The sequence below is a fragment of the Sus scrofa genome, chromosome 4 (assembly GCF_054392235.1).
Source record: "Sus scrofa isolate SSC_HxYL_T2T_F1_AM1 chromosome 4, Sscrofa_HxYL_maternal_Yorkshire_Landrace_v2.0, whole genome shotgun sequence".
NCBI lineage: Eukaryota > Metazoa > Chordata > Mammalia > Artiodactyla > Suidae > Sus > Sus scrofa.
Genome location: NC_139386.1, coordinates 92371550 through 92941900, shown reverse-complemented (window position 1 = coordinate 92941900; position 570351 = coordinate 92371550). Strand labels below are relative to the sequence as shown.

General features: G+C 42.6%; 6 protein-coding genes, 3 long non-coding RNA genes and 1 other non-coding gene across 16 annotated transcripts; 7 read left to right on the top strand and 3 right to left on the bottom strand.

The window, feature by feature from the left end:
* Positions 1-29879: 29879 nt before the first annotated feature.
* Positions 29880-67971, bottom strand: OLFML2B (olfactomedin like 2B). Of its 3 annotated transcripts, none has more exons than XM_005663156.4 (8): positions 67324-67971; positions 64417-64680; positions 61740-61847; positions 49372-49548; positions 44045-44276; positions 41493-42026; positions 31482-31658; positions 29880-30985 (listed from the first exon to the last, which is right to left on the bottom strand). In XM_005663156.4, exons 1-8 carry the CDS (start codon positions 67495-67497, stop codon positions 30384-30386), a joined length of 2268 nt encoding a protein of 755 aa, XP_005663213.1. In that variant the 5' UTR covers positions 67498-67971; the 3' UTR covers positions 29880-30383. The 3 variants fall into 3 exon arrangements, with proteins under 3 accessions (XP_005663213.1, XP_013852271.1, XP_001924442.2); XM_013996817.3 differs by having other exon boundaries at positions 44045-44273; XM_001924407.6 differs by having other exon boundaries at positions 44045-44270.
* A 218-nt stretch (positions 67972-68189) lies between these two features.
* Positions 68190-80908, top strand: LOC110260305 (uncharacterized). Of its 3 annotated transcripts, XR_014843957.1 has the most exons (4): positions 68308-68443; positions 77872-77952; positions 78287-78360; positions 80754-80891. It is a non-coding gene; the product is annotated as an uncharacterized LOC110260305 (long non-coding RNA). The 3 variants fall into 3 exon arrangements; XR_002343374.2 differs by lacking the exon at positions 77872-77952 and having other exon boundaries at positions 68190-68443; positions 80770-80908; XR_002343373.2 differs by lacking the exon at positions 77872-77952 and having other exon boundaries at positions 68190-68443.
* Positions 80909-81214: 306 nt separating this feature from the next.
* Positions 81215-85613, top strand: LOC146403932 (uncharacterized). The gene is made up of 3 exons (XR_014843956.1): positions 81215-81805; positions 84530-84645; positions 85266-85613. It is a non-coding gene; the product is annotated as an uncharacterized LOC146403932 (long non-coding RNA).
* A 32655-nt stretch (positions 85614-118268) lies between these two features.
* On the top strand, positions 118269-433957 carry NOS1AP (nitric oxide synthase 1 adaptor protein). The gene is given in 10 exon segments (NM_001435327.1): positions 118269-118845; positions 200524-200595; positions 350743-350835; positions 363145-363218; positions 393573-393681; positions 405948-406089; positions 419110-419276; positions 421713-421892; positions 428813-428978; positions 430690-433957. Coding segments are annotated over 10 exon segments (1524 nt in total). The 5' UTR covers positions 118269-118740; the 3' UTR covers positions 431106-433957.
* A 3234-nt stretch (positions 433958-437191) lies between these two features.
* On the bottom strand, positions 437192-440187 carry SPATA46 (spermatogenesis associated 46). Of its 3 annotated transcripts, none has more exons than XM_005663153.4 (3): positions 439991-440187; positions 438486-438599; positions 437192-437815 (listed from the first exon to the last, which is right to left on the bottom strand). In XM_005663153.4, exons 1-3 carry the CDS (start codon positions 440091-440093, stop codon positions 437289-437291), a joined length of 744 nt encoding a protein of 247 aa, XP_005663210.1. In that variant the 5' UTR covers positions 440094-440187; the 3' UTR covers positions 437192-437288. The 3 variants fall into 3 exon arrangements, with proteins under 3 accessions (XP_005663210.1, XP_084878686.1, XP_084878687.1); XM_085022560.1 differs by having other exon boundaries at positions 439839-440155; XM_085022561.1 differs by lacking the exon at positions 438486-438599 and having other exon boundaries at positions 439839-440155.
* A 1596-nt stretch (positions 440188-441783) lies between these two features.
* C4H1orf226 (chromosome 4 C1orf226 homolog) lies at positions 441784-449601 on the top strand. The gene is made up of 3 exons (NM_001435325.1): positions 441784-441937; positions 445085-445394; positions 446089-449601. The coding sequence occupies exons 2-3, from the start codon at positions 445096-445098 to the stop codon at positions 446585-446587; spliced, it is 798 nt and encodes a 265-aa protein (NP_001422254.1). The 5' UTR covers positions 441784-441937; positions 445085-445095; the 3' UTR covers positions 446588-449601.
* Positions 449602-460762: 11161 nt separating this feature from the next.
* On the bottom strand, positions 460763-492960 carry SH2D1B (SH2 domain containing 1B). The gene is made up of 4 exons (XM_021089509.2): positions 492699-492960; positions 466376-466439; positions 463572-463737; positions 460763-462027 (listed from the first exon to the last, which is right to left on the bottom strand). The coding sequence occupies exons 1-4, from the start codon at positions 492830-492832 to the stop codon at positions 461990-461992; spliced, it is 402 nt and encodes a 133-aa protein (XP_020945168.1). The 5' UTR covers positions 492833-492960; the 3' UTR covers positions 460763-461989.
* On the top strand, positions 466773-477243 carry LOC146403931 (uncharacterized). Its single transcript, XR_014843955.1, has 2 exons — positions 466773-473296; positions 473600-477243. It is a non-coding gene; the product is annotated as an uncharacterized LOC146403931 (long non-coding RNA).
* A 13993-nt stretch (positions 492961-506953) lies between the features above and the next one.
* LOC146403930 (U6 spliceosomal RNA) lies at positions 506954-507064 on the top strand. Its single transcript, XR_014845080.1, has one exon. It is a non-coding gene; the product is annotated as a U6 spliceosomal RNA (small nuclear RNA).
* A 30612-nt stretch (positions 507065-537676) lies between these two features.
* Positions 537677-561243, top strand: UHMK1 (U2AF homology motif kinase 1). The gene is made up of 8 exons (XM_021089503.2): positions 537677-538085; positions 539412-539704; positions 540316-540507; positions 542447-542541; positions 547219-547295; positions 547441-547539; positions 551128-551216; positions 554272-561243. The coding sequence occupies exons 1-8, from the start codon at positions 537818-537820 to the stop codon at positions 554416-554418; spliced, it is 1260 nt and encodes a 419-aa protein (XP_020945162.1). The 5' UTR covers positions 537677-537817; the 3' UTR covers positions 554419-561243.
* The last annotated feature ends 9108 nt before the right edge of the window (positions 561244-570351 follow it).

Here is a 570351-nt window from a genome sequence, read left to right as displayed (position 1 = left end):
TTTTGGGGACCCAAAGTATGATTTAGTGCTCGGTATAGCCAGTGCAGAAAAAAGCATGCGGCTAGTAAAGCAAAAAAAAAAAAAAAAAAAAAAAAAAAAGTCATGAAAGAGTGAAGCAACAGAGGTGAGTAGGGAAACATAACTCCCACATACCCTTATCCTTAGGGGACACTGCCACCAAATCCTTATGGACTTCTCACCGCATGTGGTTACTGCTCAAGCCAATCTTTGGATCTCAAAGATAACCGTAACTGGCATTTGGATTACACAATATACAGTGCCAGAAATAGAGGGCTCTTCTAGCATACACTCTGCAATTTATCTAACTGGTCCTCTTTTGTTAGAAATGTAGACCACTTCCAGTGTTTTGCTAACCATAGGAAATCCATAGCATGTCATTTACTCCATCACATTGGTGGGATCTGTACACCTGAAGACAATCCTTTCCATAGTTGACTTCATGATAACAGCTGAAATACACTGAAGACAACTTCTGCTCGACATTGTGCTAAGCATTTGCAAGAATTAGTTCATTAAACTTTATGGCAGCCCTATGAAATAGACATCATTATCCACATGTTGTAGATGAAAAAAAAAAAATGTGTGCAAAAGATTAAGGAACTTGCCCAAGAACTCAAAACTAGCACATATCAGAGGTGGGATTTGAAATTAAGTCTACCTTGATTTTGAAGCCACAGTCTTTGTACTATAGTATGTTGCCACTCATTCTTTAATGACATAAAGGATGTAGCAGGAGATAAAGAAGGGAGAAAGGAACCAAGCCACACGTCACAGGCAACCAGGGTGTTTAATCATGCTCAGCAAAGAGGCAAGGTCTAACAATGCTGGTGGGTTTTCTGTGAACAACTCATTCCCTCTGAAGGTGTACACTCAATGCTGGTTGCATGCAGCTTGTCCTAGACCTCAATCCTTGTGGTCCTCATCTTGGATGAGTTGCCCAATGGGTTAAGGACAAGTTAGATGCTCCCATAATTGAAGGTGCCAGGTTTGGCCAACCCTCCGACTCTGCCAAGTGTGACCATTCAAGCCCATCCCCAATTGCATCCAACTGTCTAATCTTTAAAGTTTTATTATCTTCAGAATGTTTCCACTACAGAATTAATTTCCAGTGTGGATGCTAGACTATGAGATGGTGAGGGATGCTTTTGTAAGAGACCACTAATCCCCAAATCCAAACTGAAATGCTTTGGTCCAGCAGTGAAGGACATATCTTTAAAATAGATGCAACATACCATATTAAGAAATGGGTCATTTATATGTGTATGTGTGATTGGGCCACTTTGGTTTACAGTAGAAAACTGACAGAACACGGCAAACCAGCTCTAATGGAAAAAAATAAAAATCATCAAATAATAATAACAATAAAAAGAAATGGGTCATTTGTAAGATTAACTATTTGTAGCACTATCACTCCTAAAAACTGTGCTAATTTAGATGGGAGAACCTTGTGAAGCTAACTAAAAAATAGTTCCAGTTGTTTACAGGTGTAGCCCTGTTTCTGCATACATCAACTGGTTGCAAAGGAAGAACTGAGAGCCCTAAAAGTCATCCCTGGAGTTCCCAATGTGGCACAACAGGATTGGTTGCATCTCTGCAGTTCTGGGACACAGGGTCAATCCCCAGCCTGGCACAATGAGTTCAGGATCTGGTATTGCTGCAACTGTGGCTCAGGTTGCAACTGCAGCTTGGATCTGATCCCTGGCCTGGGAACTCCTCCATATGTTGTAGGGTTGCCAAAAAGGAAAAAGAAAAAAAAAAAAAAAAAAAAAAAGCCATCCCTGACTCTCATTTCTTAGGTGTCCAGCTAGACTTTCAAACCTCTGGGATTATGCACATCATCTGAGCACTCAGTGGATTCTTAAACTGAATTTCTGCATAGCCAGTAATAACGGCCTTAATTTACAACTGTCACAGATTCTCAGTGTTGTAACAGGCAAATGCAGGAGACAAGACAGCAAAGTAGAAGAACCTGAGCTCACTTCCTCTCACAGAAACAACAAAATCACAACTAACTGCCAAAAAACTATTGACAAAAAAGACTGGAACCTACCAAAAAAGATATTCTACATCCAAAGAAGAAGCAACAATGAGATAGTAGGATGGTGCTTTCATGATGTAATCAAATCTCATACCTGCCATGTGGGTGACCCACAAACTATAAAATAATTATATCACAGAGTGAGTGAGAGTTCTGAGCCCCACATCAGGCTCCCCAGCCAGGGAATTGGGCATCAGGAGGAGGAGCCCACAGAGGATTTGACATTGAAGGCCAACAGGGCTTGACTTCAGGAGCTCCACAGGACTGGGAGAAACAGACTCCACTCTTGAAGGGTGAACATAAGGGTGTACCTGAACTTGGACTCAGGGCAAAGCAGTGACTCCATAGGAGCCTGGGCCAAACCTACCTGCTGATCTGGGAGGGACTCCTGGAGAGGTGGGGGGGGGTGGCTGTGGCTCTCTGTGGTGACAAGGACACTGGTAGCAGAGACCCAGGGGAATATTCATCTGCATGAGCTCTTCTGGAGGTCGCCATTTTGGCAACCAAGAATGACCCCACCCAACAGCCTGTAGGCTCCAGTTCTGGGATGCTTTAGGTCAAACAACAAACAGGATGGGAACACACAGCCACACCCATGAGCAGAGAGGCTGCCTAAAGTCGTCCTGAGCCCAAAGCCACCTCTAAACACATCCCTGATACAGCCATGCTCACCAGAACAACAAGACCCAGCTCCACCCATCAGTGGGTGGGCACCAGTCACTCCCAACAGGAAGCTTGCACAAGCCCCTAGATCAAACTCACCTACCAGGAGGCAGACACCAAAAGCAAGAGGAACTACAATCCTGCCGCCTGTGCAGTGGAGACTACAATCAGAGGAAGTTAGACATATGTGGTAGAGAGAGAGAGAGGGAGGAAGAGAAAGAGAGATCTACATCAAAACTTCATGGTAACCGCAAACCAAAAATATGTAGCAGATATACCCACAAAAAAGAAAAGGCAATCCAGGCAAAACACTAAAGATAGTCATCAAATCACAAGAGAAGAGAACAAAAGAAAAAGGGAAGAAAAAGAACTTATAAAAAGAAATCCAAAACAATTAGCAAAATGGCAGTAAAAACACATGTATCAATAATTACCCTAAATGTAAATGAATTAAATGCTCCAACCAAAAGACATACACTGGCTGAATGGATACAAAAACAGGCCCATGTATATGCTGTCCCCAAGAGACCCGCTTCAGATCTGGGGACACATATAGACTGAAAGTGATGGGTATGGAAAACGGTATTCCATGCAAATTGAAATAAAAAGAAAGCTGGAGTAGCAATACTATTATTAAAAAAATATACTTTAAAATAAAGGCAGTTATAAGAGACAAAGAACACTACATAATGATCAAGAGAACAATTCAAGAAGATGCAATTACTATAAATATATATGCACCCAACATAGGAGCACTTCAATATACAAGGCAAATACTTACAGCCATAAGAGAAAAAAATCAACAGTAACACAGTAATAGTGGGGGACTTTAACACCCATTTATACCAATGGATATATATCCAGACAGAAAACTACAAGAAACTACAGGCCCCAAATGACACATTAGACCAGATAGGCTTAATTGATATTTATAGAACATTCTATTTAAAAACAGCAGAATATAAATTCTTCTCAAGTGCACATGAAACATTCTGCAGGATAGATCACATGCTGGGCCACAAATCAAGCCACAGTAAATTTAAGAAAACCAAAATCCTATCAAGCATCTTTTCTGACCACAATACTTTGAGATTAGAAATCAACTACAGGGAGTTCCCGTTGTGGAGCAGTGGTTAACAAATCCGACTAGGAACCATAAGGTTGCGGGTTTGGTCCCTGCCCTTGCTCAGTGGGCATTGCCGTGAGCTGTGGTGTAGGTTGCAGACACGGCTCGGATCCTGCATTGCTGTGGCTCTGGCGTAGGCCGCAGGCTACAGCTCCGATTGGACCCCTAGCCTGAGAACCTCCATATGCCGCGGGAGTGGCCCAAAGAAATAGCAAAAAGACAAAAAATAAAACCAAACAAACAAAAAGAAAAGAAATCAACTACAGAAAAATACTGTAAAAAGCACAAACACACTAAATAAAATGTTGCTAATCAACCAATGGATGACCAAAGAAATCAAAGAGGAAATAAAAAAATACAGAAGTTCCCATTGTGGCTCAGCAGGTTAAGAACCTGACACAGTGTCCATGAGGATGCAGGTTCAATTCCTGGCCTTGCTCAGTCACCACAAGCTGTGGCTTAGGTTACAGATGCTGCTCAGATCAGTTGCTGTCATGGCCATGGCATAGGCCTGCAGCTGTAGCTCAGATTTGACCCCTAACCTGAGAACGTCCATATGCCACAGGTACAGCCATAAAAAGAAAAAAAAATACAGAGACAAATGACAATGAAAACTCAATGGAATGCAGCAAAATTACTTCTAAGAGGGATGTTTACAGCAACACAATCTTATCTCAGGAAACAAGAAAAATCTCAAACAAACAACCTAACCTTACACCTAAAGTAATTAGATAAATAACCAAAAAAGCCCAAAGTTAGTAGAAGGAAAGAAATCATAAAAATCAGAGCAGAAATAAATGAAATAGAGATGAAGTAAACAATTGCAAAAATCAATGAAACTAAAAACTGGTTCTTATATACACACTGTAGATAAAATGGATACATAACAAGGACCTACTGTATAGCAGAGGGAAATCTAATCAATAATAATAACATATATGGGAAAAGAATCTGAAAAGGAATATATATATATAAAACTGACTTACTTCACTGTATACCTGAAACCAGCACAATTTTGTAAGTCAACTATACTCCAATAATTTTTTTTAATGGCCACACTTGTGGCATATTGAAGTTCCTGGGCCAGGAACTGAATCCAAGCTGCAGCTGCAACCTACACCACAGCTGCAGAAATGTCAGATTCTTTAACCCACTGCACTGGGCCAGGATTGAACCCATGCCTCTGCAGAACCCAAGTCACTGCAGTCAGATTCTTAACACACTGTGCCACAGCAGGAACTCTGATACTCCAATAAAATTTATTTAAAAAAATGCAATTTGGTTCTTTTTTTTTTCTTTTTGGCTGCACTCATGGCATGTGAATGTTCCTGGGCCAGGGTATCAAACCCACACCACTGTGGTAATCAGAGCCACGGCAGTGACAATGCTGGATCCCTAACCTGCTGAGCCATAAGAGAAGTCCCAGAAGCTGTTTCTTCAAGAAGATACAAAAAATTGACAAAACTTTTAGCCAGACTCATCAAGAAAAAAAGAGGGAGGGCTCAAATCAATAAAATTAGGAATGAAAAAGGAGAAGTTACAACAGATAGCAGAAAAAATACAAAGGCTCTTAAGAGACCACTATAAGCAACTATATGCCAATAAAATGGACAACCTATAAGAAATGGACAAATTCTTAGAAAGATACAATTTCTAAGACTGAATCAGGAAAAAATAGAAAATATGAATGGACCACTCACAAATATTGAAATTAAAACTGTGATTAAAAAACTTCTAATAGGGAGTTCCCGTCGTGGTGCAGTGGTTAACGAATCCGCCTAGGAACCATGAGGTTGCGGGTTCGGTCCCTGCCCTTGCTCAGTGGGTTAACGGTCCAGCGTTGCCGTGAGCTGTGGTGTAGGTTGCAGACACGGCTCAGATCCCGCGTTGCTGTGGCTCTGGTGTAGGCCGGTGGCTACAGCTCCGATTAGACCCCTAGCCTGGGAACCTCCATATGCCGCGGGAGCGGCCCAAGAAATAGCAAAAAGCCAAAAAACAAAACAAAACAAAACAAAACAAAACTTCTAATAAAGTCCAGGACCAGATGGCTTCACAGGAAAATTCTATCAAACATTTAGAGAAGAGTTAACACCTATCCTTCTGAAACTTTTCCAAAAAAAACTTGCAGAGGAAGGAAGCTCATTCTATATTGACCACCATCACCCTGACGCCAAAACCAGACAAAGATATCACACAAAAACGAAATTTTCAGGCCAATATCACCGATGAACATGAATGCAAACATTCTTAACAAAATACTAGCAAACTGAGTCCAACAATACATTAAAAGGATCATGTACCATAATCAAGTTAGATTTATCCCAGGGATGCAAGGATTTTTCAATATCTGCAAATCAGTATGATGCAGAGCTGCAGCTGCAACCTACACCACAGCTGCAGCAATGTCAGATTCTTTAACCCACTGCACTGGGCCAGGATTGAACCCATGCCTCTGCAGAACCCAAGTCACTGCAAAATAAAAATTGAAGAATAAAAAACATATGATCATCTCAATAAATGCAGAAAAAGATTTTGACAAAATTCATGATAATGAATGATAAAACATTTATGATAAAAACTGTCCAGAAAGTGGGCATAGAGGGAACTTAACCTCAACATAACAAAGGCCATGTATGACAAACCTACACCTAAAATCATACTCAATAATGAAAAGCTGAAAGCGTTTCCTCTAAGATCAGGAATTATACAAGGATATTCACTCTAGCCACTTTTATTCAACACAGTTTTGAAGTCCTAGCCATGACAATCAGAGAAATAAAAGAAATAAAAAGAGACTAAATTAGAAAGTAAAACTATCACTGTTTGCAGATGACATGATACTACTATACATAGAAAATCCTAGTACCAGAAAACTACTAGAGCTCATCAATGAATTTGGTGAAAGATACACAGAAACCTCTTACATTTCTATATGCTAACAACAAAAGATCAGAAAGAGAAATTAAGGAAGCAGTACCATTTACCATCACATTAAAAAGGATAAAATACCTAGGAATGAACCTAAGGAGGCACAAGACCTGTATTCAGAAAACAATAAGATGCCAATGAAAGAAATCAAAGATGACACAAACAGAAAGATATACCATGCTCTTGATTGGAAAAATCAATATTGTCAAAATGACTATTCTACCCAAGGCAATCTACAGATTCAATTCTATCAAATTACCAGTGGCATTTTTCACAGAACTAGAACAAAAAGAAATTAAATTTATTTGGAAATACAAAAGAATAGCCAAAACACTTCTGAGAAAGAAAAACAGGGCTGGAGGAATCAGGCTCCCTAACTTCAGACTATACTATAAAGCTACAGTAATCAAAACAGTATAGTACTGGCACAAAAACAGAAATATATATCAATTATACAGGATAGATAGGCCAGAAATAAACCCATGCACCTATGGTCAACTAATCTATGACAAAGGAGGCAAGAATATAAAATTGAGAAAAGACAGTCCCTTAAAAAACTGGTGCTGGAAAAACTGGACAGCTACATATAAAAAAAAATAAAATTAGAAATTCTCTAATACTGTAGACAAAAATAAACTCAAAATGAATTAAATACCTAAATGTAAGACTAGATACTATAAAACTCTTAGAGGAAAACACAGGCAGAACACTCTTTGACATAAGTCACAGCAATATCTTTTTGGATCTACCTCCTAGAATAATGAAAACAGAAACAACAACAACAACAACAACAAAAAAAACAAATGGGACCTAATTAAACTTAAAAATGCTTGCATAGCAAAGGAAACCATAAACAAAGCAAAAAGACAACCCACAGAATGGGAGAAAATATTTGCAAAAAAAAGCAACTGACAAAGGATTAATTTCCAAAATATACAAACTGCTCATACCGCTAGGCTATAGGAAGTTTTACAGATAAAGCAGATAATATCTGTGTCCTCAAAGACATGTGCATGTTGTTTCTTCCATAGGTCTAAGTGGTCACCCCTCTGTTCCCACAGAAGAGTAAAGATAATTTCCAGAAAAGGCTATGATTTCTGGGCAGCTTGAAAAAATAAGTTTAGACACAAGCTGCTCTCGGGAGAGCTTTGGGCTAGAAGATTCATTGGTCAGTGTCTTTGTCATGGCCACAGAGCTTACCCACTCTCTTGGCTGCTGGTCCTAGGACACACACTGGTGCATTTCACTGCTTTGTCTCTGGTTTCCTGAACATGCTGGAATTCTCTGCTCAGCAACTTGTTCACATCAGACCAACACATTGCCCCCTCCGGTCTGGCAGCCTCAAGCAAGACAGAATTACAACAACCTCCACATCACCAGCCTGGCTGTTTCCATCAAATCCTTGGCTGGCAGAGGGGAGACTGAAAAGTCATCTTAATTTAAACAGCATGAGCAAGAAAGATGCTGAAATATTTAACCTCTTGTTTTAAAGGGTCACCACTCAGGTGAATACAACTAGAGGCAAATTCCAACTAGTAGCACATGTGGGGCTAAGTCCATCTTCCCAAGACATAATCTGGTGTAAATCAGCAGGGTGTGAACAATCCAAGGAGGGGGAAAATCTGCTCTTAGAAAGTTAGCTTCCTTTTCAGACTCTCACCTCTGCAATTTCTTATTTAATATTTATCATCTCTGAAGGACAGTAAACTCCAGATCAGGAAAACTGTCAGTGCCTACGTGGCTGTATCTGTGGCACGTGGAAGTTCAGGGGCCAGGGGTCAAACTTGTACTATTTTATCCACGATGTGCTTAGGATATATAGCATTTTGGACATCATTTTAGACTAATTCGGTATTTGTGTGTGTGTGTGAAGTTGAATTACTGAGAATTTACAGCACAGACACTGTCTTTCTGGAAATGTACGTGATAGGATGGCATTTGTCACTTGTGTTTGCATGTACCAGCTACATCACTATATGCAAATATTCCTCATGCTCTCGAGATGCGGACTCATGGTGCCCACCACTGAGCCAGAGATGAGAGCTCTGCCTTTCCCTCATCAGACATGGCAACATCAGCTTTCCCTTTGCCTTTTTATTTCGTCCTGCTGTTTTCTTCAGATTTCAGTCTGTGGCAAACTGGAGGTGGACTGGACAGAAGCCATGGACCAGAGAGTCTACAAGCATTGCTCCCATTCGGCAGCAGCAGCACCACAGAACTTGTTAGAAATGCAACTTCTCTGGCTCCAATCCAGACCCACTGAGTCAGACTCTGGGCCTGGGCCCAGCAAACTGTTTTAACAAACCCTCCAGAGGGTTCTGATATGAATTTGAGAACCACCCATGTAGATGCCTCTCAAAGAGGCTGGAGGGGTGAGAGTATCAGCCTTCATCCAGAGATGAATCTCCTGGGGCTGCGATCACCAGGGCTTTAGGGAAATACCAGGGAAGAATTTCCTTGTTGTCATCCTCTTTTTGAAAATCCACCAGGGTTACACCTTGAGCATCCACAGCCTCCCATCCCTTGTAGCATCACCTGGCCTCCTGATGTCCTAGATGACCTCACTCTCAGGTGAGTGGCAGGAATCAGGGCTGCCCAAAGAGTGGGAATCCCCACTGTACCTTTAATCAGAAGTGTGCACGCAGCCACCCCAGGGCTTGAGGCTGTGTCTGGAGGAACAGACAGAATTGGCTGCCTGCCTCCCAATGATCCGAGGGTCTCTTGGAGACTGAGTTCCTGAGAGGTCCTGCCAGGAACCAGCACCCTCCAATGAGAAAGGGGATGGTCTACAAGGCTGCTGTCAGCCCTCTCCTGAGCAAGTCTTCACCTTGAGGCTAGGGAAGTCCCCAGTGCACTTGGCATGGACACCCCAGAGCAATTGCTTCTGGCCTTGCTGGGGACCTGGCACCTGCCCCTTGTCTCTCAACTTCACAGCTCTGAAGACAAGACCTCTGAGCCCCAGGGCCACGAGCTCTGTTCAGTTGACTGCAGGTTCTAACACTCTTCAACATAGCACTAGGTTTTGGTTCCCAAACTTGGCTGCATATTCGAATCACCTGGGGATCTTTAAAAATTACTGCTGCCCTGCTCTCACCCCCAGATGTTCTAATTTAATTGGTGTAGGGTGTGATCCGGCCATCGGAGTGTTAAAATTTCCCCCAGGTGATTCTAATGTGCAGAAAATTTGGGAGCCAATGAACAGTTTCTTTTAAAGCCAAGACCCAGCTCGTGTTCTAATGTTTAGGGAACCGCATTGTCCTAAAGGTAGAAGGGGCAGCAGGGTTCCAGGGACAAGAAAAAAAATGTGTTTGAATCATCAGACAGACTCCAGACTTAGCGAATAGCTGGTAAAGAAAGGAGGGGAGAGAGGTAGGGGTGCAGGCTGGTGAGTATTGGATTCACTGGCGAAGATGATGTCAGACATTCCTCTGCGATGTTAGAACTGGGGAAACACATGAAAATAACCATGGCTGTGAAAATGGAACTTTCTGTGAAATGGCATATTTTTGGAAGGCGAGGGAGCAGGGAGGAGAGGGAAGGGGAGAAGGGGAAAGAGAAGAACGAGGAGAGGAGGGGTGGGGGGAGGCCCCAGGCCTGAGAGAACAAAGGAAGGGGATTCGCTTCCAGGCCTCTGGAGAACTGGGGAAAGAACATGAAGACGTGAAAAGATGTGCGGAGGAGGGGAGAGGGGGGTTTGAGTCGGTGGCGTGAGGATTGGGAAAAGAGGGCAACCGCTGACCTAGAAGAAGCTGAAGCAACGAAAGAAAAAGATAAGCCAGGAGGGAGAGAGGGAATGGACTGCTAGGAAAAGACAGACAGACAGAGTGTTTGACCACACACACACACACACACACACAAACACAGTGTTTGACCCAAACCCACCCAACCTCCAGCTAGATGGAAAGTTTCCCAGAAGACTGAGGCAGGCAGTGTCTTACCACACAGCCCCTCAGAAGAAGGGACAAGACACAGCCAATGGCCAGAGTGTCCCCTTGCTCCTGGCTTTGCAGGGCTCACAGAGGAAGGAGCTCTGGGCAGGACCCTGAGGGGACCAGAGCCTTCTGCTTGAGAGTTTCCCCGAGGGAGAGAGGGCAGTGCCCCTTAGGAAGCCATGCCTATATTTTCCACAGACTTTGGGGGGCAGCTCCCTTATCCTAAGCCTGGCACCAGCCTTTGATTCTTAGATCTCACCTTAATGGCTTCCCTAGGGCAAACCATCCAAATCCTGAGTCACCGAGAGAAAAAAGCCTTGCAGGAAAAACCCAGAAAAATGACGCAGGCTCTTCAATTCCTGGATGAAAGGTTTCACACCTACTTTGTGCAAAATCAGGAGACTTCTGGTGACTTGGTGTGACTGTAATCCACATGCCTATGACAAGCCACTTGCAAAGTAAAAATACCAGCCGTGTTGTGGCCCCTGTGATGCTCAGCACATCCTGGGATTTGGGCTGCAGGTCCCATCTTGGCTCTTGAGATGGCCCAGGATGGAGACCTGGGCACAGAGACCCCCAGCAACCCCTCCCAGGATTAGTACTCCAGAGTGTGTCAAGATACATGTTGTTCAGGCTTAAGGAACCATCTGGGGTTGTCAGAAACTAATGCCAACACCAAGTGTTTCAAGATGCTGGCTGTGGTCCTCTAGGCAGTGTTACTCTTCCTTGGGCACTAGGGGCCTTGCTGTGCTAGGCTGTGTAGGCCCCTCCATGCTGCAGCACAGGCTGCTCCCCGCCCCCGAAATGTCTTGCCAGCCAGTTCGGAGGGGCTGTTGGAGTTGCACGATAATACTCTGAGCCGTGCAGCTGGGAGCTGCCTCCGAGCACTTCAGAGTTTCCAGTCAGCGGTTTCCTGTGGGAGAGCGGTCCAGGGCCTCGGCTCTCCACTTACTGGCAGGTCTCTCTCTCTCTGCTTGGCCTCCCATCCACCCTGACCACTGGCCTGGCCTTGCAGAGGAACAAAAAGTGGATTGGCATCCTCAGAGTTAGAAAGACAGCAAGCCTGGGAGCTGATGGCAGACCCCGGTTCTTATTTTTCAAGGGAAAGGAGGGAAGGAGGGGCCACCCTGGGGCCCCAGAGTCAGGAGCCTGTCTCCTGAGAGCTGCAGTGGGTAGGAGAGCGTGTCCCACAGGAATGCAGTAACCCCATGGGGGTCCCTATCTGTTCTGAAGATGCAACACATAGGGCAGTGGCCCCTCTAGCACAGAAGTGGCCACTGTAGGAAGAAGGTATCAGACTGGGGCTAAGGTCTTTAGGGAGGGGGAGGTTCCACTGAGGGCAGAGAAGGCTGAAGTATCAGGGTGACCTAGGGGCCACTGGAGCCTGGTGGGTTCCAGGGGCTGTTGGGATAGTCAGAAGTCCTTCTGGGAGTTCCCATCACGGCTCAGTGGTTAACAAACCCGACTAGCATCCATGAGGATGTGGGTTCAATCCCTGGCCTTCCTCAGTGGGTTAAGGATCTGGCATTGCTGTGAGCAATGGTGTAGGTCACAGACGCAGCTCGGATCCTGTGTTGCAGGCCAGCAGCTATAGCTCTGGTTCCACCCCTAGCCTGGGAACTTCCATATGCCGCTGGTGTGGCCCTAAAAAGACCACACACACACACACACACACACACAAAGTCCTTCTGTGTGACCAGAGCTGAGCTGTCTGGTAATAATCCACACATCAGCACATGAGTGCAGTCTCTGGGACACAGGGACACAGAGATGTCCTCCAGAAATAGTCAGGCTTGGGGAGAAAACACATGCAATTGTGAGCACCAGACAAGGCATGTCCTAGGATACAAGTGAAGAGGGAGAAGGGGAGGAGAGGATGGACATGCCAGGGCCCTTCTTACAGGAGATGGGCTGGGGTAGGGCCGTAAGGGAAGGGGAAAGTCCAACCAGGCAGTGACTAGGGAGGGTGACCCGGTGGGGGATTCCAAGGGGAGGAACAGTCTGAACAAAAGCAAGGAAGGTGCAGTCGGGCCAGTGCGACATCATGCCTTGAAGGCTTGTTGGGCCCAAGGAGGAGTAAAACCAGCTGGGAGCTAACTTTAAGCATCTCAAAGTACCACTTTGACATTAAGTTAGTTTTGAATAACCCAAAGGGTTCCTTAAACTTGGATATCTCAAGAGAGTCATACTCTGAAGAGTTCCCTAGGAAGAAAGAGTCAAGTCTCAACCTGCAAAATGACTCTGCATTTCACTGGACATCCTGAGCATTGCCGACCTCCAGCAACCAGAACCCACGGCACTGTCCTCTGAGTCATTGGGCCTGGTGGCCCCGTGATGTGGGAATCCTTCTGCATCACTCCTGACAGGAGACCTCTGGATTCTGAAGGTCTGGAGGGTCCTGAGTGCCGCCCCCCACATATTTTCCTTTTCGGAGCTGCATCTGTGGCATATGGAAGTACCCTGGCTAGAGGTTTTGTCTGAGCTGCAGCTGCCAGCTTATGCCACAGCAATGCCAGATCTGAGCCACATCTGAGATCAACCATCACAGCTCACAACAAGGCAATGCTGGATCCTTAACCCACTTAGGGAGGCCAGGGATCGAATCTGCATTCTCATAGATACTAGTCGGATTCTTAACCCACCGAGTCACAAAGGGAACTCCCTCAGTGGCCCTTTGACAAGGGGAAAAGTCAGCATCAAATCCCTCCAGTGGAGCTAACATATGTTGAGCCCTCCAGTGAGACCTGTTCCTCCTAGCCGTGTCCAGCTGGACAAAGGATGGACAGTCAAGCCACATGCTCAGTATGGACAGATGAGCTGGACCAATCAGGGAGTTTGAAAGAAGAGACCCAGAGACAGTGAACCCTGGGTACTCAAGCTCAGAGAGCTTATCAATGCTGCCATGGTGCTGGGCACACATGCAGAATGACTGAGCCCGGACATGCAGGGGTGAGGGAGCTCACTGAGGGCCTCTGAGAGACGGAGAGGACTGACAGTTCCTGAATTGTCTGTCCCAGTCCCCAAGAGGATTATGATACCTCCCTGAATATCTGAAGGACCTCCTGTTGCATCCTTGCAAACAGCTGTCTTATCTTTGAACTAAGCCTGAGTCGGCTGCTGCTCTCCTGGCCTCGGGGCTCAGGCAGGAAAAACCACCTTATCATGGAGGCTGGAGGGGGGTTCTGGGGTTCTTTTGAGGGCAGCAGGCAGACCTCCCATCTTTCCGACCCCAGCTTTGCCTCTCCAAACCTGAACTGAAGCTGCTATGTGACTGGGAATTTCACCAGAGTTTTCCGGCCCATTCCTGGCACCTGCTGCTGTTGGCTGCACTTTAACTCCTCCAGGCACTGCCAAACTTTCCTTGGTGCTCCCAGGCCAGGCAATCTCCTCCAGAGAGAAAGCTCAGCTGAGGTCACATGGAAAATAACCCACGAGCGCAGCCTTGCCCGAGCTGTTCGGCCGACTTTCCTTTGTTCTCTCTCTCTCATGAAACTGGACTGTTTCACCAGGTCAAATTGCATTCTTCTAAACATAGGAGGGCTGCTCAGGTTTGATATGACTTTGCACCTAATCACTCTGGGAAAGCTTTCAAAGTAGAGAACTCCAGGGATACCGTGCCATGATGTCTTTCCAACTGCTGGCTTTCAGATTACAAGCCCTTCCAATGGGAAAACTCATCATACTGAAGAACCTTGCTGTACACCATAACACATTCCTACAGAGTCACAGATAAATCTGCTCATTTATATTCTGCCTTATTCCAAAAACAAAAAACAAAACAAAACAAAAAACACCCATACACCGAGATGCCAAATTGGAGAGAAAGAAAAAGGCACATAAAAAATATAAACTAGAACCAGGAGGGAGGCAAAGAGAACATAAAAAATTCAACATGCTTTCTATGGGTAAGATATAATAGGGCTGTATACTTTCCACCAGCTAATATGGAAAGAGAAATTGGATTAGTTACACAAAGAGTCATATATAAACTAAATTTGGGGAAAATGAATCATATCTCAAATACATTAGCAGAGGTTGCTATTGAAGAAAAACATTATGAGACATCTGGTTTTGTTTTTTGTTTGTTTCTGTTTTTGTTTCAAAATACTCAGAAGCATGTCATCTGACGGACTGGCCCTTCTTGATGTGGTGTGATTAGAGTGGGGTGTCAATCACAGGCTCCTACCCTGGTTTAGAGGTAGGCTTGGGATATAAGCTTACTAGTCACACCCTCTACTGGAAATTTGCATCCCTGGGGCATGTAGATGGTTAAAGCAGAGGCTCCCACAAGGTAACTTCAAAAGACCATTCACAACATCCTGCTACCTTGAGCCCCAGAGCTGGCCTGGTTTTGTCCTTCCCATGTTTTCCTTGAATCTATCAACTTCCCAGTATCTTTCCAAGTCAGCAAAATTCCTTTAGCTGAAAGTATATTCCTGTTGCTTACAACCAAGGACTCCTAAGGATATGATGGTAATAAGTTCATATGGAATATGAGAATGTTCTCAAAAAGCAAATATTATGAAGGGGATCAGAATAAGAATAAGAGAATATGAAGTTCACTAGCCTCCATAAACACATCAAAAATGTATCTACCTGTGGAACAACTCTCATGGAAAACTGTAAACTGGTAGAAGAACTTCTATGCAACCAAGCCTGCAAGAGAGTCCCTTGTAATCAGGTAGGATTGGGAGAAAAGCATCAAGTTGGAATCTGTGCCCCTGGGAAAGAACTAAGAGAAAAAGGGAGGACCACATGGGCAGATATTCACCCTGGGGAGAGAGAAGTTCAAGCCAGACAGGCTGTCCCAGTCCTGGGGTCCTATGGAAAGGACACAAGCCACCTTGGCTCTTTGGAGAACTTCTGGGACAGAAAGAAAGGCTGGAGAAATCTAGACTCCACTCATGAGGAATGAGCAGGTGCTGGCTTGCTGCCAGGTAGGATGGACAGAGATCTGACCCAGTGGCTGCCACTCTGCCGTGCTCCCCAGTCTGGGCTAAGCAAACATCCTAGCCCTGCTTACTCCACAACATAGCTTAGCAATGGATTTAGGGAACAACTCAATCTAGGGACTCAGAGGTGACCCAGGGGCCTGAGGTGTTGCCCAGGTGGGGTGGTGGTGGCCATTGTTGGCACTTACTCATATGGTAACACAAAAGCAGCCCAGACTCTGATGGCAGTACAGTCACTTGAATTCCTACAACTTCAACTTGGTGATCTTCAGTGCCAGCCAAGCACATGCTGTAGCAACACCCACTCCATGCCTTAAGCTTGCAGTAGATCTGGGACCAGCACAACAAGGGAAAAGATGCAATCTGGGGCTGCTCCAGAGTGAAGCCGCAGATCCCTACACAGACAGAGCATTGAAACTCTAAGTGCACAAGCCCCATGTACTTCATCACTCCCATCCTTTTGACAAAGGCCCCAATACAGGGAGAAGAAAAAACACACATGTAAAGGGAACAGAGCAAGCTCAAGCCCAACCTTCAGGACTTCCACTCCAGCAATGTGGGAGCAGATCCCACCCTGACAGGCAGAGAGGAAGTTCCCCCTCATACCCTGCATAGGCTCTAGCTCCTCCAAAACCATCCATACCCCCTACCAAGGTGATAATGGCCAGCACACTCTGAGGAAAGTCATATCAGGTGTCTGTATCAAATCGATCCCTCCAACCAAAGGTATTGGGTACATACAGCTTACCTAGAGTGCTACTGAATAAAACCCCCTCAAGACCACAATAGATAATTGTTTCACCTAACTCCAGAGACAGAGAAAGTGAAGAAAAAGAAAAGGAAGAGGAACTACTCCCTATTGAAAGAGCAAGAGAAAACTTCTAAAAAAATAAATAATGAAAGAGAGATAATCTACTAGACAATTAATTTAAAAAGTTGGTAATAAAATGATAACTGAATTAAAGAGAATCAATCTAAGCACAGATTATTTTAACAAGGAACTGTAAGCTGTAAAGAAGAGCTAATAAAAATAGATAATCCAATTTCTGAGGTAAAAAGGAATCTAGAAGCAATGAATAGCAGACTAAATAACACAGAAAATGCTCAAGTGATCTGGAAGGTAGAATAATAGAAACCATCTAAGATAGAAAGACAGAAGGTAGAAAGAAAAAAAAAGTAAAAAAAAAATGAAAGCAACATAAGACATCTATAGGATAATATAAAATATGCCAGCACTCTCATTATAGGAGTTCCAGAATGAGAAGAGAGAGAGAAGGATATTGAAAATATATTTGAAGAAATTATGACTGAAAAAATTTCCAAACTTGAAGAAGGAAACAGATAGCCAAATACAGGAAGCACAGAAGGCCCATTCCAAACAGAATGAGATCAAACAGACCTATACCAAGACATACTATACTTAAAATGGCAACATTTAAAGGGAAAATTGTAAAGGCAGCAAGAGAAAAACAAAGAGTCATATAAAAGGGAATCCCCATAAGGCTATCAGCTGATTTCTCTGCAGAAATTTTGCAGGCCAGAAGGGAGTTGCATGATATATAAAAATTCTGAAGTGGAAAACATCTAGGGTACTCTACCTAGCAAGATTATCATTTAAAATAGAGAGTTAAATAATTTCTCAGACAAGCAAAAGCTAAAAGAATTCAGCAATACTAAACCTATCCTAAAAGAAATATTCAAGGGTCTTCTTTAAGTAGAAAAGAAGCAAGAATCTATAAGAAAGGGGAAAAAAATCACAATATGAAAGGCAAGTGTATAAAAGTATAGAGAAGACAGAGTTCCTGTTGGCTCAGTGGGTTAGGGATCTGACAGTGTCACTGCAGTGGCTCAGGTTGTTGATGTGGCAAAAATTTGGTTGCTGGCCTAGGAACTTCCATATGCCACAGGTGTGGCCAAAAATAATGAAATGAAATGAAATAATGGAAAAAAGGATGGGTGATCACTTAAATAAGCCAGTACATGAATTAAAAACAAATTTAAAAATTGAACAAGTGATTATAATTACAGGCATGAAGAGGTAAAATAGAACATAAATCATAAAATGTGGGAGAGGGAAGCATAAAAATGCAGAGCTTTTAGAATCTGTTTGAACTTGTATGACTACCAATTTAAAGCAAGTAGATATAGTTATGGGTAAACATACTTGAACTCCATGGTAACTGCAAATCAAAAACATACAATAGATTCATAAAAAACAAAAAGAAAGAAACTCAAACACACTACAAAACAAAATCATCAAACCACAATGGGACAAACAAAAAAAAAAAAAGAAGAAATAAAGGAGAACTACAAATTAACTGAAAAAAAAGAATAAAATAGCGATAAGTACATATTTATCACTAATCACTTTAAATATCAATGGAATAAATGCTCCAATCAAAAGACATAGGGTGGCTGATTGGCTAAAGAGCAAGAATTTTCAGTATGCTACCTACAAGAGACTCACTTCAAGGTGAAAAATACACATAGATTGAAAATGAGGAAATGAAAAAGGATATTTCATGCAAATGGAAACAATAATAAGGTGGGAGTGGCAATACTCATATCAGACAAAATAGACTTGAAAACAAAGGCTACAATGAAAGATAAAGATGTGCATTATATAATGATAAAGGGATCAGTACAAGAAGAGGCTACTATACTCATTAACATACATTCACCTAAATATATAAACCAAAAACTAACAGACATAAATGCAGAAACTGATAAGAATACAATAATAGTAAGAGACATAACAGCCCACTGATATCAATGAACAGATCATCCAGACCGAAAATCAATAAGGCAACATAGGTCCTAAATAACACGATAGGTCCTAAATAACACGATAGACCATTTGGACTTAATTGACACCTACAGGACACTACATCTAGAAAAGCAGAATACACATTCTTTTCAAGTACACATGGAACATTCTCCAGGATAGACCACATATTATGTCATAAAACAAGGCTCAACAAATTTAGTAGAAATTATATTAAGCATTCTTTCAGACCATAACAGTATGAAACTAGAAATCAACTACAGAAAGAAAAATGGGAACAGAACAAACACATGGAGACTAAACAACATAGCACTAAAAAACCCCTAATGAGTCAATGAAATCAAAGAGAAAATCAGAAAATTCTTTGAGACAAATCAAAGTGAAAACACAATTTTCCAAAATCTTTGGGATGCAACAAAAACAGTTCTAGGAGGGAAGTTCATAGCAATACAGGTCTTCCTCAAGAAATAAATAAAATCTCAAAAACAACCTAACCTACAACCAAAACAAACTGGAAAAAGAAGAATAAACAAAGCCCAAAGTCAGCAGAAGGAAGGAAATAATAAAGATCAAAGGTGACAAAAGAAAAGATCAAAAATAATAGAAAAGATCAATGAAATTAAGAATTGATTTTTTAAAAAGATAAACATATTCAATAAACCTCTACCCAGGCTTACCAAGAAGAAAAGAGAGAGGACCCAAATAAAATAAGAAATGAAAGAACAAATAAGAACCAATATCACAGAGATACAAAAAAATCATAAGAGAATAATATGAACAGTTATATGGCAACAGATTGGACAACTTAGAAGCAATGGGAAAATTTCTAGTCAAAACTGAGAAGCAATTTGAACAGATGAATCATTAGAAGTGAAATTAATCTATAAAAAATCCAAGGAGTTCCCATTGCAGCTCAGTGGTAACAAAACTGACTAATATTCATGAGGATGGGGGTTTGATCCCTGGCCCTGCTCAGTGGGTTAAGGATCTAGCATTCCCATGAGCTTCAGTGTAGTTCACAGACATGGCTTGGATCTGGCATTGCTGTGGCTGTGGTGTAGACAGGCAGCTGCAGCTTCAATTTGACTGCTAGCCTGGGAACTTCTATGTACTGTAGGTGTGGCCCTAAAAAGAAAACATAAAATAAAATAAAAAATAAAAATTCCCAGCAAACAAAAGTCCTAGCACTAGACAGCTGCACTAAACATATAAAAAAGAATATATCTATCCTTCTCAACTATTGCAAAAAATTGAAAGGGGGAACTACCAAATTTATTCAAAGAGGCCGCTATTACCCTGATACTAAAATTAGACAAATCACTACAAAAAAGAAAATTACTGGCCAATATCTTTGATGAATATAGTTGCAAAAACCCTCAACAAAATATCAGCAAACCAATTCCAACAACACATGATAAGGATCATACACCACAATCAAGTTGCATTTATCCCAGGGTCATAAGGATGGTTCAACATTCACAAATAATTCAATGCCATATACCACGTTAACAAAGGGAAAGACATTATATAACATAGAGAAATCTACTCAATATTCTGTGATTAATATATATGGGAGTGGATATGTGTATATCTATAACTGAATCACTTTGCTGTACAGCAGAAATTAATGCAACTGTAAGTTAACTATAATTCAATAAAAAAATTTAAAAAGAAACTTCTCTTCCAAAGTGAGACCACGAAAAAAAGAAAAAGACAAAAAATCATGTGATCATATCAATAGACACAGAAAAAAAGTACTTGACAAAATTCATCATTCATTCATAATAAAAACTCTCACAAAAGTGGGTTTAGTGGGAACATACCTCAACATAATAAAGACCATTTACCACAAAACCACAGCTAACATAATATGAAATACTGAAGAACTGAAATCCTTTCTTCTGAATTCAGTAACAAGACAAGTATGGTCACTCTTGCCACTTCTATTTAACATAGTATTGGAAGTACTAGCACAGCAATAACACAAGAAAAAGAAATGAGATATTCAAATTGGGGAGGAAGAAGTAAAATTGTCACTATTTGCAGATGAGATGACACTTTATAGAGAGAACTCTCAACTCCACCCAAAAACTAATAGAATAAATAAACTCATCAAAGGTGCAGGACACAGATTAATATACAGAAATCTGTTGCATATCCATACACTAATAATGAAATATCAGAAAGGGAAAGTAAAAAAACAATCCCTTTCAAAATCACATAAAAACTGTAATACCTACAATGAACTTAAACAAGAGGATGAAAGCCCTATACTCTGAAAATTGCATAGTACTGATGAAGGAAATTAAAGGTGATTCAAAGAAATGCAAAGATATCTCATGATTTTGTATCAGAAGAATCAATATGATTAAAATTGCCATACTGCCCAGAGCAATCTACATATTTAATGCAATCCCTATCAAAATACTCAGGAAATTTTTCATAGAACTAGAATAAATAATACTAAAATTTATATGGAACTACATAAAACCAGAATTTCCAAAACAATGCTAAGAAAAAGAACAAATCTGGAAACATATCCCTCCTAGACTTTTGACTATATTACAAAGTTACAGTAATCAAAACAGTATGGTACTGGCACAAAAATAGACACATAGATCAATGGAACAGAATAGAGAAACTGTAAATAAATCTATGCACCTATGGTCAATTAATCTATGATAAAGGAGGCAAGAATATATAATGGAGAAAACACAGTCTCTTCACTAAGTGGTGCTTGGAAAACTGGAAAGCTAAATGTACAGCAGTGCAGTTAGAACATTCCCTCACACCATAAACAAAAATAAACTCTAAATAGTTTAAAGACCTAAATGTAAGACCAGAAATCATAAAACTAGACAGGAACATAGATGAAACATTCTTTGACATAAACAGTAGTAATGTTTTCTTGGATCAGTCTCCTATGGCAAAAGAATAAAAGCAAAAATAAATAAATGGAACAATTAAAAGATTTTGTACAGCAAGGGAAACCATTGACAAATGAAAGACAACCCATAGAATGGGAGGAAATATTTGTAAACAATGCAAAAAATATAAACAGAGGTCTCAGTGCAGGGACCAAGGTGGGATGTCTGCCTCCAGCCAGAGTATACATGGGTCAACACTCTCCCATATGTCTGCCACCAGTTTTCATGACCCTAGAGAGAGACATGATGGTGGATAAGTGAGAAAAAAGAATGTATACATGTATGTGTGACTGGGTCATCTTGCTTTACAGTAGAAAATTGACAGAACACTGTAAACCAGCTATAATGGAAAAAAAATAAAAATAATTATAAAATAATTTTTTTTAAAAGAGTTCCTAAAAAAGTCAAGAGGCTGGCCCAGGTTTCTTTGTGGAAGAAGGAAAAGAAGAAGGCTCACCAGACACATTGACAGAGATGCTGGTACGAAAAATAAAGGTCTTAATGATTACAGCTCTGGAGGCACTCTTCATGAACTTGACAGTTATAGGGTCCTGATCAATCAAGATTCATCTGTCAGCAGTGGGTCTGACAGATCTGTGGGAGGGGACCTGGGAGGCAGGTAGAACTGGTATGGAGCATTTGCAATACGTCATCCTGGGGCAGTAAGGCTGAAGACGGGCAGTAAGTAGTAAGGAAAATATGAAAAATACTGAGCACTAATTTCACAGCATCGCCATACAGTCTTCTTGCCAAAAAGGTTGAACCTTTATCAAACCAAGACTTCAGATCTAACTTCCAATTTAAAAGAAAAAAACAAAGGAGAGAGGAATAAATTAAATGATAGCTGAAGGAAGCAGTCATATAAAGCCAGAAAGTGATATTCTACAGAAAACCCAACATGGTTTTTTTTTTTTTCAGCAAATCAAGGCATGAAAGAAAGAGGGTGGAACAGGAAGGACCTATTCTGGACTAAAAGAGATCTAACTGGAGTTTAGCTGATAGTAATATACCAATACTGGCTTCCTAGTGTTGACGAATACCATAATTATGTAAGATGTTAATATTAGGGGAAACTGGGTGAAGAACATTTGGGAACTCTCTGTACTGACTTTGTAACTTTTCTGTAAATCTTAAATTATTCCAAAATTAAACATTTATGAGAGAGAGGGAATTAAAACACAAAACCATATATTCAGTCTGTAGACATTGATTGTTCTGATTCAAAGGCCCAAATGCACAAGACTTTTTGAGACAATTGGGAAAACTGAGAGTTGGGTGTTATTGATTTTAAGAAATCATTGTTAATCTTGTTACGTTGAAGTTATATAGAAAAACGTCCTTCTTTAGAAACTCGCCTACTGAAGTAAGTTTGTGTAAAATGTTATAATATCTTTAAACTATTTCAGCAAAAAATTTTTTTAAAAAATGAAGCAAATATAATGAGGTATTGATTATTATATCTTGGTGTTGCAGTTATGGGGGCTCATTATACTTTCCTCTGTATTTTTCTTATATTTGAAAATTGTCACAATACAAAATCCAACATCCTTTCATGATAAAAACTCTTACCAAAGTGAGTATAGAGGGAATGTAACATAATAAAAACCATTTATGACAAACCCACAGCCAATATAATACTCAATGGAGAAAAGCTGAAAACCTTCCCACTAAAATCTGGAACAAGACAAGGCTATCCACCCTCATCTCTTTTATTCGACATAGTACTGGAAGTCCTAGCCATAGCAATCAGACAAACAAAAGAAATCAAAGGTTTCCAAATTGGAAGAGAAGAGGTAAAATTGTCACTCTATGCAGATGACATGATACTGTATACAGAAACCCTAAGGACTCCATACAAAACTACTCAAACTGATCAATGAATTCAGCAAAGTAGAGGGATACAAGAGCAACATTCAGAAATTGGTTGCATTTCTGTATACTAACAATGAAATATTAGATAAGGAATATAAAAAAATTACCTTTTAAAATCACACCCCCCAAATTAAATACCTAGGAATAAACCTGACCAAGGAGGTAAAAGGCTTACATTGCTGAGGACTATAAAACATGAATCAAGGAAATTAAAGAGGAGTCAAAGAAATGGAAAGATATTCCATGCTCCTGGAGTGGAAGAATTAATATCATTAAAATGGCCACACTGGAGTTCCCGTTGTGGCTCAGCAGAAATGAATCTGACTAGTATCCATGAGGATGTAGGTTCGATCCCTGACCTTGCTCAGTGGGTCGGGGATCTGGTGTTGCTGTGAGCTATGGTGAAGTTTGCAGACGTGGCTTGGATCCCACATTGCTGTGGCTGTGGCACAGGCCAGCAGCTACAGCTCCTATTCAACCCCTAGCCTGGGAACTTCCATATGCCATGGGTGCAGCCCTAAAAAGAAAATAAAAAACTGGCCACATTATCCAAAGCAATCTACAGATTTAATGTGATCCCTATCAAATTACCCATGATATTTTTCATAGAACTAGAACAAACAATCCAAAAGCTTATATGGAACCATAAAAGACCCATAATTGCCAAAGCAATCCTAGGCAGAAAGAAAAAACAAGCATTAGGCATAACTCTCTGGGATTTAAGACAATATTACAAAGCTACAGTAATCAAGACAGTGCGATACTGGTGCAATAACAGACGTACTAGACCAATATAATGAGATATTGATGATTATTATATCATGATTATATCATGATTATTATATCATTGATGATTATTAGACCAATGGAACAGAACAGAGAGCCCAGAAATAAACCTGGACAGCTATAGTCAATAACTCTTTGACAAAGGAGGCAAGAATATAGAATGGGAAAAAGTCTCTTTAGCAAGCGGTGCTGAGAAAATTGGACAGGTGCCTGTAAATCAATGAAACTAGAACACAACCTCATGCTGTGCACAAAAGTAAACTCAAGATGGCTTAAAGACTTAAACATAAGATAAAACATCATAAACCTCCTAGAAGAGAACATATGCAAAACATTCTCTGATATCAACCATACAAATGTTTTCTTAGGTCAGTCTCCCAAGGCAATAGAAATAAAAACAGGAGTTCCCTTCATGGCGCAGTGGTTAACGAATCCGACTAGGAACCATGAGGTTGTGGGTTCGATCCCTGGCCTTGCTCAGTGGGTTAAGGATCTGGCGTTGCCGTGAGCTGTGGTGTAGGTTGCAGACTCGGCTCAGATCCCATGTTGCTATGGCTCTGGCGTAGGCTGGTGGCTACAGCTCTGATTGGACCTCTAGCCTGGGAACCTTCATATGCCGTGGGAGCGGCCCAAGAAATGGCAAAAAGACAAAAAAAAAAAAAAAAAAAAAAAAAAAGAAATAAAAGCAAATATAAACCAATGCGACCTAATCAAACTTACAAGCTTTTGCACTACAAAGGAAACCATAAAAAAAAAAAAAAGGCAACCTCCGGAATGCGAGAAAACAATTTCAAATGATGCAACAGACAAGGGCCTAATCTCCAAAATAAACAAACAACTCATGCAACTCAACACCAAAAAAACAAACAGCCCAAAGAGAAAAATGGGCAGAAGACCTAAATAGACATTTCTCCAAAGACATACGAATGGCCAACAGGCACATGAAAAAAAGTTCAACATCACTAATTAAAAGAGAAATACAAATCAAAAGTACAGTGAGGTACCACCACACACTGGTCAGAATGGCTATCATTAATTAGTCTGTAAGTAACAAATGCTGGAGAGGGTGTGGAGAAAATTGAACCCTCCTACACTGTTGGTGGGAATATAAATTGGCACAACCACTATGGAAAACAGTATGGAGGTGCCTCAGAAAGCTAAATATAGAACTACCATATGACCTAGCAATCCCACTCCTGGGCATATATCTGGGCAAAACTACAATTCAAAAATATACATGCATCCATATGTTCAGGGCAGCACTATTCTCAATAGTCAAGACCTAGAAACAAGCTAAATGTCCACTGACAGATGAATGGATTAAGAAGATGTGGTACATATACACAATGGAATACTACTCAGCCATAAAAAAGAATGAAATAATGTCATTTGCAGCAACATGGATGCAACTAGAGATTCACATACTAAGTGAAGTAAGACAGAAAGAGAAAGTCAAATACCATATGATGACACGTGGAATCTAAAATATGGCACAAATGAACCTATCTACAGAACAGAAACAGACTCACAAACATGGAGAAAAGGCTTGTGGTTGCCAAGGTGAGGGGAGCGGGATGGATTGGGAGTTTGGGATTAGTAGGTGCAAACTATTACATTTAGAATGGATAAACAACAAGGTCCTATTGTATAGCACAGGGAACTATATCCAGTCACTTGTGATAGAATGTGATGGAAGATAATATGAGAAAAAATATATATGCATATATATACGTATATGTGTGTGTGTATGAATGAATGGGTCACTTTGTTGTACAGCAGAAATTGACAACATTGTAAATCAACTGTATTTTAATAAATAAAAATTTTAAAAATTGTCTCAATGAAACTATTGAGTGCCTATGTTTGGCCTTGTGCTTTAGCTATTATTTCATTAAGTCCCCAAACAGCTGTATAAGGCAGATCTATTACTGAGGGCTCAGAGAAATTCAGTGTTTTTTCCAAGATCCCACAGCCAGGACATGGCAGAGCCGAGATTTGTCCACAAGCACCCACTGCCTCCCACAATGCCTCAGAGATAAGGAAAGTATCTTGGTGGGGGTGGGGAGGTGGGAGTTAAGAACGAGCCTTCAGCTTCTATCCCAGGGGAGCAGGAGACCATCAGGGAAGTCCAGAGGAGGAGCTGGCCTGAGGAATTTAGATAACTGTAACTGGTGTTTTCTACTTACTTGCATTGCCTTGCTTGAATCTTCTGTGAACCTACCTTCCTTGTAGGCTGTGTGTGCTCCTTTTCACAGATGACAGCCAGATTCAGAGAGGCTAAATGACTTCTCTGAGGTCATATGAATGCTAAGTTGGGGAGCCAGGACTCAGACCCTGGTCTTGGAGACAGTTTCCCCCAGCAGACATCCCTTTCCACTGGGTGAGAGCAAGTAAGAAAAAGGACTCCATGCCATCACCTAATTGTGTTCAGGTGTGTTAGCCTATAATGAAGCAGCAGAATAAACTTGATCTCTGCCCAGGGTGCCGGTTGGTTGCAGGTGCTTGAACCAGCCTCACCTAATGCTCATTGGGACGCTGGGCTGGTGCGGCTGAATGGGGCCGCTGCAGGGCTTTTGCTTGGTCCTGTTCCTTGCTGTCAGCCTCCAGAGGTCTGCATGCTCAGCCCTTGGCATCTTCTACTTCTGCCCAAATGTCCCTTGTATCACACAGGCTTTTCTCTAACCTGCCTACACAAGAACCCACTCCTTCCCTTCCTCCTGTGTTTCTCTATATCCTTTCCCTCTGTATCACTACCCGTCATATCACACATAAATGTATTTCTTGCCTCGCTTCCACTGCAGAATATAAGCTCTGTGAGGTCCAGAACTTTGTCTTGGTCACTCAGAATCCCCAGTGGGGGCTCCATGAGTATTTGTTGAATGAATACATGTACACGTGAATAAATGAATGTAGAAAGGATGTAGGATAAATCCCTAGTCCTTTCTTTCTCCACTTTTGAAAAGCATTCTGTTGGGAAATACTTTATTTTTATTTATTTATTTATTTATTTTTGGTCTTTTTGCTATTTCTTGGGCCGCTTCCACGGCATATGGAGGTTCCCAGGCTAGGGGTCGAATCGGAGCTGTAGCTTCCAGCCTACGCCAGAGCCACAGCAATGCAGGATCCGAGCCGAGTCTGCAACCTACACCACAGCTCACGGCAACGCCGGATCGTTAACCCACTGAGCAAGGGCAGGGACCGAACCCACAACCTCATGGTTCCTAGTCGGATTTGTTAACCACTGCGCCACGACGGGAACTCCCGGGAAATACTTTAATAGGAAAACAAAAATAAAGCCATCTCCCCCTCCGTATCAAGCGATTAAAGTGCCCCAGCTTAGGTGAGGTGTTACAAAGCTTGAAGAAGATGCAAGACAGCAAATCTGAGAGCTGGAAAATCCCTCTTCATTTCACAGATAAGGGAAAAACCCACGAAGGTCGGTACATACCTGGCTATTGCTCTGCCTCTTCAACTGTCTGAGAAACTCATTCTCTAATTCATCATGTTTCCAAAGTCAATCTCACGATGAGCAAGCTGCTTTGGAAAAGTCCTGGATATGCTCAGAGAAACTTTCCGACCACCCAGTTTCAGGCCTGCGGTTACCCCTTTTGCTGCTTCCTTCTTCCAGTGTGTGGGTGGATCCTCACCTGGTCTGAGTGCGCAGTTCTGCCTGGGGCAATTAGATCACGCAGAGAGGCTGCAGCTGGCATCCCCAGGGGCGGCTCCTCATCGCCCCCGGCTTTCCCAGCTTGGGATTTCCCTGACCTCTGTCTCACTGGAGGGCCAGAAAGTCAGGATACCTCACAGAGGGGGTCAGGAGGCTCAGAGGGGGTATATCAGGAAAATTGATGATCAGGTGAGGGGCCACATGAGTTTCCACATTGGAACCTGATCCCAGAGTCAGAGGGTGTGGGGAGCTGCCTTCTTTACCTGCTGATCCCCTCTGTCCTGGGACCCAAGGATCCAAGCCATGGACAATTAGAACAGTTGCTTCCTTTGCCTTCAGCAATTGCTGCCTAGCCCTTGCTCTGCTCCTCCTGCCTTGAGGCTCTCAGCCTGGGTGCTGGCTTTTCAGGGGACAGCTCATGTCCTAGGATCCTCCACCCATACCTTGCTAGCCAGGGCTTACAGAACTAATTATTTTTTGCCTGACAGCTGGGGCCCTGATCAAGCCCTGACTACTTCCTACTGATCTGATTGCTTGGTCCTGAGGCCCATCTTCACAGGCCACTCTACCCTGGAAACTTTAAGTCTGAGAGCTTCCATTCTCCCACTACAGGACGTCTCAACTTTTAGGAGGTCAGTGCAGAGACCTGAGGAGTGGGCAGACTGGGAGGCCCTGGCATTATATGGACAGCAGCAAAGAGCCTAAGCTGGGGCCAGGAGTAGGTGGGAGAGGGGCATGCATCTGGCACTGGCCTCTGAGCCACTGAGCAGTGAGGTCCCAGGAGCGATAGGACAAGTCCTGGTCCAGGAGTCTGACAATTGTAAATACATCACTTCGCAAAGATAAATAGATGGGTGAGTGGACTGATGGCTGGATAGATAGATGGATGAATGCATAGGTTGATAAACATTTCCATAAAATGTGCGTTTCCCACCAGTGACTCTCCTGGTGGCTTACCCCATTCCCTCAGAGCAGCCCTACCTGGGGCTCAGGCTGACTCTGCTGTGGTTTCTAATCAGGGCTTGACAGAAGGGCCAGGGTCCAAGGAGGGAAAGCTTCTCTCTCCTCTGGCTGGGCAAGGCCTCTGTACTGGGGCAGCTCTACTACCACCATCATCCACCAGAACCTTTTTGAACCCTGGACATACCATCTCCTTGCCTCTACCCCTGCTGCTACCACTAAGCCTGACAGGCACTTGCATTTGCTCAGGAGAATTTGACCCAAACAGACCCCAGACAAAGTCATTTGGACATTTGTAATTTGAAAAGATCTAAGTGGAGGGAGTTGCTATCTGGGTGAGGGTGGAAACCACCCACCATGTAGGGGGGTGTAAGCAGCACAGGGATTGACTGGGAGCCTTGGAGGCGAGGGCATCTGAGGTCTGGGCAGGACGCGCCAGGCAGCAGCTGCTCCTGAAAGGGGGGTGGGGGTGGGGATAATGTGGTGACATGATGTGCTTGTCTTCCCACATCACCCTAAGGTTCTGCCCTCCACCCACAACCTCAGGAGACACCTGTTCAGGCTTCTTCCACTTTTCTGTCTCCTGTTTTGTGTACTGTGGAGGAAAGGGAAGGACTTGTGTGCAGCAGGCACTGCACAGGGCTTGGCTGTGCATGGCGAGGGGCGGCAGGTCTTCCTGTTCTGCAAAAGCTCCCCTCAGGGGCCTTGTTTCCGAATCAAGCCTTTCTGAAAGGGAAGCTGGGAAGCAAGGCCGGCTGAATGTGAATGTTCAGGATGAGACAGAGAAGAGGATTATGGGACCGGGAGAGATTGACTGATTGACTATAAGCTGCTTATGAAGTACAGGGTCAAGGGCACACTCAGCTTTATATTTTCAACAGTGCCAGCTACCAGGCCACAAGGAAGAGGACTAAGGAATGAACTGGTTCCCATATCCTGGGTAATGACTAGAAAAATGCAGAACAGAGCAAGCAAGTGGTGTGATAGTGGAAGAGGCCGGAAGGGATCAATGCCACAAAATTAAAATGAGCACACAGGTCTGCTCATTCCAAGCCCCTAAGGCAGCCTCTCACGGGGAGGAAAGTGGAGGGGGAGGAAAGTGGAGCTCGCTTGGAGCAGCTCAGCACAAGTTCAGGTCTTTGTGACACAAATGGCTTCTCCTTCCGGCGGAGGGATCTAACTCCGTGGGACATACCAGTGCTAAACAAAAATGCATTGGAGGTGATTTTAAATTTCTTCTTTATTAAAAAAAAAAAAAAAGGCATTTTTCTTTTTTTTTTTTTTTAAACTTCTCCAGTACAAAAAAAAAAAAAAAAATTTCCCGCCCCTTAGCACTTCTTTCATGCCTCCTTCACTCCTGCTCCTGGAGCCATCTGTCTGCAAGATCCAGGTGAAGAAACCTCAGACCGAGATGTAGGAGCTAGGAGGTGTTGAGGGTATTTGAAGCAAGGTGGATACTGGTCAAAAGGAGAAGTTAATTTGCACAAAAATATAAACCGTGGAGGATGAGACCAGCACATACACGTGTGGATTGATCTACAATCCATTGAAAAAAAAAATAGATCCAAATTGTCATTTTACATTTCCAATATTATACAAAATAATATATATTTTTTTACGACACATACCCATCTACACACACACACACACACACACACACACACACACACACACACACAAAGGTGCCAGTAGCCCCTCTGCACTTCTGCTTGTGGGGACAGGGGTGTCAGTAGGCGAAGATGACGTGGTAGGTGACCTGGTGGCCATTGTCCCAGGCGTAGAGCAGGCGGTCCTTAGGGTTGTAGTCTATCTGGGTGGTGTAGGAATACTCATTCTCAAACAGCAGCCTGGGAATGATCTGAGTGTTGGTGTGGGTGTCAAAGGCATAGGAGATGTTGGCATTGCGCTGGTTGTAGCTGTCCACGGCATAGAGCACCCCGCAGATGACGAAGCAGTTGCCATAGAAGTTTCGTCGCAGCCCCGTGCGCCATGTCGTCTCCTTCTGTGTGCTCAGGTCCACAGAGTTGAGCTTGCTGAGGACAATGACCTCCTGGCTGAAGCCCTCATCGTCCAAGGCCGGGTAGATGAGCCACAGGCCATTCTCATCCACAGCAAAGTCCACGTCCGAGTGGCCCTGCCACCGCCAGGGTGTGGCCTCCTCATAGGCCACATCGTGCAGCATGGCCCAGGCAGCCACATAGCGCTGCTTCAGGTCGTACTTGATGATGTTTCGGGTGAAAGCCCGGTTGTAGTAGAAGGCACCATTGTACACCACGTGGCCCGTGCCGATCCAGCTGTAGGGGAGCTTGTAGGAATTGCTCCAGCGACCTGAGGGCGTTGAGAAGGCAGGAGGTGTCAGGGCAGTGGTGCAGGCAGGGACAGGGTAGCCCAGAGTGATGGGATGCGCCACTGGCTTGGGTTCTGGAGCCCTGGGTTTGTGTCTTGGCTCTGCCACTTTCTAGTTCTGTCATTTGGAGATAACCATCCCTACTCCCATCACTGAGCTGTTTCAAGATCCAGACGGCTAACGTATATGAATGTAGTTTGTAAACTGTCAAGGGCCATGAGAAGGGAGGCTATGTCACTACAACCAGACTCCAGGTCGCCCCATGTCCCAGGGCTGGGAAGGAGGGGCAGGGTTGAGAGCAGAGAATGTGAGGGATGGTGAAAAAGGGACATCTCACTCTCAGAGAAGGTCCTTTTAGCATCTGAAGAAGGCATTGCCTTTCTTAACCACTGTCTCCACCCTAAGAGATCTGGCCATGATTAAAACAGAGGAGGTGGGGAAGGAAGAAACCCCCGGAGCTGCACCCATATCACATACCTTGTTTGAAGTTCTCCAGGTTCCGGAACTCTACCAGGGTGTTACCGTAGTAATAATTGGTTACATAAATCCGCTCATCCTTGGCCAGGGGGTCCTTCATCCAGGCCCCTTCATTCCGCCCATATGTGTTCTGAGTGGTTGGCCCCGTGATTGTGGAGAGGGTGTCCTTGCACCTTCCTGAGGGAGGAGAGGTGGAGGGAGGGGTTGGGATGGTGGAAGTACACCCCACCCTAAAACCCCTGTTGGCTCTCCTACCTGGAGTCTGGACTTCTGGGCAGACTTCTGCAGCCCTGAATAAACGACCTGAGGCCAGACATTTTCTCAACATCATCCCCTGTTATCCCTCTCATCTACCCTATATTCTACTCCTCTGCCCTATATTCTACTCCTATGAAGCCATTTGTTGTCACCATCCTGGGCCACTTTCAAGCCACCACCCTTTGCTCCTCTGTTCTCTTACTTCTCAATACTACAAACTCACTCTTCTAGGATCTAAGCTCCATTGCTCTTTTCTGACACCACATCCTCCTCTGAAAAAAACATCCAATCCTTCCACTGGAATCCATCCTGCGCCTATAGTCCTATGAACGTACCTCTTTTACAGGACATGTCATTTTATTTCTCGACAAGTCTTGTGCATCTCTCTCTTGATTCCATGCCCACTCCTACGCAGAGCATAAACCCAGGGGGCAGGCTCTGTGGCTTTTCTCTGTGTCCTCTGTCCTCAGAATACACAGTGTCTTGCAGGTCACAGGCCCTAAGCAGATCTTCTGAAACTTGGATGAATACACAGCCACATGAGAAGTGTGACCAGAGCACATTTGTGCAGTTATGACCAGGAACATGGAGCTCTGAGCTCCTGAACTGCCCTGAGGGGCTTGGCCCAGGCCATCAGCGGAGACCAGCCCTGATTGTGCAGTGGATGTCGTGTCCCTGCTGGAACCTAGGGAGCTGTCCTCAAGTCTATGCCCCTGTGGATAGGATGCCAGGACCTCCTTCTGGGGAATTGGAGGGGCCAGGGACCAAGTTCCTATATAAGGAGCTTGCTTTGGCTGTAGGCACCTCTTTCAAAGGTCAGGTCTGCATTAATGGGACAGGAATTCTGCAACGTGCTCCCGAGTGGCTCTTTGGAGAGAGAACCTGGCGCCTAGGAGAGGCCCTAAAAGACCACCAGAATTATGCCGGGTTCTAAACACAAGTTGAAAGCCTGCCTGCAAGCTTAATATGCAATATTATTATCAAACATGGCCCTGGATAATACTGAAGTAGTGTGTGGCTACTGAGAACACGTGCTCTTTCCGTCTCCGCACTAGTGGGTCATGGAGGAGATGGGAAGACAGCAATGGAGGCAGCAGTGGGAGAAGCAGATGAATTCAGCCCTCACAACTTCCTCCCACTTCTCCTGGCAGCTGGGACCAGCAGAACACTCCTCACCTGCCATCAAGACTGGTGCAGATGGGCAACAGTGATGAGAATAATTGGTTCCTGATATTCATGTGGGACCAAAGAGCAAGGGCCTACAGTGCAGATTCGGGGTTCTCTGAACTCCAGACCACTCCCATTTCCCAGTGTTCCAATCTGTTCCATCCGTTCTGCTCCCCATTAGTGGTCTGAACTGGCAGGACAGGGCAGGCACTGTGCCCTTGGCCCCAGGCCTGGGGCAGCCAGGCGGCTGAAAGCAGGATGAACATTGTTTCCCAGGCAGGCCCCACAGTTGGGTGCAATTGGCAGGGTTCAGGCATCTCTGTGTGGGGTTTATTAGGTCCTGGTCTGACAGAGAGGGGAGGGATTCAGTCTCTGTAAGACAAACAACAGAGCCTACCAGCCAAAGCCTCATTCCCCCACAACTGAGCTCATCTGCTCAAGACAATAAACTAGAAGGCTCTGGCTGAGCCCAGGGAACAGAGGTCTGATGGAAAATATCTCATTCCTTGGCACTGAGCAGGGCCCCTGGCTGCCAGTGGAGAAGCTGTGCTTCCTTTGCACTGAGGTGAGTCCTAGTGTGCCATCCCCAGCGAGGGGCTTTTTAGGTGCCCCCTTCCCCTGGAAAAGCCCAGCGAGGACACCAACTCCCTGTCTCAGAGGCAGCCTCCAGCGCCTGCCCAGAGCCCTGCAAATGGCTGCATGAGGCCAGAGGCTTCTATCAGGGGGTTGCCACTTCACTGCCCAGACATGGAAACTACAGATGAGCTCTTGAGCCAGGACTTAACCAAGTTTCAATGTAGTGGGTTGCCCCAGGCAGACTCCAAATCCCTACAGGGTCCTATCTCAGCACTAAAGCTCTGCAATGACAGGGCCTTAAGGTGGGGCTACAGAACATGCCCTGGATTTGCAGCCAGAGGCCTGGCATTGGTTTTGTGTCTCCTACCAGCTCTGAAGCCTGCATTGCCTCTAAAAAGTTACAGAGCTTTCATTTCTTCCACAGTAAAACAAGTTTGATATATGCCCTACCTACTTCATGAGAATGCTTGGAGAATGCACTCCGATGATGGCATGGGAGGCTGAATAATGGCTCCCAAAGAGACCCAGGTCCTAATCCCTGTGCATGTTACCTTATATGGCAAAAGAAACTTTGCAATACGATTATATCAAGGATGCTGAGACAGGGAGAGTCGCCTCTATTATCCAGGCAGGTCCTAATTGCGATCACAAGTATCCTCATGATAGGGAGGCAGAGAGAGACCTGACCACCAAAGAGGAGGGAACCTGATGATGGAAGCAAAGACTGAAGGGATGAGGCCACAAGCCAAGGAATGCTGGCTGCCAGCTGAAGCTTGAAAAGGCAAGAAATGGACTACCCCTTGGAGCCTAAGGAAGGAACCAGATTTTTTTTTTCTTTATTACAGCTGTGGCATATGGAAATTCCTGAGCCAGGGGGTCAAAATCAGAGCTGCAGCTGCCAGCCTACTCCACAGCCACAGCAACACCAGATCTGAGCTGCATCTGTGACCTACACTGAAACTTGTGGCAACACCAGATCCTTAACCCACTGAGCGAGGCCAGGGATCAAACCCCATCTTCAGAGAGACAACGCTGGGTCCTTAACCTGCTAAGTCACAACATAACTCCAGAACCATATTTTTGACACCTTGATTTTAGCCCTGTAAGACTCATTTCAGCCTTCTGGCCTCCAGAACTATTAGAAAATAAATTTCTATTGTTTAGGTCATTAAGTTTGTAGTAATATGTTACAGGAGGCATAGGAAACTCATACAGATACAATCAGTTTCTGGAGTCAGGCATCTTTATTTCTGTAGGAAGAAGGGAGTCCCAGCTTGTAGCCTCAAAGTCCTGACACCCAGGACCTCAGTACACATGCCCTTAGGTAGAGCAAACGCTGGCCACAAGCCAGGTAGTCGAGAATAGGCAGGAACAGCAGGATGGTTACTTGTGGTTTGAGAGCATTTGAAGATAAGCTCAAGAGAGAAGGTCAATAAACCATGAGGCCAGACCCACCACCACAGTCTGAGAATTTGGGGCTGTTCATCTGCTCCCATCAGTGGCAGCAAACGCAGCCTCAGAGAGAAGATGCTACATATTTATTCCTTTTCAAGAGTAATGAGAGAAAGAAGGGTGATAGTTCAAAGGCACTGCAGAGAAAAGAGAGTGCTACCTGCAACTCATCTTAGACATTTCCTCCCAAGAATGGTGATGGGAATACTTCCTAAGTTGTCACTATGTATTAACTCATTTAAGCATCATTTACTCCTGGGAGATGGTCAGCCCTGCTTCAAAGGTCCCTGGGGTTTGAAAAGTAGGGGCTCTTCCTCTCAGCCTACAAACCTGATGAAATCTTGCCATCTAGCAAAAATAAATCAGCAAACCAAAAGCGCCTCCTGCCCTCTGGAGCTCTCAGCTGTGGCGCTCACATGCAGGGCTGCCCTGCAGGCTGGAGAGGAGCCCACACACTCCTCAATCCCGCACCTGACTATTGCCTTAAATGCTCACACACTGCCCATCAGGGATGCTCTCGGGTCCTTCTAGTCTAGTCAAGCCTGTCTTTTGTCTGAAACTGTGGACTGCTCCCACCCACCTCTGTCACTCACTGGGCTTTCACATCCCTCTCTCCTGGTCCCCACCTAACTCCCTGGTCATGCTGTCTTTGGCTGTTTGTCTTTTCTGCCCACCTTTCAAATGTTATCCCTTAGAGCTCCACTTTCAGCCCCTTCTCTTCTTATTCTTCCTGTGTTCCCTGGGCAAACCCAACTCTTACTAATGATTCTCCAACCAGAGTTTGTTTTTGAGCACCAGACATCCAACTGCCTATGAGACATTTCTCCCTGTGGGTCCTCCTGGTTCCTCAAACCTAATGGATTATAAATGCAATGCATTCGCTTCAGTTCACAGCCCACTCCTCCTGTACCTCCTGTCCTGGAGAAAGGCCCTGCACACCACTGACCAAGCCAGGAAGTGTGGTCCTCCCCGATGCCCCCCTCTCCTCCATCCACGTACCCACTGGCCTCTGTCCCCACCACCTCACCTCTATGCCCCCTCCCTCCACCTCTGTGGCTTAGTTTAGACCTCACTGCCTATTGCTTGGATCATTCCAGTTACACCAGTGGCCTCCCTGGCTCATCTTGGCTTCCCTTCTCACCCATCCCCCCACCATCAGTCCTCAACTGCTTTTCCACTTTAACCCTTAACTTCCCTTTTCCAACCACGACATGAAGCCCTGGCACATCAGCCCCTCCTGAACTGCCGTTACATCTTACCACCTCCCTTCATGCAAAGTTCTCAAACTCACATGCCTCCAGGGGCCAGGCAGGGACTGCATAAGTGAAGCAGGCTGAGTGTGAGAAAATGAATAGCAGCAGAGACTGTGGTGGGTTAGAAGAGTGGCTGACCTGAAGGCATTCAAATTTAAGACTGTCAAGACACCTGGGATGAAGCTGGTCCTCGGGTGGCCCACTTTAATAGGACAGTGGAGCATATGCTTGAGCAGAGAACTCTCCGCATAAGTGTCCTCCTTCCTTGTGGCCCATTTGCACAGGGCATTTACTATGCCCAGTGAATACATAGGGTGGACCCACTGCATGAGTCCAGAGAGACTCAGCGTGAAGACAAGACAGGTGCGTTGTCCTGGGGATGGAGTAAGAGGGGCCCGATAGCCGCAGAGGACATGCTTTCCATTTGAACCAGAAGTTTCTTTGCAAGCAGAAAGAAAGTAGTGTTCTAAGAAACATAAATAACCGAGTTACCCTCTCATATTCTTTCTTGTTTGTGTTATTTCCTTTCAGTAGCCAATAACTCATGCTGAAAATGACAGAAGAGGGAAAGATAGGGCAACTCATAGTGCCTTTTCCTTTCAGTCCCCCTTACTCAGTAAGCCCAAAGTAGGGCCTGCTGGTAAAATGTGCACATATCAAGGAATGAAACAGAAGAGGGTTTTGTGCAATGTTCCCACAGGTCTGCTAAAAACAAACTACCTAAGAATGTAGGAGCCATGAAATACAAATTGTGTCATTTTGGTGGATTCCACATATGAGTGAAATGATCTTATCACTGTGTTTAAAACTGGCAGTGCACAAAATAAACGTGAACGATAAAATTTATATTTTACATATTAACTATTTACATTTTTAATATTTCTTTACTTACAATGTCATGAAATAGCAAAAAAAAAAAAAAAAAAAAAAACCAAACCAAAACAAACAAACAAAAAAAACACCAAGTGAAAGAGAAAAAGAGAGGCCACAGAAGAAATGAAATAGCTTTATATTCGCTGTCTTCAATGGCACTTTTCTCCTGCCCTTTGAACGCAGGGGCCTACGTTTTTCATTTTGCACTGGGTTCTACAAAGTATGTAGTTGGCCCTGACCACACTTGTTGACTTTGGGGGCTCTTATCAGCTCTGGCCCTTCTCACTGCAAAGCCTCCCTTCCTTCCTTCCTCCTTCCCTCCCTCCCTTCTTTCCTTCCTTCCTAGCTTTTCCTCATCTCTCAAGATAGCTAGGTCACCTTCTCTTCCCAAAAGAGTCCCTCCAACCCCAAAGCACTCTAGGCATTTGCTCACCACCCTGAGCTGTGATTGTGATTATGTGTCTCGTCTGCAAGTGTGTGCACAGCTCCAGGGCTGGGACGCTGCCTCATCTTTTTTGCATGATCAACACCTACAGCACCTGCACACTGTCAGCACTCAGTACTTTCCTCAAATCGACAAATATGTTCCCCTGCCTATAACCTGCTCTACCACTTTTAGACAGAAGTTCCGACTTCTCACTCCCTTCATCATCAGGCCCCTCTCCCCATGTCTCCCAGTATATGTCAGGATGAGTGGGCATTCTTCAACCTCCCAAACACCCCCCACCCCAGCTCATGCTGTCACGAGCTCTGCCCTGGTGACTGCCCTCGGAGATGGCCTTTCACAGTCAGAACCAACCTTGCCACGTGCCAGGCCTGGCCGCTTAAAGTCACCTGCACGCCCCCCCCCAGGCTGACCACAGTTCACTCCTTTCATGGCCAGCATGGCGTAGGGCTGCGTGAATTAGGAGTGGACTCTTTATCCTTGTAGAGACATGGAGGCTTTATTCCTAATCTACTTATAAGGAAAGTCTCCACTTTACAGTCTTGTTTCTAGGGCCAGTGGCCTCTGCGTTCCGACCGTAGTTCCTAGTGTTTTCAGGGGCCTGGTGAAGTGATCCAGAAAAGTGACTGAGAGCAGAGAGTGCCTGTGGAGTTGGGGGCTGGAAAGCTGCCTGTAAGTGACTCAGAGCAGCCAACTGGGACAGTTCTTGGTCCTTAGTCGGGGAGCTGAGGAGGATCTGGCCAGCCCTGCCCCTGCCCATGTCAGCACCACCTTCGCTGGGCTGCTGACACGTGGCAGGCTGACCGGCCATCTTGTGCCCACAGCCATGTGGCCGGCCAAGCCTGGGGGGATTGTTGAGGTTGTTAGTTTTGTGCGGGAGACAGTCTTCATCTGATCAGATTTCCTAGTCTCCACCAGGACACAGGCTCTCTGGCACTGCTGACATCCTGACTGTCCTCTTTGTCTGCTTCTCCCCACTCCCCACCCCTGCCTCAAACCAGCCTCTTCTAAAACATTCATAAGGAGTAACAGTCCTTGAAGTCTGGGCCTCTGCAGAGCCTTGGCCATGTGGCACAAGTGTGCTCCTCCTCCGTGGGAGCCTGAGCAGACCTCCCCAAGCCACTGATGATGGTGACCAAGGCCCTTCCCTTCCGTTTCAGAGCCCCAGCTCCCATCACGGACAGCATCTCTCCTGTCCTAGAGCTATTATGTTTTGGCCAAGAGTTCATTCTAATTGGCTTGTTTGGGGGATTTATCTGAGAGTTTTACAAGTCCCCTGAGGAAAATGGTGGCCATTTCAGGGCATCACAAAACCAGGTTTGGAAACCACAGGATACGATGTTCCTTTTCAAAGCAGCTCCATTTAAAACCACTCAAAGAGTGCCAGGTCAAAATTGCCAAGCTCATGAAACAGCAAACAACCTTTCACAGGCAGCAAAGCAGTGGCTTTGTGTTAGTTTCAGCCAAATGATTTTTATTTAACTGATGACTACATGTGGCACATCACAGTCTTACTCTGCCAGACACAGGCGGTCAGGAAGCCTGCAGAGAAGGTTTCAGAGAGGAAATACCATCTATACTAACAGCAGCCTGAGAGAAGCACTTGACAGCGATAAAGGATTTAAAACAGTTCCTGAAAAACCTTGCCTGTGTGTCACCCTCTCTTTTCACCCCTTGGTATTTGCATCTGCGTCCACTTCCTTGTGTTCTTTTCTGCAGTTGACACAAGAGGCAAGAACCCCAGCTCTTCTGGGAAATCCTACAGACCAGTCTTTAAAAAGGAGCTGACAGCCTCTGTGATGACGTCATTCTGACTGAGACTACTGAACAACAAGAGAAAAGGTGTCCCCATCTCCCGCTCCTACCCCCAGGTATACAGCTGCCAGGACACAGGGTTTCTCGTGTCTGGGCCTCAGCATCTCAGTCAGGCTGAGGCAGGGGGTGGAGTCCTAAAAACCCCAGAAAGGTGCACATCAGGAGTTACTCCAGAAAAGCCCTCTGGTGGCGGGAGGCAAGTGGGTTGTGGAGACAGTGGAGAACTCCACTCCTAGATGGGAAGTCGCCCAGGGAAGAGGCTTCCAGGTGGGCAAATACCATCGCTGAGAACATACAAGGTGTGTGGATCCATCTGTAGCCTGTCTTCACTGTTAGTATTCTATCTCCTTGTGGCGGGATGGTGGCAGGTGGCTAAGTATTGAAAGGAACTGTCCTTCCCACTCAAGTAACAGAGGTGTGGGAGCCCTCGAGAGCTGCCCATAGCAGAAGGGGAGATGGAGTGCTGGGCTCAGGGTCTGTGGTCCCCTGAGCATGGTCAAGGCTGCCCAGAGCCAGCACAAAAGTGGGAACCTCTGCTCAGACCCTGGGGCGTTTTGCAGAAATTAAGCAGGACCCAGAGCTTCAGGACTATTTATCCATGCAGTGAGGAACAGACCTTCTACTCCATGGTCAGCTTGCTTTCACTATAGAAGGAAAGGAAAAAAATGTTCTCTCCTGCTCCCACCCTAACCTCTGTGGCCCAAGAACTGTCTTCTTGCTTAGCTTCCTCCAGGCCAAGGTTCATGAGATTTTGCCCTGGGGTCCATTTGATTGGCTCTTTCCTTGTCATTATCCTGCTATTTTTCACCCAATGAGGATTGCTTGCGATATAATGGCTTAATAAACTTGACTGCAGAAAACCACAGAATATAATGGAGGAGAAACCTTTAGCAAATTTCTAGTTTCTGAGACCCATAGAAGGTCAGGGATTTGGCCAAGGTCACACAGCTGTCAGCAGCAGAGACCAGGCTCTAACAAGGTGTTTGGCTCCTGGCAGGTGCTCCTTCCACCATCTGTTTGGCAGAGCTGGCGCCTCATTCTGAGGAGGAATTGGGAACAAGGCTGCCAAAGGATCAGAAAATAGGAAGATGGGAAAGACAGTATAAAGCAAATCACATCTTCTGTCAAATCAAGTATATTTTTTAAGTTTTTTGGAAGTTCCTAGGCCAGGGACTGAACCTACACCACAGCAGTGACAACACTGGATCCTTAATCCACTGTGCCGTAAGAGAACTCAAGTATATTTTTGAAGAAATTATTCAATCATGTTATTTTTCTGTTACTATTGATGGTGACTTAATGAATATTTGGTTTAGTTCTTTTTGGAAGAGACCTCTGCAGCTAGGTCCCATTTCCTTCTCTAGCTGTCCCCCACCCTGCCAACATAAACACACTCTCATATTTCATTTTCTCAGTTATCTTGTGACCATGGAGCTCTCAGGCACAGAACAGGGCAGCATTCTCCATGCTTCTGAGATATACCCTGCTCATTTAGACCTTACAGTCAGGAGATTTCCTTTGTCTTAGAAAACTCCTGTTCATCCATCAAAACCCAGCTCAAAGGATACCTCCTTAGAAAAGCTTTCCCAGCCTTCTTAGCAGCCAGACCAAGCTGCTGTTCCTTTTTCCATTTCTGTTTCTTCATTCCTTTGTTATAGCATTTGTCATATGATGCCACAATGTTTCCATGATTTCTAAGGCCAAGGCTCATAAGATTTTCCCCTGGGGCATATTGCACTGATTATTCCCACTCTTATTATTTTGGGATCCCTCCCCTCCAGCCCTGTATAAGAATCCTTTGTTAGTTCACGGCCTGATAAATGTACTGCAGAAACTTAACTTAGTCATCACCAAAGAACCAAATACCTAATACTCATCACAAAGCCCAGTATACAAGCACTTGGGAAATGTTTACAAAACTTATTAATGAAGGTGAGATCTTGGCTCCATTAATTTAGCTATATTTTAGAAATGAGTTTCCCACTCTGGTCACTGGTACATTTTGAATATATAGGCCTTAGGTATTAAAACCATCATTGGCCAAGATGCAACTCCACTTGCCTTTGTTTGTGAAGTAGCTGGACCATCTGAACCCTCCCTTTCCTTTTAAGCTATTTCCAGGCTCAGCCTTTTACCTGAGCAGGAGACCCAGGCCAGGTAGAATGAACTCACCTATGACATTCCGGATGTCATCTTCTTCCTCCGGGCTCAGGGTGGGGCTAGGGGGCGCTGGGCCCTGCCCAGCAATAGCATCTTTCCCAGGTGAGTCTGTCCTGACTGTGGGGGGAGGCACCGGGGCCATGTATGTAGCCTCAACAAATGCATTCTCAGGAGCCACTGATGGAGGAGCTGGGGCCAGAGGTTCCTGGGTGGCTGTGTGTGCCACGGTGGTGGCCGGTACCTGAGTGAAAGGTTTAAGGCCTGCTTCACTAGTGGGATCTGGAAACTCTGAGGTGGTTTGGAGCGGTGTTGAAAATTGTTCAACTGAAGCAGAGAGAGTAGTAGGGTCAGGGATGCTGGGAGCTGAGGTTGAGGCCTGTGTGGAAGGCAGGGCTGTGGGCTGAGTGCCAGCATCAGTTGTCGCAGTAGCACTGTGATGAGTGGCTACTGGCCTCCGGGTGGCACTGGTCAGTAGGTTATTGTGTCTCAGAAGCTGATCTGCAATCAGCAAATCCATTCCGTGTTCACCGCTGAAAAATTCGTCTTCTGGGAAATAAACACAGGTGCATTTGTGACTCAAGGAGAGGTATTCAGGAACATGTGGTATGTGGCAGACTAATGAGGGTTCCTTTCTTAAACACAATGCCCTGATTTAGAGATGGGGCCCAAATGGGATTTAGGAGAGCCAGTAAAAAGGAGCACGGATGGAAGCATTTCCTAGAGGGTCTCTCTATCTAGACCCAGGGGCCACCAGGCGGATGACAGCCATGGACCACAAAACCTGGGAGGAAGTTCGTCATCCATCCATTCATTCAGCAGATATTTATGGAGTATGTACCTCAACAGTGAGCAAAGCAAAGATCCCGCCCTCATAGAGTTTCCCTCTAGTGGTGGAGACATTAAACAATAGATAGATAGATTGTACACTTGAAGGTGCTGTGAAAAAAAAGTTTAGTGGAGGAGTTCCCACTGTGGCCCAGCTGGTTAAGAACCCAATGTGGTCTCTGTGAGGATACAGGTTTGATCCCTGGCCTCGCTCAGTGGGTTAAGGATCTAGTGTTGCTGAAAGTTGCAGCATATCTAATCCGGTGTTGTGGTTGTGGCTGTGGCTGTGGCTGGCAGCTGCAGCTCTGATTCGACCCCTAGCCCAGGAACTTCCATATGCTGTAGGTGAAGCTATAAAAAGAAAAAAAAATCTAGTAGGGTGAGGAGGACCCAGAGAGTGGGAAGGGATGGGTAAGGGCAGGAATGGATAAAGTGGTCAGGATGGGACTCAGTGGGAGGGAGAGATGAGCACAGGGTTGAAGGGGTGAGGGAGTTAGCCAAGTAGCTCTCAGGGAGAAGAGTATTCCGGGGGGGGGGGTGGCGGAGGGGAAGAGCAGCAGTGCAAAGGCCCTGGGGCCAGAGCACATCTCCTAAGGCTGAGGAGCAGTGAGGTGGACAGTGTGGACCAAATAAAAGGTGTGATGGGAGAGTAACAGGAGATGAGATTGGAGAGCACATGGAAGTCAGGTCATGTGGGGCTTGGCCACTGTGTATGGATTTCAGTTTCTATTCTGAGTGAAATGGGGGAATCTGAAGGGTTTTGAGCAGAGAAGAAATACAGGGGGGCGGAGATTTCTTAGAGAAGACACAAAGAGGTCTAACCACAAAAGACATAATTGGTCATTTGGATTTTATCTGCTCATCAAAAGCACCATTAAAGAACTGAAAATACAGGCCATGGGCTGAGAGAAAATAATGGCAATATGTATGATTGAAAAAGGACCTGAGCCAGAATATAAAAATCCCACAAATCAATAATTTAAAAAGACTACAAACTGATAAAAATGAGCAAAATGATTATGCTGGAGACTGGGTGAGCATAAACTGTAAGGAGGCAGAGATTGAGCAGGGGGATGAGTCAGGAGACTGCTGAGCTGGACCTGATGCAAGGACCTGGCATTTGCTCCCAGAGAGCGGGGCCTCCTGGGGTACTGGGCAGGGAAAGACGAAGACAAGGGAGGGGTATATTGCAGGGAGAAACAAAGGAGGAGTAAATGTTAGAAAAACAAGATAGAGATGAAGCCAAAGAGAATATCCATTTTCCTTTCAAAATTAAGAGGGAGAGAGCTAAAAGGGGAGGTACTGGAGCCTTGGTCATGGTCAGGAAGCCCGGGGTCCCTGTAGAAGGAATAGGTGGGAGGAGCCCATTGCGTAGCTGAGCGAGTTACTCCCCTCCATGCCTCAGTGTCCCATTTGCAGACGGGGAGGATTGGCCCGAAGGGCACTGAAGTCCCGTCCGGCTCAGCCATGTTCTGTCACGTGGTCCTCAGCAAGCCCAGAGAAAGCAAGTGACTTGCCCCGGGCCACTCAGCACATTGTAAGGAAAGGCAGTAAGAACTCTGGACAATTCATTAACTGCAGAGAATTCTCAGATAACTGAGCTGACTCTGTGAGGCCGCAGCAGTAATCAAACTGCAGAAAGGGTGTGTGGTTCATGATAAGTGCACCTCCACTGGGTCCAAATGGTGACGCCCTCCCTGCCCGGCCTCTAGGGAGCGGCCCTGCTGACCCCAACTCACGATGCTCTTCGATGTCATTCTCCTCCTCAGGGTCCTTGGCTTTGTAGTAGGTGATGCCCCGAATGACGGTGGGCTTGGAGGCCGGCCGGCCCCTCAGGTGGACCTGCCGCTGTAGGGGCCGCTGTGGCTTCACCACCTCTGGTGGAGTCAGTGGCCGGGTCTGCAGGAGCTTGATGGAGTTGATTTGCTGGGACACAGTTTCTTCCTGAAGAAACCTCTCCTCATACTGCTCCTCAGAGGGGACACAAGGAAAGGTCAGGTCACTGGTCAGAGATGCAGAGGTCAGGCAGAGGCAATGCTGGAGCCAAGGCCATACTAACATCACAGCTAATCCCAAAAGCACTTCCTAAGAGCCCGGCACTGGTCTATGTGTGTTGCATATGTTAACTAATTGAATCTTCTCATCAGACCTGTGAGGCAGGAACAATTTTTAATCATTCCCATTTACAGATTAGGAAAATGAGGCACAGAGAGATTACGGAAACTGCCCAAGGACCTACAGGAGGTGAGTTTTAGAGGCAGGTTTTGAACCCAGCAGTCTGGCTCCAGAATCTGTCTCTAACCTCCATGCTATCCTTCCCAGAGAGTGAGCTGTCCTTTCAGCTCTGGCCTGGGGATGCTGGGTGAATTAGATCTGGTATCAGTTGTTGCTAGTGAGGTCCATGTGACTGGCACATGAAGGCTGAGGACTAAGACGCACCCCTCATGAGGAAGCATGACTTCTTTTACTTATGCTGTTAGAGCAAACTTCCCTGAGCCCTCCCTGATGAATCCAGAATAAAGCCCAAAGTGCTTGGCCTGGCACTGAGAACTCAAACTGACTTGACCCCCCCGCTCAGTATTCTCTTTTGGTCCACACCCATCCCCCGTGCCCTTGGTACTCCAGGTACTTGGTTGACTCCTGAACCTCTTGGCTCTCCTGAGCTGTGGGATCTTTGCTCAGGCTGTTTTCTGTCTGGAAGGCCAGTCTCTTCCCCCCATATAGCTACTTTTTGAAATCTGCCAATTTCTTAAGGCCTGGCTAAAATCTCAGGACCCCAAGGAAACACTTCCAGACTTTTTCATTAAGAGTTAATCTTTGTTTTCTAATTTTCACTTTGCATTTTGTGGCAGAGGCTTCCAAATGACTACCTAATTTCTGCGTCTCCTTATTCCTAACTTAACAAGAAACTGGCTTTGTAGGAGTGGTCATGGGAGTAAGTTCTGGCCAGTGGGATAGAAGTAGAAATTAATAGGAAAAGCTTTTTGAAAAAGTCCTGAAAAAGTAGGAATGACTCAGCTGGAAGGCATCTTTTGTACTCTTTCTCATTTCTCTGGCCAGGAGAATGTGGACAGGATGGCTGGAGCTGAGCAGCCATCTTGTGACCATCAGGGCGTTTTGAGAATGGACGTCACTAATGACATTGCAAAAACAACTACACCAGCCCTGGACCACCTGACTGCAGAGCTCTTCTACATGAAAGAACAACAAAGCCCCTTATTATTTATTTGGGCTTCTAACTCAAAGCTGAACACAACTTGTATGGATACAAGCCTGTATTTGTATTATACCACCTCTCCCAGCCTATCTTCCACAGGCTTTATTTAAGAATGTTGTCTCTAGACTCTTGCAACTGGAAGAGTAGAGACAACATCTTGTTCAGCGTTAATTCCCCTGGGTGGATGCTTCTTTACATTTGATAAACTGAATTTCTGAATCATCCAAATCCCAAGGAATCATCCTCATTTGTGACTGGCCCTGGGATTTTTGTCAAATCAAATGATGTTTTATAGTAGGTAGCCCATGACAAGGGCATCTTGATGGTACCATGAAGAGGCCTCTGTTATGGTTCTGGTCACGCAGACCACCCTGTCCTCCCCAGAGCTGCTGCCTGGGGGCTGACCTCTCGTGTATCAATGTGGCAGAGTCTCTGGGTCCTGTCTTGGGCCATTTAATTATATCCTCTCATCCAGGATCACACTTACCCACCCTTGAAAAAAAAGGGCCTGTGCACAGGGCCTGTGAGCTGGCTGTGGTCGAAGTGACAGCCACTGGACAGGGTGTCCAGGTCCTGAAGAGCAGTGGCTCCATCAGTGAGGTATGCTGGGAGTGTCGCCCAGCCCTGCTCTCATGAGGACTCTAATGGCTGAATAATGAAGGGGCCATTTTCTGTTGTCACCTAAGCCACAAAAGACCCCCTTCTCACCAGGAGAAGGTGGGTGAATTCCCTTAAATCCTTGTGAAATATACCCAGAGAGCCCACTTGGAAATAAAACCTCTGTCCCTTGATGCCCAATGTCCTGAAGGGCTGAGAGAGGCACATATCCAGTCATATGGCTATTAAAAAGGCCCAGGACTGCCTGCTTTCACAGTCTGTGTCCTACCTTACATTAAAGCCACTGTCCTCAGCTCTGACCACGAGACTAACTCATTTGCCATCCAAAAACCTGCCTACAGCCCCAAGTCCTTGAGGCCATGGTCTGGCTAGTGCCCAGCAGACTTGGGAATCCCTCATTTCTCATAGGAAAGAGCTTCCTGGGAGGCTGACAAGAGGCCCCAGCCCTTGACTCAGACGCTGCGGGCCATTTAATTGCCAGACCCTGGTTTCCCTCTGCATTGCAAAAGCAAGTTGTCATTTCTTCGTGGCAAACCCCAGGAACTGTCTTTAATTCCAGGCTCTCAGGGACGAGCGGGAACTGCAGTTCCTTCTCCCAGCCAAGGGGATGGAGCATGACCATGAAGAGCCTCTGCCAGAGAACATATAATTTCCTTGGATTCACTGGCGACAGGATGCACTGAGCGGCAGCACCCACATCCCCCAGCCGCCGCCACCGAGCTTCCATTTCCTTTCTCTGTTAAACCGTTGTGGACTTCAACTCCTGGTGTCCTGAGGTTCCCAAGGCCACCCCGCCTCCTCCACTCTCAACCCAACCACCCCCACCCCCCCAGAGCCCCTTGCCATTCCTCCAGGCAAGGACTTTCTTGGAGAGAGGCCTCCAACAAAGTGCCATTCGCCACTCCAGAAAATCCTGACGTCATCTAGAAGAACCCTGAAAATAACAACCAAACCCAGATACCCTGTTTTTCTGCTTTTTCATCACAGAGTTCACAAAAGAGACAGATGGATGAAAAGGGAGAGAAAGATCTTAGCCTTGCCTCCTTCACCACTTCCCCTTTCCAGCCCTGTCTGGGCTCTGGCTCCACCCCCACCACCCTGGTTCGGTTGGATTGTGCTAACATCAGCAGTGCGTACATGGGGATTTTAGGAGGGAGAAGAGCTTTGCTGACCAAGGAGAAAAAGAGTTTGGTGTGTTTGATTTGGTTTGCTGTTTGCCCTTGGGAAATCTGAGCTGGGTTCCTGAACATACCACATAATGTGTCATCAAAACAACGGATGGAATTCTCATGCTCATCTGACTGGGAAACTGGAAGCCAGAGAGGGCAGGGAGCGCCTGAGTCTGCTGGCCTGCTGGGCCAGCAAAGGATGCCATGTGGGCTGCAGTAGGAGCTGCTGGGCCCTATTGAGCTGTTGAGCGGGCATCTCTAAGTTCCCTTCCAGCCCAAAAGTCCTCTGGCTCTTTGGTTTATGAGCTCAGACCTGCTCAGGAACGACCCACCAAGCAGACTAAACACATGCTCAGTAGCGGGCATGTCGAGGACACCCAAAAATGAGAATATAAATAATTTTTGAAGGAATATGATATTTCCCAAAAAACCATCAAAGTAGTCATCATGGGCTAAGCCAGAAAATTATTGGCCTTCCTTGTCCTTATTTTCTGGTTTGGAATGGTTTTATTTTTAGTTACAAATTGGGCAGGGTGCAGGCACCATACTCTCTTCAGGGCTTCTTGCCTCCAAAGTCCTAATCTGCCTGCTTTCCTGCCTTTGGAACGCATGTGCCCAAGGTTCCCCAAAGCCACAGCTGCTGCCTGCCTGGCACCAGTTTGGTGGATTTCCCTGCCCAAGAGCTCCAAGCCCACATACCTCATCTTACTTCCTCTCTTACCTCAATTCTTAATGACCCAGGCAACAAAGTCCTTCTTTGCAATGCTCCCCAGCCCATTTTCAGGACACAGCACACACAACATCAGCTCAGGAGCTCTGACTGTCCCTGTCCCAGTCCCTGCTCCACTCACACACTGCCTGCCTCCCTGAGGCTGAAGGGATTCCTCAGTGGCTCACCTGGAATGCACACTCTGCTACACACCACTGACCCTTGACCCAGGAAAAGTGAGCAAGGCCTGTCTTAACTGCTGCTATCCCATGGTTGCCAGGTACCCCTCTTGACAATATTTTATCCAGACCTGACTCGCTAATAGCGTCCACACTCTTCAAGTCCTGCTGCCAGAATTTACCTTGTTTCCTCTTCTACTTTTTGGGGGTTATCTCCCAAATTAATACCTGTTTCTCAGGCATCAATTAGGAGATAACTCAACACATTAAGAATAACACTTGTAACCATTAGCACATAAACATTAACTTAGTAACTGGAGCCAAAATAAACAGGCATCAGATGAGGAGGTATTTTTAAGCAAATCAATCCTTTGGCATCACTCGAATTACATTAGTCAGTGTTCCCATTTCATGCATTGGTGACTTTGTGTTCAGGACACAAGTGGGTGAGAAGAGACAGAGGTTTGAGGCCCCTTGCCACCACTTTCTGGCTGTGCAAGGGAGACTGTAAGCATTCCTGGATCCGTCTCCTCATCTGCAAAGTAAGGATATTGATCTCTACTCCAGCCTGCCTTCCAGAGCTGTGGAGACCACATGGGATAGTGATGAAAGCACATAGGGCATCACAAAGTCCTTTATAAATAGAGAGGAACACACAGCTTACTGTCTCCACACTGGGACACTTTTGAGCGTGAATTAATAATTATTAATAATTACACCAGGACAGCAGGTGTTAACCAGGATGGTCCCAGACAAGCCACCTGACTTATAAATGCAAGGCAAGGTCAAAAAGGCAAGAATGGGAGTTCCCTGGTAACCTAGCGGTTAAGGATCTGGTGTTGTCATTGCTGTGGCACAGGTTCGATCCCTATCTTGGGAACTTCTGTGTGGGTACAGCCAAGAAAAACAAAGAGAAGAATGGGGCCTGGGACTCAGGAGACTAGGATTTGAGTTCTGGCTTCAAGACCTACTCACTAAACCTCTCTGGGCTTCAATATTAATAAGTACAATGGGGTCAACCCCTGCCCCACCAGACCTATAGAACTGTTGTATAGATGAAAAGAGACCATGCCTATGGAAAGCCTAAAGCCTGAAAGTACTATGCACGGGTGAGAGGCTGGTAGCACACTGTCCAGGGACTGTGGGCAGAGCCCCCTGGAGGCCAGAGCTGTACCTCGGGGTGGGTGAAGGCTGCTGCCGCATCCCTCTGCAGGGCCGAGCGGATGTCCGGCATGCTGTCTAGGATGTTACTGGAGCAGTTCTCTTTGCTTCGCTTGTTCATCTCAGTTCGAATTTCTTCCATGTCCTCTTTGATTTGCTCATTTTCCTTGGTGAGGTTTTTAGACACTTCCTATGAAGAGATAAAATTTTAAGAAGAGAATCCTTTGAAGTGCCTGGAAGACATGCAGGAGGGAGCTGCCAGCTATTTCTGCTCAGAGCAGAGACACCAGACAGGCTGAGAAAGCAGCCGGAAGCAACTGGGGCCCTGGAGGGTTTCCAGCCCTGTGCTGAGGACAGGTGCTCAGTCCCAGGCAGCATTTCCCAGGGCAGCTTGGCTCCAGTATCCACTGCTAGAAATACACCCCAATACCACCACAGCTTTCCTAATAATAACACTACCATGTCCCTGGGCTACTGGGACACTTACTATTTTTGCATCCTTTGTACACAGTATGTGCTTATCCAGTGATGAGTAACATTACAAAAAAGTTTCATTCACTTACACTCCCACTCATGTGAACTAAGGCCACAATGAAAAGAAGCTTTTCTAAGCAATTTTAAAAGAGGTGGCCAAAGAAATCCACTTAATCTGCTTTTCTAATGAGCACAAACTCTTCCCCAGTACTTTCAAAAAAAAAAAAATCTCCTTTGAAAAAAGGAAATAAGTTGATTTATAATATTGTGTTAATTTAAGGTATACAGCAAAGTGATTCAGTTATACATATGTTTTTCGTATTACGTTTCATTATAGGTTATTACAAGACATTGAATATAGTTCCTTGTGCTATACAGTAAATCCTGTTGCTTATCTACTTCATGCGTAGTAGTTTGTATCTATTAACCCCATATTCCTATTTATCCTTCCCTCCCTTTCCCCCTGAGTAACCATAAATTTGTTTTCTGTCTGTGAGTTTGTTTCTGTTTTGCACGTAGATTCATTTGTATTATTTTTTTTGGTTCCACTAGAAGAGATATCATATAATATTTGTCTTTCTTTGTCTAACTTACTTCCTGAGTAGAAATTCTCTAGGTTCACCCATGTTGCTGTAAATGGCAATATTTAATTCTTTTTTATGGTTCCCCAGCACTTTAATAGCATCCTTTGCATAGGAAATTGATAGGCTGCTTTAAACTTTCCTTTTCACCCATAAAAAGTTCCCCTAAATGACCCCTACTTGGCGAATTAGCCATGGTCCAGACATAGTTCACAGCAGAAAGGACCAAAGCTACATTTCACCCAGTCAGCACTAGTGAGTCCTTCTATGTGTCTAGGGCATAGTGTGGCAGAAAGCAAGCCTCTAATTCCTCTGGGGTTCTTGTCCTGGGATGGAGGGGGTGCATGGGAAAAAAACCGTAGTAGGGGAGAGGGTCCACATTGTAGGAAGAAGGTGACCAATCATGTCAGGTTCTTTAGGTGGGTTCAAAGGAGGGAGAGAATGGACTGGAAGCGTCAAAGGCAGCGTCCTGCAGAAGATGAAGCTAAATGGGATTTGAATCATGGATAGTTATCCACAGGCTTAGAGGTATCCTTTCACCTCTGGATTTTTAGAGAAGTTTACTGCACTGAGATGTAACATTGTCTAGCAGTGGCCCCCACTCTAAGGTTTCCATGAGCATCTGAATTTTTCAATGTGATGTTCTCCTTTGGGCCCTGTTTATGATGGTGGTAGAGGAAGTAACCATGTAAAAACAGAGGATGGGTTTACTTTCCATCTTTCTTTGACAGACCCGAGAAGTGCAAAAGCTCAGACATTGCCAGGCACAGTCTGCAGTCTTGTAAGTTGCTGCTCATGTCCTAGAGGGAAGCCACAGTGGTTCAATGTTAGGGGGTGTGTAGGAAGATGGTGACAAGCAGACACTGTGGCTCCAATGGCTCTACATAGGTGCCCAGAGGAGCCCATGCGGTGCTTGTTAACACTAACCAGGCTCCAGACCATTGACCATGCCGTTCTTACAGCATTTCAGTGCATGCCAGATTTTGATCACTGGAAAGACTCAATGTGTTCCATGAGGCTAAGTCCAAGCCAGCTTGTCTAAATTGCACAGAATTAACTGTGAGAGCTGAAGCCCTTGAGAAAGAGGTCTTGTATCAAGACTACTTGGAATGAGTGGTCTTACCGGGTGTGCAGCTATTCCTGATAAGTGTTATCTGGGTCAGTCAAGTACAGTGGTCAACAGCATGGATTCTGGAGGAAACTGGTTCACATCTCAAAGGTCCTACTGCTAGAGCTGTGATCTTGAGCAAATTACTTAAGATCCCCGTGCTTCATAGTATCCATGAGGGTGCAAGTTTGATCCCTGGCCTCCCTCAGTGGGTTAAGGATACAGCATTGTCATAAGCTGTGGTGTAGGTCACAGATGCAGCTCGGATCTGGCATTGCTGTGGCTGTGGCATAGGCTGGGAATTTCCATATGCCACAGATGTTGCCCTGAAAAGACAAAAAAAAAAAAAAAAAAAAAAAAAATCCCTGTGCTTCAGTTTGCCTGTGTGTAAAATAAGGAAAACACTAACATTTTCCTTATGGGTGGTTATGAGGATTAAATGAGTTAATATACAAGGACGTGCATGGAAATGGCTGTTATTTTTCATGGAACATTACAGCTGGAATGGACTCCAGAATGCAAGCCTAACCCTTCCTTTAACAACTGAAACCGAGGCTCAAAATAAGGATGTGATTTGCCCAAGATCATTTTGAAAAGTGGCAGAACTGAGTCCTCCTGGCTCTTGCTTCTTTTTATTTTATTTTATTTTATTTTATTTTTGTCTTTTTGCTATTTCTTGGGCCGCTCCCGTGGCATATGGAGGTTCCCAGGCTAGGGGTCGAATCGGAACTGTAGCTGCCAGCCTATGCCAGAGCCACAGCAACGCAGGATCCGAGCCGCATCTGCGGCGTACACCACAGCTCACGGCCACACCGGATTGTTAACCCACTGAGCAAGGCCAGGGATCGAACCCTCAACCTCATGGTTCCTAGTCGGATTCGTTAACCACTGCGCCACGATGGGAACTCCGCTCTTGCTTCTTTAATTCACTTGCTGGATCACTAAGAATACCAGGAGAGGTTCTTGGCACTTAGCCAGCTCCCAAGGAACTCTGAGCTCATCAAAGGGGCCAGTGAGTACTGTTAGTTTGGTCTCAGGATATACAATAGGATATGCATATGCAGAGAAATATAGAACTGTTGGACTCCCATAAATCTTTGCTCCCCAAAGCATAGGCACCATTCCATCACCTGGGACCTTGTTAGAAATGCAGAAGCTCCAGCTGGACCCAGACCTGCTGAATCAGAATCTGCATTTTAACTAGATCCCCAGGCAATCTGCATATACATTAAAGTTTGAGAAGCACTGTCTTAAATGTAAGAAGCTTGGGGTAGAGTTGCTGGAAAGGCGACCCAAATGTGTGAGAAAGGCTGTTCTGCAGGAACCAGAGTCTTTCTGGGGCTGACGGGAAAAGTTCCTGGTGCCTTAGTGGGATTCAAGCATTTCTGCACATCCATAAGCAGGACCTGTACATCTTCCCCTGTGACTCTCACATCCTGAGACAGGTAATGAAGCCCCAAGCAGGTTCAGAGATTCCATGTATTACTTCTTCATTGATGCAATGCATTTGTGTGTTCAGCGCTGGGCACTGTGGCTAAGCACATGGTGAGGGTCCTGCTCTGATGAAGACCACCCTCCATGAGGGGAAGTAAGCAATAAACAAGAAATACCAAGAAAGCATCAACTATCGAAAGTGCAGTGAAGAAAGCAAGTCAGGGTGACATGACAGATGCAAGTTTTGACTCATGAGCTAGGTCAGTGACGTATCTCTGAGGTGGGGACTGAGGCATGTCCACCTCTGTGGCTCAGCCATGGCCCTAGGACCCCACTCTGGGTGGACCCAATGGCGTGGCCTATGTGGCCTCATTACTAAAACAAGATCTCATCCAATTCCTAAACACCTTGAGTCAGTCAGCACTGGCCCTTACACTCCCTGTGAGGCAAAGGTGCAACCCCACAGATTCAGCCCCTGCCCCCTAGATCTTGGGTTTTCTAGACTCCTGAAAGCTCCCCCCTCATTGATTTATAAACGTCCAATACCCTTTCTGGTTTTAGTGAGGAGCCATTATTCGTAGTTTCCACAGAGGAGGGCTTGAGGCAGGCCTGGCCCTGAGAACCCAGAGGAGCAATATGTTTTTATTCCCCTCACGGGAACAGCAAAGCCCGCCAGCCGCCTGAATAAACACCAGGCTGGTGGTGGCATCACCCCATTGGCCTGCTGGGCCAAGCCAGCTGGCGTCCCCCAGGGCATCAGCAGCAGCTACCCCTCCTCAGCCACCTCTCCCACTCAGCCACCTCCACCCCAGGGGTTCTGGCCTGGCAGGGCTCCCCACTCCTCCCTGGGGCTCTGTCTTCCTCACACCAAGGGTCTTTTGTGAGAGTACCTCTCAGGAGGCACTAGGGGTGCTGCCCACACAGGACACTCTCCTCCCTTCACCCTTGGAGGAGGGTGAAGCCCATGACCTCATGCCTCTGGCTCTTCCCCTCTGGCATCTGCAACTATGACATTTATGTCATGTGCAACTTGGCTTGTGCACAGCACTGGCAACGTGGCGGAGGAAGTAGGAAGGGTGCCTATCTGGCAGGGATGAGCACACCACATGGCCTCTGCCAAGGATCCTGGTGCTGTGAGGAGAGAAAGGAGGAGGGAAGAATAGCAGATAGCTAGGCATGAGAATTAAAGATCTGAGAACTGTGTCATGGGTCCTTGGGCTAAGCAGAGCCAAGGAACAGAGAGGTATTCACAGAACAAGTGCCATGTGCTGGGGGCATGCAGTGGGGCATCAGAGGGTGCCCCCTGAGAGCAAGCCCACACTGCCAGATGGGGGCAGGTGTCCTGTGCTGACCACAGATGCCAGAGGGGAGGAAGTGTGCAAATTAGGCAGGTCCCTGGGCAAAGGGGGACTAGATGTAGGTGGAACTGGGGGTCTAGTTGGTCAGAATACAGCTTTAATGAGCTGGGGAGGGCCAACACAAGCAGATGCGCAGACCAGTACAATAGGCACGGGCGGAAAGGCTGTTTCCTGGGTACAGACTGTGTCCTGACCTTGTCCAGCTGTTGGACAAGTGTGTGTGTGCCTGAGTGAGACCATGCGGAAGCTGAGCCACAAGTGCTGGGACCTGAAGGAAAGACAACCAGAGTGCAAAGCTCTATTAGTTCTTTGTGGTCTTGTTTTCCCAACCCAAAATCAGGGACGGGCGTGGGGCAAGGAAGGTGCCGTCCCTGGAGACCAAGTATGAACCCCCCTGAACAGTCACCATCTGGTTTCATATAACCACATAAAGCAAGAGATGGGACCTCTTCAGCCCAAGTTAGAGAAGGAAGAAATATCGCTACTCACCTCACCGGGCTTGGTATGAGAACTGAACGAGGGGCTGCATGTGGCACAGTGCCAGGCACAAAAATAGGGCCTGACAGATGCAGCTGAAGCTGGGGGCGGGGGGATAGACCCTTGGGATTCAGTAGCAGATACAGAGATAGAAAAGGGGAGGAAGCTGAGGTTTGGTGTGGCTGGGACAGGGAGGAAGGTGAGGACCCAAAGCTGGTGTGTTGTAAAGAGACTCCTGCAGGAGTAGACTAAGCAAGGTTGCCAGTGGGCCAGACCACGGCTCCAAGTCATGCAACAGGCATGTGCCCTCACATCTGTGGAAGCCACCCAGCCCCCACCAGCTGGAGTGCACAGGGCTCAGATGCAGATGGCAAGCCTGAGAGCAGAAGGAGCAGGGTTCCTTGTAGAAGTGAAGTGAGATAGTGTGGGGGTAACTGGACCTGCTGGGAGGGCTCAGAGTTCCTGTTAGCTCACCTACCCTCCCCCCCTGGGAACCTTCTAGGACATGCCTAGGACCAGGTGGCCTGGGACATCCACTCCAGCCGACAGCTGTCTCCAGCCCCTGGTAGGAGAGCTGGAGGGGGAGAGCAGCTAGAAACAGCTGGTGCTCCAGCTGACAGGACAGGCAGGATGCAGCACAGTCTCTATGACCACAGCTGATGGGGATGGGCAGGCCGGCCCGGGTGCAGGGGGCAACCAGCTGATGTGTTCAATCACTCCCTGAAACAAGCAGCTGTTGAGCATCTTCGTCCAGCTGCTGCGGTGGGCTAAAATTTGGCAAACAAAGATAACTTAGACCCAGGCTGTCCTCCATAAGTCCAGAGCTTGGAAGATAGTCAAACAAGTAAAGACCAAAAAGTGCCAGGCCTCTGATGATGAACCCCTTAAATACGGCCACCTGCTCCCATACATCCTGGCAGCTACAAGCTATTCCTAGGCCAGGAGATGGAGGGCTGACACTCATACCTTAAATCCCTTGAGCTGGGAAGAAAATGTTTCATGCCACAGCAATAAATTAGATTTGAAGTATATATAACCCCAGGAGAGGTAATAAATTGACATGAACCCATACTGAGTTGTAAATGGAATTAAATAGCAGAGCTGAAAAGGGTCTTAGAAATATTATCTCTAACCCTTTCCCTTTTCACTGTGGTCAGACAGGGTGAATGACACTGCTCTCCAAGGCTGCACCTGAGTAAGGAGAAAAGTGAAATAATTTACAGCAAAGCCTTCTGTGAATGCAGATTTGATCAGGAGACAGAGTGAGCACTTGGGGTGTCTTGATGGGAGTGGAGGGAGGGAAGAAAGGATAGGCTTGGAAAGACACAGCTCCCCTAACTTGTGGCCAGGCCTGCCCAGACAAAAATTACATTTTCCTATTCATTGGTAAAAAGATATATCCAGAGTCAGGAATGATCCTTTGATCTTGTTTTCCAGACCAGAAATACAAAGGCTACCATATCCATAGGTCTGGGGTAGAAGCCCTCAGCAATGCTTGAGCCAGCACATTCTGGGGAGAGGGCCAGTTCTGGGTCTGGTAAATGCATTGGAGACTTTAAATCTCACTTGGATACAACATTACCAGGAGAAAAGGCTTCAGATGACACACAAGGTTCCACAGTGCCCATATGTCCTTATGGATGGGGTTTGCAAACTCCAGCAGGTAGGTGTGAGAGAAAAAGTCACACACACAAGAAGGCACAGGGCTTGGGCAACAGAAATCACACTTGGGGAAGCTTGCAGGCATGCAGCTATTTTAAGGGCTCGAGATATGCACTCACATATATATGAAGGCACATGTGTGCACAGTCACATCCAAGTACTTATAAATGCTGGCAGATATCCTGTAGCTAAGTGGGGGTGGGCCATTTCTTCACAAAGGTTTGCAATTTTTATGGGCCTAACTTAATTCAACTGAAGGTTTGATACTAGAAGAAATTTCTGTCCCTCTGTCTTTTTCTTTAGTTTGATAATAAATCTGCTCTTAGAAGTACTGTGTGGTACTAGGACTGTACCTCCTGCCGCTTTTCCTGCTGCCTTAAGAATCTATTTTTAGGCCTGAACAGCCTACACAGCCTTTGTACCTCTGGGTATACTCAGAGCTCAGAGCAAACATCTTCTAAGCTGAATCTGTGCCACGCTGGGTCTACCTGCAATGAAGAGGGTCGGTCTCTGTCTTTTGAAAAGGCATAGATTTTCCTTCTAGAGCTCTAACTCCTAACTCTCCGGGCACCTATGTTTTGTGTCTATATACAACAATATACATCCCCAAGTCCAACGTACACCCCTCCGTCCTACACCCCCTTCCCCTTCTAGCCATTCAGGAGAGGGTCAGTTTGGACTACCACACTGAACATTCCTGGGCTACTGACCATGTTGGATGTTACTTCTACTTGGACCAGTTCTAAAGGAATGCCCACGAGGCTTCCGGCCTCCTCCAGGTGAACAGGAAAGATATTTTGGAGGTTAAGTTTTTGGAACACAATGAAGTAGCCCTACCTAAGATGTATGCTCCAAACTGACAAAAATTAGTAATTCTGACAATACCAAGTTTCAGCAAGAATGTATGGAGCTTTCATACCCTTCTGGAAGCAATGTAAACTGGAACTACCACTTAGGAAAACAGTTTGGCAATATAGTCACTCCTTGGTGTCTTCAGGGACCTGGTTCCAGGGCTCCCCGCAGATACTAAAATTCACAGGGGCTCAAGTCCCTTTTATAAAATGGTGTAGGATTTGCATATAACCTAAGGACATCCTCTCCTATACTTTAAATCATCTCTAGATTGCTTATAATACCTAATATGATGTAAGTGCTATGTACATAGCTGCTGGCATGTAGCAAATTCAAGTTATGCTTTTTGGAAATTTCTGGAACTTGCAGGGGGTGTATTTTCAATTGAATCCACAGATGTGAAACATGTGGATAGGGAAGGCCGAATGTATTCCCTAAAGTTGACGATACACATAACTAATGGTGCAATAGCTCCATTCCTACTTATATATCATAGAGAGATGCATACATTTATGGGGTGAGCATAGAGAGGGATGCTCCTGAGGCTACCATACACTACCAAACTAAAAACAACCCCCATATCCACGACAGCAGAAAGGATCAATTCAATGTGGTATATTCACACACTAGAATACTACACTGCAACCAAAATGAATGAACTATAAGCCACAAAACAGCACAGGTAAGTATTAAAAACATAAAGTTGTTTACTCGATGCTGGTAAACATAGAGTGGTAACCTCTATGGGAGAAGAATCTGAAAAGAATGGCTATATGTATATGTATGACTGATTTACTTTGCTATGGGCCTGAGATTGGCATGGCTTTGTGAGTCAACAATATTCCAAAAAAGTATATATAAAAAAAGCAAATACGAACATAAAGTTGAGTGCAAGGAGCCCAACACACACACGCATACACACAAGCTCTGTAGGACTCTATATATTAAGTTCAAAAATAGACAAAACTATTATATTTAGGGATGTATTCTTAGGTGATGAAACTGTAGAGAAAAGCAAGGAAGATGATTAACATAAAATTCAGGATAGAAGCTCCCTTCAGAGAGGGGTGAGTGGGAGAGGGTACCCGAAGGGCTCTGGGGGTATTAACATCGCTCTGTTTCTTAAGGTTGGTGGTGGTAACATGGGTATTTGCTTTATAATAATTTGCTAAGCTGTATATTAATTGTTTATGCACTTTTCTATGCAAGTATTATTTTTCATGATTTAGAACAAAAGTTCAACCAAGCAGAGCTCCCGGAGCTGATTTTACCAAGAGGTTAGATTCTCAATGGTTCAGATTCCATTTCTCTCTCCTTCCTTCCTCTTTCATTTGCAAATGGAGTTTCCATTCTTACACCCTCCTACATACCCGAGGTGGATGTACACACGTGTGTGAGCCTGCTTCTTCTGCCAAGTACTGATCTTACTCTGGGCAAAATGCCCCTCCAATCTGACCCCTTTTGTCTGGTCTGACCTCCAAAGAACTCTCCTTGGGATTCAAGAATATTCGAAGACCAGGAGTAGAGTTTCACTTCCATTCCTCTTGCAGAGCCAGGCTAGAGAAGGAGTGTTTTTTCCATTTACCCTACATTCTGCCTTTTCAATGGCAGCAGACTACAGACAGGCAGCCAGCAACAGCCAGGAGATGAGTGGCTGGACCTGAAGCCAAGAGAGGCTGCTTTGCTCTGTGGGTCCAGGGCCCTGACCCATCTGGGTCTACTCTCACACCACAGCCACACACTGTAATCCTGGGCTGCCTGGTTCGGGGAACCTCTTCATGGGATGGGACTTTCCTTAACTCAACTTTAATCCTGTTTAACAGAATGTATGGGATACGGCCATGGTTTTGCCTAGAAATTCTTTTGGAAGAGCTACTGCTTTAAGTTCTGGTTAGGAAAAACTGATATTCTCAGGGTAGCCAGGAATGATTCAAAAAAACCTTATGAAGTTGATTAGAAAGAGCCTTGGGCTAGGAAACAGAAGGCCTGAGCTCCAGCTTACACTTCCCTAGCACCATTGTAGGAAAGTCATCTAATTTCCTTAGGCTTCACATCCTGTCCAACTCACAGGAACAAATGAGCTAAATGTATATGGGTTGCTTTAAAACCATAAATGGTATGCAAATATAAAGGATAATGATGTTGATGATGATTATAAAGGTCCAGTTTTTGCTACTAAACATTCCACAGATTTGAAAAAGAGAAAACCCTCATCACTGTAACTAAGGTTGGCAAAAATGAAGTGATTGTGTGACTGCAAAGACGATACATCCTGCTGGGTAGTGGCATTGCACCAAATTCACCCACACTCCTACCATTTGCCAGCAGGGAGGGCTCAGCTGCTGGAGGAGGCTGGAAACAGATTACAGCCCTGGAACAGAACTCAGGCCACTGGCCTCCTCAGACACTGAGCGTCTGACCTTGGCCTCATGAATGCTGTGTTCTACCCCCAGAGTAATCTTTCCCAGGCTGTGTTCTCCAGACAGAATGAAAAACAGGTGGCTGCCAAGGTCAGGTAAAAGCATAAGAGGTGGCTATCACCCCTGTTCCTGTAGAAAAGCAATTTTTTTTTTTAAAGGGGCATGGCACATTTGGATGGTTCTAGGGCCCAAGAGAAAGGGAAGCACTTTCCAATTTTGAAGGTCCAGTTGGATCCTGGTTTGATTCTTTCAAACCCATGTGCAAGAATCAGAGGTGGTGTGAAATAGAAGAAAGAATCTCAGCCTGAATGAAGTCCATTGGTAGTAGGATGATGCTGACCATTCCTAATCCCATCAGAAAGACTCAAGACGCCAAGTGACCTGGTTCTATTAGGGAGCCCCTCCAAGAAAAGTGGGCTGATAAGAATGGACTAGCATAGTCCCATTAGCCAGCTCAACCTGTCTACAAAGCTTGGCCTCTAGAGCCCTGATCCCGCTCATTAGACTTTGTAATTGAAGTGACTGTGGACCTATCAATCTTCCCAGTGCAAATCGCCAGGTTCAGAAAACACTTCACACAGCCAAGTGAGCTAAGGCTAAGGGTGGGTGGAGAAGGATCTGGTGTTTTAGGAGTGTGCTGAAATTAATCCTTGAAGTCACAATGTTTCATCATCTTTGACCCAATTCTCTTGGCAAAGCAACAGAGGGATGTTTGCCCCCTCTGCCCCCAACAGTCCTCCTTGGTCAAAACCTGAGTGCTTTGTTTTATTTAACCATTTTGAAATATTTACAAAATGTTTAGCTCAATTCTTATCCCCTCAGCAATCATACAAAGTAGGTAGGGACCTTTCCTACTTCACAGATACGAGCAAGTGGGATATGGTTGCTTGTAGTGGCAAACAGAGAGTAATTCACTCTGTCCTGACTCTAGCACCCAGTCCAGTGAGTGCCCTTTCTGCCACATAATGATCCTGACTTTTTTCACATCCTTCCTCTACTAATCACCCATCAGGGAACCTCAGCTCCCCTATGAGAGACCTCTGCTCAAAGCCCACTTTTTCATGAGGAACATTGATATATTTACAGTCACCCCATTATTAAATTTACCACTTCCATTAACAGTCGGGAAATTAAATAGGTATCTACTTGAGGCAGCCGCTCTTTGAGTCACTGATTCAAGTATCCAATCAAGAACTGGATGCCAGTGGATGAAACATATCTATGAGCTTCTTAACAATCAGGCTGAATGATGATCATTCCTTTCCTGGTAACTAAATGATTTCTTATCATATGTTAAAGCATTATAGCAGCAAAACAATATCAACAATACTGTCTGTAACGACTTCTATCTCCCATCATCATGTCACACAGTAGCTGAAAACCACGGCTCCAGCTATGTGCATCTCTCCAGAATCCAGCCATACAAACGTGGTGTCTGTCTATGAAGATTACATTACTAGTCTATTCTTCCTGGGGTGATCAGCCTGAATGTTTTCTAATAAGGAATATTACTTCTTAGTAATCATTTTTACACCTTCTTTGTCTAAAATGGATTTGAGATGGATTACCACATACCCACATCTACCCACCTCCTCACCCCCACCCCCATGCATGCCCCAGAAAAGGCTAAAACGACAAAAAAAATCAATAGCCATGTACCCAGAAGGGACATGACTGAACCTTAAAACCAGAAATAAAATGCTTATTATACTTTTATATTTTATTTAGCTCTGAATTCCCTGGAAGTCAAGGAGAAAACAGATATATATTGATTGTATGGTTCCTATATATGAAAAAAGAAAATATGCACATTTACATTCCACTGTCTCTTTGTCATCAACAATTTGGCATGACTTTTGGATGTGCTTTATGTTTTATGCATATTTTTTCTTTCCAAAGAATAATAGTTTAAATATAGTCGGGGTACATACTTTCTGAAAAAAAAGAATGTGGGAAGTGTGATACACTTTGGGGCCTGATCAAGAGAAATATATGGAACCCAGAATCTTCCTTACCTCCTCCAGTTTGTCCACTCGCCCCACCAGTTTGGTGGTAACTGAGTGCAGCTTCAGGAGATCCAGGCCATAGAAAGCTCCTTCCAACATGTCTATGATGGTGGAGAGCTATGAGACAAGGGCAGGTGTCAGTCCAAGGCTGGGGCAGACACATCCAGGGGGAGATGTTTCTTTTTATTTATTTATTTATTTTTATTTTTATTTTTATGGCCACACTTGTGGCATATGGAAGTTTCCGGGCTAGGGGTTGAATTGGAGCTGCAGCTGAGGCCTACACCACAGCCATAGCAATACCAGATCCGAGCCACAACTGTAACCTATACTGCAGCTTGCAACAAAATTCAGATCCTTAACCCACTGAACAAGGCCAGGGATCAAACCCACATCCTCAGAGAGACAATGTCAGTTTCTTAACCCCCTGAGCCAAAACAGGAACTGCCAGGGGGAAACGTTTGTTTTTAGATCTCCATGTTGGAGGCTTGGCAGGGAAGCCACCAGCCAGGAATTGAGAGGTGGCCCTCTGAAACCAGCACTTGTGTGGGTGGACACAGATCCAGTGATGTAGGTGTATTCTGCCTACTGGAATACTTGGGTAAGGAAATGGGAGATTCCTATAAGAACACATGAACTGTGGTCTGGACAGCTTCAACAAACTGTTTATACTTCTTTTATTAAATCCATCAGTTGTGTGTGTCTAGTCTTTCCCACTAGACTGTCAGCTCCTTGAAAATAGTGCTATGTCGTCTTCATCTCTGATTCTCCATGATACCTCATACAGTATCTGGCCCCATAGTAAGTGATCTATAAAATCAATGAAGTGACTTATATACATCAATGCCTTGAGAATATGCTTCTGAAACAAATTCATTGCCTGCTGAAGTCCCTGGAAGACACCAACAAGCTTTTCCTTAGCACTAAAAGCAAACTGACCCTGGGGTAAAAGAGATCCGATGGCCCATCTTTGAGGCGGCAAGTTATCAAAGGGTACCCCGTTCTCTCAGGTTTTTTTCAACACTATCCTTCCTGCCAGTACAGAGTCACTTGGAGAAAGGGGGTGGGTGAAGTGCTGGTGACATCCAGGCCATGCAAAGTGCAGGCAAAGGGGAAGAGATGAGACATGCTTAAACTGAGCTTCCCTGCCAAGGAGCATCCCCAGAAGAGTTTGCTGGACACACTTGTGCAATCTCTGCTCCACAGTCTTTATATTAGATGAGGAATTCCATATATGAAATGCTCATGTTTAGATCTCCTTCCTCCCATTAGAGGAAGACAGCTGAGTCCTGGGTAAGAGCCATGGAAAGATAGCTGATTAGTATATATTATGATGATTTTCTGAGTTGAAAATTTTGCCTATTATTGTTACAGAATCCCTCAAGAGTTTCAGAATTCTCTAATCCTATAACTGGGAGACTCTGCCTTTGATTTAGATAATAGTTTCACGGCAGAGCTGAAGCTCTGAGAGACAGAGCTGAATCCTGGGACACTTATTTTACTGGTAAACACTACTCAGCTTAAAAGAATTTCAATGATGGAGTTCCTGTCATGGCTCAGTGGTTAATGAACCCGACTAGTATCCATGAGGATGCGGGTTCAATCCCTGGCCTTGCTCAGTGGGCTAAGGATCTGATGTTGCCGTGAGCTGTGGTGTTAAGTCCCAGATGTGACTCGGATCCCGCATTGCTATGGTTATGGTGTAGGCCCATACCTGAAGCTCCAATTCAATCCCTAGCTTGCGAACCTCCATATGCTGTGGGTGCAACCCTAAAAAGACAAAAGCCAATAATAATAATAATAATAATAATTGTCAATGATGACCAGTTACCAAGTGTGTACCAGCTGCCAGCACAGCAGTAGCACTTTACATGGTCACTCATTAAAGGAGCTAGTGTCTATTGAGCCCCAATTACATATCAGGCATTGTGTCAAGTACTCAATAGTTGTCATCTCATCAATTCTCAAAACAACCCCCAAAGATAGATGTTACTCTTCCTACTTTTTATTGAAGGAGATTGAGTTCAGACTAGTTGAATAACTTGAATAGAATCACACAGCAAGTAGTAGCAGAGCAATGATTTGAATCCAAGTCTGATGCCAAACCAAGCTCATTCCACAACCCCACACTTCAGATGAAGCCCTTGGCCAGCCTACAAGGATGCCCCAGGTAAGGCCTGAGCTCCCCCACCCTGTGGACCAGGACCACAGGATTGCAGTTTGATGACTAGACCTAGCACAGGTCCCCGGCCTCTTCCCTGGGTCACACAGCTCTTGTGCTGAGGACTGAAGGCCCACTGCTCTCTGTGTCTTGTATATCTTTAGGGTGCCTGCTGGGCTGACAGTAAATCATGGCAATAACTCTCCTGGAGAAGAACGCTGAGTTCTTTTGGCTGGCTGAGCCTGGCAGCTCCTCCCAGGCCCAGCCTCCTTGGCTTCATAAGAGGGGCGGGCACACTTTGCTCTAGGCATCTCCCTCAGACATTAGAGTTGCAAATGACCAGTTTGTCAGATGATCAGTTTTGGGTCTACATGCAACACTTGTGGGCCCAGGGACTAACTTCCCTGAAAGGCTAAAACAGGGCGCACTTGTTCAAAAGCCTATAATCCCTACCAACATCCTTGTCAGACTCATGGGTCCCTAAGGCACTCTCTCATCCAGGCATCACCCCACACCAGGTCCTACCTTTAAGTCCTTGCTGTCTGCCTCCCGAAGTTTCTGGAGCCTGAAGTCTCCCTCACAGGGATTGAGGGCCGATGGTGGTGCAACACAGGCACACTTGCAGGATGAGCCTGAGGTAATGGTTTCCACAGTGTAGAAGTCTTCCTTCCTGGAGGTCCCTGCATTGATCCTCTGGCAGGCGTCTCGGCCCAGGGGTCGCACTACACATTTGCACTGACAATCTGAGCCCTCAGACACAGCCTTGACCTTGTCATAGTCTCCCAGCAACTAGTCAAAGACAGAGAGAACAGGTTGGGGATGTGCAAACACAGGTATCAGTCAGGAGCCTGAAGAAGGCTCTCCACATTTTCTTTGTCAAATGTCCTGCTAGCCAGAGACCTTGGACAACTCTGATGTGGAGTTGAAAAGGTCATCGTGACACAATTTGCTGACTCTAACATTTCCTGGAAGGCACTCAGAATTCAGCTCTCTTCGTTTATCTTGGAAAGCTGTGCATTTCTCAGGGGGCCTTAGCCTTTCATCATTTAAAGGAGAAAAAAAAAAAAAACAGATGAGCCCCATTTTTCTTCCAATATTCCTTGCAGATTTAGATGAAAAAAGGAGAGAAGAGATAGATGGAGATACTAGAAAAGTGACATTTCGATTTCAAGCTATGAGCTTCTATTTTCCTTCATTCACTCACCATTTCTTGAGTGCCATCTTGGGACTGAGCTAGGTGCTGCAGAGGTAAAGCAATGGGCCAGACATAGAGCCTGCTCTCAAGGAACATACAGTGCAGAAGGCGTATAGATAACAGTCACACTGTTAGGGGTGTGATAAGTGCCCCTGAAGTGGGACTGCAGTGGGAGCTCAAAGAGAGGGCCACAGAGACTAGTTCTAGCTGGGCACCAGGGAAGACCTCTTGGAGGAAGTGGTATCTGATTTGGTCTCAAAGGATGGGTTAGAGTCAGAGAAAAGGAACTGGGAGAAGAGAGGCAGATCCAGATGTCAAAGAGGTTTACTCAGCCCAAGGGTTCATTTGGCTCCTAGAATAGCTTCTGCACCCAAACCCCAGGCCAAAGCCAGGAAAGCAAACTGGCAGCACTTGCTGCTTCTATAACACTAAACATTTCCTTCTGAGTGCTTGCCTCTGCCAGCCTCCCCAGGGAGGAAAACACACCACAGCAGGCTTTCTGGAACCACAATCCTAGGCACCTCTGGGGAAAAGGCTCCTCTCCAAGACACCCTGCATCCCTAAAAGTTAGGGCTCCCTTTGTGGGCACAGAGAAGGGTCCCCTTCATTTGACTAATGACCATGACAGGCAAGCTCTGAGCTTGTTAGAGTGGATATGTTCCTGGGATGGTGTCGGGGTGGGGTGGGGGGAGGCTTTAATGTTTTTCTTGCAAAGGTTGGGTTTCTTCTAATACTAATATTTGTTTTAGGACTGTTGTCAAATGCAGAATAGATCCGTGGAAGAAGGAGTTGTAGTTCAGGGTGACTTAAGTGGCCAGTCTTTATGGGCTGACAGTAAATCATAGCTGTCTGTTCTGTGAAACTCTGCCTAGATTTCTACATAACCTTGCTCTGAGACCCTGGAGAGATTCCTTCCTTTCAGGAGGCTCAGGTTTCAGGAGAGCTTTTGTTGACGGTCCTCCAGAGCCCCAGTGTGATGGATTTTTATGTCTTTTTGATTTGGGGGTCAGTGTGAGGTTATTGGTGGATATAGGGCATGGATTAGCATAATTTAAAAATTTTTTAAATTCAAAGTACAGTTGATTTACAATTTTGTGCCAATTTCTGCTGTACCGCAAACTGACTCAGTTATACAAATACATTCTTTTTTATATTCTTTTCCATCATGGTCTATCCGGGGAGATTGGATACAGTTCCCTGTGCTATTCAGTAGGACCTTGCTGTTTACCCATTCTAAATAAGCATAATTATTAAAGGAAGGGTGAGGAGATTAGTGTTTGATAAATGCCAAAGTGGAGCTGGTCATTCTTTCTACAGGAAGGAGACAAGGACCACAGCTCAAGGGCTTAGTGGAGGTGCAGGCAGCACCGTAGGGCTCTTTCCCAACCATTCTTCATCATTAGGATTATGGTGACACCCACCACACAATCATCATGTTGGCTCTGGAAGTCATGAAATAAACACTCTAGAAAGAACTGTCTTTTACAGTCGTGAGATCTGGGCTGACGATTTTCAGAAGACCTGGCTCTACCCGTCTCTAGGGCTCTTACTGCTCCAAGCTTTAGAGTCCTTATCTATAGAATGGGAATAAGGGTTTGAGAGGATTGACTCAAATAAAACAAGTGAAAGTTCTTTGTAAAAGGATGTGTTACAGATCCTGTCCCTATCAGCTGTCACTCTCCCCACCCTACCCCCACCATCTGCCAGACCTGCATTTCCATTTTACCTCCCCAATATGGGAGGACTCATCATCATCAGTCCCTCTGTTTGGGGGTCACCTCATATTCATCACACTTGTGGCTGTTCTGACTTCTCCCTGGGTGTCTCACTCTGTGTCACGAAATATCTCTTCGTGGGGTTATGCCATCTGCCTCCTGTCCAATATGCCCGCCTGTTTTCACATTCCAATTCTGACAAACAGCCACACAGACAGGATTTGGCCATATTTTCCACAACCCTTGAACCAAAAAGTTTAGATTTTTTTTCTTCTTTCTTTCTTCTCAGGGAGTTGTATGGTGTCTTTCCTCCTTTCTACTGGTTCTGTAACCTTGAAAGACCCTTTGAGAGTGGAACTCATGTCCCTTCACTTCAGAAAATAATTCTGATAAATGAAAAACAAATGCTCTCCCCTTTGGTAATGGAGAGAGACCGCTGCCTCTGAACACTTCAGAGAGGACCATCTCAAGGCTCGTGACATCCCCAGGGCAAGAGGAGTGGACATGGGACTCGCAGCCTACCTGAGACAGAACGTTTTCCTGGTTGTCCGCTTCGTTTTGCAGAGTCTCGTCCTCCGTGGGTGCCACCGTCCGCACATCTGGGGGTTCAGTCGCCCCAGTGGAGGGAGTGCTGTGCCCCCAGCCCAAAGCCATAACTAGAGACAAGCAGAGAACTAGCAGAAGAGACTTGGCCATGAGGGACGCTACAGAAGGAGCTTTACCCCTTCAGAGAATGGCTGTGGTCCGGTGGGGCGGGTGGAGGTTTGGGGCGAGGGGCGGTGGGGGCTCTCAGCAAGGACTGAAGCGAGAGGGTGTCTTGGCTGGAGCCGGTGAGGGGCTGCTCAGAGTGCCTTCTAAAGCTGGGTGCTGCTGAGTGGGGCAGGAGCGTGCACCCCAGAGACTCTGATCATCTCCTTTCCAACAGGATCAGCCGGGACCGAGATCAGCTTGGACCTGGACCGCGGCCGCGATAGAGAGTGGGGCTCAGAGTAGAAAGAGGTGATCGGGAAGGTGGAGGTGGCACAGCTAGCCGAGTGCGTCGTCCTCTGGAGAGGGCTCAGGTGGAAGGAAGGAGTCTGGGCGGATGCGGGCTGAGTGGTGCGCGCCGAGGCGGGCAGCGGGGATCCCGGGGGCGCAGGGGGACAGCCAGCGGCAGCAGCTGCAAGGGCTGCAGGGCGAGGGCGCAGAGGAGGGCTGGCGCGGAGGGAGGGCGGAGTCTCTATTGTGCCGGGCCTCTGAGATGCAGCCAGTTACGGCGCGGAGGAGGAGGACCGGGAAGCGCCCAGAACTCGCGCAGAGGGGCGCTCGGCCGACCCCGCCCCCAACTCGACCTCAGCTGCTGCGCACGCCCTCCGCGGGTGACGTCGGAAGGGCGCCCCATTCCTTTCATTGGACCGCAAATGATGAAGGGAGAAAGGTTACCCTGAGTAAGGGTCCCTGAAATGTGGGAAACCCTTGTGCCCATTCTCCCCAAGAGGAGCAGGTTTCCTTTGGGTTGGGAGGTAGGCAGCCAGCACTCTCTCCAAGCCCGAGCCAGTATGGATGGATCCTCAACATCCTCCGTTTTTGCACCTGGAGGAAAGAGGGAGCGTTTGCTCTTGGACGTTTCACCCCACCCCACCGCCCCCACCCCCGACTGTGGGTAAGATATTTAGCATCTTTGAACTTAGCGCCTTTTCTAGTTTGCTTGTCTGCCTCCGCTTTAGAACCTGGTAATACCTCCACCCAGAGGATGACTATTGAACTCCCTGCTGGAGTGTGTCCTACATAGCTATAATGTAAAAAATAAAAATCAGTATAAAAAAATAAATTGATTGCTGTGGCTAGGGCTTCCAGTACTATGTTGAATAACAGTGGTGAGAGTGGACATCCAGATTTTAGTGGGAAGGCTTTCAGCTTTTCTCCATTGAGTGTTATATTGGCTGTGGGTTTGTCATAAATGGCTTTGATTATGCTAAGGTATGTTCCCTCTATACCCACTTGGGTAAGAGTTTTTTTTTTTATCATGAATGGATGTTGGACTTTGTCAAATGCTTTTTTTTCTGAATCTATTGAGATGATCATGTGGTTTTTGACTTTTGTTAAGGTGCTGTATGACGTTGATTGATTTGCGTATGTTGATTCATCCTTGTGCACCTGGGATGAATCCCACCTGGTCGTGGTGTATGATCTTTTTGATATGTTGTTGGATTCCGATGGCCAAAATTTTGTTGAGAATTTTTGTGTCTATATTCATCAAAGCTATTGGCCTATAGTTTTCTTTTTTGGTGGTATCTTTGTCTGGTTTTGGAATTAGGATGACGGTGGCATCATAGAATGTCTTTGGGAACGTTCCTTCTTCAACTTTTTGAAAAAGTTTAAAGAGGATGGGTATAAGTTCCTCTTTGTATGTTGGGTAGAATTCACCTGTGAAGCCATCTGGTCCTGGACTTTTATTTGTAGGGAGTGTTTTTATGACATTCAATTTAATTTCTAGTGATCAATCTGTTCAGTTGATCTGTTTCTTCTTGATTCAGTTTTGGCAGGCTCTAAGTCTCTAGAAAGTTGTCCATTTCTTCCAGGTTGTCAAATTCGTTGGCATACAATTGTTCATAGCATTCTCTCATGGTTTTTTGTATTTCTGTAGTATCCATTGTGATTCTCCTTTTTCATTTCTGATTTTGTTTATTTGCATTTTTTCTCTCCTCTTCTTGGTGAGTCTAGCCAGAGGTTTGTCAATTTTGTTTATGTTTTCAAAGAACCAGCTCTTGGTTTTATTGATTTCTTCAATTGTTTTTTAATCTCTATTTTATTTATTTCCTCTTTGATCTTTATGATTTCCTTCCTTCTGCTGACTTTAGGTTTTGTTTGTTCTTCTTTTTCTAATTCATTTAGGTGTTGGGTTAAGTTGTCAATTTGAGATTTTTCTTCTTTTTTGAGGAAGGCCTGTATTGCTATGAATTTCCTTTTGAGCACTGCTTTTGCGGCATCCCATAGATTTTGAGTAGATGTGTCTTCATTATCATTTGTCTCGAGGTATTTTTTAATTCCCTTCTTGATTTCCTTATTGGCCTGTTGGTTTTTTAGTAGCATGTTGTTTAGTCTCCATGTAGTAAGTTTTTTCTCATTTCTTTTCCTGTGGTTGATTTCTGGTTTCATGCCATTATGGTCAGAGAAGATACTTGAAATAATTTCTATATTCTTAAATTTGTTGAGTTTAGCTTTGTGCCCCAGTATGTGATCACAATCCCACTCTTGGGCATATATCTGGACAAAACTTTTCTTAAAAAAGACACATGCACCTGCATGTTCATTGCAGCTCTATTCACAATAGCCAAGACATAGAAACAACCCAAGTGTCCATCAACAGACGATTGGATTAGGAAGATTTGGTATATATACACAATGGAATACTACTAAGTCATAAAAAGAATAAAACAATGCCATTTGCAGCAACATGGATGGAACTAGAGACTCTCATACTCAGTGAAGTAAGTCAGAAAGAGAAAGACAAATACCATATGATATCACTTATATCTGGAATCTAATATAAGGCACAAATGAACCTTTACACAGAAAAGAAAATCATGGACTTGCAGAATAGACTTGTGGTTGCCAAAGGGGAGGGGGAGGGAATAGGGTGGTTGGGGAGCTTGGGGTGAATAGATACAAACTATTGCCTTTGGAATGGATTAGCAATGAGATCCTGCTGTGTAGCACTGGGAACTATGTCTAGTCACTTATGATGGAGCATGATAATGTGAGAAAAAAGAATGTATATATGTATGTGTAACTGGGTCACCATGCTGTTCAGTAGAAAAAAAATTGTATTGGGGAAATAACTATTTAAAAAATAAATTGTTTAATTATCAAATACAAAGAGTTAATCTCTGACACTCAATTAATCTCTGACACTCTAATGGGGGAAGTTCCTGGTGGAGAAGCAAATGACTGTCCAAGGGAACAGCTTACTATCTTCATGGTTTGGGACAAGTCTCAGATCTCTGTCACTAATGATCACTAAGAGGGCATCCACTTTTAACAGTGTGAGATTATATTACAATATCCCTTAGTGTCCCTTCTATAACCCTACTGTGAAGATTAACAATGTGTAAATTTAAGGAAAGGCACTGTGCCTTCTGGGACAACTGCCACCCTGGAAATACAGAACAGAGCTAGACCTCTTTGAAGATGCGAAGGGTGTATGCTTCTTTGGGAAATTCAAACACCTGCCTTTTGTGTTAAAGAATAAGGAATAAACTAAGGAGACTTCAGCTTATAAAAATGATGATAGTTGATAGTTGATAACCCTTATTAATATCTTTAGGTTGTAAAAATTTCAGAGTATTACTATATCTTAATAGTTTTTTGGGTTTTTTTTTTTTTTTTGTCTTTTCTAGGGCCACATCCGCGGCATATGGAGGTTCCCAGGCTAGGGGTCCAATCGGAGCTGTAGGCACTGGCCTATGCCAGAGTCACAGCAACGTGGAATTCAAGACATGTCTGTGACCTACCGCACAGCTCACGGCAATGACGGATCCTTAACCCACTGAGCAAGGCCAGGGATCGAACCCGCAACCTCATGGTTCCTAGTGGGATTCGTTAACCACTGAGCCATGATGGGAACTCCTTAATAGTTTTTGTTTGTTTGTTTTTGTTTTTTGTTTTTTGTTTTTTGTTTTTTGTTTTTGTCTTTTTGCCTTTTCTAGGGCCGCTTCCCACGGCACATGGAGGTTCCGAGGCTAGGGGTCCAATCGGAGCTGTAGCCACCGGCCTACACCAGAGCCACAGCAACGCGGGATCCGAGCCGCATTTGCAACCTACACCACAGCTCACGGCAACGCTGGATCATTAACCCACTGAGCAAGGGCAGGGATGGAACCCTCAACCTCATGGTTCCTAGTCAGATTCGTTAACCACTGTTGCACAACGGGAACTTCCAATAGTTGCTTTTTTTTTTTTTTTTTTTTTTAATCCAAGTTATGGACACAAATCAAAGGTTCTGGTTATCTGGGCTTATGGAAATCTCTCTCTCTCACACACACACATATACATGTCACTTCAGGTAAAGCGGTCAGGATTTCATGAAAGAGTGACTCTGGCAATGACTGGGAGGATGGGAAGGTTTCAACAAGCAGTAGATAAATCAACAGACGTAGGCAAGAGAGAGGGGCCATTCTAGGAGGGAGCACCAGCCTGAATGTACACAGTCAGATCTCTGGCTGTCACTTCTCAGCGAAGACTTCGCTGAGTCCACCAGCAGGGCACTTCCTCTTTTATATGCTCCCATAGTACCATGTATCTCTTCTTCATAGAATTATGGGGATTACATTTTTATACTCCTTTGTGGGTTGTTTCAGTAGTGCCTTCACCACTAGACTGTAAACTCCACGAGGTTTTGTTCACCGTTACATTCCCAGAGTTTCGCCTGTGCTTGGAATAAAGTAGACACTCAATTGAATAGGTTGAATGAATAGACTACAATCAGTCCAGTCGAATGTATTCCTAGTTACCTTCATAAATACCATTTTTGTGTCCATTAGCATGCATGTGACTGCAATGAACAGAAAGTCAACAATGCCTTAATCATATTTCCGTTTGTTTTTCTCCCACTTTAAGAAGACTGGAGGTTGACTGTTTGAAATTTGGTTCAGTGGCTCAGTGAAGTGATCAAGGACCCAAGTTGGTCTTTCTATTTTCCACTCTATGATTCTTAGGGTTTTTAAGATATTTTTAAAGGATTTTTATTTCAGGTATTTTTAAGGGTATTCCAAGGCGTTTTGATCTGATTATAATTGGTGTAAGCGTGTTCTAGCTACTCCTTGACCATTCTCTTTTGCTAGACATTCAAATTTTCAGTCTCTCTTGCAGCTAGGAGTAGCTACATGGTTGAGTTCTGGCCAATAGAATAAAATAAGTGTGCAGAGAGTTTTTATAAAACTCCTGATAAACAAATAGGAGGAGGAGCTTTCTAGTGCCACCCTTTCCCGCATATTTTGTCTTTAATGGTGGTCATGGCCCCTGGAGCAGTGGCAGCTATCTCATAACCGTGAGTCCTTTCTCCCAGAGAACTTAAAGCCACTTTTAAATCCTTTTAAAGTTCAATCCTAATGTCCTAATACAGAATATGTCTTAGACCTTCTCCGCAAGAGAGCTTTTCTTCTGCTTAAAGATACAAAGTAAGTACCTTCTAAATCTCTTTCTCAAAATATCCACACTCACTTTCTTCACTTTTTTATTAACCTGTTTTTTTTCTCACTTTTTTATTGACCCGTTTCTCAGACCACATGATATTCCAGACCTTCTATTATTCTTTTTTTTTTTTTTTTCCTGTAGAAAGTCTCTGGTTTGAGTAGATGTTAGAGCATATTGAAACCATTTCTTCTCTTTTTTTCTGGGCACTGTTATTGCATTAATACAGCCCAAGATTGCCTTAGTTTTTTGGCAGTTACATTGCACCAATGATTCGCATTTATTTTTTAAATGTAGTTTTTTCCTGTTCTTTTTTTAAAAAAAAAAAACATGAATTTTATACAGGTTTTCTCCATCCTGTGCTTTCCAGCTATGTTCTTTTTTTTTTTTTTTTTTTTTTTTTAATCCAGGTGCAGGCCTTTGCATTTTTTCCCACTGAATATTATGATGGTTTTGGCTCATCTTTTCAATCTGTTGAAATCTTGCTCTTTTCCTTCTTGTCTCAGTTTGGGTAATCCAAATAAGCATAATTTCTGTCTTAATGCAAACCCCTAATTTTAAAAAGTTATATTCATTCAGATAGGGCCAGATTCTAGGAAAAGTTTTTCCTTATTGATATTAATCTGATATTAACCTTTTTGGTGATTGTTTCGGCAGTCAAAGGTGTTGGTGCCTAGGCCATGTATTTTCATTATGTCTAAAAGTATTTCCCAAGAGACTTTTGTCATTGACCTTTCAGAATTCAAGACACACTGAAGCATTTCTCCTACCTTCTAGTCCGATAACCTGATCTAAAGATCCTGATATAAGCTCAGCTTGGCTTTAGAGCACCCAAATTACTGTAAACTCTGTGCAGCCTTTACTAAGTCCCTACAGATCCCATTTCACATGCTCCTCAGCATATTCATGTTAAAATAAGTACTGTTCTCCCTGTTTGACAGATGAAGTCATTAAGACACCAAGACAATGAGCTGTGTGATGGCCACTCTGTACTGAGTGCTTACTGTATGCAAGCATCATTTGATGTTCAAAACAAAAAACCCTGAGCTAGGTATTACCATCCCCTCCCTTTTTTCTTTTTCCTTTTCAGGGCTGCACCTATGGCATATAGAAGTTCCTAGGCTAGAGATTAAATTGAAGCTGTGGCTGGGGCCTACGCCACAGCCACTGCAATGCCGGATCTGAATTGCATCTGCAACTTACACTGCAGCTTGCAGCAACACCGGTTCTGCAACCCACTGAGCGAGACCAGGGATTGAACACACATCCTCGTGGACACAATATAGGGCTCTTAATCCACTGAGCCACAACGGGAATTCCAACTATCCCTTTTTACAAATGAGGAAACAGCCTCAGAGAGGGAATACTTACTGTGGAGATCTTGAAAGAACAGGGTCCCAGAAAGTCCTGAACATGCCACTTCAGCAACCTGAGACCTCGGACCTTTATAGGTTTTGGCCAGCTGGCAGGTTGCCAAGGTCTGGGATCTTTCAGCTGCTGTATCTACCAGGCCTCCCCAGCCAAGTTTGCTTCTGGCAAGAGCATCTGTTTTCCAGTTTACCTGGGAGCCTCCGGGCTTTGCTCAGAAATGCCTGTCTGTTGAAAACTAAGACCTCATTTTCCAGGTGGGGCTAAAAATGACCTGCCACCTTAGTATGTAATTTAGAAAATGCACCTGCCCTACAGCATCAAAATCAAAGAGCAGGGCAAAATCCCACGAGCAACATCATTCTGCCATCTCCCTTCCCTGGCTTGCTACAGCATGGGAGCCCTGCCAGGGAACTGCCATAAAATGCTGGAAAGGGATGATGGAAAGCATGGCTGAAAATGAGGTCTTTTTTCCCTTGTTCACTCTGCTCTGCTGCTTTCTCAGCTTCTTAATTTGCCTTTGATCTTCATGATTTTCTCTCTCTTTTAATTCAGTTTCACTCATTTATTAAATGTATATTATGAGCCGGGTGCCCTATGGCCTGCTGAACACAAAAGATGAAGAAAGCAAAACCTCTGCCTTTATGAGCTCATGTTATAAAGATTATATGTAATCCTGGGGAGGCAGACAAAAGAACTTTTTTTCCCCCTTTGAAGATATTTTAGTTAAAAACGTATTCTTTTCTTCACTGCAAGAGAGCTAGGAGAATGTCTTTGGGCAATGAAGAGCCATTAAAAGATTTGGGCCCGGAGAATGGTCATAGCCAGATTTGCAGATTAGATGAATCACTCATGTAGTGAAGAGTAGAAAGCCGGAGGGAAAGGCAATACAGTAACTATAGTTCTCTGATTGCAGACCCCCTTGCCTCCAGGGTTGGCTCTGCCTGAGCCAGAGTCCTGCACTGGATAGGTCATTGCTCTGACTCAGAGAGGAGCTCCCCTGCCCTCTATGACTTGTGGTGACCCAAGGAGGGATAGGTAGGCAGAAGCCCTTTGCCTTTCTAAGGAATTTCTCATGGTTGCTACATGGCAGAACTCTGGGAGATCTTATTGCCATCATAGCTGATGAGGGGAGCCCCCAAGAATCACGTAGGCATGACCTGCAACCACCAAACACTGCCCTGGGACAGGTCGGGAACACTGAATACAGCCTGTTGCTTTCTATACACCATGATCTCTCTCTCCCTCTCTCTCTTACCCCCACCCCCTCTCTTCCTTCCTTCCCTCTCCCCCTCTCCTCATTCCAAGAGACCTCCATGCTTACAAGCAGAGAGCAGCTCTGGCACAGATTATGTGCTGTCATGTGGTATGCTTTTTCAGGGTATTCACATGCCCCCCTGCCCTTTCTCAGATGCCCAATGTCCCTTTAATAAGTTCTTTCTTCATTGACGAGTCTTTTTTATATATATGTAATGATTTTTTTTTCATTATAACTAGTTTACAGTGACCTGTCAATTTTCTACTGTACGGCATGGTGACCCAGTCACACATACATATATACATTCTTTTTTCTCACATTATCAGGTTCCATCGTAAGTCCCTAGACATAGCTCCTAGTGCTACACAGCAGGATCTCATTGCTTATCCATTCCAAAGGCAATAGTCTGCATCTATTAACCCCAAGCTCCCCAATCCATCCCACTCCCTCCCCCTCCCTCTTGGCAACCACAAGTCAAGTCCATGACTTTTTCTGTGGAAAGTTTCATTTGTGCTGTATATTAGATTCCAGATGTAAGTGATTTCATATGGTATTTGTCTTTCTCTTTCTGACTTACTTCACGCAGTATGAGAGTCTCTAGTTCCATCCATGTTGCTGCAAATGGCATTGTTTTATTCTTTTTATGACTTAGTAGTATTCCCTTGTGTATATATACCACATCTTCCTAATCCAATCATCTAAGCAACAAGTCTTTACATGTGAACACTCCTGGTAGGGGTAATGCATTTCCTTAAATCTGTACGAGGGGATAATAACTGATAACAGATTTTGCTAGGGAAGCAGTAGTGGGAAAACATTGCAAAGTCAAAAGGATACATTATGGAACAACCCCAGAGAGGAATGTGGAGAAAGGTAAGGCCTGGCCTGTGCTTTACCATCTAGACTAGACATGAGGTGCAAGGATTCATTCTTGGTCATTAAAGATGCACAGAAGCTGGCTTAGTAAAGACTGGAGGAGCACCCCAGGCAGAAGCCTAGAGATGATAAAACTGTGGTGAGTTACTAGTAAATGCAAGCAAAGCTGGAGCACAGGGTACAATGGGCATCAGAGAAGGGGAAGTAGCAGGGGTGAGAAGAGAGGGCCAGATGGTGCCAGGCCTCCATACGATGCTGGGAGTTTGGATTTTGAGCCAAAGGCTCTGGGGAGAAGAGACCCCGAAAGTACTATGAGCAAGGGAGTGAAATAATTTAACTTGAGTTCTGGTAGATGGTCCTGGCAGTAGTATAGAACTGATTGGCAGGTCAGACTGATGTAGAGAGACCTGCTTGGAGCCTGTTTTCAAAATCTAGGCATGAGGTGGGAAAGCTCTGATGCAGGTAGGAGCATAAAGGGAAAACAGTGGGTTGGTGATACAGAAATAGCTAGAAATAGTAGGAGTTGATGACTCTCTGGATGTGGGGAAGGGAGAAGGATGAAAGTATTCTTGAGTAGGAATTCTTGGTTATAAGTAACAAAGCAGCTTTATCAAAGAAAAGGGATGAGGAAGGAGACTTTATTATAAGAGTTTAGGATTGTCTCACAGAACCCAAGGGCCCCAGTGTCACTGGGGACATTAAGGACTTCGCACTATAGACAGAAGATGTCTAGACCACAGTTACTTGAAGGGAGAGTGAGGCCTTCTCCTTCTCAGGCCAAATTCCAAATGCCCAGAGACGGGACTCTGGTGCAACATGGGTCAGGTCCCCAGTTCTGAACTGATCATTTAAGATATGCGTGGAGGGGGTCAGGTCACTGTGTAGAACTAGGAAGAATCACAGGTCCCAGGGAAGGGCTATAGAGCAGAAAAACTGATAGGTACCCACTGTGCTCTAGCCTGTGGTTGGATGGCTTCTTGTCTCCTGTCTGCTTCCAAGATGCACTTACTTAAAGATCAATTAGAGGAGTTCCCGTGTGGCACAGTGGTTAACGAATCCGACTGGGAACGATGAGGTTGCGGGTTCGATCCCTGCCCTTGCTCAGTGGGTTAACGATCTGGCGTTGCCGTGAGCTGTGGTATAAGTTGCAGACGCGGCTTGGATCCTGTGTTGCTGTGGCCCTGGCATAGGCTGGTGGCTACAGCTCCGATTAGACCCCTAGCCTGGGAACCTCCATATGCCGCGGGAGCGGCCCAAGAAATGCCAAAAAGACAAAAAAAAAAAAAATCAATTAGAATAAATTAATCATCTTAGAGAAAAGCAACAATGTCGCCCCATAAGAGATAACACAAAGGGTACCTAGAAATGTCAGCTCTTCTGTGTGTCCACATCTCCAGGTGATACCTTTTCCAGCGTGGCTTGAATCTAGTCCAGATGTGACTTTGTACCATCCTACAGCCAAACATAAATTTAACCAGGTATGTGTATGCAGCTCTCAGCCCAGTGGAGACTAGCCCCTGAAAATGTTTAATGCGTATATTTGCTCTTTAGGATACTCCCTTCCATTCACTGGGGTGTACGAATATCATTTAATTTTAGGCTTGTCAGGCAGCCTGGAGCCGTGGAGGATCCTGGGCTTTGGGTCAGATGGGCTGTGGAATTCTGGCTTTACCACACTTCCTATTGTCTTTGTCTTACTAAAGTCTCTTCACCTCTGTGAGCCCGGTCTCCTTATTCTAACCCAGGAATCATGCAAACATCCTCCTCTGCTTACTTTGTGCTCACCACGTGTTCCTTTTTCAACCCTAACAGGAAGGAACGCCAATTCCAATTATAAGGCTGAAAATCATGAGGACTATAAAGATCACAGAAGGCTTAATAAAAGGGTAAGTCCTAGATTTGGCATCTAGAGGAAACCCAGACACAGATACAAAGGTGAAGAGAGACGATTCAGCCTGAGCTTTGTAGGAGCTTTCAAACCAAAGACCCCGGCTCAAATCTTAATCTTCGTGCCTATCTTGTGGGTGATTTGGGCAAGTTTTTCTCTTCTGGGCCTTAGTTTTCTAACATTGCTAGGTTGACCTGGAGATTAGAGAATCTAATAATAATAATAATGTATAAAAATGCTTGACTCATAGCTCGCCGCATTCACAGATATCTGTTGAATGTTGACTGAATGATAAAGTAATAACCACTTATTAAATGAAGATATTAATACTCCTGTTTCTGACTTGCTGTGTGAACTTAGAAGGAATTCTCTTTGTGCCTCAGTTTACTTGAAAAAGGAAACTCTCATTTTTGATTCTTTGTTCCTTCCATTTGGTGACTGTCACTTATATAAGTAATTTTTTTTTTTTCCTTTTTCGAGTTTGCTTCGTTCCAGGGACTAAACTTTAACAAGGTAACTTTCTAAAGCTTGGCTCCTGAGGTGTTTGGAGCCAGCTGCCAGCCCCTTGCTTTTGTTGGCAGGGCGGCCCAGCCACATCCGGCAGCTGCAGCTACCCGGGGAGATACTGCCTCCAGTGGGGGAATAGGGGTGGGTGTGGAGGTGGGTAGGGCAGGGGCCTTCTCTGGGAGGACATACAGCTTCGCCCAGAGCAAGGTGATGAGCAGAGGGAGGCTGTCACAGGCAGCCCTGGCCTGACATTGAGTCTTGAGTGAAAACCAAGAGACACCTCATTCCAGACAAGAGGAAACCCAGCTATGTGCTCTCCCATCCGAGGAGAGAGACATCTAAAATAGCAGCATCGTGACTGAGACAGGGTGGTACCACCCCAGAGTTCCAACTCTGCCAACATTCTTCCTCCCCCTTCCTCTGAAAAATTCCTTTCGTCCTTTTGATAACCCAATCTGAGTGCATTCCAGTTAATCTTGGAATTTTCCCTCATGTCCCCATCATGCCCAACCTTCCTTCATCTCACTGATGTTGCCTTGCTTCTCTTCTTCCTCCTTCCTCCCTCTTTCTTTCAAGGAAAAAAAACCATTCAGAGCTCTGTTATCTGAAAGTGATAGGTGTAGTTTCTGAACAGCTATATGCTGTTGGATTTTTCTGTGCCTTCACAGAAGGTTTTCAGTGTCTGAGCTTCACTGCTTATAGTCCTAGAATTGCATGTCCAACAGCACACTGTCTTTGTATAACTCCAGGCGGACCATACAAGGTAAATGGTGTCCTTTGCAGTTAAGGACAGTTTGAGCACCTAATATGGCCAGGTGCAAGCATCTTATTTCATCACCACAACTATCTTGCAGTGAGGGTGTTATTATCCCCAGGCTTCAGATGAGGTAATTGAAGCACATGGATCGACTAACTTGCCCAAGGACAAAAATACACAACTTGTTAAGTGGCAAGCTGGCTTTGATCTCAAGTCTGTCTGATTCTCAGCTCATGCTGTTAATCACACCCCATTCTCTGACATTTAACTTTTAAAACCTAATTTCATCTACTCACCCACATCCATCTCTCCTTCTAGAATTCCATGCTTAAGGTTCTCCAACCACTTGTGGGCAAAGTGGCATGTCTATGGAAAACATAAACCAACTGCAGAAGCAGTGGACAGTGAGATGTCTTATCTGAAGGACCTAGCATTTAGTTCCAGTGCTGCCACTCCAGCTGTGTGCCAACATGGGAAGTCATGGGCTTTTTTTGTCTATTCTCCAAGAAGTTGATTGGACTGAGCAATTTCCAGGGTGCTCCCTTTCAGCCCTAACATTTTTAATCCTTTAGTCCAAGCAGCTGAATTTATCAATACCTCTGTAGTGTGTTTTGGAACACAGTTGGATTGAATGTAGCTACCCACAGAAAAACGGTTGCTTTGTATGTTTTTGTAAGGCCATCAGTCACTCTAGAAAGTGTTGAATATTTGAATTGTGAGAAGGACAGACATCCCATGCTTTTCACGACACATTCCTGAACACTTGTGCATCCTGAGTTTCCTCAAATTGTAGCAACATGATTGCATAGCCATCATGTACAGTCAACACCTGAAGACAGGTGGGAGAGGAGGGAGGAGCACTGGGGCTGCCCCAGGGCATATGCCAGGGGAATTTGGCTGGTTTAGTCAGAAGTGGTAGGTCACTCCCTGTGGAGAAGAGTTCCAGACTAGCTCAGGCAGTAGGAGAAATGGTCTAGTTCCAGACTGGCTCACTCTGGGGTGGGGACAAGCTAAACCATGATAGTGCCACTGGCAAAACCCACGAACAATTCCTGGAAAATAAAAACAGAATCTGGTAATAAATTAAAGTCTAACCTTTTTTTTTCTTTCCTTTGTGCTTCATGTAGTTTCATTTGCTCATAGGGTACCACGTGCAGAGGCCTTACACCCAGCCCTCCAGACCAGAGTTCCTGGTGTGAAATGGCTACACCCAGCACCTCAGCTCACAGGCTAGTGCAGAAGCACTGCCCACGACCCCACAATTCCAGATGGCGGTAGCAGGATGCAAAGCAGGATGTGTGCAAAGATGCTGCTCCTGGCACTGTGATCTGGAGTCTGAGTAGCACAGCTGCAAGTAACCCAAGAACTCCACCTGTCCCAGCTGATGAGAACCCTCTAAAGCAGCCCCACCAAAGGCTTTCCAGGGAGAGTTTGTATTCTAGAGTGTGAGCTCACCCCTCTCCATTATTTGATCAAAGATTAATGCTTTCCTTTACTCCAGAGCCAAACTTAGTTTCGTTCTACTGGTCCAAATGACACTGGGCAGAAGGACCTTTGTAGGGGGCTGACTCAGAAGGAGAGTCGGTAACAAAATTTTGGTGACCACAAAGGTACAGACCATGGCCTTTTCAATTGTGCCTATGCACTAGGCTCCAAGCTTACCCAGGCTCCAGCTGGAGGATGGCAGAGGCTTTGGGAGGTTTGCCTGAGGATGACTGATCTTCAAGTTCACTTTCACAGGGTAGGATGGCTGCAGCCTTTGGGCAAATTCAGAGCAACTGTCCAGCAACCTGAACCTGGGTGTAGTATGTACACAGTGTAGCCCTGGAATCATCTAGACTGTGCCCCCTTTGAGGGGACTATACTCTGGCATCCTTGGGGACTGAAGCCTGAAACTCATGCTTGTCTGCCTGCTGCCTCTGGCTGGCCTTCCTGTGGTACCAGACCCCCAGGGATGGGGGGACCAGTGAACGAGAGGGGGCATGCAGTCTTGCCCACTGTCTCACCAGTAGTGCTGTCCTCTTGTCCCTTGTACAAGGCAGTAATGGCTGCACCTGAACTTTCTGCCCTCCTTGCTGACCTCCAGGGTCCACAGTAGCATTCTCCATCGTCGCTTTTGTTTGGTGAAGGGAAGCAGCCAGCCCTGTGAGCCAAGAAGCAAGACCAGGAAAAGGCCCAGGTAATAAAGACTAATTGATGAAACAGAACAAGAAGCTCAATCTGAATTCAGCAAAAGGCACTGGGGATGCCTGAGTAAGAAACTATCCCGAGGCTGAACCATGACTTGACCTTTCTCTGTCAGCATTAGCTTCTCTGACCTGGGCTGGGGAGGCCTGTGAGTGGCTCACAAGACCAGGAAACACCCACTGCCCAACCTCTCACACCTGTCAATTAGGGTAATATAAAGGAAATCGATCAGGAGCCAACAGAAAAAGCTTCTGCATTCCTGGAGTGCCTCAGGGAGTGTCTCAATCTATACTGCCACTGACCCTCAGTCATCAGAAGGGAAATGCATTCCTCAGGTTCTATTTCATTTCTCAAAGTGCCCCCAACATCAAGCGTAAACCTCACAAACTGGAAATAGAATCAGATAGTTCTACCTCTTGAACAGTCAAGGTTGCCTCCTGGGTGTTTAATAACCAAGATACACAGGAAGAAAAGTCAGAGGATAAAAAGACCCAGAGACAAGTCCACCTACTGGCTGTTGTCCCCCAATGTTAACTGGTCAGCACATCAATCTAGGCTAACTGCCCATGGAGACTCTAGACTCCAGTGAGTGACCCTCAGCCTCCGCCAAGGGCTAGTAAGCCAAGGAAATTAGGACCCAATCAATGCACCTTATGTAAACAAGAGGGACACTGGAAGAGGGACTGCCTCCTCAGCCCTGAATGGCAGGTCCTAGCCACTATGCTTGAAGGCAGATGGTCCAAATATATGAAGAATGATGAGCCAAAGGGCTCCTAAGCTGGCCCTCCAATTGACCCTGAGGATTCCTGACATTGAACATAGAAGGAAAGCCTGTTAAATCTTAGCAAACATCAGTGCCGTTTACTTCCTTCTGAACACCAGATCAGGCAAATTCAGTCACAAGAGTTGTAAAATTATGGGAGCATCAAGGGAAGGTCCAAGAACAGGCATTCACAGAGCCCAGTGGTTACCATAAAAGCTGTCACACACTAAACCCTGCCACCTTGCTACCTACAAAAACAGGGCCCTTGGAACGAGATTGTACAGCAACAATAGGCACAGTGATTCCAGTTGCCCCAACCTAGAAGCAAGCCTGTCCCAAATGCTAAAGAGGAGTTTGTGGAGAGGAGCTGTTTTATGAGGGGAAAGGGCTGGAGGGATATGCAGTAACCTCCCAGACCCAAGTCATAGAGGCACGAAGCCTATACCCAGGGACTTTTGCCCAAAAGGCCAAGCTGTTCACTCTCACCCGCGCCTTAGAGCTCAGGACAGGGAAAATCTTATATGTTTATCCAGATCCCCGGTGTGCATATGTCACCCTTCATGCACACAGGGCTATCTGTAGGGAAAGAGATATGCTTAGTATGAAGAATAAATAGGTGAAACCTGACCTAAGCATCCCGAGGCTCTTAGAAGCAGTACAGAAAAGGTGGCAGTGATTCATTGTAGGGGTCATCAAAAGAGATGCAGAGTATGGAGTTCCCGTTGTGGCTCAGTGGAAATTAATCTGACTAGCATCCGTGAGGACACAGGTTGGATCCCTGGCCTTGCTCAGTGGGTTAAGAATCTGGCATTGCTGTGAGCTGTGGTGTAGGTCGCAGGCGCAGCTTGGATCCCACATTGCTATGGCAGTGATGTAGGCCAGCTGCTATAGCTTCGATGCGACACCTAGCCTGGGAACCTCCATAAGCCACAGTGTGGCCCTAAAAAGACAAAAAGAGAGAGAAGGAGAGATGCAGAGTTTATAAGGGAAACAAGAAAGACAGAATTCCAAAAGGACAGCCCTAGAACCAGTAACTTGGCAACTATCCCTCATACTTCCAAGGCCAGATCCATCCAATTATCCCCCAATCTACACAAGGAAAGAATTGGATAAAGCCTGAAAATGGGTCTTCAGTGGAGATCTAGGTGGCTAGTTCATGATTATGGGCAATACTTCTTTCTCGGAACTGCAGCTTGTCAAGCCACTGGGGAAGCTTATCAAAGAATGCATTCTGGGAAGGAAGCTGTGTATAATTGACTAGTTGAGGTCATGGTAACTCCTGGTATGAAAAGTATAATCACTCAGATAGTTGAGACATGCCCCAACTGCACAATGAACAACTCCAACACCAGGCCCTCCAGACTAGAGGGACATATCCTGGGGAAGCCTGGCAGATTGATTTAACTGCCATGTAGAGAGTACCAGGCAATTTCAGGTATCTTTTTGTTGCTAGTAGGCATATATTCTGGTGGATAGAAGCATTACTAACAGAAGTAATTCCCAGGTTTGGGATCCCAGGATCCCTACAAGGTGGTAATGGTCCAGCATTTGTGTCTCAAGTGACAAAGGGAATAACGAGTGCCTTGGGCATAAAGTGGGCCTTGCCCTCAGCCTGGAGACCCCAATCGTCAGGAAAAGTAGAGAGGTCCAATTAGACCTTGAAATGGGCTTTAGCCATGCTATGTCTGGAAACTTAAGAAACCTGGCTTAAGTTGCTTCCAGTTGCCTTCTCTGCATGCACTTAGCCCTGAGGGATGTGTTAAAGTGAAGTGCATTTGAATTCATATATGTAGACCCATTCTCCAAGCCTGAAGAAGGGACAACTTGACCCTCTTGAAAAGGAACAACTCAAGTATGCCCTCCAGGTAGGAGAGACCAGGAAAGCTCTCATGGAGTTTGGTAACCAGGTGCTGTCCACACCCACTGACCTGGTCCTCCACCCCTTCTGGCTAGGAGACTTGGCATATCTAAAAACCTGGACAACCAGCAGCCTGCAAGATCAGCTCACTCCTATGGGGAATGCACCCCACCTGGTGACCCTAACCATCCAGTCTGCGCTGAAGTTACAGGTATCGCTCTGTGGGCACAGCACACTTGCATGAAGAGGGCCCCTAAGCCCCAAACTCCAGAGACAACCTGGGGCAACAGACCCATTTGACTACTCATGTGAACCTCTCTCTGACCTGAAGCTTCTCTTCTGAAAACAACAAAAGTGTGACCAGGAATATTCAGGCCATGTGTGGCAATGAACCTCCACATCGGGGCACACTTTTGCAAAAGACCTATATACTTCATTTTTAGGAAAAAATTGGCACGTGACCACTATCCTCTTGTTAACATTGACTCCATGCACCCTAAATTGTCTCCAAAAGCTTAGCCAAATGGCGGTGGCTCAGGGTAGGAACAGTCCGGACTGAGGCCTGGTGACCCTATCACATTCACCTAAGGCAGCTGGGGAGAAGCTCTGCTCCTCTCCCGAGGTTGTGACAACACTCAAATCAGCATGAAATAGTTAGAGTAGATGGAGATTCTCCCCTCAGCAGCCCTCAAGAATGAGGAGCAGGACAAATGACAGAGGAAGGATTTGTCACCAGCAAAGCCCATTAAAATTCCCAGGGAGTTAAAATAGAATCTGGGTCATAAAATAACCTTTTTTCTTTCCTTCCTTTTGTGCTTCACTTGCTCATAGGGTGCTTCATGCAGAGGCCTTGCCCCTGGCACCTCAGACCAGAGTTCCTAGTGGGAGAAGGGCTGTCCCTGGCACTTCAGTTCAGGGACTGTGTGCAGAACTGCCCTGCACAGCTCTCAATTCAAGATGGCAGCAGCAGCCGCATGCAGAGACCTCCACCTGGCACTGTGATCCAAAGGGTGGGTACCACTGGGCCTGCGCAGGTGTGAGACCTCCGACCCCTCCCTGCTGACAAGCTCCCTCTAAAAGAGCCCCATCCCTGCTTGTTGGAGAGCCTGGACTCTGGAGCAGGGGCTCCCACCTCTCTATTCTCTGGTCAAAGAATAAAGCTTTCCTTTGCTTCTCAAATGACTCCGTCTCATTCTTTTGGCTTAAATGACAGGAGCCACAGGACCCTGATTGGGGCTGTGACTTGAGAGGGTCATTAACAATAGCACCGTTCATGATAGCATCAATTCTTCATGGCTTTACACGTACTGTCACTAATTCTCAGAGCATTTCTGGGAAAAAGCGGTAGTTTCCCCCACTTTACAGATGAGAAAATAGAAACTCAGAAAGTATAAGTAATACAAGCAAAATCAAACAGTGTTGGAGCTCCCTCGTGGTTCAGGGGTTAAGGATCTGGCATTGTCACTGCTGTGGCTTAGGTCACTGCTGTGGCATGGGTTCCATCCCAGGCCTAAGGCCAAAAAGAAAAATCACAGAGCAGGGATTGGGAACTCGGACTTATTTATTCAGAACCAGTGTCACACTCCTCATCTGCAGTCTCAAGGGCTTGAACCAGTGCTTCCCAGCGTGTGACATGCATACTACTGGGAGCACTTGAGAATATTTTAGGTGGTACTCACTTATTCATTAATTTTAATTGTGTGTTTTAAAAAATTACACACAAAATACTTGCTATTTTTAAAATATTTCTTAGGAAGAATCCAAATAAAAAAGTGAATTGATTTAAGGGCTATTGTCTCCAAAAGCTTAGCCAAACGGCTAAAGAAAAGGGTTAAGTGAGTCCAGGTGATGTGGCAAAAACTGTGAAGGTGGGAACGTCACAAATGCCTGAGGTTTGGGGACTGCTGAGTCAGATAATATGCTCCAGTGTTCATTGGTTCCATGAGTCAGAGCAGGACCATGGCCTCCCTGAGCTTCTGGCACTGTGTCTCCCATGCTTGGGTATGTGGATCCCTCTGAATAGAGAGAAACAAACTGTGTATACAAAAGACTTAACAGGCCAAGTTATCCCACTCCTAATACCTACCCCACCCCCACCATCCTGTTTCCCATGCATCCAAGTCTTTGCTGTTAGGTATCTAACATTCCTCTTAAGTGAGAAGCTTAAGGCATAGGTCGCAAAGTGATCGGCTGCAGATGTATTTAGTGAAGCCTGCACAGTGGTTTTTAATTTCTGAATCTAAATGTCTTCAGGAAAGACATACGTTCTAGTTTGCGCAGACCTCACTTCTCCACATAACATCATCCTTCATAACTCCAGGCCCCTGAAGGTACATGAGTCTGTGACCCCTGGTTTCTTACCTTCCTCAAAGGTCAAAATCTTTAAAGGCCCAGAGCACTGGTTCTTCGATTGTGGGATTTCAGAGCATAGCGCTCCCAAGGAGCCATCGGCAATATGGATGTCTATAACACACAATGAGTCTCTAATGCGTATGGAGTTTCTGTACCAGCCTTGCAGGAAAAGAAGTCAGGACCTATGTCTCAGTCAGGAGGTAGAGATCAGTCACAGCTTTTTATGGTCCTTCCGGAGCTCAGTGGCTGCTTTGTGATTTTCAGACTAGGAGTAGAGTGACACCTAGTGGCTGGTGTTATTCTTCACACCCAGCAATTCCCAAACCATTTCTCCTTACTTTCCATGCCTGTTTGGGTGCAGGCAGCTTGATATCAGGTTGAAAGCCTCACAATCATCAATAATTTCTTTTCTCTCTTCTCCTACATCCCATCCACTGCCAAGTTTTCTCAATTTGACTTGTGTTGATTTTCTGTGTCCTACCCCTTCCTGTCACTGCCTCTTTTGGTGCATAAATTCATCTCTCTCAGTGCAATAACTGTCTAAGAGTTCTCATCTACACATTACTGCCTGATGAATATTTTTAAAATACAGTTCCCTCAGGTCACTCCTTGGCCAGAAGTCAATAGTTCCGCCACAACCTGCAGAATAAAGCCCAACAACCTAGCCTGCTCATGACTTGGTTCCAGGCTACACTTCTGGCATTTTCCTCTATTCCTTTGTTCTTCAACCATGCTCCAGGCTTTCTGCAGCTCCAGTCACTGCTTCCACCTATGTGAACCACTCCTTCAAGAGGGCTGGTTATATAGATAAGAAGAGAGAGAGAGAGAGAGAGAGAGAGAGAGAGAGAGAGAGAGCGAGAGAGCAAATGGTAAAAGAGATGATCAGAGAGGGAGTTTTATTCTGATGAACAGCAATGTGTTGAACATATTTTAAGGCAGAGATTAAGGAGCCCACAGAGGGGAAGGTTAAAGACATGTACTGGCACCCACTGAACACCACCTGTGGGCTGGAGTCTTGACTATTTTATATGCGATAATCCGTTCAATCCTCTCAACAACCTTCCAAAGTAGGTACTACTGCTGTTCCCCTTTTACAGATAGGGACACTGAGGCCCAGAGAGGGAATTTATTCATGTTAGAGCCAGAAGGAAGTAGAGCTGAGATTTGAACTCCAAGTGTGCTCCCTTAACCGCTTCGTATAAGAGAGAGGGGCTAACCAGCAGAGCAGAGTCCCTTAAGGGGTGGAAGGAGGAATAAACCAACCTCAGGGTGGGGTGGTCATCCAGGAGCCTTACCTTACCTAAAGAGAAACTCCTCTTCCCTGAGCTGGGAGAGAAGCAGAATCAGATGAGGATGCTGCAGTTAGCCTCATAGATGGAGGAAAGAAGTTGGAAATGTTCCTGCCAACAGTTCTCTGTTGAGAATTAGGGGGAGATGGTGAAGTAGGGAGCTTGAGAGTAGGGACTGTTTAAAATAGTTGCTGCAGGGATGAAAGCGGCACTGCGAGGACCTGGAAGCAGCCTTGCTTAACTGAGGTTCCAGACCATGGATTTGTAAAGTCTCAGCCTCACAGTGTGTGCACTCTCTTGTCTTGTCCCTGCCAGTCCTAGGTATCACTTAAACACCGCCTCCCTCACGAAAACTTCCTTGATCCCTCTAACTGGATGTGAACTTTCCCGCCTCATTTTGACTCTTTCCTACGGTCCCTATATTAATGCATCTTATATTATAGTGCAATTTGTACATTTCTGTCTTCCTAGATTGAAGGTTCTCTGATGGCAAGGATGACATCATACTGTTTTTTTTTTCCCTCAATAGAGCCATATACATTCAATTGTATCATGGTTGCTCATTAAATACTTGTTCACTTATTTCTTGACTGTTCCCCTCCAAATGGGACCACTTATTTATTTTTTCTCCCTTATTATTCTATCTTTTTCTATCTACCCCCAAATCTTTCTTTTAGCTGTGTCTATTTTATCTGAATATAAACTCTTGGGTGACTAATGGTGGCTGTGAGCCTGGCTGATCTAGATTCTCTTAAGGCTAATCATGCAGAACAATTCTAGAATAAAGGAAGATCATGTAACAAGTCGAGATAAAGGTGTCATCTGAACACTCTTTGGGCTATATCACTGTCCTTTTTATAGACTTAGGGCAAACTTGACTAGAGTGGGCCCCAAATGGATAAAAAGAAAAATCTTTAGTTACCACACATGGAGAGGGTATTTAACTTAACAGTGTTACACAAGAACCCTAGAGCATCATATTTCTCTCAGTTCATTTTTTTTTCTTTCTTTAGATAGCCTGAAGTACCACAGCATGGCCAGAAGACATGTCTCATGGAATTCAACAATAATTTAAAAAATACACTTAGACAAGAAGCAGTATTTCCCACATGGTAGGCCAAAAAATATCCCCCCCCCAAAGTTAGCTACATCTTAATTTCTAGAAACTAAATGCTACCTTATTTGAAAAGATTAACTTTGCAGGTGTTATTAAGGATCTTGAGATGGGGAGATTATCCTGAATTATCTGGGTAGAGTCCTAAATATCATCCCAAATGTCCTCATAGGAGAGAGGGAGAGGGAGAGTTGATACACACAGAGGAGAAAGCAATGTGAGGAGGGAGCAAAGAGAGATCCGAGGATGCTACTTTGGAAATTGGAGTCATACAGCCCTGAGGCACAAGTGCCAGCATCTACTGAAAAGTCGGAAGAGACAAGGAACAGACCTCTCTCCTACAGCCTCTGGAAGGAGTATAGCCCTGTTATCACCTTGAAGTTGGCCCAGTGAAATTGATTTCAGACCTCTGGCCTCCAGAAGTGGGAGAGAATCAGTTTCTATTGTCTCAAGCCATGGAGTTTGTGGTCATTTGTTATAGCAGCCAGAGGAAAGTAATACACAGTATCACTAAAAAGAAAAACCATTCTCTGATGACAAGTAACTAATGGAGGTGTTTTGCAGAATGTATTGGAAGAAAGAAAAATCTCATTACTGTTTTGTTTTTTCAAGACCCTAGACAATTTCAGGCTGAAAAATAGTTGTGCATCTGTCAAGAAAGGTACTGATAATAGAATCTTCTGTTCCAACACAGACTCATACAGACTAAGATCAGCAACGGATACTCATGTGAGGATCAGCCAAGCCTGGACAATGCAAGAAAAGGTCAATCCAGATTATACCACCACAGACACAGGCCACTTAGGCATACTTGGCTAAAGATTTTTTCTACTTTCCTCATAGGAAAAATTTGAAGTTAATATTTAAAATACATCCAATGTTAAGTGATGGTTTTATCCTTAACAAATTGTACTTGATTCTCTTTTGTTGATGTGAGTTCAGTTACTTTCAATTAGTCCTCGGGCCATTTTCATCAACTCCAGAGGTAAAGAATTCATGTGATATCATTATGGATAATTCTGGACCTAATGGCCCCCATGTGAGTATAGCAGTCTAGGTCTATCACTCAGGAAGTGCAAGCCAGATGAATGGTGCTGCTTTCAGAACACTGCTTTCACAAAGCTTATTCCAAGATGCATGGACAATCCACTCACAAAAGCAAGGTAGGGTAAAAGTATAGCAAGCTGACAGTTTCTGTGAAAACAGAAATAAGACAAACTCCTTTTTTGTAAAAGGAAAATACCAAATCAGAAATGTGATATATCCTTGTGAGAAAGGAATCCGCTTTAGCTAAATGGAAGCAAGACGATGCCCTCTTCTGGCTGCAATGGAGTAACTGATAACAGACGTGTACCCCCATGGTAAATAACTAGGAAATTGGAAAAAATGTGTGAAACAACTGCTTCAGACCTTACACAACAGGCGTCACAGAACTAAGATCCCTGAGAGAAAGGAAACAAATAAGGTGAAACCTGCAATGAACACAGTTCATTCCTGCCTGGGAGCGCTTTCTGGAATGTGATGCAGAGGTGGGAAACAAAGAAGATCATAACAGCCTGAGTGGAGGTGGCAGAGTGCAGGGAGGCCAAGGCAGCTTGAATAGGCAAGGCAGAGTACCAGAAAGAAGGGAGCTCTACAGAGAAAGGGCTTCAGAAATCTGCATAAGTTTCCCTCGTGAATCCTTGGCTGAACACTGAGATCTACATACATAGAATAAAACACCATGAAGACTCTGCAAATAAAATTGTGAGAGAAGGAACAATTATTGGAGAGATAAAAGGTGAGTGATTCCAAGAGCTCGTGCAAGTTGGACAGATGTTTAATTTCTGTCAGTTCTGAGTGGAGGACCTCTTCCAACATGTATGTATTCAGTAGAGACTCCAATATAGCAATATTAAGGCTAAGCCAGAGTAAAGGCAGTGGTGGATTGGAGCTGGCTCAAAATAGTTTGCCAGAGCCAGTTGGACACATCTCCTTCCAACTACACCTCCAGGGACATCATGTTGGCAGCTGGAAGTCAGCCATTGTGGAGTACATCAAGGAAATTAGCAATTAGCATACACTGCAAGGATGGGCTGTTGTTTTATTTTACCCTGGAAAGTTGGTCGTTAAACATTTACCAGCATACCTGTGATGTCATTGAAAGATGTTTGGTTTTTGTCTCTGGTTCCTAGTCCAGAGCTCCTAAAACGCTTGGAATTTCCTGAGTGATAAGAGTAAGAGGAGTGTTTTTAATTTTAATGAGGCAACTCTTGACAGGCTCCTAGATAGCTTCAGGGTGGTTGCCGTAAAGACCAAACTTTGGGAGTTGCCATAGTGGCTCAGTGGTTAAAGAACCCGACTAATATTCATGAGGACTCAGGTATGATGCCTGGCCTTGCTCAGTAGGTTAAGGATCCTGCATTGCTGTTGCTGTGGCATAGTCTGGCAGCTACAGCTCAAATTTGACCCCTAGCCTGGGAACCTCCATATGCCCATGGGTGTGGTCCTACAAAGACAAAAAGACAAAAATAAAATGTAAAAGAATGAAATTAGATCACTTCCTAACACCATACACAAAAATAAACTCAAAATGGGTTAAAGACCTGGATATAAGACCAGATACTATAAAACTCTTAGAGGAAAACATAGGCCAAACACTCTCCGACATAAACCACAGAAACATCTTCTCCGATCCAGCTCCTAGAGTAATGACAATAAAAACAAAAACAAACAAATGGGACCTAATCAAACTTAAAAGTTTCTGCACAGCAAAGAAAACCCTAAACAAAACAAAAAGACAACCCACAGAATGGGAGAAAATATTTGCAAATGAATCGACTCACAAGGGATTAATCTCCAAAATTTATAAACACCTTCTGCCGCTCCATACCAAAAAAACAAACAACCCCATTGAAAAATGGGGAGAAGATCCAAACAGACAGTTCTCCAAAGAAGACATACAGATGGCCAAAAAACACAGGAAAAGATGTTGCATCACTCGTTATGAGAGAAATGCAAATCAAAACCACTATGAGGTACCACCTTATGCCAGCCAGAATGGCCATCATCAAAGTCTACAAACAATAAGTGCTGGAGAGGGTGTGGAGAAAAGGGACCCCTATTTCACTGTCGGTGAGATTGTAAATTGGCGCAACCACTGTGGAAAACGGTATGGAGATGCCTCAGAAAACTGAAAATAGAACCACCGTTTGATCCAGCAATCCCATTCCTGGGCGTCTATCCAGAGGAAACCATGACTCGAAAGACACATGTACTCCAGTGTTCACTGCAGCACTATTTTCAATAGCCAAGATGTGGAAACAACCTAAATGTCCATCACAGAGGAGTGGATCAAGAAGATGTGGTACATACACACAATGGAATATTACTCAGCCATTAAAAGGAACGAAATAGTGGCATTTTTAGCAACATGGGTGGACCTAGAAATTATCATGCTAAGTGAGGTCAGTCAGACAATGGGACACCAACATCAAAAGCTTTCACTGACATGTGGAATCTGAAGAAAGGACACAATGAACTTCTTTGTAGAACAGATACTGACTCACAGACTTTGAAAAACTTATGGTTTCCAAAGGAGACAGGTTGGGGGTGGGGGGATGAGCTGGGTTTGGGGATGGAAATGCTATAAAATTTGGTTGTGATGATCATTGCACAACTATAAATGTAATAAATTCATTGAGTAATAATTAAAAAATTTAAAAAAGAAAAAATAAAGATCATGAAACATGTTTAAGTATATCAAAATATGTTTGAAACACAAACTGCCCTTAATTCTCTCAAAAGCATAAACCAGACTGGGACTGACCCCACATGAGAACTGGGGAGCCCAGCAGGCAGTTCCAAGTGACAAACTCCCCAAAGTATCTAAACTTGAAATGTGTGAGCAGAAGGGGAAAATGGTGAGGTAATACTCAGCTGGAGAAAGAGATGCAGGTAATTTTCAAATAGGTGCTGGAGATATAGCTGATAACAGATATTGGCTAATAAGCTGTAGCGTACTTGACAAAAATAAACATGATATCTATCACCATCCAGAAAAAGGTAAAATCTTTTTTTTCTAAAAGAAAAATGTTGTGTCTATGAGGATGTGGGTTCCATCCCAGGCCTGTCTCAGTGGGTTAAGGATCCAGCATCACTATGAGTTGAGGCATAGGTCACAGATGGAGCTGGGATCTAGTGTTGCCATGACTATGGTATAGGCCCCAGCTGTAGCTCCAATTCAGCCTCTAGCCCATGAACTTCCAGGTGAGGCAGTAAAAATTTTTAAAAATAAAAATTAAAAAAACTTTTTAAAAAGCTTTAAGCAGTATTATTCACAAGACCCCAAAAGGAGAAACAACTCAGATATCCATCAACAGATGAATGGATAAACAAAATGTCATATATACATACAATGGGATATTATTTGGCCTATAAAAAGGAATGAAATTCTGACACACACTACAATGTGGGTAAACTTTAAAGAATTACACTAAGTGAAATAAGCCAGTCACAAAAGGACAAATATTGTATGATTCCGCTTATATAAGATACCTAGAATAGATAAGATCATAGAGATAGAAAGTAGAATAGATATTGCCAGGCCCTGGGAGGAGGGAGGTAATGGGGGGTTGTAGTTTAATGGGTGCAGAGTTTCTGTTTGGATGCAATTATAATCTTTTTCTTTCTTTCTTTTTCTTTTTTTTTTTTTTTTTTTTTTTTGTCTTTTTGCTATTTCTTGGGCCGCTCCTGCGGCATATGGAGGTTCCCAGGCTAGGGGTTGAATCGGAGCTGTAGCCACCGGCCTACACCAGAGCCACAGCAATGCGGGATCCGAGCCGCGTCTGCAACCTACACCACAGCTCACGGCACTGCCGGATCCTTAACCCACTGAGCAAGGCCAGGGACCAAACCCGCAACCTCATGGTTCCTAGTCGGATTCGTTAACCACTGCGCCACGACGGGAACTCCATGCAATTATAATCTTATCATAGAGCTTTCAAAATTGAATACGTATACTTAAATTTGGGGGCAGTACACACTTTACATTTTGAAGTAGTAATCTATTCTTTACTTCTTCAGACTGATTTTGGGTCTTGGGAAAGCCGAATGTCAAGTTGTTCATTTCAGTGAATGTGTGCAGAGCCACTGCAAGTGGATATTTCCAACATGGCAGGGGAATCGTGAGTCTTTTTGAAACGGATGGTAGAAGGAAAACCACTGATCCTATCAAATGCAAATAGTTATACAAAACTGTTCTGTTTAACTAAAACATGTATATGCATTCTAAGTATTTTTCTTCAAAGGTGGTAGTGAGTCTAAGTAAACTGGAAACAATACAGGCCTTGGAAACGTAAGACATGAGTTTAAAATCAGCCTTGCCACTTGGACAGTAGCTGTTACATAATCCTAGACACATGACTTAAATTTTCTAGGCCTCAATTTCCCCATCTGTAACGTGAGACAGTGATCACCATGGGCTCTTTCAGTCCTAACATTCTGTATTTCTCTTCTACAGTTTCATCTTCCTCTTCATGGTTATTCATAATCTTAAGAAGAAATACCTGGTTTTCACTTTGCAAATTCTCTTTCAACTTAGAATGAATGAATTAGAATATATATATATATATGTACAAAGATTAAAAAAAAACTAGACCTAAAATTAAAATTTCTTCAACTAAAATGCTTAAGATATGAATAAATTAACTCCCCATAAAATCAGAAAGGGTATTCTCTGATATGATGCTTAAAGAAGACAAGGGCAGTTACCAAACCAATGATTCTGCTCTATAAGTACAACCTATATTTGAAGTGGACCTCTTCAACACAGATAAATAGAGCCATAAAATGCATAGTTGTTATCACCAATTATCTCTGGGGACACAAAGCCATACTTTAAGAACTAAGATACAGCATCTCTTTGATGCTTAATGGGATGTGCCATCCTGATTGAATGATATTTTCCCATCAGTAAAGTGATATTAATCTTTTTAAGAAATCCGTACAAGAATATTTGAAAGCCTTTCTTAAAAAATAACATGGGTATCATCTTAATTTTTTAAATTTTAATACAAATACATCAATGTAGTTCAGTGCTTTGCACTTTCAAAACACAGCACATAGTATGTACTCAATAGTTGTTTACTATGTGAATGATTTAAATTGAATAAAGCAGGAGTTCCCATTGTGGCTCAGTGGGTTACGAACCCAACTAGTATCCATGAGGATGAGGGTTTGATCCCAGGCATCGCTCAGTGGGTTAAGGATCTGGCATTGACATGAGCTGCAGTGAAGGTCACAGATGTGGCCTGGATCTGGCATTGCTGTGGCTATGGCGTAGGCTGGCAGCTATAGCTCCAACTAGACCCCTAGCCTGGGAACTTTCATATGCCATGGGTGCAGCCCTAAAAACTAACTAACTAACTGACTAGGATAAAGCACGAGGAACCTGACAAACTGGATCATTGGTACACTTGAAATAGAGCTAACATTGGGGTCTTTTTTTTTTTTTTTGAAATAGAAGCGTTTATTTATTTTTTATTTTTTATTACTCAATTACATTTATAGTTGTGCAATGATCATCACAACCAAATTTTATAGCATTTCCATCCCCAAACCCAGCCCATCCCCCCACCCCCAACCTGTCTCCTTTGGAAACCATAAGTTTTTCAAAGTCTGTGAGTCAGTATCTGTTCTACAAAGAAGTTCATTGTGTCCTTTCTTCAGATTCCACATGTCAGTGAAAGCTTTTGATGTTGGTGTCCCATTGTCTGACTGACCTCACTTAGCATGATAATTTCTAGGTCCACCCATGTTGCTAAAAATGCCACTATTTCGTTCCTTTTAATGGCTGAGTAATATTCCATTGTGTGTATGTACCACATCTTCTTGATCCACTCCTCTGTGATGGACATTTAGGTTGTTTCCACATCTTGGCTATTGAAAATAGTGCTGCAGTGAACACTGGAGTACATGTGTCTTTCGAGTCATGGTTTCCTCTGGATAGACGCCCAGGAATGGGATTGCTGGATCAAACGGTGGTTCTATTTTCAGTTTTCTGAGGCATCTCCATACCGTTTTCCACAGTGGTTGCGCCAATTTACAATCTCACCGACAGTGAAATAGGGGTCCCTTTTCTCCACACCCTCTCCAGCACTTATTGTTTGTAGACTTTGATGATGGCCATTCTGGCTGGCATAAGGTGGTACCTCATAGTGGTTTTGATTTGCATTTCTCTCATAACGAGTGATGCAACATCTTTTCCTGTGTTTTTTGGCCATCTGTATGTCTTCTTTGGAGAACTGTCTGTTTGGATCTTCTCCCCATTTTTCAATGGGGTTGTTTGTTTTTTTGGTATGGAGCGGCAGAAGGTGTTTATAAATTTTGGAGATTAATCCCTTGTGAGTCGATTCATTTGCAAATATTTTCTCCCATTCTGTGGGTTGTCTTTTTGTTTTGTTTAGGGTTTTCTTTGCTGTGCAGAAACTTTTAAGTTTGATTAGGTCCCATTTGTTTGTTTTTGTTTTTATTGTCATTACTCTAGGAGCTGGATCGGAGAAGATGTTTCTGTGGTTTATGTCGGAGAGTGTTTGGCCTATGTTTTCCTCTAAGAGTTTTATAGTATCTGGTCTTATATCCAGGTCTTTAACCCATTTTGAGTTTATTTTTGTGTATGGTGTTAGGAAGTGATCTAATTTCATTCTTTTACATTTTATTTTTGTCTTTTTGTCTTTGTAGGACCACACCCATGGGCATATGGAGGTTCCCAGGCTAGGGGTCAAATTTGAGCTGTAGCTGCCAGACTATGCCACAGCAACAGCAACACCAGATCCAAGCCACAGCTCATGGCAATGCTGGATCCTTAACACACTGAACGAGGCCAAGGATTGAGCCCATGACCTCATGGGTGCTCGTTGGGTTCATTAACCACTGGGCCGTAAGGAGAATTCCATTTTGAGTTTATTTTTGTGGATGGTGTTAGGAAGCATTCTAATTTCATTCTTTTGAATGTGACTGTCCAGTTTTCCCAGCACCACTTATTGAACAAGCTGTCTTTTCTCCATTGAATATTCTTGCCTCCTTTCTCATATATTAGTTGACTATAGGTGCATGGGTTTAATTCTGGGCTTTCCATCCTGTTCACTGATCTGTATTTCTGTCTTTGTGCCAGTACCATATGGTTTTGATGACTGTAGCTTTGTAGTATAACCTGAGGTCAGGGAGACTGATTCCTCCAGCTCCATTTTCTTTCTCAGGATGGCTTTGGCTAGTCTGGGTCTTTTGGGCTTCCCAAAAATCTTTAAAATATTTTGTTTGAGTTCTGTGAAAAATGTCCTTGGTAATTTGATAGGGATTGCATTGAATCTGTAGATTGCCTTGGGTGGTATAGTCATTTTGATAATATTGACTTGTCCAATCCAAGAGCATGGTGTGTCTTTCCATCTATTTGTGTCATCTTTGGTTTCTTTCATCAGTGTCTTATAGTTTTCAGAGTGCAGGTCTTTTTTCTCTTTAGGTAGGTTTACTCCTAGGTATTTTATTCTTTTTCGTGCAATGGTAAATGGGATTGTTTCCCTTATTTCTCTTTCTGCTATTTTATTGTTAGTATATAGAAATGCTCTTGATTTCTGTGTATTAATTTTGTATCCTGTGACTGCCAAATTCATGGATGAGCTCTAACAGTTTTCTGGTAGAGTCTTTAGGATTCTCTAGGTATAGTATCATGTCATCTGCAAATAGTGATAATTTTACTTCTTCCTTTCCAATTTGGATTCCTTTTATTTCCTTTACTTCTCTGATTGCTGTGGCTAGGACTTCCAAAACTCTGTTGAATAGTAGTGGTAAGAGTGGACATCCTTGTCTTGTTCCTGATCTCAGTGGGAATTCTTTCAGCTTTTCACCATTGAGAATGATGTTAGCTCTGGGTTTGTCATGTATGGCCTTTATTATGTTGAGATAGGTTCCCTCTATGCCCACTTTCTGAAGGGTTTTTATCAGAAGTGGGTGTGGGATTTTGTCAAAGGCTTTTTCTGCATCTATTGAGAGGATCATATGGTTTTTATTCTTCAGTTTGTTAATGTGGTGTATCACACTGATGGATTTGCAGATATTGAAGAACCCTTGCATCCCTGAGATAAATCCCACTATATCATGATGTACAATCCTTTTAATGTATTGTTGGACTTGATTTGCTAGTGTTTTGTTGAGGATTTTTGCATTGATGTTCATCAGTGAAATTGGCCTGTAGTTTTCTTTTTTTGTGGTGTCTTTGTCTGGTTTTGGTATCAGGGTGATGGTGGCCTCATAGAACAAGTTTGGGAGTATCCCTTCCTCTTTGGAATAGTTTCAGAAGGATAGGTGTTAGCTCTTTTCTAAATGTTTGATAGAATTTGCCTGTGAAGCCATCTGGTCCTGGACTTTTGCTTGTTGGAAGTTTTTTAATCACAGTTTCAATTTCAGTACTTGTGATTGATCCATTAGTCTTTTCTATTTCATCGTGATTTAGTATTGGAAGATTGTACTTTTCTAAGAATTTGTCCATTTCTTCTAGGTTTTCCATTTTATTGGCACATAGTTGCATATAGTAGTCTCTTATGATCCTTCGTATTTTGGTGATGTCCATTGTTCCTTCTCCTTTTTCATTTCTAATTTTATTGATTTGGGTCCTCTCTCTTTTTATCTTGATAAGTCTGGCTAAGGGTTTATCAATTTTGTTGATCCTTTCAAAGAACCAGCTTTTCGTTTCATTGATCTTTTCTATGGTTTTCTTCATTTCTACTTTATTGATTTCTGCTCTGATCTTTATGATTTCTTTCCTTCTACCAACTTTAGGTCTTGTCTGTTCTTCTCTCTCTGGCTGCTTTAGATGTAAAGTTAGGTTGTTTATTTGAGTTATTTCTTGTTTCCTGAGGTAGGCTTGTATTACTATAAACTTCCCTCTTAGAACCACTTTTGCTTCATCCCATAGGTTTTGGAGTGTTGTATCTTTTGTCATTTGCCTCTAGGTATTTTTAAATTTCCTCTTTGATTTCTTTGGGGATCCATTGATTGCTTAGCAGCATGTTGTTTAGTCTCCACGTGTTTGTGTTTTTTGCAGTTTTTTCTTGTTTTTAATTTCCAATCGCCTAGCATTGTGGTCGGAAAAGATGCTTGATATGATTTCAATTTTCTTAAAGTTACCAAGGTTGGATTTGTAGCCCAGGATGTGATCAATCTTAGAGACTGTTCCGTGTGCACTTAAGAAGAATATGTAGGGAGTTCCCATCGTGGCGCAGTGGTTAACGAATCCGACTAGGAACCATGAGGTTGCGGGTTTGGTCCCTGCCCTTGCTCAGTGGGTTAACGATTCGGTGTTGCCGTGAGCTGTGGTGTAGGTTGCAGACGCGGCTCGGATCCCGTGTTGCTGTGGCTCTGGCATAGGCCGGCGGCTACAGCTCTGATTGGACCCCTAGCCTGGGAACCTCCATGTGCCACAGGAACAGCCCCAGAAATAGAAAAAAGACCAAAAAAAAAAAAAAAAGAAGAATATGTATTCTGCTACTTTTGGATGGAATGTCCTATAAATATCTATTAAGTCCATCTGGTACAACTATAAATGTAATAAATTCATTGAGAAAAAAAAAGTCCATCTGGTCTAATGCTTCATTCAGGGCCTGTGTTTCCTTATTGACTTTCTGTCTAGATGATCTGTCCATTGCTGTAAGTGGGGTGTTAAAGTCCCCCACTATGATTGTGTTATTGTCGATTTGTCCTTTTAAGGTTGTTAGTAGTCGCCTTATATATTTTTGTGAAACGATGTTGGGTGTGTAGATATTTAAAATTGTTATATCTTCTTCTTGGATTGATCCTTTGATCATTATGTACTGACCTTCCTCGTCCCTTAAAATATTCTTCATTTTAAAGTCTATTTTGTCTGATATGAGTATTGCTACTCCAGCTTTCTTTTGATTTCCTTTTGCATGGAATATTTTCTTCCATCCTCTCACTTTCAATTTGTATGTGTCCCTAGAAGTGAAGTGAGTCTCTTGAAGACAGCAGATATATGGATCTTGTTTTTGTATCCATTCAGCCAGTCTATGTCTTTTGGTTGGGGTATTTAGTCCATTTACACTTAAGGCAATTATTGATATGTATGTTCTTATCACCATTTTATTAATTGCTTTGGATTTGTTTTTGTTGCCTTTTTTCTTCCCTTCTTCTCTTGGTCTCCCCTTTTGTGATTTGATGACTGTCTTTAGTATTGTATTTGAGTTGATTTTTCTTATTTGTGTGTGTATCAATTGTAGATTTTTGGTTTGCAGTTATTCGAAGTTTTGATATGTGTCTATATATATATGTGAAATTAAGTTGTTGGTCTCTTAATAGTAAATGGATATACAGTGTCCTGCATTTGTATCCTCCTCTTCTCATGATTTCTGATTTTGGTGGCATAATTGTGCATGGATGATTTCGTATCTTTACTGTATATGTACCTTTACTGGTGAGCCTTGCATTTATGGAATTTTTGTTTCTAGTTGTGGTCTTTTCTTTTCTGTCTAGAGAAGTCCCTTTAGTATTTGTTGTAAAGCTGGTTTAGTGTTGCTGAATTCTCTTAGCTTTTGCTTATCTGTAAATCTTTTGATTTCTCCTTCAAATCTGAATGAGAGCCTTGCTGGGTAAAGTAATCTTGGTTGGAGGTTTTCTCCTTTCATCATGTTAAGTATATCATGTCACCCCCTTCTGGCCTGCAGAGTTTCTGCTGTAAAATCTGCTGATAACTTTATTGGAGCTCCCTTGTATATTATTTGTTTCTTTTCCCTAGCTGCTTTCAATATTTTATCTTTGTCTTTAATTTTGGTCAGTTTGATTAATATGTGTCTTGGTGTTTTCCTCCTTGGGTTTGTTTTATATGGTACTTGTTGCACTTCCTGGATTTGAGTGAGTAGTTCCTTCCCCATGTTAGGGAAGTTTTTGGCTATTATTCCTTTGAATATTTTTTCTGTCCCCTTCTCTCTCTCTTCTCCTTCTGGCACCACTATAATACAGATGTTGGTGCATTTAACATTGTCCCAGAGTTCTCTGAGACACTCTTCATTTGTTTTCAATCTTTTTTCTCTTTTCTGTTGTGCATTCATAATTTCCACTAATCTCTCCTCCACTTCGCTTATTCATTCTTCTGCCTCCTATATTCTGCTGTTGGCTGCTTCTAATGGATTTTTTTCAGTTATCGTATTTTGCATCTCTTCTTGTTTAAGTTTCATATCTTGCATCTCTTTGCTCAGTGTTTCCTGTAAGTTATCCATTTTTGCCTCCACTTTATTTCCAATGTCTTGCATCATTGTCAGCATCAACACTCTAAAGTCTTTTTCCTGGAGGCTGAGAATTTCCTGATCACTTAGCTGTTTTTCTGGGTTTTTTTCTTTCTCCCTCAGCTGATTTATAGTTCTCTGTCTTTTCATTTTTATAGGTTTTTGGTGTGGTGACCTTTTTACAGATAATAGAGTTGTAGTCTCTCTTATGTTGTCTGCCCTTGTGGCTGAAGTTGGTACGGGGGCTTGCTGTAGGCTTCCTGATGGGAAGGACTGATGCCTGCCCACTGGTAGGTGGAGCTGATTCTTATCTCTCTGGTGTGTGGGGCTTTGTTTCTGGGTGAGATTAGAGGTGGTTGTGGGGAGGGGATGGAGAGGTGTGTGTGGGGTCTTTAGGCAGCTTGTTTACTGATGGGCAGGGCTGTGACCCCACTTGGATTGTTGTTTGGCCTGGGGCTTCTCAGTGCTGATGCATGGGGCCAGAGATTCCCAAAATGGCCACTCCAGAGAAAGGCAATGCTGCTGAATATTCCCGAGAGCTTTGCCTCCAATGTCCTTCCCCCACAACAAGCCACATTTACCCATTTTCCCAGGAGGTCCTCCAAGAATTGCAGTCAGGTTTGGCCCAGATTCCTGTGGAGACTTTGCTTTGCCCTGGGACCCAGTGCACGTGAAAGTCTGTGTGCACCTTTTAAGAATGGGGTCTCCATTTCCCCCAGTCCTGTGGAGCTTCCGTGCACAAGCCCCACTGGCCTACACTGCCAGATGCTCTAGGGGCTCTTTCTCCTAGTGCCAGATCCTCACACGTGGGAGTTTGATGCGGGGCTCAGAACTCTCACTCCTGTAGGTGAGTCTCTGCAAAACAGTTACTTTCCAGTCTGTAGGGCTTCCCACTGGGAGGTATGGGGTTGCTTATATCACGTAATCACCCCTCCTACCTCTTGATGTGGCCCCCTCTTTGTCTTCTGGAGTAGGATATCTTTTTGAAAATTTATGGTTCATTTGATTGAAGATTGCTCAGAATTTGGTTGTAAATTTTGTTACTTTTAGGAGAGAAGTTGAGCTCCAGTCCTTCTATTCCGCCATCTTAATCCCATCTCTGTTTCACGACCTTTAAAATAAAAACCTGGGGAGCATTAATGGCTCAGCATTAATGAACCCAACTAGTATCCATGAAGACATGGGTTCCATCCCTGGCCTCACTCAGTGGGTTAAGGATCTGGTGTTGCTGTGAGCTGTGGTGTGTACTGCAGATGTGGCTCGGATCCTCCTGCATTGCTCTGACTGTGGGCCAGCAGCTACAGCTCCAATTCAACCCCTAGCCTGGGAACTTCCATATGCCTTGGGTGCAGCTCTAGGGGGAAAAAAAGGACAAAGAAAAAGCTGAATCCAAAGTATTCTATAAAATTGGGGTAGAGGTAGATCAGAGGGTTCATTTCTTTGCTTCCTGGCTTTGTCTGGTCAACGAAACAATTGGACACTATTCAGTTCTGCCTCTTGAGGGCACCAGAGACTGCTTTGCTGTAGAGACCTTAGCTGGAAACCAGACAGGTTCTGGGGCAGCAATTAGCTGTGTGACCAATGAAGAGACTCTGTGTTTGGCCAGCCCTGGAAGCCCTGCCATGGGTATAATCTGCAGAGTTCTGCATGGCAGGTGGAGGACAGTGGGCTCCTGGGATGATGATAGTACCCCAAAGGCTGAGTTCTAATTCAAGCTCTGCTCCCAGCTGAATGGCTTTTCAAAATCCTTTCAAATCTGAGTTTTAGATTCCTTCTATATAAAAGGATGGAATTAAAGGAGCTGGCCCAAAAAGTGTCTTCCAGATTGTTAAAATTGCTCTAAATAATAAGGAAAATGAGAAATGCTAGAACAGCATAGATTCTTATTTCCTTGAATCTTTGTGAGTGTCCCTGTCCTGAGAACAGACCTCAAGCATGACCCAAACCAAGTATGACAAGACAGCTGGGATGGGGATGATGTCAGAGCTGTGAATGGCCATGGGGGAGGATGAGGCTCAGGAGATAAACCAGAGGTGGAATTGTCACAAGGCGTCCCTAATCCATGAGCCTAGCCAATGCTGGGAGCAGGATCTGGAGGAAGATTGGGTAGCTTTTTTTAAGTAATACTTATTTATTGATGACTATATGGCATGTATATAAGTACACACAAAACAACAGATTACTCATAATTATTATAACTACTTATAATAATGCATTTCTGTTAACTTACTGGTCTGTCTCTTCTCTGTCTTTTGTCCTTGCTTCAATATGCTTTTATTTATTTACAAAATTCGGAACTTAATTGCTTTTTGTAAAAAAAAAGATTTTGTTTGTTCTCAAGCATATCCCATGTCACTTACAGTCTCTCTGAAGAATGACCTTGGAAAGCCTTCATAGTATCCATCATATTATATTGACTGTCATAACTCCTTTCCCCAGGACCCCGAGTCTGGTTGTAGGATAGAATATCTTAGAGTAGGTCTTAAAAAACAATCACTGAAAGACTGTCAGGGTAGCCTTTTTGTAACCAGCCCAAGCAGTCCAGCTGTGTGTGCAAAACCAGCTTTGAAGCACAGTATAACTGAGACCTACTTGGGAATGTTGGGTATCACTCACGAGCCCTGTTGAAATGAGGGCGGTCATCTCAATAGTATTCTGAGGCAAAGACAAGCTTTCCCTGACAATTCATTTTCACAACCGAGTTGTCTGTGATGTTTTGATTCATACCAACTCATTGGGGTAGGGAGAAGAAAGGCTTATATGCAACATTGTTCCTGAATAAATGAATGAATGAGTCAATGACTGAAAGAAAGAATGAGCCAAAGGGAAGAGTCTTGGCCATGAGGATACTGAGGGCAATTCTGATTCAGGCACAGCTCTTCAGAGTGTTAGTCTCTGGCTCTGGAGCAGAGAGACCATGATGATGGCCAAGGGGGTCTAGTCCACGTTTCCATGTAGTGCTTGTATGTAGGTTAAACTTTGTATGTACACTCACAAAGGACTCTAAAGAGGTTGTATGGAGAATGGGGAGAGAGTGGTCTCCTATGTTATAAATGTCTGAGGTGGAAGTAGAGACAGCCTGAGATGTTCTGAATGCTGGACAAATAACGTTATCATTCTGTGAGGGGCAGAATCAGACATTTCACTCCTGGTCTTGCAGGGGTGTCACATGGGATGCGGGTCAGTAAAGCAGGATATAAAGTGAGGAAGAAGATTGCTTAGAGTGGGCTGGAGGTGGGTGGTGGGTGGAATCCTTAGAAGCCTTTCTGAGAGGGCATTGCCCTCCCAGTATACAGAGTTCATTACTTTCCCTGAGAAGCCGTAATGAATGCAATAACAAAGTCTTTGGTCTTGTCTTTGCAGAAGTGCCTCTTTCCAGAAGCCCCCTCCCATCAAAGGAGCAATGGACAGATAAGTTTACAGCAGAGTGGCATATGGGAGTCAAGAACTGAAGAGAAGGAATGCACAGAAGGTGTGGGATAGGTGTGGAGGGCTTGCCTTCTAGGTCTGACCTCTGCTTATCTGATGTTGGAAAAACCCCATAACCTCCCGAACTCATCCTTAATTTTCTTATCTGCACAATGGGAACCATACACACTGCTCTCAGAAGGTTCTCATGAAGATTAGGTAAGAGAATAAAGAAAAGCTTTGCAGGAGTTCCCGTCATGGCGCAGTGGTTAACGAATCCAACTAGGAACCATGAGGGTGCGGGTTTGGTCCCTGCCCTTGCTCAGTGGGTTAACGATCTGGTGTTGCCGTGAGCTGTGGTGTAGGTTGCAGACGCAGCTCGGATCCCGCGTTGCTGTGACTCTGGCGTAGGCCCATGGCTACAGCTCCAATTCTACCCCTAGCCTGGGAATCTCCATATGCGGTGGGAGCGGCTCAAGAAATAGCAAAAAGACAAAAATAAATAAATAAAATAAAATAAAGTGTCCAAAATCTTAAAAAAAAAAAAAGAAAAGCTTTGCAAACTGTGATGCATGATATGACAAACTATTTTTACCTGAAAGATGCGGCGGGGGGGGGGGGGGTGTCTGTGTGAGTGTGTGTGTGTATGTATCCAAAGAACCAGGATTACTCCTAGTCTAGCTTGGCAGGTTTTTAGAACCCCCTGCAGGCTTTCCAGGACTGCAATTCTATGGGTGACTGAAGGTGACAGCAAATTAAGTTTTGAATGGGCTCAAGAGCATTCTGCAGGTGGCATGAGCCTCTGCATTGTCACCTTGCAGGTTGACAATGGTCTGCAGAAATCACATTTTATAGTAGATTGTGAGGGGGTCTGGGCTACCTGCAGACTTTCTTCTAGTTTTCTACATAGGAGACCTACTTCTATTTGGCCATAGTAACCTACAACTTACTTGACAACTAGCAGAGGTGAATAGGAAATTGTATTGATTTGTAGCCCACTAGGCCATGAATGCCTCTCAAGAAATCTCACATCCTGAGGTCGTAGACTCAGGTAATATAGACACACACAGGTTTGGACACAGGTCCTGGGGGTCAGACAATGCAACATGTTCCCCAAATGTGTATCTGAAAGTCTGGTTGGAACCTCTTGAGTCAATGTACCACCAGTGCCACTATGGTATGCATATGATAATAACAATAAGTATTAATTGAGCATTTACAATGTGCTCAAAACTCTAAGTACTTTACATGCATGACCTCATTGTTCTATTTACTTTGTATTGTGGGAAAATATACATAAAATTTAATATATCAGGCATTTTTAAGGGTGCAATTCAATGGCTTTAAGTACATTTACAATGGGCAACCATACCACTACCCCTCTCCAGAACTTTTTTTGTCTTTTGTCTTTTTAGAGCTGCTCTACAAAGACATATGGAGGGTTCCAGGATAGGGGTTGAATCAAAGCTATAGGATCAAGCTGTGTCTGTGACCTACACCACAGCTCACGGCAATGCCAGATCCTTAACCCACTGAGCAGGGCCAGGGATGGAACCCTCATCCTCATGGATACAAATTGGGTTCGTTAACCACTGGGCCATGATGGGAACTCCCAGAACTTTTTTTTGTCATTGCACCCAAACAGAAACTCTGCACCCATTAAACTACAACCCCCCATTACCTCCCTCCTCCCAGGGCCTGGCAATATCTATTCTACTTTCTATCTCTATGATCTTGTCTATTCTAGGTATCTTATATAAGCGGAATCATACAATATTCGTCCTTTTGTGACTGGCTTATTTCACTTAGTGTAATTCTTCAAAGTTTATCCACATTGTAGTGTCAAAATTTCATTCCTTTTTATAAGCCAAATAATATCCCATTGTATGTATATATGACATTTTGTTTATCCATTCATCTCTTGATGGAAATCTGGGTTGTTTTCACCTTTAGGGTCTTGTGACTAATACTGTTTAAAGCTTTAAATTTTTTTTTAATTTTTATTTAAAAAAATTTTTACTGCCTCACCTGTGGCATCTGGATGTTCCCGGCCTAGTGCAATCGGAGCTGCAGCTGGGACCTATACCACAGTAATGGCAACACTGGATCCCAGCTCCATCTGCGACCTATGCCTCAGCTCATGGTGATGCTGGATCCTTAACCCACTGAGAGAGGCCAGGGATGGAACCCACATCCTCATAGAGAAAATGTTGAGTCCTTAACTTGCTGAGCCGCAATGGGAACTCCCTGCTTAAAGCTTTCTTAATAGAAAATTCCAAACATATTCAAAAGCAGATCCCAAAATGTAATAAATCACCATGTACAACAATTATCAACTCATGGCCCATCTTGTTTCATCTATATTTGTATCTAATTCTTTATCTCATATTTTTTGAAGAATATCTCAAACATCCTAAATGCCACTATTGTTTTCATTTTACAGATGGAAAGTCACAGTGAGTTTAGCTATCTTACCAAGGTTACAGAGCTCCTAAGTGATGGGGCCAGGATTTAGACTCAGGCAGTGTGACAGCTGAGCCCATGCTCATACCTCTGCTACATCTGCATGTGTGTTCGCATGTATACACAAACACATCAGGTCAACTGTGGGCAAGCTGGAAAAGTACATTTGGAAAAGTCTGCCTCTTCTGATACCCCCCTCCCCACCAAACACTTGGATGCTGCCTGGAATTTGGTACAAATAGTCACAAGCTTGAAATCTTAGGTTTTAGTTACAAGTAAAGGCAGTGATCCCCAATCTCCAGAATTGTTGTGAGGATTAAATGAGATAAAGTCAGTGAAAGCGCCAGGCACCTCCTAGCATGTGGCAGGAGATCATTAAGTGTGCTTTCCCTTCCTTTCCCAGTGAGGGGGGGAGGGGGTGCAGGGGGCAGGCCTTCCTCCCCTCCAAAGCAGCAAACCTCCAGAAAACGTGTTCCATCCAAGCCTGACTCTCAGAGGTCGATGTGTAATCGCCGCTGGGGGATTTGTGTTGTGAAATAAAGGATTTTATCCGTTGGCCTTGTGGTGTGGCCTGTGGGTGAGTGCAGAACAGAAGTGGTGCAATTCCTTCTTACCCCTGAGATCATGTATGTGTGTGTGTGTGCGTGTGTGTGTGTGTGTGCACGCCTGTGTCTGGGCACAAGTGCGTAAGTCAGGCCTAGAGATAAGTTCAGGCTTAATTCTCTGTCCAGAGCATTACATAGCTTTCCTTTCTATAAAAAATTGTGTCTCTAAAATAAGCAACTACTTTTTCTATCTCCTTTTCCTCTTATTGGCTAAAACCGGAGGAAAAGCCCTTTGTTGGGACCCTTGTTATTTTCTGGGCCAAGGATGCAAAACCACAGGATGGAGGTCTGAGCTCAGATGGGTCTTGGCAAGTCCTGTTCGGCCCCTTATAAATTTCTGTGGCCAGGCCCCCTGAGTTAATTTGGGAAGGTCCTGCAGAGCTCAGCAGGCAATTGAGCAGGACTCACTGGCTGACCACAAAGAAGCCTCAGGTAACCTCAAAATGATCTGCAGAGGAAGCTTGGGAAGAGGGCACTGCAGCCTCTAGTGTATTAAGTGACGGTTACCAAGGGTCTGACTGGCTGTTTCCTCTGCCTGGAATGCCCTTTTCTGATCTTGCCTGTGGAAGGAATATAATCCTTTAATGCCAAGCTCAAATACTGCCTCCCCAGGAAGCTTCTTCCTACGCCACCTCCTACCTTCCACTACCACGCATCCCCGGCTACCATACAGTGATTTCTCTCACTCTGAACCGTTATGGCATTGCTTTTGTACCCTTTGAGGCACTTTTGTGGCTTTATTCTGTACTATCTGAATACCAATATTTCTTTTTTTTTTTCTTTTTTCTTTTTTTTTTTTTTTGTCTTTTTAGGGCTGCATCTATGGCTTATGGAAGTTCCCAGGCTAGGGGTGGAATCGGAGCTACAGCTGCCAACCTATGCCACAGCCACAGCAATGCCATATCTGAGCCATGCCTGCGACATACACCACAGCTCACAGCAACACCGGATCCTTAACCTACTGAGCGGGGCCAGGGAGTGAACCCACATCCTCATGGATACTAGTTAGGTTTGTTACCGCTGAGCCACAATACCAGTCTTAACTCCTTCATAGATCAAAGTAAATTTTTCAAGCGTAGGAATCGTTTTATCTATTTCTTTATACTGTTCAGAGCTCTCCATAGGGCACAGTCAGCAACCAACGAATATCTGTTGAATAAATGATGTACCTCATGACGATGCACATAGTAGACACTCAGCACACGTGCACTGAATGTAGTAAGATCCATCTCCTACGGCTGGGAAATGTTTAATAAGAGTCTTTTTACCCTCTCCTTGATGTCTAGATGGAAACCAGTTCCACACAACCTTTAGAGTTCTAAAATCTGTCAAAAGTTCCATGGAGGAGTTCCTGTCATGGCGCAGTGGTTAACAAATCCGACTAGGAACTATGAGGTTTCGGGTTCGATCCCTGGCCTTGCTCAGTGGGCTAAGGATCCGGCATTGCCGTGAGCTGTGGTGCAGGTCACAGATGTGTCTCAGATCTGGCGCTGCTATGGCTCTGGCATAGGCTGGCGGCTACAGCTCTGATTAGACCCCTAGCCTGGGAATCTCCATATGCCATGGGAGTGGCGCTAGAAAAGGCAAAAAGACCAAAAAAAAAAAAAAAAAAAAAAAAATCCATGGAAATAACAATAAAAACTGTCCTGAGGTAGCATATGAGATGATTTCAAGGTGTCTCAAACATTCTAATATTTCAAGATGTGTCATTTTCTTTGTCTGTTTAATATTCTAACTGGTCTCCAGCAGAACTTGAAGTGTCACAATGTAGAGCACAAATGTGATGATTTAAGACCAACTCAATTAGAACATCTGGTTAATCAGAACTTTATGCTCATTGGCAGAATGATCACTGATATTTGCAGCAACGACCCTGCAATTCCACAATAAACCCAAATACCTTATTTAAAGACACATCTTCAGGAATAAGCTTTTTAAAAACACTTTAAACCATTTAAAGTATACAGTTCAGTGGTATTAAGCTCATTTATATTGTGCACCCATCACTGCTCTACATCTCCAGAACTTTTGCATCATTTCAAAAAGAAACTCAATACCCACTAAACTATCACTCCCCATTCTCCCCTCCCCTCAGTCCCCAATAACCTCTATTGTACTTCCTGCCTCCATGAATTTGCGTATTCTATGCAACCCATGTAATGAAATCATCTACTGTTTGTCCTTTTGTGATTGGCTTACCAAGCATTATATATTCAAGGTTCACTCATATTGTAGCAGGCATCAGAATCTTATTCTTTTTAAGGCTGACTAATATTTCCATTGTATGCATATACTCCATTTTGTTTATCCACTCATCTGTTGATAAATGTTTGAGTTGTTTGCACCTTTGGCTATTGTGAATATTGCTGCTATGAACACAGGTGTAAAAAATCTGTTCAGAAGTATGTTTTTTAATCATAGACTTATTCTCATTGGTTAACCCTATATCTAATCTGATGTATACCATGAATCAGAAAACTGGACTAATTAGAGTTCTGTGTTCCACTGGGCTTGGTAAGGACCTTTCTTGGTATACGTGGTGGTAGGACATAGACCGTGTTAGGGAAGGATGCCTCTTCTTAAGTATGGACTCAGGCCACAAGGAGGCAGATGACAGCGCCACGGCAGCACGTTAGTAATGTGGCCATCGCATTGGTCCAGGCGGTCAGATTTGCATTAACAAATACCACCCCACCCTCACTCCAACCCTGTCACTGTTCTAGCTGTTAGACTGTGCTGCTTTTCCAAAAAGGTACAAACTTGAGGAACATTTGTTCTGAATTAAGCTTGGCTGCAGTTAAAGTGTTATCATGTATATGGAGCTCGAATTACAGAGGCTGCCTTTGGCCAGTGAATGGCCCAGGCTGCTGCTCAGAGAGGTGGAAAATTCTGAGGCCCCTCCAGCACTGTTTCAGGAAAAATGCTTTGAGTGGTGTGGAGAGGGGCCAGCTGGTGATGTCAAGGGATTTATAAAAGAGATTACAGGACCTTTTAAGGGAATGAGGCAGTTGCTAATGATGGAAAACTGCTAAAGCTAGATCTGGATAAGGCCTGAACATTTAATTTGTTAGTTATCCTGAAATGCTTGTAATTTTTTTAAAAAAACATACTGTGCCACTCCCTTCATGTGCAGTTCTAAAGACAACATTCGCGAGTAGAGAGAAGAACCTGTTATGCTAATCAAAGTCTGGGGTAACTGAAACTAAGCTCTTACACATAAACCCCCAAGTGGGCAATCCAGAACCTGGGAAGGAAAATTAAATGCCCAAATACACCTGGGTGCGCTGCACTTCTGTATTTTCTGTCTTCCTTATTTTTTTTTAAAGTACACTAGTGGGGGTCTTGTGGAAACTTTATTTTTTAAGTGGCTACAAAGCTGCTTAAAAGTTTTATACCTCCAAAGAGAGATGCGAAAATAAAATATTTACTTATATTGCATTTCCAAGTATTTCCATAGTCTTTTCACAACCCTCGTGTCATCTTAAGAACGTGGCTTTTACAAAAAATTTGGTTGAGCAGACAAGCTCCAACTTTAACAGCTGGGGTTACTTGGTATTTTAAATAGATAACAAATGAAAATCGTCCCAGATTTAGGAATAGAGATCTAAGTTTAGAAGGATAAAAGTGAAGGTCCTAAAATCAATCTCCAGCAGAGCAGCTGAACTAAAGAAAATTCTCTTTGCTGTTGTGGAGCCCTAAAACAAACACATGAACAAAGAAACAAATAAACCAAACGAAACTAATGGCCCACATAAATAATACTCAAGTTGTCAGCCAATGAGAAGGCCCAAAGCTAATGTGGGGTAGAAGCAAGAATTAAAAACTAGCATCTGGAAGTGAGCAACATTGGAGGTACTTTGGGACCCATGTTCCTGAAGCATAATTGGTTGCAGCTTTATCTGTTTTCATCAACCTTTATTTGTGGGTACAGGAGAACAGCACAAGGACTATCTGGTCAACTCTCCATATGCTCTTATAATATGGAAAATCCAATCATCTGCTTTAGTGCCATTTTTCAATTGTAGCTTAAATAAAAGGCACAGGAAACATATGTTGTTTTCTTTGGGGGGGGGAGGGGGAAGAGGGTAATCTTTCTGAATTAGCACCATGGGTCATATCCCAGTTCAAACATTTCCCACGGAGTATAGTCATCTCAGCATCATGTTGGAGGCTTCCCCTTGCTGCCTCCAGATCTGCTGTTAGTCTTATCACCCCTGTGTTCCAGTAGAAACTCACCATCCTGTAAGCTTATCTCCTAACTGTGCCCTGAAGATACTGCAGATTAACGTCCCTACAGACCCTGCTTCCATATCTTCTGCTCTCCTCTTGCTCTGTTCTTTTTTTTAACAATCCTTTCCATTTTTCAAGCCAGACTCAAGCCTCACCTCCTTCTTGAAGTCTTTCCTGACCATGCTGGTCCCAGGGAATTTTCTCCCTCCTATTTCCACCATGACACTGAGAAATGGTCCTTCTCATTTTCCTTCAATCATACATAGATGACCTTCTGCACTTAAAAGTGTCTGTCGCATTAACGGTATATACATCTCTTATAACCCCTGCTTCCCCTGGGAAGCTATTACAGCAAGAATATATTTGTTAAATATGATTTTATGGCTCTTGACCAAAAGGCTTTTGGACCAAAAGCTGTTGAATCAATAAACATTTCTCACCTGAATTATTAAGCAGGGCCAAGAAACACAGCTATTAACTTTAACTTGAAAAAAGGATCTTTTGAATTAGAGGCAGGGACTGGCCACACCATTGAAGAGAGATTCTTGATGAATCTACATGAAAAAGGGAAACCCAACCTTCAACTTAAAATTCTTCGGATCTTCCAAATCCAATCATCTGTCAAGGAAGATGTGGTATATATACACAATGGAATACTACTCAGCCATAAAAAAGGATGACATAATGCCATTTGCAGCAACATGGATGGAACTAGAGAATCTCATCCTGAGTGAAATGAGCCAGAAAGACAAAGACAAATACCATATGATATCACTTATAACTGGAATCTAAGATCCAGCACAAATGAACATCTCCTCAGAAAAGAAAATCATGGACTTGGAGAAGAGACTTGTGGTTGCCTGATGGGAAGGGGAGGGAGTGGGAGGGATCGGGAGCTTGGGCTTATCAGACACAACCTAGAATAGATTTACAAGGAGATCCTGCTGAATAGCATTGAGAACTATGTCTAGATACTCATGTTGCAACAGAAGAAAGGGTGGGGGAAAAAACTGTAATTGCAGTGTATACATCTAAGGATAACCTGACCCCCTTGCTGTACAGTGGGAAAAAAAAAAAAAAATTCTTCGGATCTTGCTCCTTTCTCTAGGTCTCTTAATTCCCCAGGTGTTCCAGGAGAATGAAGGCTGTCCTGCAGCCATAACCTTCGATGTTACTTGTTTCATGACTTTCTGGTCCAGGGATGTGCGGGGAAAGTGCTAGGGAGGGAAAGATCTCCAGCCACTGCTTCCCACTCAACCTGCCCTCCTTTCCCTCTAATTTTGCCTGCACTGGTGAGCTGTTCAGGAAAGCACCCAAAAGGCACTGACATCGGGAAGTCAATTAGAAAGAGTATTCAATTTATAAAAATTTAACATGCATAATTTGGTAGAAAGAAAGGCTGTGCTTTAAAACAAATAAATGACTCAGTAGGAAAGGTGGTTTGACCTTGGGGGGTAAGGTTTTGTTTTTTTGTTTTTTTAGGGCCGCACCTGTGGCATATGAAAGTTCCCAGGCTGGGGGTAGAATCAAACCTACAGTTGCTGCCCTATACCACAGTCACAGCAACATGGGATCTGAGCCACGTCTGTGACCTACACCATAGCGCACGACAATACCAGCTCCTTAACTCACTGAGTGAGGCCAGGGGTCGAACCTGAGTCCTTATGGATACTAGTGGTGTTCATTAACTCTGAGCCACTACAGGAACTCCTGACGGGGTAAGTTTTAATTAAGGGGGAAAAATAGGTAGGTCAACATCAGAATATGTGATACCATTTAGAATAATCTTTTTTTATGGGGCAAATATCCCAAGTTATTGCTTACCTAATAAAAAGTCATATATAATAAGCCAAATTTGGACTAGAGACTATTAGAGACTACTTGCTAATATTCAATAGAGGATGTTTTTTGGGGGTGGCAGAGAAATCACTTGATATTTTCCTGCTACCTTTTAGAATGGGCTAATGATTTCTAAATCTATGCTTAGGGAGACAGTGTCAGGTAAAAATGGCGCCATGGAATATAAGCGGAGCTTTTGGGGGCTAAGCATTAGCTAATGGAAAGAAATCATTACATGTTGTTAATATTTAATATTACTATTTATACAAAGATTTTGTGAATTCTGTGTGAGTAACTGAGAGTACTGAGCAAGGTGACATACTCTTCACTTTTTGTTGGCCATACTCACAAAAGGATTCCTAGCACTTATTACTCTATGACCTACACAAACTGTTTCCTTCACTCAGCCTTGATTTCCTCATTTGTAAAAAGGGATACTGATAGTACCTACCTCCAAAGGTCAAGTGAGACAATGCACAGGGAGTGCTTAGCAGAGAAAAGCAGGTATTTTATGGTCAAAAGCAAATTCATTTTCTTAGTTCCAAATATGTGTTAAAAATAAGGAGTTCCCGTCGTGGCACAGTGGTTAGTGAATCCGGCTAGGAACCATGAGGTTGCAGGTTTGATCCCTGGCCTTGCTCAGTGGATTGAGGATCTGGCACTGCCATGAGCTGTGGTGTAGGTTGCAGATGAAGCATGGATCCCATGTTGCTGTGGCTCCAATTTGACCCCTAGCCTAGGAACTTCCATATGCCACGGGAAGCAGCCCTAGAAAAGGCAAAAAGACAAATAAAATAAAATAAATTAAAAAAAATAAGGTTTGCTGTCTATTTTCTTTTATTTTTTTGCTTTTCTGTTTAGGGCTGCACAAGTGGCATATGGAGGTTCCCAGGCTATGGATCAAATAGGAGCTATAGCTGCCAGCCTACGCCACAGCCACAGCAATGCAGGATCTGAGCTGCCTCTGCAATGTACCCAACAGCTCATGTCGACATCAGATCCTTAACCCACTGAGCGAGGCCAGGGATTGAACCTGCAACCACATGGTTCCTGGTCAGATTCATTTCTGCTGCGCCACGACGGGAACTCCTGTCAATTTATTTTTTAACCCATATTCATGTGATGAAAAGATTACTGAGTTAGCAACGACGAGGCAAATTAACCTCTCTGGGTTAATTCTTTTGGCTTCATGAAGGAGCTGGATTAGAAAATCTCTGAGTAATTTCCAGTTCTAAAGTTCTGTTATTTTTTTTTTCAATTCATTTTTAAACAAAATTTTAATAAAATTTAACATAGGAAGTGTTGTATGCTTAAGCAATTTGTTTTAATTAAATGTACTTCATATTAAAATTGTATTATGTAGTGGTTAAAATACAAAAAGATATGGAAAATGATACATGTACCTACTATTCACTTTAAGAAATAAAACTTAAAAAAATGCTGTGGGTAAAATTCAATTATATTTAAAGGTGAGAAAACAAGATTGAAATCGCTGCTAAAAAAAAAAAGGAAATTACTTTGGATGCCCATTGTTTCTGTAAGAAGGGTGTTTTTGTGCCTGTGTGGCTGTGACGTTATATTAGGTGGAGGCCAAAGCAGAGGACAGACCTCTGCTTTTTGGAACATTTCACCTAACTGAAACGAATATAGCTTAGCAACAAAATACACCTAAATAAAACATGGACCCTGCATTTGATATGCATGTCATTTGCAGTAAGAAGATTTTCATGGCAATTTAGGCTGATAGAAACACTTCTTGACAAAGAATTGGATTCAAATCCTTGCTTCTTTCTAAGTGTGTGACCTAGGGTGAGTTATGTAACCCTCTCTGTCTCAATTTCTTCATAAAAGGGGTCTAACCTTAGGGTTGTTGTGAATACAACACAAGATAATACAGGTTAGGCTCAAGGATAATGCCTGACACAGAGAAAGCTCAATGAATATTAGCTATTATTATTATTAATTCTATTAATGATTATTGGATGTCTACTGTGTAGTAGTGTGTATACTAGACCCTGAAGCATCTTTGGGGCTTCAGCTTTTTGCATCTGGTCTACAAGGAATGTGTTACAGAGTTAGACATGAAATTCTGGTAAATTTAGCAGTCCAGTGGGACTCAAGTTAATCTAGAAAAAAGGCCATTTGGATTTTGGAAGACTTTTTAAATTCAGGAGGGAATATGAGATGTAAATAAAGTAGTTACTTAAGGTCTTGCCTTTAAGTTGTTGAGTTCCTGTGCCAGGTTTTAGAGAATGCATTATGATGCATATTAAAATCATGGTGACATTCAAAGAGTCAAACATGCCTGATTAGACTTTCACGTCCTGTATTTATAAAAAGGTTAGGGGGTGCATTTCCTCAGAGAAAATTATTTTTGGCTCTTACTATTATTTATGAATGTAATAAAGTCTATACAGCATAATGCATGTGATTAACTTGGTTTAGTCATCAGCTTGCTTTTAGACAAGGAGATATCCCAGAAGATGCTACATCTTGACCAGTAATTTCAGCAGACAGGGAGTAGGTAATACATAGGAAAGGGCAATTGTACTCTAGCACTATGGGACAAAATGAGAAATAAGATTATGGCAATAATGTGTACTCTTATATATACTTCAAATTGAAATGGTATAGGAAGACACGCTTTTGCGAATTTTTTTTTTTGTCTTTTTCTAGGGCCCCACCAGCGGCACACAGAGGTTCCCAGGCTAGGGGTCTAATCGGAGCTGTAGCCGCTGGCCTACACCAGAGCCACAGCAACACGGGATCCAAGCCGCGTCTGCGACCTACACCACAGTTCACAGGCAACACCAGATCCTTGACCCACTGAGCTAGGCCAGGGATCGAACCCGCAACCTTATGGTTCCTAGTTAGATTCATTAACCACTGAGCCACGATGGGAATTCCTGCAAATGATTTCACTGTGGTGTTTTATGGTGGTTCCAAGCCCTGACTATACAATAAGCAGTCATTTGATTTTCAAGCTGCCCTTTGTGGACGTGTTCACAAGGCATTAAAAGCCGGTTTAAGTTGATGAATTCAACAGAGGAGCTGACCATCTGGTCTCAGTGATCTCAGGTTGGGCTGGCTTTGGCATTAGCTTATTTGGTTACTTTTGATGACTCTAGGGTAATATAAAGCCATGTAGAACATAGTTATCATGCACCTCTACCTGTGGGGTTTGACAGATACTAAATAATTGGTTACTAATTACTCCTATGGGCCCTTCCTTTGCACATTTTTGCATGGCAAAAAACTCTTGATGTAACAGAGAGAAATGAATGAGCTTCTTCTTAACCACATCCAAGCACTTACTAAGGTAGGAAGAATAACATAAATTAGAAATATCTTGGATGAAGTTCCCATGGCTCAGCGGAAATGAATCTGACTAGCATCCATGAGGACGCAGATTCAATCCCTGGCCTCGCTCAGGGGGTTAAGGATCAGGTGTTGCCATGAGCTGTGGTGTAGGTCACAGATGCACTCGGATCTGCCATTGCTAGGGCTGTGAGGTAGGCTACAGCTCCAATTCAGTCCCTAGCCTGGGTACCTCCAGATGCTGAGGGTGTGGCCCCAAAAAGACCAAAAACAAACGAACAAAAAAACACTCCAAAACCTTGTAAGTTCATTTTGTCCATACCCAGGTATAGGCTGTCTAAGAAAATAAAAAGGTGTAGATTCTTCCTTCTCTAGTACCCCTTTTGGCCTACTCCATTTCCACAGGGCTTATGGCTTTTAACTATTAAAACTATCCCCAAAGGCATCCCCCAACCCTCCCAATACACAACTCACAAATCACTACTCAAAAGAACACAAAACACCTGCAATAGTCCCCCATTTGGTTACAGTCTTCATTCTCCAGAGAACGGGAACTCTCAGAATTAATAATCTAAATGTATTTGGGCCAGGACTTGGGCCTTCCAGGTAGAACGCAAAAACAAAACAACAAACACAGCCCCTCCCCCCTCCCCAAACAAAAACAAACCTCCAACCCAAAGGCGCCACTACTGCTAACTATTAGTAGTCTGGCTCAGAATCAAACTGTAAAAAACAAAAACAAGACTGTGCCCGTGTTCCTGAGACCCCGGCTGGCTAGGGCCAGGGCGAAGTTCTCGGGGTCGGGCCGCAGGACACAACCAGGACTGGGCGCGGCGCTCCCAGGGACTTTCACCTGCTCCGCGGGCAGCGCGGGGGCGGACCCGGCGACAGGCGGGGCCTGGGCGCCCCGCGGGAGGAGCCGGCCCGGGCCCGCCCCGCAGGAGGAGCCGCTCGCCGGCGGCTGATCCGGCGTCTCCGTGACAGGCACCCTGCTCCGCCGCCGCCGCCACCGCCGTCGCCTTTTCTTCCTCGTCCCGGGCTGCCCGCGCCACTGCTCCCAGGCCGGCGCCGCGCCCAGTCCCACCGCGGGCCGCGCGCCCACCGCTCCCCTCCCCCGGCCGGGGCGCCGCGCACGCCCGCCCCCGCCGCCGCCCCCGCCACCCTCCTTGCCGGCAGGAATTGCGCGGCCACAGCGCCGCTCGCGTCGCCCGCACCCGCGCCGCCCGGCCCTAGGCGTTGATCGGAGTCCCGGCTTCCACCGTCGCCGCGCGGCCAGGGCGCACTCCGCCCCGCGACCCTCCGCTTGCGCCCCATCCACGAGCCGCCGCGCTCGGCTCCCATCTCCCCTCCCCGGGGTCCTACCAGCCCCTTCCTGCCACCGCCGCCGCCTCTGGAGGAGCCGGTCCACCGAGGGTCACCATGCCCAGCAAAACCAAGTACAACCTTGTGGACGATGGGCACGACCTGCGGATCCCCTTGCACAACGAGGACGCCTTCCAACACGGCATCTGCTTCGAGGCCAAGGTGAGGGGGCCCTGGAGAGGGGACTGCCCGGAGAGGGCATGTCTGAGTGAATGGGATGCGCAGAGCTGGTGGGTTAGGCTGATTTGAGGGCCTTTCTGTTAGGGAGGGTGACTGCCCCTTCCCAGTATAGAATTCTCTGGGCTTCTGCCCAGAACTGCTAAAGAGCAACTGCAAAGTTTGAGCGGTATTGCTTCACCCCTTCTCCCACCTGCAGACTCCCCCATCCTTACCCGCCCAGGACTGATTGAGTTACTTCCCATATCCCTCCTTCTGAGGAGGAAAAACCAGTGGGTGTGCGCAGCCCGGCCGTGGTTCTTTAGAATCGGTTTAGGGAAGCTCTGATGTTATTTAATCATTGGGATCCTGTGAGAGAGGTGCTTTCAGGAAAGTCTTTTAAAGGGGAAATACCTGCCTCCTGATTGAGGAAAATAATACAGGGTGGTTTTTGTTTTTAGATTCCAGGTAACCTGGGCCAGGTGTCAGAACCACTTCCTAAATGCCTTATTTGCCAAGACTCCTTTGCGAGTGCCAGGCATTGAAGGGGGGAAGTGTGGTGAAAGCTGCCCATTTGCTAGTTTTGTGGCATAAAGTTAAGTTTCAGCAACTAGTAGGGGACAGCTGCTGGAGAATTTATCAGGGGTGACTGGAATTTTCAGCTCAGAGCCCCAGGTCTATCCTGGGGGGCGGGGGCGGGGTGGAAGCCTCTGTACTGGACCTTCAGGTGTGAATAAGGCGGGCCCCCTGTGATGCCCTTCCCGAGTGAGGAGTTCTGGTTTCTGAGATTACAGCTGGGACTCCCACTGCCCATCACATGGGAAGAGTGCTTCTGCTCTTCCTTCATGCTGCTTGATGCCCTCCCCCCAAGACTCAGGCACCTACTGTGTGCCTGCTATTGGTAAATAGTGCACTTCCAGTAGGTTGTGTCTTGCTGGTTTTGATATGGAGACAATTTTCTCTTCATTCCTTTTTTTTCTCCTTCATGACTTTGTAGATGCAGGGTGTTTGCATCTCAGGCAGGGATTACTCCATCAGGTGGCAATTTCCTTCAGTTCATGAAACATCTTTTCTAGTGTTTGATATGAGCCCAGTATGGTCGGTTATCTTTTAGTTTTTTCCTTTTCATGGAGATGTGTGAATTGGTGAATCTTACCTTTTTAAAAATAACCTTCCCTCAATCATATTTGCTGGAGCTGGGAGGACACCCTCTGTTCCCTGAGACATCAAACCCTGCAGTGGAATGCAGAGCTGAATTTCTGGGTATGGTTGGGATCAGAGTGGGGCTGTAGCCAAGATCTTATCTCGCTTCTCTCAGAATAGATCTGGTTGGTCTAAGATAGGATGTTTGGGTTAATTTTTGTCTGGGCCTGTTGCTTTCGTAAGCAAGTGTTTAAATTTAAATTATGAGTTTTCATTACGGTCATGATTTAATTTTCTTGGACATGCATAAGCTGGGAAATTGGCTTTTGTCTTGTTTGATTTGCCAGTGCTCTGTTTTGCAAGAAAGAAGAAGAGAAATTAGAATGAAAGTGTTTTTAACCTTTTTATTCAATTCTCATAGTCTCTGCATTTGGTCCTAGCTAGGTCTGCTAAACGAGCATGCATAAGAATCACCAGGTGAGGTTGTTAAAAGTCTGATTCTTGCCACACCTTCATTCTAATATGATACACCCAAGTGAGAGCTGGGAATTGTGTACCTCTGAGGAGCATCCCAGGTGATTTAATGCAGGTGATTGGGACCAGACTTTGAAAAACACTGGGCTTGAAGCTTGCCTCCAACTCCCTGGGTCTTACCCTCCGTTTTCCAACATGCAGTTTTTCTTTCCTAAGCAAATGTCTGGAGGTTGCGTGGTGTAGTTCCTATAGTAACTTCCCTGGATTCACATGCAGTAGTGCTCAGTAAGAGGAGGGGGAAACTCTTGGTCCTGGCTGTGCTCCCAGTGCAGATTTGGGACATAGCAGACCAAGAGTTCTGTTTTGAGAATGGCATGGTAGGAAAGAAAGGACAAGGCTGACTTTGAGAACTAGGTTCTAACTCCCAGTCTTTGTAGTCAGGGCTGGACACCAGTACATTCAAACCATCTCAGTCAAGACCTGCGTAGAGGTGGAAGAGAAGCTTTTCTGTCCCACGTGTATCTGGCTGGCGCCTCGTGGCTGGTTTCCACATCCCTCCCGAGCAGCGTCTGTGGAGCTGCACGATCTGTGGGATTTCAGGGTTAAATTCACACCACACTCATTCCATGTTTTGGAAAAGCACAGACTGTAAAATGTAAGTTAGTGCTGCCTTGTCAGGTACCCTTGGAAAATGAGCCCAGGTCTTTCACTTCCAAGGGCTGGCAGTTTTTCAGAGTCAACATTGGATGGAGTGAATGCCGCTCATTTTCAGGTGCTGTGGAGATTGAAAGGTTATAGCAAGGGTTGAAGGGCATCTGGATGTCAGAGGTTCTACGCACTTAAAACATACCATGCCTTTAATTATCAAGCAGAATCCTAGAGGTTTTTCACCTGCAGCACTTCCTGTAATTCTCACTGCTTCCCTGAAGGTGGGTCTCCTTATGTCTTATAAATGAGGATATGTTGCCTGCTTTAGTGCACACAGCTGTGTATGGCAAAGCCAGGATTTAAACCTGTGAGCTTTGACTTAAGAGTCTCAAATCCAATGCTTATCCATTTAATAATTTTTATGGCATGTTCATTCCATGCTGGCCAGTGGGTTTGGTTCATGGTTCATTGGTGGGGCATCCTTAGGTTGCTGATGTAGGATCCGACTCTGATGTAGAAAATTATTTAAACTTTTAATACTGAGCTCTTTCTCGATATTCCTTCCTTTGGGTTAGGAACTGCTTTTCAGGGATACTGCTCTCCGTGTCAGGGTACCTGGCTCACCGACCATTGCTGGTAGGTGGATGGTAAAATCCTTCTCAGCTTGAAGGCTTGTGTGGCTCCTTTGTATCTGCCTCTTCCTCTCTCAGGACCCCTTCCTGGTGGCCAGTGCCATCAGCTGATTGTCTCTATTCGCTGGGGGAGAAGACGACTTCTAATAACAGTGATGCAAAGGATGAGAGTATTAATAACATAATTATGCCTTACATTTGTAGGTGATTTTTGATTTGCTTGGGACTTTAACACATAAAGAATCTTCCTCATGTGGAAACGGGAATGGAGGTGTTACCTCCATTTTCTCGGAAGAAAAAAATGGAAATCAAAGAGGTTAACTTGTCCAGAGTCCCAGAACTGCTAAGATGAGAGAATATTGATTATAGCTGATCTTTAGTGAGCACTTACTATGGATCTTGTATTATTCTAGGTACTGTCTCATTTAATCCTTGCAATCCAGTGCTTTTGACTCCTGGTTCATGGTTCCTTCACCTGATCCTGCTCCCTCTGTTCTTAGCTGTTATTGCCTAACCCATTCACTGATCTCTGCATGTGTGGCACAGCCTGTCAGAACTGGAAAGCACCTTGGCTCACCTTGTACAATCTCCTTATTTTATAGAGGAGGAAGCTGAGGTCCAGAGGAGAAGTCATAGACCCAAGGTCTATAGCTAGGTAAGAACAGAACCAGGACTCAATCCTAGTTTCCTGGCTTCAGGTTTGTTTCAGTTATCTATTGCTGCTTTACAAACTACCCCAAAACTCAGTGGCTTAAAACAACATCTGTTTAATCTGCTCATGATTCATGGGTCAGGAATTCAGGCAGGGTTTGGCTGGGCTGTTCTTCTGTTGCACATGACTTTGACCGGTGCATTCAATTGGCTTCATTCCACTGTGGCTGGGCTGGAAGATCCTAGAAGGCTTCACTCACATGGCTGTGTCCTGGTGGTCCTTCAGGTGGCAGTTCTCTCCATTGGGTAGCTTGGATTTTCTCAGCATGTGGCCCTTTTAATATGGCAGCTAGCTTTCAAGAGGGAGCATCCTAAGCAGTGGAGTTGGAAGCTCTTAAGGCCTGGCCTCCAAAGTTACACAGAATCACTTTTGCATTCTGTTGGTCAAATCAGGCTGTAGTCTGGCTCAGATTCAAGGGGAGCAGAAGCAGTCTTCATTTCAGGTTGGGAGTGTCATGGTCACAGTGCAAGAGTGCATGTGGGATGAGAGAGATTGCCAGAATCATCTTTGGATCATGGTTGACCATATAAGATTTTGTATTCTTTCTCCTCTGCATGTATTTTCTCCAGTGATGTCGATTGTTCTTTAAGGACCTTGTCTCATGCTTCTGTGGATAACTGCCTCCTCAACATCTAGGGGGAGAAATTAACCAATTGTAGAAAGTCTGAAAACAGTAAATATACTGTCCTGTTGCTGAGCGATTTTTGCAGTTTGGGAGTTCTTGGTCAAATCTGAACTGAATTCTCTGGTCATATATATTTCCCTCCTTGCTAAAGGGCTTCACTGGCTGATGGTTTCCATGATGTGGATTTTAGAGATTCTAAGAAACCCACATAGCAGGCTGCCTGTGGATGCCTCTTGAACACACTATCTTGAGGACTTCCAGATTAGGACATTAAATGCAGTGGTTCACCATAAATGGGGTGTTCTGACTCAAACCTAAGCCTGTAGTGTGTGGTAACGAGCTCTCAGAACCAACTCCTCTATATTCTGGGTGTCTGCTCCCCCCCTCCCCTCCTCCCAGGGGTTTTGAATTCTAGGATTGTGGACAAGTAGCCATTCAGATAGAGGGCCTGGTGTACTTGCTGATGTCATCACTGAAGTGGAGGTTTATTTCACCTTATTAGGTGTTTGTCAGATGCTTTAAAATCCGTTGTTATCTTCTGCCTGGACCAGATCAGTCTTTGGGGGAGATGAGTCAAAGATACAGCACCGCTTAGAAACCATACCTGTTTTTATTCATCCTTATTTTGCTCTTAGATGCCCCAGGGTGTTCCACCACAGCTGGTGCTCTGGGATTTGATGGTCAAATCTATTTCTACCTAAGCTGTACATTTCAAATTTCGCCCTGTCTACTTTGCCCAAAATGCCCCAGTCCATTTAGTGGTCAAATCACACAGTCATGTGTGATGCTGACCTTTACCAGCCATCCATGTCCACGGCCCTAATCAGATTCACTGTTTAAAAAATTTTTTTAAAATTAAAATGTAGGAGTTCCCGTCGTGGCTCAGTGGTTAACAAATCTGACTAGGAACCAAGAGGTTGGGGGTTCGATCCTTAGCCTTGCTCAGACGTGGCTCAGATCTGGCGTAGCTGTGGCTCTGGCACAGGCCGGCGACTACAGCTCCAATTGGACCCCTAGCCTAGGAACCTCCATATGCTGCGGGTGCAGCCCTAGAAAAGGCAAAAAGACAAAAATAAATAAATAAATAAATAAAGTTTAAAAAAAAAATTAAAATGTAGGTGATTTACAATGTTGTGTCAATTTCTGCTGTACAGCAAAGTGGCCTAGTCATACCTATCCATACATTCTTCTCATACTATCCTCCATCATGTTCTATCCCTAGAGATTGGATATAGTTCCTTGAGCTATACAGTAGAATCTCATTGCTTATCCATTCTAAATGTAATAGTTTGCATCTACTAACCCCAAACTCCCCATCCATCCCACTCCCTCCCCCCTCCTCCTTGGCACAAGTCTGTTCTCCATGTCTGTGAGTCTGTTTCTGTTCTGTATGGGTTCATTTGTGATATCATATGGTATTTGTCTTTCTCTTTCTGACTTCACTTAGATTCATTGTTTTTATTATTGCTTACTTATATAGCTGCTATTTCTAAGAACTCAGACCTTCAGAATGCTTTCTTTGACTATCATTACCTGTTCCTCACCTTCGTTGCCTTGGGGCTGCCTTTAGCTTCCCAGTGACCCCCTTGCTGCCCTTATCCTGCTTCCCCGGCAGCCTGGGGCCATGCCCATCATCCTTTCTGTACCTCCCACTTTCCTGCTCTACACTGCAAACTTTGGCTCTGCTACTTTCCTTCTTCCACCCTGTTTTTGGAAAAAGAACTTTCTTCTTTCTCCCACTCTTTTTTCCTAATAGCTTTACTGAGATATAAATCACACACCATACAATTTACTAATTTAAAATATACAATTAATAGTTTTTGGTGTATTTACAGTGTTGTACAGCCATCACTACAGTCTATTTTTAGAACATTTCATTACCTAAGAAAGAAGCCCTGTACCCTTTAGCTAATGCCCCCCCATCTCCCCATCTACCCCTAAGCATCTGGTCCTAAGTAATTACTCATCTACTTTCTGTCTCAGGACCTGCCTATTCTGGACATTTCATGTAAATGGAGTCATAGAATATGTAGGGATTTTTTTTTTTTTTTGGTAATTGGCTTCTTTCACTTTACATAATGTTTTCAGGGTTCATCCATATTGTAGCATTTATCAGGACTTCTTTTTATAGTCAAATGTATGGCTATACCACATTTTGTGTATCCATTTATCAGTTGATGGACATTAAGGTCATTTCTGTTTTTTAGCTATTATGAATAATGCTGCTATAAACATTTTGTGGACAAGGTTTTGTGTAATATATCCTTACATTTCGCAGAGATAGGTAAGAATGAAATTGCTGGATCCTGTGGTAAACTGCCTTTAACCACGGTGGGACTGCCGCATTGTTTTCCAGTGTGGCTGTACCATTTACTTTTCCACCTGCAGTTCGTTAAGATTCTGATTTCTCCGCATCCTCACCGACACTTGTTATAATCTGGCTTTTGGATCCTACCCATCCTAGTAGTTGTGAAGTGGTATCTCATTGTGGTTTAGATTTGCATTTCCCTGATACAGAACATCTCTTCGTGTGTTTATTGGTCACTTGCAGATCTTCTTTGAGAAATATCTGTTCATATCCTTTGCCCGTTTTTTAATTGGATTGTCTTTATTATTATTATTATTGAGTTATTTATATATTCTGTATTTGAGTTTCTCATATAGATTTGCAGATAGTTTCACCTATTCTTTGGGTGGCTTTTCACTTTCTTTTTTTACTGGGGCATAGGGAAATTCTCCGGCCAGGGGTCGAATCAGCTGCAGCTGCGGTCTACACCACAGCCATGTAACACGATCTCAGCTGCAAGCTGCTACGATGCCAGATCCTTAACCCACTGAGTGAGGCCAGGGATCAAACCCCCATCCTCACAGACGCTATATCATTTTCTTAACCCACTGAGCCACAGTGGGAATTCCTTCATTTTCTTGATACTGTCTTTTGAAACACAAAAGTTTTTTTTTTTTTTTTTCTTTTTTCTTTTTTAGGCCTCTCCAGTGGCATATGAAAGTTCCCAGGCTAGGGGTTGAAATCAAGCTACAGCTGCCAACCTGCACTATAGCCACAGCCATGCAGGATCCAAGCTGCGTTTGCAACCTACACCACAGCTATGGCAGTACTGGATCCTTAACTCGCTGAGTGGCCAGGGATCAAACCCACATCCTCATGGATACTAATCGGATTTGTTTCCTCTGTGCCGCAACGGGAACTCCCAGCACACGTTTTAAGTTATGAATTTTGATTTTTTTCTTTTCTCCTCTCTTTTTAAAGACTCATTTGCCCTCCATCCACTGCTAGCCCACCTCCCCTGGGTCTCTGTTCATTGTCCTGTCATTCTCCACCCGCCTTTACATGGTTCCATCACCCCCTGGCCCCACTGACTCCTCTCTCTGCCCAGAAGTGTGCTATCTCCTTCCCTTTGTGAAAACTCTCTTCTCTCCACCTTTTCTTCATTAATGTTTTGTCCTCTTCCTTTCACAGCTAAGCCTCGTGAGTATTCTACTCTCTCCACTTTCTCAATATTCATTCAGTCCCTGGCTGTATCCTTCCCACTTCTGTCTTGGCTGCCATAAAGATAGGGTCCTTCTCTGTCCTCATCCTTTTTGAGTCTTCTTCCTGAGCAGCCTGTCCAGGTCCCTCTTTGGGATGCTTCACTCAGCTCCCTGTGCAGGCTCTGGATTAGCCACATCTAGCTCCCCCGTCTGTACCTCCTCTTCTGTGCTGGCTGCTCTTTTCCTGCACATTGACCTCTCAAGTGAGTGCTCAATTCCATCCTTCCCACCACCCCTGCTTTGTCATGCATGATGGCTCCTTGATTTCTAACTCCAGTCCAGACTCCAGATCTCCTGCTGGCTGTCTCTACCCTAGTGAATAATGTCGCTAACCCCATCACTCAATAAACTTGAATTCAAATCTCTCTGTTGACTTATTTAAATGACCTCTCTGACCCCATCATCCTCTCAGGCACCCAAGCCTGATACTTTGGAACAGTGCTTGAGTCCTTTCATGTAACAGTGGACTTATGGGCTGTTAATTGAGTACCTGTTGTGGCTTGGCTCTTCCCAGAACTCCAGGTCAGTTGCTGCATCCTTGAATTTTCTCAGTGACATCCATTCATACAGCATGCCTGTTCCTTCTCATCTCACCTCTGACTGGTTCAGATGCTCACCACCTCTCACCATATTGTTTCAGTTACATTCTGAAGGTCTCCACTTTATCCTATAGACTTTTGCTCTGTTAATTTTCCTGAGATAGAATTATGCTGTCCTTCTAAAAAACACGAAACATTTCTAAGCCTGGTATAGTAGGTCCATAATTCCTAGCCTGATATTCAGGGTGCTCTGGTTTTGAACAGTTCCCTATAATCATCCTACGCATCAATCCAGCTGGGGTACCAACCATTCCTTCAACTCTCCCTGCGATTTACCATCCAGTTCTCAGGCCCAGTCCCCTGTCACTCAGTGAAGTGGATGTTACTGGTCCCTCTTCTGTGTGGAAAGGACTGACCAGCTCCTGCTGTGGATCGTAGCTGCTTGCTGCTTTTGGGTTTTCACCCCCCCCCCCCCCGTCGTCATTAGGATCCCTGTCGCTCTGCCCCATATGTCTTCTGCAGTGCAGACTGCAGTGCTTTGCATGTAGAAAATGTATTTTGAATCAATGAATACAGTTTCTGAGATGCTCCCTACAAGGACTGCCAGGGCCTTCCTTTGTTGTCCAAGACAGGGAGATGCCTCAGTGGGCTCCAGTCTCCTCCCAGCTTTTCCCCTTGCTTTCCACCTGTAACTCTCAGTCCCTAGTGACCTGAGAGACTCCCTGTATCCCAGGAGGTATCCCCACCCCCAGCTCACAGAGTGCCACTGCCTTCCAAAGGAAATGCCCAGTAAGCATTTTTTCCTGAATTAAGTAGAATTCTAGTGATCGCTGTGCACTGGAATTAGAATCTTTGAATATAAAACATACGGCTAATTTCAGGAATAGGTAATTGTCACTTATGAGTAAAAAAACCCATATTTCCAACCCGTTACATTCTCATTGATACCCTTTCCCCCCCAATTCATTATTTCCTTTAATTTGCTGTTTTAACAGTAATTTGGTTGACAGCACAGCATAGGTGGACTCAGAAGCGAATTGTGCTTGGGTTCAAATCCTGGCTCACTTGCTCTGTGAACTTAATGCAAGTTACTTAACACCTCTCCTTTAGTATCTTCATCTATAAAAGGAGAATGCAATTATCACATACCTCATATGGTTAATGAGAGGAGCAAATGAGTCATGCATGTAAATGCCTAGCACACTGCCTGGCACAGAGCGGGTCACTATTTTTATTGTTGTTATTTAGTCCCACAAATTGCAATTTAAGTTTCATCTGTGCATGGTTTTAATTTAAGAGTTGTCATACACTCTGTTTTTTTGAAAATAACTCAGAGGCCTAGTGGTGTATTATCTTCATTTTACATGCCTGCTTTAAAAAGTCTAGCTGCCGTATTATTCTTGATTCCTAAAGTTTCAAATCAGACAGCGTGACTACTTTGTGGACTTAAAATAGCTGTCAGCCTCCTTGGGAAGGAATAGGGAGGGGTTAACTAGCTTCTGGTGCATGCCCCTATCACATTTGTTCCAGCCTTTTAATCCTCATTCAGATTAAAAATCACAGAATCTTGTTAAGTATGGTATGTTGTCTGTCTTCACTGTCTTTCTCTGAATTTCTTGGCTAAATACTTCTGTAAGCAGAGGTAATCTAAGCAGAAGGAATTTTACATCATGGGATTAATTAATACCTTGTGATGCTTACAATTCCCTTTCCAATTTTTATATTCAGCGTCATGTTTCTGTCTAAGCACTGGAGCAGCTGGCTTTAAATTCCAGCAAGTTCTGTGCCCAGAGCACTTTAGAATCCCTAGTCCCCTACCTCCTGCATGTAACCCAGTTGGTTTTGCAGCACTTCCACAAGACTTGTTTGTCTTATATGGTCCATCAAGAGATCTGAGGACAGAGGCTACTTTTCCCATTCTCGAAGCTGCAGTGCTTTCCAGGAAACTTGAAATGATCAGCCTTGAGAGTTGAAAGAGACCTGAGATTCTCTACCAAGGGGTGGCCAAGAAGAGGGCCCTTGCTCAGTGCACCCTGTGTTGAGAGCGTTCTAAACTCCATTAGCCTGTGTGTGAGTCAGACAGAAATACCGTTTGCCTGCTTGCTGGCTTGTCACGTGTCCCATATTTTGTGCTGCTCTTCCCTGCTAGTTTTGTGTGCATTTCTTGTCTCTTGATCTAGGCTATAAGCTCCTCAAGGACACGGGGACCCTATACATACCTACCCCATGCTAGCCACATCGTAGAAAGCTAACCTAATAATCACTATCATTTACAAAGCACTTACTATGTTCCAGGCACTGTGCCAAGCTCTTTCTAGGAAAGGATTAATCTTCCCACACAGCCGTGTGAGTTAAGGTACTCATTATCTGAATTTTGCAGCTGGGGAAGCTGAGGCAGAGTAACTTACTCATGGTCCATGTTTAGTTAATGTAAGGCCCCTGAGTCAAACCCGGGCAATCTGGCCTGGGGCATCCACTATTAACTGCTGTGCTGAATATCTTTCAAAATACCAAGAACTAATGTTTATCCAGTACTCACTGCTTTCAATACATGGTTCTCTGGATTTATGTGTAGCTGATGAATTCAGTCTTTGCAGTGGCCCGGTGAGGGGAGGTGCTCTTGTTTCCATTTTGCAGATGAGGAAACATGTTATCTTTCTAGGCTGGATTGAATGGGCAGATGGTCTGTTGAAGGTGGTGGTGGTCTCAGCCCATCCCATCAAGGTTAAGCCTGTGATCCAGGGTCTGTGTGCCACTGGGCCATGTCGATGGTCTCCAGGTATGGAAATAAGGCGTTAGTAAGTAGAAGAGCAGAGACAGGCAGGAGAGGGGCTTTGGGAGGCCCTTGCTTCCTGGAGAGTGTTGTTATTCTTCCGGCTCCTGCCTGTGCACTTCCTGCCTAACCGTGTTGATCCACTCCCCTTCACCACACCTCTTCCTCCTGTCAACTACACATCCTCTTCCTTGCCTTTCTCAGCTCCTTTTCTGAGGACCAGTTCTCTCTACCCTGTTTGGAGCCTCCAGGGTGCCTCCAAGAGAGTATAAATACCAAAAAACTTCCAGCCCAGGAGATGCTCTTGCCTTTTGGTTAGAAATCTTAGCCCATAGGGCACAATGGAAAAGCTCCTTGGTTGGTCCGTTTTTTCTATCTTGATTATAAACTCTTCTTGTTTTGTTTTGGTCTCTTTGGATGGGAAGAGGCTCTCATGTGGAAGCATTTTATTTTTCTGCCAAGGAGAAGATTAATGTCTCTCGTGGGTCAGGTGACAGCTAGCATATTACCTTGCTTTCCTGCTATTTCCCATGAATGCATATACCTCTACTGTAACTATATTTTCAAGCTGGACCTCAATATGTGTGGATTTTCTTCTCTTAAATTTGGCAGCCCAGGTTAAACACACTGTATCCTGGGAACCCATATCCAAAATATGATTGAAACTTTACCACTTCAAGGTTACTTAAATGCTGCTGTTTTCTCTTTCAGGTCAGGAATTTTGCAGCAGCTTCAAATGAGGGGAATCACCTGCAAATTCCTTAGTGAAGGCATCTGTTTCTAAACTTTGGTGTCTATTAGAATCATGTGGAAATTGATGAATATACAGAGGCCCAGGCTTGAAGTAGCAGAAGGCCTGGATGTCTGTGCTTTTATTAAGTTTTCCAGGTGATTCTGATAGACACCTTAGTTGGAGAACCACAGAGCTGGAGCACTAGCTCAAACTTGGCTGCTCATTGGAATCTTGGGGGAGTTAAAGAAAAAGTTGCTCATGGCTGGGAACTCTCAGCCATTTTAGTTCAATTAGTATGGGGTGTTGCTTGGCTGTTGTAGTTTTTATATCTTTTCTTTCTTTGCCAAGACTGTTTTTCCATTTGTTTCAAGCATATTCATAATTGTTTGTTGAAGTATTTTTATGAAGTCCACTTTAAAATCCTTGTCAGATAATTTTAACATATCTGTCATCTTCGTGTTGGCATCTTTTGATTGTCTTTCCTCATTCATGTTGAGATTGTCCTGGTTCCTAGAATGATGAGTGATTTTTGATTGAAACCTAGGTGGCTTGGGTATTATGTTATGAGATTCTGGATCTTAATTAAATGTTTTAGCAAGATTCTTCTGCAAGCACTTTGGTTGGGGGGAGGGGAGTGCTACCTGCTTACCATTGGATGGGGGGCATCTAGATCATTTATCGGCCTCAGCTGATACCACTCTGGGACAGGGCAGGAGCGCCTCATTAATGCTGCTCATGTGATCTCCACTGCCGCTCTGCCTCAAGCCCCTGCATGGTGGTAAAAGTTCTGACTCTTGGCTGGGACTCCTGTGAAGCTCCAGCAAGAGTGGAGGAGGCCTTATTACCAGCAGGTAGGTGGATTTCCAGGCTTCCTGTTCAGCCTTCCCTGATATCACCAGGAAGAAGGTAAGGTTGGAGCTTCTCCTTACTACCTAGTGAGGGCAGAAGTCTAGTTTCTGCCTCTGCTGGTGGGGGCACAGTTTTTTGTTTTTTGTTTTCCCCTGTGGTGTTCAGCTAGAGTTAGAGCTATTATTGTCTAAAATTTTCTGTCATGTGGGGCTGCCAGTTTCCTAGTCCTTTGGCTAGAGAAACAGGCTTTTCTTGGGGACTTAATATTTTTGGTTTGTGTCCATTGGCATTTCTGGGTCCTAGGCTTCTTCAGCCACCAGTCTAGGGGACATGAGGCAAAATGAACTCAGGGAACTCCACTGCCCTGTGCCTTGGGGGTTAAGGTCCCTGGCTGACCTGCCTTCCTTTCTTCATCTTTCAGAGTCGTCTTATACTTGTTTTATATATAATGCTTGAAGTTTTTGGTGGTTGTTAGTAGGAGGAAGGGGGAAAATTATGTCTTCTCCATCTTTCTGGAAATGAGAGTTCTACATATTGGAAGAGTTTGTGTGTGTGTGTGTGTTTTGTTTTTTGCTTTTTGGGGCCATACCTGAGACATATGGAAGTTCCCAGGCTAGAGGTCAAATCGGAGCTACAGCTGCTGGCCCATGTCACAGCCACAGCAGCATGGGATCCGAGCCACACCTGCAACCTACACCATAGCTTATGACAATGCCAGATCCTCAACCCACTGAGTGAGTCCAGGGATTGAACTTGGATTTTCATAGATCCTAGTTGGGTTTGTTAATAGCTGAGCCATGAAGGGAACTCCCACATAGGGAAGTTTATAGAGCTCCCCAGGTGATTCTAATGCAATTAGTGGTCACAATTGGAGAATCTCAGGGTTAGAGTGCTGGCACAGGCCAAGGTAGCTTTGGTGGAAAGACCCAAAGGACCTGGAATCTTCCCTAAGTAGAAGACTTTATGAATCCTTATGTATGTCCTTGTAAATTCTTATGTCACTTATATTGCTTTTCTGCCCATAGACTTATTTAGATGTTTTTCCTCCGTATTGCCTTTTTTTGAATCTGACTTCTGTTCCCTGAATATACAGTTCCCAAATGCAGATGTAGGAATAAAATCAGTCTTAGAGGCAGTGTTTATTGTGCTTCTACTGTGTTGAGGGCACAGTGCTTGGTGCTGAAGGTCAGAGTTAGATGAGAGAAGATGGTGACGTGAAGGAAATCAGTCTCGCTGGTGAGATATGGAAAGGCAGGCACAGTGACAGTGTTATGCATTGAGCACATACTATGTGCTGAGCATTCTGCTGTTTCATAACCTGTCTTACAGCTGTATTGCATGTTATTTTCTTCCTTTTGTCATTGTAGTTTCAAAGGCTACATATTAAGTGACTTTTTTTTTTTTTTTTTTTTTTTTTTTGTCTTTTTGCCATTTCTTGGGCTGTTCCTGCGGCATATGGAGGTTTTCAGGCTGGGGTCTAATCGACAGGAACTCCTAAGTGACTTTTTTCAAAGACGTTCTATATCTTATTCTGGGACAAAATTGGACCAAGGCTTTTGTGCTGGAACAAAGCTTTGCCTTTTCCACACAGGGATGTTCCACTGAGCTTTCTCCATGAGCATATTAATGGGGGTACTGCTGTGATGAGGTAGAATTCATCCATTTATAGTCTTCTCCAGAACCCAGGACAATTTTTAGAGGCAGCTGTTGTGGCTTAGTCTGTGACTTTGGAAGGGGTCTTGCAGGGGCCTGAGATGATGATTCTTGAGTTTTAAAAATATCACTGTAGCAGTTTTGTGGAGAGTGAGTCTTGGGGCGCGGGGGGCCGGGGGTGGGGGTGTGGAGTGCGCAGCAATGGAAAGGCCTGGAAAGACTGTTCAGGAAGGTCATCCCGCATTTCAGGTGAGAGATGGCAGTGGCTGCAACTAGGGCCTGTGTTCTGCTTTGGAAGTTGCTAAGAAGTAGAAGACAGGAGTTCTGTTGTGGTGCAGTGGTTAACGAATCTGACTAGGAACCATGAGGTTGCGGGTTCAATCCCTGCCCTTGCTCAGTGGGTTAACGATCCGGTGTTGCCGTGAGCTGTGGTGTAGGTCGAAGACGAGGCTCGGATCCTGCGTTGCTGTGGCTCTGGTGTAGGCCAGTGGCTACAGCTCCGATTCGACCCCTAGCCTGGGAACCTCCATATGCCACGGGAGCAGCCACAGAAATGGCAAAAAGACAAAAAAAAAAAAAAAAAAAAATAAAAAAAAAGAAGTAGAAGACATTGTTTAGTCTGGGATGACCACATGTATAAGTAAAGAAGGAAACGGGCAGCTTTTAGGTAAGCAGAAAGGAGTGGGGGGTGGCTCTGTGGTATGAATGGGGGAAAGGAGGGTTTCCGTGTGGGGATTTATTTTTTTAAGGGGGAAAGAGATAATAATAAAACCATAGATTGGCATTCCTATCGTGGCTCAGCGGTTAACGAACCTGACTAGTGTCCATGAGGACGCGGGTTCGATCCCTGGCCTCGCTCAGTGGGTTAATGATCCAGCATTGCCATGAGCTGTAGAGTAGGTTGCAGACACAGCTCGGATCCTGCATTGCTGTGGCTATGGTGTAGGCTGGCAGCTGTAGCTCTGATTGGACCCCTAGCCTGGGAATCTCCATATGCCATGGGTGTGGCCCTAAAAAGACAAAAGACAAAAAAACAAAACAAAAACCCAAAAAACAAAACCCATACATAATGAAGAAATGGTAGAGAGGTAGGAGGATCCATACATACCTCTGGAGACTTTAAATATTGGGCTTGACAGATGGGACTTCATCTTGTAAACAGTGGGGAGCAAAAATGTGTGCCTCTAGGGAATGATATGCACACATGCATATGTGTACACACATGCAAAATCATGTGTTAGGAAGAAGAAGTGGATAAAAGTTGTGTAAAAATAGAAAAGAGCACTGAGGCCGTCTCCACGTATGAGGACCTGAACCAGGGTGACCATGGTGGGCATGGAAATGAAGGGGTAGGTGTAAGAGGAATTGCAAGGAAAGGCTTGGGACAGCAACGAATATTGTGTTCTTAGGGCCAGGATATATTTGGGAAGGAGAATCAGAAGTAGAAAAGGTACAGAATTAAATAGTCTTCACTTCCAAGGAACTTACCTGAGTCATTACAACTCATAGGACAAAGCTTTAAATGCCATCACTCTAACATCTGAACTGCATGAGCTTGAAAGGTAGTTAAACTTTCCTCCTCTGTATCTGGTCCACAGCTGTTCATCATGGGCTGGGCCCTTAGCTAAACTATGTCTTAATATCCTGTATGGGATTCTCTTTTTCAGAGCAATCCTGCTGTCTTTACTATTTCAGAGGTTAGGAAGCGTATTAGGCTCTTGAGATTTGGCAGGTTAAGTTCTGTTTAGCCAAAATGATGAGAAGGAGGCTGTATCGTTTGAGCCCTTCTGTGAATTGAGGAAAGGGCTGAGTGGGATGCTAATAAAAGCTGTCAACCCTAGATAGTTGACAGTCTCAGCAAGTCAGAATTAGGGCGTCTCGTTCTCCCTCTCAGCGTCTAGTGAAAGTTGCTTCAATATGAAAACTTCGGGTGGGGATTCTATAAGTCACTGGCAAATCCATAATGGGTTTCTAAGGCTAATTAGATTGGGACATAAAATGCAGCTCCTTTTGTGTCCCTGGGCTTTCTGTTAATCCTTACTGTCTATATTAGAATTATTTCTGGTGTCTCCCATCTTCCTCCACTTCCAAACCCCCTCCAGGTGGTCCTCCCTGGCTGTGGGATGCTGAAACAAACACCATGTCTGATCCACTTTGTAATTTCTAGCGCTTAGCACAGCGCTTGACACATTATAGATGCCCCACTGGTCTGGAATGAACAGATGAATGAAGAGGGTGTCATTGGCTATACACTGCTTTGTTCCGCACCACATTTCCCTGAGAGTCTCTGCCAGGAAGGGGATCCCGAACATGGCTCTTACCCCGTTTAGTATTTCTGCTTCTCCTGCCCATCCAGTTGTCATCTGAGTCATGTTGGTTGTATTTTCCAAAATGATTTTTGTGGCAAGAAGGCAGTGTTTGGTGGCTCTGCCCTCCCAGCCATTCCCTTGGCAAGATGGTAAAGATTTTTATGGTATGGGTCTCACTTTGCTTCTCCAGAAGGTGATCTCGCCTGTGGCCTGAGCTGGCTTTGCTCTTGTAGATCGTGGGTGAAGACATCAACTCGGTGCTCATCTTTGAGGCTCATCGGATACTAGTTTCCCCCACCTCCCAACTCTTCATGGATTCTTTGCCCTTGAATTGCTATGTCACCATTTGCTTTATAATCTCTTAGATGTGTGCTCATCTGAGCACAGGCCTCTTAAACTGTGGTTAGACTTTTGTCTCGTCCATGGTGTTGGCACAGTGCCCAGCACACGGTAGCAGCTTGGTAAATAAACACATGGAGTGGCATGTGGACTTTGGCAAGGCTTGGGTTTGTCAGAGTGAAGCTCTGGGTCCTGTGAATGTCAGGTGCCTGATGAATGTGATGCCCTTTAGTGATTCCTTATTTCCTCTTCTCAGCAGTAGCTTGAAGTTGTTTTTCATTAAAAGTACATCTGAAGCATACACTTGAGACTGCTGACTCACCTCTTCTAAGGGAGAAGCCTCGACGCCTTGAATGTGTCATGTGGGAGGCATACAGTCCCTCCTCTCACCTCCCCATTCCAGCGTACTCTTTTCTCATAATCATCTGTTTACTTTATTCAGACAGGCCAGGGTCTGTGAGAATAGGATGAGGCATGGAAGAGTTCTGCGCTGGTTGCAATGCCAGTCCTACCCTTTGCTGGACCAAACAAGCCTTGAACAACTGACTTAATATCTCCGATCCCCTAGTCTGTTACTTGGAGCCTAAATCTTTTTTTTTTTTTTTTTTAAAGTAAAGTTGATTTACAATGTTGTGCCAATTTTTGCAGTACAGCAGAGTGACCCAGTCATATATACATATACATATATATATATGTATATACATATGTGTATATATATATATATATATAGGTTCCTTTTCTTATCTTCCATCATGGTCTATCCCAGGAGATTGAATACACTTCCTGTGCTGTACAGGAGGACCTTATTGTTTATCCGTTCTAAATGTAATAGTTCACATCTACTAACCCGAAACTCCCAGTCCATCCCACTCCCTCCCACCCTAACCTCCTGGCACCCACAAGTCTGTTTAAAACCTAAATCGTAAATGATTTCTGAGGGTTCTTTCAACTTGAGCACGCTTCGATTCTGTTTTATTCTTCCCATAACTTCTGCAGATCATCCCCCTTTCCTTGGTGAAGTCACATCCCAGTGACTTAATGCCCACATACTGATTGACAGGTCAATTACAGCAAACAGCCAGAACACAGCTAGACCACATGTGGGGCTCAGCATGTGCCCGGCTGTGCAAGTGCCCGCTCTCTGAGGTATGGGAGGCAGGAACTTGTGCTCTTTCTGCCCCTAGCTGTTCATCAATATGTTGCTCAAGTGTAAGTATACCTAAAGGAGGATTTGTTCATTACTTGTCTGCTGTTCTCAAATATTTATACCATTTCCTGCTCCATTAAAAAAAAATACCTTTTTTGGAGTTCCCGTCGTGGCGCAGTGGTTAACGAATCCGACTAGGAACCATGAGGTTGCGGGTTCGGTCCCTGCCCTTGCTCAGTGGGTTAAGGATCCGGCGTTGCCTTGAGCTGTGGTGTAGGTTGCAGACGCGGCTCGGATCCCGCGTTGCTGTGGCTCTGGCGCAGGCCGGTGGCTACAGCTCCGATTCAACCCCTAGCCTGGGAACCTCCATATGCCGTGGGAGCGGCCCAAGAAATAGCAAAAAAAGACAAAAAAAATACCTTTTTTAAGTCTTCCTCATCAATTTTTTTCCCTATGGCGGTCAGAAGAGAAGAGTTTTGAAAAACAGCAGAACCCTATGGGGTTGCATTCTGCAGAAAGACAAAGGAGAAAAAGACTGAGCTGCAACCTTAGATTTAGCAGACATTCAAGCAGGAAGAAGCCTCTGTGTGCTTCACAGGGACCAGTGTCTTAGCCTTAAAGGGCAGCCCACTTTTCAAGGGTTAACCCTCAGTGTTGCTGCCTCAGAAACCTAATTTTGTATTTCAGCAGTGCTTTGCAGCCCAGCTGCACCTTGGGATCACCCCGAGGACTTACAAATACAGAGGGATGCTTATTTCATATATCTGGGTGGGGGTCCCACCATAATTTGATTGTTTTATGATTTTTATTTTTTCCATTATAGTTGATTTCCACACCACTATAATTTTAAAAGCTCTGAAGTGATAGCTGTGTGCAGCCAGAACTGCTGAACTGATTCACAGATCAGGTGCATTTATGAGCAGACCTGGGTTTCTCAAATTGACATGCCTGATTTATTAGGCCAGAATGCCTTTTGATGGATTTACAATGAGATGTGCAATTGAATGACTGACTGGATATTCTTGTGGATGCAGAACTAGCAGTTATCTCCTGACAGGTAAGAGGGTGGGGATTGGAGGGGCATAGATCCCCAACAGAAGGTGAGTTGGGTATATCGAATGCCAGAAGGCCAGGAGGGTTCGAGGTATCCTCCCACACAATGGTGATTGGTTTCCCTGGTGATGCCACAATATTAAAAGTGTGTAGGTCAAAGCTCTTCCCTGCCTACAGAATATTTGGTGGGACACTGCCAGCAGTTACCTTTATAGGTTGCGTGTGACTCTGTCCAGGGCTAATCAGCGCCTCTCTCTCCTCCCCGAGATCCCTTCTTTCTTTACCTTTGTGAACACACAGTCACAGAATGCACAGCCTCTTTGGGCCTTGGGAATTTCTCCCATCATCTCTATGTCCCCTGCTCTCTCTCTTGCTACTCTCCTTCCCCCTCTTCCCCTCCTCATATATTTTTCTGCCTTAGACTGGAATCGTCATTTCTCCAGGAAGACCTGGCATCTTTTAATGAAAAATTGTTTCTCAAGACCACCACATGGGCATTTGAGATGCTGACTTTTTTTTTTTTTGGGTTGGCCATTGTTTCTAGGTCTTTTTTTCAGTGGACAGAGTTGAGAAACTAAAGAGAGCATGAAAATGAATGTAATAGGAACATACTTGTCAGTTCACACTGATATTTGCAATTTGAATTCAATACTACAGGCTTTTTACCTGATCTTTTCTATGTTTCGTCTGTTATTTCTTCCACACCATGAATTCTGATTCAAATACACAGGGAGTGACAGAATTAAGCATTCCGTAATTACTCATTTACTTTATCCCATGATATACAATCAGCAGTCTCAGAATAACAGTACTAATGCCAGAATTAATTATGACACTGAAAGCATTTGAAAACTGATTTTTGCATATGCCATCCTCATCTTCCAGTATTTTAAAAAAAAGTGAGGGAGTTCCCATCATGGCTTAGGGGAAACAAATCTGGCTAGTATCCATGAGGATGCATGTTTGATCCCTGGCCTTCCTTAGTGGGTTAAGGACCCAGCATTGCCATGAGCTGTGGTATAGGTCACAGATGTGGCTCTGATTGGGCATGGCTGTGGTGTAGCCTAGCAGCTACAGCTCCGATTCAACCCCTAGCCTGAGAAACTCCATATGCCACTGGTGCGACCTTAAAAAGACCAAAGAAAGAAAGAAAGAAAGAAAGAAAAAAAAAAAAAACCAAAGAAGATTGTACTAGATCATTGTGGTAGACTGAAAAATGAACCTTCAAAAAGTGTCGAGGTGCTAATCTCTAGTATTGGTGAATGTTACTTGATATGGCAAAGACATTGCATATGTGATTAAACATCTGAAGATAGGGGAGATTACCCTGGATTATCTGGGTGGGAAAATAATGCCATCACAAATGTCCTTATAAGAGGGAAGTAGAGGGAGATTATAGACAGAGGAGGAAAAGACAGTGTGATCCTGGAGGCAGAGATTGGATGGATGTGGCACAAGCCAAGGAGGGCTGGCAACCAGCAGAAGTCGGAAGAGCAAGGAACAGATTCTTGCATAGAACCTCTGGAGGGAGGGCAGCTGGATGGCATCTTGATTTGGGCCACATGACACTAATTTTGGATTTCTGGCCTCCAAAACTGTGAGAGAATACACTTCTGTTATTTTAAGACACCAAATTTGTGATAATTTGTAATAGCAGCCATAGGAAACTAATACAATTATATAGCCATTACACATTGTCTTTTTTTTTTTTTTAAAGCCTTGCTTATCTTAGTTCTTTAATAACTACATATTTAATACTTAACTACCAACACTTCCATGTCTCTAGTCATTTTGGTCATCTGAAATTCATTCTCTAGTATCCTTGGAAAGGGCTCATGGGACAAGTATTTCCCAATTTTTTTTTTTCTTTTTTCTTTTTAGGGCTGCACCTGTGGCATGTGGACGTTCTGGGCTAGGGGTCAAATCAAAGCTGCAGCTGCTGGCCTACACCATAGTCACAGCAATGCTAGATCCAAGCCACATCTGTGACCTACATTGCAGCTTGTGGCAGCGCAAGCTGAGTAAGGCCAGGGATCAAACCTGCATGCTGAGACACTAAGAGGGGCCCTTAACCTGCTGAGCCACAGTGGGAACTCCCACCCTCCCATCCTGATTTTTTTTTTTTTTTTTAAGTTGGTGAAATTAAACCAACAAAACCCTTGGTTCACTTTTCTTTTATCTTAGATATTACTCCATTTTCTTCTTGCATAAAGCTTGTAGTCTGATAATCTTAATTTTCTCTACCTTGTAATTCAAGTACTTTTTTCCCCTTAGATGCCCAAATGATCTTTCTCTTTAAATTCCTATAATTTCACTAGAGTATATATCTTGACATTGGTTGAGTTGGTAGTCTCAGGTATGTAATATGCTCTTTAAATATAGTGATTCAAATATCTTTCTTTTTTAGGAAAGTTTTCATGAATAACGTTTTTAGACTTCTGTTCCCTTGCTTTGGTTTTGTTTTTCAAGAACCTCTCTTAACTATATATTGGCTTTTCTTTGTCCATCTTCAGTATTTGTCACTTTCAGATCCCTTTTATCGCTTTCTATATTTGTTTTTTATTTAAAAACTTTCCCTACTTTTCAGGCATTTTAAGGTGGTTTTTTCATGTATTCCTTTCTGTTCAGTTTTTATTTCTAAAATGATTTTCTTTTTAAATTTTTTGATTCTTTTTTGAATTCAGTCCTTCATTTCTGGATTTTCATAATTTATGTTCTCTCATATCTTGCATAATTTAAAGTATTTTTAAGCTCATTCTGAAATAATGTTATATTTTTATCTGTTTTGGAATATGTCTTTTTGGCATGCTTTTTATTATCGCACATCTCTGGAGATAACATTTTGCTGCTTGTTCCCTTTTTCTTACAGAAATGTCAATGGAGTTGACCTTGGTACTTTGGTTAATTTTTATGTGAACCTGTTCTCAAATTTTAAGAAAATGACAAGTTCAGTAGCATTTCTAACTTCACAATTCCTCTTCTGCTGTTTTCATGTAGATGAGAAAACTGTGGTGGCCCTATTCCCTCTCCCACTTTTTTTTTTTTTTTTCCTTTCTGGCCATGCCTCCAGCATGTGGAAATTCTGGGGCCAGGGATTGAACCCACACCGCAGCAGTGACCCTAAGCTGCTGCAGTGACGATGCCAGCTCCTTAACCTGCTGCACCACAAGGGAACTCCTCTCTCTCCCACTCTTATCTGAACTTTCCCTTTTGTCTCTGTTGCCTGTCCTGCTCAATTTTGATTTTATTTCCAGTGATTTCTCCTCAGCGTGGGATCCTGCCTAGTGAGTCAGTTTGGAGAGTTTATAGGGGCTGGGGTGTTCCAACCTTCTTCACCGTGGGCCCCCCAAACCCCTCATTTCAGCTGTATTTCTTGAGATTTCCCACTGTGCTCTTCAAGAACACCTGTTGGCCCTTTGGGGGTTCTCCTTCAGGTTCATCATGTGTCCCATTGCTCCCCTTGGTTTTTCTTTTCTTTTTAAAGGGCTGCACCCACAGCATATGGAGGTTCCCAGGCTAGGGGTTGAATCAGCCACAGCAAAGTGGGATCTGAGCTTCGTCTGCAACAGCTTATGGCAATGCTGGATCCTTAACCCACTGAGCGAGGCCAGAGGTTGAACCTGCCTCCTCATGGTTACTAGTCAGATTTGTTTCCCCTGCACCACGATAGGAATTCCATGCTTACCTTTGTTTTTTTCCCATGGGGACACCATTTTCCTGGCGGTTAGTGATTTGTCCCCATCTGCATGTATTTTGGGGCTTGTGAGAATACCTTGTCACTAAATTCTGTTGGATGTTGTCCATGAGTTTTAGATCTTGCTATTGAGTTGCTCTATTTTAAGAACTGCAGAAGATCAAATAATTATACTGCCACCATTTTCCCCGAATTGGGATATCATCTTTTTATTTTCATTACAATAAGGCAAATGGCTGGCTGAGACTTTAAAAGTCCCCACCTCCACAGAGCAGCAAAAGGTGTAAATATTTGAGAACAGCAGACAACGAATAAATCTTGCTTACGTGTACTTACACTTGAGCAACATATTGATGAACAGCTAGGGGCAGAAAGAGCACAAGTTCCCACTTCCCACACCTCAGAGAAAGAGGGAGAGAGGGCACTTGCACAGCCGGGCACATATTGAGCCCCACGTGCGGTCTTGCTGTGTTCTGGCTGTTTGCTCTAATTGATCTGTCAATCAGTATGTGGGCATTAAGTCATTGGGGTATGACTGCAGAAGATATGCAAAGAATCAAACAGAATCACAGAGTGTTCAAGTTAGAAGGAACCTCAGAGACCTTCAGGTGCTAAGTCACTGTTACTTTACAGACCAGGGGACTGGAGTACAGAGAGACAAAGTGACTTGTTCAAGGCTTTTTTGGACCAACAAAAGGTAGGGACTGGCACTGCCACCAGTGCAGAACTCTTGCATGCCTCAGTCTAGTCTCTCAGACCCTGGCCTCACTGTTCAGTAATGAGTAAACAGACTATTATGAAGTGAAGAGGCCTTTTGTAGAGTAAATTGAAGGGTATTCATTCTTTTGTTTTAAGAAGTTCAGGGTTTCAGTTAGTGGGTTTCCTTAAAATAGAGGCACACATAATTGGGTGTTTGCGTGGAGTAATTGAGGGGCGGAACAGAGGATTTCATCAGTATCACAGCTCTCCCATAGAAGGATCAAGACAGAACCTGAAGTCCTGACTACATTGGTCCCGCTGAACTTTTCACTCCGTCAGGTGATAAATCTGGCCTTGACACTTTGAAGAAAAGGAAGCGTCTGTCTGAAGGCAGTATGGTATTCATTGAATGATAGTGTATGACTGATGATTTAAGGAGTTGGTATTTATTCATTTCAACATGTATTCCCCTAATGGTCTTCTTGTCTCTTTGGCCAAGGACATCGTAATTCATAGTTGTGTACCCAGTGCCTGGGTACATGATTTGTGTTCCATATATATTATATTCATTGAATGAATCTGTCTGGAAAGGTGAGGCTGATACATGAAAAGATGAACAAACTCATACTCCCTTGCATGGTTGAATACTGACTAATATGCCACAAATGCTGAGAAGAAAGAAGGTGTGCAGTATAGGGAGCCTTCCTGGATGAAATGTTAGAGGATTTGAGTACTTGTTTCTCTCCTGTGCTCACTGTCACAAGCTCTTATTGCTATAGTGCTGTGAGAGTGACTTCAGATGAGGGAAGACCATAGGAATGGTGCATTTTTTCATCAGAGAAAAGTGGTTCCTTGAAGAGAGAGGCAAGTGTTAAGCTGCTGAATTTTCATCCCTACCCCAGCCCGTTTTCTTTTCTGGCCTTTCAAATGTTTTAATTACTGTGTTTGATCTTTAGATTCTTCACGTGAGAGAGTTATTATAGCTGTCCCTTGGTATCCACTGGGGCTTGGGTCCAGGACCCCTGCAGATAACCAAAATTCAGGTTGTTCGTCTCATATAAAATTGTGTAGTATTTACATCTAACCTACTCACATCCTCCTGTATATTTTTAATCATCTCTAGATTACTTATAATACCTAATACAATGTAAATAGTATGCAAATAATTGTAAATACTATGCACATAGTTGCTGGCACGTGGCAGATTCAGGTTTTGCTTTCTTGGGAACTTTCTGGATTTTTTTCCAGAATATGCTTCATCTACCATTGGTTCAGTTTGCACACGTGGAGGGTTGACTGTATTTCCACTTCCAGGTGGGAACATTGCGTCTTAGCCTCTGAGTATCATAGCATCCCTTGGTGAGTGAAAAGCAGTTGCCAGTGGAATTTCAGGCCTCCAGAGCCCTGTTATATTGCATGCCATCTCTCAGAGCTCCTCTGAGCAGAGGATCCTTGGAAATATGCGAAGAGAAGAGGATCACAGAAGAAAAAATTATCAACAAGTACTTCCTGAGTACTATGGCAAGCCAGGTACAGTGCTTTGTTATAGGGTTATGACCTTGAGCAAGAAGACTGTATTGGCTTCAACGGTCATGTGATGTCAATACCTGTGGTAGAGCTCATGCAAGGTTGACATGTCCTGTGGACTCCAAAAATATCCAGGCAACAGAATAGAGTGCTTTATCATGATTTTCTTTTCTTTTCTTCTTTTTTCATGGAAGGGGCATTAGGTGTGTGGTAGGACTTTTGTCTCTCCCCAGGCTGCATGTATAGATGGGTGGAGGAGGTACTGGGGATAAGTTCTTGAAAAATTTTAGCTGTACACAGCAGGTCATATGAACATGGACCACAGTATAATTTCTTGTCCTTTAGGACTTGTGCTGATTGTGACAAGCAAGGTGGGTGTAAGTTTGTTCTGGCAGCCTGGTTATCCTGGAACTAAGGACTCGGCTGGTGTGAAGTGTTCTTTGTAACCTTCCTAGCCTTCCTCAAAGCCAGTTATGTCTGTGTGCATATGGTGTGAGAGACCTGTGCTAAAGGCAGAGTATATAGAGTGGAACTGAGTTGTTACTTGCTCAGGAGGGGAGAAGATCTTGGCCTACTCTTGCCTCTCCCTGAAAATGGATTTGGTCTTCGGATGGAGGGACCCTGATGGCTTCTTAAACATGGGTTGGTTCCCCGGTCATTCTTCCCCATGCTCATAACTTCTCATCTTCCTTTGGGATGGCAGGTGGGTTGCTGGGGAGGGTAATGTTTTTTATAAATTTTATTGGAGTATAATTGACTCAGAAAATTGTGTTAGTTTCAAGTGTACAACCGCATAAATTAGTTATACATATACATACATCCATTCTTTTCAGATTCTGTCCCCGTATAGATTATTACACAGTGATGAGTAGATTATCCTGTGCTGTACAGTAGGGCCTTATTACCTATCTATTTTATTTATTGTAGTGTATATATGTCAATCCCAATCCCCTAATTTATCTGGGGAGGGTAACTTTAGCTTGTTTTGCAGACTTTGGTCTCATCAAAATGCTGGGGGTGTGTGTAGAGACAGATGTGGTAAACTCCTACTTGATTTATTCTAGTGGCTGTACCAATTTACATTCCCACCAACAGCACAAGGGTTCCCTTTCCCCACATCCTCACCAACACTTATTTCTTGTTTTTTTTTGTTTTGTTTTGTTTTTTTGGTCTTTTTAGGGCCATACCTGCAGCATATGGAGGTTCCCAGGCTATGGGTCAAATCAAAGCTATAGCTGCCAGCCTATGCCACAGCCACAGCAACCCGGGATCTGAGCTGCATCTGCGACCTAACCACAGCTTATGGCAATGCCAGATCTTTAACCTGTTGAGCGAGGCCAGGGATCAAACCCGCATCCTCATGGATACTAGTCAGATTCATTTCCACTGAGCCATGATGGGAGCTGCTATTTCTTTCTTTCTTTTTTTTTTTTTTTTTGGTCTTTTTGCCATTTCTTGGGCCGCTCCCATGGCATATGGAGGTTCCCGGGCTAGGGGTCGAATCGGAGCTGCAGCTGCCAGCCTACGCCGGAGCCACAGCAACGCAGGATCCAAGCCGAGTCTGCGACCTACACCACAGCTCATGACAACGCTGGAACCCTGACCCACTGAGCAAGGCCAGGGATCGAACCCTCAACCTCATGGTTCCTAGTCAGATTCGTTAACCACTGTGCCATGACGGGAACTCCCTTTCTTTCTTTTTTGAACAGTCCAGTTGACGGACTGTTCTCCAAGTCCATGATCTGTTCATTTTTAAACTGGATTTTTTTTTTGTTGAATTGCATGAATTTCTGTATATATTTTAGAAATTAATCCCTTTTCAGATATATATTTTTTGTCATTCAGTGTGTTGCCTTTTTAGTTTGTTGCTTTCCTTTGCTGTGCAGAGGTTTTTAGTTTCATGTAGTCCCACTTGTTTTTTACTTTTGTTGCCTTTGCTTTTTCTAAAAAATCATAGCCAAGACTGAAGTCACAGAGCTTATTGCCCATGTTTTCTTCTAGAAGTTTTATGGTTTTTTTTTTTTTTTTTTTTTTTTTGTCTTTTTGCTATTTCTTGGGCCACTCCTGCGGCATATGGAGGTTCCCAGGCTAGGGGTCGAATCGGAGCTGTAGCCACCAGCCTATGCCAGAGCCACAGCAATGCGGGATCCGAGCTGCGTCTGCAACCTACACCACAGCTCACGGCAATGCTGGATCGTTAACCCACTGAGCAAGGGCAGGGACTGAACCCGCAACCTCATGGTTCCCAGTCGGACTTGTTAACCACTGTGCCACGACGGGAACTCCGGTTTTGGGTCTTATAATCCACTTTGAGTTAATTTTTGTGTATAAGAAGGTTGTCCAGATTAATTCTTTTGCATGTGGCTATCCAGTTTTTTCAACACTATTTATTGAATAGCTTGTCCTTTCCCCATTGTATATTCTTGGCTGTTTTGTAATGAACTAATTATATGTATATCTGTAGGTATGTTTCTGGCCTTCCATTGCCCTATGTATGTTGTATGTCAGTGCCATGCTATTTTGATTATTGTAGCTTTGTAATACAGTTTAAAATTAGGAGGTTTGATGCCTTTAGCTTTTTTCTTTCTCATAGTAATGCCAAATCTGAGCCCTGTCTGTGACCTACACCACAGCTCACAGCAATGCTGGATCTTTAACCCACTGAGTGAGGCCAGGAATCGAACCCACAATCTCATGGTTCCTAGTCGAATTTGTTTCCACTGCATCATGATGGGAACTCCTGTCTTTCTAACTTACTTCACCTAGTGTGAGAATCTCTAGTTGCATCCATACTGCTGCAAATGGTATTATTTTGTTCTTTTTATGGCTGAGTAGTATTCCATTGTGTATATATACCACATCTTAATCCATTCGTCTGTCAATGGACATTTAGGTTTCTTTTCCTGATAGTTCATTGTCAGTGTATAGAAATGAAATACATTTTTGTATATTGGTTTTATATTCTACAACTTTATTGAATTCATTTATTCCAACAGTTTTTTGATGGCGTCTTTAGGGTTTTCTATATATGGTATCTTGTCATCTGCAGATAGTGACAGTTTATGTGTTCTTTGCAGTCTGGATGTCTTTTATTTCTTTTGCTTAAATGCTCTGGCTAGAACTTCCAATATTATGTTGAATAAAAAGTGGTGTGGCAGGGCATCCTTGCCTATTCTCCTACACTTTACTCCCCCTACCCCTCCTCTTAACATTATGCTTTTGAGAGATAGCCATGTAGCTTAAATGTATTACATTTTTTTTTTTTTTCTTTTTAGGGCTGTACCTGCAGCATATGGAAATTCCCAGGCTAGAGGTCAAATTGGAGCTGAAGCTGCCAGTCACAGCCACATGGGATCTGAGCTGCGTCTATGACCTAAACCACAGGTCATGGCAATGCCAGATCCTTAACCCACTGAGCAAGGCCAGGGATTGAACCTGCATCCTCATGGATACTAGTCAGGTTTGTAACCTGCTGAGCCACAGTGGGAACTCCTAGCTTATTAAAATAGTACAGTCTATCCATTGTTCTGATAACTGGTATTTAGGTTATTTCCAGGTTTTTTGAAGTTTTAGAGCCAATGTTGTAGTGAACATTCTTGTACAAATGTCCAAGTCTCATTGAGTTTATAGTTGTGAATTTTTTAAGTTATGTACCTAATAGTAGACTTGTAGGTCCTTGGCTGAGCACCCCCCCCACTTTATTAGATACCATATGATTGATGGAGGGATATAAATTGAAATTGATAAGCAGTGGTTACATGTTGCTTTGCTCCATACCCCTGCTAACAGTTTTGTTAGCTTTAACATTTTTTGCCAATACGCTGGATGTTAAATCTTTTTTTTTTTTTTTAAGAATTTGCATTTCTTTACCACTGAAAGCATCAATTCTTTATTTTAGTTTTTTCCCTCATATGAGAATTGTTTGTATTTCTTGTCTGTTTTTCAATTTAGTCTTTTATCTTTTCCTTGGTGATTTGTAGAAGTTTTATCTGAATGCTGAGTTGGTTATGTGTATTACAACTGCATTTTGCCATTCTTTTGCCTGTCTTCACTACCTTTATGGTTTATCTTCTGATATATAAGAGTTTGGGATTTTAATAAAAAATGTATCAGTCTTCTTTTCCTTTATGCTTTTATCTTTTTAAAAAATTTCTATAATCAGATCATAAAAGTGCTTTTAAAAATATCTTTAAAGGCTTTTTAAGATTTGTTTTTCACATTTAGTTTTGGAATTTATTTTTATATAGTCTGAAATAGAAATCTAATTTATTTTTTCATCTATGTCAATAACTAGTTGTCCTGGCATCATTTTTGTCTGTTCATTCACTGCTTTTGCTGTGCCACTGCTGTCATATACCAAGTATCTACATATGTGGAGGTTTGTTTCAAGGCTTTCTGTTCTGTTCATCTATTTTCTCTCATTCCTTCAGAACATCTATCTTAATTACTGTAGTTTTATTGTATGTCTTATGATTTAGTAGGACAGTTCCAACCTTATGGTCTTGAATATTCTTGGGCCTTTGCTTTTTCATAGAAGTTTTAGGACCAGTTTAGTAAGTTCTTTAAAATAGAGATCTTTGTATTTATCAGTTCCTTTACTTGTTTGTCTTCTTGGGTTGAGATTTTTTAATTAGAGTCACATTGAATTTATGGAGTAATTTTAGAGATAATTGCTTTATGATTTTTAATCTTCTAGTCCATAAATATGTTTTATCTTTTTTATTTAGACATTACTAATGTCTTTTTCAATAAAAGTTATAATTTATTAAATTTTAATCCACCTTTTATTTGTTTATAGGTGTCTTATAGTTTTGGTAGCTATAATAAATGTACCTGTCCCCCCATCCCCTTTTTTTTAAACTTCCCAATCCTTCTCTCCCCACCTCTCCTCCCTTTTGGCAACCACATTTCTGCTCTGTATCTGTGAGTCTGTTTTTGTCTCATAGACGTTGTTTTGTTTCATATTTTAGTTTCCACATATAAGTGATACCATACGTTGTCTTTCTTTTAGTTACTTCACTTAGTATGATAATCTCTAGTTGCATCCATGTTGCTGCAAATAGCATTTCATTCATTTTAATGGCTGAGTAATACTCCATTGTATATGTATACCACACCTTTTAAAAAATTTTTTGTAGTGATTTTTATTTTTTCCATTATAGTTTACAGTGTTCTGTCAATTTCTACTGTATAGCAAAGTGATCCAGTCACACACACACACGCATATATATATATATATATATATACACAAATACGTATATATACGTATATATACGTATATGTGTATATAGAGAGACTTTTTTTCATATCCTGTACTCCATCATGCTCCATCACAAGTGACTAGATTTAGTTCCCACTGCTGTACAGCAGGATTTCATTGCTTGCATCTATTAACCCCAGATTCCCAGTCCATCCCACTCCCTTCCCCTTGACAACCACAAGTCTGTTTTCCAAGTCCATGAATTTCATTTATGTGGAAAGATTAATTTGTGCCATATATTAGATTCCAGATATAAGTGATATCATATGGTATTTGTTTTCTCTTTCTTTTTGTCTTTTTAGGGCCACACCTGTAGCATATGGAGGTTTCCAGGCTAGGGCAACAATCAGAGCTACAGCTGCCAGCCTATACCAGAGCCATAGTAATGCCAAATCCGAGCCCTGTCTGTGACCTACACCACAGCTCACAGCAATGCTGGATCCTTAACCCACTGAGTGAGGCCAGGAATCGAACCCACAATCTCATGGTTCCTAGTTGAATTTGTTTCCACTGCATCATGATGGGAACTCCTGTCTTTCTAACTTACTTCACCTAGTATGAGAGTCTCTAGTTGCATCCATACTGCTGCAAATGGTATTATTTTGTTCTTTTTATGGCTGAGTAGTATTCCATTGTGTATATATACCACATCTTCTTAATCCATTCATCTGTTGATGGACATTTAGGGTGTTTCCATGTCTTGGCTATTGTGAATAGTGCTGCGATGAACATACAGGTGCATGTGTCTTTTTCAAGGAAAGTTTGTCTCCTTTGTTCCTTTCTTTTTTTGGTTGGATGATTTCTATTTATGCTTTGTACTTTTCTTTTTAGTTTTTGTAAATATAATGTTTGGTATTGATTTGTGGTTGCCTTGTTTTTTAAGTACGTTAACCTCTTCCTATATTTGCTTGCTTTAGCCTGATAGTCATATAGGCTCAGACACATTATTAAAAAGAGTCTAGATTTTTCTTACTTTCCTTCCCCACATTTGTGATTTTGAAGTCCTTTTTTAACATCTTAATGTTTGTCCTTTTGCTGTTCCTTGTGTTTATCATCACTTTTACAGTAGGTTTTGTTTTGTTTTGTTTTTTCCTTTTAGATCTCTGTCCTGGCTTATTAAGTGATTGCTTTCCAATTGTGATTTCCTCCATCCTATTTCTTCTTACTTCTTTTTTATTTAGAGAAGCCCTTTCAGTATTTCTTTTAGAATGGATTTAGTATTGCTGTCATCTTTGAGCTTTTGTTAGAAGGAGAAATAAATAATTTCTCCAACAATTTTAGATGATATTCTTTCTGGGTAGATTATTCTAGGCTGCAGATTTTTCCCTTTTAGAACTTTGAATATATCTTGCCACTCTCTTCTGGCCTGTAGTTTTTCTGTAGAGAAATCAGCTGATAGCATTATGGGGGTTCCCTTATAATTAACGCTTTGTGTTTCTCTTGCTGCCTTTAGTATACCACATCTTCTTTATCCATTTATGTGTCAATAAAAATTTAGGTTGTTTCTGTATCTTGGCTATTATAAATAGTGCTGCTATGAACATAAGGATGTATGTATCTTTTAAAATTATAGTTTCGTCTAGTTATATCCCCAGGAGTAGAGTTGCTGGATTATATGGCAACTCTATTTTTAGTTTTTGAAGAACTTCCATACTGTTTTCCATGGTGGCTGCACCAATTAACATTTCTGCTAACAGTGTAAGAGGGTTCTCTTTTCTCTATACTCTTTCTAGCATTTATTATTTATAGATTTTTTTTTATTATCTTTTTAGGGCTACACCCATAGCATATGGAAGTTCCCAGGCTAGGGGTCAAATCAGAGCTTCAGCTGCTGGCCTATGCCACAGCAACAGTGGGATCTGAGTTGTTTATGCGACCTACTTCACTGCTGGATCCTTAACCCACAGCGAGACCAGGGATTGAACCTGCATCCTCATGGGTACTAGTCAGGTTTGTTACTGCTGAGCCACAACAGGGACTCCTATTATTTGTAGATTTTTTGATGATGGCCATTGTGACCATTATGAGGTGGTACTTCATAGTGTTGATTTGCATTTCTCTAATAATTAGCAGTGATGAGCATTTTTTCATGTGCCTATTGGCCATCTGTATATTTTCTTTGGAGAAATGTCTGTTTAGGTCTTCTGCCAATTTTTTGATTTATTTTTAAAAATTGTATGAGTTGTTTGTATATTTGGAAAATTAAGCCCTTTTCAATTGCATTATTTGCAAATATTTTCTCCCAGTCCATAGGTTGTCTTTTTTTGTTGTTGTTGTTTATGGTTTCTTTTGCTGTGCAAAAGCTTATAAATTTGATTAGATTCCCTTTGTTTGTTTTGTTTTATTTGTATTGCCTTGGGAGACCTAAGAAAACATTGCTGTGATTTGTATTAGAGAATGTTTTGCCAATGTTCTCTTCTAGGAGTTTTACAATGTCTTATATTTAAATTTAAGCCATTTTGAGTTTATTTTATGTATATTGTGAGCCTCTGTTCTAACTTCATTCATTTACATGAACCTGTCCAACTTTCTCAAAACCACTTGCTGAAGAGACTTTCTTTTCACTGTTGTATATTTTTGTCTCCTTTGTCAAATATTAATTGTCCATATGTATATAGGTTTATTTCTGGGATCTACTCTGTTCTGTTGATCCTTATGTCTGTTTTTGTGCCAATACCATGCTGTTTTGACTATCATATCTTTGTAGTAGTGTCTGAGGTCTGGGAGAGTTATGCTTCCTGCTTTGTTCTTTTTCCTCTGGTTTGCTTTGGCAATTCTGGGTCTTTTATGGTTTTATATAAATTTTTGGATTATTCTAGTTCTGTGAAAAATGTCATGGGTATTTTGATAGAGGTTGTATTAAATCTGTAGATTGCTTGGGGTAGTATGGCCATTTTACAATATTCTTCCAATCCAAGAGCATGGGATATTTTTCCATTTTTTGAATCATCCTCATTTTCCTTTTTTAATGTTTGTAGTTCTCAGCATATGAGTTTTTCACCTCCTTGATGTTTATTTTTAAGTATTTTAGTTTTTTGATTGCAATTTTAAAAGGATTTGTTAACAGTCCCTTTCTGATATTTCATTGTTAGTGTAAAGAAATGCAACCAATTTCTATAGTGGCATCTGTTTATTTTGTATTGGTTGGGGGCTGGTATTCTTTGCTTGCATTTCATGACTTTTTTCCTCACTAGGCCACCTTGCACACTTCTCATCTCTATTCCACATGGCTGTCATCTCTCTTGCTTAGACTGTTTAGCAATACCTGTACAATTTTCAGAAATAAGAATTACTACTCTACATGGCTCATAATCATATGAGAGAATGCTCAACTTGACTCCTAAGAGTAATGCATATTATACTGAGATGGCATTTCTTCCTGAAAAGATTGGCAAAATTTCAGATTTGACTATGCACTCTTATTGGCAAGGCCACGGAGGAAATACATATTCCCACTTGGTGGGAAATAGTTAATAGACCCATCTTTGTAAGGGGGTTTGGCAGTACCTGGTACAATTACTTATGCATATACTCTTTGTTCTAGCAATCCTGCTTGTATAAGTCTATTCTAAAGACTTGCTGGTAAAAAGTGTGCATTTTGCTATTAATTAAAGCACCTGTTTGGAATAATAAAGGACTGAAAATGACCCACATGTTCTTCACTAGAGCACTAGTCGGATGAACTCTGGTGCTTTCACATGACGGAGAACTATGAGACTGGGAAAAGGAAAGGAGAGTATATCTGTAATGGAGTGATAGCTTGGATATATTAAGTGGAGGAGCAATATACCATTTATTTAAGAAAGGAGAGAATGTGTTGACATTAAAAAAGAACAAACCAGTTCCACAGAGGGAAGAATGGGTAGGACAGTTGTTTTTTTTTTCTACTGAAAATCTGCTGTGCCTTAATTTCTTTCACTTGTAACTGGAAACAGAAAATAAGCAGTTTTGTCCTCAATTCTAACATTGATGTGTTTCATTTTAACCCTGTTAAATTAAGCAGTCTCATGAAATGATCATATCAGTTCTTGTTACTTCATCTTAAACCCAGGATTATTTCTTCTGTGACCAAAATAAAGAATATTTATGATAGCAAAAATAGAAGCTGTAAAAATAATAATTTAGAAAATGTATATCTTTGGGTGATGAGAGGTAGTAGGCTGGAGGGAAAAGGAATAAAGCTTTGTCTTCTCTAAAGATAACTTGTTCTGCTGGTTTGGCTTTGAAATGTCAATTTTAAACATATTTAAAAAACTAAAAAACAAGCAATCCCTGAGGAAACCAAATAAATCTGTGTATTGAACTGGTTGGTGTAACCCACAGAGAGGATCTCTGCCAACTGGCTTTAAGACACAGTGATTTGATTGTACATTCCAAGTGACATATACCATAAAGATACCAAAAGTGCAGAAAAATTCTAAACTTTTTTTTTCTGTTTCTGTTGGTGTTGATATTGTTATTCTGAGATCCTTGTATGTGCATTATGGAAAAGAGTAAAAAACTATATTGCGTTGGTAGGAGGAAGGAAACGCCAGAATAAGAACAGTGAGATTAAGTAAAATCCCCATAGCCCTGAATTTTAATTGGATGTATGTATGAACTCATGAAGCACTTCATTATAAAAAAAAAAAAAAAAGTTCTAGCTCTGTCCACTGGCAAGGCCTAGAAACAATGACAGTGAATATTCCTACTGTGTCCATGTAGTGATTGCCAAATACTATTTCCATATCAAAGAAATCAGGGCTCTTTGGAGAAATGTCTGCTTTCAGATCTGGGACAGAAGATATATGGAGTGTGCCTGGAGCATTATATCAGGGAAGGGCTTCCAGGGTCATGTCACAAAAGGACCCAGGAACCAACTTGAAGAGGATTCCATTGGCCAAAGAGTTGACAATTTGAGGATCATTAAAGATAATACTACAATGGGCTGAAATGCACTACACAGGTTTAAATACTTGAGTTTATAATGGTACTCAAGAAGGGAAAATCGGTCACTTTTGTAGGATGAAATTAACTCATTATTTTGAAAACTGGTAAGTAAAGGAAAGGAAGCACTTTATAGGATGAAATAATGCCCTTCGCAGCAACATGGATGGACCTAGAAATTATACTAGGAGAGGTAAGCCAGATAAAGACAAATATTATATGATATCACTTATATGTGGGATCTAAGTGTGTGTATATATATATATATATATATATATATATATACACATACACACACACGTATATATGTAAAAATGAACATAGTTCCAAAATAGAGACATGTAGACACAGAAAACAAACTTAGAATTACCAAAGGGGAGAGGGGGGTGGAGGGATAAATTAGATAGGGATTAACATATACATACTACTGTGTATGATATAGGTAACCAACAAAGACCTACTGCATAGCACAGGAAACTAGTCTGAATATTTTGTAATAACCTATAAGGGAAAAGAATCTGAAAAAAAATTCTGAATTGCCGTGCTATATGCTTGAAACTAACATGATATTATAAACCAACTATACTTCAATAAAAAAAAACTTTAAAAATAGTTCTTAGGATCATTTGAGAACTGATGAAGGGAAAAGGGGAGTTTCTCTTTATAGAAATAGTGTGGCTAAGAAACAAAGGGAATGATAACAACATTACCGTTTTGTAATACCTAATGGTAAACTCATGGACCTAGGCAATGAACAGCAAGGACTTCTGACAGCATAAAAAATAACCAGACACGATCTGCCTCCTAATGTAGCCTTGCCCCCAAAATTGAACCCTTAATCTTATTAACCCTCAAGATTGGACAAATGATTTTAAATCATGCACAAGGGACAGAGAAAAATATTCAGTAGTACCATGGGAATGCAGTCAGCAACATCCAGACTATGCAAAGTGCCATAGGAAAATAACCTGGGTTTTTAAATAATTATCAGTATTAAGTTATTGAAAAAAAAGATGGTGTGTAAACCTGTAGATCAAAATATACATATTTATCAGTTGCAGTGTTTAGATCTTACATGAATTTTAATGGGAACAAAACTCAATTTTTTGAGGCAGTCAGGGAAAACTTGAACACTGGCTATTTGATGAAAGAAATTGTTAATTCTTTTCAGGTGAGATGTTGCAGTTAGGTTAATGAAAAATCTATCTTTTAAAATGCATACCGAATCTCTTATGATCGATCTTTTGTAGTTCTGTGATAGCAGTTGTAACTTCTTTTTCATTTGTGACTTCATTGTTTTGGGTCTTCTCCCTTTTTTCCTGATGAATCTGGCTAAAGGTTTATCAATTTTACTTGTCTTTCCAAAGAACCAGCTTTCAGTTTCATTGATCTTTTCTATTTTTTTAAAGTCTCTATTTCCCTTATTTCTGCTCTGATCTTTATGATTATTTTCCTTCTACTAACTCTGGGTTTTGTTTGCTCTTCTTTCTTTGGTAGCTTTAGATGTAAGGTTAGGTTGTTTGAGATTTTTCTTGTTTCCTGTGGTAAGGTTGTATCTCCATAAGCTTCCCTCTCAAGAACTGCTTTTGCTGTGTCATAATATGGTGCCTGATGTTTGCTTTAAAATAAAGAGCTGATGAGGAAGTAGGGGGTTATGGATGAAACCAACATGGCCCTGAGTTGGTGGTAATTGAAACTGGGCAGTGGATACACAGGGGTTCAGGGTCCTCACTGGTAAAGCCTTAAATGAAAATGGAATTCTCAGCATAAATATGACTCAGAAGAAGTGAATTTCTGAAAACTTTTATGTGAAATGGGACTCTAGTAAACCTCATTTTCTTTCTTTCTTTCTTTTTTTTTTGGGTTGTACCTGTGGCATATGGAAGTTCCCAGGCTCGGGGCTGAATTGGAGCTGCAGTTGCTGGCCTGCACCACAGCAGCGTGGGATCTGAGCTGCGTCTGTGACCTACCCTGCAGCTTCTAGCAATGCTGGATCCTTAACCCAATGACCAAGGCCAGGGATCAAACCCACAACCTCATGGATCCTAGTCAGGTTCTTAATCCACTGAGCCACAACAGGAACTCCCAAACCTCATTCCCATTTTGTCGTTGTACATTAGAAATAAATCCCTATAGGGAAATAGAGTACATACTGGATTTCTTATTTAATTAAAAATTAAGTTTTAATTCACAGATTCAGCTGCTCACCAAGCCGTCTAAGCCCATGATGCTGAGGGAGACATCCCAAACGTGCTCCCTTTGAATACCATTCGTGAGAAGACTTCTTAGTGTGTATTATGGGTCTCCTTGAATCTGTCTTCTCTCATCATCACTTGAAGCCAACTGCAGACTGTAGCGTATCTGTGGATGGAAAAGAATGTTTCTCTCATCCCAAGTGTTCAAGGGCCTTTTGAAAAGCCAGCAACCTGGAGATGGTCTGGGACCTCCCAGTGTCATTTGGCCAGTTAGTGGAATATCTGGGATTTGATCCTGAGTCTCCAGACTCCCACTGCCCTGTACTCTATACTTTGCTGTTATCTCATAAATATGTGTTGTTTCCCCACTTGATGAAGGATGCTTATATTCTTCTTTGTTGAGCTCCCAGTGTGCTGTTTAGAGAGAGTTTTTCCCCTGAATAATTTATAGACCACTGTGCCTGTCTGGGTACACATTCACTAGCCAAATAACTTTTAACATGCCCAAGGAAATGAACACAGCCTCTAGGGTCTGAGGAATATTAAAGCGGAGACAAGGACATTTTTAATATTGATAATACTCATAAATACAGTGCTGTAGAGTTTGGGAAGTGCTTCACATCAATCTACCATCTCATTTGTGCCTCTTCACCACACCTGCTCTTATCAGTGTTGGAAGGGCTTGTCAAGTCAGAGACTGCAGTCAGGGTCCTCTGAATTCAGACTCCATGCTATCTCTTTGTCATGCTGCCCTTTCCATTTAGCAGAAGTTGAAAATAGTAATGTATGATATCTTTAGATGATGCCAGTGGCCCATCATTATTATGGAATAGGCTATTGCTGTCACTGTCACCACCACCATCCTTATCAAATGAGCAGTGATTCCTACTAATGTCAATTTGGAACTGACTTGGTGTGTCAGGCATGATTGGAAACTGGAGTGCTAATATTGAAAAATAATAAAATTCTTATAAAACCCTGTGGCATACATATTAAAATCTTATTAGCTGTGGGATCTTGTGTAAGATTAACTACTTTCCCAAGGTCACAGTATTAATAAAGAGCTAAGCCAGAGTTTGAACCCTGATGTGTCTGATACCAGGGCCTTCTCTCTCGACTCACATACTGATTTTTGTTAACTCAGTCAATTAATAGATGTTTATCGAGCACTTACTCCATGCCAGGTACTTTTTAGACATGAGGGATAAATTTGTGAACAAGACAAAGGCACAATCCCTTGTCCTAAAACAGCTTGCAGCTAGTGGTCTGAGACAGACAGTAAACAAGATATTTTTAGGTAATGATGAGGAAATAAAACTGGGCAACGTGACACAGGACCTCTTAAGTGTGTGACTGGGGTGCTGGGCTGATTGGGGGCTTCTCTAAGGCTAGTTGGGACTTGAGTATTCTGGACAGAAAAAACAAATGAAAATTGTATCCTCTGGTGGGAGCTGGCTTGGTATGTTTAGGGAACAGAAAGAATACAGGAGAGGATGTGGAAGCCAGTGGGGAGGGTGGAGTCGCCTGTCTAGTAGTGGGCATAGATTTGCAATGAGCTCTGTGGTGACCTAAGCATAGCTAGGGTAAGGAGTTACTGCCTTTGGTGGTGGAGTAGAGCTCATTGACCTGTGAGTGGCCTCATTTCTGAGAAACTATTTCAGAGAAATGACATTTTTTTTTCAAGACAGTCAGCTCTCTCATCTCAAAACTAGTAGGACAGGTGTAAGGGGATACCTGATTGATGGCAAGTGTGAAAACAGTTTTAGGGTCTTTAGTGACATCAAGTGGAAGCAATGTCAACAGTGTGACCTTGTTGCCAAAATAGTTGCTGCACTCAGAGGCTTTCCTGATGGATGATGTATGGAGAGGAAGTGCCTGCCAAATGTAAGGAGGATGTTGCTGGCCAAAAATGGAATAGGCTGCTTTGGATGCTGATGCATTCCCTCACAGCTGATGAGAAACTATACTGCCCTTTGTCAGGAGCGTTGCAAGCAGATTTAAGCCTGGACTGAAAGTGGGAGAGGAGTTGGACTGGATGACCTCTGGGCTTGCCAACCTTCAGTGCTGAGGGCCTCCTTGCAAGAGTGGTGGTCAGTGGTAATGGTCAGCAGCAGTTTATGGGTCACGTCACGTAGGATCCAAAACCCGAGGTTTATTCCTATTTGCCTCACAGCTGAGGCCAGAAGTCCCTCATGCTTTGACTTCTTGTTGCACTGCCACGTAAGGTCACTGATTTTCTCTGGGATCCTTATTTTTGGTGGTGTCTTTCTTAAGGCGGGTCTAGATTTTATAGCTTATTGGCACCATCTGTCTGTAATCACACTTTACAGAACTGCCTCCTTGTTATCAGTCTGCCTGCCTAGCTGATGGCTTTGGAACTAGATGTGTTCTCAGTAGACTTGATGTACCTAAAAATTTTTACTTGGTGTACTTGTCATGGTCAAGGAAGGTACCTTATAGCATGTGTGGAAGCCAGCAAAAGTCTGGGAACCTAGGCTTGAGTTGTCATCTCATGGAAGGAGCATCCTGGCCTCTAGTGTAAAGTGCATGAGAGTTACCTCTGGGTCTGATTCATTGTCACTGGGTTTTGTTTGTGTAGTCTTGGTCATCTTTGGACTTCTATTCTTTTATCTACAAATCAGTTGATGGTCTTAGGCCAGTGACTCTCTGGAGGGCCTCTCCAGGTCTGGGGTAATTCAGAAGTGTTCTTTGTCTGTGCTCTGCACCATCAGGAACATAACTGGACTTTTAGATGGGTTCCGACTTCTCAAAGCTTGCAGTCAAAGATGTTCTGACGTGGATGCACATTTAAAAGATAGGCGCTCAGTAGTGTGATGAGTTCTGTCACTAGTGTGATGAAGCTGTCACATCTGAAAAAGGGATATGTGTGTTTTTCATTTTACTAAGGTTAAATCATGTGCCTTAAGAACTCCCTCAAATATAGAAGTTACCTATATATGGTATATAGCATATACCATAGACTGAGTATATTAGTGGTCATAGCATGTCAAGGACATAACACAGTTGTTTCGGGTATTCACAAGTGATTGGTTCCAGGATTCCCCACCTCCCACATCAAAATCCATGAATGCTCAATCCCTTATACAAAATGGGATAGTCCTGCAGTTGGTGGAAACCATGGTTGGTAGAGTGGAGGGCTGCCTGTGATAGCAGTGCCCTTTTACTTTTTTCTTTTCTTTTTTTTTTTTTTTAAGGGCTGTACCCACAGCATATGGAAGTTCCCAGGCTAGGGGTTGAGTCAGAGCTGCAGCTGCCTGCCTACCCCACAGCCACAGCAGTGCCATATCTGAGCTGCATCTGCGACCTACACCACAGCTCATGGCAGTGCCAGATCCTTAACTCACTGAGTGGGGCCAGGGATTGAACTCGCATCCCCATGGGTACTAGTTGGGTTCATTACCACTGAGCCACAATGGGAGCTCCCAGCAGTACCTTTATACTTAGGTTCTTTACAACAGTTCTATAGGGTGAGTTGCTGTAATTTCCATTGAGAAGATGGGTGACTTCAGAGATGAAATAGCCTCCTGAAGGTTCTGTGGCTCCACCAGCTGTGTCTGATTTCAGTGTTCTTGCTTTTTCTGCTATATGGGCTGCATCTCAGAATAGGCCTATCTGTCATTTGGTGTATCAGGTAGAGGGGGGTGGGGATAGGGTCACTGAAGGAGGTGAGTTGACAGGATCTGGAGTGAGGATTTCTTGGTGTCTGCAGATGGGGTAATAGGAAGCTGGCCCCTCTCCTTCCCACAGCTTTAGGGGAAGGTGGACCTTGAGACTCGCAGTCAGTAGGTTGTGGGTAATCTTGGTGCCTGTAATGAGCACTGTTGTTGGAGCAGGACTGGAGGCTGCCTAGGCATGACGTGGTTGGCAGGACATTCAGGCATCAAGCCTCTGGAAGTGAGTCAAGTGTCCCAGTGGAGTCCTGCTAGCCCCACTGTGGGATGTGGTGTGGGGCTCCGGCTGCTGAGGAAAAGAGCCTCCTCTCTCCTGTCCAGACTTCCGTCTTAAGAGGGAGGGCAGCCGCAGTAAAACACCTGCCTCTGGTTGCTCCTGAACACCCTTTTGAGGTGGAAGAATCTATGTCTATCTATTTATCTATCTATATACATTTTTAAGAAAGTTATTCCTTGTTGTATAGCAGAAATTATCACAACCTTGTAAATCAACTATACTTCAATAAAACTTAAAAAAAATTATTCCTAAGGTAATGTTGTTATAGATAGTTTGAAAACTCAGAACCTACAGAGAGGATATTTCAAGTAGCAAGGTGGTATATATGGTTTCCTTTATAGTCTTAGTTTAAGGTGACATAGTGTTTGGCACAAAAACTGTTACTTAATTTGAATGGAAAGAACTGTGGTGTCTTTCATCATAAACCCCAGTGTTGGAAGAGAACAGTTGCTTTCTAGCAGGACAAGATCATCCTGCTTAGCTGGAGTATCAGCCATGGTTCAATCAGAGAAACAGACCAGGTAGAAAGAGAGGTATGAAGAGATTTATTGCAAGGAACTGGCTCAGGCGACTGTGTCTGCTGTTAGGCAAGTCTTGAATCTTTACGGCAAGTTCTTAGGCTGGAACTCTTGGGCCTGGACTGAAGTTGCTGGCCACAGGCAGAATTTCTTCTTCAGGGAATTCTCAGCTGTGCTCTTGAGGCCTTTCATCTGATTAATGCAGCCCCATCCAGATTATCTAGGATAATCTTTAAGTCAACTGATTATGGATCTTAACTATATCTACCAAATGCCTTTATAGCAATACCTAGATTAGTTTTTGGTTAGATGACAGGGTACTATAGCATAGCCAGATTGGCATTTAAAAAAAAAAATCTATCACATTTGCTAAACTGTCTTGTTAGAAAGTTAATCTGGAGAATTGCGTATGTCATTTGCCTTGGTAGCCCAACCCCTACTTCCACAACCCTCCCTGCTAGGACATGCTTGAGGTCTAAAGTAAAATCCCACTGGTCCCACCTGGACTCATTCACACAGACCATCGTGTCTTTAAACTTAGATTCATTTGTGCTTCTTCCTAAGTGTGCTTAAGTCTTCTTTTGTGTATTCATGACCTTTCCCCATGACTAAGTCAGAAGTTCTTGCAGTGGTGGGTTGGTAGCTTCTGTTGCATCTGTCTGTCTGTCTCTGGTCTAAATCCATGCTGCAATCCTCTGGCTTCTCAGTGACCAGTTACTGCAACCAATGACTTATCACCAGGTCCCAGAATGGCTAAGATTCTTGTTGTATCTTGTACGTTGTATTGTGGAAGTAAAAACAATTTGTTTTGTTTGCTTTTGTTCATGCAACAGATATTTTCAAGTGCCCAGGATGAGCTGGGGATTTTTTTCTCTGTACAGAAGATGTAGCAGTGAACAAGACAAAACCCTATCCTTGCCTTTTTGGAGCTTTTGCAAACTGGCATGGGTGTTGGGGAGGTGGGAAGAGGGAAGGAAAATAATAATAACTATACAAATGAAATGAACAAGCTCATTTCATATAGTGCTAAGTGTGATGAGGAAAATAAGCAGAATGATGTGACTCTAAATTTGATTACTTCCTGAGTTTAAAGTACTGACTTCCTAGTTGTGTGATATTGGGCAAATTCAGCTCTTTGAGCCTCAGTTGTTCCACCTGGGATAAGAATCTATGAGATGTTTGGAGTCTGGTCCACCTGTGGTGGGAGCCATTGTAGGTTTTTGGGAAGAGGTTCTAGGAAGATGAGTTATCTAGAAATGTCTTTCGGGATAGTTGGACTTTGCTCCTCCAGGTGCGGTTTGTATTCCAACAGCATCAGTGTCATTGGAGATGCACACTCTCAAGCTCTGTCCTCTGAATCAAATCTACATTTTACCAAGATCCCTAAGTGACTTGCCTATATACTAAAGTTTGAGAAACTGGAGAGAAAGAGGCTACTAGGGCAATTTAGGTTTAAAGCTTTGGATTGAGAAAGGAAATGGAGGGAGGGAAATGGGGGAGAATGAATTCAGAAGGTTATTTTGACCAGTTTTATCCTGGGTGAGGTCAGTCTGTGAAGAACAGACCTTTAAGAAACTGACTCATTACCAAGATCACCAGTTTATTGAATGATAATGGGAAGTATGCAGTTTTTAAATACTGAGCACTTGAACTGGTTTCTGTATAGGACACTTCTTCCTGGGTCCCAAGTTCTCTTCAGATGTCAGATACACAAGGTAGCAGATTTTGGGGAAAGTAGAGGATCAAGAAGTTGGAATTGGTCTTTATTATAAAAGATTTTTTTGTCTCTCTTTTTTTTTTTTTTGTCTTTTTAGGGCCTCACCTGTGGCATATGGAGGTTCCCAGGCTAGGGGTCTAATTGGAGCTACAGCTGCCGGCCTATGCCAGAGCCACAGCAATGCCAGATCTTAGCCGCGTCTGCTGCCTACACCACAGCTCACAGGAGTGCCGGATCCTTAACCAACTGAGCAAGGCCAGGGATCGAACCTGCAACCTCACGGTTCCTAGTTGGATTCATTTCCACTGAGCCACAACGGGAACTCCCATAAAGGATTTTCAAGTTGCCCTTGCCAGATGTGTCAACATTGCTTCAGGAATGTTGTCTTTAAGATCTAGGCTCAGCCTTTGGGCAGTTGAGCCCTGGCCTCTGAAGTGTGTGGGGTGCTGTCACAGCCAGTGTCACCTTCTCCACAAGCTGGGTGATGACTCACCTTTGTGTGCAGGTCGCAGTGTCCCTACCTTCCTTTTCAGTTGGGATGCCAAGGACTGTGGTGTGTTAATCCCATTGTAGGCTGGTGGCTTCTGGAGGCCGTTAGGAGACGCCATGATCCTGTCTGTCCAGTGTTCCCCCAAGCGGTTGGGTTGCTCCCCAGTGAAACTGCATGGACAGTTGTCCCATCCACGAGATGGACAGTCCTGAGTGCTTCATTCTCCAGAGAATGCACCTTTCCTCTTCAGGCTTCTTCTTTTGTCTTTCCTGGAATCCATCATACTGAGAGTGTTTACTTCATTCAGTGCTTATTTTGTGCTGAGCATTGTTCATGTCCTGGATTTATTCCAGATACAGCTTAGAAAGATCTTAGCTGGTAGCTTAATGTGATAGATTTGTAATATGTCACTTTGGAATCAGTCCTAGTTAGGGACAGTTGTGAATGCTGTGAGGTTTCCTTTCAAAAATGTCATTGTGTTCCAGAGATGACACATGGGGAAAAGCTAAGTGGGCCAGCAGAGGACAAGTACAGTTAGTTTCTGACTGAACATCTGAGCATTCCAAGGTATTGACTGTGCTGCCGATTTAGGATGGGTAGGTATCCTAGAAGTGACCATGGGTGATGTGAAGACAGTTCCACCTGTTCCTCTCCCTCTTTAGCAAGTACAATTTCCTCAGAGACTTTTCCCCCTATATTTTTTGATGCTCCTGCATAGCTCTGTGGGCTCTTTTGGGGAGTAAGAATGTATGTTATCAGCTTTGGAACAAGAGGCAGCCTTTGTTCAGCTTAAATCAAAGTTAAGCCCATTTCATTTTTTAAGTTCCTTGAGCTCTCATGAAGCTACTTGCAGATGCATATACCATAGCACCAGGGAGTAAGAACAGAGTTAAAAGTGTCTCTGTGGACAGCGTTAATCCATTTACTAGGGCATAATCTAATAATCAGAAAATGCTGGCTTCGGTTTCCTGGGGACAGGAGCTCATTTTATGCATTTTGTTCTGTTTGCATTGGCTGTCTCTCCAGACACTACAGGTCTCCATACATCGGTCCTGCCTTTATCAGATTAATGCCGGGCAGTAGTGACTGGACGAATGTGGATTTACTTGCAGCTGCTTAATGGATTGCAGCCTGTGTCTGACACTTGACTGCTTGCTTCTTGGTAGTGGTTTTTGTTTTTTTGTTTTTTTTAAACTGATGAATTCTTGCCAGCTAATTCACCATGAATTTTTCTTTCTCTAGACAGGGAAGCATGAACTTATGTACCCTAATGCTTGTCCTTTTGTTTGAGAGAAAGGATGGGAGGGAGACATAGGGAAACCCAGGGACACATCAAGGTCCTGGTAGCTCAGAACCCTGACCGTTGTGGAATCCCAGGTGCCTCTCAGCTAAGACTGCGGACCTTCCTCCTCCTGGCCTTTCAGGCACATTGTTGAGCCCATTGGTGAGCAAATATGCCATTGTGCTCCTGGAATAAAAAGGAGCTGGTGCCGTGAATGCACCTTGTCTGGCTGTAGCTCAGAGACCTTTTACTCCTCTTTCTATGAAGGGTCCCACCAGGAGCATTTGCTGGGGCTGTATCCTTCCAGTCACTCACACACACACACACACACACACACACACATATGATTCATTTCTTTTTCTGTATGGCAGAAATTGGCACAACATTGTAAATCAACTATACTACAAAAAAAAGATTGAAATGTTTCGCTAATACCAGTTGCTTAGCAGGTGCTATGTTTTGTGATATTACAGTTGACTCTTTTTCTTTTTTTCTGAAAGAAAAACCACTCTGACCTTCACTTTTTTTTTTTAGGTCCACATCCACAGCATATGGAGGTTCCCAGGCTAGGGGTCCAATCAGAGCTGTAGCTGCCATCCTACACCACAGCCATGACAGATCCGAGCCGTGTCTGCGACCTACACCACAGCTCATAGCAATGCTGGATCTTTAACCCACTGAGTGAGGGCAGGGATCGAACCTGCCTCTCCATGGATACTAGTGAGATTCATTTTCACTGAGCCACAATGGGAACTCCCTCCACAATTTTTCCTGCATGATTAATCAGCATTTGTAGAGCTCTTATGTATAACCATTGTTTTTTGAATAGATATGTTAGTCAATTGACAGTTTTCAGTTTGCTCCATGTGTACAGAGCACATACTGTGTGTCCAGGGCTGTTCAGGAGATACGGGGGTCAAGGTGTCTGTATGTGTTCAGCCAGGATGAGATAGAACTTTGCTCTGGGCAGACCCTTGGTTCTTTTGAGTCATGGATTCTGCAAAAACCTAATGAAAGCTTTAGCCTCTCTCAGAAAACTGCTCATAAGCGTAAAACTTATTATAGCACTTAAGGGGAGCCCATGGAGCCCAAGAGAAAGTTCATGAGATTCCTAGGACCCCCAGCATAAGAGCCATTTTTCTTGATGACATGACAGGGTTACGTAAGAGAGATGTTATTATCTGCATTTTGGGAGGTAGAGATACTCATTTCTGGACCTTTTTAGTTTGTTTCTCTTTTTGAAGAAGCTGGACCATTTCACTGTCACAATGACCAGAAGAGGGTCTGCTTGGGGGACCATGGATGGGAAGTATTCTAGTAGCTTGTGAAGCAGAGCAGGGAGAAGTTTGGAGCAGGTCATCCAGGCATTTCAGAGAGGTCCTTAGCTTTTTTCAGTCTGGAAGTGGGTCCTCAGTGTCTGGCATGGGCAATAAGGAACCTGATTCATAGGGAAGTATTTACTTGCAGACGTGACTATGCAGGCAGTGATCCTGTGTGTCTGTGTGTCCCCGAGTATGGATATGCCTCTGCTTTCAGCTTTTGTCTCAGTAAAGCTGAGATCTCCATTGGGTTTACTCCACATTCTGCAAAAGTGAAAAAAACAAAACAAAACAACAAACAAAAAACCAGACAAAACAAAAACAACAAATGGCAGAAAATAAACAGAGGACCTGTACTGCTGCTGTGCATATTTTATTTAAAAATTGCTGGAGTTCCCGTCGAGGCGCAGTGGAAACAAATCTGACTAGCATCCATGAGGACGCAGGTTCCATCCCTGGGCTCGCTCAGTGGGTTAAGGATTTGGCATTGCCGTGAACTGTGGTGTAGGTCACAGACACAGCTTGGATCTGGTGTGGCTGTGGCGTGGGCCAGAGGCTACAGCTCCGGTTAAACCCCTAGCCTGGGAACCTGCATATGCCGCGGATGTGGCCCTAAAAAGGCAAAAAAAAAAAAAAATTGCCAACATGCTAAGGGTTGTCAGCTTAAGAGAAATAGTAGGAACTCACTTGCATGACCTTTTTTTCTGCCTTTATTAAACATTATATGAGAATTCTTCTTTATGCAGCTATAGCTTTCTCCTGAATCCTGGAGCACTTTACAGCCCAAGCTAAGCAATCTTTGTCTTGTCTTTGTGAAATATTGAAGGGTAGCAAAAGGTATTTATGTCAGATGAGGGGATTTATGGAGTTGCCCCCTGGAGACATGAAGAGTGAAACATCAGGGATCCTTGACTTTTTGGAAGGGAAATGGACTGTGTGGGGGAGGCAGAGGGAGGTAATAATGAATATGTGGCTGGAGTGACACGTGTGAAGCTACCCCATGACTAATAGGATGTCTCCTATGCTGCTGGTGGGAGTGTAAACCTCTTAAAACAATTTGATTATTTGATATATATACACATATATATGTATGCATATATATTAGGATACTTCAGTATTTCATACCCTTTAACCACATAATCCCTGCTTCTGGAGATCAAGAAATAGCTTAAATATGGTAGAATGTTTTCTGTGGTACATCTTTATATTCAGTGCAGTTTTATTTATAATGAAAAGTGGAAAGACAGCTTAAGTGCTCAAAATTGAGGAATTGTTAGACAAATGACAGTTCATTCAAATGATGGAAATTTGTGCAGCCATTAAGCTTGTTTATGAATAAGGAAGCACAGAAAGAATTGGGAGTGTGATACAAGAGACAGGGAGAGAATCCTTTCAATTTTTTCCTATTCCTTTTAACATGTACTTCTTCACATTCTCCATGTATATTCTCCCCAGAGCCATTTCTTCTCCACTGCCAAATGCATTCCTCAGCAATCTGTTGCTACTCAGACTCTTGAGGAAGAGTTGATGCTTCTGCCCTCTCCAGTCCTGGTGCTCATCCCTCTTGGATACTGGTTCTGCAAAGGCCCTCTGTACCGTGTTTCCCATTTACCCACATCCATGTCTGTGGAGCAGGGTTCCTCATGAGGAGTTCAGCCAGCTGGTCACTGCAAAGCCATGTCTGGGTGTAGTGAGCTGCCTTCCTGCTAAAGAACTTGGAACATTAGTTTTTCACTTGGAAAACCACATTTGGGCGGAGTCAACTGCTCAGTTCCATGTTTGAAAGAGTATTTAGTCCCACCTCCTCATTTTGCAGATGGGAAAACTGAGGCCAAGTAAGGTGTCCCAGAAACTAACAGCTGGCAGTGATGGGTGTGGCAACTCCTTTTACAGAGGACTGTGGAGGATGCTGGCTTTGCTTTTTACTAACTGGGTGACTTGGGGCGAAAAATCTGACCGTCTCAGGGGATGTGTTTGTAAACTGAGAGTATATGAGGTGTTTAGCACTGTCTGCCATCTACTAAGTGCTTAGAAAATGTTAACTATTCTAAACAATAAAAATATAAAGTTTTTAATGATTACTTTCTATCCTTATTGTTTAAGAGAAAGGACTCTTGCTTCCATTATTGTGTGGACCTTCTCAGGAAGTAGAACCCTCACCTTTTAGGAGATGGGGGATAATTGTTCAGAGAATGTTCCCACATTGGGAACCCAAAGCAATAATTGAATGTCTGCAGTTAGGGTAGAATAACCTATTTCTAAGTCCATTCGAAACAAACCTATGACAATGCAAGTGAACCTCGACTTTAAGACAACCTAACATTTAAAAGCCAGAATGTATCAACAGGTAAATTAAGGTGATTAAAGTAATTACAAACATCCCTTCACCTTACCAAAGAATTAATTTCAAGGTATATTTAAATAACACTTTTTTAAAATATCATAAGATTATTCATTGATAATTTTCCTTTGTATGATGATTAGCAAAATGAAAACTGTCTAAAGCAAGATGTAATCTGTTGACATAAAATTATCTTCTGCTGATATAAGAAATGTTCAGAAACAGTGCTTTCAGATGTCATCAATGTTTAAAAATCCTAGTGCTAATAAGTGCAATGAACTAACAGGTGGGTCTATAACAAAATGAGAATTATTGCTTTCATTTTTGTTCCATACAAATTATCAATTAATCTTAAACTGAATTAACGGGAAGAGTAGAGACTCCTCCAGAGATCAAGGTCACATTGTGATCTTCAGGCAGTAGGTCTTGGGGAAGAACCTACTATTTTAAGAATTTTTTGTTATTCCCCCCCAAAAAATCCAAAATATACACAAATAGAATAATACCCTGAACCCCCAAATAACTTGTTGCCCAGATTCAGACATTTTTTTAGCATTTTACCACATTTGCTTTATCTGTAACCTACGTTCCTTATTTTGAAATGTTTTCAGTGGAAATCATGAAATCATGTTGTTTCACCACTCGAATGTGCATGTCCATAAATATGTGGACTTTTCTTACAATTAGCAAAAAATCCTAATACTAAGCCCTTTGTTTGCTTTCTCCAGTTGTTTTCAGCTATGTCTTTTTACTTTTAGTCTGTTGGAATCAGGATCGGGTGCAGTCCTCATATTACAGTGGGTTGTTACGACTCAGGGCTCTTGTCTAGGGTAGAGCCTCTCCTTTTTTCCCTCCATTGATGTTGACTCTGAAGAAACCAGGTCAGTTGTCTGGTAGGGCATCCCACACGCTGGAATTTTTTTTTGAGAATCATTATGAACATACATATCAATACATTCAATGTGTTAAATAAATTTACAGTCATTCATTTTGATGCTCATATTGTCTCATTTTGATAGGGACAAGCTCTTCAAATGGCTATGTCCTTTTGACATGACCCAAATCACTTTTTTTTTCCTTTTGCCCCCCCCCCCCATTTTTATGACCTCTTTGCTTTGTGATACATCAAGATATCCTAGACTGATCGATAAATCTCCTAACCCAGATCCAGAGTCGGCTCTGCCTTCAAGGAGTCCTATTCCTTTTCATAGAGAAGGAATTTAGAGACCATGGTTTGGGTGTTGGGGGTACTTATTTATGTTTTTGAGGCCTTTTCAGTGTGAGAATTAGGAAGCATTTATTAATTTACTTTTTTTTTTGGCTGCACCTGCGGCATGTGAAAGTTTCTGGGCCAGGAATCGAACCTGCATGACGGCTGAAGCAACGCTGGATTCTTAACTTGCTGTGCCACAAGGGAACTTCCAAGAAGCGTTTATTTTTGAAAAAAGTTCACACTGCTGTTTCTAATGATAATGAACACTACAGGATTTTAACTTCTTCAACTTTATACTTGTATATTTTTCTTTTCATTGGAAACCTTGGCTCTTAACAATATTGTCTTGGAGTATATGTAGAATAGTTTCAAAAAATACCAACATTGCTACTTAAAATAATCCTGAGTGAGGTTTGATTTCATCACAGTTTGCTTCCTTAGACTGTGTTCCATCAAGTATTTATTGTCAAAGCACTGTGGTTTAAAGACTGTTGAAATACTGATTTTCCTTGTGTGTTCGTGTTACCAACTTGAGATAATAGGTTGGTTTGCTTTAGCTTTTTTCTTTTTTAAAAAATATATCTTGCCAATGTGTTTTAATTTTTTATTAGAATATAAAAACTGATTTTTTGAATAGGTAAAACATATGATTACAGATTCAAAGCTGTTAATGTGGTATATCCAGAGGTGTCTAAGTCTACCCTCTCCCTCATCCTATCTGTAAACATTTATTCTGTCAAACAGAACAATTGCAAAAATAGGACAAAGAACTCTAATTTACCTTCACTTTTCCCTCCTTCTCTCCCATCCAAACCTTCCATCTATATATCATCCTATCCACATATTTTATTCATATTTTACCAGTAATATCCTTTGTAGCAAAATGAAACTAATTTCTTTTTTCTGGTCTAGGATCTAATCCAGGATGGTACAGTATATTTAGTTATGTCTCTTTAGTCTTCTTGAATCTGGAGTAGTTCCTCTGTTTAAGTCTTTCATGACCTTGACATTTTTGAAGAATACAGCCTAATTTGCAGATGTCCCTTATTTGAGGTTTGCCTGTTTCCTCACAGATTGAGGATTAGCATTTGGAACAGGAACACCACAGAGGTACGTCGTATTATATTAGAAGGCACAGGGTCCAGGTTTCTTTCATTACTGGTCATGTTAACCTGCATCACTTGGTTAGGTTCTACCTTTTTATCTATGTTTTTTGTTCATTTAGCAATGTATCTTGGAAATCATCCATGTGAGTATGTGGAACATTTTCTTATTCCTTCTTATAGTTGTGTACTTTTCTATCCTGATGAACACTGTTTATTTAACTGGTTCCCTATCGACATTTGGATAATTCCTAGTCTTTTGCTATTACAAGTAGTGTTGTAATGAATAACCTTGTGTGTAAGTCATTTAATAATTTTGCTAGTTGTTTTTTGGCAGTGGGGTGGGGTGAGGGACGGATTCCTTGAAGTGGAATTTCTGAGTCCAAGGGTAAATACGTACAAATTTTTGATGGTATTGCTAGACTTCTTTCCATAGAAATTGTGCCATTTTATGTTCCCACCAGCAGTGATTGTTTCCATAGCCTGGTCAACAGAATATATAGTGAAGCTTGGTTTTTTGCTAATCTAATAGGTGAGAAATAGTATGACTATAGTTTTAATTTGAATTTCTTCTATTAGGAGTGAGGTTGAACATCTTTTCATTTGTTTTGTCTTTTTAGGACCACACCTATGGCATATGGACATTGCCAGGCTAGGGGTTGAATTGGAGCTGAACCACTGGGCTATGCCACAGCCACAGCAATGTCAGATCTGAGCCACGTCTCTGTGACATACACCACAGCTCATGGCAATGCCAGATCTTTAACCCACTGAGCGAGGCCAGGGATTGAACTTGCATCCTCATGGTTGCTAGTCAGATTCGTTTCCACTGAGCCACGATGGGGACGCCATCTCTTCATTTGTTTAAGGCCAAGTGGCATTTGTTTTTCAATAAACTGTTCATATCTTTTACTGTTTTTCTATCAGTTTTGGTCTTCTCAAAACTTGGGATCTCATCGCTATATTAGGGATGCTATCCCCTTGTGATCTGTTGCAAGTGTTTTTTCCTACTTTGTTACTTGACTTCATGGTGTTCTCCTGCTGTCCCATGTAACCACATACAACTTTCTATGTTTGAAAAATATCTAAAAAGTTGAAAGGCTAGCACAATGAACCTCTATACCCTCCACCTAAGATCATCAATTTTTAATAATTTTGCCATATCTGTTATATTTCTTTTTTTTTATATTTCTTTATACAAACAGATTTGAAAGTAAGTTGTAGAATTGGACACTTCATCATTAAATACTTAAGATACACATCCTAAGAATAAGGAAAGACAAACCCCTACCTTATGATAATGCAACAACATTATCACACAGAAAAATTATCAATAATCTGTTTATGGTAGTTTTTGTTATTGTTGTGTTTTCTTTATTATGTGGTTTGTGTATCTTTACATAGTTAATTATGTAGTTTGTGTATCTTTACATAGTTAATTGTATCAATAGTTTGTATATCTTTACATAGTTAATTGTATCAATATTCTATTTTAATGCTTTTGAATTTTGAAGCATAGCAAGAGTTCTCTCACTTGAAGGTTGTAGTGAAATTTACCACTGTTTTCTTTTAGTACTTGGGTAGTCTTGTTTTTCTCAAATTTTAATTCAGATCTCTTATTTGGTATTTATGGTATTATACAGAATGAAGTACAGATCTAATTTTATATTTTTCTAAATGCAATCTGGTTGTCCCAATACTGTTACTAGTAAATAATCCCCCATATGGAAATACCACCTTTATTATACACTTCATTTTTATATGCACTTGGTATTATTTTGTACTTTGTATTATTTTGCATTGTCTGCCTTTTGAGATATATTCATTAAGTTGAATTGTTGTTTCAGCCCACTCAATGATCTGTCCTCCTGTGGTTTCATTCTAATCATGAAGTATTTATTCCTTTGTACATATTTACAAAAAGTTCATTATACCAGACTGAAATATTCAGTTATTTTAAATATTGATAATTATCTTCATCATTATCCAATATCACTGAATGAAAATCCTCAAAAATATTTGTATTCCAAACCAAAGTTTATTTGTAATACTCTTTCTTTAAAAGGGTTATGTTTTCCTGTTTTTCTCTTTTCTCTTTGTGTACAATATAGGTATTTGAGTATCTGCCATTTATAAGGTAATTTAACTGATACATTTAGCATATAAATTGTACAGACAGGGAAAATTTATTTCATATCCAACCCCTGCTTCCCTTTAACATTTGAGGAAGTCAGTTTAAGCTGAATAATTCCTGAACTACCATGGATCAGCTGCTGATCTGTGAAGCCAGCTTGGGATTTCCATGTCACCTGATTAGTTTGTGAGTGGCTGGTTAGTCACCTAAGGGTGGTCCTGATGATTCTAGTCTTAGGAGATTCCTGTTTGGCTCTGATAACCCCTGACGTGATTTTACCCTTTGCTCTTCACACATAGAGTTTCATGAGGATTTGAAGGTGTTAAATTAGTGATTTTTATGAATGTTCTTATCATCTCATGCCAGTGTCACCTTGGGTGCCCATGTAAGTTTTTCTCTTTTTGCTGTCCTTTCTTAGGTTTGTGTACTTTCTTCCAGCTCAGTTTTAGCCATAATTTGACAATTTGTGCTCTCCGTGTTCTGTCTTTCCTTAGAATTCTCTGTCCTCTCATTTGGCCCACGGTCACACAGGCCTCATGTTATTGTATAATTCTTTTCGCTAGGTCTCCTCCTCCTATTTGAATAAGCTGTGCTCTTTGTCATCTGACCCCATTTTTTTCGATCAGTCACTATTGCCCGATAGTCCACAGTGTGTACTCCCTATTCTGCTCAACCAGTTCTGTCAGTGCCACAGGTATACCGTATACCTTCCTACCTCTTTGGCCTGTCTCGTGTTTTCCCTACCTAAGTGTCCTCCCATTCCACTTCTGTATATCTGTTTATCCTCGTGGGCTCAGCTCAAATGCTACATCTTCTGAAGCTTCCCTAATGAGAATTCACCTGCCTGCTCATTTCTCAGGCAATATCCACACGACTTCTGGCACTTGCTGACAGCCTTATTCTTGCCAAGAATAGGAGAAACAGACCTGGGCATTGAGTCATCTCTGCTATGGTTTATTATCAGGGTTTTTGGCATTGTTCAGGCAGGAAGCAGTCTTTCCAGAGGCTCCGTTTTTATTGACACAAGAGGGCATCTATTCCAGAATCTTCAAGCCAGGCTCTGCCATCAGCTTCGCAAGGGAGGTAGCACATTGGTTTTATTAGAGTAGACCCAGCACCTGGTACAGTGCTCAATGTGTGCCATAGTGTTTGTTGGATGAATGGTTTACTGATCATCAGAATCACCTAAGGAATTAAAAAAAGTTGATTCTCAGGATCCACTCTAAGCCTAACAGATAAAAAAATTTTCTTGATTGGGGTCCAGTAGATCTGATAGTTCATGTTTGATACCTATAAACTTAGCCTGCCTCCATCTATAGCTGTGGCAATGCTGGATCCTTAACCTGCTGTGCCACAGGGGAACTTCCTGTCTCCATCTTTTAATAAAAGAAAATTGAGGGAATGGATTTGGAAGGAAGACTTATGCTTCCTATTTTCTTACTGTTTTTCTGCAACCAGAGGAGTTTCCCTTTCAAATTTCTGTGGTGGAGGGGGTGGGCAGTTAATATATTAGGAAGCATGTTCCTTCAGGACCTGTGTGTATTTTATATTTGGTTGAATGTTTGATGGTTGTAGTATGCTAAGTGCTAAGTGTGGGGATTCAAGAGGTCTTTAGTCTTGGGGGCTGTCAGTGCAGTGGGGAAACAGATATATAAGCAAATAACTTTAATAAAATGCTTCTGATTGCCTGACAAGTGACAGGGCCCAGTAGGGCATATTAGGGTCTTCATTATATCAGCTGTTGAGGTAGATGGACCAGAAAGACTTAAGTGTGTGCTTTCCCATGAAAAAGACTTCTAATTTAGATTGTACTTTGGGTCAGTCTGTTTACCAGTTTCCTTGAAGGGCACTATCCCTGGGAGGTTGGAAAGGATTCAGAGGCGGTTTGATTTAGCGGCTGTCCAAGCTCAGCAGAAACAGCCCTTTTTATGGGCCTCTTGGACTATTCTGTGGGCTCTAGTATTACCCAGTGGCATCTTTTCTTGATTGTGATTAAAGTAAAGGCAGAAAAAGCATCAGAAAGGGAATCAGAATTTCTGACTTTTAATTCTTGTATTGCTCTGAAACTTTGGGCAGGTATCCCCATTCCCCTCAGGCTTCTCACCCGTAAAATAGAGGTAGCAATATTACCTGCTTGTATTGTAGGATTATTACCAGGATCAAATGAGAGAATGTGTGAAAATGCTTTGTAAGATGCACAATGAGGTTAGTCCTTTGTAACTATTGAGAAATCTAAATTGGTGGCACTGGCACGTGTGTATGTCCTTAATACATTGACCCCAGGGTGTGCCTGGAAAGTTGGGCTGAAATCTCCTGATCACGGTGGAAGATTATGAGAAGTTCAAAGTTACCCCAGGAGGGAGAAGGTTATGGGACACTTGAGTCAGCCAAGAACTGGGTGTACTACAGCAAACACAATCCTCCTGGCAGAAAGGGATGACATCCACAGGCTTTTTGGAAAGTGAAGCATATTGGAGAAAATGCAAGTCACATATGCTTGTCCAAACGAAGGAATCTGTGGGCAGCTCAAGATGGGAAATTAGGTGGATGGATGCACAGTGATGCTACTGAGTAAAATCACTTTCTCTCCACCTTGATCAAATTGTGGGTGAAGTGACTTTGGTAGGGAGAAGTCAAGTGAAAAAACATAGTGATTCCGCCCTGAGCATCAGGCATAGTGGAACACAGAAGAATTGCCTTTGGACAGAGGAGGTGAGATCACAGGAAAGGGATGATTTATTATTATTATTGTTGTTGTTGTGATTATTATTTTGCTGCCCCAGCAGCATTGAGAAGTTCTTGGGCCATGGATCAAACCCCTGCCACAGCAGTGACAACGCCAGATCCTTAACCTGCAGCACCACCAGGGAACTCTGATGATTAGTATTTAATAATAGCAGTTAATAATTGTTCTGCCTCCGAGTTCCTGTAGTGGTACAAGGGAAATGAATATGACTAGAAACCATGAAGTTGTGGGTTCGATCCCTGGCCTCGCTCAGGATCTGGCATTGCCACGAGCTGTGGTGTAGGTCACAAATGCAGCTCGGATCTGGTATTGCTGTGGCTCTGGAGTAGGCCGGCAGCTATATCTCTGATTCGACCCCTAGCCTGGGAATCTCCATATGCCGTGAGTGTGGCCCTAAAAAGACCAAAAAAAAAAAAAAAAATTGTTCAGCCTCATTGTTCTTGGCTCATTAAAACAATGTGGAAAGTAGTGGTAAATGTGTTCTGAAACTGACAGTGGTATCAGGTATTCTGATGATGACATTAGAACCTAGAGTAGCGCTCCCTTACCCCATGTCTCTGTATTGATCTCGTCAGGGCTGTGGGCCCTGAGCAGGCTCTCCTAGGATGCAGACCCCTTCAGTTTACCCCAGTTTTGGTGATCAGGGTGCCATGATGGAGCAAAAATCTGTTTTTTGAAACCAGAGCTCTCTTCTTAAAGTTCCCAGCTCTACCTGAATGTGCCCTGGTTTTCTTGTTTGCTCTGGCTGTGCTCTCTGAGCTGTAGGCTTTTTTATTTTATTTATTTATTTGGTCTTTTCCTTTGTGATTGCTTTTAACGTGGCACCTCATTGAAAGGTTGATGTCAACAAGACCTGGTGATAGTAGCTGATGGAATATCATGACATGATATCACATGTTGGCTGAGATTTGGGGTTTCTTGCTTCAGTTCCATCTGAATTAATTCTCTGGCAGCGATTTATCTACAATATTCTCCAGATGTGGACTTATTATGTTGGTCCACATGATTTGTCCTTGATGTTTATGCTTAGATGCTTTGAATTCAACTCTAATTGCAGAAGCAAATCATTGTTTTATTAGATGGTCAGTATTTGGTTACGCTTTCCTACCTTGCCACAGTAGGTAGACATTTTAGCATCAAATATTTTGGCAAATTTTAGCCTGCAAGTATCCCTTATTTATCTATTAACAGAACCAATTCTAGTAGGTTTCATATCCTTCGTGGTTACCATTGTGCCTGAACCCAGAGACCACCTATAGTTTTCTCTGAAAGTCTGTAAATGAGGTCATACGTCTTGCTGTTTTATTGTTCCAAGAGTGTGATATTTTATATGAACTGTATTTTAGAACAATATCTCCTTTTTATAATTTGGCAGCAGCATAAATTACGTTTATTATCTGTCTCTTACGTGATAGATTAATCTGTTTGATTTTAGCTATCGGGTGACTTCATGTTGTTAGCATTCTGCAGTGGCATTGAGTGGTCTTTAGCATTTTATTGGACTATTATATAAAACACCACCAAAGAAATACGTTGAAACTACTATTTATGGCCTTAATCTTGTTGTCTGCTTTGAGAAATGCTAACTAAATGTTTTCTCCAGCTTTCCCTTAATTGCAGTGTGGTTAATTCCTCTCAACTGTAGTAGGAAGCCAAGGTATTTGTAAGATTGTTATTTCTGTGGTCAGTCGAAGTAATCAGCCTTCACAGAGTGCCAAGAACATGCTTGGTGGGAAGTGGAACATAGACTCGGATCCAGTTCCTGCCCCGTGAACTTGATATGAGATGAACTGCACAGGGAGGAGGAAATGAAGAAAAGATATTTTCCCAAAATTGTATCCACGAAAAGGGAGAGAAAATGAATTCAATTCAGAAGGACACTTTTGAAATTCACTTGAGTGGGATGAAACACAGGTGACAGTCATCAGTTCAGCATTTATGCTAAAATTATACACATCTGAGTAGTGAGTCATAGCAAGTACAGGTATAATGGGTAACATTCATCAAAGCAAAACTGTGTAGTGGTGTAGCTGGGGGAGGAGAGGTGAAAGAGTGGGTAAAAGGTTAAAGGAAGATTAAAAGAATCCTGAACATCATCCTGGATTCATTTCCCTCCCTGATGGCCACATCTGATGAGTTTCCAGGGCCTGTGCCTCCCACCTATTAGGTATCTCCTCGTCCTGTCCTCACATCCTGGTTCTGGTCCTCCCTGTCTCTCACTGGTCTCTCCTCTTCTCTAGTAATCCATCATCATGAAGCTGCCATGTAAATCTGATCAAAGTTTGCTGTGCAGAATCCTTAGGGCTCAGGGCTAGAGGACATGCAGCATGAACAAGCCCAAGGGCCACATTGGTGTCACTGTCTCTGTGCGGCAGGTGTTCCTGTTGGAAATGGACCCTCCCCTCAGTTTCCCTCTGACAGCGGCCACTCATCTCTCAAGTTCTGTCTCTTCTGTGAAGACCTCTGACCTGCATCCAGTCAACTTAGGTGTTTGTCCTTCTGTGCTTCTATTGTGTTCTGTGTTCTCTAGCTATAACCTCATCATGGCAGTGATCTTAGCACGTTGTTAAAGCACATGTCTCTCTTTCGTGGGTACTATTAATTCTTAGGGGACACATGTCATGTCTTTTAGTATTTATGTCCTCAGTGGTAATGGCTGCTGACGGATGGAAGGACAGGCTAGGTCACGACGGGCTGAAAGCTCCTCAAGGACAGTGTGCATGCTGAGTATCTGCGGAGGCATTTGACTTTTCATACATCGCAAGGGGGGGAAAAGACAGGCTCTTCGAATTGTGGGAAGATGAATTTCTTTCTCGTCCTGGAAGATTTCCAGTACTGGAGGACAGGAACAGTTGGTACAAATGTCCTGAATTTGTTGATATGATCGTGATGGGGACACCTGTTCTGTCTGCAGAGCTGGCATTTACTTTGGATTCTGAGACGCGGAAGCTCGCTGCATCTCCCAAAGGGACCGCCAGGTCTGTGCAGGGAGGTGGCAGACCCAGGTTGACTTTGTAACTTGGCAATTACTGTCACCATCTGGGGATCTGCCTTCAAGCCTGAGGGTGACTGGGACACTTCTGACCTCGGTGGAAACTCAGGGAGGGTGCTGAATTTCAAGACCAACAGGGGCAAGCAGGCAGACTTGCTTTCTAGTACACCACAGGCCTCGTCCTAATTGAACTTAGTGGACTACATGTCATTTGATAGGTCCGCGCCTCTTAACTTTGTCTAGGAAATGGGCTGTCATAAATTGACTCTCTCTTGAAGCAGGAACTCTAAATCTTCAAACCGTTTTGTCTGTGTATGTGACTGGTGTTAAGTATTGTAGGAGATGTGATTTAGGTACATAATATGATCTGGGATCCTAAGATTGTGGGAGTCCAGTGAAAGCTCTGTTTTATGACCAAGTGAAAAATATTAAAACCACAGAAGTACTACTATGCAAATGGTTTCAACAAATGCTACAGATCTTCAGAGAAGAGAGATAGTGCCATGGGCTGGAGTGGTTAGGGAATACTGCATAGGGAAGAAAATGAGATTTGAGCTGTATCTTGAAGGTGGGTGGAATTTGAAGAAGTATAAGGGAGAAGAGAGGGGATTTGAGGGTGGGAAAATGACATGCCCAAAGCTAAGCAGAGGGGAAACCCTTCAATTAATGTTTTTAAGATTTATGGTATTGATTTGACTAAGTATTAATTATTGAAATCTGGGCACATGATCCCCTACCCCACCCCCTTGCCCTTATTTTTATCTACCCTCTTCTCATTCTTTGAATACCTACTGTGTACCCAGGACTGGGCTGAATACAAATGCAAGACAGTGCCCTTTTCCTTATTTGTCTTCAGTCTTATAAATTGCTCCAGCCTACTGGAAGACAGAGCCAACCGCCTACTGAAAGACAGAACCAACAGCAGTTTTCGAAATGAAAATGTCAAATTAGAAGCTCAGATTCTGTCTTCCTGGTGATACTCTGGGGTTGCTCTCTCATTTTTCCACTGCTTTTCATTTATGTTTCTTTGCTTCCATGTTGCAGAGGTCAGTAAATGGTTATTTCTTACCTTTTACAGGTGAGACATTTGAAGTCAGGTGACTTGCCAAAGGTCAAGGAGACAAGCTGTTAGGAAGAACCACAGGAGGAGGCTTGTTTTTATGTGTTTTTTCTTTTTTTCCTTCAGTTGCTTCTCAGCTGGCATAGCATGAAGGGAGCTGCCTTTGAGCAGGCAAAAGTTCCTCTCGGCCTTCCTGGGATGAGTACTGCATCCTGGGACTTTAGGAAGAGGCAGATCATGTTGGGCCAACCAGAGTGCAGGTCGCAGTGCAGAGTTCTGGGCTGCTGCGAAGCAATCAGTGATGCAGGTGAAAGTGTCTTGGCCTTGGGCACGAGGATTCTGAGATTCTGAACAACTTGAAACTTGACCTCTGAATCTCTGTCCTGCCTTCAGTCCTCACTGGCCTTGGTTTTGGTAATAGAGGAGGGAGCTGAGAGGCTGGAGTTCTTCTTCCTTTGCTTCTTTCACTTGGTCACTGATAAATGCTCTGCCACAGATCAGGAGTCATGGCATGATTTGCACTTTACACAGTCTCCTGCAGCAGTGCCACTCCCGACATTGTCTATCTGTGTACCTCCCCTTGGTCAGTTTCAGCCCCTCAGCTACATTGATAAGTCCATTCAAATTCTGGGCCATTCCTGCTACCCTGAGCCATTTGTCCCTCTGCACTTCTGCAGTGCTATTGATTTTCCGTTTGCATGCAGTTTAACTAGATTTGGATTGGCGTGTGCCTCTGGATGCTTTTCTGTCTATTGATCTGATTTAATGGTACCCATCACCATAGTTTCTAAGAGTGCTGTCTGGAAGCAACACAGTATGTTGCTAACTATTTTTTGCTTTAAAGCCAAGGCGGTTGGGTGACTCAAGAAGCATTAGAGGTAAAGCAGATAGCTCTGTTTTCTTTTTAAAAGTCTATGTATGAGGACCTTTTCTTGCCCTTTCTCTGCTTGCTTGCCCTTCCTTCTTTCCTTCCTTCCTTTCTTTTTCTTTCTGCTTTTTAGGGCTGCACCCATGGCATATAGATGTTCCAGGCTAGGGGTCGAATGGGCCTATGCCACAGCCACACAGGATCTCAGCTGCATCTTTGAGCTACACCTTTGAGCTACACCATGGCTCCTGACAACACGGAATCCTTAACCCACTGTGTGAGGCCAGGGGTCAAACGTGCATTCTCATGGATGCTAGTCAGATTTGTTAATCACCTTTTTTTTTTTTTTTTTGGCTTTATTTCTGACTCCATTTCTCTGCTTGTTCAGTTGCCTGCCCCCATTCTGCTGTCCGATTAATCAAAAACCCGTGCCTTCTCCCTCTGTGGTTGCTCAGCATCTCTCCTGTGTCTTAGCATATGCATATGCAACACATAATTCTGTCTCTGTTATATATATACACACAGATTGCGCCTTCCCTTAGGGTCCCTCAGCTTCCTCCCTGTCTATGAATCCACAGATAGAACACCTGAAGGAAAGTCCCAACAGCTGTGGATTGGCCTGGAGCATGTGTCTAAGCATATATATATATGTGTCTGTGAGAGAGGGAATATATATAAATGTGTAAGTGGGGAGTCCTGGTGTGGCCAGTGGAACCAGTATCTGTTTCTCACATCAAATGCTGCATGTAACCTGAGGGAACAGAATGCAATGGACAACTCCTTTGAGTTTTCTTTGGCCATGCAATGTATTGATTTGGTAAATAACTCTAGTTAATAGAACAAATATACTCGGTGTATTAGTAGCCAGTTACCTCAAAATTTAGCAGCTTAAAACAGCCATAATCATTAATTATATCACATAGTTTCTGTGGGTCAAGTTTTTAGAAGCCGCTTAGCTGGTGGTTCTTGATCCAAGTGTCTTAGGAGAGTGCAGTCAAGATGTTGGCTGGGCGGTTGTCATTTGAAGATGTGACTAGGCTGGAGCATCTAATTCCAGGATGACTCACTTGTACGGCTGGCAGATTGGAGCTGGCTCTTGGCAGGAGGCATTGGTTCCTTGCCTTGTGGACCTGCCCATGGAGCTGTTTGGCTGTCTTCACAACATGGAAGTTAGCTTCCCCTAGAGCAAGTGAACTGAGAGAGAGAGGTGGAAGCTGTAATGTCTTTAAAACCCAACTACGGAAGTCACGCCCAGTCACAACGTCTTACTGGTTACTTGAGTCAGCCTGTTCACACTTAGTGGGAACTACACAGGGGTGTGAATACCAGGAGAGGAGAGTCATTGAGGGCCATCCTCGAGGCTGGCTGCCACACACCAAAATCTCAACGACTTATGTCGGTGTGTATTTCAGACTTCACAGTCCTGTGTGGGGGAGGGGGCTTTGTTACATGCAGTTGTTTGGGGACCCAGGTTCTTTCCATCATGTCATTCTGGCCTTCTCTAGGGTCTCAGTTGTCCTCTGTTCATCTGAGGATGAAAAAGACAGCAGGGATTTCCTGTGGGAGTCCTTTTTAATCATCAGGCTTGGGGTGGTGAATGTCACTTCTGTTCACATTTCCTTGGCCAGAACTCATAGGATCTCACAAGGGAGGTTGAAAAATGTCACCAAACTGTGTTTTTAGTAAGGTGAAGAGAACATGGATATTGGTGTAGGGATTCTGCCACATTTCATCAAATCGTAGAACCTGTGGTCAAGACTCTGTGTTATTCAGGAAGGACAAATATCAGCTGAATAGACTGGTGGTGCCCATGAGAGCCAGTCAGCAAATCCTCCTGCATTCCCTCAGGACATTCTTCATAACCAGCACCCTTGGGCTGACTCTGGTGGGGCAGCTGGGCAGTAAGCCAAGGAGAGATGGGAGGCCATGGCATCTCCAGCATGTCCGGGCTCTTCGCAGAAGAGCTTCCATTGAGTGAGCTGCACTCTGTTTGCTTTACATGTTATCTTAATTTTCTCACCAAATCATCCACTTAGGTATTATCTCCACTTTTGAGAGGAGGAAATTGAGACTCAGTGAGGGTGAGTAACTCTCCTGAGACGCCCTCCCACAGTCAATATGTGGCAATGTTGAAATTCAGACCCTTTCTACTCCACCAGCCTGCTTCTGAGCTGTCCCTAAGGAAACCAACAGCACTAGCAGCCCAGTGATGCTCTGCAGTGGCAGTGTTGGGTCATGGCATCTTGAGAATAGTCTCTTCCTTTCCAGGGGAGAGGAGAGGTACTGTCCAAAGACAGTCCCTAAGCTGAGCACATAGCTCTGTATCCTGGGAGCAGGTAGGGCTATAGCAAGGTTCGGAAGAGTCTGTGGTCCACAGCCCAGAAGGTCTGGTGCTTTGGCTTGGTTCAGCTCCCTTCTTATGCCTCTGACTGTACCTCTTGCTCCCTATAGTGGGCAGGGACCTGGTGCCAACATCACCCCTGTATTATAACACTGTCACCCATCACTCTTGTAGGGCTTCATACTTTTTCAATATACATTCACAGTGGTCACTTCTTTGAGTCTCACCAGCACTCTACAAGGATAGGAAGGACAGGTATTCTTGCTCATGTTTAGGAAGGCTGCAGCCCAGAGAGGTTAGTGTCTCCTCTTGGGCAGTGGGGCAATGGTGATGATGGGGTACGTGGTTTTCCTTTGGTTTGGTTTTGTAAATGTAGGAAGAGTGGCCCTAGAAGATAAGACTTTGTGGTAATGAGTGGGGGGAGTGGGGATCGTTCTTGAAATTTGTACATAAATACATTGGTATTAATATGTGTTTATTAATCATTATTATGCCCTTGAGTAGTATTTTTATTTGCCTATTCCCCTCCCCAGCCCTGGCTCCTCCCCATCCATCCTGGGCGGATGACAGAGGAATAATGGAGGAGCTGGCATGGCTGAACGTCACTTTTCAGAGGGCATCCTTTTAACTCTGGCAAGATGGGGCCTGAGGTTTGGCATCCTGTCTGCCTGGGAGACATCCCAAGGGACTCGTCGTCTTCTCTCAGCACCTATTTCAACCTTCCTTTTCTATAGCTTTACCTGATTGGAGGCATTAAGTAGGCCCTTCTTTAAGAGAGGTTGTGTACTTAGCTGGCAAGGCAGCTAGCACCTGTAGTACCCTTGGTAGGTCAGGAGTGTTTCACCATCTGGCTAGTGAAACCGGGGTGGAGGGGAGGGGAAATTGCAAACAGCTAGGATGGGGGTTTGTGCAGGATGTGGAACTTGCGGTGCTAAAACCAGGACAGCCCCAGGCAAACCAAGATGGCTGGGGTTCCTGGTTGACTTTCACCCCTGCCACCCTTGCCCCTTTTTCTGTACCCTAGGAACCGTGTGCCTCTTGATGGGTGAGCATCTGGCAGGAGGCTCCTTTGTGGATGAGGGCACTGGTTCAGAATGCACCATTTCCCTGTGCCCCAGTGGCTGCCTCTCAGCCCATCCTGGCTTTTGGCCTCCTCCTCTCCCTAGTTCTCTCCAAACCTCGAAGAGCTCCAAGGATGAGATGGACATCTGACAGCAACATCTAAACAATTTGTTTAGCTCTGTAGTAGGTAAGCTGAATCTTTTCCTCTTCACAAAAATCTTTATTAAAATATACATTTCTCCTTGAAGAAAAAAATTTGCAGGCAAATCTGAACCTATGCTGTGCTTCGTTGGCATCTCAGGATGGCACATAAGCAGTGTGCTTTGAGGTTCACCTTTTAGGTCAGGTGTGGTACAGTCTTACTTTTGTTTTCTAAAGCATTTCTCCATGTCCCAAAGAAGAACTTTGCTTGCATTTGCAACCTCTTCTGCCCATGCCCTGGACCACTTCCTTCTCCCTAACTCTGCACTTGTATTCATTTAAAGTCCTTCAGAAATAATTTCCAAACCTACTTCTTTATTAGAATGGAGCTTGTTTATTCCTTGCTATCATTTTTTCCCTTTACAGCCTCTTTTCTTCTTGCCTCCCTGATCTTTAGCAAATAAAAGTACTCTGTGCTTTTTTTCCATAAAGAAATAGAGCTCTGGTGAGATACTATATGCTTTTCCTACAAGGTTTGATTTAATTTCTGTGATAACCCTGAAGGGTTCCATTTCACAGATGAAGAAGAGGTGCAGGGAGGTTGACCAGCTGGCTGAAATTCATAGCCCTGCTTAAAAGTGGCAGAACTGGGATTGAGACTTCTCACCTGCTTCTATCATAGTGTTATTTTAGAGTGTTGGCTTGGAGGCCAGGACACCTGGGTCATAGTCTTATTTGGACTTTGTAACTACCTGGGTGACCTTGAGCAAACAATTGATCATTGGACAGCAGTCTCCTGCCTTGTTGGACTCAAACAAAAGGTGGGACTGAAAGACTTTGGGGTTACCTTCCAGGGCTAAAGTCTTGCTTTTGCATCATTTCTTCTCTCGGGGAAACTGTCTTTACAGTCCATGTGTACCTCTCTTTTCTGCCTCCTTTCCCTGGGTAGCCTTGTAGACTCTTCTCTTTGACTGGAGTTCTTCGATTAGCCTTGTGGCTTTTCATACCCTCTTTCCCTCCACCTTTTGGTGAGAGGAGTTGTTGCTGTGACTTTGGATTCCTCAGACTTCCTGCTTCCTATAGCTCACCTAGATGACCATATAGCCAAAAAATCATTGCAGAAGTATTTGCTGTTTTGAGGTGGTGGTGATGATTAACCACTCAGCTATGAGAACTGCTGGGTGGATCACAATGGGAAGTTGGGTAATAAGATGGAGGCTCAGCAGTCTGGGACTGCCTGAAGGTAGGTAAAGAACCAGATAACATCTTAAGGGAGATTCTTAACAACAGGAAAAGCTACTATCTGTTTATTTTTGTTTGATGTGCGAGACATTGAACTAGGGGTTGAAGATACAGTGGTGACAACTCCATGACATCTAGTTACTGCAGTCTAGTTAAAGGAGACATAGTTCATAAAAGAAGCAAACAATTCTAAACGCACAACTCTGATAAGTGAAACCAGGTGTAACCGGGAGGACTAACCTGGACAAGGAGCTGAAAGAAGATATAAGTGCCCAGCACTTTATTTATATGCTTATCTCATGTAGTCTTTATGATGGTTCTGTAAGGGGGGTAGTCTGTTGCCCATTTTATAGAAGAAGAAATGAAGCTCAGACTTCAATCCAGATCTAACTTTAAAGCCCAAGTTCTTTATTCTATACTTCACAACACCTGTAAGAGTCTTTAATCCCAGCCTCTGTGATTCTCTGTGCAGGACCATGGCACAGAATAGATGGAAGCTTCTATGTTGTGACTTGAAGCTATAGCTAAAAGGCATCTCTGTCCTCACATATTCACTCTACCAATCGGATACTCAGTGCTAGAAACTCTGGATAGTGAAGAGCCTTTGAGGATATTTAGTTTTTGTGATGCTCATAAGGTATGAGTGTGTCATCTGGCTGGGGTAGTAAATTAGGACATTGGCTCTCAGTGTTGTCCTAGTTTGTCTAGTTAGTTGTGTGGGAAATGGATGGAGATGAGGGACTTAGAACATAGGACAGGGAAGTTTTGGTGGGGAAGGAGTGGAGGCAGGGAAAGAAATTGCCCAGAGGATTAGTACTACACTGGGAGGAGGACTAGAAACAGTGTACCTGAAAAGATGAGGAATGGGACCACGTGTGAGAGGTGAAAGGTCACTAGAGACAAACTTTGCTTCCGCAGATCTTATTAAATGTCATAGCGATCACTGTTCAGAATTTCCTCCTTCCAAGATATGAAGTGCATCATATTATTTTTTTCAGCTGTTGTGTGGGCCAAAGGAACCGGTATTTATTTTCTGTTATACACGGGCTAGATAGCAGTTCAGCCTAGTGGCTGAGTCAAGGGTAGATTGACTCATGGCTCTACATGGAGTTCTTGAACCTGTTGCTGCTCAGGGTTTAATTGCCATCAAGGTGAAAGCTCAGCCTGTTGGTCTGGCCTCATGAGCAGCTCTTTAGCTTTTCTCTTGCTCTCGCTCTTCTCCTGCTCATGTACCTTATTTCTTTGAAACTTACCCTCTTTTTAAACCGTCTTTTCTTTATGTCTTAGCCTGTCAGAGGACATGCATGGTAAAGCTTAGCAGAGCTGGTAGCACCTGGGACACCTTTTTTTCCCCCTGTTTTTTTAGGGTTGCACCTGTGGCATATGGAAGTCCCTAGACTAGGGGTTGAATCAGAGCTGCAGCTGCCAGCCTACACCACAGGCACAGCAACGCAGGATCTGAGCCACATCTGTGATCTATGCCACATCTTGCGGCTGTGCCAGATCCTTAACCCCCTGAGTGAGGCTAAGGGTTGAACGCACATCCTCATGGATACTACTTGTGTTCTTAACCCCCTGAGCCACAACAGGAACTCCCAGGCCACCTTTTTGAGAATAGTGAAGCCTTATCCATAATAAGGCTTTGAACTCTAAAATTGTGAAGAGCTATAAGGTATAGAACAGAAGGCCCGTGGGTGCCAGGGTGATGAGAAATATCTTTACATGTTTGAGAGTAGAGTCTGAATCTTTATGGAGGGCAGTTTTAGCTTGCCATGGGGGAGAGCTGTTGTCTGAGGTAGTAATCTCATCATCAGTGGTGGTATTTAAGCAAAGGCTGGTTAATGCCTTGGCAGGGATGTATAGAAGCGATTAAACTTTCAGATGTGTGTGGAGGGGTTGGGGTGTCAGACAGTGTGATCTATGTTTACTGTCCCTTCGAACCCTGAAATTCTACTTCCTTAATCTCACCGTAACACAACTTGTTCATTTGTTTTTCCCTTTTAAAAAATATTGGAATTTTTAAGTTAGAAAATGTATAATGTGTTATTTTACCTTTTTTTCTTGGTGTGCCTTAAAAATATATTCCTGCCTGGAAGTTTGGTACTGTTTGTATTTTGGGGTCACCCAAGTGAGCCCGGTTTACCCAGGCAGTCACGGAAATGGCATGGTGTTTGCACTCTGCTCTAGATGCTTCAGTATGATTCTGAAATTTTTTTTTTTTGTCTTTTTGTCTTTTGTTGTTGTTGTTGTTGCTATTTCTTGGGCCGCTCCCGTGGCATATGGAGGTTCCCAGGCTAGGGGTTGAATCGGAGCTGTAGCCACCGGCCTACGCCAGAGCCACAGCAACGCGGGATCCGAGCCGCGTCTGCAACCTACACCACAGCTCACGGCAATGCCGGATCGTTAACCCACTACCTCATGGTTCCTAGTCAGATTCGTTAACCACTGCGCCACGACGGGAACTCCTGATACAGAAATTTATTTTGTGAGCTTCTGTTCAACTTTACTGCATTGGAGAGTAGGAATATGAAATGGGATTGCTAATACAATATAGAAAATACAGGAATTGTAAATGGGAGTTTTTTACAATATAGAAAAAAATCATTTTCTGGGTGGGAGAGAAATATATCTTTTAGAACTAGAACTAAAATTCAGTATAGGTATAGCTCAGTTTTCTCCCAAGGGTTATTTATTTGGTGAACACAAGAATCTTGATGACAAGCAGCAATACAGAAAGGCCCAGCAGAGAGATTTGAGCAGCCAGAATGGATGCTGAATTTCATAGCCTTATGTTGAAGGAGAGTGCTCAGAATCCAATTTGGTTGCGGTTATACTTTCTTGTCCACAAGCAAACCAGAGGGAGGAGAGTTATTGTGTTGTTTTTTAAATAACAGCTTTATTGAGATATAATACACATACTGTAAAATTCACCTAATAAGTATGTACAGTTCAGTGGTTTTTAGTATATTCACATAGTTGTGTGACCACTATGTATCTGATTGCAGAACATTTTCAGCCTCTCTAAAGGAAAACTTGTACCATTAGTGGTCATTTTCCCAATACCTGGCAATCACTAACCCACTTCCTATTTGTATTGATTTCCTATTCTGGACATCTTCTATAAATAGAATTGTATAATTAATATGTAGCCTTTTATGTTCCAGCTTCTTTGATTTAGCTTGATGTTTTCAAAGTTCATCCATATTGTAGTATGTATCAGCACTTCATTCCTTTTTATTGTCAAATAATGTTGTATGGATATGCCACATTTTCTTTTTCCATTCATCCATGGGTGTACATTTGCATTGTTTCCATTTTTTGGCTATCACACATAGTACTGACACAAACATTCATGTTTAAGTTTTGCGTAGCCAAATGTCTTCCTTGCTCTTGGGCATAAACCTGGCAATGGAATTTCTGGTTTATACCTTAACTCTGTTTAACTTTTTGAGGATCTGTCAAGCTTTTCCAAAGTGGCTGCACTATTTCCTACCACAGAATATGAAGATTCCCGTTTCTTCACATCCTTGTCAGTACTTGCTATTGTGTCTTTTTAAAAAATTTTAGCTATTCTACTAGATATGAAGTATATCATTGTGGTTTTGATTTGTATTTCCCTGATGAGTAATGGTTGAACATCTTTTCAAGTTCTTATTGGCCATTTGTGTATCTGCTGGGGAGAAGAGAGGGGCTGGAGTTTCCGTCCAATCTCAATGGCCAGTGACTGAATCAATTGTGTCTATATAATAGAATCTCCATGAAAGTCCTCAACAGTGGGGTTTGGGGAGGTTCCAGGTTGGCACTGGGAGGGCGATGTGCCCAGAGGCTCTCCAGAACTCTATTCTCCTTCCCACGTACTTTGCCCTGTGCATCTCTTCACCTGGCTGTTCATTTGTGTTTTTTCTAATGATTCAGTACTAGTAAGTGAGGTGTTTCCCAGAGTTCTGGGAAATTATAGCAAATTATCAAACCTGAGAGGGGTCATAGGAACCTGTAATTTTTGGCTGATGGGTCCAAAGTATGGGAGGCCTCAGACCTGTGATTAGCATCTGAGGTGGAAGGGCAGTCTTGTGGGATGGAGCCTTTAAATGCAGTCTGTGCTAACTCTGGGTAGTTAGTGTCAGAAATGAGTTAGCTTATAGGATACCCAGTTGGTGTTGCAGAAGTGGAGAATTCTGTGGTGGGAAAAACCCACCCATTTGATATCAGAAGTGCTGGTAGTAAAAATAGTTTATAGATTTTTAACAGATCAAACTGAACTTGTAGATCAATTGGGGGAAATATTGCCATCTTAACAGTATTAAGTCTGAACAACGAACGTAGGAAGTCTATTAATTTATGTTGTCTTAAATTTCTTTCAATTAAGATTTGTAATTTTCAGTGTACATCTCAAATTTATTCCTATGCATTTTACTCTTTTTTTTTTTTTTTTTTTTTTTGGTCTTTTTGCCATTTCTAGGGCCGCTCCCTCGGCATTTGGAGGTTCCCAGGCTAGGGGTCGAATTGGAGCTGTAGCCGCCGGCCTACACCAGAGCCACAGCAACGCGGGATCTGAGCCGCGTCTGCAACCTACACCACAGCTCACGGCAACGCCGGATCGTTAACCCACTGAGCAAGGGCAGGGACCGAACCCGCAACCTCATGGTTCCTAGTCGGATTCGTTAACCACTGCGCCACAACGGGAACTCCCATTTTACTCTTTTTGAATACTACAATGTGCTGTTGTGAATAGAATTGTTTCCTTAACTTTTGAACCCATTCAGAAATTGGTTCTAATAAGGGCGTGTGTATGTTCTTTAGGATTTTCTATAGAAAGATCATGTTGTCTGTGAATAGAGATAGTTTTGCTACTGCTTTTTTCAGTCTGGATGCCTTTTGTTTCTTTTCTTACCTAATTTCACTGGCTAGGACTTGGAGATCAATGTTGAATTGAAGTGTTGATGAGTGTGAACATCTTTGACTTGGTCCTGATCTTAGAGAAAAAGCATTCAGTCCTTTATTTTTAATATGATGTTGGCCTGGATTTTTGTAGATGCTTTTTATTAGGTTGAGGAAGTTCTCTTCCACTGGTAATTTGTTGAGTGTTTTCATCATGAAAGAATATTGCTTTTTTGTTACTTTGTGTCTCTTAGGAAGATCATATGATCTTTGTCTTTTTATTCTATTAATATGGTATAGTACATTAATTGATTTTTCATATGCTGAGCCAGTCTTGCATTCTTGGGATAAATTCTACTTGGTCATTGTGTATAATCCTTTTTATATGTTGTTAGATTTGTCTTGCTAGTAGTTGTTTGTACTTGAGGATTTGGTGACGGTTGTTAAAGGCGGAAGCATATATGGCATATTATTACCATTCTTGCTGCTAACAGAGTAGAAAGCTTTAGAAAAATCCCAAAAAATCAGCCTCAAAGGCTCAAAATGCAGAGTAGTAACCTGGAGACATTTCTCAAGGAGTCATTGCTGATACTAGCTTATATTAATTGATGTATATAATGGTTATTATGAATCTTGAAGAAATACATTTGATTCTAATTCAGAGTCTCAATTCTTAGGGAAGAGTATAATATATTTTAGGACAATTTTTAGTCAAGAAAGAGAAAAGAGAGAAGAGAAAAAGTTGGTGATTTAATAGGGGTGCATGCCAGTTATCTGAAAATTTTACTTGGTTGTGGGCTTTCTTTCATTGATAAAAGACCATTGTACTTGAGAGTCTGTATCCCCAACTCCAGGAAGGTTTTTCTGGTCAGATTATCATCTGAAGGGAAGTGTGTGACAAGGTATTTACCTCAAACTGAGCCTATCTTGTGAGGTTCTGTGAGCAGTGTCATAGGGAGCCATTCCTGCTGGGGGTGCTGGTCATGGTGGTGGGGAGTCTCTCCATGTCTGTGTGGTTTGGTTACTGGTGACACTCTCTGATCAGGCCCTTCATCCCTTCCCTCCTATTTGAGCCTCTGCCTGTTTGGGTTGAATTCTCACTTTCATCCTCCCCTTAACTCCATTCCCTTTTTTTTAAATGGCTGCACCTGCAGCATATGGACGTTCCCAGGCTAGGGGTTGAATTGGAGCTGCAGCTGAAGCTTACGTCACAGTCATGGCACAGCCAGATCTGAGCTGCATCTGCACCTACACAGCAGCTTGTGGCAATGCCAGATCCTTAACCCACTGAGCAAGGTCAGGGATTGAACCTGCATCCTCACAGACACTATGTGGAGTTCTTAACCCACTGAGCCACAAGTGGAGCTCCCTCCCTTCCATTTTGGATCACCTTGTTTTATGCACAATTGTTAGTCTAAGAGAATCCAAGAGGGCATTATTGTAAAGTGACAAATTTGGCATCTTCAAGTCTTGTTGGCCTACAAAGCAAGAGGTTTGATATAAAGAACATCATCTTTTTATATGATATTTTAAAAACTTTACTTTGACCTTCATTATCTAATTTTGTTTCTTGTGACAGCCTTGACTTAGAGGCAGTACAGATACTAGCTATATAGCCTGTGGATGAATCAGGCTCGGAGAGTTGAAATACTTAGAATTTAGCAGGTATAGAGTGTTGGTGCTGGGAGGCCCCTCTCTAATGTCATCCTGAGGTCTTCTCATCACTGTGCTTCTTCAGTTTCCTGGTCCTCTCCAATAGTGGAGTAATTTTTTCCTTCCTTCAGTGTCACTGCTCCATTTTCATAATGAACATCTTCAGTCCCATCCCCAAAAGCATTCAGTGAATCAGCGATGATCTCCCTTTTTCTACAAATCTTCATTCCCTGCAATTTTTCATTGGTTTGTTTTTGACCCCTTAATCATTCTGGTATCTGCACACAGGCTTCCTTGTCCAGCTCAATTTGAGTTTAATGTTGTGAACCAGGCCTTGTTGGAGCACTGGCGTATGTTCGCCCGGACTGCTTATTTCCTACTGTAATTTTGGTGCGTCAGTGCAGGGTAGGGAAACCCACTTTGGTTCTGATTCTGCCACTGACAAACTATATCCTGTTCTCTTTGAGCCTCAGGTTTTCCTTCTGTAAATTGAAGTGTTAGGTCAAATGACCTTTAAGGCCAATTAAGCACTGCAGTTGGGTCTGACCTTCCTATGATTTCATCATGTTCCGTGTTGATTGCTCCATTCCTGGCTTACCTGGTGGCTTTACTGGAGATGATTTCATCATCATGGAACGTCAGTGTTTCTCTTTGCCTCTCACCATGCCTTGGGCTTCCCCCTTTTCCTTTTTTTTCCTAAGGCAAATAACCTGCTGCCACGTAAGCATCCCAGGTGAGTGAGTGGGGTGGAAAACGCTCCCTGATCAGAATGTAGCCCTAGTAGCCTCTGCTCCACACTTGCATCTAATGCAACCCAGAGATCTTAACTGCCGAGCTAAAGGCTTTCATTCAAGAGCTAATAGTTGGAAGACCTGAACAGGCTTTCTGTCCTAACTGCTTTTTTCTTTCCTCTTTGCTGTATCAGTCAGAGGCTTCATAATAAGAAAAATAATCAAGCCAATCCATCTAAGCTTTTGCTTATGGAGACTAAAAGAACCCAAAGAGGCAGCCTCTCCGTGGGCACATTGGATGGTTCGGTCTTACCCTCTGTGTGTTTTAGAGAATCGCAGGGCATTAGCTGCATAAAGACAAGTCACCACAATTATTTATTTTGCACCCAGCCCCTTAATGTTGAGGAGCAGGAAGGATTCTGCTGTGATCTCTGGCACATTCATCGGCCCCCGCTGAGCCCCTGATCAATAGTGACACAGTTACATCAGATGGCCTTCAAATAGTACTTCCTTTTTCAGATGGGCTGGAAGAGAGAGGAAGAAATATAAGTGCCTCATTCCTCTTAGACTACAAATAAATAAAGATGTGGTGTGCAGCTGCATTTCAAGCATTTTGGAAGCTTTTCTGGTGTGTGAGTGTTGGGGCGGTTCGGGAGAGAAGAGGGGAGAGGAAAACCTGCACTGAGGCCTCTGTCTTGTTGCAGGCGGGGGTAAGGACCCCAGTAAAACTTCTAGGTTCCCGTTCCCTGTTCTGCTCACCTCTGCACCTGGAGAGCAGACTTCAGAAGTGGGGAGTGGGGAACCCTCGAGGCCACTTTTCTCTTTTTCATCCCCTCCCCCCAGAGCATTTAGTAGAAGGTCATTGGCTGAGTGTGTGCCCTGGAATCTGGGGCCACTGCTGCCGCTGCAGTTAATGCTGCTTTGTTTCATGCTAAATGAGGCGAGAACTTTCACCCAGGTCACATTCATAATCCCGCTCAGCAGGACGCTCAGCTGTGCACCAAGAGCAGTTTCTGCAGGCCAGGAAGAACTGGAGCAGTTGTGCTGGCTTGGAGTGGGGAGAATGGGATTTTTGACTCCAGTTCTGCCCTGAACTGTGTCCTTGGGCAAGTCATGGAACTTCTGTGGGTGGCAGTTGCCTCTCACTCATTCAGTAGATAACTTGAGTCTTACTCTGCCAGGCAGGCCCTGTTCTAAGGACTGGAAATGCAGGAATATGAGGGCAAGGTCCCAGACCTCAGGGAGCTTCCATCTGTTGGGGAGGGCAGATAGTGACCATGCAAATGAGGCAAACCCCTAAGTGCAAATCACTGTGTTAAATACTGGGAAGGAAACAAGGCAGTCTGAGAAAGAGTAACTTTAGATGGAATCATAATGGCGAACATTTATTAAGCGCTGGCAGGATACCCAGCTGTGCTAAATGCTTTTCATATGTTCTTCCTTAATCTTTCTTTTGCGACATAACCTTGGACATGATTCCTAAGGTTTCTTCTGGGTTTGAAATTGCTTGCTCCTATGATACCAAGGTTTTAGCAGGTATCAGGACAGAGGATTGGTTAAGGAACTAACTCAGATGGGCACATCACAGGTGGTAAATTCTAGATATAAGCAGAATATCAGATTTCCTACTGCTCGTGTGTATTTTCTGAGAGAGGACACAGTGTGGCCGGAAGACCTGAAGGGTTTGAGAAGGTAGGCAGGGTGACGGAATGGAAGCCAAGCCAGGTTTGGGACCTGAAGGGAGAGCTTTGATAAGGATGCAGGCAGCAAGAAGGGTCCAGGAGGGAGGAGAACACGCCCCTCTTCTGCCATCTGCTGACTGCTTTGGGTTGCGTTGTCCACCTCTGTAATAAGAGGGTTGTCTTCTTGAACCTCATTTGGAAATGCTTTGGGCTGAGGCTGTGGAACTGAGAAGTTTCCAGAGAGAAGATGTGAGCTGGGAATCCCAAGATCCCAGGACCTTTACATTGTGCCCATTTATGAAGGCCCTGTCCATTTACCCCAGGAGAGTGTGACGCTGTGGTCTTTCCCCGGGCCTTGCCTGCATTAGCCAGTCAGTGAGGTTCTAATTGTGCCATGACATGAGATCCTGCTCTCTGAAGAGTATATTTTTGTTCTTAAAGAGTTGACGTGACTGATCTTGAATCCTAAATCTACCTCCTGAGCCGAGCAGCTGCCACCGTCTGCTGGACTTCTCAGAGTCTCACGCACGTGTGCAGTTTGGGGGTTACTGAAGACCTGGGTGGGGTTTATACATGATTTGGGATCTCCCTTTCTGCCAGGGATTCCTGCTCACTTTCAGGCTTCTCTGGCTATTCCAGTTTCTGGGGACCATCTCCCCAGGCCATCTGAATGAGCATTTTGGCCCAAGTTCCAGCCAGCCTGTGTTGCACTTGGGCGATTGTGCTGTTGGGCAGAACTGTGCAAACCAGGTCTTACCTAGTGCAGTCCTCTCCTGAAGGGTAGATTCCAGTCTCTGCCTGCTTTTGGTCTCTCTCCAGTGCCTTCAAAGTTATTTTTATTATTTCAGTTAATGGACTTTGTTTTTCAGAGAGGTTTTAGGGTTACAGAAAATTGAGTAGCAAGGACATAGTGCCCATATACCCCCTCACCCCCCCTCACGTTCCCCTATGATTAACATCTTGCACTAGTGTGTGCCCTGGAATCTGGGGTTGATTTGTGGTAGTGCATTTGTTACAATTGATGAGCCAAATATTGATAAATTATTATTAAGTAATGTCCATGGTTTATATGTATCCATAGTTCATTCTTTGTACATTTTAAGCAGTTATTATTTTTTTAAATAACTTGTCCAGAGTTTATTGGAGGCCTAGTCTGAGGATACTCATTTCTTCATCATTATCACAAGCTGAATCATCTGATGCATTTCTTTTTGATTCATGCATGAGCTTTGCCCTGGTCTCTGGACGCACGTGACAGAAACCTTGTAAATAAAGGGAGCCCCCTGAGGAGGGTGAGGGCAGAAAGCCTAACAAGTTGTTGGGTGGCGAGGGTATTCATGACTGTGTTAAGCTGTTAAGTCTTGCTGCTTTGAGTGTTGGGATTCGTGTAACCAGGAAACACTACAGTTTAGTTTATCACTGTCTTTAGAGGTTCATCTCCAGAAAATAGGGTGGAAATAAGAAAATGAAAAAACCAAAACAAAAAACCCTCCAAAACCCCCCAACTTCATGAGGTATTAATTTACCACCAAGACTGAGGTTGTCCGGAAACTTAGAGCGAATATCGGAAGTCCTTTGGTTAACCTTATTTGCAGTTAACTCCTGCTTGTCTGGAAGATGTAGCCACAGATAGAACGGACACAGATGATCTCCTCTCTTGCTTACTCAGTGTAATTTACATCTGCCTTCTAGTTTTTTTTTTTTTCTTTCTAGATGGTAATAAAAAAGAAGCAGGCTCTGATATTTTAAAATTTCTTTACCTTATTCCCCCTTTAAGCTCTCTGGTAGATATTCTGAATAGAGGCTCTGTGGCATTTCATAGTAGGGATTCCTAGAAGACAGACACAGAAGTCCTAAGTCTTACCAAGTGCCAGGTGATTAAAAATCCACCAACAGAAAGGTTGGATAAGCCAGGAATTGCTTGTGCTACAATAAGAACTTCTGGCTTAGGTCCATTTCAGATACTGGGTAAAAGTCAGGAAAGTTTATGGAATCACAATGGAGTGGGATGGTTGACTGGAAAAAGCAGGCTGATGCCTGTGATGCTGGAACACCAGGCAGGCTCTAGGGCTTGAGGCCTCTTTGTCTGCCCCTTCTCAGAGTAGAGATTCTCCCATGAGCACTTGGGTTCATCCTTGGATATGCTAGTCAGGTATGTTTTGAGTACCTCCTATGTGCCTGGACCTCAACTAGGCATGGTCAACCAGTATGAATAAAACATGTACCTAGCCACATGCTATAAAAGAACTGTAGGGAGTTATGGGATTCAGTCATATAAGCACCTCACCTTCCCTAGAGGTCAGCAAAAGGAGCTCAAAGTGGCGGTACAGATCCATGGGATTGGGGAGAGAAGTGGTTAGAAGAAGAGCATCCTTACACAGGGAAGAGGATGTGAGAAGATTTGATGTGTTTGAGGACCATCTGAATAATGCAGAGGCCAGGAGTGCAAGAAGAAACTGCATCATGTGGGCTGTGTCGGCCAGGCCGAGGGTTTGGTCGTCTTTAGAGCAGTTGGAAGCAAGCAGAGGGTTCCTAAGCCAGAGAGGTACCACAATCTGATTTGTATTTGAAAGAGATCACTGATAGCCTAGGGAAGAGTGGTTTGGAGGGGGCCAGGGTGGGGACAGTCGAGAAACCAGTGAGGAGGTCTTTGTGTAGATTAGGGGAGAGAGAAAGGTTTTCTGGGATCAGGTAGTGGAAGCATCTCTGGAAAGGTGGAAGAGAGAGGATTGATAGGTCAGGTTGCCGATTAGCTCTGATGGCTAAGGGAGAGGCACATTCAGGGATGACTCCCTGGTTGCAGGCTTGAGTACTTGATGGATGGACTGGGGGCTGTTAATCATAATGAGAAAGGCAAAGGGAGGAGCATGACCTGGAGGGTAGAGGGGAAGAAAGCAGGAGTTCCCATTCTGGAAATTATTCCTCTGATTCCCAGATCTTGAGTCAACCCACCTCTGTTGTCCCAGGAGCCCCCTGGATCCCAGTGTCCTGCAAAAGAGGCAGATGAAGGGGGTGCCATGTCTGAATGATAACATGTTCATCCTGTGTCAGCCTTTGACTGAAGGCAGGGCATTAGTTTTGACCCATTCCTGTAGAAGGTGACAGAAGCCTGGGTGTCTGAAGGTTGTTAGTTAAGCAGGTGGATGAGGATCAGGCCTGGGAGCCAGTTTTCCAATCTTGGAGGTGCTGGCGCTAGGTTCAGTTTGCCAGGGAAATGATGATGAGCTTAACCATTGAAGTGGAATGGTTGGAAGAAGCACCTGGAAGGTGGGTCTGGTCTCAGGCTGTGTCTTAAACTTTGCCCTAAATGGAGCCTCAGGATGGACTGAAGTTAGTTGTGGAGCTGCTGATGGTGAGTTATCGAGCTACTCTTTTTGTTGTGAGGTTAGACAGGTACACAATGGCAGTAATCACTTATCATACCCTATAGTTTTACCCTGAGGGGTGGGCTTTCTGACCCCTCCCTGGCTTCTCTGTGGCTTTGCTTTTTGATTGATGGTTAGTGTGGATATTTAGCTTTTGAACCCTCCTTTGTGTTTCCTTTTTAGTGGTTAGGTCCTCACCTACAGCGTATGGAAATTCCCAGGCTAAGGGTTGAATTGGAGCTGCCATTACGGGCCTACACCTCAGCCATAACACAGGATCTGAGCAGTGTATGTGACCTAGGCCACAGCTCAGAGCAATGTCAGATCCTTAACATACTGAGCAAGGCCAGGGATTGAACCCACATCCGCATGGATACTAGTCGGGTTCTTAACCCACTGAGCCACATCAAAAACTTCCAAGCTTCCTTTTGATTTCCTTGAATAACCTTCAGGTACAGCTCTGGTCGAGATGATAGACTGCTCCAGACTCATTCTCAGATTTGGATTTTATCACATGATGGGAAGGAAGATGAGTGAGTGTGTGGTGTGAATATGAGTGGGATGTGTTAGTGTGGGATGACTGTGTGCATGCTTTGTGTGGGGTGTGTGAGATGAGTGTGTATGCGGGAGGGGAGTGACTTGTATGACGTGTGAAGTGTGTGAGCATGTGTGCATGTAGGTGTGTGGTGCATGCGTGCACAATACCAGCTTGGCTGATGGCGTGCAGGGGACACTGATAGGGTGAATATGTTAGGTGTCCTTACATGAGCGCCTTCATGTGCAGAATGCTGCTCCCTTGTTAGGAAGCCTTGTCCAAAGCTAGGAAGCCACCTCTCTGCTCTCTCTGTGTTGCTTCCATTCTCTCTGTACCCTGACTGCTTTGGGAGACCCAGTTTAGCAGCACCCCTTCCTGAGGAGGGATGGGGATAGGTCCCCTCTGGGTATTTGCATTTGGGCCCACTTGTGGATGTTACCGAGTAGCAAGCCCTTGCCTGGGGTCACAGGGGTCAGTGTGGGAGGACCGTACAGTCCCCCAGGTTCACCTGTCACAGGTGACCTTGCTCGGACTCGAGGTCCTGGCTCTCATGTGGTGGCAGAGGGAACACAAACCCTGAAGGCGTGATTGCTAGATCAGTGCTGACTGCTCAGAGTTCAGGGCAGGAGCCATCAGGCGTGCAGCATTTGGGAGAGGGAGCATGGAAACTGCCCCCGGCTGGGGGTGGTACTTCGAAGTTGGTCAGTCACAAACCAGGCCTTGCGTCATTCCTGGCTGTGTGGGTCACTGACATGCTGACAGACTGTGGGGCCTCAGCAGAGCTCAGAGGGGAGAAATGCCAGCCATGGTTAAACTGACAGTATGCTTAGAGCCTTTGGTTGAGGGGGCTGTTTACTTGGCTGTGGTGAGGCTGTCCATTGGGTCCGGATTGCAGTGTGCTCCCTGCTTACTATGGGCTGCTTGGAATCGCCGTCTTCAGTGCATTGCACAAACTGACTGGATCGATCATAGGGGAAATCCTTTCCCAGTATTTTGTTTTTGAAAACCTCCTCACTGGGGCCAGCCTTAGTTCCCAATTTTATGAAGAACCTTCTGTTCCTGAAACCACAGGAAATATGTTTCCTGCAGAAATGACTCTCTTGCTCTTATCTTCAGTTAATGCAATCTTTGGTTGGGTAGACTTTTAAATTACCCTGGGGCTGTTAATTTCTAGGCTATCCCCTGGGCTATTTTATATAATGTTTGTGTAAAAAGAGAAGGCAAATCCCAGTTGGTCAGTGTGGAATGGGATGGGGTCTTTGAAGGAACTCCAATAGTATGTGCTTAATAAGTGTTGGGTTGTCCTCTTTGCTTGTTTCATCCTGCTAAGTAATGATATCTAGAAATTATCTATAAATTGTATCCAGCCATCCCACTTGTAGGAATGCAGCCTTAAGGGCTTTGGATGATCTCGAAGGTGTATAGATGAAGTGGTTTGTGGCGAAAGATGTCCAAGTTAAACTTAAATTCAAAAAATCAGGGAGTTCCCGTCGTGGCGCAGTGGTTAACAAATCTGACTAGGAACCGTAAGGTTGCGGGTTCGATCCCTGGCCTTGCTCAGTGGGTTAAGGATCCGGCGTTGCCGTGAGCTGTGGTGTAGGTTGCAGACGCGGCTCGGATCCCGCGTTGGTGTGGCTCTGGCGTAGGCCAGTGGCTACAGCTCCGATTCGACCCCTAGCCTGGGAACCTCCATATGCTGCGGGAGCGGCCCTAGAAATGGCAAAAAAGCCAAAAAAAAAGAAAAAAAAAATCGGGTTGCAGAACAATGTAAGTAGTGTGAACCTTTTTACATAAGAGACATTTCCCTGTCTATGAATATATATGTCCATCAATATACAAAAAGTGATGTACGTTGGACAGTGGGGCACTTTATTCTTTTGCTCTGTATATTTCTGCATTATTTGAAATAGTATCCAGCAAGAAATTATTCATATATTAAACAACGTACAGGTCATTTGGTTTTGAAAATAACTAAAAAGTCTAATCAGGTTAAAAGTTTTAATACCTAACCAGTTTATTCCTTTCCTCCATTTCGGAAATTACTCATGTGTGAGGTCTCAATAACATCCAGGGCTTACTTAGTGAAGTTCCATTAATTAAAAAAGAATTATGTATTCTTTTTTTATTCTTTGGGGCTGCTTTAATATGTGCAAAGCCTATTTCTCTAGGAGATTTATCCCTTATTTCATTTAATCTTTACCAAAATCCCATTTTCCAGATGAGGAAACTGAGACAAAGACAAAATAACTACTTGCCACAAAAGGTAGTGGTGGGAGATTCTTCCTGCCCAAGTCTTTCTGGTTCAGAAACCTGCTTGTTTAAACATAGTGCTTGGCTGCATCTCTAAGAACAAGATGAAAAAGGAAGCTGTCTCTTGTTTTGCTTATTTTATTTTATTTTTTGTCTTTTCTAGGGCCGTACCCATGGCATATGGAGGTTCCCATGCTGAGGGTCTAATCAGAGCTGAAGTCACCAGTCTACACCAGAGCCACAGCAATGCCAGATCTGAGCCGCATCTGTGACCTACACCACAGCTCACGGCAACGCTGGATCCTTAACCACTGAGTGAGGCCAGGCATCGAACCCACAACCTCGAGGTTCCTAGTCAGATTCATTAACCACTGAGCCATTAAACTCCTTCTTGTTTTGCTTTTTATAAAGTTAGAAGTAGTTTCTAAACACAGCATCCTTTTGGCTCTTAATTTCCTCATCCATAAAATGCAAAGATGAACTGGCTGACCTCGAAAGGTCTTTCTAGCATAATAGTCCATTAGTGACACTTGCCATCCCTATTCTCAACGAATGTTTGCTTCTTCCCCACAGTATGTAGGAAGCCTGGATGTGCCGAGGCCCAACAGCAGAGTGGAGATCGTGGCTGCCATGCGCAGGATCCGGGTGAGTGACTGGAGGTGGGGCTGTGTGAGCTGGAACTCCAGCATCCTACCTGCTTACCCTTTTGGAAGGTACTGGAGATGCCGACATGGATAGCTGCATCCTTTGCGAACTCCAGACCCATCTCCTTACACTGTCCAGGGAAGCAATTCTGAGTTAGGTGGTTGATCAAGGTTAAAACGGATATGACGGTTGGAGGGCTACCACCCTCCCTGTCTTGTGACCTGCTGCTTCTCAAGCTGAGACACATGTTACCCTTGAGGATGTGAGAGAGACTTGGTGAAGTATCTGTTTTTATCCAAGGATTTTAGGGAAAAGGTTTAGGAATTAGCTGATAATTGGCTTAAAGCATTTAAAAAGTAAAAGCATTTTGTGGCACATGAAGATTTACTTACATTTCTAAGAACAAATGTGGAATTTGAGCAAAATTTCTTTAGTTGGTTGCTTTAGGTTCTAGATGTGTGTGCATTTTCCTCCACCGTTTCAGATACTCTTCAAGAGTTTGGTCAACTTTCCAACCCATTGCTTTCTGAGTCTGGTATGTAGAACAGCGATTAAATAAAAATTAAGTTGTCTTCTGATCACGGTGCAGGAATTTGCCCATGTGCTCTGTTATGAAACAAGAAGTTAGATTTGTGCATTTCAGAGGTGGGGTTGGGATTGGTCAAATGAGTTGTCATGACTTTTGGAGAGAATTGGTGTTGGAGGTGGCTGGATTGGTCATCCTGGATGCAGCTTGGTTTGGTCTCTTTGTCTTCTAGAAGAATCTACTCACCTCAGGGGAAAACATATAGCAGTTGTTGGGAGCTTCATGTTTCTTTTTGCTAATTTTACTTTCAGTCAATTCATCTGAGCAACAGAAATCTCAATTCGGTGGCAGCAATTTGGGGAAGAAAATTAGTATGTTTGCTTTTGTTTCTCTAAGCAGTTCATCAGTGTAATAAAATAATCTTTTCATTGCTTTGGCCTTCCCAGTCCTTCAGCGTTCTTTATTGTTAAGTTGAATTTGTTGAAACTAGTATTAAATACAACAATACTCTTTTTCATGGACATAGGAATGATTCACTTCAAAGCACTTTCATGTGAGTTCATTTAATGTAACCAGCTGTGAAGTGGGGGGTCATGTTACCCTCATTTTCTAGATTAAAGTTAGACTCAGTCACAGGAGTCTAGACATGGTAGGCATGGGGCCTGATTGCAGCTCTCCACTTGGTCTTGGGAAGACATGCAAAATGCATCGCCCCTTTGGCTTCAGGCCTGGCATTCAGTACTCCCAGGCCTCTTCTCTTCCTCACCTTCCCACTCGGAGAGAAAGCACCAGGGCCTCAGCTGGGCTGTTGCCCTTGAATGGGTTGCTGCTCTCACCACAGTTGTCACCATTGCTGCTGTGATAAGGACTGGACCTGGAGCTGGCCTGTCCTTGGGGTTTCTACCAAAAAAGTCACTTTCTAATTCATACTTGACTAAGACAGGGAATATGTTGTTGCTAATATCACTGTCATTATTAGACATATCTTTATTAATAATAGCAGCTATTAATCATAGGAGCTGCTATTCAGCATTTACTATGTGATAGGTGCTTTATTAGGCCCTTTCATATTGATAAAATGGTTTCTTTTTCTTTCTTTTTTTTTTTTTTGTTGTCTTTTTGGGGCCATACCTGTGGCACATGGGGTTCCCAGGCTAGGGGTCGAATTGGAGCTGTAGCTGCCAGCCTACACCACAGCCACAGCAACGCCAGATCTGAGCTACACTGGTGACCTACACCATAGCTCACGGCAATGCTGGATCCTTAACCCACTGAGCGAGGCCAGGGGTCAAACCTGCAACCTCATGGTTCCTAGTTGGATTCGTTTCCACTGCGCCACAACAGGAAATCTATATTGGTATCATGTTATTTATTGTTTGCAACTACTCTAGCTGAGGTGAGGGTATTATTGTTAACATTTTGTAGATGAGAAAACGGAAGTCTGGAGTGCTCAGTAATTAATTCTAGATCAAACTGGTGTCAGGAGTTGGAGCGGGATTCACACTTTTCTAATTTGGGTGATGACCCCAGCTGGACAACCTAAAGGCTGGGGCGTGGAACTTGCACAGGGGGGCATTCAGTGTCAGAAATAGAACTTTGTAGAAGGAGCAGAAGTATAGGAAAACATCGCCTCAAAGCAACGGAGGATCAGGGTGTGTGGTGGGGCTGGCCATGCTTGGGATCTGGAGCGCTTTGGGGCTGGAGTAGGGCCTCTGTCTCCTTTTCCCTCATCACCTGTCAGCCTGATGGCCATGTGCCAGTGGCTCTGTTCCTTATGACCTGCTTCCAGTGCTTAATGAGCAGCTCATTAAGTTAGAGGGAGAAATTAATTGGCCAGAAAGCTGTTTGGTCTGGCTGTCCAGTCATTTGTTTAGTCTGGCCACCAATAAGAACTCTGAGTGTGTGTTTTACCCTGAACCCCCCAATTCACTGCTTGGTTCAGGCTGCTATTTTCTTTTCTTCTCTCCCTTTCAAAAGCTGTTTAGGCGGTAATTACAGTTGTCAAGAACTAGGGCATGGGATTTCTGGGTAAAGGACTGTTCCTGACTTTGTCCTTTTGTGTTGAACGTTGACAGGCTAACGTCAGATAGGACATAGCGGAGTTTGGTTCCTGGATTCACAGAGCAGCGGCTCTTCTCCTCTCTGAGAGATGCAGTTACCATGAGGATCACGGGGCCTTAGGTCTGTGAAACATGTCATGCCTCACCAGGCCCTCTAGACGTCAGTTTCCCCCCAGTCCTCTCTGGAGCCCTGTACAGGACAGTGGGTATAGCAGTGCAGATGGCCTCTGTTTCACAGAGAGGGAAGGACTCAAGAGTGAGGGACCCGCCTGAGGGGGGCCAGATTCACCTTCTGAGTTGGGGCTGCAGCAGGTGTATGGATTCCTGTGCCTGCCCCAGGACCACACCCAGGGTGTTGACTCTGAGCTAAATATATCATCCGTTGATTTGACTGATGTTTTTCCTCTTTTCCTCTGCCTATTTCTCACTGGTTCTCTCACCGTACAGATTTTCTTTTAAAGTTTATATTATCTATCTTTGGCATCTTTTTCCTTTTTTTTTTTTTTTTTTAGTGTGCTTTCAAAGATTTTTTTTTTCTCCCCAGTGGCTGATAACACATCATATATTTAACTGTTTAAAAGTGTATAACTCAGTGGTTTGAAGTCTATTTACATGATTGGGTAAAAGATCACTCTAAAATGTTATCTTGCAAAACTGATACTCTGTATCGATTACATGCTAATTCTCCCACCCTCTTCCCCCAGCCCTTGGCCACCATCTTTACATTTTCTGTTTCTATGATTTTGATTACTCAAAACTTCATCTGTGTGGAATCATACTGTATTTGCCATCCTGTGTCTGGCTTATTTCACTTAGTATATCTTTAAGATTCATCCGCATCGTTGCAGGTGACAGGATTCTTCCTTTTTAAAGGCTGCGTAGTATTCAATTGAATGTATATAACGCATTTTCTTTACCAGCGTATCTGTTGAACACTTGGGTTTCCTTCTCCTTTTGGCCATTGTGAATAAATACTGCAGTGAATGTGGATATGCAAACACTTCTTGGAGATCCTGTTTTGAATTCCTGTGGCCACATGCTCAGAAGTGGGATTGCTGGATTATGTGGTAATTCTTTTTCAAAATGTTTTGAGGAAACTCCATACGGTTTTCCATAATGGTTGCACCATTTTTATTCCCCCAACTCTGTATAAGGGTTTCGAGATTTTTTTTTCTCTGTAACATGTGCATCTTCTCAGGTGCTGGCCCTTTCAAGAAATGAGTTTTCTTTTCCTGGCAAGGAATCTGTTGGAGGGAGCACTTGCAGTGTTTCTGAGTGGTCTCAGGGAGCAGGACCTGCATTCATAGTGGATTGCTGGATTACTCGTTGTCACAGGGGACTCCTGGCTGGGTCACCGTGTGCCAGGGTGTGTGAGTTCATTACACTGGATTCTGAGAACTAGATTTTGGGTTGTGAATGGTTGTAGCTGCAGCGTTAGCACAATTGTCATGGTATGAATTTGGCACATAAGTGGATGGATTCATCAGGACTTCTTGGAAGGCCTCTTCTGAATTTCACACCTTCACCTTCTGCTTCTCTAACATTCCAAGTAGAACCACTTCTGGCCCTGCCCTGGTCACTCAGGGTTCCTCTGCTTGGAGACACAGCTTGTTGGTCAGGCTCTGGTGATCAGCATTGGCCTGCTCCCAGGGCAGCATGTTTGGAGGCTGCTTAGAGTGGGGACTGCTCAGGTGAGAGCCCGAACCCTGGGAGATGGTGGAGGAAGAAGCGAGGAGCAGGCAAGCCAGCCTGCTTGGCCGTGGAAGAGTGTTGAGTGCTTCCTTTTGCCCCTTGACTAGTGGTTATTATTCATGTATATTTATTACTTGGACATTTGCAGCTTTAAACACGCTTTCACATACATGATTTCATTTGGTCAGCCCAGAGCCTTCTCATTTGTTACTCCCGCCTGACATGAGGTGGGACAGGGAGGAAGGAATGGAAAACCTGGCTCTCCAGCTATGTCAACCAGCATAATGTATGTGTGCTCATTCATTTCCTCACTCACTTATTCGTTAGATATTTACGGAACACCCTAGGCTGTGCCGATGTTTCAGTATTCTGTTGGGTGCTGATATTCAGCAGTGGACGAGCCAGGCACATGACTAATGATAGAGTGTTAAAAAAATGGTAAGAAGCTAAGTATGTAACTGGGAGATGCAACCCAATTTGAGGGAGACAGGAAAGGCCTGTGGGTTACTGAGGGATGGAGTCAGTGATCAGTAGATAGGGCAGCCAGGTGGCCCCTGAAATGAAGGTATTGTGGCTCAGGGAGGACTTGCAGCTCCTGGAGGGAGGTGACCACATCACATCATACTGTCTTTGAACTCCAGCTGCCTAACTTAGTGCCTGACCGTTAATACACACTCAGTAGTGTTTTTGGAATGAATGACTTCAGTGGTCCCCCCCTCCCCCCAATAAAATGTACTAGCTCACACCCAGTCTGTTGTGTACTTCACACACACAGAATCATAGTGATTATAATTGCAGTTTATCAGTGTGTCCGTCGGAGTTTTACAGAGGCCCAAGATCACACAGGAGGAAGCCCCAGGACTTCCGATGCCCAGCCCAGCATACTTTCCACTGCTGTAGAGGAATAGGCCAATGGAAATTGCACGTTTTTTTTTTTTTTTTTTTTTTTTTTTTTTTTTTTTTTTGCTTCCTTGTTTTCTTTGGAGAGCTTCTAGGAACTTTCATTGATTGGGAGTTGGGATGAATTTTGTGAGGCTCTGCTCGTCACACTGAGTTCAGTGAACTGCAGCCCTAGGTAGCAGTAGTTCTGGGATCTGCCCCACTGCTCTGTTTTTTGTTAGTTTCTTTATTCAGGATTTGCCACTTTTCCCAAGGTTGAGAGAGGCACCTTTAGCTGGCACTGTTGACTCACAAAGACCCTGGTCTGTTCCTTTGTTTGTCTTACCCCCCCCTTTTTTTTAGGGCCACACCCATGGCATATGGAGGTTCCCACGCTAGGCGTCTAACTGGAGCTACAGCTGCTGGCCTATGCCACAGCAATGCCAGATCCGAGTTGCGTCTATGACCTACATCACAGCTCATGGCAACACTGAATCCTTAACCCACTGAGCGAGGCCAGGGATCGAACCCGCCACTTCATGGTTCCTAGTGGGATTCGTTTCCGCTGTGCCACAATGGGAACTCCTGTTTGTCTTACACTTAAGAAATCTTTAGTTAATCTTATTTTCTGTTGCTACTGAAACAAATGACCACAAACTTGCTGGTTTAAAAGAATGCAGGGTTATCTTATAGTGCTAGAGGTTAGAAGTTTGAAATGAGTCTTATGGGGCTAAAATAAAAATGGGTCAGCAGGGCTGTGTTCCTTCTGGAGGCTTGAGGGGAGAATCTGTCCCTTGCCTTTTCCAGCTTCTAGAGGTGCCTGCATCCCTTGGCTTATGGCCTCTTCTCTCTGAACTCTGACTCTCTTGTCACATCTCCTTCTTTGACTCTGACACTCTTGCCTCCCTCTTGTAAGGACCCCTGTGATTACACTGGGGTTATAGATAAACCAGGATAATCTTCCCATTTCACAATTCTTAATCTCATCTGTGAAACCCTTTTGCCGTGTGAGGTAACATGGTCACAGGTTCCAGGCATTAGGGCGTGGGCACGTGTGGAAGCCCTTCATTCCACTTACCATACCTGCCTTGTTTGTTGTCTACCCAAAAGGCTAAGCCAAGTTCTGGAGGCCAGACCAAACCAGCAGGCCCTCTTATTCCAGACCAAATCTTTGCCCACTCCATACCACTGCCTGGTGTTGGGTTGACCCACCTGTTCTCCTCTGATTCCCATGACGGTCTTGGCAGGAAGATGAAGAGATAGCCCCCAAAGCACTGGCTGATTATACAGCTCTTTGTCTACCAAGGATTCAGAGGTCTAAGAAGATGCCAGCTGGATGAGGAAAACAAGAGAAAAGAGAATATGACTTTTTTTTTCTTCTAAAGTTACACAGCTTAGAACAATTCACAGAGTTCAGAGAAGTTATGTGTGAACCCACGGTGGGTCTGACACATTGGGGTCGCTTGCTTGGAGGTTATGGCTAAAAATTGAAGGGTGGCTGGTAATACTGAAATCAGCCTGCTGGCCTTGCTGTATGAACAGGTGAATTTGGCAGCCAAATATTTGGTATGATTTTTAAGTCCTTTGTTCCCAAATAGTAACACCAGTCCCCATCATTGCACTTATTAGCTTCCTCAGGAAGGTAGCACTATGTAGTCAAAAGAGCTCTCAATGACAAATAATGATAGTTGGACTCAAGTCTCCTTGACCTCAAGTGGAATCTTGTTGAGGTTTCTGATTGCTGTGAATTTCCGTCTCCTTGTTTATAAAGGGAAAGGATGCTGCTGCTTGTTCTCTCCGGTACTGTTGTTGAGTCTGGGATAATGCATGAAAAAATACTTCATAATCCAGAAAGGGCTATTTATATTCACCAGTATAACTTTTATACCTTCCTCTGGGTTTCAAAGCACTTCATAAATTGCAGATAAATACCCTGAGAGGTATTGAGCTGCTTCATCGAGCTCCTTTTAATAGCCAGAATCTTCCTCCAGATTTCAGGGCAAATATTACTTCCTTGTGGAGGCTCCCCCATTAGGTCATTTTGTCCTCTTGCATGATCTTGTGGTGCCACACCCCTCTCTTTTGTAGCACTTGTAGCAACTGTAGTTGCAGTGTCTGGCAGGGTGCCGGCCTTTGCTCAGTAGACTTGTGTTGAGTGACTGAGAAAAGTGATCTTGGTTGATAACCACGTGCGCATAAAACAGTGAGACCCAGGGAGGGTCTACTGAGGGGGGTGCCCTTGGGGAGAATGCTGCAGTGAAGTCTGATGTGACCGACTCTGTAACTTCACCAAGGACTCCAGTGTGTGCAGAGCCTGACTGGGCTCCAGCCTGGCAGTTGGAATTCTGTTCCTCTTGCTTTTGGAACCCATTGCAGCTGCTGGAAGGGAAGCATCAGGTGGGAAAGGGGAGAGGCATCTTGCTGGGCCTTCAGTGCTGGAGAGGTGACAGCTGTCCTTGTGGCTGAAGACCAGATTTCTGGCTGTTGAAAACCCAGGGGACAGATCCCTACAGTAGAAGTGTGGTGCAGCTTCCCAGAGGCCATGCAGCCTGGACCCAGAGGGGTGTGTGTGTGCAGTTGGAGATGCTCAGAGATGTGTGGTCCCTCATCATGGTTCCTCTGGCTGTGGGTTTAATACACTCTGGGCCACCCTGCAGACAGCTATCACCGCAGGCCAGCATGGCATCTGAGTTTTCTGTTGAACAGTGTCTTGATTTATCAAGTAGGGCATATCAGGAATGGCGTGGTCAGTGGCCCTCAAACAGAAGGGTCTGGTGACCAGTAAAGGGTTGAGCCCTCTCCTCTCGCACAGCTCCCTTCCAGTATTGCCACCTCTTCTAGAAATTTCCCTCAAACAAACCTAATATGGCCCTGGATGCTCTTGGGAGAAGATCAGGGGCTGGGGCCACTGGTGGCTTTATGGAGCAGCCACTGGAGTTGTTGTCAGGGCCTTGCAGATGTGCAGGTGTTTCCTTTTCCCTCAGGCATTAAGCCCCTGCACATGGCCTTTTCATACATTCAGCCACAAATCCACATTTTACCCCCCTCTGGGAGGTTTTACCCAGGACTCACTTCATCCCTTTGAGGAACCCTCCCCCTAAGTGGCTGCCCTCAGCATCATTGCCTCCTTTGTCGTTAATTGTATTCCTTCTCTTCCCAAATTCAGAGCTGGCAGAATCTATCTCTAAATAACTTAAATTGTAACACAAACTTTTCTCTTGTTATTTTAGCATGGCCGGCCCAATTCATTTCCTGTTGCTGCTGTAACAAATGACTACAAATGATGTGGCTTAAAACAACACAGATTTATTATTTTACAGTTCTGAAGGTCAAAAGTCCAAAAGGGGGCTAAAATCAAGGAGTTGGCAGGGCTGCCTTCCTTCGGAGGCTCTGGGGAGAATCTGTGCCCTTGCTTTTCCGGCTTCTAGAGGCTGCCTGAATTCCTTAGTCCCTGGCCTCTTTCCATCTTCACAGCCAGCAATCACATCACTCTGACCTCTGACTGAGGTCAGCCTCGCTCTCCTGCCTCCCCCTTTCCCATGGAAAGACCTCGGTCCTTACATGAGCTCCTCAACCTTCCTCCATGATCCAGGATGATCTCGCCGTCTCAAGGTTCTCAGTCACATCTGCAGTCACTTTTGCCATATAAAGTAACATATTCACTTGGAGATTTGGTTGTGGACTTCATGGTGGTGGCAGGGAGTGGTGTGCTGGTGTCATTATTCTGCCTTCCACAGTGGGATTAGAGCGCTAGACTCATAGCAGGGATTGGAAGGGTTCTATTCCTTTACTGAGGTGCTGGAGGATTGGGGCCAGGAAGAACTAAGTTCATATCCTGTTCCTTCTGTTGACTAGCTGAATGACTTTGGACACATTTCTTACTCCATCAGTCTTTATTCAGTAAAATTTGAATATCTTCTTGGAAGCTAGAATTTACAGTTTTATGTGAGTGCATGCAAAGCGCTGAGTGAAGTGCCTGGCACCTGGATTGTGCACCATAAATAATAGTTCCTCCCCGGAATTCCCATAGTGGCTCAGCAGTAACTAGTATCCTTAAGGACGCAGGTTAAATCCCTGGCCTCGCTTGGTGGGTTAAGGATCTGGTGTCGGTGTTGCCTTGAGCTGTGGTGTAGGTCGCAGACGAGTCTCGTAAACCAACAGCACAGCTCCGATTCGACCCCTAGGCTGGAAATGTCCGTAGGCTGCGGCCCTAAAAAGACATTTCCCTCCTTTCTAGTTATTGTATGTTGGACAGGGACAGTGGGGTCAGAAAACCATACAAGCTGGCTGTCAGACATACTTAAGCACCAGTAAATGTTAGTTATTAAAGAAGTCAGCTTTGCATGCCAATTACTTTTTTCCCTTAGTCTGTAGATAAGGGTTTCTCAAAATGGATTCTGTGGCTCTCTTGGAATTTAAGGGTGTATTACAGGGTCTGAGTTCTTGATAAAAATTTTACAATTTCATCTTTCGATTTACTCCAATAACAAAGTAAAATAAGCCTATTCCAGACTCTTGGAAAAGCCATGTTATGCCTGAATGCTGCCAACTGATTTTATTGTCTGCAGTTGTTTGTTTCCTTGTGTTGGCACCAGATAGTTCTTTTGTAATTGTCATGCACTGAAGAAAAGGCTCACAATATGTCTAGAGTGAATTCCGGCAAGGTGACAGACAAATGACTATACACATCTTGTAGAGATGAAGATTTTGCAGTGGTTGCAACAGAGGAAAGTAGCAGAAAAATGGAGTCAGCACATGGAGCGTGGGACTGCAGGCAAGGCTGTAGTGTGGCCATACCCCCGGGACTGCTGTTAGAGTTGTTCCTGGCTTATGTGACTGATACCTGTTCTGATTAGTTCCTGTATCTCTTCTGATCCGTTGACACCTGTGCTCTCCTGGTTGTCAGAATATTGAGCACCTGAGTTTGTGTAGGCAGGCGTCAAAAGAACTTGGGTATTCCTCTTGTGAGAAGTGATATAATTGCAGTTAAATAAAATCTTCTCTGACATGAACCTCTTTGAATTTATTGGTTTTACTGTTTGTGTCTAATTTATAAATTTTGTGAAATGCTTGTGTGCATGAGTAGTTTATATTCAGTTTTATGGCTTACATATTTAAATGATGTTATATGTGATTTGCCAACACTTTTTTTTCGGTATCTGCTTTATTGAGGCATAATTCACATACTATACAACTCACTGATTTAAAGTGAATAATTCAGTGGTTTTTGATATAGTGTTACATAACCATCATCATAATCAATTTTTGAACATTTGCATCACCCCAAAAAACACTTTGCACTTTTTAGCTGTCACCTTCCAAACTCCCCCAAAACGTCCAGCTCCAGAAACCACCACTCTACTTTTCTGTCTCTCTGAATTGACCTGTTCTGGACATTTCATATAAATAATGGCATCCTATTACAATGTGGCCTTTTTGTGTCTAGCTTCTTTCACTTTCTTTTCAAGGTTTAGCCATGTTATGGCATGTATCAGTACTTCATTTCTTTTTATTCTGAATAATATTCCATAGCACAGATATACCATATATCATTTATTTATTCAAATGCTGAGTCTTTGTGAAACTCTCCTCCTTGAAGAGGGGCCCAGACTTCATTAAATTTTAGAAAAAATTTGATGTGGTTTGAGCAGTGGTGGTATAGTTACAGTTGTCCTTTCAGCCAAAGGAAACAAATCATTGCTTTCTCAGGTGATCTCTGGTGAGGTGTTCTCATCAGTGTAAAGAATGGTACACTGATAGAAGAACTTAATTTTTCTCCATTCCTGTAAAAAATGTCTTGAACATTGGGGTGCATATATCTCTGAGTTAATATTCATTTTCTTTGGATAGGATAAATACTGAGGAGTTGAAGTGATGAGTCATATGGTAGTGCTATTTTCAATTTTTTGAGGAATCTCCACACTGTTTTTAAAATGGTTGTACCAATTTACATTCCTACCAGCAGTGCACAAGAGTTCCCTTTTCTCTATATCTTGATGGAATTATCTACAATAGCCAAGATATGGCAGCAACCTAAGTGCCCACTGACTGATGAATGGTTAAAGATGTGGTGTGTTTATTCTTCAGTACAGTGGAATATCACTCAGCCATGAACAAGAATTAAATCTTGCCATGTGCGACAACACAGTCCCTGGAGGGTGTTATGCCAAGTGAAATAAGTCAGAGAAAGACAAATTCTGTGTGCTTTCACTTATATGTAAAATCTAAAAAAACAAACACAAAAATATTACAAAACAGAAAAAGACTCACAGATTCAGAGAATAAACTAATGGTTGCTGGTGAGGAGGGGGATGAGTGAAATAGGTAAAGGGGATTAAGAAGCATAAACTACCAGGTATATAATACAGTAAATAAACCACAGGGATGTAATGTAGAACATAGGGAATATAGTCAATAATATTATAATAACTTTGTATGATATGTAATCTATAAAGATATCGATTACTAGAAAGTGTTGACTTTTTAAAAATTTTTATTTCTTTATATATATATTTTTTCTCCTGCACAGCATGGTGACACCATTACACATACATGTATACATTCTTTTTTCTCACATTACGTGTTCCATCATAATTGACTAGGCAGAGTTCCCAGTGCTACACAGCAGGATCCCATTGCTAATCCATCCCGAAGGCAACATTGTTGACTTTTATGAGCCAATATTATTTTAGGTGCTGGGGATATAGCAGTCTATAAAACAAAGTCCCTGTCTACATGGAGCATATATTCCTGTATTTGGGATGAAGGTAGAGGAGAAGACAATATATGAATAATATCACATGTAAATTGTCTGCAGAAGAGTAAAACAGGGCATGAGGACAGACAGTGCCAGGAGGTAGAAAGTGGAAACCATCTTATGTGAATTGTTGGAAAAGGCCTCTGGTTTATGGAGACATTGACTCTCTAGAGAGGTGAATGCATGAGAGAGCAAGTGAGCAAGCAAGCCATGTGAATATCTGGAGGAAGCAATCCAGATAGAAGGAATGGTAAGTGCAAAGGTCCTGTGGTGGAAGTGGGCTTTGCAGGCTCAAGGAATAGCAAGAGGCTCAGTGTGGCTGGGGACTTGAGAGCAAGTAGTAATGGTAGATTATTTCCAGGCATTTGTTCCCAATAATCACACATCATGAGAATTTGGTTTACTTAGTTACCTACTGAATGTCTGACCACACAGGAGAAGATGCATTTATCTTTTTCCAGAATCTGCACCAGATTGAAGTCACTCTGCATGAGGAACTTTGGTTCTGATCCTGAGGTGAGCAATTTGGGAATGATTTTAGAAGTGGGGCAGACCTGCTAAATGCATTATATGTAAGCAGAGGAGCTTTAGTAGGAATTGGTTGTTTTCAAAGCCATGCTTGCTTTAAAGTAAGTGTCTTACTTTATTACAGCCATTTATGCTCAAGAGTAAGAAGTAATTGAGCTTTCATGGGAGCCTTTGAATATGGCCTGGCTCAGCCCACAGTTTCTTATGCAACCTACTTAATGCTCAGGGGTCTTTTTGAAGCCAATAATGTTTATCTGTCATGTCAGGAGGAGGAGAAGAACCCCAGTTGGTTGCTGCTACATTAACCCATCTCTGGGGACCTGTTTGTTCATATTCCTGCCGTTAGTAACAGGTTGTCCTGAATATCCACTTCTTTTTTTGATGACTCCTGTGCATTTGAAAAAAGTCTATACACAATACTTATCATTTTAACCATTTGTAAGTGTACAATTGAGTGCATTAAATACATTCATAATGTTCTGTCCCTGCCACCACTATCTATACCTTAACCCTTTTCATCATCTCAAACATAAACGCTGTGCCATTAAGCAATAACTCCATCTTTCCTTTCAGCCTTTGGTAACCTCTCTTCTGCTTTCTGTCTCTGATTTTTGCCTATTCTAGATTGCTTTTATAAGTGGAATCTCAGATAATATTTGTCCTTTGCTATCTGGCTTATTTTCACTAAGTATGATGTTTTCAAGGACCACCCATATTGCAGCATGAGTCAAAATTTCATTGCTTTTTATGGCTGAATAGTATTCTCTGCTGTAACTTCTTGTGCACCACACATTATTCAGACTTTGGTGGGTGGCTGTCTGCTCTTGACCAAAAGCACCATAGTATAGGACCGGAATGCACAGTCATGGAACAAAACATCCTCAGCAACACACACTGAAGACCTGAGCAGCTGGTGGGAAACCTCTTTGACCCTTACTGAAATGCCCAATCTGTCACTGATGTCGTATTTCATAGTTGTTGAAGTCAATTTTCAGGTCCATTGTTCCCTAATTTTAGCCTCCAGTAGCCTTATAAAAAGCAGGTATTATCCCTGCTTTATTACAGATGGGGTCATCAAAGTGAAATGACTTGTTCAAACTAATTATCTTATTGTTGTCCTTATCGGTGATGAGCAGAGTTAATTATAGACTGTGTGTTGTGCTGTGTTATAGCATCCGGCTCTGGGCAAAGTGCTTTACGTGTTGATGTTACTTGGTCCTTACGACAGCTCCGTGTGGTCCAGGGGTGATCGTCATCTCTTCTTAGAGATGAGGAAACTGAAGCACAGGGAGGTAAATAACTTGCCCCAGGTCATAGAACTGGTCAGTGGGGAATCTAGGGTTCACTGCAGAGTTTGCACGAGATACAGTTGTGGTATCAGAGCCATGGCAAGACTGGTTTGCTTACCTCTGGGTCAGAGATCCCAAGAGAACATGCTGACTGTCCCTGTTTTACCAAGTGTCCATCCAGGCAGCATCTTCTGTGTCCCTGATTATACCTTCCTTTCCTTCCTTCCACTGTCTGGGAACATGGCCAATGTACAGCTCTAGATGTAAATAAGGCCATTATTTGATTTTTTTAAAAAATAAACTTCTTTTTAGATTTTGGGCTTCATACATCCTGTGCGACACCTCCATTCAAATATCCCAAAGGCACCTTAAATTCAATATTTCAGAAATGGAATTCATCATTTCCGCAGTCTCTTTTTGCTCAGAATCCTCTCCCTTGCAGTTTTTTTTTTCTGTTAATATTTCCTTTCCTCATTGAAAGGCATCTTATCAATCCAAGAATGTAAGTGGGAAACTTCACAGTCACCTTAGACTCTTCCCTGTCAGTAGCCTCCACACTGGTTACACTTACTGATTTTGCCCCCTAAATATTTCTCAAGGGTACCTTGCCCTCTTCTTGTGTGTGTGTGTGTGTGTGTGTGTGTGTGTATGTGTGCAGGTCATTTTACAGAGAGTGCAGTATTTCTCAAGGGTACCTTGCCCTCTTCTTGTGTGTGTGTGTGTGTGTGTATGTGTGCAGGTCATTTTACAGAGAGTGCAGTAGTCCTTCAAATTGTCATTGTGCCCTGGGCTTGTCCTTCTCCTGCCCATCTTCCATAGTGCTGCCTGGCTCATCTGCCTAAAAGCAGCTCTGTAGGAGCTGTTCTGATTAAAACCACGTGGTGATGGTTTGTCACCTACAGGCTAGAGTCTGTTGCCGAAATATCTGCTGCCTCTGTACATAGATGCCAAATAGAAAAGTGGAGACAGAGTTGGAGGAAACAGTAGAAGTAGCTTTAATTGCCAGGCAAAGAGGGAAACACAGCAGGCTAGTGCCTCAAGGACTGTCCCCCCCCCCCCCACCTTAGAGGGGGTAGTGAGGAGTCTTACAGCGTTTGAGGAGCAGGGTGTGATCCGCTCCTGGACATTTTCCTGATTTGGGGATGGTGAGGTAATTAGGAGTCAGCGACATCAACCTTCTGGTTCCAACTGGTCTGGGAGTCTACATGCTTGGGGGCAGCATACAGTTCACTTCTTCTACTTGGTGGGAACTTCAAGGACATGGCTCAGAATATTAGTTATAATCTTTGAAGAACTGAAGGTCCTTGACTTTGTTGAATGGCTGAATTATTATTACTGTTTTATTTTTTTTCTCTGTTTTTTTTTTTTTTTTTTTTTTTTTTACTTCTCTGATTAAATTGGTTCTTTGACTAAAATTTTTCTATAGATAAAAAAGCAGGTGGAAGACATGAGTGGGGGGTCCACTCTTGGAAGGGCTCATAGAATTCTGCTTGGTTACAAGTCTGGACTTGGAGCGAGGCACGAGGAGTTTGCCTGACACCTCAGGCCACAGTGATGGCCCTGCTGTTCTTCCTCTATTGCTTAATTTTATTTTTTTTTGGAGTATCGTTGACTTACAATGTTGCATTAGTTTTAGGTGTACTGCAAAGTGAACCAGTCATACATATAGATCTATCCATTTTTTCCCCCATATAGGTTATTACAAACTATTGAGTAGACTGCCCTGTGCTATATAGGGCTATATAGCAGGTTCATATACACAACAGAATACTATTCAGCCATAAAAAAGAATGAAATAATGCTATTTGCAGCAACACGGATGGACTTAGAGATTTATCATACTGAGTGAAGTAGGTCAGAAAAAAATATTATATGATATCCCTTACATGTGGAATCTAATAAACAGTGATACAAAAGAATTTATTTAAAAAACAAATGCACAGATTTCAAAACCAATCTTATGATTACCATAGGTGAAACTGTTATGGGGAGGGAAGAATTGGGAGCATGGGTCCTGCTCTTCTTAGAGCCCTGCCTGTGTCCTATGGGGCCCATCTCTGTTCCTCTCTTCCCTCTGCCTTGGATGTGCTCCCTCATCAGTGCGGCCCAGGTCTTTCTCTTCAGCACGTAGCTGAACTTCTGCATATCCTGCACAAGCCATTTTGGGCTTTCATCCCTTCTAGAATCTTTCCCTCTAGAGACCTCTGTCTCTGCAATTAGACCACAGTGTATGTGTCTCCTTCAGGGCAGGGAGAGTGATGATCATTTGTGAGCCATGGGGTGAATGCTGATTTTTCTTTTGTAAAAGAGGAAAAATGTCAACCCTGTTGGAATTAAAGGCAGTGGCAATGTCAGGTCCTGAGCATGTGCCTGGCCTGTAATGGATATTCAGGGGGTGTCAGCATCCCGTCTCCCCATCCCTCCTGCATGTGTGACTGGAGGGAGACCGTCCCCAGGCATTCCTGCACACTCTCATTTACCGGAATGTTTCCTTCTGAGCTGATCTGGACTTGGAGGCAGAAGCCCTCTGTTTATTTACCTGTTACACTGCTGGGACTTTGGGCAAGTCAGTTTCCTGGAACCTCTGGCTTCCACTTTGCCCGGTTTCCTCATAACTGTTTTGTGAGGACTAAATGAGATACCATGTAGATGGCTTTGTAAGTTACCAAGTGCATATACAGAGGGGTGATGGTTGGGCCCAGAAGGCAGCGAGAGGGGTGCCACAAGCCTCTTGGTCAGGGCTTCTTGCTGGTAGAATCTCCTGATTGGCATTGCTGTCCTCAGTTGAATCTGGTGTCTCCATCACCAGGTCTAGATGGAAAACCTGCTGTGTCTGCCTCTTTGGTAGGCACCCGGCCCTCTGGCATTGCATCTATGTGAGAGAGAACAGGCAGCTGCTGTGCCTAAGTTCTCTGTCTCCCTGGAAAGGCATTTAACCTCTCACCTTGGCTGTGGGAAGGACAAATCACTTCTCCATATAGAGCTCAATCCTCCTGTCTAACCAGCCCCGTTGGAATCACCCTTGTTAGTGTGATATTGGCAACTTACCCTATTTCCTTAACCACTAAGCATCTCGAGAAGGTTTGGCATTCTTCTTTGCCACTGTTAAGAGTCTCATCACCCAAGGGCTTGTTAAATAGGTAGGGCACATGCCCTGGATTTCCACTGAAAACAGTCATTCTAAGCTCTTCCACCTCATCTAGTTTCTCTCCAGAGCTGCCAGAGCCCCAGGCCTTTGCTCCTCTCTTTGTAGAGGCCATGGTCGGGGAGAGCCTGGACTCTGGGCTGGAGAGTCCCTGGCTGGCTTCTCTGCTTGGCCAGGACTTGGGTCATGGGTAACTTTATCACCCCAGCCTCCCAGTGGCTGTGAGGCTGAGGGAGGTTGTGGGGAACCTCTTTCCCTGAGGAAGTCAATATGCCTGATTTCCTTTCCCTCTAGCCAGCTCTGCCCTTCCCAAGATATCCCAGCCTCTTCTTTTTCCAGCTCTTAACTGAGTTGGGGCTTCTGCCTTTGCTGTGTGCTCAGGCCCACAGGGCAGCCCTGTAGCCTTTCTGTAAGGGGGCCTCGTTGGAAGGAGCTGAGCTGGACTGATAGTGGACTAGCATGCGGTGCTGAGGATTCCTGGCCAGCTGTGCCATGCATCCTCAGAGTGATGAGTCCAAAGTCTCTGAAGGCTGTTGATGAGACCCACTGTGGCTGGAGTTGCCTGGACATTGGAGAGGCCAGTACATCTAAATCAGCAAGCTGGTGACTGAACTCTGTAGGCCTGAAAAAAAAAAAAAAAAAAAAAAAAAAAAAAAAAAAGCAGCAGCTTGTCGTATGTCCTGTTTAATGTTACTCACCTCTGTGTCCTACTTGGAGAAGACAGTCATCTTTGCTTCTTTTCCCCAGTTCCTACTGGTAAAGACAGATGGCCTGAACTTTTGGGGAAAAAAATAAAGCAGCTTAGCCAGAGACCTCATCTTGTGTCTTGGTTCATCAGCCTCTGCTGCCTTTTGTCACTTGTGGACCCAGGTAGGTCTTTGATTTATCCTGGCCTAGGAGGAGCTGGAAGAGAAGGCAGTTTGAACAGTTCTGGGTGTATAAAAGTTGTTACTATTTTAGAATTGGACTCTGTATCTCCTTAATTCCTTAAGCCACTTTATGGAGAAACCAGGAAAGAACAGGAAGGGAATGGTTTCATTTCTTTTAGGTGATTCTGATCCCCAAACATCAGCAGTCTTGACCTCTCTGTTGGGCTTCTCTCTGCACAGAGTCAGAAATAGCCTGTATTTGCTCTGTCCTGTTAAATCTGGTCCCATCCCATCCCTACTTCTCTGGGGCTGCTTGGGTAGGAACTTCCAAAGCCACCTGTTCCTTCCTGGTCCTAGACTTTGTGGCATCAGCTGGTACACCTGTGAAAACAACTGATAAACAGGGTCAGGCTGCTCAGGGAGAGAGTTGGTGGCAGGGTCCCCAGAGGAGGCTGCCTGCTCCCTTGAAAGAGCAAAGGCTTAAAAGTCTGTGTGCATTGTCTGAGGCTTGTGGACACATGGATTGATTTGTCTTTCCCTCCTTTCATTGAAAAACTAAGATGAAGGCCTGGTAAAGATAATAGAAGAGGTTCTGAACCTTTAAAAAACTCTGCCTTCTCTGAATGGCCTAAAAGCTGCTGTTTCTTATTGAACAGGAGGCTTAAGGGGCTGAGGCTATGAGGGATCACAGTCCCCTCTAGCTTGGTTCAAGTTTAATAGCCCAAAGCCAGCCTGTCTTGGGTTGGGTTTCCTCCACCTGGTGTGTAGCTTTATACCCAAGGCTTTTCTCCCATTTGGGGTGCTGGGCTGGGCCATCTTTTAAGCATTGGACTTTGTGGTCAGAATAGAAAGTCTGCTCTCCTAGCTGGCATTTCTGAAAGAGCGACAGGATGGGGCCATCCCAGCAGGATGTCAGGCCCCATTTCCCGATGAGGGTGCTCTTTGGATGGGGCTCCAGGGCAGCACATGTCTTCCCTTGCCAGGGACCCTGTTGACCTGGAGCCCTGCTTCATCTTTTCTTCTTGGCACCTGCTACCTTCTTGTCAGTCTTCTTCCTCAGTGTTCTCCTTTACAGAAACCCTTTCTTTGAACCTGATTAGATTTCTTGGCTTGCACATCTGGTCTTCATTTAGCAAGGATGACACTTAATTTAAGTAAGAGCTTGGCTGCCTTTTCACTGAACAACTTCACCCCACTGAGGGGACCGGTGGAGAGTAGGTAGCCAGATTGTTCATTGAGAACGATCTTAATGATTTATGATTTTCACTTAAATCCATTTCCAGACACCCTTGCATTTAATTGCATTAAAAGAATGCATAAATTTATATGCATGACCGGGTCACTTTGCTGTACAGCAGAAATCAACAGAACACTGTAAATCAACTATAATAAAAAATAATACAAAATACAAAATAAAAAAAAGGGGGCACTCAGACTGCTCCTTTAAGAAACCAGTGTCCTTTCTCCAGAGAGAGTGGGGTTTCTCCTGAGCGTGGAGGCGGGACCACCATATGTGCGCGGCATGCATCCGTCCGCCCTCACAGAGGAAACTATGCGGCAGAGCTGGAGACCTCCCCTGCCCAGCCAGCACACTGTGTCTGGACTAGCCTGAGACATGTCTCTGCTCAAAAGCCTTCAGAGACTCCCCACTGCCTGTGAATGAAGCATGGAGTTCTCAATTGTTGGTCAGGGGCTTCCCCACTCTGGCTTCCCCGTGTCTATGAAACTCATTTTCCATCATTGCCCAATTCTCTGGCCAAACCGAGTATCTTACTCGTCTTCAAACATTGTGGGATCCTTTCCATCATCTGCCATCTGCAAGTTGGAGGCCCAGGAAAGCCGGTGGTGGAATTCCAGTCCAAACCTGACGGCCTGAGGAGCTAACAGTATAAGTTTAAGTCTGAGTTCAGGGGCCCCAGAGTCAGGAGTACCCATGTCCAGGGCAGAAGATGATGTCCAGCTAAAGCAGAGCACACTTGCTCTTCCTTCACCTTTTTTTGTTGTTTGGAATCCCAACAGATTAGATGGTGTCCAACCACACTGGTGTGGCCAGTCTTCTTTACTCAATGCAAATGCTAATCTCTTCTAGAAACCACCTCACAGGCACACCCACAAATCATATTTTACCAGCTCTCTGGGCTTCCCTCAGCCCAGTCAAGTTGACACTTAAGATTAACCATCATAGATTTCCACTCAGACTGTCTTGCCTTCCTAGTCCAGACTTTCTGCAACTATGCTGTGTGACCTCTTTCATAGCAGATACTTGCTTATTAATACATGTTTACTAAGAAAGTCCTACTGAAGTCCAGAGATGTAAATGAGCAGGAATAAATTATTTTAAAAACAAGGAACAGGGGAGTTCCTGTTGTGGCTCAGTGGTAACGAACCTGACTAGTATCCAAGAAGATGCAGGTTGAATCCCTGGCCTTGCTCTGTGAGTTAAGGATCTGACGTTGCCGTGAGCTATGGTGTAGGCCACAGCTGTGGCTCGGATCTGTTGCGGCTGTGGCTGTGGTATAGGCCAGCGGCTACAGCTTCAATTAAATCCCTAGCCTGGGGACTTGCATACGCCAAGGGTGCGGCCCTAAAAAGAAAAAAGAAAAAAAAAAAAACTAAAAAACCCCCACAAAAACCCATCCCAAAACAAAACAAGGAAAAGGGAGAAGAGAAGAAAAATTAGAATCATCATTTTGGAAGTGAAGGAAGAGAGCGGCACAGAATTTGGAGCTAATGGTGAGGGCACACTTGGGGCATGTGCTTTTGGAATTGAGTGGCCGCACCCTGAGGCAGACACAGGGATTGTCAGTTGCTGGCCCTGGGTCTGGCATGTCTGGCACAATCACCAGAAATGCTGCAAATGTTACTTAGAGCTTTTTCTAAAGGGGATAGACAGGGGAGGCCCAGGAAAGCTGGTGATAGAATTCATCAGATATCCAACTCTCTGAGTCTCCTGGTGAGGAAACTGAGGCCCACAAAATTGTGACTTGCCCTTGGTCCCACCGCGGGGCAGTAGTGCTGACCTTCAGGTCCCTGGTACTTATTGCCTTGTTTTCATGCTTTGTAGAGAGTAGCAAATGACTTTCATCCTTACTGTTGTTGGAATGGGTTGTTTAAGGTGTGCGGGGTGGGGGTGGGGTGGTGCCGCTCCTCACTGTCTTCTCTTTGCCTGCATCTCTTAGATGTCCCTGTAATTTCCACGCTGGTCCAGGCCTCCGCTGTCTCTGCCTACTCTCTTGTCATCTTCTTGCCCTGGGCTTCTATTCTTAGTCTTTATCACAACCAAAGTCATGTTCTCTACCCCTGAACTCAAAGCCCTCTGCTGCTGAGGATCCTGCAAGTTATGTCTTAGGCGATCACACCCCCCCCTTTTTTTTTGGTCCCTTTAGAGCCTAACCTGTGGCATATGGAGGTTTCCAGGCTAGGGGTCAAATCGAAGCTAAGCTGCTGGCCTATACCACAGCCACAGCAACACAGGATCCGAGCCACGTCTGCAACCTACACCACAGCTCACCACAGTGCTGGATCCTTAACCCACTAAGTGAGGCCAGGGATCGAACCTGAGTCCTCAGAGAAACCAGTTGGGTTTGTTACTCCTGAGCCATGACAGGAGCTCCAACACTCACCCTTTTTAACACCTTTCATTAGTGTTCTCCAGCCTTTCTCTTGAAGCTCATCTCCTTCCACTCACCCCTCAATTTGAGCCCCCACTCTTCAGGGCCCCGCTCCTCCCCTGAGAGTTCATCCCATCCCTTGGCCTCTCTTCTCTCCAGTCTGTTGTGCTTCTTCTCATGGCCATGTTATTACCAGTGGTGTCAGTCTTCTCCATGGAGTCCTATCAGTACATGGAAGGAAAGTCAAGGACCTTGTCCCACATCACCATTTTTGGGTGATATATTTCTTCCTTAGAACTCCTTAATCCTTTATGTGGGGCCCAATCAGCATCCCCAGGGTGGGGGCTTTAGCCAGTGGGCTGCTTGATAGTGTCACACAGGAAGATGTGTGCTCAGTGGGCAAAACTTCCTCAGGCCCTACTTGGCCTACCCACTGTCCTTGACCCTGCACAAGCAAGATCTCTTTATAAAGCCAACCAGGAGCTCAAGTTCAGAGTGAACCCATAATAGACTATGGGGGAGAAGAAGGAGAGGAAAACCATGTCTATCAGTAAATGGGAGCTGAACATTTGTTGTACTTGTTCTGAAGAGGGAAGAACAAATCCAAAGTTCTTCCGTTTTCTGAGAGTAGGGTAGCTGTATCTATAAATGTACGTCATAACATCCTGACTTTGTCTGAACTTTGAGAAATGGCAATTGCAGAGGCTAAGACCTCTCTCTTTGCTGATAGAAGAGAATGACTTTCTATCTCCTTTGGTTGGAGAATGGTGTTAGAAACCAAGATCTGGTTGCTAGGTGTGCATATTGCCACTGGGGTGTCTTTGCTTCTAGGCCTTCTCAGCTGATAGAGCAAGGCAATACATGTGTGTGAACTAACTCTTGTGTGTACACGTTTGTCAATATTTCTGTATAACCATCTGTATCTGTGTTAAGCTAAACATAAAGTCATATGGATATCTCCAAATCTAATCCATTTCCTCATGAATCATTCTAACCTCCTCAGGTTATAACTTCCTATTCCAGCAGTGAAAAAAACTGGCTCCCATCATCTACTTAGTTAATTGTTCAATTCCAGTGTAGTGTTTTAAGAATTGTTAACCCATTTCCCTCTGGGATACAATTTTGTCAACTAGTGTACAGTACTTAATGTGTAGTTCCTTTTGCCTTTAGTCTTATGGATGCTACTCATTTCCAACTGTTACTTATGTCAGCACCTTTCTGCTGCCTCCTTAAGTGAGGTGTTTAGTACATTTGTAAAACATTTAGATTTTTTTTGTCACAGTTTGCATTCCATTCCCCTCTCCCTGTTCCTAAATGATTTTCATAAATTTGCATACATTAAGGTTTACTCTTACACTATAAAGTTCTCTGGGCTTTTGATAAATGCTTAATATGTTGTATTTACCATTACTGCCATATACAGAATAATTTCAAGGTCCCAAATAATGCCTGTGTGCTTCACCTATTCAGTTCACCCTATTCTCAAATGCTTGGCAACCACTGATAAGGATACTGTCTCTATAGCTTCACCTTTTCCAGAATGTCATATAATTGGATTCATACTGGCTTGTTCCATTTAGCAATATGTATGTAAGGTTTATCCATGTCTTTTTTGGCTTGATCACTTATTTTTATTGCTGAGTAGTATTCCATAGTCTGAATGCACTACAGTCTGTTTATCCATTCACCTCTCATCCGTTCATCCATTCAGTGTCCTTCATTGAAGGGCATCTTTGTTTCTTCCAGAGTTTGGCAATTATGAGTAAAGCTACTGTCAACACTTACATGCAGGTTTATATGTGGATGTAAGTTTCAAATCAATTAGATAATTACTTAGAGGGACCTATGTCCTTTGAATACTTTGCTTTTGGCATCTGCCTCCCCCCAGTTTCACCTGGGCAATGTCAACACACTCTGAAAACTGACTGGTTCTGTTGCTGAGCTATCCATGTACTGACCTGCTTTTTCCTCTATCTACAGAAAACCCTGCTGCCCCTGTTGCTGAGAACTATGTTCTTTTTTTAATCTATGAGGTGACATGGGAAAGTAGGATGATAATGTGATTTGGGGCAGCCCTTGGGGCAGGGTTCAGCTGAGCCCTGAAGATTAGTCCATTGTGTTGAATAGGACGTTAGCCCTGATCTCTGAAAGGTTTTTTCACCTTACCTGGGTGTGGCATTATGGGCCAGTAATCCTGGGAGTTTGCTACAGCTAACTGTTCACCCTGTGTGTTGGGAGGGAAGCTGGTCTGCACATGATCCTTTTGGGTCTTAGGGTCACGTTGGGGTGGCAAGTCTCTTTTCAGATAGGTGGGATGTATACTCTGGTTACTGTCTGGTATTTGAGTCACTGGTCTGAAGAGAGCTAGCACTGTGGTCAGTGTGGTCCAGCCTCCCTCCTAGTTTACCTTAACTCTTGGTTTGCAGGCAGGTCGCTGGCTTGTAGAAGTTTCTGATTTACACATCCTAAGTTCACCTACTCTTTCATATATACATAAAGCTGCACTTGAGGTATATGGAAGTTCCCAGACTAGGGGTTGAATCAGAGCTGCAGCTGCCAGCCTACCCCACAGCCACAGCAACTCAGGATCTGAGCTGCATCTGTGACCTATACCACAGCTCAAGGCAATGCTGGATCCTTAACCCACTAATTGAGGCTAGGGCTTGCACCTGCTTCCTCATGGATACTAGTCAGATTTGTTTCCACTGAGCCATGATGGGAACTCCCACCTACTCTTTTAATGTTGTTTTCAAAACACACGAAGTGATTACCTGCCACATAGCAAGCACTGTGCTATTTTTTTTTTCATATATTGCCATTGAATCCTTTTAGCAACCTTATGGAGTAGGGTTTGCATTTTTATAGGTGAGGAAACTGAGGCTGAGGAGGGTTAACTAGCTAGTTAGTCACAGAGTTGGCATTTAACCCAGCACTTCTGGTGTCATTGCTTCCTCAGTGCATCACTCGGGCTCTGGAGAGAAGCGTAGGGAAGACATCACCTACCCAGTTGGAGAGGGTGGAGCAGAGCATCTCCTTGGGCTCACCAGGAATGCATGCCAGTTTATAAGCCTCAGAAAGAGGGGTAGTTTCTTGCATGGGAGAGGCAGAGCCTTGCCCAGATGCCTTTAATCTCCCTGGATGTTAGACCTCTTCTGGCCTATTTAGCTAATTTTTTTCCATTCCGGAAATTACCAAATATATAAAAGTCGAGAGACTAGCAGGGTTGCTCTTATACCTACCATTCAGGTCCTGGAACTATCAGGATTTTGCAATTCTTGGTTTCTCTGTTTTTGTGTAGTTTGGTTTTGTTTTTATTATGATTTTTTAAATTTGTACTTCATCTTAGTGGCCGGAACAATATTGATAAGTTTTGCCATTGGCTCATCTCCCTGATCTCTGTGGCATTTCTCCTTCCTTTGGATGAATTTCCTATCATTGTGTATCACATGGTGGTTGGGTGTGCACTTTACTTACAAATATTTATATGGATCTAATCATTATATGGCCAATGCCGTTCTCTAAGTCCTTTACAAAAAATAAGAGGCTGTTTACTCCTCATCACAATCTTCTGAAGTAGTTCTTTTCTTCCTCCCTCCTTCCCTCCCTTCCTTCCTTTCACTCATTCATTCATTCACATTTTTCATTTGGAGATGAAATGGAGGCACGGAAAGGTTGAATACCCTTCTCTGAGTGATGCAGTGGTCTCACTGGTCTTCAAACTCAGGCTATGTGGTTTCATAAGCTCTTAAGTGCCGTCCTGTACTAGAAATATGATTAATCCAGAAGCCATTACTGTTGTCTGTTCCATGTTAACTGCTAAGATACAGGGAGGAGAAACACACGCTCTTGGCTTCCAGGTGCTCCCAGTGCGATGAAGAGAAGGACCTGGAGACCAGTAGCTGTAGCACAGAGGGGTAAATGTTGTAATAGTTATAGGTGAGATTCATTGGGAATGTGAAAGGGAATATCATGCAGGACCTCTTCGAAGTCAAGGTTGGGTTCACAGAGGCAGTGATCCTGAATCTCAGATCAGAAAATGGGTGATGGGAAGGAAATTGGGGCAGAGGGGACATCCTGAGCCACAAGGTGAGAATACAGAGAGGGCTGGAGAGAGAGGTATGTGGCATTGGGCTTCTCAGGCAATACCGTCATGAAGGCTCTGACTTGCCTGCTGAAAAGCTTTGACTCTGTCCTGCTGCTGATGGGGAGCTACTGATGGATTTTAAGCAGAGAAGAAACATGGTGAACTTTGCACATTTAAGCTCTCTCTAGGGGCAGTGGAGAGGATGAACTGGGCAGAGAGCATGACTGGATACCATTTCACTAGCGCTGGCAAGAAATACTGGGACCTAAACCAGAACTGTGGCTGTGGGAATGGAGATGATGGATCTGAGAGATGAGGACCAGGGGTTCCTCATGAGGCACATGTTCATTATCTGATTTTCTGAATTGTGAGGTTGTCTAGGAAATTAACAGTGGATGTAACATTAAAATTTCACCAAACGAATCGCTCAGCTATAAAAACAATCCAAATGCACCCTAAGATGACCCTCAGTGCTTCATGCCCTTGCATAAGAGCCTCATGATTATGTCACATTCGATAAAACCTGGGCTTCTCCTGCAGACTTTGAAGAAGTGAGCTGCCATGTTGGGGGGGGGGGGCGTCATGTGGAAAGGAACTATGGGTGGCTTTTAGGAGCTGAAAGTAATGCCCAGCTGATATCCAGAAAGACCAGGAGTGGATGGCTCAGTCCTGCAACTGCAAGAGAACTGAATTCTACCAGCAACTGTGTGAGCTTTGATCAGCACCTCAAGCCCCAGGATGAAGCACAGCCTGCTTGATAGCATGATGGCCTGTGAGACCCTGGGCAAAGGACTCAGGGAAGTAGTGCTTGGACTCCTGAGCTAGGGCAACCGGGAGACCACAAATGTGTCGTCTTAATGCTGAGGAGTCTGTGGTAATTTGTGACGCGACAGTAGAAAACTTGAGTCCCCTGTTCAGTTATCTTCCCTCTGACACCAGGATCTGTTCTTGTTAAAGCCTGAAGGTCTGTCTGCCAGTGCCTTGCTTTGGTAGGGCAGTGCAATGCAAATTCCATGCAAATATACTTCAAAGTGCAATTGCAAATCTTTCGAAAGATGTAGGATTATGGAAAGTCAATAAAAGGGTTTCTGGAGAACTGTTTAAACTACTGTACAGACAAATGAGGACTGAGCACGGTTAGACCCACTCATAACTGGTGAGAAAAACAGCCAGCCTGCTGACAAAAAACCAGCCTCAAAAGAGAAGGATTTGAATATTTTTGAATATTAAGAAGCACCTTTGAGAAAATGTAGGCCCTTAAATAATTTTTGCAAAGATTACTCTCTGTATTGTAGCAGTGTGTGAAAAGTCAGAGGGGAGGGGGTGGATGTCATGTTGTGCAGTTTTGTTGCAATAAGGGAAATTACAGCAATCAATAATTAATGAACTCTTGGTCTGATCTAAGAATTAATGCAAAATTCAGTATAACCCAAATGTTTCACATTTTATATAATGTTTTGCATTTTGAATAAGCTGATTTGCATGATTTTTACTTTTTAATCATTTAAAAAGATTAAGTCTTGGTCCACTCTTGTATTTTTTTCACTCTTTGCTGGAAAGGTTGGTTCTCCTTTTCGGGGGCCTTTCCAGTACCAGCTGCCCCTGGATAACAGTTACCGGGGGTCTTCTGCGTTAGGGAATAGTATTGTTATGAACCCCTCACTGATAGCCAGTTATCAGGGGATGGATTTGGGTGTCTCCTTTCTGGGAAGGAGCCCAGAAGCAGGCAAGTTTAGTTCATTCATGGTTTTGTCATGATGCTCTCAGATTTGTCTGGTGCTTTCCTCACATGAGGCAGGAACACAGGATGCGCCACTTTCTGAGTTGAGTTCAAGTGCGTGTAACAGCTTTTCTGGTGATGACCAGAGAAGGGCTATTCATATGAAGGACTCTGGAGAATACCTGGATAGCAATGGAAAAGTCTTCACTTTTTATGTTGGGCTTGTGTTTGTCACAAAGCTTTTATAACCATTTTAATTTTAATCCTTAGAGCTGTGGAGTGAGAGGCGTATGGAGCCATCTGCCTTCCTCATCATTTAGGAAGTAAAGGCCTGGAGAGACTAGAACACAAGGTCCTGTGGCTCATCACTCACAGGCCTGGAATGAGATAGATCATTGGCAGCAGTTGTCGCTGTTAGGACATTCACCACTTACAGTGTCTGTTCTCGGACAGCCACTACTTAGGGTGCTGATGTGCACATGGTGTTTCATCTTTCTGGCTGGTCACAATACTGTCAGGTTGGACAAAACTGAAACTTGGATGGGTTACTTGCTGCTGCTCAGTGGAGAAGCTGGGATTTGAACCCTGCTTTTCCTGTCTCCAACACCTTCCTCTTTCCACCACATGATGGAGTGTTTGACATAGTGTCCTTTCTGCTCCCCTGATACTGTCCCCAGCACATTTGGGAAGGTCTCCATAGTTCTCCAACAGAGAGCTCACTGGCCCTATTTTCTGATATCTCCCCTGAGGCTGACTGAGGTGAGAGGTTTCTGTGACATCAAGGCTGGAGACGTGTAATTGTGCTGCAGTGGGGAACATGTTTCTAACTGTTGAATAATCTAGACAGTCTCTATATTATTTTTTTCTACTGCTGTTGCAACACGTTGCCAAACACGTAGTGATGTAATCTATAACCTACGTAACCCATTTATGATTTTATATTTTTGCCTGTCAGAAGACAGATATGAGTCTCACTGGGCTAAGATCAAGGTGTTTGCAGAGCTCCTGTATTTTTTCCTGAAGGCTCCAGTGACGAATGTTTCCTTGCTTTTCCTGTTTCAAGAGGCTGCTGGCATTCCTTGGCTTGTGGCCCCTTCCTCTGTTTGCAAAGCCAGCACCATGGCATCTCTCTGGCTATTCTTCTGTAGTCACATCTCCTTTGATACTCATCTTCTGCCACCCTCTTCTGTTTAAGGACGCTTGTGATTATGCTGGGTCACTGGACAATCCAGGAGAATCTTCTCAGTGCAAGGGCCTGACTTAATTATGTCTGCCAGGTACCCTTTACCATGTAAAAGAACATTTTCATCTGTTCTGGAGATTAGGATGTGGCTGTCTTTGTGGGAGTTGGAGGCCGTTACTCTGCCTATTTTAGTCTCTGTTTGGTGATGCTAAGTGGCAACCTGTATTAATTATTTTTAACTATTTATTTTTTACTGTACAGCATGGTGACCCAGTTACACATACATGTTAATTTTATGGTAAATTGATTTCACCCTACTTCCCAGAATGTGTTGTTTTAATGGATTACTCTTGTTTTTTTGGTGAATAACCTGGTGCCTCGAAGAACTCTAGAATCTCGATGAGGGTAATCTGAGGAGTTAGGCAAAGTGCTGGACTGTAGGGAGATTACTGAGTCAACAGTTAGGTCCTCAGTCCTGGGCTGTGATGAGACCCTGCTGTGCACATCAAGACAGGTGGCCTTCTACCTCTGATTTTCAGTAGGAGCAAGCATTCTCCCCTACTTCTCAGGGCTGCTAGAACCACCAATAAGAGGATTGTCATGTCATTTCTAAAGTAACATTTTCACGTATACACACACTATATAAAAGCCAAATATAGTGATTAGGAATGTCGTGGATTTTGTGGTGGAAAAAAATACAAAACCTTATGTAGGCACATTCAGGGAAGAATCTATCTGTACCACCCACCTCCCTGCTCTGGAAGAAGATTTTAATTCTGTACCTTTGGCTGACACCTCCTTTTTGCTCTTCCAGGGGGCGCTGGGGTCCCGAGGTTTCCAAGATAGGCTGGGAGCACTTCCTAAAAGGGGGCCTGATCTTGATGATTAGCTGTTGCCTGGGATGCAGGAAGGCAAATTCTTTACTCCTCCTCTTTCTTTCCTAGTTGCTTTTCTTAACTTTTTGTTTATTTATATGTTTATTTGCAAGTTTTAAAATAACACTAGTAATTATGACATCAGGATAGGATAGTCCTGGTGTGATGGGTCTATATCCAGCACCATTTGTTTAAGATCTCGGGAAACCCAGTGAAACGGCATTGTGGTTGGCACCATATTATAATGCATGTTGCTGGGCAGAGGTCCTCATGTCACTGTGCTTGGTTCCGAGATGTTTTGATTGTTTTCCACAGTTTAAAGCCTCTGAGATGTTTCCAGAGAGCATTGAGTTATTTTAAGATAACTTCTGTGTTTTTGGATGTAAAACCTGATTCACATTTATTATGTAAAAGTTTTTAGAAAAAGGTGGAGACAAAGAAAACAGAATTTGCCAGTAATCCCATTGGCCAGGATTAGCCTCTGTAGAGCCTGATGCTCTCTCTCTCCTGGATTGTAATTTTAGCAAAAATGGAATATCTTTAACAAGAATGAGACCTTGTGCAAGGTTTTGCAATTTTTTTTTTTGCTTAATATTTTATAAGATTGTCATTGAATACTCCTTTAAAGCATCATCTTTTTTTTTTTTTTTTCATCTTTTTTAGGGCCACACCCGTGGCATATGGAGGCTCCCAGGCTAGGGGTCTGATTGGAGCTATAGCCGCCGGCTCACGCCACAGCCACAGCAACCTGGGATCTGAGCCACGTCTGCGACCTATACCACAGCTCACAGCAACGCTGGATCCTTAACCCACTGAGCGAGGCCAGGGATGGAACCCGCAACCTCATGGTTCCTAGTCGGATTCATTAACCACTGAGCTATGACGGGAACTCCTAAAGGATCATTTTCAGTGGCTGAATATATTTACATTCTAGTAAATCAGTATAGCCTAATTTATTTAAACAGGCCTTCATTGTTTGACCTTTAACGCTTCCTGTCAACATCCTTGTAGTTATGTCATTGAATACATTTTGAATTATTCCTTTGAGTAGATTACTAAATGGAATTATTGCGTTTAAGGGTATGTAGCATTCTAAGGCTTTGGATACATATGTTGCCAAATTGTGTCTCTCCTCCCACATATTGTACCCTCTGAGTATAAGAGTGTGCTGGGTTCTCTGCCACTCTTTAATGTGCAGAGGTACGTTGTAGACATGTGAAGCTAGTTGCAGAGAGAGTGCTGGGGCTCGTTCTTGGAAATATAGGTCACCAATGGTGAGCTGGAATCTGATTCAGAGTGACCTTGCAGTTGTAGCAGGTGTCCAGAGCCTATGACCAGTTGCCTGCTGCCCTGATTTAAAATTTCCCAGTGTCTGAGATGCCATGTGATGTGCTGGACAGAAGCCAGGCTGTGTCTGCCTCTGCCTGATTCAGCTACACTCATGCAGCCATGTAGAAATCAGAAATAAGAAAGCTTTTGGAAGAGTTCCCAGAGCCACATGAATATATGGTAAATGTGGTATAACATTCTCTTGTTATCATCTCGGGTTGCCATTCTTACCGTGAAGAGTCCTCTTCCTGGCAGGGGGAGCTAGCAGCAGCCAGTTTAATGTCATAACCAGTTTAATCACCCAGGGATTGTTTTCCTGTCTGTCTGATGGAGAAAGGGGCTGAACTCTTGAAAATTGGGTCAGATCTCACTCATGTGTAGGACCGCAACAGGAATGGCCTCTGGTCAAATGGCATGTTGGAGTTTTCAGATAAAAAGATGCTATTTTATATAAGCGAAACGATGCCCTTTGCCATCACTTTGCAAATTATCTGTGGCTTGCTGGGAAACTTGCTCAGTATTCTGTTCCACAAATTTCTGCTTAATGAGATAATTCTTCTTCTGTTTCTTTTGCTGGAGTTGGGTCCATATGCAGTCTCTTTGTAGGCCATTTTCATAATGCTCTATTTTGATTGATTAATGCTCTATTGATTAATGCTATGTTGTTAATATCCCTTATTAGAGCTGGACCACTTGCTTTACTGAAAAGGAATTTTTAGAGAGCAGGAGCAGCAGTCATGTTTGTTACATGGCCTAAGACCCAACTGCAGCAAACATTGAGAATGGCTAGCTTTTGTTTCAACTTTGGTGCAAGAGAGGAATCTGGCTGGCAACCAGATTAAATCTTTGGAAAAATGACAGAAGTGGTATGAAAATAAGCTACATGTGCAGTGGTATTATATGCCATCTTTGAGGAACAGTTAGGTTTTGTTGAATGACACCAGGGTGATAAACATTCCTGTATTTCTTCAAATATTGAGCAGTTGGCTGATATTAAGATTTGAGTATTTTCCACAAGTTTGGATTTGCATCATGGTATATGTGTTGTGATATTTATATCACATCATTTTACCTTATAATAGAATATCTAAGAATGGTCTTTTACATATTGAACATTTTAGTAGTTGCTAATGACTACCCAGAAATTATCGCTTGAGACTGCCATTATAAAAAGCCAAAAATAACATCCCTATCAAGGCATATTTGAAACATGGAAAAAGTTTAAGGTGCTCATTGAGGTCTTCTAGTGGTTTGTTACAGAGAAACTGGCGTATTTTTTGTCACTGCTCTTCTAATTCTTCTTTTAAGCAAACTAGTTTTCTATCATTTAGAACACGTCTTTGCATACAGAGCCAGATTTCTTGTACATAAAGAGTTGGACTGTGCCCGATGGTGTTTCAGCAAATACTCATTTGGTAAATATTTGTGATCACTATCTGATAGTTTTCTAGGCCTTTTTCTTGGAACTTGACGTTCAAGTGGGGAAGACCTGTTATAACCCAATAGTATAGTAAACAAGGTAATCTTAGATGGTGGTAAGTCTTGTGAAGAAAATATAAAAGGGGTGATGTGACAGAGAGTGACACTGGGGGGGGGGACATATACTTTGGAGGTATCTGGGGAGACCTTTCTGAAGAGGTATAATCTGAGCTAATGCCTGAATATGATGGGGAGCCAGCCGTGCCAAGATCTGTTCATGGCTAAGGGATCAGCAAGTACAAGATTGAAAGGAATGAGCTTGGCCTCTTCCAGCAACAGAAGGAAAATTCATGTAGAGTCTTATGGGTGAGAGTGCCTGTTGTGTGGTTGGAGAGAAGGGCAGGCCTAGGTCATGGAGGGCCTTCTAGGCTGTGGCTGGTAAGGAGTTTCTCAACATTTTATAAGCCAGGCAAGTGAGTTGGCAGCCAAAGATGTTTTGTGGAGTTTGGCTTTCTGTAGTTGGCATTACCCAAATCATTTAAGTACCGGCTTTATCATTTGCCTTTCTTACCAGTGCCACATAGAACATGTAGATGTGGAGTTCCTGCTGTGGCTCTGTGGATCTAGAACCCAACATTGTCTCCAAGAGGATGCAGGTTCCATCCCTGGCCTGGCTCAGTAGGTTAAGGATCTGGCATTGCTGTGGCTCTGGTGTAGACTGTCAGTTGCAGCTCCAGTTCACTTCTTGGCCTGGGATCTTCTATATGCTGCAGGTGCGGCCTGAAAAAGAAAAAAGAAAAAAAAAAAAAAAGAATGGTGGATCTTTGGTTCTCCCATCTCTCCAGGCTAACATCTTTAGTTCTATCAGCTGTCCTTTCCTGCTTGGATGGCTTCTTCAACCTCGGGGTTTCTCTATTCTCTGAGCACATTTTAATTTGTCTGAGAACTTAAGGAGCTGGTAAAATTCTTATTGTGGGAGAAGGGTGGTGGAAAAGAGGGGAAATATTAGGGTAAGCAAAGTCAGGTTTTCTGAAAGCTAAGTCTGTATCCAGAAGCAAGAGATTCCTATGGTGTTGCTGTTCTGGAGTCCTGAGTGAGGAGAGGTGTCCCTGCATCCGGACACCCAATCTGACAGAAGATGCCAAGACCATCCACCACCCTCTAGCTGAACTTGCTCACATTGGCATGTTTTTTTTTAATTATTAAAATTTTTTTTTTCTTTTTAGGGCTGCTGGTATGGCATATGGAAGTCCCCAGGCTAGGGGTCGAATTGGGAGCTGCAGCTGCCAGCCTACAGCCACAGCATCGAGGGATCTGAGCCTTGTCTGTGACCTGCACACAGCTCATGGCAACACTGGATCCTTAACCCCACTGAGCGAGGCCAGGGATGAGACACACATCCTCATAGATCCTAGCCGGGTTCATTAATCACTGAGCCACTAAGGGAACTCTTCATTTTCTTTTAGTATTTCAGTGTGCCTCTACCTCGGATGCTTTCATACAACAGTATTCAGATTGGAAAGTCCCCCTGGATTTCTTAAAAGACAGGCACTGCCCTTAGAATCTTTTGGTCCCTGGTCCTCTGCTCTAGTTGGCCAACTTGCTTCTTCCCTGGGTAGTGTTTTGGATGATTCTCTTCTGAGCATTCTTTTCCTGGGGGTCTTTCCTGTGTGAGGGTGCTTTCTGCATAATGCATGGTAGTGCAGAGGTCGGGTGGGGGATGGGTGTGTGGGGGCAGCCACCTGGCTTGTTTCTTTCTGGCAACCCATAGATGCCATTAAAAGGTTCTGTCCACCAGCTGCCTGCCACTGGCCCAGTGTGGAGGTAGAGTGGGAGATTCCTGTGGTTCCCCCAGGACTCTTTATAGGCATTAGTTGATTTACTGAGTTGCTTGAGGAGCTGTGTTTGGGCTGGCAGAGGAAGATAAGGGATTCCAGGAATTCTTGCTGCTTTCTCCCAGAGAGCTGGCTGAATTCCCTTCTTCTTCCTCCCCCAATAAAGAGGCCTGGAGGCAAGACAGAGTCGAACTCAGACTGATCCTGTAATTGACCTCTTTGTGTTTGTCACAGACTCCTGATCCTCCTGATCAAGATGATTTATTGGCCAATTAATTTTAATAATGATAATAATCATTGTCAATGTAATCGTACCATTCATTTAGCCTAAGCATTACCCTGCTCATTTAGAATTAGATAATGCAGGCCAAAGTGCTGGCATGGATCCAGGCTTGCTGTTCAACTAACAGGTGCACTGCTACTCAGATGGGGGTGATTGTCTCCTTAAAGTTAAGAGAATTATTTGGAGTTTTCAGTCAGTAGCAGCTTTTTTGGTCTTCCAAGTCTGCATCCTGGATTACCTGAATGGTCTAGCCCAGTGGTTCTCAAAGTGTAGTCCCCAGACCATCAAGGAGCAGGTTCACCAGGGAGCTTGTTAGAAATGCAGAGTCTCAGGTCCTACCCAGGACCAACTGAACCAGAAACTCTGCGGTAGGGCAGTCTGTTTGAACAAGCCCTTTAGGTGATTCTGATGTATGCTCACATTTGAGAACTGCTGGTCTGGGCCATCAACTTGACTTCTTTTTCTCCAGGGATATATCAGGATGTATCTCAGACACTTGTGTAGTAAGTTGCCAGTCTTAGGATGACTTGGTTGAACTGGGCAAAATCTTAGGAGAGCTTTTGAAAGGAGAATGTGTTCTGTTTTGGTAATTAGCTGATTGGAAGGAAGATCTTTTGAGCATAGTGTAAGGCCTGATGGGGCAGGCTTGGGGATGAAGAGGAGTGGTTAGCAGAAGGCCATTGGAGATGATAAAATCAGAACAAGGAGTACAAGTGACACTTGTGTTTGGCAACCAGGCTAAGAGGCTTGTGACTGCCCTCATCTCACAGAAAGGATGTCTCCTGCTTGGCCGCATTAGCAGTGAGTCTTTGGGCTAAGGTCACCCTTCTCTGTGCAAGGTCTGTGCCTCTATGCGCGATGCATGCCTGTTAAGAAACCTCCATTTCTCTGAACTTCCACTAATGGCCAGTCCTCCTTTTGATTTGAGTATGGGTAAATATAGAGGTAGCTTTTAAAATAATTTAATCTGATTCTAGTCAGGTTTACCAGCCTGGACACTTTTCTGTTTTCCTTAGGTGATTTTGCATCTTTCTGCATGGATCTGATACATGTTTGATTTTTAAGGTAAATGCTTGGCCGGAGATGGTTGTGCTTATTACCACCTTTTTGCAGGGCATGTGCTTTCCCCTCCCCCCTTTTACAGACTACGAAAGAAAGAGACTTAAGAAGGGATCTAATCCAGACTTCTGATTGCAGCCAGACCCTCTTAATGTCCTCCTTTGACCCCTGGCAAATGACCAGGATGTGCCCCTTTGCAAGGAACTGACAGCCTCTGCTGAAAATTCCTCCTATGAGAGAGTCCACCACCTTTGGAGAACACTCAAGATGTGGCAGGAAAATTCCTTTTTTGCTTTTTAGGGCTGCACTCCACTGCATATGGAGGTTCCCAGGCTAAGGGTCGAATTGGAGCTTCAGCTGCTAGCCTATGTCACAGCAATGAAGGATCCGGGCTGCATCTGTGACCTACACTACAGCTCATGGCAATGCTAGATCCTTAACCCACTGAGCGAGGCCAGGGATTGAACTTGCAACCTCATGGTTCCTTGTCGGATTTGTTTCCACTGCACCACAATGGGAATTCTAGGAAAGTTCTAACAGGTAAAGGTTTTTCTTAATTGTTACTGAAAAAATGACTATTAGGCTCTAAGGAAATAAGCTTCATGCCTAAGAAGTGATCCTGACCTGGCTGGAAAGCAGCTCAAGTTGGGAGCCTGAATTGTCTTGTAAGAACAGGCTGCTCTAGATCCCCTGTCTTAAATTCCTCTTAGCAGTAGGTTGTGTATTTTGAAATATTTCTTAAGGGAGACACTTGAAGGCTCTCCTGTCCTGAAGTGGAGGTATGCTGGGGTGATGGGAGATAAGATTCTGGGCCATTTTATGCTGAAATATGTCTCAGTGCCCTGGCTTAAAGGGAAGAAAGAGCCCAAACCACTTGTAGCTGATGGGAATGTGGACTTGCTGAAAAGCCCCTAGAAGAGATAAAGTAGGGATGGCCTGAGGGTTAGACAGGGAAGTAGACTGGCCGGCGATCAGGCCTGAACAGAGGAAGAAGAGGGTGTTCAAGAATTTGTGCCGATGGATAATTGCATGCTTCTTTTTCTCTTTACCATTTACTAAATGTTTGTCTGTATTGCTGAATAGCAGCCAAAAGCCTCTAAATTCTCTTGGCTGCCATCTGAATAATTTAGTTGGGTTGTCTGTTTCCTTCCCTGCTAATTCCCTAAAGAATCTCTCCTGATTTCAGGGGGGCCAGGGAAAAGGGACACTTCTCAGAAATCGAGCCAGATCTTTTCTATTTCTCGTGACCCATTTCTCAAAGCCCGAGACCCTTTTCTCACCACCCCACAACTCCCGGCAATATTTGTTAGATTCTGCTACGTTATTTTCCATTGCTCGATGGATGTTTCTTTTCTTTCTTTCTAATTAAGAGATTACCTTGCCATCTGAGCTATTGGCAAGTATTTGCCAGAAGATCCAAGGCAAAGCTGCCAACTTTCTGGAGCGTGACACAGCTGCTAGGGCCGCCCGTCTCACAGGCTCTGCAGAGAGATGCAGGGCTCTTCCTTCAACAAGTGTCAGAAATACACACTTTGCACGTGGAGCTTCCCATGCACAGCCTTAAATAAATATCCCAGAAGGATCTTCCCTGTTTCCCATCTCTGACTCCCTTTTCCATCTCCACGTTTTTGTTTGTTTGTTTTGTTTTGTCTTTTCTAGGGCCATACCCGAGGCGTATGGAGGTTCCCAGGCTAGGGGTCTAATCGGAACTGTGTCCACCTGCCTACACCACAGCCACAGCAATGTGGGATCCGAGCCGCGTCTGCAACCTTACACCACAGCTCACGGCAACACCAGATTCTTAACCCACTGAGCAAGGCCAGGGATTGAATCCGCAACCTCATGGTTTCTGGTCGGATTCGTTAACCACTGTGGTATGATGGAAACTCCTCCATGTGCTTTTTAAACATGATTTCCCCACTTCCCAATCACCACCCACCTAGACCCCTGTATCTTCTCATTCTCCTCTCTTTTCCTCTCCTCTCTCCCTTTTCTCTCTCTCCCTTCTTTCTCTCTAACGAAAAAGCAGAGCATTCTTTCCTACTTTAACAGAGCAGATAGTATATTCCTTTGACCATGACCAGTTTGTAAGACCACTCTGCCCAGCCTGTCAGAGAGCCTGGTTGGTTTGGGAACCCCGGTCTGCCTGAGAAGAGGCCTCCTGCACATGGAACAAACTTGCAGTGCCGGCTGTGCCCTTTTTGTTTTGAGACTTTTCTCAAAGGGCATTGCGGTTTTCTCCTTTCCTGTTGGAAGTTGTGTGTCTGTGGAAAAATTCCCTGTAACCTTTCAAGGTTTGCACTCCTGTTCCAAAGGGGCTCTTAGAAATGAAAATGGTCTTTTTTTCTTAAATGATCTCACGGATGATCAAAAGGTTCACATAAAAACTGTACTGCGGGCTTGGCAAGGTTGCCAGTGTTCTCTTTACCTTTGGTCTGGGCTCATAGTGTCTCGCCAACAGCCCTTGGCTGTCCTTGGGGACTGGGGATGGAGTGACACAGAGGAGAGGCAGGAAGGGGATATTCATGCTTTGAGGAAGTCTAACTTCTTTTTTTCCCTAGGAAAGGTATTTGAAATCAGGTTGAGACATTCAGTCCTGAAAAAGTGATCTTGCAGAAACTGGAGATTAATGTCCGGCATTATCTTTTTTTTTTTTTTCCTAATTGACTATTTTATTTTACTTTTTAAAATTGAATTTTATTGAAGTATAGTTGATTTACAGTGTTGTGGTAGTTTCGGATGTACAGTGAAGTGTCTCAGTCATGAATGTCAATATATCCATTCTTTTTTCCCATGTACGTCAATACAAACTATGGAGTGGATATTCTTGTGCTAGATTCTTGTTAATCATCTGTTTTATACAGTAGTATGTATGTGTCGTGCCCACCCTACCAATTCTTTCCTTCCCCCAATGGTTTTACTCCTGCGAACTGTTATCTTGGAGGGTTTGGCCAGTGGCTTGCTTAGGTGTGTTACTTGAATGATACTAGGCCACTTGTCTGCATTGCTTGTCTGAATCGCCCACGCCTTGTGTAGAGGGAGTGCCAGAGATGGTGTTCCCTACACACAGTCTGCCACCTAGCAGTTCTGTGATTTTTGTAAGGCTTGCCTCATCTCTGGTTGAAAAGAGGTAGGGGTAGTAACTAGAGGGTTCTCTGAGGGTTAAATGAGTACTTAGTATAGTGTGTGGCAGGTACTAGGTGTTCAGTAAATGGAAGCTGCCACTAAGAATGGCAGTATTGATAATTATTAATATTAATACCAATATTACTGTCTTTCTTACAGCATGAAGTTGGTGCCCCATCTTTACTGTCTCATTAGTACTTTGTGCTTATAACACTTCTACTCGGTCCTTTCATTGCCAGTCTACTTGCTGTCTCTCTGGGGCCATATGCCTAGGTCCTTGAAACCACCATCATGGTTACATTGCATCCCAGCATCTCTGGTGCCCAGTATAGTGCCTGGCATGTAGTACATAAATAACTATGTACTTATTGAATAAATAAATAAACTCCTTTATTTCCTTCCTTCCTTTCTTCCTTTCTTTCTTTCCGTCTGTCTACCATGGCATGCAGCAGCTTGGTGTGGGATCTCAGTTCCCAGACCAGGGATTGAACCCCAGCTGCAGGGTAAAAGCAGTGATTCCTAACCACTAGACCACCAGGGAACTCCCACACTCTTCTACTTGGCTTTTATAAATATGTTACCACACTTCACACTCCTCTACTCTGCACAGCATATCCTGTACTTCATGCAGGCTGGGAGCCTATGTGAACTCCCTTCCTGCTTCCCCAGTGACCACATTAGTTGCTGTTTCCTTTAATCCATGCCTGCCACTTGTTCTGAAATGCCATTCTCTGTTGCCGTTCTGCATCCTTTTCTCCCTTCTCATGTTCCTTCTCTTCCATCATACATTTCCACCCACTCCAACCCATATTCATCCCATTCACACAGTCCTGTTCTTAGACTGAATTTCTGTGACAGTTGTCTTTCTTTCCAACTAGACTGTCATCTTCTTGAGAGCAACCATATGCCACATGTTGTGTCTGTCTACTAATGGTCATAGATGAGGGCCAGGTGTGTAACTGGGTTTAAATTAAAAAGTAAGCCATTGTCAGAATAATGAAATGAGTTAGACTGTTGGACTAAAGGGATGGATGAGAATGTCTTTACTGATGGAATATTGTCTTTAGAGTTGGTCGTGTCAATGTGGGGGTTGAGGACAGTTATCAGCACCTAAATGTTTTATTAAGATTGGAGTGTTTGGAGTTTCCATCATGGTGCAGTGGAAATGAATCTGATGAGGAACCATGAGGTTCGATCCCTGGCCTCGCTCAGTGGGTTAAGGATCCAGTGTTGCCATGAGCTGTGGTATAGGTCACAGACGTGGCTCGGATCTGGCATTGCTGTGGCTGTAGCTCTGATTAGACCCATGGCCTGGGAACTTCCATATCCTGTGGGTGCAGCCCTAAAAAGCAAACAAACAAACAAACAAAACACAGATTGGAGTGTTCTAGGGAGTTCCTATTGTGGCTCAATGGTAACAAACGCAGCTAGTAACTATGAGGATGCAGGTTTGATCCCTGGCCTTGCTCAGTGGGTTAAAGATTGGGTGTTGCCAAGAGCTGTGGTGTAGGTCATAGACATGGCTCGGATCCTGCATTGCTGTGGCCGTGGTGTAGGCCCACAGCTACAGCTCCGATTTGACCCCTATCTTAGGGACTTCCCTATGCTATACATGTGGCCCTAAAAACAAGAAAGAAAAAAAAGATTTGAGTGTTCTGTGCTCTCTCTTCCCAGCTCCTGTTCTCAACTTTTCCAGTCAGTTCTTTTCCTCAGCGGAATTTGGATATGTCCTGTAAGAGTTCTAATCTGTGATATTTAGGCCAGTTGTAATGAAACGAAGCCTGGCTCTTATTTGGCAGTGTTCTTGTTCCAGGACTCTCAGAACTCAAGCGCTGAAAGGACCTGAGTCATCTCTGAGGCTTATGATGCCGCTGTTTTCCTTGGGTGTTGGATCTTGACTGTCTTTCCTCCTGATTATTTTATTTTTATGCTGTTTGAAGAGTTCACACTTCTTTAAAGGTGTGAAGGAAAATGTGGTAAAATGAAAACTTGTCTATTGTCTCTGGGGAAGAAGGTAACAGTTTGGTGATACAGGAGATAGAAATGGCTAATGGTAACATCGAGGCTTGCCATTTGTTTGGTGGGTTTTATTTACCCATGTTGTATTCATTGCTTCATTAGCTTCAGTACCAAGCTGTTTCGGTATGAAACTATGATTGGTTGATTCATTCTGCATGTTTTTGAGGCCACAGGTCCAGCGAGAACTCCATGTGTAGGGATTTCGGGAGACATGGTGTGCAGCACATAGTAGGTGCTTTGTCACTGTTTGGAAATGGTCGTGTGCAAATGAAGGATGTGCCCTTCGGGAATGTGCAGCCTGGCCTGGGGGAAGTGTGGGATAGAGGGCACTAGTTCTCTAGGATGGCAGGGGGGTGGAGAACAGGAAGCTGAAGGAACATCCCATCACCACATGGACTATGGAAGACAACCTGTAATAGAAATAAATGTTTTGAAAAAAAATGCAATGTAATATTCTATTATAGTGGACACATATTTAATAATTAGAAATTTTATGGACTAACAAAGGGGCCATTTGGAGGGAGCAGACCGCCTGGTATTTAGCAGACGGTCAGTAAACATTCATTGAGTGAATGAATTCAGGGCAGAGTGGGGCTGGAGGCCCCAGGGTTTTTGTTCCCCTTTTTCTTTTTCACACCCAACCTGCTGCTGGTTCAGGCAGGATCTTTTCATTTTCCATCTGTAACCAGATGAATAATTGTGAAGAGTAGTTAAAGGAGTTTATTGGTAGTTTTTTTTTTTTTTTTTCCCATTCCATTGTGAGTAAAGCCACGTCCTGTGTGGACGTTTACTGGCAGGTCCGTAAAACACACGTTTTTGAGGGCAGAGTCCATGTCTTTGAGTAATAATTAACTGCTAATGGCATTGTCTTTGGTGCTGCATGGTAAATAATCAAGAAATGGTCTCTCTTCTATGAGAGTTCTCAGGCCAATGCAGAGACCACACACACAGACAAATCTGAAAGTGGTATTTTGACTAAATACAAGTGGAAACAAAAGGAAAAAGTCCTGCTGGTTTTGTGCTGCCATGTTTAACTGCATGATGGTGTTGGCTTCCCTTGAAATTTCTCATGCCTGGTGGAGGGGAATGGAGAAAATGTAGAGGGGAAAGGAGGCTCTCGGCAGCTCTGATGTCCTGGCTGCTGGGTGTTCAACTGTAGCTGGATCTCCCTTGGGAGTTCTCAGTTTTGAGTCTCTGTGAAATGGAACAAGTGGATTGAGGCTGGTCTGTCCTGGAAATAAGTCTCTAAGAACTAAGTAAAAGCACTTTTAGGTTGGAAGCCTGCAGAGAAAGAGCCTGGGAACCCAGACTTTAGAGGTCAGGCAGTTTAGGAATCTTCTTGGGCAGCCCTCTTCAGGCTCAGGGCAGCTGAGGGTGGGGCCTGGAGACTAGGTCTGCTGCATTTCCCTCCCTGTGCTCCTTCCGCCACCAGGTGCCAGCTGTCTGAAATGTCACTTTTCTGAGTGAGTGAGCAGAGATGCCCAGCCTGAGGGTGCATGGGAGGACTGCAGGACTGAGAGCACTTACTCTTCTGGTCCTCCCCTGCCTGGGGTCACGCTGTCCTCAGGTTCACTTGTGCTCCAGCCTGCTCTTCAGGGCTGTGATGAAAAGAGCTTTGCAGCACAGACAGTGCAGTATGACCAAGGGCAGCTGCCCCACCGGCCTCACCAGGCATGTGCCCTGAGGCAAGATGGCTCTGCCTGAAGCCTCTCCCTATTGCTGGCTGCAGGGCCAGTCAAGTGCAGAGGCGTCGTGAGTCCCAGTGCCTGAGGGCTCTGGTGCTGCCTGCTCTGGCATTGACCTAGAAGGCATTATAAGAGGATGGTGAGAGAAACATGAGCAGAGGGATGGAGGAGAGAGTGGGCTGTCTGATGCTCTTTTAGGTGCTTAGGGAGGGAGCTGGGGAGAGAATGACGCTTTAATTACAGACTGACTAGTTAGGCCTATAATCTTCCTCATGGTCCTCCTTATTTTCTAGTCTTCAGAGTCATCTGCATATGAATGGGAGGTGCTGAGGCTTAAAATTTCTGATCTTTGTAATGTCCTGTCAGTCTAACCCTTTGTGATTTTTGCTCCCAGAGAGAACAGAGGGCAGGAGTCAGCTCCTTAAGAGTTGCTGAAATCTCCCTGCTGTGGCAAGAGAAGGGATTCAGATCTGTTCTTCAGAAACTTGAAGAAAAAGCCCGCAAAGAATTCTGAAGATTCTGCAAGGGTCTGGGTGGTTCTTGCTGAGCTGATCGAGAGGATGGACCTCAGGAGGACGTGGGGACTGCTCATGTTTCTCCCTGAGGCTTAGAAGCAGGGACATCAACCTGAGAGCTATTGCAGCAAATCTCCAAATAATTCCTTGTCTTAGATTCAAATTCAATTTTCTCATTCTTGCGTTGATTTCTGCCTGCACCTTGCTCTTGGCTAGCACAGGAGATAAAATGGCGAGTAGGAACCACTGCCTTGAGAGCTTAGTGTGTAAAGGCTGTTGGGACCAACACCCTCACCCCCTGACCCCCATTTAGTTGTGGCCTCCGAGGCCAGAGAGGAACAGGTGTCTTAACCTACAGTCTTGAGGAGTTGGGGCCTTGCTTTCCCAGCTGAATGGTAAGCAGCTGAGGTTGTGTTGTCTTCCACATGATACCCTGCGAGTAATAGCCACTCAGAAAATATGGATTGACTGCTTAAATATGGCACAGCTATTCCTAAGCACAACTCCTAGTTGTCCCATTTCCTCATCACTGGATAAGCTCCAGTCCCTGCCTTACAGTGGCGATTTACCACACTCTCACCACATCTCACCCCAGGTGCAGCTTTAGGTTTACATTTGACCTTCAAATCTCCTAGAATCTGCTTCTAGAGTTTTATGTTTGGAACCTGAGGCAAGAGGAGACCAGTTGGAGATCTTATTTTTCTCATGGAACCTTGCAGAGATAGCCCGTAAAGGGTGGGAGAGGGGGACTGTGCCATTTTTATCCTTTCTGCCGTGCTGCTATGTGCTGCTCACTTCCACACTAGGCTTCTTTTATTTAGTCCTTTAAACCTTTGTAAGGATCAATAGGTGGTGTGATCCTGATGCTGCCGAGGATAAACAACAGCTAACTGACAGAGCTGGCTAAGGCCTGTGTCCCTGTGCCTTCTACCATTGTCCCCAGCCCCTCTGGGACGTGTACACATGTACACAGGAATTTTGAGTGGCTTCTCAGCTTGCTCTTTCCCAAAGTATTGGGGATACTGGCAATTCCCATTGATAATCCCTGGAGAGCAGAGTGTGGATTGCTTGTCTTGTGTGTGTGTGTTTGTGTGTATACATCTTTACAAATTCTCCTGCCCCTAGAGTGAGTTCTTATAAACCACTAACCTTTACCTACCCCCTTCCCCAGGTACTCCCATGCTGGGATACCATTGAATGGACTGATTTTAACACTTGAGTGTTTTATGACTAAAACCCAATTCTGGGTTTGAAGAGAGTTGCAGTAGACTGGCCTGATTGATTTATCCACATGAAATTAAGAACCGTGGGTTTGGTATGCAGATGCAAAACGAGCAGAGTACAGATGATCCCTTTGGTCCTAGAACCAGAGGGGAGTTGATACATTCAGCTTTGCGGGAGGGAGCAGCGGCTGGTGGTGGAAGCCAAGTGTCTAGCGATGGAAGCCGTTGGCACTGAGGGCAGCTGACCTTGTGAGATCTTAGTAGGAAACCCATTTCACTTCCTGAGCTTCAGTTTCTCCATCTGAGACTTGGGAGAAAAGAATTCCTTGCTGTTTGACATCGCTTTCCCAGAGCCACCTTATCCAGAACAAGTTGGCTGCTTCGGGGAAAGGAACACTGTTGCCCACACAGGGTGAAAGCCTGTGTGTGAGTGCATTTACGTGTACACAGATAATTGCCTGTGGAGATGTGGAGGTTTTGACCCCAGTGGTCTTTCTGTGATTTAGTCCATTAGGCCCAGAATTCGGCTTTTTAAACCTTTCTCCAAAATTCACTCAGGATGACCCAGAAATAATACCATGTGCCACTTCACCTCCCAAAAGGCCGTGCATGTCCTGAGATGTGGAGAGAGTCTCTCTGTGACTCCTTGGGCTTTAGGTTACCCTTCCTGGGCCTAGGAAAACAAGTTGAACAGAAGTCTGGCCCAAGTGCCCATGTATTTTGTGGGGCCCTGGTGCCTGGCATCAGGGACAAAGGATTATCCCCAGAGAGTTTTGAAGCTTAGGGCTTCTGCTACATCCTCTGGGGCACTCCTCCCTCAGGGTTTAGAAAGCTCTGGACTTTGCTCTGAATTAAGTTCAGAGTGACATCATCCCAGAGGAATTCTTTGGGGGATGTGGGAGGATGGCTTATGAAGAATCAGGAGTTCTCCAAAGAGAGAGGATATGAATATTGCTGTGGTGAGTTCTGTCTCTGTCTTAGAAACCTGCACTGCCCTGTTCACTCCTATCCTGAGCTGGGAGGAAATGGAAACATAGGTTGCATTAATACAGATGCTGTATCCAGAATAAGGGAGGTGAGAATCCCACTGCCTCTCCACCAGTTATGAGACCACTCCTAGAGCATTGTGACAAATTCAGAAAAGCACATTTTCAAAGGGATAGGGATACATTGGAACATACTCACAGGAGTGTGGAAGAACCCACTCCGGCCTGTGGAGATGGCTGGAAAAACAGTGATTTTTAACCTGGAGTGGGTGAAACTCAGACTTTGGCTGGGTTTTAAATATTTGAAAGCTTGTCTGGGGGATCCAGGTGTGGTCCCGGAGGCACTTGCATTGGAATTCCAGAACTCTTATGTGGAGGCCTGAAAGAAGGTGATTCTGTTTAATATGAGAAAGAATGAATTTCATTTAGGAGGTTAGTTTTTCCTTGACCATCAACATGTGGTATGTTCATTTTAGGGCATTTAAGAGAAAAGAATAATAAAAAAAAAAATTCCATGAAGTATTTGGTAATATCCCTATTCAGAAGCAGCCACTATTAGCATTTGGCACCTTCTAGTATTTTTGTATATTTTATTTTTCTTTAAAAAGTTGAAATCATAGTGCATAAACAGTTTTGAATCTTAATTTTTAAGTATGATCACAGGCAAAACATTTAACCTCACATTTATCGCTTCTCGGCCTTTTGGCTAAGATCAAGTGTAACCTCACATTCAATAAGTTGTCATAAACATAATGTTTTAATGGTTTCATGATATTCTATCCTAAAGATATAACATAATTTGATCTAAAATTTCCTCCAACATGGGCCAGGGGCCACTAAATTTATTTACTAGTTTGTGCTTTTACATTAAACAACATCATGCATAAATCTTTCCATGTGTTTTAGGTTATTTTCTTGGGTTGGGCGCCTAGAAACGAATTTGTTAGGTGTGCCTCTGAACAAAATTGTTGATACATATTACTATATGGTTTTATAGAAATGTTATACCACTATACCAGTTTATACTCTGTATCAGTTAAGACACTGCTGCTGCAAATCATTAGAAAACTTTAACTTCCTTGGATGAAAAAGAAAAGTATTGGCTTATACAACTGGAAAAAAGATGAGGGCCAGAGTTTAGCTTCAGATGTGCCTGGATACAGGGGCTCAGTTAATGTCTCCAGGATTCATTTCTCCCTCCTTCCCCATCAGTAAGAGTTTGTTGGCTACTAAAGGCAACTGTTTGCAGTGGGGTGTGTGTGTGTATTTATAACTGAGCCTTGAGTGAGGGATAGGGTCTCTATGATTGGCATAGGCAGCCTCAACCAGGAGGCTAGCAGGGGAACCTGCTTATTTCTTTGTCCAATTTAATCTGATTTTGCTTACATGAATATTTTTCCTGTGGAGTTTGTTAGACAAAAGAGGTAGATTATAGAGCCTTAAGGGATTGTCCCATAGTCCATCTCTGTGCTTATCCATCTGTCTCTTCATTCATCCAGGTAATGTAGTGGAGTGAGCCTTGTGGAGGAGTTACAGGATGTGAATTCTCATCCATGCTCCAGCCCTGGTGCCCTAATGGCAATGACCAGAGCACAGCTGGGACCAGGGAGCAGTTTCTTCTCCTGGGGCACATCCTCCAACACATCCGCTTTCCAGCAGTTTTTAAAAGGTCAGGTGTTGTCAACATTATTAATGAAAAGATGGTAGATAAAGTAGTGTGGAAGCCAGACATGGAGCCACTCGGGGAACGTAATCAAAGGGTGCTATTTCTCTTTTTCCCACTGATTTGCAGAGTCCACCCCCAAGGTCACTCACCAAGACTTTGAAAGCTGACTTTGCATCTGCTTTCTGAACATTTCCCTGTTTTTTAAAGAGGGCTCATACCAGTTCACCCTCTCTCAGAGGGTTTGGGGGATGAAATGAAATGAAAATACACGTGATAGCACCACATAAATGTGAGACGATATGTTAAGGATTGAGCACCTAGGGCATGAAAGCAAGTTCACCTTGCTTCTGAAAGAGGTTATTATATCCTATTCAGTAGGGCGCCAGAGGAATTCGTCTTTTTCCACTTTGGTAGGTTATTCAGGAACCATCACGTCTTAGCACATAAAGATCTGGACCTCAAAGGGATTTTTCTTCACGTCCATTGCCACCGCAGGCTCCCTTCAGCTTAGCTTCCATTACTGCAGCCTGGTGGTTCTGCACAGCATCCTCCATAGAATGCTCTTTCTTAAAGTGCGAGTCCCGTCATTGCCACTCATCCCGCTTCAACCCTTCCCTGTGATGTTGCAAACTCCTTCACGTAGCCGAAAAGGGCCCATAGGAATGATCTGGCTCCAGCTGATTTCACACTTTATTTTCCTCCTCCTTTCTCCGTGGCTTTACATTATGTTGGACTTATTTCGGTGACACCATGCCCTCTCCTCCCTTTACACCTTTTCTAGTATAGTATATTTCTTCTTAACCTCCAGCCTCCAAAAGGAGTCATCTTTCAGATTTCAGCTTGCATGTCACTTCCTCTAATTTTTGTCTGTCTTTTGACTGGGAGACTGAATACCTAGTCACTGCTGTTTGGAAAGGGTAAAAAATGAGTTATGCGAGTAGGCAGGTGGTGTCTGGGTATGGAACTCAAGTCCAGCAAATGGCCAGCAAGTGTTGGAGCGGTGTGGTCACTCTGAGCACGGTTCACAGTTGGAGCTGGGAGGAAGGTGCTCCATGTCTGCTTGTCCCTTTCGCACCATCCTGTGCACCTCTGCTTTGGGCTTGTTCTGTTTAGAGCTTTTGGGTGCAGTGGCTCCCAGCTGTTTGAGTGGTTTTCAGAAGGGAGTGGGATAGAGGAATGTGGATGTCAAGCTCACACTTTTCTCAGTACTTAGGAATCATTATGAATCTGAATCGCTGGGTTGGTGCTGCTGCAATTAGCTGGAGGTTCTTGGTGCACACGTGTGGCTGTGGGGGCTTGTGTGGGATGTGAATCGACGGTGCTTTGTTTATGAGCAGGATGGGGAGACTTTGTGAGGAAGCTGCTAAAATTTATTCTAGATTTTTGCTGAGGTGGATAAGAAGATATCTGGGTTCTCTGTACAACCAAATATTCAGGAGGCTGAAGGACCCAAGGCATCAGAACTGTTGAATACTTCATTTAGCACAAAATGTTGCCATAAATCTTAGTGCTAATCATTTGGTTTTAGAGACGAAAACAGAGCTTGATGCTTGGCTTCTTAATGGATTAGAATGTGAAAAGAAACCCTGAGCCCCGGACAGGAAGCTGGTTCCTGGTGATTATTTATACATTTATTGAGCAAACATTTATTGATTATCATGTGTTAGTCTTGCTTGTGCCCAAATACACATTACCTCATTTCTTCTCGCAGTTCTGGGATTAGTTTGAGTTTTACTTTAGGAGGTTTTTTTTTATTTTATTTTATTTTTTTATTTCTTTTTTGCCATGCCTGTGTCACATGGAAGTTCCCAGGCCAGGGATTGAACCCACACCACAGCAGCAACCCAAGCTGGTGCAGTAACAATGCTGGATCCTTAACCCACTGCACCGCAAGAGAACTCCCATTTCTAGGAGGTTTTTGTTTGTTTGTTTTGTCTTTTCAGGGCCACACCCGCAGCATATGGAGGTTCCCAGGCTACGGGTCGAATTGAAGCTGCAACTGGATCCAAGCCTTGTCTGTGACCTATACCACAGCTCACGGCAGTGCCGGATCCTTAACCCGCTGAGCAAGGCCAGAGATCAAGCCCGCATCCTCATGGATTCTGGTCAGGCTCATTACCACTGAGCCGCAATGGAAACTTCCCCATTTTTAGGAGTTTTTAAGTACTCTTGAATTTGTTTTAGATGGTGTGGGTGTTTAATGCGGAGTAGAGTTGACGTGTGCTCCTTGATTGCAAGACAGAGCATTGGAAAAGAGCTTGGCTCTCATGTGCCCCCTGCCATACGCTATTCTTCTCCCTTTGGGATGAGAGTAACTACTGAGTGAGGACCAGAGAAAGCACAACTTGTTAACAAGCAAGATCCTTCTTGAAAATGGGATTCAAAGTTAGAGAGTTTTCCTTGCCCCTCTTTCTGAAAACCACTCTTAATATTGCCACACTTATGCTGCCGTTTCTGTTTTCCATCCAGAATGACATAACGTCCTCTCCAGGGAGTAGTCTGCTGTCATCACCATTGGAGCTTTTTTATTAAGGGAGATTTTGGAGGTCTGTGGAAAGGGTGATTGGCACAGAATTATAGGTTTGGGAATTGTAGCTGTCTTGCTGTAGGTCAGCCTGGTTGTAATTGCTAGCTCTGCTGGGTGAGCCACCCTGCAACATTCTGAACTCTGCAGATGACCTTGCTCTATGAACAAGCGGTGTGTTGGGGCCTACTGGTGGCTCTTTATTGCTCTTCTTCAAATGTCTCTTGCAAACCATCCTAAAGGTTCATTTCTCCCTCACTTTAAGGGGATTCTTTCTGACTTACTTGATTTGTACTTACTCTTTTAAAGTATTAACCAGGAATCGAAGTTGTGTGTTCATTTGGTCACTTTACCTCAGCAGAGCAATCTTTCATCCTGCTCAAGTGAAGAAACTGGGATTGTTTGTTTACATTTTGAGAGGAAAAATAGTGACATAATGCCATTTAGGGAATGTTATATAAGTAACTGGAAAACTCAGAGGAATGGGGGGAAAAGGAGAAATGTTGAGCCAAGTTGTTGGAATAGGATAAAGGGATCTTTAATTCAGGGAGCTCAGGAAAGGGAAGGGGATGGGAGCATTTGAAACCTATTCTCATTAGAAAAAAAGTTTCATATTCTTCTGATTCTTAATTTGTAGGAGATTTGAGTCTTGTGGGTTGATCAGATTTGTAAGAGGATAGTGTATTAGTCCTTTGGGCTGCAGACTAATTTGCCATTACAGAATCCCATGGATTTGATGGCTTAAACAAGAGAAATTTATCTTCTCACAGTTCTGGAGGCTGAAAGCCCAAGATCAAGGTGCTGTCAGGGTTGGTTTCTGAGGAGGCCTTTTTTCCAGGCTTTTGACAGCCTCCTCCTCTCTCTGTCCTCACATGGCCTTTTCTCAGTGCACATACACTTTTGATGTCTCTTCCTCTTTTTAAAAGGACATCAGCTCTGTTGGATTTGGCTCCACCTTTATGACCTCATTTAAACTTAATCACTTCCCTAAGGGCCCTGTCTCCAGATATAAACACATTGGAGTTGAGGGCTTTAATACATGAATTTAGGGGGAAAACAATTCAGTCCATAACAGATGGGAAGACCTTATAATTTAATTTAGGGGTTGGGGGAGTTCCCGTTGTGGCACAGTGGAAACAAATCTGACTAGTATCCATAAGGATCCAGGTTTAATCCCTGGCCTCACTCAGTGGGTCCAGGATCCTGCATTGCCGTGAGCTGCAGTGTAGGTCACAGATGCAGCTCAGATCCTGTGTTGCTGTAGCTATGGTGTAGGCTGGCAGCTGTAACTCCAGTTCAACCCCTAGCCTGGAAACGTCTTTATGCCATGGGTGCAGCCCTAAAAAAAAAAAAAAAAAAAAAAAAAATTAGGGTTCAGGAAACTAGCCTCCCACCACCCCAACAGTTTTTATAAAGTTAATTAGAACATAGCCACAGCCACTCATGAATAGATTGTCTGTGGCTGCTTTTGCACTATAAGAGCAGATGTGCATATATATCTGTTGAGATACTCTGTTCTATAGAACATACAATATTTGTTATCTGACCTTGTACAGAAAAAGCGTGCCAACCCTCAAAGTTGGCTGAGCCTGCTCTAAGAGAAGGGGGTTGTTTCTGCATTGGGTTTTGTATCAGAGTGATTTTTTAAATTGACATACGAGTAACCATTATTTGTGTACACATTAAATAAGAAAAGAACAGAGAGTGAAAATTGCCCCATGGCCAAGGGGCTATGCCAAGTGGTTGGTACATATCAGGGTTACTGGAAAAGGCAGCTGTGGTCAGAGACCTTGCTGTGTAACCATGGGCAGTTCACTTCACATCTCTGAGCCTTGGTTCTTCCACTGTAAAATGGAAATAAGGTGACCTGTCTTCTAACATGATTGCTTGGATCCAATGAAATAAAGCCAGAGAGTATCCTATAAATGGTCGGAGGACTGTATAAATAGGGATTATCTAGCACTGATTTGTGCTATTGCAGCTGCTTCAGATACGTGCCGTGCAAAACTACCCTATTATTTAGAGCCTGAGAAATATTTGGATGCTGGTAATGTGCTGCTCTGGGAAAAGCAGTTGCCAGTAGGATTTTTATCACATAATTAGAAGGTATGCTAAATATGCTGGTGACAAGAAGATGCTGTGTGCTGCTGCTGGCTGCCTTGTGTTAATGTGGACCAGGGATCCTGAACCTTTTCCCTGAGGATGTCCTAGAGCAGCCTCCCTGCTCTGTTCCCTTTTGTGGTGCTGCCTCTGGCCAGCAGAAATTCTGGCAAGTCCTTGACATAGTGCCAGTGCTACAGTGGCCTTAGGGACCCTCAAAAATGACCATTGACCCAGTGGATACCTGTGCTTTTTAAACTAGGTGCTGGTCAGCCACCTTGCATGTAAATCTTCTTGGAAAGCTGGGCAGTGGTAGGAATTGGGAAGATTGTAGGTTAGGATGAGAGAGAAGCAGAGCTGTTTAAGCTGTTTTTTGGTTGATTTATTTGATCCTTTTTTTTTTTTTTTTTTTTTTTGCTTCTTAGGGCCACAGCCACAGCAACACAGGATCTGAGCCATGTCTGTGATCTACACCACAGCTCATGGCAATGCCACATCCTTAAGCCACTGAGCAAGGCCAGGGATCGAACCTGCGTCCTCATGGATGCCAGTCAGATTGGTTAACTGCTGAGCCATGACGGGAAATCCTACTTGTTCCTTTATCTGTTCATCCCATCACTCAGTTTCCTCATATTAAGAGTGTTAATACTGTGTACTTTACAGGGTTGTGGTAAGGATTGAATGAGATACTGACATGGCCAGATGTTCATTAGATGATAGTTCTTGGTTTTATTTTCATTTTCTAATTATTTCATATTCATTCATTAACTCCATATCCTATTCCAGGCATTGGTGACCAGAGATAGGAAATAAAGATGCATAGGTTCTGGCCAGCCTTGGCTTCTTGCAGCTGGCAGTGGTTTGGGAGAACCGGAGGTGCTTTTTGTGTGCCTATCAGGTGTGTATTTCTGACAGTGAGGCCAGTGATGTTATGGCTGTCCCTTAACTCAGCCCCATCACCTGCCAGCGCACCCCCGGTCTGCCTCTCCAAATCTCACCTTTCCTTCAAGACCAAACTTGTGACCCATCTTTTTCCTGATTAATACTGGCTTCCAGGCATCATACTTTTCTGAGTCCTAAAACACTTACATACTCAATTTAGCTTTGGATCACATTCCAACTTGTATTTTTATAATTGCTTTATGTAGCCTTGAGAGAAGAGACATGTCTTATTCATCTTTAATTCCTGAGCACCTACAACAATGCCTAACACATGCATATGCTCAATAAATATTGAATTGGATGAGTTCTAATTCAATTTAACCATAATTTCTTTTTTTTTTTTTTTTTTTTAATTTTATTTTCCCACTGTACAGCAAGGGGGTCAGGTTATCCTTACATGTATACATTACAATTACAGTTTTCCCCCCACCATTTCTTCTGTTGCAACATGAGTATCTAGACATAGTTCTCTATGCTATTCAGCGGGATCTCCTTGTAAATCTATTCTACGTTGTGACTGATAAGCCCAAGCTCCCGATCCCTCCCACTCCCTCCCCCTCCCATCAGGCAACCACAAATCTCTTCTCCAAGTCCATGATTGATTTTCTTTTCTGAGGAGATGTTCATTTGTGCTGGATATTAGATTCCAGTTATAAGTGATGTCATATGGTATTTGTCTTTGTCTTTCTGGCTCATTTCACTCAGTATGAGATTCTCTAGTTCCATCCATGTTGCTGCAAATGGCATGATGTCATCCTTTTTTATGGCTGAGTAGTATTCCATCGTGTATATATACCACATCTTCCGAATCCAATCCTCTGTCGATGGACATTTGGATTGTTTCCATGTCCTGGCTATTGTGAATAGTGCTGCAATGAACATGCGGGTGCATGTGTCTCTTTTAAGTAGAGCTTTGTCCGGATAGATGCCCAAGAGTGGGATTGCAGGGTCATATGGAAGTTCTATGTATAGATTTCTAAGGTATCTCCAAACTGTTCTCCATAGTGGCTGTACCAGTTTACATTCCCACCAACAGTGCAGGAGGGTTCCCTTTTCTCCACAGCCCCTCCAGCACTTGTTATTTGTGGACTTATTAATGATGGCCATTCTGACTGGTGTGAGGTGGTATCTCATGGTAGTTTTGATTTGCATTTCTCTTATAATCAGCGATGTTGAGCATTTTTTCATGTGTTTGTTGGCCATCTGTATATCTTCCTTGGAGAAATGTCTATTCAGGTCTTTTGCCCATTTTTCCATTGATTGATTGGTTTTTTTGCTGTTGAGTTGTATAAGTTGCTTGTATATTCTAGAGATTAAGCCCTTGTCAGTTGCATCATTTGAAACTATTTTCTCCCATTCTGTAAGTTGTCTTTTTGTTTTCTTTTGGGTTTCCTTTGCTGTGCAAAAGCTTTTCAGTTTGATGAGGTCCCATGGGTTTATTTTTGCTCTAGTTTCTATTGCTTTGGGAGACTGACCTGAGAAAATATTCATGATGTTGATGTCAGAGAGTGTTTTGCCTATGTTTTCTTCTAGGAGTTTGATGGTGTCCTGTCGTATATTTAAGTCTTTCAGCCATTTGGAGTTTATTTTTGTGCATGGTGTGAGGGTGTGTTCTAGTTTCATTGCTTTGCATACAGCTGTCCAGGTTTCCCAGCAATGCTTGCTGAATAGACTTTCCTTTTCCCATTTGATGTTCTTGCCTCCCTTGTCAAAGATTAATTGACCATAGGTGTCAGGGTTAATTTCCAGATTCTCTATTCTGTTCCATTGGTCTGTCTGTCTGTTTTGATACCAGTACCACACTGTTTTGATGACTGTGGCTTTGTAGTATTTCTTGAAGTCTGGGAGAGTTATGCCTCCTGCTTGGTTTTTGTTTCTCAGGATTGCTTTGGCGATTCTGGGTCTTTTGTTGTTCCATATAAATGTTTGGATTGTTTGTTCTAGTTCTGTGAAAAATGTCATGGGTAATTTGATAGGGATTGCATTGAATCTGTAGATTGCTTTGGGTAGGATGGCCATTTTCACAATATTGATTTTTCCAATCCAGGAACATGGAATATCTTTCCATTTTTTTACATCTTCTTTGATTTCTTTGATTAAGGTTTTATAGTTCTCGGCATATAGGTCCTTTACCTCTTTGGTTAGGTGTATTCCGAGGTATTTGATTTTGTGAGGTACAATTTTAAAAGGTATCGTATTTTTGTATTCCTTTTCTAATGCTTCATTGCTGGTATACAGAAATGCAACTGACTTCTGAATGTTAATCTTATATCCTGCCACTTTGCTGAATTTATTAATCAGTTCAAGGAGTTTTGGGGTTGAGTCCTTAGGGTTTTCTAGGTATAGAATCATGTCATCTGCATACAGTGACAGTTTGATCTCTTCTCTTCCTATATGGATGCCTTTGATTTCTTTTGTTTGTCTAATTGCTGTGGCTAAGACTTCCAAAACTATGTTGAAGAGCAGTGGTGAGAGTGGGCATCCCTGTCTTGTTCCAGATTTGAGTGAGAAGGCTTTCAGTTTTTCCCCATTGAGGATTATATTTGCTGTGGGTTTATCATAAATGGCTTTGATTATATTCAGGAATGTTCCCTCTATACCCACTTTGGCGAGGGTCTTGATCATGAATGGATGTTGAACTTTGTCAAATGCTTTTTCTGCATCTATTGAGATGATCATATGATTTTTGACTTTTTTTTTGTTAATGTGGTGTATGATGTTGATTGATTTGCGTATGTTGAACCATCCTTGTGAACCTGGGATGAACCCAACCTGGTCATGGTGTATAATTTTTTTGATATGTTGTTGGATTCGGTTGGCTAAGATTTTGTTGAGAAGTTTTGCATCTATATTCATCAATGATATTGGGCGATAGTTTTCTTTTTTGGTGGTATCTCTGCCTGGTTTTGGAATGAGGGTGATGGTGGCCTCATAGAATGTCTTTGGGAGTATTCCTTCTTCTTCAACCTTTTGAAAGAGTTTAAGGAGGATGGGCACCAGATCCTCTTTATATGTTTGATAGAATTCACCTGTGAAGCCATCTGGTCCTGGACTTTTATTTGTAGGGAGTGATTTTATGACCTCTTCAATTTCATTTCTAGTGATCGGTCTGTTCAGTTGGTCTGTTTCTGCTTGATTCAGTTTTGGCAGGGTGTAAGATTCTAGAAAATTGTTCATTTCTTCCAGATTGTCAAACTTATTGCCATATAGTTGTTCATAGTATTCTCTTATGGTTTTTTGTATTTCTGCTGTATCCGTTGTGATTTCTCCTTTTTCATTTATAATTTTGGTGATTTGGGTTCTTTCTCTCCTCTTTTTAGTGAGTCTGGCCAGGGGTTTATCAATTTTGTTCACCTTTTCAAAGAACCAGCTCTTGGTTTTATTAATTTTCTCTATTGTTTTTTGAGTCTCTATTTTATTGATTTCTTCTTTGATCTTTACAATTTCCTTCCTTCTGCTGACTTCAGGACTTCTTTGTTCTTCTTTTTCTAATTCATTTAGGTGGAGGGTTAAGTTGTCAATTTGGGATCTTTCTTCTTTTTTGAGAAAGGCCTGGATTGCTATAAATTTCCCTCTGAGCACTGCTTTCGCAGCATCCCATAGATTTTGAGAGGTTGTGTCTTCATTATCATTTGTTTCAAGATAGTTTTTAATTTCCTTCTTGATTTCCTCATTGACCCATTGGTTTTTTAGTAGCATGTTGTTTAGTCTCCATGGAGTAGGTTTTTTCTCTTTCCTTTTCCCATGGTTGATTTCTAATTTCATGGCGTTGTGGTCAGAGAAGATACTTGAGATAATTTCTATGCTCCTAAATTTATTGAGATTCGCTTTATGTCCCAATATGTGGTCGATTCTTGAGAATGTTCCATGAGCATTTGAGAAGAATGTGTATTCTGATTTTTTTGGATGTAGTGTCCTGAAGATATCAATTAAGTCTAACTTTTCTATTGTTTCCTTTAGGATCTCTGTTGCTTTATTGGTTTTCTGTCTAGAGGATCTGTCCATTGATGTGAGGGGGGTATTTAGGTCTCCTACTATGATTGTATTCTCATCAATATCTCCCTTTATGTCTGTTAATATTTGTTGTATGTATCTGGGTGCTCCTATGTTTGGGGCATATATGTTGATGATAGTAACATCCTCTCCTTGGATGGATCCCTTAATCATTAAATAGTGTCCTTCTTTGTCTTTCTTTATGTCTTTTGTTTTAAAGTCTATTTTGTCTGATATGAGCGTTGCAACTCCTGCTTTTCTGTCATGTCTATTGGCATGAAATACTTTTCCCCAGCCTTTCACTTTCAATCTATATGTATCTTTTGTCCTAAGGTGAGTTTCTTGTAGGCAGCATATTGAAGGTTTTTGCCGTTTTATCCACTCAGCCATTCTGTGTCTTTTGATTGGGGCATTCAGTCCATTGACATTTAAGGTGATAATTGACAGATGATTATTTATTGCCATTTGATCCTCGTGTTCCAGTTGATTCTATGGTTCTCCATTCTTCTTTTTTTTTTTTTTTTTGGTTGGATGGTCTCCTGTTATTATCTGCTTGAGTGTATTTTTTTTTTTTCATTTTTTGCAAATGCAATATTTGGTTTTGGCTTGTGGTTGCCCTGTTTTTTAAGTATGCTAACCCCTTCCCATAATTGTGTGTTTTAGCCTGATGGTCCTGTAAGTTCAAACACTTCATTATTATATTAAAATTAAGAAGAGAGACATACATAGAAACAAAAAGGATTATTTACCTCCTAACATCCCTTGCCCACATTTTATGGTTTTGATGACTCTTTTATTTTTTTCTTTTTAATTTTATTTTGTTTGAAGCATGTTCATGATTAAATCTGTATGCTGGCTTATTTGAGTGACTGCTCTCTGATTGTATCTTCCTCAGTCCTAGTTCTTCCTCTTCTTCTTCTTCTTCTTTTTTTTTTTTTTTTCTTTTCTTTTTTCTTCCCTTTCCTTCCTTTCTTTTTGGTTTAGAGAAGCCCTTTCAATATTTCCTTTAACCTGGGTTTTGTGTTGCTGTATTCTTTAAGTTTTTGTTTGTTGGGAAAAATTTTTATTTCCCCTTCTATTTTAAATGATATTCTTGCTGGATAAAGTATTCTAGGTTGCATATTTTTTCCTTTGAGCACTTTAAATATCTCTTGCCATTCCCTCCTGGCCTGTAGTGTTTCTGTAGAGAAATCAGCTGATATTCTTATGGGGGTTCCCTTGTAGGTAACATTCTGTTTTTCTCTTGCTGCCTTTAGGATCCTCTCTTTATCACTAACTTTTGCCATTTTTATTATGATGTGTCTTGGTGTGGGTCTGTTTGGGTTCAGTTTGTTTGGGGCCCTCTGTGCTTCTTGTATCTTGAATCCAGTATCCTTTAGATTTGGGAAGTTTCCAGCGATAATTTCTTCAAATATATTTTCCATTCCTTTATCTTTTTCTACTCCTTCTGGAATTCCTATTATGCGTAGATTGGCCCGTTTTATATTATCCCATAGGTCTCTTATATTGCTTTCCAGTTTTTTGATTCGGTTTTCTGTCTGTTGACCAGATTGAGTGATTTCCATTATTCTATCTTCCATATCACTGATTCGTTCTTCTGCATTATTCATTCTGGTTTTTACTGCCCCTAGTTCAGTTTGCATCTCTGCAAATGAATGTTCTAGTTTTTCTTGGCTCCTCCTTATATTTTCTAGCTCCTTTCTGAGGGTATCTGCATTGCTGTTCATATCTTCTCTTAATTCCTTCAGTATTTTCACTATTTCTCTTTTGAACTCCAGGTCTGTCAGACTGCAGAGATCAGTTTCATTGTTGACTGTTTTAGGTGAGTTCTCCTGTTGGTTTGACTGGGGGTGGTTTCTCAGCTTCTTCATCTTGCTTGTTGTCTTCTTTCTCCTGAGGGAGTTGTACTCTCCGTTATCGGGTAGTGTTTGCCTTGTCACTGCCCTGGAATATTTCCTGAGGGCTGTCGTTGTTGGTCAATCTTTTTTTGAGGCAGTGTGGCTTTTCTGGAGTGTTGATGGGACTAACAGTGTTTCTTTGAAGCAAAGGAGGACTTCCTGAGGGCAGACAGGACTGGGAGGTCCACCCCACGATGGTAGCAGATTTCACTTGGTTCTCAGCACCCCCTGGGGTCTTGGGCGGGTAGCAGGGCCCTTGGAGACTCAAGAGGTTCCTCCCCAGGGCAGCCCGACTCAGAAAGACCGTCTGAGATCTTTTCCCGATTCTAACCATAATTTCTGAAGCATTTTACTTCTGGGCTTCTCAACCTCATCACTACTGCCATTTTGGATCGGGCAGTTCTTTGTTGTGGGGCCATTCTGTACATGGTAGGATGTTTAGCAGCATCCCTCGCCTCTAGCCACTATATGCCAGTAGCACCCTCCAGTTGTGACAACCCAGAATGTCTTCAGACATTACCAAATGTACCCTGAAGGGCAGAATCACTCCTGGTTGAGAACCACAGATTTTCTGTGTTCTAGGCACTGCCTGTATCTTGTCTTCTCAGTTAGGTTCTAAATTTCATGGGGAGAATTTTTGTTACTTCCACAATGCCTCTATACTGGCCATTGAGCACCTGTCTAGTAGATGTTTATTTACTTGATCTGCTCAGCTCATTTTCCTCATTGTACCACCTTCAGCTGAGGCTGGGGAGAAGAGGAAGTTCAAGGCCATCTTCATCATCCTCAATTAGCACGTATTAACTAAATGCTTATAACTTGCTGGTTTTCGTTGCACCTTCCTTTCTAATTCTCCAGGTCTGGAGTCTCTTACTTTGAATGCCAACACTGCAAGGGAATGAGCGAAGCCCACGTCCTTTGTTCACGCTTCCTTTGGAAAAAAACTGATTGATATCATAGACTTAGGGATACATTTTCCCCCTCTGGAATCTCATTTATGGCCTTAAAACTTCATGTTTGTAGTTTTTGCAGAAGATGGTCCTAAATTTGCTTAGAAACGGTTTCTAGAAGTATTTGCTGTGCCCTTCCAGGGGTGGCCACCCAGGGACTCAGTTTTAAAGGTAAGGTTGTACCAGAGTAGACAAAGGCCAAAGGTCTAAGTCTTTAAATTGACTGAAGTGTGCGTGTGTACATGCTTGTGTTTGTTTATAGTAAGGTGGCAGTGAGGACAGACAGTTCTATTGGGGAAAATGAGAAGCGGTGTTCTGGGAGAATTCAGTACAAAGAGCTCTGAAAATGAGAGCTCTGGTCTAAGCTGGGGTTCAGCCCTGAGTGGCCATGGGGACTTGGACACGTCAGTTACTCCTCTCTGGGCCTGGGTTTCACCTGCGAAGGGCCAGAAAGGAAGTAGATGATCTTTATCATATCCTTCTACCTCTGAACATTTATGCTATGAAAATTTTAGCCTGAAGCCCACTTCTTTTCTACTCATGGAAGAGCACTTGATCAGAAGGTTGGGCTAGGATCTCCTAACGCCTTGTGAAGACCAGTCTCTTGCTGGCTGTCTTAAACTTTTGGAAAGGCTGCCAGGAAGCTGAGAGCCTGGAGCTGTTCTTTCGTACCTTGAGAGTCGAACCGGGTGATCGAAAGGCTGATTCTGGCTCAGGGGGAGAATTCTAACCATCACAGTTGTTGGCAAGTGAAACAAGCTTTATTTTATTTTTTTTTTTTATTTTTATTTATTTATTTATTTATTTTATCTTTTTGCCATTTTTCTTGGGCCGCTCCTGCGGCATATGGAGGTTCCCAGGCTAGGGGTCGAATCGGAGCTGTAGCCACTGGCCTACGCCAGAGCCACAGCAACACGGGATCCGAGCCGCGTCTGCAACCTACACCACAGCTCACGGCAACGCCGGATCGCCAACCCACTGAGCAAGGGCAGGGACCGAACCCGCAACCTCATGGTTCCTAGCCGGATTCGTTAACCACTGCGCCGCGACGGGAACTCCTGAAACAAGCTTTAGAGGGGAAGGAGTTTCATCACTGGGGGTATTCCAGCTGAGGCTGATCCTGGCCGGGCTGACATTGAGACATCAAATGAGTCATCAGACTAGGTGACCTAAAGTCCTTTCTGACCCTGTGAATTTTTAAAAATTCTTTTTTTTTTTTTTCCCTTATATCTTAAGATCCTTGAAAAGGGATGGGGAAGAGTCAGGCAGAGCTCCTGTCTGAAAACTAATTCCTTGGCGGAGGTGGATGTTAAAGTGAGGGCTCCATGTGGGGAGAGACCTTCACAATAGTTACATTTCTTTAGAAACAATTTTCGAGTGGGGAGTGGCCTGAAATGTAGGCACTCAGAGATGCGTCAAGTAAATCTTTGAGGTCCACTGGCTCCGGGGCCTGGCTTGACCTCCACGGGCCAGTGACTGGCCCCCATGCTAATGCCTCTCTCACTGTGAGCCGTCCTGCTTTACTGAGCAGCAAGCAAAAGCCGTGCTATTTCCCCTGCCACCGTCTGTCTGTCTCCTCACGGTTCTGAATCAGCTGTCATGGGAGTTGGCTGTGACTGAGAACCAAAATTAATCCAGTTTCTCTGGAAATTATTTCTTTCAGGCCCATGACTGTCACATTGCTGGATTCTCTGAGGCCAGCATCTCTCCGTAAAACCCTTGCTTTCCATGAGAACATTTTTGTAGGGCTCCACAGAGCGCCTGTTCCGTTCTGTAATTGACTGGGTATATTTATACCACTGGTAATTACCTCGAGGTAATCGTCTGCTGAGGCCACCACCGCAGCGGCTCCTTTTGGGGGCCTTGCCTGGGCATTTGTAACCATGCTTTGCTGCCTGTGGAGTGGGAGGTCAGTTTTATTCAGGTGGTAGGATGAGGGTGATGTGCCCAAATTGTCCCATGACACTAGCCTTCCTCTTTCCACTGACTGCCTTTGTTTCTTCATCTCCGCTGCTGCCAACAACCAGTGTGGCACAGTGTATGAACGGTTGATCAGGGGCCACTGAGTTCACTGGGTCTTAAACTGGCTGTGATGGTAGAGGGTCTGCAGCTCTGCCCTCAACCCTGGAAAGCTCCAGACGGCCCACCATTTGAAAGAAGTTGGCAGTCTGCTGCTCCCCTGGCCTCACCCCTCCTTGCATTGTTGTGTTCTTTTTTTATTTTTATTTTTTTTATTTTCACTGTTGTGTTCTTGATATTCTCACCCCTCTTCTTATCCCACCCATACTTTTACATGATGGGCCCCTCTGGTTTGGGAAACGAGGTTGAATGGGTTTGGGGAAAGCCAGCAGTCTCCTTGGATGTCTTACTGTCTAATAAACTCAGGCTTCCATAATAGTATCGTAAAATACCATAGGCTGGGTGGCTTAAACAACAGACATTTATTTTCTTACAGTTCTGAAGGCTGGAAAGTCCAAGATGAAGTATTAGCACATCTGGTGTCTGGTGAGGACTTTCTCCTTGGGTTTCAGATAATTGTCCTCTCTTTGTGTCCTCACCTGGCCTTTCCTCAGTACATGGACATAGGGAAAGAAAGGTCTCTTTCTTCTCCTTTAAGCCTATCCATCCTTTCAGAGAAGGACTATATCCTTATGAACTCATTTAATCCTAATTTCCCCCTAAAAGCTCCATTTCCAAATCAAGTCAGTTGGGTTAGGGCTTCAACATGTGAATTTTGTGGGGCACGATTCCATCTAGCACTTAATTATTGGTGACTTTCTCCAACTTCAGAAGAAAAAGAGTAACTCGCCTTTGTGTGTGTGTGTGTGCGTGCATGCGTGTGCTCATGTGCCCGTGTGTGTGAACAACCCGGTGAGTCAGTGGGTTATATGGCTGTCTTCGTCCTGTTGGAACTCTTGCTTTTGTTCCGTTTGACTATTTGAGGCCTTGAGGGAGTCACTTTCTCTATCTGGGTAATTCCATTGGCCATAGAGAGCTTACTGTTTCCTGATTAGAGAACACTGACAGAGGTCTAGGGTCTCTAGATACTGTGCCGCCGAGGGACTGGCTTAGTCAAGAATGCCTGGGTCTGATTCAGACTTAGGTTCCCAGGCGTGACTTATGTTTAGGTTCAGTAGTTATAGCCATCCCCTGCCAAAAGATCATGTTATGGAAAACAAAGAAAGCAAAGGCTGCAAAGATTTGGATGGTTGGTATGAGGTCTTAAGGCGACTTCCTGGCAGAACCAGAAGCATGAGCCTGTTTACAATTGCTGGTGGTTCTTAGAGCTGGGAGATTGTGGAAGGGGATGCTTTGCTCTTTTTGTTGAGTAACCTCCCCTAGCTTGGCTCTCTCAGCAGGGGTGGTGGGGGGTGTTCTTCATTTCACACTTGAAGGGATGGGGAAAGGTGAGATAGCTCATTGCATGGGCTTCTCTGCACGCTGGGAAGGTCTTCTGTGACGTTTAAAGATTGAGGAACTGTGTGGCCAGTGATGTGAGCAGGTCTTCTGTAAATCTCAGCTCTTGAACTTACAGCCTCTCCTTTGGAACTTGCAGGCTGGTTAGCCTCACTGTGAATTCAGATGACACATAGTAAATATTTAGCCTCTGCTGTTTGCTGGGATATAATGGTGAGGAAATTGGAACAGTCTAATTTCTGTCCTCCCTACCCCCAGATCCTGACTGTGCCCTTACCTGTAGCAGGAGCAGTTAGGGGTTCCAGCTGTGGGTGAAGGATCAGAGGGGTGGGCATTGCTTAAGGGATGGCTGTGGAGATTGAGCCACATGTCTCCTCCTTCCTGCTTGGTGTCCTGCCGACCCTGGTTACTCCCTGGAATGTTGGCTGCGGGGTCTAGTTTCTTTTTTAAAAATCGAAAAAATTTTAAACAAAAATTGTTAATATTTAAGGTGCACAACATGATTTGATACATCACTAGGGTCGAGCTAGTTAGCATAGCTCCTCACATAGTTACCTGTTGGTGTCTGTGTGGGGGTGTGTGGTGAGAATACCAGAAAATCTACTCTTTTAGCAATTTTTTAGTATTCCGTAAGATATTATTTAACTGTAATCATCATGCCCTGCTTGAGCTCTCTTATGCATCCTACTTAATTGCAACTTTTACCCTTTGCCCAGGGTCTCCCCGTTTCCTGAACCTCCCTGCCCCTGGTAACCATTCTACTCTCTGCTTCTGTGTATTGGACATTTTTTTTTTTTTTTAGGTTCTACACGTAAGTGAGATCATGGAGCTTTTTTTCTTTCTGTTTCTGGTTTACTCAGCATAATATCCTCCAGGTTCATTCATATTGTTGCAAATAACAGTCTCTTTTTGAAGCTGAATGATATTCCATTGTGTGTGTGTGGCTATTTCTTTATCCATTCATTCATCACCAGACACTTGGGTTGTTGCTACATATTGTCTATTATGACTAATGCTGCAGTGAACATGGGAGCACAGAAATCCCTTCGAGGTATTGATTCCATTTCCTTTGGATATATACTCAAAAGAAGGATTGCTGAATCATATGGTAGTTTTATTGAGGAACCTTCATGGTGTTTTACATAGTGGGCTGCACCAGTTTATATTCACACCAGCAGTTTTCAGGGATTCCCCTTTCTTCACATCCTTGCCAGGACTTATCTTTTGTCTGTCTGTCTGTTTTGATAATAGCCCTTCAAACAAATGTGAGGTGATACCTCATTGTGGTTTTGATTTGTGTGTTCCCTCATGATTAGTGTTGCTGATCATCTTTTTATGTATATACCTGTTGGCCGTTTATATGTTGTCTTTGGAAAAATGTCTATTTGGGCCCTTTGCCCATTTTTAAATTGGGTTGTTTCTTTCACTGTTGAGTTGTAGGAGGTCCTTAAATATTTTGGGTGTTTTAACCCCTTATCAGATGTATGGTTTACAAGTATTTTCTCCTAATCCATAGATTGCCTCTTTGTTTTGTTGATGGTTTCCTTTGCTGGTTATGAGCTTTTTAGTTTGATGTAGTTCCTCTTGTTTATTTTTACTTTTGTTGGCTACGCTTTAAGAGTCCTATCCAAAAATCATCACCAAGACCAATGGCAAGAATTTTTTCCCTACTGTTTTCTTATAGGAGTTTTATGGTTTCAAGTCTTTAATCTATTTCCAGTTGATTTTTGTGTATGGGGTAAGATAAGGGTTCAATTTCATTCTTTTTATGTGCGGCTATCCAATTTTCCCAGCACCATTTTTTTCTTTTCATTTTTAAAAGTTTATTGAAGTAGAGTTGATTTACAATGTTGTGATAATTTCTGCTGTACAACAAAGTGATTCAGTTATTCATGCACACACATCCATTCTTTTTCCATGTAGATTATTTCAGAATATGAAGTAGCGTTCCCAGTGCTTTATAGCAGGTCCCTGTTGGCCAGTCCCAGCACCGTTTATTGAGACTGTCCTTTCCTGATTGTATATTCTTAGTAACTTTGTTGAAAATTAGTTGACTGTTGATGCATGGCTTTGTTTCAGGGCTCTCTCTTCTGTTCCATTGGTCTATGTCTCTCTTTTTCTGCCAGTACCATTCTGGATTTAATTACAATAACTTTGTAATAATGCTTGAAATCAGGGGGTGTGTTGCCTCCAGCTTTGGTTCCCCCACCTCAAGGTTACTTGACTATTTGGGGTTTTTTATATGTGTTCCATAAGAATTTTAGAATTGTCTTTTCTACTTCCGTGAAAATCTAGCATCTGCACTCTTTCTGGAGTGCTCCAGAAGTACAGGGCACAGTGTTGACAAGCTCAGCTGTATGCGGCAATACTGGTTACTGGATGAGCTTAGAGACTGTCCCTTGAAAATCTGTTTCATGACTACTTTGAGCTCAAGTGACAAGCCGCTGATTCTTGCTCAGTGTAACTGTTTCTGAGTCTCTTGAATAATATGGCTTATGGGTGGTTCTGGAGTTGTGTTGAGGCAAAGCAGATACAGAGGGTGTCTGGGCAGGGCTGGCTGTCTACCTCCCCTAACTGGAGGTGTTCCCTACCTGTAAACCCTGACCTGTTTCCTTAAAAAAGATGTGAACTTATGATCATAGCCCCCTTTTGCTTTGTTCTCCATAGGTATTTAAATACCCTGGCAACTCTCATCCTTAGCACTGGCTGTAATAACAAACTGCACTTCCTGTCCCAGAGCCTTTCCTTCTCGAATAATTAGCTCCTTTGTCTCAGTCCTTTAATCTAGTAGTAGTTACACTGGGAGCTGCCTGATGAGGAATTTCTGCATAGAAAGAGGAGTCTCTCCCACTGATCCTGTGCAGGCATTTTTGCTGACAGGTTGCTGTGGCTGGAGTTGCCAAGTCCAAGAAGCAGAGACCTTTCGCCTTCACCTGGGTCATGTGCTTTTGAAAGAGGAATGTGCCCACTTCGCTTTCCACCCTCTCCTTCCTGTCCTCACTGCTGAATTCAGCTGACATTCAGTTGCCCCATCTGCAGTCATACCTGACTAATTGGATTGTTTTTTAAATTCCCCTCTGGATGAATTATGAGCTTTCTTGACTTTGGTCAGGCTGCCTGGAGTCAATCCCAGCCTGCGCAGGTGCTGTGCCAACTTCCCTGGCATGCGCCTGTGCCAACGTATTTTACTATTGACCCTAGCTCTCCCTTGGAAATACCAAGCCTGGAGCTCTGGAGAAGGCGCTGCCACTCATGTAGTTCTGAAAGGCTGCCTTTGTCCCCAGGAATGCCTGTAGCAATGAAGCCTGATAAATAGCCAGCTCCTTTCTCCTGTAAATTAAAAGGAAAGAACCTTGCCTGCTAGAAGTAACTTTACTTGTCTCTTCTCATCTTCTTTAGTCAAATGTATTTAACGAATATCTTTTGAAGACCTAAAATCTTGTGCTGTGTGCCAGGTGCTATAAAGGGGCATGTGGAAATATAAGTTTGTGGTCTTTGCGCTTTAGGACCTAAGGCTTCTTGGTGGACAGACACAAATGTACATGCAATTATTAAAGAATATATCAAATGGAATTCAGTGAAATGCCAAGTGTATGAGTTGCCTTCTCTGGTTGCCTTATGGGGCCAGAGCTTCCTTTTCCCCATGTCTCCCAGAGATAAGCTTTTATTTCAGTCCTTTTAACATTTCTTTGTTGGTTCATCTGTTCATTTATTCATTCATTTATTCACTCACTCATTCAGCAAATGCTAATTTAATGCCTACTCTTTGCCAGGCACTGTGCTAGGCACCTGAGACAAGGAGGTGACTATAAGGCATGGCTCTCAACCAGCTCACAGTCTAGTTGGAGAGAGAAAGAAGATGGCATGGAGTTCCCTGGTGGCTCAGTCAGTTAAGGATCTGACATGTCTTGGTTTTGATCCCTGGCCCAGGAACTTCCACATGCCATGGGCAAGGCCAAAAAGAAAAAAAAAAAAAAAAAGAGAAAGAAAGAGAGATGATAATGCACAGTAATAAATGCCTTCTTCAAGACTGGGTAAAATGCCTTGTGAAGCAGAATATAGAAGAGCTAGTTAGCTTCTAGATGTGATTTTACCTTCATAATTTGTCTTCTGTTCAGAAATAAATCTCAGGGTTGTTTTTACTCTTCCACTATTCAAATGGCTGATTAACCTCTCTTTTCTGCCAACCTGCGTATCATTTTAATTTTTTGAAATATCCTTTTCTTCATTAGTTAACTTGCCTATATAGTGTGTGTGTATATTCTTGAAGCACCTCATAGAGCTGTAAAGCTATTTTTTTTTGTCCAGAATTATCCACTCTTTGCTTCCATAAAGAACAGCTGACACCATGTGGGAGTTCTATCTATATGCTTATGTTTGTTTATTAGTTATAGTTCTCTGTTTCTTTGGCCTCTTATAACTGCTTCGTGTTACTAACTCACATCGTTATTTCTGAATTCTTCAGGTTTTGAAAAATGTTACTTTTTTCCCCCTCCAGGCCGTATCAGTGAAGAGATCACCAAAAATAGAAAACTTTAATCATATAAAACCATGTTCCTTTGGCCCTGCCCCTACCCACAACAGTAGAACTTTTATGCTACTTTCCTTTGAAGCTTTTCTACCTATTTCTGAGCACCCCTGGGAGGTGCCTCATTGGTCCTGAAGGCCCCTTCCTCTTGAGTTCTCTATGGGGTGATGGCCATTCTGAGGACTCAGCTCAGCCCTGGGGCCCAGCAAGTCCCAGGGAGTGCCCTAGTGGGGCCCTGGGACTGCGTCTCCCTGATGCTTACGAGAATTGGGCCAGTTGGCGCCCTACTGTGCTCAGTCCCTGCGCTATATTGGATGCTGCCTTGTTGGGCCGCACTAGTGATGTGCTGGCACCTTTTGAGTGTCAATAATGTGCTGTGCCCTCAACTGAAGTGGTGAGACCACTCACAGCTTCAGGCCAGACTCATTTCTTGAGCCTTGGGGCTGTGTTGTCTGCTGTGCTCTGATGTCCTGGTATTTGGTCTTAAGATGCACACATCAGTTCATGAATGCCAGGCCAGAGAACAGAGTGACTGGCACTGTGTTATGCTCAGAACTGCCCTACTCCCTGTCCAAGCCCTGTTAATAGGCTCAAGTCTGGGGACCCAATTCTTTCCCCTAAAGATACTTTCCCTTCCAGCAAGCTCTTTAGTTCAGATGGTCTTCTAGCAAAGTGGCCCTCTGGGTCCTTGACTCATGCCCAAATATGCCTGAATCTTCGGCATGTTTCAGTATGTATGTATTTTTATTTTTTTTGAAGGTTGCACCCGCTGCATATGGAAGTTCCCAGGCTAGGGGTCGAATTGGAGCTGTAGCTGCTGGCCTACACCACAGCCACAGCAACACCAGATCCAAGCCTCATCTGCCACCTACACCACAACTCATGGCAACACCAGATCCTTAACCCACTGAATGAGGCCAGGGATTGAACCCCGCATCCTCATGGATCCTAGTCAGGCTCACTAACTGCTGAGCCATGAAGGGGACTCCCGACATTTCAGTATTTATAAAGTACTCTAACCTCTACAGAAAATTGGGAAAAAGGAGGAAAAGAAAAATGATAACTTTTGATCTTACCATCCTCATTTTGTTAGCATTTTGTTAGCAGTTGAGTTTTCATCAGGCCTCTTTCTCAGAATGTATTCCTTACTGGGTAACTTCGCTCTTCTTTTGCCACCTTCGGGTGCCACCAGCTTCTGTGTATGTTTGCCCCCCTGTGGGATTGTAAGTGTGCGAGCCTCCTGTGCACTTCCCATTCCTCCCAGAGCTGCAGCTACACTTTCGTCTCTTCCCCCTCCTTCCTCCACTCTTCCGAGCCCACTGACATTTGTTTACATTCCTTTCCCTTCCTGCCCTGATGCTCATCCCCTGACTGCTTTCTCAGATTTCTTTCTCATTAGTTGCTCACCACTCTAAGTCACCTGTGTCCCATTTCCACTCTTATCTCTGCTGCTGACTTCACTGGGCTGGTGTGTGGTGGGCTCACCAGTGATAAGGAAGACGCTTCTTCACACAGTTGCTATGAGGGAGGATGTCTAGGGTGGGGCTGGAGCTTGTGTCAGGATCAGTGTGTACTTAACTCTGTCCTGGCTGAAGCAGTGTGGAGGGTAAGCACTTCTGGTGGGGGCATGGTCATGACGCCAATGTAATTTATAAGTGCCCAGACAGTCATCGGACAATTTACTTCTAGAGTTTGACTCTGGGTGACCTGCGTTTTAATTCCAACCCTGCCCCTAATTCCTGCCATATATTTTAGGCAACTCCTTTAACCTTTGTGCTTTTGTTTATTCATCTGCCAGATGGGAATATTAAAATTTGTCCTATCAACTTTACAAGTGTATCTGCAGAGAGTATGACAAACCTTTTGTAATTCTAGGAGTATAGCTGACCTTTGAACAACACGCATTTGAACTGCATGAGTCCACTTACATGTGGGTGTTTTTTAGTAGTAAATACTGCAGTACTACACAACCTGTCGTTGGCTGAATCCTTGGATGTGGAATGGTAGCTACAGAAGAACTGTGGTATGAGGGCTGATTGTAAATTATATGCAGATTTTCAACTGTGTGGAGCACCACACAGCTTTAACCCCTTGGTTGTTCAGTGGTTAACTATACTATGAAATGTAAAAGAAAAATACTTATATTCAATAAGAGAGGTGTAAGCATTATACTAACAGTATTATACGAATATTGACTCTGGAACCAGGTAGCCTGGGTTCAAATCTTGGCACTACTGTTAGTAACCGCGTGACCTTGGGCTAGTTTCTTAGCTTCTCTGTGCCTTGGTTTACTCTAAATGTTAAAACAGGGTAAGAGTACTTTTTTGAGCTTGTGGTTATGGTAGGATTAAATGAATATCTTGTTTAAAGGACTATTACAAGTGTTATTAATTACAAGATTACTGTTATCATTTATAGAGACTCTCTTATCAACTCTTTCCCTGCTGCTAGTTAGGGAAGGGGCCCGAAGAGAGTGACTTATCGGGGAGAAAGGACATTCACCTTTATCTGGTGCGTGTTGTGTGTTGGGTACAGCTGGTACTTCTGTTTGTCATCTCCTTAGATGAAGAATCCTGAGCCTCAGAAGACAAATCTAGCAAGATTCAAACTTTTTTGTCCAACTCCAAATTGACTTTTCATATATCCTACCACTTCCCATGCTGGTCCTGACACATCTGTTGTTGGCATCTGGGTAAGCCATCAATGTGTTTGGATGAATATGGATGTCCTAATTATTGTTTGTGCCAAAGAGGCAGGGGGAGTGTACCTGGCTGACTCACCAAAGCCAGAGTGAAGGGCACAGGCTTCACCTTGTGAATGTAATTAAGTGTGCATATACCTTTCCCTTTATCCTTTTCCCTATTCTATATATTCCTCTGATTTGATTAGCATCAGTTTTTAAAATTGACCTTTGGCTGCTCTGCTGCCTGGTTTATGACTGTGATAGGAGATGGCGTTGTGTCATTTGCTGAATGACAGCAGCTTCCTTCCTGCCCATCAATACAGTTGCAGCAATAATAATAATAACGGTCCTCAGAGATCAAGCATCTAGAACTTTAGACAGTCTCACTTATTCCTCATAAACAGCTGTGAGAGAGGAAGTATTATCCCTCTTGTTAGATATGAATGAACTGAGTCTTGGAGAGACAAACCTCCTCAAGATACCACAGCTGTAAGGGGCAGGTTGGTATTTGAACTTGGGCCTGACCACTGGGTCCATCAGGTTAGTTCTACTTTTGACCAACAGTTTGCGCTTCCAGGGAAGATCGTATTTGAAGCTCTTCTGAGACTTGAAACACTTGAAAATCACTGCTTGAGGAGAAAGAATCTTTGGGTGGAAACCTGATGACCTGAGCTCTTGCTTGGGGTTGAGAAGAAGTTGCTTTTCCTTTACTGAGCAAGTTTCCCTGTTTGTGAAAGTGGAGCCACACGATCAACCTCAAAAATGTTGGGATAATGAACCCACTACCGTGTCAGGGCTTTGAGCATTCTTACTCATTTGAAACCAAGCCTCTCTGGCTGGGCCTGGAGTGATCACACTAAGAATTTCATCGCAACGGTAATAGGAATGACTTATCCTACTGTTGTTCCTGCTCCTACCACCATCCTGGGCCAGGTCCTGTGGGCGTCGTTTCCCAGCAGGTCCTGTCAGAGCATCTTCAGAACTGAGTAGGAGCTTGATGGTCTCAGGGAGACAGTCACACATGTGTTTTTGCAAGTTAACAGGGATACCTGTTTAAGACCTGTTTCCCTCACTGAATGGCCTTCTGCTGCTGACCCCGTGCTGTCCCTGGAATCTAGCCTCTTAGGGAACAGGACAGGTTGTCAGGAGTATCCAGGCCAGCCTACCTCTTCCAGCCCCACGCATCGCCCATGTGGGGTTGCTGCCACGTGTTTCCTCTGCTGGAGGACATGCAGTGCTGAGTACAGTGGCTCCCACTCTGCTTTTGCATATCCACCTTCACATTTCTCTTGTCTGCCCCACCAGAGCATTTGCCGATGGCTTGGCCTAGAACAGTTTTTTTTGCACAGTTTTTGGAATGTCTTAGGACTTTCCCCACGAGACCAGGGGAAGACCTCTTGTATAGCAGCAGCACAGTGTGCAAGTGAGGTGTTGTGTTGTGCTTAACACCTGGCCGGGAGGGCACTCAGTTACACCAGGTTGTGAAGTATGACTCCAGCATTTACCAGCTGTCTTCTCACTGAGCAAGCTCCTTAACCTCTCCAGTTCCACCTCTTTACTTGTAAAATGGGGGTGAGAACACCCAGTTCGTTAGGTCATTGTAATAGATGACATAAAGTATGACCAGTGTTCCAGTAGTGCCTGGCACACAGTAGTTGCTTAGTAATATTAGCTCTTAGTAATAGTCCTCTCTGGGCACAGAGGCTATCAGACTTAAACCCCAGAGTTATTTGTTTAGATGTTGGATAGGCTCCTGTTTTCATTTTCCTTTCATCTCACAGGCCCCAGGAATCTGGTCCTTCTGCCTCTTTTTTTTTTTTTTTAAACATCTGTCATCCATTATCTGTTCTACCCAGGTGCTAGGGATCAGGGCCCTGGCTCTTCATTTATTCTTTAGCCTCTGTCTCTTTCCTCTCTCCTCCCACTAGAAAAATCTTTCCCTTTTTAAAGAGTAAGAGTTACCATTGCTGGCATCATCAAGGAAACAGATGGGGCACGATAACTGTTCTTTCGAATAACTGCTAGAGATGACATTAGATGTTAACCCTCAGAGTAGTTTGTTACCCCCGGCAGGAAGGACTGAGTTCTTGGGAAACTGAACTTCCAGCCCTCTAGGAAAATTTCTCCTTGTAGGAATAACTAGGAATTTAAATTTATTTTGTGATTCACTTGACTTACTCTAATCACACTGCTGCTTGAGAGAAAGATGGATGGCTTGGAAAAAAATGTCGCCTGTAACTTTACCTTTCAGAAAGCAGCTTTCGTCAGCTGGAGTTCCTGTTGTGGTGCAGTGGAAATGAATCTGACCAGGAACCATGAGGTTGCGGGTTCGACCCCTGGCCTCACTCAGTGGGATAAGGATCCGGTGTTGCCATTAGCTGTGGTCTAGGTCATAGACGCGACTCGGATCTGATGTTGCTGAGGCCGTGGTGTAGGCCGGCAGCTGTAGCTCTGATTCGACCCCTAGCCTGGGAACCTCCGTATGCTGTGGGTGCGGCCCTAAAAAGCAAAGCAAAAAAAAAAAAAAAAAAAAAAAAACAAAACAAAACAGCTTCTGCCCCTGAGAAAGAATAAACATTGACACATTAAGTGAAATAACTTTGGTTTTTTACATATGAATGTGAGGGATGGAAGAACTGGGACGTTTCTTCCTTCTTCGTAACTACCTCCCTCAGTTCTGTTCTGTTCGGCTAGACTTTGAGGATCTTCTGTGTACTATGCACAGATTTAAGTTGCTGTTTATCTTAAGGGGTGCGTGTGGGCTCAGATGGATAGCGTACCAGGAACACAGATGCCCAGAGTGGACACTGAGTACATGCCTCTAAGTGGTCTGGTCAAACCGATGGGAGCACAATTGCTAAGAATAATTTTCTCATTCATAAAATGGATAAATCGTGATCTGGACTTTGAAGACACTTGTGTGGTATCTGTTGTATTTCCAGGGCCAGTGTTTATTTGATTCCTGGGTTTTGCTGAACAGAAGCTTACTGGGTCCTCCTGGTTTGTCCTGGATGCTGACTGCCATTTTGGCTCTAAGATTCCACACTTTGGTAATCTCATCAGGCAAACCTATCATTTCTCTGTGGCCTCATGCCAAGGACCTCCTGTCATTTTACATATGGATATTTATTATTTTTTTTGCATGTGCTCTCAGAATCTTTGGACCAAATGAAAAAAATTGATATGATTCACTACTATTTATTTAAATACAGATAATGTTATTAGAGCTTGTTCCTCTCCTCTCATATTGAGGGGGGAAAAAAAATCTCAGAATAGCTTGATAAATCTCATCAGATATCTCTGAATAAATAAAATGCCTCTGTACATTATCTCTACCCAGTAGTAGTAAATACATCCAGGTTGTAGGGAATTTGCTGTGATTGCAGCAGTGTTGCTATGATTGCAGAGTAAACCAGCCTCCTATGAAGACAATTGGTAATAGCTCTCAAGTTTTTAAATGTGCCTCCTACTTTGGCCCAATAGCTCTACTTCCGGGAAATTAGCTCATAGAAACTCACACAAGCACCAAAAATATATATGAAATAAAATGTTCACTGAAATATGGTATAAATGGTAATTGAAATAAATTGTAGATTGGTTGAATAAATTGTGTTTTTTAAACTACATTTAAATGCTGTGGAGGAGCCTCTAAAAAGATCATGTAGAAATCTATGTATTGACATGAACTGAAGTATATAATCTGTGGAGTGAAGAATCAGGCTATAGAGCAGCATGTATATACAGTCCTGCATATGTTATCTTATGTGGATTGGAAGACATAACTCATTTTTTCCCCATTTTTACTGAGAAATAAGTGACATACATCACTTATCGTGAGTCTTATGATGAGGCTAATAATGAGTCTTATTGCTGTATAAGTTTAAGACATGCTGGTTTGATTTACATATATTGTGAAATGATTACCACGAAAGGTTTGACTAACATCCATCTTCTCATAGGTATAATAAAAGAAAAGAAAGAAGAAAAGAAGAAAGGAAAAAAAAAATCTCATAATGCGAACTCTTAAGATTTGCTCTCTGGGAGTTCCCATTGTGGCTCAGTGGTTAATGAATCCAACTAGGGACCATGAGGTTGCGGGTTTGATCCCTGGCCTCATTCAGTGGGTTAAGGATCCTGCGTGAGCTGTGGTGTAGGTCGCAGATGTGGGTCGGATCCCTCGTTGCTGTGGCTCTAGTGTAGGCTGGCAGTTGTAGCTCCAATTTGACCCTTAGCCTGGGAACCTGCATATGCTGCAGGTGTGATGCTAGAAAGGACAAAAAAAGAAAAAAAATTGCTCTCTGAACAACTTTCTGTTGTAGCATACAGCTGTGTTAGCTATAGTCATCACTATAGATTATATTCCTGGTACTTGTGTATCTTAAACTGGAAGTTTTTACCTTTGAGTATCTTCCTCCAATTTATCATTTTGCTATGGTTTATTAGATAATGAGTCTTATCAGAATTTGTTGACCTGGACTCAACAATTGATCAGGGCTCTATTAAAAACCCCAAACAAAAAAGATCAAACCCTTTAAACACTATTTGTAAAACATTTAGCGGTGGTGCTTAGGCTTATTACATGGTATCAGCCTATTTAGGAGTTCACATTGTGCTGATTTTGTTTTGTCTTTCTCCTTTTTCAATGATAATGAGAATCTCTTGCTGGGGAAAAAATATCCAAATTGTTTAGAAGATCAAGTCACTCTCTCCCACTCCATCTCTAGGGAATTTACCACCATTAACACTTTGGGTGGTCTTTCAATTCTTTTTTTGTGTTTTAAGTGCATCACCCCTTCCCCACCCCACCCCTGGTATCTAGATTCAAAGGCTGACCTCACAACTCTCATTGGCTTTTGACTTAGGACAAATCACTACACCTCTCTCAGCCTCATTTCCCCCTGTTTTCAAATGGAGACTATTAAGTAGCTCGTAGGACTGTTAATGAATATGCAATTAAAAACCCATGTCATTATTTAACATAGTATCTGAACCAAAAGCGCTCAGTAAATGTCACCTACTAGTTTCAAAAACAAAAATGGGACCATACTATATATACTCCTACAATTTCCTTTTTTAAAAAAGCTCAATGGAAAATGACATCCTTTCATGTCAGTAGGTACCAATACTCTTCATTCTTTTTTAATAGCCTTATAGTGTTGTTGTATAGATTAAATAATTTATATAATCATTCTCTCATTGAATATATATATATATATATATATTTTTTTTTTTTTTTCTTTTTAGGGCCACAGGTGTGACATATGGAAGTTCCCAGACTAGGGGTTGAATCAGAGCTGCAGCTGCCAGCCTCTGCCACAGCCATAGCAGCCCTAGATCCAAGCCTTGTCTGTGACCTACATCACAGCTCAAGGCAATGCTGATCCTTAACCCACTGAGAGAGGCCAGGGATCAAACCCGCATCCTCATGGATAGTAGTTGGGTTCAAAACCCTCTGAGCCACAATGGGAATTCCTGAATATTTGTTTTTTAAAATTTCTTTACTGTTGTAAAGAATGTGGCAATGAATATGTTCATATCTCCCTCCTTGCACTCTTTGTATTTCTGCAGGCTTTATTGCTAGATGTGGAATAGCTAAATTGGAGACTGGCAATTTTTTAAGGTACTATCAGATTGTTTGAATGCCTACTATTATGTTCAACTGAAGCAGTATTACTGAGCAGTATTATTATTGTGGTACATAAGGAGTAGTATCTAATAGTGGCCTGTATCATGCATTTCTTCCTTGAGCATGGACAAATGTTTGCAAGAACCTTGTACTTCGCTCATTATGGAGTTGGATGCCTCCTGTATTATCGGAACCTCCTAATGTAAGGATTGTTCAAGTGGTATTGATATCATCTTACATTTATGTATCAAAGATGCATATTGGTATATCATGCATCAAATGCCGTGTTTTAAAAAGTAATTTCATAATTTTTAGTGCAAATCACTTGATGCTAAATCAGCCTTAACTGTGATTTTTTTATTACTCAACCTAATCCATAAGCCAGAGAGGCAGGTGCTTGTGCATAGGTGGCTCATTGCATCTGCTCATTGGCTATAAAGTTATACTGTCTTTTACTTCTTGGGAACTCTATTTCCAACTTATCATGATGAGCACATTTTGCCTTGTTCTAAAAAGGCATGAAACTGCTGAAAGAAAAACAAAATATGACATCTACTTTTTAGAATGGAGGTTTGCTTTCCTGATGGGGCAAGGTTCAGGTCACGTGTGAATGGTTAGATGGGGAGAATGAAGAAGATGAGGGTGGCAGTGTTAGGAGAGTAGGCACACAGATTACCCTCTTCTTTCACCATTTTGTCATTTTAGAGCCACCAAGAAACTCTCATCAGTTGCCATTTCACATCCTTTATGGGTTGCAATGCCATCTTAATGCTCTGTTCAAAGACTTTTTAAACATTTTATTCAGGGTGTTGAGTATAAAATATGTGGAATCTTTAAGAAAATGGCTCTGAAATTATATCCAAGCCACCTGTGGTCACTATACATGTAAGAGTTTAAAAAAAAAATATTTGGAATCTTGTTATGGAATTTTCTGCTTTCAACTTAGAGATAGATTTGTGGGCACACCTTCCTAACCCCTTTCCCACCCCTTTTTTGGGCTTGTATTGGGAAAGCAGCGAGACTCTGTTGAGGAGAGGAAAACAACTAAGAATGGTCCTGTGATTATTGGAAAGCAGCTACAGAATAGATTCTTCCTTGCCAAAAGTTGGATGGAGTGGGGTGAAGGGTGGAGGGGCTGCAGTAAGCAAGGAAGGGCAGGTAGAAAGACTTCTGAGGTCAAGCTGAGCTGAATGTTTGGAGGAACGTCTGAAAAGGGTTGGGTTTCCAGTGTCAAGGCATAGAAAAAATTATAATGAAAATCTGAGGTTAAGAGCAAGGTTCAATTAAACTGTGATTCAGATAGTGCTGAGAAAAAAAGCCTAATTGAGCTTAAAATTGTTTTACATAAAATGATTTCTTCATGAAGACCCAGAGAACCAGGGTAGTGGTTGCCAGAGGCGAAGGGGGGAAGGAGGGGGGCAAAATGGGTAAAGGGGGTCAGCATTGTGGTGACAGATGGAAACTAAGCTCTTGGTGGTGAGCCTGCTGTGCTGTGTGTTGAAATAAAACACATGAACCTTATATAATGTTATAAACCAATAAAAATAAATAAAATTTAAAGTGCATGCCTTGCAGTTAGAGCACCTACTGCCCATGTTGGTCCTATAGCCTATTTGCAGGCAAAAAAAAAAAAAAAGAAGAAAAAAAAGAAACTTAAGATCATAAGTCAAGGAGTTCCCATTGTGGCTCAGCAGTTAGTGGACCTGACTCATATCCGTGAGGATGCGGGTTTGATCCCTGGCCTTGCTTGGTGGGTTAAGGATCCGGGGTTTCTGTGAGCTGTGGTGTAAGTTGAAGATGTGGCTCATATCCCACATTGCTGTGGCTGTGATGTAGGCCAGTGGCTACAGCTCTGATTGGACCCCTAGCCTGGGAGCCTCCATATGCCGTGGGAAGTGGCCCTAGAAAAGGCAAAAAAAGACAAAAAAAGTGATAACATAATACATATAAAATGTATTCTTTGAATCAAAAGAGTACCTTTCACTTATGCCTGGGTATCCTGGATGGTAGCTTTTTTGCTAGAGAGTCAGGGCAGTCTCCATTTCACTTTTAGGAAGTTTGTGTAAATACTGATTTTGATTTATACTCACTGGCACTTTGCAATTGCAGGTTTGAAAACTGTGTGTAGAGTCATTAAGTTGTAATTAACAAACTTTGCAGCCCTAACACCTTTCATTCAAGGACTCAGTATTTTTGGTAGAGAGACAGAAAAGGCGGCCTTTCTCAGTCTGCCTTTGACAGGTGGGAGCACGTGGGATGTGTGCAGGTCAGGGACACACTCAACAAAAAAGGTGAGCAGCGATTCTTAAGAATATTCATTCACTTCACACATATTTATTGCCTGCCTCTAGAGTCAAGGCACTGTTTTTTTTTTTTTTTTTTTCCTCAGGATTGACACAATTCTGGCAGTTTCATCCTGCCTCTGACATTCACAGATTTTTCTTTCCTCTCCTACAGTGGAGGCTTGACTTTTGGTAAGAACAATACATTTTGTTGGTAGAGGAAATAGGCCAGTGGAAACTTAGAGCATTATTTGGTTTTCAGGGTGGTTGAGCTTTATAGAAGTGGGACTTTAGAACTGGAACCCTGGGAACCAAGAAAAATGTCAAATTAAAAAATCACATGTCCTGTTGGATGCAGCTAACAACCCTTCTTATAGAGAGCTTTGCTTTAATCAATAAAAAATAAAATGAAGACTTGTACTTAACAAGACAGAAGAGATGGTGTGGACCCATACCTTGAACCTGACTTTATCCAGAGATACTTTGGCAGAAGGTGAGAGGGAGAGAGCAAAGAGATTAGGACCAGAACTGTCTGTTGTTTTTGTTGCCAGGAACTTGGCTAGAATCTCCCCATAGTTTTGGCTAAGACTGATGGTGTTTCCAGGATGGACCACAAGTTTAGAGCGACACTGCCTTATCAGAGAGATGCCAGGGGTAGGCAGTGGGAGTGAGGGGTGTGGGTCTCTTGAGCAATGAGCAAAACAGGTGGTAAATGCAGGGCCCTGGGCAGTATTTAATGGGGAAGAAGTGACCTTCCAAAAAGAAGCATCTTGCAGTTCCTATTATGGCTCAGTGGGTTAGGAACCCGACAAAGTGTACATGAGGATGCAGGTTCGATCCCTGGCCTTGCTCAGTGGGTTAAGGATCTGGAGTTGCTGCAAGTGGCAGTGTTGGTTGCAGGTGTGGCTCGGATCTGGTATTGCTGTGGCTGTGGTATAGGCCAGCAGCCCCAGCTCTGATTTGACCCTTAGCCCAGGAACTTCCGTATGCCTCAGGTGTGGCCTTGAAGAAGAAGAAAACAAAAAGAAGCATCTCAGTAACTGTAAGACTCCAAGTAGCTGTCTCTTTAGAAATTTTTATCTTTCTAATGATATACCTGAGACCCAGAAAGAAGCCTGGAAAGTGATGCCTGCCATCCTTCCACTGCCGGAAATACTTCTCACTGAAGTCAAACCATTTAATTCTGGCTCCTTGTGAGCCTGCAGTGATTAATATCAGCACAGATTTCCCTGACCAGGGAGAATTAGGAGGTCACTCCCCTTCTTTCTTATTCATTAGTTTTTGATAGCTCTGCCCTTCCCAGAAGTCTGGGACCATTGTCGGAGCACAACCACAGCCAATTACTGGAAAGTGTGCTTTCGGAGTCTCTCATCTCGTCTCTCACTCCAGCAACTATGGCAGGTGCTCCAGCCCAGCTGTACCTCTGAGAGCACCACTTACCTTCCCACTCAGTAAACTGGGTACAGTCCTACCTGTAGGGTCTCCCTCTAACACAGGTTGTATAAAGATAAGGTGAGTCAGTGCTTGTGGGTGTTCTTTTTAGACACTGTGAATTGATTAATTTTATGCCCTCCCTTTTCCAAGGAGGATTAAAGTACCTGCAGATGCTTCCTTAATAATCAGAGTTGTTCCACATTCTATTTCCTTAAAGTTTTTACTGTGTTGCACATCTGACTAATCTAGGTTAAAGCTGTCAGTTTGCTAACTTTTGATGTTCTATTCACTTAAAAGGGGTGAATGTTTCAGAATCACATCTCAAGGAGGCTTGAATTCTTCCTGTTCTCCACCTTCCCTACTGGCAGGATCCTTCAGTTTCTGTTGGCGCTCCCTAGGATCCAATGTGTCAATAGTCACCTCTACTTGAGCTGTGAATACTAATAGCTCATCTTATTTTTTCATAAAAATGAAATTATTTAAGGAAATTACATTTATTTTAGGCTCAGAAACAAGGAATATTATAGAAGAAATGAGGAACTCAAGCTAAATAAAAGATATTTTTGCTGTATCCAGCATTCACTGAAGAAAAGTTGATTGGGTACCTGCTATCATGCCAGTCCCTGGAGATCTGCAGAGAACGAAAGAGGCACAGTCCTTGCACTCATGGGCTTGCGTTATGAGGGAGATCTAAATACCAAATGTTATTGCTGTAGCGTGCACTTACAAATTGTTTTTATTTTTTTTTAATGATTTTTATTTTTTCCATTATAGCTGGTTTACAGTGTTGTGTCAATTTTCTACTGCACTGCACGGTGACCCAACTACACAGACATGTATACATTCTTTTTTTCTCACATTATCATGCTCTATCACAAGTGACTAGATATAGTTCCCAGTGCTATCTCATTGCTTATCCATTCCAAAGGCAATAGTTTGCATCTGTTAACCCCAAATTCCCAGTCCATCCCACTCCCTCCCCCTCCCCCTTGGCAACCACAAGTCTATTCTCCAAGTCCATGATGCACTTGCAGATTGTGGTAAATACCATGAAGAAATTGTAAGGGGAGTAGTGTGAACCTAGCAGAGTAACCTGATTTTGTTTAGGGGCATCGTGAAGGCTCCTGTGTGGAAGTTCTATTGAAGCCATGACTAACTTGAAATTGTTGTTTTTCCTATGTATTTACTTTCACCTGTACTTTCACCTGTAGGCTGATTCAGCTCATTTTCCCACCTTTGGGCTATATTTCTTCCTAAGATCTGCTGCTCATTAGAGAACAAGTGATAAATACGCCCATTAGCACTTTGTGTCTTCCTAAGCTAGCGTTGCCCTCAGGGAGCTCTTAAATTCTCCCCGCTTTAATAGCCCTTTGATGACAGCCCTTGGACTCTGGCTCTTAACTCTCCTTTCTCCAGTTTGCCTGTAGCTCTTTTCTCCCCAGAAAGACAATTTGGAGGGTGGGTGGAGGGAAGGGGTAAGCAGGGAAGAATGAATAGGCCTTCCCACTACCTGGCATTGCACCATTTACTACCCTTTGGGGTGCGGGCTTAAAAAAAAAAAAGCATCCCGGACAATAATGAATACATGATTTTGGAAAAATGTTTAAAATATTTTTTTTTAACTTAAATGCCATCATTTCAACATTCAGAGTTAACACTGTTCATATTCATGGAGTATATTCTTCCCGTCTTTTTTTTCCTCCTACACATTTATGTTATTTAATTTATCCATTTCTATATATAAAATATAATCTTAACTTTTTAAAGCATGAGCACTTTTTAGTATTTAAGCGGCTATATTAACATTTCTTGAAGTTTTTGTTCACACTTAAAATTCTCGTTTTCCAAACACATAGAAGTAACTTTTAAAATCATAATTCATAATCAAGAGGAAAATTTTTGGACTAGGAATGGAGAAGAGTGGGTTTTGATGGCTCAGACTTCAGAATAGCCCTAGAAAGGGTTTCTGTGACTTTGCATATGGCAGGAGACCAGAACCGGGCTCCTGCATGAAGCTGAGGTTAGGACCATGCTCCTTGCTAGTGGACTGGAGCCTGATCGTGCACAGTGGTCCTCAGTGATGGGTAGCTTTCCTTTGGCCCAAGGAGGAAACAGGTTAAGTATAAGAACAGAACCCAGAACTACGCAGCATACAGCTGATACCTAGCTTTTGTCATCTATAAATGGGAAAAATCCTAAAAGCCTGCCTTCAAATCTTGTTCAGAGTTTCTTATCCTATGGGGCAGGATTCACCCATGGTATCAACTGTCAGGGCCTGGCAAACAGGAGGGAAAAACCCTATGCAACATGAGTTTGCAGATAAAACTTCTTGAGAGTTCAAAGAAAACCAAGTCTTGAGAGGAACCAGTACTGCAAACAAACCCAAGAAAAGATGAGCAACGAGAGGTTCGAAAAGGTCTTTAACAATGTGTGTATTTAAGATCTCAGAAGAGTAGTGGTGTTTCTAAAATGAAAATAGGATATTAAATAAGAATTCTTAAGTATGAAAAAGATCTGAGTGGAAATCTCTGAAATGAAAAATACAGGGTTTGGGGAGAAATGAAGAAATGGTGTCAAAGGTAGACTAGATATAGATGAAGATACTGAATTTGGAAACACAATGAGGCAGCACAGAGGCATAAAGGGCTGGAAAATTGGGCAGAAGAAAACAGGTTAGATTGGGAAGCTCTAGTATACAATTAGTAATTTCTTGAGTTTCTTCTGGTTTTGTCAGAGTAGCATGTATCATTACTAATCTTTCCACTGTGGACACTAGGAAAACATCTATATGCACATCGTGTATTTGAAGATAAGTAATACAGGATCTCCCTGGAGAATGCTGCAGCCCTGAGACTTCGAGAGACCAGGATCCTGGAGAAAAGTGCAGAGATGTGAGCCTGATAGTAGGTGTCACCTTCTCCTCCACGTACTTGCCAGTTTGTAAGGAACAGCAAGGAGGCTAAATAGGTGCACAGAGCTTTCATCAATCTCTTAGACCTGGGGAGGCAGAAATTGCAGTCCACGGCCTGCCTAGGAAGAGGGGCTCTGGTAAGCACCCTGGGCTTTCAGTTGGGAGCCCTAAAAGGTTGTATCTAGGGAGTGAGGGCAGACTGTAAATACTAGCACTTGAAGGGCTGACGCTTAGCTTCTGTCAGCTCAGCTGGATTAAGGTACTTTTTCCTCTGTCCACCTTTTTTTGCCTGCCAGAAACAAATGGAAATTCTCTCTGGAGGAAAATAACTTCAGGTTCCCCAGTTAACTCAATGCTTTTTCCTATGCAGTAGACGACAGCCTGTAAAATATTACCAGGTGTTTAAGAGAGTAAAACCAAATGACTGAAAAACAAGAGGGGGCAAAAAAAAAAAAAAAAAAAAAAAAAAAAAAGCAGAAGAGAACTGTTTAGGAGCTTCACACATTGCATCTATTACACGTGGACTTTAAAAGAAATGGAATTTGTTCTAGGAACAAGAATTTTAGCATGAGAATGGGAATCTATTAAAAAGAATCAGAAAATCTAGAATGAAATTTTCCCAGGGAACAAATAATATCTTAATCCTTTATTAAAGATAGGAGTTGGAGTGAAGTTGGAGTCTGGAGCCATGGTCCAGACCAGTGAAATGGGGCTGCTGGTCGCTCAGGGTTGTCTGCAGTAATATTCCTGTACTTGTGGAACCGTGTAGTTTGCTTGTGGCTTGGGAAGGAAGCAGAGGCAAGTATGAGAAAGGAACCAGTGCTGACTGAAAGCAGACCCTTTGGTTAATAAGATACTGGATAGATGCCTAGAGAGGGAGGCAGATACCATAACAGAAAGTTCTTTTGTGTTCTTAGTATATTTTCTTGTGGCTGGTTAGGGTACACAGAATGGTATAGTTACTGCTTTTATTTTTAAAATTATTTTGTATTCTGTTACATTATAGTGAGTTACATCATTCTTTATGTTTATTTACTAGGCTGTTAGGGTCTTCAAGCAGAGTTTCTTTTACTTTCTTTTTTTAAAAATTATTTTTATTTTTTCCGTTATAGTTGGTTTACAGTGTTCTGTCAATTTTCTACCGTACAGCAAAGTGACTTAGTCACGAACACACACACACATACATTCTTTTTCTCAAATTATTCTCCATCATGCTCTATCACAAGTGACTAGATATAGTTCCCAGTGCTATACAGAAGGATCTCTTTGCTTATCCATCCACTCCAAATGCAATAGTTTGCATCTATTAACCCCAGACTCCCAGTCCATCTCACTCCCTCCCCCTTGGCAACCGCAAGTCTGTTCTCTAAATCCGTGAGTAAAGTTTCTGTTTTGCCTGTTCATTTCTCTGCTACATGTGACCTTTCCTTCTATCCCTGCAGTTACCCTCCACCTGACATCCAGCACTTTGCCTTTACATAGTAGGAGCTGAGTAAATATTTGTTGGATCGATAGAAGACATAGCTCTTGTTTGACTTCTTTATGAATTTGAGTTCTTAACGTGCTTCCTGAATGATGATCCCAGAGTGATAGTGGTGCAATGGAAAACATACCTTTTTACTTTTAGGGAATTGACAACAGGGAAGAGGGAAGACAGCGCTTGAGAAGAACAGTGGGAAATGCAGAATACATGGCAACTGCTCAAGGCTTCGCTGACACTCCTTCAGTAACTTTTTTCATTGTTACAGCCTGTATCCATAGGGTCGAGTCAGGAGACAGAAACCACACCAGTGATTTGAACAGGGAAATTTTAATATAAAGAATTATTAACTAGTAAATGAAAACTCACTACTCAGAAGGGTAAAGAGAATTTTAGCGACTTCTCTCTCTAGAGCCAAAGGAGACTATCCAAGGAAGGATAAACTAGGAAAACGAGTCTCTCAAAGTTGGGACTTAGATGTTGGAGAGTGAGTGTCTAGGGCCCACTGGGTGGTGGAGTCAGGGGGCCCCAGCAGGACTCAAGGGAGGCACTTATGCCACTGAGTCTTCACTTACCCATGGCCAGGAAGTTGCCTGCTGTGCCATAGAAGCAAGACAAAGGCACTAGAACCAGGAAGAGAAACCCTTCCTTCCGCAGTGTCCTTCCAGCACCCTCTACTGACAAGACCTAACGCTGTGCCAGCTGGCAAAGGAGAAATAAATGTGTAGAGCAGCTCAGTCCAATAGAAACATGATGCAAATCACATATGTAATTTGAAATTTTCAGTATTAATGTGTTTAATAAAGAACCAGGCTACATTAATTTTAATAATGCATTTTATTAAACCCAGTATATCAAAAATACAATTTTAATACATAATCAATATGAAATTATTAATGAGATAGTTGACATATTTTGTGCTGAGTCTTCAAAATCTGGTGAGTATTTTATGCTGAACAGCACCTCTCAGTTCACACCAGCCATATTTAAGATGCTTAACCACATGTGGCTAGTTGGCTTCCACATCGGCAGTGTGGTTTATAGGGTCCAGCTCCAGTATCAGAAAGCTGGCCATGGATTTGGAGCTGAGAGGGAATAAATCAGTAACTGGCACATAGTAATTATGTGGCTATGTAATGAAATATTATGTATAATTAAGAGTGATCTTCTAACAAGCTGCAGGACTTTGGGAAAAATGCTTTTACCCAGTCAAATATCAGCATTTAGAATTATATATAAATAGAATATTAGTTTTGTGACAACAACAACAAAATTCCAAAGAGAAACTTATGTATTAAGAAAGAAAGGATATGCACTAAATTATTAATGATGGTTATCTTTGAGAAGTGGTATCAGGCAGTTTGGTTTCTTCTTCCTACACTTTTGTGTTTTTGGATTCTCTTTAAAGAGTGCACAGTTCACCCATATCCATGCTCTTATAGGACAGAGCTGTTCTTCAACTCTCCAGACATTGGGGCTGGGCGTGCCTAGTCCCTTGGGCTTCAGTGGGTCACCCCCCTTTCAGAGAGAAATGAGGATACTGGAGATGGGGTTGACTCCAGTGAGTGTGCGAGCCTACTTTTGGAAGGTGCAAAGCTGGTGCCATTCTGAGTTTGAAAAGTCGTGATTGGGAGTCCTTAAAACAGCAGAAACCCTAATCTCTCTGAATTTATGGATAAGAGAAGGTAGTTTCTGTTTAAAAGCTGCTTGGTAATGGCTGGGATTGGAATGCATGGCCATGGTTCATTTCTTTTCTTCCTCTTGGGGATCAGGATTAAAAGGCTGTTGTTGGAACTGATTTATGTTTTGCATTCTCTATATAGAGCACTTTATCCTTCTGCTCTGTCCTAAAAAGTGGAGGTTGTTTTCTCTTTTCCTCAGGAAAGCTGAAGTCGGGGAATGTGATCAGTTGTGTGCTGCATGGAGGGAGTGGGGGCTCTGCCGACACAGCTGTGAGACAGCTTGCCCATTTTGTGTGGGTCTCTTGTGTTGTGATTATTAGCTTGCTCAACTTTATGCTAGTTTCGATAGGGATGGAGTAGACACAGGTAGTTGCAGATGTCCCAATAAAGGACCACATTTAAAGAGGAAAACTTAGGGGACATTGGGAAATCACTGTAAGTTAATAAATTGCTCAAGAAAATCATCAGCACAAGGCAGGCTTGCTTCGTTAGTGGAGCCTTGAGAACTGCCTCAGGTCATTGGTTGGGGGATGGGATGAGGCCTGCATTCAAGTTCAGACCAAGGGCAAGAGTTAGAGGACCACCCTTCTGGGGATTTGAATACACCTTCCTGGATACTAAGGAGGACCTACTACTCCCAGAAAGGATGAGGTGGGCTTTTCCAACCCCCTACTCCTCTTGGATGATAAAACTGTAGCCCACCTAATCCTAGGGCAGAGCCTCCTTGCCTGCCTGCTTTCATCTCTCACAAGTGTCCTATCTTAATAAATCTATTTCTTGCCTATCACTTTGTCTCTCGCTGAATTCCTTCTTCACAGAGACATGAAGAACCTGAACCTCAGTGAGTCCAGACACAGGGTGAGTGATTCTAATTTAAAACCTTGGGTTCAAGTCCCAGTCTGGGTTTAGGCTGGGTTCGAGTCCTGGCACGTGGGTTCAAGTCCCAATCTTTGTTCTGGCTAGGTTCAGGCCGTTAATACTGTCAGTTTTAGTTTGGCCTAGAAAGGCTGCAGGTCCATGAGACCCACTCAAAATCTGACTATAAAAATTTTGAAGAAGCAAATGTTTATGGACCTTATTATGTACCAGATACTGTCATTAATTACTTGTTGTGAATTAGCTCATCTAATCCTCAGGATAACCCTATGATACACAGGTATGGTTGCTTCTCCCATTTTATAGAAGGGAGACTAAAGCGTAGAGGTTACGTAACTGGCTTTGGGTCACACAGCTTGTAAGAGAAGGAGCTCCAAAGCACTTAAGCAAGCCAGTGCCCTGGTTCTTAAACTTTAGTGTGTCTCAGAGTCTACCTGAGGACTTGTTAAAACACGCATGGCTAGGCTCTGCCTCCAGTTTCTCATTCCGTAGATCTGGGATGGGGTCTAAGAACTGGCATTTCTAGTAAGTTCCTGGATAATTCTCATGGTGCTGGTGCAGGGATTATATTTTGAGAAGTAGATAGGCTCATTCTCATGGCCAAAGTACATGGTCCTTGTTAGTCAGCTTCTCCCTCACCCCAGAGTCTGCTGCTCTTGCGTGGTGATGTATGGAGGGGCAGTTGGCTAGGGCCCTTGCTGTCACAACTGTGGTTAGTCAGACTACCTCTGACTCTAACCTGGCCATTTTCCAAGTAGCCTTAGAGTAAGGTGCTCATACTTGATGTACTTCTTGAAATGACTTCATTGATGTAGTATTCAAAGGTTATACCATTTACCCATTTATAGCACATAGTTCAGTGGTTTGTAGTATATTCAAAGTTGTGCTACCACCACCACAATTCAAGTGTGTTTTTGTCATTCAATGCAAAATCCTTTACCCATTAGCAGACATTTGTGTTTCCCCCAAAAAGGCACATTTAATGAGCCTTAAGCCCTTTTTGATGCATTGCAAAGAATAACATGCCTCTCTCTCTCAGAATTTTACTTGAAAGACAGCTTTGAAATCATACCTTGAGGCAGGTCTTGTGGAAATTTACCTGGGCTGTTTACTGGTTCCTCTTCTGCCAAGAACTTAGATGACTCAGTTAACCACCTTTCCAAACTCCTATATCCGCTGAGATTTGGGATCTGATGCTGGCGCCTCAGGGCAGTTTATGCAGGTCATGATTGTCTTTTTAGACCTTAAACTCAACAGTTGGGGATATGTTCCACATATAGTAGTCACCTTTTGTCGAGAGCATCCTGGCTACTATTGGACATAATGTGAAGATGAATAACATGTGGTGTCTATCCCCAAGGAATTTAAAGTCTAGTGGGAAAGACCAACATGCATAGAACCTGCAGCTAACACCAGACAGAATATGGTTAGGGCTCCAAGAGATGTACAGAGTGCTGAGGAAGCCCATTTTGCTCACAAGATCTTGAAAAGTAGGTATCATTTTAGAAGATAAAGATGGGGAAGAGCTATAGGCTGAGGGACTAACACCCAGAAGTGGGAACATGCAGGGCATATTATCTAGGCAGTGAGTTAATATGATGTCCCTGGAACAAGAGGGGGCTTAGTGGAGTAAAGATAGGAGGCTGCATTAGGCTCATACTGTAGAAAGCATCAAGTACCATGGTGAGTATCTGTCTTAGCCCGTAAACGGTAGAAAGTCTGTAGTTTTTGGACAGAAGCATGACAGTGTTAGACCTGCGCTCCAGGACGTGTCTTCTAGCAGAAATTTTTTTCTCGTGAAGTAGGCAAGATCATTTCAACATTATTTCTCCCCAGGCTGCCCAAGGTCTCCAATGTTTAAATCCCTCCCATGTAGATCCTGTCCTGTCTGTTGTTCTCTCTGGGTCCTGTATCATTTTATGTCCCCATCCTTTCCGGCTTACATCACCCTGATCTCCATGATTCTACTCTAATCCAAAAGATTCACCTCACAGGGGACGTGGGTGCTTCGGTATTTCTCAAACCCATTCAAGACACTGCACATATGTGTTCACAGTGCTCTGTGGACGGACCCCACACCTTCCAGCTCCGGTGCTTGGCCAGATGGAGTGGTGAATTTGTATTCCTGCCAGAGAAGTGGCCATCGTATCTGCTTATACATTCTCAACCTGTTCATTCATATGGGGGCTGCTAAGTTTTACTGTGAAATCTGGGAGTTTCCTTCAGTGAATTCTAAATATGTGTGGAAGAGATTCAATATACAGACATTTTTCTTTTTAAACATTTAAAAACTTCTTTTTAAACTTGTCAACTGTCATGACATGAGGCCCCAAGAACCTGATTCTGCATGGAAGGTTTCTCCTGGAAAGGTGCGCTTTGCTAACCTGGATTTGAACTGATCCTGAGTCATCTCCGCACAACAGAACATTTCTGCCCCGTCATGATTTCATTTCACATGTAACAACCAGCGTGACCCTTATCGAGCACTTGTTTAGGAGCTTCCCTGACCAGTGAAACCTTCCCTGGTGCTGGTGCTATTGGCACTTTTGCAACATGAGCCTTTGCTGACTCTCTCCATGGCCCCCTCCCCGCCTCTGCCCCTTTGTGGGCCCTCACTCTTGCACATACCTGTAAAGGGGCCACCCAGACCCTTGTCAAGGCTGAACTGTCAAAGGCTTTAGCTGGTTTAGGTTTCAAACTCTTGGAGCATGGTCAGCAGTGCAGAAACGTGCCCCATGGGGAGATCAAAGCTTTGGTGGCTGGACCGATGCAGTCGCTGCTCTAACTAATTAAAAGCAGGCTTGTGTGCATGGCAGGGTGATTGGAGGCCAAGAGGCAGTTATGGGAAGGTGATGGTGGTGAATTCCTGACATTCTGTCTGTTGATCCATGTGGGGCTGGTGTACAAGGGCTTGTCCCATCCGCTCCTGACACGAGCCTGTTTCCATGGACACCTTGTGCACACACATAGGTGTATACGTGGTTAGAGTATTTGCCAACACGTGTCTTGTCAGTTGAATGAATCATAGAAATACAGAATCTGGGAGCTGGAAGGGGCATGGAGGTCATTTGGTCCCATGCCATGGAGGCGAGACACTCACAAGGATCCTCAAAGTTGATTAGGAGTAAAATCTGTATTTCGTGTCACTTCTCCCCGCCACAGCTTGGTGTCGTGTTGTAAGTGACAACTGTATCATTGTTTAGGTTCTTATTCATTCCAAAGATGTTTATTGATCACCTACTGTGTGTCAGGTCTTGGATTTTATTACTGATTTCCTACTCACTGGGCTCCTCTGTGTCTTTGTTGCCAAATGTCAGTTCAGCTCCACATTCCCTGTGCTAGTAGCTCTCCAGCTTTCTAATGCTGACCAGCACTTTTGAATACCTACCATATCCTACGTAGTATGCTAGCATTTTCCTCAGTTAATATCAGAACTACCATTAGGCTGAGCCTTTATAAATGTCTAAATCTCTGTTAGATGCCTTACAGATGCTATCTCACTTAATCCCCAGGAAAATATTTTTAGCCAGCTGATCCCTCACAACATGCCATGCATATTTCCACAGCTGAAGGGCTACAAGCCTGAGCAGTGAGCCCAAGGGAGTAACTAGTGGGCCCACCTTTTTACTTCCATTGGTCCTATTGTCGGATGTTAAAGCAGGACTTTCCCTATAAGCTGCCTGCTAAGCTGTGAGGAGGTGGGGCGGCTCTGTTCTTCTAGTCCTGACTCTTCTCTCCACCCTTTGCCTGCCAGAAAAGAACACTGCAGCTTTTGGGGGGAAGTCTATTATTTTCTCCGTTCTCCTTCCTCACTGTTTTCGTTGGTTAGAGATATGGTACCTCTAAACTTAAACCCACCGTTCATGGGCTGGTCCTTTGATTGCAGAAGAAGGTGGCTGATTTGGGGCCCCTTTCACCAGCTTGCTCTACACTTAGGTCCTGCTGCCTCATTCAAGTACCTTCCCTTCCTCCTTAGGTATCAGAGCTAAATGGCTACTTACTTGAGAGTGGAGGTGGTGTCATCTTCATCAGAGCCTTGGCTGGCCCTTAGCCCTCATGGAGATTCAATCCATGTATGTTCTGTTAAACTCACCTTGGTGTCCGCTGAGAGGGTGATGATTTATACCAATTCATTTCCCAGTTATAGCTGAGGCCAGCTCACCTTTGCTGGAGAGGATTCTTGAATCTTTCTTTGATCTTGAATCTTTCTTGAATCTCGAACTCAGCCAGGAAGACCTAAGTTCATGAAGTCTTTTCAAGAGCTTCAGGCTGAAAGCTAAGGTCCCTCAGGTAGGACTGATGTTGAAATTTTAATTGAGCAATTTCTCATTAGAGACAAAGGGCCAAGGATTGTGCTGGCAGAGCCTAATGTCTCCTAATATTGACTTCAAACTGGGAAAGTCCTTGCTAAGCCATTTAACTGTAAAATTGAAACCTGGGAAGGCAGTGCAGACTCTGGGATTACTGGTCTGGAGATTTGGATTTGCTTTCCAGCCTCTACCAATCAGTGACTTTCTTTCTGTCTCTGTTTCCCTGTATTGCACAGGGATTTACATAGGCATTAAGGTCCCCCCACCCTCCAACCCCAGGAGTCAATTCCTTTTTCAGCTGGGTGCCTGGTTTGGCGAAGATGCTGTTCAATCTAGATTTTAAGCACATATCATTTTGGATTAACCATACTATGTCTGCCTGAAATTAACATGGGCAACTGACAGTTGTTTAACAAGAATGAAAATGAGGTGTAAAAAATTAAAGCATAATCAAGTCCTTTATTACCAAAAGAAGGCTCAACTCAAATGGACACAGACCACTAGTTCTAACACTTCATCAGCCGTTGCACTTAAAGGGGGATCTTGCAGGGAAAATTTTGGCTTTGCATTTTGAAAAACTTAGTGCACTCCCTGTACAGAGATTGTTATGCTGCTGTCATATTTGGTCTTGTGTAGAAATGTGGACCCTTTTCAGGCTCCCTGTCTTATCTCTGAGGGTGAAAATAAGATGAACGTGAAGCCCTTGGCTCATGGCCGGGCACACAGCTAGGTTCCATGGAGTGGTGTTGTCTGTGGTGGTGCTGCTGCCCCCTTTAGTTAGTGGGAGCCAGGCCCATATGCAAGCATTTCCTTATTTGACTCTGCTGTTGTTTTTCAAGAAGGCATCATTTACAGGATGCTGCAGCGCATTAATCCTATAATCCTATCTCATTGTGTTCTGAGCAACACAGGGGCTTGAGTGAGGAGAACACAGTGTGGGAGACAGGATAGGGGCAGAAGGAGGGAGACTCGCTGAGCAAGTTAGGGAAAGGTGCTTCTTCCTTTGGATGGGTGCAGCCCCATGCTTACAGAAGGGAGCATGGGTGACTTTCAGCCCTTACCCCTTCAATTGGGTGCCTTTGTGCAGGTCACAGCCTGTGTTTCTCTACCCATGGCACTGGTTGGGAATGGCATCCATAGGCAAGGGTAAAAGACGTGAAGGACAATGGAGGAAGATGCTCTCAAGTGACCTCCTTTTAACTTGTTGGTCAACATATCAGTGGCCTCTGCTGCTTCATGCTCGTGTTCCTATCTACTTAGACGCCACCATGATTCTGCTCTCTCCATTCGGGCTGACTGCATGCTAAGAATCCAATGTGTAAGTTTCCAAACCAATTAAATTTGTTATTCTAGTTGAGTAATGTAATTATTACATAAATATGGATGGAAAAAATAGCTAATGTTGATCAAGCACTTACCATGTACTAGGAACTCCTCTGAGAGCTTGACATTTAGTTTCCTGTAATTGCTATGTTTGTAAAACTAAGTTGAATGTTTTGAATAAAATTTATAAAAGTGAGTTGCTACAAAAGAAGTTGCCAGTGAATCAGGTTGGGAAGAAAAAAACGGTCAAAAAAAAGTTGGAGGGAAACTAAAAAATGTTTCTGCATCCAGAGACCTTTGAACTTACCTAGCAAATGTCTTGAAGTTTTAAGTTTTTAATCTACTTAGAAGAACGCAAAACTAGAAAGCAGTCAATATATTATTTCTGCAGGAAAAATGTTGGGAAATCTATGGGCCCATATCTAGAGATAAGATCTCCACTCTAAATCAAACAATCAGCAAATGAACATGCATTTATATGTTTATATTAAAATGTTGAAGGCATGTGCTTTATTTTCTATGATTCTTTGCTTTAACATCTGCTTTAATTAATAGGCTACCTTTTACTGGTCGCAAATTGTGTAGATAAGAAGTCTTGCATTGGGAATTGCCGTCATGGCTTCGCAGAAATGAATCTGACTAGTATCTATGAAGATGCAGGTTCGATCCCTGGCTTTGCTTAGTGGGTTAAGGATCTGGCATTGCTGTGAGCTGTGGTGTAGGTCACAGAAGTGGCTGGGATCCCGCGTGGCTGTGGCTGTGATGTAGGCTGGTGGCTACCGCTCCAATTCGATCCCTAGCTTGGGAACCTCTATGTGCCATAGATATGGCCCTGAAAAGCAAAATAAAAATAAAAAAAATAAAAAAAGAAGTCTTCCACTGTAAGAAAGTTGCTGAATCCAGATCAGATAGGAGCCTTTAGGTGGCCCCTGCTGATGCAGGCAAGTGCCGGTAGGTCTGTTGGTGAGGCTCCTCTAAGGAATGTGCCTGGGAGGTAACCATTGGGTGATCTACAGATCATATTCTTGCAGGTTCCTTTTTTCTCAGTGATTGGGTAGGATTGGATTTTAACATGGCAAATATTTCTAAAACTCAGTGGACTGCATCTGCCCTGGTTTAGGAGCTCTATTTGGTGTGTAATGAAATTTGACATATAATAACACTGCCCTTTGGGCCTGTGACCAAAGGGATTTCCTTGCTGTTCCAATGGTCAGACCCATGAGGATCTGAAGTGTGAACATCAGTGTGTGTGTATATATATATATATGAATAGCCTGTGCTTTTATGTAATTAAGCAAATACTCATCAAGCCTACTCTATGCCAAGTGCCATGTGTGAAACATAAGGACCCAAGAACATTCCTGACAGGGTCATTGCCCTCCAGGAACCCGAGGATGTACCCAAAGGAGTCACACATCACTGGCTAAGATAAATGGGCTATTAGAGACCATTGTGCAGGACAAGGAGAGTAGGAGAGATTCCAATCAGAAAAGCAGCTTAGAATAAGCGTGACATTGTAGAGGAATTCTACAACTCAATGATAATAGGAACTTATGGGATAATTTGCTTTTGAAGTACTTTCATATTTATCTGATTTAATTTTCAAAGTAATTCCAGAAAGTAGAAAGACCACTGTATTGCCAACCACCACTTAAGGACACAGATATAGAGGGAAGGTGACCTTTTCCAGTGAAGGGGAGCCAGACTTCCAACCAGGCTTCCTTGTGCCTAGACTGACGCTGCTCCCACCACTAGGCAGCTTTGCATCTTTCTGGCACATTCGCTTACCCAGCTACCGCCCTAGAGTCACTCACTGAAACCCATACTTTAACTGCCCAGGTTAAACTGCCTTATTGCCACTTCTTTTAAATAAGCACAACTGCTTCCAGCTTACTAAATACAAGGCCACATAGCTTCTGGGAATGGCTCAAGTCTGGTTCCTGCTGCACTGCATGACAGGTGTGAGTGTGTTAAGGCATGCCTGCTTGTCTGGCACTGGCCTCGGGATTTCTGCCTCTGGCCCTGTGGGCAGCACCCTCACCCAGTCCCTTCTGAGCCATTCAGAGAAATTCTTCAGGCTGACACATTCTCCCCAAGCTTGGGCAAGCTCAATTGGGCCCTAGAATAGCTTGTTGCATTTAATAGGGAGGGTTGCATTTGCAGAGGTGCTACGAGCCACCTGGACGCAGGCCCAAGAGCAGAGCACTCTTTCCAGCTGGAGCCGAAATTGCACTGTCCTTGGGAAGGAAGGGTCTGGAAGCCTCCCTCTCTCTTCCCTGGACTCAGGAGAACAGAAACCACAAACATAAGGGTGATGATAAAGCTTTGTGTGTGTTATTGAGTGGCTTTATGCTCACACTGGGATACTGGAAGATACAAACAGCCACAAGGGAAGGCTGTAGGCACAAGGTCCTTTCTTTATGGTCCGTTCATTTATTCAACAAATATTTTCTGGCACCTATTAAGTGCTGAGTGGTATATGAGTTATTGGAGATTTTATTTAGAGCAATCGTAGCCCTGGCTTTTCAGGGTTTATAGTCCGCCTTAGGGATGCAGACAAGTCAAGGGCTAATTACATCAGGGTGTGATCAATGCAGTGGGAACAAATGGAGGCAGGGTGGGGGCAGCTCAAGGGTTCCTGGCTAAAGGAGTGAGTAGAGGTTGAAATTTAGCCCATGCTGCACCCTTCAAAACAGGTGCTGCCTTAGACAAGGGGAGGCTTTTTTGTGATGTTCAGAAAGGCCCCAAAGGATCAGCAGTGACCCTGATTGGAAAGGCACTTGACTTGGGTTTAGGATGGAAGGAGAGCCTTCTTGGAAGGTAACATCTGAAGTGAGACTTGAAAGATAACTAGGAATTAGCCAAGGGGAGCAGAGGAAAGGTAGGAAAGCATTCCAGGAAGCATCACAATCGCCTTCCCTGAGATAGTGCCTAACAGGTGCTGGGGGCTGCTCTGAGTGCATTAGAATTAATCCTTTTAAGAGAAAACTACAAGTGGAAGGCAGAGAATTGCAAGAAAATGCAGCATTTGGGGGAATCTGAAGGATGTTTATTGGGGGTTCAGGGGAGAGGGAGATCCATGAAGACTGGAGTGTATAGTAATTACACTTGTGTTGCACTTTATGTGCTAGGTGACCCGAGCCCTCGGTGCACAGTGACTCATAGAATTCTCACAAGAACTGTATGAAGTGGGTACTATTATTATCTTTATTTTGCAGATGCAGATGAGACAGAGAAGGACCACATAACATATTCAAGGCTACACTGCAGAAGGGGAGAGATAGGATTTGCTCTTAGGCTCCAAGTTCTTAAACCCACACTGCCTCTCTGGGAAGAACCTGAGATAGAGATGGGCTTCCAAGGATTGCCTGGGCAGAGGAGGGAAGGGAAGCCCCTCCAGATAGGGTGACAGATGTCAACCTTGACAAGGGGGTGTACACTGCCGTTCTGTGAATAGTAAGAGACTAGCTACTCCTAGTCTTTTCCAGCAACTCTGGGAGAATGAAAACCCTCCCTCATAAATTATCTCATTTATTCCTAACCACAATCCGGTGAAAATTGAATTTGTATCCCCGCTATAGCAGTGAGGGGAAAAAAACAAAAAACAAGGCTCAGGGGAAGGAAATAACTTTCCTTTTAAAGACTGGGTTCCCAATGTGGAAGCTCATTTATTCTTTTGTTCATTCATCTCATCATCTATTTATTGAGTATCTGGTATATGCCAGCCACTCTGCTCCTGTGAGAGATAGAGTCATGAACAAGGCACATTTCCTGACCTGAAGCTGATGGGGTTTTAAAACAGTTAAAAATAGGTCAATATGGAGACCTGCAAATTCTGCGACACTCATGCCATTGAGAGGTGAGATCTGTGACCACTCCCCTTTTAGCAGGTCTGGCCTTAGGAACGTGCTTATAGTTCATAGGATGCAGCAGAAGTATGGGACTTTTGAGGTTGTGGGACTCTTCTGAGACCAGGTCCAAAAAAAAGGCCAGACAGGCTGTCCCTCACTCTGCGGGAAGCCAGCTGCCAAGTAAGAAGTCCGGCTAGCCTGATACAGCTGTGATACGGGGGCCACGTGTGGGCACTCTGGTTGACAGCTCTAGCTGGGCTCCTAGTCGAAAGCCAGCATCGGCTGCCAGCTCTGTGAGTGAGCCATCTTGGGCACCCAGCCACATCTGACCTTCAGATGACTGCAGCACTAGCCAAGTTCTTATTGAAACTCTATGAGAACCCTAAGAAAGAATGGCCCAGGAGTTCCCCTTCTGGCTCAGCAGATTAAGGACCCAGCATTGTCTCTGTGAGGATGCACGTTCAATCCCTGGCCTTGCTCAGTGGGTTAAGGACCCGGCGTTGTCACAGGCCCTGGTGTAGAGGGCAGCTGTGACTCTGATCTGACCCCCTGGCCCAGGAACTCCCATATGCCGCAGGTGTGGCCATAAAAGAAAAAAAAGAACTGCCAGCCTTCCCCACATTTCTGACCTTTAAAAGTGTGAGCAAAATAAAAAGATGGTTGTTTATAGTTGCTGTAATTTGTTATGTAGAAATAACCACTTGGATGGTGAGCCTCCAAGAACTGAGGGGAGCAACACCTTAGGGCACCCAGAGGAAATAGGGCTCAAATCCTGAGTGGAGAAACTGCTTAAATCTTCTGGTTTAGCATTGAATGTAACACTGGCAGCTCTCTCTCAGCTTTTATTGCTAACTTGTCCTTGTGAATGAAGGGTCAGGCAAAAGTGGAAGAAGAAAAAGTGAAGTGAGCAACTGAATGAAGACTTGACTTTACATGCTGCTTTGCATTTGAGCTGACATTCCTGCCTGATGTATGTGCCTACAGGACACATACATCAGGCAGTGCAGGCGCGCCTGATTAACTAGAAGTAACTGTCGTCCCGAATGGTCATCACTGTTCTCAGTTCTTTAGGCTGGTAATGAATAGTGCTCTCTGCAGTAGTTCTGAGGTCCAGATTAAACTGTTTGCAAAAGTCTCTGTAGTGACTTTGCTTTAGCTTGTCCATTGAGTGGTTATGGGGCAGATGGGGGACTAGAATGAGGAGTACGGGCTGCAGCTGGAAGGGACAAGCATGCTGCTCCATCAAGCTCTGGGTTAGTTGTAGCAAACAAGGTAGGTGATGTTGAGGAGCAGCAGGTATGGGCTATGGCCTGAGAAACATCTACGGTCAGACCAAGGTATTCCCTTTCTACATTGTACTTAGCCTTTGCTGTCCCCATTACCTGTAGGTATGCATATAGGAAGCCTTCCTTTCTCTTCACAGATGACAGTGGTTAATCATGTGTCTGAGCTATTACTCTTATCTTGTTGGGAAAAAAGCAAGGAGTGCAAAGCCTTTCAGTTGCTAGAAGAGCAAAATCTCTTCTTCGACAGGGGTCGACTTTGCGCCTCTTTTTAACCCATCAATTACAGTGGAAATCTTGATGCTTTCACCAGAAATGTCCGTGAGCGGCTTTTGGGATTACTTTTGAGAGGCAGGGTGTTCCTGGTCAACCTTCTTCCTTAATTAATGTTTGTCATTTTTTTTTTTTTTTGTCAGTTTGAAATTAAAGAACTTTACCCCTGGGCTGTCCAAGAAGTTAGCTGTTTATTCTTGCAGGGACCCTTAAGAGCAATTTTCAACCTCATTTAACCTGCAGAACAGCTGTTGTAAGAATTGGTGAAGGTTCTTCTTCCCCCCAAAGGGGGCATGAATGGCAGAAACTTGACTGGGATTCAGGGTTTGTGTTGCCTTGGCCTGCAGTGAGCCTGTGGATTTCCTGAGATGAGTCCCAAGGTCCCCTTATAAGGTGAGTTCCTTCCTATGAGAGCTCTGTCTGGACTTTCAAAGACCTCGTGCCAGAGGCCCCATCTCACTTCTGCATTGGAGACCGCATCTACTGGGCAAATTGGCTCTGGAAGGGTTTTTACCTGCTCTGCTGTGAAAGTCACATTTGCCCCTGAGTTCAGGTTTACCTCTTTGAAGTTGAATTAGTTGGGTGGAAGGGAAGATAAGAAGGATCCAGCTCAGTGGGGCGGGTTCTATTTCAGGAACATGTGGACTCTGCTGGCAAGAGCTGGAAGCCCATCATGCCTTCCCCTCTCTGATCGGGGGCCCTGCTGAGGTCAGCAGTTGATCCTCTTCCTTTTTAATGAGAAATATTCTCAGCGACTGTTCCCTTGAACAAACTCCTGCTGTCATTGTGTTAATCTTTTTAAATATGGAAAATCTAAGGACATTGTCACGACTGCTCCAAGTTTGTATTTCTTTGCAACTGGAAAACTTAGAGATAATTTATGTTGCATTTTACAGATGAGAAATTTGGGACTTTGATTGAAGTTATACAACTAGTGATAGAGCTAGGAGAAAAACCCAGATTTCCTGGCTCTTAAAGTCAGTATTAAAGTCAGTATTTCTATTGCACTGTATTGCTTATCTAAAAACAGCACCTGCAAATAGATGCAAAGCAGGGTTTCTACAAAATTCTTCCTTGTGGGGGCTGATCTGAGCATTGTGGATGGTTAGCAATATATCTGGTATCTGTTCACTAAATGCCAATAACATTTCCCCACCTAGTTGTGACAAACATAAATGTCTCCAGGTGTTCCCTGGTGGTCTGGTGGTTAGGATCCAGCACTTTCACCACTGCAGCCTGAGTTCAGTCTCCCTGGTCTGGGTATTGAGATCCCATATGAAGGTGCTTCATGCTACAGCCAAAAAAAAAAAAAAAAAAAGTCTCTGGACTTTGCCAAATGTTCTGTTGGGGGCACAACTGTCCCCTGTTGAGAACTGCTGATTAAAGGTAGTATATCTTTAAAAAAAAAAACATATTTATGTTAATCTTTGCAGGAGCGTGTTAATATAAAGTGGACTTGAGTAGCAGTCAGGGGTATGAGAATACATCCTGCTTCCTGATGAGCTATGGCCAGACAGGGTCACAGGGGCTAATAAGACCATATTACCTGCCAGTTCATTTGGATGTTTAGATCACAGTGCTGCCATAGCAGGGGAAGAGAGACTGGTGGGGCTGAGGGAAATGCCTAAGGAAATCAGTGTAAGATAATTTGGTCTTTATGGTAAGTGATCACTATGGACATTCTTTTTTTTTTTTTTTTTTTTTTTTTGGTCTTTTTGCCATTTCTTGGGCCGCTCCCACAGCATATGGAGGTTCCCAGGCTAGGGGTCGAATTGGAGCTGTAGCCACCGGCCTACACCAGAGCCACAGCAACGCAGTATCTGAGCTGCATCTGCAACCTACACCACAGCTCACGGCAACGCTGGATCCTTAACCCACTGAGCAAGGCCAGGAATGGAACCTGCAACCTCATGGTTCCTAGTCGGATTCGTTAACCACTGAGCCACGACGGGAACTCCACTATGGACATTCTTGTCTGAAGGACTTGTATCCAGAATACATAGAAGACTCTGGAAATTCAACGAGAAGAAAATGTACAATCCAATTTAAAAAGTGGGCAAAAGATTTGAATAGACACTTCAGCAAAGAAGATACACAGATGGTAAATAAGCACATGGAAGTGTATTCAGCGTCACTAGGAAAATGCAAATTAAAAAACCGTGGTGAAACACAGTTTGCAGAAGGTTACAGTCTCTGAACTCGGATATGTACTCCCCAAATTAAGGGTGTCAAATTCTAACATGAAAAATTCCAAGATAAACTGGATTTCAACTAAAACCAAACAAACCATGGTCAGATACCACTACCTAAGCATAAGAATGACTAAAATTGAACAGACTGACCATATCAAGTGTTGATAAGGATGTAGGGGAACTGGAATTCTTGACATACTGTTGGTGGGAATGAAAAATGGTTCAGTCACTTTGGAAGACAGATTGGGCAGTTTCTTAAAATGTTAAAACATACGCCTACCATATAATCCAACCATTTCACTTCTAGGTAGTTAGCCAGAAAAACGAAATCAAGTATCCATGCACAGACTTGTGCATGAGTGGTCATGGTAGCTTTAAATGTAATAACCCAACCTGGAAACAACTGAGATGTCCGTTAGCAATTCCTTTTTAGGCATTGCTTTGTAAATGAGACATTTTCAAATCCTTCCAACTAAACAAGTTTTGGTAGAGAAATAGGTCATACTGAGAGCATCTATTTAGGCCCAAATACTGGCTTGCTTTTTGAGTATGTCAGAATATCATTAGAGTGGAAAAAAAAAAAAAGAATATCACTAGAGTAAGTGACTCTTCTATTATTTTTTGGCAGTGGAATTGGTAATTCTTTTCCATAAGTCACAGATGGGCTGTTGTAATTGATAGATAATGATGGATTCCTTAAATTGCAGGTATAAAAGATCATACCTAGCTCCAAACCGCTAGCTCCAGTAAAGCGTTTTACGTAAACTAATGTTAAGACTTTTGGAGGGTAAAGGTGTCATTCGCTACCATAACATTCCTTAAAGATGGCCGTCCAGATGCCCTGATGACTAGAATTCTTCCCAAAGAGTCAAGAGTGGGAGCCAGGAAAAGAAATTGTTTCCAAGGGATGGTGGGTGGTGTTTATCAAATCCCATCCCAGAAATAGCCAAGATTTCTGTGGTGTGTGTTTGTGGGTTGAGACTCGCTTTAGAGTCCATTTTTTTGAGCCCCCAGTAAGTGTTGGGTATTGAGATCCCTGTAGGAAATAAGACATGCTCCGGTCCTGTCTTTCAAGATCTTACAGTCATTACAAATAAATACATTACAAATAAATGTGCAAGGGCAGTGCAGAAGGTTCATACCATGGTGGAGATCGTAATTGGATGCTGCTGGTAGAGCACATAGGCCCGATCCTTAATAAAGAGTAAGACAAGAGTTGATTGGGAAATGCTTTGGTATTCTTCCTAGATGCTTTAGCCTGGTGCTGTATGTTATGGCATGAGTACCTAAAATTACTAGGAAAATATAAAATTCTTGTCAAAGTTTAGTCTGGTTGAAGATTCAAGTAGTATGTGTAGGATTAAGGTGGTGGCTGATGGTGGTTTAATGTGATAGAAATAATACTGCAATATTCTGGCCTATTATCTGGATTACCTGGCTCCTGATCCTGGGCAAGTCATTTATTGGGTCTCTTGGCCTCAGTCTCTTCAACTCTAAAATGTGAAGCCTGGGGAATTCCCACTGTGGCTCAGTGGTAGCAAACCCAACTAGTAACTATGAGGGCATGGGTTAAATCCCTGGCCTCGCTCAGTGGGCTAAGAATCTAGCATTGCTGTGAACTGTGGTGTAGGTCGCAGATGCAGCTCAGATCCAGCTTTGCTGTGGCTGTGGCGCAGGCTGGCAGCTGCAGCTCCAGTTAGACCCTAGCCTGGGAACTTCCATATGCCATGCATGTGGCCCTGAAAATAAATAAAATGAGAAGCCCAGATAACAGTATACGATATGTTAGGTCTATTCTAGCTCTCCTTTTCCATGCCACGAGTGTGTTGTCACGAGGAAATTGGGCAGAATGAGCATGGCTAGGTGGTCCTCCACTAGGGAGATCTGCCTCAGTGAAGCACAAAAGCTGTTGAGAAGAAATGCTGTCCATTATCAGGTTGGGAAAATTGTGGTATTTGAGGATTTTTAAAGCTCTGGAAGTCATTTTATGAAAATCATATTTGAAGCTAAAGCCAAGTGCAGACTGTATTTGCTGGGACCAGGGGTTAGCCCCCTTGGCCACTGTCCTTCAGTGACCCCTTTTGATTGTGTGGCCTTGGCTTGGTGATGGGTTCCTGATGATTATCAAAAGAGACCTAAACACAAGAGCTGGAATATCCAGCATGTATCATCCTGGTTCCATCCTTCCTGGCATGTAGGATTAGCCAGTATCACCAATCCCATGATCGGAAAGGCATTTGCTTTCCTTGCCTCACTCTTTCTTAATCTCTCCTGTCTGATGCCTCAAGAGAGAATGCCCCTGATCTAAGAGTATCCCAACAATGCACAGCACTGTTATTTGAAAGAAAAACATAAATAAGGAACTTGCGCAGAACTGCAAGAACTGAATTGCATTTTCTTTGCTCCATCCGGTAGTGCCTGAATGCCCCCTTTGTCTGGCTTCTGGAGTGCCCAGACCTGAGTCACCTTTCCTGGAGCAGATACGGCAGACTTCAGGTCCTGCTTGGAAGCTTTGCAAGTGCTTACTTTGTAAGATAGACTTCAGACTTTTTGTTATCTTCATAAAGGATGTGAAAAATGTGAAGACTTTTTAGATTGGGGTAACAACAGTATATAATTTCTATCTTGTTTCTGTTTCCAGACTCCAGATCTTTGCCAACTCCCATTCACTATTTTTTTTAAACTCAGTGAATTTTATTATATTTATAGTTGTACAATCATCATCACAACCTAATTTTATAACTTTTCCATCCCAAACCCCTAGCCCATCCCTCCCTGCCCCCCAGCCTGTCTTTTGGTAACCGTAAGTTTTTCAAAGTCTGTGAGTCAGTTTCTGTTCTGCAAATAAGTGTAATGCATTCTTTTTTTTAAAGATTTTTTTTTTTTTTTGCCACCTCATGGCATGTGGAATTCACAGGCCAGAGATCAGATCCGAGCTGCAGTTGCAACTAAAGCTGCAGCTGTGGCAACACCAGATCCTTAACCCACAGTGCCAGGCCAGGGATTGAACCCATGTCCCAGTGCTCCAGATGTGTCGCTGATCCTGTTGTGCCACAGTGGGAACTCCAGTGTCCTTTTTTTAGATTCCACATATAAGTGATAGCATATGTCATTTGTGTTTTACTTTCTAACTTCATTTAGCATGAAAATTTCTGGGTCCATCCATGTTGTTGCAAATGCCATTATTTCACTCCTTTTTATGGCTGAGTAATATTCTGTTGTGTATATGTACCACATCTCCTTTATTCACTCCTCTGCAGATGGACATTTAGGTTTCTTCCATGTTTGGCTTTTGTATATAGTGCTGAAATGCATGTATCTTTTCGAGTCATGATTTTCTCTGGATAGATACCCAGGAGTGGGATTGCTGGATCAAATGGTAATTCTATTTTCAGTTTTTTGGGGAATCCCCATAGTGTTTTCCATAGTGGTGGCGCCAATTTGCATTCCCACCAACAGTGTAATAGGGTTTCCTTTTTCCCACACCCTCTCCAGCATTTAATGATGGTTACTATTCTCTACTTTAATTAGATGTACCAAGTTTGATAACATACCTGCCAGATTCATTCCTTGTTTTTCTTTAGTTTCCATTTCTCCATTCCTACTACTCCAGAGAGCTCTTATAATTTCAGCACCTTATTCTCAGTTGAAATTTAATTTTTCAGGACTTTTCTGGGGGGAAAAGTTCTAGTTGTCAGACTTGATGCCTGCATATGGTCTGAAGGTCTAGATAAGAAAATAAGCAAAAGGCTGTGGAGATACATTCCATCTTATCACCCATAATTTTCATGTCATTATAATTAGTTGGGTACCGTCTGTTTTCTGAACAAAAAGATGGATAACACAAAAGGATGTATAGCAGTCCAGCCTGGAGTAATTGAAGTCTAAAAGCTTTTGCTAATATGGGTATGGTGTGTTAGGTAACCAACATCATGGTGCTTGGCACAGGATAGCATAATTCTTTCATAAGGCTTTATACCATATGGAGTAGACTGGCAGTTATTACTCCCATAGAATAAAAGAGATACTTGAGGCTAAAGAAGTTAAGTGCCAAGATCATGCATATAACAGGTGATGAGACTGACCTTCAAATTCTGATCTTCAGACTTGATGCCAAGTCCAGTATGCATTTCTTTATTTGCTGTTTATGGAACTTGTCTCTTTTGCCCATAAGCTGCTCTCATTAGATTAAAAAAAAGTTAACATTTTATTGGTAGTGGATATCATGAGATAATAGTAAAAATTAGAGGGACTTCTAATATGCTCCTCTTTTACCTGAAGTTTTCAGCAGGAAAGAAAGGAGGGGACAGCTTACATCTGTTTCCTTAGACTTGTAGCTTCAGGGGTTATGGCTTAGACATTTCTGATGACCCTCACACTCAGGTGTTTTCTCTAGAGATCCTAGGTGACAGGGCCCAGCAAATGGGTAGAAGTCGTTCTTATGTGCCACTTTACTCACTCCAACTCTACTAACACAAATAACAATAAAGCATCAACACTCATGTCCCTAATTCATTTCCTTTGGAGAGTGGAGTTTTCGTTGTTATACAGACCATGGAAGTCTTTAGGGGACCCATCTCAATATGTTGTTTTTTTTTTTATCTTGACTTCAATCCAACTCTTCTGTTTCCTTCTCTATCAACAACACCCCCCACCCCCAGCCTTTCTATCAAGGGATGATGGACAATAGATGGTAGCAACAGTTTCTATGGTAACAGCATCTGAGTCATCTCCTTGGAAACCTACATAAAGACCTTCCATCTTCAGACCAGCTCAGTGCAACTTGGAAGGCCTTTGTTCCCTTGAATGTATCAGCATGGGGGAGCAAGCTCTCCCGGGCCTTGGCCACTGCAGTTTCCTTTGGCTCCTGATGCCCATGGCACTTTGGGTATAGAGTTGGATTCAGGAAAAGGTGGGGGTCGGTGGGACCTGGAGTGCATTTTCTCAGTCTAACCCATGGCCAGAATGCATTGTCTGTGGTCCAGCGCCAAATACCCAGCAGATTTATCCAATAGGCCTCTCGCTTTCTAAAAGGCCAAATGACTCAACCGAAGCTCCCACAGTGACCAGTAATGGATCAGAATAAAGCAATACTGCATCTGAACAGAGAAGAGCTGAGTATTTTGGCATGGTCATGAAGAGAATACTGAAATAGGGCACCGTGGGATAGCTTGTAAGAATCCCTTTCCTTGTGGTGTCCTTCAAATGCAGCAGTTTTGTTACTTAAATGAAAGCAGAATGGTTTCCAGCCGCTAAGAGGATTAATTCTCTTGTCATCATCCACCCAAGTAACAATCACAAACATTTCCACTGTGCTTCATATTTTATAGACTATTTTCACATTCAGGAGCTCAATTAATCATTTACTCAGTTGTTCAACACATGTTAATTTGAAACCTAGTATGTGCCACATGTTGTGTTGGAGTTTGGGGCACAATAGTGAAAAAAAAAAAAGACATGGTTCCTGCCCTAATGAAGTTGACAGAAAAGAGGCTCAAGGGCTAGTCAGATAACTGCACATGAGTGTGAACATTCCACCAGGATCTGCCCAAGGAGAGGGTCCCTGGTGTGATCAGTGTACACCATAGGGGGATTTGACCTGTTGGAGACATTGTCCCTGAAAAAGTGATGGATTAAAGGGGCTTTTGTATCGAGAAAGTGAAGACTTGGAGGGCAAAGCCTCTTCCCCGTGGTAACACCAGCTGCTAGATGACAGTCCTGGGGTGTGAACCCAAGGCTCAAGCAATCAGATCCCCGTCCATCTTCTCCTGCTGATTCTCCGAGTACAGCCTGGAGTTGCTCTTAGACCAGATAGCCAAGGGGTATTCTCCCATTTCCCCTTTGAGTGCTAACACTGCCCCTCAGAGAAGTTCTGCCCAGCTTCCAGGACCAGCCCATTTGCTCATGTTCCCCTGGGGATAATTCTAGGTGTTTTCTCTTTGTATGAACTTTCTCCTCCAAGGTGTTAACTGATGAAGCTCACTGTCCTAGAACTATTGACTTTTTTTTAAAAATAGCTATCAATATGACTTTATTTTTTAATTTTTTAAGTTTATATGACTTTTATTTTTTCCATTATAGTTGATTTACAGTGTTCTGTCCATTTCTACTGTACAGCAAAGTAACCCAGTCATACATATATATGTATGTATATATGTATATTCTTTTTCTCACATTATCCTTCATAATGTTTCATTGCAAGTGACTAAACATAGTTCCCTGTGCCATACAGCAGGATCTCATTGCTTATCCACTCCAAATGCAATAGTTTGCATCTATTAACCCCAAGTTCCCAGTCTATCCCACTCTTTCCCCTTCTCCTGTTGACTTATAAATGCAGGATTCTAAGAAGCTAAAAGTTTTGAAGCCTCCCCTCACCTTTCCAGGCCCTACAACCCCTAAAGGACAGAGGTAGGTTGAAAAAGAGTATCTATGAATGGAGTCGAGGCCTTGAGTTAGAGTTTTTGCCACCATGTAGGAGCAGAGCAACAGTTTGTGCCAGGGAGTTCCATGTTTTTCATTTATACTGTGGGCCCTTCTGAGTTCCGTGGAGCTCCCCCCTCATTATGAAAGGGCAGGGAAAGGTGTGCTGTCCCTTCAAAGAAGGAGGGGGGCAGCCCTCTGCAGTCCTTGGGAAGGAAAGAGTGTGGCCTGGCAGGTTTGGGGTGGGTGACAGGGCACCACTCCTGAGGACTAAGCATTGCTTTGAGCATAGCCTTGATGATGTCCAGAGAGGATATAAAGCCAGTCAGGGCAGCCCTGCCCCAATCAAGGACCACCTTCCTAACTGTCACTGAGAACTTCCTCCTCTTGTCCCTCTGGTGGAGACAGTATCACCAGAGACCTTTTTCTTGAGCTTTCTAACCCAGAGCTGATTTTTCTTCTGCTCTGCTGCCTCTGATTCCCAGACACCTCAGAGCCCTGCCTGTTCCCTTTGTCTCAGAATCATTTACTGCTCCAGGCAAGCCCTAGAATAGTCCCAGTGGGGCTGCCCTACTGCCAGGGGAAGTGACTTAGGATATCAACGGTAGCTCTTTCCTGGGCACTTTTTGGTGGTAGTTTCTCTGAACCCACAAAAATAATCTGGGCACTTTTTGGTGGTAGTTTCTCTGAACCCACAAAAATAACCTGGGCACTTTTTGGTGGTAGTTTCTCTGAACCCACAAAAATAACCTGTTTATCTAGCGGTTCATTAGCATTCGCTCAGCTAATGCACATGATTGAGCAGCTGAAGGAAAACAGATATTTGAGCAAAGAAATACGATGCCATGTCATCTTTGGTCTGGACAATTCTGTTGTCCTACTAGGCCCTTTCAGCTTATATTCTGCTGCATCTGTAACTTCTTGCCTGGGTTTCTCAAATTCCCACAGCCCTATTCACTTGGCAACTTACTGCCTTGGACTTATGAGTTATTTTCTTATGTCCTTGTATTGTTCCTTCATATAGAACATAATTCTGTATTCAGAGACCATGGTTCCTCGTGTCTTGGTATCCCCTATACCTGTATAATTCAATTGAATAGCCCCTGAATGTGTGGAAATTTAAGTTGAGAGTAAAATAAAAACTCCTTTGACTCTTTTTTCACCGTTATTTTTTAATTTATTTTGGTCTTTTGTCTTTTTAGGGCCGCACCTGCTGCATGTGGAGGTTCCCAGGCTAGGAGTCACATCGGAGCTACAGCTGCCAGCCTGTGCCACAGCCACAACAATGCTGGATCCAAGCTTCGTCTGCAACCTACACCACAGCTCACGGCAATGCTGGATCCCTAACCTACTGAGTGAGGCCAGGAATTGAACCTGAAACCTCCTGGTTCCTCGTCAGATTAGTTTCTGCTGCACCACAATGGGAACTCCCTTTTTTCACCTTTAACCCACTATGCAGGGCCAGGGATTGAACCTGTGCCTCTGCAGCAACTGGAGCTGTTCCAGTCAGGTAATTAACCCACTGCACCATAGCAGGAACTCCTCCCTTGACTCCTGAGGTGCTGAGATCTGAGGAAATGGTACCACCATTTTTTGGACATCATCTTGTGAGAAAGTTACAGTTTTCCCACCAGAATAGACTAATTTTGTGGGGTCTTTTTCTTTTGATTATCTATTGATTTTTATTTTTCAAGCTGCTTTTCTTAAAAAAATGTTTTTGCTGATATAGACAAGTAGCTTAAGGATTTATCTTTTTAAATTCATGAATCCAGAAAACAAGAAGCAGACATAACCTGGACCAAGGAAATTATATTTCCTCTCTTGGGGAGATAATGGCAACTGTTGTAGAGACTCCTTAGCAGTTGAGGAGAAAAAGGGAAGATAGGATTCCTGGATTCTGGAACTCTGTGATTTTGGGCAACTTGGCTAAAATTTCTTATTTTTCTTCCCTCCCTACTTCCCTCTTTCCTCTCTTCCTCCCTCTCTTCTTTCCTTCCTTTCATTTGGCATACTCATGGCATGTGGAAGTTCCTGGGCCAGGAATCAAACCCGAGCCCCAGAAGTGACAACATCAGATCCTTAACCCACTGCACCACGAGAGAACTCCACGTTTCTTATTCTTCAAATAGGAGCATTTGAAAAAATATTTTGTGTCATTGACCCTAATTTTTTTTTGGTGGGGCGGGGGGCTGCACCTGTGGCATATGGAAATTCCCAGGCTAGGTGTTGAATTGGAACTACAGCTTCTGGCCTACACTGCAGCCACAGCAACTCAGGATCCAAGCCATGTCTGTGACCTACACCATAGCTCATGGCAATACTAGATCCTTAATCCACTGAGGGAGGCCAGGAATCGAACCCTTGTCCTCATAGATACTAGTCAGGTTCATTTCCATAGATACTAGTTGGGTTAATTTCTGCTGAGCCACGATGGGAATTTCAGACCCTAATTTTTAAGTCAGGACCTCCTAGGGCTGGGATTTCTGGATCCCAGGAACAGCTCAGGAGGTTGCCACTGGATGGGAATTACGTGTGTATTCATGTGTAGAAATGTGTGAACACATATCACCCTATGTGGCTGATACCCCCTCTGCCATCCCAACCCTTAACGTGTCATGCTGACCCTAACACGTGTTTCTCATTTTCACTTGGAAATAATCTGAACGTGTTTAGGCTGATGGCCCGTCCTCTCCTTGAGATTTCACAAGCTTCCCAGGCATGCAGAGAAACCTCCCTAGGCCTTCTTTGTTCATGCCTTTTTTTGGACCTTTGAGGAAGAAGTATGCAGCTTGTTAAAGAGAGTCACAAATGAAAATTAAACTTGAAGGCACTTGGAACCCTGGCAGAGCCTGAAGGTTTTGATGTGGGCTCTAGAGAAGGGATCTTGCAGGAGTAGGGAATAACATACAGAGCCACTCTGCAGAGCTGACAGTGCCTCACATGCAAAGCTGAGGGGTGGGTAGATGATGAGAAGCATGAGAAACTTGGACTTGGAAGGTGGGGTTGGCAAACTGGCTCCACCACCACCTTGCTGCCGGACTAGTAATAGGCACACATGTTGGTCATTTGAGAGTAAGGAATACAAGGCCTTGAGAATCTATATGAATGTGTTTTCTGCAGTGGCTGGTGTGTCATGAGAGGCTGGGATTGGAGAGTGGTTACAAAGGAAAAAGGATGTGAGGACAGTTATGTTCCAAATTATAAACTACTGCAGGACTCTATAGTCTTCCACTGTACCATATGCCACAGATAAAAACTATAGACCACTATAAACCGGACACAGGGCTGGACTTTTTACCAACACAGTCTGTGGAGTGGGCGATACTGTCTTTTTTTTTTTTTTTCTTTTTTCTTTTTTGTCTTTTTATCTTTTTAGGGCTGTACCCACGGCATATGGAGGTTCTCAGTCTAGGGGAACAGTTGGAGCTACAGCTGCCAGCCAACACCACAGCTACAGCAATGCAGGATCCAAGCCACATCTCTGACTCACACCATAGCTCCTGGTAATGCTGGATCCTTAACCCACTGAGTGAGGCCAGGGATTGAACCCTCATCCTAGTGGATGCTAGTTAGGTTTCTTGACCCGCTGAGCCACGACAGGACCTCCGATACTGTCCTTATTTTGCAGGTAGACTGAGGCTTAGATGGCTGAAGTAACTTCCCTGGGCCTCACACAGCTGGTAGATACCTGATTTGGATCCAGATCCTTCTCTAAGCCACTATTTTTGCTGCTCTTCCTGCTTCCTCTGTGGAAAGGTTCTTTGTGGTCCATTTCAGTTTGGACATTCTCTGATGCTGTCAAAATGCTTTTCCTCAAAAGGCCCTTTAGAAAGTGTTAGAGCTCCCGGAATAGTACAGATTGAATGTGCTCATCAGTTAAACACATTTACATCTCCCTTGGGGCTGTGGAATCAGGAGGGTTAATTAGCATCTGTCAGGCTGTTCTAAAGTCCTGGGAAGGACTCAAGATGACCTTGAAGAGCATTTTATTTTGAGGTGGCTTCCAGAGTTTGTATTATAGATTAGACAATTTCCCCCCACTTCTCTGGCAGCTTTTATTTACAATGACTCTTTCTTCGGAAGCTGGGATCTGCATCTTTTCTGTGCTTGTCTGTTCCAACTGGCCCTGGCCAGACTGAAGTTAGCACCCTAGATCTTTCCCTAAACAGTTCTTTCGTCTCCTTCAGCTCATTTTGCTGTTTCTTGCCAAGAGACCTGGGTAGCCTGCCCAGGAGAGGGATTTCAGTGTGAGTTATTTGCTGATGAAGTGTTGCCTTTTTTGTTTGGTTTGGTTTACATTTTGTTTTGTTTTTATGAGATAGGCAGCAAATTGGTCTGAGCTATCCACATTCTCTGATTTCCTCTTTCATGACCCTGATGTGTGTGAGGTGTTGATCAGGACAGAAGGCCCAGCCAAGGTGAGAGGTATAATCAGTGGCTATAGTGGAACAAGGCCAGATGGATCCTTTGGAGAATGACCTCTGTAGCATCATAAAGTTGCATGAATATAGTCTTATACATGAGAGAAACTGAAAAACACAATGCCAACGATTATTTTCTTTTTTTTTATGGCCGCACCTGCCACATATGGAGGTTCCCAGGCTAGGGGTCACATAGGAGCTACAGCTGCCGGCCTATACCACAGCCACAGAAACACCAAATCCGAGCTGTGTCTGTGACCTACACCACAGCCTCACGGCAATGCTGGATCCTTAACCCACTGAGTGAGGCCAGGGATCAAACCCACAACCTCATGGTTCCTAGTTGGATTTGTTTCTGCTGCGTCACAATGGGAACTCCCGCAGTGATTATTTTCTATATGAGCAAGCTAGCCCAGACTTTGGTTAATAAGAATTCAGTAAATTGAAAAGGTTCATTTGTGCCATATATTAGATTCCAGATATAAGTGATATCATATGGTATTTGTCTTTCTCTTTCTGACTTACTTCACTTAGTATGAGAGTCTCTAGTTTCATCCATGTTGCCACAGATGGCAAAAAAAATAAAAGTCATTATTAAAAAAAATTCAGTAAATTGGAATAGAGGTAAGGAGACATGGGACAAATTAGCGTCAGCCATATCCTGAGTCCATTCCATGAGACTGAAACTGACAGCACTAATGGCCTGAACCTAGCCAGAACACAGATTGGGATTCAAACCCACCCTAAAGCCAGACTGGGACTCTAACCATGCCTGAACCCAGACTGGCACTTAAATCCATGGTTTTAAATTAAAATCACTCACCTGATATCGGGACTCACTAAGGTTCAGGTTTTTCATGCCTCTGTGCAGAAGGAATTCAGTGACAAAGAGACAGGCAAAAATTGATTTATTAAGATAGGATGCTTGTGGGAGATGCAAGTGGGCAGGCAAGGAGCCTGTGCCCCTCCTCTCCCCAGTCCGGTGGCCTACAGTTTTATCATCCAAGGGGAGTGGGGGTCGGAAAAGAGCCACCTCTTCCTCTTTCCTAGAGTAGTAGCTCCATCTTAGTATCTGGTAAGGTGTGTATTCAAATCAGCTGAAGGGCAGTCCTCAGCCCTTGGTATAAACCTGAATGCAGGCCTCATCCCATCTCCCACCCAATGACCTGAGGCAATTCTCGCACCTCCACTGTCAAGTCAGCCTGCTTTGTTCTTATGGCTTTCTTGAGCAATTATTAATTTACTGTGGCCTCCCAACATCCCCTAGGTTTCCCTCTTTATCTATGGTCCCTTATTGGGACTTCTACAACTACCTGTACCTACTCCATCCCTATCAAGACTGTGTCTGGCATTAGGGCAGAGCATCCAAATGATTGTTTTGCTCAACTGTCATCTGATGCGTCAGTAAACATTGCTGTAGTTATTTTCCTTACTTTGGCTTCTGGGCCGAACTTAATCTTCTAATGGATTTTACTCCCCTTCCAAGAGGTCTTTATTACCTTCAAACTCCTGTGAGTCCTTGGGACTTTCAAATCCCAAGGATTTGTTGGCCAAATCCTGAGTTGTTGTGGACATTATTTAATTTACTGTTTCCTTTCTGACCTGTGTCTGTAAATGAATCATCTTGGAATGCCAGCATCACTCATCTTACTCTACCATGTTTGCTCCTCAACTTCTCTGCTTTCCTTCTTCCTCCTAGAGGTATGCATATGAGTGTATAGTGTGTGTGCATACATGCACACAAATGTGTGGCTTGATGTATGGACAGGATCTCTTGTCTTTCAAGACTAGAGTAGTCGATGATGCAAAAGTCATTTCTCGTTGAGGGCCTCTCATACATTTGGTCTGAGTCAAGGAAGAATTTTTTATCCTGTCAATTAGAGCCAGACACCTAGAGCCACTTATGTATGTGCCCCTTTATTTAGGAATTAACTTCTTTTAGATGCTCTCTTAACAGTTTCAAGACCTTCAGTCATTTAAACACTTCTTAAGCACTTTCCACTCATAGGGCATCCTCTTCTTGCTCCAAAGTATTCCTTGGGGAAACTGATTTTTGTGCAAGTCTTTCCCAAGGATTGGCCAGAAAGCTTGGGTGTGAGAGGTGAAAGGACCACACTGGAGGGGAGATAGATGCACAGAAAGGGTAGGTGGGGCATCCAAGATGACAAAAACTGAGCTTATTACACAACCACCCACATTCAGGCCTCGAATGCATGACAAAGGTTACAGAACTTTCTGGTTGGAGGAGAATAGAAAGGGAGCTCCGGCCAGAACTTGTCCAAAGCCAGCGAGTTAACACAATAGGGGAAAATGGAAACCAGTGGGTTTCTCCATTCACATCTGTATGTGATTTTTCTGAGAAGTGCTGCCAGAAGTCACTTTAAGCAGTCAAATCCAGGTTCAATGCTGGTGCATAGATAAGAATTGTCAAAGGCAGCCTCATCTATTGTGGTAGTGGGATGAGGCTGGGGGTGGGGTGGTGGCCAGGTGTTGCATATATAGGGCCTCAAGACTAGTTTGCTATCTTAGTGCTGGGGATCACCTTGATTGTAACCCATGGTTGCTGAACCTGACTTAGCCAGGCATCTCTTCAGATTTTCTTTACTAGCCACAGACATTTCTCTTTTTTATCCAAATTTCAAGGAGGACATTTCTCCCTTTAGGCAACTCTATTAATCAAATATACCTCCAGATGTATTGTCTCATTTTGGTCATTTAAAAAAGTGGCTGTGACCTGTCTGCTGGCTAATTCGGAGCCTTATTTCTACACTCCCCTGTGCTTACATCCTGTACATGCTCAGGGCTGTTTGCATTTCCTGGACACTGCATTGATACCTGGAGGCTACAGCTCACGTTTGTGTTGCTTATGCCCTCCCAGCCCTCATATTCCTTCCTACTTTGTCTCCCTGGCAAACCCCTAGCCATGCCTTCCACTTTACCACACAGTTTGTAACACTGAATCAGAATTATTAGACACCTCTCTCTTTCTCACTTGTCTGTGAGCCCTGTGAGATCAGGAACCACATCTTAATAAATGTTTGTATGCCCTTCTTGTGGAACAGTCACTTCTTCAGGACCATGGGTTGGAGGTGGGGGCAGGGACGGTGGTGGGGTGGGCGGCAGAGAATTGATTAAAGAATAAAAACAGCCCAGGTGGGTAGGAGGCATAGATGCAGCTCCCACCACCCATCATATCTGTAATCTTTTCCTCTCACTTGAAACTACTTTTACTTCCATCAGTTCTTCTCCCTTACCTTGGTTTATTTCTAGGTTGCCACATAAGTGGTCTTTTGTAGTTCCATGTATCCTATATCCATGGCTCTAGATATCTGTGTTTCCCCATTGACCAAGCCCTTAAGGTCTTCGGTGGAAATCTTCTGACAGTAGGCCTGTGTCACCTGTTGCAGGAGTGGGTGATGTTCTTGCAGGTGTTGGCAGTCATTCTGTGTTATTGGTATTTCTTTAGGCCATGTCCTACATGTGAGTTTTCAGGAAAGGGGAGAACACCCACAAACAAGCCTACCACTAGGATAAGTAAATGGGTCTTTGTAGAATTTATCTCATTAAATACTGAGATTTAAGTGCTTATATAAGCTTGGGGATTTGGCATAAGGTCAGTAGCAAAAGAACAGTCCTGGCGTTGTCAGGGTGTGCTATAGGGGTTCCAAGTGACACATGTAGGATGCTGTTGGGTTGACTCCTTTCCCTCGGCTTGTAAACTTTGTGGTTTCCATACTCACCATTGCTCAGGCATCATCATGCTTCTTACCATTGTTTGGAAAGAGTAGAAGAGACAACCTGTGACCTCTGATAGGGTTGTTTGGTTGTGATTCTCATCTAGGACAGAGCTCACATGTTTGTGCACAAGACATTTCTCTGGGACCACACCCCTGTGCGCTCTCTTCTTTTCTGAGTTAGATTGCTTTTGGGTGACTGACTTGGGCTACGTTTTCAGTCTTGTAAAAAAAGACTGTCCCACATCCAGAAAGACATTCCTAAGATGTTTCTGGAGTTGTGAATCAGGCTATTAATTATGAACACTTGAAAGAATGTGCTGGTTTCTCACCATAAACACAGGGGGCCATTTCTAACAATACCAGCACGGTCTCTTGTGTGTATATAATCAGAGGATGGTGCTAATGTCTGATTTTCTTCTCCATGAATTTTTTATTTTTGTGATTCCTTCTGAAAGTGTTCCATTCCAATTTGTATAATAGTTTAACTTTGCCATTCTTTGTGTCCCAGTTTCATATAGTTCTATCGTTCAATATTTGCATGAGTGTGGCTTGGTTCTTAACATTTTCTTGTGGAATTTGACTGCATGTGAGATTTTTTTTTCTTTCTAAGTTGAACTGCCAAAAAATCATTAAAATTTACTCTTAATTATGGTAAGTTCACAGCATATAAACTCATAGTCAAAAGGCATTTAAAAGTTTTACATGTTTTTATGAGCATTAAAACATTAATATCTGTATGTTATAGAGTTGCAAGTCTTATTTTAAGAAGAGTTAAATTTCTTAAATCTGGCTTGTGCAAAGTAGAGTGGATTACTTTTCAGAAAGAAATTTAGCCATTGTCTTTCCTAGTTGCATTTACTCCCCATTTTTTTGTCATTTACAAAAATCTGCACTTTGCACTTATGTCTTTCTCCAAAGAAAGTAAGACATTCTTAAAAGCCACTTTAACTAACAGCTTGCATATTCCAGTTGCGTTGTTTGGGTTTTGTTGTCTTTGAGAACCCCTAGTAATTTCTCCCCCTTTGAGAATGTAGTGATGTTGTTTCCATGGAAACAGTGATGTCATGGGTATGAATGGGGCTTAGTGACCACCAAGAGTGCCATATATCAAGGCCAATGATAGACCCCAGCTTTACCTATAAAGTTGCTAATGGGGCTCTGTTGTCAGCAATTTGAAATATATATGACTGGGAGGAAAGTAGATTTTTGTAGTGATTCTGGACAGCCCATATGGAGTGACAGTCTGTTTGTGAGGCCATGTGTATGTGATTGTGAAATAAATCCTGTTTCTCAGTTTGACTTTAGATCATCTGGATTTTCAAGTTTGTAGGGAATGAAACCTATGAAATCAAGTTCCCGGCATCTAAGGAAGAAACGAAGGAGAAATAAGTCTCCAAGGTTTGGTATCCAGATATATAAGGCTCGCAGTGTCAGTCTTAATACAAACTGGAGCTTTGAAATAATGTAGGTAATAAATAAGTATTGATATACAGTACACATATAGTTTAGTTTAACTTGAATGCATTTAAATGTTCTCTAAATGTAAATAACTTGGTAAATAATACATACAAGTTGTGACTAATTGATCAGAGCCAGTCTTATTAATAAGCAGTGTACCATAACTTATGCAGCCAGAGAGTGGGGCCTTGTTCAAGGAGGTAGTCTAGAAAGGCTAAGCTTTAATTCAGTGATTGCTCCCACTTTTGTTTTTGCCTTTTCTCTTTTCAAACTGCATCCATATCTTGCAGCTCACTCTTCTGACTTATCAGGATGTACGATATTTGATTTTTCATAAATTTTTTAATGGTCCAAATAATTTGGAACCAAATCTAATGATTGCCTATCTTGATAACTCAAGTTATGGCTATTCCAGTTAAAAGTGACGTGTCATTACAAAGTAATGAGGACTAACTCGAGATTGGACATAGTTCCCTGTGCTGCACAGTAGAACCCCATTGCTTACCCATGCCAAATATAATAGATTGCGTCTACTAACCCCAAACTCTCCATCCATCCCACTCCCTCCCCCACCCCCCAGCAACCACAAGTCCTCTCTTCATATCCATCATTTGTTTCTGTTTTGTAGATAGGTTCATTTGTGCCATAGTTTAGATTCCACATGTAAGTGATATCATAGTATTTAAAAAAAAAAAGAATGTATATATACATATGACTTGGTCCCTTTGCTGTACAGCAGAAGGTGAAGGAACATTGTTAATCAACTATAATTAAAAAATTAACTCTCCCCCCAAAAAAACTCCAAAATAATGAGACCGATAATGATGTATATATCGGTTCTAAAATAGCTTCTTAAAGGGTGATTTCCTCAAACTTTCAGGCAATAATTATTCCATTAGAATTTATTATGTTCCCTGTAATTGTAATGTATACATGTAAGGATAACCTGACCCCCTTGCTGTACAGTGGGAAAATAAAAAAAGAAAAAAAAAAAAGAATTTATCATGTTCCCAAGGTCACTGCTTTGAGGATTAACATTTATTTGGATATATAAGGTCAGGTATACCTAACAGAGATAAATCTCTCTGCTGAACTATGCCTTAGCCCATTCAGGCTGCTATAACAGATACCATAGATTTGATGGCTTACAAACAGCAGAACCTTATTTCTCATGGTTCTGGAGGAAGCCAAGGTCGAGGTACTGAAATGATCGGGTTCTGGTGAGGGCCCTCTTCCGGAGTACAGATGGCTATTTTCTTGTTATCTCCATATGGCAGAGGGAGTGAGAAAGCTCTCTGTGCTTTTTTTTTTTTTTTTTTTTTTTTAAATAAGGGCACTAATCCCATTCATGAGGACTTCACTCTTGGGACCTAATCACCTCCCAAAGGTCTCACCTCCTAATCCCATCACACTGGAGGTTAAGATCTCAACATAGGAGGAATTTTAGAGGGACACAAAGATTCAGCCCAAAGCACAGAGTGAATCTCATTTAGTATCAGAGAATGAGATTTTCCATGTAAGTAAAATCCAAGTTTCCCCTCTAAGCATTAGTCCTGTCTTTCAAAATTAATAATCATTTAATTGAAATATTTCATGATCTGTCATGCCCTTTTCCTTAAACTTTACAGAATGAAACTTTTTTTTTTCCCATGGTGCAAAGTCATTTGTTTTGAATTCTGTTTGTAATATTGGGCTAAAATAAAGAAGTGCTGCCCTTAGAAGCCATTGAGTGAGCACAGTGCTAATTCAATTTGACTTTATATGACACAAATTGCACCTTTTTTTTTGTGTTGTGTATTTTTAGCTTTCTTCTACTCTCCATCTTTTTCTGTTTTATCTCTTGCTTTTAAGTTACTGTCATTTGCTTTTTGCAGCTGTCAGTGTACCTGACTGTGCTAGGCTGAATAATGGCTCCTAAGAGATGTTTGTATCCTAGTGTTACCTCACATGGTGAAAGGGACCTACCTTGCAGATGCGATTAATCTCCCAAGTGGAAATCCATTCCTTATCCTGGCTTATCCAGATGGACCCAGTATAATCACGAGGGTCCTTCTAAGGGCAAGGCAGGAAGATTAGAGAGATTGAAGATGCCACACTGCTGGCTGTGCTGAGGAACAAAGGGACCATGAGCCAAAGAATGCAGGTAACTTCTAGAAGATGGAAAAATCAAGGAAATGGATTCTCCAGAAGAAATACAGCCTTGTAGACTCATTTTAGGCTTCTGACATCCAGAGCTGTAAGACGTTAAATCTGTGTCATTTTTAAGCCATTAAGTTCATGGTCATTTGTTACAGCGGCCGTAGGAAACTAATGCACTGCCCCTGGCTGTTGCCCTCCTAATTTGAAGCACTAAATCAGATGACTGAATTTGTTAGAAATATACCATCTGTCCAACTAACATTTGTTATCAATTTTGTGTCCAATGTTCAGAGTGAAATACGACAGTGTATCCCAGATCTCAGCTTTGCTGTGCACCTAGTCCTGTTGAGAGACTGAGCTGGGAAAAACAGATAAACACATCTTTGACATCTATTAGGTGCTGAAATTGAATCATGAACAAAGAAATGGTAGGAATTCAGAGGAGGAGGTGGTTCCTCTTATTTGGGAAGGACCCAGAATGTTCAGGCCTTAGAGGATGAATGTGTGTGGTTTTGGTGGGGAGAGAACAGGTAAAAGTGAGTCCTGACTGATTGGAAAAGTGGTAGATGGGCAAAGACCATTCCAGATCCTGTAAAATTCATAAATCGCCTTCAGTTGATTTTCTTTTGGGGGAAGTAAATGAAGACTCCTGCAGGCATTCACACTTGTTGTGGTTTCCTGAGGCCTTCTTTGCCTTTCGTATAGCATGTTGGCTGGCTATTTAGTCCTTCAAGTTGTAGAATTTCATGGGTAAGAGAAGCATCAATTACCTATAAATATAAACCAAAGGAACACCTAACCTGTGGCCAGTGTACTTTCTGAAATATTCCTGAAAGCCCTCATTCTTTCATTGACCATAGCAAAAGCAGCTCCTGAATCTAAGAAGATCACGGTTCTTGTAGATATCCTCATTAAATCTTATAATAGTGAGTAATGTCCTAAAACATAACCAGTCTCTCTTTTAGTCAAAATTTCTTTTTTTTTCAGGAAGATAACTTCATCATGGTAGTAATCTAAGTGATAATCTAATGGGAAGATTTTGTTAATTCATAGCATGAAGGAATGAAGAACACAAAATCTTATTTAAATTAGCTTATATTTTAATGAAGGAAAAATTGGGCATCTGGCTCACCAAGAATTTGTAACTACTTTAATTGCAATTTATGTCGAATGATTTAGCATCCGTTTGTCCCTGCTTAACATCCAAAATATTGAGTACCAGCTAAGTGCAAAGCATTGTTTAGAGTGCAAGGGAAGGTTTAAAGCTACTAGTAATCTTGCTGGATCAAATGGTAGTTCTCTTTTCAGTTTTCTGAGGGATCTCCATACTGTTTTCCACAGTGGTTGCACCAATTTACAATCCTACCAATGGTGTAATAGGGTTCCTTTTTCTCCACACCCTTTCCAGCACTTATTTGTAGACCTTTTGATGATGGCCATTCTGGCTGATACAGAACAGATACTGACTCACAGACTTTGAAAAACTTCTGGTTTCCAAAGGAGACAGTTCGGGGGGTGGGGGAATGTGCTGGGGGTGTGGGATGGAAATACTATAAAACTGGATTGTGATGATCATTGTTCAATTATAAATGTAATAAATTCATTGAGTAATAAAAAATCAAAAGAAAAGCCTACTAGTAATCTTAATAGTGGCTTAAAAAACAAGGTTTAACCTATTTATTGAGCTCTTAAATGAGCCCGGGCACTCTTCTAATCTCTCTAGATATATTATCTTGTTTTATCTTCAGAGGAATTGCTCACTTGCTAAACATACCTTTTTCTCCTTTCTCTCTCTCTCTCTCTCTCTCTTTTTTTTTTTTTTTTTCTTTTTAAAGCTGCACCTGTGGTATATAGAAGTTCCCAGGCTAGGGGTCGAATCAGAGCTATAGCTATTGGCCTATGCCATAGCAATGCCAAATCCGATCCGGGTCTGTGACTTACACCACAGCTCATGACAACACCTTTAACCTACTCAGCAAGCAAGGCCAGGGATCGAACCCGCATCCTTATGGATACTACTTGGGTTCGTTACCATTGAGCCACAATGGGAACTCCCCTTCTCTCTCATCTTAAACTGATTTCTAGCCCCATCTTTCTGCCAGAAGAATTCTTGTTAAAGGAATTGGTGATCGCTCTCTTCAAACCCATTGCATGTTTTTCAGTCATCCTCCTGACTTCTCAGGAACATTTGTCACCATCATTCATCATAACTTCCTTTAAAGTTTTTGGCTTTGTCAGTACATCACACCTTCCTTATTTTACCTCTTCTGGCCATCCTTTCTATTAGATTGAATGAAATGTATAGAAGTTGCTGGTCGTCAGCTATTTTGGTCCAACAAATGGCATTTTCCTATGGTTTCATAGAGAATGGATTCTTATTTATAATCTATAAATTTTGGAGTTCTCTCTTATTTTCTGTTTTTACTCTTCCCTTAGGTAATCTCATGTACATTTGCAACTATCATTTACAAACAATCCAGAATTTAAATTTTTGACTTAGACCTCTTCTCTTGCTCCACATTTTAATTTTTTCCCACTGCTCACTTGATGTCTCTTCTTAGATTTCTCTAGGATATTTTCCTATCATCATGTCCAGAATCAAACTCTTGTTCTTCTATGAATCTGGTTCTGTTCCAGTTATCCTGGTCCAGTGACTGGCACCACCGTGTATACATTTGTGCAAGCATTAGAAACCTCTTTCCTGGTTCCTTGCTCTTTCTCCTATCCCATATCCAGTCCAGTTCCAGACCCTGTAGCATTTACAGCTGGACCAGGTCTTGAATCCATCTGCTTCTCTCCATCCCCATCACCCTCCTAGTGGCCCTAGTTCAAGTAGACTATTAAAGTGGCATCTGATGGTCGCTCTACATCTTTGTCGGCCTCGATTTACCCTTGGTCTGTTTTTCCCACTATGACCAGAGTGAGCTTTTGAAATGAGAATCTTTAGCCATGCTGCACCTCATCCTCCCAACTTAAACATATTCATTGCTTTCTTTTTTCTCTTAGGCAAAAGGCCACCCATTTCAACATTTCAACATGGTCTTAACTGGGCCAAGGTGGCCTCCCATCTACTTCTTTAGCTTCTTCTCCCTTCATTACTCCCCTCTTTGTCTTTCCTAGGATCACATTGCTCTTCTTCTCATTCCTGTGGCCTTTATTCTTACTTGAGCCCAGGGCCTTTGCCTTGGTGGTGACCTTTGCCGGGAATATTTTTCTTCCCTTCTTTGCCTACTTTGCTTTTATGTTTGAAATTTTAAGTGTCACTTCCTCCAAGAAGTCTTCCCTTTCTTTCCTGATAAGGTCACATCTCCCTAATCGAAATTCGTTTTCTTCATGAAGATCCTCTAATGTGTACATCCGCGTAACAAGTTAGATCGATTCCATTTTGCAGTTGAGGGAACCGGGGCAGGTGATTTGCCTGAGAGAATTCATCTAGGAGGTTGCCTGAACTGGGAATTGAACTCAAATCTGTGTGCCTCTATATCTATTAATGTTAGGTTCAACTGTGAGGAAACAAAGAAACCTAGAATTACTGAAGCTCATGCACGAAGTTTTTCTTTGCCATGTGATTTTGTCCTAAAGTGGTTTGGTAGCATATGGTATCAGAGACCTTGGCTCCTTATAGCTGATGTTTCCTTGACTTTGTGGTATAATATGGCTTTGTCTGAGGCCAGAGAGAGGCAAAGAAGATACCTGTAACTGTCTTTTAAGGGAGGTTTCCTGAAGCTGCCACAGAGTATTTTTATGTGAGTCCTTTGTGCTTGAAGTTAGTCTTAGGGGCACAGAAACTGCAAGGAAGGCTGGGAGAAGAAGTCCTTATTCTGGGTGGCTATGTGCTAGCTAAAAAACTGGGGTTTCATTACCATAGGAGGAGAAGTGGTATGTGTTGGGATATTATAGGCAGTCTCTGTATTAAACTATTTTTTTAATTTTGTATTTTTTCCCTAAAGTATGGTTGATTTACAGTGCTGCCAATTTCTGCTATCTATCAAAGTGAACCAGTCACACACATATATATTCCTTTTTTTATATCATCTTCCATCATGGTCTCTTCTAAGAGACTGAATATAGTTCCATGTGCTGTACAATAGGACCTCATTGATTATCCATTCTAAATGTAATAGTTTGCATCTACTAACTCCAAACTACTTCCCTCTTCCCTCCCCTTTGGCAACCACCAGTCTGTTCCCTATGTCTGTGAGTTTGTTTCTGTTTTGTAGATAGGATCCCTTGTGCAGTACTTTAGATTCTACATATAAGTGATATCATATGGTATGAGAATCTCTAGTTGAGTCCATGTTGCTGCAAATGGTATCATTTTGTTCTTTTTTATGGCTTGAGTAGTATTCCATTACTCAAGTAGTATATATGTACCACATCTTCTTAATCCATTTATCTGTTGATGGACATTTGTTTCTATGTCTTAGCTATTGTGAATAGTGCTGCTATGAACATAGGGGTGCATGTGTCTTTTTGAATGAAAGTTTTGTCTGGATGTATGCCCAGGAGTAGGCTTGCTGGATCATATGGTAGCACTATATTTAGTTCTGAGGAACCTCCATACTGTTTTCCATGGTGGTTGTGCCAGTTTGCATTCCTCTTTATGGTGAAGGAGGGTTCCCTTTTCTTCACATCCTCTCCAGAGTTTGTTATTTGTAGGCTTGTTAATGATAAACATTCTGGCTGGTGTGAGGTGGTACCTCATTGTAGTTTTGATTTTCATTTCTCTAATAATCAGTGATATTAAGAATTTTTTTTTCCTGGAACTACTGGCCATCCCTATGTCTTCTATGGAGAAATGTTTAGGTCTTTCACCCATTTTTTGGATGAGTAAAAGCCAAGTTCTTGAACACTGTGGCAAGTTCCTGGTCTCAAGAATCATCATATTACAGGGGAAATAAAATATAAATAAATGAAATGTTAACAGTAAAAGATAAATACCAGTGAAGTAATAGCAATAATAGTATGATTTTTGTTGTTGTTTTCTTTTTTTTAGGGCCACGTCCATGGCATATGGAAGTTCCCAGGCTAGGGGTTGACTCAAGGCTGCAGCTGTCAGCCTTCACCACAGCCACAGCCATAGCAATGCCAGATCTGAGCCGAATCCACAAGCCTGCGGCCACACTGGATTCTTAACCCACTGAGCAAGGCCAAGGATCAAACCCACATCCTTGCAGATGCTAGTCGGGTTCTTAACCCATTGAGCTACAGCAGGAACTTCTCAATAATAGAATGTTACCAAGCGTGTATTACATGTTCGGGAATGCCAGATGATTTTTGGTGGTATCCAGGAAGACTTCAGGTGCTGAGTGGGTATGGCAGTCCATAGCTATGAATTACTTGGTGAGAAAATTGTTCCTTTCTAACTCCCTTTCATTCTTTTTGATGATATCACCATATCTTTATCACCACAATAATACTGATTACACAGAGGATTATTTTTTAATCTCTCTGGTGTCAGTGAAGCTTTTGTTTTTCTTCTGGTTCTTGGTATTTTCCTCCCTACTGAGTCTTAAACATGCTTACTTTTGTTGTAGTGATTGAAGCTTTTGACCAAAGGGCCTTCTATTCATCTTTTAAATAGTTCTGTATTATCTTCTGTTGAATGTTGGGATTCAAACTAATCCTGATAGAAGAACCTATTAATTATTGAAACATTTCACCAGGATGCTTAGAATTCTGATTTTTTGTGTTTTTCTTTCTAGAGGATACATATTTCAATAGTGAACCATGAAATGTTTGTCCACCGTGTAATGATTGCAGTCCTGTAGTTAAGTTGGTGGTAAAGTGACTTCTTAGGAAGGCACCTGGAAGACTCAACCCCTTTTTACAATTTCTGAAAATAATGGGATAATTGCATTGTGATACTAGTTTCTGTGCATAAGTGCTTCTCCTCTCTTCTGTAGCATGACATAGTGAATGTGGTCCAGATGGTTCTTGTCTGATTATTTTGTTTGTGGCAGTGGTCAGACAAATAGAAAAGGGTCATAATGATATATAGTGAGTAATTATTGGGACTTTTGACCCAGCCGAAGAAAAAGAACAATGTGTGGCAGGCCTGACACAAGTTGGAAAAACCACAGCTGATGGGTCACAGAGCTGTATTTGCCCCATTGAAGTGATACTACTTCCAAACTAACGTCTGAAGAGAGGAGAATCTGCTTCTTTTAGAGTGTTGGCATCAAATTGGTATAGAGAATCATACGAAATTTCTCAGAGGGCCCCACCCATTAGGTCATGAAACCTGGTGGTTGGCCAAATGGATTCATCTCATCTCTCTCCGAAAGCCTCAGTGAAATAACCATTTGGAGAAAGAGAATAGGGGAGGAAATAGTCAATAAAACTATTTCAATGACTTTTTAAAGGACTGAATGGTGTGTTGATGGCTTTAATTGAACAGAGGTGGCATCAGATAAACAGGTAAGTTGACTGGTGTAGGAAAACTCTGGAAAGCTCAAGATGTGGAGGGTACCAGTTTTCATAAAAGGTAGAGATAAAGGGCCCAAGATAAAAATATCTTAAGTAGACATCTTCATATTGAACAGGCAGGACCCTAGAACTCCTTTCCCTGTTTCTGGGATGTTGATTGTAAGATTTCTCTCTGGAGAAATGCAATGATCCCAGAGAAATGATCTCTAGGCATTGGCATTTGAAAATTTATGCCAAGAGAAGGCCAGTTTGCATCCTGATCACTCTGCAGTAGGAAAACTCACTTTTGAGGGAGGTCGTCCAGGCAACTAGCCCCACTCACATGCAGCATCTCCAGTCAGCTTTGGGCTTTTTCCTCCTCAAATAGGGGTGGGCAGCCCCAAATCATGAAATATTTTAGGAAACCATCCTCCATAATAGACAAAAATAAAATGGAAGGAGGAAGCTGAAGAAAACCTAAAAATAACCAAAAACAAACCAAACAAATTTAGAATTAAGGCACTATATTCTACAATAAGAACAAAATGCTAGGAAAAGAAATAATTGGAGAACTAGCAATATGATAGTCAAACTAAAAAAGAAATCAGTGGGGAAGGGCTGAAAGCTTAAGAAAGGGAGAGAGAGAAGAAATCAACCAAAAATTGAGTAAAAATACAAGCACAGGGAGCTATATCCAGTCCCTTGGGATAGACCATGATGAAAGGTAATATAAGAAAGGGAGTGTGTGTGTGTGTGTGTGTGTTTGTGTATGTGTGTGTATGTATGAATGACTGGGCCACTTTGCTGTACAGCAGAAATTGGCACAACATTGTAAATCAAAAAAAGGGAAAATGATTTAAAACTACAAGGTGGGAAAGAAAAGATAAGCAAATCAGAGAATCACTCTGGAAAGTCCAACATCTATGAGTTTTAAAATGGAACGAAAATTTTAGGAAATTGTCAAAGAAGCAATACAAGAAGAATTTCCAAATTGATAGATTAAGGTTTTCAGGTTAAAGGACGCAATGAAAATGTACAGCACAGGAAAACATATCCAATCTCTTGGGATAGAACTATCTCTGGAAGATAGTATGAGAAGTAAATGTGTATATGTGTATGACTGGGTCACCACGCTGTACAGCAGAAACAGACACAAAACTGTACATCAACTATACTCTAATAAAAATAAAATTTGAAAAAGAACTCACTGAGTGTTCAAGGCACATCCAGGCAAACCAAGGCATCTCAAGGATCAATTCCTTCTCCAGTTGTAGCTTTAACTCTTCTCATTAGCTGCCTATTTCATCTTAGAAGGGGCCACAGTGTATCACCTGAGAAAGACTCATGTTCTCTCTTTTAAGCCAGAAGTTTGAGTTTGGGAACCTTGCAGTCAGCTTCTTATGGTAAAATATCCCTTACAGTTCCATGGTTATCTCAGTTACTCATTATCAAATATAATGCCCCTATTTTTAAGTTGGATTTCATTTTATTCTTTGGAGTGGCTAGAGGTGGGGGTCATTAAGAGATGCAGATATAGGAAATGAGAGACCTTTTTTTCTACCTTTTTCAGAAGTAATTGGAAACATTTTTAAAGAGATAATGGCTGATATTTTGGGAACTAGAATGAATAAACTAATTCAGGTTTTAAAAATGAGTGTTCATTTTTGAGCAGTGATCTGAATGTAATTGGTTGCAACTGAGTATCATCCTGATCAAAAAAGGGTTGGGAAGAAATAAAAGAAACTCAGCTCATTTTAGCCTGAAGAAAAACAGTTTTTTTTTTGAAGTGGAGGAGGGGGCACAATTATTCCAAGCCAATAAATTGTTAAAATGACATATTATTGTGTAACTTAGTTATAGAAGATTTTTTATTTAGGCTTATAGTATGATGATTGCTGTAAAATGAAGATCCTTAAAGATAATTTTCTAAGGGCTATAGCTACTGGGTATTGTGGGTTTTTTTTTTTTCCTTTTTCTTTTTTTGTCTTTTTAGGGCCACACCCACGGCACATGGAGGTTCCTAGGTAGGGGTCGAATGGGAACTGTAGCCACTGGCCTATGCCACAGTTACAGCACCATGAGATCCGAGCCCCATCTGCCACCTACACCACAGGTCACGGCAACGCTGGATGCCTAACCCACTGATTGAGGCCAGGGATTGAACCTGCGTCCTCGTGTATGCTAGTCAGATTCATTTCTGCTGAGCCATGACAGGAACCCCTGTTTTTGTTTTGTTTTTGTTTTTTTTTCCAATTTTTTTTTGAAGAAATAGGAAAGAGAACAATTTCCTGGTCTACTTAGTGCCCTGATTTCCTAAAAGTTGTTAAGCTCTTAGGAAAAGACTCAAACAAGCTGAGTCTGTGTTGCCTAAACTGAAGTAACTTTTCAAAGTGTTGGGCAAATTGTCCAAGGGACTTTAATCAACAATTCTGGGCATTTATGGTGCCATGGCTTTGCTATCATAGCCATTCGAATAACCAAGTATTTCAAGAAGAAAAATAAATTGAAGAACATTGGCTGTATTGGGAAGACTTGTCTTCCTCTAAAATTAAGTGGCAGAGAGCCAAGAGCCTGTCCATTGGTGGTATTCCTCCTGCCTGGGCTTGGTTTGCCTCTATGCACAGGTGGTCATATTGTTGCTTGTACACTTGCTCACTTTACCAGGCAGCCAGCCTCCTTTATGAGTTCATTGATTCCTCCCTTGCCTTCTTATATTCTCAGCAGCCAAGGAGATTGTCAGAGCAAGTCCTTATGTTTGGCTGAAAATCCTGCAATGGTTGCTAAGGAGGATATAAAGCTAAACCTGTATAGCTCCTGTTTTCAAAGAACTTATACTTTGGTTGAGAAGATGAGAAAGAACCATGTTCTAAGTTAAGAGTATTAGATGGATTTTATGTAAATTATCAGATGGATTATTATAAAATCAGTCCTCTAAGTGCCAATTTCCATAGCAGTTGGGAAGAATTTCTTTTGGGTTACGATAGTCAGGGGAGGTTTTAATGAAGTTATACTTTATGGGAATGCTTTGGATAGATGAAGGCAATGAGCAAGGAGTTTAAGGTAGTAGTTGCATGAGTAACAGTACAGACATGATAAAATCCAAGTATCTTCAGTATACAAGTGAATAAAGCACAATGCAATTGAGCTGTTGTTAACAAAGTATTTCATAGAAGTCACTGATTTTCAAATTTTTCTTTTTTTAAAGTTGACCCCTTTTGTTAAACAGAATATTACAAGAAACTCCAACATATTAAAGATGAGACCCAGAGCTTCTGTGGATAAAAAGCAGGTTCAGGTAGAGAGTGCTTGCTCTTCTCTGCCTGTGTGATTTCTCAGACCTAGAGTGGGAGTTTTTGAGATTCTCTCTCCAAACACAGTGCTCAGAGGAATAAAGCTTAGAAACCACACAGGGAGAAGCTTAGTGGCAGAAGGAAAACTGACCACTTTGGGTCAGCTGGTAAAACGTGTTGAATATGGGTTTTGAGTTTCTTATTTAGGCAGCGAGTTGTTACAGAAATTTTTTTTTTGTCTTTTTGCCATTTCTTGGGGCGCTCCCGCGGCATATGGAGGTTCCCAGGCTAGGGGTCCAAACAGAGCTGTAGCTGCCAGTCTATGCCAGAGCCACAGCAACGCGGGATCCGAGCCGCGTCTGCGACCTACACCACAGCTCACGGCAACGCCAGATCCTTAACCCACTGAGTAAGGGCAGGGATCAAACCCGCAACCTCATGGTTCCTAGTCGGATTCATTAACCACTGAGCCACGACAGGAACACTACAGAAAATTTTTGATCAGAACCTTTTAGTACAGTGTTTCAGGAAGATTAGGATGGTGGCAGGGCACAGTTTTTGTGTCCCCTCACCTCACAGCATGGCCCTTAGAACACCTCCTGGAGAGTCCCTAAGGGTAGAGTGTTTACTTTTCCTAAGAAGCAAGGTATGTATGGCTGGAATAACTTTTTTTTTTTAGTTGAAAATGTTTTATTTCTATCTGCCACATTGGAATGAGTATAAAATAGTTCATTTTTCTTTGCATGCTAACTTCCACTCACACAGAAGTTACATATATAATTAGAAGACTGACTATAGTTCCATTAGCATTTATTATTTTTAAGTATAGTATAGTTGATTTACGGTGTTGTGTCAATTTCTGCTATGGAGCATAGTTACCGTATATATATATATTCTTTTTCTCATACTCTCTTGCATCATGTTCTACCACATCAACAAACTGAAGAATAAAAACCACATGATCTTCTCAATAGGTGCAGAAAAAGCTTTTGACAAAATTCAACTCCCATTTCTGATAAAACCTCTCCAGAAAGTGGGAATAGAGGGAACCTACCTCAACATAGTAAAAGCCATATATGACAAACCTACAGATTAACCTCATTCTCAGTGGTGAAAAACTGAAAGCACTTGTGCTAAGATCAGGAACTTCACCACTGTTATTCAACATAGTTTTGGAAGTCCTAGCCCCATGGCAGTCAGAGGAGAAAAAGAAACAAAAGGAATCCAGATTGGAAAGGAAGAAGCAAAACTATCACTGTTTGCAGATGACATGAAATAACTTAAGGGGAGAAAAGAAGAAAAGATGTGAGAGCTGGCCAAGGTTAAAGAGGCTAATGTATGTGAAAGTGCTCTGAAGGTTATCAATAGCCATTCATTGTGCCAAAGACTAAATTATGTGAAAATGCTCTGAAAGTTATCAAAAGCTATTGTGTCAAAGACTAAATTATGTGAGTTAGAGTATCTTAGCAGCCAGACTATTACAGCAGAGTGGGAGAGAGGAAGTGGCCTTTGGGTAGGAGACAGCAGTTCCGCCTTGTGTGTGTGCTGGTTCCCAGAGCATGAACTTAGCTTTCTGGTCATTAATAATGACCACTGTTTTCCTCTTGTACTGAGGTCTTTCCTCACTCCTTAGGGCAGTGCCTTTCCCACACCCACTTGCCGTGAGCGTGGAGAACAGGATGTGTTCCAGAGAGGTTGGCTGAAGCAGGGGATGCTGCCAACCATGTAGCTTTCCTTTGTCCACTCAGGAGTCTGTGCGTGGAGTGAAGCACAAGTGTCTGGTCCTCCTCCTCCTGCTCGGAGAAAGAAACCCAGAGGGACTGCAACAAGGCTAGGGACCTTAGATGGGAATGGTGTGAGGAAGAGCAGAATGCACTGGATTCCCTGTTCCTCTCAAACTGACCATCCAGATAATTTCACCAGCTGGCTGCCTGCAGGCAGTCCCTCCACTGGCTGCTGGGGTGTGCACTCATCATTCAGCTTGTCCTTTTGTCTGCGTCACAAGTATGTTAGCCTTCATTTGGTGTGGATGCAGATACGGGCAGAGGTGTTCAGAAACCACCTGAGGTTGCTGTATGACAGTAGAACTGACACTGGGCTGAGATTCCTGCCTAGAAAATTAGGCTGAGAAATGACTGGTGGGCGTATTTAAGTGTATGTTTATCAGAAACTTCAGAACAATTTTCCAGAATGTTAGTGCTATTTTACATTCCCCTCATCAATGTACGAGAGGTCCAGTTGCTGTGTGTCCTCCCCAGGTCTTCGTGGTGGCATGGCATTTTCTAATTTAGCTATTCTAATGGGTGCCCACATAGTGGGATCTCATTGTGGTTTTAATTTGCATTTGCCTAATGGCTAACGACGGTGAACAGCTTTTTCGTGGGGAGGCCGTCATTCCAGACTTGGGGGAATATCTTGTCTTTCAGAGCTATTCTGAGATCTAGGCATGTCTCAGTAGGCCCTAAGACTCAAGATGCAGACTGCACAAGTTCAGTGTGCAAAAATAATTTTTCAGTCTAATTTCCTAGGCAGGAGTGTCACCACAGTCCCAGCTCCTCCCATTACACAGAAGCACTGAACCAACCACTGCAATTTGCTAGCTTCTTCTCATGAGCTGATTTGCCTTCCATATATCCTCTGATGAAGTTCTGTTCAAGTCCTTTGCTCAATTTTTACTAGGGTGGTTTTCTTATTGTTGTTTCGAGAGTCCCTTGTGTGTTCCGGGTATATCTTTTGTCAGATATGTAATTTGCAAATATTTTCTCCTAGTCTTCAGCTTGTCTTTTTAGTCGCTACAAATTGGCTTCCACAGAGCAAAAATTTTAAATTTTGATGAAGTCCAATTTATCAATTGTCTTTGATCCATCACACTTTGGGTGTCATGTCTAAGAATTCTGCATAACCCCAGGCCATGACAATTTCCTCTTGTTCTGGAAGTTTTATAGTTTCACATTTAAACCTGTGATCTGTTTTGAATTAATTTTTGCATAAGGTGTGAGGTTTATGTCACAGTTCATTTGTTAGCCTGGTCTGGTCCCATCTTACTCCCAGTAGTTCATTCTCTTTTCCTGACAAATTTGGCTTTAAATTTCCTTTGGAGGTGGTGAAAACTGGCCTTAGATCATGGCTCGTTGCTTTGTGGGAAAAGAATTTCAGGAATAGGTCCTATGTCAGAAATCTGGCAATTTTTGCAGTTCTTGGTAGAGGTCTCTCCTTTGTGTTTTCACCTGCCTCCCAAGGCCCCTTCACACATTTTCCTTCTCCATGCAGTGGCCTCATTCCTGTACTGTGGGTGTTGCAATGGTTGTGCATGGTGCCTAAACACAATGTCACAGGGGAGAGACAGCAATTTTGGGAGAAACTCGAATAGAGTAATGCAGGGGTTGGCAAGCCATGGTTTATGGGTCAAATCCAGCCCACTGTCTATTTTTATAAGCAAAGTTTTATGAGACCATAGGTGTAGCCACTGACCTTTTGTGTTGTTTATGGATGCTTTTGTGCTACAGTGGCAAAGTTGAATATTTGGAACAGAGACCGTGTGGCCCAACAAACAAAAGATATTTACTCCCTTGCCATTTACAGAAAAATGTAACCAACTCATAGAGTCGAGACTGGGACTAGGGATGAGTTTTGGGGTAGAGCACTTTGCTGAGGTGAGAACTAAGTCTTGAAGAAAACAAGGGATAACCATGCTTTTCCTTCACAAACCATCTCAGCATGTTTTGATCCAGTATCATCTGTTACCATAGGAACTGGGAGGGAGTAAAACGTAGCGCAGCCTTGGAGTAACTTAGTGGTAATGGGCTGAAAGGGAAGATGAGACTGAGTGGAGAATGTGTGGTATAGAAGGGGAGGATCTGGGACTTGGGAGTGACGTGATGACCAGCATTTACCTTTTACCCCCTTCTGGACTCTTCCTTTCTCTGGGTCTGCTACACTTTACTTTAGTGGTCCTTAGCCTTAGCTGCACATGAGAATCACCTTGCCTGTACTCCACAACAATTAAATCAATTTCTGGGGGTGGGATTGAGATGTCAGGATTTCTTAAGTTTCTCTAGGTGTTCCCCTTGTACAGCCAAGGTTGAGAACCTTCATTCCACTTTGCAGTTCTTTAGACCCCGAGGAAATATTGCCACCTACTGACAATAGCAAGTTATAATGCTTGGAAACAAGTCAGTAACTTCAGATTCTGCTCCAGTCTGGGAACTGGTGCTCTAAATACTGTATTTTTTTTTTTATCATTTGTATATTAGAGCTTGATTTTTGGCCATCTTAAGGTGGCTCTTTGTGAGAAGCACCTGTCTCAGTTTTGATGTAACCCAGAATATCGACATTCACAATATGAGTCATAGACTATTAGCACTGAAGAAAATCTTAGAGGCCTTTAGTTCAAACAGCTGGCATATCCAAGTTCCTTTTGGACTTAACATTCTCCAACCCTAGAGCCTTGCTACTCAAAGCGTGGTCCATGGACCAATAGTATTAGCATCCCCTGGGATCTTGTTAGATGTGCAGAACTTCCCTCCCCCTCCCCCACCCCACTCCACAGAATCCACAATTTAACAAGATCCTCAGGTAATTCATAGGGACCTTAGATTTTGAGGGGCACTGCTTTAGAGAATCTCTTAAGTGGGAGCTTCCGTGAGTAGATTTTAATTCATAAGAAACTACTTTTCAAACATGGCTGCCAGGCTTCTGTTAGATTGAATGACCACTTGACAGAGACAACACTGCTAATTCTACGAGCCCTCTCAAGTCTAATTTTATTGTTTTCCTCCTTCTCTTCAAATAGTTTCTTCAGTGTCTCCCAAGAATGACTTGCTTTATACCTACTGTTTCACCATCAAGTGCATTGCAGCCGTCTGTTCTGTTGTGGCCACTGTGGTCTTCCTGTTGTTTTCCCCCTTAAACCTGGAAACTTTTTTTTTTTGGCCACACCCACAGCATGTGGAAGTTCCAGGGCCAGGGATCAAACTTGTGCTGCAATTGCCACCTGAGCCACAGTGGCAGCAACATAGGACCCTTAACCCGCTGCACCATGTGGGAACTTCCAAACCTGGAAGCTCTTCTGACCCTAATAATGAGTGTAAGCACAGCTGTCCAAGTCTTCTCTTCCTCTTGGTGCTGATAGGTCTAAACTTAGAGGGAGAGGTTGGATGGATCAAAGGCTTGGGAGATGAAAGGAAAGGGAGTTTCATGTGAATGCCTACAAAAGCTCTGAATTCCCTTTTAATTCCTATGCCCAGATTCTCCCGCACGAGGTAGACTTTTTTTCTTGATATATACCACGTCCTCTGTGCTCACTTGTGCTGTCATTGTTGAAAGCATTGCTACTTTTTCCAGACATGGGATTCAGAGACCATTTCCTTATCCTGGTTCTCAGTCCATATAGTGATCTCATCCAGATATTTTCTTTATTCTTACAACCCAACACTTGATGTATGTTCCCGATCTTTCCAAGGTTTCCCATTTCCAATCTCTCTCCTTTTGGAATCCTCAGTGCTGGTGCCAAGATGACGTTCAACATCTGCCCCTCTGCTCTTCACTGTTTTCAAAACCCTAAAGAATGTAACTCCCTCCTGCTTTCAGTGCAACATGCTAATAATTTATTTTCCCCCTGAGAACCTTCCTCTGTCTATCTGCATCCTTTCTCCCTTCCCTCCTCTGCCTCTGCTTCTGGGATTGGTCTGGCCTTGCCAAACACACTCATTTCCTTGTTCTTCTCCCCTGCCTTCTTCAGGTGGGCCTGCTCTTCACAGGGCTTCTTTCTACAAGACCTGTGAGGCTTCTGTAACCTCGATTCACATTTAGAGCTGGGAAGGATCTCAGATACAATCTAACCCAATGCCCTATTTCTCAGAAGGGAAGAGTTATATCCAGAGAGGTTAGGTGCCCAAGGTCACACAGCAAAGACTGCAGATGCTTGATGTGAGTGAAGTAGCATCACTGTCTAGGTGGCTCCTTCAGGGGACTTTGTAATACTCAATGTGAATTGTTTCATTTAACTATACAAGGTGAGTGTGGGGATGGGCATGGTGAATGGTGAGGGATGTGTTAAAGAAAGGTAAATCAAGTCTTAGAAAGACAGAAGGATCCATTATTTGTCTCATAACCATTTTTGGTCTACAGCAGAAAAATCTTAAATCCTTGATTCATGACCCTACTGAATATTGGCAGGCTTTTATTCCTTCTAGGGGTGTATTTGTATGTGTGTATAGAATATGAATTATACTGTTTGGGCATTGTTGTGTCTTTCTTTTTTTCCTCCTCTGGAGACAGTTTTAATGTCCGTTATCTTCTTACTTGCAGGAGATTCAGTATTAACCTTTTAGAGGAGGGTCTGGGTTAAATATTAGAGAAGTATAGAATCAGTCACAGTTGAGGTTTGTTTCATTTTGTTTTTGGCTTTTCACCCACCTATGCCTCTGTTTTTACTTAAAAGGAGAAGGTTCTGATACATGTTTTTAATGTGCTACAAGAGCTAGTAGAGGGAAAAGCAACTGAAAGCACTGGCTTATTATTAGTAGTGGTACTTATCTTGCTTCATAAATCACCCCTTTGGGCCCCTTAATCATTTGGGTTGTTGTTTAGCTCCCTGTGACCTGTCATCGTGCTCCCAGTCGGAAAAAGCGATGGCTGTATTCCAGGGCCTGTCTCGTCTCCTCTCTACAGGGAGCGGCCGCCGCTCAGAGGCTCCCCTGAGTATACAGCCCGAGATTGCCTGCACTTGAGGCTCCGCTGTCTGTCATCCAAGTGCCTGTTTAATTTGCCTTCCACCATCCTGCTGGTCTCTCCACACTGTGAAGGGGCCTCCCTCCCACAGAACATCTGTGTTTGGATGACCCTCCTTGCTTCTCAGTGTTCCAAACAGCAATGAACTTGGATATTTCCTGCCCTGAAGCTCTCCTTATGTTCAGAGGGCCCCTTTCCCATGTTTTTCTGACCTCATTGGCTTTCTGTACCCTTCCCAGGTCATGGACATGTGTCCCTGGGTGTGGAACGGGGTGGGAAGCAACAAAGGAAATGAGGGCAGCCAGTGCAATTAGTATGGGAAAGAATTTTAAGGGGGGATTACAGGCTTTCCATTGAGTAGTCTGAGAATATTCCAGATCCTATGAAGTTAATCTCCAGTAAGTTCTTCCTCCTTTTCTTGCTTCGTGTTATAAGATGGGGTTGCCTGCACATCAGAGAGCTTATTACACATGTATCGAATGAAAAGAAGAATAATGAATGAATAATTATATCTCATGAGGCCAGGATTCTGGGCCAGTGGGGTGGTGGGGCTCTAGGGAACAGATGTTGAGCATGGGGCCAAGAATCAGAAGATGTAGGTTCCAGGCTTGTGTTTTCTGCTAATGAACCTGAGGACTTTTTTTCAACCATCGTTGGGCAGTGGCTTCCTTATCCATAAGATGAAACATTTCATCAACATTCGTGGTCCCAAACATTTCAAACACAAGTACTCGTCTAAAATTTTGTTGATGAAATATTTCAGAAGCCTTTGGACAGGGAAGAAACAATGAAAAAGTCACCTACTGAATGGGAGAAGGTATTTATAAACAATATATTCATTAAGGCAAATAAGGGGTTGATAGCCAAAGTATATTTAAAAACTCATTCAACTCCATATTAAAACAACCAGAGTCCAATAAAAAAAATGAGCAGAGGACCTGAATAGACGTTTTTCCAAAGAAGGCAAACAGATGGCCAATACACACATGAAAAGATGCTTGACATTACTAATCATCAGGGAAATGCAAATCAAAAAGCACAATAACACCTCACACCTGTCAGAATGACTGTTAGCAAAAAGACAAATGATGGCAAAGGTATGGAGAAAAGGGAACCCTCATGCAAACCTCATGAGGATGGGAATGTAAATTGGTGCAACCACTATGGAAAACAGTATGGAAGTTCCTATGACCCAGCTATTACACTTCAGAGTAAATACCTGAAGAAAATGAAACCACTAGTTTGAAAAGATATATGTACTCCTGTGTCCATAACAGCATTATTTACAGTAGTTAAGGTAACGGAAGTAACTAACCTAAGTGCACTAATGAATAGCTAAAGATGATGTGGTATATAAAAATACAGTGGAACATTGCTTGGCCATAAACGTAAAATCTTTCCATTTGTGACAACATGAGTGGATCTAGAGGGCATTGCACTAAGTGAAATATGTCAGAGAAAGACAAATATGATATGGCTTATATGTGGAATCTAAAAATGAAAATAAACAAAATTGAAACAGACTCATAGATACAGAGAACAATCTGGTGGTTGCCTGAGGGAGAAGGGCTTGGGGGCTTGGGTGAAATAGGTGGAGATTTAGAGGTGAGGTACACGTGTCCAGCTATAAAGTAAATCACATGGATATACTGTACAGCATAGGGACTTTATCAGTAATATTCAAATAACTATGTGGTGACAGGTGGTAACTAGACTTATCATGGTAGTCACTTTGTAATGTGTGAAAATAATGAAGCATTATGTTGTACACCTGAAACTAATATTGTGTGTCAATTATAACTCAATGGAAAAAAAAATCACAATGTGTATACAGCTTCCAGTGTAGCCAGATTGAGAGAGTGGAAAGTTGGGAAATTTACCTTCTCCCCTACCCTTAAAAATGTGAGTTTCTAAATTACTCATGCCATGTGTGACCTTGGATCTCCTGGGGAGAAAAGGGGAAAGGAAGGATATCCTGAAAGGTTAATCCAAAAGAAGAATGAGTTAACCTAAGAACTAGTGTCTTAAACCAAAGGAGATAAAGTTGCCTTAAGAGGACAAATTTCAAATTTCCCCTAATTCATATAGTAAGTAGGAATAAGGCCTTCACAGCAAGATGAAGAATGCTTATAAAGAAAGTAGAAATTCCTTTTTTTTTGTACACCCGTATTTTGGTGTAAATTTTTGAGTCACGGGGATTCCTATCATGGCTCAGTGGAAATGAATCCGACTAGGAACCATGAGGTTGCAGGTTCAATCCCTGGCCTTGCTCCATGCATTAAGGATGTGGCGTTACTGTGGGCTGTGCTATAGGTCGCAGACGTGGCTTGGATCTGATGTTGCTGTGGCTGTGGTGTAGACCTGCAGCTGTAGCTCTGATTCGACCCCTTGCCTGAGAACCCCCATATGCCGTAGGTGTAGCCATTAAAAATTTTTTTTGAGTCATGATAATTGACAATTTGGTACATTAAAAATGGAATCTCATTAAATATGTCTTTAGTGATTAGTGAGATCGAACATCCAGGTGTTTATTTTTCTTGTGTTTTTCCTATGAGTTCGTTACTCATTTCCTTTACCATTTATCATATATAACTGATATTTGTACTAATTTGAAAAGATATTTGTAAATTGAAAAAACCATTTAATATAAAAAGGAAATATTTCAGAAATACAAATGCGTAAAGCACAGTGTGTGAACATCTGTTACCTACCACCCAGCAGAATTCCCTCCCAACATAATCATTGTCATTTTAGCGCCTTTGATTTAGAAAATGGATGACAGCAAATAGCAGTGGCGCTTTCATAAGAATCTATATTTTAGTTATTAAAATAGTATCTGCATTTTTTGAAAATAGTACATATGTGATCAAGACACACTGACTTTGTCTAAGGCAATTCTAGATGGAAAGGAAAATATGTAAGGGCTCTTGTAACCTGCTTCTATGGCCCAGAGTAATGTTGGTGAACAATGCGATCTATATCACCTCCTGGCTCACCCCCGACCCAAAAAAGCCACCTTCTGGTCCCATCCCAGACCTGCCGGTCGAATGAGTATTTCTGAGCCCTAGGTCTGGGATTCTGCCTTTTTTTCATCAGGTAGCCCCAGTGGAATTTAAAACAAGTTTTAGATGCCTTGGTCTACAGAGCTGGGTAAATAGTTAAGTTCTATATTTATGATACAGTGGCAATGAATAGTCCTTTCTTTAAAAAATTAGCTCCTCTGCTTCCTTTTAAATAGTTTGCAGTTGATAGAGATTTTATTTATACCCAACTTTTAGTGATATGTCTGTTAAAATAAGTTATGCTGGGGTTGAGGTTGATAAATAGGAACTAAATGTCTCTACCTAGTATCCCAAGAAAACTCAGATATTCTAGAATTTGGCTTTAGTACCAACTTTGGTCTTGTCTTGCTTGCATTTCTGTGGTTTCATGGGAATGAACAATACAAGTCACTGAACCACACAGCAGTGTCAGGGACTGCCATGGCTCCTGGGCACCCTGTCACTCAGATTCTGGCTCCTTAGGCACAGATGCTGGAACTCAGGGAACATGCATAGCCCAAAAAACAGAGGTTCATCTAAATGACCATCCCCTGATTCATTACCTCTAACTGCCGTGAGATGGTTGAAAACAGTCTTGACCGATGATGTATACTCAACCTTACCTCATTTAATGAAGTATAGGTCAAGCAAAAATAAGGTACTTATTAGTGTGTGGTGGAGTATGGAAGAATTAAAGTCAGATCTTCTTCAAGTCCTTATGCCCATGGAATGGAATCCAGGTTTTAGTAAGTTAAAATTTTAATCCAGTAATTAACGTATGGAAGATTTATTTTACCCTTGTGGACAGGGTCCTGTTTTCTCAAGCTCTGTAAATAACCACTCTCAGCTGTGTTCATCAATTTATTCAACATTTATTTATCACCTTCCCGGTCCTGGTGCTATAGTCTTACAGATGTATGTAAGTCATATTCCTTGCTCTCAAGGAGGGGTGGCCTCATGGGGAAATATGCAACCTATCAGTGGTGAGTGGTAATAGAGACTGGCGTATTGCTCTAGTAACCAGGTTGATGGTGTAGGTCCATAGGAGTCTATGGGAAGGAGGATCTGACCTACAAGGCTTCGCTGTGGAGAAGGCTGAGTAGATATTTTAAGAATAAGCAGGAGTTCATCAAGCAGATGGTGGGGGTGGGCATTCTGGGCATAAGCATTAGCAAATGCAGTTGCACAGAAGTATGGAAAAATATGGCGTGTTTGACTGACATGTGGGAGAATAGCAGAAATAACCCTTCACAAGCAGAATTAAAGTGGGCTTGGTGTGAGAAGAAATGGATCTGTTACTCAGTGTTTTCATTATTATTATCTTGCATTGTGGTAAAATACACATTACATAAGATTTTCCATTTCAGCCATTCTTAAGCATATGGTTCTATGACATCTACATACAGCATTAATTTTGTGCAGCCATCACCACTGTCCATCTCCAGATCTTTTCATCCTCTAAAACAGAAACTCTGTACTCATTGAACACTAACCCTTCATTTTCTCCCCTCCCCAGCCCGTGATGACCACTGTTCTACTTTCTGTTTCTGAGAATTTGACTACTCATAAGTACCTTATGTAAGTGGGATCATGAACTATTGGTCCGTTTGTTCTGGCTTAACATAAATATCATTTAACTTAATATCTTTAAGCGTCTTCCATGTTGTAGCTTGTGTCAATTTCTTTTTAAGGCCAACTAATACCCTATTATATGTTTGTAACACATTTTGTTTATCCATTCATCCGTCAGTGGACACAGTTTGCGTGTACCTTTGGGCTATTGTGAGTACGCTATGAATATAGGTGTACTCAGATTTTGTATCTTATTACCGTTAGACCTTCAAATGTTAAGTGCAAAGTGATTTTTTACAAACCCTTTATAAGACAATGCCTTTGGTTGAGGTGCTTACAGTTTTGTTGTGGAAATGTGTTCACACTCTTCAACCTGAGATGGGCAGAATATGATTAAGATGCCCATGCCATGTAGAAGTTCCCCAGGCTGGGGATCAAACCTGTACAACACTAGTGACCCAGGCCACTGCAGTGACAACACAGGATCCTTAACCCACTACACCACAGGAGAACTCTGAGAATTTACTTTTAAATTTCCTGTGATCATTCAGGGACTTGCCAAGCAAGAGCATCACTGTCTTTGCAAACTGAATCTCCTTTTTTGCTAAAATAGCTACTGAGCACCTTGACTCAGTGTAACTGTAAGCATTGTGGGGACAGTGGGAAGGAGCTGGGCAGAATGAATTCTACAGAGAAGAGTGAAATGACCAGCTTCCTAAGTAGCTGTTGAGAGAGTGCATCACTAGTTAAGTTGCTTGTAGACAAGGGGGTTGAGGAATCAAGGATCCTGTATAACAAAAAAAATCCAGGGCTTCTTCAGGGAGCTAGATGTTATCATGAAACTAGATGTTATCGTGAAACTAGACAAGTAAGAGTGTGCGTGTAGGGGAATTAAGATGGCAGAATAGAAGGACTAGAGCTCACCTTCTCTCATAAAAACAGCAAAATTACAACCAAATGCTGAATAACCTTCAACCAAATAGACTGGAAACTTTAAAAAAGATATCCTACTCCAGATGACAAAGAAGAGGCCACATCAAGATGGTAGGAGGGGTGATTATGCAGTATAAGCAACCCCATACCTTCTGGGTGGGAAGCCCACAGACTGGAAAGTAACTGTATCACAGAGACTCACCTACAGGAGTGAGAGTTCTGAACCCTATGTCAGGTCCCCATGCCTGGGGATCTGTGGGAGAAAGCGCTCCCAGAGCATCTGGCATTGAAGGCCAGTGGGGATTGTGTGCAGGAGCTCCAAAGGACTGGGTGAAATAGAGCCTCCATTCTTTAAAGGCACACACAGGCTTTCATGTGCAGTGGGTCCCAGGGCAAAGCAAAGACAACATAAGAATCGGGGTCAGAACTGACTGCAGTTCTTGGAGGATCTCACTGGAAAAGAGGGGATGACTGTGGCTCGTTGTAAGGGAAGGACATTGGAGGCAAAGCTCTTGGGAATGTTCATCATTGTGTGATCCTCTAGAGGTGGCCATTTTGGGGACATCTTTCCCCACTCATCAGCATTGAGAAGCCCTGGACCAAACAATAATCCAGGTAGGATCACAGCCCCACCCATCAGAAAACAGGTTGCCTAAAAACTCTCCAGGCACATAGCCACCTCTAATCTCACCCAGAGATAAAACCCCACCCACCCGAGGGATAGGAATCAGTGGGCAGGCACCAGTCCTTCTCATCAGGGAGCCTTCAGCAAGCCCCTACACCAAATTCAGCCACAAGGGGGGCAGATATCAGAAGAGAAGCTACAACTCTATTGGCTGCAAAAAGGAGACCACATCAAAAACCTATAAAAATGAAAAGGCAGAGAACCATAACACAGATTAAGGGAGCAAGAAAAAAACACCAGAAAAACAGCTAAGTGATCTGGAGATTATCAGCCTCCAGGAAAAAGACTTTAGACTGATGATGCTGAAGATGATGCAAGACATTGGAAATAAACTGGAGGTAAAGACTGGTAATTTACAGCAAACACTGAGCAAAGAATTACATGATTTAAAACTTAAGCAAGCAGAGATGCAAAATGCGATGACTGAAATAAAAAATTCATTAGAAGCAACCAATAGCAGAATACAGGAGGCAGAAGAACGAATAAGTGAGGTGGAGGACAGACTAGTGGAAATCACTGATGTGAAACAAAAACGATTGAAAAGAAATGAAGACAGTCTCAAAGAATTCTGGGACAACATTAAATGCACCAACATCTGTATTATAGGGGTGCCAGAGAAGAGAGAGGGACAGAAAAAATATTTAAGAGATAATAGCTGAAAACTTCCCTGATATGGGAAGGAACCAATCACTCAAATTCAGGAAGCAGAATGCGTACCATATAAAATAAATGGAATTCCCATCGTGGCTCAGTGGTTAACGAAACCAACAAGGAACCATGAGGTTGTGGGTTCAATCCCTAGCCTCACTCAGTGGGTTAAGGATTGGCGTTGCCATGAGCTGTGGTGTAGGTCGCAGACACGGCTTGGATCCTGCACTGCTGTGGCTCTGGCATAGACCAGCAGCTACAGCTCCAGTTAGACCCCTAGCCTGGGAACCTCCATATGCCATGGGAGTGGCTCTAGAAAAGGCAAAAAAAATTAAATAAATAAATTAAATAAACACAAGGAGGACCACCCCGAAACACATATTAATCAAACTGATGAAAATTAAAGACGGAGGTAATATTGAAAGCAGCTAGGGAAAAGAAACATACAAGGGAACCCTGATAAAGTTATTGGCAGATTTTTCAGCAGAAACTCTGCAGGCCAGAAGGGAGTGGCATGATATATTTAAAGTGACGAAAGGAAAAAAACCTCCAACCAAGATTACTTTACCCAGCAAGGCTCTCCTTCAGATTTGAAATGGAAATCAAAAGCTTTACAGAAAAGCAGAAGCCCAGAGAATTCAGCAACACTAGACCAGCTTTAGAACAAATATTAAAGGAACTTCTCTGGGCAGAAAAGAAAAGGCCACCATTAGAAACAAAATTACCACTGGAGTTCCCACTGTGGCACAGCAGAAATGAATCTGACTAGGTACCATGAGGTTGTGGGTTCAATCCCTGGTCTTGCTCAGTGGGTTAAGGATCCGCTGTTGCCTTGAGCTGTGGCGTAGATCACAGACATGGCTTGGATCTGGGGTTGCTGGGGCTCTGGCGTAGACTGGCAGCAAAAGCTCCAATTGGACCCCTAGCCTGGGAACCTCCATATGCCACTGGTGCAGCCCTAAAAGGACAAACAAACAAAAAAGACCAAAAAAATTTTACCACAAATGACAAGGCTCACCAGTAAAGGCATATATACAGTAAAGGAGTAAAGGTAGGAACTCATCCACACACAAATATGCTACAAAAATCAGAAATCATGAGAAGAGGAGAATACAAATGCAGGACACTGGAGATGCACTTACAATTAAAGAGACTGATAACATAAAACAATCCTATATGTATATATATAGACTCCTATATCAAAACTTCAGCGTAACTGCAAACCAAAAATCTACAATTGATACACAAGAAAAACCAACTCAAATACGACACTGAAGATAGTCATCAAATCACAAGAGGAGAGACCAAGAGAAGAAGGGAAGAAAAATGAACAACAAAAACAAATCCAGAACAGTTAATAAAATGGCAATAAGAACATACATATCAATAATTACATTGAATGTAAATGGACTAAATGCCCCAACCAAAAGACATAGACTGGCTGAATGAATACAAAAATAAGATACATAGATCTGCTGTCTTCAAGAGACCCACTTCCCTTCTAGGGACACATACAAATTGAAAGTGAGAGGATGGGAGAAAATATTCCATGCAAACGGGAATCAAAAGAAAGCCAGAGTAGCAATACTCAGACAAAATGACCTTAAAATAAAGAACATTATAAGAGACAAGGATATTACATGTTGATCAAAGGATCAATCCAAGAAGAAGATATAACAATTGTAAATATGTATGCACCCAATATAGGATTACCTTAATATATAAGACAACTGCTAACAAGCTTAAAAGGAGAAACTGACAATAACACAGTAATAGCGAGGGACTTTAATATCACTTACAGCAATGGACAGATCATCCAGACATAAAATCAACAAGGAAACACAGGTCCTAAATGAAGCATTAGACTACATGGACTTAATAGATATTTGCAAGACATTTCATCCAAAAGCAGCAGAATACACATTCTTCTCAAGTGCATATGGAACATTCTCTAGGGTTGATCACATTCTGGGTCACAAATGAAGCCTTGGTAACTTTAGGAAAATTGAAATCATATCAAACATCTTTTCCGACCACAACGCTATATGACTGGACATCAACAACAAGAAAACCACTGCAAAAAACATAAACACGTGGAGACTAAACAACATGCTACTGAACAACCAATGGATCACCAAAGAAATCAAAGAAATTAAAAAATAACTGGAAGCAAATGACAACAAAGCAAATGACATCTAAAACCTATGGGATGCAGTAAAAGAAGTTCTAAGAGGGAAGTTTATAGCAATACATGCCTACCTCAGGAAACAAGAGAAAAGCTCAAATAAACAACCTAACTTCTAACACAGCTAGAGAGAGAACAAACAAGACCTAAAGTTAGCAGAAGGAAAGAAATCATAAAGATCAAAGCAGAAATCAATGAAATAGAAATGAAGCAAAGCATAGAAAAGGTCAATGAAACTAAAAGCTGGTTCTTTGGAAAGATCAACAAAATTGATAAACCCTTAGCCAGAGTTATCAAGAAAAAGAGAGAGAGGACCCAAATCAATAAAATTAGAAATGAAAAAGGGGAAGTAACAATGGACATCACAGAAATACAAAGGATCATAAGAGACTACTGTATGCAACTATATGCCAAAAAATGGAAAACCTAGAAGAAATGGACAAATTCTTAGAAAAGTGCAATCTTCCAAGACTAAACCAAGATGAAATAGAAAAGATGAACAGACCAATTACAAGCACTGAAATTGAAACTGTGATTAAAATACTTCCAACAAACAAAAGTCTAGGACTAGATGGCTTCACAGGCGAATTCTATCAAACATTTAGAGAAGAGCTAACACCTATCCTTCTGAAACTATTCCAAAAAAAATTGCAGAGAAAGGGACACTCCCAGTCTCATTCTATGAGGCCAGCATCACCCTGATACCAAAGCAGACGATGATATCACAAAAAAGGAAAATTATAGGCCAAGTTCCCTGATGAACACTGATGCAAAAACCCTTAACAAAATACTAGCAAACGCATCCAACAGTACATTAAAAGGATTGTACATCACGATCAAGTGGGATTTATCCCAGGGATGCAAGGATTCTTCAATATCCACAAATCAATCATTGTGATACACCACATTAATACATATGATCCTCTCAATAGATGCAGAAAAAGCCTTTGATAAAAATCCAACAGCCACTTCTGATAAAAACCCTTCAGAAAGTAGGCATAGGGGAAACCTACCTCAACATAATTAAGGCCACAAGTGACAATCCCAGAGCTAACACCATTCTCAATGGTGAAAAGTTGAAAGAATGCCCACTGAGATCAAGCACAAGACAAGAAATGTCCGCTGTTACCACTCCTATTCACCATAGTTTTGGAAGTTCTAACCAAAGCAATCAGAGGAGTAAAAGAAATAAAAGGAATCCAAATTGGAAAGGAAGAAGTAAAATTATGATACTATACCTAGAAAATCCTAAAAATGGTACCAGAAAACTGTTAGAGATCATCAATGAATTTGACAAAGTCTCAGAATACAAAATGAATACACAGAAGTCGACTTCATTTCTATATACTTTTGGCAAAATAGAGAAATTAGGGAAACAATCCCATTTATGATCACATGAAAAAGAATAAAATACTTAGGAATAAACCTGTTTAAAGAGAGAAAAGATCTGTACTCTGAAAACTTCAAGATGCTGATGAAAGAAATCAAAGATGACACAAACAGATATAAAGACATACTGTGCTCTTGGATTGGAAGAATCAATATTATCAAAATGACTGCTCCCAAGGCAAGTCTCTACACATTCAGTGCAATCCCTATCAAATTACCAAGGACATTTTTCACAGCACTAGAAGAAAATATTTTAAAGTTTGTTTGGAAGCACGAAAGACCCAGCATAGCCAAAGACATCCTGAAAAAGAAAAATGGAGCTGGAGGAATCAGACTGCCTGACATCAGATTATACTACAAAGCTAGTCATCAAAACCATATGGTACTGGCACAAAGACAGAAATATAGATCAGTGGAACAGGATAGAAAGCCCAGAATTAAACCCATTCACCTATAGTCAACTAATGTATGACAAAGGAGGCAAGAATATTCAATGGAGAAAGGACAGCCCCTTTAATGAGTGGTACTGGGAAAACTGGATAGCCACATGGAAAAGAATGAAATTAGAACACTCCCTAACACCATACACAAAAATAAACTCCAAATGGATTAAAGACCTAGATATAAGACCAGACACTATAAAACTCTTAGAGGAAAACATAGGCCAACCACTCTCCGACATAAACGACAGCAACATCTTCTCAGATCCACCTCCTAGAGTAATGACAATAAAAACAAAAATAAACAAATGGGACTTAATTAAACTTGAAAGTTTCTGCACAGCAAAGGAAACCCTAAACAAAATGAAAAGTCAACACAGAGAATGGGAGAAAATATTTGCAAATGAATCTACTGACAAAGGATTAATCTCCAAAATTTATAAACACCTTCTGTAGCTCAATACCAAAAAACAAACAACCCCATCAAAAAATGGACAGAAGAGATAAACAGACAATTCTCCAAAGAAGACTTACAGATGGCAAAAAAACACATAAAAAGATGTTCAACATCACTCATTATTAGAGAAGCGCAAATCAAAACCACTATGAGGTACCATTTTACACTCTCCAGAATGGCCATCATCAAAAAGTCTACAAACAATAAATGCTGGAGAGAGTGTGGGGAAGAGGGAACCCTATTACACTGTTGGTGGGATTGTAAATTGATGCAACCACTGTGGAAAACAGTATGGAGATTCCTCAGAAACTAAAAATAGAACTACCATTTGATCCAGCAATCCCACTCCTGGGCATCTATTCAGAGAAAACCATGACTCGAAAAGATACATGTACCCCAGTGTTCATTGCAGCACTATATACAATAGCCAAGACTTGGAAACTACCTAAATGTCCATAGAGAGAGGAGTGGATAATGAAGATGTTGTACATATACACAATGGAATATTACTTAGTCATTAAAAGGAGAGAAATAATGGCATTTGCAGCAACATGGGTGGACCTAGAAATTATCATGCTAAGTAAAGTCAGTCAGACAGTGAGACACCAACATTGTATGCCATCACTTACATATGGAATCTAAAAACAGGAGACAATGAACTTCTTTGCAGAAAAGATACTGACTCACAGACTTTTGTAAAACATATGGTTTCCAAATGAGACAGGGTGGGGCGTGGGGGAGATGGACTGGGGGTTTGGAATGGAAATGCTATAAAATTGGGTTGTGATGATTGTTATACAACTGTAAATGTAAAAAAATTCATTAAAAAAAAGTTTGTGTGTATACAGTCCCAAACCTTCCCCCTGACTCCTATGAAAGTAATTATTACTTCTGTTTCCATAATATAGCCTCAAGCTCAGGGCTGGGCAGTCCCTTCATTAACATGCTTCCCTGTGACAGACCTCATGCTTCCCCATCTTAAATGCCAATGCTTGAGACTGGAGGCATGCAGGGTTAGGAGGTAGTTCCAGGAGTAGGGGACAAGGAAGCATTGGGACGTCAGGAGAAGCATTGGGTTCTGTCAGCAACTCTCTGACTTCCAGCCAATGTTCTTATTGACATCGCTGGTTGAGTGTTTGCTCCTGGCTCTTGCTGGATCTGGACACCTCCCTCTACCCAGCCTCCCTTTGTGGTCCTTACTGGCTGGCATAGCACACTAAGTTCCAGAGCTACTGTTCTCATCTGAAGTCCCAAGGCTCTGTGTATGAACCCCAGACACTTGGTCAGACTTTCTAGTCAGTGATTAGTGTTCCAGGGTTTGTGTTATTTTGTTCTCTAAAAAGTCAGGTCCTACAAGGCTCAAAATGTCCTTGCTGGTGGGGCCCTGGCTAGCAAAGCAAATGTATCAGGTCAGCCTGGCCACATTGGGGGAAGAGCCAGGCCTGTTGGCACAGACTCCAGAGTGGTCCTGGGCTTTTTGAGGGGCTGCCCTGAGCCGTAGACGGCAGCACCAGCAGTTATGTTTGTTCGTCAGCCCCTGGCAAAGCCTAAGACAGACTAGATTCCTATCCTGCGGAACACAGATGCTTCCTCTTAGGTCTGCCTGCCTCTTAGAGCAACACAGTCTGGGGTGGGGTGGGGGGGAAGCAGAGCTCGTCCCTGTGAACCTCTTTTCTCTCTTCTCCTGGTCATTCCCATTATCTCCTCTGTTCCAAATCCATTTTTTCTGTGCTTTCTTCTCCCAGTGAGCATGATAACATGGTTGTCAAGTGAAGTATAATTGCCATATCAACAAATGGTTTTATGATAATAAAGATTAAACCCTTTAAGACACTTGATTTCATTTCCCTAGTTTTCAACAGAACTTCAATTTGAGTGCCTAGTGTTTGGTTGGAAAGGGTTTGGGACATCTGACCAGCAGATAGGTGGAGTAGGTGCAGAGTGTATTCAACCTGAGCCCCTCTGAGCAGTGCTCACATAGTACATGCTGGCAGCTATAATTGGACCTGGATGCCTATTTCATGCCTCTCTTGACCCTCTTCATTTTGAAGCACTCCAGAGCATTCCACCAGCTGTTCTAAGGAAGAGCACCTGTATTGTTACTGTCATTGAGTTTCTAATGCAGTCATTTGGTCATGCTTTTCCATGTAGCCACTGTGCCCACACACTGTAGAAGAGCCATCTGGGAGTATCTGCACAGTGATTGGATTAGAGGCTGTTTGCCAATTGCGTTTTGAGTTCTAAAGATCAGAGTATTAAAGGCATGGTCACAGTTGTCAAAACACAAGCTATAGAAATAATTTAGGTTTCAGATAATATAGGCAAGAAGCTGGCTGGGTTTGGGTGTGGGGAATCTTGAATCTTGATTTTAAAAAGGTATCAGAGAGGATGAAACCAATAGGGCAGTGGACCAGACAAGAAGATATGGTCAGTTCATTTGTGCCATATTTTAGATTCCACGTGTAAGTGATATCCTATGATATATTTGTCTTTCTGACTTACTTCACTTAGTATGAAAATCTCTATTGCATCCATGTTGCTACACGTGGCATTATTTTCTTTTTAGTAGCTGAGTAGTATTCCATTGATATATGTGCCACATCTTCTTAATCCATTCATCTGAACATATCTATAAAATAGAAACAGACTTATAGACATATAGACTGGAATTGTGATTGCAAAAGGGAAGAGGGGAGGAAATGGGATGGACTGGGAATTTGGGGTTAGTAGATGTAAACTATTACGTTTAGAAGGGATAAGCAATCAGGTCCTACTGTACAGCACAGGGAACTATATCCAGTCTCCTGGGATAGACTCTGATGGAAGATAATATGAGAAAAAGAAATAAAAAAAATATATTGGGGAAAAAAAAAGATATGTCAGCTACAAGATTCTCTGGGATCTAGAAGACATTTAGGGTCTGCTTTAGCAGGCACTCTGCTTTCTAAAACCTAGGCTAGGAGATGACATTGTGCCTTGCAGAGGCAGGTCCTTAACATTTGCTGCTTTGACCTTGTTGCTGCAAAAAGGAAGGAGGAAGTATATAGAGCTCGTGAGAGTGCCATACGGGAAAAGAGCAAAGACAATAAAACAGGCGAGGATTGACCTGTCCAGGGCAGGTTTTATCCACTACTGGGTGTTTCTGGGACTCTTGTGCTCTTATCTCCCACCTGAGTTCATCAAAACTCACTCCTCTGCACCCCTTTGACTGGCAGGAGCATTTGTGATTCTAGTGACTTGTCCCCAAGGGAGGCTCAGCCGAAAGGTTGTGTTTATTGAAAGCCTGTGAGCAGAAGTAAACGCAGGTGTGGCCATGAAATGGAGCTGGTTCACCTCTCCCGGCAGGTGCAAGGCCAAAGGCAGCCAACTCACAGGTTATCATGCTGGCTTTCCCACTCAGAGGTCATTTCAGTTCATCTAATGCTCCACCTGAGCAGAATGCTGCTGTCAGGGGACACTGTACAGATCATAGCAATGTCCCAAAGTGCATGCCAACCATGCAACTCCAGCCTTCACCAGCTTACAGCCATTGACCTAGAGAGCAATTTATTACGTGGTGAGGTCCTCTTCTAAGCCAGTCTCTACAGCACTTCTCCTCTCATCCTGTCTGACACACTTGCTGTCCTTCACTGGGTTGTTCTTCATTGGCTTTGGGTTCCCAGACTCTGAAGCAGAGTCTGAGGTTGACATTTTCTTCTCTTTCTCCTATGTGTCTACTGCTCTTCTTTGCTCTTCTTCGAGGATTTCTGATAAAAAGGATAGCTGTTGACAGGCTAGAATGATTGGGAGGGTACGAGAAGTGACCGCCAGAGTAGGGAGTGATGTCTGTTGCCATCAGTCGCCTGGAAGCTCAGATGAGTGGTAAAACAGAACTTGCCCTGATGATGTGGAGAAAAGTATTTCACCTCAGCTAGGTCACGTCCTTATATGTAAGAAGCAGACAACCAAGGGACATAAGCACTAACTCTGTGCAGCAGAATAAGAAAATCAGCTGAAATTTCAGTAGAAGAAATAGAATATAGACAGGGTGGGAGGCTCTGGGTTCTTAAAATCAGAGTATTAAAAGTTTTGGCCAAGGGAAGCTTCTGGATTTCTGTGAGATTTGCAAAGTAGGTTATGTTTTCATCTCATTGGGGTAGATTAGGTTCGCATCTATCCACATACTAACTAGACATGGGTTTTAGATGTGCAGACAAGGAGCTGGAGGCTTTACCAGGCTTGTGTGGTGGGAAAGGGTCCTGAGTATAAAAAATTCCAGAGAAGAGAGCCTGTGGGTTGGAGTAGAGATTTTGGCCCTGGGTCTTGTGTTATTATTTTTGTAATCTGTAGTCCAGATGTTTGATTAGAGAGCTTGGCAGGTAAGTTTGCTAGGTGGTGACACCAAGATGGAGACCAGATGGAAATAGATAAGTGCCCTGAATGAAATTCAGTGAGGAAAATGTAGAATGATACCACCTTCTTGAATATCTGCACAAATCTAAGAAAAGGCTGTGAATGAGCAAATGTAGTAGATAAATATCTGGAATTGAAGATGAGGGCAAGCATCCATCAGCAGTGTAGGTTGTGGTTGAAGCAGTCCTGTTTGAGATTGCAAATAGGAATTTAGAATATAGTGTATGTAAGGTAGTGCCCTCTCTTATAGCTATCATTAGCCAGATTCTTTCTGGAATGTTCTTTAGAATATTTCCGGCGGTGGGTAGATTTGGAGACTGACCTACAGATAAAGGAATTTGGGACTGAAACTTGTCGAGAATAACTTAGATTTTATAATCATCTTGAAGTATGTAAAACCCCTTAATTTGAAGATGGGTACCAACTCTTGCTAATCTTCATCTAATCTTCATTGAGGATGAATAGAGCCTTAGCAACATTTCTGTAGACATGAGGAAAGCTTGCCTGACAATGAAAGTCATTAAAGGCTAGCATGAATTATTGAGGGAAAGGTTCTGGATTTCTCATGAGAGTTTCAAAGCAGTCTCTGTTTTATCTTGTTAAGATGGATCAGATCCATTTCCATGGTCTCACCTGAGAGCTGAATGGTGAAACCGGTGACTATTCAGAGTCCCTGTTACAATCCACATATTGCCGAGCTCCTGCCTAGAGACATCCATCTGCTTTTACATCCTCTGAGGTGCTTCATGTCCCTGGAAAGTACACCAGCTCCCCAGACCCGTCTGTGGCCCTCTTTTCTGGTCATGAGCTCGCTGGGGCCAGACAGATGCCCTGATCTAATTGGATTGTGCTTCTTTGTTCTCTTTTCCTTTGCAGTATGAGTTTAAAGCCAAGAACATCAAGAAGAAGAAAGTGAGCATTATGGTTTCAGTGGATGGAGTAAAAGTGATTCTGAAGAAGAAGAAAAAGGTAAGTGACTCTGAACCACAAACTCTGGTGAAGAGGGAAGCAAGGCAGGCAGGCTGGACTAGCTTTTCCTTCTAGGCCCCTCTCTGGACAGGTGTCCCTTGTCTGGTGAGGTGTTCTGCTGTGCCCAGCCACAGTGTTGAGAGGCTGCAGCTGGAGTAGAGAGCGAGGCAGGGGCCAAGGCCTATTTAGCAGATTGGCCTGGTCAGTCCTGGTGTCCTATGAGTGACCGGGGTCATGTCCTGTGATCCTTGCATTCAAACCCTCTCCCCCATCTGATGCTTTTACCTTTGAGTCTTGATCTTGGGGAATACTTTAAAGTGATGTTAAGTAACAGTGTTCGGTGGGGTGGATAAGAGAAGCCATCCTCAGTAGTTGTCCTCTTCTGTGGCAGGAATAACCCTTAGTTCCATCTGATGTGGCATCCAGACCCACTGTGTGTCCTCCCATTCTCCCATTGCAGTTACTGCTGCTTTCACCCATTTATTTGTGTAACTTTTTTTTTTTTTTTTTTTTTAGGGCCACACATGCGTCACATGGGAATTCCCAGGCTAGGGGTTGAATAGGAGCTGCAGCTGCTGGCCTATATCACAGCCATGGCAATGCCAGATCCTTAACCCACTGAGCAAGGCCAGGGATTGAACCTGTGTCCTTATGGATATTAGTTAGATTGGTTACTGCTGAGCCACAGTGGAACTCCCTCACCCATTTATATAAGGATCCAGCATTGTCACCGTGGTGATTTGGATCACTGCTGTGGCACGGGTTCAGTCCCTGGCCTGGGAGCCTCTATATGTCGCATGTTTGTCCAAAACAAACAAACAAACAGTCCCTGAAGACACAGGTACTGCTGCTGTTCAGTGTGCAGGAAGGCTTGGGAGATGGCCAAGGTAGGAGAAAAGGGAGGGAGGTATTGGGTCCCTCTGATGGGTGTTCCTCTGAGTTTGAGTGAGGAAAGCAAGTGAGTGTATGGTATTTAAACATTTGGTTGTTTTATTTTAATTGTATGTACTGTGGGAGAATAATGTTAACCCCCAGCAATGGCTAGATTTGCATAATGGGCAGAGGGGAGAGTATATGTGTTTCCAAAAGGAAATGGGCTTGGCTGATAGGGAATGTGGGGAGAGTCTCTTTTTGCTGTTTCTTGACCCTGCTAATGTCTCTGTTTAATACATATTAATGGCAGCAGCATTGCGTATTAATACGTAGACCTCTTGAGCTGCCTTTGGTTCCAAACCTACAATACTCTTAATTCAAATGGGACTCAAGACTGACCTTGAGTCTGGTGGTTATGGAAGGTAAAGGCAAATACATAGAAGTAGGCACATAACCTTGGATAACCCAGTGGTTGAAAGAGGTGTTGAAGGGCATCGTCTTGCCAATCCAAGGGCTTAAATCTTCTCCTCACCCTCCTTACAAAAGACATTGCCCAGAGTCCAGTGATGAGGACTCTACTACTGCTTAAGGCAGCCTATTTCTTCTCTGAACAGCTGGACATTTACTAAAGTCTCCCATATATTAATCCAAAACGTGTTCTCTTATGCTCCCTAAATATCTTTTTTATTATTTTTAAAAATTTTTTTCCACTGTACAGTGCAGGGACCAAGTTACACAGCATATATATATACTTTTTCCTCCCATTGTTGTGTTGCAATGTAAGTATCTAGACATAGTTCTCAATGCTACACAGCAGGATCTCATTGTAAATCCATTCCAAGAGCAATAGTTTGCATCCGTTAACCCCAAACTCCCAATCCCTCCCACTCCCTCCCTCTCCCCCCAGGCAACCACAAGTCTATTCTCCAAGACCATGATTTTCTTTTTCTGTGGAAATGTTCATTTGTGCTGTATATTAGATACCAAAGGTGCTTCCATAAAGTGTTTTATGGCTATGAGGTGGGAAGTATATAGGAAAGAAGTAGAATATGATATTCTCTTTATAAAGAATTACTTCCTTTTAAAATTTACAAGTAGTAGGGAATTTGTAATAGCTTATTTTTTTTGGGGAGGGGGGCTTTTTTGGTCTTTTTAGGGCCTCTCTTGCGGCATATGGAGGTTCCCAAGCTAGGGGTCTAATCGGAGCTGTAGCTGCCAGCCTACGCCAGAGCCATAGCAATGCCAGATCTGAGCTGCGTCTGCCATCTATACCACAGCTCATGGCAATGCCGGATCCTTAACCCACTGAGCGAGGCCAGGCATCGAACCCGCAACCTCATGGTTCCTGGTCGGATTCATTTCCGCTGCGCCATGACGGGAACTCCAATAGCTTATTAAATATCCTTGACTTTACAAACCTCCAATGTGGGGACCACAGACCCCATCTTGTTCTTATCTTGAGGATATCTTTTTTACCCCTTCTGTCCCCTCCCACCACCTGGATGCACACAGGTTAGCCACAGGACAGCCTTTAGAATATTGTCCTTTCTGGAGTTCCCGAGAAGGAAAGTTGCTAAAGTGGGCCGAGGCCTATCAGGTAGGTGAGATCCCTGTGCCCTGTTAAAGGAATTATGGGTGATGACACTGAATTTAAAAACAAGAGAGATCCTCAGGAAAAATGGGCCAGTGTACCCAAGCTCATGATTTAGGGAGCCAGGCTGAATCCCAGCTTGGCTGCTGTCACATGTGTGAGATAGCTTCACTCTGTCCTTCATGTGAGGGGAGACTAGTGGCTTAGAGCCCTCACGTGCCAACAGATGAAACGATAGCTGTTTTGTGGAAACTCTCCAAGTTCCAAGATGCTTTCAAAACACGCACTATCATCTGTCTCCTCATCAGGCTTGCTAGGAAGGTCTTGTGGACATTTCACTTGGTCAGTGTCCGTGGCACCCAGTCACCTCAGGAAACAAGCCACACAGGCAATTTCCTCACTGAGCTGCTCCCTCGCCAGGGGCTGAGCTGTCAGCCTTTCAGAGTCTGAAACGCGGACTCATCAGTTTTGAACGTAAGGACCTTAGGATGCTAACTCACACTGACAAAGCTCAAAGGAGGCTGATGTATAAACTAGAACACTGGGTCCTGTATGCCCACTGAGCCATTGAACAGGTATTCAGGTTAGCCTGACAGGCACGTTTTCTTCTGTCAGAGGCAAGCGATGTGAGAAGGCAGGTTATTAGAGGCTTGTTCCATAAGCACAGAAATGGAGCAGTCAGCTAATCTTGTGACAGGAATGTTTCCTGGCCTCTGGCTGCACAGTAAATGGGTCCACTGGATGTTCACAGTGGCCTGGTTGGGAACATGCTATTCCTAGAGTCTGTTCCACAGATGCTGTCAGGGTTTGCCTTCGCGACTCTGACGTCTGTGCTCTCATGGATGACAATCTCAGCATCTCCCCCGCTCCCCCAAAGCACATACACATCTGACCGATACAATCTTTGTTTACTTTCAGTTAGGTTACATTTCAAGGCCTACTGTCCCAGGGCCCATTCTGTGCCTTTCACATTCCTCTGAGCTGATCCATTGTGGGGTGACTTCCGAGTTTTGCCCTTGGAGGACAATCTTATTTCCCATCTCACCCTGTCCCTCCCATATCCTGGCCCAAATGCGATGTCATCTTCACCCTGCATGTGAAAAACTGGGGCTAGAGAATCTGAGTGTTTCGCTCAAGATTACACAAGACGTAGGGACAACTGTGCGATGTGGAGGCACTTGGCAGAGAAGCCAGTGAATGAAAACTGAGCTGGAAAAGCATCTCCCCCAGAGAGTCCCTGGGCCCTTGTGCCTCACTTTGAAACTCCATCCCCGGGAATCTCTAGTGTGGGCTCACCATCCAGCTGGCCCGGAGGAGAGGCCATCTAACAGATCTTTGCTCAATGTGATTCTTCTGATGCCAGGCTTGGGAAAGGGGAGCCTCCCGTCTTGTTTTCTCCACCCCCGCCCAGTGGTATCCGTTTCAGGCCATGGTTGTGATTTGGATAATGCCTTTAATCACAGGATTCATTTTACACTGCTTCTGACAGATGAATGCACATGAACAGCAATCAGCCTCTTTTGTCATCTTTTTCCCATGTGACTGTCCTCTGGTATCTGAGTGTGCTGCTGCCACCTGGGTATGTGTCTGTCTCTCTCTGGGTATAGGATTGAGAAAGGCTGAGGGTGGACGTGCCACACTTGTCTCCAAGGAAATGGAACAGTTTGGTAGATTTCAGTGATGGTCGTCCTGATCTGGTTAAGAATTAGAGCTCTTGCCAAGTAGCCGTAAGTGTAGAAGGAGACTGATATTCTACCATAGGCACCATATGGTATAGCCCAACAGTCAGTGCCTGTGCTGCATTAATCAATAAAAATATTGACTAGTCCTCTTCTTCTGCAAACCACATGTTGATTTTTACTGGATCAGTGCGGCATGCTGGAAGGAGCCCTCAGCTGAAAGATAAAGACCTGGCATCTAGTCCTGGTTCTTCCCTTCCTGGCTGGGTGGATCTAAGCAAGTTATTTTGCTTCTCTGAGCTTCCACTGTAAAATGAAGATTTGGGTTAGTGATGGCTTTAACCTCTTCAGCTCAGTTTTTCTGCAGCAGTTCTAGAACCCTACTTTTCAGTGCTTGTGTGTGTATGCACAGGTCACCTGTACTTACTTGTTCAGGTCTTTGAGAACCTTCTGGGCTATAGAGAAAGCAGACCCCAGAGCCAAGGGGGTTTGTGCATTTCTGCCCCCTGAACTTCCAGGGCAGAATGGGACCCTCAGAGGTCAAACACGTCCCAAAGCAGCCATAGAGTTGCTTTTCTCTCCCTAGCCTTTTGGTGACTGGTGAATGGAGGTATGCGTTCTGCATGGGGGGAGAAGCAGATTTACAGGGACTCCCTGCTCTCCAGAGAACGTCTTAAGGGTGGGGACCATCTCTATAAGCTCAGCTCTTGCTTGGACACTGGCCCATGTAGTGTGTTTTCAGTGATTGTGGCTGTTGGCTAGCTGGGTGAATGAACATGATTTGTGTATGACGGTGCCATTAAATCAGGAAGAGCTAAGTACTTAGGCAGTTGGATCAAATAAATTCTTATTTGTTACTTTGGGGTGTCATATTCTCCTCCCTCTTTTTCCTTCTGTCCATCTTCCCACTTAAAATAACAAGGAAGAGAGCCTTCCCAAGCATAAAAGGCCTCAGTGGAAATTGCTCATTTCAGTAGTATTATGAGTATTGGTGAGTGACTTTGATCTTGAGGTACTTTATTCTAGTGCAGGCTGTTGCCAGATATGTTGTGATCATCTCTTATTGACATGTAAAAATGCCAAAAACATCTTTTTGGTTATATTAACAAGTGTCTAAAATGCTGTCATCTTGAACTGATGCCAACAGATAAGGAATCTCAAATTCCTTATGAATCTTAGGTTGTATTTGTGGTGTGAACCCAGCCACTCAGAGAATTGGCTTTGCTTTGTTGTTTCTCAATCCGTGTATTTTCCTCAACTCCCAACTAGGCCTAAGTAATTACCTTTTCTGTGTGTGTAATAATGATTATTTATTATAATACTGGGATCACACTCTAGCGCCATTTACCATAAGGAGTAGACTTCTGAATAAGGAAGATTAGTCTTTAACTTCATCCAAAGGATTTTTCTACAAAAGGACCAAAAGGGCCCCTGTTTCATGAGATTTCTTGTATATATCAGTGACTTTGTTGGGATCCCCTAAAGCATCCTTCTAGAAAGGCTCCACTGTTCTCATTAACATATATTTATTGTGTGTCTCTCATGTTCAAGGAACTGGGTAGAGTATATAGAGGTATTAGACATGAGTGTTTTCCAGCAAAGTTAATGATTTTTCATGGCACTATATGCCTACATAGGTCTATCATAGCGCCTTTAAAAATTGCATTGTAGTTTATTTGTCCCTTTCCCCTGTAGGCTGTGAACCTTTGGGGCAGGGGCCATGTCTTCTCTACGATTCTACTTCATCTGTTGAGGAAGGTAGAAGACCAGTGGGAGCAAGCTGATGACTGTAATTGCATGCTAAGATGATAATGAGAACAGCTAACAATAATAGCTAACGCTGATGTTGAGCCCCTACCATTTGCCAGGCCTTGTTTGATGCAGTGTGTACTTGCTAGGTCCTCACAATCATCCTGTGAGGTAGGTACCATTCTTATGCTTGGTTTGCAAAAGAAGATTGAGCAACTTGCCTAAGACTTCACATCCCATCAGCGGTGAAGTTGAGGTTTGAACTAGATCTGTCTTTCTCAAATCCCAAGTGGGTTCTTCCCATTACCATGTTGCTGTGTATGTACTGATCTCTTCAGACGCCTTTAGTGAAAAACTACACTGTAGGAAATGTCTAATTAATGAAGCCAGGGTCTTTAACTTCTAGCCTGTACCCTGTCACTAGGCTATCGTATCGCATGGAAACTAGTTTCCTGTGCAAAGAGTGATGTTAGTTCCTATGGAAACACACAACTCAGATAGATTTGAATAAGAAGGGGAGGCATTTAGAAATATAGAACCATAATCTGGAAGAGCTTTAGAAATTATTGATAGAGTCTGATGCCCTAATTGATTAGATGTGGTAACAGAGGACAAGAGAGGCCTAGTGAATGGTCCTGAGGTCACCCAGGTTAGTTATAGTGCCAGGACTAAAGTTAGTCCAGTCTTCTTTCTACTGTATTTTCTGCTAGCTTTAAAACAGGTGTATTAGGAATTTTGTGATTGTGAGAACTTGTTAGTGCCTCGGTTTTGACATGTGTCTTCTATATCTATAGGTTCTTTCTCAAGATGGGTGATAGCTCTATTTTCAGACTAATCCTATTCTGCCTGGAGGCATGCAGAACTTGCAGAGCTATTCATGTGGCCTTTGCAAGGTGTTTTCTTTTTAATTTATATTATTTTTTGAGAGGTCACCATTGCTTTCAGGAGCTTGAATAATGGTAACACTAACAGACTTTGTTTTGTGCCTACCGATAACTTCCAGTAGAGGTTGGAAATAAATGGAAGTACAAATTCTTCCTCCACTACTGGGTTCCTAGGGAAGCCCTCAAAGATGCCATATCCATTTCTGGGTTCCAAAAGGAGGCAGGACCTCTGTGAAAATTATCCTTGACTCTGTTTTCTGTTCTTGGCACTATTCCAAACAGACATACCTCTGAACCACTTCCTACAAAATTTTCGCTGCCAGGATATTTTGGAATAACAAAACAGCTGTGACTTTCCATGGAGGACTGGACATTTGCACTGATTAGATAAAGAGAAGGCTCTATAGTCAAGGATGTGCTTACCTCACTCGGTGGTCTTACAAAAGCCTACACCGCAAGGTTGTTACCCTTTCCCTCTGTTGAAGGTGAAAGCTTCTGGGCAGTAGAGGGTGAAAACCTTTGATTTCATCACTTGGAGTAGCAAAGAGAATGTGGGGTCTAGAGATACGACAAGTTGGATTTTAATTACCAGTGGACTACATGGCCTTGGCTGGTGTGCATGTGGGTGTGGGGGGTATAAGTTAACTTCCTAAGCCTCAGCGCTTATCTTTAAAGTTGAGATCAATTTTCATCATGCAAAGGAAGCAATATATAAACATTCTTAAATGGAAGAAAGGACCCCCCCCCCATATCAACTGGGAAATTTCCTATGAGAATAAAAAGTGAAGCAGCTAAAAACGACTTTCCTGAATCTTTTCTTTTTTTGCTTTCTCACTTTGTGTTATTCTCAGTCTTCCAAAAAGCAAATGCCAAGATGGGATTAAATGCCTGTGGGAGCAAGTAGGGAGGCATCTGGGAAAGGCTGAGAAAGCGTCAGATTTCCGTGTGGGTCTGACTCCATATGAAGGAGTGAGGAGGGAAGGAAGGTTGATAGGCTGGATGGAAGTCTCTTAGACGATGGTATGGTCCGAGGACGGTTTGGCAGGGCCGTCGGGAAGTTCTGAAACCCATCTGTCAGAGGGTCACTGTGTCTCCTAGGAGTGGGCTTCCACAGGATCCTTGCACACTGATCATTGCCTGGACACCACCCATGGGGAGCAGGTTCTGTGTGTACTAATGATGAATTTCAGAATGCAGCAGCTGGAGTTCCCATCGTGGTGCAGTGGAAACGAATCTGACCAGGAACCATGAGGTTTTCAGCTCGATCCCTGGCCTTGCTCAGTTGGTTAAGGACCCGACGTTGCCATGAGCTGTGGTGTAGGTCACAGACACGGCTTGGATCTGGCGTGGCTGTGGCTGTGGCTGTGTGTCACCTGTAGCTCCAGTTAGACCCTTAGCCTGGGAACCTCCATAGGCCGTAGGTGCAGCCCTGAAAAGCAAAAAAACAAAAACAAAACTATAATGCAGCAACTGGGATCCTTGATTAGTTAAACTTCATATAATTGGAGGGTTGTAGGGCACATTCTTATGACAGTATCTTCCTTCTCCAGAAATTTTTTTTGTGGGTGGTATTTTAAAATGTTTAAAAATTAAAATATAGTTGATTTATAATGTTGTGTCAATTTCTGCTGTACAGCACAGTGATCCAGTCATGCATACACACACACACATACATTCTTAAGTTTATTTATAAGCAGATCACTTCACTATTGACAGTACATGAGCATAGATATTCTACAGTTTTTGTGATAGAAACAATAACTCCACAGTGGGATTTTGGAAAACAAAAGCCAGTTCTGAAGTATTCACAGATGTTAAAATAGAACTTTATACTCGTGGGATGATAATAATAATACACAGAACAATTTGGTTAAATTATCTATAAAACTATAGACTCTGACAATGTACAATTACGGGAAAACATTTTCTCATTTAGAAGGTAAGACAGTGAAATCATACCAGAAATAAAATAGGGATGATGACAACCACAATAATTAAAAGCAAAGAAGTTTTCTTCTTTGCCTCTTACAGATAAACTATTCATATAAGTAAGGACACAACCCTCTAAAACAGAAAAATATTTATATAACTATCTGCCAATTAAGAAAATAGCAAAACTAAAAACTCAATTCTCAATCATTAACAGTATCCTTTAAAAAATTAAAATTGAGCTTTCTGTTAGAAGTAACAAAACAGACATGTCCCTCTATGTATGTGAAATTCTTGTACCTTTCTCAAGAAATGCATCAAAGTAATTCCACACATACAAACCCAGTTGTACACACACACACACACACACAGCCCTTTGTTCATGCACCCCAGGCTGTAGTTATCTAGTTGAGCTTCCTCATAAACAATGCCCCAACCTCACAGGGTGAGGCCCCTGGGGTGACTCTGTTGTAGCGATGGGGGAACCCTGGTTTCCTCTTGCTCAGAATTCTTCAGGCTGCATGGTCACACCAAGAGAAAATTGCCTCAGAATTTTGATAAGCCAGTGTATGAAGCACAGCCTTCCTTCTGGTTAAGCTACTCTATCTCATGACTTTAGTTACCTTAGAGTAAGGAATTCATTTTAAAAAGAAGAAAAAGAGGGAAGGTAGGGGAGACTGCTGGGGTGGGAAAAGGCATAGAGACAGGTTAATAAAATTCAGAGGCCTCTTAAAAGGCACACCAATGGCACGAGTGTCCTTGTTAGGTACTGGAGGGACAAAAAGGGAGAGAACGGAGTTGTACCCCAGCTCTGTGTATGTATGTGCCAGCTGCTCTCGAGGGTATTGGTAGGCTCCACTAGATACTCTCTCCACTCACATTTTTGCTCCCACTCCTTTATGTTTGCAGAGCTGGTAAGGAGGTAAATCGTGTCTCCCTGGGGCTTGCTGATCAGTCTCAGCGCTGTTACTGCTTGTGGTACCAGTGAGGCCCTGCATGAGCCTGGGCTCCAGGCTGAAGGAGCTGGAAGACCAGCCCCACTCAGTTCTGCTGGTCCTCCCGGGCTCTTTGCAGGATGGATGGCTGTGAAGGGTGCCCTTCCCTCAGAAGTACTCAGAGAGGTGCTGATGGCTTCAGAGATGCACCCCCTTCTTTTCGTCTCCTCTTCTCCCCTTCTCCTTTACACCCCCATTGGGACTTGAAATGTCCTCGTTTTCTGGCATATCTTGATGCCCACAGCTCCTTAAGGACAGTGGGTAGCAAAACTTGAAAATTTCCTCACATAGCTCCCAAGACTCCAAGCCCTTATTATTGCCTCATTATTCTTTCCTTTTGATGAATATATCAGTTGCATTCCTTAGACTTGCAAGGAAGAGCCTTTGACCACAGAGGCTTCTTCCAGGCAAGGAGGAAACATGGGTTGGCAGGCAATCCTTTCTCTTCCTCAGCAGTGCAGTCTGTTTGAGTGGAAAGACGTGCAGCTGGTCACAATACCCCTATGGTATTGGGAGCTCAGCCTGGACTCCATCTAGGACTTGATGGTCTCCAAAGAGAGAATTTGATTGGGTGAGACTGAGTCTTTTGATCATGGAGCTGGGCAGGTCTGTGACCACCTCTCCGTGACACTTGACCATCCTCCTGTGCAGTCAGGTGCTGATCCTGAGCCCAGTCAGTCATGGCTGATTAGGAAGGATGGTTCATCAGATGCACACACCATAAGCCAAGTCACCCATACTCAGAACCCTCTTTGGGGCTGCTTTCCTTAGAGAGGGGTCATGGGGGTGCCTGCTGCTTGGAAATTTATGGCCTTTTTGATGCATCGAGTTATGTACTCTTCTATTAACTTTGAAAATTACAGCAAAGCAGCAAGGACTCTTATGAGCAGACTTTTCTGATAGTAAGAACATGAGAAATCTGTGACTCCATTCCCTCAGGAGTAGAGCAGCCTCTGCAGTTACCCCTCCAGGTGTTTAATGCACAGTGGCTGTTTATTGATTAACACCGATGGTGGCCCTGGCCAGGGACCGTGTTTAATAAGCTCACCATCCATTGACTATCTTTCCAATGTCAGGAGAGCCTCCCTGTGCCAAGCCTGGGACTCCAGAGGAGTATGCTGTGCATGAATGAGATCCTCATGTTGGACACCTTTGCTTTGGTGTCCAATAGTGGCTCTCATTCCTGGGGTCACATCTCAATCACCTAAAATGTTTATTAAAGCTGCAGATTACTGGGCCTCACGGGAGCTTCGACCCCTTGTATGCACGACTCCAAAGAGTTGGAGCTCCGGCGTCTGGAGTTTTTAAAAAACATTGAAACCAGACTGTCACTTGGGGGATGAGTACATTTTCCCCTATTCTTCCTGCTAAAGTACAACTGAAAATCCTGGACTTCATCCGTAAGACATAGGATTCTGAAAGGTGGAGAGAAGGCAGGCTGACTGGGGCTGCAAGGAATTACACCATAGTAAGTTCCCTGAGGTTAGTTTTTACCTCCTATATCCCAGACTTGGAACTAAAGAATCCTGAGACTCATATGGTACTGGGAAGGGACACAGAGCCCCAATAAAGGCCTGCTCTCTCTCTAGCTGGAGGAGGAGGGGAGGGGCTGGCCAACCAAGCAAGGCAAAAAACTTGTAGACAGCAGCCACTCCCTTCCAGCCAGACAGTGCAGGAAAACTGGTCCCCCACCACCAGGCCAGCCAAGGCTGTGAGGGAGAAGCTTAGACTCCTCGCCTTGCCCAGCTGTTTTAAGGGGCCCCAGCCTCCCCATCCAGGTGGTGTCAGAGAAGGCTGAGGAGAGCGTGGGGACTTTCAGCCCTGCCAGGTGGCAATGAGCCCCCTCCCCCTTCTCTTATGTGGGGAGCTGAGTGTGTCCTTCCCCAGTTGTCCTGAATAGCCCTGCCCCTGTGACCATGGTCAGCGAAGATGGAGCCAAATTCTCTGTCCCTCACCTGCCATGGGACCTGAGGGCCTGTGGTGGCTGCTTCCCCACTGTGTTGGGATGCTACTGACCTCATGAAGCATCTAGGGTCTCCAGTTCTGCCCTAGAGTCCTCTCCCCCACCTTTATCCCCAGTCCATCCTCATCCCCAGCTGCAGAGGGGTCCATCTCCTTTGTGTTCACAGAACATTAGTTTCACAGCCAGATAAGTATCCTCTGGTGGGTAACTAGTTAGCTTACCAGGCTTGTGTTTAGCTTCTCCCTACCTCCTTTAAGGGAGGGAGAGTGGGGTCCACATTTCATGTGTGTTTGACGGCATCATTCAGTCTCTATGACCCCTTCTCCCTTTTGTTCGCCTTGCTTCTCCTCTGGAGTAATGTATGATCTTTTTTTTTCCCTTGGTGATTTCTCTGCGCAAGCATGGCTTAGATTGTAGTCCCCGAACCCCCTGGGCTCCTGCTTACCCTCTGTGCCCTTGAGAGAGGCTCTCTTAAAGTGCTTGAAGGAAAATAATTAGACCAGACACTTGACATTTTCCACTTGTCCGTCTGCAGGCCCCTTAGAGAGAACAAGGCCAGCAAATGCATGTGTTTGCATAAGCATTAGTAGCTCAATGTGTTCCCTGGTTCTGTAGCTGAGGACAAGCCTAACTTATTCATTTATAGCTTCTTTTATTGCAGAAAAAGGAGTGGACATGGGATGAGAGCAAGATGCTGGTGATGCAGGATCCTATCTACAGGTAAGAGCCCAGTCCCCAGGGTCCACCTGTCATCATTTCCTGGAGTTGTCAGGTGGGTTGGTGGGCCCAGACAAATTCAAATAAATGTCTACTGCTTTTCCCTCCTGAGACCTGTTGTTTCTGTAGGTGTAAGTATAAGAAGCAAATCAACCTAACTTTTAAGATTGAGAGGAAAATTCTTCTCATGCTCAGTTGCACTATGCAGGATCTCTGCTTGGTATTTAATCCAAACCTTTTTAGTTGTCATTTGAGACCTTTTCATTTCAGACTGGTTTTATTTTAACTGAAATTTTGCAATTGAATATGTGTTGATAAAAATGAGAGAACTGGGTTTTTCCATCACTCCATGCTTATTATTTCCCACAGTTATCTGTTCCACCTTTCTGCCCTGTCAGAAACCAAGCATAGATAACCATATAAATTGGTTTCACAGTGAGACTGGTATGATTCCTATAGAGATTAGATGACTGCCATCCACGTGTCCTCTCTGGGCAGAGGAATATCTGAGAGCGATACAGACACATAGACAGGGCCCTCCTGGGACCTATGGCAGAATCTCGACACATCAGTGTCATTCTTCTGTCCTGGATTTCTGCTGACCAAGCCCTACCCCACCCCTTCCTCCTTCCTGTTTTCTTCCCTGGGGAGGCGGGTGGTGGTGATGGGTATCAGCTATTCCTTTGGGATGTAGGGAACCTAGGTATTTAAGCTTTGATTTTTGTTTTCTCTCAAATTACTTGCCTTGGTTGGCAAAGGGAGTAAAGGTTTGAACTCAGCTGAGAAGTTGGCATCATGTTGGCCCTGCCTTCTACATCAACACATAAATAAATGCCCACAAAATGGAATTTCCATTCATTCCAGCAAGCATATGTGTCTAAAACACTCATCCCAGGTACTGTGCTAGGCAATTTAGTAGATTACTAAAATGAGTAAGTTGCAGTTCCATAGTTCTCAGGAAGTTTTAGTTTAGTAGAGACATGGGATCCTGAACAAATCACTGTGGTACAAGACAGCGTGTCAGACAACATTTCTTCCTGTGTTCCTCCTGAATTGGTGTTTTGCTGAAATAATTACGATAGTCTATTTCTGCTACTTAAACATGTGTCTGTCTTTTGCCTGGACTATAAGGCTCTTGCCAGTGAGGACCTCACATTTGTATTTCTAGCACCAAGCTGTGTCTTGACCTCTGTGAGGCATTGAATAAAAGTGTGACGGGTGGATGGATAAATGTACTGAATTCATATCTGAAAATTAACGTGTTATGGTGATTCACAGGAGGGAATAGTCACTTTCTATTTGAATGATAAGGCAAGGCTTCAAGAAACAAGGTGTGTCAGAACTGGGCTTGAAGGAGGTGAATGGACCAACATTCTATCATTTACACTTTGTAAAAGGAAGTTTCTTGGGGTTTGAGGAGAGGTTTTTTGTTTTTTTTAAGCAGAGACATCATATACATACAAAAGTGACCTCTGTGTGGCTCAGTGGATGCTGGCCAAGAACTTTGATCTTACCTTTTCCTGATTGAAGTAAAGGACTTTTCCAAAGTTTTAAAATATCCAATATATCCCAAATAAACTATTGTTGTTATTCATTTTGATAATAGCTCTATCAAGATTTGATTGACATTCAAAATTTGAGCATATTTAAAGTGAATAATTAGATAGTTTTAACACGTGTACACTTCTAAAACCATCACCTCAGTCAGGATAATGAGCATATGTCGCTCCTCCTTCCCCCACAAAGTTTCCTTGTGTCCTGTTGTAATCTTTCCTTCTCATCACTCTCTGCTGCCTCTCCCTTCTGCCCCACCCTCCATCCCCAGGCAACTACGGATCACCCTTCTGTTATTACAGATGAGTTTGTGTTTTCTTGAGTTTTGTATAAATGGAATCATAACAGTATATAGCATACATATATACAGTGTTACCCCCTCTCTTTTGGCCTGGCTTCTCTCATTTAGCATGGTTATTTCAAGAGGCATTCCTTGCCATCGCCTGTATCAGAAGCTTATATCCCTTTTCATTACTAAGTTGTATTCCATTGTATGAGTGTAACACAATTTGCTTAGCCATTCACATGTTGATGGACCTGTTGGTGGTGTCCCGTTTTTGACTATCACAAGGAACATTTCTATGACTGTTCATGTACAAGTCTTTGTATAGACATATGCTTTTATTTTTCTGTATTTTTATTTTTCTCCTGGAAAATACCCAGGGGTAGGAGGCCTGATTATATGGTAGGTATATGTCGAACTTTTTATGAAACTTGCCAATGTAATTTTACCACTAGTGGTGTTCGAGAGCCCCAGTTCTTTCACACCTTTGCCAGCATCTGGCATCATCAGTCTTTTTATTTTTAGCCCTGCAAATAGGTGTGAATTAGTATTTCATTGTAGTTTTAATTAGCATTTTCCTTGTGAGTAATGATGTTGAGCATCTTTTCATCTTAGGTGCCATTCGTATCGTTTGTGAAGCATCTGTTCAAATCTTTTCGCTCATTTTTAATTGTGGCTTTTTGTTTTTATTTAATTTTGAGGGTTCCTGGTAAATTCCAGATACATATCCTATATCAGATATATGATTTGCAAATATTTTCTCTAAGTCTGGCTTGTCTTTTCTCTTAAAGTATCTTTTGAAGTAGTTCAAACTGTAAATTTTAAAAATTTGTTTGTGCTTTTGGTGTCATACCTAAGAAAATCTTTGCCCACCTCAAGGTCACATAGATTTTCTTCTGTGTTCTCTTCTGGAAACTTTATAGTTTTAGGATTTACATTTAGGCGTATGATCTGTTTGGCTTCAGTTTTTATATGTTGTAAGGGATATATCAAAGTTCTTTTGTTATTGTTGTTGTTTTGCAAACAGATGGCTAGTTGTTCCAGCTTTGGTTGTTGAAAATACTATTCTTTCTCCACTGAATTACCTTTGTTGAAAATCAGTTATCCATATCTGCGCGGTTTATTTCAGAATTCTTTATTCTGTTCCATTCATCTAGTTGTCTGTCTTGACACCAGTACCACAGTGTCTTGACTGCTGCAGCTTGATAACAATCATTGAAATCAAGTAGTCTGGAGTTCCCCTTGTGGTGCAGTGGAAACGAATCCGACTAGGAACCCTGAGATTTCGGGTTCAATCCCTGGCCTCGCTTAGTGGGTTAAGTATCCGGCGTTGCCGTGGCTGTAGTATAGGTTGCAGATGTGGCTCGGATCTGGCATTGCTGTGGCTCTGCCCTAGGCCGGAGGCTACAGCTCCGATTATATCCCTAGCCTGGGAACCTCCATATGCCTTGGGTGTGGCCCTAAAAAGACAAAAAGACAGACAAAAAAAAAAAAAAAAAAAAGAAAAGAAAAGAAATTTCAAGTAGTCTTAGTCTTCCAACTTCGTTCTTTTCCAAAGATTTTTTTTCAATTAATATTACTATGGTCTATCTTTTCCCATTCATTTTTAAGAGGAAATATGTTTTTTGGTGGAGGAGTGGTGGTTAGAAAACATCAAAGAACTCTTAAAGTGAATATTTCTTTTGGCCAACCCTGCTCCCCTTAAAAACTCACATAGCAGACTCTCTTGTTGTAGATGTCTTGTGGCTATCTTCCTGATCTGTCAAAATTTAGCAGCCTGTTTTTATGAGCAAAGGAATGAAAGTTAGCTAATGCTGTTCCAGTTTCCTAGATATTTTTTCCCCTCATGTATTAAACTGTAGTACTTTTGACTCTGTACATGTCAATTTGTATATCTATGTGCGATGAGTAGATGAAAAGAGAACTTTTTTCTAAACTGTATATGTCCCATTTTATCATCAGTAAAAACATTTATCATCATGGTAATATGGTAACATTTACAAATGAGCTTTTTCTTAGGTGCAGTTATTTTTCTGCCCTTTAGGAACTACTCTAGTTGGACTCAGTAGCACTGCTGAAAAATACGTGATTGCTATGGTTTTGATGAAACACTGGGTTACTGAAGCATTCATGCTAGGAAAACTCCTTTATGGTAAAGTATATTCTTCCTAGTCAAAAGAAATGCTTTACCACAGCAGTAATGGTTTTTTTTTAATTGTCAAATTTTCAATTTAAACCTTTTTATCTCTCACATGGAATAACAGAACCATGGTTTTTAAAGTTGTGTTGAAATTTAAAATGGATTTTAGATTATCACAGAATATTGGATAGCGTTCACTATGCAATACAGCAGGTCCCCGTTTGGCAGTAATTCCATGTACCACAGTGTGTATATGCCAGTCCCAAACCCCCAGTCCATCTCTCCCTGCCACTTGCCCGCTTTGGTTACCATAAGTTTGTTTTCAAAGTCTGCGAATCTGTTTCTGTTTGGCATATAGGTTCATTTGTATCTTTTTTTAGATTCCACATGTAAGTGATATCCTATGATGTTTGCCTTTAACTGACTTACTTCACTTAGTATGATAATCTCTAGTTGCATCCATGTTGCTGCAAATGACATTATTTCATTCATTTTTATAGCTGAGTTGTATTCCATTGCATCTCTGTACCACAGCTTTATTCATTCCTCTGTCAATGGATGTTTAGGTTGCTTCCATGTCTTAGCTATTGTAAATAGTGCTGCAGTGAACTTTGGGGTGCATGTGTCTTTTTGAATTATGGTTTTCTCCAGATTGGTGCCCAGGAGTGGGATTTCTGTGTCATGTGGTAGTTCTATTTTTAGTTTTTTGAGGAACTTCCATACTGTTTTCCATAGTGGTTTTGCCAATTTACAGTCCCACCAACAGTGTGAGAGGGTTCCCTTTTCTCCACATGTTCTCCAGCATTTATTGTTTGTAGTCTTTGATCATGGCCATTCTGGCTGGTGTCAGGTAGTACCTCATAGATGCTTCTGATAGCAGTCATGGGTTCACTTTGCTCAGTAGGGCTGACCATTATGAAAGAGAGCTGGATATGGAGCACCAACAAGTGAGAACAAATTGCAACTCACTGGTACCTCTAACAAGTGATGAACTTCAGAGCACCATTGCTACTTCATTTCCGCCTCCTAAATCCCCCACAGATTTCACTGTAGCTCTCCAGGGAATGCTGAGATACACAGTTCTAGCTTAGCTGAGTTGACCCAGTATAAACCATCACAGAAGATTCCAGTAACAGGTTAATTATCCCTTTTAGCTTTCTGTTAAGTGAAACATGGATATTTTCATTCAAGTCACTGATAAGGCTATTGAATGAAACAGGGAAGACTAGAAAATGTAGACTTCATGTTTTTATTTTTCCTTTTTTATTTTCACTTCCTTTGTTGATATGTTTATTTTACCTTTCCTGGTTTAAAGGGCATGCTTTTAAAAAAAGTTAAGAAATAACTCTGGAGTGGTTGTACCGTTACAGAAATCCCTATGGTTTTGAATTTCAGTTTCCCTGCATTGATGTCTCCTTAGTCTTATTGGGCACTGATAGAATTGACATTTTTGACTAAAAAGTTCCTAGGAAATGTACGTTCTTCAGTATTAGGGATCAGATTGGCAAAAAGATAAAAATCCCCTCCCCCCTTTTTTTAACCAGAGGAAGTAAATTAACCAGAAGTTTTCAGAAGCCAGAGTAGAATTCTCCAGTTTTGAGTGTAAATGATCAAACCAGGTACAGCCCCCCCCGCCCATAGGGTTTCCAGCCAGTCCCAGAAATGGCATTAATTAACATCCAAGCAGTTGGTGAGATGATTATAAATCAGAGGAAGTACATTCCAGTTTTGGCCCTCCACATTGAGCCATGCTTTGATTTCGAGCAAGTCAGGGATAAATTATTCAGGGCCAACTGGGGGAAGGAGGAAAGGATGCGTGGTGAGCTGATGTACACTACTTTTCAAAGCAGTGGTATATAAGCCTGGATCCAGCTGGGAGACAGAATTCATACAATGATTTAAATAAAAGAGTCATGAAAACTTATGAAGCTATAACAAAACAGTGTCTTCAGGATGTAAAGAACAGTCTTGAGTCTTCTAGGGCTGAAGGAGAGTACAAAGAGGAGGACAGATCTGGAGAAGGGAACCCCTTTCCTAGGCTGGGGCTCAGATTTCATTGTGGAAGATGTGCTGCAGTATCTGGATGGCAGAGAAGCTCACTTTTTCAATTGCTGGGAAAATAGGAAACAACCCTCAGGGGCCTGGTGCAGGGGAAGTGCAGCTTTCCTGGTGGGGGAACACAGAGGTGGGTGGACACAGAGGGAGTTGGGTGTCACTCTGAATGGGAAGCTTGGAATGCTCAGGGTCTTTGCAGGGAGGACTGTGGGTAGGTGATCCCCCAGCCACACTGGGGATGTGAGGTCGCTGAAGGACTATGTTCCAGGCATGTGGCTTGAACAGACCACCACTGGATGTCTTGCTGATGGACTCTGCAGCAGCTGCAACCAGCAAGGAAAACCCTTTCCTCCTGCAGTGTCCTTCCATTATACAGAGAAATAGAAATAGCCTGCTCACTGTAACGGAGTGACCCCTTAAAGGAATTCTGTCCATTATCACAGAGCATGTGTTCAAAGGGAAAGAACTTGATGACTGGTACAAGTGGTGAGCAAGACATAGTTCCTACCCTCAAATAATCTATAGTCAGAGGAGATTTGACATGTTTCCTCCATCCTAACAGCAACCTTGAGTGATAGAATCTGTCGTTCTCATTCTTTCTTTTTTTTTTCCATTTTTTATTACTCAAATGAATTTATCACATCTGTAGTTGTATAATGATCATAACAATCTGATTTCACAGGATTTCCATCCCACAGCCCAGGCACATCCCCCCACCCCCCAAACTGTCTCCTCCGGAGACCATAAGTTTTTCAGTGTCTGTGAGTCAGCATCTGTTCTGCAAAGAAATTCGTTCTTATTCTTAAGATGAAGAAATTGAGCCTCAGAGACATTTGATAACTTTCCATGACCACTTAACTAGTAAATGGTTGGAGAACCATCTGGCTTCTGAGCTTTTGTCCTTTCTGTTTTCCTGCTCCACTCAGCATCATCCACCTCTTGCTACAAATGCACTCATTTACTTGCCTTTGTATTTTGTTTTTATCATTTCAACCTAATGTTATATCACAACTCAGGACATTTTTCAGGACACAAAAAACCCCTGGATTTTAAGGTGAATGAGATGTTTTCTCTCTTGGGGATTGATAAATCTATTCTGTGATACTTGGAGATTTCTTGGGAAATGAGACATTCCATGTACTATGTTTACCTTAGTTAACAATCAAGAGTTTAAATGATCAAGCCAGATGAAATTAAGGAAAGATGAATATCTTCATATTTAAGAAGCACATCAAATTACAAGCAAGGTTAAAAAAAATTGATTCTCAATCTCTATGTTCATATTAATAAAACTACAGAATGTGAAAGACAGCGATTTAAAAACAATCCAGAGGGGAAAAGTAAATTGCCTACAAAGGAACACATTAGGCTGATAGCAGAAATGGAAGGCAGAAGGTAATGAATTATCTTTAAGGATATGGTGAGTCAAGTTAAGTGCTGAAACTTAGAAAGTTCTCTCTCTCTCTCTTTTTTTTGGGGGGGCGGGGGTGGTGGTGGCTGTGCTGCATGTAAAAGTTCCTGGGCCAGGGATTAAATCCATGTCTCACAGCTGCATCCTGACCCACAGCAGTGACAATGCTGGATCCTTAACCCATTGTACCACCAGGGAACTCCAGAAAGTACTCCTTTAATACTTTCTTATTATGACAGTAAGGTAGAAAAATTCTCAGCAACATTTCTGAGGACTGGAAAATAAGTGAAAAGTACATCCATCCTGAAAGGAGAATGAGTAATTCAGAGTAGGAAGAGTAAAGGCAGAAGAAAGGCTGGTGCTTGAGATGGAGTGTGTAGTGAGTTCTACAGGAGCAGTTTCATAAAGGGGTGGGAGCAGAGTCTGCCAGTGAAAGGAAAGAGAACCCTGGTTGATGAATTGGCACTTAGCAGTGGGATCAAACAAATGCTATGGGTTTTTGTTTTTGTTTTTGTTTTTGTTTTTTTAATGGCCACACCCACAGCATTTGGAAGTCCCCAGGCCAGGGTTGGAATTGGAGCTGTAGCTGCTAGCCTACACCACTGTCACAGCAACACCACATCGAAGTCACATCTGTGACCTACACTACAGCTCTTGGCAGCACTGGATCCTTTAACCCACTAAGCGAGGCCGGGGATTGAACCCACGTCCTCATAGATACCAGTCAGTTTCATTGCTGCTGAGCCACAATGGGAACTCTCACTCTCTCAGAATTCTTAAGAATGACTCTCTAAAATCCACATTGTTTCTCCAAAATCAGATAGAGGTAGTTCTACTTTATGAGCTCCTTTCTTTCAAACCTCCACATACCCAAGTCCCCAACTCAAACCCTGGCTTTGCATTGCTTTTACTCCATTACTGGATTACAGAATGGGGGGAGGGGGGGCAATGCATGAAGGGTCCTGAGAGATCAGGGAAGGATGAGCAGACCTGGAGCCAAAGCCAGTCCTTTGCCTTTGGTACCTACATGTCTCATTTGTTCTTCGTGTGATTTGCAAGGGACATGGTGACTTTCTACATCTTCCTGCATGATTTTTCTAAGGGTAGATGTCTTCTCCTCCTTCAGCCTCTTGTTGTATGAGAGTCTTGAGGGCCTCTGCTAAACTGGGAAGGCTGATAACCAGGGTTCTGGAAGCATCCCAGGCTATCTCTCTCTCCCTAACTTCTCATATAATTTTTGGGCCAGCCCATCTAATGTTTTTGAGTGTCCATCACTTTACTCATGAGTGATGTTTCATGTCAAGTTGATGTTTCTATTCCCTCCAGCTCCAGAACCTTTCATAGACAGTGTATTTTATATACATATGCCTGAGTAGGAATTACCCAGTTTTATGTGTGGAGAAACTTATGAACTAAGAAAGGGAAGGAAAATCTTTCATGCTGTCTGGCTTCACTTAGTTCCCCATCAATGCTATGCAATCCGTTATTCACCCCTGGTAGAAATTCCACTTGCTAAAGTGCAAAGACCCTTGTTCCACCTTTCGTTTCATTTCGTTTCTTTTAAGCCACTGTATGCATTGGCTTGATATGGGATCTCAGCTCCCAGACCAGGGATTGAACCCGGGCTGTAGTGGTGAAAGTACCAAATCCTAACCGCTAGACCACCAGAGAACTCCCACCCTCCTCTCCCTTTTGACTCTCTTGGTACATCTGTACTCTCCTTGGGTGACCCCCATCTTCTCTGAGGTTCCTCAGACATCCTCCTCCCCTTCAAACAGCTTTGTATCATTGCCCGCTGTCGCTCTGTCCCCTGCCTCTGCGTTTTAGACCCATCTTCAGTTGTTTCTTTAGCACTGTGAGCGTTCACTACCCTTCCCCCAGCCACTCCATCTCTCACTGTCCGTGGACTCCGCCTTTCCCCCTAGGAATATGTCCAGCTTTCTCTCAATCTTAAGTAACCTCCCTTGACCCTGCTAACCCCGTTTAAGAGCACAAACTCTGTCACCTCTGGGCTTCCTCCCAAAGTACTGAACATGTTTTTGCCAGTGTGCACCATCCTGCAGCTCCTTGCATCTGATGTTTTCCATCACTTCACAGAAACTGCTCCCTCCATGTTTTCTGTGCGTGCTCACCACACCTCCAGATACACCAGCATTTCCTAGGTTCTTCTGCAGTGCCAGCCTTCCTCCTCCTCTTGTGTCTCCTCTGGCTTCATTTTTTTTTTTTTTTGTCTGCCTCTCTTTTGGTTGCTTTCAACCCTACATAGTTGCATGCATTTTTAAAAATCTTTTACCATTCTTTATCTTTCCATAAAAGCAAGTTCTGCACTGTAATCTTGATAGGCTGATAAACTCCCTTGTGCTTTATGAAGTCTCAGTCTCAGTGAACACCTAGGATAGACCGGTCTCCAGCAAGAGACTGCTGACCCGTAATTTATTGAGTGGCTCTGCACCCCATGCTCATGTTAACACATGCATCCAGGACCTCTCTTCCTCTCTCCTTCCTCCTCCTCTTCCATCTCTTTGACTCAAAAGTCATCATATGCACTGTGTAGGAAGGCACCAGAGATGCATAGATGGATGAGGCACAGCTCATCTCCTCAAAGTCCTCACAGTGACTCCTCCTCTCTGTGACAGTTTGCAGGTCAGTGCTCAGGGGAGTGTGACTGAGACATGAGCTTTAAAATGACCAAATGACATGCTTGTTACTAAGAATTTCAACAAAGTTTTATAAAGGAAAAAGTCAAATGCTCTTCCTTCAACATCTAGTCCTTCTAGTTTCACTCTGTATGCAAATATAGACAGTTTTTTTTTTTCAAAATCTGCTATCATTCTGCATATAGTTCTCCCATGAGCCTATTTTTCGCTCAGTCATGTATTGAGGATTTCCTTGCACATCCCTATTCTGAGTCTTCCCCCTGAGACTTTGAGAGTTCCAAAGTGAAAGTGAGGTTTTAGGCCAATCAAAGTGGCATGGAACACAGTACACCCTACATGTGAAGAGACTCAATCAGGGAGGAGAATGAGGGAGCCATTGCCAGTAATCTGAGGAGGGTGGGAAGAGTGTCCACGTAAAGGGATGTCAGCAGTAGACAGCATAGAGACGGGTCCGTCTGTGAGCTGTTCTAAGCTTGGATCATTCAGAGTAGCAGCAGTCTGAACACAGAGTAAATGAGGGAGAATCCTCTTATTTGAGAAGTTGGGGGAGGAAAAAAAAAAGTGACTTTAGCTTGAATCTCTGGGAGTTTTACCTCTCTGCTTTCTGCCTCTGGTGAACCCCACTTGATTATTAAATTCAATCATGGCAAAAGGATGGAAGTTTTTGTCCTGGTAATGCTTAAGCCTGAGCACCTGTTTTTTGTTTGTTTTATTATAGTTGACTTACAACATTCCTTCAATTTCTGCTGTACAGTGGAATGACCCAGCCGTGTGTGTGTGTGTGTGTGTATGGGTTAACTCTAACCCTAAGCCCTAACCCTAACCCTATAATATATATATATATTATACCATCTTCCGTCACGTTCTAAACCAAGAGACTGTACACAGTTCTTTGTTCTAAGCAGCTGTTTTGTGCATTACTATATCCCTAGAGCTGGGATGGATCTTCGGTACATAGTAGGTGCTCGATAAATACCACATGTCATCACTAGAGGAGGCTCAATTCACTTGTTTGATGCACTACAACTTTCATTTCAAAAAAAGGCCGTTAAGCCTCCTTATCCTCTTGGTGGTCCTATTCTCTGCCCTTCTTGGGGCCAGAGACACAGCCCAGTTGAGGCATGGAGCCAGCCAGAGAGTGAATGAATATGCACAGCAGAAAACCAAAGGCAGCCACCAGAACAGTCCAAGTTAAACCTCTGAATGAGTCTTTCTGTGCCAGGCCTTAGAGGGCATCTTTTGCACAAATAATGGTGGAGAGTTCAATTAGGCCAAGTTTAGAAAACTTCAGAGTTAAACACTGTCTACCAGGGAGGGAATTACCCTGAGGAGGAAGAACCAGGGGAGCAAGGAAGCCAGAGCTGGGCCCAGTTCTCTTACTAAACGACAGCCTGGTTTCAAATTCCATTACTCTGGGCTTCCTTTTCTTCTCCTTGAATGTATAAAGGGAATTAATTTAGAATTTGTGCAAAGCACTGGAGAGTCAGATGAGAAAGTTTGTTCAAAGTAAAACCAGAACTTTCCCCTAGACTCTTCTCTTTGCTACCAAGTAGGCATCCATCTGGGTGTCCATGGGAAGGTCCTGACATTTTATGGGAAACAGAAACCTTTGAGAACCTGGTGAAAACTGATTCTATGCTTAGAAAAATTAATTATTGTATGTACCTGCAAAATTTTTATTTTTTGGACAATTCATGGATCCCGTAGTCCTGAGATTTATCGGTTCCAAGGTAAGACCCCTACTGCCAATAAGCATTATAAGCCTCTTTGGATATTTTGCTTCTCAAGCAGGAAGGTTTGTAATTTGCAGTCCTACTGGGGGAGGTGAAATAAACCAGCCTAACTTTCTTAATAATTTAATGCTGGAATGATTGACAGATTTTATTTAGTATCCCAGGAAGTATTTGCATGTTGTTAGAGGAGCTGTCTTATTCAAAACAAACCAATCTGGGAATTCTTTTCATGGTGCAGTGGAAATGAATCTGACTGTATGCATGAGGATGCGGGTTCAATCCATGGCCTTGCTCAGTGGGTTGGGGATCCGGCATTTCTGTGAACTGTGGTGTAGGTCACAGACGTGGCTCAGATCCCATTTTTGTGTAGCTGTGGCATAGGCTGGCAGCTGTAGCTCTGATTTGACCCCTAGCCTGGAAACCTCCATATGCCATGGATGTGGCCCTAAAAAAGCAAAACACAGAACAAACCAATCTTGTGTTGGTGGCTTTCAGGTCATGTAAGGGTAGATGTGCAGGAGGAAACCTTATGATGTCCTGAGTATCCTGGACTTATGTAGATATGGGGTAGTTGGCATAGGGTCTGTGTTTCACACTAGTGTGTAAGGATTATTCTGTGACCAATCTTAACATCATAAGCAAGTAAAGAAAGGTTGCTCTTGATCCAGAGCTGTGGCCCTTGTCTGACTAACTCTTAATAGATCATCTCTAGGATTGTTGCAGGGCAGTAGCATGGCTCATCTCACAGTGGCAGCTGCATATTCTGTACTACACACCAGTCTGGATGCTGTATTGCAGGGCTTTGTTGGAAAGCCCTAGTGCTCTCCTCCTGGCCTACTGGCATGCTTTGGAGGAAGGGGGCTGGTTTTCCCACCTCTAAGAGTAGAGCAATTGTGAGCCTGCTCTTCCTTTCTGGAAATACAGACCTCAGACCTTGGAGGAGTGTCTGGCTGGGAAGTCCAGAGGGTAAGACATAGAATTCAGGAAATTTGTTAGGGGAAGAACTAAACCATCTACAAGTCCCCACATCCTTTATCAGGAGATCCTGAGAAACAGCTCTTGAGGAGTTATGGCCTTTCCTAGTTGCTGGCAGCAGTCATGATCAAACCATGATTAATTGAGTCCTCTGTGTTTGGCTTAACATTTCTGCCTGTCAAATTCTTACCTTTCAAGGATTGTTTTAAATACATGTCCCTAAGGAATTCTTTTTTTATTTCATACTCACTCCCACAGTGGGATCTAATTTCTGTTTCTCCTTTGGACCCCAAGGCTGTATAGCCTGTAAGTTCATCCTTATATTGTAGTTATTTGTTTATCTGCAGTTATTTTTTAGTAGGAACTACATCTTATTTATTTTTATGTTTCCTTGACTACATCATCGTGCTCAAATCATATTGGTTAAATCAAGTTGATTTTTTCTTGAATCTTTATGAAATCTCCAGGAAGTGGATACACTCATTCTATAGAATGTATCCAAGATTGGATGGGTGGTTGGATGGACGGATGCACCAACCAACCTGCAGATGTTTGCTGAGCCCTGAATGCAGCTATGTATGAAGATATTTGGGGACGGTGCCAAAAAAATGTTAACATTAGAACTTCAAAATATATGTTCTAATAGGAAATAATAAACAGCACACAAACGACTATTGAAAAGGCAGTACTGGGAGTTCCCAGTGGTGCAGTGGGTTACTGATCCAGCACTGTCATGGCTATGGCTCTTTTTTTTCTTTCTTTCTCTTTATCACCATACCTGGGACACATGGAAGTTTCCAGATTAGGGGTCGAATTTGAGCTGCAGCTGCTGGCCAACACCACAGCTATGGCAACACCAGATTCAAGCTGCATCTGCGACCTATGCTGCAGTGTGGCAATGCCATATCCATAACGGACTGAATGAGGCTGGGGATTGAACCTGCATCCTCACAGAGACTAGCTGGGTTCTTAATCCACTGAGCCACAATGGGACCTCCCATGCTGTGGCTCTTGGGTCACTGCTGTGGCTCAGGTTTGATTCTTAGCCCCGGAACTTCTGCATGCTGTGGGCTTGACCAAAAAAAAAAAAAAAAAAAAAAAAGGAAGAAAAACAAAAGGCAGCTTTGCAGTTGAGAACACCAAGAAACAAAAAGGCAAGTGACCTTGTTCAGCTTTGCTCCAGGAGAGAGATCCCAACATCTCTTTGTACTGTGGGTTGAATCACAAAGCTAAACTACCATTGAAAACATACCCACTCACTCCTCAAGTTGGCCAAGGATGTAGCCTCACTACTCTTATTGTTGTGCAGTTAGCTCTCTGCTTGAGGGGCTGATGGGTTTTTATTATTATTGTTGTTGTTGTTATTATTATCTTGGTCCTTGACTTTATCTCTTGTCCAGCTTGTCTCCTAACTATCCGAGGATGGATGGGAGAAGTGAAACCATAATAAACAGTCAATGTGTTCATCTTGTTTTTAGTTATGGCCCCAATAAAAGGTTTTTTGGAGGGGAAGAGCCTCATCAGGGCAACCCCTGATGATTGTGATCTGCACATGAACTCATTGTCCCTCCTTGTCTTCCATTAGCACATAATCAGTTGTTGAAGGTGATACTGATGCCTGGAGGTGGTGAGGTATTGTTGGTGAATTTCCTTCCAGAGTTGGAGTGGCCATCCAGGCAGTAGGTCAGTGGTTGGATCTGCCTATCCCTACTCCCAAACACTGTTAAAAAAAAAAGAAAAAGAAAAAAAAAAGATGTATACGTGTGTACACACGTGTACATATACCCACATGCACTTAATACACACACATGCACACACATCTATTTTTATGTGTGCTAAGGAATACTTTTTATCACCAGAGTTAAACTCACATCCCTCACGGTTGCCTTTGTTCACTGATGGGAAAGGCAGAGCTCTAAGGAAACAATTAAGCCTGTCAGATGCCTTAGCTGACGAAGAGGAATTTGACAAGCTAAATATAAGAAAGAAACTGCAAGTGCTCATAAACCAGGTCCCCAGAGAACCTTCAGTGTTCCCCGGCAGGCCTCCCCCCTCAACCCCCATGTATTTACATGAGCCCTGTCCTCCAGTCGCCAGAGCCAGGATGAATCTGTACCAGCTAAGAAGAGGGCGGCCAAATGTTTCTGATTGCACATGCTTTCCTTTCAATCCCTTTCATTTCAGGTGGTCATCCTCACCCTGAGGAAGGGGAAGTCTGTAGTGGACAGTAAAATGCAGGTCTGGAGCAGGAAAAACAGTCTCTGCTTTTAATCAGGACACTTTACTAAGCAATTATACTGATCTCTTGCCTCAGGCAGTCTTGTTCCTCCAACCTGCACCTCCAGCTCAGCTTTCTTCCAGGGAAAGTCTTAGCTGCTTCAGAAAGGCCACCAAAATGCTCTCTTAGAAGGGGAGAGGGAGCCGAGTCAGAGGTTGGACGCCCCCACCCCCCCACCCCCGCCCTGTTTGGTAGGTTCACGGTTGGTACTGTCTTGACTCAGAGGAAGCACTGCTGCCTCTTTTCCAAGGTGAGCTTCTCCACGTGGACCCTGTCTTCTCCTCTCTGTTTCTTGAGCCGTCATTTCCCCTATATTGTCCCTCAGTCTTGGGGCTCTTTCTGTTTTGTTCCTTTTTTTAGCCTATAAATAGGCTCAGGTTTCACCATCCTTCAGAGAAAAGATACTCGCACAGCCTACCATCCTATCTTGTCCGTCCACAGCCAGGCTTTTTGGAATGACCGCATTTGCTGTGGATATTTCTACACCCCACACTCGTTTTTTCAGTTCATTATCAGTGGGCTTCTTGTGCTCTCCGTGGAGACTGCCCTCACTCAGGTCACCAGGGATATCTTAGTTGCTGCATCTCTGGTTTCCTGTGTGTCCTTCTCCCACTGAGTCTGAAGCCCTTAATACTGTGGCCCTTTCCCTCCCAGAGACCCTCTCCTTCCTCCCCTTCCATTGTGGTTTCCTCTTGTTCCTCCTCTGCTCTTTTCCTGCTGTTTCCTCCTGCCCCCGACTTTTCCCTGTTCTGCCCACCATTTAAATGGATACTCTCCATGGGATTAATGGGATGCACACAATGACCCCTTCTTTTATGTTACTTACTTCTCAGGGGCTCTCCTATTTCCCATGGCTTCAGCCTCCTCTAAGTCCCAATGACTCCCAAGTCCTCTTTCATCTGTCTCTTGTTTCCAGTGGTCTCAGAGGCTAGTCCATCTGAGGGCTTTGGTGCGTGCTCAGAGCTGACGTGGTTGGAACCACACTCCTCTCCTTCCTTCCCTGTCCCCTCAACTTTTTCCTGCTTCTTTTATGCCCCTTGACTGAGTTCACATTTAATCCTCCCACCAAATCACCCAAGTTACACAACTCAATCTTCTCCCTCCCCTTCCTTTTTCTCGCATTCAGAGAAAAGATACTTGAATCCATGCCCTACCTGTGGTCACTGCCACTGCCTGAGGCTTGGATTCAGGTTGACCAGTCTGGCTGCATAGTCCATTCACAGCGTAACTCCAGGCTGTGTCAGTCACGCTGCTCCGTGCTTGGCACCTGACTTACCTACTTCTCATGACAGCTCCCATATTTGTAGATGACAAAACTAAACCCTTGAGGATTAAAACACTCACCCAATGTCTCACAGTATGCAACAGAGCAAGGATTTGAGTCCAGCGCTTCTGACTGGCAAGCTGTGGGTCTGGATTCTTCCTCTTCCCCCAGATGTTCCATGTTGCAATAACCTATTGATTGGCTTCCCTTCTTTTGCTCCTGTCCTTCCGCAACCTACCTTTCACATCACCATGACTACCAACTGCATCCTTCCCCTGCTCAGACCCCCTTCAGTGCCCTGAGCTCCACTGCAGGCCCTGACCTCCCTCTGGTGCCCATCTCCTGCCAGTCCCTACATCCCTGTGCCCAAGCAAACTGTGCTCTTCCATGATTCCATGCCTTTCTACATACAGTTTCCCGTGCACAGAAATGTGATCCTTTCTCCTGTCCCTCTGATGGACAGCTTTCCTTTGTTCCTTCCTCCAGATCCGCTTTCCACAGTGCTTGGTGCCCAGAGAGGTTGGCCTGTGAGTACCACTCAATAGGCTTCTTTACCATCATGAGTACCTGCCAGGTGGCATGCGATTCTCTTTCCCTCCCTGGGTTCTGGCACCTCTCAAGACCCTGCTCCCCAGGCCTTTGGGTGCTGAGGGCTCCTAGGGGTGCTGTACCATCCTCTGGGGTTTCTCTGCACTCTGTCCTCACCTTTGTAAATAGCCTCTCATTAAATTCTTCTCAGATGACTCAAACCATCTGTTTCTTGCCAGGACCCAGGCTGATCTGTTTCCCACGTCCCAGTCCCTGCCACCTCCCATATATTCTTCTGGAAGTCGCTCAGACAGCATCTCCCCTCCGAGAACCTTTCCTGGCTGCATTCTCCAACATGGCCATGTCTGTAGTGCTCTGTTCCACTGCCCTGCACTTGTCTCACTCCATCAGCACACTTTGAGCTCTCCAAGGACAGACTCTGAAACTGCTCAGCTCTATATCTCAAAGAGAATCTGATATGGGGCAGGGGAGGGGGTAGGAACAGAGCAAGATGGGTATTCCTTAGAATAAAGTTTATGTTGATCACCCAAAGACACTGTAATCCCTCAACAACTGCTCTTGGGTGGTGGGAGGCAGAGAGCTGCTGGCACACAGCAGACAAACAAAACCCTGGCTGCCTCAGCCCTCCCAACTCATCCCTCTCCCAAACTTATAAACTAAAAACACAAGACCATTAAAAGGTGATTGGAAATTGAAATGGGAGCTTGGGGTTAATAGATGCAGACTATTGCCTTTGGAATGGATTAGCAATGACATTCTGCTGCATAGCTCTGGAAACTATGTCTAGTCACTTAAGATGGAGAGTGATAATGTGAGAAAAAAGAATGTGTACATGTATGTATAACTGGGTCACCATGCTGTACAATAGGAAAAAAAATAATGTGTTGGGGAAATTAAAAAAATTTAAAAAATAAAATGAAAAAAAAGGAAATTGAAATAAGATCAAATATGAATCAGGTTCATTTTTTTCCCCTTTTTTTCCAAGGTATGTTAGTGGCCTAGATGTAGATACATGATCCTTTGTAGTTAAAATAGAAAGGGAGGAGAGAAGGAAGAAGGGAAACTAGGAAACTAGAATATGATTGAGATGGCATTGTCCTAGGATAAATCAGAATGGCTCAGCCATTGACCTGAGGCAAGTGTGAGAATTGGGGTTGTTGACCCCAGAGATCAGCCTGTGCTCCCTGGCTTGTTCTCTAAAGCTCAGGTCCTGGGAGGAAGTGCCTTCAGGTGAGCTATGAGTCAGACCTCCTCTCATGTAGTATCAGGCAAGCAGGTCAGGGCAATCAGAGAAAGAAAAATGCTAGGGAAGAAGAACACTTGTGCATGCCAGTCAGGCCTGCCCTGAGCCCTGGGGTGGGGAGGGGTGGGTGCCCGACATTTCCGGTTGTGGGACACGAGCTTCCTCATGTGCTGAGCAAGTGGCCTGAGAGTGAGAGATAAGAGCCAAGGGCAGAATGTGACATGGAATGAATCCCTGAACGCTGGAGTGGGTCCTTTAAAGACTGTCTTTGGAAAGACTAAGATGTTCTTACGACATTTGTAGTATTCCCAGCTTGGTTTATTTGAAGAAACTCGGATGGAAGTTGGACAGGCAGGGAAAGCAGAGTAGTCAAGCATCACTCACTCAGGTATCCAGTGAAAATCTCACCCACATGAGCATGAATTCGTTGACCATAAAGAACCTAGAAAAGCAGCCAGGGCTTGGAAAGAGAAGAAAATTCAGGGTTCCTTGGTGGCATAAGTGTGCTATAGCATCACCTTTCTAGCTGCATAGAGAGAATAGTAGTAATAATAACAATATAATACTTAAGTGATATTTGAGTTCTTAATCAGCTAACCAGATAATGCAGATGTTAAGAACTTGATTAAGATGACCAGGGTTTAAATTCTGTCTCAGGGACTGTAGTGGGTCACATTGTGTCCCTCAAAAAAAGATACGTTGACATCCTAACCCCTGGTACCTGTGAATGTGACTTTGTTTGGCAGTAGGGACTTTGATGATGTAATTGAGTCAAGATGGGGTCCTAGTGGGCAAGGATGAGGGCAAGTTGTTCCCCGGGAAAGGAGAGGAAGATGCAGCTTTCTAAGTGAGGCTCCCCCAGCACACAGCAGCCGGAGAAGCACCTCCTCAATCTGTGGTTGAAGCTGATCTCTGCTCTCTGGCTCTGGGAGGAAACACTGGATCTCTGAGCAAGAGTCTTCCGGAAGCCTGAGTATCCTTAGAAGTATGGGAAGGAAGGCTGACCCCAGGAAAATGAACACACCAAGTGTGCGAATCCAGATAACACAGAAGACAAGGAGAAAGACTTGGCAGCCTGTGTAAGTAGATTTGGTTTTTGAAAGCCAACAGCCGGTGACGGTTATTTGGGAGAAATTACCAGGGTTGCGAAGAAGCTAAAGCCTGGAAGTATATGAAAAGATTGTTGTGGTTTTGTGAGGGACACTGGTCTGTTTTTTTGTTTGTTTGTTTGTTTGTTTGTTTTTCTGCCTGCTTGTCAAGTAGTAAGCAAGAGGATATTAACTTATCACAGCACTTGGCGTTTAGAAAGTGCTATGTGGTGGTTTGCGGTTGAGTTAAATAAACCAGGGGAGATTTTGTGAGACCTAAGAAAGCACTTCTAACAGCTGTGAAATTAAAACATGAATTAACTGCTAAGAGAGGCCGTGGGGATGCCTTAACCAGACTTTCAAAAGATAAATGTGTATTTGTCTGGCTCTCACTAGATTTTAAAATTCAATTGATTGCTTATTTCTTACTCTCAGTATACAGTAGATAGTTGTAATAGTAACTTAGATGTTTTTATAATGTTACACCTTGAAGAAACCCCAGAAATCAGCTGCAGTGCTTGGGTTTCTCTGCCTGCTGTTGAGTAGATGGGCTTGACTGTCTCTTGAGGTCTCTCCTAGTACCAGGACACCCCTGGTTTCTTTCCAGACCATACTGTGATGAGGCGGGTCTATGAGATATGACCCAGTTATGGTGGCAAGTGGGTCTTGGACGTCTGTGTCCCAGCACCTCGGGTGGTTGTGAAGCAGGGAGAACAGTTTCATGAGGGGGACTCTGGTACCATTTCTTTTTTTCTGGTTTTTGTTTTTGTTTTGATTTGCTTTTTAGGGCCATACTTGCGGCATATTGAAGTTCCCGGGCTAGGGGTCGAATTGGAGCGTCAGCTGCCACCCTACACCACAGCCACAGCAATGCAGGATCTGAGCCGCATCTGTGACCTACACTACAACTCATGGCAACACTGAATCCTTTAACCCACTGATCAAGGCCAGGGATCAAACCCACATTCTCATGGATATTAATTGGGTTTGTTACCACTGAGCCACAACGGGAACTCCATCTGGTACCATTTCATGAGTTGATCACCATTTCTTTATGCCGAGTAGCAGCCCTGAGGACATCTTCAAATCAGGAACAGCTAAAGCAAGGGGTGAAGAAGATGGAAATTAACCATTTCTTTACTTTTATTGGAGTATAGTTGACTTACAATGTTGTATGAGTTTCAGGTGTACAGCAGAATCAGTCGGTCATACATATAAATCTATCCATTCTTTTTTCCCACATAGGTTATTACCAACTGTCAAGTAGATTTTCCTGTGCGGGAGAGTAGGTTCTCGTAAATCATCTATTTTATACAGTAGTGTGTATGTGTTATTCCCACCCTCCCAACTCTTCCCTCCCCCCAACAAAAAGAAAATTGAACTAACTCCTAATAAAAGAAAACCAGCCAACATAATAAGGAGCCCTGAAAATATGGTGAGAGAGAAAGATAATCAGCCAAAGCAGTAATAAGAAAAATGATCAAGATGAAGAACAATTGTATCTAAAGATTAGATTAAAATAAGAGACCCAGGGAAAAGAATGATGATCGGGGACAGGACTGCGAAGCTGTGTAAATGCTACAAGGCTGTGTGGGAAGAAAAGAAGACACACCAGTGTCCAGACAGCATGCAGGGGCCAGGGATAGAGGTGAGGGGTGCTCAGGGCTGTAGATTCTGTTGTGGTTCTATTAGGGTACATCCCTCCAAACCACGACCTTTTCTAATATTCTCCCCTGGACCTCTGAGGATAACACATTCTTTTGGGGGGCACCCACAAAAATCATGGGGGCTGGGCTGCTTGGGGACTTCTTGCTCCCATGGGCAGGGGTCATGCTGGGTTTTCCCAGGACCAGGTCTTCATGGCTGTGCCACCCTCAGCTGGTCTCGAGCAGCAGCTTAGTTCTGTTTTCCATCTTCTGTCTTCTTTACATCATGCGGCTGCTTTTCCCAAAGATTTTACCTTAAGACCCCACTGGGTTTTGTCTTTGCCACCTGCAAGTTACTTGGTACGTTTCTGGATGTTGTTATAGGTTAGGGTTTCCCATGCCTTCTGGAACCTCAAGAGAGAAATCTCTGCTCCATGTACAAACTGGAGAGATGGCAGTATTGGGGGAGCAGTGGTGGTTGCTCTTTTTTCTTCCATTTGCCATTTCTAGGACGGTTTCCACGGTTTTAAAGTATTTGCATGATGGGTTACAGGATATTAGTCCATTGACTATTTCATGCACGTTTAATTTTTGCCCATCCCAGAACTTTACAACCACTCCGAAAAGTGTTTTATTATTGCTCTCACTTTGAGGACTAGGAAAGAAGGCTGAGAGAAGGAAAAGGGTTTGTTTGGGGCCCTGTGGCAGGTCTGGATCCTCTGTCATCTGGTTCTGTGCTGGGACCAGCCCCAGCTGGCTAGGGGACACCTGGCAGGTTTTGGTCAGGCAGCAGCCTGGAGACTCCTCTGTGGGTTTGCGATGGGGGAGCATGGATCAGGACTCAGGGACCCTTGCAGGTGCCTCAAGACCTTTCACGTTCTCTGTAGCCAGTGGGTTCCAAGGTTGGCGCAGGCCCCATGGAGATGTGGGGAAGTAGGAGCAGAATATTGGAATACTGATACCTGGGGGAACGTGGCCATAGCTTTTTAGAGGTTATTACATTCAGAGAGAGGGATGATGACAGTGTGAGGCTGTAGTCTCTGGAAATAAAAGTGAAGACAGAAGTAAAACAGAATTGATTATAATTGGGTCCAGAAAAGGTGAGACTGTGAAGAAAAATCACCTGATTTTTTTCTTTTCATAAAATGTTCTTTGAAAAGTACACAATATAGAAAGAATAGCTTAAAACCAAGCTAAGGAACTGAAAATCTGAATGCACTCGGTCCATGGAAAAGGCTGAAGATGAAAGAAGAAAAGTGTATAAAAAGAAGAGTCTCACATGATAAGAAGATGTTTTCAAGTCCTGTTGTTCTCACCATGTCTCTCCTTTTTTCCCTTAAATAGAGAACTGTCTAATCTTCAAACTAGAAACACCAGGACATAGGTAATTCTAAAAATATTTAAAAAATTTTAAAACCATGAGGAAGAAGGCTGGCATCCCTTACTCTTTGTGTCCAGGCCTTGGTCACTTAGGTCCTGGGCCCCTAAAGAGTGGTATTGCAAAATCATGACTGGTCATCTTTACAGAATCTGGAGAGTGGACAGGATAGGAGACGATTACAAGAATAAGACATTTGACCTCTTAGGAAGGGGGAAAATCTGAGTCTATGAATTACAGATTCGTGAACTCATTTTTAGCCTTGGGCAAAATTCTAGAAGAGATCATTAAGCAGATGATCTGTGAGAGCTTGGAAGAGGAAATAGTGATGACTAGGAGATAGTCCTGAAAACCAGTTGCCAAACAATCTTAGCAAATCCGCCTTGAGAGCAGTTGAGCAAATTAGCTTTGAGTGTGTGAGTTGACCACAGTGTGAATGAGCAGTGAGATGCTATAACTAAAGAAAAAAATATGATCAGAGATGCTTCGCTAAAAATTTGGCTCTCGGGCATAGAAAATATTTATCCAAAATTACTCTCTGATGTTTTCATCCCTTTAGGAACGTGCATTCAGTTTCGTAAACTGCACTTTAAGAGTCATTGGTCAATTGGAGTAAGTACAGAAAAGGTTTACAAGGCACACGGAACTCATCTTTACTGAACAGGCAACTCACCACATGTTAGGCGTTGTGCTAAGTGTTGGTGGAGGGTGTTTTCATACTTAATACTATGAAGAGATCATTACCTATTTCAGATGAGGGAAGAAAGGGTCATGTCAACTGAGTAGTTTACATAAGGCCAATAGCTAGGACATAGCAAAGCCAATAAGACCCAGAATGCTCTCATCCCAAAGCCCATGCTCTTTCCACAGTATGAACCCACCAGGGCAATAAAGGATTTCGAACATGGGCTAGGTGAGGAACCCCTGAAGGCAGAGAAAGTGTGTCAGTTTAAAAGATGAGAGGAGTAGGAGTTCCCATTGTGGCACAGTGGAAATGAATCTGACTAGTATCCATGAGGATGCAGGCTAGATCCTTGGCTTTGCTCAGTGGATTAAGGATCCAGCATTGCCATGAACTGTGATGTAGGTCACAGACGAGGCTTGGATCCTAAGTTCCTGTGGCTGTGGTGTAGCCCGGCAGCAGTAGCTCCATTTGGACGCCTAGTCGGAGAACTTCCATAGGCCGCAGGTGTGACCCTAAAAAAAAAAAGAGGGGTAAATATAAATATAGTGGTGGTTTCCAAATGTCCAAATGGCTATCATTTAGAGGAAGGATTAACCTTATTCTCTAATGCCCCAAAGGACATAATTAGGTCAGTAGTGTGAAAATACCAACAGCAGTTACTTTTTATTAGCCATTTGCTATAAGCAGATCTCTCTGCATACATTTACTCTTTAAACCTCATGGGGGAGGTACAGAACTATGGTTATCCCCATTTCACAGAAAAATCACAAGGAAGTCAAGGTAATGCAGGATCTCACAGCTAGTAAGTAGCAGAGCCCGGACCTATAATCCAGGTCTGTCCCATCCCAGGGCTAGCGTTTTCGGCCATTTCTCTCCACTGAATTCTTATTGGAAGCTTTCTAATCAGTGTAAGGGGAAATTTCCAAGTAATTAGAAGCTCCCAGAAAGGAGGAATGGTTGCTCTGGCAGGGCTGAATTGCCCATCACTGACAAGCACTGAATGATGGATGCAGGATTGGATGGGCCTGATGACTGCACAGGTCTCTTTCTACTGTGTCCTTTTTACATTCTGCGCTCCTAAGAGAGACACATTTACCTACTTCTTAACAGGAGGTGGGGAGCGGGGTGTTGGTGAGTCTGGTGGTTCTTTATCACTCTTTCAACTTGAATTTCAGCATGACGATAAATCCCAAAGCCAGTTTCTCCAAGATAATGTTTATATTTCAGTCATTTACGGTAAGTTTATGGACACAACAACTTGCAGAAGAGTTTATTGCTGTGGCTTTAAAGCATAACAATTCCATTAGTGAGTGAAAATTGCAATCCTCTGCATATTTTGAAATAAAAACAAGAAATTTTAAGAAATGTGAAAGGGGAGAAGGGAATCTAATAAGATCTTAATAAGTAATCATTATTAATACCATGTGAACTAGTTTGGTATCCCACCCTTGATAATTATATTGGAAGTTATGAAAATGGACATGCTTTTTGGAAGTGGCATCAGAACTGCACTAGACTTAGAGATAAAAGATGGCGGAGAGACCTTCTCTTCTGTGCTCATCTTATTCTTTCTCTCCTCCCCCATCCTGAACACAATCACAGTTCTTAAAACCAAGGTTTGACGAAGTAAGGTTGCTTGGAATATATTTCTAGATCTAGAAGTTTGGACCTGAGGCTTCAATTTGTTGATCTGTTAATTCGTTGGTGAATGAAATCACATGGAAAAACTTTCTGCTTCTTGATTGTATTGGTGGACACTTTCCTAAGCTCTAACTAGTTGACTTTTGGGTTAGTTAGAGGTTATTTACCTTTAATAACTTACACATTAAGGAGTTCCCGTCCTGGCTCAATGGAAATAAATCTGACTAGCATCCTTGAGGACGAAGGTTCAATCCCTGGTCTTGTTCAGTGGGTTAAGGATCTGACATTGCTGTGAGTTGTGGTATAGGTTGCAGACAAGGCTCGGATTTGGCATTGCTGTGTCTGTGGCCTAGGCCAGTAACTATAGCTCTGATTCGACTCCCTAACCTGGGAAATTCCATATGCTTTGGGTGCAGCCAAAAAATAAACCTTTATGTGTCTGAACTCAGACATAACAGTCTCCAGAGAGCTCCACTCCAAAGACAATGGCTGCCTCCATGCCCGGTTGTCATCATATTTACTGAAAAGGTGCTTTGTCTACCAAGGTAAAGTTAACCCTGGCTTGCTGCCATCGCTGAGTGCCTTCTATATATCTGAGTCTTGTTGGCAGGCCAGTCTGTCTTCATATCTGCTCTATCAGTTTTAAATCTAGTTCTCAGTCCTTAGGAGGCGTATGTAATAATAGATGAAAAACTCAAAAATCAAAGGATTTGGGGAGTTTCTGTCATGGCTCAGTGGTAATGAACCTGACTAGCATCCATGAGGATTCGGGTTCAATCCCTGGCCTTGCTAAGTGGGTTAAAGGATCTGGCATTGCCATGAGTTGTGGTGTAGTTTGCAGATGCAGCCCAGATCCTGTATTGCTATGGCTGTGGTGTAGGCCACCAGCTGTAGCTCTGATTTCACCCTTAGACAGGGAGCCTCCATATGCCACAGATGCAGCCCTGGGGAAAAAAAAAATCAAAACATTTGATCTGTGATGCCTCTGAGCTAATTGGACCTGACTTCCTGGGGAGAGACAATAGCCAGGCAGAGCGTATTATGGATGCTTATTAATGATATCAAGGACCCCTCCTTCCCTCCTAAGCAGACATTGTGAACCTCCTAGATGCCAGTCACTGTGCTGGCCCTGGAATACCAAGATGTGGTCCTTGTTCCTTCAAGAAGCTTCAGTGTAAGCACTATAGTGTGAAATACATGCTAGGGTAAAGGTGAGACCAGGGGGTTCAGTGGCTCAGACCTGGGGACGAATGCGCAGAGAAGGCAGAGTCTCCAAATCAAGTCTTCAGGGACGCCAGCGGTGTCACAGCAGTTGCAAAAGTAGGAAGATGTATGTAATTAGTTCTAAAGGGCTATGTAGGTCAGGCCTTTGGAGAGAGAGTAGATGCCCCACGTTGAGGAGTTTGGACTTTATCCTGAGGGCAGTGGGAAGCCTTTGAATGGTTTTTAGAGGGAAATGTAGTTTCGTTTTTTTTTTAAATACCACTTCACTAGCAGTGGAGAGAATGGGTTGGCAATAAATGAGCTAGGAAGCAAAGAGACACTGGGTGGGTTGCAAGATCCAGGTGAACAGTAAGAACCTGGGGACTAAGACAGTATCATGGAGCTGAAGAAGAAAGGGCATACATTTCAGAGATGTATTAAGGAGGTAGGCTGTGGAGAACTTGGTCATGGGTGACAGATACTGGAGAAAAAGATTTCTGGCTTCAGTGGACTTGGTACCGTTCATTAAGAGGTGGCTTGGGGAGTTCCCATCATGGCTCAGCAGAAACAAATCTGACTAGTATCCATGAGAATGCAGGTTCGATCCCTGGCCTCACTCAGTGGGTTAAGGATCCAGCATTGCCGTGAGCTGTGGTGTAGGTCACAGATGCAGCTCAGATCTGGCATTGTTGTGGCTGTGATGTAGGCCAGTGGCTGCAGCTCCAATTCAACACCTAGCCTGGGAACCTCCATATGCTAAGGGTGCAGCCCTAAAAAGACAAAAAAAGGGGGAGGAGGGGCTTGGAAGAAGGAGGGCCATGTTTGCTTAGAGGATGACAAGGGGGTGGTTAATGCAGTTGGGAGCATGATGAACTTGAGAAGCTTGAGGCCCAGGCAGAAGATGTTGAGGTGCAATGGGGGGAGCTCCACTTCTTTGTTAGGAGGAAGTGTTGGCATCCTTAGAAGGATAGAATACTCTGTGGGCGGATTACATTAGATGAGTTTTCTTAGAAGCCACGTTAAACACACATAACAACCTCTATTTCAGCATTATTTAGAGTTGGTGGACATGTTAGATGAACTGAAATGACTTCTAGCAGAGTTCAGCAGAGAAACTGTGGTCCCCACCGTGAACTTAAGTTCTTCCCAGGATTCTCTTCTCCACATCACTTTGCAGCATATGGAGGTTCCCAGGCTAAGGGTCAAATCAGAGCTGTAGCCACCGGCCTACACCACAGCCACAGCAACTCGGGATCTGAGCTGTGTCTGTGACCTATGCCACAGCTCATGGCAACACCAGATCCTTAACCCACTGAGCAAGGCCAGGGATTGAACCCGTTTTCATGGATGCTGATCGGGTTTGTTAACCACTGAGCTACGATGAGAACTCCCTTTCTTCTTTTTCTTTTTTTCTATCTCTTTTCTTTTGAATGTCCCTCTCAGGCTTCTTGGGGTCCTTGGGTGAGAATCTCGAGAAAAAGACTACTTAGAGGCTATATTGGTAAAGAGAAGTAAAAAAGGCACTTTACTCATTATTTCCTCTCCCCAGTAGCTCTGCAAGTTGTAACTTTTTCTCTTTCTTTCTCTTTTTAGGGCCACACCCACGGCAAATGGAGGTTCCCAGTCTAGGGATTGAATCAGAGGTGTAGCTGCTGGCCTACACCATGGCCACAGCAGGATCCAAGCCACGCCTGCAATCTACACCATAGCTCATGGCAACGCTGGATCTTTAACCCACTGAGCGGAGGCCAGGGATCGAATCCACATCTTCATTGACGCTAGTCAGGTTCATTACTACTGCACCACCACGGGAACTCCCAAAGTATAACTACTAAGAGCCCCCTTTTACAGATAAGAAAACTGAGCCTCTTATCCTTATAAGAAAGGGCAGAGCTGAGGCTGTGCCTCTAAGTCTCACTCTCTTTCTATTGCACAGCACTGACTAAAACACATCAAGCCAGTGAAATCCTGGGTTGGACATGACTGGTGGTGTTATTGAGGAAAAGCTGTTTTATGGAAATGATCTGGCTCCAGAGGGCTTATCAAGGGCAACACTCTCCTTGGATCACCCAAGATCAGTTTCTTTCATGCATCTTCCACACTTCCCTCCCCCACTCCAGGTTGGCAACACTCAGACTTGGTGGTTCTGGTGGTACCCTGTCCTAGGCCCATCTAAGAGTCAGACATTAAGGCCTTGCTTATAATTGCCCCCCTTCCCAGCCTTTCTCTCTCCCCCATCCCCCACCCAGAGCAGCCAGAGGGTTTTTTTTTTTTTTAATGTTATTTCCCCAATACAATTTTTTTTTCTACTGTACAGCATGGTGACCCAGTTACACATACATGTATACATTCTTTTTTCTCACATTATCATGCTCTATCATAAGTGACTATACATAGTTCCCATTGCTACACAGCAGGATCTCATTGCTAATCCATTCCTAAAGCAATAGTTTGCATCTGTTAACCCCAAGCTCCCAATCTATCCCACTCCCTCCCCCTTGGCAACCACAAGTCTATTCTCCAAGTCCATGATTTTCTTTTCTGTGGAAGGGTTCATTTGTGTCCTATAATAGATTCCAGATATAAATGATATCATATGGTATTTGTCTTTATTTTTCTGACTTACACTCAGTATGAGAGTCTCTAGTTGCATCCATGTTGCTGCAAATGGCATTATTTTGTTCTTTTTATGGCTGAGTAGTATTCCATTGTTATATATACCACATCTTCCTAATCTAATCATCTGTCAATGGACATTTGGGTTGTTTCCATGTCTTGGCTCAACAGCAAAAAAGCCAACAACTCAATTCAAAAATGGGCAATAGACCTGAATAGACGTTTCTCCAAGGAAGATATGCAGATGGCCGACAAGCACATGAAAAATGCTGAACATCCCTGATTATTAGAGAAATGCAAATCAAAACTACCATGAGATACTACCTCATGCCAGTCAGAATGGCCATCATTAATAAGTCCACAAATAACAAATGCTGGAGGGGGTGTAGAGAAAAAGGGAACCCTCCTGCACAGTTGGTGGGAATGTAAGCTGGTACAACCACTATGGAGAACAGTATGGTGGTACCTTAGAAAACTATACATAGAACTACCATATGACCCAGTAACCCCACTCTTGGGCATATATTAGGACAAAACTTTCCTTAAAAAAGACACATGTACCCACATGTTCACTGCAGCACTATTCACAGAGGGTTTCTTTATTTTTATTTAATATTTTGCTTTTTATTTATTTTATTTTGTTTTGTTTTATTTTATTTTATTTATTTTTCCTTTTTAGGGCTGCTTCTGCGGCATATGAAAGTTCCCAGGCTAGGGGTCTAATCTAAGCTGCAGCTGCTGGCCTATGCCACAGCCACAGCAATGCCTGGTCCAAGGAGTGTCTGCAACATACACCACAGCTCACGGCAATGCTGGATCCTTAACCCACTGAGTAAGGCCAGGGATCAAACCTGCATCCTCATGGATACTAGTCAGGTTCTTAACCTGCTGACCCACAACAGGGACTCCAGAGTTTCTTTAGTTTAATGCATCAGGGAGTCAGTCTTCTGCTCACAGGCCTCGATGACGTCCCATCTCCCTTGGGTACAATCTCTGACCCTCAGGGCCTCCTGCGTTCTGGCCTTTGGCTGCTTCGCTGACCCTGTCACTGACCACAGTCATACTGCTTGAACCACACTGACCTTCTGGCCATTCCTTGAAAACTTTGAGCCCCTTCTGAACATCACTGGGCTTTAAAACTTGCTGCTCCCACTTCCTTCAGTGCTTTTGCCCAGATGGTCCTGTAACTGCTCCCTTGTGTCATTAGGTCTTTGCCTCCCTATGCGGCCTACCTGCTGGCCACCCTGTCTGAAATAGCAGCCCCATCATGCTCGGTCCATTGTTTTTCTTCATTTTCTCTTTGTTTATTGATATCTTCTGCACATGAGCTCTGTAAATTCAGGGGCTTTATCTGTCCTGTTGCTCATTCCCCTGGCTGTTGGGATAGCACCCAGTCCACGGTGTGCACTCCAGGGGATTGGCTGAGTGATGAAATGAATACATGGAAGCCATGAGCCTGATGGAGAGGGAAGGGAAGTCACTCTCACCAAGGGACCTAGAATAATGAAATAGAGTGTCTTAGTCTCTCCCAACATACTTAGCATTGCTGGCTCCCTAAGTCTCCTTATTTGGAGGTAACCATGAAGTGGTGTCAGGGAACTCGCCCACATTTCCCTGGGTTAGATGCAGATTTACTGCTCTGATGTGGATGGATGGGAGTGACTTTTTCTTTCTAACATACCAGTTACCAGGACAGATTTACTGCCTAGTAACAGCGTGGGGTCCATGTCCTACCCCTGTCCATCTTCCACATCTGAAGGTCACGCACGGGAGTGTCAATGTTTGCAGAGCCTATTGTAAGTGCCTCCTGCTTTGTGACTTTCACAGGAAGAAGGCTTTCTCTAAGAACTTGACCTTCATGAGCTCTGTCTCCAGAGTGTCCTCAAATAAAAGTTTCCTTGTTGGAGGTTTGAACTTAATGCCATTTTCAGTGCATTTTTCTGTTGCTCTTCCTATAGGATCTTCTACGTCTCTCACGATTCCCAAGACTTGAAGATCTTCAGTTATATCGCTCGAGATGGTGCCAGCAATATCTTCAGGTGTAACGTCTTTAAATCCAAGAAGAAGGTAAAGGGGCAGTCATGGGTCATCTCTTCTTTTCCTCTGACGGAACCCGGGTGCTCCCAACATGGACCCATCTCCCTGTAACTAGTCTCTCTTATTGCTATAATTATCTCTGTTATGGCTCCCATATAATGACAGTCTCTTTCAGTTTGGTTTGAACTTTGTACTTAGTTATATGTGAACAGTTGGAGAGATCTCAACCATTGGGTAGGTGCTCTATAATAGGAACAAGCAGACAGCACCAGGAGTGATGCTCACCTTGGTGTGTAGCAGAAAAGAAGTGTTGCGACTCACTAAGGTGGCCCTTCCTCATATTTCCATGTACTGGTCAGTGGCCTACAAACATGACAGGTGGAATCTAGTTTAGAAGTTGTGATGTTGGTTGTCCTGGATGGTTGTTTGGGTAGCGTAACTTTGATGCTTGAGTAAATGCAGCTTTTGCAATTCTGTAGAGACATGTTTCCTCTCTGTCATTCCTCTGGGAGTCTAACGCACAGAATGGGATTTGGAAACCAGGCTCCAGCCCCGCCTCTCCCCAAGAGCCCTGAATGATCTTATGAGGATCACAATCCCCCATGGGCTTCAGCTTCCTTTTCTATACAACCAGGAGAGTCAAAATCAGCATTTCCTAAAATGCCTCCTGAAAACATTTACTGTGCAAAACTGTTTCATGTTCAAAACTCTTCTATTTAAATTTACTAGGAATCTCTGAAGTTAGAGAAATCCCTTTAACTTTAACTGAGTATTTCTCAAACTGGTTTGGCCATGGAATCAGAGTTTTTCCATGTATATGTGTCTTAACATCCTGGGAATTATTCTTCTGTAAAAGAGGCTTTGGAAAACACTACACCTCCAAGGTCCCTTACAGCTCTGCTCTTCTAGAGATACACTACTAAGCCCAGCTTTCTATTTCCAAATCCCTTTCTTGACGCTCATTCCTTCTTTGAGACTGATGACATCTTAATGCATTTTATGTCATTTTAATAGATTTGTAGGTACCTTGACAAGTACAGATAATAAGAACTAAACATGACAGGGTCAAGATTTACTGCTATTTATGTCCCATTCCCCAGGCTAGCTCCACAAAGAGAAATGTACTTTGCTGATTGAGCCTCTTCCTCTAAGGAGATTTGTGCCCTTCCCCACCTGTTCCCAGGCTTTTTAATGCAAATCATAGAATTGGCTGGAAAGAGGTGGAAAAAGAAAGATGGACGGAAAGAGGGGTGCAGGTTGCCAGATTCCACTTCTGGATAATAGTGCAGTTAAGAGGAAAAAAAGTGTAATTGCAGAGAAGTCAAGCTGCATGGTAAAGAACTGATAGAAAGAAGAGGAGGGAGAGGGAGAGAAAGAAAAGCCAGAGATGCTGGAGATGAGAAATTAGGGTTTAGGAAAGTGGAAAGTGCTTGTGCGGCTTTGAGGTATATCGGATTTGGGGAGTAGAGGAGAGGAAATGCAAAGTATTCCTGAGAATTATGAATTGGATCGTCTGTGACATCAATCATCAATTGACAGATGCAACTAAAGACTAGAATTCCCTTTAATTCATTTTGAGCGTTCGACTATACTTCTGACTTTAGTTTTGCCCAGAGACTAGACCATGTGGACCTTGGAATTTATCAGTGTTACAAGTGACACCGTGTAATTTATAAAGTGCTTTAATACTTCATCTTACTTGAACCTTACAAAATCCCATGTGAAGAAGTTAAGACAGGTGATTTTCACCACCCCACCATTTTAAACTGTGGCTCAGAGAGATTAAATCACTTGCCCAGGGTCCCTTGAATAGACACTGGCTCTATGGAGAGATCTCTCTCAGGGAGACAGGCAGAACAAAAGGATTTTGAGCAGGAAACCTCGGAAGAGGAGATCATTGCATTTGCTTTGCCATCTGATCTAGTGTAGCAGCACAAACACAGTGGGGTCGTCCGGTTCTTCTGCCAAAACCTGAGTCTAAGAACAATGCTCACTGGAACTTTGATCTTGAAGTGGAGTACAGGATGAAGTTCTTATTACCCACTGACAAAGGAGCAGTCATCTAGTTTCCTATCATATCAGTTTTTTTCTATGTCCCGTAGCTCTCGGAGCTAATCCTCACCTCTGGCGTTGATTTTCTGTATCCCTTTTACCCTCACCTACTGAGACTGTAGCTCTTCAGAGTTGGTTCTCAGGCCCTATGCTGGCCTGTCTCCATGCAGCCAAAGGAATTGTTTCCAGGCAGCCTAGCCTGAGAGACTCGTTGCTGCTGAACTATAGGTGGAAGGGCTAGTTTTCAAGTCAGGAAAGAAGTGAATTTATTGTTCAGCAGAGAAAGCAGAATTGAGGAGGGGCAGGGAATACATCTGCAAGGTTTTGTACACTTAACCTAGTTCGTCTCCAAATTTGGTGATTTACTTTCTTATAAAACACTTTCGGTTTGGAGAGATAAAAGTTCACTTGGGAAGTAGTTTTAATGGGCAAATGGTAGGAATACTCAGGAGATGAGGGGGAAAGGACAGTCTATTCTGAGGAAGTGTGTCTTGCAGGGATGTTTCTAGATTGCGGGAGGTTAGTAGGGAGGTCTCTCTCTCTCTCTTTTTTTTTTTTTTGTTTTTTTGTTTTTTTGGTTTTTTTTTTAGGGCTGCACCCATGGCATGTGGAAGTCCCCAGACTGGGCAGCTACAAGCCTACACCACAGCTACAGCAACACCAGATCCGAGCCCGCTCTGCAACTACTCTACAGCTTGTGGCAATGCTGGATCCTTAACCCACTGAGTGAGGCCAAGGATCAGACCCATCCTCATAGATACTGGTCGGATTCATTTCCATTGGGCCACAACGGGAACTCCCCGTAGGAAGGTCTCTTGATTGGAAGCAAGCAGACTGGAATGTTCTCCAGAGCCCTCATGTTGATCAGAGTATAGAAGAACCTGGTATGAGCTCCTTGCTATGCCAGGGCTTTGGTTATTCCTGTTGGCATCACATCATGTGCCCTGTGTTTGTACCTGTAGCACAGTTCCCACGTCAGGCTTGTCATGTGGGTCATCCTTACCTTACATTCGCCATGGGGAGCAGGACTGTCTCTTCTATTGGTTGAGAATACAGGTCAGGTGTCTCAGCTGGTAGAGAGCTCCCTATACCTGGCTCCCAGCACAGTTGTTGTTCTGAACCTATGGATCTTCTTTTAGTTACACGTGTAGCCATTGTGACTCTTGTACTGGAGATTTTAATCTTGAGCTGATTTTTTTTTTTTTTCAGTTGGGCTTTCGCCAGAAGTTAGATAGCAAAGTATTGCAGGAAGGTAACATACCACCAGCTATTCATCCAATACTCTAGGTTATCCAAGTTTTAGCCTTATGTGAAGTCAAATTACTTTTATAAAAAAATTTTTTGCTTTTTTTGCTTTTTAGGGTCACACTCATGGCATATGGAGGTTCACAGGCTAGGGGTCATATCGGAGCTACAGCTGCTGGCCTACACCACAGCCATAGCAACGCCAGATTCTTAACCCACTGAGCAAGGCCAGGGATCAAACCCGCAGACTCATCATTCCTAGTCGGATTTGTTTCCACTGTGCCAAGATGGGAACGCCACAAAAATTTTTATATATATAATAATTATATGTTTAATAGTATATAATATATAATTTCCTCCTGTAATGCTGTTGCCATCAGATTTTTTTTGTTTATATAAATACAAAAAAAAAAAAAAACCCTTTTTGGTTTTTTAGTGGCAGCTGAAATATTCCCAAATGTGATCATCAGAAAATAAGCCATTCTTTTTACCTTCGTGAGATAAACTCCCTGACTCCTAAGGTGTAGGAGTTCATCCTGCTGTGCGTTTCAGAATCGCACCCCTGCCTTATTGTTTTATGGCAGTGGAATTCCTCTTCATCACGTTTACATGTGTCTTTCACTGGGCCCGATTTCTGAATCATGTTCCAGTTGCTTGCCCCATCATCTGGACGCAGTACTCATTTGAGCATAATGACACTAAATCTTTTTTCCAGATCAGTATGATAAAGGAGTGAGGTACAATAAAAAAAGAAAAATACAGTCAGCTTTGGTTACTTGCTCTGTGGTTGTGACTGTTCTGTACTCTTTATGTGAATGATCTTATTTCATTCCCACAGCAACCCTGGGAGTAGGTACTATCAGGCTCTTCATTTTCTAGACGGGAAAACAGAGGCTTAAGGGACAGAACTCATAATAAGTGAGAGAGTCGGAACTGAACCCAGAAAGTCTGACTCTGGAGCTCACCTTAACCACTGCATTCTCTTATCTTCATTAGGAATATCTGAGGAAGTAGCCTTGTTCTCCAAGACCTGTTAGTAACTGGATTCTACTGTAATTGTTACTGGGGTATAAAGAGCTCCTTAACTCTGAATGACCCAAGTCACTTTAACATAGATTTTCCTTTTTTTCGTGGTGTTTTTGTATGGTCAATATTGGCTCCATTTTTATAGTGGAAAGAAGAAAGGGCCCAGGGAACTAAATCGCCTTTGATCACATAGTGAATCAACAGTGCCACTGAGATAAGACCTATCTTCCAGCTTCCTAGACCAGATCATTGGTCACTTAACTCTGTTATATGAAACTCATAAAAGATACATGAGCCTCTCTGCACTTGAGTTTCTCCAGCCATCAAAGAAGATGAAAGGCATCTCAGGAATGTTGATTTTTTGTGTGTGGAGTGAGGTGATCTTCAGGAAACAAATTTTGCAAATGTGGGGGTGGGGGGAGCAGAGGGAGGGGCTGGGAGAAAGGATCCGAGCACTATTCAGAGGAGTGCCAGAAAGGAAGGGTGGGGGGAGGGTCTTTTCCTTGCCCAGAGAGAGCATCCATTGGAGACACTTCCTAAGGCATGGCTTTCCTGTTTCCTCTCCTAGGGATATAATGATAGTATTCATCTGCAAGGGCTTTCGCCTCTTGCAAAGCCTCTGCAGGGTCTCCTGACCTCTCCTGTGGAGTGGATGCCGCGCTCCTGTCATTTTCTCCCAGGCCCAGGGGGATGTGGCCGCCTGCCCTGATTAAGTGTGACTGTACTTATTAGTGCCTCAGTGCGGGAAGTGTTGGTGATTAACAAGAGCCGTAAGAATCTCCCTGTTATCGTCATAGGCAGCTCCTCGAAATCCTGCTGCCTGCAATCACAGCTCAATTGGTTTGGGTTAGGAGAAATCGTTTCCTCCTGTAATGCTGTCACTATCAGATCAGGGGCTACAGCAGAGAAGTTTAACTGTCCTTTAGAGCTTGCAATGGATCTTGAATAACAATGACAGTCATGTACTAAAGAATAAGGCACTTTTTCCTGGCCATGCTTAAGATATAGAGGAGAGATAGGTCCTAAATTTAGGGAAAGAGTCTTTTTTATATCTTAAATGCTGGGTGGGGTTGGCTTGGGAAGTCAAAATGTGGAAATCATAAGCCTCGGAACTCATCTAGTCCAAACCTCTCTGTTTATGGAGAGGAAATCAGAACTTGGAGGAGTGAACTCACTTGGCCATGGTTACCCAGCTGCTTCCTGACAGTACTGAGATTATAACTTGGCCTTCTTTTCTCTATGGTACTGTGGTTCATGGACTAGCAGAGTACAAAGAAAAACCCAGCAGTCCATTGGAAATTTTAAGATCTACCATCCCCTGTCAGTGTTGAAAGTCATACCCACTTTGAAGCTAAACTTTCCTCATAGTGATCAATATTCTGGTGTCCAAGGTATTGCCTCGATCAAATTTTATGAGCCTGTCAGGCATTTCAGAGCCTTACTTCACTGGATCTTCCTCTGTGTAAAATTCCAGGTATATTTTCTTGCTTCACCATCACAGATTCTATAGATTGAAATCATTTGATAGATATAGGCTTAAATCTTTTACTAAGGTTCAAAAAAAAAAAAAAACCCACATTAAAGAAACATGATCTTCAGTTCTATTTTTGTTGAGATTCTGTGATGGTGAAGGTCAAGAAAAGGTCACTGTACTTTCTGTGATAGATGAGAAGAATGATGAACCTCTGAGTTGTCCTCACACTGACTTATTGGGCTCCAATTCCCTAGAATTCAGAAGCACTTGGTAGATAAATTTCAAGTGCTCAGGAGCTATAGGTGGAGGGGAAGAGGTAAACTGGAGCAGAGAGCTGGTAGAGTAAGAAAGATACTTGCTTATAAGAACTGTGGCCCCACTCTCCTCTTCATTCTCTGTCATTGTTGTCAACATCATCTTCTCATATACACCTTGCATTTTGAGTTTCGTATACTCACTTTCCTTACTTATCTGGTGACTCCTTTTAATCATATCAGTGCTGCACAATGGGTTGTGAAGCAGAGAGGGCTTTTTCCAGGACAACGAAATCCAGAACAGTGCCCAGGGTTATTCAGCTGCAGGATAAGACTGATAGTAATTACCATTGTTTTCAGAGGTGTAGTGTTTAAAGGATCCCCAAAGTTTATACAGGACCAACCTGATCCTGTAACAACAGGATTGCTTAAAATGAGAACAGAAAATAAAATCATGATTGAGTCTTACTTTTCTGTGGGTCAGTAAAGTATAGGAATCAACCTTTTGATTTTTATCTTCCTAAAGTTACCACTGCAGGCTCTTGTCTGCTTTTGAGAAACAGCCAGATCTCCCTGAGAATATAGTGTTATTTTCATGATTGTTTGTGCAGTTCATCAAATACTGATGCCTACTAGGTAGATAGTTGGTACCCACATTAGGCATACAGAAGAGCATAGCTGTTTGTTGCATCTTTTTTTTTTTTCATTTTTAAAAGTTTTATTGAAAAGTTGATTTATAAGCTTGTGATCATTTCTGCTGTACAATGAAGTGATTCAGGTATACATATACACATATCCCTTTTTCAGATCCTTTTCCCATGTCAGTCATCACAGAATATTGGGTAGAATTCCCTGTGCTATATAGCAGTTCATATCTTGACTTGACTTCTGAGCTGGCTTGAGGGATGACGTGGGGGGTAAGAGGGAGGGGGATTTGTCAACATAAATACATAGATGGTTTAAAGAAACATTTCTGTGTCCCATTTGGGTAAGTGGTATAAAGTTTTAAGGCAGCTTCCTTACCAGCCCTGTTTTCACAAAATTGCCTATAATCAGTACTCCTGTGAGCTTCAGTGCTCTCCATCTGCAGCTGAGAGCCACTCTGAGGTTCAGTGTGCCTTCTTAGATCTAAAAACATCAAAGCAACCATATCCAGCATAATCTTGACAACTAAAAGCCAATAAATGCTTTGGAATTGCTAACACAAAATGGCTTTGGAGTTGCTAATACAAAGTGGCTTTGGACAGGAGGATTTGATCCATGTGGCCAAGTACTTTCAGGGGCTTATGTAACACTAAACTGGATTTGGACAGAAATAATGCAGTATAATGCTTTTTTAAAAACTGAGTAAATTCTAGAGCATGGTCATATCCTGGAGCTGAAAAAGCCTCCATTCTCAACATGCTACTTCTTTGTTTGCTTTGTACCTGACTACCTTGACATCTTTAAAACCCCAGTTTGATTTTCAAAGGTCATGCCTCATGGTGACCTGTGAGGAGTGATGGAAGGGGTTTTTCTTTTTCTTTTGCTTTTTTTTTTTTTTTTTTTTTTTTTTTGCTTTTTAGAGCTGCACCCATGGCATATGGAAGTTCCCAGCCTGAGGGTCAAATTCAGATCCGAGCTTCATCTATGACCTACACCGAAGCTCATGGCAACGCCAGATCCTTAATCCACTAAGCAAGGCCAGAGATTGAACCCACATCCCCATTGGATACTAGTCAGGTTCATAACCCACTGAGCCAGAAAGGGAACTCCAAAGGGGTTCTTAAAGCTTCTCCCTTTTGGGTTACACATGGCCCATTAACTGTAAGCCCCAGCATGTGTGATTCCTGCGTTCCAGGATGCAGGCAAAACCAATTCTTGCTTAGAAGGCTAGAAGGCCCAGTCACCAAGTGGGGTAGGCCTGGCAGGCAGGGGCCAGCATGGCCATGAGAGAGCAGATGGCACCTGTGGCGGGAGAGGCAGTCCCTGCCAGGTGTGAGCTGGCCCTCCTAGCCACCCTCAGGCAGTTTTCCCCCAACAAGGTCCTTATGTAGAATGTTCTAAAAATAGACTGGTGAAGGAAGGAGAGCCAAAAAGGTCAAGGGGCATCTGAACTTACATAGCCATTTGTGTGAGAATTAGGAGATATTCAGCCCTTTCTAACCACTAGAATGTTACCAAGAGCAATTCTTTTACAGGCATATATAATCATTCCATAAAGCAGATAGGGTAGCCTGATTACAAATTCAAGTGCAGAGAGCTCTTCATAAGACATACTACTGTGTCCTTTTGCTGTGAATGGAAATATAGCCTTCACATTAAAGAGGAGTAATGGATTTATTTACAGAATAGAAACAAACTCACAGACTTAGAGAAACTAATGGCTCCCAAAGGAGACAGGTGGTAGTGGGTTGGTAGAGGGATGGACTAGGGATTGGGGATTGGCATATGCACACTGAAGTGTGTGGTATGACTGGCCAATGGGGACCTGCTGTATAGCACAGGGACCTCTACCCAATCTTCTGTGGTTATCTCTGTGGGAAAAGAATCTGAAACAGAGTGGATGTGTGTACATGTATAACTGAATCATTTTGTTGTACAGCAGAAATTATCACAATATTGACAATCAACCATACTTCAATAATACTTTAAAAAAAGAAAAAATAAATAAAGAGGAGTAAAGGATAAATCAAAATGAAACCATTTAGCCTGAACGTGCCAATCTAGAGCTCTCTCTTAGTCACCAACTTCCTCCCAGCAGAAACCATCATACTAGCTCAGACCAAAGATGATTTAGCCAGTTCTTCTCTGTTGCTATGGGGAGATGATAGCTTTAGCCCTTTTGATGCTAGCATACTTACATAAGAAGTAATTCCCATCCTGTCTTCATGTTTCTATTATTGATAAAGTAAGCCCAGCCTTTCCCGAACTATTTATTTTCTGTCTTAATTGCCTTTTGGCACCATGAGTTCCATATTCAGAATAAAACATTTCTTGAGCACTTAGTATATGCCAAGCACTGTGGGAGGTGTTCTCGTATATTTTAACCATATATTTATTGCTCTGCGTGGCAAAGGAGAGGCTATAAACATCAATAATTTCACTTTTTTTCAGTTGAAATTACAAAGATGTTCTGTAGGATAGTTGTGCTAAAGGGAGGTTAGGAAAGAAATAGGGGGCTGAGAAGGTGGGAAGTCATTTCTAACATGAGAAAGTCAGGGCCGGTGACCCCTAAGTCTGCATTGTCTGCTTTTTCGGGCCAGATAGAGTTGAGGGTCAGTTTCTTATCCTAGTAAATGTACTAAAATATGAAAATGAAACAAGGAGAGTTCGAACATTAAGTATTAAAACCAGTCACTTCCTTACAACCATTTTGGGCTATTAAACAGTTGGTTGAAACTAGTAGGTACATGTCATGCATTTGTCCTTGATGGAAGGCAGCAGACTAGAGATTTGAGCTGGCCTCCAGGTTCCGCAGATGCCCAGTCCTGAGCATATCTCATCATCCATCGTCAGCTTGCGATGCATGAGAAATGCAGGTCCTCTGAAAAGTCATTTCCCACCAAACCATACGCTCTTAGTTAAATCGCAGTGTTTCCTTCCAAAGAGGAGTTTAGAAATCCTGTTCCTTTCCCTGTTCATCTCTTAGACACAGGACACTTGTTTGAAGACCTTTCGAGTTTTCATATCAAGTTTAAAATTGATTAAGGGAAGTATCTGTGACTTACAGACTTGGAATTTATAACATGTCCTCCTTAGGAGAACCTGAGATTGTCTAGCAACAGATGTGGTAGTAAATTTGGAATTTTCTGTACGACCGGGTGTGTTAAAGAGGGAAACTGGGTCTGTACTCTGGTAATGATACAACTGAGAAAAGACTAACTTAGTCTTTGTGGATACTTATGCAGTATGATTTATCCGGGTGAATTTATGTAAGATAAGGAAGTGATGTAATTAAACAATCTCTCCATCATTTGGACTTACCATATTTTATTTCTAGACCTACCCCAATTTTTCCTTTTCTGCCTCTTGTGAAGTTGCCTAAAAGCAAAATTTCCAAAAATCAGAAGAAGGTAAATGGGAAAGGTTCTGTGTAGTGGACACTGGCTATCCTTGGTAGGCAGAATATAACAACTCCAAGGTTTGGTAAACTGGTGATGAGCTTTGCTATCAAAGATTAACCACAGAAAGTCTGCTCTTATTCTCATAAGGGCAGTAAGAGATCCGATGAGGCCTGGGGGAAGAACCCTCTTGAATGGAACAGAATCTTCTCCGTTGTCACCTTCTTCCTGGCTCAGCCTCCTTAGGCACAGCCTGATTGCCTAAGGAGATATGAAAAACTGAGGTGTGCTTGGCCTGGATTGGTTGGGGGCTGTGCCCTCTAAATGCACTTTTTAAAATATATTTTGGGAATGAGAAAGGTGGGGGCTTCTTACTTAAATTAAAACCCGTGCCTGCTGCGCCTCATCTCCCAGTGCGGGTAGAGCAGTTGTCTCTTAGATTGTACAACTTGCGCTGTGAAAAAGGGCCTAAGCCTGACCTTTGGAAAAACAGGAGGAAGTTAAATTTGGACATACAGAATAGAGGCTCTGATGCACCACTGGGTGATGGGGGAATCACAGAAGTTAACTATCTCTTTCTGCCTCACTGAAAGTTCTCATCGTCCAGACATGTCAGGATGGTCCAGGTGAGAGATCAGTTAAGAGCATCCCTGGAGTTTGCATCATGGCTAAGAGAGGTCTGAGGTCTAAGACTGTCCCCTCTTGGAAGTGGTTTGAAGGAGCATCAAGAGGAGTAGACGTAGACTGAGATCCGAAGTAGACATGTGATAATGATTGGCCAAGATGATTAATTTTCACACTAACATGAATGCCGTGGCCTGAAATGAAAAGAAGGAACACAGAAGTATGCTAGCTTGAGAAAATAGTAAGGGTAGCAATTCGGGGACCTATACCAAGCAGAGTGAATTAGAGCAGTAGTTCTATACATGGGGTCTAAGGCCCTTAGGGGTTCACAAAGATGGTAATGGAGAAATAGCTGATTTCAATATTATGGAAAGCACAAATGAATCATATGTTTATTTACCCTTAACAAGGCCTTACAGGCTTATCAAAACATTGGACTCTGCCTTTGTCTGCAATAGCATTGGTTTGCTGATGAGAAGCTCTGCTTGACTGCTGATGTTATCTTGTTTTTTTTTTTTTTTTTTTTAATGTAATGGGTGAACTATATGATGTCACTAGATAGTCACAGCCGACCCAAAGTCTGATCATCCAAAAGGTGGTTACTCTTAGACTCCAGGCCCCAGTTTAGTAAATGGCCATCTCTGGTGGCAGGATGTTTAGAAACTACTTGTGTAAAAGGAGCAAGTGAAAGCTGACTGATTGTCAAGTTATAATCAGTTTTCCACTTGGAGACCGTGCCCTTAAAACCTTGCATGTGGCCATTCCTCATGGCCTGTGTGGATTGCATGAGACGCCTTCCAGGAACAGGCTCTTTTGTCCTGTCTCCCGCTGTCCTGGCTAAGTGGTGGAATACTGAGAGCTCCCCTTAAGCTCCATGCTCGGGCAGTTAGAGGAAGAGTTTAAATAGCAAGAAAAAGAAGAAAGAAAAAAAAGAAGGAGAAGAAAGGAAGTAGCCAAAGAACAGACCCAAGTGAGCGATGTCTTTAGAGCAAGCCTGGGAAATTCACCTTAGACAGAGTTGGCTGCCAGTGGTATTCAGGGAACTTGGACTCCGGGCTTCAGCTGGTCCTGCTGTTTAGACCATGGCTTCAACCTTCTATCACCGCAGCTGTTGATCTGCAGGAGCACCACAAAAATCCACCATTTCCAGCAGAAAAAAGAAAAAAAAAAAAAAGATGGCTGAGTCACTCTTAGTGTGATGAGCTCATGGAACATTTGATAATGGTTGGCAAAGGGTTCTGAAACATATCGACCACTTTTGTCAAACTTGGGAGGAAGAATTGGGCTAGGTCCAGAATTGGGATATTTGCTATCTGTCCTTTCAGTTAACTGACTATTTCAGAACTGTGGTGACAGTTTCTATTTTCTGGAGTGTTTCAGGAAGAGAAAATGTCTTGGCATTCCTCTTTGTGAGTATGTGCCCATCCAGACATTAGGTTTTTTCTTCTCTTTCCTTTGCTGGCTCCCTGGGTTTCTGATCACATGCTCCTTGCACATCCTCTCCCACCCCAGCCCTTCTTATGTCCTTGTAGAGGGTCTCCTCGTCCTTCACTCGCTGCTTTCCTTTCTTCTTCTCAGAGCCAAGCTATGAGAATCGTCCGGACAGTGGGGCAGGCCTTCGAGGTCTGCCACAAGCTGAGCCTACAGCACACACAGCAGAATGCCGATGGCCAGGAAGATGGGGAGAGTGAGAGGAACAGCAACAGCTCAGGGGACCCAGGTAGGCACCATCACTGCTGTGGATGCAGATGAACAGGAGGGTGGACACCTAGTGTGGGGCAGCGGATCATTTCACCAAGCCCCGAGCCGTCAGTTCGCTTAAAAAACAGTTTGTCTTCTCCCTTTCTCTCTAGATTCCGAATTTTCTTTAAGGAATGTGTGTTGCTTTTGTAACAGAAAATTAAAGATGTTTAAACTAGCAAATAAAGAAGCTCTCAATTGGATATCAGGAAATGCATTTTAAAGGTAGAACTGCTTATGCTACCAAATCTGACCCCAAAGAAAATTTCAATACAAAAGTACCTTCATAAAACAACTTAGAGAGAAGATGAATGTACAATTATCTAAGTTTTTTTCTCTGTGGTTAAATTCTGTATGGTTCTGTCAGCCCTCAGTGTGGACATTATCCCAATATCTCCAATCTTCAAGTCTCATTAAAAGTCAGGAATAAGACAAAGGTGTCTTTTATCATGTCTATCATCTAACAGTAAATGTGGAGAGAAAAGGTATGAGCATTAGGGAAAAAGTTAATATTGTTTACTTTTTTATGTGGAAAACCCATGAAATTAAACTTAAGGCTATTAGAAATAGAAGAATTTGATTAAAGATATGAGGTCCAAGAAATACATACAGATAACTATGGTTTTCCATCTCAACAAAAACCAGTTGGAAATCATAGTGGAAGAAAAAAATCCATTAGAATAACAATTTTAAAAGTAAAGTGCCTATGAATAATCATAATAAAAATGTATATGTTTTACATGAAGAAAATGGTGAACAACTGGAGAGTTCTTGGTTAGGAAATCTCAACATCATGAAATGTTAATAACTCTCCTTATATTAATCTATGAATTTAACATTAAAAGTTTTTAACAGCAAACGAGGCTCCTTAGTAAGCTATAATATTCAAAACTTGGAGTTCCAGTTGTGGCTCAGTCCTAATGAACCTGACTAGTATCCATGAGGATGCGGGTTCAATCACTGGCCTTCCTTAGTTGGGTTAAGGATCTGATGTTGTGAGCTGTGGTGTAGGTTGCAGACGTGGCTCAGATCTGGTGTTGCTGTGGCTATGGCGTAGGCCAGCAGCTGCAGCTCAGATTCAACCCTCCATGTGCTACAGGTGCAGCCCTAAAAAGGAAAAAAAAAAATAAAACTTATGGGATACAGATAAAAGAGTACTCATAGGAAAATCACAGGCTTCATTATTTACATTAATAGATGATCAGTCATGAAAATCACATTAATTAAGCATTCAACTCAAGAAGTTAGAAAACAGGGAAATAAATCTCATACTGCAAAAGGCAGTATTGCAGAGAGGTGAAGAATAAAGACACTTGGTTTATGTGCTAGCTGCACTAGTCACTGGCTGAGTGATTTGGGGGCAGGTTCCATAATCTTTCTGAGCCTTAGTTTCTTCTTCTGGAAAAAATAGGAATTGCTGTTCTGCCTTATAGAATTATTGTGGTGATTAGATGAGCAGATACATTTAAAATGTAGTCTGGTGTTAGGCACATGGTAAACCCCTAATACATGTTAGGTTTTGTTTTGTGTTTCTTCTGTCGTTTTAGGGCTGCACCTGCGGTATATGGAGGTTCCCAGGCTAGGGGTGTAATCAGAGCTGTAGCCACCGGCCTATGCCAGAGCCACAGCAACGCCAGATCCAAGCCATAGCTCTTGGCAACGCTGGATCCTTAACCCACTGAGCAAGGCCAGGGATTGAACCTGAAACTTCATGGTTCCTAGTCGGATTCATTTCCACTGTGCCACAGTGGGAACTCCAGTGTTAGCTATTATTATTTCAAAATATGGGAAAAAAATTTTAAAAATCCTGGAAAAGATGAGTGATGACAGAGGAGTTCCTTTTCAGATATAAAACATAAGGCTGTAATAGGTAAAATTATGCTAATACATGTAAAGGGCCTGAATGGATCAGAATAGAAAGCTCAGAAATAAACCCAGACACATATGTTAGCATAGTGTGTGATAAAGGTAGAATCCCTATGGAGGAAAAAATGTAGAAATCATTAAATTTGAAAATTCTCATGCCTTTGACCCACAAATCACCCTCAACTTCTTTTCTAAGAATTTATCTTAAGGGGAAACCCATACATGTGTGAAATGATGCACACATAAAGTTATATAAGCAAAGAATTTGTTATAAAGGCAAAAAAAATGGAAATATCAAGAAGGTATTTAAAAATAAAAATTATGGTTACAAGTAATGGAATATTGCATAACTGCTAAAAAGAATGAGTTGGTTCTCTATGAACTGATAAAAAGTCATCTCTGAGATATTTTATTGAGTTTTTAAAATCAAGATGTAGAACTATGGCTATGATATGCTACCAATTATACTGTCTAAAAATATATATATGTAAATGTGTGTATATATACATATATATATGTGTGTATACACACACACACACACACACACACACACACGAAAACATATAGGTGCTTACTATGCAAAGAATATCTCCAAAATGATAAATAAGACCCTGGTAACTGTGGTTCATTCTGGGAAAAGGAACTGAGTGGCTATAGTGGGAGAAAGCTTTACTTTTCATTGTATCAGACCTATAGCTGGCCACATTGCTCAGAGAACGGAAGCTGACCTGCTCATTTCTGAATTGGAAGATTTGCCCTCAGAGTTGCTACCTGGAAAAGATGGATGCCTTTCCTTTATTAACTCTTTCTTGGTAATGCCCTGCTCCCTTGTTGGTGAAGAGTCACAGCTAAATCTCAAAGGCTTTCAGACCACAGTAGCACTGGCAGCCAGGATGCACATATACAAAGAAATTCTAACCAAAAAGTCAAGGGCCTTGTATCTGATGAAGCCACTTATTCCTGGAATGAAAGGGGTTGGACACAGGGAGGTTACCTAGAGGTTGAGCATTTGAACTGTTCCTATCAGATAACTCCTGTCTGAGGACCTTGATATAGCCTCCAAGTATCTAATCAGAATCTACTTCTCCACTATTTGCAGAAGAGGTCAGAATGGTGTGGTTTGCCTTTGAAGACAGAGCTGCCTGGATAGCATTTCACATAGGCTACTCTGAGGCCTGGGTCTTGCTTAAGGGGAAACCCATACATGTGTGAAATGATGCAGTGGAGGCTGGTCTTTCCTTCCACCTTAGACTCTGCAGGTGTTTCTGAGTGGGGTTGGGTTGATATGATTTCCTGTGGTACTAGGAAAGACTCTCTTTGGGGGTCAACAGAGATGCCATTAGGAATCCCTTCCTAACCTTTTTTATTATTTTCCTTCCCTCTTCCCCCAGCACCTGGAGCTTCTTCCTATCCCTGAGTGTATCGTGTACCTCCCAGTCATTGTCAGTGCTCTTCCTGCATTTCCCTCCAGGCAGGCATTCTACTCATCCTTCTCTATCCTGTCTTCTGGGGAGCCTGCCTTCCAGCTCCCACTGTCCCATTATCTTCCCTTCCCCTTCCAGAAAATTTAAACACTTTTTCCCACTAGGTTCCTACTCTCCTTTTACTCCTGGCTGATGCTGTTAACATTAGCCCTTAGCCTGCTGTCTTCGAGATATTTAGTGTCTTCTATCTTTAGTAGAGTACAGGCTCTAGGAGGGTAGCGACTGTTCCAATAAATACTTGCTGAATAACTGTTGAATAAACTGATAAACATGGTCTGTGAGTATAGCAAGAGGATGCGTGTTGTCATTGTCTGCAGCCTTTCTTCAGTGCTTACTCTGTGCCGAAATGAATGCAGAGACTGAGTAGAGATTTCATCAGGGAGTGACTTTCAAACAATTCCCTTGATGAGGGACAATGACCTTTGAATGAGGGGAGTAGGTGGAAGTAGGTGATATAGCCAAGAGGGTGAGACTGGAAGGCTGCAGAGAGTGCCGATGGTGACCAGTGATAGTGCTGTAGCTGTGGATGCAGACAGAGACCCACGTGGTTACGCCCTTGTGGTTATAACAGGTGGTCAGCATTGAAATAAGGGGCCCATCAGCTCTATGCACCTCTCCTTTTATGACCTTTTTGGTGATAATTTCTTCAAATCAGAGTTATATACTTAAGACTTCAGCTACTTGGCATCTTCTTTGTACCACTCTTTCTAAGAACACTGACTGATGTTCTACATGGAGAAACATTGGGCTTCAGTAGAGTGGCTTCATAGTTGAAGATGTCAAAGCACTGAGTGTATCTCTTTAAGGAGGTCAAGCATGGGTCAGATGTGCTCTCTGTCTATCTCATTAGCATCTCTGCAGAGTAAAGGAAGTGGTACGCCAACTCACATAAGCAAGGATCTGGCCTGTGGAGTGATGCAAATTGTATTAGTGAGGGAGATATATACACATACACACACATTGCAATATTAAGGAATTGGCTCATGTGATTGTGGAGGTGTGGCAAGTCCAAAATCTGCAGGGTGGTAGGCTCCAGGCTGGCAACCCAGGAAAGAGCTGCAGTTCAAAGCCCACAGGTAGTCTGCTGGCAGAATTCCCTCTTCTTCCAGGGAGGTCAGTCTTTGTTCTATTAAGACCTTCTACTGATTGGTTGAAGCCCACCTGTATAATGAAGGGTAATCTGCTTTACTCAGAGTCTGCAAATTTAAATGTTTACTCTCATCTGAAAAAATACCTTCATAGCAACATGTAGAATAATGTTTGATTAAATATCTGGGCACCACGGCCCAGCCAAGTTGGCACACACAATTAACCATCACAGAAATAAAAGGCAGTGTGGTGTGACGGAGAGAGAGAGTGGGGCCAGCAGACTAGAGAAGCATCGGAGAGCTTGGGTTCTGACGCCTGAACAGCTAGGCTTGAATGCTAACTCTCCCTCTTCTCAGCAGGATGATACTCAGCAAAGTTTATAATCTCTTTGGATCTTTCTTTTCTTATCTGCCAGGTGTTGGGAGATACTGCATGGGAATCAGCATCATGCCTAGCATAGGATACACTCTAAATACGTATTAGCTCTTAGCTGGTCCTTCAGTTCAGATCTCCACTACATGACCCCCATCTCTGCAGTGATGGAAGTGGACGAAAAGATCTTTGAAGTCCCATGATTTTATGACGTTAATTGATTAATTGGGTCCGCTCTGGTTGTGGTATAGCACCATGGTCCTGAAGCAAAAGCTACTTGAGTATTAGTGCTTGGAATTCTATAGCTCTGGGATGGAGAGCATTTTTCTTATAGAGCCCCAGAGTCACCTTCTTTTTGTGGCCCCACTTGCTCCCTTACTGTCTATAAACCATTAGGAACACATTCTTTGCTTTCCATAAATGCTCCCCCCAGAAGCATTTATTGACTCCATTAGGATTTTTCTTTGTAGTAGGGCACCTTGAAGCTCTAGAATGGAACTGTTGGTTGGCAGGGTTTTTTTTTTTTTTTTTTTTTTTCTTTTTTACAAGAATCCTGCTCCCACAGGAGGGAGCTTTCTTTTAATGCAGTGTTTATCTTTCTAGTGGAGCCGCCCCAGGCAGGCCCTTTGTTGTGCAGAGGAAACTTGTTTACTCTGGAGGAATCGGAAAGTGCGGGGGCTTTGCTGTCTTCTTTGATGTCGCCTCAGCCCTTTCTCTTGTGGGTTTCGCCAGTGCTTTTAATGAAGGTCCTCATGTTCATTGTGTGTGCTGCTGCCTCTCTCTCCTTCTCTCTGCCTGCCTTTCTTTCCCTGCTCACTCTTCCCACCATTCCCTACCCTAGGGGGTGGATTTATCTTTTGTATCTTTTGGCAGCAGCTGCCCTTGGCCAGTCCTCAGGGGCTCAGAGCCAGGTGGGGCCACTGCCCTTGTTCCACTTGCCTTGCTTTCCCCTGTGCAGTTCCTTTGACTCCTGGAGAGGGTTTCCTGGGAGAGATCCCATTCCCCTGGAGGCGTCCTTCTTCCCACGGCAGCAGACAGTCCAGTATAGGGAAGAGCTTGGAGGCCCTTGGAGATTAGAGCTTCTTAAAAATAAAACTCTCGCTATCTAGACTGTGAGCAATGGATTCAGGAGTATTTCCTGTGTACCCATTACACCTGCTGGACCTGGGCCTCTGGCTCACGCAGGCAAGCACACAGCTCACCCTACACCTGCTCCTCCACCTCATCAGGTCACCACTGACTGGCCCTTTGTTTCTCCTTAGTTTCAGTTCCTTCCTTCCTTCAACTGATGTTGAGCAAGTTCCCTCATGTGCCAGGCTTGATTCTGGGTACATGGGATACTGTGAACAAGACAATGACATTCCCACTGGTGAGGAGCGTACATTGAAAGGTGGAGTCGGGGCGGAGGCGGAGGGGTCAGACAGATGACACCAAGACCATTTTAGAGAATGTCAATGCAATGAAGAAGGTGAAGCAGGGTGGCTAGGACTACAGGTGGAAGCAGTGAGCCTTTTGGGTGAGAAGGTGGTTGTGGTGGTTAAAAGCACCAAGCCTGAAGCCAAACTGGCAGGCTTTGAGCCCCAACCCCAGCCTTATCAGCTTGGTGCCTCAGTCTCTTTAACTGTCAAATGGGGGTAACAATTGTACCTACCTCTCAGGAGGGCTATGAGGATACATGAGTTAATATATGCAAGTCCCCTAAACTAGTACCTGGAACATAGTAAATACTATTTGAGTTTAAGCTGTTACTTTGGCAATCTTGAGGCAAAAGCGGTCATTTCAAGCACTTTTGGACTGAGCTGATAACCCTTTATTCTTTTTTGTCCCCAACCATTTTATTTTGAGGTATAAAAATAAAAAGTAACACATTTTGACATGTAAAGGGTTGTCCATTAATCCAGCATTACCTATCCAGTTTAGTCCTGTGGCTTTGGTCCCTTACACATCTGTGATCCTCAGATTTGGCCCCAGGCTGCTTTGCCATTCAGCAGTCCTTCTACTTTTCCTTAGTCCCCAGTTTCCGATGTCCTTCTCCTATCCAAGTTAACCCTTTCACCTGCCTCTGCCTCCCCCCTCCTCTCATCTCTTTCTAAACCCCAAGCCATCAGCTCTCTCTCTACAGTTTACCCCACCCTCACCATTAGTCCCTCTGCCTCCAGTGATCTGGTATTTGCTGCCTACTGGTCCTTCTAAAGTGACCAGTCAAGGTCACTAAAGGGCCACCTAGTCAGCAAATCAAACCTGCCTTTCTTGACATTGTGCAGCACTGGGAATGAAGCACCCCCCTCCCCAGCTCCAAGGCACCCCACCCCCACTCTCTCCTTCTTTCTCTGCTAGCTGCTTTCCAGCATCTTTTGTAGGTCCTTCTTTTAACCTGCCTCTTATTTGTGGAGATTTCTTCTGAGCTTGGTCCCTGGTGCTTTTTTTTTAAACTTCTCATGGTTTTAAGTAATGTTCCTTTCCAGCCCAGACCTTTTTCCTGAACTTTCCACTTACAGATAGGGGATGTCTCCAGTTAGCTGTTTCAGACTCTTGAAATTTCATTCTTTTACCCACAGTCTTCCCTCTCCTGAGTTTTCCCTAAAGGATGCCAGTCTCTACTCAGTCACCTAAATCAGAATTTTAAAACTCATCATTCTACATATATTCCTCTTCCTCCCCATCTCTCTCCCTCCTCTCTCTCCTTGTCTCTCTTTCCCTCCTTCACCCGCAACCTCCCCCCCTCTCCACATAGATGACTGGTTACCAAGTCCTGTGATTTCTGGTCCCTGAGGACATTTCAAATTTGTCCTCTCTGCTCTGTGTTATTGTCAAGCCCTCATATTTCTCACCTACGTATTGCTTTCTATCTTGTCCCTTATTGATCTATCTTCTACAGCATCTCTAGGGTGAAATTTGAAATAATAAAAATATTTTGGGAGTTCCCCTGGTGGCTCAGCAGGTTAAGGATCTGGCTGTGGCTCTGGTCACTGCTGTGGTGTGGGTTTAGTCCCTGGCCCCAGAACTTCCACATGCCTTGTGTGTGGCAAAAAAAAAAAAAAAAAAAAAAAAGAGAGAGAGAGAGAAAAGAAAAAAGAAAAGAAAAAAATCTTTTGGTATTACTCACCTGCTTTCCTTCCTTTAAAATAAAATTCTGACTCTTCTTGGTCAGATCCCTCCCTACAGAGTCATTTGCAGTGGCTCTACCGTGCTGTGCATTTCCATACCTCTGTGTCTTTTGCCCCTGCCTTGCACTCTGCCTAGAATACCTTCCATGGCCTGCCCCCCACACCCAGTGCCCTCATCTTCACCTACCTTAGCTGGTACCCCTTCTTCAGGTGGTGTTTTCCTCTCTGCCAAGGCTTCTCTAACTTCCACCTGACCTAGATGTTCCTCTTCCGTGGCCCCAAACCCTGAGTAGGTCCTCAGAGATGGCCCAACCTCATGCTGCATCTGTGATTTATGTCTGTTTCCTCCATCAGGCTGGGGAAGCATGGAAAGACCAGGTTTTCTTTATTCATCTTTATGCCCAGTAGATTTCTTTCATATACAGGGCTCTTAACAATTCCTTATTGAATAAATGGATGAAATCAGCATAGTTAGTTACTATTCAATGTATCAGGTCTAGTTTAAGTCAACAGTTAAAAAGCACCACTCCTACCCCTAAGTTTAGTCTTACCACTCCCTGGTTTAATTTGGAATCTATAGTGCCCAATCCCACAAATCTCCTGGTTTTGCCAGATTTTCCTGTCTCCTGGGCGTGTTAATATCAGGAAAATTGCAAACACCGAATTTCCTCCATTGTCAAATAGGACCTGAAAAACACCATTTGCGCTGGGTCCCTCCTCTAGATCTTGCCTTACCTGCCACACTAACAGGCACACACAAAGTCATATCCATCCTTTTAGCTTGACCCTCCTGGTCCTGTCAGATCTGTAACTATATAGGCATACCAAGGAGGTATTGTGAGTTTGGCTTCAGACCACAGCAGTAAAGTAATTATCACAATAAAGTGAGTAGCACAAGGTTTTGGTTTCCCAATGCACATAAAAGTTATGTTTACACTATGCTGTGGTCTGTTAAGTGTACAGTATGATTATATCTAAAAAAATTGTACATCCTTAATTTAAAAATACTTCATTACTTAGAAAATGCTAACTATTATCTGAGTAGACTGTAATCTTTTTGCTAGTGTTGGGTCTTGCCTTAGTGTTGATGGCTGCTGACTGATCAGAGTGGTGGTTGCCATGAAGGTGAGGGCAGATGGGGCAAGTTCTTAAAATAAGGCAGCAACGAAGTTGGCCACATTGATTGAGTCTCCTTTCATAAACAATTTCTCTGTAGCATGAAATGCTGTTTTATAGCATTTTACTCACAGTAGAACTTATTTCAAAACTGGTGTCAATCCTCTCAACTAAGTGTATCAATTAGGTTTATGTAATATTCTGAATCCTTTCTTGTCATTTCAGCAGTCTTCACAGCATCTTTACCAGAAGTAGATTCCATCTCAAAAAACCACTTTCTTTGCTCAGCCATAAGAAGCAATCCCTCCTCTGTTCAAGTTTTATCATGAGATTGCAGCAATTCAGTCACACCTTCAGGCTCCCCTTCCAAGGTCAATTCTCTTGCTGTTTCTATCACATCTGCAGTTACTTCCTCCACTGAAGTCTTGAACCCCTCAAAGTCATCCATGAGGGTTGGAATCAACTTCTTCCAAAGTCCTGTTGACATTTTGGCTTCTTCTCATAAGTAACAAATGTTCTTAATGACTTCCAGAATGGTGAATCCTTTCCAGAAGTTCCCTAATTTATTATACCCAAACCCAAAAGAAGAATCACTATGTATGGCAGCTATAGCCTTAAGATGTGTATTTCTTAAATAATAAGACTTGAGAGTTGAAATTACTCCTTGATCCATGGGCTGCAGAATGGATATTGTGTTAGCTAGCAGGCATGAAAACAATATTAATCTGCTGCACATCTCTATCAGAGCTCTCAGGTGACCAGGTGCGTTGTCAATGAGCAGTAATATTTTGAAAGGAATCCTTTTTCTGAGAGGTGGGCTTAAAATATTCAGTAAGCCATATTGCCAACAGATGTGCTGTCATCCAGGCTTTGCTGTTCCATTTAAAAGAGCACAGGTAGAGTAGATTTAGCATAAATTCTTAAGGGCCCTAGGATTTTTGAAATGGTAAATGAACATTGGCTCTAACTTCAAGTCATCGCTGCAGTAGCCCCTAAGAAGAGCCACCCTATCCTTTGAAGCTTTGAAACCAGGCAGTGACTTCTCCTCCCTAGCTATGAAAGTCCTGATTGGCAGCATCTTTCCAATATAAGGCTGTTTCATCCACTTGGAAAAATGTGTTGTTTAATGTAGACATCTTCATTAAATATCTTAGATGTGTCTTCTGAATAACCTGCCACAGCTTCCACATCAGCACTTACAGCTTCACCTTGCACTTTTTTGTTATGGAGATGGCTTCTTTCCTTAAATCTCATGAACCAACCACTGCTAGCTTCAAGCTTTTCTTCTGCAGCTTCCTAACTTCTCTCAGCCTTCGCAGAATTTAAGAGGGTCAAGGCCTTGCTCTGGGTTAGGCATTCCCAACTTGGCTGACTTTTGCAAGAGGCCTTGCTTTTGGCCTTTTTTGGGGGGCTTTCAAACATACTGTCTTCACTAAGCTTAATCACATCTAGCTTTTGATTTAAAGTGAGAGTCATGCAACTCTTCCTTTCATTCGAACACTTAGAGGCCATTGTATGGTTATCATTTGGCTTAATTTCCACCTTGTGTCTCAGGGAACAGGGAGACCCAAGGAAAGAAGAGGGATGCGAGGAAGGATGGGGGGTGGAGGGAGGGTAGCCCACGAGTGGAGCAGTCAGAACACTCACATTTGTTAAGTTCACTGTTTTATACGGGTACTGTTGATGGTGCTTCTGAACAATTACAATAGTCACATCAAAGATAACTGATCACAGACCACCATAACCAAACGTGAACAGTGACTAATAACAAATAATGCAAAAGTTTGAAGTTTTGTGGGAATTACCAAAATGTGATACAGAGACACAAAGTGAGCCAAATGCTATTGGAAAAAAATGATACTAGTAGACTTGCTTGGTGAGGTTTGCCACAAACCTTCAATTTGTAATAATGCAGTATCTGTGAGGTGCAATAAAATAGAGATGTGTGCACTGATTTCTCTGTTAGCTATATTCAGGTTCTAAGACTCCAAATATGATCATCAAAGAACCTACTGCATGGCCCCAAGTCCCTCAGAAAGCTGCCCCACAGTTGGTGAATCACATACCTCCGCCTTGGTCTGGAACACCACTCGTACAAAGAGAATGGCTAAGAACTCTGTTTTTTAATGACTCCTGCAGAAGCATAGCTGAAACCTGAGAGATTTTTCTGATCCCTTCTAGGCTTCCGGCCTGGGCATCTCCAAACCTTCTGAGTGGGGGCTGCTTAGTTGTCATTATTAGGATCTCCTGGGATGAGAGGCAGCCTCCTCTGACAGCCTATGTCTCTGTTTTGCTCCCCTCTCCATGACATGCTTTCCTTTGTTAATATTTACTGAACACTGTCTGTGTGCCAGATCCTTGGGAAACCTGAATGAAACACATCCTTGGTCTCAAGACCAGAAGGGCACATTTGATAGCAGGTGCTAATGAAGCTCAGTGACCGATGGAGGCCAGTGCTGTGGGAGTACCAGTCCCTCCTGGTGACTGAGGAAATCTGTCCTGCTCCAACCAATGTGCATTTCATTCTGTTCACTCCCCTGTGGGCGGGGAGAACCAGATGCTCAGGTCTCAGCACCATATACCTACTGAGAAGTAGCCATGAGTTATCCATGAGCCCTCCTTCACACAGGGTAAACCTCCTGATTATCAAGAAGGCCACTTCTGGGTGCACGAGGTGGTAGAAGCAACCTGCTCCCTGTACTCCTGCTGGCTGGTTTACACGGGGGCAAAAGAGCTGCTCTGCCAGGTCGTGGTTCAGGGCCCTCCTTTCTGATCCATACCCCTGCAACCTTCAGCAGTCCGTCTCCCAATGCCCAGAGCAGCCAGGAGGAAAATCAAGCACACCGTTTGCTTTCTAAATACTAGGCTTGCTTCCTCAGATGACTCGCATGGGTTTGCATGGGCAGACTTGTTAGAACTATTTGTTCTCTGAGGCAGGCTTGCAAATGACCAAAGCCTGGCTCCTTGAGTTGGCTTTAGGGTTAGGGACTCAACTCTTCATACTTCATACTTATATTAGCTTGTGCAACTTTAAATTGGTGATTGGTCTCTGCAAGCTTTTCAGAAATTTTATCTGAAGACAGTAGTGATGATCCTAATCCCAAATGTATAGAAAAGAGTATTTATTTCCTGGGAAATACCAAGGAATTACCATGTGTTTTCATATAGAGCCCAAGAAAGAGAGAGGAACAGGGAGTGAAAAATAATAAGAAACAGTAGGACTTTCATACATGTGCTGAGCATGTGATCAAAGGCATGGTTACTGCCTTCAGGGGGAAAGGGGCAAATGAGAAATAGACTAGACAAGGTAGAAAACCAGCCACCTGTCTCTCCCCTGCCACTGCTGCCTTCTCCCAGCCCCTCCCCTAGCTTCTGCTCTTGGGGGGACAGTCAGAGTCAGGCTCTGAGGGTGGGTGACTTGACGCTGTGGAGATGGGACCTCAGATCCCCTTGCCTTTACTTTTCAGGCCTGCAACCCTCCCATCCATCGAACTCAGCCTCTAGTGTGTAGTTGCAGGAACTGCAGCCCAGGGAGTGAGGCGATTGACCCCTTGTTTGACAGCCTGTTAGGGGCATGGTGGGGGGAAAGCCCTATATTTGGACCACCCCATTCAGGGTTCTTTCCCTGAGGTGTTTCCACTCCTGAGTTTGGATGGGGTCAAAGTGAGGTGTCACCCCTCTCTTCCAGGGTCCCCACACCCTGTCAGCATAATCAATGTGCCAGTCTGGCAAAGCAGTCACGTCCAAGCTTGAGGAAGTGTTGTCTTTGTTTCTGGATTTTAAAATGATATTAAAATAAAAACATCTTATTGGCTTGGAAATTTAATGGACTCAGGTGAAAATAGGTGAAAATGTTATGAAGCCAGCGGCATCCCCAGGCGAGACACACCTGAGGACTGAAGCGTTGGGAAAGGAGGATGTCATCCTCAGTGTGGCCATTCCCTTCCTCCTCTCTTGTCCCCGCAGGCCGCCAGCTCACTGGAGCCGAGAGGGCCTCCACGGCCACAGCAGAGGAGACGGACATCGACGCTGTTGACGCCCCGCTGCCAGGGAGTGACATCCTGGAATTCAGCCGAGGTGTGACTGACCTTGACGCTGTTGGGAAGGAAGGAGGCTCCCACATAGACTCCAAGGTAGGCAGGAGGTGGCCCACCCAGGTGAGCAGCACATCTGCAGGTACACCACCTCCCGGTGTCACAGCCTCAGTTGCCATCAGTCACCTCTTAGCCCCTGCCCGGTCGGCTTTAGAGTGAGGTGCCCCCCCCCGCTCCCGCTACACACCCCACAGTAGTGCTTGTGGAGCATGGTTTACTTCCTTCAAGAGGGGCCTGACTTCCAGAGATTCAGTTCCCACGTGTTGGCACTGGACGCGGCTGCCAGTCAGGATGCCACAGAGCTCATTCCCGGCCTGTGTCACCCTCCAAGGTCCCATCAGCACTCAATCCCCTTCTTCTCACTGGGAGCTCCGCCCCTGATGGCCTCTCATCCCTTCATGATACCTGTAGCAGGCTAGTCCTTGCACAGCATGACGTGGTCCCCAGGGGCTTAGCTGACAGGGCAGAGGGAATTTGGGCTTCCTCTGCCGGCCTAGTGATTGTGTGCCTTTGAGGCTCCTGGGAAGGCTGGGAATTGGCCCATCGGAGGTAAAAAATGGCAAGACCACCTCAGGCATTGTCCACCCTAACTTTGTATCTTACCGGTGAGATGATGGGCACCCCAAGGAGTTCCTGATATGATCCAGGTTAAGGACTTGAAACCGTATTCCAGCCTGAAGACAAACCAACAACCCCTACCCCCAACACATGCAGAGAAGGAAAATCCAACAAATTGCCTTTCCCTTAGATTCCCTGTCATTCCCTGAATCATGGGTGTTTGTCTTTCCCCATCATGTAGTGCCTTTTCTCAGGTGGAGGTCAGTAGGCCACTTCATCAGAAGGAATAGCCTGTTGGGTGTGAAGGGCTGTACAGTTCCAGATGGTCTGCCTGATGCTTGCTTTGGTTCCCAGTTTGTACTCTGCAGGGGGCACAGTGTCCTGTTGTTGGGTGCCTTCCTCTTACATATCTGAAGAAGGCCCAGCTGCAGAGCAGCCAGAAATAAAACCCAGCCCTGAATTCTCTGGATCACAGAAGCTGACTTAGTGAAGGTGTCTGACTTCCAGGAGGGAGGAGGGAATGGAGCCTGCTTTTCCCTGTCAGAGAGGGAATTTCTCCATCCACTGTTTGAGGGTTCAGACTGTCTCACTATGAGCAGAGGTGGTGCTGACCCAGAGCACCTGCCTCATATAGCTGCTTCTTCGGGTGGCCAACCCAGAAGAGCCCTCTGGATCCTGGAGGAGGGAGCCCTCAGGGCACCGCAGAGTAAAGGTGGAAGTGGCCTCCTTCTTGCTTTCATAGTAAGGATGGCTGTCCTCCATAGAAATAGATGCCTCTAAGTCCAGAGCCTCAAGAAACTCAACAAGAGGTATATTTGGAAGCTGTGGGCAAGAGGTGGGATGGTATCAGCTGCCTCACCTCCCATCACATCACATCAGTTACTCACGTGTCCAGATAGGGTTTTCTTTTTTCTTTTTTTTAAATTTTTTTAATGATTTAAAAAATTTTTTCCATTATAACTGGTTTATAGTGTTCTGTCAATTTCCCGCTATGCAGCAAAGTAACCCAGTCACACTTATATACATGCATTCTTTTTCTCACATTATCCTCCATTATGCTCCATCACAAGTGACTAGAGTGTCCAGTGCTACACAGCAGATCTCATTGCTTACCCATTCCAAATGCAATAGTTTGCATCTATTAACCCCAGATTCCCAGTCCATCCCTCTCCCTCCCCCCTCCCTCCCCTTCAGCAACCACAAGTCTGTCCTCCAAGATCATGAGTTTCTTTTCTGCGGAAAGGTTTATTTTGTGCTGTATATTAGATTCCAGATATAAGTGATATCATAAGTATTTGTCTTTCTCGTTCTGACTTAAATTCACTTAGTGTGAGAGTCTCTAGTTCCATCCATGTTGCTGCAAAGGGCATTATTTTGTTCTTTTTTATGGCTGAACAGTATTCATATATACATCTTCTTAATCCATTCGTCTGTTGATGGACATTTAGGTTTGTTTCCATGTCTTGGCTATTGTGAATAGTGCTGCATTGAACATGCGGGTGCATATGTCTTTTTCAAGGAAAGTTTTGTCCGGATATATGCCCAAGAGTGGGATTGCTGTGTCATATGGTATTTCTAGATTTCGTTTTCTGAGGTACCTCCATACTGTTTTCCATAGTGGTTGTACCAATTTATATTCCCACCAACAGTATAGGAGGGTTCCCTTTTCTCCACACACTCTCCAGCATTTATTTGTGCAGATAGGGTTTTCAGACTCTGATCCCAGCCCAGGCAATGCTATCATTGCCTCTGGGGGATTCTGCCCATATTCCCATTGATGATGCAGCATTTCCAGCTCTTGGTTATGAATGGGCTATTTTGCCCCACCCTGGTACAAGCCGAATGCATCAAAGAAAAACAGTGGCTCCTAACTATGGCACCTGCCCAAGTCATGCCCTCTCTACTCTTCTCCTCCAGGTCTCGCCCCTCCCCCAGGAGCCCATGCTGACAGCCTCGCCCCGGATGCTCCTCCCCTCTTCTTCCTCAAAGCCCCTGGGCACGGGCACTGGCACGCCGCTGTCCACCCACCACCAGATGCAGCTCCTCCAGCAGCTCCTCCAGCAGCAGCAGCAGCAGACGCAAGTGGCTGTGGCCCAGGTTCTCCTCAGCCTCCTCCCTACTTCGCAGGCTCCACTCTCATGGGCTTGACGCGCCTTCCCTAGCGAGGGGCACAGGGCAGGTTTAAAACCTAGGGAGCTATAAGGGTTGGCTCATGCTCTCAGATCATTGCTTGTTGGGGAATAGGGAAGCTGGGGAGGGGAGAGAATGGGGGATACGGTTGAAATGGGAAGGAACGTTTTGGTTTCTTGTGTATCCCCTGCTCTGAGTTGGGCTTGGCTGGCTTGGCTGGATGTTGAACTTACTAAGGAACAAGACGCACATAATTTCACCCTTCCTTTCCTGCCTTCCTTTCCTGGTATTTGGGGTGGGGTGGGGTGCCTTTGGATTCAGGGCAGAAGTGACTTTGTGATAGCATTCCCCAAAGAATTTTCAAGTATGAATTTGTGCCCAACATCCTTGCAGAGGCTTCCATCCTGGAAATCTTGTCCTTGCAGGTTTCCATGCCTCTGTTAGTCATCTACTCATTCCAGGCAAGATTCAATACCATGCTGGCCTTGGAGTTCATTGCAATGGGATTTAACTTACAGGGACTTCCGTTAGTATTTGAGCCATAGTGAGAAGAATCAGCTTAGATTTCAGGAGCCACGAGCTGTTTGAGCCCTGAGGACCTCTTGGGCTGCTGCTTTATAAAGGAGGGATGATGAGATTTCCCTGCTGCTTTTAGTAAGGATCCCTTCTGATTGCTTTCTCCAAAGGGCATTGCTGTCCACGTCTTCCTTGGAACTTATGAGTCTGAGCTTCGTCTTCTCTATGGGCAGTTAGGGAGTGGTTAAGACACGATCATTTGTTCCATTTAAAGGCTGAATCCCGGAGTAGGGGTCAGACAAGATTAGGGCCTGGGTGGGTCGATGAAGACAATGAGAAGAGTGGGGCCCCTAGGGTTTGGGGGGTTGGTGAGAGATCGGGAAGGCAGCTCTGTGCACCAGCATTCTACATCGGCTTACCTAGACTAACCTCTGAGATTTTCTGCGTTCTGGAATGAGAACAAGAGAAGGCTTATCTAAGGAGCGCTTATGGATCCTCCTCATTTCTTCTCCTTCTCGTCTCATGACCCTCAGGTGAAGCTGTCCTTTCCAACACACACACACCCTGAGGGAGTATCCAGCAGCCTAACCAAAACGATGCAATGGCTCTGGTCTCGAAAAGACCTTATAACCATCTCACGCTGACCTGAGCCTGAGGCCTGGCCTCATGGGTGCCTTTTGCAGCCAGGTTTTAAGAGAGTACAATCAGTCAGGCACAGCTCCCAAGTGATTTGAGCCTTTTTAAAAAATCCTGACCAGGAATCAAAAGGATATGTGTTGATGCTAGGAGGATTTGCAGGTGTTCCCGAACAGCAACAGGAGGAGGCATGTCATTAAATGCCTTCTTATATTTGGGGGAAAAATTGCCTTTTATCAAATAACAGAATTCATCCCTTCAGTTAATAATGGTGTGGCAGTCCTGAGAATCCCCTCCTCCTGAGAGTGGTAGCTGACAGGAGCACAAAGCACGAATGCTCCAGCACAGGGCCATTCGGCAACTCACATCATTTCCAAAAGTTTCCCATTGAATACAAATCCATTCTCAACTACGATACTTTTCTCTTTCCGCATATCAATTGCCAAGTAATTATTATTTACCCAGGAATGGGCTTGATGCATATTCATGATGAATATAATCAGAGAGGCATTTGAATTTGGAGTTACTGCTAGATACTAAAGAGAGACTATTTGCACAACACGTGTTATCTGCACAACAAAAAGAGAGTTGTGGCAGTCGAAGGGTACGCTCAGTCCACAAAGCCTCAAGACCTGGAAGTTTATCTTGGGTCTCCCACCATCAGGATGAAGCTCTAAGAATGGTTCTCTGGTCCAGAATCAAGCATCTCTCTCATTGAGACATCATGGCCCTGGACCTATTTTAATTGCCTCTCTCCCAGAGGTCAGTGCAGCTGGGGGTCCGGGGTGGGGGGAGCATGGTGCTTGCAGTTCCTTGAAGAGCCTCTCTCAGTCCCAGCCACTTCCCCAAGCCTCTCCCACATTTGGAGTCTGTTGATAGTAGCTTGTGGTACCCTGGTTGAGTCTCAGTTCAAGCAGGCCACTGGAGTGCATTCCAAACTGAGGGGATGGCTTTGGGTAGGGTCTTAGACTTCTAAAATCTTCAGATCAGACAGGACCTTGAGGTCAGCAGACAGCTTCCTGAGCCGACTCCTCTACTCTGTCTTGCCGTCCTCACCGGCAGTCTCTTCAGTTTGCACCTTCTTTGCTGCCCAGGAATTCAGCAGAGATATTGTTGTACCTCTCAACTGGCTTTCATCTCCTGATTCTGTTGTAGACCAGCCTTCAGTTGCAGGTTTCTCTGCACATTTCTCTCCTTCTCTCTTTGTAGCATTTGATCCAAAGACCTTTAATTAGCCTCCCTATCTTTGAGTAGAAACAATTAGATATATAGGTAGATCAATAGGTGAGTTTCTTGGCATCTTTCATGCATTTAAAATAGATCAAATCTAGCAACTTGGTTTCTCTATACAATGCCAAGTACGAGGTCAGCCTGTACTTGTTCTGTCAGACTCTATGGCCATTAAACTGCAAGGTTTCTGTCTTTCTTTGTTAAACTACCAGCAGTCCCCAGAATTCCAATGGATAATACTGTGACCTCAGCACTTTATTTTCTTTTGCGCTGGGACCATCCAAGTCCTCCTCTGTGGCCCCTGAGAAGGGCTAAGGATAAAGACAGAGTTTCTTGTAAACAGGTGCACTCTTGGGGTCCCTTGTTGCATAATGTGCCCCTCCCCCATCTATTCTCACAGGCCATTCTGGTTCCACTGTTATCACTGGGGCTGAGCTTAGATCTCCTTCATGGTGTTCTGACTTGGTCTAAGACCTCAAGACCTCTCCCAACCTCTCCCTCAGTTGGTTCAGAGCTGGTCTAGAACGGGCCGGGCCTGGCCTTAAAGGTACCCAGACAAAGGTGTGGCTCAGCGGACTCTCAAGCATTTCTAAGTTAGTGTAAATAGTGAACCCCAAGCCCTTCAGACCACTTTCCCAACCCAGCATGTGGCTTGCCTGGCTGCACTAGCTTCCTGCTTTTAGATGAACCAGAAGCTCAAGGGTGCGAATGAGACTCTAGCCAAGCCTTGAACCAAAACTGGGATGTAGTTGTCACCCGCATGGCCACGCGCTGGGCCCGCATAGCTCCAGAATTGATCTGGGCGCTGTGGCTGATCGGCAGCATTTAAGTAGGCCAGGTCCCTTCACTGTTTACCAATTCCCGGCCTAGCTCATGGGAAAAATGTTAGTACAGCTCAGTACTGCTGTTGAAAGATTTCTTCTCTACCTGTTGCCTCTTGCACTTGTTCTGAAACAAGTGATTGGTTACTTATGCTTCGCAATTGTGTATGCCATAGTTCGTTAGAGGAACAGCGCTAAAAACCCTCTGCACCCCCACCAAGGCCCTAGATTTAGCATCTGTCCTCATGGCTTCTCCCAGTCCCCAGCAGCCTGGGTGCACTGCCCACGTCCCTGCCTTGTGCATGCTGAGACAGCGCCTCCTGCCTCTGCTTGTGTGTCTGGTGGGGGGGGGGGGGGGGCAAATCGCTCTGGTTCTCTCCACTGCCATTTCCATGTGCCTGCTGCTCCCTAACTTCAGCCTGGCCCTGCCCCCACTTCTCATGGAGGAGCTGGAGTCCAGGCAAGTAGGCTGGAGAGCCAGTGGGCAGTGGTGTGGTATTGCTGGGTGGGTTGAGGGTGGGTGTCCGAGCGTTGTGAACTGGCACAGAGCTGGAGGGTGCAGGGTCAGACTCATGCTTGTAGAGCTGTGGCAGGAAGGCAGGACTGGGCACTGCGCTCCAGGCGTGGCCCTCCCACTGACTTAGTCTGTGACCGGAACGGTCGTTGGCGGGGACCACATAGCTCCAGAAAGGCGAAGCCAACTCCTGCCTTTTCAGAAATTAATGTGGCCTACCTTTGCGAAAGGTGTTTGATGCTTTAAAAGAAGAGTGTGCTGAATACAAATAAGTCCCATCTGGTAGGGAGGAGGTGGTGGTATCTGCTCCCGCTGAACGATGGAGGAAGCGAGCACACGGCTGTAGCCGACTGCCCAAGCCAAGGCTGAAAATAATGCGGCCTCATTTCAGTACTTCCAAGCCAGACCCACATATGCAAAACGCAGGGATTATTAAATTGCCCCAAATCTAAAGGAAGTTCGGGCTGTTTTGTCCCATCGTGGCCCAGTTTGGGCTCCCTGGCGGTGCAGACTGCTGCTGTGAGAGGCCTGAGCCTTGTGCCTGCAGCCACTGTTGTTGCTGCAGGAGCAGAAGGGCTCATTAGTGCTGGTTTTAGGAGGCAGCAGCAGCATGTGCTTTCACATTCCCAGGGTTTGAAAACACCTGAAATGTTATAACTCTGCATTTGCAACACTAAAATTCTCATGTAATCTGGCACCAGGAACACTCAAATACAACATTTTTTTCTCATGGCACTGAGTGCCTGGGGATCTGTGATGAAAGTATTTGACTCAAGGGTCATCTTTTATGTATCGCTGGTACCTCCACCACTGGAATGGTTGCCTGCAAAGGAATCTTCCAACTTTTTTTCCTGCTTCTGCAGGAGGGAAGTTCTCTTTTGTCCCCAATCTTAATTCTCTGACTTCCCAGTGGAAATCTAGGAATGTTCTTCACTGAGCCTTTAGCAAATAGCCCCTGGTACTGACCACTACATCCACTTAGATGCAGAATCATACATTGTCCGAGGAGCCCTTAGCTAACCCTTGCAGTTGAAAGATGGAGAAGGTGAGGTCCAGGTACCCATGGTTGCAGAGCGAGTAACCAACAGACTCGAGCATTCTAGCTCCTGGTGCAGTGCTCTCAAATGGCCTGTTCTGTTGGAATGTTTGGATGTGGGATTCAGGCACGTGAGTCTATGTTCATGTGTGCAGGGATCCTTCCATAGATGCCACTTAACGGTGGGCAGGATTCTCTGCTTTGTTTACATGTATTGACAGCTCTGTTCCACATTTCTGCTTAATGTTTCTGTCTTGTTCTGAAGAAAATAGAAAATGGATAATTAGCAATTCTGCATGCACAGTCCCTTCCTTTCAATGATACTCTTAGCTGGAACTAGTCACATCCCTCACAGATGGAAGGTTAAGGTTGGTCCTTCCTCTGAGGGCACTGTCCCCACACTAATTGTCCTGTTTCTCAGAACCAACAGGATGGGGGGACTCGTGGGGAAACAATCTCCATGCCTCAGTTTCCAGGGAGAGGCGTTAATAGCCACCCACCACCTAAAATATCGTTGCCACTTCTTTCCCTGTTCTCACCCCTCTTCTTAGTTTATTTGAGGCAGCAGATGAGGCTGATGTCTGGACCAAAGTATTGATTCTGTCCTTAGCAGCGCCCGGTGGAGGACAGACTTACTTTAGATTCCTTAGGCATCCTTCCCCCGGGGAGAAAGTTAGGCCTAACCTTGGGAGCCGCTAATGGAAAGTGGCAACTAATCTCATTAGCGGCTCCACTTAGAAGCAGAGCCAACTGCAAGGTCAGGTCCTCAAATCTGGGCGGGGAGGAAGCAGCTGCTGCAGCCAAGAGTGTGCTTTCGGAGTGCTGGCTGCTGAGAGGGGCAGACACTGGGCTGGCAGGTCCCTTGGTCAGGCTTGGCCAGACTGTGGCGTGGTTGTGGTCTTTTCCACCCTGATAGAATATGAATCTCTTTGGAGCAGACCGCTCTTCAGAAACCCAGAGCATGTGTTGTCTGAGCCCAAGAATCAGTTCTTCCAGCTCCTTCCTTCTCCGCTCTGGCTCCTGCTTCCACCTGTCCCACTCTCAGCACCCTGACTCTATGTCTTTAACCGCAACATGTTTTTGGTTCAAGAAAACCCTCTTTCTCACAGGCTGCTTTGGTCTAGGCCACCAAATTCATCAGCTCCCCTTATGCAGGAACCTTCAGATACACCCGGCCCCTCCCCCATCTCTTTATCCACTTCTTAGCACAAAAATCATGTATGTGTGAATATTGTTGTTGCTTTGTGACTCAGTGTCTTCAAGCCAGGGTCCTGATGGAGTCGCCCCACTTCTCCTCCACTGAACTGTATCCCTATACTCAGATTTTACACCACGAGCAGACCCTACCAACCCCTGCCCTTGTGGGGTGTGCCATTGCCAGCTGCTCTACCGTGAGAAAGTGACATTGGTGAGGGTCCCCTTCCTCCCACAGAGGGGGGGGGCGCCATAAGCTGTTCCCCTCAGCCCTGCCGGGGTTGTGGTTGAGGCCCTGTTATTAGTCAGTAAACCGACCTCTGCTGGGTGTGCAGCATGCTTCCAGGTGCCCTGGGAAATAAAAAGGGAATGTAAGATCAGGGAAGGAAGCTGACACACACCTACAGATATGGAGAAAAAGACTTGATTCCGACCACCTCACTACGTTAGGGCACGTGGTGGGCTTCCTCTCATTATGTTTGGGTATGAGGAAGGGGAGAGGAGAGATTGTATGGGGGTTCACTGTGACACTTCTTAGCTGATGGGTCACCATGTCAGTTTTTGGTTTTGTGTTTTAAAAGACAAGACGAGAAAAAGGCACCTGCCTGAACATGGCAGTGATGTATTAGCTGTTAGAGGAGTTCTGACAGGGATGGTGGGGGCAGGGTCTGGGCACGACTCTTTCCTACCTCTTGGTCTTGGTGAGCGGCTCTGAGTGGTTCATGGGTGATACATCCCAGCCCCAGCTTCTTTTGGCTTCACCTCCAAATTACAAGCCCCAGGGCCCCTTTTTGCCCAGGAAGGGCTTCTTCATCTTGAACTGAACCTGGAAGGCATCTCTGGTCCCAGCCGACGATCAGCGACTCTTGTTTGCATTCACGTCCCTCTCTTCTCTCTGTCCTGTCTCCTCGCTGTCTCCTCTGCCACCTCCTTTCTGCAGGTTCACTTGCTGAAGGACCAGCTGGCTGCTGAGGCTGCGGCGCGGCTGGAGGCCCAGGCTCGCGTGCACCAGCTCCTGCTGCAGAACAAGGACATGCTCCAGCACATCTCCCTCCTGGTCAAGCAGGTGCAGGAGCTGGAGCTGAAGCTGTCAGGACAGAACGCCAGTAAGCAAGGGCCCCACCTCCCTCTGTGGAGGCTCTGAAACCATGTGTTCTCTTCCCCAAAGCTTTTGGTGCTTTACTGGACCCCTGCCCTGCCCTTGTATTCCAACAGAAAACAAAGGCAGCTTTGTCCCGCCCATATATTTCATGGAATTATAAAATGACAGAGCCAGGGAGGGTCTTGGCTGCCTTCTAGCCTCATGCCCAGGTTGACCTTGAATGTCCCCCGGTGCCACCACCACATGTTCATCCAGCCTCTCCTTGATGGGGGCCCAGGCTTTCTATCCCTAAGGCTACCCATTTCTTTCTCAAAGGGCTTTTCTAGTTGAAATATACTGAGCACCTATTGTGAGTCATGCTCTCTGTGAGCTCTGCAGGAGACAGCAATCTGTGAAGTAGTTTACTTCCTCTGCACTGTCTGTCTCACAACTCAGTAGCATGGAAAAGGCTGGTAGCAGTGTATCTACTGAATGGATAAAGCAGAGGAGTAACCGTGGCCAACTAGCTCTGCTGGTCAGTGGCAGAGGTCGCCTGGCTCCCAGCCTGGATGTCTGCTTCTGCACCCAGCCCCCTCCAGGCTGCACTGGGAAGTAAGCATGTCTCCACACCTTCCTCCTGAGCTTATCCATGGGTTGTCTGCTGCTCCAAGTGCGTTTTCCGTGGGTTGTCTGCCTGCTCTAAGTGTGTGTTGGCTGTGGATCAACACATATCTATTGATCACCTGTGGTAGCACAAATTGTGATGGGATGTCATATATATATGCATTATCTCATTTAATCCCTGTAGTGAGAGATGATGTACCCATTTTACGAATGAGGAAACAGACTCAGTTAAGTAACAAGCTCAAGGTTACAGGACTAGCAAGATTAGTCATAGGAGCCAAAATTCAAACCCAGGTCAAATTATAAAACAAATGCTTTCCCTATTATAGCAGTAGTTCTCCCAAACCATCCTATGAGCTTTTTAAAAAATGGGTATTCCCAGATCCAACCCACAGAGATTTTGTATTGGTAGATCTGGGGCAGGGCTGATAACTCTATTTTTTTTTTCTGTTTTTTTTTTTTTTTTTTTTCTTTTTGGGGCCACACCTGTGGCATTTGGAGGTTCCCAGGCTAGGGGTCTAATTGAAGGTGTAGCTGCTGGCTCAGCAAAATCCAAGCTGAGTCTGTGACCTACATCACAGCTCAGAGCAACACCAGATCCTTAACCCACTGAGTGAAGCCAGGGATCAAACCTGCATCCTCATGGATACTAGTCAGATTTGTTAACTGCTGAGCCACGATGGGAGCTCCTGATAACTCTGTTTTTTAAGTGGCCCAAAGATATGGATTGGGAACCACTATACTTCATCACTCTGGAAGCCTCTTTGGTTTTTTTATTTTATTTGTTTATTGAGGCCCTGTTGTATTCTAATTAATGCCACTTCACAAGCTTGCACTAAACATTACCACGTGCTTTTAACACAGCCCTTCAATTTGTACCTTTTTCATACCACACACCCCATTCAAGGCATTCACTGACCTCCCCAGCCAGCCATCAGGTTATCCTCATCCAGCCCTTACTGCCTTCCCCAGCTCTTTCCCTCCAGTGTCCTGCTGGGTGGGGTGGAAGGAAGGGAAGAAGTGCCCGAGACACAGCCCCTTGAGGAGCCCCGGGATGCTTCCAAACCAGCCACCTAGCTAATGTGGCCCCTCCCCCTCGTCTCTGCCTCCAGTGGGCTCCCAGGACAGCTTGCTGGAGATCACCTTCCGCTCCGGAGCCCTGCCCGTGCTCTGCGACCCCACGACCCCGAAGCCAGAGGACCTGCACTCTCCGCCCCTGGGCGCAGGCTTGGCCGACTTCGCCCACCCGGCGGGCAGCCCCTTAGGTAGGCGCGATTGCTTGGTGAAGCTGGAGTGCTTCCGCTTTCTCCCGCCCGAGGACACCCCACCCCCTGCTCAGGGCGAGCCGCTCCTGGGCAGCCTGGAGCTCATCAAGTTCCGGGAGTCAGGCATCGCCTCGGAGTACGAGTCCAACACGGACGAGAGCGAGGAACGCGACTCGTGGTCCCAGGAAGAGCTGCCCCGGCTGCTGAACGTCCTGCAGAGGCAGGAGCTGGGCGATAGCCTGGATGATGAGATTGCCGTGTAGGTGCCTCGAGGTCAGGATTTGGAGGCAGCGGATGAGGTGTGGAGGTGCCGAGTCAGGCTGTGACCGGAAATGGGGTGTGGGCCTCTGGCTAATGCGTGGTGCTGAGGATACCTAGGGGCCCAGAAGCGTTTCCAGTGTCAGGAAAGGATTAGGATTTTGCTTAGGTGGGTCAAGTGGGGGAGAAAGTGGATTCCCAGAGATGAATCAGCTCTTTCATACTTGTGTCAACTGGGGGGTGGCCATGGCTTTGGGAGAGGGTCCCTCTTGAGGACCACCAGGCTGCTGAAGGACCTGCTCCCCACTTGCTGCACCATCAGGCTCCCCTGCTTGGCATGTCATGCCCTAGTAGCCCCCTCACTCTCCCCACTTCTGTGGTCCCGACAATGAAGGGAAGCCATTGGTACCTTCTTAGGTACTTTGTGTTTGGATGTCAGGATGCTACCAGTTGCCTAACTCTCCTCTGACCTTCGTGGGAGGAATTCCTTCGCCCAGTTGTAGAGGTTGAATTCTCTAGGCTCAAAGATAGTTAGTCCTTTCAGGGTGAGTGTGGCATTGGGATGTGTCACATTGGATAAGCTTTCAGATGAATTGGATCTGAACATTTTCCAAACTAGCTGAGCATCAGGTGTTGCTGCAGAGGGAAATTAGGAGTTATTCTCATTCAGGCCCATACTATGAAGGCCCGTGGGGAGGACAGTCTCTTTGCTGCCACAGATCACTTAAGTCTGATTCCTCAGTGTGGATGCTGTGCCCACCTCCTGCCTGCAAGCCCGGCTCATCCGCATGGAGGCTGGAAAGCTGCCCTCTCTGTCCTGTGTCCTGCCTCAGGGGCTGGGCCAGCTGAAGCTTTTGTAGAAATCTTGCCTCTATCAACTTCTCAGAGACCCAGAGTCCCCCAGCCTTACCTCTCAATCTGTTCTCCCCACTGGGCAGTCGTGGTCAGTTTTTACTGCAAAAAAAGAAAAAAATGTAGCTGAGATTGTTTAAGTCCACTCTTCAGAATCACTGCCACTTAAGTCAGGGACCAAAGGCACATTGCCCTTGACCAGACTCTCTGTGGGTATGTGCCTCGAGCACACCTGTAAAAGGTGCCAAATGCAATTCTCTTTTACCATCGGGCCTTGCCTAGAGATTACTACCTGGTACAATGGGCTGATTGGGGCAGTAAGGGCAAGCATACTTGTCCTTGGCTCCAGTAAGGCTGTAAGTGGCTGTTAACAGATTTAAAGATGCCTGGAGAGAGAGTGGAGATGTGCTAGTGTCTTGTGTTTGGGGAAATAAGTCTTCATCCTGTACAACAAGCTACACACCCAGACTGCAGTATTATTTGAGGATCAACTGGTAAGGATGTGGTTGCCCCAAAATGGAGTGCTGCAAGCCTAACTTGGCTTTATAAAATACAGAAATGAAAGTGCAGATTTTTTTCTTATAGGTGCAGTTGGATTTCTTCTAGACCAAGAAGTCCAAATTAAAGGAAATAAATGCAGCTTTATGTTAGCCTTCCATGGTTCATGAGGGTGTCAGTGGAATGTGATGCGTGTGTGTGTGTGCACGCGCGCGTGCATGTGTGCTTGTATAGACACGTGTGAAGGAAGTTATATACGTGTGCATAGGCTTGTGAGAAGTGACCAGAGAGAAGAGAGTGAGAATCTCCAGGGTGTTTGAGTCACCAGGTTTGTATTCTTTTCTAAATGTGTGTTTAGTTGGAGAGGGGTGGTTCTGTTTATTTTTTTATACTATCTAATGCATCATTGGAAGTAGGTCCAGATACATGAGGGAAGGAAGAACCACGAAATCAAAGGAGAGAGGTCAGGAGTCCAGTTTGACTGAGCCTAGCTAGCTTACAAAACCTGAACCTGGGCTTCCTTGAGTGTGGGACCTCTAAAGCTCTTTAGAATTTGGGAGGTTCAGGGGACTGGAAGGTCTGGCTTCTCCAGGCCCACTGCCTAGAAGCAGGGTCTGAGGACAAAACCAGAGGTCAGTGGACCAGGCGTTTGGACTGTGTTAGGAGAAGACTTCTTGGAGACTGGGTGGGGAGATAGTTTGTAAAAGGGGGTCTTGAGAAGCTTTCAGAAGGAAAGAAGAAAGGAGATGGAGGAGAGATTGAAGAATTGGAGAAACTGTGGTTTCCACCTGCCTCGGCCCCATCCTTTTCCCCATCTCAGGCTCTCCCTGGAGCCTTGATTTGTGTGCTAACCTCCTCCTTAGTGTGACCCAAACCAGCGCACACTGGCTGTGTGGAGATGAAGGAGACAAAGGACAGATCTAGGGGCCTTGAAGGGTCACCAGCCACGGGACAGGAAAGGGAACGTTGCAGACCTGAGTTCTGAGCGATGTCACCCTGTCTTCTCCTTGCTTCTTGCTCTGCTAACTCAACTCCTGCCCTCCTCTTTTTCATCCTCCTACTCTGCCCCATATGGAGGACACGTGGACACCAGGGCCACCTCCCTTACTGTACCTGCCCCGGCCTCTCCCAGGTGCCAGCAGACTCTTGGGCACATGAGGCTCCCACAGTTGCGGAGCCAGGAAAGAATTTCTCTGCACAGGATGGACTGTCTATCGGGATTGACAATTATATTCCTGCTTACACCAATGCTGTCTATAAAGCCTCTTCATAGCCTCACTTCTCTCAACTGCTCTTGTTTCAGGGTTGTATTCCTTTTATTTTCTCTTTGCCTGACTGCTTCTTCCCACCCTGCCCCCTACTCCTGAGCCCTCTACTTCCTAAAACTGCGTGGCACTAACTCTGTTGGATCAACTCTCTGGGAAAAGATTCTGGTCATGTAAGTGCACTTACTCCCTGGATGTTGTCACTAGTCGAGTGGCTTTTGCTAAATAAATCTTTCTTATTTCTAAAAGCTTTTCCATTGTCTTTTCTTGCTTCTTCTATCCTACCTGCTCCTTCTCTCCCCTCCACTTCACCCCACTTCCCAAGCCCTGTGGCATCAGCTCTGTGACGCAGGGTTCCCGAGGGTGTGGTGTTTAGAAAGAACTCACGTGTTTCCCTCGGGGAGGGGAGGAGGGGGAGGAGGGTGGTGCCTTTAGTGGCAGTTTATCCAGGCCAGCCTTGCAGGATCAGTCTACACCAGTGGTTCTTATCTGGAGGCGATTTTGCTCCCGCAAGGGATGGATGTTTGGCAGTGTCTGGAGACATTGCTGTTTGTCACAACTCAGAATGATGCTATTGGCACATTGTGGTTGGAAACCAGGGGTGTTGCCAAATTTGACAGTGCTCAGAACACTCCCCACAACCAAGAGTTATCCAGCCCCAAATGTCAGCAAGGCCTAGGCTCTACCCATTCTTCCCCCCAACCCCAGATGCTCCCAAACCCAGATCTTTTCAGATTCCAAACATCATGGGAATATATTGGCGGCAGCAGCAAATTTTGAGTGCTTGAAAAAGTACACCATTTTAAGATAATTAAGATCATAAAGGTTATAAAATTTCATTGAATCCTGACTAAATGTCTGAAATATGTAGTGGGGAGGATTCTGAATGGGCCCATTCCAAGAACATCCATACTGGAGCCAAAGCAGGCTTCTTCCCACACCTGTCCGGAAGGATTATGGTGTCGCTGCAGCACAGCTCAGCAGAGGAGGCCTGACCCATCAGCAGGGAGTAGAAATGGAAGGGGAGGAGGAATGCTGGCAAAGGGGGATGTTAGCGGAATAAGGAGCTGCAGGATCTCGCAAAACCAACATCATGGAAACCAGGCTACTTTGGCCAGAACCTGTAGCCATTTTGAAGGCAGAGGTTTTGTTAAACCTGATAACTTCGTTAGGCCAGGCCCAAAGGAAAGTTTGGAGGGTCGGATCAACCACGTTCACCTGCCCTCTGCCCTTTTCTGGCTTCATGAACTGAAGTAAGCCTTATTGTCTCCTTCGTAAAGTGAGGATACAGTACACCACAGAAAGCTCTAATGAAGAATAAATGAGGTGGCATTTTTAAAGAACTCAGCAGAGTTCCTGGCAGTGGCCTGGGGCACAGTACCATTTACCTCCTAATTAACTGAGAGGGAGGCTTTGCCTGTGCTGGTTAGTAAATGTGCTGGGTGCCTTTTCTGCTGGGCTGAAACTTGACTCAGAACTCTGTACTGCAAAAGCTACTGGGGACATAATGACACTACATTAAATGTGAAGGGTGGAATGTACCTTGTCCTGAGGGATAGAGCACTACTTTCCAGCACCTGTCAGGTCATGATTAGCACATGCTCTGGCCCTTGGGCTCAGTCCTAGACCAACCTCGGAATGGCTTGCCTTCTTTTTTTTAACTGTGTTCTGTGCCCATGATATGGATGCCCTGGTGGAGGGAGCGAGGGCTGGGCACAGGGGGTGAGACCAGGTGAGGAGTGCATGAAGGCTTTCCTGGTTCTCCCATGGACCATGCTGAGACCAGGAGCAGCCTCAGGTCCACCCCAAGTCCTCCCCGCCCCCTTGTACTCCCTCAGGTGCCCCATCAAGGGGTACATGTGCACAGCGATGGTAAGGAGCAGCCTCTGAGGGCTCAGGTGGCTTTTCCATTTAGGGAAGCAGGAGGTCAGAGTGAGGACTAAGACTTGCCAGAGCTTCTCACCCACTCCCTCAGGGAACCGGATGCTGGAGCAGTGGACCAATGTCAGAGCTGCTTTCAGACCACCCTACGCCTGAGTGGGCAGGTGGGACTCTGCTTGCCTTCGCTCCTAGGTCAAGGAGACTCTGGGACTCTGGGTAGATGGAGGGTGGAGAAGGAGCCGGGGTGGGGAGCAGGGGATGGGGTGTGGGGCTGGAAGTGATCTCACAGCCCGGGACTGGGCCACGGGGGAGTTAGAGCCCAGCCTCTTTCTCACAAAAGAACTACAAGTCATAGTTTAGCCAGACAGTCATAAGCAGAGGCAGCACTGCTGAACCACAGAGTGGGGCTTTTGGGAAGATACTATATGACTGCTGGAACTGTACCCCAACCCAGTGCCAACCAGTGGGAAGGCAAAGACTGGGGGAGGGTTGGTGCCAGTGTCCCTGAAAGAAAGTGGTCCCTTGCAGTGAAGGGGCCCACTGAGTCATTAGGGGGATGAAGTGAGAGGTAAATAAGACCATCAAGCATTAAGCTCTTTTTTTTTAAAACCACCTAATGGGCTAAACAAATGTTCTTGCTGCACCCCCCAATGCTCATCCATTTTTCTGGGTTAGAATTGGCTGTGAAATTAGCTTGGAAATGGAATGAGGATCAGGGCTGTGTCCTGGGACACTTCTCGGTAACAGGAAGCAGTATTTTCATGTTCACCTGGGCTTTCTGACATGACTCAACATGGCCATGTAAAGACGTGCCCTGGGTCATATGTGATGAGAATGGGCCCCAGCCCTACTTGCCTCTTTTGTTTAGGGCATGTTCCCCCACCCGCCCGTTGTGAAGATCTAGCATCTAAGATGCTCAAACTGTGCAGAGATTCTGCCTGTGGAACCGTCCCCTACTCCCTCAGCGTGAGCTTAGCCCTATTTGCCTCTTTTCTGTCTTATACGTAGGGCACATTGTCCTCCCTGTGGCACCCCTCAGAAGATCTCATATCTAAGATGCCCAAACTGTGCAGAGACTCTGCTGGTGGAACCTTCTCCAGGCCAACAGGAAAGGGCATTCAACCCTTCTTCCTCTCCCATCATGCAAGGCAGGGACCAATCACAGAGGGACCGACAGGAAGGCCAGCATCTTAGAGGGGGTGGTTCTCATTGTTCAGCTGCATCAGAATCTCCCAGAGGGAAGGGCAGTTGGAACACAGATTTTGGGGCCCACTCCCAGAGTTGTGATTCAGTAGGTCTGAAGTTTGTGATGCAGTAGGTCTGAGAGGGGTCTGAGAATTTCATTTCTAGCAAATTCCCAGGGGATGCTGACACCGCTGATCTGGGCACCTCACTTTGAAAAACCACCGTTTCAGAGGATATCCTCAAACTTCAGGTATTGTCTTTTAAAAGCATCGGGGGGGGGGGTGTTGGAAGGAGGCAGGGAGGTGGGCCTAGTGTTGCTGGGCAAGTGGTAGCAGCAGGGGAATGGGATGGGGACACAGGGACTGGGAAGGACAAAGTGGTACAGGGTGGCCTCAGACTTCACAGAAGGCTGTCACTAACTTTGGTTTATTGACATCTCTCTAGAGATAAATAAGCAGCAGCCCCTCTTTACCTGAAGTGTCCACCAGCAAGACAGCTGCCGACACGCTACTTGAAGGCCTGGCAGCTGCCTGAGGAGAGCCTGTCTCCTGGCCGGGCCTTCTGCTCCTTGCCCCAGAGGGTTTTGAGCTTGCGGTAGTACACCTTGCAGCTGAAGCCCTCCTTGAAGCCCCCCTTGATGTGGCTCTTGAGCGAGTGCAGCGTCGGGTACATGCGGCAGCAGGCTGCACACTTGTAGCCGCTCTGCTGGACAGGGTGCCACCTGGAGGCTATGAGGATATCCTGGGATGTGATGTAGTCCATGGAGTTCAGGCCGTGCCTGGATTTCTTGGTGGCCTCTCGGAGGCAGACGTTCTCTGGGGAGGAAGAGGACGAGCAGATGCTCTCAGCCATGTCCTCCAGAAGGCAGTTGTCCCCCCTGCCCTCGTCCCGCTGCACCTCTGGGAAGCTGTAGGTCTCCAGGTGGCTCTCTTTGTCCGTGCACACAAAGTAGCTGTAAGGGGAGAACCAGGGCCGGTAGATGGTGCAGTTCCGCCTCAGCTGCTCCCCGTTCTGGGGGTCCCCCAAGATGCAGTCTGCAAAGGAAACGGCTGGGTCTGAGCCAGGCAGGGAGTGTGGAGGCTGGGGGTGGCTGGAGGCTGGGCAGAGAAGCAGAAAGGCAAGAAGGTGGGTACTCAGGCATGACCTCAGGTCTCTGCTGCCCCACCTTAAGTGCAGGTCTGAGAGCAGGCAGAGGATGGGGCAGGGAGAACAGTCTCTAAGACATTCTTTCCTGCTCTTTGCTTTTCTGCCAGTACAAATGGCAGTTTGATCTCTGGGTAGAGACTCCCTCTTCAGCCACTCACTAAACCTTGGCATTTATCATGTGTGTCCCTCCCTGGAGACACCTTCCCTCTGCCGCCTCTAAGGATGGACCCAGGTGGTTCAGCAGACATTTAGACCTCTGGCCTCTGATAGCCCTTCTTTCTGCCACCAATGCTTGTAGTCGTTTTTCCAGCCTCACTGTCTGTCTGCCTGTAACAGCCCACTCAAGCAGGAGCTGCTCTTCCACACCAGCCTGAGAGACAGGAGAGGAGGAGCAAGAGGCCTCCATAAGACCTGCAGGTCTCTGCTAAAGGAAGCACCAGACAGGAGACTGCAGGGGGAAAGGCAGCTCGTGGTCTTGGGGGCAGGCACCCTCCTCTCAGGGAGCAGCCCCTGCCCCCAGCCTCTCACATGTGCCACCAGAGTCAGAGGACACCTCACCTGGTGAGAGCACGCTGTTGTGCACCCCATGCTGGAGACTGCTGCCTTGGTACTGGGGCAGCAGGGCCTGAGCGGGGCTGGACACCTCAGTGGGGAACACAGTCTTTGCAATGTCTGGGTTATAGAAGAAACACTCTGTTCAGCTGAGCAAAGTTGGGAGTCCTCTTCTTGAGACCACTTGCCCCCCCTCCCCCGCCCACCCCCAGACATACCTAGAGGTTCACCCTTGGTTCTTTAAGGCACTGCAAATCTAAAGCCAAATGATGAATTTTCTTGCACTCAGATTGGCAACGCTATTCTGGATGCCCCCCCTGGGGAATCCCAAATGGGGTGTGGTTTCCCCTGAGACTCGGGAAAGATTCTTTGCAGAGCAGAATTTCCGATATGGACCAGATCACAGCTTTCTGCCTGGCCCACCCCTCTTTTGATCCTCCTACAGCTCGTGTGTGGGTGTGGGTGTGGGTGTGGGTGTCTGTGGCTGTCTTTACTCTGCATTGCAGCCTTTAGGTCCCTCCAGGGCTCAGGGGAGGGAAGTCTGGTCATGGGCCTAGTAGCTGTGTTCCAGGATCCCTTTCAAGGATGAGAAGCCAGTTTCTCCAACTGAAACACCTCCCACCCACAGCCGGAGTATTGAGTTGGACCCTAGCTGCCTGATGGCTGCTAACACTTGGATTAAAAAGCTGCCTTGCCTCACATCCCAGAGCAGTAGCTGTGTTCAGTGTGGGAAACGTGTAGATTAGGTGTCCTGTGTATAGGCAGATGCTTGTTTAGGACAACTACTCCACAGAGCAGTACCTCTCAAACTTCAATGTGTACTGGAATCACATGGTGATCTTGTTAAAACAGATTTTGATTCAGCGGGTCTGGGGTAGGGCCTGAAATTCTGCATTTCTTTCTTTTTCTTTTTCTTTTTTTCTCCCCACCTGAAGCGTGTGGAAGTTCTCAGGCTTGGGACTGACCCCAAGCCACAGTAGTGATAATGCCAAATCCTTAACCACTAGCCCACCAGGGAACTCCGAAGATTCTGCATTTCCAAAAAGCACCCAGATAATGCTGATGTTGCCAGTCCATGGATTGTGCTTTGACTAGCAAGTTCTCAGAGCATTCAGTTGTATTCCATGGTGGGCTCATCAGTTACCCCAACTTTTAGTTCCCCCTACTGAAGAATTGATAAATCTGGATCTTCTCCAGCTTGTCAAAACAGGACTAAAACTAGTATCTGGTCCTTACATAGATAAACTGTACCCTTGAGATTTCATGTAGATTCAGAGAGGAAAAAAAAAAAACCTTGACAACAAATGTTTCCCCCATCCTTCCCTTGCAAGAAATTAATAAACAGCAGGAACTACTTACCATGTATGCAGCATTTTGAAAAATTACTTTCTCCCCATGTGTAATTTGAGTTTCTCACTAAATCGTGGTCCTGTAACATGATCTGGTAGAGTACTCAATTAAAAGCTTCCAAAACACCACATTTTTGTGGCCCTAGTGGCACCAGAGTTTACCTGGCAAGCTGGTGGCACGTGAGGACATAATATCAGGAAAAGTGCTCAGGACAGAGGAAGAGATTCGAGGTCCAGAAATGCTGAGGAGTGAGAAGTTCTCCATATTCTGACAACCGTAGGGTATGAAGAGCACACACCTGCTCCCAAGAGGCTGGTTGGGTTGTCTAGACGATAAACATTCTGAGCACAGTTGACATCACAAGAAGGCCACATGATTCCACTCACCAGCGAGGTTATCCCTCTCATGGATGCATGGGTTCTACTGCAAGCAAGACAAAAAACTTTTAAAGATATTTTTTGGCTTGTCCTTCCTCAGTGACCTGTTATGATTGGGAATTCCCGGAGAGAATAAGGAATATAGTAGAGGTGTGATGATTTCTCTGTGTGCCCCCCTCTTTAGGGTCACTTTTCCTTGTCATTGCTGTCACCACTCCCAGCCCCGGGGTTCTCTCTCCTCTCTGAATGACCTCCTTGCTTTCTTTTTCATCTGCCCCACCTCTGTCACCAAATGTTCTTTGTTGTTTTGCTTTAGTTTCTTTTTGGGGGGTGGGGGGGGAACTATAGTTTTTACATTTTTCTTTGGAAATAATTTCAAACTGATAAAAAGTTGCAAGAATAAAATGAGTACACAGAGACTATTCATGCACCCTGTATCCAGATTTTCCTATTGTTAACGTATTTTCACTCCATTCGCATTATCGATTTCCTCCCTCCCTGTCTCTGGGTATACATTTTTTTTTTCCAGAGACAGTTTGAAGGTAAGTTACAAACATAATGTCCTTTGGTGCCTAAATACTTCAATGTGTACTTCCTAAGAATAGGGACCAGACACTGTTTTAAATGGTTAGTGCTGCCTATTTTTAGCAAATGGCTAAAGCACAAATGGGTGGCTTCCTCAACACCATTTTGCTCATTATAAGCAATTTGCTGGTGAGGCTGTGAACGCAGGGTGGCAAGGTTGCCTCTTCTCTTTGCTTCACTTTCATCATGCAACAGCCTAGCCTGCTTTAGGGTTGAAAGATGACCTGGAGGTGCCCGATGTTAGACTGTCACAACTAGCTCCATCTGGGCTTTAGATCTAAGAGTGGATATGTTCGTGCCGTGTGGGAAGTGCCTGGCCCGCTTCATAAGTTGCAGTGTGCTTCTCTCGCTGTGTGTGAAGTTGGTGAGTGAACGTCTGTCTGCATGCGAGAGTCCAGAGCTGTCTTCCTGTCCGTGTTTATTCACAATACTTAAACATTTGCAGGACAGTGGAGGACGTGATCCCCTCGCGTGCCTCCCTCATGGCCTGGTTTGGAATGTGAGAAGGAGTTGGAATGTAAGCTGACACCATGTACCTTGGCAGCTTGGAGGGTATTGCAGGTTCACTGGGCCCTCATGGTGTAGAGAAAGGTCTTGGGTCTGGGAGTCAGCCTATGTGAGTTCTAACCCCTGCTCTGTGTTAGCTCCCTGTGCAGCATTAGGCAGACCGCTCTGCCATCTGGCTTTCCCCTTTTAAGTCAGGCGCATGGATGCACATGGTCCTGGTCTAAAATCTAGTGACTTGCATGTGGAAATGAGGCTGCATAGGAATGAGTGATGCTCACAGCATCCAAAAGACTTAGAATTTCATCCTGCCTCAGCCCACTCCATTCGTCCTGCCGCCAGCTAGGAGTTGCAGATACACTTCATGTAAAGGGGGCTCAGCGTATTGGGGGAAATAGAGGTGGTGGCATCCGTGCCGTTTGTCGAGTTGTTAAAATGTGACTGTTTGGGTTTGGTTGTTAAAAGTGTGTGGGAACCTGGCCATCCAGGTCTGCTGTACTCCGCCTGCGGGACCCCTGTCTCACATGCTCTGTCGGCCCAGGCAGGAGGTGACCCTCTCCAAGTGCTCGGTCGCTACATAAAATGTGTCTCTCTCTCTCTCGTTTGTTTCCCACCTGCTTTCCGAGCCCCTTTCTCGGACAGGTAAGATACCATCTTTCCTATGGATGACTCGTGGACCCAGGTGCTCCCCTCTGCTTGGCTGTGTGCATGTTGGGGGGGGGGGGTGCTGCGGGGAGGGCCACCTGGCTGGGGTCCAATCACCTTTCTTTCCACCCTCACTATTATCTTCTGAACCACAAGTCCTGAGGGAGGGAGGGAGGGAGTGTGGGGGTCATTAGTGCCTTCAGCAGGAATGGGGCTCACTGCACATCCCACAGGTGTGGAGATGAAGGAAGCCCCAGCCAGGGAAGAGGAGAAGGGCAGTTTCTCCTGGCCTCAAGAGTCCCTGTGGACCACTCCCAGGGTTTTCAGTGGCTTTTGAAAAAGGCTTGAGGAGCAGTATCTCTATGATGTCAGCCCATAATACAGTCAGTTTTAAGTGTTCATATCCAAAGTCAATTCAGTTGGAGTTTCTGCTGTGGCTCAGTGGGTTAAGAACCCAACATCATGTCTGTGAGGATGCAGGTTCAATCCCTGGCCTCGCTCAGTGTCAGTTAAGGATCCAGCATTGCTGTAAGTTGCAGCATAGGTCACAGACATGGCTTGGATCTGGTGTTGCTGTGGTGGAGCTGGCAACTGCAGCTCCAATTCAACCCCTGGCTGTGGCCCTAAAAAGAGGGGAAAAAAAAGTCAACTCAATTAAACTAAAGTATTAAATGCCTACCACTGTGCAAGGCGCCACGCTGCGCATTACAGACAGTAGATACCATTTAAGATGCTGTGTAACTGGGTCACCATGCTGTACAGTAGGAAAAAATGTATATATAAATAAATGATAAAAAAAAGATGCTGTGTCCCATCAAGGACCCTATTTTATTATAAAGACAAGATATATTTACCAGAAAGACTAAGAGAACTGTGAAGAGAGTGTATGATGGGCTGCCTTTAAATTACTGAAGAATTCAGTGTATACATTCTGAAGGGGAGAGAAGCGGGAGTACAAGAAGACTCAAATGTTATTTCTTTATTAGAATGTGTTTATTAGATAAGTTATTATTATAAGTTATTTGTTTATTAGAATGTGTTTTTTTAAATAATTATAAGGGGCTCACGTACCAGGTGTTTTTGGTACTTCCACTTTTAGAGATGAGCGTGTCTGCTCTGAAAATCCACATTAACCCCGTGAAACCACTATAGCACAACGTGAGCCGGGAAGTGGGGGGGATTTCCCTTCCTCCCTAGTGCACCTCTCTTGAACATTTGCTCTGGTTTCATGGTGTCCCAAATACTTTTTGCTTTGGGGGGAAAGTCTTAAGTGTTTTCCTTTCCAAAGGCTTCTCTGCTACTTTTCAGAGTTCATAATAAAACAATTAGGAGGATATGGGAACTGATAAGTCAATTATGCAAAAGTGAGTGACATGGCACTATGAACACTCTCAGGAGAAGACTCAAGAGCTGATACCCCTGTTGTGGGATGGGTTGGGATCCCCTGCCAGTGTGGGGGGGTCTACACCTGGCACCTAGCCAGCCTGAACCAGTCAGCTTACTGCCCCATGTGTCCCAGGGATGCGCTGACCCAGTTCCTGGCATGTCCCCCATGGTGGTGCTTTTCCTGTGTGTGGGTAAGGGGCAGTCACAGAGGCAAAGACTGTGGGGTTCACCACAGGGGAAGAGCTCCACTCTTCCCACAGCTGCTTCCTGATGCCCAAAGACCCTTAGAATATGGCTTATTGAGGTCATTGGCTCAGAATGGATAACTCTGCTTAAAACCACAACAGAGTCCCCGAGGCCCAGGATTCAGCCATGCAGGGCAGAGAACTGCTTTATGCAGAAGTTCAACAGAAAAAAAAGTGCACCCTAACCTCAGTTAGGAAGGCTCAGCGAGAAAGGCACTTAGCAGAGGTGTGGACAAGGAGGGGAGCCTATGACCAAATGTAACCTCTCTTCCTCCCAGACTGACAAAATATCTGGAGTAGTTCATAAGAACAGCAACCCCAAGCCTGCTTCCAAGGCCCCAATGTGAGTCTGACCACACTGAGGCCTGAGCTGGATTTCAGGTAGGGAGAGGCTGCAAGTGTATAAACAGCATGGCTTAGAACCCTGCACTCCAGCTCTTCTCAGACAGACCTTGGAGCTACTGTGGTCTTAGCCTCCACAGTTCTCTACCTGCAAAATGGGTTTGGCAGTTTGAGGATATTTTTGAGTACCTACTCTGTGCCAAGCCCAGGCTGGCTGTTAAAGACACAGAGTGAATGAGATGTGGCCTCTGTGCCCTGTTAGTGTTTATAAGCCAGTGGATCTCCTCCCAGCCCTTTGATTTAACTGTTCCAGCCAAAGAGAGAGATCCCAGAGAGCATGACTATCCATGAGGCATATTTAGGCTCCATGCAAGGCAGAGCAAGCAGTGGAAAGAGCCTTCATCTTTGGGTGAGAAAACCTGCATTCTAGTTCCCACCACACCAGTAACTGCCTGTGACCTGGGGGCCCAGCAGTTCTTTACTCTGAGCCCTGCCTCCTCCTCTATAAATAGAAATCTCACCAGGCCCCACCTCACTAGGTGATTGTGAGGATTAAATGAGCTGGTGTCTGTCACATTCCTCCTCCTTTGGCACCAAGTCCTTGTCCATTTGGTGTGAACTGGTTCTGAATTCCCACTTCGCTTCTCTCCGCATGCAGCTGGCCCACTCCACTGAGTTCCACCCCAGGAGAAGCGAGCATTTTCCTTGGAGAAAACGTGCTACAGGGAGCTTCTAATTTCAGGCCACACACTTGCCATCCCCCCACCACCTTCTGCCCTGGTACCTGAGTCCGAGAGCCCCATAGATGCTCATGGCAACGTAAAAATGTCACACCTCATTGCTTCATCCTCATTTTTCTTTTACTTCAAAGGGCCTCGTGACCCCAAGGTAAGGGGTTAAGCCATGAGTCAAAGAAGCAAGTTTAAAGGGATGAGTCAGCTCTTTGTGGTTTGAGTTCACCACTGATTAACCTGGGTGAGGCGGAACTAGAATTTCTGGCCTTGCATCCCTTCGGGACAACTGGATTGGAAGGTTTAAGAATGTCTTTGCTGGCTCTTGATTATTTCCAAAGCCTTAAGAATTATAGGTTGTAGGCATGGTATAAGGAGACCCGAACCCCCCTATTCCCCTCTACTCACCCGTTTCTCCGTCTTTCCCTCTTTGTTTGTAGTCGACCACAGCATGTTCGAGAACTTGAACACAGCCCTCACTCCAAAGCTCCAGTCAAGCCGTTCCTTCCCCCACTTGTCCAGACCTGCAGCCCCCAGCTCTGCTGCCCCGGGGTCCGTGGAGCCCAGCGGGCCAGGACTCTGGGTGGGCAGCAGCCAGCACCTCAAGAACCTGGGCAAAGCCATGGGGGCCAAAGTTAACGACTTCCTGAGGAGAAAAGAGCCCTCGAGCCTGGGCAACATGGGCACGATGGAGGTCAACAAGACTGCAGGGGCCCAACTGGCTGGCGGGGCTGACGTGGAGGACGGAAGGTGAGTGTGCCTCCTCCTCCCGCCCTGACATTCCTACGGTTCTGGGGACCCAAGAGGAGGTCTACAGACAGAATGTGGTATCTCAAGGGGAGAATGATCCTGGGGAAGGGACATGAGGTTGTCCCGTGACAAACAGCTGAAGGAGCATGCTCTTCCTGGAAACTCAATACTGTTTCCATTTTGCAGATAATGCAAGTTCAGGGCAGTAATGTGATAGTTATAAAGTTAGTAATTGGCAGAGCGCGGTTCAAACCCAGGTATGGCCAGAAGCTCCCCAGGGCTCACCCAGCCACGCCTGAGAGGTGCTGCCCTGAGAAGCCAGTGTCTGCCAGAACCCACTAGGCAGTGGAGGGATTAGCCTGCGGTGGCAGCAGCCTTCCCATTTCCAGGATCCCCCAGGTGATGATGTACTTGTTAGGACCATTGCACAGGTTCCGACATGACGCAGTTCACCAGTGGTCCCAGTGTTAACCCTTTGTGCTGCTCTGAACACCGAGTGATGATGTGACAGGCCAGAAGCCATTTGTGCTGAGACTTACATGCTAAACCAAGAATGACAGCCCAGAGCGTAAAAGCGCTCCCTGGGCGGGTGAGTGGAATGTGTGTGCACTTGGAGTTAGAGAAGCAAGATCGCAGCGAGGACTGGTATCTCGCCGGTCTTAAAGCACACGTCCCTGTGTCATCAACCTTACAGGTCAGCCCTGCAAGAAGCATTCCCTCGGCTGGATCCCCCACCTCCCATCACCAGGAAGCGAACCCCTCGGGCCCTGAAGACCACCCAGGACATGCTGATTTCCTCGCAGCCCGTCCTAAGCAGTCTGGAGTGTGGGACAGAGCTGCCATCTGGGCAGCCCCAGGATTCCCTTCCCACTGCCCAGCCCCTCCCAGCAAATGCTTCACAGCCAGAGGCCACCATGGAAATGGGGAACAGGGCCGAGGCTCTGCCCAATGGGGAGGTTTCCCTGTCCGTCCCTGACCTAATCCACAAGGACAGCCAGGACGAACCCACACTAAAGACGACTGAGTGCAGAAGGGCCTCCTCCCCTGGCGTCATCGAGAGAAATAGCCTCAAACTCAGCCTGGACCCCATCAGCCTGGCTGAGTCTCTGGAGGACAGCAGCTTGCCATCTCGGGCACGGACCTCCAGCCTTGACAATGAAGGCCCTCACCCAGACCTGCTGTCCTTTGAGTAGAGCTGCTTCTGTTCCCGCCGAGCACCCCTTCCCCTCCACTGTGCACCCTCACTCTTGCTCCTGCTTTTTCCTGCTGTTTGTCCTCCTTGCACTAGGCTGCAGCAGAGAGCTGATTCTCCCACACAGGCTGTTGCAGGGCCGGAAGTCCCTGAGCAGTCCTCATTCCAGAGTCTGTCTGTGGAGTGGCCAAAGGATCCAGGTGCAATTCCAGCTCCTCTGGGTGCTGGCTGCAGTCCTTGGATATTGGAGCATCTGCTCCTGAGATGCCCTGGCTTCTCACCAACCTGCAGGGCCAGCAGCCCAGGATGAAGGTTCTTGGGAGAATTCTCCTTGCCTGTCTCCCACATGCTGTCTGCTCTTTTCCCTCTCCTGCCATCCTGGTTCCTTCCTTCTCTCTGGGGCCCCAAAGGCCTGCTGCCTCATGCAGAATAGGGCTGGATGAGGGGTGATGGATTTGGCTTGATGATGGGCTTAGTCCCAGAAAGCCACACACCTGGAGCACGGCTCAGCCATGGCTTCTCCTGGTTCCAAGACAGGGCAGGCCTCGGGTTGTCATCCCGCCTCTGCCTGGGTGGATGTGAGCTGGAGAGGTTGCATTCCAGGCCGGAGACCTTGGGTAGTCTTGTTGTCAGGGTTCGTAGGTGTTTCTTATCTAACCAGATGGAGAACATGGTGAGCATTTCCTAGGGTGGGCCACAGAGCCAGCCACCAAGAGCCCAGGTTGCGAATCTGCAGAGGCCCTGGGCAAGATGGTGCAGCCAGCAATGCTTGGACTCTCTGCACAGGAGGAGGAACCAGGGCTTCCCTTGCTGTGTGTGAAGACAGGGCGAGGGAGGCCCTGGCCAAAGCAGCAGAGCAAGTTCTGATCTTGTTTGGAGGGAGGGCCCAGGAACCTGGCATCCAGTCCCGTGAGAACTCAGAGCAGCAGTGGAGAAGGCAGTGAAAACAGGATGCAGAAAGAGCAGTTGGCAGGACTCAGAGCTGCTTTTCAGAGGATAATACAGCCTGAGGGGTTGTCGTTCTAAGGTCTCAGCATGGTAAGTGCCAGAACCAGGGTGAGGAGTGAGAGAGGTTGGAATGTGCCAAGAACCATGGGACAAGCTGCCCTTAGGTAGGACATGCTCTCCTTTTACGCTGAAGGTGGTCTCCACATGCGTGCCAAGGGGGTCCAGTGAGGGAGTGATGGTTCACCCAACCCCACTGGTCCTGCACTCCTGATTTAACCCATTTCTGTGTTCCTGTCTCCCACCAGGGGTCCTGTCATGCTGTCTTCCTGTGACCAGGACACCTTGTCAGGGGATGATCCCAGCGTCAGGGGCCTTTGCAACAAGAAGAGAACATGCCATTTCTTGAGCAGGGTGGCTGGTCCTGGGGAGAAGGCTGGGAATGATGCACCCAACCAGACAGGCTGTCCAGTCCTCCTCCTGTGATTCCTGCTGCTTCCCCTTTTCCATTTGTTGTTCTGCTTCCCACTCTGGGTGCCCCAGCACTCGTGTCTCACTTCATCTCACCACCTAGTTCCTGCTTCTCTCCTCTGCCACAGAAAATGTCTAAACCAGCTCCTGCAGACCTAGGAGCACCAGGGGACACCAGGATGCAGGCTGCTCTTCTTGCATCCTTGCTCCTGCAGCCATGTGGCCTTGCCACAGCCTTCCTGCCACCTTTTCTTCTACCCTGTCTTCCCAGAGCAAAACCTGTTGTCTCATCTTCCTCAGGAGGGCCCAGGCATGCCAGGCTCCTTGCAGGCGGTGTTGAAGTGAGAGACGATGTTACTGGATTGAGTAGATCCTGCCTTACTCTAGGAACGTCACAAGGCTGTGATACCTGGTGCTGATGCTCAGAAGTTCTCAGGACTAGCATTTGTGGACCTGTGAGTTTTCCCAGAACAGCTTGGGGTTCAGCACAAAAACACAGAGCAGGGAGCCAGGAGGTAGCCCGCTTTCATCTGTGCTTCCATACCAACAGGGTTTGCTTCTCTGATGGGAAACTTACTAGGCACCAGCACTGTGGGGCTGCTCCTTTCCCAGAAACCAGGGTGTCTCTGGCCAGGGGAAATGGTAGCTGAAGGTACAGAGGTTGCAGGCCTGAGCTGGTTTAAACATCTTGCTCTCCAGTCCACACCTAGCCACCACTGAAGTCTCGGCCCTCAGACCCAGGATTAGCACAGGGAGCCTACTGGCTGTCCCAGGACTATGGCCAGGGTGACCCCAGAGTTCCTCAGACCTGTGTCTAGCATCGAATAAGGGGCTGTGCAACCCTGCTTCAGGCTTCAGTTGGCCTCTCTGATCTCCACCTTGGCCATCCTTCAGCAAGGGCAATGCTGCTCCTAGGGATGGGGAGGCCTCTTTGAGGCTAAAATCTGGTCCTTGATGCTGCAGACAACACCTGGTGCTAGGGGCTCAGTGTTGCCCAAAGGCCAGCAGGAACAGCAACTTCTATCCTGCTCAGGGCCTCAGATCCGACCAGCTGTCTGTCCAAAGCCCCCCCTTGGCTCCCCATGTCCATCTTAACAGCCTGACCTTCCTGTGACTGCAGCATGGCAATCACCCCATGACACACATACCCCCCTCATGGCGAGTCCAGCTCTGGAAACTTTACCCTGAGGTTGCCCAGTCTGCTCAAGGGCAGAGTATCAAGGAGAAATGAAGGGCCTGTCTTCTATGTCCACAGAAGGAAGTTGGGGCCACAGAGTCTTTTCCTGTTACTCCCTCTCCATGTCCCCATACTCAGCAATAGCTTTACCCTGAGAGATATAAGGTGAGCTTCCAGAACCTGGAAGGAGGGTGGACTCTTCCCCTGCATGGAGAGAAATGTATCTGTCATAATGAATGTGGGTGATATGAAGACAGTCACATAATCCATCAACTTTTAAAGAACAAAGAGGTTGGCCCCAGTTTAGGGGAAGAAGAATAAATAACTATAGAGCTCTTCTGAATGTTTTCTAGAGACTTTATATTTATATTTTTAGTAATTTTCTGGTAGAAGGAAGCTACACAATAAAATGATTTGGTTTGGTTTGGTTGGTTTGGTGTTTTTCTCCTAAACGGGGGAGTGGTTGGTTTTTCTGAAGGCTGACTTGTGGAGCAGAGAGCACTGGCCTTTGGCTTCATGAACCTGGAAGAGTGAGACGTTAAGGGAGATGGAATCGTGAGGATGATGGGTGCTGCTGACAGACCTCCAACCCAAGACTCCCAGGGGCAGACGACCTCACTGGATGTGCCCTCCTTTGTTCCCATAACTGGCTGGCTACTGGAGAAGTGTCCCTCTTCCAACCAGGCCTATGGTTTTTTTCAGGGCATCAACATCGTGTGCGGAGGTGTGATGGGCTCCCCCTCAGAAGGAAGCAGGGAGGAAATGGGAGTGACCACTAGGTGGCCCACCTGGGGTCAAGGAGGGGACGGAGCTGGGTGTGTGTGCAGACACCCTTCAGAGAGGGACCAGAGCTGCCACCAGATTCAGAGTCATAGGTCCGTCCATAAAACACACAGAGCTGCTGATGCAGGCACTTCCCCCAGACTGGGGCAACCAATGCCCCTTACTGGGAGAGTGTGGCTTGGGGCAGCCCTGGCCTGAGGCCCCTCTAACCCCTCTACTGCCCCCTGGCTGGTGTCAGACCTGGGGACCCAGAGGACCCCCAGCTGAGTGTAGGCCAGTACTTTACTTTCCTTCAGGGAAAGAGTGGAGAAGAGACAGCAAAGGGGAGGAAAAGTGGCATGTAGTCCGTTCACAGAAGCCATACACCTTTCTAAAGGGGGAAGGATGGGGCCTTTCTGCCAGCCCTGTCATTCGCCCATCAGAAACGTCTGGGACATAAGGCTGAATCTCCAGCCTTTTCTGCCTCGAATTCTACTCGTGCACTTCTTTCTCAGGGGATGAGCAAGAAGACAATGGAGCGTTCCCGCTGCTCGCTTGCTCTGCAGTGAGATGCAGTGTGTTGTTCTGGGAGGACGGCAGTAATGCAAAAACCAATCCAGCACATTCCATGCATGGGAAAGGCATTGAAAATACTTACAATAGCGAATTTTTCCTTTAAGCCTAAGCGTAAGTGACTTTTCTTTGGGCGACCGCTCCCATTGGACGGCTTCAGGACCGCCTTCTGCAGTCATTCAGGTGTGAAATGTGCCTTTAATATGCCTTTCTTTCCCACTATTATGCAAAGTAGTTATTTTCGGCTAAGATCAAATATGAAAAACTACAATGTAAGGAAAACTTGAAAAGTGTACGTATAAAAGGAGTGCATATGCCTTATTTTGTAATGTTGAGCTCTAAGCTGAGTCATTGATCTAGAAGTTGGGGTACAAAGTTACGTTTATTCAGACGATTTGGCCAAGCCGGTTGGGGAGCAAAGTGCTGTCTGGGGCACAATAATAACATTGGTGGAAGAGAGATACCTGCTTCTGTCTCTCACTATGCCCACAATGGGTGATGACACCAGGGAAGCTGCCCTCCTCTTATGCTAACAGGCAATGTTAGCAGAACATGAAAACACACCAGAAGCGTCAAAGGTATGTATGTGGTGGGGGGGAGGGAAAGCGGTTTTCCTCTGAGCTTAATCTGCCCAAAGTAGTTGCCGAGGGAAACGAACAAATCAGAATTCATCAGGAAACCCAGCTCTTTCCTAAGGTGTAGGCATGTTCCGGTGGGGAAGCCCAGTGGGGATTCAAAATTTCTGGAATTAACTAATCCGGGGCTGCACCTCAGACACTGCTTCAAACTCAGAGAATTCCTTCTTGGCCAATTTGCTCTGCTCTCAGACTTTTTAAAAATCAATCCCTTCAAAGTCAGTCAATCCTAGGAATGTTCTAGAACTCTCGGTGTTTGCGTCAATTCCCTGCCCGCTCTGTCCCTACAGCTCTGCCTGGTCCAGCTTCCTTGCCTTTGAGATTTTGGCCCTGGGGATCCCGGGGGCTTCACTCAGCATTGCCCTTGCCAGGCCAACTGCAGGGTGGGGGGTACCCCAACTGCAGCCGCTGCGGTGGCTCCCCTGTGAGTGGGAACAAGTAATTAAGCCCACACAGAGAAAGGCGGCTCTCCTAGATGAATCCCCCCCCTCCCTGAGCCGCCTCACAAGTGCAGATGGCATTTAATGTCTTCCATCTCTCCCAAGGAAATCCACTCTGGAAACCTTCATTTCAGTTGTCCGGCAAAAGCATCTTCAAGCACTTTGCCCTCCAGGACACCCTCCTCCCTGCTGCCGCTTGCGCTCGGTGAAAGCGCGGAGTCCCCCGCCGCTTGCCGACCACTAATGAGAAAATTCCTCCGCGTTCGTCTCTAGGGCCCGACCCCCGGAGACACAAATCCTCTTTGTGTCCAGCTTATCTCCAGCTGCTGCCATGATAAATAGTCCAGCTCCAGGGAGCCTGGGGAAGCGCTACCCCACGGAACGAAGCACAGAGGGAAGCGAGCTTGAGGAAATATTTTAAGGACCAACTCAGACACATCAGGCTACTTTCTCTCTCGTGGGAGGTGCCTGAGGAATCTGCCCCTCACCAAGCAGGAAACACTGCCAGTATTTCTCCCTTGGAAAAGACAAAAAATGCCCCAAAGCAAAAAGCAGTCGACCAAAAAAATGCAACTTTTGTGTTTTACAGTGGTTTCCAGTGTCATCAGCTTAGCCACCATCTCCTCCTCGGTATGGTCTCTACACTCTGGTTTATTCTGTAATTCCTGTGGGTTTGGTCTGGTGTGTAAGCACAGCCTGCTTCATGGGCTAACTCATGGCAACTTAACAGCATCTCACTGGAGCTACCGTGGAGTAGTTCTGGTCAGTGCAGGCCACCACAAGGCCAGTGGAGGGGCAGCCTGGCCTTTGCCATGGAGGGACAGGGAACTCCACCAGCCCTGAGTAGGGCTTGCAGCTTCTGCCTGTGGATGAACTCCTTCTGCGTCCTGAGCCCACAACAGATGGACCCAATGGCTGGATAGGAGAACCCAGAACAAGCTTGCAGCACCTTCCCCGTCAGTCTCTAGGTATCTGGTAAATTCTGTTTGTCAGCCTTCCTTGCTCATTTTAAATCCTGGGTCCTCTATGTCAAGAGCTGTCAAAAATTCTTTGCAGCATACCTGATGAATTCCCTTTAGGCCAGGCGGTGGTGTGACATTTCCAAGAGCTCAGTCTTCTGGACAGGCTGTGTAGGTCGTCTGGGAAGTGATCTCAGGCATAACAAAGTCGAGGGACAAGGCTGTGGTCATGGTCAGCCTCCCTGCCCATGCCTCTCTCCACATCCCCCCAGTTCATCAATCAATGATTATGTAAGTAGTACAGATACGACTAGGCTGGGGACTTTTCTGGGAAGCACTTGGGAGAGGGGTGAGCTGGGCTCTCTGTGCTCCAGACCATCCACAATCCAGCCCAGTCAACTGTGCCAGCTTCATCTGCTACCACTGCCTCTATGTTCCGGTACCTCATTACCCCAAACTGTTCAGAATCACTTCTGTGTCTTTGTTCAAGGCCATCCATCTGCCTGGTCACTCCTGCCTTCCTTTCTCTTCTCTCTGACTTTGACAAGATATGTTAATTTAGCCTTCAGATTTCTGCTCAGGAGGCACCCCTTCCTCTGGGATCCCTGCCCAGACACCACCCCCAGCTACTCCTCTGCTCCCCAGTAGCACCTGGTGCATTTCTCCATTGTGGCACTTGCCACATGACATGGAAAGGAGCTGCCTGCTGGTATCTCTTCCACAAGTCTCTGAGCATCTCAAGGGCAGGGGCCTTATTATCTTCATCTCTGACCCCCCTCAGTCCCCAGAACTGCACCTGGCACATCACAGGAGCTTGATAAATTTGAAATGAACTCAACTTGTCATTTAATTTGGAAAATTATATATGTATATATAAATACACATACACACACACAATCTAGTGCTAAGTGGCATGGTGTAGACCAAACCCACCCGTTTCACCCTCCTTCCTCAGGACCTCCACCCACAGGTGGTCTCTGCAGCTGATCCACTCTAGAGAAGGATGGAGAGAGGCCATTTTTAAAGTGGAAAATGATTAATGGGCCTCTGTGTAGCTCATTTCTCTCCAGCCAGAGCCTTCATGAACTCTGCTCCCTGAACAGGTGTCCCCTTGCCATGGAGCCAGGAGAAGCAGGTACTTAGGTCCAGCCTAATGTAAGAAGAAGGGTAAGACTCCAGTGCCAGGCACCTGCCCACCTCTAGTCATTGCTCCTCCAGCTGCTCTTAATTCCAGTTCTTAATATTCATACTTTACCATCTAGGGCTTCGTTATTAATTGGTGCTTTATTATTCTATTTCTAAAGCTCTTATGTATTCCAGGAATTGAGCTAATCAATTTACATTCATTATCTCCCTTGTTTTTCTCAATAGCCCTGCAAGGGAAGTCCTCTTAAGCCCCCTCACCTTTTTTTTAGATACAGACAATACCTTGCTGCATTCAAAGAATTCACAGACATGAGCTCATTAATCCTTATATCTTGTGAGATGGTGTTTTTCAGCCCTAGTTTACAGATAGGTAAACTAAGACTGAGGTGATGACTAAGCAGACTGCCCGAGTCTTACAACAGTAAAAAGGCAGAGCTAGACCTGAAGGCCTAGGTTTTTAGACCTAAGGAGCAGACGGCTTTCCCACCACCACGTGGTTCTTCTGTTTTCATCATACCCATCTGACAAAAATGTGCAGGAAATGTTCATGGCCCAGAAACATCTTGTGGAGTTGGACCTTCTCTAGGGGTGAATGCAGTTTCGTTAAATGCTGAATATTCATGTAGGATAGGTATTTAGAAACCCATTCACCAACTCCGTATTTTACAGAAGAGGAAACAGAAAAGACTCTGGTTTTTCAGTGTTAACCTGTGCTGGCATGGTCTCTGATTCCCCGCATAACTCTATGAGGTAAGAACTATTAACCCCCTGGACTTTCCCTGTGGCTGTGGTTAACCAACCCAAGTAGTATCCATGAGGATGCGGGTTCAATCCCTGGCCTTGCTCAGTGGGTTAAGGATCCAGCATTGCTGTGGCTGTGGTGCAGGCCAGTGGCTACAGCTCCAATTGGACCCCTAGCCTGGGAACCTCCATATGCCGTAGGTGCAGCCACCCTAAAAAGTCAAAAGAAAAAAAATACATTAATACCATTTTCTAGCTGAGGCGGACCAGAGTCTTAGGGAGCTACAGCAACTTGCCCAAAGTCACTCTACCAGTAAGTGACAGAACTGACTCTAGTGCCTCTTGAAAACATTCATTCTGAATGGTTTGGGGCTAAATCTGCTCAACTGCAAGAATTTCAACTCCAAACAGGAGTGGCAGAAGTATTTCTTTTGCATCTCAAATTGCAAACTCAGGCAAGTCTGGCTCACAAGCTAATCCTGATATGGACACTGGAAATGAAGCATTCAAATGAGAGATGAGTGTTAATGAGAGGAATGTTTCTGGTTTTATAGCTTTCATGGTTCCTCAGCAGTACAAAATTAAAAAAAAACAAAGAGAAAAACAAAACAAAACAAAGCAAAACGCCAAACTCAGTACCTTTTTTCTTGGTGGTTGTCTGACCTCTTGTGGTTATCTTTGGGCATTGCACTTTTGTCTAGCAACGGCAAAGGCAGCTTTTCATGATAAGTAACATTTATTTACAAGTACTTTCCTTTGGAAAAGTCTTGTAATTTTCCAAAGATCATTCAACAACTAGTATGTGGAAGGATGAGTAAAACAGATGACACTTCTTTACTGAGAATTCCAGTAGGAGAGAGAAAACAGACATCTTTGAAAGAAATGAGAATTCTCCAAAAGTACAGGGATTAAAATCTTAAAAATAAAATGGCATTTAAACCTTCAAACAGGATAGAAGAGGAAAACCTCATGCACAGTATAGCAAAATTTAATATCATAAAGACGACCACCTTTAAAATTTCCAGAAAAGCAGATTGGCTATAAAAGAAAATTAAACTGATGTTAGATAGCTTTTAACAAAAAACCCTAGATACAAAATTTAATGGCTTAATATTTGATGTTGTTGAAAGAAAAGAGTGTTAAACCTATATTTTCAGTTCATCTATCATTTAAATGAGTGTAAAATAAAAATATGAGGCATATAAAACTGCAAAAGGTAAACTACTGAAAGATCATCTTTGAAAATACTCTGGAAGGAAATATGCCAGTAAGAAGAGAAGTGAACTTGGAAGAGTTCTGTGTGTTTGGAAGTAGGTAGGAGGTGAGGATGATTGTTCTCTGGGGTCCAGAGATTTCTTTATTGCTGGGGTATCTGAAATCCTAATTTCCTAGAGCATAGTAATTGCTTATAATAGGTTTAAGAAGTTTTGAAAATTTCTAAACGCTAATGAAAATCGCATGTTTATTCCTCTATATTTCTTTTTAAAAGCCTTTGGCTGTTTTATTTGGTAAAGTTTACCGTTATTTAAATAGTAAAAGATCCAAAAGGAGTAGCTAGTAATTAATAATTCAAATTTTAGAGTTTAGAAAAATGATTAATGATGATGTCAAGAAGGAAATGAGCATATGCTTAATTATAACAATACATTTTAAATATTGTAGGGAAAAGCAAAAATACAGGTTTTCATAAACTATGGTCTTAATAAACCACTGAAAATGGTTTTTTTAAAAGTAGAGCTTTCAAATCAGGAGCAGGTTTTCATTCAAATTTATTTAATAAAAAGCTTAAAGAGAGAAAAAAAGAAGAAACAAAATGTATAGCAGGAGTTCCTGCTGTGGCTCAGCGGGTTAAGAATCTGACTAGTATCCATAAGGATGTGGGCAGATCCCTGGCCTCGCTCAGTGGGTTATGGATCCGGCATTGCCATGAGCTGTGGTGTAGGTCACAGACTCAGCTCAAATCTGGTGTTGCTGTGGCTGTGGTGTAGGCCAGCAACCGCAGTTTGATTTGACCCCTAGCCTAGGAACTTCATATGTTGCACGTGCAGCCCTAAAAAGACAAATATATATATTTGGGAAGAGTGGAGCGGGATTTCTACTTTAGCTCAGGCCTTGGTAACAAAATACCATTGGTTGTGTGGGTTTTATTTCTCATGATTCTAGAGAACGGGAAGTCAGTGTGAAGACAGCTTTAAAATGAATAGAAGAAACAATTCCTTTCAAACAAATGAAATAGTCACAGAATGTTCATATCAAGAAAGCCTCAGATATCAAGTCAAACTATGTTATCTAACTTTAATTGTATAGTTTGGAATCTATACTAAACTGAAAACTAAAATACTTGTTTGTAAACAATTACAACCTACTAAATTATCTTTGGATTGACAAGGACATTTTTACAGGGATTAGGGGTCGAATTGGAGCTACAGCTGCCACGGCCTGCACCAGAGCCACAGCAACATGGGATCTGAGCTGTGTCTGCAACCTACACCACAGCTCACAGCAATGCTGGGTCCTTAACCCAATGAGCGAGGCCAGGGATCGAACTGGGAACCTCATGGTTACTAGTTGGATTCGTTTCTGCTGCACCACAACAGGAGCTCCATGGATTAAAAATATTTTGACCTGAATACAATGAATACTATGTTAAAATTTGTGAGGTATAGCTAAAGTAGTGCTATGAAATAAATTTATAGCTTTAAATATATTTATTTAGAAAACAATAAATACTGAAGATAAGCCAAATAAGCTAAAAATGAGGGTAAAAATCAATGAAACAAAGAATAGCAATCTAAAAAAAATAACAAAAAAAGATTAACAAAACTAAAAGTCTTGAAAGGACCATTACAGTGCTAAAATTGATTATTCAAAAGAGTAAATAAAGATACAGAGTGAAGGAGGAGATATGATGACTACCTTAATAATATTAACTATATGCCAGTAATTTCAAAACTTAGACAAAATGGATAAATTTCTAGAAAAACAATGTCAACTTTGGCAAAATAATTAGTAAGCTGATAAGTATTAAAGATACTTAAATAGTAATAAAATACTCCCTTTCCTTCTTCACCAGAACTTCATTCTCAGTTTTACAAGGGAGTATTAATGAGCTTTCAAATAACAGATAATCCTTACCTTTCAAAATTGCTGCAAAAATATTGAAGAAATAGACTGCTTAATTCACTCTCTATGATTAGTGTAATTATGCTTCAGCAAACTGTAGTTCTATTTGGCCTACAAGCTTTAAAGCAAAAATCTTATTACTCAATCTAACAGTTTCTTAAAAATAATATAACATGATCAAGTTTAGTAATGCAAAGGTGGTATGACATCAGCAACTTAGCTAATATAGTTTATCTCTATAATGGTATGAAGATTAAAGGAATGTGATTATCTCAGTGGATACAGAGACAAATCATTTAATAAATTTTAAAACAATTCTGATAAAAACTAAAATAGCCTTCTTAAAGTCTACAACAAACATTGTGCTTGATGGGGGAAATTTCCAAGAATTTCATGTAATATGGGAATACCACCAGAATGTCCACTTTCATGACTAGTATTTAATGTACACTGCAGGTCCTAGACAATCAAGTAAACATGGAAAATAAATAAGATCCTAAGTGTGGAAAGAGAATGAGATGCTGTCATTTATAGCTGACAAAATCATGTACATGGAATTTACAACTTAATTTATAATAGAATCAACAGATAACCAGTAGATCTAATGAGAGCACAAATAATTTGCTACTGCCATCATCTGCTAAAAATGTAATAAAACATATGACTTAAATTTATTGCAACTAAAAATAGGGATCAATCTAACAATATACAAGACTTCTATGGTGAAAATTTACTATTGCATTAAAGAACAAAAAAGATGGCCTGAATAAATAGATGTAGCATGCTTATGCATGGGAAAACATCACAAGAATGACAGTTTTGCCCTAATTACAAATTCGTTGCAAGTTTACTCAAAATTCCAGCAAGAGGTTGAGAAACTTATTTACTTTAAAACGTATACGGAGGAATAAAGGTCCATAAATAGCTTTAAAAAGATGGTTTACAAAAATAAGAGTGCTTATTGCACCAGACAAGAATACATTACAAAGTATCAGAACAGTTGTGCGATAAAGGAGAAACCATAAATCAAAGGGAGAAAATAAATTATTAAGGAGGTCGTAATGGGAAAACTACTTCAATATATACACAAAAATACAAAGTTGGATTCTCACTTTGGACAAAGGTTAACCCCAGATTCATCATGTATTCAGCAAATATCTACTGAGTAGCTACTGTGGGTGAAGGACTTTTCTAAACACTGGATATATGTCAGTGAAAGAGGCAAAAGTCTTTCTCTAACTGTGGAGGGTAAACACATAAAGACAGGAGAAGAAAATGTAAGGTAATTTTTTTCATGATCTTTGAATGGGGAAGGGCTTATAAAACAAGGATAAAAAAAGCAAAAAGTCTAAGGCAAAAAAGCACTTGATGGGCTGAATCATAATCATTATTAACTATGAGAACCCTTTATGGCCCACACATATAGTCCAGAGGAAGTCTCTTATACTTCCGTAAAGAGACTTGCTCGAGGTTCTCATCACAGCATTGTTTCCGGTAGCAGGGAGTTGGAACCAGCTTAGATGTCTATCCCTGGAGGAACAAGTAAACAAAATGTTGTGGGTGCATGCTGTGGAGTACCGTGCTTCAGTAAGAGGCACTGGGTTAGAGGTATACTCAACAATAAGGGGTAGAACCAAACATACTATTGAGAGAAAAAATGTAGTAACAGAATTGGAGCAATAGCACCGTATCATGTATGTAAATGTAAAAGTTGTACGGTCACAACCAATTCTGTATATTCTACAAGGATGTGTACATACCAAGGGCATGTATCATATAGTACAGTGCTTGTAGATCGATGGTAATAATGAGTTCAGAACTAAGGGACGTGATTAACTCAAATCTCCATACCTAAGTCCACTTGGACTATAAGGGTAAAGGCTGTAGGAAGGTAAGATAGTTCCAGTGGGTTCAGAGTTCTTCCCTGTATTTGGCTAAAACTGCCCTCCTGTAAACATCCAGTCATTAGTCTGAGTTCTGCTGTCTTCCACTGAACCCAATGCATCTTCACATTTTCACAGAACAGCACCTCAAACACTTAAAAGAGCTGCTGAAGTTAATTAAAGCATCTCTCTTGCAGTCTCACATACCCAGAGTGTCCAGCTGTTCTTCACTTAACATGTTCAGGTCTTCCAAAACATTTCAGGGAACTCTAGAATGGTGTGTACACCAGCTATTAAAAGTGGCTGGCTCATGTGAGAAACATGCTGAAATCCCACTGGGGACCAAGCATCACATAAATTGCTATGTGTGGGTGCTCAGAAAGAAAGAAAGGGAGAGAAGTGGGAGGAAGGAAGGAAGGGAGAAAGAGAGAAAGGAAGGAAGGGAGTAAGAAAGAAACAAAAGAAAAGAAAGGTGTGAGGGAAGGAAGGAACGAAAGGAAGGAAGGAAGAAAAAGAAATCACTGCTATGAGAGTTCTACTCAGTCTTCAACTAATAGTCTTGTTCTACTGAATTTTGAAATGTGTAAAGTTCAGACAAATCTCTGCTATCCAGAATGAGTGACCACCTTTTGTACATATGGATTTAGTCTGTCATTTATTTAAGAAATCTTCACTGAATATATTTTCTTTCTTTCTTTTTTTGTTTTTGTTTTTTTTTTGTCTTTTTTTGTTTTTTTTTTTTAGGGCCGCACCTAATTGGAGCTATAGCTGCCGGCCTACTCCAGAGCCACAGCAACACCACATCCAAGCCTTGTCTGTGACTTACACCACAGCTCACGGCAATGCCAGATCCTTAACCCACTGAGCGAGGCCAGGGATCGAACCCGCAACCTTATGTTTCCTAGTCATATTCGTTTCCGCTGTACCATGACAGGAACTCCTGAATATATTTTTTATGCCAAAGATTGCTGTGGGGTCTAATAACTGGAATGTGCTTCTTGTTCTGTAGCAAAGGAATCCAAGACCCAATGTGGAACCCTGGAGAGCAGGCTTGCTTCTGGGTCTTTTCTTGAACGAACCAGAAGGATTTGGCTCCCATCTCTCTGAATATGGCTGCATTTCGCTTCTTCTCTGCTATGGATTGCTGTGAACCCAGAACTCAGAATGGCTCATGCTTTGGGGTTCCAGACACAATGTCTCTTCATGTTTCCTGGAAATAAATCTCAGCTCCTCTCTTTAATAACTTTAAAAGGTAAGGCCAGTGGGATGAAATGAATCACTATGATTTGAAGATGGGTGAGAGAATGGGCATAGACTTTGGTACATTCCACACAAATCAAATTTTATTATTAGTAGTAGTATTAGTATTAGTATTAAAGTATAGCTGATTTACAATGTTGCAGCCATTTATGCCATATGTATATATGTGTGTGTGTGTGTGTGTTCATATATACATATATATTCATATTTTCCATCATGGTCTATCCCAGGAGACTGGATATGGTTCCCTGTGCTGTACAGCAGGACTTCATTGCCTATCCATTCTAAAATGTGAATTAGCAGAAAAATTCAAAGGACTTTAGAAGCAATATGACAAATTCTTCAGAATGAGCTTCTAGTCAGTAGATTCTCTGATGGAGCCTGGCTCTGGGCAGCACACATTTCTACATGCTGTGGAGGATTCAAGGGAACAGGAACCAGACATGAGTTCCTTCAAAATCCCCACAGGTACCAGAATGCAGAGCCATATCCATGCTGTGGAAGGGATTAGCATAAATAAAACTAGGCAGCATCAGAGATAAAGTGTTTCCAGGGTGATGTCTGGCAGGAAGACTGGAAAGAAGGTGAGTTGCCCAGGCGGGAGGGAGGAGGGTGCGTGAGTGGGTCAGGGACCCCAACCCTACCAAGACCCACATAGGCAGGTGCAGAGAATGTGTTGGCTGTCTTGGCAGGCTGGGATACTAATCCCCTGCTGATGCTGCCCACATGTTCATCACACCTGGACTCCCCACTCCCACCTGATACAACCAGGCTCAGCAGAGGGGCTGGCAGATGTGTATCCCCCTGCCCAGCCACTTGTTTTATAGATGAGGAAACGGAGGCCTGGAAAGGGGAAGAGGTTTGTCTGGAGTCACATAGCCACAGGACTGGAACTCAGACTCCTAACCAGCAGCCTGTGCTCTCTCTTCTGTGGGAGGCTTGCCCCCCTGATTGCCTGATCTGGAAGAAGGGTGTCAACCGTGATGCAGTGGTAGCACCTTTAACAAGTCAAGGAGAAGGATCCAAGGTGTTCTACCCCAAGAAAGAAGAGTGAGCGAGGAAAAGGAGTTTCAAAGCTGCTTGTGGTGTATGCATGGGAAGCGGTGGGGATGGGGGAATGATTTGTCTGAGGCTGGTGGACAGAACATCTTCATTCACTCAGACCAGAGAGTCTAAATTGTCCCCTGGAGTTTGGCCTTTCAGACTTACACCTGCAGAAGAAGCAGGGTCGCTAGTGAGAGCTGTCATCCCATCTCTTCTATAAGTGCTTCGTCCAGTCTCCTTATCTTCAAGGCAAGACGTCCACATAATCACTGTTACTGTTCTCTGGGGACAAAAAGCAGAAGACCAGCCATGAGGCTCGATACCCAGGAGTCACCGTGAACAAAGGAGAAAAGATTTCTCCCCAGGCACAGGGTGATCAACATCAAAATGACATCATCAAGGGCTGGGGTACCACGGGGAGCTCTCCTGGCAAAATAGGGGGTCTGCTTACACGTCAGAGTTTCTAGTACTAGATGCTTCCACTTACCGGCAGAAAACCTGTGCCTCTCAATGTGAGAACACCCAAGGCTTATTCTAAGGAGGCCAAGGGAAGGGGGGATGAAGACAGAGTGAGCTGATGGGAGGAAGTTCCCTCAGGTAGCTGAGGATCTGGGAAGCTGCTGCCACGGCTGACCAAGCATGGACAGCTGGTGCGGTAAGGCTCTCCCCCAGTTCTTGGAGACAAATTCCAAAGAGTTCTCCCCTCCGGATTTGAGGTTCTTTTGTTATTGCTGAGACAAAATACTGCCCAAGCACCATCGGCAACTCATCTGGGTTTGCCCAAGGACTGCAGCCCAAGTACATTCCTGGGTTTCTACTCTGCCCCCATTCCTCTTTTTTTTCCTGTAAGTTTCAGCAGAAAACAGCCATCTGCAGCCAAGCCTATAGGAAGCAACTCTACATGTACAGAGGTGCACACACCTTTGCATGGGGGAGGGGCACAGAGAAACAATGGTAGAAGCAAATTGTTTTTTCATAATCAAAGAGCCATGCTTAGGCTTGTTGGGGAGGTAAGAAGCTTGCTCTGGTAGCCTAAAGGGCAGCTTCACTGTGGACAGAGTAGAATGGGTGTAGGGGGGATGGCAGGCTCGCTGGAATGCTCTGTCCTCTCCCTTCTCCCCAGCTAGCACTTCTGCTCGCATCCTCATCACCTGCCCACTGATGACTGAAATCCCTTTAATGGGGCTATAACCAAACATCCCACCATGAAAAAACAGCACTAAACTGTAAATGTCTCCAGAAGTCTGGGTTAAATTGGAACTGTGTTGTAACTGTGTTGTAACTAGATTCTTTTCTGAGAGCAGCTTTCAAGGGGTGTGGAGAAGTAAGCAAGAGTAGCTGCTTGGGATATGGTCCAGATTTGCTGCACTGAGACTTCCTGACCATCTCTCATTTTCCCCATGGCTTTTCATGGTGCAGCTGAAATAATGTGTGCCCTAACACTGTATAAATGATTCCTTAGCAAATATTGAGCAAAATGTAACAGGATGAGCCTTAGGGAGAGGGTTGAAGCAACTTTCTCATTGGCCATCTATTTCCAAACCTGTGTGATTGCACAAGGTCACAGAATGAGTTTGCAGTCAGCTCTGAGAAACCAGGCTTGCTCCCTAGGCTGTCCAAGCACAGAGAGTTCTTTGTGTTTGCCACATCCAGGAACTAAAAGGCACCACCACTTTTCAACAAGACGGAAAGTGCTCTTAGTAGGATGAAGCTTTTTAGAGCTAACACAACAGGAAAAGTCATCTCTTTGTATTGATTCTACAAAGTAGGCCAGTGGTAGAAATGGGACTAAGGTTCCTGTCTGGTCCCCATGTGAGAATTATTACCATAAACACCATCCAAATCTATCTTCGATCTTCTCCATCTCAGGCAGGGGCTGGTTCTCTTTACTGGCTTTAAGAGGTGAACCACTAGCCCTTGGTTTGGTTTTTCAAACTTGGAGATCAGTTCCTTTAGGTTTGGAAAGATCTGTCTTTTAGCACCTTCCACGGTCTGCAAAAATTCAAGAAGGAGATCAGTTGTTATTGTGCAATTATGTGTGAAAAATGACACTTCTCAAAACAGTGGTTTTCAGGGCTGCCTCTTGAGTGGAGAACTGAAAGCGAGTTCAGTTTCAGGGTGGGAACTTCATGTGTGGGAGCTCACACCACACACAAGACTCAGAAACCTTCCTTTAAAAAATGGAACTCTGACTTGCATTCCTCTGAGTAAAGAGGATCAGCAGTCAAGAGGTCCCTACTTCAGTCTGCAGTATCAAGTAGGTCCCCATCCTTGCCACATTGTGGGCAGTTCTTATAGGTACACTGTGGGTGGTACCCCTCTAAGAGCTTCTGTTAGACTCTGCCCTGCTTTGCTCTCATAGAGAACTAACACAGGTGGACTTCTGGTGGGAAATGCAAAATATGCAATTTACAGACTTGATGAATTCAGAATCTCCATGAGAGGAAAACAAGAGAAAAAAGTCCTGATCTAAATGGAAAGTGGAGGGAGGGGATTCCCTTCATGGCTCAGTGGTTAATGAACCCGACTAGGATCCATGAGGATGCAGGGTTCCATCCCTGGCCTCGCTCAGTGGGTTAAGAATCTGATGTTGCTGTGAGCTGTGGTGTAGGTCACAGAAAAGTCTCGGATCCCGCATTGCTGTGGCTGTGGTGTAGGCCAGCAGCTGTGGCTCTGATTTGACCCCTAGCCTGGGAACTTCTATATGCTGTGGGTGAGGCCCTCAATCAATCAATCAATCAATCAATCAATCAATGGAAAATGGGAATATCAACATGACTCAGGTAAATTGTAAATAGTTGTTTTCTGTGTAGCAGTTATAAACGAAGTTCAGGTTTCTAATATAATGTTATAGAAGTCATGTTAAAACATAAGAGCTTCCTCTGCTCTTGTGTATTTGATTTTCTTGATGAGCACTGTGGTTCTCATATGGCCACAGAGTTGGGCTCCAGTGAGAGGGTGACTGGAAGGCTCTCTTATGTGCCATGTGGTTAAACTCTTTAACAGAAACGTAGGCTGACATGGAAGTTGGCTGCAGGGAGATACCAGGTAAGGCTTTCACATCAGCCCAAGGCAGCCACCAGCACAGCACAGAGCTGCTCCTCAGTAAAATGCCCTTCCATGTCTGAGTTACAAATGGTTTAGTTGCCTCTGTATTTTGTCCAGATAAGAGACAAAATGTGATATTAGGAATTGTCCAGAATTTCCCAAAATATGCACAACAAAGAAATAAATGTTTAACATGAGTTGCTTTTTAGAAAATATTACATTTTGAAATAATTTCAGACTTAAAAATTGTAAAAAATTTTAAAAATTTCCATATGTAGCCTTCACCCACACCCCCAAAGTTAACATTTTATCATATTTTCTTTTCATTCTCTCTTTCTAAATATATAAATGTGCATATATATTCTTTTAAAAAAATGTTGGAGGAGCTCCCACTGTGGTTCAGTGAGTTAAGGAGTTCATGTTGTCTCTGTGAGGATGGGACAGTGTTGTCTCTGTGTTGATCCCTGGACTCGCTCAGGGGGCTAAGGATCCAGTGTTGCCACAAGCTGTAGCATAGCTCCAATTTGACCCCTGGCCCAGGAAATTCCACATGCTGCAGGTGTGGCCATAGAAAAGAAATTTAAAAGATCATACATTATGACCCAGTGGGAGTTTATCCCAGGAATTGAAGTTTCATATATAACATTTGAATAGCAATCAACATAATTAATCATATTTGAAAACTAAGGAAAATCATATGACAATTTCTGTAGATGTATAAAAAATTTTGGAGATAAGCTGCTGACATGATATCCCTTTAACCCTAAATACTTATTTTTTAAAAAGCAAGAACATTACATATCCACACTAAAATGAGGAAATTAATCTTGATGTGACACTATTTGCTAATTTCCAGACCTTATTCAAACTTTGTCAGTTGCCTCAATAATGTCCTTTGTAGCAAAAGAAAAAATGTATACGTGTTTGGGGATCATTGCATATTCTAATCTCTCTCAGATATTCACAATGAACATTAGCATACTGAAGATTCTGAGAAATCCTGCATTAAGAGATCTGCTTAACCTTTATTCAAATGTTTCAGAAAGATTATTGCAGGATTCTCTGTTAATAATTAAAGATTCAGTGACATTTATTATACTCTTCCTGACAGAGAAGTAACTTCAAAGGAAAAAAGGTTTTTCTGCTTAGCGCTCTGTAAACCAGAAATGTTAAAGAAATGTCTAAGACTGCCTGTCGGCTGATGCTTCCTTTTGTACTTTCATATGGTCACAGAGCCCCCTTGACTTAGGGTACCCAGCCTCTCCCCATCTTCCCTTTCCACCCATCCTGGTCATTGTTTAGTCTTCTGATTCAACGGTTGTCTTATATGGAGTTCAGCTTGGTATAGTTGACCCCGGGAGAGAATTTGTGCCTTTATACTTTTGATATAACAGCCTCGTTTTTTCAAAAATGGGACCCAGCTCTAGTGCATTCCAGTTACCCTCAAAGAAAGACAAGGTTAACTACTGATCTGACTAATTCTAAACTGTGTTTCCCAATGCCTCCCCCAACACATCTCAGGTTCTTCACCCACCAGTAGCTTTTCGTCATTTTGGTTATAGGAGTTCTTGTGTGTCCTTACCTGTATAGTGTAATACCCATGTTTCTCTTTGAAGATTCGGTATGTGTAGACAAAATTTTTAAACCTGTGGAAAGATGACTGTGTGAGTCATAATGGTCTTATATGCAAATCCAGGTAACATTTACCACTATATTTTGTGTGCAATGCCCTTGTCAATTTGGATCCCCAAAAAGAAGCTGATCATTTTCAGATCTCTTCTGTGGGAATTTGAAGGAGACAGAGGTTCTGAAATGGGGAACTTTATTCTGATGGTGGAAGTCCGGTCTGTAGCAAGGAAGATAAGGAGAGAGAATTTACAATTTCCATTGTCTTGGTCTTTCCTTCTAGTTTTTTCACTTAGCCCTAAGTTGATACAACAAACAAAACACCATTGAGCCATTCCTATATTATTTATTAAGTGACATGTCATTGACCTCATTAGAAAAAGCTAATGTAAGTAAAATAGAGGATGTTGGGAATTTTATGCAAGGGAGTAATGTAGTATACTTTTGTTTCTCATTGGAACAGGGGCCACTGGCTAAGTAATCTAACTAGAATTGAGATAACAGACCCAAGAGAGCAATTTCCAAAACAAGAAATGGCATACATTCCCATATTTCTTCAATTCCAACATGTCATCAATTGTAAGATACAGTATCAATTTAATAATAGCATTTGAGCAGAAAAGGCATATATTAAATGTCTCTATCAACTGTTAACCATGTTCTGATTACACAGAAATATTAAAATGTAAAAAAATGAGGGAAGTTCCTGTTGTGGCACAGAGGAAACAAATATGACTAATATCCATGAGGATGCAGGTTCTATCCCTGACTTTGCTCAATGGGTTAAGGTTTCAGCATTGCTGTGAGCTGTGGTGTAGTTCCCAGACATGGCTCAGATCTGGTGTTGCTGTGGTGTAGGCCAGTAGCTGTAGCTCTGATTTGACCCCTAGCCTGGGAACTTCCATATACCATGGGTTTGGCCCTAAAGAAAAAAGAAAAAATGAGGATCACAGCTATTGACATAAGGTCCAAACTATTTGATTGATGGCTCATCATTCCTTCACTTGCACTCATGGCAAAGACCCAAATGACTAATCTTTTGACTGAATTGGGAGGGCAGATAGCTACTTATAGCTTTAAGGTACAGGAGATTTCATTGCTGATTGTCTAGAGGCCTTGACAGTTAACTTTAAATCCCAATCCTTTTTGTGGTGTTCTTGAGGCCAGAATAAGCTAGTGGGTGTCTCTAAATTATATGGCAAACGATAAAAATTTTTTATGTGACTCTTTGTTTATATGTGACGAATTAAAGTATTCCACAGAAGTCTCACAAAGGTCTTTTCACAGAATTATTTCTCAAATTGGAATCCAAACAAGGTCTATACATTGCTTTTGGTTGAGCACACAGTTTTTTGAAACTCAGCTATCATATAGCCTATGTCAAATTCTTAAATAAATGACTTTATTTTTTAATGATATTTTTGTATTATCACCTGAAGAAAATCTTTACTAGAGAAGTTTGAAGAATAAAACAAATGGAGGCTCTATGTTAATTAGTCCAAAAGCCATATACTTCAGTTAGAAAGATGGACATTGTTCAAATATAGTTGTAAATCTTGCAAAATACTTTTAGTGCAATAAAAAGCCACATTGGAGCAATGCATTCCAAGAAATCGAGTTACTGAACTTGTGATACCTGCTTACATTTATTTTGGAATGTTTACCCCCTAAAAGACAATGAGATTACAGAGCAGTGAGATTAGTATCTTTCATGTAACTACAGTATTATTGGCTAAACATAAAAACTTATTTTTATTGCTTCCTGTCCTAATTACTATTTTACGAATGCCAGTTATAAAACTTTTAAAAGATAAATGATTTCTCAGCATGCATTTACACTCAAGGCAAGTAAAAAGACCACCCCTCCCCTAGGTCTTCTGCCCCCATCAACACTGGTGACAAGGGAGCCCTTCTTTATCTGCCAACATTTGCAGTTTTGCCTCCACTCTCTGCCTGGAATCCTTTGGACTAATCTCATCATGCCCTTTATCCTTCATTGTTAGTCATTGTAAGAACCCCAGTCTTGCAGTTCACCTTTTCCTCCTGTTTCCTAATCCTACAGGGCTCTGTACAGCCTGTTTTATGTCCTCCTTGTCCCAGCTCCTGAAGTCCGTCCATGAGTTCTCGCACTCAAGGTCTGCCATCATCCAAGTCTCCTCTGTCTCCAACCTATTATCTAATCTCTGTCACCTTCTCCCTCTAAGGGAAACCTGGCCCTGCCCTGAGAACAGTGTCTCCCTGGAACCCTACTAAAGCCTGCTGCTGTCTCCCACAGCCCTCTCACAGCGGGCCTGGAGGGGAGGCCAGTGTTTTTGCTTTTGCAGCTCACAGCATTGTGTTCCTTCTCCTTGAACCCTCAGCTTTGAGTTTCATGTCCTTAGATTATATCACCTACTACCCAATCAGGATGTCACTACTGCTGGCATCTCCTGACTTTTGGGTTATTGCTGTTCATTTCTCTTTTAGCTCCTAGCTCCCTGTCAATGCCTTCAATACTATTCTTCTCTAAATTCTTGGCAATTTCAATTCACATGTGGATTATCCTTTAACACTCCTGTTTTGTGGTTCCCTGAACTCCTCTCCTTCAGTAATCTTGTCATCCACCTACAATACCCACTCACTTCTATGTTCATAACCAGGACTGGCTACATAATATGGGGGGCCCAGAGAAAAATGAAAATTTAAGGCCCATGTTAAAAAATAGGAATTTTGAGATGGTGCCAGCAGAGCATTAAAGCAAGTGCAAGGCCCTCTGAGCATGGGGCCCTGCCTGATTGTGCAGGTTCCATGCCATGAAGCCTGCCCCACTCATAACATTGACCTTGTAATTGCCAATAGCAGCAACCCTCTCCTAATATGAATTTCATGCATTGTGTTCTCTTTACCCTGCTTCCCTTCTTTCTACATCCCTTCCCCAAGTATGCTGACCCCCACAATCCCTTAACCTCATAGACCCTACACTTTACAGAGTTCTCACTCACATGTCTTCACTTCCTTCTTTATCCAGATTAAATTTCCTGTCCACTATTATAATCACTTACCTCAACTCCTTTATCATCTTTCACTCTATTTCCTTAATTAGAAAAACTGGAATCCTGATTAAACCCAATTCTCAATAGCTGTATGTGGCCATGTTCACTGTTCTCACTTTAAATTAATGACCACAAACCTCACATGGGCTTCAATGCCTCCAGGCAGTCATTTATTTTCCTCTTCTCCTCAGCAGTGATTCTACACCATTTCCTTTCTTAAACTTTCAACATTTCACTCTTAACTGATGACTTCACTGAAAAGAGTAAAGCAATCAGAGAGGAATATCCAGATTCCCCTTACCACACATCATAGCATCTGCACACATAGACTCTGGCTTTATTACCATAGATGAACTTTGCATGTTGCTCTGCAAAGCTAATCCCTCCTATTTCCACTGGTTGCCATCTGCTTTCATCTATTCAAGGACATAATTTTGGCAAATTTTTCTTTCTCTCTGATGTCATTATTATTCTTTACACAATAGCCAGGGTGGTCCTTTTTAAAAATGTGTATCAGATCATGTTACTCCTCTGCATAAAAATCTAGTCAATTTTTGAAAGAGAAAAATAAAATTGGTATGTGAGTAGGGGTTGGGGTGGGGGATGCTTCTCTGTTAACAAGTCTTAAGTCTTCTTATAAAGCTATAGTTAAGGCAGTGGCTCTGAAATAGAAAAGATAGTAATGGAATAAAATTGCCCAGAAATGGACCATATATGTATAAAAACTTGATATATGACAGAGCTGGCAGGTCAGTGGACTATTTGTTAAATGTTGATGGTAATGCTTTCATGTGGCAACAAGTACAACTGGATTCCTGCTTCACACTCTAATTGAATACCCATTTATGAAAAACTAAAACACTAAACTTAGGAGAAATAAATATAAGTGACCAACTTAATGACCTTCAGTTAAGGAAGGAGTTAAATCTCCAAAAGTATAAGCTGTAAGATTAATAAACTCAATATATTAAAATTAAAACCTCTATTTATCAAGATATATATATATATATATTTTTTTTGTCTTTTTGCCATTTCTTGGTCCACTCCCGAGGCGTATGGAGGTTCCCAGGCTAGGGGTACAAACAGAGCTGTAGCCACCAGCCTATGCTAGAGCCACAGCAACGCGTCTGCAACCCACACCACAGCTCACGGCAACATCGAATCCTTAACCCACTGAGCAAGGCCAGGGATCAAACTCACAATCCCATGGTTCCTAGTCGGATTCATTAACCACTGAGCCACGACGGGAACTCTGATCAAGATATACTATTAACAAAGTGAAAAAGCCTACAGACTGGGAGAAGATAATTGTAACTCTAATACACAATAAGAACACTAATGTACAATAAGAAAAAGACAAATGGCCAATAAAAAAATGAAAAGATGCTTCACTTCACTATGAATCAGGGAAATAGAGATGAAGCCACATTAGATGTCATTTCACATCAAACTGGCAAAGATGTAAGAGCTTACTAGTGCAAAATATTGGCTGTGATATGGAGCTATGCAAAACATTATATACTATTAATGGGAGTGTAATTAGATGCTAATGTCTTGGAGAACAATTTGGCAAAATTTAGTAAAGTAGAAATGTATGCAGTCCACCAGCCCAAGTGTCCACTCACTCAGATTGGCAAAACTGATAGTGCCAACGTTTTATTATTTATTACAAAGCAAAGACCAGTGAAACTATATATTCATTACATTTAAATATACTTAAAAAATCCTAAGAATATTGTAAATACAAATAAAAGTGTAAATTAATGAGAACTATTATTAGATTAGGTTAATTAAAATAGTATTGAAAAATAATAAGCACTCCATAAAACATTAAGTTATAATTAATAATTAAAATTTAAAGTAAAATAGCTTTTTTCGTGCAATTTTGAGATTAAAGAGGAAGGGATGGAGGGAGGGAAAGGGAGGAAGGCAGGGAGAGAGGATGTGGGGTTATTATTGAGTCCTGAGGGATTTGAGGTGCAAATTTTTCCATCTGTTGGAAAATCTCTCTCTGTTTACACTAGTTGGGGAGTACTAAAGATGGAAGAATAAGCTAAGTAAATCTTTTCCTGTGATTTTTTCACCTTCAAACAATCCCATCCCTTGTTCTGCAACTTTGAAAAAAAATCTATTTTGAGCATCTTGGCTGTTTGTAAGAGCAGATATCTTTTTTTTTTTTTTTTTAAACAAGCCACAGAGTTTGTTATTTAAGCCTTTAGTAATCTCAGTAGTTACCTTTCTAGATTCCAGATGCTTACAGAATACTCTGAAACAGCCTTTATGCAAACACACACACAAAAAACCAAACAGATAAAAAGGGCCCACCACTAAGTATTTATTATTTTTGCCAACAACCTCACCTCTTTTGAAGTACACCGTTTTGTGGTAAAGGCTATGTTTTAATTCTCTAGCAATTCTCTTTGGGGGGGTATTTTTTTCAACATTCAGGAAAAAGTTTAAAATTTTTCAAGAAACAGAACTAAAATGAACATAGCCTTAACATTTGTATATTTGATTTTCTCTCTGCGCCTTTAAGAGGATAGGATGAGGGATGGGCTGGCTCCAGGCTGATTCTCTTGGGGAAAGAAGAGGAGTGATGGGTAGATGGGGTTTACCTGATGTACTGTTCCTGTCTTAACAGGTCTCAAGTCTTACAAAGCTATGATAATATCACAATATCCTCACTCTATCTACATACCACGATAACCAGCCATATGCCACCTCTGCTATCCAGGCTCTGAGTGCTCAAAGCCTGGTGGTGCAACACAGCTGTGTAGATTCAGGGCATTTGGTGCTCCCTGCAGGAAGCTTCCTGAGGCCCCCTGGGGTGGGGTGCTCTATAGGAGGAAAGAGGGGAACCTTTGAAAAAAGTTGTCTATTACTATCTAAACATACACTTATAATTACTGAATTTTAATTATCCATTTACTCATCTGTAATTCACACTCAGGCCAGAATCATGTCTGCTTTGTTCACTCTAGCACATTGCCTGCCTCACAGTACATGCTCAGCAACTGTTTGCTGAGCTGTATGGAATTATCTTAAGAAATGGGCCAAGGCTGTATGAAAAATCTTACCATGAAATATGACTACTTCACAAAATAAAAGGAGGTGGAATGTTTTTGGATGGAAAGCCTGACTATTGTGAAAATATGAATACTTATCAGTTTTACTTTAACTTGCATTCCTAGCTCCAACCTGCCCCCGAACTCCAGAATCATTTTTTTCCAACCATTCAACATCTCCTCTTGGATATCTGTTAGACTTTTCAAACTTAATGTATCCAATGCCAGTATCTCCATGTACCGAGTATTTTCTGTTGTCTCCAGATCCTCTTTCTAGCCTTCCCCACTCTGCTCTGAACTCTGTCCTCCACTGGTCCCTTGCTCTCAGCCCCCTGGTTGGGTTTAGTCAGTGGGAGATGTGTATATAAAGAGTATATATGGAAATGGATGTAAGGGTTTTAAACCAAGAAGGATAAAACTGAAGATTTGTAGGCTTACTTCATCAATAAGGGCACACTCACTCCGGATTTGGAATTAATGTATTACTAGCTCATGCACCTGAGAGTGACATAAACATTCTGCTAGACTGGTTAATTGAAGCATGGATTTAACAATGGCTCCCATTCAATAGAACTCAAAATGCTAAAACTTCCCTGGCATTCTTTTTTTTCTGGATTTTTTTAAAAATTGAAGTATAGTTGATTTATAATACTGTGTTAGTTTCAGGTGTACAGCAAAGTGAATTACAGAAAAATATATACTCACAGATATTTTTGAGATTATTTTCCATTACAGATTATTTAAATTATATTGAGTGTAGTTCCCAGTGCTATACAATAGGTCATTTTTTTTTTTTTTTGGTCTTTTGTCTTTTTTGTTGTTGTTGTTATTGTTGCTATTTCTTGGGCCGCTCCCGCGGCATATGGAGGTTCCCAGGCTAGGGGTCAAATCGGAGCTGTAGCCACCGGCCCACGCCAGAGCCACAGCAACGCGGGATCCGAGCCGTGTCTGCAACCTACACCACAGCTCACAGCAACGCCGGATCGTTAACCCACTGAGCAAGGGCAGGGACCGAACCCGCAACCTCATGGTTCCTAGTCGGATTCGTTAACCACTGCGCCACGACGGGAACTCCCACAATAGGTCATTTTAAAAAAATTTATTTTATGTATAATAGTTTGTATCTGTTAATCCCCTGCTTCTAATTTATCCCCTCCCCACCATCCCTTCCCTCTTGGGTAAGCTTAGGTTTGTTTTCCGTGTCTGTGAATCTGTTTCTATCTTGTATATAAATTCATTTGTATTATTTTTTAGATTCCACATAAAAGTGAAATGCTATTTGTCTTTCTCTGTCAGACTTTCTTCACGGAGTATGATGTTTTTTAGGTCCATCCATGTTGCAGCAAATGACAATATTTCATTCCTTTGTATCTTTTTTTTTTAAAACCAGTTGTCTGTTGATGGACACTTGGATTGTTTCATGTCTTGGCTATTGTAAATATTGCTGCCGTGAACATTGGAATACATGTATCTTTTCAAATTTGTCTTTTCCGGTTATATGCCCAGGAATGTGATTGCTGGATCATGTGGTAGCTCTATTTTTAGTTTTCTAAGAAACCTCCATACTGTTCTCCACAGTGGTTGCACTACTTTACATTCCCACCAACAGTATAGGAGGGTTCCCTTTTCTCTATACCCTCTCTAGCATTTATTATATAGACAGTTTCATGATGGCCATTCTGATCCATGTGAAGTGATACCTCTTTGTGGTTTTAATTTGCGTTTCTCTAACAATCAGAGATGTAGAGCATCTTTTCATGTGCCTGTTGTGTAATTGTATGTCGTCTTTGGAGAAATGTCTGTTTAGGTTGTCTGCCTATTTTTTGATTGTGGTGTTTGTATTTTTGATATGGAATTATATGAACTCCTTGTTTTGGATATTAACCCTTTATGTATCACATCATTTGCACATATTTTTTCCCATTCTGTAGGTTGTCTTTTTGTTTTGTTGATGGCTTCTTTCACTGTTCAAAAGCTTCCAAGTTTGATTAGGTGCCAATTTATTTTTACTCTTATTTCTTCTGCCTTTTCCCTGGCATTCTATAGCAAAAGGTATCTGAATATTCAGGAATGTGGGAATGTTATAATAAATCTATTTATGAAACTGTTCAGTCATTCCTTACCCCCTCCCCTTCAGGTGTCTGAAGGGCAGCGCCTTCATGATGCATTAAAAAATAAATTGTGAGGAAGTTCCAATTGTGGCTCAGCAGGTTATGAACCTGTCTAGCATCCATGAGGATTCAGATTTGATCCCTGGCCTTGCTCAGTGGGTAAAGGATCCAGCATGTTCATGAGGTGTGGTATATAGGTCACAGATGTGGCTTGGATCCCATGTTGCTGTGCTGTGGCTGTGGCGTAGGCCGGCAGCTACACCTCTGATTCAACCCCTAGCCTGGGAATTTCCATATGCTGTAAGTGCAGCCCTAAAAAGCAGTAAAAAAATAATTAAATTAATTAATTGTAAGGAGAGCACCAGCATCTTTGAAAACTGTAACTCTGTGCTCTAGGATGGAGTGGATAGTGGGAAATCCTGCAGTGGAATTGGGTGCCCTGATTTCAGTGGAAATGATGGGATCCAGGAATAGTGGAGGTCAGGTGCTAGCACTTAATGAGAGACAAAGAGAGAATAATTATCATAAGCCCGGGGGATGTAACAATATAAGAACAACTTGCTCTACAGGGATCTGTGGTGATGTCTAATTGACTCACTGGATTCCAAAGCATAGAATAGATGGGCAGTCTAAAATGCTGTTGAATATAAAGTAAATAGAACCTCCAGATCTGGTGGCAGAACTCTGACTTGAGTCACAGAGTAGGGGGTTTTAGATTTCTTACCCAATTTACATATTTAGTTCCCAGTTCACAGACTCAGTTCCTTTTACTGAGAAGGATGTTGGGTTTCTAGATTCCTTTAAGGAAGGAATGTGACAATTCTTCTCCAAATCTTTACCAGAAGAACCTATAGCATTTACTAGGGGTACTGTGTACTAGGAAAAGGGAAAATACGCAATATTTTTGAGAGTTATTTGATACTGGCTCTGAACTTACACTAATCTTTGGAGACTCAAATGTCCCCTTGATCTGCAAATTCAGAGGCGGGAGTCATGAGAGTCAGGTGATGGAAGAAATCTTAGCCTGGAGTTTCTGTTGTGGCTAGTGGTTAACAAATCTGACTAGTATCCACGGGGACACAGGTTCGCTCCCTGGCCTTGCGCAGTGGGGTAAGGATCTGTCATTGCCGTGGACTGTGGTGTAGGTCACAGATGTGGCTCAGATCCTGCATTGCTGTGGTTGTGGCATAGGCCAGCAGCTACAGCACCGATTTGACCCCTAGCCTGGGAAGCTCCATATGCTGCAAGTGTGGCCCTAAAAAGAAAAAAAAAAAAATCAAGTGTGTCCAATGGATCATCTTATAGTTATTTCCCCAGTTCCAGAATGCACTTAGAAATTGTCCAAATATCCAAATATTTTCATTGTTTCTTTGAATCATAGAATAAGGACTATTGTAGTGGAATGGACCAAACAGAAGCTCCTGTAACTGGTTTCATCTGCCAAAATAATATAAAAACAATTTCTCAACCACAAGAAATTTCTTTACTAAGTGTACCATCAAATTATGAAATGTGTGGTATGTTAGTTCCTACCACATTCTCATTTAACCTACCCATTTGGCCAGTGTAAACACTGCATATGTCTTAGAGAATGTGAGTGTTTAAACATGAATCAAAGGTTACTTATTTTCATCCACAGTTCCAGAGAAGCATATTTTTGTGGATAAAATAATCACAGATCTGGCATCTAGAGCTAAGAAAAAATTTGCTGTAGTTCAAGCAAAAACTATCTATCTATCTATCTATCTATCTATCTATCTATCTATCTATCATTCCTAGTAGCAAAGTAGTCAGAACCAGTTTGCCTTCATTTGATAAGAATAGTGGTACATAGTCATTACCTTACCACAAAGATGTGTCAGTTCTCTTTCTCTGGCATAATATAATCCAGAAGGACATCGATTATCTTTATACTCTATAAAATATTTGTTCATTTCTTGATGTTTCCATTGATTAATATTTCTCCTCATTGTGGATTGCATTTCTTGCCTCTATTCATACCTGGTAAATTTTGATTGAATGCCAGACATAGCATTCTTGTATTTTACCTTATTTGGTGCTGGATATTTTTGTATTCCTATAAATATTCTTGAATTTTTTTCTAGGGTGCAGTTAAATTACTTAGAAATAGTTCAGTCTTTTTGAGGCTCACAGTCTACAGGCTTTAAAGTCTTTTTTAGGTGGGATAAGAGCAGCCTTGAGTCCAGAGCTAATTCTATTCCATTATTGAGTCAATATACTTCTGATGTCCATGAATTATTAAATTTTCTACTTTGTCTGGTGAGAACACAATCTATTTCCAGACCATATGAGCTCCAGAGATTGTTCCCTTGGCTTCTTTTGGGTGATTTTTCATCCAGCCTGAGTAATTCCCTCATGCACAGAAGCTATTCAATACTAAGGTGAAGATTCAAGGAAACCTCTTCAGATCCCAGGAGCTCTTTCTTAGCATATCTTTTCTTCTAGAATTTCCACCCACCTCCAATAAATTCTAGGCACTTGACCTTCTTGGGCTCCTAGCTCTAACTCATTAACTTAGGGAGACTCTCAGGCTCCACCTCAATGGAAAAGACATTTATAAAATTGTTGAAATTATCTAAGATGTTCAAGATTCTAGAGGAAAGAAAGAAAGCTTATTAAGAAGAAACATGGATGATATTAAAGAAACATCAAAATTAAACTTCTGGAGATAAAAACTACATTGCATAAGATGAAGAATAAATATACTAGATGGAATTAGCAGCAAATTTCACATTGTAGAAGAAAGAAGTTTGTGAACTTGAAGACAAAACATTAGAAATTACCCAAAATTGGATTTCCTGTCGTTGCTCAGAGGTTAATGAACCCAACTAGTATCCATGAGGACACGGGTTTTATCCCTGGCCTTGCTCAGTGGGTTAAGGATCTGGTGTTGCTGTGAGCTGGTGGCTGCAGCTCTGATTCGACCCCTAGCCTGGGAACCTCCGTATGCGATGAGTGTGGCCCTAAAAAGACAAAAAAAAGAAAGAAAGGAAGAAAGAAAGACATTGTCCAAAATTATAATCAGAGATAAAAAATACTGAAACAAATAAACAGAACCAGTGAACTGTGGAACAAATTTGAAAGGCCTAATATCCCTATAATTGGATTTCCCTAAGTGGGAACAGAAAAATATTTAAAGAAATAACAGACAAAAAATTTTCTCTGTTTGATGAAAACGATAAACCCACATGTCCAAAAAATTAAATGCACCCCCAACTCAAGAAATACAAAGAAAATTAAAGGTGCATCACAATCAAATTGCCTAAAACCAATGATAAAGAGAAAATCTCAAAAACAATTGAAGAAAAAAAATACAAACCTACAGAATAACAAATATAAGGATGACAGCAAACTTCTTATCAGAAACAGTGCAAGTTAGGGAACAGTGTAGCAAAAATCTTAGTATTGAAAGAAAAAATTAACCTATAAAAATCCACATCCAAGGAAAATCTTTCAAAAGCTAAAAGTAAAAAGAAGACATTTTCAGATAGACAAAAGCTGAAATAATTTATACCAGTATATATGCATTATAGGAAATGTTACAGGAAGTTCTTAAGCAGAGCGAAAATAATACCAGGTGGAAATCTGAAACTACACCTAGGAATGATTTTCCCCCCACCAGGGGGACATTTGGCAATGTCTAGAGATGTTTTTGGTCATCACAAGTTGCACAGGTCATTTCCCTCAACAAAAAATCATCTGGCCCAAAATTTCAATAATGCCGGGGTTGAGAAACCCTTGGCATAAAAGGAATGACGACTGTCAGAAATAGTAAATATTTGGGTAAACATAAAATATTTTTCTTACATTTAAAATGACTTTAAAATATAATTGCTTGCTAAAAGTAAAAATAACAACAGTATATTATAGGAGTAATAAAATGTATAGAAATAAAATGAATGACAACAGTAGCACAAAAGTTTGATTAGAGTGTGGGAGAAATGAAAGGATATTATTGTAAGGCTCTTGTATTATAGGGAAGTGGACTATTACTCAAATTACTATAATTTAAACATGAATATTATAAATACCAAGTAAACTACCAAAAAGCAAAGAATAATAGGTACCAAGCTGGGAAAAGAGATAATTTGGAAATACCTTAAAAATTTCATAAATAAAGTGTAGGCAGAAGATGAGGAAAGGGGAAGGGAAAAGGGGAAGCAATGAACAGATGGGACAAATAGAAAATAAATATAGTAAATTTAAACATATATTCATGGTCACATAAATTCAAATGGTCTAAACATCTCTATTAAAGTGATGTTATTGTCTGGATAAAAAGCAACACTCAAGTATATGATTCCTGTAAAAGACCTGATATAAAAATTCACAACTGGATTAAAAGTCAATTGATAGGGAAAGTTTATTCTGGTAATACTAATAAAAAGAAAGCTAGCAATATCAGATAAAGTAGATTTTTGGGCAATGACTATAACCAGAAATAAAGAAGGGGGATTTTCAAAAAGATAAAGGGGTCAATTAATCAAGAGAATATAATAATCCTAAATGTTTATGCACCTAAATGTTTGTTTCAAAATACAAAAGTAAAGCTGATCGAAACATAAAAAGAAATAGACAGATGCAGAGGTATAGTCATAAATCTCTACACCCTTCTCTAAATAATTGATAGAACACAGAGACAGAAAATCAGCATAAGAAAGAAACTAAAAAATAGAAAAGAAGAAATCATTGAAATATAAGTGAGAAAGACAATAGAGAAAATAAAAACAAAAGCTATTCCTTGAGAGGATAAATAAAATTGACTAAGTTTTATTTGACATCAATGAAATGTACAGATTACTTAAAAACACAGTTAACCTTACTCAAGAAGAAATATACTGAATAACCTTATATTTAGTAAATAAGTTGAATTTGTAGTTAAAAACTTTCTCAATGAAAATTCTAGGTCCAGGTAGCTTTATAGATGCATCCCACTAAAAAAAACTAAAGAAGAAATAGCACCAATCATAAAAAAAGAACTCTTTCAGAAAATTAAAGAGTTATTATTCCTAACTTATTTTATGAGACCAGCATTTCTCTAATATGAAAACCAGACACAGACACTTTTTCAAAGTAAAGATACAGATTATATTCCCCATGATATAGATGCAATAATTCTTATCAAAATTTTGCAAATAATGTCAATCAGTATGTACAAAAGATAATTTACAACAATTAACTAGAATTTATCTCAATAAATTTCAAGGTGGTTTTAAGATTTGAAAATCAGTGAATATTACTTGATTAACTTCTAGAAGAAAACATAGGGGTAAGCACCTTGACATCAGTATTGACAATGATTTTCTTTGACACTGAAAACAAATGCAATAAAAGCAAAAATAAACAAATGGGACAATAAACAAGAAAGCTTCTGCACAGTAAAGGAAATGATTAACAAACTGAAAAGCAATCTACCAAGTGGAAGAAAATATTTGTAAATCATATATCTGCTAAGAGCTTAATATACAAAGTATTTAAAGAAGTTGTACAACTCAATAGCAAAAAAAAAAAAAAAAATCTGATTAAAAAACCAGGCAGAAGAACTGCATAGATGTTTTTACAAAGAAGGTATACAAATGGCCAACAAGTACTTGAAAAGGTACTCAGCATCACTAATCATCAGGGAAATTGAAATCAAAATCACAATATCACCTCACATGTAAGGATGGCTATCATCCAAAAGACAACAGATGACTGATGTTGGTGAGGATGTGGAGAGAAGGGAACGCTTGTACACTGTTGATGGGAATATAAATTGGTGCAGCCACTATGAAACAATATGGAAATTCCTCAAAAAAAAAAAAAAGTAGAAATTGAACTACCATGTGATATGACCCAGCCATCCCACTTCTGAGTATTTAGCCAGAGGCAATGAAAAGAGGATATCAACAAGATATTTGAACTCATATGTTCATTGCAGCATGACTATGCAACAAAAATAGCCAAGATAAAGAAACAACCTAACTGTCCATCAACTGATGAATGGTTAGAGAAGATGTGGTATATATAAACAGTAGAATATTATTTAACCATGCTAGACAGAGAAAGATAAATATTCCTTACATGTAGTATCAGTTACATGTGGCATCTAAAAAAAATGAACCTGTTGATTAACAGACAAGAAACAGAAATTCATACTACCATCTGAGTTGATGCAAACAACAAAGAACAAAAAACTCTCAGCCCTACTAGGAACAGAAGGGCTAAAAACGTTGTTAATGAGACAAGACTGAATACATTTTCTCTAGGATCAGAAAATGATAATGACTTTTCAACTTTTCACTTCTATTCTACATTGTTTTGGAAGTCTTAGCTAGGACGATAAAGCAAGAAAAAGTAGAATGCAAAGATTGAAATTAAGAAATACAACCATCTTTAATTGTAGACAGGATGTAGAAAATCATAGAGATTCTACAAAAAAAAAAAAGTCACTAGACCAATGAGTGAGTTTAGCAAGATTGCAGAATAAAAATTCAGTATATAAAAATCAGTTGTGTTTCTATTCACTTGCACTGAACAAGTGGAAAGTGAAATTAAAATAATTAAAAATTTCAAATCATTAAAAAAAATTGATATCTATTTTTTTCTTTTTAGGGCCGCACTTGTGGCATATGGAGGTTCCAAGGCTAGGGGTTGAATCAGTGCTGTAGCTACTGGCTTACGCCACAGTCACACAGCAACGCCAGATCTGAGCTGTGTCTATGACCTACACCACAGCTCATGGCAACACTGGATCCTTAACCCACTGACCAAGGCCAGGGAACAACCCTGCGTCCTCATGGATACTAGTCAGTTTCATTTCTGCTGAGCCACAATGGGAACTCATATCATTTAAATAACATCAAGCATATGAAATCTTATGGATAAATTTGACCAAAGATATATGTTCCAAAACATTTCTGAAAGGAATTCCCTTTGTGGCTCAGCAGTTAACAAACCCAAATAGGATCCATGAAGATGCAGGTTCAATCTCTGACTTCTCTCAGTGGTTAAAGAACCAGCATTGCCATGAGCTGTGGTGTTGTTCGCAGATGTAGCTTGTACCTGGCATTGCTGTGGCTGTGGCTGTGTCTGTGTCCGGCAGCAGTAGCTCTGATACAACCTCTAGCCTGGGAACTCCATATGCCATGAGTGTGGCCCTAATAAAGCAAAAAAAAAAAAAAAACCTGAGAGAAATTTTAGAATATCTAAATGAATAAAGAGATTAAACCATGCTCATGGATCAGAAGAATCAATATTACCATATCAGTTCTCCCCCAGTTGATCTGTAGATTCACTTAATCTCAGTCTAAATACCATCAGTCTTTGTGTATACTTGCGTGCATGTGTGTGTGTGGCTGTTGAAAAGCTGAATCTAAAATACGTATGTGACCTAACACAGCCAAAATAACCTTGAAAAAGTTGGGTAATTTACACCATCTTATTTCAATACTTATAAAGTGACAGCAGTCAACACAATATAGAATTTGCATAAGGACAAAAAATATCGATAGTGAAAGCTTTGAAGTAGATCCAAATGTATATAGTCAATAGTTCTTTGTTTGTTTATATATTTGTTTGTCTACAAAGGCACCAAAGCAATTTACTGGGAGAAAGGATGATCTGCTCAACAAATGAGATGCAACAAGTAGGTAGCTGTATTTATTAAGACACTAACTTCAACGTTACCCCAGATGTAAAAATTATATCAGAATGGGCTACACTAAATGTGAAACTTAAAACTCTAGAAGAAAGCATAAGAGGAAGTCTTCGTGAATTGTACTAGGCAAGGGTTTATTACATACAACACTGAAATCACAATTCATAAAATTAAAAAAATGATAAATTTGGTTTCATTAAAATCATGTACTTCTTTGAAATATACTGCTAAGAGGATGAGAAAACAAGTTACATGCCAATAAAGCGTGTTTTAAGGTTTCTGACTTCTGGCCTTCTCATAGCTCTTGATTGAAGTGTGCATTGGTACCACCTTTTGTTGTACTAATTTGTCAATATGTGTAAAAAGATTTAAATGTTTAGGAAATTATCCTGAGGAGAGAGTTGGACAAACTCTTAAAGACGTAAGCACAAAAATGTTAATCATCTCAAATTACATTGGGTCTATTAGACCAAGTTGGAAATAACCTAAATGTATGGTTATGTATAAATTATGACGTATATTATCAATAAAATGGTAAGCAATCATGAAAGGATAATGTGTACTGGCTTTCTTTGTCGTGGAAAAATAGCTATTATACATTGAAAGAATCACATATGTAATGAACCATTTAAGTATGTGTATATATATGTATGTAGTATTTGATTATGCATACATAGCATAGAGAACAACCTGGAGAGATGTGTACTGAAATATCAGAAATGGTGATTTCCGAGTGGTGAGACTGAGACCATTTCTGCTCTTTTTTATAACTTTCTCTACATTTGATTTTTCTAAATCAGCAAAAAAGTTGGAATTTTTTTTCCTTCCGAACTCAAGAATCTTTCCAAAGATCTCAGGATCTGAGAGCGGAAATGGCTCTTAGGGTTTCTCTCATTTACCCTTTCTGTTGTTTCCTCTTCAGTGAGGACAAGCCCTAAGTCAGGGCTCAGGTTCTTCTCACCTGCAGCCTTCCTATGACCATAGAAATTCCTCCTTTCCCTTCACACCTGCAGGTGAATCTCTTGCAGGTGAATCCATTGCTTCTCCTAACATCCACATTTCACTCTGCTGATTATAAAAGTAGACCCAGTTTCAACTTCTGACACTCAGTGTCACGTACACAGACAATGTTTTGCACATTGGTGTTTTCTGCACACTCTATCAGGCTGTGAGATCAGGTAACATTTCCTGTCCAGGGTTACCACATAGCTTTCTGGTCGGTGCTATATGCTGCTAGGCCACCTCTCCTCTGTGACCTCTTTCCTTTATTTCTAACTTTCCCCATAATATCTTCATCTAGATCTGTGAAAGCATGGAAGTTGACCTATTGCCATTCTAACATAGCAGAGAAGACAGGGTAGCTCTTTCCCTGGATATAGAAAGTAAGATTCCAGAGTTCCCATTGTGGCTCAATGGTTAACGAATCCAACTAGGAACCACGAGGTTGTGGGTTCAATCCCTGGCCTCGCTCAGTGGGTTAAGGATCTGGTGTTGCCGTGAGCTGTGGTGTAGGTCGCAGACGTGGCTTGGGTCCCATGTTCCTGTGGCTCTGGCGTGGGCTGGCGGCTTCAGCTCCGATTAGACCCCTAGCCTGGGAACCTCCCTATGCCGTGGGTGTGGCCCTAGAAAAGGCAGAAAGACCAAAAAAAAAAAAAAAAAAAAAGAAAAAAAAAGAAAGAAAAAGCAGGATTCCACATATCAAGATTCTACTGCCAAGCCTTCAAGTCCCCTGCTTGGGCACTTTATAGCCTTATAGCACAGTTTTAAGGGGATTACCTTAAACATATTTCAGTGCAACTGGGGACCTTGGTATGAGAGGGAACATAGCAACATATTAAGAGTTTGATCTCAGACACATTATTTAATAAGAAGCTCCATTTCTTTCCCCACAAAATAGGGATCTATCACCTACTGAAGATGGCTTTGTGAAGGATAAATGAGATAATGCATGTAACATGCTTAGCACAATTTTTGGCCCATAGAAAGTAACCTCGTGGTGGCTCTTGCTGCACAGATGTAGAAAAATAGGCGAGTACTTGTATTGTAGGTAATTTTGCCTTTGCTCATATTGGCTGGTATATTTGGAATATAAATTGCTTTATGTGACCTTCTCGGGGAAACTTTCCTCTACCCAACCTAAAATAGACGCTGTCCTTCGCTGGAGTAGACCTGTTTTGTTTTCACCATATCATCCCCTCTCACTGGAATGTCATTTCATGAGGGCAGGACTAATGCTTATACTATTTATCACTCTTTTGCCAATGGATAGGACCATGCCTGGAACATGTTAAGTGCTCAGTATATGTTTGTTCAATGAATGAATGAAGGTTTTATTCATCCTCCAAGTCCCAGCTCCCATGAAGTCTCTCCACCCCTTGAAGAATTCCTCACTGCTTACTCTCAGTTCCCATTGTGTCCTAATGTAAATCATCAGTTATCACAAATGTCACAGGATCCGTTTACTTCTTTATTTTCTACCCTAGACTCTAAGCTGTGTTGAAGGCATCAACTGAGAATCTAGCTCAATGTGTAGCATAGGGGATACTTTAAATAATTGTTGAAAAGTTACAATTGAGGAGTTCCTGTCGTGGCTCAGTGGTAACAAACCTGACTAGTATCCATGAGGACACAGGTTTTATCCCTGGCTTTACTCAGTGGGTTAAGGACCCAGCATTGTGGTGAGCCATGGTATAGGCTGCAGACCCAGCTCTGATCCCACATTGCTGTGGCTGTGGTGTAGCCTGGCAGTTGCAGCTCCAATTCGACCCCTAGCCTGGGAACTTCCATATGCTGTGGGTGCTGCCCTAAAAAGACCAAAAAAAAAAAAAAAATTACAATTGAATGGTCTGTAGTGATCTGTGTGATAACACAATTTCACAAGAACTATGAAAAGGGCCATTTTGATGGGGGCCATTTGATCTGAGCCTTAAGCCTGAGTGTGCTTAAAATTTTGTCTGCATTTTAGTGACATGGGCAGGAAAGAGGTGAGCCCTGATCAAGTGTAGACGTCTAACACATATTTGTTCTTTTTTTTTTTTTTTTTTTTTGTCTTTTTGCCATTTATTGGGCCACTCCCGAGGTATCTGGAGGTTCCCAGGCCAGGGATCGAATTGGAGCCGTAGCCACCGGCCTATGCCAGAGCCACAGCAATGCGAGATCCGAGCTATGTCTGCAGCCCACACCACAGCTCACGGCAATGCCCGATCCTTAACCCACTGAGCAAGGCCAGGGATCAAAACCGAAACCTCATGGTTCTTAGTCAGATTTGTTAACCACTGCACCATGATGGGAACTCCATAACACATATTTGTTCTTGCCTCTGCATTTGATGTTTTCTTATTGTTTTTATTACATTTCTTAGTGACTTTTGCTTTAGTAAATGTATAAGTTAATGTATCACAGAACCATTGAGAATAAATGTCTATTTTTTAAAGAATCCAAGTATAGACCACTACTCTGAAATCTTGATCAAGGTCTCTCCCATTTCTATCACATCCCCTGTACCTTCTTCTAGTCTCCATTTCAATGGCTTGCCCCACCATAGCCAGCTCCTCATCTCCCATCTAGAGACACACGGTCTCTGTTGCCATCAAGACCTGCCAGCCTCAGTGCATTCTCCATATTAGATTGGAGTTCCTAAAACTCAGCACCAGTCTTGTCATTTCCCTGCTCAGAAACCATCCATATTTCCCCATTATCTACAGAATCATTCTTTTATGACCCCATAATGTTACCCCAAACTGACTTTTCCAAAAGTCGACTTTTCCATACCATTCCAGAACCCTGTATGATTCACATGTGCTTTAAAAATCCTATTTCTAGATCTAAGTTCCTGACTTTCCCCTGCCCTACAATTCCTCCCATTCCACTTCTGTGTAACCAAATCTTATCCACTCTTTTGAGTCCCAGCTCAAATGCCACCTCCTCTAAGACTTTCCTGCTCATCTCCCATGAACTCAAATTTGTATAAACTCTTTCTTCTGAAATTTATACTTTACCCTAATTTTTTAATTTAAGTGCTGAAAAAAATTGCAAGTCCCTCACTGGAATCTCCTTAGAACCTCCCTAGGCCTTACCACAGTGTTTGAATAGTTAATAGGAATTCATTATATTTTTATATAATAAATTTTTTTGATGGCCACACCTGTGGCATATAGAAGTTCCCAGGCCAAAGACTGAATCCAAGCCACAGCTATGACATATGAGGCAATGCTGGTTCCTTAACCCACTGCACCTGGTATGGGTAAGGGATTGAACCCACACCTCCACAGTAATCTGAGACACTGTAGTCAGATTCTTAACCCACTGTGCCACAGTGGAAACTCCTACATTTGCTAAAATTACCAAAGTAATATATGCACATACACAGCATTTAAAGGGTACAAAAACATTATAAATAAAAAGAATGAATCCACAAACTTTTTTTCTGTTTACTCCTTCTAAATTTCCCAATTGTAACCACTATTGTAAGTTTCTTATATATGTCCCCAAAATTGCTTATGAATATACAAGGATATAGGCATACATTTTTTACACAAATGGGATCATGCTTTACATCTTGCCTTTTTCATACAACAATAGATCTTGGAGGTTTTCTCATACAATGTATGGATTTACTCAGTCTTGTTAATGTCAATTTGCTCATACTTGCACAGTAATAACAATAAGATAGGTTTTTATTATTTAAAAATGAGTCAAAGTTATATCCCTGCATTTTATACTTTGACCATCCAAAAGAGGCTGCATTCTGCATGCACAGGTATGTCTGCTTCCCAGCACTCGAATATTCTCTTGAGTATTTTCATAGTTTTCATTCTAGACCCTTGAGTAGGTAAAATGATGTCACATTATTCTTTTAATTTGTGTTTTTTTAGTTTATGAGTGAGATCTAGCATTTATCTTATCTTTCTTTTTCACAGCCCATTTCAATGTCCTGCTCTAGCACTTTCCCTAGCTTTCTATTGGTTTTTAAAAGTTCTTGTATGTCAATGAACTTTTTTTTTTTCCATTGGTTTGTCAATATGTTGTTTTTAACTTATGATGATGGTCATATTTATCAGTCTTTTTTTTTTTTTTTTTTTTGCTTTCTGTATTTATATCTTGTTAGAAAGGCCTTCTCAATTCCAGGAATATTTTTTAATAGCTCACATTTTCTTGTAATACACATGGTTTCTTTTTCTTTTCTTTTCTTTTTTTTTTTTTTTTTTTGTCTTTTTGTCTTTTTGCCACTTCTTGGGTGGCATATGGAGGTTCCCAGGCTAGGGATTGAATTGGAGTTGTAGCCGCCAGCCTACACAAGAGCCACAGCAACGCAGGATCTGAGCCGCATCTGCAACCTACACTACAGCTCACAGCAACGCCAGATCCTGATCCTAACCCACTGAGCAAGGCCAGCAATCGAACCTGCAACCTCATGGTTCCTAGTCGGATTCGTTAACCACTGAGCCACGACGGGAACTCCAACTTGGTTTCATTTTTAAAAGTAAGTTTTGCATTAGGACCACTTAGAATTGATTTTGCTTCAAGAAGGGGGGAATTCAGGTTTATTTTTTTCTAAGTGGCCAACAAGGGTCCCAACACCACTGATTATCACTCATCTTTTCCTCATTGATTTGAAATGCTCTTTTAATCATATGCTAAATCCCTTATATATTTGGCTTTATTTCTACCAGACTCTCTATTCTATTTCACTGATCTCTCAGTATCAAACTCTTTGAACTACTGTAGTAATTATTATAATTTTACAATGAATACCTGGTAGATCTAGTCCCCCATTTTTTACCCACATATTTCTAGCTCTCTGGTAGTTTTCCTGTGTTTCATTTTCCACTTGGATAAACTTTACTGGCTTTGAAGAGAAATTTTAAAATTCTATTTTTTTTTTTTTTTACTGAAAGCATACTGAATTTATACATTAATTAGGGTGAAGGGATATGCTTCCAAATTGAGTCCTCCCCTTTATTTAATTCTTCTAGTATGCTCCCCAGTAGACATTTAAGTTTCCTTCAGACAAGTCTTACACATGTCCTAGTACATTTATTCCTAAGTATTATTTTTTTGCTGGTGTAAATGAAATGTTTTATTGTATTTTATTGCAGGTTATTGTTTCTGTAAAGAAAAACTGTTAATTTTTTTGGGCTGCACCAGTGGCATGCATAGAAGTCTCTGGGCTAGGCTTTGAACCCAAGCCACAGCAGCAACACCACCAAATCCTTAACCACTAGGCCATCCAAAAAGCAACTGATTTTTAAATTAATACGCATGAAGTTCCCATCATGGTTCAGTGGTAACAATCCCAACTAGTATCCATGAGGACACAGGTTCAATCCCTGGCCTTGATCAGTGGGTTAAGGACCCAGCATTATGGTGAGCCATGGTGTAGGCTGTCAGCTATAGCTCTGATTCAACCCCTAGCCTGGGAACTTCCATATGGCACAGGTGCGGCCCTAAAAAAAGAAAAAAAGACAAAATAATTAATACACAGAAATAAATTGCATTTCTATATACTAACAATGAAAAATCAGAAAGAAAAATTAGGGAAAACATGCCATTTATCATCACATGAAATATAATAAAATACCTAGGAATAAACCTACCTAAAGAGACAAAAGACCTATACTCTGAAAGCTGCAAAACTCTAATGAAAGAAATCAAAGACGGCACAAACAGATGGAAAGATACCAAGCTCTCAGATTGGAAAAATCGACATTGTCATAATGACTATACTACCCAAGGCAATCTGCAGATTCAATGCAATCCCTATCAAATTACATTCTTCACAGAACTCAAATAAAGTGTTTTAAAATATGTATGGAAACACGAAAGACCCCAAATAGCCAAAGCAATATTGAAAAAGAAAAACAGGACTGGAGGAATCAGGCTTCCTGACTTCAGACTATATTACAAACTACAGTCATCAAAACTGCATGGTGTTGGCACAAAAACAGAAATATCGATCAATGGAAGAGGGTAGAAAGCTCAGAAATAAATCCAAGCACCTATGGTGAACTAATCTATGACAGAGGAGGCAAGAACATACATTGGAGGAAAGATATTCTCTTCAATAAGTGGTGCTGGGACAACATGTGAAATTATGAAATTAAAACATTTTCTGACACCATACACAAAAATAAACGTAAAATGCATTAAAGACCTAAACATAAGGCCAGATACTATAAAACTCCTAGAGGAAAACATAGGCAGAATATTCTTAGACATAAATCACAGTAGCATCTTGTTCAACCTCCTAGAATAAGGTCAATAAAAACAAAACCAGTGGGACCTAATTAAACTCAAAAACTTTAGCACAGCAAAGAAAACCATTTAAAAAAGGGAAAGACAACCCACAGAATGGGAGAAAATCTTTGCAAGTGATGCAACTGACAAGGGCTTAATCTCTAAAATGTACAAACAATTCATACAACTCAACAATAATAACAAAAACAACCCAATCAAAAAATGAGCAGAAGACCTAAATAGACATTTCTCTAAAGAAGACATATGGATAACCAATAATCACATGAAAAGATGCTCAACATCACTAATTATTAGAGAAATGCAAATCAAAACTACAATGAGGTACCACCTCACACTGGTCAGAATATCATTATTAATAAGTCTATAAATAACAGATGCTGAAGAAGTATGGAGAAAAGGAAACCTTCCTTTGCTGATAGAATGTAAATTGATACAACCACTGTGGAAAACAGTACTGAGCTTCCTCAGAAAACTAAATACAGAACTACTATATGATCCAGCAATTCCACTCCTGGGCATATATGGGACAAAACTACAATTCAAAAAGATACGTACACCTGTATGTTCATAGCAGCACCATTCACAATAGCCAAGACATGGAAGCAACCTAAATGTCCATTGACAAATGAATGGATTAAGAAGATGTGGTACATATAGACGATGGAATACTACTTGGCCATAAAAAAAAATAATGCCATTTGCAGCAACATGTATGGAACTAGAGATTCTCATACTAAGTGAAGAAGTCAGAAAGAAAGACAAGTATCATATGATATCACTTATATGTGGAATCTAAAATATGGCACAAATGAACTTATCTACGAAACAGAAACAGACTCACAGATATAGAGAACAGACTTGTGCCAAGGCGGGGGTGGGGGGGAGGGAGTGAGATAGACAGGGAGTTTGGGGTTGGTAAATGCAAACTATTACATTTAGAATGGATAAGCAAGGAGGTCCTACTATATATAGCAGGGAACTATATCCAAACTCTTGGGACAGAACATGATGGAAGATAATAGTAGAAAAAGAATGTATGTGTGTGAGTGTGTGTGTGTGTGTGTGTGTGAGTGAGAGAGAGAGAGACTGGGTCACTATGCTGTACAGCAGAAATTGGCACATTATAAATCAACTATACCTTATTAAAAATAAGTAAACTGATAAAAAATATGTCAGGGTAATAAACAATTTTTAATATGCAAAAATTTCAATTATAGAAGCAGATATCCTTATTGAATTTTTCTAAAGTTTTTGCTAGTTTGTTTTTAGTTAAATCTAGACTTTAGAGGTATAAAATAATTTCAACTGCTAATAATAATAATTTCATATTTCCATTTCAATTTTTACATTTATTTTCTTTGATTTTCTAATATCTCCTGGAAAATGTTACATAGTAGGGCTTACAATGAACGTTTTTGTATATTCATGGTTTTAGGGGTTATTCTTCTGGTGATTCATATGGCCTTTGTTTAAGGAAGCATCTATCTAGCTTCATATGGCTAGAAGTGTTTAAGTGTGTGCATGCATGTGCGTGCATGAATGTGTTTAGTTGAGGGTGGATGGTGAATATCTAATATGTTCTAAGAAAATTTGAATGAGCTATGTAGTTTGTAACCTCTGACCTATTAACATGTAATTAAACTAATAATTTTCCTAACATGGAACCATTCTTGATTTCTTGGATTAGACCATGCTTGAGCATAGTGTATTTTCTCCTTTAATGTGTTACTGACTTCTATTTTGTTAGTAATTTACTGAAAATTGATAGTAAATGGGAGTTCCCATTGTGGCTCACCAGTAATTAATCTGACTTGTAACCATGAGGATGGGGGTTCGATTTCTGGCCTCACTCATTGGGTTAAGGATCCATTGTTGCCGTGAGCTATGGTGTAGGTCACAGATGCAGCTCAGATCCTGTGTTGCTATGGTGTAGGCTGGCTGTTGCAGCTCCGATTTGACCCCTAGCCTGGGAACTTCCATATGCCCTGTGTGTAGCCCTTAAAAAAAGACAGTTGATAGCAAATTAAATTGAAATTGGTCTGTAGTTTTCTTTCATGTGTGTGTCTTTTTTTCTTGAAAAAATATTTCTCCCTCCATGCATTGATATTGAAAAAAAAAATAAGTAAAAGGAAGATAAACAACTCAGGCTAAAAACGAGTAAAGCGTATGATCATGCAATTTTCAAAAGAGGAATTAGCAATGTTTAAAAAATATGTGAAAACACTCTCAACATCACTTTTAGCCTGAAAATTCAAACTGCTAGTGCCTTAGGGATGCCTTTTTTATATCTGTATTCCCAGTATCATAAAAAGAAAGAAACATATCACTGCCTATTCTGTTAGTAACGACAGTCGCTTTTGTCCTCAGAGCTTCAGAAGGACAGAAGCACATCCACAGAGACACTTGGGTTTTAATTCCTATACCAGGTAAATAAAAAGTTCAAGGTCCCCACAAGGAGAAGAATCCTTAAAGAAAGTCGATTCCCCCTGATATCTATTCACGATTGCTTTCTAAACTGGGCTAAACACGTTCTTTCAGCAGAGTAGTTCTGATGCTCTGGCTTGGAACCTCCTACTGAACTCAGCCTCCTTGGAAACACCAGATGAATTTTAACACAAGTTGCTTGAGAAATCCCAGGTCTCTCTTTCTTTCCCTACAAACTGGTGGCTTGCCTTGACAGACTACAAGCAGGATAAAAGGGAAGGAGGTAGGCCGAAGTCTTTTACAAATCTAATGGAATTTGAGAATCACCAGGGGAGCCAGCAGAATACATGCAAACACTTGGCTTCTCATTTTAAAATTTTATAAAAGGCACCTAGCCTTTTCCATCCTAAACAGACATTTGGAGGGAAGGACTTTCTTCACACGGCTACCTGCTCTGCCTCCCTGCTCCCCTCCCAGACCTCCTGTAGGCCTTCTCCTTGCCATGTCCCCCATCTCTACTGCTCCACAGAGCCTGCTCATGTGGCATTTGCACCCAGGAGAGAAGGGCAGGTGGAGGAGCCTAGACAGACCCATTTATCCCATCCCCTTCTGGCAGCGTCTAGCTAGTTCTCATGCTGCAAAGTCAGTGAAGGACAACTTCTTTCCTCCTTGGTGATCGGTCCTGCATTCAACATAAGGTTCCAAAAATGTGGATGAAGAGGTTACTCACGAGACACAGAGGCACAGGACTCCTGCCATGGACTCGCTGTCCCTTAACAGATAATTGCCATCCTCCCCTCCCTTGAGCAGCAAGGTCTCACAGTCTCTCTTGGACAGAGGGCCGTGGTAGTAAGGCAAATCCATGGGGGACTCTTGTATTCTTGAAATCCCGTCCCAAATCCAGGGATGGCTCTGAGGAGAAAAGTGGAGACAATTGGCCTAATGAGGCCTGTGGAAACACCTCGTGCTCCTCTGGCTGGTGGCAGTCAGATAAGTTTGCTCTGTGGGACTCAGATAATTTCACAAGATTCAGGAAATGACAGAGGTGGGGTGGTGAAATGGCCAAAACTTTTCTGCCTATAAGTGACCCAAGTGTGACTCATAGAAGTGGGTGAAACTACATTTGAATATATAGTGTAATCAGTGATGTTCATGGCTCAAGCCCAGTGCCAAAAACAAATTCTCCAGAACTGGGTAGTAGCCTTGGATATCATCCTAAATCACCATTTTTTGACTTTTTCTGGCTTATGGCATCCCTTCCAGGGATCACACCACTGCTTTTGCTGCAATGGTTGGGCTTTTTCTGCTGAAGCTGCCAGTGATTATGCTGTGCTTACCTCAGAGCAGGTGCTCAAAAAGTATTCAGGGGGAGTTCCCGTCGTGGCGCAGTGGTTAACGAATCCGACTAGGAACCATGAGGTTGCGGGTTCGGTCCCTGCCCTTGCTCAGGTCGCAGACGCGGCTCAGATCCTGCGTTGCTGTGGCTCTGGTGTAGGCTGGCAGCTACAGCTCCGATTAGACCCCTAGCCCGGGAACCTCCATATGCCACAAGAGCGGCCCAAGAAATGGCAAAAAAAAGACAAAAAAAAAAAAAAGTATTCAGACACTGAATAAATTCAGGTATGTCCAGGCATAATGGTACTATTGAGAAGGTAGGACACCCATGCATCAAATGACGTGAAAAATGGAAGACCACAATGGGAATAAAAGAATTTGGACACTGCGAGGGAATCTAGTCAGGGGGAGGATCCCTTGGCTAAGGCTCCTAGCTACTGGTGAACAAAGGTCTCTTTTTTTTTCTTTTCTTTCTTTCTTTTTTTTTTTTTTTTTCTTTTGCTTTTTAGGATTGTGCCTGCTGCATGTGGAAGTTCTCGGGCTAGGGGTCAAATCGGAGCTGCAGCTACTGCAGGATCTGAGCCATGTCTGTGACCTACACTACAGCTCACAGCAATGCCAGATCCTTAACCCACTAAGCAAGGCCAAGGATTGAACCCTCATACTCATGGATACTAGCTGGGTTCATAATCCTCTGAGCCACAATGGGAACTCTCAACAAAGGCCATTTTTAACATCCTCTAGCATTGTGCATTTTGGGGAAGGAGCTGGAGCAGGTGGGAGGGGCATCTGGATATGCAAAATTAGTGCAAGAATGCTTCTTCAGGTGGAAGAAAAGAGTATATTAGGCTTGGGTTTGAATAGCCTCAGGTCCTTTGAATTTTCCATCCTGTGAGACAGCAGTGATGTGTATTTATGAAGAAAGTCTATCCGGTTAGGAACACTTAGCCTGTGTAGATGCGAAACCTGGCATGGGTAAGAAAACCTCTTTTTTTCTGCTGAGCTTTTTCTACTTAGTCAACTGATATTCTTGGAAAAGGTGATTTCTTTTATCTGAGGACCAGAACTAGTCCTAAGAGTAAATTTCTAAGACCTTTTTATCCAGCTTTACTGAGATATAACTGACATATAACATTGTATAAGTTTAAGGTATACGACATGTTAATTTGATACATTTACGCATTGCAAATGATGACTACCACAGCATTAGCTAACATTGCCATCTTGTCCCATACTTTTATTTCTTTTTGTGTGTGTGCGATAACAACATTTAGGATCTACTCTTGTGGCAACTTTCAAGTATATAATACATTGTTATCAGCTATAATCACCATGTTCTATGTCAGTTTCCCCAAACTTACTCATCTTCTAACTAGAAGTTTGTATCCTTTGACCAACAAGTTCCCATTTCCTCCAAGCCTTTTTGAGCAACTAAACCATCCTACATAGTATTAGCTAATTAACTTCAGATAAAATAAACCATGTAATTATATCTATAGTCAATGTTTTAAGTGAGATTAAATTTACTTAACTTTCACAATTACCATAACACAATGTCAGTTGGTATGAACTATATGTAAATTTCCCTCCCTATTCACCTGCCTTATCCAGATAGCTATAGGAATTTCTACAGATCTCAAGTAAATATCATAAAAATAGAACTATGTGCTCAGGACTCATCCTTACTTCTCTGAATACCTTCTTAACTCAGATAATTATTTCATCTTAGTGTTTGGATTACCAGCTGTTTACTCACTCTTGGGTCTTTGTCTTCCATTGAACTTCCCTATAGCAGATTTTTGTTCTTCCATTATTACCCTGTCGTTGGCGTAATATAGTGTAATGGAGTGACACTAATCAAGGAACCTCTATTAGTGAGGTTTGCTTTCAAATCCCAATTTCTCTTATGTGATCTCAGGCAGTTTGATGTATAATTTCATGGGAATTATGATAGTTGTGGAAAGAACTTTTACTCATGAAAGAGCAACTGTGTACCAAGCTTGGAGTGAGGATACTTTTATTTATTATTTATTTATTTATTTATTTTTGTCTTTTTGCCATTTCTTGGGACGCTCCTGCAGCACATGGAGGTTCCCAGGCTAGTGGTCTAATCGGAGCTGTAGCCGCCGGCCTACCCCAGAGCCACAGCAATGCAGGATCCGAGCCGCGTCTGCGACCTACACCACAGCTCACGGCAATGCCGATCGTTAACCCACTGAGCAAGGGCAGGGATTGAACCCGCAACCTCATGGTTCCTAGTCGGATTGGTTAACCACTGCGCCATGACGTGAACTCCCTGCATGAGGATACTTTGAGACAAAAGAAAGGAAATACTTGAATATACGCTCAAGGTCTTAATCTTCACGGGTGCTTTCATGCCTTTTTTTTTTTTTTTCCCTGTTCAACATCGTTGCGCGTCATAAGAGAAATGAAAATTAAATTCATACGGAGAGAACATCTTTCACCAATCATTTTTATGAAGAAGATATACTAATGGCTGACAAAGACACCGATCATTTTTCCAAAGAAGGTATACTAATAGCTCACCATCTTTAATGACTGGTGAAGTGCAAATCAAAACCATGATGATATATTACCTCATATTTTGTGGAATGTCTGTTATCGAAAAGACAAGAAATAGCAAATGCCAGTGAGGATGTGGGGAAAGGGGAAACCCTTGAGCACTGTGGTGGGAATGCAAATTAGTACAGTATTCAGCACAGTACAGAAGTTCCTCAAAAACTAAAAATTTAAATGTAAGTTCCTCAAGAACTAAAAATGTTCCCTGGCTGGACATATATTTGAAGGAAATGAATCACTGTGTTGAAGAGACATCTGCACCTCCATATTCACTGCAGCATTATTTACAGTAGCCAAGACATGAAACCAACATCAGTGTCCAACAGAATAATGGATAAATAAGATGTGGTAGATATATACAATGAAAAACTATTCAGGAGTTCCCATCGTGGCTCAGCGGTTAACGAACCCGACTAGTGTCCATGAGGATGTGGGTTTGATCCCTGCCCTCCCTCAGTGGGTTAAGGATCCGGTGTTTCCTGGAGCTGTGGTGTAGGTGGTAGATGCGGCTTGGATCCCACATTTTTGTGGCTGTGGTGTAGGCCGGAGGCTACAGATCTGATTGGACCCCTAGCCTGGGAACCTCCATATGCCGTGAGTGAGGACCTAAAAAGACAAAAAAAAAAAAAAAAGAAGAAGGAAAGAAAGAAAACCATTCAGTCATTTAAAAAGAAGAAAATCCTGCCATTTGCAGCAACACGAATGGACTTCGAAGGCATTATACTAAGTGAAAATAAGTCAAAGAGAGAAAGACATACTGTATGTTCTCACTTATCTGTGGAATTGGAAAAAACAAAAATGAAAATAATCAGATTCCAAGGACAAAAGATTAGCTTTGTGGTTATCAGAGGTGGGAGGTGGGGGAATTGGATAAAGATGATCCAAATGTATAAACTTCCAGCTGGAAGATATATAACTGCTGGGGATGTAATGTACCCCATGACGACTGTAGTTAACACTGCTGTGTGGTATATTTAGAAGTTGCTAGGAGAGTAGATCCTAAAAGTTCTCATCACAAGAAAAAAAATGTTTTTTCTTCTTTTTTTGTGTGTGTCTGACCTAGATGATGAATGTTAACTAAACTTATTGAGGTAATCATTTCATAATATGTGTTAGTCAAGTCATTATGCTGTACACATTAAACTTATACAATGCTGTATGTAAATTATATCTCAAACTGAAAGAAAGAGAGACAATATTACTTAGATTCCTCACAGATTTTCATTTCCTATATCTAGTGATTTATGAAGTCTGGATACACTCTTGCTCTTGAGTTTTTTGTCCTCAATATATTTCTTTTTTGTCTTAAGCTAACTGGCATTTTTTTTTAAATTTTCTACTCAAGATGTCAAATCCAGCTGTACACAAAATTCTGTTATCAATTTCAAGGGGGGGAATGAGCCCAAATATGAGTTTCTTGATTATGTGAGTAGAAACTGGACAATGTGGGTATCAATATCAGAATATCCAAGGTCATCTCCAACTACAACAGTGTGGTGTGTGCTTGTGTTGTGATTATTAGAAGATGCCTTATTGGGGCAGACAGTATAGGGCCTTCCATTTATTTTAGAAGAAGGCTCTTTGTCTAGCTCCTTGAAGAGCTAACCCATTGTACCAGCATCATCCACTAACATACTCTAAGGTGGGACCCCAATATTTCTGGACTCTCTATGACTTCAAGGGCAGAACTGGCTGTGTGGGAGGCCATGTAGTATAGTGGTTTCAGCACCAGGGTTTGCCTCCAGACTGCTTGAATTTGAATTCTAGTTCCACCCTTTAGTGAATAATGTCATGTGCTTAACTTTCTGTGGCTTAATTTTCTAGAAAATAAGGATGATAATTGTATTTGTCACATAGGGTTGTTGAGAGGATTAAATGAGGATGTATACATAATGTGTCCTGCACATAGCTCGGGCTCAGTTTGCTGTTTATTAGTGTTCATATATAAGAAATTCCAAACAAGATGATCTCTTCCCTTGTGTGAATGGTACTGTGTTTCAGTGGGATCCCTGGGCCTTTGGCAGTCATCCTGGGATTACAAGAGCCAGGCTGCCTGCTGAGAAGGCCAAAATGGAGAGAGAGAAAGAATCTGAGTCCTTGGTAATGGCATTGAACTGCTTTACCAACTGATCTAGGTGACCATGCCTCCCCTGGACTCCAGTGGGGTGGGAGGATGAATTTCCTCCCTGTTTAAAGATCTTAAGACAGAAATATTGACATATGGCATTAAATTTTTTAATTAGCTCAGATACTATCTTATTTGATTTAGTTTTTTTTTTTTAAATGTAGTGGCTATCATTCATCTACTAACAGTGTATAGATGTTGCCACTACAATGTTGAACAGGTCCTTCTACCACAGATTGGTTATCTCTCATTTTTCTCCTTATCAAATAAAATTTCAAAGTCATGTTATAATTAAGTTGGTTATTGAAAATAATTTTTTTTTCTTTTTGTGGCCATACCTGTGGCATATGGAAGTTCATTGTTAGGGTCAATTCAGTGCTGCAGCTGCAGGCCTATGCCACAGCAAGAACAACACAGGATCTGAGCTGTATCTGCAACCTACACCAAGGTTTGAGGCAATGTTGGATCCTTAACCCACTGAGTGAGGCCAGGGATCAAACCCTCATCCTCATGGACACTGTGTCAGCTACTTAACCCACTGAGCCACAATGGGAACTCCTGAAAATAATATCTTGATGCTAAATTAATATGAGCCTACCTATGACATACAAATAATACAGCCATCTTACTGCTTTAACGCTTTTATATCCTGGAAAATAGTTTTGATATGTATCACTTTATTTATCAATTGAAATACTCATAATTAAAAAAACAAACAAACAAAAAACAAACAAGAAACCCCTGAAGAATGCAAACAAAAATCTCAAAGTTTGCCGAGACACTCCAATTGAATATAAAAGGTAAACTTGGTAAGTACGAATTTTAGAAGATGTGGTTAGGAAATTTGTTCATTAGCCAAGCGAACATTAGGTAACTTTTTTTTTCCTCATGCAATTTGGTTTAGGTGAATAGGCTTGAGTCTTCATGGGAAAATATGAGAGAAGCTGAAGCTAAAATGCCCTTCCTGCAACAACATGTGGCTGCTGGGCTAATTAATAGTAAAGAGGATCATGCTCTTCAATGTAAAAACAGATGAGTGAAGAGATAAAGTTAAGGGAACCTACTTCATCCTCTGTGAGAGAAACCTGACTTTACTTCCTAAGGGAACCAAATTTGTTAGGTGTATTAGTTTCTTACTGCTACTGCAATAGATTACTGCAAATGTAGTTCCTTAAAACCACACACATTTTTTATCCATTTCCTTAGACTAGAAGCCCGGTGGGCTCGACTGGGTCTCTGCTCAGAATCTCACAAGGTCAAAATTAGGATGTTGGTAAGCGTATGCTCCTTTTTGGACGCTCTAGGAGAGAATCCGTATTGTTGCTCATTCCAGGTGTTGTTGGAACTTGGTTTCATTCAGTGGTATGACCAAGAACCCATTTTCTTGTCTGTCAATTGAGGGCTGTGCCCTGATTCTGGAGGTTTCTTTCCTTTCTTCTTTTTTTTTTTTTTTCTTTCTTTCTTTTCTTTTTTCATTTATTTCCTTTTCTTTTCCTTTTCTTCCTTCCTTCCTTTCTTTCTTTCTTTCTTTCTTTCTTTCTTTCTTTCTTTCTTTCTTTCTTTCTTTCTTTCTTTCTTTCTTTCTTTCTTTCTTTCTTTCTTGTCTTTTTAGGGCTGCATCTGCAGCATGCGGAAGTTCCCAGGCTAGGTGTCCGATCAGAGCTGCAGTTGCCATCCTTTGCCACAGCCACAGTAATATCAGCCCCTTAACCCACTGAATAAGGCCATGGATCAAACCCACATCCTCATGGATACTAGTTGGGTTCATTACCACTGAGCTACGATGGAACTCCTCTGGAGGTTTCTAATATGTCTTGGCTTCTGGCTTCTTTCCTCCCTCTTCAAAGTCAGCAAAGGTGGATCAAGTCCCATTCACACTCCAAGCCTCCCCTTCCTCTTCCACTGTAGGTCTCTAACCACCGTTCTGCCTTCTTCTTCCACTTTTAAGAACCCCTAGGATTACACAGAACCCATTCAGACAATCGAGAATAATCCTCCTTTTTTTAAGGTCCACGGATTTGCAATCTTAATTGCAAATTAAGTCCTTTAACAAGTAATTTTAACGTAGTCTCAGGGTCCAGGGCTTAGAGGGGTGGTCATTTTTCAGCTACCCATTAAGATCATGATCCAAGAAAGAAAAAAAATCAAATGAAGATGCTGAGGCAAATGTCAGAGGCCATCAGGAGAGGAAACAAAATATTAGTGGTTAAGTGGTCAGTCTGAGGAAATTACAGATGTCCGCCTCACTGCCCAGGCTGTAGGGTAGTGTCTATCTTCTCTGCCAATTTTTAACTGCTTCCTGTCCCTCAGTGGAAGCTCAGCCCCTGAGATGGGGAACAGGGTTGCCCCCCCCCCTCCGAGAGATCTCAGCAGGAAGGAGGTTATAATTATTTGCCAATTTTAGCCTCAGCCACAGCACCCCTGTGAAAGCTATTTTAATACCTGACATTTCTGAGGGCTTCAGGGCTGAGATTCTCTGACTTCTGAGCAGTAGATGTGGTGCTGATGGTGGGAGGGTGTTGGTGGTGGTGGTGTGCGGCAGCACGAGATGGTTTTGTAGTTTTCCTCTGGGCCAACAGGAAACGTCATTTCATAAGTGGAACCCCTCTTATGGTGAACAGGAATCTGGAGGAGCAGTGTCTCACTCCTGAAGGCTCCTGCAGGAGAGCAGGCTGATGTCCTTCTCTACCTCTTGCCCTCGTCAGTCCAAAGGAAGGAAAGCCGGGAAACATGAGCATGAGTGAGACAAAGACGGCCTGACTTTCACCCAGTTCTCCTCTGTGCAGTGCAGCATTCCGGTCATGTGAAAGAGCCCAGATTAGCTTAAAACCTCTCGACCATTCTCTCATTTCACTTTGAGGGTCTTCAGGGTGTAGGGATGTAGGGACGTCACTGATGGCAAACTTGGGATTGTCCCTCAGGGCCTGGGAACAGGATGATGCTTATCAAGTCAGTTTGACTGGCATCGCAGTGGGGCCAGATTCCTTTCTAGGTAGACTTGTTTCCTCTGTTGTAGTAATTTCCTAGGGCTGCCATGGCAAAGTTCCAAAAACTGGGTGGCTGAACACAACAGAAATTTATTTTCTCACAGAGGCTAGAAGTCTGAAACCAAGGTATTGGCAGGGCCATGCTCCCTTTGAAACATGTAGGGAGAATCTTTCCATGTTTCTTCTAGCTTCTGGTGTTTGCCAGAAATCCTTGCCATCCCTCAGCTTACAGACGCATCACTCCAAGATCTGCCTCTATCATCCCAGGATGTTCTTTCTGTGCGTTTTCACAAGATGTTCTTTTCCCTATGTTTCTTCTCACCTTCTTATCAGGACACCAGTCATACTGGATTAAGGACCCATCTTACTTCAGCATGACCTCATGGTAATTACAACCTTATTTCTATGTAAGGTCACATTCTAAGGTTCCACAATGGATATGAATTTTTGGAGGACACATCCAGCCCAAAGTATACTGGATACTTTTTTTCACCTCTTCTTTTTCCACCTACTCTTCCTCATCTACACCTCTGAGTGGTTCATAAGATGAGTTCCAGCTAAATAAGAAATGCATACATGAATTCCAGGCCTTCAGAGAAACTCCAGAGCAGAGAAAGGATTTATCTCAGTGGCCAATACTCACTTATAGATATTAACTGAAGATTGAATAACCTCAGATGAACTGTTTCTTTTTTTATTTAGTCCCTCAGAGGTCGAGATGAGAAGAGTCTCCAGAAGCATCTGGAATCTTTGCTCTTTTCTCTCCCCTGTATCCCTAAGTCGTCTTCTTCTGGCATAGAGAGGCCCCTGTTTGTTCTTTTCATTTTCTATTAACTCTTACTTCCAACAGTGTGGTGAAGAAAGTCTCAAGTTATGTTGGCATCCATGTCTTTGAGAATGGGTATATAATGCTCTCCTAAAGTGTTCCTTGAAGGTAGGAGGAGAGATCACACATACAGGTGGACACCAATGGGGCCACAGGATGCTGTGTCCAGGAGGGGTCTGTTCTTAGTGACTCCTCAGGTTCTGCAGGTGTGGGTCTGGACCAGACCCACACCTGCATAACCTTCAACCCTTTGAGCTCCCCCTGCTGTTCTTTGAACCCTTTGAACTCCTTCAACCCTTTGAACTCCTCCTGCTGTCCCTGCTTAGGACCCATGTGCAGGTGACGACTCTTCCAGCATCTCTAGGACCACTGGGACATGCTCTGAGAAGGGTTGGGGAGCACTGATAAAAGGACACACCCACTCCCATCACATGTGCAGTCACATACACACACACACACACACACACACACACACACAGCCACCCTCCACATAAGTGCTCTGACCTCTCTCGCTTTTTTTTAATAGTTTATTTATTTATTTATTTATTTATTTATTTATTTATTTTATAAAGTATAGTTGATTTACAATGTTTCTTCAATTTCTGTTGTACAGCAAAGTAACCCAATCACACATAGTTCCCTGTGCCGTACAGTAGGGCTCCGTTGCCCATCCATTCCAAATATAACACTTTGCATCCCAAAACCCCAAACTGCCCCTCCATCCCCCTCTCTCCCCACTCCTTCCTGGTCACTTATTTGTTTTTTCAAGTTCCAGGGCAGTTGCAGGTACCTACTGCCCAGGAATGTGGATTCTCCTTTGAAAAGTCCTCCTTCTCCTGTGATCCTGGACATCGTAGGAACTTGGCACATCCAGTTATATGCTGCTTTAAAATATAGTGTAGGCATAAAAAATTTGAGGATCAATAAGGCCTACAGATTAGGAGCCCATTTCCATTTAAAAAAAATAGCTTATTACACCCAGTTCCCAAAGGGAGGGGGCACAAAGAAGAATGCAGGCCACAGGCAAGAACAGAGAGAAGGGGGGCAACTGAGGCCTTGGCCTCTACTGTGGTTTCCCTGGGAAGGAAGAGTGATGCAGGGTAAGCAGGTCTAGAATTGGCTAGTTTGATTAATTTCAGTGGGCTCTGGGGCCTAGGGGCTGTCCTTAGTTGTCTGGTACTTGGCTCTGGGTGGTTAGAGCTGGTTCATAGCGGCCCTGAGTGTGAGATAATGGAGATGGTTAGGAGTTGGGGCTCTGGATTGACTGTCCTTTGCATTTGAAATCGGGGGTGAGCTGTCTAATATCTCTAGGAATTGGCTACCCCTGGGCAAGGAAGTCCTTCTGGAGGTTGGCAAACACATTTGACTAACCCGAGGCAGTGAGTGGTCAGCGTGGTTAGTACTGAGAGGTTTTCTGGACATAAGATCATTGGTTTAATAATTTAATTAATTCACATCCACCCAAATATCCTAATGGCAGAGGTCTAAGTGCTTTCTCCCAAGTATAAGATGTTTTTCTTGAGGACTTCAGGGACAATGCAGCTGCCTGACTAACTAGCCCAGGGGTCACTCCAGGGGTATATAACACAGCTTGCAGTACTTGACATTTAGGTAGAATTATTTCAATTCCCCAAGCTTGTGCCCTGAGGAAACTTCTCCAGTGTTTCTGTAAATTCCTAGGGACTTCTTTTTCGTGGTCTCCTCCACCTCCAAGTTCCCATGCTCCATAGTCTCTCCTCACACTGCCCATGGGGACCAAAAAGCAATACTTCAACACTTTTCCTAATGCCTTTCCCTGCCAAAATCAAAATTCACTTCTAAGAAAGGATTGGTGTGCAAAGTAGAATTTACTAGAGGAGGCAGAGGAGAGATGTCCCTTGCACACTCCATAACAAATATCTTAAGAAATATTAGAGTTCCAGTCGTGGCTCAGTGGTTAGCAAATCCAACTAGGAACCATCAGGTTGTGGGTTCGATCCCTGCCCTTGCTCAGTGGGTTAAGGATCCGGCGTGGCCGTGAGCTGTGGCGTAGGTCGAAGACATGGCTTGGATCCTGTGTTGCTGTAACTCTGGCGTAGGCCTGCAGCTACAGCTCCAATTGGACCCCTAGCCTGCGAACCTCCATATGCCGCGGGAGCAGCCCAAGAAATGGCAAAAAGACAAAAAAAAAGAAATATATTTAGACATTCTGATTCCCAGAGTGACTTTTCGGCCAACCAGTGTCCCGAGAACTCTCTGACACCCTTGCCCCTTTCCCAAAGCAGAGTCTTGTCATAGCCCCCTTCTTCGTACACTGTGATATGCAAATTAATCAAATAAGCAAACAAAAATGCAAGATAGAAGGAGACAGGAAAACTCAAAAAAAAAAAGATTACTTCGTTGAATTGTATATCAAATGTAGTGAGAGGTTACATTTAATAAGATTTTGAATAGTGCACATTAAAAAGTGTAACATGAATTACCAAACATTCTCCAAATGCCCCTGCATTGGAAAAATTCACTGAGAGCTAAATAATTACAAAATTGGTAAATGATATATATCATAAACTCAAATATGTTAGTAATTACATTAAATGTAAGTGGACTAAGTGTTCCAGTTAAAACACAAAAAATGATGGAAAGGATTAAAATAAACAAAATCTAGCTTTGTCATGTTTACTAAAGAAACATATGACACATGAACACAAATTCTGAATGTAAAAGCGTAGAGAAAGATTATAGCATATAAACATGAACCAAAAGAAAACTGGAGTAGTTAGACTAATATCAGACAAAACAGAGTTATAACAAAAGTATTAATGAAGAGATTCACCTCCTAATACAACAGGTTTAATACATAGCAATTTATAATATATCATATGATTATGAGTAATACATAACATTAAAACATTTGCATGCACCCAGTAATATAATCTTTAACGACACAAAATGAAATTGATAGACCTATAAGGAGAAACTGTAATCCACAAAGTGAGATATTTTGATATACTTTCTCCATAATGTCCTCTTATAATAGTAAAATTAGGCTATAAATAACTATCAGAAGATTTAAAAAAATCTTATAATACCTTTAAACAAGAAATATGATTTTAAATAACCTATGTATCAAAGAAATAACAATGGAAAAAGGATTCTAGCCAGAGTAATAAAATAGGAGGGAAAATATTATAAAGGAAAAATTAACAATATCACTTCACAAGCAATATTACTTGGACAATAAATTATGAAGAATTTACAGATAATTCGTTTAACGAGTTTAGAAAAGCACAGGCTACAAAGTCTATGTAAATGTATTTGCATGTAACAATTACCTATGGATTTTGTGTGTGTGTGTGTGCTTTTTAAGGCCACAACCACAGCATATGGAATTTCCCAGGCTAGCGGTCAAATTGAAGCTATAGCTGAAGGCCTACGCCACAGCTACAGCAACGTGGGATCCAAAGCGTGTATGTGATCTACACCACAGCTCACACAACATTGGATCTCTGACCCACTGAGCAAGGCCAGGGTTCAAACCCACATCCTCATGGATACTAGTCAGATTCATTTCCAATGAACCACATGGGGAACTCCTTAGAAAATTAAACTCGAAAAAACTTATGATTATCAAAATATTTCTAACACCTAGGAGTAAATCTAGGAAAAGCTGTGTAAGATCTTCAGAATCAAATTATAAAGCATTATTTGGAGAGATAAAGAAGACCCGAATGAATGAATATATATATGATTTATATTAAAATGAAAGGAAAGGAATGTATATACATATATATACATATGTGTGTGTGTATAAATATATAAATAACTGGGCCACTTTGGTGTACAGCAGAAATGGGCACAACATTGTAAATCAATTATACTTTAATAAAAAATAAATTTAAAGAAATGAGAGAGTTCCTGTTGTGGTTCAGCAGAAATGAACCCAAATAGTATCTATGAAGTTGTGCTTTCAATCCCTTGCCTCACTCAGTGGGTTAAGGATCCGGCGTTGCCATGACCTGTGGTGTAGGGTGCAGATGTGGTTCAGATCTGATGTTGTGTGGCTGCAGCTTAGACCAGCAGTTGCATCTCCAATTCTCCCCTTAACTCAGGAACTTCCATATGCCACAGGTCCGGCCATAAAAAAAAGAAAGAAAAAAATGAATTACCATTATTCAAGACACTCTTGAAGAAGAAAAAGGTTAGAACTAATTCTACCAGACATCAAAATCTATTTATAAACTACTCCAATTAAGAGTGTGGTTAGAGCAAAAGAAAGACCAAATAGAACAAAGGAACAGAATAAAAAATTCAGAAACATATCCAGATGTATATAGGCACTTACATATGACAAAGAAACTATCATAGAACCATGAAGAAATGACAGTTTTTCAACAAACAGTGCTGTATCAGTTGGCTCTCCATGTAGGAAAGAAATGAAATGTGCATCCTACCTCACATCACACACACAAAATTCCAAGCAGGAACTTCCCATTGTGGTTCAGCAGGTTAAGAACCCAACATAATTCTGCTCTTTATTGCCTTTTAGCTCAGTCACATGCTGTATAGTAGAAAATCGACAGAACACTGTAAACCAGCTATAATGGAAAAAAATAAAAGTCATTATATATTAAAAAAAATTAAAAAAAAAACCCCAGCATAATGTCCACGAGGATGCGGTTTGATCCTTGGCTTCACTCAGTGGGTTAAGGATCTGGCATTGCTGCAATCTGTGGTGTAAGTTGCAGATGTGGCTCTCATCTGATGTTGCCGTGGCTATGGCATAGGCCTGCAGCTGCAGCTCCAATTTGACCCCTAGCCCAGGAATTTCCATATACCAAGGGTGCGGCCTTAAAAAGAAAAGAAAGAAAAATTCCAAGTGTATTATAGACACTCATGTAAAATGTAAAATAACAAATCTAAAATATACTCTATCTATAGAAGAATATTTGTACTCTGTATGACTTTGTGGTAGGGAAAGAAATTTTAAAACAAATCTAAAAGAAATAACCCTGAAAGAAATGACAGGTTATATTAAATTAAAATTTAAATTTCCACTCGCCAAAACACCAGTAAGAGGATAAAGAGACAAAGCACAGAATAGGAGAGAATATTTGTGACACGTGACAAAAAGCTCTTATTCAGAATATACTAAAGTGCTCGCTTTGGCAGCACATATACTACAAAAAATTGGAACAAGGCAGAAAAGATTAGCATGGTCCTTGAGCAAAGAGGACGCTCAAATTTCTGAAGCTTTCCATAAGAAAAAAAAAGTTATACAAGTTAAAAGGAAATGAGACAATACAATAGAAAAATGAACAAAAAGGTTGAAAAATAACAAAATAATAAACATTTTTGAAGATGTTCAATGTCACTAGTAGTCAGCTAAATCAAAATTGAAACTAAAATAAGATACCAAGATATACCCATAAGGAACAGTTACCATAAAAAGACTAATGACACTACGCATTGTCAGTGGAGCAAAAGTGTATGGAACAACATACTGCAGGTGGCAGGGTAAGTTGGTGCAGTCTATTAGGAACATGTTTTTAAATTATCTATTAAAGCTTAAATATAGACACACTTTATGAACCAGTAATATTCTACTGCCAGGTATATACCTTAAAGAAATGAGAGCATGTAAGTACAAACAAACAGATAGGTAGAAAATAGATAAATGTACAATGGTATTTATAGAAGTATTATTTACAATAGACCCAAGCTGATAAAGCACATGCTCATCACTAGTGGAATATGTTAACAAAGTGTGGTGTACACATATAGAAAGATACTACATAGCAATGAGTATGAAGGAACTTCCGCTAGCCTCTACAACATGAATGACTCTTACAAACATAATGTTAACAAAAGAAGTCAGATGGAAAAAGACATATGCTATATGACCCCATTTGCACAAAGTTTAGATATAGGCAGAACTAACCTCTGGTGTTAGAAGTCAGAATAGCTGGTTTACCTTTGAGGAGAGATTGCCTGTTGGTATTAAGAGAGAGAAAGAGATGGGGCTTGAGGACTACTGGTAATTTTTAATTTCTTTGTGTGAGTAGTGGTAACACTACCGGATTCATTTCCTGGTAGTTTATTGAACACTTTGTTACATACATGCTTTTCTACACATTACATTGCAAAAAAATGTTATTAGAAAAATAGGAGTTCCCATCGTGGCTCAGTGGAAACGAATCTGAGGATTCCATGAGGATGCAGGTTCAGTCCCTGGCCTTGCTCAATGAGTTAAGGCTCCGGTGTTGCTGTAAGCTGTGGTTTAGGTCGCAGATGAGGCTCGGATCCCGAGCTGCTGTGGCTGAGGTGTAGGCCAGCAGCTACAGCTCTGATTTTTTGACCCCTAACCTGGGAATCTCCATATGCCTCAGGTGTGGCCCTAAACAAAGAATAAAAATTAAAAAAAAAAGAGAGAGCGAGAAAGTTTCACACCCAAATGGCTTCATTGGAATGTTCTACTTTTAAAAAGTTTTTTTTTAATTGAGGTATGATTGACATATATCGATACATTAGTTTTTTAAGGTGTACGATATGATGATTTAATATTTGTGTAAATTGTGAAATCATCACCACAATGTCTCATTGATGTTTTGTCACCATACGCAGTTACATTTTTTTTTCTTGTGATGAGAACTTTTAAGATTTATTCTCTTAGCAACTTTCTAATATGCAGTATTATTGATAGTTGCCATGCTGTGCATTGCATTTCCATGACTTTATTTTATAATCGGAAGTGTGTGCCTTTTGGTTTTCTTTCCCCATTTCCTCTACCCCCTCATTCCCACCTCTGGAAACCACAAATCTGTTCTTTATATCTATGACCTTGATTTTTCCTAATATTCCACATGTAAAACCATAAAAATGGCGACATTTCATTCTCCTTTACGGCTAATATTTCATTATAGGTGTGTGTACATAAAGTATACATAATATATAATATACAAATCTGTATATGTGCATACAGATGGCCCCTGCCTTATGACAATTCAACTTACTATTTTTTTTTTTACTTTATAATGGTACAAAAGTGATAAACATTCAGTAGAAACTGCACTTCAGATTTTGAATTTGATCTTTTCCTGGGCTGGGTAATGTGAGCGGGTGCCCTCCCCAATGCTGGGCAATGGCAGCGAGACACAGGTCCCAGTCAGTCCACAATCACATAGAAACAGTGAAACAACTGATACACTTAATGACCATTCTTTTTTCTCTTTTTCCTTCTTTTTTTTTTTTTGTCTTTTTTGTCTTTTTAGGGCCACACCTGTGGCATATGGAGGTTCCCAGGCTAGGGGTCTAATCGGAGCTGTAGCTGTCGGCCTATGCCACAGCCACAGCAATGCCAGATCCGAGCCACATCTGCGACCTACACCACAGCTCACGGCAGTGTGGGATCCTTAACCTGCTGAGTGAGGCCAAGGATCGAACCCACAACCTCATGGTTCCTAGTCGGATTTGTTTCCGCTGCACCACTACGGGAACTCCTTAATGACCATTCTATACCCACACAATCATTCTGTTTTTCATTTTAGTCCAGTATTGTAAATTACATGAGATATTCAACACTTTATTATAAGATAGACTTTACGTTAGATGATTTTGCCCAACTATAGGCTAATGTAAGTGTTCTGAGAACATTTGAGGTAGGTTAGGCTAAGCTATGATGTTTAGTAGATTAGACGTATTAAATGCACTTTCAGTTTACAGTATTTTCAACTTATGTTGGGTGTATCAGGATGTAACTCTCTTGTAAGTCAAGGGAGATCTGTACCACATTTTCTTATCCATTCATCTTTTGATTGCCATTTAGGTTGTTTCCCTATCTTGGCTATTGTAAATAATGTGCAATAAACATAGAGCACCTGGCACAAAGTAAATGTTCAGTAAATGTTATATTATTATTAATATAATTATTTAAAGATGGTTATACATATAGTATCTTGTGCTTAATATTAAAACCGGGAATGGAACATTTAAAATTTCTTGTTATAAAACAGATTGAGTTAATCTGACAAATGAGGATCTTGACAAGTAGTGGCTCTATATAGAAAATTGATTTCATATATATATTATTTCATATTATTATTTCATATATATATATATATATGACAAGTAGTGGCTCTATATAGAAAATTGATTTCATATATATATTATTTCATATTATTATTTCATATATATATATATACATATTGCTTTTTAGGGCTGCGCTGTGGCATATGGAGGTCCCCAGGCTAGGGGTTGAACTGGAATTACAGCTGCTGGCTTAGGCCACAACTGCAGCAACGTGGGATCTGAGCCACATCTGAAACCTACACCACAGCTCACGGTAATGGCCAGATCCTTAACCCACTGAGTGAGGCCAGGGATCCAACCTGCATCCTCATGGATACTAGTCAGATTTGTTTCCACTGAGCCATGATGGAACTCCCAATATTTCCTATATTTGATATGTCTTCAGTATATAGATGTTGGCTGGACCTCAGGGGATGATGGCTCTTGCTTTGACAGGAAGAATGAAATCCTCTCTAATATTTGCAAGGCTTAGGCTATTGGAATGCCTGCTTTATCAGTTCTCCAGTGGGAATCTTTATTATTGTTTAAGGGATGAGAATGCCATAGGTCCATCTGTCCATTTTGGCTTGATGTTTTCAGTTGAAGTTTATTTTTATTTATTTATTTATTTATTTATTTATTTATTTATTTATTTATTTATTGTCTTTTTAATTTTTTTAGGGCCACATCTGTGGCATTTGGAGGTTCCCAGGCTAGGGGTTGAATCAGAGCTGTAGCTGTCAGCCTACACCACAGCCACAGCAATGCTGGATCCTTAACCCACTGAATGAGGCCAGGCACTGAACCTGCGTCCTCATGGATACTAGCCAGATTCTTTTCTGCTGAACCACAACGGGAACTCCTCCTTGGTGTTTAAAGAAAGGCTTCTACATTTCTGCTCTTCCACAAAACTGCCAAGCATTTTCTGACATAGTTTCAACCTTGTAAACACAGTAAGCATCTGACATTATATTTTTGATGTTTGACTGCTAATAGCTTTTAAACCTCACTTCATCCTTTTCGCTTTGGCCTCATATCTGGGCAAGCTGATCAAGTTGATAAGAACGTCTTCATACTCCCACCTTTCTCACAAGCAGGAAGTTCAAAACACACAGGTTCCTGATCAAGCACAGGAACACTCATACCAGCCCCACACCAATGTATGACTAAAGACCCAAGCCAGTCTTCTTTGTCAAAAGTTCATTTAAAAAATAAATAAGACCAATGAAGCACTTACATAGGAATTAATAAAAGTTTGTTATGCACACACCAAAAAGACAGTTTGCAGACTGGGAGCACTCAAACCAAAATATGGAATGAGTCTCAGAGGTATATTGCTATAAAGCAGCCTATATAATTTGAAAGCAGTGAGTGTTTATTCTTTGCAGTGATTTGTTACAATACTAGAATTTTCTTAAATGAACAAGAATTTGTTAGTGGTTACCTCATATTGATTTAGGGGAACAGTTTGAGTTTTGTTTAAGATTCACAAGAGGCATAGGGAAGAAATGACTCGAGTCAAATGAACCTCATTTGTCTTGCAAAATTAGCCAGATTAAACTTTGCTTGTGGGCTACACTAGTTTTGCCTGCTCATGGAATATGCAAGTCTGGTCTCTGTTTGTGTTAGATTTTAACACATTTTATTGCTCTCTCCACTCATTTTCAGACCAGCTCTAGAAGACTGCCATGCTCTACATGGAAAGTCTCACTATGTAAGCAGTAAACTTTTGAGACCTTCTTGGTATATGTGTGTGACATTATTAGTCTGACATTTGAACCACATTTGGGGTGGAGGCTGTCTTGTTTTTATAAAGTAAATGAGGAGCTGTGCCTGTGTCTTTGAGGCTGTGCTCAGTCCTTCAACAGCTTCAGGTGACCAGCATCTCAGGGGAAATCTGCTCATATTGGGTTCTGATGTTTGTGCTTGAGTTTTAATTTTTGGTTAAAACAAACTTTAAAAGTCACCTGGAGGAAGTAGAATTGAATGTGTATGTGTATGTGTGTGTGTGGTGTGTTAGGTTATTTATGTGGCCATCATTTTTCCATGACATAACACAAGCAGGGGAATAGAATTTTCCATCTGGTAAATTGGTACAATGTTTGGGTGGCAGGATAATTTTGTAAATGCATATCAAAGTTTTAAATGTTTGACCAGACAATACTATTCCTAGGAATTTAACCTAAAGAGAGAGTTGGGTAAACAATATAAGTATGGATTTTTTTACTTTCATATTGTTGAGGAAAGCTTACACTATAGCTTTAGGTAAATCAATATATACACTCAGTAGAATACTAGGCAATTATAAAAGGATTATGAATATCTGCTTTCATGGATGTAGAAAAATGCCTATGATATATTTTTTAAGTTATAAAATGTTGCAGGTCAACAAGTCAGATGGCTCCACCTATGCACATATGTATATGGTTGTGTATGTGCGTTCGTGTGCAGACTTATGGGTATGTATATATGTATATGCATGGAGAGAAGTCATAAGAATCATTTATAAATAGTAAGTTTTTAGAGGGTTTCTGCTTTCTTCTTTGTACCTTTATATTTTATTTGATTTTTCTACCATGAACTTCTATAAAATGTGTCTTTTTTCCCCCTAGAATATAGAGACTTTCCAAAGACCTCTTAAGGGCCTTTCTTATCACTTTCTTTAATTATTCTCCTTAGTGGGGAAACATTGTAAGGCAGGGCTCGGGTTCTTCTCACCTGCAGTCTTCCTACCATCATAGAAAGTCCCCCTTTCCCTTCACACCTGCAGGTGAACCCATTGCTTCTCCTAACATCCACATTTTGACTCTGCTGATTATAAAAGTAGACCCAGTTTCAACTTCTACATTTGTGATATCACCTACACAGACAATGCTTTTGGTGTTTTCTGCACACTCTATCAGGCTGTGAGATCAGGTAACATTTCCTGTCCAGGGTTACCACGTAGCTTTCTGGTCGGTGCTATATGCCGCTAGGTCAACTCTCCTCTGTGACCTCCTTCTTTTATCTCTAGCTTTTTCCATAATATCTTCATCTAGATCTGTGAAAGCATGGAAATTGGCATATTGCCATTCTTACACAGCAGAGAAGAAAGGGTAGCTCATTCCCAGGTGGGCAGAAAGCAAAATTCCATGTAGCAAGATCTACTGCCAAATGAACCTATCCTCAGAACAGAAGTAAACTTATGATCATAGAGAATAGACTTGTGGTTGCCAAGGTGAGGGGAGGGAGTGGAATGGACTGGGAGTTTGGGGTTAGTAGATGCAAACTATTACCTTTAGAATGGATAAGCAATGAGGTCCTGCTGTATAGCACAGGGAACTATATCCAATCACTTGTGATAGAACATGATAGAGGATAATATAACAAAAAGAATATGTAAATATAAATATAAATATATACAAATAAGAATATATATAAAACTGGGTCACTTTTCTGTACAGCAGAAATTGACAGAACATTGTAAATCAACTATAATAAATTTTTTTAAATTTCCTAGGTGATTTCAATAAACTCCTCATAGATTATTACATATTCCTTTCAAGCCATTCTCCATCCAATGTCTAAATAGATGACTCAAATAATTTAATCAGGTTCTTCCCGGTTTACAGTCATTTAAGGGAACTTATACAAAGCCCTTTGTAATCTAGTCTTCCTTATCATCTCCTTTTGCTTGTAAATGTACGCATTCTATTTCTCAGCTTTTCCCAGACACATTGGGACACCTTACATCTGAGATCTTTGTGGACAGCATGCACTGAAGCTGTTGCTATGCCTTCATTCCCTTATTTGTCTAATTCCTTCTACTTTTCATTCAAATTCACTTGAGATGTCACCTTCTCACTAAGGCTTTTGTTTTGTTTTATTTTGTTTTACTGCTCCTGGGCAATTTGTGCTACCTCTTATATGGTTCCATAATAGTTGAACAGGCTCTATTTTGGCACCCATTCAAACATCTATCCATCCACCCATCCATTTATAAAGTGAGTCATTCATGCAGCAAATAGCTATTGATCCAGTCATCTTGCTAAGTCTGAGAATTCAGATAAGCAAGGAACAACCTCTGCTTTCAAGGAATTCACTGGCCCAGTGAAAAAAGAAAATATTCGAGTTCCCATCGTGGCACAGCAGAAATAACTGGGAACCATGAAGTTGTGGGTTGGATCCCTGGCCTCTCTCAGTAGGTTAAGGATCTGGCATTGCCATGAGCTGTGTTGTAGGTTGCAGATGCAGCTCGGATCTGGCATTGCTGTGGCTGTGTCATAGACCTGCAGCTGTAGCTCCAGTTAGAACCCTAGCCTAGGAACCTCCATATGCTGCATGAGCAGCCCTTAAAAAAAAAGACAAAAGAAAAAATAAAATAAAATAAAATAATATATACATACTATTACTATTCTATGTGCTATGTGCAATGATAAAAATATGCATAGGATAATATGGGAACACTTAATACCATTTGGTGGGTGTGATCCTCCTAGTGTTCTCAAAGCCTCACTTTCCTCATTTAGAAAATGAGAAAAATGGGGGTTCCCATCATGGCTCAGGGGTTAATGAACCTGACTAGTATCCATGAGGATGCAAGATCAACCCCTGGCCTTGCTCAGTGGGTTAAGGATTTGGTGTTCCCACGAGCCATGGTGTAGGTCACAGACACGGCTTGGATCCTGCATTGCTGAGGCTGTGGTGTAGGCCAGTGGCTACAGCTCCGATTAGACCCCTAGCCTGGGAACCTCCATATGTCACAGGTGTGGCCCTAAAGACAAAAGGGAAAAAAAGAAAGAAAGAGAGAGAGAGAGAGAGAGAGAGAGAGAGAGAGAGAGAGAGAGAGAGAGAGAGAAAAAGAAAGAAAGAAAGAAAGAAAGAAAGAAAGAAAGAAAGAAAGAAAGAAAGAAAGAAAGAAAGAAAGAAAGAAAAAAAATAATCAAATGTACCACATAGAAGTGCTGGAAGGAAGAATATTCATATGGGTGGCATTTAGTAAGCCCTCAGTATATGTTAGCTGCTATTTTAATTATTTTTAGCTGATTCTTTTTTGTTTGTTTTTGTTTTTCTCTTAACAATGTTGTATTTTTTGTTTTACTTTGATTTTCATTTGTTTTCTTTTTCAAATTTTATTTTACTTTTGTTAGGGGATAGTTGATTTACAGTGTTGCTAATTCTTAAAGAATGATTAAGAATTACCCTATGTAGGGAAAGGAGAAATAAGGTGTGAGAGGAAGAGCATTCCAGACAGATAGCATAGCAAGAGCCAGGAATATAGATGGGAGACCACAGCATAGGGAAAGATGTAAGCATTTGAATGTTGTTGTGGTATTAGCTGCAAGGCAGAGGGGAGTAGAAGTAAGACTGGAAAGACAAAACAAACATTGACAGGTCCTCATAAGTCTTGCCAAGAATCTTTGATTATGCAATATGTTATGGGATGCCCCAAAAGCAGATTAGAATGATGTTGATCACCAGCCTGATTTCAGTTGTGGATAATTAATAAAGGGGACATCCTGCAATAGAATGAAATATGTCCACTATGAAATAAGAACCCCAGAAGTTTCAGTGGAAACATGTCAGAAAAGGGAAGAAGAACTGGGTGACAAAAAAGAAAAACAAAGAATTTAAAGGAAGACCCACAGAATCTGCTCATGTGGCCTTTGCACCTGGGAGAGAAGGGCAGGTGAAGGAGCCTGGACAGACACATTCATCCCATTCCCTCCTGGCAGTGTCTAGCTAGTTCTCATTCTGCTCATCTGAACTGCAAACTCAGTGAAAGACAATTTCTTTCTTACTTGGTTATCAGTCCTACCTTCAACATAAGGTTCCAAAAATGTGCAGTGAAGAGGCTACTCACGAGACACAGAGGCACAGGACTCTTGGATAGATTTCAGGCAATTATCTGTCCCGTAACAGATAATTGCCATCCTCTACTTCCTTGAGCAGTAAGGTCCCACAGTTTTGCTTGGACAGAGGGCCATGGTAATAATGCAGATAGGTTCTCAAGAAGCCCTCTTATATCCCAGGCTGATTTGACTGCAAGAAAATCAGTCCCAATATTTTCATTGTATATTCTGAGTAGAAGACATCTAAGGATGACTACACCTGCAAAGAAATCTTAAATTCATTCAGAGTTTATTGTTGCTTTTAACAATTCTGATGTTATTATTTTAAAACTATTTTTTTCTGGGATAAAACGCATTGCAGATACAAAAAAAGTTGTAAGTTTCTAATGATACTTAAGGGAGAAAGAAAGAGTCAAAGAGAGAAAATAACTTTCCTCAAAAAAAATGAGAGGAGTTCCCATCGTGGCACAGCAGAGACGAATCCAACTAGTACCCATGAGGATGTAGATTTGATCCCTGGCCTCATTCAGTGGCTTGGAGATCTGGGATTGCCATGAGCTGCAGTGTAGATCACAGACACAGCTGGGATCCCGAGTTGCTGTGGCTGTGGCATAGGCTGGTAGCTGTACCTCCAATTCAACCCTAGCCTGGGAACTTCCATGTCCCATGGGTGCAGCCCTAAAGAAAAAAGGAGGACTGTAGAAGCTTTGTCAACAGTGCAATAATAAATAGTTTGTGTAATAACAAAATCCAGCACAAGGGTCTCATTAATACTCTGATGAAAATTAAACCAGCTACAGGTTCCTGCCATTGGGAGAACTTGGAATATAGACAAGAGATTTTGCAATACCAATGAGTTGTTTTCATTTTTTTAGTTGTGAAAATGGCACTGAGATTATGTAAGAAATGCATATATATTTTAAAACACATATGGAAATATATAGAATGATGGCATGATATTTAGGATTGTCTTTAAAATGGGGGTAAGAGAAGAATTTAACCACTAAAAAAAGTAGCTTAGGCGTTCCAGCTATGGCACAGTGGGTTAAGAATCTGACTGCAGTGGCTCTGGTTGCTGTGGTGGTGTGGGTTCGATCCCTGTTCCAGCGCAGTGGGTTAAGGATCCAGAGTTGCTGCAGCTGAGGCATAGGTCACAGCTGTGGCTCAAATTCAAACCCCAGCCCAGGAATTTCCATATGCCGTGGGTGCAGCCATTAAATAAATATATAAATAAATAGCCTAGCAATTAAATCAAAACCAGTTGTTAAAGCACATCGGGTTCTCTAAATTGGAATCTTCCTGTTTGTAAACTCTTTCTGACTTTAAGGACAGAATCTGAGGCATATTTCAGGGCCAATGAAGAAAAAGTAACAAGGGAGATGCTTAGCAAAAGCAATAACATGGAAACTAACTGCTGTTTGTCTTGCTGTTTGTGTTGCAAAACAGAACTTCCTCTCTCTTCCACCTTCCACTTATTTCCTTGAGATCTTCAGAACAAACTGGATCAGTCCTGCCAGCATGAGACCAGCTCAGCTTCTATATCTCCAAGTGACTGGATCAGGACCTCCTTCCTTGTAGCTTGACCTTCCAAGGGACAGAGGGTCCATATGGGCACTGCCCAGTAAGGCCTTTCATGGAACTTAGAGCCACCTGTCAGAGAGATTGGGAGAACTGGCAGAAAAAAGATTGAATAAGTCAAGAATACGAGAGAGAAAGACTGATTAGATCATGAAGGAGGGAAAGGAGGAGGAAAAGAGAAAAGTTGGGGGTACATAGAATCATGACATTGTGAATTTCAGAGTTAAAAGGAATCTGAAAGGCTTTACATTTTATCTCCACTGTTTTATAAATAAGAGAAGAGGTCTGGAGAAATCAACAGGCTTTCCCAAAACTATGAAGGAAGAGGCAGGATCTGGACTGCCATCTAGAGATCTTTGTACTGTACACCATGAGCCACCAGAACTGCAGTGATATTGAAACCCCAGCTGCAAAGTGGGAGAGCATTTCACAAAATAGGAAGTCATGAGAGTCAAGTTTTAGGGATAAGGAGAAAGAGGGGCTGCGCAGTGCAAGGCTGGGCCCTGACTTTCCCTGCTGTCTCCCTTCTAATCGTCTAGGGCCAATAGCACCCAGTGGGAACTCAACTACCGGGGCTAGGGAACATGATCCTAGCAGGAAGGAGAGTAAGCATTGCCCCCTTCCGGCTCCAGCCAAAGTACCACTGCTACATCCCACATTCTTTTGGCTCCCAGGTTGGAACAGCTATGACCAACTGGGAGACTTAGGGGAAAAGGAGGGTATCATGGCCAGTTTTTATTGATTGTGAATGGGACCTCAGGGAAGTTGGTAACCCTTCCCTTGAAGTTTTCTATAGAAGAGAAGATCACATCCATGACCTGGCTTCAGGATGGAATATCTATTATCTTCATACAGCCAAGTGAAGCACAAAGTCCACTAATACTGATAGTTGATTCAAAATGAAAGATCAGTTGAACGTCACCAAGTCCAACTCCTTGCAGCTCAACAACCTGACGGCGGCAGACCCAAGATCTTACGTCGCCCAGATAGCCACAACCTCTTTAGTGTTTACAGTTATGATCTGAGGATCTTCAGCAGGTAAGGACATAGGGGACCAGCTCCCTACTGGTCAGGGTGAACAAGGTCATCCTCTAAGCCAGGGGGTGGAGGCTAGATGACCCTTGGTAAAGATTGTCCCTTGGTCTCATTCACTCGGCCAGTTTAGAATCTCTCCTGGATGGATCTTTTTCTCGCCTTTTCTTATTCTTTTTTGTCCTTTTAGTTACTAGCAGATTCTGACTGGTGGTGGTGGTTGTGGCTGGTTGAAAAATACCACACACTTTGCTCCTTCCTTCATTCAGCCCTTTAGGGGCTGGGATTGGAAGAGTCAGAAATCGCGTCTCCAAAGGGGTGTGGATTCCTTAATATACTCTCTCCCTGAGTCATCCTGGAATGGCCTAATCAGAGCTGTTATTGCTATTTGTATCTTTTAAAACTATTGCTTCAAGCAGAACGATTGCCAAGGCCTCAGGTTCGAGTGGATTCCCTCCCCTGTGAGCACAACACCTGTAATATCACCTTGAGGTGTTCTGTGGAGGAAGGAGGAGAGAGCATCATATATGAGTGGACACCAATGGGACTAAGGGCTATTCTGTCCCAGGAAGGATCAGTCCTCAGGGACTCCTGGAACACTTGTGATCTGAATTGGACCTATACCTGCACAGCTATGAATCCTGTTGGCAATAGCACCCTCAGCCTCAACCTTTGGGAACTTTGTGCAGTTAACTTGCCCCTTCAACCCTTTGTATTTTGTCACTCTAGGAGATGTTAGCCCAGATGCAAGCACTGCAGTCACTGCAACCACTCCAGGGTCCCAGGTATCTGGTCCCAGCCTGTCTCAGAATGAATGAATGGATTATCCTGACATCTTTTTCGTGTGGTCATCCTGAGAACAAAGGGGACATGGATTTGTAGAATGCAGTGATAGAATATACATATTTGCTATTCACTATAGGGAGCTATGTTCCCAGAAAAAAAGCTCAAAAAACAAATTGCTCATATCTTATTATCCAAACTCACTATAAAGTTGCAAAACGTAACATTTGAGAAGTGCTAAAAATGACCATATGTTACGATCGTATCTATTAACTGTAAAATCCTTCCTGAATCAAGAAAGAACATTCTGCCAAACCATTCATATATATTCTACACACACTGCATCAATTTCTTCTTCTCTCTTTAACACCTTGCAGGCCAGCTTCTGTTTCTTTAATAACTGTATTTAATAATTATTTTATGCTGTATGTATACTCAGTCTGGTTCTAAATTTTGCTTGTTTTTTTTTTTAGCTCTCCAAATCATTTGCTAAGAACCTCTAGTTTAAGAACCACTTCTCAAAGGTAAGAACTCTGTTGTATTACTTAAAAAAAAAAAAAAAAAAAAAACTCCCTAGCCCATAATACAGGATATTACACAAAGCAGGTATTCAATAAAATTCACTAAATGCATAAGTGGAGTCTCACCCTCTTCCAGTACATTTTCTGAATTATATCACATGAATGATTTTACAACATATTTGAGGTACATGGCTTCAGCATCCTTGAATGACCTCAATTCCAATTCCAAAATACATACACCTTTGAAACCCAAACTCCTATCAAGATATAGAACTTTTGGAAGTTCCCAATGTGGCTCAGTGGTAATGAGCCTGACTAGTAACCATGAGAATGTGGGTTTGATCCCTGGCCTTGATCAGTGGGTTAAGGATCCAGTGTTGCCGTGAGCTGTGTGTAGGTCGCAGATGAGGCTCAGATCCTGCATTGCTATGGCTGTGTCCAATTTGACCCCTAGGCTGGGAAATTCCATGTGCTGCAGGTATGGCCCTAAAAAGAAAAAAAAAAAAGATATAGAACTTTACCGTCATCTCTAAGAGTTTACTTGTTAATTCCTACCCCCATGCACTCAAGAGAAAACCATTATTCTGATTTTTTTCACCATAGATTAGTTATGACTGTTCAATGATTTCCTTTAAATAGAATAAGGCAAGTGTGCATTTGTGAAAGGCTTCTTTCAATAAGTATAATCTTGCCAATATCTTTTTTAGGATATTTGCAATTATGTTCATGAGTGAGATGTAAATTTTCTTTCTTGAACTGTCCTTTTTCTGGTTTTAGTATAAATATTATTCCTTCTCTTCCCACTTGGTCTCTTCCTTTTGCCCAATGGCTAATACAATGACTTTTACATAGTTATTATGGAAAAATATATGAATAAATATGGCTATAATAAACTATTTCATAGTTGCTTTGATTGAGCAAGCTCAAAAGTCCTTATTAAACTGTATGGCTATTCAGACAAGGATGCCAATACCATGAAATTGAACACTGGGAAGTTAGTCTTGACCAGATCTCAATGGCAAACTTGTTAATTATAATAAAATTATAATTATAATTTTAGTAATAATAAGCAAGCCATTATTATTATTTAATAAGCAGCTTACACTACTAGTTTTAACCCAATATTCATCCATTGTTAACATATTTTTTTTTTCTTTTAAGGGCTGCACCTGTGACATATGGAAGTTACCAGGCTAGGGGTCAGATTGGAGCTGCAGCTGCTAGCCTACACCACAGCATAGCAACACCAGATCCAAGCTGTGTCTGCAACCTACACTGAAGCTTGCAGCAACGCTGGATCCTTTAACCCACTGAGCAAAGCCAGGGATCTAATCCTCATCCTCGTGGATACTAGCCAGGTTCTTAACCCACTGACCACAATGGGAACTCCCCATTATTAACATCTTTAAAGCAGTGACCACTATGAAGTGCACTTTAACATTGTAACCAGGACAAAACAGGTATACATATTCAGATCAAGGATATCTCCCTCACAAAAAAGAGAAAAAAGTCTTTAACCATGTGTATTGATGGGTGTTAACTGGACATTGTGGTGATCATTTCACAATATATACAAATGTTGAATCATGGTGTTGTACATCTGAAATTAATATAATATGTCAGTTTTACCTTAAAAAAGAAAAAGCTCCCATATTGTCCCACCCCTGCTGGTAACTCCTGAGACTGTAAACCATTACACATAGAAAATGTCAGGCAGAAGTCACAAGTGGATTCTTTGGCAGTCAATACCCTTATTCTACAAACCTCATGCAAATATTTATTTGATGTCTTACCCCTTCCTGACATTTAAGTTAATTCGGGTTGCTGTAATAAAATACCATAAACTTGATGGCTTATAAACAACAGAAATTTAATTTTCACAGTTCTGGAGGCTAGAATTCTGAAATCAGTGGGCCAGCATGGTCAGGTTCTGGTGAGAGCCCTCTTTTGAGTTGTAGACTACCAATTTCTTGTCCCATCCTCACATGCTGGAGAGCACATGGGAAGCAAGCTCTCGTGACTCTGCTAAGGGCACTAATTTCATGCATGAGGTCTCCATCCTAATTACTTCCTAAAGGCCCTGCCTCTTAATACCATCATAGGGGTTGGGGTTTCAGTGCATGGATTTGGGGAGAATACAAACATTCAGTCCATAACAGCATCCATTACTTCCCTGTCTGCCCAAAGGAAAGCAGGTGGTGCATATATTGCAGACAGGCTCACAAATATTTCTTGAGTGCCAACTATTACCAGCTATAAGAAACATTTTGGAGTTTCCATTATGTCTCAGCAGGTTAAGAACTCAGTGCAGTCTCCATGGGAATGCAGGTTTGATCCCTGGCCTCGCTCACTGGGTTAAGGATCTGGCATTGCCGTAAACTGTGGCATAGGTCACAGATGTGGCTTGGATCTGGCATTGCTGTGGCTGTGGTGTAAGCCTGCAGATGCAGCTCCAATTTGACCCCTAGTCTGGGAATATCCATATGCCACAGGTGCAGCAACTGTTAGAGAAAGAAAGAAAGGGAGGGAGGGAGGAAGGAAAAAAGGAAGGAAGGAAGGAAGGAGGAAAGAAAGAATGAAGGAAGGAAAGACAGACAGGAAGAAAGAAAGAAAGAAAGAAAGAAAGAAAGAAAGAAAGAAAGAAAGAAAGAAAGAAAGAAAGAAAGAAAGAAAGAAAGAAAGAAAAAGAAAGAAACATTTCCTTCCCTGGCAATTCATGAAGGCATCGATATAAAAAGCAACATAGGATGAATAGCAGTAGAATAATATCAGCAAAAGATTAAAGAAGGGAGACACTGGCAGGAGAACATCATCAAAGACAGAAACTCTTGGTGGAGGGGAACTTGGAGCTGAGATTTTAGAAAGTATTTAAGTTTTGTGGTACACACAAGATTACAAGGAACACACAGATTACAGAGTGCTGTCATACACAGACCTGTGAGGTAGGTCTCATTATTGTACTAGTGGCTTCCACCTTGCTACCTAATTCACAGACTGAAAAAATGGAATGAACTAGATTCTGTCCTGGGTGTTAGGAATGGAAGAAGATAAGTGACTGCCAAATGAACTGAGTGTGAAAATATCTTCTTGATCTGGATACCAATTACCTGGGTATGTTTACTTTGTGAAAATTCATTCAGCTATATACCCATATTTCTTGGACATATTTCTACACATGTTACATTTTAATTTATAATTTTACTTTTTAAATACTTCATTCAATTTGCCTATTAGAAAATCATCTTTACATCCCTTGAAGAGTTAAAGAGGTTGGTAATTCACATTTTGAAATAAATTGATTTATCATTAGTGTTAACGAGGAGTTCCTGTTGTGGCTCAGTGGGTTAAGAACCTTACATTGTGTCCATGAGGATACAGGTTTGATCCCAGGCCTTGCTTAGTGGGTTAAGGATCCAGCATTGCCACAAGCTGTGATATAGGTCACAGATGCTGCTCAGATCTGGTGTTTCTGTGGCAATGGCATAGGCTGGCAGCTGCAGCTCTGATTTGACCCCTAGCCCAGGATCTTCCATATGCTGCAGATGAGGCTGAAAAAAGAAAAAAAAAAAGAGTATCATTATTGTAACCAGAGCCTATTGTAAGCTAGCTGTGTAAACTTGGGCAAGTTACTTAAGTTTCTTAATGCCTCAGTTTCCTCATCTGTAAAATGGAGACAATAACATCATCTATCTTAAGGTGTGGCTCTGAAGATTACATTAGTCAATACATATGAAGTGTGTGGATCAGTGCCTGTCACATATATGTATTTTAAAGAAAGAAAAATAAAAAGCAGATGTTTTTGGCTTTACTTCCCTCTTGTAGTCACAAAAATCTAAATCAGAGTTTACAACCAGGTTCTATGGAACCCTAAAATGTGAGTTCAGCAAGGAATTGTGATTGAAAACAAACCTCATCATTTTGGTATGATGTGTGCTACCCAATGCTTATGCTTATGGTGAGGGTTGACAGCCGTGACAGCAATTTCATTAAGATGTCTTTGGTTGGTGCACAGTAGGACCATTTTCATTTAACTGGCTCATTCTCAGTTTTCAGTGTAATGGTTTGTGAGTGCTGTATTGCAAGGAAAGGAGGACTATAGGCTGATAATAGCCTCTCCTTCCCAACCTCCCTTTATAAGCCAGCAGCCACCAGCTGCCTTAACAGGGGTGAACAAACTTTACCACTATAATAGAAAATCAGAGGGAAATTTTTGTTCCGAAAAAGGAACTTTGCCACAACTTGTTTGATCCCTGCGGCTTTGCTATTGTTGTAAACATTGCAAAACATGGAGAAATTGAATTGTAAAACTTTCATGTTCCTTGCAATTTTCTCATTTATTTTTATACCCTTCCATATTATAGTATATCAACAATTATGTTTTACCAATGTGGCTGGTGATCACATGTGGCAATTTCTGAAGATGAGTCTTAAGCTGAAAGAGGAAGAGTTTAGACCCAGGCCTGTGAAAAGTTCTGCTAGTGTCAGTGATAAAACTTACGGTCATTTGAATCATTTCACAGAATCATTGTAGTCATCTGTTTTTTTTTTTTTGGGGGGGGGGGGTTATGCCACAGCCACAGTAACACAGGATCTGAGCTGCATCTGCCAACTATACCACAGCTCTCAGCTACACTGGATCCTTAACCCACTGAGTGAGGTCAGGGATTGAACCGATATCCTCAGAGATACTCGTTGGATTCATTTCCGCTGTGCCACAATGGGAACTCCTCATTGTAGTCATTTGAATCATTCACGTGTGCTATAAAGGACATAAAAGTAATCAGTAAAGGCTGATGATCAAAGGGTTTTACATGGGCTGGTAATCCTAGTCCATTTTGGTAGGCTGATAATGACTCCTAAAGATATTTCTAGTTTCTGTTCTTCAGCACTTGTGAATGTTATTTTATTTGGAAAAAGGTATGACTGAGGATTTTGAGATGGGGAGATTATCTTATTATATGGTGGTCCCTAAATGCTGTCATGTGTTCTTAAAAGAGGGAGATAAGAAGGAGAGTTGACAAAGAAAAGAAAGTGATGTGAAGACAGAGGAGAGAGGGGGATATTTTGGTGGCCATTATTCAGCCTACCACATGTAACACGAGAAATTAAAAGGTTCCGTTGTCCCAGAAGACTGCCTTCTTCAAAGAGAGGTGCCGTGGAAAAACTCTTGCAGATAATGCTACAAAAATGCTTAACTTTATTAAACAGAGACTTGTTCACTCAACAATGTTTAAAAATAAACTCAAAATGGCTGAAAGACTTAAATATACGACAGGACACCATCGAACTCCTAGAAGAAAACATAGGCAAAACACTCTCTGACATCAACATCATGAATATTTTCTCAGGTCAGTCTCCCAAAGCAATAGAAATAAGAGCAAAAATAAACCCATGGGACCTAATCAAACTGAAAAGCTTTTGCACAGCAAAGGAAACCAAAAAGAAAACAAAAAGACAACTTACAGAATGGGAGAAGATAGTTTCAAATGATGCAACCAACAAGGGCTTAATCTCTAGAATATATAAACAACTTATACAACCTAACAGCAAAAAAGCCAGTCAATCAATGGAAAAATGGGCAAAAGACCTGAATAGACATTTCTCCAAAGAAGATATACAGGTGGCCAGCAAACACATGAAAAAATGCTCAACATCGCTGATTGTAAGAGAAATGCAAATCAAAGTTACCATGAGACATCACCTCACACCAGTCAGAATGGCCATCATTAATAAATCCACAAATAACAAGTGCTGGAGGGGCTGTGGAGAAAAGGGAACCCTCCTGCACTGTTGGTGGGAATGTAAACTGGTACAGCCACTATGGAGAACAGTTTGGAGATACCTTAGAAATCTATACATAGAACTTCCATATGACCCTGCAACCCCACTCTTGGGCATATATACAGACAAAACTCTACTTAAAAGAGACACATGCACCCGCATGTTCATTGCAGCACTATTCACAATAGCCAGGACATGGAAACAACCCAAATGTCCATCGACAGATGGTTGGATTAGGAAGAGGTGGTATATATACACAATGGAATACTACTCAGCCATAAAAAGAATGACATAATGCCATCTGCAGCAACATGGATGGAACTAGAGAATCTCATACTGAGTGAAATGAGCCAGAAAGACAAAGATAAATACCATATGATATCACTTATAACTGGAATCTAATATCCAGCACAAATGAACATCTCCTCAGAAAAGAAAATCATGGACTTGGAGAAAAGACTTGTGGCTGCCTGATGGGAGGGGGAGGGAGTGGGAGGGATCGGGAGCTTGGGGTTATCAGACACAACTTAGAATAGATTTACAAGGAGATCCTGCTGAATAGCATTGAGAACTTTGTCTAGATACTCATGTTGCAACAGATCAAAGGGTGGGGAAAAAAATGTAATTGTAATATATACATGTAAGGATAACTTGATCCCCTTGCTGTACAGTGGGAAAATAAAAAAAATAAAAAAATAAAAAATAATAAAAAAATAAATTAAAAAAAAAACCTATGTAAAAACACAAAGACAGAAGTCTCCTACTGCACACAGATATCTGGGGGCTGGCAGAGAAAGACTTCTCAACGGGGGGTGGGGGGCGGTTTTCAGCTGAAAGGTGAATTGCAAGACCCCTTCCAAGGAAATAGGAGGCCAGACTTCGCTGAGTGTTTTGAAGATGAAGAATGGCTGCAGAAACTGGCCTTCTTAGCAGACATTTTTGATCCTATGAACCAGCTGAATAAGTCTCTGTAAGGCTCTGAAAAAAATGTATGGACTTAAGTGACAAGATCCTTATATTTAAAAGGAAACTGAGTTTTTGGAAAAATTGTGTTGTAAAAGGAAATTTCAAGCTGTTTTCACTGCTTCTTGGGATTAGAAGAAACCAGTGAATTTCAAGTCTTAAAAAATAACTTGGATGTACTAGAAAACAAAACTGAACTTTTTTTATCTTTCTTCCTATCCAAAGGGATGACTAGATAAGGATTTTTTTTTTTCCTGAATCTTATGTTCTCAGCTTTGAGAGAGGAGAAAGAACTCTGTGAGCCACAGTCTGATCACACACAAAAGATGAGATGCACTGTCTTGCCCCTAGACAAGTTCTGGATTTGGGTAAAATAAGGATATCCTGCTACTCATAGAAAAGAAGTAAACATTTTGCTGTAGCATTCAACCACTTATGTGAGTGAGAATATTTTTTTTTTTTTGGTATAACAAGCATCAAGAGCAGGGATGAGAATAATCTTATTTCATTTTAAAGTGAAATCCATGCATGCTTATCTCGTTTAACTCAGAATTAGTTATTTGTGCAGCAAAAGAAATCTAGCTCAGATGACACATTAAAGAAATAAATTTTATTCTGCATCTGTAGTTTCAAAAATAACACTTTCATACCAAAAAATAATATATATAATAATTCTGTAACCACTGCATTGGCATTTAAGCCAGATGATGGCACTCAGTGAGACAACATTTTTGTCTTGAATAAATTTGTACCTTAAGCTATATTTTCATTCATATTGTTTGGCTTATATTTGAATAGCTTAACTATCCAATAAGTGCTAATAAAATATCATTAACATTAATTAAAATAAATGTATACCCTTTATTTAAATTAACCAAGTCTACCTTTAGGAAAATTATGTTTCAATTTTGCCTAAGTCAGAAAAAATTCATTATCTTCCTTATGAATTTTTAAAAATTGTGAATTTTTAAAAATTATGAAAAAAAGATTTATTTCAAGAAAGTTAAACTAAGCTTTACTATTTCCTTTAAGAAAGTTTGACCAAAAAATAATTTTTAGTTTTAAATAGGTGGAAAACTATTTTCCCCATGAAATATTCCACATAGTATACCTCATTAGCATCTCACAGAGTAGAAATTTATTATAAGATTTTTAGGCCTAGCTGGACAAGGTAAAAAAGTCAAGGGCATTTAAACAAAGGAAAAATTTTGGAAATGTAGTAATGTTTTCTCTATCTATACTAACTTGCATTAGAGTTGTAATCTTTTTTTTTTTCTCTTTTTTTTTTTGCTTTTAAGGGCTGCACCCTCAGCATATGGAGGTTCCCAGGCTAGGGGTTGAATCAGAACTGTAGCTGCTGGCCTACACCACAGTCATAGCAACACAGGATCTCAGCCACATATGCGACCTATACCACAGCTCACTGCAATGCTAGATCCTTAACCCACTGAGCAAGGCTAGGGATGGAGCCTGAGTCTCCTTGGATGCTAGTCAGATTCGTTAACCACTGGGCCATGATGGGAACTCCAGAGTTGTGATCTTTTGTGGGGAAGGAGAATCATACGAAAGGTATACTAGTAATTGGGCCAGAATAAGTAGATCTGTAGAAAACCATCATTCTCTATTAAAAATAGCATAGAGCATTTTTATCTACCCCTTCCTAATGACATATGCAAGAGATTTAATAATTTCTATGTAGGGCTTCCTTGAGACCTGAAAATTATTTCTGGGATTTCTCCAGGGTAAGGAAATTGAGAAGGTCCAGTCTCAACAGTCATTTGGCCTCCTCCCCCTTATCTTGTGTGTCATTCAAGATCTAGTTAGGGGTCAGACACCGCACTAGTAATTTGAGCAGAGAAAATTTAATTTTAAAATTATTACATAGTTAAAGGCAGTTAACTAAAAGAGGTAAAAGAGGACTCTAAGGAACACAGTAAGAACTATAGGAAGCAGCTACCACCTCCAGGGTTCAGGGAAAGAATGTCCAAGGAGGAAATGAAGACTTTGGAAAAGGGTACCCACCGCACCAGGCTGAGATTTCGATCCTGTTGGAGAGAGTGTGGCTATAGCCACAGCTTAGCCCATGGAGCAACAGACAGACTCACAGGAGAGTGCCTTTTGTTAGGCTTCCCTCATGTTCCTTGCGGCCACAGTGGAGGAGGAAAATACAGCCCTCTAGAAAGCAGAGAGAGAAGCCCTATTCTCTGGCAGGATCCCTCCAATTCCCTCTGTTATTAACAGAGACAGCTAGCAATGAAAAGTGTCTATGCACTCCAGTGTCCCAAAGCAGGCCAGAGACAGATGGATTTGAATCAGAGGCAGTAACTCGATAACTGGCACATCTCACTGTATCTTCATATAATTTGCTAACCAAGATGTTGTCTCCCAAGTGTACTACTTAGTAATCCTATTTCTGTTAACATAGCATGGAGAATATTTCCACGTATATATAATCACATAATTATATCTTACATAAACTTTCTAACTGAACAAATAGAATGCACTTATTCCTTAATTGAATGCCTCTCCCATCTTTCTAGTATATTTCTATTCTGATCAGTGATAACCACCAGTTATTAAGTAGTTTGGACTTTTTACAGGTAGTTTAAGTTGTGGGCTTTATGGAAGTGTCATTTTCAAGCTTTTTAAAGCCATGAGATTTTGCAAATGATGCCGCTACAAAAGCTTAAAATTTTCACCTTCATCTTTCCTCTAAAGTATTAAGATGATACTTTTAATACCTGATGACTTGAGACTTTTGTGTGTGTGTGAAATAAAAGAGTTAGGGAGCATTGCCTTCCTGTTAGTCTACATTGAGTACTAGTGCTCTACGATGCACTGCTATTCAATTGTTTCACCGAAGGATTTCTTATGAAGCCCTACCTTAACTTAACTTAGAACTCACTTGACTCTCCTTTTTATATTATATTTGCTTCACTGGACTTTTTTCCCATGCCCCCCCTTTTTTTTGCCTTTTCTAGGGCCACACCCACAGCATATGGAAGTTTCCAGGCTAGGGGTCTAATTGGAACTGTAGCTGCCAGCCTATACCACAGCCATAGCAACGCTAGATCCAAGCCGTGTCTGTGACCCACACCACAAATCATGGCAACTCTGGATCCTTAATCCACTGAGCGAGGCCAGGGATCCAACCCACAAGCTCATGGCTCCTAGTCGGATTCATTTCCACTGCACCATGACAGGAACTCCTTATGCCCTTTTTGATATCCATTATCTTTTGCCTAATTTACATGTAGTTATATTATACCATTAGTTTCCAGTACCATATGTGTAACATAAACATATATAGAAAGTATATTCCTTTAAGCTTGCAAAATTCTTTTTTTTTTTAATTTCCACTGTACATTTTTTTTAATTTGCAAAATTCTTTATAAAGAAGACTAATAGAGAAAATCTTTATGGTCTATAAAAAAGAATAAAATTTACATTCAAAAATCATATGTTTATGAATTTGAGTTCTTTTGAAATAAATGCAAACATTTTTTGAAGTTGCCTAATTTAATAGTGCATGTTTCATAATCAGCAGGTTTTTCCGTTGTTGTTGTTTTTTTTTTTAATTCACTAAAATCGGTTGTCAATGAGTTTCAGCTAAAGGCTTGGTATTAGCAATAACCAGAAGTCTACAAAAAAAAAAAAACTTTGTTTTTGGTAAAGGTGTAGAAGGCAGCTGTTGCAACCAGGTAGCAACTAATGAAGATTTCATATCTTAGAAGAAAAATTTTGGAGAATGTTCTCTACAAGTTAAAATCATCCTAGTGGCATTAAAGACATGATAATTTTAAGAGTAATATTCTAAGTTCATGATCACTTGAGAGGAGGGAATCAAGTCTACCCATTCAATGAAACAGACTGGCTAAGTTTCAAGGAAAACAACTCAGGATGGGGCTCAAAGATAGAAGAGGTTTTCCCACTGCACCAGTTTAGTTAGTTTCCTGCCTTCTACAACTGCTGCTCTGGCTCTCATCCATATTCACTGGGTCTTGCAGAGCAGCTCCTGGTAAATGCTTATCACCATTCTAGAAAATAGAACATATGAGGTCATAGCACCATCTGTAGGTCCCAACCAGGAAGGAAGCTATAGAATTTTTAGTCTGATTCTCTCAGACATTTGGGGTAGGGGGGTCAACATGGAAAATACTTCAAACTCCAGAGAGGAATAACTAACAGCTATTGAACATTTGTTGTGTGTCAGTTATGCTAACCTCTAACCACTTTAAAAGTAATATTTCTTTTAGTCCCCATAGTAACTCAATGACGTTTTACAGTTAAAGAGCTGGAGGTTTAGTCAGGAGCAGCCACTTGACCAAGATGACACACATGATGGCAAAGTGGTGAATCCGGGGTTAGAAGTCAGGCAGTACAACTCCAGAGACTATGCTTTCAATCACTACCTGGGATGTCATATTAAAGCATCTACAAAGAAATAGTATTACCTGACTATCAATTCTGCTGAAGCCTGCTAAATGTTTGCAGAGCAGAGACTTCAGTTGATGAATACTGAATATATTAGAAATGCTTTCTTCTTGAGAAGTTTCATTTGCAATTTATGGATTTTTCTCCTTAAGAATTTGCTAGCCCCATCCTCTCCCCAACCCTACATACTCCAATTAGAAAAGCTTAATGCCTTTACATCTCTGACTCCTTAATGTAGTCTCTGTTAATACACTGTGTGAAGGGGTGAGGATCAGACTGGAATTGCCCTGCTCCCATGTGGAGAGAGGGTTGAATGCTTTAGTAGGAGAGGTGCAAGCTCCACTTTGGGGGAAAGGAAAGAGTTCTCCTTGCCCTTCACTTATTACATCGAAGGATTGTTGTTATTCCTCATTAGGATCTGGATAAGGGTAAGTAGAATATAAATCTATCCTTTTTCCACTGGACACTAATTTCTTTATCAAAACTCATCAATATGTCCTGTATTATTACATAGATCCAGCATAACTAAAAAACCCAAAGAACAAAAAGCCCAAAAACCTCCAATCGCTAACTCTCATTCTGTATCCATCAATCTCCAAAAGAACAAGTATGACATAAAAATCTATTAAAAGTTATAGCATTAAAAATATGTAGTATCCATATTGTACTGGGACATTGTAATTTAGCAAAGATTAGTAGCTTACTATTACACATTAACTCATGAAACAAAAACGGTTTAATGGAAGTTGCTCAAGTTGTAAGAACCATAACAAGTCAAAAGTAAACTCTTAATATTTCAGAGGAAAGAGGAAAAGCTTGAAATAATAATAACAATGCAGCTCTTAGTGCAAATTAGCAATTAAGTTAGTTTGTGATACCAAGTAAAATAGTGACAAGCAATGATTTATATCTCTCTTGTGATTTTCATGATTGAATAAAAACACAATGCTTTTGAATCTAGAGACAATTTTTAATTGTAAATAACTGTTCATGCAATATCTGGATTATCTAGACCCTTTATCTCCCTTGGTCTTTTTGCTGTTTGTTAACACTCCTACCAGAAGGTGGAGAACAGAGAAGAGAAGCTGAGAAGTTCTCATCAAACAGCACAGTCTGCCAAGGTAACTTTTGTATGAGTTAGCTGGGTGCTAGGAGAGAAGAGAGGAAAGGAAGATAGTGAAATGAAAGGCCTGAAAGAGTGTTGAGAGAGAACCGTAGGAGGATAAGACTGGAGCAGGGAGACCACTTAGGAGGTTATTTCAACAATCTAGGCAAGAGGAGATGGACGCTGAGGCCAAGCTGATAGACAGGAGATGGTTAAAAACAAGTGTTGGAGCCTGAGCATATTTTGAAGATGGAAGAAAGAATCGAGGATGACTGCAGGGCTGGGGGCTGAGCATCTAGGATAGAATTTCCATTAACTAAGCTGGAGAAATGCAGTGGATAAAGCAATTAAGGAGAAAGTTTGGCAGTGTAGTTTTTTTATATATACATATACATATAAAGTTTGTGATACTAATAAAATGTGGATTTGGCATTGTCCCAAGTTTCCAGGACAAACAGTTGCTGGGGACAGTTAAAAAGAGTGACACTGTGGCACATCCCCATCCCCTTACCTAGCCCTTTCCCCAGTACTGCATCCAGTGCAGAACTGCTTACTAAATATTATCTAAAAGCCCGTTTCAAATCAAGCTTCAAGATATAGATACTCTGCTCTCCATATTCATAGTTTCACATCCATGACTTTCGTATCTCTCTGGGGGTGGTTGAATCTGTAGACACGGAACCCACCCACACCCGAGGCCTGCTGGGCTAGCCATTTTGTGTAAGGTACTTGAGCATCTGAGAATTTCGGTGTCTACAGGGACCCTGGAACCAATTCCCGCCCCCTACCAGCCACCCTCCCACTGCTGCTGTATATCATTCCACTTAACATACCCTCCTTTTCAACGCACTTCTCACTTAAGTTATTTTCTCTTCCAATTTCCACTTCTTTCCCCCCCCCTCTTGGGAAGATGTCACACCACCTCAATAGGAAAGCTTGGGATCATCAGCGTTTTTTACTTCATCAGATCACTTTTCCCACAGTCATTATCTCAACTTTCTGCAATCTCAAAAATGAGCTTGTTCTTGTGCTCTAAGCATAGTTCCTCACCTGTGCTTTTCCCCTGCTCTTTAATCTTGTCTCCCTCACCAGACTCTGAGTTCCTTGCCCAGAAAATTATAGTAGTTCTTCATAAATACGTACTAAAGTAAGGAATAAATGACTCAATGATTTCAAGCCCCAGGCTTTTCCACCTTTTCTGGATTTGGGCCCCACAGTCCTCTCTGTGGAATATTCCATCTCTCTTGGCTTAGAGGCCAAGACTAGACTGATTTTCATTAATGCTTGAGTAATAAGTGTTTCTACTCTTCAGACCCATCTCTATTAATAAGCACCCACTTTTCATACAAGAGTTGGTTGGAGACTTACATGATCTTCTATTTGTGGCTTCTCCACTTCTGCTGCCTTAATCTCTATAGGAAAATAATTATAATACCATGTTTCATAGCTTTCAAACTCTTTTCAAGTATATTACCTTGTTTTATCCTGACAGGAATAAAGGTTAGAAAAGGTATGCCTAATCACAGACATATCTGAGTTGCTGTCTCTTTTATATCCCTTCAGGTTACCCTTTTGGGCTTTGATCCCAAAACAGTTTGAAGAAAAAAGTTTCTCTGTTAAGTTTTGCCATGCCTCCTTTGGGAATATCACTGCAGAGGGTAACATAGGGTTGTTGATAGAGAACAAAATTTTTGTATGATTTCTATAAAGAGCTCTTATTTATCAAAGAGCCCTCATGATGTAACACAATAAACACTCTATAAAGTTAGTTTCCATATTTTCTCAGAATGATCTCTCCCTTTTGATCACAGTTAGGTCTTTTTCTCCCCCAAGTCCCTCTACCTCTCCTTGGCCTCTGAGTTTGCAGCTCCAGCATCAATGAACCTGCCTGACTCTCTTGCGCCGTTTGGACAAGGACAGTGATCCTGGGATTAGACCCAGTTGCTGAATCAGCTGTTCCTCTCAGCCACCTGTTTTGTAACCTGGAGGAAAAAAACCTTCCTGCCTTTGTTTCACACTGCATTTGGGAGACAAGTCCTGCAGTGCTCTGAGACACAGCTCGAAGGCCTCAGAGACTGTAATTTCTCCATTATAACAACAGAGGGAACCAGTGCATCCCCTAAACTCAAGTTCCTCCCAGATCTCTTGAGTTACCAGTAGCCTCCAGTTTATTAAGACGTCAAATTTGAACATTTGGAGGTGACAGAATTCCCTGTCATAATTGGCTCATACTGATTTTTCCAAAAATTGTATGCAAGATGCAATCTGCCCCATGTTATCCTCCCCCATCTGAAGGACAGTAAATTTGGACAGGGAAAGAAGTGTGATTCAGTTACTACAAGGGGATACTCAGTTACTACAAGGGGATAGAATACCTGAAGGAAATATATGGGAATAGGTCAAGAAACATGATTAGTCATCAGTAGTATCTTTGCAGTCCACTGAGGAAGAGGCATTATGAGAAGGTTCTATGTTGTTCTGGTAGGCTCTCCAAGTCCAAGCATAGAATTATAGAAATAAGCAAAAGGAGCAAATCTTACTGAGACCCCATTGTATGTCAGGTACTTCATCAGATAATCTACATTTGTTGTTTTGTTTAATTGTACAAAACAGATATTTCATCCCAACTTAAAATTAGCCAAAGAAACTTGGTCAAGGGAGTTTGGTTAGTTTACTTAGGGTCACATAGATGTTAAGTGGTAGATTGAAGCCAGGGCTTGGTCTCTAGACCCACAAAGCAATAGTCAATGGTCCTGGCTCAGCCTCCTTCTAAAGTTGCTTTTGACATTGAAGGGGATGTGAGAATTGAAAAGATGGGAAATGACCTGACAGAACACTGATTGGTCCACCTACCTGAAAGTGTAGAACAAGGGAATGAGAACAAAGTCTCTTGAAATATATACTTACAACCAGGAAGAAATAGATTCTATTATAGGAATTCTCAGGTGGCCAAAGTTTATGATATCATTGTGCCATAATCAATTTAAGCTATTATAACAAATTACCACGGACTGGGTGGCTTAAACAATAATTTATTTCTCATAATTCTTGGGGCTGGAAGTCTGAGATCAGGGTGCCAGCATAGTTGGGTTCCTTGTGAAGGCCCCTTTAGTTTACAGACTGCCAACTTCTTGTATCCTCACATGGCGGAGAGCAGAAATAAAAAGTAAGCTCTCTTGTGTCTCTTCTTATAAGGACACTAATACCATCATGAGGGTGGAACCCTCATGATGCAATTACCTCCCAGAGTTCCCATCTCCAAATACTATCACATTAATGATTGGGGTTTAAACATATGAATCTGGGGGCACACAAACATTCAATCCATAGCACATGGCAAAGAGATATTGTTCAGAAGAGGAGAAAGAATGGTAGAGAGGGGTAGTTGATTCCTTCTTACAGTTAGAGACTGGAATTCCAAGTGAGCCTCTGGTATTTCCAGGCATGTACCAGTCCCAGAGAAAGAAGAGGACCTAGTCAGAAATACAATAGGAGTGAGGAAAGTAAAGGGGAAAAGGAAATCTACAAGGTAATCTTGCAAGAAAATTTACAGAAGAGAAAAATGAAATATCTAAAAACTGTCTCAAAATGTCACTTATTACTTATAAAATTAAAAAGAAAAAAATTAATCATAATGCCTTGTACTGACATGGGTACGGTAAGTGATGTGCTCTGCTAATTAGAGCATAACTATATACAACTTGTCTCTAAGGCAATTTTATAATAATGTTAAATTTTACAGACATGAATTACATATTTATTCCTTTCTAGTTTATAGTGTTTTACTGCTACATGATAAATTACTCCAAAACTTAGCAACTTAATACTAAACATTCGTTGTCACACATAATTTCTGTAGGATTCAATTCAGAAGTGGCTTAGAGAGGTGATTCTAGCTTAGGGTTCTTTCAAGAGTGTGCAGTCAAGATTTCAGCTAGACCTGCAGTCATTCTGCAGGGACTGGAAAGTCTTTGACGGGGACTGGAAAACCTTCTTCCAAGATGCCTCACTCATATGACTGTTGGCGAGGGGCCTCAGTTCCTTACCATGGCCATAGCGGTCTTGAGGGGCTTCATGTTAAGGCAGCTAGTTTCCCCAAAAACAAGTGATCAAAGAGATAACAAGATAGAAGCTTCAACATCTTTTATGACCTAGAAAGTCACACGCCATTATTTACACACTATCCTATTGCTTACACAGATCAACCCTATTCAATGTGAGAGGAGATGATAACAGAAAGTGAATATTAGGAGACTAGGAACATTGGGGGCCAGTTTGAAGACTAGCTACCACAGAGTCATTACTTTCATTTTTGAAGGGGTTGGAAAAACATAATTAAAATCTACTGCAGAATATTTTCAGACCGATAACTTCTGATTCTAGCATTTGGGGAAAAAGTTTAAATGCAACCAAGACATGGATTATAACAATGGATACTTTTCACAAAGGAGAACCTAATCAACTTCTAGAAATTCAGCATTTGCTATCTCTGATTATAATACATTCAATTTCAACAAAATAGACTGAAATGAAATGCTTCTTTTTACTCACACTTTTCTAATGGGTGAATTGCTAAGAGTTCCTCTACAGAGTTCTAGCAATTTACCTGCGCCTCCTTTTTACCTTGACCCTTGGATTATAATTATATACACATCTAATTCATTCTACCAACTCAAAATTTTTGAAATCATGGTTAATTTCTATTTCGAATCTCCTCTCTATTCATGACCTAAGTTCCCTTCCACACCTCAGCTTCTCCACTTTGCCTTCCCCTTTATATAAGCAAATAAATGTCTGTGTTCACTGCCTTAGGGGAGCTTGTGAGTTTTGTTTTTTGTATCACAAAAGCCCAAGTTCTCAAGAGATTAGTTGAGACTTCAGCTATAGAAGAAAATGATTGTTAGAAATGGCAGAGAGTGCAGAGAACTTTTCCTAATCCAGACCCTGAAAGGGTCATACAGACAGAAATAAGGCATATTTCAGTGGCAACCTGGCAAGACAATAACCAATGATACTGAAAAGCAGAGCTCAACCCCTCAATCCCCACATAAACCACCTCATTTACCTGGAAACTTGGACAAAACCTGAGGAAAAGGTGATGGAGGCAAATGGTCATACTAATTTTGTGCCACCCCATCTGAATGGAGCTTGAAAAAGTTGAACACAGAATAATAAGGAAGAATACATTTATTACACATCCTCGTTTGTGGACCGAGATTCCGATTTTTTACACTTGTTAATAAAAAATTGTCAAATGAGTAAAAAAAATCGAATGAATAAATGAAAAACAAACGTTTGTAAAAGATCCACGTTTGCCCAGGGAGGCTGCTTTTTGACTAGGCAGCCAAAGGCAAAGGAAACTAAGAGAAGCACAGAAGCCTGGGCATCCGGAATTATAACCACTAGGGAACAGAGCGAGGAGGTGGTGGTAAATCCATTCCTTTAGCAACTGGGGTATTTCCTTTGGATCCTGGCTATGAGACATGTAGGCAGGGTTTTACTTTCCAAGCTTCCCAAAGGTGAGGTGGGGTGCCTCAGCAAGAACAAAAATAAGTTTTAGTTTTAGGTGACTGTGTGTGAAAGCGGTTAACATTGGGCCTAGAATATTAAGAACTCTCTAACGCTTAACTCTCTCCCTCAGTCCTTTCCTCCAAACCTAATTCACCTAATCAATTCTAGACTCCGCCCTTTCTGGGCCCGCCCTTCAGCTTGTAAGATTGGCTCTTCCTCCATTTCCGGCTTCTGGGACCCGGGCGCAGACGGCTTCCGGTGTCATGGCGGCCTGAGGTCCCGGCAGTCGGTGAGGCGGCTGCAGGCCCCTCCCTGCAGAGCCGCTGGTCCGGCGGGCGGGGATGTGACCGAGGGCCCTGCCGGCCTGCCTCGGGCGTCGCGTCAGCTCCGTGTCAGTGCCCTCAGTCCACACCGATGGCTGGATCCGGCTGTGCGTGGGGCGCGGAGCCGCCGCGGTTTCTGGAAGCTTTCGGGCGGCTGTGGCAGGTACAGAGCCGCCTGGGTAGCGGCTCCTCTGCCTCGGTGTATCGGGTGCGCTGCTGCGGCACTCCTGGCTCACCCCCCGGCGCCCTGAAGCAGTTCTTACCGCCAGGAACCACCGGGGCTGCGGCCTCGGCCGCCGAGTATGGTTTCCGCAAAGAGAGGGCAGCGTTGGAACAGTTGCAGGGTCACAGGAACATCGGTAATTGCCAATATCTCCCTTCTCTTCTTAACCAGGTCTCAGAGCAAGCGTACACTCCCCCTCTCGGCCTAGCGTACGGTCTTCTGTCTTTTAGGCGGGAGAAGTAGGTCCGGCCCTGGCCTTATCACCCAACCCAGGACCCTTTCCCATCCCCCTTTCACTCTCATACTGACTGTAATACGGTGGGCCGCTTTGCCCAGTGTTCTATAGTAGATGCTCAATAAATTCTGTTTTGCTTCAGTTCTGTTTGGAAAATGCTGCACTTACTAGCACAGAGAATTATCTTCTGTAGTGAAAGGAGGCATGTCTTTACTAGATTGTCATGTCTTGTTCGGAAATTTTTGAATCTTTGCATACCAGTGAAAAATGGGAGATAGTTCTAGTACTTGTGACGTCAATGCTAATAGCTGATATAGATGTTACCTGATACATAATTTTTGTATGGATTTGGGAGAAATGACTCCCAAATTTTTCATAAGAATCCTTATAGAAATGTGAAAATGATACATACGCACTTTATACTTTTACCCACTTAAGACCATGTTTCATGATTCAGATATTCACAATGTAAGATATGTAATGATTACTGATGATTGAGCTGTGAAAATAGTTTTCATTGCTAATACACCAACAGAGAGCATTTAATTATGACTTTGGCTCATAGATATATTACTTACTGACAAGCATGATCCATATTTATTGTGAATAGTGACCTTTTTAATATTACCATTTGGAGAAGAATTTCTTAATAGTGTTGCCCCCCCTTTTTTTTCTTTTTTAAGGTTTCCTGAATGATGTAGGTAAAATCTGATATTTAAGAGGGAAATATTTTACATTTTTATAGGCCTAAGGACTTGTTGACTCTAAAAGATTAGGTTAAAATGTCATCTTGAATGTCTTGACCTCTCCTTTTAATATTTAATTATATAGTGCTATTTTGGATCAAGAACCAATCTTCAGTTTTGGTTTTGTACATTGTGACATTTGCCTTAAGAATACTTAGTATTTGGATTTTTCTTTTGCTCATTTTTGCTTGGCACCCAAAGTGCATATTCACTCATCTCTGAGTGCTTGGGAAGCACAATTTTAATTATGTGCCATATTTAATATCTTTGAATTGTAATCCACTGTTGAAGGTCCTCTTATTTTATTAAAATAAAATAACCCACTTGCCCAAAAATCTTACTAATGGGAAAAATAAATTACGGTGGCTTGCTTGCTCATAACATTAATCCTTTTCTAGACTACCTCAAATTTGTATCTACTTTAGTAGTCACTTACTCTGAGTCTGGTTTTTAAAGTGTTACAATTTGTTTCTTTTTCTAGTGACTTTATATGGAGTTTTTACAATCCACTTTTCTCCAAATGTGCCATCACGCTGTCTCTTGCTTGAACTCCTGGATGTCAGTGTTTCGGAATTGCTTTTATATTCCAGTCACCAAGGTTGTTCCATGTGGATGATACAGCATTGTGCCAGAGATGTTCTAGAGGCCCTTGCTTTTCTTCATCATGAGGGTTATGTCCATGCAGACCTCAAACCACGTAATATATTGTGGAGTGCCGAGAATGAATGTTTTAAACTCATTGACTTTGGACTTAGCTTCAAAGAAGGCAATCAGGTAAGACTTATTTTCCCTCCTCACCCACTCAATTGTCTAAGCCAAATATTTTAAAATAACAGAGGTAGTTTAGTGGAGACTTAAAAGAGATATTTCTGTATAAAATACTGAAGTGACTGGGGATTAAGCAGTTAAAAAGAATTTCTTTGCCATACGTAGATATGTTTGGGTCAAGTAGGGGGAACTAGTTTGAGAGGGCTCTGGAATTATTAGATGTACTTTACTTCATAGAATGGTTGTTTTTTGTTTGAACATTTGGTTAATTGCTGAGTTACTGTTAATTTGTCTGATGGCAGAACAGATATGACAATTCTGGCCAACGCATCATTCTTCATGGTTTATCAGCTCTTTGCAGAGTGTCCTTATTTATCAGAAGTGCGTAATGGGCAAGAGAGTATCTAAAGAACTGAGCAGTAGTGTGGAAAGTGCACAGCTTGCCTTTAAGAACTGCCCAGTTAATGAACCAAAGAATTATGGTAGCCAAGGACTAAAAATTTTGACGTCTCATTTGGCAATAGGTCACTGCACTTTCAGAGAGGTAAATACACCGTTGAGATGGATGTCAAGTGGGTAGTTTTTTATTGGTTATAATATTTACTCATCTTCTTCAGGATGTAAAGTATATTCAGACAGACGGGTATCGGGCTCCTGAAGCAGAACTGCAGAATTGCTTGGCTCAGGCTGGCCTGCAGAGTGATACAGAATGTACCTCAGCTGTTGATCTGTGGAGCCTAGGAATCATTTTACTGGAAATGTTCTCAGGAATGAAACTGAAACATACAGTCAGATCTCAGGAATGGAAGGTAAACTGCACCAGTGTTTTGCTTTAGAGTCCTTAATCCCAAATTAAGAGTACTCAGTTTGTAATGATTCTCTTTGAGGACTCTCTGCTTCCTTCATCTCTTCCTTATTCCTCTTAACTGCATTCGTGTTACCTTCAGTGCCTCTCCTCACACCCTTAGCTACGGATGTTCTAATGAGCATTGAATACTCACTGTTCCTAGCCTGGGCCTGGCATGTCTGAGTACTTGATAAAATGTTTGAATGAATGTATTTTCCCAAAGAAGCAAAAGTGATTTACTTTGTTTAGTAATGTAGTTGTATTACATTCTAAAATATTACTGAAAGTACAGTAGTATTCTCTGAGGATTGTTAGAGTGGATATTGGTTCTTTTACAAACAAAAACTGGAGGAACAGTTTTTGTAAAACCACTTGTTCCAGATGGTACAACTGGGTCTTCCAGACCTGGGCTCCAAAATCTGTCCATTCTACTCAAAGTTTACTGTTCTGTCCACAGTTCCACATTGCTTTGTATTTGTTGGTACTCCATATGTGAACTATCCTGAGAAGGTGACTGCTGCTTTTAAGACTGTTTCTTTGGGAACATGGGTTCTAAGTTTCAAACCTCTGACATAGGGAATAAACTATGTTATGTTTTCAAACATATTGAGACTTTATTTAATGTTGTGATGATATCACTATCCCTTTAGGCTAGAGGTTTGATTAAACAATGCAATGTTTAGGAATTATTATTGGTTTTAATATTAAACAAGTATTTTTTTTTGCGCATCTAACACACAGTGCATGGCTATTATACCAGATGGAATTTAATTTCTTTTAAACCCCTAGTCATTGCTATCTGATGGAAGCAATCTCTTGGAAGGAGTATTTTAGTATCCTAGCGGGGGTACCTAATGCTTACTTTAGGCAAAAAAATGCTGTCACATGAGTAAAACCAGTATCATTGTTTATCTCAAATAGTCAAGTATTCTTCCTCTAGTGCTAATATAGATACAGATCAATTATCTGCATTAGCTTTGACTAACTTTGAGCTCTTTGGACTATTTCTGCCTGAGCCAGAGCCAATCAGAACTAGATGCCATTTGGACATTTTTTCGGGTGAAATTTAGAGGTGTGATGTGTACTAATGGAATCCGCAGTAGTCACATCCTAGATAAAAGCATCATTATTCTGCATTCTGTTACTTTCTCTGAAGGCAAAATTGCTGACTATGAGCATAGGCTCAAGTTAAAACTCTAGGTTTTTTTTATCTTGCCTCTACCTTTTATTATTAAATAAGTTATTTATTTAAGTAAACTATATTTTGCTTTCTGTAAAATGAGAATAATGATACCACGTGTCTCATAAGAGTATTGAAAAAAAGAAACAATATCTATATCTTAGTGTAGTGTGTGGCCTGTGGTAAGTATTCAGTAAATTTTAGTGCTAATGATGATATCAGGTCTTTTTACTCATATACACATTTCCATAGCATTCAGGAAGGAAATGGTATGTTCTGCAAGGATTTAGGGTATGAGTAATGATGTGGCAGATTTAATTTTTAAAAACTGCTCTGGTTTCTCTTTGATAGCTTATTTTATTTCTATTGGAAAACCAATTGAAGACTCATCTCGAAGACACTCTGACTCACCTAGCACACATTTGTTTTCTTACTTTGCATTAAACTACATTTCTGTGTGGTTGTTTTGGTATTTGTTTCTTTATCCATTCATCTTGTAAATGTTCACAGAGTACCGGGTACTGGGAATGGAGAAAAAGATGCTCCTCTTGTCTAGAAGTTTATAAAAATGTATATAATCTCCTTCATTGAGATTGTATTCTCTCAGAAGAGTGTTTTCTGTTGCATTTAACTTATTAGATAGGTCAGTGCTATGTGTCTAGTTCTCAATAAATACAGATTGAATTGAGTAACCAAAGGAAGACTTTCCTCTGTCTTTTAGGCAAACAGTTCTGCTATTATTGATCACATATTTGCCAGTAAAGCAGTGGTTAATGCCGCAATTCCAGCCTATCACCTAAGAGACCTTATCAAAAGGTACATTACATTTTGTTTTAAGCTTGCTTTGTGTATATTTACTATAGGAAGCTTTTTTTTTTTTTTTCTGAAGGGAATTATTATTTCTGGTTTGCTTAATCATGTGGAGGTTTTGCTCCTTTAGAATTAAAAATTTTTATAGATATTCTATACAGGCTAGCTTCTATAAGAAACAAAGCAATCAAGTCATTTTACTGAATTTATTTTGAAAGGAGTGAGTGTTCTTTCTTTCATGGGGAGTACCAGATGCTGGGCTCTTCTAGCAGCTGTTTATGCAGTGGAAGATAGATGATAGGCCACTTTACCTTTGACCTTTTATAGCTCTGGCAGTTGTATATACTTGATGGAAAGCAAATTTTTAAAGAATCTCTATTAATTAAAGACTAAGTTTACTTTGGACTACTGAAAAAGTTTCAAGTAAGATCATTATATATTATACTTTAAATACTCACCATCTGGAGACAGATATCTGAGTAAATCCAATCACAGTAGGTATTTTAAAATAAGAAATAACGTGTGTTATCTGGTGGTTGATTTTTCACATTTCTAGCATTATGGGTCAGAAATAAATAAAATAATTAGTATTGTTGCAAAAGGGTGAATCTCTTGATCATGTCAAGTATTATTTCTTTGGAATATTGACCTTATAAACCTTCCAATTTGTTTTGTTTTGTTTTTGCTTTTTTTGGTAGGGCTACACCCAAGGCATGTGGAAGTTCCCAGGCTAGGGGTCGAATGTTATTGGAGGTGCAGCTGCCAGCCTATATGCCACATCTACAGCAGTACCAGATCTGAGCTGTGTCTGTAGCCTACACCACAGCTCACAGTAATGCTGGATCCTTAACCCACTGAGCGAGGCCAAGGATCCAACCTACATCCTCATGGATGGATACTAGTTGGGATCGATAATGCTGAGCCACAACAGGAACTCCTTTTTCTTTTCTTTTTTTTTTTTTTTAATTCTTTATTTTGAAATAATTGCAGATTCACAGGAAGTTGCAGAAGTGTTACAGAGAGGTCTATGTCCCCTTCACTCAGTTTCCCTAGTAGTAACATCTTAACATAACTGTAGAGCAATATCAAAGCCAGGCAGTTGACATTATAGTCTGTGGACTCAGATCTCACCAGTTTTAGCTGCACTTACTTATGTGTTTGTCTTTTACAAATTATAGTAGTTTTAAATGGCTGTTAGTATTTGATTGATATTAGATACATTACATGTTACGTTAGAAGCAGTGTAAAATTATATAATGGAGTCTAGGATAGAAGTCAAACTCCTAAGTTCTAGTATTGACTTTGTTATTTGGACATGAGGTTTGGTTTTGTTTTAATAATAGCTTTTCCTCCTTTCCTCTACAACTAACTAATACTAAATTTGGAAGTTACAGAAAATTGTGAAGAGAAAAATAAAAATTATAAATCCATTTTTTAGTGTTAATGCTTTGGTATATTTCTTTTTAGGATTTTTCTTCATATTTTGTTGTGTATGCATGTAAATTGAATCTTTTTTTTTAAATTGTAGACTAAAACACAGATACTGAAAACAAATGTGTAGCTTAACAAATGCTTAGGAATTCTCTTATCCATCATTCAGGATGAAAAATAGAATTTTACCAGCTACTCCAGAAGTACCCCATGTACCCCATCCCAATCTTAAGCTCCTTCTTTCTTCCTAAAAGTAACCACTACCCTGACTTGGATGGTTATTCATTGTTTTCATTATAGTTTCATTATAGTGCATCCCCGAAGACTATGGTTTTAGTGTTGCTCTTCCATTAAAAAACAAACAAACTCTTTTAAGTTTCTTTCTTTCTTTCTTTCTTTTCTTTTTTTTTTTTTTTTGGTCTTTTAGGGCTGCATCCACAGCATGTGGAAGTTCCCAGGCTAGGGGTGAATCAGGGCTATAGCTGCCTGCCTACACAACCACAGCAACACAGAATCCAAGCCATGTCTGTAACCTGCACCACAGCTCATGGCAATGTTGGATCCTTAACTCAATGAGCAAGGCCAGGAATTGAATCTATATCCTCATGGATACTAGTCAGAATTGTTTCCGATGAGGCATGATGGGAACTCCCCTTTCAGGTTTCTTTTACTCTAAAAAGCCCCTTGATGATGTTCTTATTCTGTCATTTTTACTTCATTTGATTAACTAAAGATGAAATAAATGCTTGATTATCTTTATTTACTTGTTTTCGTAATGAATTGATTCCCTGTCATCTTCCACAGCAGATCATCCTATTTTTGAAAGGTCACAGTATGATTATTAACTAGTGATTTTAAATATATTTGGTATATTTCAACCCATTGCAGCATTTATCCTGATTGAAGCTGAAATCCCATCTTTGATGAATGTGAGACTCTGTATGTTGGTTTTGGTAGACCTTATTACTTTTGATAGCTTCATAGCTATCTGGTGTGATAAGATGTACCCAGTTCACCATATATATTTCCTGCCCCAGACCTGGAAGTGACCACTTCTCCAAGTAGCCTGATTTCTTTTAGGAGGAAACAGTATATTATAACCCAGTCTGGGTATGAGAATACTCATTGCCACTGGGGTGGTCATTGTTTCTAAACCTATTAAGTGGACAAAGTTTATACTGGTATTTCCAATTTAAATTGAATACCACAGTGTTTTTACTTTTGTGTTACATCTCTATCTCTTTTCTCTTATGTCAAGAGTTCTGGTTCTTAAGGACAAAGAGCATACCAGATTAGAATATTTCATAATTACTCATTTGCCCTATTTCACATTACACTAAAACAGTCTCAATAGTAGTTCTTTAGTAAGATTACCAGAAACTTTTATTTTTGCATATGCTTTTCCCATTCTTCCCCCATTTGAAAAATAGTTATATCTGCATTCTCTTGTTATGTAGTCATTACATGCTGTATGCGCTCTGTTTTTAAACACTGTCACTTCATTTTAGTTCTCTGTGTAACTAGATATTTAATATTCACCACTGATCCTCATGTTGTCTCTCTAATCATTTTGGTATACTGAAGCTTGTTGTCTTGATTATAGGATTAATGTTCTTTGAGTTCTTGTATGTTAATAATGGTAAAACTGTGCTTAGTATATGTGAAAGTCTGTTTATCTGGGTATAAAAATCCTTGGCATACATTTTTCTTTTCTTGAGTGTCTTAAACATATTACAGTTGACCCTTGAACAACAGTGGATTTAGACTGTGTGAGTCCCAGTTATACATGGATTTTTTTCAGTAGGAACTGTGCTATCTGCATTTGGTTTAATTGCTGGGTGCAGAACCATGGAAATAGAGGAACTATGGATATAGAGGGCGAGATACAAGATACATGGATTTTTGACTGTATGGAGATGTGCCCCTAAGGGTCAAGGGTCAACTCCACTCCATTTTCTTCTAGCATACAGTGTTACTGTTGAAAACAGTGCTGATAACACTGTCTTTATATTAAAAGTCACTTTTTTTTTTTGGTCTGGATTTCCAGAGGATTTCATCTTTTTCTTAAAATTTGCCTAGTGATTTTACCAGAATAATAGATTTTGATTGTTCTGGGTTGATATTCTGAGGAAGTATGTAGTTTCTAGTCTTTTTGTTTTAGGGAAGTATTCTTAAATTACAGTTTTTAAGAACTTATTCCATTCCCAAGCTTTGGTGTTCTTCTTTAGGCACACCCATTCTACATATATATTAGATTTTCTTTTACTCTATTCAGTTATCATCCCTTTCTCTTGCATCTTTTAAAATTTATTTCATTATTTCTTTTTTTCCCCTGAGATCTCCTAGCTCTTCCCCTCCCCTACTTTTTTCCTTTTATCTCTTTCTCAGTTTTTATTTACCCTATAAATTTGGATTCTCTTCCCAAGATTTGTTTTCTCTGTAGGACTCTGCCCTGGAAGGGAGCTTCAGCTGGTTGGTTTTGAGAGGTCCTGGTGCTGAGATTACTTTAGCCCCTTCAGACCTTGTAGAGGGCCCCTTGCCTTCACTTGGAAGTAGAGTGTGTAACTCCTGGTAGTTTCAGCTCCTTTTCTCAAATTGGCTTACTCTGCTTTTCAATGAATACCTGCTGGCTTTTTGAGGTTATTTTTTTTTTCCCCCCTCTGGTTCATTATATCAATTGTTGTGTTCCTCTACTTTCTTCTACATAGGTGCTAAGGTAGAGCAAGTCTTACTGATATTTATGGTCTGTCCCTAGCCTTTTGTGTTTGGGGGTCTAATGGGATTACCTGCTTTTGTTATAGATGTTTGTAGACTTTTGATTTTGCTATCAAATTGCTTTATTATTAGGGGGATTTGACAAGATTCAAAGTTATTGCACCACTACCTTCTTTTTTTTTTTAATTGGATTACTCTAAATCTATGTCTGGCTTTTTTTCACTTAGAAAAAGAGGTTTTTTTTTTTCTTTTTTTACAGAGTATTACAGAGTATGGACCACTTTCCCATTTTGTATTTACTAATCAAAAACATTTTAAATTAAAATATAATATTATGTCTTAGGTATGTATAATAATTTGTTGAACTATTTACTCACAAATAGCATTTAAATCTTTTGTAGGTAGATGAATGATTCAGTAAGTCATGCTAATATAATTAATGCTGTGGTGAACATTTAGACATTTTTATTTTCTTCAGTGGTTGCATTTTCAAATGATTTGACAAAAATTGTAAAAATACCTGTTTTTGTATTTTAGCATGCTTCATGATGATCCAAGCAGAAGAATTCCTGCTGAAATGGCATTGTGCAGCCCATTCTTTAGCATTCCTTTTGGTAAGTTGTGTACTTTATTTGTTTCTTGATTATTTGACAGCCACATAAGACAGAACTAATTTATATTTCTAAGCTCCTTTGCCTTGATATTCATCAATTTATTGGGGGGCATTTATGTTTAACCATGTTATAATGAATTTAACAGCCCCTCATATTGAAGATTTGGTGATGCTTCCTACTCCAGTGCTAAGACTGCTAAATGTGCTGGATGATGATTATCTTGAGAATGAAGAGGAATATGAAGGTCAGTGCTTCCTAAATTATATTTTATTGTGTCTGTGGGATAGTCATATCAATTCATAAAATTCCTCATATTTTACTAATTTATATGTGAGGATGTTGCACTATATGATCTCTAAAATGCTGTCATTTTTTGTTTCCTGCTATAGATTTAATGTGCCTCTCCCCCCTCAAATTTGTGTGACAAAGCCCCGCCCCAATATGGTAGTATATAGAGTTGGAGACTCAAGGAGGTAATAAGGCTAGATTAGGTCATGAGGATGGGTCATGATGGAATTAATGCCCTTTTACAAAGGAAAGACAGGAGAGCTCTCTCTCTTCTCACTTTCTCTCTCTGCCATGTGAGGATACAACAAGAAGGCAGCTCCGTACATCACACATCAAATATGCTTGCACCTTGATGTTGGAATTCCAGCCTTCAGAACTGTGAGAAATAAATATATTGTTTAAGCCACTCAGTCTATAGCATTTTGTGATATTAATCCAAGCAGGCTAAGACAATTCCTAAGGTCTTTTCAACTCTTCTACATCATATAAGCCTTTACCAAATAATTAAAAAGATTATTTTTCCCAGCTACTACTTTCTCTCTGTCATTCTAGTCCTGCCCTGTGCTTTCATTTCTCCTTTTTAGCTCTCTTATTTGTATTTAACAGTTCATTCACTCAAGGCATATCTACTGAGTATTACCACTTGCCACTGTGGAATTATTTCTTGTCTTTAGTATAGTAGGGGAGACAGTTATATAAACAGTTACAGTTTTGATAAATCTGAAGGTAGGGTAGTATACTGAGGCAGAGAGGAGGGGTTTTAACTCAGTCCAAGTGATGCATGAATGGGCATCTCTACAGAGGTAATATCTGAGCTTTGCTAGTAATTGGAGTTGCTTGGCTAAAAGTTGAGGGGTTGAGCTAAAGGTAGCTCAGAGACAGAGATGAGAGAAAGTGGCATGTTCAAAGAACAGCAAATTGTTTGCTATGGGTCTGTCTTAGGATGTTCTTTGAGGAGCAGTCAGTTAAGACTAAAGAGGTAGCCAGAATACAGATATCAAGTAGGTTTGCTTGCTCTGTTTAAAAATTTTACATGTGGAACCTAAAATATGGCAAAAATGAACCTATCTACAAAACAGAAACAGATTCACAGAGAACAGACTTATGGTTGCCAAGGGGGAGAGGGGAGGGAGCGGGATGGACTGGGAGTTTGGGGTTAATAGATGTGAACTGTTACATTTAGAATGGATAAGTGATGAAATCCAACTGTCTAGAGCAGGGAACTATATCCAGTCTCTTGGGATAGACCATGATGGAAGATAAGAAAAAGAATGTGTATATGTACATTGCATACATATATATATGTATGACTGGGTCCCTTTGCTGTATAGCAGAAATTAGCATAGCATTGTAAATCAACTATACTTTACTTTTAAAAAATTTTTAAAAAAGAATTTGGGCTTTAATCCCTGAGATAGTAGCACTGGAATATAAACTACACAAAAGAAGTTTGCATCGGGAATAGAATAGTCCCTAGCTTATGTTCAGTGCTCAGTAAATATTTGTTCTTTGTTGAATGCAACAAATAGCCATTAAAATTTAAACTAGGAGAATGATATAGTCAAATTTGGGTTTAGTCAGAGCATTTTGGAAGCAGAGTAGTGCATGGACTAAAAAGGAGGCCCAAATTTAAAAACATCAATTGCTTAGTATTAAACATTTTCTTTGTGGAAAGTTAAAACCTTTACAGATGAAGCTAATTTTACCACACTGTCTCTTGTAAGGGTAAATCATTTTATGTCTCTCAGCTTTATGGTAAATGAAGCACACATAATTTCTTTGAATCTGTGACAGTTGTAAGAATCTTCAGTTTACTCTATTTTTTAGGATGCCTATTTATCTGAAAGAATACTCTTGTCCTCAGCATTGTTTTCATCAGGTCATCATGATACAGTAGTTCTAAATAATCTCTTGACATCTAATTCAAACTACTACTGAAATCCCTTAAGTATCTACCTACTGTACAGTCTTCATCATCTAATTCTGTCTCCTAATTTTATCTCTATAAAACTCAAGCTTGGACTTTCTTGAATAAACCTTAGGGTAGACTATACATACTCTTTGCTGTATATCTTGCTAGGTAACATCTTTTTTCTACTTCTAAATATACTGAGTATTTAAATATTTTAATATGCTATTAAATCTTAATGTTTAAGAATCTTACATGAACTAAAGTGCAACAGACAATATAGTACCATTAAATGCCTTTGTTCTGATTAGCAAGATCATTATCAAATAACACAAGTTTTTGTTAAGTGTGACTAGCTAAAATTAATGTGTTAGAATATCTGTTTTGTATTCCTCGTGGTGGTAGGGAAGAAGTTTAGACCAAATTAAATCACAAATCATGTATAAGTTAGAGTATTAACACAAAACAAAACAGAGAAGTAAGGGAAGGAGTAAGATAGAAAAAAGAAAAAGAAAAGGAAGGAAGAAGGGAAGACAAGGAGAGAGAAAGGAAAAACATTTTTAACTAAAAAATCATGGGAAATTAAAAATATATGTATATATTCCTGGAATGGGGAAGGCCTTTTACTAGTATGGCACAAAACTCAGAAGTTAACAACAAATTTCACCTTTACATAAACTATCATAGACAAAAAATTTACAGCTCTTATCACAGACAGAACACTTATAAATCAAGCCAATAGACAATGGATAAAGGATATAAATAGACACTTTATATGAAAGGATGTACAGTGTATCTCACACACTTATTTTGTTCTCATTTATTGAAATGCTTATTCCATACTTTGATATCTGTGTTACCTGTCACATTGACAGTGAAGAAGATACTTGAAAACCCTCTTATGGGTAAGTAAGGTACACGAAAACATACTCTCATACATCTCTGGAGAGAGTTTAAGTTGGTGAACGTTAAGGAAAGGCAAATTGATACCTTTAACAATTATGAATTCATATCAGTTTTGACCTAAAAAATTCCATTTCTAGAAAATTAAGAAATATACAAGTGAAATGAGATATGTACAAATTTATCTTATACAGTATGATGGCAAGAAGTTTGGAAATAGTTTAGTTATTTAGCAGTAGGTCACATATTAGAGAATTTATCAACCATTTTATAGAGTGAAATATCATACAGCCATAAAAATAAAATAGAAAATTTCATGTAATGACATTGAAAGTTCTAAAAAGAGAATGTTATTTTTAAAAAAGCAAGACTGGAATTTTGTACTTAAAGCATATATGACATATGTAACCTTATTTATGGAAGGATACAGAAGAAACTGATAATGTTTATTGTCTTCAGGGAGGGGAACAGAATGACATTTTGGAAAGTGGAGAGAAGACTTTTTTGGATTTTGAATCAATTGAGTGTATTAACTATTCAAATCTTTAATTTGGAATTTAAAAAGAAAATTATTAAATGCATTAACTTTATATTGTTCTGAATTTTGGAAGTTGTAGAAAATAACCTCATTACCTAGATGTGGATTCCTGAATTCTTTAATTTAAAATTTGAAAATAATGAATGTTGGCTAGTTACAACAAAGTTGTTACTATTGTTTTTATTAATAACTAGATGTTGTAGAAGATGTAAAAGAGGAGTGTCAAAAATATGGACCAGTAGTATCTCTGCTTGTTCCAAAAGAAAATCCTGGCAGAGGACAAGTAAGTGAATGTTTTCATATTCCAGAATAATTCAGAGGTTATTAAACCCTGTACAAAATGTTTTAGTTCTATAGAAAGATGTACACAAAATGTTGCTAGGGATTATGAATTTTCATTAAGGCTGCTTGTATTTTCTTGTACTTTTCACTTTTTCCAAAAGTTCTGTAATATATATGCACGAATATCAGTTAAAATTATTTTTAAAAAATGTTAATCTACTTTAAGCCATTGTATACAGGCCAGCTGAATCATATGCCAATTTAGGTCAGGGTCAGCTACAGAAATATTTGGCCCAGTTTTCTTGTAATTATGTATAGTTAGAAAACCATTTAGGTTAGGTTCTGATTGTAATAGAATTGTCAGTAGTAATTTAGACAAGGAAAATGTACCAGACTGAGAATCCTGAAAGCTGAGTTCCAGTCTCAACTTGACTGGCTTTATGATGAACCTTATTAGATTTTTCATCTATAAAGTGTATAGGCTAAAACTATGATCACAATTTCTAAAGAAAACTGTATGCTCCTAAATGAAATAATATGACAGTAAATATAAGAGAAATCTTTTATTTGTAGCTTTTGATTTTTCAGGAAACAGGATATTGTTTTACTCTGTCTAAGCATGTCTCAACCTCAGTGCCACTGACATTTGAGCGGAATAATTCTTTGTTGGGGGAGCTGTCATGTATATTATAGGATATTTAGCAGCATCCCTGGCCTTTGTTCACTAGAAGTCCTCCTCCCATCCTTCTCCTCAGTTGTGAGACCAAAAATGTCTCTAGGCAGTGCCAAATGTCGCCTGGTAGGTGAAATCACCTCTGGTTGTAGATTTATTTTTTCTTATGATTCAAGATTATGAAAATTCTTAGCAACAGGATAAAAGAGAAAGAAATCTCACTCTAGTCTTATCGAAAGGTTGTTATTGCCAGTCTGGTAGTAACAGCATTTGCCTCATTTGATGTTAGGAACATACTAAATACATCATTGCTGTTTATTTATTCAACGAGTATTTATTAAGCATCTGTCATGTTCTAGGCACTGGGATACAACAGTGATCAAAACAGATAAAAGAATATATAGTGATAAGTGCTGTGGAGAAAAAGATTGGAAAAGAGGTTTAAAGGGTGCTGTGGTGGGTGGATTGCAGTTTTAAATAGAGAAGTGAGGAAGGACATACTGGATTACTTTTGTGTTGAAATTTGAAGGAGGTAAGGAGAGAATTCTTTCAAAGGGAGCCTCAAGTTCCAAGGCCCCGAGTGTGCCTGATAGATTTGAGGAGGTCAGTGTGGCTTTGCAGAGTGAGAAAAAGGGAGAGTTGTAGGAGATTAGACCAGGAAAGTATGGGAGCGAAGAGGGCAGATCAAGTAGAGTGAGCCTTGTAGGTCACTGAGATAACATTGGCTTTTATACTAAGGAGAAGGGAAGGTATTGGAAGATTTTGAATTAAGGACTGACATGATCTGACTAATGATATTAACCTGACTGATCAAAATGGAATGGGAGACATAGAAGAGAGAAATGGAATATTTTCAGGGGAGAGGTATCTGTCTTTAAGATGACGTGAAAAAATAAGTCTTTATGAGCAAAAAGACATTTGTTTTATTAGCAAAAGAAGTAAGCTTCTGTTGACATTTAAAGAAGAGTGAAAGCAACTTTTGATAAACATAGAATCACAGATTTAATTTCTTTAGTTTATTGAAAATGTCTGTTGCCCAGTTGGTAAAGCCAATTTGAGTTTTTCGGTTCAAATTAACACTATATTTCTTTTTAAGGGATATTGCCAAAAAATACTGGAAAATAGATTAGGAGATATATTTTGTGATTACAAAAGGTAGTCAAAGTTAAAATGATAGCACTCTAATATAATTTAATTTTATAATAAATTATAAAATGTGTTTCCTCCTTATTTAGTGTGGAATGATGGAATTTGTAAACTTACAGGTTATCTGTGAAGCAAGGAGTATAGTAGAAAGTATGGTACTCTTTCTGTAAGTGCATGTCTACTCATTTATTGAACTTTGTCATAGAATGAAAGAGACAAAATCAGTTCCACTTATCCATTTTACAATAAATATGAATTCAGAAAATGCTATCATAGGCCAGAATACCCTAGGTCTAAAGTCACACATCATCCCTAACAGAAATATTTGCATGAGACAGAAAGTGACCAGTCATAGACAGAGCTTGGTGCTTTGTTTACCAGTGAAGGAAGAGTCCATTAAAAAAGTGCTTTATTTGAAATTGCTTCTTTTTATGCTCTGGAGGTTTTTATGCCCTTTGGAAATAACTTTGCTCTGTCAAGTGGGAAAAGGGCTCCTATGAAAAGGGAAATGAAAAAGAATAACCTGCCTGAACTTCTAAGGCAGATCCAGTTTTAGGATAAGGTACACATGAAAGTTAAGAATCTGGGAATTGATGTCCTTAAAACTATCTATTCTTTCATCCTCTTTAAAAGTCTCTAAGTGTCCTAGGATGCTCGCACCTCAGTTTGAAGAATATTGATGTAACTAATAAGGCATACAACTAAGGCAGGACAACTAAGGTAGGAGAGGCAGTTCTTTTCCTGGTTCACAGAATTTAAGGGTAACTGAGGACAAATCATTTCACCTTCTTGAAACTTTTGCTTTAGTAGACCATCAGAAAGAACTAAAATTATTATGATATTTCACCTACCTATGGAAAAGGAAATTATCCTAGTTTTAAACTTCTTCCATTCCATTGTTGTAGCTTCTACAAATCTTCTTTGAGGCACTGTTGAAATGCAATTGTTCTCTGGGTGTTTGGCCCTATCCTCAGCAAGCATTATTCAGCACTCCTATTTAAACTTGGCAAAAGGATGGGATGAACATTTTGATAGAACTTCTCAGAATTGAACTGAGTTCTAGGGAAATACTCCAAGCTTTGCTATTCAAAAATATGGTCCATGGACCAGCAGCAAAGGGATGCTGGCATCACCTGGGAGTTTGTTTAGAAATGCAGAGATTCAGGCACTACGTTAGGCGTAATGAATCTGTATTGTAATAAGGTCCTCAAGTGATGTTTTCTCTGTCCTCTTACAGGTCTTTGTTGAGTATGCAAATGCTGGTGATTCCAAAGCTGCTCAGAAATTACTGACTGGAAGGATGTTTGATGGGAAGTTTGTTGTGGCTACCTTCTACCCGCTGAGTGCCTACAAGAGGGGATATCTGTATCAAACTTTGCTTTAATCAGTAACCTAAGGACTATTTCCTGTTTCTCCTCTTCCATTTCCTTGGGTTATTGTATTCTACATCTGAATGCAGAAGTACCCCTACCATTTTGAGGGAATACTTTGTACACTTATTCAGTCCTACTAATGTGCAGCCATTGGTTAAGCAGTGACTGCATTGCACACATTTGGCACTGAGTAGGACAAGACCTCTCAGCTATATATTGAGGGGCTTTAGAGCATCCATGTGGGCAACCTTTTTTTGTGCAGTAGGGCAAGTGCTGCTCTTCAGTATGTAACCTAAACAAATATTAACTATTTCATGTGATCATGAGGCAAAGATGAATAATATGTTGTAGTGAATATTAACAAATATGTTAGAGTTGGTGACATCACTTACAGATTATTCCTTTATGTTGTCAGATGGTTCTTCCTTATTGTTGATATCCATGGTTGGCACTGGATGCTCTCAGTAATGTTAAGTAATCATCAAGCAACAGTTCCCTGCTGTGTTCTTAACACTGAGTTATGAATTTTTTTTTAAAGGAGTACTGTAGTACTGAATATTCCTTTAAAGAAACTGCAGTGAGCCTATCTGCATTTTTAAAATTAAGGCTTTTAAAATAGAAAGCTGATGCTTGATCTTGCACAATTTTTATGTCTAGTATGTATGTTTGAGTGAGTGTGCAGTTGTGAAAGGTTAGAGAAAATTTGAGTCAGTGTTCTTTATAGTGTGAGTCTTGTAAGTTAATATAGTCTATGCCCATCTCTTCCCTACCTGTTTAATATCTGTAAGATTTAGGATACAAATTTTTTGGAAGTTAGTTTCTTTGATAGAATGAAAGGAGAAAATAGTTCATTCCTGAGAGGCCCAGAACAGATGAGTATAGCCTGAGTTATATTGAAACTTTCTAAAGTGAACAAACTGTCTTAAAAAAGTTTTGGTAAATTGCCCCATCCTTCCATCTGCTTTAGACCCTGCGTTAGCTCATCTGTTCTGTACTGAATCTTCTATGAACACTGTAAGATTTCTCAAGATAAGAGTTCTGCCTACTATGATGGAAAATTGAAGTGGGTCAAAAAGAAAGAATTAGTTGTTCAGTGAAGGGAAAAGGGGGGGAAAAAAAAGACAGGGTGCATAATCAAGGATTTTTTATTTCTTCCCTTCTCTCTCATCTCCCTTCCACTCCTTCTTTTCCTCTTCCTCCATTCTGTACCTCTATCCTGAAGAGAGGTTAGAGGAAAGCATCCCCGGTGGTCTGGCTGTTGACTGCGAGGAAGTAAACAAAGGTGTAGCTCTCATAAGGTGGAAGTAGAAAGGAAGAAAAGCCCATAAAGAATTCTTAAAAGCATTAGCAATCTAATGTGTCCCTGGGTAGAGGTTACTAGTATGCAGAAGTTCACAGACACAGATTGATTATGTGGTTTTAGGAATTATAATTAGGCATTCTACCCACTTTATAGAAGATTGTCTTCAAAGGTTTAAATCTTAGGAAACCTTTATAAAGCACTGATTATACAAAAAAAAGTTATATACAGGTTCTGAATTTTTTCTTACCTAAATGAAAATTTTATTTATTTATTTTTTTCCTAAGGAAAAAGTCTTATATACCTTACCCTGCTGGAAGCCTCCTCATATAGTCTTTCTTTGTATGTGCCATGCAGGTTATTGAGAGCCCAATTAAGAATTTATGGGTTAGAGAATGAATTATTATACCCTGTTCAAACAATTACTATTTGATATTTTAATTACAGTTAATCTGATTATTCAGGACTCTCCTTAATATTTATTAAGAAACCAAATTTTCTATAATAAGGAGGCTGATTAGTGAATTGCCAAAAGGTCTTGTGGCCTGATGCCCAAGGGAAAATTGTATAGTAAGCTTCTAATATGTGCTCTTGGAAGGACAGTAATTTTTCGTTTTGGTACTTTCAGAGGTTGATTAGCTGCTCTGGTTTCATATAAAAATTGAAGAGAGTATAGCCAGTATTTTGGAGACCTAAGCTTTCCTAAAACATAACTGTTTGTGTGGGTAGCAGCTTAAATGGTGATTAAAAATACCAGGTCCTTCCATACATGCTGATGAACACAGAATGCAGATGAATTCTTTTAAAGGGCAAGTATTCTAAGTTAGCATGTATACCTTTTTCATCCCTATCCCCACCAAAAGAAAAATCCTTACAAATAAACTGCAGATAGGCTGCTAAGCTTAATGATGCAGTATGCTGCTAACATCTTGATGCTGAATTTCACAGCATTCTTTGATCATCTTCTTATTACTGATGTATTCATGCATATATGTAGTGTTTAACACTGTAGAATTTTATTACAGGAGATGCTAACTAGATTTTTAAGGGAGCTGAGGGAATATCGATGACCCTAAGTAACCTTGCATTGAATTAAATATTTTATATTTAAGCCACAGAATTGAAGAGATGCCTCCTGTGATTTAAATTATAGCTCTTAGCCCATTACTACCAAAGATGACATTTGCAGATTCTCCCTCCCTCCTCTGATATTATAAGAAGTTTAATCTTGGTATCTTTCTTTAACCTAAACCAAATATTATTAAAGATGCAATTTTCATGTTCCTTTTAGGATGGAACATATACAGAGATTTTGACTCCTTGAAGTTATTAAAAACATAGAAGTTTTCTTTTTGAGAGGTAGGGTAAACAGCTGAGCGTTCATGTCACTTAACCCCTACCATTTGGGAAAATTTTATCTCAGGTAGTTTTTCTTTCCCTAAATTAATATCTACGGTTCTTTACTCTTGCCTTCTAGTTTCTTCTTTATTGTTCCATGGTATTGTCATGGTACATTTTTGTCCCAGAAAAGGCATATGAGTTGATTATTCTATAGGAAATCTTTGGTTCTTTGGAAACATATTTGGAGGAGGTGGCTAGCTAGCCACTGTCAAAACTTGTGAAAAACTTTAAATGCTGTATTTAGAGGAGGAGAATAAGTAGAGTCGGACACCTCAGTAAAAGCACTGGCTAAAAGAAATTATTTGCTGCATTTTTAAAGGAATAATAACAAAATTATCCTCTTGCAATAAGAAATTGCATTTATTGTTACTGGATGTCTTCCTTGTTTTGTAACCATCAGTATAGCAACCCTTCGCAGAAAAGTTCCCTCTGCTATGCCTTGAGCCATTACTATGGCTGCTTTTAGAAGTTTTACTCATCCTTCTCCCTGTTTTCATTGCCTTCTAGATTCATGTTACTAGGATTTGTATTTTACCTTTGAGCAAATTTATTGTAAGAAATGCTGCCGGAAAAAGTGCTGCCATGTAAAGGAAGATGAAGAGAAACTATGGGTATAAGGTTTGTTTTCATCTTAGTACACTGGACTTTCACCCTGGTAAGGGTATCAGTTACCTTTCTGGGATAAACTGTAGTCAGGATAGCTCATTTGAGTTTATTTCTCAAATGCAGATAACTGGCATTTTGGCATCATTTTCTTCTTAGTTTTATATTCTGACCCTACAGAATTAGGCCTGTTTTAGATAATTTCTATTATTAGTTAATACTTGGCAGCATGACATTTAATTTTTTTATAATTTAATGAAAATCAGCACCATAGTAACTAATGGTAATTGTAACAGCATAGTTACTGGGTGAGGGAGTGGAGGAGACACTCAGTAACAACGTGTTTTATCTGGACTTTTATGCAAGGGTACATGGCTTTATTCAGATTAGGGTACAGATGGAATTGCATCATGGCTTTTAGTCTGGTGGATATGTAGACAGTCAAAGATTTAAGCAAGTGCCTTGTGTTTCCTGGAAAATACTGAAACTCATTTGGGTGTAAGCTTCCCAGATGATGATTAATTATTGCACCTTTGCCTTTTCCTTGGAATAATTTTTGGATTGAGTCGTGTAGTATAAAACTCCAAAATTCCCTTGGTTTACCTTCTTTCTGTATGTATAAAACTATTCATATTTGGGTTTTTTTTTCCTGATATTACATGTAATGGAAAGCCAGAGCTGTCTGGCAGAATCTAATTGTTCATTGGATCTAGTTCCATTTTTAGTATTAGGTTCCTTCTTCAAATCTTATTACTGTAGCTCTCTAATATAATTTATTTATTTCTTATCAACTGTGGTCACAATATAGACCAGTCTTTGGTCACAGTTAGCTCAAAAGAATTTCCATTTCTTCTTAAGGTGCTCAATAAATCACCTTTACTTTGAGATGGTAGCCTTTTCAGGCTAGTGTTACTTTCTCTCTTTCTCAATGAATATATGAATGTCAAATCTCTATGATACGGAATTCATCTGAGCCTCTTGTGGTTTATTTGGATAAGTTATGTTTTCTTAGTTATAGAGGAACGTGGATGTTTTGGTCTTTGAAGTACCCCAAATTTTAAAGGTTTTGTTTTGGTAGGTTAGCTGCTTCTCTACCTGACACCACAGGATGTATCATGCTTGTTTTCTTAGCCACTTCCCCTCCCACAGTGTTTTTCACTGCTTTTTAAGTTATGTAATGACCAGTAGGTTTACACAGTGACATACAATTGACAAGTACTTGGGAATATTTAAGAAGGTAAACAATTTTAACTATTTTTGCTGCAATTTTATAGGAGAAATGGGCTGTAAAAGAAATACCTATAAACTAGAGAGCATTTAGGAAATTGTATATTTTATAGGTGGTCGTGAAGGTGACCTTCAGGATATGATACATAGTTTACACAACCTTTGTTCTCCTGATATGAAATTTTTATTCATTTTCCTATAGCTCAGCACTTTCATTGTCCCTTATACTGCTTTATAAGGATTAATGTTTTATATTTGCTTTATTTGTGCTTTTCAGAGAGTTGTCATAATCATGGCAGTTGTGTTTGTGGTACCATATATGCTGGAATTTGTGGGAAATTTATAAAATGATTGCCTAAGTGTTATTTCCCATTAAATAAAGTAGGTATCACAATATCCTAAAGAAAACTGATGACTTTTTTGAAAGTCATACATACATGTTTTATAATCTAGGTTCATGGTATTTTAATTTAAAGGCAAAGAGAAGCATTCTGTATTATTTTGCCTTATATGAAAAAAGCTTATTTTGTTGTACTACTTTGTACAGTAAAAATAAGTTACATTCTGGAGGGAGGAAAAAAAAACCCAAACTGGAATTGTTAAAATTTTTGTTCCTTTTGGGAAACCCCCATGTAAACAACAGAGCTATTTGTTATCATCAACTCTTGATTGTCAGCAAGAGAATTATTTGTAGTCACTTTTTTTATCCTAGGTTAGAACTGCCTTCCCTTTCTGACTTTTCCCCTTAATAGTGTTCGTGATGTCGGGACAGTGAATGTAGATGTAGTGAGGTGTTCAAAATCATACATCCACATCATGCATCTGTGGATTCAAAACCTCTTCAGTTATTTGAATTATCTATAGGTGTATTATTTTTATTAGCATGGGTTGTCAGAAGTCTGCCAAATTTAAGAGTAAAGAACAGAAAGATGAGTAATAAAAATAAGAGGAAGAAAGAAAATGGCTTCCTTATTGGTATTAGTAATCATCCATATAGTTTATGATCTAAAAATGATATTTATTTTTTAAAATCCAAGTTTGGTACCTGTAACATAGAAACATTGCCTTTCCTACACATTCCTCATTGTCGTTTCCCAGAAAATTATTTTAAGAGTGTATGAGACCAGATTAAATATCCATATTTAATTTGTCTAGTTTTTAAAAATAATTATTTGAACTCTAGCTTTTTGTGAATTTGGTATACATCAACATTCATGCAAATCAAGGATCAGAAAGAAACTGGGAATTAGCCATCTCCATGTCTCCCTTTGCACATTGGGTACAGTGGTTGGCATTAGTATGCACTAGCTGCAATGTTATAGCACCTTATGGAATTAAGTAGTGTTTATTTATTATTAAGTAAAAAGGTTAAGCTGTATCTCTGTAGAATATCTATTTTACAGAGTGTAAAGCTGTCATATCATTTCCAGCAGGATTGAACTCCTTCATTCTTAATTTTTTTGAAAAAAACCTAAGTAATTTAACATTCCTTTATATTCTCTTAACAGTGTCAAATCTGGGGTAGAATGGATTCACCCCCCCCCCTCCCGCCAAAGGGCTCCATCTTTGTTATCTTTTGGTCGCTCTTTGAAATCCAGTTATGATCAATAGATTTTAACAGTTGATGGCTTCCTATATCAGCACTGGAGTGGTTGGTTGTGATTATTAAAACCTACTACTATTTTCCCTCAGTAACATGTAATTGCTATGTTTTTGATTAGAAGGTATGGCTAGAAAAAATGTGAATGATCACTTAAACCAAAGCCAGTTATAAGGAGTATTCTCTCCTGTTGGTTTACCTTCACCTCAGAACTACAAGAATATTACAGTACACAGTGAATAGTTGTCTATAACATTTCTACCAGTTGTTTCAGTAGCATTGGTCTTGGCATTTCTTAGCACTATGGTTCTCTATTTTCGGTGATGTCTTATTTTTTGTGAGGGTTTTCTTTTGTTTGTTTTTTTGTTTTTGTTTTTAATAAGTGGGACTATAAATGTAGATGTGTATCAGTACCAAATAGTTCTTTTCTCAAATCCTTGTATTTCTAATTTCTATTCAAGTCTTTTAAACCTGTTTTTTTCTTGCTGAGTAGCAAAGAACCTTTATTTTCCTCGAAACCTAAAAAAGTATGGACACTGCGTTTCAATTAACTGTATTGCATATAGTTTTTTGCCGAAAACTATCTGTAAACACAATTGCCTTGTTCAGTTTTGTTGTAAACTGAATTACCCTAAGATGCACTGTTGATATGCTTTCTGATGTGTTTGTTTGATAAGGGTGATAAAATAAAGCTTAAAAATACAAGAATTGCCTTTTTATTTCAACTATTTCTGTGTTCAGTATAAATATTCAAGTTTAGGTAACAGGTAAGTATACGTATTTTATGATTTAATTTTTACTGAGAATTAACCACTGAAAAATTTCCATGTAGTTTCATTTACCCATTTCTAAAGAATATGATTTTTCATTTTTGAAAGTAGTACATCACACTGATAATATGGAGATGTAATTTTTTATTTTGGAGTAAATATTCTTGATACTATAGAAACAGCCTTGTCCATATTTAAAGATAGGGCAGATTATTTTTGTGAAAGAGTGTATATGGTTATGGTTAAAGAATTGGGGTTCTTCTTTTTTTTAAAATGAATTTTGTTTTTTCCATTATAGTTGGTTTACAGTGTTCTATCAATTTTCTGTTGTTCAGCAATGACTTAGTCACACATACATAGATTACATTCTTTTGCTCTCATTATCCTCCATCATCTACTACATAAAATTATATATCTGAACAACCAAAATCCTTGAGTCTTAGCATGATTATATTGAACTTGCTAAGCAAATTTTCAGTTTAAAAAAAAAGTTGTTTTATTGTAATTGGTACCTATCTCCACCATTCTACAATTTTTAGTAGGAATCTTTGACTTACAAAAGAGGATGGAACATGAGAGAGTTTGCAATACATAACTACTAAATCATTTCCAAAAGCTTTCCATGCCATATTTTTTTGTTTAAAAAGGCAATCCATGTGATTAACTACATTTTAAATCATGTTTAGATAAAATGTTTTGAGAGAAAGAATCGAGCATTTAAAGGCTTGACTTGAAGAATGAAAGCCGTAGTTAAGCAGGACCTGAACAAGTTGAAATTAGAGAAGTGATTATTAGTTTTAGTTCAGCATTTCCTAAACTGTATCCTTGGAGTATTAGCATGCTGTGTGGTACTAAGAAGCTTTGGGGATCAGGGTAGGATGAAAATATTCCACAATTAAATAAATTAGTACATTGCATACTTTTTCTAATTTTCTCAGAGAAGTCTAAACAAAAAGGATAGTATAAGTCAATGCTGGTATAACTTTCACCTAAATTCACCTATTGTCAACATTTTGACAGTTTTTTTTCAAAAATTTTTTTGAAGTATAGTTTATACTTTTCCATATTCTTTTCCATCATGTTTTATTTATTACATGATATTAAATCTGGTAATCCCAAACTCCTAATTTATCTCTCCCCTACCCACTTTCCCCTTTGGTAACTCCGTAACTGAGAGTCTGTTTCTGTTTTTTAGATAAGTTTAATTATGTCTTATTTCAGATTTCGCATATAAGTGATGTCATGGTATTTGTCTTCCTTTGACTTTACATAGTATAATATCTAGGTCCATCCATGTTGCTGTAGACAGCATATTTCCATTCTTTTTTAAGACTGAGTAGTGTTCCATTGTGTGTGTGTGTGTGTGTGTATACCACATCTTAATCCATTCATCTGTTGATAGACATTTAGGTTACTTCTATGTCTTGGTTATTGTGAATAGTGCTGCAGTGAACACAGGGGTGCATGTATCTTTTTGAATTATAGTTTTGTCTGGATATATACCAGGAGTGGAATTGCTGGATCATATAGCAGTTCTATTTTTAGTTTTCTAAGGAACCTCCATACTGTTTCCCATACTGGTTGTACCAATTTATATTCCCACCAACAGTGAAGAATTCACTATACCCTCTCCAACATTTGCTATTTATAGACTTGATGGCCATTCTGACCAGTGTGAGGTGGTACCTCATTATAGTTTTGATTTGCATTTCTCTAATAATTGGCCATGTTGAACACCTTTTCATGTGCCTACTAGCCATCTGTATGTATTCTTTGGAGAAATGTCTATTTAAGTTTTCTGCACATCTTTCACTTGGGTCATTTGCTTTCTTGATGTGTGAGTTGTTTGTATATTTTGGAGATTAAGCCCTTGTTGATTGCATAATTTGCAACTATTTTTCTCTCATTCTGTAAATTGTCTTTTTGGTGTTTTTGTTTTGTTTTGTTTTTATGGTTTCCTTTGCTGTGCAAAAGCTTAAGTTTGATTAGGTCCCATTTGCTTCTTAGACTGACCTAAGAAAACATTGGGATGATTTATGTCACAGAATATTTTGTTCTGTTCTCTTCTAGGAGTTTTTTAGTATCTTGTCTTATTGCTGAGTTTTAAAGCCATTTTGAGTTTGTTTTTGTGTATGATAGGAGAGAGTGTTCTTTTTTTTTTTTTTTTGTCTTGTTGTTGTTGTTGTTGCTATTTCTTGGGCCGCTCCCGCGGCATATGGAGGTTCCCAGGCTAGGGGTCGAATCGGAGCTGTAGCCACCGGCCTACGCCAGAGCCACAGCAACGCAGGATCCGAGCCGCGTCTGCAACCTACACCACAGCTCACGGCAACGCCGGATCGTTAACCCACTGAGCAAGGGCAGGGACCGAACCCGCGACCTCATGGTTCCTAGTCGGATTCGTTAACCACTGCGCCACGGCGGGAACTCCAGGAGAGAGTGTTCTAACTTCATTGATTTACATATAGCTGTCCAGCTTTCCCAACACCACTTGCTGAAGACACTGTCTTTTCTCCATTGTGTATTCTTGCTTCCACTGTTGCTTCCATTGTTGAAGGTTAATTGACCATAGGTATATGGGTTTATTTCTGGGCTCTGTGTTCTGTTCCATTGGTCCATATGTCTGTTTTTTGTGCTAAAATACCATGCTGCTTTGATTACTGTAGCTTTGTAATATTGTCTGAAGTCTGGGAGGGTTATGCCTCCTGCTTCTCCCCCACGCAGGATTGCTTTGTCAATTCTGTGTCTTTTATGGGTCCATATAAATTTTTGGATTATTTGTGAAAAGTGTCATGGGTAACTTGATGGGGATTGCACTGCATCCTTAGATTGTTTTGGGCCGTAGGCCATTTTAACTATAAGAATTCTTCCAATCCCAGTGCATGGGATATCTTTCTATTTCTTTGAGTCCTCTTTAATTTCTTCTATTAATATTTTATAGTTCTTAGCATATATGTCTTTCACTTCCTTGGTCAGATTTATTCCTAAGTGTTATATTTTTTACTGTGATTTTAAAATGAATTCTTATTTTACTTTCTAATATTTCATTGTTAGTGTAAAGAAACACTAGTCTTGTATCCTGCTACCTTGCTGCATTTGTTTATCAATCCCAGTAGCTTTTGTGTGGGGTCTTTATGATTTTCTATATATTGTGTCATGTCATCTGCACACAAGAACAGTTTTACTTCTTTCTAATTTGGACACTATTTATTCCTTTTTATTGTCTGATTGCTGTGGCTAGGACTTCTAATGCTATGTTGAATAGAAGTGGTGAGAATGGGCATCCTTGTTTTGGTACAAAGTTTAGTGGGAAGTCTTTCAGCTTTTCAGCATTGAGTAGTATGTTGGGAGTGTGTTTGTCATAAATAGCTTTTATTATGTTGAAGTAAGTTACCTCTGTACCCACTTTGGTAAGAGGTATTTTTTTTTTATCATGAATAGATGTTGAATTTTTTCAAATGCTTTTTCTGCATCTATTGAGATGATCTTGTGGGGTTTTTTTGTCTTTTCTTTTTTGTTGTGGTATATTACATTGATTTGCATATGTTGAACCATCCTTGTGACACTAAGATGAATCCACCTTGATTGTGGTCTATGATCTTGTTGAATTCAATTTTCTGATATCTTGTTAAGAATTTTTGTATCTCTATTCACCAGTGATAATTGGCCTGTAATCTTTTTGGTATTGTCTTTGGTTTGGGTATTTGGTGATGATGACTTCAGAATGATTTTGGCAGTGATCTCTCCTCTTTAATCTTTTGGAAGAGTTTGAAAAGGATGGGTTTAAGTTCTTTGTAATGTTTTTTAGAATTCCTCAGTGAAGACATCCGGTCCTGGACTTTCGTTTGCCTGGAGGTTTTTTGTTTTTTGTTTTTTTAATTACAGCTTCTATTTCAGTTCTAGTGATTGGTCTTTTCAAACTATTATTCTTGATTCAGTTTTGGTGGGCTCTGTGTTTCTAGAAACTTTTTCATTTCTTATGAATTGTCCAATCTGTTGGCATATAATTGTCCATAATATTCTCTAATGGTTTATTGTATTTCTGAGGTATTGGTTGTGATTTCTCCTCCTTCCTTTCTTATTTTATTTGAGTCTTCTCTCTTTTCTTCTTAGTGAGCCTGACCAGAGGTATGTCAGTTTTGTTTACCCTTTCAAAAAAAAAAAAACCAGCTCTTGATTTGATTTTCTATTTTTTAATCTCTATTTTATTTGTTTCCTCTCTGATCTTTATTTCTTTCTTTCTCTCTCTCTCTCTTTTTTTTTTTTTTTTTGTCTTTTTGCCTTTTCTGGGGCTGCTCCTGTGGCATATGGATGTTCCCACGCTAGGGGTCTAATCAGAGCTGTAGCTGCCCGCCTACATCAGAGCCACAGCAACGCAGGATCTGAGCCACATCTGCAGCCTACACCACAGCTCACAGCAATGCCAGATCCTTAACCCACTGAGTAAGGCCAGGGATTGAACCCACAACCTCAGGGTTCCTAGTCAGATTCGTTAACCACTGAGCCGTGACGGGAACTCCCCAAAACCTTTATTTCTTTTCTTCTGCTGACTTTAGGTTTTGTTCTTTTTTCTAATTCTCTTAGGTGGTTATTTAGGTGGTTTATTTGAGATTTTTCTTGTTTTTTGAGGAAGGCATTTATTGCTGGGAACTTCCCTCTTAGTACTGCCTTTTTTTTTTTTTTTTTGTCTTTTGTCTTTTTAGGGCCATGCCAACGGCATATGGACGTTCCCAGGCTAGGGGTCCAACTGGGGCTGTAACCACCAGCCACCACCACAGCCACAGCCATGCCAGATCCTTAACCCACTGAGCGAGTCCAGGGATCAAACTCTCAACCTCATGGTTCCTGGTCAGATTCGTTTCCACTGCACCACTACAGGAACTCCACCTCTTAGTACTGCTTTTGTTGCATCCCAGAAATTTTGTATGGTTGTGTTTTCATTGTGATTCGTATCTAGGTATTTTTAAATTTCCTCTTTGATTTCATCATTGACTCATTGGTTTTTTAGTAGTATGTGTTTAGTTTCCATGTAACTTTATTCTCATTTCACTTTCTGTGGCTGATTTCTAGTTTCATGCTGTTGTGGGCAGAAATGGTGCTTGAAATATTTTCTATCCCCTTGAATTAGTTGTTTTATGTCCTAGTGTGTCATCAATCCGCAAGAATGTTCCATGTGAACTTGAAAAGAATGTGTATTATGGGTTTTTTGGAGGCACTATACTTAGATTATCAATTACACCTGTTCTTTTGTATCAGGCAGTCTGTTGCCTTAGTGATTTTTTCTGACAGATCCATCAATTAATGTGAGTGTAATGTTAAAGTCTACTGTTACTGTGTTCCCAATGATTTCTGCCTTCATGCCTGTTAGCATTTGTTTTATGTATTTAGGTGCTTGTATATTGGGTGCATATATGTTAACAAATGTAATATCTTCTTCATGTATTTATCCTAGATCCCCCCCTTTATTTATGGCCTTTGTTTTAAAGTCTGTTTTTTCTGATGTAATTATTGATACCTCCACTTTCCTGTCATTTCATTTGCATGAAATATCTTTTTCTATCCTCTTTCTTTCTCTCTTTCCTCCCCCCTTACTTCTGTTTTTGTTTCAGTCTTTCTTTCTCACTTTCTCTTTCTCTCTACATTTCTTTCCTTTGTTCTTTCTCTCTTCCTTTCTTTCTTTCCCTCCCTCCCTTCCTTCCTTCCTTCCTTCTTTCCTTCTTCCCTCCCCCTCTCTCTCCCTTCCTTCCCTTCCCTTCTCTCTTTTCTTTTTTCTTTTCTCTTTTCTTTTCTCTTCTTTTCTTTCTTTCTTTCTTTCTTTCTTTCTTTCTTTCTTTCTTTCTTTCTTTTTCTTTCTTTTCTTTCTCTCTCTCTCTCTTTTTCTCTCTTTCTCTCTCTCTTTCTCTCTTCCTTTCCTTCCTTCCTTCTTTCTTTCCTTTCCCAATTTCCCTCACTTTCAATCTGTGTTTATCCTTTCCTTTCCCAACTTCCCTCACTTTCAATCTGTGTGTATCCTAAAATGGGTCCCTTGCAGGCAGCATATTATAGGCTATTTTTAAATTGTAATCATGTTATTTCCCCAATTATGGGCTATTTTTTGTTTGTTTTTGGTCTCTTTTTTAATCCAATTTGCCACTTTATGTCTTGATTGCAGAATTTAGTCTATTAACATTTTTATTGCCTTTTTTTTTTTTTTTTTTCCTTTTTGTGGCTGCACCTGTGGCATATGGAAGTTCCTGGGACAGGCGTCAAACCAGAGCTGCAGCTTCAGCCTTTGCTGCAATCACAGCAAAGCTGGATCTGAGCCACAACTGTGACCTATGCCACAGCTTGCAGCAACACTGGATCCTGAACCCAGTGAGTGAGGCCAGGGCTCAAACCTGCATCCTCACTGAGACAATGTTGGCCCTTACCTAATGAGCCACAAGAGGAACTCCTATTTCTTGCCATTCTTTGTTTTCCAGTTGACTTTGTATTTCTTATTTGTTCTTTTCCCTTAAGAGGTTTAATGGTTTTCTTTTCTATTATGCTTGTGTTCTCTTCTTTTTTGGTTTTTGTGAATCTATTGCATGTTTTTGACTTGTGCTTACCCTGTTTCTCAAGTATATTAACCCATGGCTATATCTACCTGCTTTAGACTGGTAGTCATATAGATTCAAACATATTCTTTAAAAAAGGTACTTTTTCTTAATCTCCTCCCCCACATTTTATGATTTTGATGTCTTCTTTTACATGTTCATTTTATCCTTTTGCTGTTCATTGTAGTTTAGTTACCACTTTCACCAAAATTTTTTATTATTTTTAAAAAATCTGTGTACTGCCTTATTAAATGATTTACTTTCCAGTTGTGATTTTCTTTTTCCTATAGAGTCTTCTTTTTTATTTTGAGAAGACCTTTCAATGTTTCTTTCAGGATAGGTTTAGTATTATTTTATTCTTTTAGTTTTTGCTTATATGGGAAATTTTTTTTATCTCTCCCTCTATTCTAAATGATAATTTTACTGGTTAAAATATCCTAGATTGCAGATTTTTCCCTTTCAGGACTTTGAATATGTCTTGCCACCCCCTTCTATAGTGTTTCTATAGAGAAATCAGCTGATAGCCTTATGGGAGGGGGTTCCCTTGTTACTAATTTTTTGTTTTTCTCTTGCTGCCTCTTGAATTCTCTCTGTCTTTAACTTTTTGATTTGATTTGATTTGATTTGTCTTTTGTCTTTTTAGGGCCACCTGCGGCCTATGGCGATTCCCAGAATAAGGGTCTAATTCGAGCTACAGCTGCCAGCCTACACCAGAGCCACAGCAACACCAGAATCAAGCCATGCCTGCAACCTACACCACAGCTCATGGCAACATCAGATCCTTAACCCACTGAGCAAGGCCAGGAATCAAACCTGCAACCTCATGGTTCCTAGTTGGATTTGTTTTCTCTGCACCCCGATGGGAACTCTGACTTGTGTTATTTTATTAATAATGTGTCTTGGTGTGTGTCTGTTTGGGTCTGTCTTGTTTGAGACCCTGTGTGATTCCTGTGTCTGGATAGATGTTTCCTTATTTAGGTTTGGGGGTTTATAGCCATAATTTCTTTAAATACATTTTTTGATCCCCCTTTCTCTTTCTTGTCTTTCTGAGATCCTATTGTGTATAGATTCGGGTGCTGTGTATTATCCTATAGATCTTGTATGTAGCTTTTTTCTTTCTTTTTTCATTTGTCTTTCTGTCTGCTGTTCTGATTGGGTGATTTCCATTATTTTATGTTCCAGATCACTTATTCATTCTGGATTATCCACTTTGCTGTTTATTACCTTTAGTTTAGCTTTTGTCTTGGCAAATGAACTTTCAAATTTTCTCCTCTTTATAGTTTCTAGTTCCTTTTTGCAGTAATGTGCACTTCTATTAATAGCCTTTCTTGATTTCTTTAGTATTTTCATTACCTCCTTTTTGAACCCAGGACCTAGTAGACTGGAGTGGTCTGTTTCATTATTTGTTCTTTCGGGGGAATTATCTTAATCTTCTAATTGGGAGTGGCTCCTCTGCTTCTTCATTTTGCTTATATTTCTCTGACTCTATGAGTTTAGGAGATACAGTTATCTACTATTTTCTTGAAGGCCTGTTTTTATGTGGGCGTGTCCCTGTGTAGCTTCCATGAGTCTAATAAATATTTTTGGTGCAAGAGCTGTTATTCGTATGGATGCCTGCCTTGTCCTTCTTCAGTGAGTGCTGGTCACTATCCCTTGATAGGGGGTGTGATTATTGTGACCAGAGCCTACACTGGATGCTGAGTGGGGCCTCCTCTTAGCTCTGTGGTTGTCACCGCTCTGTTGAGGGTAGGGACTGTTCCCCAGTTTTTTGAGGTAGACACCCTTAGTTCCCTTTCTGAACTGCCATATGAGGTAGGCAGGACTGGCACACTCCCACAGGGAGAGGAGCCACTGATATTCCTCTGCAGGAGCTGTCCACCAAAAGTGCACTCTGTGGTGTCATCTGTCACCCATTGTGCAGGCTCAAAAAATACACTATTTTTTTGTATTACCCTCAGCCTGGCCTCAACTGTGGGAATTCAGAAAATCAGCCTGGGTGGCCCTCAGGTGCTATGCTCACAAAGTTACTAGCTTAGATCCATTGGCATAGAACTGTTGAGGTCAGGCACTGGAACAACTTCTGGTCATGAACCTGAACCCACAGTGGGAGCTTCTGAGTCAGCCCAGACTCTGGCCTCGACTCTGGCCTCCCCTTTGCCTGCATTCCCTGAGAGCCCCAGCCACAATTGCTAGACCCACCTAGTCATGGAAGCACCAGTAATTGCATGGGACTACCTAGTCATGAGAACACTGAGATAAACTGCAGGCACTGAGTAGTAGCCCCTAGAAGCAAAAAAAAAATCTGTGGATTGCACTGCCACTGGGATATGGCTCAGATATTAGTCTTTCCAAAATTGCACAGCCCCTGGGGATTGGCTCAGTTTTCAGCCCCACCCCCGAGTGTGGGCAACTGCTAGTTCTTATGTACTCCCCCAACTCCTAGAGGTAGAGCTGCTCCAGCTGTGAATATT

Coding starts and splice junctions, on each gene's coding strand:
- OLFML2B (XM_005663156.4), bottom strand. CDS start 67,497: ATGGCCAAGTCTCTTCTGCTAGTTCTCTGCTTGTCTCTAGTTATGGCT. Junction 49,549..61,739: donor GAGTGGACAAACTGGAGGAG/GTAAGGAAGATT, acceptor ATCTCTTCATAG/GAAGTGTCTAAAAACCTCAC. Junction 42,027..44,044: donor GAATGACATCGAAGAGCATC/GTGAGTTGGGGT, acceptor TTTATTTCCCAG/AAGACGAATTTTTCAGCGGT.
- SPATA46 (XM_005663153.4), bottom strand. CDS start 440,093: ATGGAGAACTTCTCACTCCTCAGCATTTCTGGACCTCGAATCTCTTCC. Junction 438,600..439,990: donor ACGTGCCACCAGCTTGCCAG/GTAAACTCTGGT, acceptor TCTATAACCCAG/ACATTGCAAAGACTGTGTTC. Junction 437,816..438,485: donor CAACAGCGTGCTCTCACCAG/GTGAGGTGTCCT, acceptor TTTCCTTTGCAG/ACTGCATCTTGGGGGACCCC.
- C4H1orf226 (NM_001435325.1), top strand. CDS start 445,096: ATGTTCGAGAACTTGAACACAGCCCTCACTCCAAAGCTCCAGTCAAGC. Junction 445,395..446,088: donor GCTGACGTGGAGGACGGAAG/GTGAGTGTGCCT, acceptor TCAACCTTACAG/GTCAGCCCTGCAAGAAGCAT.
- SH2D1B (XM_021089509.2), bottom strand. CDS start 492,832: ATGGATTTGCCTTACTACCACGGCCCTCTGTCCAAGAGAGACTGTGAG. Junction 466,440..492,698: donor GTCCTGTGCCTCTGTGTCTC/GTGAGTAACCTC, acceptor ATCTTTCCACAG/GTTTAAAAATTTTGTCTACA. Junction 462,028..463,571: donor AGATTTGGATGGTGTTTATG/GTAATAATTCTC, acceptor TTTTGTCCCCAG/AGAACAGTAACAGTGATTAT.
- UHMK1 (XM_021089503.2), top strand. CDS start 537,818: ATGGCTGGATCCGGCTGTGCGTGGGGCGCGGAGCCGCCGCGGTTTCTG. Junction 538,086..539,411: donor GCAGGGTCACAGGAACATCG/GTAATTGCCAAT, acceptor TTCTTTTTCTAG/TGACTTTATATGGAGTTTTT. Junction 547,540..551,127: donor GAATGAAGAGGAATATGAAG/GTCAGTGCTTCC, acceptor ATTAATAACTAG/ATGTTGTAGAAGATGTAAAA.